The 534,976-nt window shown below is 49.3% G+C and overlaps 6 protein-coding genes, 2 long non-coding RNA genes, 2 other non-coding genes and 4 pseudogenes across 19 annotated transcripts, besides 63 other annotated features; 6 read left to right on the forward strand and 8 right to left on the reverse strand.

The window, feature by feature from the left end:
• CYP3A54P (cytochrome P450 family 3 subfamily A member 54, pseudogene) lies at positions 27,392 to 27,466 on the reverse strand (annotated as a pseudogene).
• On the forward strand, positions 49,177 to 85,149 carry LOC105375133 (uncharacterized). The gene is made up of 3 exons (XR_926999.3): positions 49,177 to 49,255; positions 50,324 to 50,419; positions 85,010 to 85,149. It is a non-coding gene; the product is annotated as an uncharacterized LOC105375133 (long non-coding RNA).
• Positions 91,862 to 92,062: a silencer, noted in NCBI's record as "peak6348 fragment used in MPRA reporter construct". NCBI's record gives its function as "represses an SCP1 promoter by STARR-seq MPRAs in K562 erythroleukemia cells {active_cell/tissue: K562}" and the evidence as "EXISTENCE:reporter gene assay evidence [ECO:0000049][PMID:32103011]".
• LOC124901580 (endogenous retrovirus group K member 6 Env polyprotein) lies at positions 107,285 to 114,940 on the reverse strand. The gene is made up of 2 exons (XM_047421136.1): positions 114,758 to 114,940; positions 107,285 to 109,401 (listed from the first exon to the last, which is right to left on the reverse strand). The coding sequence occupies exon 2, from the start codon at positions 109,382 to 109,384 to the stop codon at positions 107,285 to 107,287; it is 2,100 nt and encodes a 699-aa protein (XP_047277092.1). The 5' UTR covers positions 109,385 to 109,401; positions 114,758 to 114,940.
• Positions 119,719 to 120,220: an enhancer, noted in NCBI's record as "H3K4me1 hESC enhancer chr7:4643917-4644418 (GRCh37/hg19 assembly coordinates)". NCBI's record gives its function as "activates a minimal SCP1, AML or CMV promoter by ChIP-STARR-seq in naive and primed H9 embryonic stem cells {active_cell/tissue: H9 hESC(naive and primed)}" and the evidence as "EXISTENCE:reporter gene assay evidence [ECO:0000049][PMID:30033119]".
• Positions 146,188 to 147,166: an enhancer, noted in NCBI's record as "NANOG-H3K4me1 hESC enhancer chr7:4670386-4671364 (GRCh37/hg19 assembly coordinates)". NCBI's record gives its function as "activates a minimal SCP1, AML or CMV promoter by ChIP-STARR-seq in primed H9 embryonic stem cells {active_cell/tissue: H9 hESC(primed)}" and the evidence as "EXISTENCE:reporter gene assay evidence [ECO:0000049][PMID:30033119]".
• Positions 146,188 to 147,365: a biological region, named in NCBI's record as "Sharpr-MPRA regulatory region 9979".
• Positions 147,071 to 147,365: a silencer, noted in NCBI's record as "tiled region #9979; K562 Repressive DNase unmatched - State 8:EnhW". NCBI's record gives its function as "represses a minimal TATA promoter and a strong SV40 promoter by Sharpr-MPRA in K562 cells {active_cell/tissue: K562}" and the evidence as "EXISTENCE:reporter gene assay evidence [ECO:0000049][PMID:27701403]".
• Positions 154,338 to 154,387: a silencer, noted in NCBI's record as "silent region_17894". NCBI's record gives its function as "represses an Ori minimal core promoter by ATAC-STARR-seq in GM12878 lymphoblastoid cells {active_cell/tissue: GM12878}" and the evidence as "EXISTENCE:reporter gene assay evidence [ECO:0000049][PMID:35858748]".
• Positions 154,398 to 154,517: a silencer, noted in NCBI's record as "silent region_17895". NCBI's record gives its function as "represses an Ori minimal core promoter by ATAC-STARR-seq in GM12878 lymphoblastoid cells {active_cell/tissue: GM12878}" and the evidence as "EXISTENCE:reporter gene assay evidence [ECO:0000049][PMID:35858748]".
• Positions 157,053 to 157,252: a silencer, noted in NCBI's record as "silent region_17896". NCBI's record gives its function as "represses an Ori minimal core promoter by ATAC-STARR-seq in GM12878 lymphoblastoid cells {active_cell/tissue: GM12878}" and the evidence as "EXISTENCE:reporter gene assay evidence [ECO:0000049][PMID:35858748]".
• Positions 157,353 to 157,742: a silencer, noted in NCBI's record as "silent region_17897". NCBI's record gives its function as "represses an Ori minimal core promoter by ATAC-STARR-seq in GM12878 lymphoblastoid cells {active_cell/tissue: GM12878}" and the evidence as "EXISTENCE:reporter gene assay evidence [ECO:0000049][PMID:35858748]".
• Positions 180,294 to 180,468: a silencer, noted in NCBI's record as "fragment chr7:4704492-4704666 (GRCh37/hg19 assembly coordinates)". NCBI's record gives its function as "represses an EF-1alpha promoter that drives an FKBP-Casp9 reporter gene in an ReSE screen in HepG2 liver carcinoma cells {active_cell/tissue: HepG2}" and the evidence as "EXISTENCE:reporter gene assay evidence [ECO:0000049][PMID:32094911]".
• Positions 196,729 to 197,229: an enhancer, noted in NCBI's record as "H3K27ac hESC enhancer chr7:4720927-4721427 (GRCh37/hg19 assembly coordinates)". NCBI's record gives its function as "activates a minimal SCP1, AML or CMV promoter by ChIP-STARR-seq in primed H9 embryonic stem cells {active_cell/tissue: H9 hESC(primed)}" and the evidence as "EXISTENCE:reporter gene assay evidence [ECO:0000049][PMID:30033119]".
• Positions 197,431 to 197,725: an enhancer, noted in NCBI's record as "tiled region #11841; K562 Activating DNase matched - State 1:Tss, and HepG2 Activating non-DNase unmatched - State 4:PromP". NCBI's record gives its function as "activates a minimal TATA promoter and a strong SV40 promoter by Sharpr-MPRA in K562 cells, with weak activation in HepG2 cells {active_cell/tissue: HepG2 | K562}" and the evidence as "EXISTENCE:reporter gene assay evidence [ECO:0000049][PMID:27701403]".
• Positions 197,431 to 197,808: a biological region, named in NCBI's record as "Sharpr-MPRA regulatory region 11841".
• Positions 197,439 to 197,808: a silencer, noted in NCBI's record as "silent region_17898". NCBI's record gives its function as "represses an Ori minimal core promoter by ATAC-STARR-seq in GM12878 lymphoblastoid cells {active_cell/tissue: GM12878}" and the evidence as "EXISTENCE:reporter gene assay evidence [ECO:0000049][PMID:35858748]".
• Positions 197,728 to 286,875, forward strand: FOXK1 (forkhead box K1). The gene is made up of 9 exons (NM_001037165.2): positions 197,728 to 198,301; positions 256,271 to 256,456; positions 269,892 to 270,048; positions 270,670 to 270,816; positions 272,427 to 272,620; positions 274,484 to 274,650; positions 274,744 to 275,028; positions 276,497 to 276,721; positions 277,617 to 286,875. The coding sequence occupies exons 1-9, from the start codon at positions 197,742 to 197,744 to the stop codon at positions 277,895 to 277,897; spliced, it is 2,202 nt and encodes a 733-aa protein (NP_001032242.1). The 5' UTR covers positions 197,728 to 197,741; the 3' UTR covers positions 277,898 to 286,875.
• Positions 197,959 to 198,028: a silencer, noted in NCBI's record as "silent region_17899". NCBI's record gives its function as "represses an Ori minimal core promoter by ATAC-STARR-seq in GM12878 lymphoblastoid cells {active_cell/tissue: GM12878}" and the evidence as "EXISTENCE:reporter gene assay evidence [ECO:0000049][PMID:35858748]".
• Positions 198,585 to 199,112: an enhancer, noted in NCBI's record as "H3K27ac-H3K4me1 hESC enhancer chr7:4722783-4723310 (GRCh37/hg19 assembly coordinates)". NCBI's record gives its function as "activates a minimal SCP1, AML or CMV promoter by ChIP-STARR-seq in primed H9 embryonic stem cells {active_cell/tissue: H9 hESC(primed)}" and the evidence as "EXISTENCE:reporter gene assay evidence [ECO:0000049][PMID:30033119]".
• SNORD13P2 (small nucleolar RNA, C/D box 13 pseudogene 2) lies at positions 204,862 to 205,066 on the forward strand (annotated as a pseudogene).
• Positions 215,034 to 215,534: an enhancer, noted in NCBI's record as "H3K4me1 hESC enhancer chr7:4739232-4739732 (GRCh37/hg19 assembly coordinates)". NCBI's record gives its function as "activates a minimal SCP1, AML or CMV promoter by ChIP-STARR-seq in primed H9 embryonic stem cells {active_cell/tissue: H9 hESC(primed)}" and the evidence as "EXISTENCE:reporter gene assay evidence [ECO:0000049][PMID:30033119]".
• Positions 217,885 to 218,644: an enhancer, noted in NCBI's record as "H3K4me1 hESC enhancer chr7:4742083-4742842 (GRCh37/hg19 assembly coordinates)". NCBI's record gives its function as "activates a minimal SCP1, AML or CMV promoter by ChIP-STARR-seq in naive H9 embryonic stem cells {active_cell/tissue: H9 hESC(naive)}" and the evidence as "EXISTENCE:reporter gene assay evidence [ECO:0000049][PMID:30033119]".
• Positions 220,245 to 220,886: an enhancer, noted in NCBI's record as "H3K27ac-H3K4me1 hESC enhancer chr7:4744443-4745084 (GRCh37/hg19 assembly coordinates)". NCBI's record gives its function as "activates a minimal SCP1, AML or CMV promoter by ChIP-STARR-seq in primed H9 embryonic stem cells {active_cell/tissue: H9 hESC(primed)}" and the evidence as "EXISTENCE:reporter gene assay evidence [ECO:0000049][PMID:30033119]".
• Positions 221,529 to 222,170: an enhancer, noted in NCBI's record as "NANOG-H3K27ac-H3K4me1 hESC enhancer chr7:4745727-4746368 (GRCh37/hg19 assembly coordinates)". NCBI's record gives its function as "activates a minimal SCP1, AML or CMV promoter by ChIP-STARR-seq in naive H9 embryonic stem cells {active_cell/tissue: H9 hESC(naive)}" and the evidence as "EXISTENCE:reporter gene assay evidence [ECO:0000049][PMID:30033119]".
• Positions 222,171 to 222,812: an enhancer, noted in NCBI's record as "OCT4-NANOG-H3K27ac-H3K4me1 hESC enhancer chr7:4746369-4747010 (GRCh37/hg19 assembly coordinates)". NCBI's record gives its function as "activates a minimal SCP1, AML or CMV promoter by ChIP-STARR-seq in primed H9 embryonic stem cells {active_cell/tissue: H9 hESC(primed)}" and the evidence as "EXISTENCE:reporter gene assay evidence [ECO:0000049][PMID:30033119]".
• Positions 222,813 to 223,454: an enhancer, noted in NCBI's record as "OCT4-NANOG-H3K27ac-H3K4me1 hESC enhancer chr7:4747011-4747652 (GRCh37/hg19 assembly coordinates)". NCBI's record gives its function as "activates a minimal SCP1, AML or CMV promoter by ChIP-STARR-seq in naive and primed H9 embryonic stem cells {active_cell/tissue: H9 hESC(naive and primed)}" and the evidence as "EXISTENCE:reporter gene assay evidence [ECO:0000049][PMID:30033119]".
• Positions 223,455 to 224,096: an enhancer, noted in NCBI's record as "OCT4-NANOG-H3K27ac-H3K4me1 hESC enhancer chr7:4747653-4748294 (GRCh37/hg19 assembly coordinates)". NCBI's record gives its function as "activates a minimal SCP1, AML or CMV promoter by ChIP-STARR-seq in naive H9 embryonic stem cells {active_cell/tissue: H9 hESC(naive)}" and the evidence as "EXISTENCE:reporter gene assay evidence [ECO:0000049][PMID:30033119]".
• Positions 224,739 to 225,379: an enhancer, noted in NCBI's record as "H3K4me1 hESC enhancer chr7:4748937-4749577 (GRCh37/hg19 assembly coordinates)". NCBI's record gives its function as "activates a minimal SCP1, AML or CMV promoter by ChIP-STARR-seq in primed H9 embryonic stem cells {active_cell/tissue: H9 hESC(primed)}" and the evidence as "EXISTENCE:reporter gene assay evidence [ECO:0000049][PMID:30033119]".
• Positions 226,701 to 227,233: an enhancer, noted in NCBI's record as "H3K4me1 hESC enhancer chr7:4750899-4751431 (GRCh37/hg19 assembly coordinates)". NCBI's record gives its function as "activates a minimal SCP1, AML or CMV promoter by ChIP-STARR-seq in naive H9 embryonic stem cells {active_cell/tissue: H9 hESC(naive)}" and the evidence as "EXISTENCE:reporter gene assay evidence [ECO:0000049][PMID:30033119]".
• On the forward strand, positions 237,918 to 245,454 carry LOC124901581 (uncharacterized). The gene is made up of 2 exons (XR_007060199.1): positions 237,918 to 242,296; positions 243,090 to 245,454. It is a non-coding gene; the product is annotated as an uncharacterized LOC124901581 (long non-coding RNA).
• Positions 239,526 to 240,112: an enhancer, noted in NCBI's record as "H3K27ac-H3K4me1 hESC enhancer chr7:4763724-4764310 (GRCh37/hg19 assembly coordinates)". NCBI's record gives its function as "activates a minimal SCP1, AML or CMV promoter by ChIP-STARR-seq in primed H9 embryonic stem cells {active_cell/tissue: H9 hESC(primed)}" and the evidence as "EXISTENCE:reporter gene assay evidence [ECO:0000049][PMID:30033119]".
• Positions 240,700 to 241,039: an enhancer, noted in NCBI's record as "active region_25560". NCBI's record gives its function as "activates an Ori minimal core promoter by ATAC-STARR-seq in GM12878 lymphoblastoid cells {active_cell/tissue: GM12878}" and the evidence as "EXISTENCE:reporter gene assay evidence [ECO:0000049][PMID:35858748]".
• Positions 252,444 to 252,998: an enhancer, noted in NCBI's record as "H3K4me1 hESC enhancer chr7:4776642-4777196 (GRCh37/hg19 assembly coordinates)". NCBI's record gives its function as "activates a minimal SCP1, AML or CMV promoter by ChIP-STARR-seq in naive H9 embryonic stem cells {active_cell/tissue: H9 hESC(naive)}" and the evidence as "EXISTENCE:reporter gene assay evidence [ECO:0000049][PMID:30033119]".
• Positions 253,779 to 254,978: an enhancer, noted in NCBI's record as "MED14-independent group 3 enhancer chr7:4777977-4779176 (GRCh37/hg19 assembly coordinates)". NCBI's record gives its function as "activates an origin of replication core promoter dependent on BRD2, BRD4, P300/CBP and CDK7 cofactors, and independent of MED14, by STARR-seq in HCT116 cells {active_cell/tissue: HCT116}" and the evidence as "EXISTENCE:reporter gene assay evidence [ECO:0000049][PMID:35650434]".
• Positions 255,218 to 255,771: an enhancer, noted in NCBI's record as "H3K27ac-H3K4me1 hESC enhancer chr7:4779416-4779969 (GRCh37/hg19 assembly coordinates)". NCBI's record gives its function as "activates a minimal SCP1, AML or CMV promoter by ChIP-STARR-seq in naive H9 embryonic stem cells {active_cell/tissue: H9 hESC(naive)}" and the evidence as "EXISTENCE:reporter gene assay evidence [ECO:0000049][PMID:30033119]".
• Positions 255,772 to 256,326: an enhancer, noted in NCBI's record as "H3K4me1 hESC enhancer chr7:4779970-4780524 (GRCh37/hg19 assembly coordinates)". NCBI's record gives its function as "activates a minimal SCP1, AML or CMV promoter by ChIP-STARR-seq in naive H9 embryonic stem cells {active_cell/tissue: H9 hESC(naive)}" and the evidence as "EXISTENCE:reporter gene assay evidence [ECO:0000049][PMID:30033119]".
• Positions 259,886 to 259,935: an enhancer, noted in NCBI's record as "active region_25561". NCBI's record gives its function as "activates an Ori minimal core promoter by ATAC-STARR-seq in GM12878 lymphoblastoid cells {active_cell/tissue: GM12878}" and the evidence as "EXISTENCE:reporter gene assay evidence [ECO:0000049][PMID:35858748]".
• Positions 260,626 to 260,725: a silencer, noted in NCBI's record as "silent region_17900". NCBI's record gives its function as "represses an Ori minimal core promoter by ATAC-STARR-seq in GM12878 lymphoblastoid cells {active_cell/tissue: GM12878}" and the evidence as "EXISTENCE:reporter gene assay evidence [ECO:0000049][PMID:35858748]".
• Positions 260,836 to 260,885: a silencer, noted in NCBI's record as "silent region_17901". NCBI's record gives its function as "represses an Ori minimal core promoter by ATAC-STARR-seq in GM12878 lymphoblastoid cells {active_cell/tissue: GM12878}" and the evidence as "EXISTENCE:reporter gene assay evidence [ECO:0000049][PMID:35858748]".
• Positions 265,277 to 265,776: an enhancer, noted in NCBI's record as "H3K4me1 hESC enhancer chr7:4789475-4789974 (GRCh37/hg19 assembly coordinates)". NCBI's record gives its function as "activates a minimal SCP1, AML or CMV promoter by ChIP-STARR-seq in naive H9 embryonic stem cells {active_cell/tissue: H9 hESC(naive)}" and the evidence as "EXISTENCE:reporter gene assay evidence [ECO:0000049][PMID:30033119]".
• Positions 269,185 to 269,739: an enhancer, noted in NCBI's record as "H3K4me1 hESC enhancer chr7:4793383-4793937 (GRCh37/hg19 assembly coordinates)". NCBI's record gives its function as "activates a minimal SCP1, AML or CMV promoter by ChIP-STARR-seq in naive and primed H9 embryonic stem cells {active_cell/tissue: H9 hESC(naive and primed)}" and the evidence as "EXISTENCE:reporter gene assay evidence [ECO:0000049][PMID:30033119]".
• Positions 269,244 to 269,333: an enhancer, noted in NCBI's record as "active region_25562". NCBI's record gives its function as "activates an Ori minimal core promoter by ATAC-STARR-seq in GM12878 lymphoblastoid cells {active_cell/tissue: GM12878}" and the evidence as "EXISTENCE:reporter gene assay evidence [ECO:0000049][PMID:35858748]".
• Positions 269,331 to 269,625: a silencer, noted in NCBI's record as "tiled region #11447; HepG2 Repressive DNase matched - State 12:CtcfO, and K562 Repressive non-DNase unmatched - State 25:Art". NCBI's record gives its function as "represses a minimal TATA promoter and a strong SV40 promoter by Sharpr-MPRA in HepG2 and K562 cells {active_cell/tissue: HepG2 | K562}" and the evidence as "EXISTENCE:reporter gene assay evidence [ECO:0000049][PMID:27701403]".
• Positions 275,854 to 277,053: an enhancer, noted in NCBI's record as "BRD4-independent group 4 enhancer chr7:4800052-4801251 (GRCh37/hg19 assembly coordinates)". NCBI's record gives its function as "activates an origin of replication core promoter dependent on BRD2, P300/CBP, MED14 and CDK7 cofactors, and independent of BRD4, by STARR-seq in HCT116 cells {active_cell/tissue: HCT116}" and the evidence as "EXISTENCE:reporter gene assay evidence [ECO:0000049][PMID:35650434]".
• Positions 289,798 to 290,474: an enhancer, noted in NCBI's record as "H3K27ac-H3K4me1 hESC enhancer chr7:4813996-4814672 (GRCh37/hg19 assembly coordinates)". NCBI's record gives its function as "activates a minimal SCP1, AML or CMV promoter by ChIP-STARR-seq in primed H9 embryonic stem cells {active_cell/tissue: H9 hESC(primed)}" and the evidence as "EXISTENCE:reporter gene assay evidence [ECO:0000049][PMID:30033119]".
• Positions 290,475 to 291,151: an enhancer, noted in NCBI's record as "H3K27ac-H3K4me1 hESC enhancer chr7:4814673-4815349 (GRCh37/hg19 assembly coordinates)". NCBI's record gives its function as "activates a minimal SCP1, AML or CMV promoter by ChIP-STARR-seq in primed H9 embryonic stem cells {active_cell/tissue: H9 hESC(primed)}" and the evidence as "EXISTENCE:reporter gene assay evidence [ECO:0000049][PMID:30033119]".
• Positions 290,525 to 290,574: an enhancer, noted in NCBI's record as "active region_25563". NCBI's record gives its function as "activates an Ori minimal core promoter by ATAC-STARR-seq in GM12878 lymphoblastoid cells {active_cell/tissue: GM12878}" and the evidence as "EXISTENCE:reporter gene assay evidence [ECO:0000049][PMID:35858748]".
• Positions 290,615 to 290,704: an enhancer, noted in NCBI's record as "active region_25564". NCBI's record gives its function as "activates an Ori minimal core promoter by ATAC-STARR-seq in GM12878 lymphoblastoid cells {active_cell/tissue: GM12878}" and the evidence as "EXISTENCE:reporter gene assay evidence [ECO:0000049][PMID:35858748]".
• Positions 290,885 to 291,014: a silencer, noted in NCBI's record as "silent region_17902". NCBI's record gives its function as "represses an Ori minimal core promoter by ATAC-STARR-seq in GM12878 lymphoblastoid cells {active_cell/tissue: GM12878}" and the evidence as "EXISTENCE:reporter gene assay evidence [ECO:0000049][PMID:35858748]".
• AP5Z1 (adaptor related protein complex 5 subunit zeta 1) lies at positions 291,056 to 309,830 on the forward strand. 4 transcript variants are annotated; one of them, NR_157345.1, is made up of 17 exons: positions 291,056 to 291,189; positions 296,608 to 296,745; positions 297,001 to 297,187; positions 298,749 to 298,893; positions 299,122 to 299,231; positions 299,636 to 299,804; positions 300,341 to 300,481; positions 300,848 to 300,885; positions 300,955 to 301,117; positions 301,683 to 301,861; positions 303,029 to 303,209; positions 303,587 to 303,727; positions 304,273 to 304,384; positions 305,265 to 305,362; positions 305,892 to 306,024; positions 306,106 to 306,320; positions 306,548 to 309,830. NR_157345.1 is itself a non-coding variant. In NM_014855.3 (17 exons), the coding sequence occupies exons 1-17, from the start codon at positions 291,149 to 291,151 to the stop codon at positions 306,816 to 306,818; spliced, it is 2,424 nt and encodes an 807-aa protein (NP_055670.1). In that variant the 5' UTR covers positions 291,056 to 291,148; the 3' UTR covers positions 306,819 to 309,830. The 4 variants fall into 4 exon arrangements, 3 of the variants coding, with proteins under 3 accessions (NP_055670.1, NP_001351787.1, XP_047277054.1); NM_014855.3 differs by having other exon boundaries at positions 303,067 to 303,209; NM_001364858.1 differs by lacking the exon at positions 297,001 to 297,187 and having other exon boundaries at positions 303,067 to 303,209.
• Positions 291,135 to 291,204: an enhancer, noted in NCBI's record as "active region_25565". NCBI's record gives its function as "activates an Ori minimal core promoter by ATAC-STARR-seq in GM12878 lymphoblastoid cells {active_cell/tissue: GM12878}" and the evidence as "EXISTENCE:reporter gene assay evidence [ECO:0000049][PMID:35858748]".
• Positions 291,545 to 291,604: an enhancer, noted in NCBI's record as "active region_25566". NCBI's record gives its function as "activates an Ori minimal core promoter by ATAC-STARR-seq in GM12878 lymphoblastoid cells {active_cell/tissue: GM12878}" and the evidence as "EXISTENCE:reporter gene assay evidence [ECO:0000049][PMID:35858748]".
• Positions 291,625 to 291,734: an enhancer, noted in NCBI's record as "active region_25567". NCBI's record gives its function as "activates an Ori minimal core promoter by ATAC-STARR-seq in GM12878 lymphoblastoid cells {active_cell/tissue: GM12878}" and the evidence as "EXISTENCE:reporter gene assay evidence [ECO:0000049][PMID:35858748]".
• On the reverse strand, positions 303,998 to 304,072 carry MIR4656 (microRNA 4656). Its single transcript, NR_039800.1, has one exon. It is a non-coding gene; the product is annotated as a microRNA 4656 (primary transcript).
• Positions 307,667 to 307,786: a silencer, noted in NCBI's record as "silent region_17903". NCBI's record gives its function as "represses an Ori minimal core promoter by ATAC-STARR-seq in GM12878 lymphoblastoid cells {active_cell/tissue: GM12878}" and the evidence as "EXISTENCE:reporter gene assay evidence [ECO:0000049][PMID:35858748]".
• Positions 308,177 to 308,256: an enhancer, noted in NCBI's record as "active region_25568". NCBI's record gives its function as "activates an Ori minimal core promoter by ATAC-STARR-seq in GM12878 lymphoblastoid cells {active_cell/tissue: GM12878}" and the evidence as "EXISTENCE:reporter gene assay evidence [ECO:0000049][PMID:35858748]".
• Positions 308,361 to 309,035: an enhancer, noted in NCBI's record as "H3K27ac-H3K4me1 hESC enhancer chr7:4832559-4833233 (GRCh37/hg19 assembly coordinates)". NCBI's record gives its function as "activates a minimal SCP1, AML or CMV promoter by ChIP-STARR-seq in naive H9 embryonic stem cells {active_cell/tissue: H9 hESC(naive)}" and the evidence as "EXISTENCE:reporter gene assay evidence [ECO:0000049][PMID:30033119]".
• On the reverse strand, positions 312,488 to 399,149 carry RADIL (Rap associating with DIL domain). The gene is made up of 15 exons (NM_018059.5): positions 399,029 to 399,149; positions 393,038 to 393,636; positions 351,791 to 352,038; positions 350,040 to 350,672; positions 347,574 to 347,611; positions 337,827 to 337,987; positions 332,672 to 332,784; positions 331,661 to 331,898; positions 330,711 to 330,883; positions 320,999 to 321,149; positions 318,979 to 319,187; positions 317,086 to 317,428; positions 315,604 to 315,743; positions 315,063 to 315,202; positions 312,488 to 314,916 (listed from the first exon to the last, which is right to left on the reverse strand). The coding sequence occupies exons 2-15, from the start codon at positions 393,570 to 393,572 to the stop codon at positions 314,811 to 314,813; spliced, it is 3,228 nt and encodes a 1,075-aa protein (NP_060529.4). The 5' UTR covers positions 393,573 to 393,636; positions 399,029 to 399,149; the 3' UTR covers positions 312,488 to 314,810.
• Positions 313,611 to 313,660: a silencer, noted in NCBI's record as "silent region_17904". NCBI's record gives its function as "represses an Ori minimal core promoter by ATAC-STARR-seq in GM12878 lymphoblastoid cells {active_cell/tissue: GM12878}" and the evidence as "EXISTENCE:reporter gene assay evidence [ECO:0000049][PMID:35858748]".
• Positions 323,705 to 324,206: an enhancer, noted in NCBI's record as "H3K4me1 hESC enhancer chr7:4847903-4848404 (GRCh37/hg19 assembly coordinates)". NCBI's record gives its function as "activates a minimal SCP1, AML or CMV promoter by ChIP-STARR-seq in primed H9 embryonic stem cells {active_cell/tissue: H9 hESC(primed)}" and the evidence as "EXISTENCE:reporter gene assay evidence [ECO:0000049][PMID:30033119]".
• Positions 324,207 to 324,706: an enhancer, noted in NCBI's record as "H3K4me1 hESC enhancer chr7:4848405-4848904 (GRCh37/hg19 assembly coordinates)". NCBI's record gives its function as "activates a minimal SCP1, AML or CMV promoter by ChIP-STARR-seq in primed H9 embryonic stem cells {active_cell/tissue: H9 hESC(primed)}" and the evidence as "EXISTENCE:reporter gene assay evidence [ECO:0000049][PMID:30033119]".
• On the reverse strand, positions 352,821 to 352,883 carry SNORD165 (small nucleolar RNA, C/D box 165). Its single transcript, NR_145804.1, has one exon. It is a non-coding gene; the product is annotated as a small nucleolar RNA, C/D box 165 (small nucleolar RNA).
• Positions 354,027 to 354,695: an enhancer, noted in NCBI's record as "H3K4me1 hESC enhancer chr7:4878225-4878893 (GRCh37/hg19 assembly coordinates)". NCBI's record gives its function as "activates a minimal SCP1, AML or CMV promoter by ChIP-STARR-seq in primed H9 embryonic stem cells {active_cell/tissue: H9 hESC(primed)}" and the evidence as "EXISTENCE:reporter gene assay evidence [ECO:0000049][PMID:30033119]".
• On the reverse strand, positions 373,171 to 377,463 carry PAPOLB (poly(A) polymerase beta). The gene has a single exon (NM_020144.5). It carries the CDS (start codon positions 377,241 to 377,243, stop codon positions 375,330 to 375,332), a length of 1,914 nt encoding a protein of 637 aa, NP_064529.4. The 5' UTR covers positions 377,244 to 377,463; the 3' UTR covers positions 373,171 to 375,329.
• Positions 376,706 to 377,318: an enhancer, noted in NCBI's record as "H3K27ac-H3K4me1 hESC enhancer chr7:4900904-4901516 (GRCh37/hg19 assembly coordinates)". NCBI's record gives its function as "activates a minimal SCP1, AML or CMV promoter by ChIP-STARR-seq in naive H9 embryonic stem cells {active_cell/tissue: H9 hESC(naive)}" and the evidence as "EXISTENCE:reporter gene assay evidence [ECO:0000049][PMID:30033119]".
• On the reverse strand, positions 380,801 to 381,257 carry RPL22P16 (ribosomal protein L22 pseudogene 16; annotated as a pseudogene).
• Positions 397,851 to 398,145: an enhancer, noted in NCBI's record as "tiled region #4159; HepG2 Activating non-DNase unmatched - State 21:Repr, and K562 Activating DNase matched - State 4:PromP". NCBI's record gives its function as "activates a minimal TATA promoter and a strong SV40 promoter by Sharpr-MPRA in HepG2 and K562 cells {active_cell/tissue: HepG2 | K562}" and the evidence as "EXISTENCE:reporter gene assay evidence [ECO:0000049][PMID:27701403]".
• Positions 397,851 to 398,563: a biological region, named in NCBI's record as "Sharpr-MPRA regulatory region 4159".
• Positions 397,875 to 398,563: an enhancer, noted in NCBI's record as "H3K27ac-H3K4me1 hESC enhancer chr7:4922073-4922761 (GRCh37/hg19 assembly coordinates)". NCBI's record gives its function as "activates a minimal SCP1, AML or CMV promoter by ChIP-STARR-seq in naive H9 embryonic stem cells {active_cell/tissue: H9 hESC(naive)}" and the evidence as "EXISTENCE:reporter gene assay evidence [ECO:0000049][PMID:30033119]".
• Positions 398,564 to 399,251: an enhancer, noted in NCBI's record as "H3K27ac-H3K4me1 hESC enhancer chr7:4922762-4923449 (GRCh37/hg19 assembly coordinates)". NCBI's record gives its function as "activates a minimal SCP1, AML or CMV promoter by ChIP-STARR-seq in naive H9 embryonic stem cells {active_cell/tissue: H9 hESC(naive)}" and the evidence as "EXISTENCE:reporter gene assay evidence [ECO:0000049][PMID:30033119]".
• Positions 398,961 to 399,180: a silencer, noted in NCBI's record as "silent region_17905". NCBI's record gives its function as "represses an Ori minimal core promoter by ATAC-STARR-seq in GM12878 lymphoblastoid cells {active_cell/tissue: GM12878}" and the evidence as "EXISTENCE:reporter gene assay evidence [ECO:0000049][PMID:35858748]".
• MMD2 (monocyte to macrophage differentiation associated 2) lies at positions 407,678 to 474,620 on the reverse strand. Of its 4 annotated transcripts, NR_072989.2 has the most exons (9): positions 474,404 to 474,620; positions 440,884 to 440,965; positions 435,604 to 435,764; positions 431,438 to 431,512; positions 428,768 to 428,821; positions 426,578 to 426,679; positions 425,314 to 425,455; positions 422,875 to 423,032; positions 407,678 to 408,016 (listed from the first exon to the last, which is right to left on the reverse strand). NR_072989.2 is itself a non-coding variant. In NM_001270375.2 (8 exons), the coding sequence occupies exons 1-7, from the start codon at positions 474,448 to 474,450 to the stop codon at positions 425,167 to 425,169; spliced, it is 582 nt and encodes a 193-aa protein (NP_001257304.1). In that variant the 5' UTR covers positions 474,451 to 474,620; the 3' UTR covers positions 421,431 to 423,032; positions 425,162 to 425,166. The 4 variants fall into 4 exon arrangements, 3 of the variants coding, with proteins under 3 accessions (NP_001257304.1, NP_940685.3, NP_001094070.1); NM_001270375.2 differs by lacking the exons at positions 407,678 to 408,016; positions 428,768 to 428,821 and adding an exon at positions 425,162 to 425,211 and having other exon boundaries at positions 421,431 to 423,032; positions 425,314 to 425,383; NM_198403.4 differs by lacking the exons at positions 407,678 to 408,016; positions 428,768 to 428,821 and having other exon boundaries at positions 421,431 to 423,032; positions 425,314 to 425,383.
• Positions 489,346 to 489,944: an enhancer, noted in NCBI's record as "H3K27ac hESC enhancer chr7:5013544-5014142 (GRCh37/hg19 assembly coordinates)". NCBI's record gives its function as "activates a minimal SCP1, AML or CMV promoter by ChIP-STARR-seq in naive H9 embryonic stem cells {active_cell/tissue: H9 hESC(naive)}" and the evidence as "EXISTENCE:reporter gene assay evidence [ECO:0000049][PMID:30033119]".
• Positions 489,346 to 490,036: a biological region, named in NCBI's record as "H3K27ac hESC enhancer GRCh37_chr7:5013544-5014142".
• On the forward strand, positions 489,418 to 513,602 carry RNF216P1 (ring finger protein 216 pseudogene 1; annotated as a pseudogene). Of its 3 annotated transcripts, NR_023384.1 has the most exons (8): positions 489,418 to 489,594; positions 491,734 to 491,869; positions 499,104 to 499,206; positions 500,343 to 500,508; positions 502,000 to 502,064; positions 504,496 to 504,610; positions 510,908 to 511,015; positions 512,043 to 513,602. The product of NR_023384.1 is annotated as a ring finger protein 216 pseudogene 1, transcript variant 1 (transcript). The 3 variants fall into 3 exon arrangements; NR_015449.1 differs by lacking the exons at positions 502,000 to 502,064; positions 510,908 to 511,015; NR_023385.1 differs by lacking the exons at positions 502,000 to 502,064; positions 504,496 to 504,610; positions 510,908 to 511,015.
• Positions 489,657 to 490,036: a silencer, noted in NCBI's record as "silent region_17906". NCBI's record gives its function as "represses an Ori minimal core promoter by ATAC-STARR-seq in GM12878 lymphoblastoid cells {active_cell/tissue: GM12878}" and the evidence as "EXISTENCE:reporter gene assay evidence [ECO:0000049][PMID:35858748]".
• Positions 513,603 to 534,976: the final 21,374 nt, after the last annotated feature.

Genomic DNA, 534,976 nt, shown 5'->3' on the forward strand with positions numbered 1-534,976 from the left:
AAAGAGGAAGAAGAGAGTGGAGAGGGAAAGGGGGAGAGGAGGGAGAGAAAGGGAGAGGAGGAAGAGAGAGGAGAGAGAGAAGAGGGAGAGAGGAGGAAAAGAGAGGTGAGAGAGGGGAGGGAGAAAGAGGATGGAGAGAGAAGGGGAGAGAGGAGGGAGAGAGAGAAAGAGGGAGAGGGAGAAAACGAGGAGAGAGGAGGAAGAGTGAGGAGGGAGAGGAGGAAGAGAAAGGAGGGAGAGGGGGAGAGGAGGGAGAGAGAGAGGAGGAAGAGAGAGGAAGGAGAGAGAAAGGGGAGTGAGAAGGGAGAGAGAAAGAGGGAGAGGGAGAAAGATTGGGGATAGACAGGAGAGAGGGGGAAGGTGAGGGAAGGGAGAGAAGAGAGAGAAAGAGGAGGGGAGAGAAAAAGAGGTGAGAGGAGTGAGAGAGAGAGGAGGTGGGGAGAGAGAAAAAGGGCAGAGAGAGAAGAGAGAGGGATGTCTGCACATCTGATCTCCAGGTTCAGAGAGTCAGGAGTTGGCTGACAACATCCACAATGGCGAGCTGCCCTGTCCCTCCTCTCTCTAAGCTGCAGAGGGCAGGGAGGAAGCAGGACCATGGAGGGAAGACACCAGCCAGGTCTCCCCTTGCCCTCCGCAGGCTTCCAGCCCAAAGCAGCCCCAAACTAGAAGGGGGATTTAATGCTGAATCCAGCATGGAGCTTTAATTAACGTCTCAAATTAGACAATCTGTTCAGTGTTGCTCAACTGGCTTGAGACTGCTTTTGCTTCTGAAACTGACCTGGGACTGTCCCTTGCATAAGAGTGAACCAAAAAACCACGGCCAATCCAGTCTCAATTTGGGGGATGGGCGAAAGTGGAAGTAGGAGGAAAAAAAGCTGCGTTTGATTGTGTCTGGAATTGTGTATCTTCAACACAGTGAAGCCAGCCCTGTGAAATTCAGGATGTTTTCATCTCACGTGCTGGTTTCTAGAAGCCTCATCCTCCTGGATCCTCTCATCTGATTACACTTCAGGTTTATCTGGGCTTTTTTCTCTTAAAAACACAACATTTTTATAGACTGATGTCTAGACTTGCACCTTTTCAAATCTGAGTCTTTTTTTTTTTTTTTTTTAGACAGAATTTTCACTCTTTTTACCCAGGCTGGAGTGCAGTGGCACAATCTCAGCTCACAGCAACCTCCTCTGCCTCCCGGATTCTAGCGATTCATCTGCCTAAGCCTCCCGAATAGCCGGGATTACAGGCATGCGCCACCATGCCCAGCTAACTTTTTTGTATTTTTAGTACACATGGGGTTTCACCATGGTGGCCAGGCAGGTCTTGAACTCCTGACCTCAGGCTATCCGCCCGCCTCGGCCTCCCACAGTGCTGGGATTACAGGAGTGAGCCACCTCACTTGGCCTCTCTAAGTCTTTGTTTGAGTGTTTGTTCAGAGACAGAGTCTCTCTCTGTCACCCAGGCTGGACTACAGTGGTGTGATCATAGCCCACTGCAGCACTCCTGGGTTCCAGGAATCCTTCAGGAACTCCTCTTGCCTCAGCCCCTCCAGTAGCCAGGACTACAGGCATGTGCCCCCATGCTGGGCTTTTTTTTTTTTTTTTTTTTTTTTTTTGACAGGACCTCACTCTGTTGTTGCCCATGCTGGAGTGCAGTGGTGTGATCATGGTTCACTACAGCCTCAGACTCCTGGCCTCAAGCAATCCTCCTGCCTTAGCCTCCCAAAGCGTTGGGATTACAGGCGTGAGCCACCGCACCCGACATCCCTGAGTCCTTACATTGTTGCCTGGCCGTGCACTCTCTGCCCCCCACCACTCTCAGCACTTTGGAAGCATTTAATTCACCAGAAGTGTGACGGGGTGATGGTTTTACAGGTCCCAGGAAGAACACACAATGTCACACTCACATAAGTGTGCATGCTCACACCCAAATCAGACACTCCCTAAAGCTGTTCAGTGTTGCTCAGAAACACCCTCAAGAGATCCTTGGTGGGTTTGATTCCCGCCCTGCTCACACCGGCTTCTCATTCCCATCAGGCCCACAGTGCAAACCCCTTGAGCAAGCACAGCCAGTGGGGAAAGGCCCCTCGGTCAGCAGACGCAACACAGGCCCCGCAGTGACAGCTCTTCAGATTTTCACATTTTTCCCAAGATGTCAGAAACCTGGATTTTTTATTTTATTTATTTTTTGGTAACTCTCCTGATTTCTCTATGCTGGCAACAAAATAAAAATAATTTTAAAACATTCAATGAGCCAAGCAAAACAAATATATGCACCTGATTCCAAACGGGCTTACAACCTCTGATTGACAGCGAGGTCTCCTCCGTCATAAATCACAAGGGCGATGATGGCATTACCTGCATTGGAGCTGGATTCAGCAGAGAAAAGGAGGTAGGGCTGAGGAGACGAGTCACAGCCGTCTCTTTGCCATGGAAACCCCAGGGGAGGAGGCTTTTTTTTTTTTTTTCTGTAGTAAGAGATCAATGAGAGATTAATAATAATCCTGTACATTGATGTAGCACTTCAAACTTGAGTGCTTGCCCATCTATAATCTCATTTGATCCCCAGAACAGCCCCGTGAGCTTGTCAAGAACGCCTGACACTCTCTAACCTGATAAAGGGAGATAAAGACCCAGGCAATTTCACACAGAGAAAGAAAGAAGGTGGGGAAAGGTAATGGGAGGACCCAGGTTTTAGTGGAAGGGCTCAGAAAGAGTTCATTTTTCTTTGCTTTTGTCTGATATTGCTGTCTCTCTCTCTCTCTTTCTGTCTCTCTTTCTCCCTCTTTCTCTTTAAGAGACAAGGTCTTGCTCTACTGCCCAGACTGGAATGCAGTGATGCAATCATAGCTCACCGCAGCCTCAATATCTCAGGCTCAAGTGTTCCTCCCACCTCAGCCTCCTGAGTAGCTGGGACCACAGGCACGCACCACCACATCTGGCTAATTCTTTCGTTTTTTTTTTTTTTGAGACGCAGTCTCGCTGTGTCGCCCAGGCTGGAGTGCAGTGGTGCGATCTCAGCTCACTGCAAACTCTGCCTCCCAGGTTCAAGTGATTCTCCTGCCTCAGCCTCCCGAGTAGCTGGGATTACAGGTGTGCACCACCATGCCCAGCTAATTTTTGCATTTTTAGTAGAGACAGGGTTTCACCATGTTAGCCAGGCTGGTCTCAAACTCCTAACCTCAGGTGATCCACCCACCTCGGCCTCCCAAAATGCTAGGATTACAGGCGTGAGCCACCGCTCCCGGCCTAATTCTTTAATTTTGTTTAGAGATGGGATCTCACTATGTTGGCCAGGCTGGTCTCAAACTCCTGGCCTCAAGTGATTCTCCCATCTCTGCCTCCCAAAGTGCTGGGATTACAGACATGAGCCACTGCGTCCAGCCTGTCTGCTCTGTTATACCCTCTCTCTGTGATAGACGATTTTGCTTTGCAGTTGCAGAAGGCAAGAGACAAGGGTGTTTCTGCCGTGAGCGGAATGGCAGCAGCGGGAGTGAGAACACCAGCTGGCAAAACAAGACACAGCTGGCAAGATTTGCGAAGAAAATACGGCCTGGTGGTTGAGGATCCAGAGATGACCTTCACTGACTTGTCGATGCCACAAGCATCAAACCTGGCCCAACCTCCATGGAGTCCATTCGCATAAAACTCATTAACTGGAGCCAATCTTCACAATCTGGTGACTCAGAGGTAAATGTTCTTTTATCAAAAGTGGAGTGAACATAACCATTAGGATGGTTACTCTAAAAGAAAATAACAGAAAATTACAAGTGTTGGTGAGGATGTGGAAGCATTGGAACCCTTGTGCCCTGTTGGTGGGTATGTAAAAGGTGCGACCACTGTGGAAAGCTGAATGGCAGTTCCTTAGGAAAGTAAACATAGAGTAGCCAGGCGCGGTGGTTCACACCTGTAATCCCAGCACTTTGGAAGGCCAAGGAGGGCAGATCACCTGAGGTCAGGAGTTCGAAACCAGCTTGGCCAACACGGCGAAACCCCATCTCCACTAAAAATACAAAAATCAGCCAGGCATGGTGGTGCATGCCTGTAATCTCAGCAACTCAGGAGGCTACTAAAGCAGGAGAGTCAGAGGTTCTGATTCTGCCTGGAAGGCAGAGGTTGCAGTGAGCTTAGATCGCGCCACTGCACTCCAGCCTGGGCAACAGAGTAACACTCCATCTCAAAAAAAGAAAAAGAAAAAGAAAAGAAAATTAAACATAGAGTTACCCTATGACCCAGCAATTCCATGTCTGGGTATATACTCAAAAGAATTGAATGTACATGTATGTTTATTGCAGCACTGTTTACAATAGCAAAGATTTGGAATCAAACCAAATGCCCACCAATGATAGACTGGATAAAGAAAATGTGGCACATATACACCATGGAATACTATGCAGCCATAAAAAAAGGATGAGTTCATGTCCTTTGCAGGGACATGGATGAAGCTGGAAACCATCATTCTCAGCAAACTATCACAGGAACAGAAAACCAAACACTGCATGTTCTCACTCATCAATGGGAGTTGAACAATGAGAACACATGGACACAGGGAGGGGAACATCACATGCCAGGGCCTGTCAGGGGGCCGGGGGTTAGGGGAGGGATAGCATTAGGAGAAATACCTAATGTAGATGCCGGGTTGATGGGTGCAGCAAACCACCGTGGCACATGTACACCTATGCAACAAACCTGCATGTTCTGCACATGTATCCCAGAACTTAAAGTATAACAATAATAAAAAATTGAAAGCAGGGTCTCAAAAAATATTTGCACACCCATGTTCATAGCAGCGTTATATATCACAAGAGTCAAAAGGTAGACAAGACGCAGGTACCCATGAACAGATGGATGAATGAACAAAATGTGGCCTGTCATACAATGGAGTATTTTTCGGCCTTTAAAAGGAGATAAATTCTGACACCTGCTCCAACATGGATGGACCCTGAGGACATTACGCAGAGTGACATAAGCCATTCGCCGAGAGACAAATACTATACGATTCCACTTACAGGAGGCACCTAGAGTCATCAAACTCATAGGGACAGAAAGTAAAATGATGGTTGCCAGGGAGAAGGGAGGAGGGAGAGTGAGTGTTTAATGGGAACGGAGTTCAAGATCACAAGATGAAAAAGTTCTGGAGATGAATGGATGGTTGCACACCATGTGAATTAACACTCCTGAACTCACACTCAAAAATTGTTAGGATGGGGCCGGGTGCGGTGGCTCACGCCTGTAATCCCAGCACTTTGGGAGGCCGAGACGGGTGGCTCACCTGAGGTCAGGAGTTCTAGACCTGCCTGACCAACATGGTGAAACCCCATCTCTACTAAAAATACAAAAATTAGCTGAGTGAGGTGGTGCGCGCCTGTAATCCCAACTACTCGGAAGGCTGAGGCAGGTGAATCGCTTGAACCCAGGAGGCAGAGGTTGCAGTGAGCTGATATTGTGCCACTGCACTCCAGCCTGGGCGAGATAGAGCGAGACTCCATCTCAAAAAAAAAAAAAAAAAAAAGGTTAAGATGGTAAATTTTATGCTACATGTATTTTCCACAATGTTTTAAAAAATGTAAATGGCCAGATGCAGTAGCTAATGCCTGTAATCCAGCTCTTTGGGAAGCTGAGGCAGGAGGATCACTTGAGTCCAGGAGTTCAAGACCAGCCTGGACAACATAGTGAGACCTCCATAGCTACAAAAAATAAAAAATTAGCCAGGCTTGGCGGTGCACACCTGTAGTCCTGGCTACTCTGCAGGCTGAGGCAGGAGGATGGCTTGAGCCCAGGAGTTCAAGGCTGCAGTGAGCTGTGATCGTGCCACTGCACTCCAGCCTGGGCTACAGAGCGAGAATTTGTCTCTAAAAATTAACTCTTTATGTTAAAAACTAATTTTTTTTAAATTAAGGTGGGGTGAAGTCTCAAGAATAAATGCATTCTCTTGAAGCCCAGCCTCCCTCTGCTCCCAGCTTTGGCTTCAACAGTTTCACCCTCCTTCCAAACTCCTCCATTACACTCTGCTGGTCTAAACCTGGGTAGGTTTGCCAATTCTGCTTCCTCTGCCTAGAATCCTCTTCCCTCCTTTATCGTATCTTTTGGCCAAACCCAGCTCAAACATCAGGTTTTGGAAGCCTTTTCCATCCTGACCACCCACAACCCGCCCTGAAAGTCACCTGCTCTCCCCCTGGGCCACGGCTTTGCCTGGACTGTATTTCCATCAGCCTCCTCTCACAGAGCACTTACGGCTACTTGTGCACATGTGCATCTCCCCTATCAGCCATGGGGGGTGTTTTGGGGAAGGTGCATGAAGGATTGGTGGGAAGCAAGCCTTTTCTCACCCACCCAGGACAGAGAGGAAAGACCCAAATACTAGGCCGGGCGCAGTGACTCACGCCTGTAATCCCAGCACTTTGGGAGGCTGAGGTAGGCGGATCACCTGAGGTCAGGGGTTCGAGACCAGACTGGTCAACATGATGAAACCCCATCTCTACCAAAAATACAAAAAATTAGCTGGGTGTGGTGGCACGTGCCTGTAATCCCAGCTACTAGGGAGGCTGAGGCAGGAGAATCGATTGAACCCAGGAGGTGGAGGTTACAGTGAGCTGAGATCACGCCACTGCACTCCAGCCTGGGTGACAAGAGAGAAACTCTGTCTCAAAAAACAAAGGGAAAAAAAAAAAGACCCAAATACTTGGAGACTGAATTTAATTAAAATGGGATTGTAATGGCCTTAAACATGCATGCTCATGACCTCATGGTGAATCTTCCACCTCTCTAGATTGTCACCATGCGTAGGTTCCTGAGCTGGTGTTGCTGCAATTTTGGGGCATCTCTAGGGGCCATGAGGGCCCCATGAGTCTCATGGAACAGATGAAACCAATGGGAGATGGGTTAGGTTTGCAGCATGGTCCTAGGCTTAAGATTCCTCAGTAAACTGTGCCCAGCAGGGGAGGTGCCCATTGTTAAAGAAATGTGCCTAGTGACTGTCGGGCGCAGTGGCTCACACCTGTAATCCCAGCACTTTGGGAGGCCGAGGTGAGTGGATCACAAGGTCAGGAGTTCAAGACCAGTCTGGCCAAGATGGTGAAACCCGTCTCTACTAAAAATACAAAAAAATTAGCTGGGCGTGGTGGCGGACGCCTGTAATCCCAGCTACTCAGGAGGCTGAGGCAGAGAATTGCTTGAACCCGGGAGGTGGAGGTTGCAGTGAGCTGAGATTGCACCACTGCACTCCAGCTTGGGTGACAGAGCGAGACTCTGTCTCAAAAAAAAAAAAGAAATGTGCCTAGTGACACATGAGGCCTGGGAAACTGGCATGGGGAGGTACTGAATAATGAAAACACTTTCAAAAGACAACGTTGGACACCATCATGCACTTAACCTAACTCAAGCCTTCAGGGCACTGGGGCCAGATTCCCAAGAAAAAGATTATAATAAACAGTAAAAGAGATCAATAATTTTTCAAAGGGCTCTACCCCCTGGGATATTTAAAAGCCCACGGGAAGGCTAGAAGTAAAGATGGCAGGAAGAAATGAGAGTCTAGAAATAGACACACACATATATCATCAATTGATTTATTACAAAGGTGCCAAGGCCATTGGAAGGAAAAGGGATAGTCTCTTCAACAAGTGTTGCTGGAACCACTGAATATTCTTATGCCATAAATAATAAGAAACGTCCACCCTGACCTCACACTGTGTAAAATATTAACTCAAAATGGATCATAGACCTAAATGTAAGAGTTGAATTCATAAAGCATCTAGAAAAAAGCAGTGGAGAACATCTTTGTGACCTTTGGTTAGGAAGAAATTTCTTAGATATGACACCAAAAGCACAATCTATAATAGAAAAAAGAGATAAATTGGATTTCGTCTCAATTTAAAATATTTGCTTTTCAAAACCACCATTAAGAAAATGGAAAGACTGGGCTCAGTGGCTCAGTCCTGTAACCCGAGCACTTTGGGAGGCTGAGGCAGGAGGATGGCTTGAGTCCAGGAGTTTGAGACCAACCTGGCAACATAATGAGACCTCACTCTACAAAAAAAAAAAAAAAAAAAAAAAAAAAAAGAGGTGGGAGGATCGCTTGAGCCTAGGAGGTCAAGAGGCTGTAATGAGCCGTGAGTGTGCCACTGCACTCCTGCCTGGGTGACAGGAGTGAGATCCTGTCTCCCCCTGAAAAAAAAAAAAAAATAGACAAGTCACAGACTGAGAAAAATATTTGTAAAACATGTGTGTGATTAAAAAAAAAACTTTTATCCAGAATATATAAAGAACTTCTACAATTTAGTAATAGGAAGACAAACAACCCAATTTAAAAAAAAGTAAAGGGCTGGGCACAGTGGCTCATGCCTATAATTCCCAGCAATTTGGGAGGCCAAAGTGGGCCAATCTCTTGAGCCCAGGAGTTCAAGACCGGGGCAATGTGGGAAAATCCCATCTCTCCAAAAAATACAAAAATTACCTGGGCATAGTGGCACATGCGCCTGTAGTCCCAGCTACTCAGGAGGCTGAGGTGAGAGGATCGCTTCAGCCTGGGAGGCTGAGATTGCAGTGAGCCAAGATCATGCCACTGCACTCCATTGTCAGTGTGGGTGACCGAGCAAGACCCTGCCTCAAAAAAAAAAAAAAAAACATAAGTAAAATATGTGAATAGACACTCTATCAAAAAGTTATATAGGTAGCTAGTATATGCACAGGTATTATTAGTCATTAGTTGGATGCCAATTTAAACCACTATGAGATACCATTAACATCTATTAGAAGAGCTATAATCAAAAAGATTGTCAATTTGCAAGGATATGGAGAAACTAAAAGTCTCAAACATCGTGGATGGGAATATAAAATTGAAAAGTAGTTTGGCAATTTCTTTAAATGTTAAGCATACACCTATCACATAAACCTTATCATACAAATCAGCAGTTCCACTCCTGGGTATCTACCCAAGAGAAACGAAAACGTGTGCACACAAAGAGATGGGCACAAATGTTCATAGCAGCTTTGATCACAAGAGCCTCCAACTGGATATGGTGCTGATGTCCATCAACTAATGAACAGATAAACAGATTGTGATGTAGATACACAGTAGACTATAATCAATAATAAAAAGGAATGAACTGAGGCCTGGTATTAGTCTGTTCTTGCATTGTTATAAAGAAATGCCCGAGACTGGGTAATTTATAAAGAAAACAGGTTTAACGAGCTCACGGTTCCTCAGGCTGCATGGGACGCATGGCTGGGGAGGTCTCAAGAAACTTACAATCATGGCAGGAGGCGAAGGAGAAGCAGGCAGGTCTTTTTTTTTTTTTTTTTTTTTTTTTGAGACAGAGTGTTGCTTCGTTGCCCAGGCTGGAGTGCAGTGGCGTGATCTCGGCTCACTGCAAGCTCCACCTCCCTGGTTCACGCCATCCTCCTGCCCCAGCCTCCCGAGTAGCTGGGACTACAGGCGCCCGCCACCACACCTGGCTAATTTTTTGTATTTTTAGTAGAGACGGAGTCTCACCATGTTTGCCAGGATGGTCTGGATCTCCTGACCTCGTGATCCGCCCACCTCGGCCTCCCAGTGCTGGGATTACAGGCGTGAACCACCGGGCCCAGCCGCAGGCAGGTCTTACATGGCCAGAGCAGGAGGAACAGAGAGGAGGGAGGCACTGCACTCTTTTAAACAACCAGATCTGGTGAGAACTCTATCACAAGAACAGCACCAAAGGGGGAAATCCAATCCCATGATGCAATCACCTCCAACTAGGCCCCACCTCCCACATTGGAGATTACAATTCGACATGAGATTTGGGTGGGGACACAAATCCAAACCATATCAGACATCAAACACTATGAATGAAACTCAAAAACATTATGCTAAGTAAAAGAAGGTCAACATGAAAACCTGCATATTGGACAATTTCCTTTATGTGATATTTCCAGAAAGGGCAGAACTTCAAAGATAGTAAACGAAGCAATAATTGTCTGAGTTTGGGGTTAGAAACAGGCACAACGGGCCGGGCACGGTGGCTCACGCCTCTAATCCCAGCATTTTGGGAGGCCAAGGCAGGCGGATCACGAGGTCAGGAGATCGAGACCATCCTGGTTAACACGGTAAAACCCCGTCTCTACTAAAAATACAAAAAATTAGCCGGGCGAGGTGGCGGGCGCCTGTAGTCCCAGCTACTCGGGAGGCTGAGGCAGGAGAATAGCGTGAACCCCGAGGGGGCGGAGCCTGCAGTGAGCCAAGATCGCGCCACTGCACTCCAGCCTGGGCGACAGCGACACTCTGTCTCAAAAAAAAAAAAAAAAAAAAGAAACAGGCACAATGAAATTTTGAGGGTGGCGGAACTGCTGTAAAGCTGGATGGTGGTCATGTGGCAGAACCGTATAAATTTACTAAAAATCGTTGAACTGCACACTTAAAATAGCTGCATTTTATGGTATGTAAATTATACTTCAATAAACCTATTGTTTAATCTGCTACACGTTACTCAGAAATTCTACCCCCAAGAATCTATCCTATGTTAGCAAAAATACAAAATGACCCATGCATTAGTCTATTTATTAAAACATTTTTATATAAACAAAAGGCTGAAAACAACCCAAATGTTCATTGATGGGGACTGATTGCATTATCTGTAGTATATCCATAAAATGGAGTACTCTCCACCTATAAAAAACATAAAGTAGATTACAACATATGTTATACAATAAATTCCAGAAAACATCGTTAAAGGAAAAAAAATAAATTGGCAGAAGAGTTCCATTAGTGAAGAGGAGTTTAAAAAAAGAATATGAGACCAGGTACAGTAGCTCACGCCTGCAAGCCCAGCAGTTGGGAGGCTGAAGCAGGATTGATTGAGGCCAGGAGTTCGAGCCCAGCCTGGGCAACATAGTGAGACCTTGTCTTTACAGAAGTTTAAAAATCAGCTGGCGGTGGTGGTGCACACCTTTAGTCCCAGCTACTTGGGAGGCCGAGGTGGGAGGATTGCTTGAGCCAGGGAGTTCAAGGCTTCATTGAGCTATGATTGCACCACTGCAGTCCAAAAAAAAAAAAAAAAAATTGAAGGTTTTGGGGGAGGTTTTTTGTTGTATGTCTTTTTTTAATTTTGCTTACCAGGGATTCTCTTGCCTGTGCCCCCTTCATTGTGGAGCAGTAATGCGGCTAAGGCCTTGTCAAGCTCTACATCAACAGTTGGCACAACTCCCCTTGTTACAACTTTCAGCCACAAACAGTACTTTCATCCATCTGGTAACCCGGAAGTCATGTGAGATGAGTTCATGGGAAGAAGGTGGACTGAGGAAGCCTAATGAGTTGGCCATGGTGAGCCGGTAAATGCTTAACAACTGGCTCTCCAAGGGAAAAACCAGTTTGTAGTCTGTGCCAATTCCTGTGATGTAAATACTCCCACTGCGTCCGGAATTGGTGGGTTCTTGGTCTCACTGACTTCAAGAATGAAGCCACGGACCCTTGCGGTGAGTGTTACAGCTCTTAAGTTGGCGCGTCTGCGGTTTGCTCCTTCTGATGTTCGGTTGTGTTCAGAGTTTCTTCCTTCTGGTGGGTTCGTGGTCTCGCTGGTTCAGGAGTGAAGCTGCAGACTTTTGCGGTGAGTGTTACCGCTCTTAAGGCAGCGCGTTTGGAGTTGTTCGTTTTTCCCGGTGGGCTCGTGGTCTCGCTGGCTTCAGGAATGAAGCTGCAGACCTTCGTGGTGAGTGTTACAGCTCATAAAAGCAGTGTGGACCCAAAGAGTGAGCAATAGCAAGATTTATTGCAAAGAGAGAAAGAACAAAGCTTCCACAGCGTGGAAGGGGACCCGATTGGGTTGCCACTGCTGGCTCGGGCAGCCTGCTTTTATTCTCTTATCTGGCCCCACCCACATCCTGCTGATTGGTAGAGTCCAGTGGTCTGTTTTGACAGGGCACTGATTGGTGTGTTTACAATCCTTGAGCTGGACACAAAGTTTCTCCAGGTCCCCACCAGATTAGCTAGATACAGAGTGTGGACAGAAAGGCTCTCCAAGGCCCCACCAGAGTAGCTAGATACAGAGTGTCTATTGGTGCATTCACAAACCCTGAGCTAGACACAGGGTGCTGATTGGTGTGTTTACAAACCTTGAGCTAGATACAGAGTGCTGATTGGTGTATTTACAATCCTTGAGCTAGGCATAAAGGTTCTTCAAGGCCCCACCAGAGTAGCTAGATACAGAGTGTGGATTGGTGCATTCACAAACCCTGAGCTAGACACAGGGTGCTGATTGGTGTGTTTACAATCCTTGAGCTAGACATAAAGGTTCTGCATGTCCCCACCAGACTCAGGAGCCCAGCTGGCTTCACCCAGTGGATCCCGCACAGGGGCTGCAGGTGGAGCTGCCTGCCAGTCCCGGTGCCCTGCTCCCGCACTCCTCAGCCCTTGGGTGGTCGATGGGACTGGGCGCTGTGGAGCAGGGGGTGGCGCTCGTCGGGGAGGCTCGGACAGCACAGGAGCCCACGGAGGCGGGGGAAGGCTCAGGCATGGCGTGATGCAGTCCCGAGCCCTGCCCCGCGGGAAGGCAGCTAAGGCCCGGTGAGAAATCGAGCACAGCGATGGTGGGCTGGCACTGCTGGGGGACCCAGTACACCCTCCGCAGCCACTGGCCCGGGTGCTAAGTCCCTCACTGCCCGGGGCCCGCAGGGCCGGCCTGCTGCTCCGAGTGCAGGGCCCGCCAAACCCACGCCCACCCGGAACTCCAGCTGGCCTGCAAGCGCCTCACGCAGCCCCAGTTCTGCTCGCGCCTCTCTCCACACCTCCCTGCAAGCTGAGGGAGCCGGCTCTGCCTTGGCCAGCCCATAAAGGGGCTCCCACAGTGCAGCGGTGGGCTGAAGGGCTCCTCAAGTGCCGCCAAAGTGGGAGCCCAGGCAGAGGAGGCGCCGAGAGCGAGCGAGGGCTGTGAGGACTGCCAGCACGCTGTCACCTCTCACCACCACAGCCAATTTCAGACTAATCTGGTGAAGTCACTGAACCCACAGTTGGAATGAGACGCACACAACCAGCTCTTCCACGCAGTCCACACCAGTTCCAGTACACAGCTGGCGATGAGGTACCATTTCATTGACAGACTTTCTGGCAACTCAGAAAGTCTGACGATACCAGATGTTTAATATCAAGAGGCATTAAAATGTGGTAGAAATATGAACTGGTACAATCACTTTGGAGAGCCAAATGGCATAGTCTGGTGTTGCACATATCCAAAGTCTAAAAATGTTTGCAGTTTTCCATCAAGATATGTTATAAACAGTGCTTATTGAAGAATTGTTGGTAAAAGCCAAAAAAAAAAGAGGAAAGAAAGAAAACAGCCAAAATGTCCATCAGTAGGAGAATGTATAGACTAATTCTGGAATAGTCAACTGAAAATGTTCTATAGCATTTAAAATTAATAAGTTAATATATGAAAATGGCTAGATCTTGAAATCATAATGATGAATTAGAAGACAAGCTTTAGGATGCTATTCTATGCATAACATAGGACTTCTATAACCATTTAAAATGCGTAAAAGGATACTCCGCAATATTGTATAGAGACATATTCATTGAAGCACGTGATACAATCATTTTAAATAGAGTAGACAAACACATACCAAATTTATGATAATGTTGCCTCTGGAAAAGAAGAGATTGAAACTGGAGAGATATAGAAAAGGTACTTCATCCTTATTATTATTCTAAGTCCTTTAAATATTAAAAAATGTATCTGAAATATTAATGGTTTAAATTCAAGCATTGAGGAATAGGGTATGCATGCTGGTTACCTTATTATTTATGGTTTTTTTGTATTTCAGAAACTCCTTCAAAACATGAAACACAATCCTTTATAATAAGAGTTTTATTTTTTTAATTTTCCAATTTTTTAGAGACAGGGTCTTGCTCTGTTACCCAGGCTGGAGTGCAGTGGCGTGATCACAGCTCACTGTAGCCTCAGCCTCCTGGGCTGAAGCCATCCTCCCACCTCAGCCTCCTGAGTAGCTGGGACTATAGGCGTGCACCACCACTCCCAGCTTAGTATTATTTTTTATAAAGATGAGGTCTTGCTATGTTGCTCAGGCTGGCCTTGAACTCCTGGCCTAAAGTGATCCTCCCACCTTGGCCTCCCAAAGCCCTGGGATTTATAGGCATGAGCCACCATGACCAGCCTAAAAGTTTTTATTAATTCTTCCACTGTTCACTGGTAAATTCCACTATTTGCCCAATATTCAGGTAGAGAAGTACCACTCGAATATGACCATGTGGGCACTTTCCACTCAGGTAGCCTGGGGCTGAATGAGGTCAGTTTAACATCCCCTTTTCTGGGAAGCCTCCCCTGACTCCCTCCTCTTACACACGTTCCAGTGGCATTTCATGAGCGTACACTATGACAGCTGACATAGTGTATGCACAATAATTGTGCTTCTGTCTCATCCATTAAACTATGAAATCATCCAGGCAGGAACCATAATTTATTCATTTCTTTCTTTTTTTTGAGATGGAGTCTCGCTCTGTCGCCCAGGCTGGAGTGTGGTGGCGTGATCTCGGCTCACTGCAAGCTCCGCCTCCTGGGTTCACGCCATTCTCCTGCCTCAGCCTCCTTAGTAGCTGGGAATACAGGCACCTGCCACTGCACCCGGCTAATTTTTTGTATTTTTAGTAGAAACGGGGTTTCACCATGTTAGCCAGGATGGTCTCGATCTTCTGACCTCATGATCCGCCCGCCTTGGCCTCCCAAAGTGCTGGGATTACAAGCGTGAGCCACCGTGCCCGGCCTAATTTATTCATTTCTATATTCCTAGGGCCTAAGAGTGCTATAGCAGACATGGCAACTTTTGAATGAATGCAAGAACAGAGAAAACATTTTCATTTTTCACAAGCACCTTCTTTTTCTCTTGCTCTCTCTCTTTTTTTTTTTTTTTTTTTTGAGACAGAGTCTCTCTCTGTCGCCCAGGCTGGAGTAAAACAGCGCAATCTCTGCTCGCTGCAACCTCTGCCTCCCGGGTTCAAGAGATTCTCCTGCCTCAGCCTCCTGAGTAGCTGGGATTACAGGTGCGCACCACCACACCTGGCTAATTTTTGTATTTTTTTAGTAGAGACGGGGTTTCACCATGTTGGTCATGCTGGTCTTGAACTCCTGATCTTGTGATCCGCCCACCTCGTCCTCCTAAAGTGCTGGGGTTACAGGCCTGAGCCACTGCGTCCGGCCCCACAACCACCTTCTAAATTGAGTAAGCTGAGCAGTGCCAGATCACTTCACTTTGTAAATGACCAATTAATGAGTCCTCACTATTGGTGTGCCCAGTCCTTAGGACATAGCACAAAGGGTCGTGGAGCACCGTGATGTAAGCACTTGCAAGTCACTGGTAGAGGGAGGGTTGAGCACTGGGCCAGATGGCTACAGGGCCATGGGATGATTGACACCTGGGATGGCCTCATTTAAGCCCAGCGCCTGCTACAGGCACTTCCCTTGATGTCAGTGTTAGAAATAAATTTTCGGTGCTGCAAAAGAAATAGCACTTGAGCATAAATTTTCTCAGCAAGGCAATTTTACTTCCATAGAAGGGTGCATCTCACAGATGGAGTAATGGCGAGAGCACACCTTGAACAAGGGAGGGGAAGGGGGTTCTTATCCCTGATGCAGGCTACTGCTGTGTCATTCCCCTATTGGCTAGGGTTGGACCGCACAGTCTAAGTTAATTCTCAGTGGCTATTTTAAAGAGAGCAGGGGTACCAGCCGGAGTGGCAGGGTGAGTAGTTTGGCAGGAAGGACGGTTACAGAACAGGTGACTCAGGTTGACTCAGGTCAGAGCAGGTGACAGGGGTGACTCAGGATGGAGCAGGTGACCAGAGGTAACTCAGGACAGAGTAGGTGATAGAGGCTAGGAGAGGGTTGTTTACTGAAACTAGGAACAAGGAGATGAAGAGAATGAGGAAGTTAAACTTTAAAATGAAGGACAAAGAACAGGGGAGCTGAACATACTGATTCATTGGTTCTTTGGAGAGGATCTCAGAACTCATTGTACTTAACAATTTACAGGCTAAAACCTTTGAAGAGGAATTTATCATATCCTACCTCAGTTTGAGAAAAGTCCATTCACCAAAATTGTAAGACATTGAGACTTGGGATATCCCATCCCTGCCATTTCTCTGCCATAGATGGAGGCAGAAATCCACAGAAACAAAGGAAACAGTAAAGTGGGTTTATGGAAAAGCCAACCAAGGCATGATAGAATGGGGACAGCAGCAGCAAAGAATGGGGCAATTCAGGGACGTGCGGCACATGGCAGGGTAGGACTTAAGTCCAGAAATAAAAATAGTCAAGCATGTTTACTATTTTATCCCAAAGGCTCAGCTTCCTGTGAGAGCGGAGGGGAAACCCAGCCCCCTGGCGTGGTTTTCAGCCTCTCTATCTCAGTCTTCTTTTAAATGCAAATGCCCTTTGCGGTACGAAACCTGTTCTTCCAGTGGCATAGACAGGAACAAAACCTAGTACCTCCTCCAGGGCTGCGCAGAGTAGAAAGGTAGTGGTGACCTGGCGCGGTGGCTCAGGCCTGTAATCCTAGCACTTTGGGAAGCTGAGGCGGGTGCATCACTTGAGGTCAGGAGTTCGAGACCAGCCTGGCCAACGTGGTGAAACCCTGTCTCTATTAAAAATACAAAGATTAGCTGGGTGTGGTGGTGGGTGCCTGTAATCCCAGCTACTCAGGAGGCTGAGGCAGGAAAATCACTTCAACCCAGGAGGTGGAGGTTGTAGGAGCCGAGCCTGTGCCTCTGCACTTTAGCCTGGGTGACAGAGCAAGACTCCATCTCAAAAAAAATAAAAAATAAAAAGTACTGTTTATGGTCTCTCCCAAGAAAATGAAGTGCTTAGGTATAAATGTAACAAAATATGTATGGGATCTGTATGCTAAAAGCCACAAAATGTTGATGAGAAGAATCAAAGAGACCCTAAATAAAAGAAGCACTATACTATGTTCATGGATTGAAAGAGTTAACGTAGAGATGCAGATTTTTTCCCCAAATGGATCTATAGGTTTAAATCAATTCTTCTGAAAATCCCAGCAAGGTTTTTGTAGAAAAGCTTTTTTTACATTTTATGGAAGGGCAAAAGACTTAAAATCGCTAACACAATTTGGAAAAAATAAACTGGGCGGAACCACTCTGTACAACATAATGACTTACTAATAGTGCAATAATTAAGACTGTTTGGTACTGGCAAAGGGATACACACAGTGATCAATGGAGAAGACTAGAGAATAAGAAATAGATCCACGCAAATAGGGGCAACTGATTTTTACAATGATGCAGAACCATTTCAGTGGAGGAAGGATAACTGTATTAGTCTGTTCTCACCCTGCTATGAAGAAATAGCAGATCACGTGAGCCCAGGAGTTCAAGAACAGCCTAGGCAACATGGTGAAAATACTCAAGACTGGGTGATTTATAAAGAAAAGAGGTTTAATTGATTCACAGTTACTCATGGCTGGGGAGGCCTCAGGAAACTTACAATTATAGCAGAGGTCACCACTTCACAGGGCAACAGAAGACAGAATGAGTGCCAGGCAAAGGGGGATACCTCTTATAAAACCATCGGATCTCATGAGAACTCACTCAATATTATGACAACAGCAGGGGAGGAAACTGGCCCCATGATTCAATTATCTCCTACAGGGTCCCTCCCACAGCACGTAGGGATTATGGGAACTACAGTTCAAGATGAGATTTGGGTGGGGACATAGCCAAACCATATCAATAAGCTTACCATAAATGGTGCTTTATACGCACTTTATACAAAAATTAACACAAAATTAGTCATAGACTTAAGTGTAAAACATAAGACTAAAAAACTTTTAGAAAAATAAACATAGAAAAAACATTCAGGAACTAGAGCTAGGTAAAGAGATTTTAGACTTGACACCAAAAGCACAATCTACAAAAGGAAAAATGGATAAATTGACCTCTTCAAAAAAAACAAAACAAAACAAAAAAAACTTGCTCAGCTAAAGACCCTTTTAAGAGGAAAAGAAAAGCTACATATGATGATCATAAAAGAATAGCAGTCTGTGTGCGGTGGTTCACATCTGTAATCCTAACACTTTTGGGAGGACAAGGCAGGCAGATCACGTGAGCCCAGGAGTTCAAGACCAGCCTGGGCAACATGGTGAAATCTCATCTCTACAAAAAAGATACAAACATTAGCCAGGTGTGGTGGCACATGCCTGTAGTCCCAGCTACTCGGGAGGCTGAGGTGGGAGGATTACTTGAGCCTGGGAGGTCAGGCTGCAGTGAACCATGATTGCGCCCCTGCACTCCAGCCTGGGCAACATAGTGAGACCCTGTCTCAATTTTAAAAATAAATAAATAAAAGAATAGCAAGAGGGAGCCCTAGGGTGATGGGGTGATAGAATAGTTCTGTACCTTTTTTTTTTTTTTTTTTTTTTTAGACGGAGGGATAGCTCTGTTGCCAGGTTGCAGTGCAGTGGCACCATCTTGGCTCACTGCAACCTCCAACTCCCTGGTTCAAGAGATTCTCCTGCCTCAGCCTCCCGAGCAGATGGGATTATAGGCACCTGCCACCACGCCCGGCTAATTTTTTTTTTTTTTTTGTATTTGTAGTAGAGACGGGATTTCACCATGTTGACCAGGATGGTCTTGATCTCTTGATCTCTTGATCTAGTGATTCTCCCACCTCAGCCTCCCAAAGTACTGGGATTATAGGCATGAGCCACAGTGCCGGAGCAGTTCTGTATCTTGATTGTGATGGTAGTTGCACAAATCTACACGTGACAAATTTGCACAGAGATGCACACACACATGCACAAACACACACACACACAAACACACACACACATGCAAGAGTGCACATAAAACTGATAAAATGTGAATGAGCTCTGTGGATTGTACCAATGCCAATTTCCTGGTTTGATATTGCACTGTAATTACACAAGACATTACCACTGGGGGGCACTAGATGAAGAGTACATGGGACCTCCCTGTACATTTTCCCCAACTTCCTGTGAGTCTATCATTATTTCAAAATAAAATTTTAAGTAAATAAATACATTTTTCAAATTTTAAAAATGGATGCTTACCTGCCAGTTTGTAAAGATAGCATAACATTGTTTCGCTGGCACTCTTTGATCATGTCTGGATCTATGATAGGCGATGCAGGCTGTGGACCACCATACAATCTCTGATGGCAATCCACAGCTATTAAGCCTCATGAGCCTGATTCTCCAGCTGGAGTCACGCCCAAGAGTCCAGACTTTCATCCTAAGGTTACATCATCCATACGCCTGTTGTACAATACACAGCAAGATTAGCTTCTGGGTGAAGTTAGGGTAGGACACAGCAAGATTCTGATCACAAAAGCCACTCGAGTCTTCATAAAATGAATGAGAATACGTCAAACAAGTAAGAGGTATTTAAAGACAAAATAGCCCTTCAAAGAGATGGTTAGAAATAATAGAACATGAGTGGATCACCTGAGGTCAGGAGATCGAGCATCCTGGCCAACATGGCGAAACCCCATCTCTACTAAAAATACAAAAATTAGCTGAGTGTGGTGGTGCACACCTATAATCCTAGCTACTCAGGAGGCCGAGGCAGGAGAATCGCTTGAACCTGGGAGGCAGAGGTTGCAGTGAGCCAAGATGGCGCCACTGCACTCCACCCTGGGCAACAGAGTGAGACTTTGTCTCAAAAAAGAAAAAAATGGAAAGAACTGAACATTTGTTTAAGTCTAGGTGATGAATACATGAATATTTCCTATACCATTTTTTGTCATTTTTTATAGATTTAAAATATTTCATTATACAAAAAGGACATTAGGTTAGTAAAAAATTGAAGGCAACCAAATTATCTAAGAGCAGAAAATTAATTAAGGAGAGTCCACATGCTCAGTTATTAGAAATTATAATTTTAAAGATGTGTCAAAAACATGAAAAATGCATATGACATAATATGAGATGAAAAGTGGAGACACATTGATTCCAAATACATAAAAATGTGTGTGCAAATGCAACAAGACTTGGAATGCTCAAAAGTGATAATGAGATTATGAATCATTTCTTTGCCCTATTTTTCTAAAATTTTCTATTTTACAATTTTTGAAAGACAATATTATTTTAACTATTCAAGAGAGGTCTTTGGTAATATTAAGGCTAGAAACATTTGAAACCAAAGGACAAAGTCTATCAAGGAATACAGAGGAGCACGTATCATTTATTTTTAATTGCTTTTCATTATTTTCATTTATTCCTATATATGGGCAGTGACCTCTTACCAGCTAGGCAAGCCCATTTTTGACACATAAAACTGAGTCTTTGTATGTGACATATACCAATAGCTCCTGCTTCCCTGCTATCAGGATTCCAGTTCATGGCAATAGACTGCTGGAATGATATTTACTTTCAGTTTAATGACAACGTCTGGTATTTTGTGTCCCATTCTAAATCATTTGCACTTCCCAGGACAGACTGAAAGGTTTTCTACAAGTCACCTATTCCTTGATTTCATGGAAGAACGCCAAATAGTTTTATGATTGTATATAAAAATGGGTGAGAGGCCGGGCACAGTGGCTCACGCCTGTAATCCCAACTACTTGGGAGGCTGAGGCAGAAGAATCACTTAAACCCGGGAGGTGGAGGTTGCAGTGAGCCAAGATCATGCCCCTGCTCTCTGGCCTGAGCGAGAGAGTGAGACTCCATCTCAAAAAATAAAAAATAAATAGATGAGAGGCACTGCACATATGCTGCCCACTTCCAAAAGTATTCTAAAGCTTAGAAGACTTAAGTGGGGACAGGTGCGGTGGCTCACACCTGTGGTCCCAGCACTTTGGGAGGCTAAGGAGGGTGGATCACGAGGTCAGGAGATTGAGACCATCTTGGCCAACATAGTGAAACACCGTCTCTACTAAAATACAAAAATTAGCTGGGTGTGGTGGTGCATGCCTGTAATCCCAGCTACTCGGGAGGCTGAGGCAGGGGAATCGCTTGAACCCAGGAGGCGGAGGTTGCAGTGAACTGAGATTGCACCACTGCACTCCAGCCTGGGCCACAAGAGTGAAATTCCATCCCAGAAAAAAAAAAAATTAGACTTAAGTGGGTACCGAGTAGATTTAGTGTTGGACCATTGATGTGACACTGATGTAAGTTATGGAGGAGGCACTTAGCTCCGATCTGCCATCAGACTGATCGCATTTCTTGGGTGATTCTCGCACATATTTTTTCAAATAATTCTGGATGGAGAAGGTACAGTGTGAGATTGTGGATAACAATGGTGACAAGTTGATCCCGGTGGCATCTGCATTATTTTTCTCCTCGGATTGCCTGGACTCGTCTCTTTACATTCATGATCTCACACCACCCCCAGGATTTCTGTAATCACCAGTTAAAATTCAGATTATTGGGCCCCAACCCAGATGCCTCCAGATTCGGTCTTGCTGGGGAGTGGGGCCTACGAATCTGTATTTTTAACAACTTCCCTTGGGTGGTCCTTATGTCCACCCAAGGTCAAGAGCCATTTTCCAAAGAAGGAACTGGGGGCCGGGTGAAGTGGCTCCTGCCTGTAATCCCAGCACTTTGGGAGGCCGAGGTGGGTGGATCATCTGAGGTCAGGAGTTCGAGACCAGCCTGGCCAACATGGTGAAACCCCATCTCTACTAAAAATACAAAAATTAGCTGGGCATGGTGGCGCATGCCTGTAATCCCAGCTACTCAGGAGGCTGAGGCAGAAGAATCACTTGACCCAGGAGGCGGAGGTTGCAGTGAGCCGAGATCATACCACTGTACTCCAGCCTAGGTGACAGATCTAGACTCCATCACAAAAAAAAAAAAAAAAAAAAAAAAAAGGAACTGGGGCTCATGGTGATGCAGTGACTACACCCAGTGCTCATGAGGACAACACGTTTCCGGGACAGGTAGAGTCAGGCCCAGGGAGATCCAACACTGCTGGCTCTTTCTTTCTATCTTTCTTCCTTTTTTTCTTTCTTTCTTTCTGCTTGCTTCCTTCCTTCTTTCCTTTTCTTTCTTTCTTTCTTTCCGCTTGCTTCCTTCCTTCCTTCTTTCTTTCTTTTTCTTTCTCTTTCCTTCCTTCCTTCTTTCTTTTTTTTTTTTTTTAGACAAAGTTTCGCTCTTGTCATGCAGGCTGGATTGCAATGGCGTAATCTCTGCTCACTGTAACCTCCGCCTCCCAGGTTCAAGCGATTCTCCTGCCTCAGCTTCCTGAGTCGCTGGGATTAGAGGCACCTGCCACCATGCCCGGCTAATTTTTGTATTTTTACTAGAGACGGGGTTTCACCATGTTGGCCAGGCCGGTCTCGAACTCCTGGCCTCAAGTGATCCACCCGCCTCGGCCTCCCAAAGTGCTGGAATTACAGGCCTGAGCCACCGCGCCTGGCCTGTTGGCTCTTTCTAATCAGTTACATCGCCTATATGGGCTGTGCCAAACTCAGCAGTACCCCCCAGCCAGCGCTGTGGTTTCTGAGGATTCAATGAGAGGGGATGAAGAGGTATGAACATGCAAAGCCTACTCCCACTTACTTGCAGCGTACAAATACCCCGTGCACCTCTTCTGCTGCTCTCGCCAAACCTCCAGCCCCTCCGAAAGGGAAGAGCTGCTGCAACTGGCCAAGGCCACCCTACAAAATCATAAAGTCCATCCGCCCACCAGGGAACACCGTGGTTGAAGCAAACCCCACCTCTCCTCTTCCAAGTCAGCAGAATGGAGTAGACAGAGAAATACTTGTATATGTTTCTATTGAAAAGTCTTGGCTAAAATGTTAAAAAATACAAGAACTCCACACCTGCAGAGAAAGTAAAACCAAAGCTGAGCATAAATGCCTCCCCCCGTCCCAGTCTGTTTACCTATATCCCCAGCCCTCCTTTCAAAAGCACATATTAAATCCAAACATTAAATACAGGATTTTTGGCTTTTAATTAAAAGTGACTCCATCTGGGAAGAAGATAATGCCATGCATTTATGAGCACATATTAGAAGGAAATAAGGTATTTCATGCAATTATAGGGGATCTAAGGAAGGAAAAATGAAGAAGAGAGGGATAGTCAGACACTAGGAAGAAAGTGATGCTCAGAGTCCCTGGGCCATCAAAGCCTGGAGGAAAGTGATAACTGGCAATGTTCTCAGCCTAATTCAGATAATAGACTGTGATACCTGGTGACATATGGAAATCTTGGTAGGACAAGCCTTCAAAAGCTTTTTTTTTTTAATTTTTTTAATTATATTTTAAGTTCTGGGATACATGTGTAGAACATGCAGGTTTGTTACACAGGTATACATGTGCCATGGTCGTTTGCTGCACCTATCAACCCGTCATCTACATTAGATATTTCTCCTAATGCTATCCCTCCCCTAGCCCCAATCCCCCTACAGGCGCCGCTGTGTGATGTTCCACTCCGTGTGTCCGTATGTTCTCATTGTTCAATTCCCACTTAGGAGTGAGAACATGCAGTGTTTGGTTTTCTGTTCTTGTGTTAGTTTGCTGAGAATGATATTTTCCAGCTTCATCCATGTCCCTGCAAAGGACACGAACGCATCCTTTTTTATGGCTGCATAGTATTCCATGGTGTAGATGTGCCACATTTTCTTTATCCAATCTATCATTGATGGGCATTTGGGTTGGTTCCAAGTCTTTGCTATTGCGAACAGTGCTGCAACAAACATATGTGTGCATGTGTCTTTATAGTAGAATGATTTATAATCCTTTGGGTATATACCCAGTATTGGGATTGCAGGGTCAAATGGTATTTCTGGTTCTTGATCCTTGAGAGATCGCCACACTGTCTTCCACAATGGTTGAACTAATTTACACTCTCACCAAGAGTGTAAAAGTGTTCCTATTTCTCCACACCCTCTCCAGCACCTGTAAGCCTTCAAAAGCTTTATGATAGATAGCTTCATCCCAAAAGGCTCTGGACTCAGACTGTCTTCTGTGCACAGGGGTACTTCATCATAGCAGCGAATCTACCTGATGGAAGTTTCCCGAATACTAACCCCCACATTTTCCCATACTTCAATGGACATACTTCCATTCTATATCTGAATCCCAAAAACACCGGGAAGAAAAACAAGATAAAATTTAACCATTATGTCCTGAACCCTACCTCTAATTGGGGCAAAAAAAAAAAAATTGAACCTGATAAAATCAGTCTAGCTGTCTTTCACTAGCAGTTAGAGGGAAACTTATTCCAAGACGTCTTAGGGGAAAAGAGAGAAAACAGAGGAGATATTTGAAATGGAGAATTTAAAGTCACTCTTGAATTTTCTCTGAGTATCATAGACAGTGAATGCCTCTCCCTTGTCTGTGAATACTAAATAACTCCTTGTCTTTCTGACTTGGTGTTGCTACTGCTGGTATTCTCTCTAAAATCTCATAGCTCTCTGAATTATTGCCTCCAGGGACACTGAGGCTGGGGGGAAGTGAGCAAGTGTCTCCAGGGAATGCACAATGTTTTATCTCCTCGTTCAACATCCTTTTCATTTATCTCACAAGTACTCTAAAATTCTAGCAGAATTAGGAAGTTAAGGACACCAAGGACCTCTTTCAGTCTATCAGATTTACGTACATCTAAGACACATTGTTGAGTGGGAAAATGAAGAGTGAGCAAATGACAAAGTAGACTCGCTTTCCAGTTTCCAGCTCAGCACAGAAGAAATCAGGAAATGTCATCTCTACACATACACGTAGGATGTGGCAAATTAAAACACTTGCCCTGCACTATTCACAATAGCAAAAACATGGGAACAAAATAAATGCCCATCAGTGGTAGACTAGATAAAGAAAATGTGGTACCTGGCCGGGCGTAGTGACTCACACCTTTAATCCCAGCACTTGGGAGGCTGAGGTGGGTGGATCACCTGAGGTCAGGAGTTCGCAACCAGCCTGACCCATGTGGTGAAACCCCATCTCTAGTAAAAAAAAAATACAAAAATTAGACAGGCATGGTGGCATGCACCTGTCGTCCCAGTTACTCGGGAGGCTGAGGCAGGAGAATCACTTGAACCTGGGAGGCGGTGATTGCAGCAAGCCAAGATAGCGCCACTGCACTCAAGCCTGGATGACAGAGCAAGACTCCTTCTCAAAACAAACAAACAAACAAACAAATTAGCCAGGCATGGTGGCACACGCCTGTAATCCCAGCTACTCAGGACGCTGAGGCAGGAGAATGACTTGAACCTGGGAGGCAGCAATTGCAGTGAGCCAAGTTCACCCCACTGCATTCCAGCCTGGGTGACAGAGCAAGACTCCATCTCAAGAAAAAAAAAAATGTGGTACCAAACACCATGGAACACTATGTAGCCATAAAAGGGAATGAGATCAAGTCCTTTTCAGGGACATAGATAGAGCTGAAGTCCATCATCCTTAGCAAACTAAAACAGGAACAGAAAACCAAATACCACACGTTGTCACTTATAAGTGTGAGCTAAATGATGAGAACACATGGACCCATAGAGAGGAACAACAGACACTGGGACCTATCACCACCTATCAGAGGGTGAAGGGTGGGAAAACGAAGAGGATCAGAAAAAATAACTAATGGGTACTAGGCTTAACACCTGGGTGATTAAATACTCTCTATAACAAACCCCCATAACACAAGTTTACCTATGGAACAAACCTGCACGTCTACCACTGAACTTAAAAGTTAAAAAAACAAAAAAACTAATACTTGCTCTAAGTTTACACTTCTAAAACTTAAAAGTGGCCAGGTGCAGTGGCTCATGCCTGTAATCCCAGTGCTTTGGGAGGCCGAGGTGAGCATATCACTTGAGGTCAGGAGTTCAAGACCAGTCTGGCCAACATGGTGAAATCCCAACTCTACTGAAAATACAAAAATTATCTGGACTTGGTGGCGGGCGCCTGTAATCCCACCTGCTCTGAAGGCTGAGGCAGGATAATCCCATGAACCCAGAAGGTGGAGGCTGCAATGAACCAAGATTGTGCCACTGGTCTCCAGCCTGGATGACAGAGTGAGGTTCCATCTCAAAAATAAACAAATAAATAAAATAAAACCTAAAAGTAAATCTTCCTGTTGCCAAGTTTTGACTGTAGTGCTTTAACTGTAGAAAAGAAAGTCCCAGAAATGTGGCTTTTGGGGTACACCTACTAAAGAGTTGATCTGGGAAGAGTTGAGAGGAAAAGATTGCTTTTTTAAAAAATTAAGGAAATAGAGATGGGGTCTCCCTATGTTGCCCAGGCTGGTCTTGAACTCCTAACCTCAAGCAATTCTCCCACCACAGTCTCCTAAAGTGATGGGATTACAGGTGTGAGCCACCATGCCCGGCCAGATTGCTTTTTTCAGAGGGAAAAAAGTATGGAATTTTTAGGCAGCAATTAGGCAACAGAGGCCTCAGTCTGAAAAAAGCCTTGGGTCTGAGGGAAAGGAAATCTAGGCCAGAGAGCACCTGCACAAAGGCTTTGCTGGGGCCCTGTGGACATGAGCTTGTTGCCTGGCTGTGGACAAAGCAGCGGACCACATTAGCCACAAAGGCTGGGCCAAAATTCACAGTCACTGTGGCACATATGCCATTATGTTCAGTTAAATTGAATGTTTGGTAATTTTGTCAAACATCCCCTTTCTAGGGATGGGTATACACGATTCTGCCTTTGTTTAAAAAAAAAAAAAAAAAACTCATTTCATGGTTAAATATCTGACGTCAATAGACAGTCACCATCTTGTCTCAGTTATATTCATTGTCTGCTCAGACTCACCCACAGAGTGCCACCTTTGAATAAAAAGAAGTAAAACAGAACCCTGTTGTTCTTTCTCAAAAATCCTCAAAGGATGTCATGGGGAGCAAAAGCTGGGATGCAGCCATGGGAATATCCACAGGGAATTTAGCAGTTATTGAGAGAATTCAACTAGGTGCAAATTACCTGATGGTGAGTACTTGGGCTGGCTAATAAACTGAAATTTCAAAGCTATTCAGGAGGAAGGGGATTGGCAAAAAAGGTTACCAAGAGCTCATGCTACAAACAGAAAAGTTTGAATCTCATGCACGCAGCTAATTAGAGCCACTACGGGGTCCTCCCTTCCTGCTTTTCTCTTAGTGCTAAGTATGGCTGTACCTTCCCAGGATTTTGCACCAGGCAAAAATAAAATTCTCTTTGTGCGCTCACAAAGGCTGAACATGAAGTCCTGAACATTGGGTGCTGATCTGCCAGAGATCTGGGCTATTCGACGGAGACACATCTGAGATTGGTAGAAGTTGACAAGACAGCGATGGGATAAACCTGGCCACACTCTCTGTGGGGCCTACACACCATCTCTGAAAGTATACATCCTCATAACTTCCTGCTGAGGAGGGGCATTTTACTGATGGAACTATACTGGTCTTTGCAACCTTATGAAGCAAAAGGGGGAGCTCAAACAATTCACTTTGCAGTAAGACAAAACAGTTCTCCAAAAGGCAGAAGTGTCAGCCCAGGAATTGCCATCTTCTTAAAAAGCCCATGTGAACAGGTCCCATATCGATAAAGTGAAGGAGTAACCAGATCACAGGAATGGTGACTTTATAGACACGGAGGCTGGTGAGTCTCTGACTTAGGAACTGGAACAGTCAAGAAAGAGAGGTAACATGTAGGCGATAAATAACATCAGCAACTCCAATGGCAATAATTACATTCACTCTTCAGTTCCTTTCCCTCTTCCACTGTGAGACCTTCTTAAAGTAATGGTGATTAGGTAAAAGCAGGTAAGTTTTCATGGTCCCAATCCTAGAGTGAACACTTAATAAACATTTCCAAACTTGAGTGCTCCTGAGGGGTTCCAGCTGGAATTCTTCCAAGGCGTTTCATTCACTTATGTCTATTTAGTAAGTGAACTCTACCATGACTTGGAGATTCTCACACTAGGTAAAAACAGGGACTATCTGCTCCTGTGATAGTTAATTTGATGTCAACATGGCCAGGCCATGCTACCTAGTTTTTGGTCAAACACCAGAATAGATGTTGCAGTGAAGGTATGTTTCAGAAGGGATTAAGATTTAAGTCAGTAGACTTTGAGTAAAGCAGATTACTCTCACACAATCAGCTGAAGGCCTTAAGAGAAAAGATGCCGGGTGCAGTAGCTCATGCCTGTAATCCCAGCACTTTGGGAGGCCAGCACTTTGGGAGGCCAAGGAGGGCAGATCACCTGAGGTTGAGAGTTTGAGACCAGCTGACCAACATGAAGAAACCCCTTCCCTACTAAAAATACAAAATTAGCTGGGGGAGGTGGTGGGCGCCTGTAATCCCAGCTACTCGGGAGGCTGAAGCAGGAAAATCACTTGAACTCGGTAGGTGGAGGTTGTGGTAAACCGAGATTATGCCACTGCACTCCAGCCTGGGCAACAAGAGCAAAACTCCATCTCAAAAAAAAAGATAGAAAAGACTAAGTTCCCCCAAGAAAGAAGGAATTCTGCCTCCAGACTGCCTTCAGATTCAAGACGCAAAGGCAACTCTTCCTGGAGCTCCAGCCTGCTGGCCTGTCCTGCAAATTTCAGACTTGCCAGCCCCCACAATCACATGAGCCAATTCCTTAAAATAAATCTCTCTCTCTCCCTCTCTCTCTCAACACACATACGCATCATATTGTTGGTTCTGTTTCTCTGGAGAACCCTGACTAATACAGTTCCAATAATGAGATTTTGCCAAAGTGCATCCACTCAATCACAGAGGGTCACCAAGAGCCTGTCATGACATTATTCTCACAGCTTGCTGTCTTTTATGCTTCTCCTTTCCTCTATGCCTGGACCTCATTTTAGGATCTGGCCCTTCCTAAATCTGCCTTCACGGAGAGGCCTCAGGGAAATCAGTGTTCTTATTTATATAGAATAAGAACCATGTTCAAGGATTCCACTAGCCTCGTAGAAGTGTGAGCACCTTTTGGCTGTAGCCAAGTCCCCGTGGTCAGGTTATCTTGTTGATTTGAGCTATAGGGAAGGATGATTGATCTGTACATTCCCTGAATCTCACTGTGCAGAGAGACCAGTGACTAAAATATCCATTTCCAGGCCATTCCTCCCCTTGTGGAATCTGGCCCTCCAACACATGATGCTCAACCTGATAAGCACAGTGCCAGGCATGCTCATTTCTTTCAAGGTGGTCAGTCACAAAGCAGTTAGTTTATTGCCTCTGTAGATCAACTATCTCTGTTGGAAAACCCATTAAGGCTGTTGCTCCAAATAGCAGGCCTGCCTGCAATTCATCTTTGATGGGTCATGTGTGGACTCCACCAACTGGGGGTTCTGAATCCTTGCAGACCTTCCCACTCTAGCGGTACTGAGGGATGGAAGACTGGAGGAAGAAGAGAGGCTAAGGCAAGAGACTGCTAGCCACTGATCAACCATGAAGCCAATAGTCCCACAGTGTTGGCTCCATAGAGGCAAATTAGGAAAGTGTGGCTGAAAAGTATGTTGTGCTTTCAGCTAAAAGACAGGGGCCTTCTGGCCGGGCGCGGTGGCTCACACCAGCACTTTGGAAGGCCGAGGCGGGTGGATCACAACGCCAGGAGATCAAGACCAACCTGGCTAACACGGTGTAACCCCGTCTCTACTAAAAAATACAAAAAAATTAGCCGGGCGTGGTGGTAGGTGCCTGTAATCCCAGCTACTCTGGAGGCTGAGGCAGGAGAATGGCATGAACCCGGGAGGCAGAGCTTGCAGTGAGCTGAGATTGTGCCACCACACTCCAGCCTGGGCAACAGAGTGAGACTCCGCCTCAAAAAAAAAAAAAAAAAAAAAAAAGACAGGGGCCTTCCAATGTTCTGGTACCTTCTTCTGTTGATAGCAAAATATGCATTATGCTAAATAACAAAAGTAACTGTAACCAAAGAATGTTCCAGAGAGTTGAGAGAAGATCTTGTCTCTTCTTCTTTGGTGATTAGCCTTTAAGGTAATAGTCTGCACAAATCCAGGAAATCTCATCATATGTGATAAAATACAACGGAAAAAGTGCACAAAGGCACAAGTGCTTGGAGGACCCAGCAGAGGCACCCTGGCTAGGCCCAGCTGGGCACTTGGATCCCTTCCCCAGAACAGCTGGTAGGAGTGTGTGCACCCACTGTCAAAACCAGGGTGGCTTTGGTTGTTCCCACTCCAGTTCCATACCTTGCCTTTGCAATCATGGTGTATTAGTCAGCTTGGGTTCCTATAACAAAATACTACACACTGGGTGCCTTAAACTACAAAAATTTGTTTTCTTCCAGTTCTGGAGGCTAAGAAATCAAAGTGCTGGCTGACTTTGTTCCTGGTGAGGGCTCTTTTTCTCACTTGGGGATGGCCACCTTCTTGCTGTGTCTTCACATTGTAGAAGGAGAGAGAGCAATCGAGTGCTCGCTCTCTGGTGTCTCTTCTAATAAGTGTGGTAATCCTATCAGAACAGAGCTCCGCCCCATAACCTAATTTCACCTTAATTACTTCCTTATTCCAAGTTTAGTCACATAGGGGGTTAGAGCTTCAACATACGAATTTGGGAGGACACAATTCAGCCTATAGTTCATGGCAAATTAATGAAACTAATTTCTACCTCTGAACTTTCCATGTGTTATATGGACACTCAAATGAGGCCAAACAATTGAGTCACTATGTCAGCAACATTGGCCTCAAGGAAACATCTAGTCTAATGTCTAAACTCACATGATTTCACATAAAGACAGAAGATGCGCTTGGTGAATTCTTCAGCTTCATCCCAGCTCCCCACTACGTGGTAGAGTAATCCTGCTTTGGTGCAAATGGAGCAAACTACAAAGCGAATCATTTTTATTGAGTTTACATCATGTTGGCATAAGAAAGACACCATAGACTCAATATCCACTGACTCCTGGGCTGCACCTGCCTCTCCTGAGGCTATGGTGTTGTTCCCTAGAGGTGACAGTTTCTAGTGATAGCTCCACTGCCAGATGGACCACACAGTGTACCATAGGTGGTGTCCCTGTCTCTGGGATTCAAGCAGATGAGATGCCCACTCTGTTGCCTTTTGAGTCACCTTCCTTGGAGTCAGATCAACAATTATCTCTAGGAGCTCTGCCATGGAGGGTGAGGAATATTCTCCCACTTCATCCTGACTCCTACCTGGATGCCTTTCATGTCATCACCGGCTCACGGTCTTGCTCACTCAACTTCATTAAGAGATTAAAATAACCTTCTTCCCAGGTATATGTATATTTTAAAACATATATGCAGATGATTCTGGGAAGATGATAGAGTAAAAAGCACCAGGAATCTGTCTTCCCACCTAGACAACAATTGCACTGGCAGAATCTGTCTGATGTCATTATTTTTGAACTCTGGACTTTATTGGAGGCTTGCAACTTCCAAAGGAAGATTGGAATAGTTAAAGTTTCAGTCAATGTCACTTAATTTCAGCTCTCACACAGTAGCAGTTACCCATCCCACCCCACTCCCAGCCCTATGGAAGGCAGCTGAGCAGCTGAGCACGTGTTCATGGAGCAATACGCACAGAACTTGCCGAAACTAGGGTGGGCAAAAAGTACTGCCCAAAAAGTATTGATGATCTGTGCTCTAATCATCGATCACTGCTTCTGATCACAGAAGTGAAGACAAAGAGGTGGATGGCCATTGTTGTTGCTCCTTCCACCATTATTGTAAGCCTCTCCCCCTCAAGCTGGTACCCTTTCCCACCCCCGCCCCTTTATTTCTCTCTTTTTACCTTTTTGGAAGCCAGATATTAAAGACCAGAACATTCCAAAGCAATTGTATATATAGGGAAAATTAGAAGGTGACCACACACGCCCAGAGAAAGGCACAAGCTCAAGAAAGACCTCAGAAGATCTTAGGTTTATATCTCAGCCTGATCACAGAGCTTTGTAGGCACAGAGAGTGCCCACAACTATTTTAAAAACCAAAAGCAATAAAAAGAAAAACCTCACAAACCCTAGAGAAGGGGGAGAATTGGATTTCCAGAGTTATTAGATTCAAGTGTCTAATGTTTAACAACAACAACAAAACGCAAGGCATACAAAGAAACAGGGAAGTATGGCCCATGCAAAGGAAAAAAAATAAATCAACAGAAGCTGTCCCTGAAAATGACCTGTTGGCCGATCTACTAGACAAAGACTTTAAAACAACTGCCTTGAAGATATTCAAAGAACTAAAGAAAAATTTAGAGAAAGTCAGGAAAATAACGTATGAAAAAAACGAAAACATCAATAAAAAGAGAAAACCTTTCTTCTCGGTTTCACATGGGAAGAAAAGAGAAAACTTTAAAAGAAACTAGCTTTCATTTCATAACTACAATGAAAAATTTACTATAGGAATTCAAAGACAGATCTGAGCAAGCAGACGAAAGAATCAGAAAACCTGAAGATAGGACAATGGAAATTACCAAGTCTGCGGAATAGAAAAAAATAATGAACAGAACCTAAGGGATCTGGAACACTATCAAGCAAACCAACATATGCACTGTGAGAGTCCCAGAAGAAGTGAGAGAAAATACTTGAAGAAATAATAGCTAAAACCTTCCCGAATTTGATGGACGACATGAAAACAAACATCTAAGAAACTCAATGAACGCCAGGTAAGTTGCACTAAGACCCACACTGAGACAGTTTATAATCAAACTTTCTAAAGATAAAGACAAAAAGAGAATTTTGAAAGCAACAGGACAGAAGCAACTTGTCATATACAAGGGATTCTCAATAAGATTTCTCAGCAGAAAGTTTAGAGGTGGGGAGGCAATGGGTCAATATCTTCAAAGTGCTGAAAGAAAAACAAACGATCAACCAAGAATCTTGCATCTGGCAAAATTTTTCTTCAAAAGTGAGAGAGAAAGTAGGACACTTCCAGATAAACAAAATCTGAGGGAGATCATTACCACTAGACCTGCCCTGGAAGAAATGCTGAAGGGAGTCCTACAGCGTGATGTGAAATGAAAGGACACTAGCCAGTAACTCAAAGCTATATGAGGAAATAAAAATCTCAATAAGGGTAAATACATTGACAATTACAAATGCTAGTATATTGTAACAATGGTTTGTAATTCCATTTTTTGTTTTCTACATAATTTAAGAAAATAATACACTTAAAGGAGTTTATTAGTTTATATTTAGGGGTACATGGTATATAAATATATAATATTGTGACAGCAACAACAGAAAGGGGTAGAGACAGAACTGTTAAAGGATCAGTGTTTTTTTATGTTCTTGAAGTTAAGCTGGTATGAATTCAAATTAGAGTCTTATAACTTTAGGGTGTTAAATGTAATTCTCATGACAACTACAAGGAAAATAGTTATAGAATTATACAAAAGGGAATGAGGGGGTAATTTAAATGTTTCACTACAAAAAAATCAACTAACACAAAAGAAGACACAAATGCAAGAAGAGCGACAAAATAGCTATATGGCATATAGGGGGAATATAGCAAAATGACAGAAATAAATCCCTCCTTATCAGTAATTACCTTAAATGTAAATGGATTAAACTGTAATAAAAGACATTGGAAAAATTGATTTTTTAATGTGATTCAACTATGTGTTGTCTACAAGAAACTCACTTTATATTCAAAGACACAAATAGATTGAAAGTTAAAGGATGGAGGCCAGGCGCGGTGGCTCACACCTTTAATCCCAGCACTTTGAGAGGCCAAGGCGGGTGGATCACGAGGTCAGGAGATCGAGACCGTGGTGAAACCCCGTCTCTACTAAAAATACAAAAAAAATTAGCCGGGCATGGTGGCGGGCGCCTGTAGTCCCAGCTACTCGGGAGGCTGAGGCAGGAGAATGGCGTGAACCCGGGAGGTGGAGCTTGCAGTGAGCCGAGATCGCACCACTGCACTCCAGCCTGGGCGACACAGCGAGACTCCACCTCAAAAAAAAAAGAGTTAAAGGATGGAAAAGGATATTTCATGCAAATTATAACCAAAGAAGAGCAGGGGTGGCTGTACTAATATCATACAAAAATATTTTAAATCAAAAAGTTTACAAAGGACAAAGAGGGACATTATAGACTAATAAAAGTTTTCATGCGATAAAGATATAACAATTATGAACACTTATACACCTAGCGACAGACCATCAAGCAAAAACTGACAAGACTAAAGGGAGAAATAAATAGTTCTACAACAATAGAGAGTCTAATACTCCATTCTCAATAATGGATAGAACAAATAGGCAGAAAATAAGTGAGAAAATGGAGGACTTAAACAACACAATAAACCAACTTGACATAACAGATATGTATGGACCACCACCCAACAACACCAGCGTATACATTTTCCAGGATAAACCATATTTAGGACAAAAATTAAGTCTCAACAGATTAAATTTATTTTATTTTATTTTATTTTATTTTATTTATTATTATTTTTTTTTGAGACAGCATCCTGCTCCATCTCTACAAAAACACATCAAAACAAACAAACTAAAAAAAATAGCCAGGCATGGTGGCAGGCGCTTGTGGTCCCAGCTACTCAGGAGGCTGAAGTGGGAGAATTGCTTAAGCCCAGGAGGTAGAGGCTGCAGTGAGCCATGATTGCACCACTGCACTCCACGCTGGGTGACAGAGCGGGACTCTGTCTGAAAACAAAACAACAAAATTAAAGAAGCTTCTCCTCCAAGAGACCCTCCCATGCAGCCAGGGGTGAGAATTGTTGATGGAGAGTTGGTACACATTGCATGGATTTTCTCCTTGAAAGCAGGGAGATTGCCTTCTTTTGAAGCCCCGGCCCCAGCACCCAGCCTGGCATATTACAGACACTTACTAAATGTTTGCTGAATGAATGAAAGACTGAATTAATGAATAAGGGTTACAGTATGATGATTAATGACAGTCAAGAGGAGGCTGGCAAGGAATCGCCTTGGAAAACCCAAATAATAATAGACAGCAGCAAGCCAGATAGTGAACATCCCCTAAGATGAAACTACATAGTAAGCTAGTATTAAGGGAAATAAATTTGGGATATGGCCAAGTGACAAGAGCAGTGACCAACAAGAATCTTACTGATGGCATGAAGCAGCCAACCAATTCGTGGTAAAATAAATATAAATCCCACTTAGGGAAGCCTGCATTTAATGGGTTTCTCACTTCATCTAGAGACAAGAGAAACCAAATAGCTTCCAATGTAAAAAAATAGACTTGGCATCACTGTGACTTGAGAATCTCAGGAGACCTCTGTTGACACCGCTGCCCAGTGAAGCAGACTCAACGGGAACTCAGTGGAAAAGGTGGAAGGCATGGCTGGTTCCAATCCCAGACACATCTGAGAGAAGCCAGCAGCTCTCAGGTCTCATTAGGAGGAAAATGCTTCTAGAGGTAATGACCATTTTCATGAAATATTGATATTTTTAACCCTTTCATACCAACTATGCAATACACTACTAAGCAAAATATATGACTGTGACATGTGACTTGGAATGTGAACTATCACACCTAGCCAGGCATGGTGGCTCACGTCTGTAATCCCAGCACTGTGGGAGGCCAAGGCAGGAAGATCACTTGAGGCCAGGAGTTCGAAAGCAGCCTGGGCAACGTAGTGAGACCCCATCTTTACAAAAAATTAAACATTACCCTGGCATGGTGACACACAACTGTGGTCCCAGATAGTGAGGAGGCTAAGGGAGAAGGAACACTTGAGCCCAGGGTTGGAGGCTGCAGTGAGCTGTGATCACACCACTACACTCCAGCCTGGGCAACAGAGCTAAGAATGAACTCCAAGGAGCTCAAGGTACCCAAACAAGACTGAGAAGCTGTTAAATAAACAAATGCAGGCATGAGTGGGCAATCCATTTCCTGCTCTGGCCTGCAGAGCCCAGCTTCCGCTTTCCTGGGCTTTTACCTTTCATTGCAAGCCCCTGGGGCATCCAAAGAGGTCAGCCTTAAGCTTTAGGAAGCACGTTAGGTGTGTGCAAAACAGGCAGGAAAGAAAGTCATTGTGAGCAATGACTAATTAATTGCTCCAGCCAGAACTTCTTGACTCCTCTCTCTCTCTCCCTCTTTCCCACCTGTAATTCGTTATCGGGGACTCTTCAATTCCACTACAAATGCGTCTCTAGTTTGTCTGCTTCTAACCACCTCCATTGCTTCTGAGAGTCCTGGATCCTTCGAGAATATCCAGTTCTCCTGCAGGGACATTCCTCTCTTCCCTCCAAAGGAGTGGGCTATTCAGCTGTTCCCAGATCTTTCATCTCTGCAAAAAAAAGGAATAATTTTCTGCTGATTCAAAACGTATCAGTCTGTTAGGAGGGCAGCCTAACAGAAGTTGAAAAGTTTGGAGCAGTCGGGAACAGAAACCCCATGCCCACAGCCAGTCTGACCACAGCATGTGGAAATCTATACCAATAATGCTCCCTGGGAACACAGACTCAGGAATAATTCAGCAGTTGCAAAACATGCCTTGGTCAACATTTACTACTCAGCAAGAACTATTTGAAATGCCTTCTGTGTTTAACACATTGAATCCTTAACCCTACATGATAGATATTATTAGTATCCCCATTTTACAGATAAGGAAACTAAGGCCTAAAGGGGTGAAGTAATGGCCCCATGTCACATAGCTAATCCATGCTGGAGTGTGATTCAAACCAGATCACTGGACTCGAGTGCAAATGCTCCAGACCCCACAGCCATAAAAATGCATAAAGTTGTTACTGCATGAAGATGTTACTCATGGCAGTATTTACAGCATCAAAAATCAGCCCTCAAGTCTCTTTCCTCCATTCTCTCTCAATTGTCTCTCCCCAAAAAATTATTGAAATGACACCACTGCCAAACTCTTGAAGCCTTTTGACTCCTTCAAAGATATGTGGTAATCTCTTTCCAGTTGCAAAGGCTAGAGATATGTTTACCACATACACTGATTTACAACTGTCTTAGTTAGCTCAGGCTGTTGTAACAAAATATCACAGAATAGGTCGCTTGAAAACAGAAATTGATTTCTCACAGTTCTGGAGGCTGATCAAGGTGCCTCCTGATTCATTTGCTGGTGAGGACTCTTTTTCTGAGGTGCAGACTGCCACCTTCTTGCTATGTTCTTATGTGGCCTTTCCTCAGCACATTCACATGGGATAAAAGAGACAGAAAGATCTCTTTCTCTTCTTATAGGACCACTAATCTCATTATGAAGGCCTCATTCATGGCCGGCAAATATAATTAAGATGTAAGTTAAGATGAGGCCATACTCAAGTAGGATGGACCCTTAGTCCAATATGGTTTGTGTGCTTGCAAGAAGAAGAAAAGAGACAGAGACAGACACACACAGAGGACAGAAGTTATGTGAAGACATAGTTACAGAGGCAGAAAGTCCTGCAATGAAAGAGGTGGAGATTGGAGGGATGCAGCTCCAAGCCAAGGATCGTTGGTCACCACCAGAAGCTGGGAGAGAGGCATGGAGAAGATTCTTCTTCTGAGCCCCCAAGAAGGAACCAACCCTGCTAACAACTTGATTTTGGACTTCTGGCCTGTAGAACTATGAGAAAATAAATTTCTATTTTCTAAGCCACCCAGTTTGCGGTACTTTGTTATGGCAGCCTTAGGGAGCTAATGCAGGCACCACCCAACTCAGACACATCACTGACCTCTGATCTCCTATAACATGAAGATCAAAATAGCATGACACATTCCTTATAAGGCTATTGTTAAGTTAATTAAGAAAATGCATGGCCAAGACTTAGCCCAGTGATTGTCACAAATTAAGCTCTCAATAAAGATAAGCAGTCAGGTTGGCTGACAATGTCATCATCATCATCATCATCATTATCATTTTTGATAATTTCCTTGGGCCAAGTAGTGATTTGGGGTCCTGGCAGTAGAACCCAGAGTTGCAAGATCCCATGACACAAAGCAAGACAGTGTAAAATAACTCCCTGCTGCTACCACTTTTCCATATAAAGTTCATGAGCTCATTTTATTATCAGGGACCCAGAGCGGCTTTAAGAAGCAATTGACCGGGCCGGGCACGGTGACTCACGCCTGTAATCCCAGCACTTTGGGAGGCCGCAGCGGGTGGATCACGAGGTCAGGAGATCAAGACCATCCTGGCCAACACAGTGAAACCCCATCTCTACTAAAAATACAAAAAATTAGCCAGGCGTGGTGGCGGGCACCTGTAGTTTCAGCTACTCGAGAGGCTGAGGCAGGAGAATGGCGTGAACCTGGGAGGCGGAGCTTGCAGTGAGCCAAGATTGCGCCACTGCACTCCAGCCTGGAAGAAGCAATTGACCTAGAATCCAACACAAGCTGTGCAAACAGCACGGCGAAACCTCTGCCAACACCAGCATCTGTGGGAGACCTTGGTTGGTACTGTCCAACAAGAACATAGCCAATGCTGGTCCTTCCACTCAGAAAGCCAACTTGTTCAGTCCCAGGGGAGCATTTCATAGCTAAGTCACACAGGTGGATCCCCCAGGTTCCTGTTAGAAAGGAAGAAACTTTTTTTTTTTTTTTTTTTTTTTTTTTGAGATGGAGTCTCACTCTGTCACCCAGGCTGGAGTGCAGTGGCGCAATCTTGGCTCACTGCAACCTCTGCCTCCCAGGTTCAAGAAATTCTCATGCCTCAACCTCCTGAGTAACTGGGGTTACAGCCGCCTGCCACCACGCCCGGGTAATTTTTTGTATTTTTAGTAGAGACAGGGTATCGTCAGGTTACCCAGGCTGGTTTCGAACTTCTGACCTCAGGTGATCCGCCTGCTTTGGCCTCCCAAAGTGCTGAGATTACAGGCATGAGCCACCATGCCTGGCCCAGAAATCTTTTAGATAAAATAATCTCTGCTTTGTTGATTATCTTGCTCAGTGTCCCTTGTATGATATCCAATTGGAAAATTCCTTTTATAGTTAAAAACCAGAAAAGATCTCTCTCTAATGACAAATGGACCAGCTCTGTTCTCTATTAAATAAAGTGCAATGTCTTAGTTTCTCTTATTGCCCAGACCAATAGGAACCCCAGTGCCAAATTTAAAATTTAATTAGAGTAACTCAGTCCTTGAGGGAGCACATTTGGTCCTTTTCATAGCTTTGATTCATTTTTCTCATCCAATAATCTGATTGTATGTGCCTTTTATCCTAAGTGGCCTTAATTCTCTTTGGAAATTACCAAGCCTGGTCCATGAATGCTTCACAACAAATGGCTTTTGAGGCCAGTTAGTAAAAATTACTAGAAAGAGAGAGTAGTCAAGCTGTGTCTAGAAAAATGGATTTAGAACTCTTACCTTCAGGGAAAGAGGAAAAGGAAGAAAAAAATAAAATGTTCACAGCATAATAGCTGGAGCAGAGAGGCACAAGCCCAAATGAACAAAAATGATTCCAGAATAAAACCAAGAATAAGAGTCCATGATGTGAAAAAGAGGAAGGAAAGAAGGGAGATGAAAGAGGAAGGAAGGAAGGAAGGGAAGGGCAGGAAAGAGGAAGGAAGGGAGGAAGGGAGGGAGGGAGGGAAAGAGGAAGGAAGGAAGGACGGGAGGGAGGTAAAGAGGAAGGGAGGGAGGGGGGGATGGAGGGAAAAAAGGAAGGTAAAAAGGGAGGAAAACGGGAAAAGGGAGGGAAAGAGGGAGGGGAGGGAGGGAAAAGAGTGGAAACAATTTTTGAGATAGGTCTGTATAATTCTAACGTATCTAAGAAATAATTGAATATTTGTGATCTCTGAGGGAAACGGAAAGAGACTGCCTGGAGATGGGAAAATAATTATAAATATGTATAGTACTTTGATATAAAGAATGGAGTGTTTTCCTACTAAGCATATTTTTAGATGTATAATCTGAAAATATTCCGTCGAGTCTGAGGTTTAGATAAAGCCTTGCTTGGAATTGCAAAAACAGACAACGGGCTTGCCCAAGGTCGCTGCCCTTGAATAGGAAGTAATGTCTGAATTTCATTTTTGATGAAAAATTTGAGAAATTTGATGCAGAGCCTTGGGGCTGAGAGCGGGAATCCGCAATCCACATTCTGTACACTGCATCTCACAATAAATTAAAGCTGAAAGAGGCAGAACCAGGTTGCCTATGATCTGTCCAGTCCGACTTCTGAATGAAATGCCAGGGGGGTAAATTTCCATATCAAGGCAGGGCGCAGTGGCTCATGCCTGTAATCTCAGTACTTTGGGAGGCCAAGGTGGGAAGATTGCTTGAGCCCAGGAGTTTAAGACCAGCCCTGGGCAACATAGGGAGACCCCATTTCTACAAAAAATAAAAACAAACTAGCCAGGCATAGTGGCATGTGCCTATAGTCCCAGCCTCTCAGGAGGTTGAGAAAGGAGGATCCTTTGACTCCAGAAGTTCAAGGCTGCAATGAACTATGATCATGCCACTGCACTGCAGTCTGGGCAACAGAGCAAAACCTTGTCTCAAAAACAAACAAAAATGTACAAGTTCTAACCCCCAGGACTTGTGAATGTTACCTTATTTAGAATTAGAGTCTTTGTGAGGCCGGGCACGTCGGCTCACGCCTGTAATCCCAACACTTTGGGAGGCTGAGGCGGGGGGATCACGAGGTCAGGAGTTCGAGACCAGCCTGACCAACATGGTGAAAACCCATCTCTACTAAAAAAACAAAAAAATTAGCCAGGCATGGTGGCGCATGCCTGTAATCCCAGCCACTCAGGAGGCTGAGGCAGGAGAATCACTTGAACTCGGGAGACGGAGGTTGCAGTGAGCTGAGATCGTGCCATTATACTCCATCCTGGGCGACAGAGCAAGACTTTGTCTGAAAAAAAAAGAAAAGAAAAAAAAAAAGAAATAGAGTCTTTGTGGTAAGGATCTGGGTATGAGATCATCCTGGAGTTTTGGTGAACCCTAAGTCCACTGGCTGGTTTCTTACAAGAGCAAGGAGAGGGAGGTTTGGGACAGAGATATATAAGGAAGAAGCCCTTGGAGGCAGGGATTGGCGGGAGGTACCACTAGCCAAGGAACTTCAGGAACCTCCAGAAGCTGGAAGAGACAGGAAGGCTCCTCCCCTAAACCTTCAGAGGAAATGTGACCCTGATGACAACTTGACTTTGAATTTGTGGCCTCCAGAACCATGAATGGATACATTTCTTCTTCTTTTTTTTTCTTTTTTTTTTTTTAGGTGGAGTCTTGCTCTGTTGCCCAGGCTGGAGTGCAGTGGCTTGATCTCAGCTCACTGCAACCTCTGCCTCCCGGGTTCAAGCGATTCTGCTTCAGCCTCCCAAATAGCTGGGACTACGGGCGTGCACCACCACACCCGGCTAATTTTCTATGTATTTTTAGTAGAGATGGGGTTTCACCTTGTTGGCCAGGCTAGTCTCGAACTCCTGACCTCAAGTGATCCACCCGTCTCGGCTTTTCAAAGTGCTAGGATTACAGGCATGAGCCACCATGCCCAGCCCATTTCTACGGTTTTAAGCTACTCACTTATAATGTGCTGCAGCAGCCCTAGCACACTAATATGAGTGAAATCCAAGCCAGCTATGGCAAAAAGGTGGAGGGGCCTCAGAAAAAGATTCCCTTTAGGTGGAAATCTTCGGAACTTCCTGCTAGAGTTAAGTCATCAGAGAGCCACAGTTTTTAGGGGAGGGACACGTTTATCATCTCAGAAAGAGCCAGTTTACAGCAATGAGCTCCAAAAAGAAAATAAACAGAAGCAACTGCAGATGAAGTGAGCAGCGTGATTCACAAGTCACATCCACAAAACAGGGGAAGAGGAAGAAGAAAGGGGAAGGGAATTGCTCCCAGGAGAGCATGAGGGGAGGGGGGTATTCAGGAAAGGAAGAAATCATGTATTCATTTCTCAGGCACCTGCTCTTCCCTAAACAGCCCTGAGGACATTCAGGTAAAATAGTCATCAGAGGCCAAGTGCAGTGGCTCATGCCTGTAATCCCAGCACTTTGGGAGGCTGAGGCAGGCAGATCACGAGGTCAGGAAATCGACACCATCCTGGCCAACACGATGAAACCCCCTCTGTACTAAAAATACAAAAATTAGCTGGGCATGGTGGCGCGTACCTGTAGTCCCAGCTACTCGGGAGGCTGAGGCAGGAGAATCGCTTGAACCCAGGAGGCAGAAGTTGCAGTGAGTCGAGATCGCGCCACTGCACTCCAGCCTGGTGAGAGAGCGAGACTCCATCTCAAAAAAAAAAAAAAATCATCATCAGAAAAATAGGCTTTCCTGATTAGACATCAAAATCTAGTTACAGCCAGGTGCAGTGGCTCATGCCTGTAATCCCAGCACTTTGGGAGGCTGAGGTGGGTGAATCACTTGAGGTCAGGAGTTCGATACCAGCCTGGCTCACATGGTGAAACCCCATCTCTACTAAAAATTAAAAAATTAGGCGGGCATGGTGGCATGCACCTGTAATCCCAGCTATTTGGGAGGCTGAGGCAGGAGAATCGCTTGAACCCAGAGGATGGAGGTTGCAGTGAGCCGAGATCACGCCACTGCACTCCAGCCTGGGCAACAGAGCAAGACACCATCTCAAAAAAAAAAAAAAAGATCTAGGTAGAAAACTATGAATCCACTAACTTGATTCATGGTGTTCTTTCCTTAGAGCTGAAAATGATATTGGAAATCAGTCCTTCTTTGTCCAGATTCCTTCACTCATCAAAGAGTGTTTATTAAGTTTCTATTCTTTGTTGTGCTCTGTTCTTGGCATCTGAAATGCAACAGTGAACACAAGCAACAAACTGTGTACTCTCAAAGAGCCTACATTCTAGTGGGGGGAGGTAGGCGATGAGCAAAAAGGAAAATATACGCCAGATGTGGTGGCAGGGCCTGTCACTTTCCCATGGTTTATTTTCGTAATTGCTCTTCTGATCACCATAAATTTTCCTGGTTTTTTTTTTTTTCTTATTTTTTAGAGACAGGGTCTTGCTCTGTCACCTAGGCTGGAGTGCAATGGCACAATCATGGCTCACTGTAACCTCAGTCTCCTGGGCTCAAGGGATTCTCCCACTTCAGCCTCCTCAGCCTTGGGAGGCCGAGGCTGGAGGACTGCTTGAGGCCAGGAGTTCAAGACCAGCCTAGGCAACATAGCAAGACCCCCATCTCTGCAAAAAGCTTAAAAATTACCTGCACTTGACAGGCACGGTGGCTCACGCCTGTAATCCCAGCACTTTGGGAGGCCAAGGTGGGTGGATCCCGATGTCAAGAAATCGAGACCATCCTGGCCAACATGGTGAAACTCCATCTCTACTAAAAATGTAAAGATTAGCTGGGCATGGTGGCGCATGCCTGTAGTCCCAGCTACTCGGGAGGCTGAGACAGGAGAATCGCTTAAACCCGGGAGGCGGAGGTTGCAGTGAGCCGAGATCGCGCCAGTGCACTCCAGCCTGGAGACAGAGCGAGACTCCATAAAAAAAAAAAAAATTGCCTGGGCATGATGGTGCATTCCTATAGTCCCAGCTACTCAGGAGGCTGAAGTGGGAGGATTCCTTGAGCCCAGGAGACTAAGGTTACAGTGAGCCATGATTATGCCGTTGCACTCCAGCCTGGGTGACAGAGCAAGACCCTGTTTCTAAAAAATAAGAAAGAAAAACAGGAAAATATATGGTGATCGGAAAAGCAATTATGAAAATAAACCATGGGAAAGTGACGGAAAGTGATAGGGAGTCATTCAGGTTGCTTGGTCAACAGAGGCCCCTCTGAGGAAGCCATGTATGTGCTGAGTTTTGGTTGATGAGAAGAACCATGAGTGTGCAAGGGGTTAACTCAGCAGGTCTTTGTTGTCCAAACCCTGCACATTCCAAAGAAAGAACTGACTCTGACCAGGAGATAACCTTGAAGCCTGTGAAATATCCCACGTGATGAGTGTTTTTTGCATAACTGGGGCAGTGGGCCACAGCAGATAGTTTATGCCAACACTGTGAATGATGGCGAGGGGTCTTAGACCTCTCTGGTTCAGTTTGACCTCTGGAGGGGCTGGAGATTGAATAACTAATGTCAGCCACATGGGCACTCCATGTTTATGTGACTGACCTCAATAAACACTCTGGAAACTGGCCAAGTGCAATGACTCACACCTGCAATCCTAGCGCTTTGGGAATCCGAAGCAGGCAGATTGCTTGAGTCCAAGAGTTCGAGACCAGCCTGGGCAACATAGCAAGACCTCTTCTTGCAAAAGTAAAAATAAAAAACTCTGGGAATTAAAGTTGCATGAGCTTCCGTGGTTCACAATATGCCCTATGTGTCATCACAGTTGGTGCTGTCTGTATGGCTCCACCAGGAGAGGACAACAAAAAGCTTTATCCTGGTGTCCCCTGAACTCTGTCCTATGTGCCTTTTAGTCTTGGCGGTTTTAAACTTTGGGAGGCCAAGGAGTGTGGATCATGAGATCAAGAGATTGAGCCCATTCTGGCCAACATGGCGAAACCCCATCTCTACTAAAAATACAAAAATTAGCTGGGTGTGGTGGCGTGCACCTGTAGTCCCAGCTGCTCGGGAGGCAAAGGCAGGAGAATCACTTGAACCCGGGAGGCTGAGGTTGCAGTGAGCCAAGATCGTGCCACTGTACTCCAGCCTGGCGACAGAGCGAGAGTTCGTCTCAAAAAAAAAAAAAAATCATAACTGTGAGTATAACAGGCTTTTCTGAGTCCTTCTAGCAAGTCATTGAACATGAGAGTGTTCTTGGGGTCCCTGACACAGAGGAACTGGAGGAAGAATGTTCCAGGCAAAGATAATAGCTAGTGCAAAACAAAAAAAAAATGGAGTTGGGAATGCCAATGAGATTTAGACCAAGAACAACCAAGGGGTCTGCCTGAGGTCACATATTGAGGCAGAGGAGAATTGACCCAGAGCTTGGGTCTGCTGAGCCCCACCCAAGGGTTTTACCTGAAGTCCTGAAGTGTCCTGGAATGGTAGGTGGTAGAGATGGCCATTCTACCATCTCTAGGCTTAGGAGTCACTCACAAACATGGTCTCAAATCCTGGATCTACCCTGATTTGCTATATGCGACCCTATATCAGTCTCATTATCGCACTGCTATAAAGAAATACCTGAGACTGGGCAATTTATAAGAAAAGAGGTTTGATCGGCCTGTGGTGCTGCAGTTTGTACAGGAAGCATAGTAGCTTCTGCTTTTGGGGAGGCCTCAATCATGGTGGAAGGCAAAGGGCAAGCAGGCGTCTTACATGGCAGGAGCAGGAGCAAGAGAAAGGGAGAGGAGAGGTGCCATGCGCTTTTAAACAACCAGATCATGCAATAACTGGGTAATTTATAAAGGAAACTCACGATTCCACATGGCTGGGGAGACCTCACAATCATGGTGGAAGACGAAGGAGCACAAAGAGACATCATAGCTGGTGGCCAGCAAAGAGGGAATGAGAACCAAGCAAAAGGGGTTTCCCCTTATAAACCATCAGATCTTGCAAGACTTATTCACTACCATGAGAACAGTAAGGGGGAAACAGTCCCCATGATTCAATCATCTCCCACTGGGTCCCTTCCACAACACATGAGGATTACAGGGGCTACAATTCAAGATGAGATTTGGGTGGGGACACAGCCAAACCATATCAGGAATCATACAATATCTGTCCTTTTGTGTCTGGCTTATTTCACTTAGCATAGTGTCCTTAATGTTTATCCATGTTTTGGCATGTATCAGAATATCATTTCTTTTAATGGCCAACAAATCTTCCATTGCAGGGATAGGCCACATTTTGTTTATACATTCATTCATCAATGGACATAGTAACTTTTTGGTTACTATGAATAATGCTACTGAGAGCATTAGCATACACGTATCTCTTTAAGCTCTTTAAGTTCCTGCTTTTCATTCTTCTGGATATATACCAAAGGTGCAATTGCTGGTGATTTTATGGTAATTCCATGTCCAACTACTTGAGCATGTACCAAATTTCCACAGCAGCTGCAACATTTTCCATTCCCACCAGCAATGCACAAAGTTTCCAATTTCTCCACATCCTTGCCAACAGTTGTTATTTCCCATTGTTTTTAATCATAGCCAGGAGGTGGGTGTGTAGGGGTATCTCATTGTGGTTTTGATTTGCATCTCCCTGGTGAATAACGATTTTTAGCATCTTTTCATGTGCATATTGCCCATTTGTATGACTTTGGAGACACATCTATTCGAATCCTTTGCCCATTTTTTAATTGAGTTGTCCTTTTGTTTTTGTTGCTTTGTAAGAGCTCTGTATACTCTGAATATTACTTGTCCATCAGATAGATGATTTGAAAATATTTTCTCCAATTCTGTAGGCTGTCTTTTCACTCTCTTGATAGTGGTCTTTGATGCAGAAGTTTTTAACTTTGGTGAAGTCCAATGTAGTAATTTTTTCTTTCGATGCTTATACTTTTGGTGTCATATCCAAGAAATCATTGCCTCCCAGCACTTTGGGAGGTCGAGGCAGATAGATCACCTAAGGTCAGGAGTTCAAGACTAGCCTGGCCAAAGTGGTAAAACCCCATCTCCACTAAAAATATAAAAATTAGTCGGGCATGGTGGCATGCACCTGTGGTGCCAGCTACTCAGGAGGATGAGGCAGGAAAATTTCTTGAACCCAGGAGGCCGAGGTTGCAGTGAGCCGAGATCGCACCACGGCAGTCCAACCTGGGTGACAGAGTGAGACTCCACCTCAAAAAAAAAAAAGAAAGAAATTATTGCCAAATCCAACATCATGAAGATTTACCCCTATGTTTTTGATACAGGAACTAGAAAGAAATTATTTAGGCAGATGGTGAGGGTAAGAGAGTCCTTGGTAAAGTTTCATTTTAATAAAAAGCACCCCCCAAATGATATCTTTTCTAACAAAAAGCAGCCTGAAAAATCAAGCTGCAAGCATAGATAAGCAAGCTAAAAGCTTGCATAGGTAAATGCCAGCAGCTGTGCCAATAGAAAAGGAATACTTGGAAGCCAGGTGTATTCAACGTGGAGGTTCCCTCTTCCCTTTTCTTTGTCGCTATGTGTGCAGTAAAAAGCAGGCAACATGGTGCCGGCCAGGTAGAAACCTCATCTGCATAATAAAAGATTAGGGTGGGATGGCTAGCTTCTTCATGCACTATGCAAATGGCACAGCTGATCGGACCAATGTCTTGTGCCGTATGTAAATTAGACACCACCTTCTCAAGCTCATCGATAAAACCCCATGCATTTCCCCATGGAACTGGAAAACCCACTTGGGAGCCAACCTCTCTCTCTGCAGGAGAGAGAGCTTTTCTCTTTTCTCGTTCTTTAGCCTACTAAACCTCTGCTCTTAAACTCACTTCTTGCGTGTCTGTGTCCTTGATTCCCTTGGCGTGAGACGACGAACCTCGGGTATTTACCCCAGACAATGACGTCGCTTCATTGTCTTCCAAGAGTTTCATAGTTTTAGCTCTTAAGTTTATGTAGAAGTTTTTCCCTTTTAAATACTAACTTAAACTATTTTAAACATTTGTAAAAACTATCACAGCTCTGGGTCTAAGGAAACAAGGGTTACGCTCATAAACATTAAGGAGACACGGCTGGGTGCGGTGGCTCACACCTGTAATCCCAGCACTTTGGGAGGCCGAGGAGGGTGGATCATCTGAGGTCATGAGTTCAAGACCAGCCTGGCCAAGAGGGTGAAACCACATCTCTACTAAAAATACAAAAATTAGCTGGGCAGGGTGGTCCATGCCTATAATCCCAGCTACTCAGGAAGCTGAGGCAGGAGAATCACTTGAACCCGTGAGGCAGAGGTTGCAGTGAGCTGAGACTGCACCACTGCACTCCAGCCTGAGTGACAGAGCAAGACTCCATCTCAAAAAAAAAAAAAAAGAGACACTCTGATTACAGTTAGGGGAGCTTTAAAGGGGAAAGGACATACACAAAATCAGGAGTGTTGAGGCTATGCCAAGACAACTGACTTGATTTGGAGCTATTAAAGGCTGGAAGGAGGCCAGGCACAATGGCTCCTGCCTGTAATCCCAGCTCTTGAGGCCAGGGGTTTGAGACCAGCCTGAGCAACATAGCACAACCCGTCTCTACAAAAAAAAAAAAAAAAAAAAAAGTTAAATTGGCCAGTATGGTGGCACATGCCTATAGTCCCAGCTACTTGGAAGGCTGAGGTGGGGGGATCACTTGAGCCCAGGAGTTGGAGGCTGCAATGAGCTATGATCACACCATTGCACTCCAGCTGAGGTGACAATGGGGAAAAAAAAAAAAGACTGGAAGGATAGTAGAGACACCCAAAAGCAAGTCAAGGAGACTTGGTGTCAGACTAGAAAACATCTGCAATGAGAAACCATCACAGAACAATTATTAAAGACAAAACTTCTTAAATAAAAGGCAGTCTGCAATAGAGCCCTGAAGACCCACACTAAGGCAGATAAGTGTCAAGTTAAAATGCTTTAAAGACAAAGACAGATTTCTACTGAATTCCAAGAAAAAAAAAAGAAAAAGAAGGGAAAAGAGGTGTGGATATGAGAGTAATTACGACCTCTGTCACCTGCTAGGCTCTGCAGGAGAGAAAGGCTTTGAAGAAAAACTTCTGCATCAATTTAGTAAAACAGAGATTATCCCTGGATCCTCCCTGAAGACAAAGGGAGCCCATCTTAATCATTGAGTGATCTGGAACAGTTTGTCAACAGAATCCCACAGCTGCAAGATTATTACAGAACAATGAAGATCTGAGAACCAAGAAAATGAAGAAAAAGAGAAAACAATGGTCTTAGTCCATTTTCTGTTGCTCATAACAGAACAACAGAAATGAGTAATTTATTTTATTTTGTGTGTGTGTTTGTTTGTTCGTTTGTTTGTTTTTGAGACAGAGTCTCACTCTGTCGCCTAGGCTGGAGTGCAGTGGCACGATCTTGGCTCACTGCAACGTCTGCCTCCCAGGTTCAAGCGATTCTCCTGCCTCAGCCTCTCGAGTAGCTGGGATTACAGGCACCTGCCACCGTGCCCGGCTAATTTTTGTATTTTTAGTAGAGATGGGATTTCGCCATGTTGGCCAGGCTGGTCTCGAACGCCTGATCTCAAGTGATCCACCCACCTCGGCCTCCCAAAGTGCTGGGATTACAGATGTGAGTCACCGCGGCCGGCCATGAGTAATTTCTTTTAAAAGTGAATCTATTTGTTACAGTTAGGGAAGCTGAGAATTCCAAGGTGGAGGGACCATATCTGGTGAGGGCCTCCTGGCTGTGGGGACTGATATGGTTTGGCTGTGTCCCCACCCAAATCTCATCTTGAACGCCCACATGTTGTGGGAGGGACCCAGTGGGAGGTAATTGAATCATAGAGGCAGGTCTTTCCCGTGCTGTTCTCGTGACAGTGAGTAAGTCTCACGAGATCTGATGGTTTTATAAACGGGAGTTTCCCCACACCGCTCTTCTCTTCTCTGCTGCCGTCTGAGGTGCGCGTTTCACCTTCCGCCGTGATTGTGAGGCCTCCCCAGCCACGTGGAACTGTGAGTCCATTAAACCTCTTTCTTTTGTAAATTGCCCCGTCTGAGGTATGTCTTTATGAGCAGCGTGAAAATGGACTGACACGCAGACTCTCTGCAGAGTCCCGAGACGGCACGGAGGATCACACGGGGAGGGGTCGAGTGTGCTAACTCAGGTCTCTCTTCCTCTTCTAATAAATCCACCCGTCCCGCTCCTGCGCTAACCCATTAATCCATTAATCTGTGAATGGATTCATCTATTCACGAGGGCACTGCCCTCCTGACCCGATCACCTCTTAAAGGCCAACTCTCAATCCTGCCACACTGGGAATTAAGTTTCAACATGAGTTTCGGAGGAGATAAACATTCAAATCATAGCCGAAATCCAAAGAGATTTGAGGAGCAGAAGTTGATTCAAAGGTTAGCAAAGGCCCATATTGATTGTTTCAGAGAATAATCAATCAGAAAGTTAAGCAACGCATCGCCAGAGCTGTGAGGAACAGACGAAGAATTTCAAAAAGGCTTTAGGATGATAAAGACGCCTGGGCAGCTTTCTAATGCTGTATGCAATGCCGTCCTGCAAACGTGTGTAAGTCAAACACACAAAAGGCAAAACAGCCACTTTCTTTTTTTTCTCTCTCTCTCTTTTTTGAGACAGGGTTTCACCCTTGTGACCCAGGCTGGAGTGCAATGGCACGATCTCAGCTCACTGCAACTTGCAACCTCCGCCTCCCGGGTTCAAGCAAGTCTCCTGTCTCAGCCTCCCGAGTAGCTGGGATTACAGGCACCCGCCACCACGCCAGGCTAATTTTTGTATTTTTAGTAGAGACGGGGTTTCACCATGTTGGCCAGGCTGGTCTCGAACTCCTGACCTCAGGTGATCCACCCACCTCGGCCTCCCAAAGTGCTGGGATTACAGGCGTGAGCCACCGCACCCAGCCAAATCAGCCACTTTCTGTCATCACCGGGGTTCTGCTCCTAGGGGGCCCAACAGCACCACAAAAGCTCCAATTAAAGGGGAAAGCCCTTTAGCGACCGTTGTAAGGACAGGTCCCACCCATTTGCACATGTTCATTTTTTTTTCCTTCCCAGTTGGATCTGCCTGCCGTCAAGACTCACCACTTCCCACCTGTACACTGCTGTCTGTCCTCATTTCAAGTGAATCACCTTGCGGTCTTCTTATGCCAGGTAATTTATGCAAATATTATTGTGAATTACTAGGGCAAATTGCAACAGGATATTCAAATCGTTGGGCAAACATGCCCTGCTGGTGGGATGCAATGACTCACACCTGTAATCCCAGCACAGGTGGGAGGCCAAGGAGGGAGGATTGCTTGAAGCCAGGAGTTCAAGACCAGCCGGGGCAACATAGCAAGCCCCGTCTCTATTTTTTAAGAAAATGTTTTCTTTTTTAATGTTCTGCTGGTCAGAAAACAAAGAGGTCTCTACCCATACTGACTAGACTAGAAAATGCCTGAAACTAGAAACCACCATTGGGCAATTATTAAAGATAAAATTTCTTAAATAAAAGACAATCCAACCCAAGACAATACAATACAATTTGAAAGACCCAACCCAGCTGGATGGGGTACCTCATGCCTGTAATTCCAGTATTGAGGTGGCCAAGGTGGGAGGATCACTTGAGTTCAAGAGTTGAAGACCAGCCTGGGCAACACAGCATGACCTTCTCTTTACTAAAAATTAAAAAAATTAGCCAGGCGTGGTGGCTGGCACCTGTAGTCCCAGCTGCTTGTAAGGCTGAGGTAGGAGGACTGCTTGAGCCTGGGAGGTCAAGGCTGCAGTGAGCTATGATCATGCCACTGCACTCCAGCCTGAATGACAATGAGACCCTGTCTCAAAATATAATAATAAATAAATAAAAAATAAAGACCCACCCCAAGATAGATAAATGTCAAGTTATAAGGCTTTAAAGAGAAGGATTTCTACTGGATTCCAGGGGAAAAAAAAAGAAGAAGAAAAATGACTTATGGATATAAGGGGAATTATGATCTCTGTCACCTACCAGGCCTCTGCAGGATAGAAAGGCTTTGGGGAAAAACTTATGCATCAATTTAGGAGAACAAGAGTTATCCCTGGGTCCTCCCTGAAGACAAAGGGAGCCCATCGTAATTGTTGGGTGATCTGAAACACCCTTGGCAGGGGGCACCAGCATACAGTAGATCAAAATGTTCTATTATTGCATGACAGATGGACATTTGGCTCCTTGCAAGAGACAGAGGTCACTAGGAATGCCACTGAGTCACATGCAAAAGTGCAGGTGCCGCAAAAGGCAAACGTAGGCAAAGGTCAGGAGGGGTGAGAAGTGGAGGGTCATAGACACAGGTCAGCCAGCTCCCTGCTCTGGTCCAGGTAGGTCACCTGCCCTATCTTCCTTGGGAGGGTCTCTGGCTGCAGATGCTCCAGCCACAGATTTGTGGCACCCCTGGTTCATGCACCTTGGTCCATGCCAGCCCCTTGACTTCTGGCAGGATTACATGTGTGGAGATTGACTCTTGCTGTCAGGGAGTCAATGAACTGTCCAGCAGGTAAGAGATAGAGAGACTGGCTCTTTCTCTCGCACCAGCTCAGGTTGACTTGGTTCTATGACAAGACAGCAAATTAGAGGTGTTTACTTCTTCACATTGGATCTGAATGAAGCCGCCAGAATTCTACTGGCCCGTAAGGCTTCTGGAGTCCCTGGGGCACTGATGGCTGTACAGCATCAACCTCAGCTTCCAATAAATATTTATCTCTAACCACGTCAGTAATGATCATCAAAACCTTCTACAGTCCTATCCAATACAATTTGAAAGACCTGTCCTGGCTGGGCGGGGTGGCTCACGCCTGTAATTCCAGTATTGAGGAAGCCAAGGTGGGAGGATCACTTGAGTTCAAGAGTTCACGACCAGCCTGGGCAACACAGCAAGACATCTTATTTACTAAAAATTTAAAAAATTAGCCCGGCATGGTGGCTCGCACCTGTAGTCCCACCTACTTGTAAGGCTGAGGTGGGAGCCAAGGCTGGGTGCCATGGCTCACGCCTATAATCCCAGCGTTTGGGAGGCCCAGACAGGTGGATCACTCGAGGTGAGGTGTTCAAGACCAGCCTGGGCAACATAGTGAGACCCTGTGTCTACCAAAAATTAGCCCAGCACAGTGGCGGGTGCCTGTAGTCCCAGTTACTTGGGAGGCTGAGGTGGGAGGATCTCTTGAGCCCAAGAGTCTGAAGCTGCATTGAGCTATGATCGTGCCCTGCACTCCAGCCTGGACAACAGAGCAAGACCCCATCTCAAAAAAAAGAAAAAGAAAAAGAAAAAGAATTTTTCTGCATCCAAAGAACCCAGATGAGTTTCTGCGAGGCAACCATCCATTCATTCAGCAAACATTTTCATGGTCCTTCCTGGGTGGTAGCTGCTTTTGTTAAATACCACTAGAGGATCTCAAAGAATCTGAGAACTGGAATGGTATAGAAAAGGTATGACTCCATCTTAAACTCCAAAGACTTTTTGGATTTTAAGTATTGATACCGTTCATTCAATTATTCATTAAATAATTATTTATTGAGTACTGTGCACTGTAGTCAAAGCCGGGTCTACTGGGTGCAAAAAAAGCAGCAAATTTCTTGCCCTCCCAGAGCTAATGAGTGAATTAATACTAATAATTACAGCTGCAAAGCTTGCAGCTACTGGGTCAGCTGTTAAACACCCTTTACCTCCGCACATCGTCACCGAGATAGGTGATTTTATTATTCCCAATTCACTGATAAAGAAACTGAAGCACAAAGAGCTTAAGTCTCTGTGACTCCCCGAAGTGTTTTTTGGTCGGTGATTAATTTTTCTAACAATTGGAAACATTTTGGAATATGATGATTTCTGATTACCCTCGTTCTTTCTTGGATGTTTCTCCGCTGGCTCTGACATTTGCTCAGGTGAGAGTTCATAGGACATAAAAGCTTAAACGTAGAAGATTGGATGATAGTCACACATTTCCTCCCGGGCTGCTGATCATAAATGAGCAATTTTTTTAAATTAAAAATCTTGCCAAGGTCACACAGCTCCTAAGTGACAGAGCCCCGCCTGGGACCCAAGCCGGTCTGATTCACATCATGTCCTCTTAACCATGACATTTTCTAAATTAATCACACAAAATCAGTTTGCCGTAGCCAGAAACCTGAGTTCATTCCAGTTAGCGAGGACAGAATCAAAGGTGCCCAGGTCATCCTGTCCACCTGGCTCCTGGATTACGCGATAATGCCGCGGGATAACATTTTTAAAATTATTAACTGACGCCTCTTTTTCCTTTTTTATTTAATTGAGGTGAAATTCACATAACAAAAAATAAATTGTTTTAAGTGTTCAATTAAATGACATTTAGGGCCAGGTGCAGTGGCTCACGCCTGTCATCCCAGCACTTTGGGAGGCTGAGGCGGGCGGATCACCTGAGGTCAGGAGTTCGAGACCAGCCTGGTCAACAGGGTGAGACCCCCGTCTCTACTAAAAATACAGAAATTAGCTGGGTGTGGTGGTGGGTGCCAGTAATCCCAGCTACTCGGGAGGCTGAGGCAGGACAATTACTTGAACCCAGGAACTGGAGATTGCAGTGAGCCGAGATCACGCCACTGGACTCCAGCCTGGGTGACAGAGTGAGACTCTGTCTCAAAAAAATAATAATAAAATACATAAATAAATGACAGTTAGCACCTTCACCATGTGGTACAGCCACCACTACTATCTAGTTTCAAAACATAACAGATGCCTCTTTCTAATTGTGTTTTTTTTTTTCTTGAGACGAGGCCTTACTCTGTCACTCAGGATGCAGTGCAGTGGCATGATCACGGCTCACTGCATCCTCGAACTCCTGGGCTGGAGGTGATCCTCCCACCTCAGCCTCCCGAGTAGCTGGGACTACAGGTGTGCACCACCATGCCTGGCTATTTTTAATTTTTTGTAGAGATGGGGTCTCACTATGTTGCCCAGACTGGTCTCAGACTCCTGGCCTCAAGTGATCCTCAGGTCTCAGCCTCCCAAAGTGCTGAGATTACAGGCGTGAGCCACTGCACCTGGCCCTATAAGAAGTATTTTAAATTAAAAACCCTTAGAAATCAACAAGCACTGGAAGAGACTTTCCCCCGACCTATGTGGCAGGCCAGGTCTCCCTGCTGGCTGAACAGGCAGGCCTCCACAACAACTGTTTCAGCACTGACTGAGTGGTTAACTTAAATGTTAAAAGCTGAGGCCAGGCACGGTGGCTCATGCCTGTAATCCCAGCACTTTGGGAGGCGAGGCAGGTGGATCACGTGAGGTCAGGAGTTTGAGACCAGCCTGGCCAACATGGTGAAACCCCGTCTCTACTAAAAATACAAAAATTTGCTAGGTGTGGTGGTGCATGCGTGTAATCCTAGCTACTCAGGAGGCTGAGGCAGGAGAATCGCTTGAACCTGGGAAATGGAGGTGGCAGTGAGCCGAGATCACACCATTGCACTCCAGTCTGGGTGAAGAGGGAAATTCTGTCTCAAACAAATAAATAAATAGGCCAGGCATAGTGGCTCATGCCTATAATCCCAGCACTTTGGGAGACCAAGGCGGGTGGATCACCTGAGGTCGGGAGTTCAAGACCAGCCTGACCAACTTGGAGAAACCCCATCTCTGCTAAAAATACAAAATTAGCCAGGTGTGGTGGCACATGCCTGTAATCCGAGCTACTCAGGAGGCTGAGGCAGGAGAATCGCCTGAACCTGGGAGGCGGAGGTTGCAGTGAGCCGAGACTGCACCACTGCACTCCAGCCTGGACAACAAAAGCCAACTGAATCTCAAAAAATAAACTAATTAATTAATTAATTAATTAATTAAAATAAAAGCTGAAAGAGCCAGTACCCTTATACAAAGGCTGGCATGTAACAAAAGCCCACCAAGAGTTTTGCCCAGGCCTTTCCTAGGCTTTGAACCATGACAAGATAACGAAGCAATTCTTAACAGGGCCTGTTTAGGATTAAACAAGTTTTACTGGGGGTCTGAAGAAACTCCCCAGGCCTCCACAGACAAGTTATTGGGGGTCTGAAGGAACCCCCCAAACCTCCGTGATTTCGCAGGAGACAAGGTAAGGGTAATCGCCCCAGCACTTGGATCCATTCAGATTAAGTCAATTTACTGAGGCTCCGGAGGAAGGTCTTCAGGACTCAGATCTTAGTTATAGATGAGAAGAAGCTCGTCACTGATGTCTTTAGGTGAATGCACACTTACACGTAGACATATAGCTTAGAAGGTATAGAAGCTCTGGAAGACGTTGTAATTTTGAGTTGCTCTGGTGATATTTTCCAGGCCTTCTCTCTGTAACTAATTGCAGAAATAAAAACTTTCTTCTTCCCCAGTTCATATGTATTTCATTACTGGCCCGTGAGAATAAGCAGCCTGACCTTCAGTGTGGTCCAGGAACACCTACATGAAGATAGGACTGACCCAAGCGTTTAGAGTCTTCTACCCAGAACCACACGGGTAACCTTTGTGTGAATTTTAAAAGGTGTCCCCTCATGGGAATGATCTATAAACTGATGGGGTTTGGGTTTACACACGTGTATACCCTTGACAAAATCAATTGATAACTCACTTAAAATGTGTGCATCTTTGGCCAGGCACGGTGGCTCACGCCTGTAATCCTAGCACTTTGGGAGGCCAAGGTGGGTGGATACTTGAGGTCAGGAGTTCAAGACCAGCCTGGCCAACATGGTGAAACCCTGTCTCTACTAAAAATACAAAAATTAGCCGGGCGTGGTGGTGTGTGCCTGTAATCCCAGCTACTAGGGAGGCTGAGGCAGGTGAATCACTTGAACCGAGGAGGCAGAGGTTGCAGTGAGCCAAGAGTGTACCACTGCACTCCAGCCTGGGCAACACAGCAAGACTCCATCTAAAAAAAAAAATTGTGCATCTTCATCATATGCAAATTTTGCATAAATAACCGTAAACAAACACTCTAGTTAATAATGATGTGCATGACGTATTTAGGAAGAAGCATACCAATGTTTGCAATTTGTTTGAAATGCACCTAGACATAAGATGGATGGGATGAAGAGATGATTAGATATGTGATAAAGTCAGCAGAGTCAAACATTCATTGTAGACTCTAGGTGCTGGGTGTATGGGTGTTCACTGTAACGTTCTTTCAGCTTTACTACTTGTTTCAAATTCTTTATAATGAAATGTTGGGGAACAAAGCACTTCTCTGGTGGACCCAGCTGTGTAGGGCATAGCTTAGCAAGTCAGGTGCTGCCTGGATTTTGGGCCCATCCATCCCTTCAGCTGGGGACCTTGTGCAGCCAGGAATGAGCCCAGCCATCCAGGGTGACCCTTCTCAGCACTTGCATGAGCTAGCTGTTCATTTCTCTTCCAAATTCTTCTTAACATTGCAGGCATTTTAGTTTCCTCCAGAAATGAATATTTCGTTTTTTGTTTTTTGTTTTTTTTTTGAGACAGAGTCTCACTCTGTCGCCCAGGCTGGAGTGCAGTGGCGCGATCTCGGCTCACTGCAAGCTCCGCCTCCTGGGTTCACACCATTCTCCTGCCCAGCCTCCCGAGTAGGTGGGACTACAGGTGCCCGCCACCACGCCCGGCTTATTTTTTTTGTATTTTTTGTAGAGACGGGGTTTCACCGTGTTAGCCAGGATGATCTGCCCGTCTCAGCCTCCCAAAGTGCTGGCATTACAGGCATGAGCCACCGCGCCTGGCCCAGAAATGAAAATTTCTAGCTCAAGGCTTTTGCTTTTCTTTTAAAAGTCTTTTCAACCTTTGCCTGTCTTCTCCAAGCTATTTCCACACCATCTTCATTACTTGATTTTTGTAAGAGGTCTTGAGAGTTGGTCTTTGTTGGTAGTTCGGAGCTTTCTTCTCCTCCTCCTTCCTTGTTTTCCTTCTTCAACATTGTCTTCACCATTCTTGGCCCCTGATATGTATGGTTTGTCTGTGTCCCCACCCAAATCTCATCTTGAATTGTAGCTCCCACAATTCCCACATGTCGTGGGAGGGACCCAGTGGGAGATGATTGAATTATGGAGACAGTTTCCCCCATAGTGTTCTCAGGGTAGTGAACAAGTCTCAGAAGATCTGATGGTTTTATAAGGGGAAACTCCTTTCTCTTGGCTCTCATTCTCTCTGTTTGCTGCCATGTGAGACATGCCTTTCACCTTCTGCCATGATTGTGAGGCCTCCCCAGCCATGTGGAACCGTGAGTCCATTAAACCTCTTTTTCTTTATAAATCACCCAGTCTCGGCTATGTCTTTATCAGCATCATGAAAACAGACTAATACAACCCATTTGCATTTCTGTATGAATTTTAGCATAATTACTTGAGGAAACTCTTTTTTTATTGAGACAGAGAGTCTTGCCCTGTTGCCCAGGCTGGAGTGCAGTGGTGCAACCGTAGCTCACTGCAGCCTCAACCTTCTGGGCTCAAACCTTCCTCCCATCTCGGCCTCCCAAGTAGCTTGGACTACAGGTGCGCACCACCATGCCCAGCTGATTTTTTTCTTTGGCATTTGAGGAAGCATCAGAGTCACATTCTGGAGGAGACCTTGATCAGAAACAATCACCTCTACAAAGTACATCAGCTCAGCTAAGCAGAGCAGCCTCTGTCCAGCAGAGCCAGGTAGGCCTGTCAACCTTTGTCTAGGGTTCAATTTTAATTTCACGTCTCCTCTCAGTTGACTTTGCTTCTCAGATTAATTTCCTTATGTTTTAAATTAATTTAGAGCTCAATTAGTTTGATTTTTAAAGGGCATGCAGTGGCTCCAAAGAGTCTCTTGGGATCAAAACAAGTGAAAGCTCAACCTAATAAAATTAAGCCGTTTATAGCAACTATCCTCACATGCTCCTTCTCCCCAAAGAAGGAAATGGAAGAGATGGGCCTTTATTAGGAAGGCCAGAAGGCCAGGGCGCTACCAGAAACAAGAGGAAAGGCATCCCAGAAGGCCGTGTCCCCTCAGTGGAGAGACTTTTATTCTGCTCATAGATTCTGTGAGCTTGGAATTAGGACCAGGCATAGTCAGGATGGCTTCTCACTGCTCCACCATGTCTGAGGCCTCAGCGGGAGGCTGGGGGTTGAGTCCTCTAGAGATGCCTTCTCTCCCTCGCCTGGTGGTTGAGGCTGTGCATGGGCTCAGACCTCAGCAGGCTGTCAGCCAGAATGCCTACATATGGCGTCTCCATGTGGTTTCTGTGTGGCTGCTTGGGCTTCCTCAGAGCATGGTGGCTGCATTCCAGGAGCAAGTGTCCCACAAGAACAAAGACCAAGTGCACCACATTGTTATGACCTAGACTCAGATGTCACATAGCGTCACTTTTGCTGTACTCTGTGGGTCAGAGCTATCATAGAGCTCTGTCCAGGTTTGAGGAAAAGAGACCTCCATGGAGGGAGGCAGGGTTCTAGAAAAACACACAGGACAGCAGACGTTGTCATGGCCATCTTGGAAAACATAATCTGCCACACCAGCTTCTACTAAAGGGTCACCTTGGCCAATCTCAACATCCCCAAAGGGACCTGTCTCTCATGCCACACCAGCTTCTACTAAAGGGCCACCTTGGCCAACCTCAGCATCCCCGAAGGGACCTGTCTCTCATCATCAGGGCCATTTCTCCACAAGCGACCGTTGGTGACTCCAGGAGGCTCAACCTCAGTCTCCCTCCTGCTCAGCCTGCTGGCTCACAGCCTGTGACGTGGAGGAGAAACCAACTTGATTACAGTAGCTGCTGAGTCTGCGGCTTGTCCATTCCAGCAGCAGAGCTTATGCTGATGAGTAAAACTGTCTAAAGACATGGCCTTCCAGCAAGTCTAAAGAGAAAACACACGCTCCTATGAGATGCATCACCCAAAGGCACTCCTCTAATTCTCATTATGACCAATGTGTTCATTGTTCAGTTTTCACCCTTTAAAAAGCACCTTCCTCATCTTCTCTCTCTTAATCCAGGTAACTATGCCCAACCCAAGACCTGCAGGTTTCTCTCTCTTGATACCTCCCAACTCCATCCATGTCTCTTCACCTCTACAGCCACGTCTGGTCCAGACTCTTTTCGTCTCTCACCTGGCCCATGGCCAGAGCCTCCTCACTGGTCTCTGCACACACATTTTGTATCCACTCCCATCCTCTCACTCTCCTGCATACAACTATCCATGGCTTCCAAGGGTTTTTTGGGTTTTGGTGTGTGTGTGTGTGTATTTTAGAGACAGGGTCTCACTCTGTCACCCAGGCTGGAGTGCAGTGGTGTGATCATAGCTCACTGCAGCCTCAAACTCCTGAGCTCTGGCAATCCTCCCACCTCAGCCTCTTGAGTAGCTGGGACTACAGGTGCATACCACCATGCCCAGCTAATTTTTTATTTTTTGCACAGATGAGGTCTCACTACGTTGCCCAGGCTGGTCTTGAACTCCTGGCCTCAAGCAATCCTCCCTTCTCAGCCTCCCCAAGTGCTAGGATTATGCATGAGCCACTGCATCTAGCCAATGGTTTCCAGTTTTCTTAAGACAAAGTCCCAAATGCTAACCATGGCTCCCAGCCCTGCCTGCTCTGAGCACTGCCAAGATCTCAGGCTTTACCTCCTGCCACCTTCCCCTTAATGCCAGGCTCTGGCCCCTGCCACTTTCATCTTCTCTGAGCTCCTCGGTCCCACTCCCCACTTTGATATGCTCGGTAGCCACATGTGGCTAGTGGTCGCCATAGTGAATGGTCCCGCTCTCTTCTCTTCTTCATGCCCAGAGCAGCAGCAGCTCTGTACCAGGGCCACACTCTATTCCTCTTGCCCTCTTGCAGTTGCTTTTCATCAATTTCTATTTTTCTGTTTGTTCTTGTGATGCAAAAACACATAATATGAGATGGACTCTCGATAAGTTTTTAAGCGTACAGTGCACTTTTCTTAACTGTAAGCACAGTGTTGTGCCCGAGATCTCTAGAACTTTTTCCTCTTGCGCGACTGAAACCGACACCCATTGCATAGCAAATCCCCATTTCTCTCCCTCCACCAGTGCCTGGCAACCACCATTCTGCTTAGATTAGCCAGGCTCTCTATGAGTTTGACTACTTTAGATACTTCATACAAAAGAAATAATGCAGCATTTGCCCTTCTGTGACTGGCTTATTTCATTTAGCCTAATGTCAGCCTGATGTCCTCGAGGTTTATCCATGTCATCCTTCCTTATGGCAGGATAATACTCCACAGTATGTATGTTTTATATATCTACACACACATATAAAAATAATGGATGGGTGAATGTATATACTTACATATAAATATATGTTATTTTTATGTATAATGTATTTTAATATCTAAATATGTATATAATCTATAAAAACTGATACATATAATGGATAAATAGATAAATAAAACATACATGTTATATATAAATATATAAATAAAATGTGATTTTTATATATTATAATTTATAAATAAAATGTTTTATATATTATATATGTTATATATATTACATATATGTAACATTTTATACATCTATTCATCCATCAGTGAACATTTAGATTGCTTCCACCTCTTGGCTATTATGAATAATGTTGCAATAGATACGGGACCGCAAACATCTCTTCAAGGTTCTGATTTCAATTATTTTGGGTATATACCCCGAGGTGGAGTTGCTGGATCCTACAATTGTTGTATTTTTAATTTTTTCAAGAGCCTCCATTCTGTTCTCCATGGTGATTCTGCCATTTCACCTTCTGATCAACGGCGTACAAGGGTCCCCATTTCTCCACATTCTTGCCAACACTCTTATTTTCAACACGTATTTTCTGGGTTTGTTGTCACTGTTACTGGTTTGTTTTATCATGATCATCTTAACAGGTATGAAGTGATACCTCATTCTGGTTTTGATTTGCCTTTCCCTAATGAATAGTGATATTGAGTATCTTCTCACACACCTGTTGGCCATCTGTATGTCTTCTATGTCTATTCAACATCTATTCATTGAAATGTCTATTCAATTCCTTTGCCCATTTGTTAAGCAAGTTCTGGGGGTTGTTGCTGTTGAGTTATAGGATTTCCTTATATATTTTAGATACTAACCCCTTATCACACATTCTTTTTTTATCTCTTCATTTTCAGCCTACGTGTGTTTTTAAATCTAAAGTGGGTCTTTTGGGCCAGGCGCGGTGGCTCACGTCTGTAATCCCAGCACTTTGGGAAGCCGAGGCAGGCAGATCACCTGAGTTCAGGAGTTTGAGAACACCCTGGCCAACATGGTGAAACCCGTCTCTACTAAGAATAAAAAATTAGCTGGGCATGGTGGCGCATGCCTGTAGTCCCAGCTACTCAGAAGGCCGAGACAGGAGAATCGCTTGAACCCAGGAGGTGGAGGTTGCAGTGAGCCGAGATTGCGCCACTGCACTCCAGCCTGGGCAACAGAATGAGACTCTATCTTAAAAAAATAAATAAAGTGGGCCTTTTCTAGGCAACATACAGTTGGGTGTTGTTTTTTGGATTCATTCAGCCACTCTATGTTTTTTGACAGAGGAGTTTAATCTACTTGCATCTAAAGTAATTATTGATATGGTTGGATGTATGCTACGGTTTGAATGTGTCCACGAAAGTTCTTGTGCGGAAACTTGTTCCCCAGTGCAGAAGTATCAGGAGGTGAGATCTTTAAGATGTGCTGGATTCATGCTGTTATCGCAAGAGTGAGTTCATTATTACGGGAGTGGATTCCTCATAAAAGCACGAGTTCAGCCCCCTTTTTCCCCTCTCCTCCCACCTCTCTCTAACTCTTTTTCTCTCCCCATCCCACCCCTCACTTTGCCCCCCAACCATGGGATGACACAACAAGGTTCTCACCAGATGCTGGCACCTTGATCTTGGACTTCCCAGCCTCCAAAACGGCAACAAACAAATGTCTATTGTTTATAAATTACTCTGTCTCAGATATTCTATGATAGCAGCAAAAATGGACTAAGGCAACTTAGTATTGCTATTTCATTCATTTTTTTCTGTCTTGCAGCTTTTGTGTCTCTTTTCTTGCTGTCTCTTTGTGTTTTGCTGATTTTTTGTGGTGGCCTGCTTTAATTCCTTTCTCATTTTTCTTTTATGCATTTTCTCTAGGTATTTTCTTTATGGTCAGCATGAGGCCTACATAAAACATGTTATAGTTGGCCAGGCACGGTGGCTCACGCCTGTAATCCCAGCAATTTGGGAGGCTGAAGCAGGCAGATCACCCGAGGTCAGGAGTTCAACACCAGTCTAGCCAACATGGTGAAACCCTGTCTCTACTAAAAATACAAAACTTAGCCAGGCACTATGGCGGGGGCCTGTAATCCCAGCTACTCAGGGGGCTGAGGCAGGAGAATCACTGGAACCTGGGAGGTGGAGGCTGCAGTGAGCCAAGCTCACACCACTGCACTCTTAGCCTGGGTGACAGAGTGAGACTCCATCTCAAAAAAAAAAGAAAGAAAAAGAAAAAAAAAGTTATAATTATAACAATTCATTTTAAGCTGATAACAACTTAACTTCAGTCACATACAAAAACTCTACACTTCTACTTCTCCCCTCCCCAATTTATGTTGCCGATGTCACAAATTACATCTTTTTATATTGTGTATCCATTAGCATTTTTATAGTCATAGTTATTTTTATACCTTTGTCTTTTAACTTCTATACCAGAATTAATGGTGATGTACGTACCACCATTACAGCATACATTATTCTGTATTTGTCTATATATTTTACTTCCCAGCAAACTTTATACTTTTATATGCTTTAATGTTGTGTTTAATGTCCTTCCATCTTTCAGTACTGTCCACCTCTCCAGCTTGGCCTCAGACGCCCTCCCCATTCATCACACCAAACTGACCTAGTTATAATTCCCACAGTGCACTCAGCTTTCTCTGTCCTCTGAACCTTTCCATGGGCTAGTCCTCCTCCCCGGAATACCCTTTCCCCTCCCCTTTGTCAGGCTAACTCTTTCAGGACTCTGCTCAGTCATCGCCTCTCTGAAGAGGCACCCCCTGCTCTCTGGGCTGGACGAGGAGACCGTCTTCTCTGTGCCCAGCCCCTGGTCCCCTCTCCCCTAGCAGTGAACACACGGCATCATCATCTGCTGTTCTACCCCATCTCCGTCACCAGCATGGGAGCTCCCTGAGGGCAAGGCTTGTGTTTTAATTGTCTCTACACCCCTGCACTTAACGCAGTGCCTGGCATGCAGTAGGTGCTCAATGCATGCTTTTTTTTTTTTTTTTTTTTGAGACGGAATCTTACTCTGTCACCCAGGCTGGAGTGCAGTGGTGCAATCTCCACTCACTGCAACCTTTGGCTCCCAGGTTCAAGTGATTCTCCTTCCTCAGCCTCCCGAGTAGCTGGGATTACAGGCGCCCACCACCACGCCCGGCTAATTTTTGTATTTTTGGTAGAGGTGGGGTTTCGCCATGTTGGTCAAGCTGGTCTCCAACTCCTGATCTCAGGTGATCCACCCGCCTCGGCCTCCCAAAGTGCTGGGATTACAGGCGTGAGCCACCACGCCCAGCTAATGCATGCTTGTAATAAATAAATAAATGCACAGAATACTAACTTTCCAAGAGAGCTTACTCTCTGGTCGAGGAGTATGTGATGGGTTGGGAAGAGGAAACTTGTATGCACTGAGTGCCTACTTTTTGCTAAGTGCTTTGTTAACTAGTTTACAGGCACGGAAAGCACAGAGAGGTTAAGTAACTTGCCCAAGGTCACAGAGGTAGGATGTAGAGCAAGATGCCAACCTCTCCCTCACTCTCATATTCAGCCATTTGCCATATCCAAACCCTGTCATTTTTTATCTCCAAGATAGGCCCTGCACCTCTCCATGGCTAACTATCTCCAAGGCCACCATGGTAACCGAGGGCACCATCCTCTCGCTCCTGGGAAAGTGTAGCAGCTTCCGTTCTGACTTCCTTGCAACCTGCTCTTTACAGAGCAGCCAAGGGACCTCCTAGAATACAAATCCAACATTGTCACTCCAACTGTGTCAATGGCTCCTATTAGGATAAAGCCCACCTCCTTACTAAGAATCACAGGTCTAGCATGGTCTGACCATGCCACCCTCCCCAGGTTAATTCACATCACTCTTCTCCTCCTCCCCGCCTCATTCTTGCCTCAGTTTCTCTAGCCTGCCAGCTCAAGCCAGGCCCAGGGCATTTGCACTTGCAGTTCTGTCTCTAGAATGATCTTCCACAGAACCCCATGTGGCTCACTCCCTAATATCACCCAGGGCTTTGCTCAAACATCACCTCCTCAGGTGACATTTCAGGTGACCGCTCTGCAACAGTTCCCCTGGGGTCACTCTCTAAACCTGCACCATTCTATGGTTCACAGAAGTAGGGATGAGCCTGGCCTGGCACACACAGCACCTGACGCCCATCCCAGGTCTCCTGTCTCTTGCAGCTTCTGGCTACTTGTGGGAAACCTGTTACCTAACTAAGGTGTGGCGGCAGCAGCAACCGAGGCACAGAGCAGAGTGTGCTCAAGAACTGACCCCTGGGCCCCACAGTGTCTCACACCCCTAATCCCAACACTTGGGGAGCCTGAGGCAGGAGGATTTCTTGAGCCCAGGAGCTTGAAATCAGCCAGGGCAACATAGCAAGAACCTGTCTCTACAGAAAAACATATTTAAAACTTAGCTGGGCATGGTCATGGTATCTATAGTCCCAGCTCCTTGGGATGCCAAGGTGAGAGGATCCCTTGAGACTGGGAGGTCGAGGCTGGAGGAAGCCATGATGAAGCCACTACACTGTAGCCTGAGCAACGGAGTGAGATCCTGTTTCAAGAAGAGACAAGACAGAAAGAGAGAAAGAAAAGAGAAAGCAAGAGAGAGAGAAAGAGAAGAGAAGAGGAGAGAGAGAGGGAGGGAGGGAAAGAAGAAGAATAGGGAGGAGGAGGAGAGAAGGAAGGAAGGAAGGAAAGAAGGAAAAAAAAAAAAAACTCACCCTCCCCAGCCCAGCCTGCCAAGTGCTGTGGCTATAGTAGTCAGGGGCCTGTGTGTGGCCCAGTGCCCAGCCTGGGCTGGAACAGCAACTGTCCCATGCTGTGGGGAAGTTTGCCTAGATAAGAAAGCCCAGTGTCTGCCTTCCAGGCAGTTCACAGGCTTATTCACAGGGAAGATAATGAGTAAATAAACGGCCACATCAGGACATGGTTGCAGATGCCAAAGATGTGTGAGCCCAGTGGAGGAACTGGAGCCAGCTGGAGGCCATGGCAGCTTGTCTGGAGGTCAGCACAGCTGAGTCCTGAAGACCAGTGGGCTTAGCCAAGCTAAGCAAAGTCAGACAGGTTGTGTCCTGGGCCAAGAGGAGGGCATGGGGAAAGTGTAGATGCCCACCATGGCATGTCTGGGACACCAAGTGGTTCTGTGTGCCTGAAAGAACATTGGGGGAGGGGGATTAGAATGGGGTGAAACTGAGGAAGAGGAGGGAGAACGAGTTTGGACCTCTTCCAAACTCCTCCTGGTGAGGAAACACTGGGAGTTTCTGAACTGAAGAGTGGCCAGATCCCAGCCCTCCCCAGCTCACCAGGGCCTCCAGAAGGAGGGACTCTCCTCCAACTTTCACAGTCCTTCAGGGCCCAGCCTAGACCCTCTCCCTCTTACCTGCCATTTCCCATCCACAGGGGCCACTCCTTCACTCCAAGTTCTTTCTGCTCAATGGGAATAACTTTGGCCTTCATTACAGACTTGACCCAGTGCTGAAAAGTGCTCTGCAACTATTCACAATTGCAAAGTCATGGAATCAACCCAGGTGCCCATCAACAGTGGATTGGATAAATAAAAGCTGGCACATATACACCATGGAATACTATGCAGCCATAAAAAAGAACAAAATCATGTCCCTTGCAGCAACATGGATGCAGCTGGAGAGCATTATGCTAAATGAATAAACCCAGAAACAGAAAACCAAATACCTCATGTTCTCACTTATAAGTGGGAGCTAAACATTGGGTAAACATGGGCACAAAGATGAAAATAACAAACACTAGGGACTCCAAAAGCAGGGAGGGAGGAGAGGGACAAGGGCTGGAAAACTACCTATTAAGTACTACGTTCACTATTTGGGCGATGGTTTTGATAAAAGGTCGAGCCTCAGCATTACTAATATATCCGTGTAACAAACCTGCACATGTACCCCCTGAATCTAAAATTTTTTTAAGCGCTCTGCAAACCTCAGGCAACTAGAGAGCGTGAGGCTTGTCATGGCTGCTTCTATTACATGCTGGTAATTCCCCTTGTTAGCTTCTACTGGGAACAAGATTGTCTGCACATTCCTGACTTATTCCTGCCTAAGAGCAGGATACTGAAAGGTGGAGAAGGTGGAGGACAGAAAAGAGAAAGGGGGTGTATTAGGAATCACCAGAGAAACAGAACCGACAGGCTGCACACACACACACACACACACACACACAGATTCATTTTGAGGAATTGGCTCATGTGATTGTGGGAGTTGACAAATACGAAATCCACAGGGCAGGCCAGCAGGTTTGAGTCCTCGGGAAGAGTTGATGCTGCAGCTCAAGTTCAAAGTCCAGAAACTTAGGCAGAATTTCTATGCTGCAGTCTGAAGGCAGAATTCCTTCTTCCTTGAGGGAATAGCCACAGGAAACTAATACAGCATTGGACTGCAGGCAGAGAGGGAATATTCTAGAAAGTAGATCCTCAGTGGTCATCAAAAGGTTCAACACTAGGTGATGCAACTATAGAAACGCCAAGAAGGGGCAAGGTAGGGTCCCCATCTTGGAGAAACTCAGAGCTCAAGCAGGTTCTGTGGCTTTGAGCAGGGGTTCACAGCACAGGAACACCTACTCCTGAAGGGGGTGAAGTATGTCCAAAGAGACCCTGTTAAAAGGCTCTGTTGATCCCAGGCCCTGAGCAGGTGACCTCTAGTTCATTGCAGTCAGGAATTGGACTTCTGTTTATCATTTTGTCTCACGGGCATAGTAGCCATGCCTGGCACACAGTAGGTGCTCAGTAAATATTTGTTAAATGAATAAGTTTATCTGCCCCTCTTCTGCAAATTGAAGATGGAATTGACCCCGGGAGAGTTATCCTCAGCTTAGAGACTCTCCTCATGGGTCAGACTCCCACCTCCAGCTAAGAAACTTTTTTGACTCTTATGATGTCACCTAGATGGCTTCAAATCAACCATGGTGGGAATGTTTACACCATGGGAATTAGCAAATGCTACAAATCAGGCTATTTCCCCAACAAGCCAGTTGTTGAGCACTTTCCAGGATACCACTGTAGGACTGTCACTGCCTACATCCCCCAGCCTAAGGATTGCTTTCATAGTAACTGCCATGAGATGCAGAAGGATGTTCAGCAAGAAATATGGGGAAAGCAAGTTGTCTATCATCTTTGGCATTGGTCTTTTGTCCTGAGCCCTGGTAATATATTTTAGGTTTTTTACAAAGAGTTTTAACAGCTCAAGATACTGAAGGCAGCCACCAAGCCTGGGGCTGACACAGCCTCCTCAAGCCACCAAACTTTAGGCAGTCATAATTTCCCCATCAGGTGGAAAGCAAACATTCCACCTATGAACTCATTAAAGAGGGAGATTACAGCATTTCCCAAAGTGTGAACTGGGGAACCTTGCCTCAGTGTCATCTGGAACACTGCTTAAAATGAGGATTAGTGCTTGAGCTCAGGAGTTCAAGGCCACAGTGAGCTATGGTCACACCACTGCACTTCAGTCTCGGTGGCGGAGCAAGACACTGTCTCAAGAATAAATAAAATGCAGATTAGACCTGCAGAAACCCAGTCTCCAAGCCAGCTGAACCACCACATGCACACTCCCCCGGCTTGAGAACCAGCTTAATGAGCCCACCCCCAGCAAAGCTGCACCAGTTTGCCGCAAACTGCCACCACCTAGGCCATTGAGGCACTTGCAAACATCACTAAGTGGATTCCAACTGAAGAAACTGCCCAGAGACTACACTACTGTGTCCACCAGGAACCACGGCCAACATACCCTACACAACTGACTCTCTACAGGACCCATCTACAAGAATAAGTCTTCCCCTATGGAAGCTACTCCATAAAATTGAAAGAGGCAAGTGTTTCACCAGATATGCAGATATCAATACAGGGACATAGAAACATGAAAAAGCAAGCTATATAACACCTCTTAAGGAGCATGATAATTCTCTCTAACAGACACCAGAGAAAAGAAAGTGTATGAAATGCCAGAAAAGGAATTCAAAATAATGATCTTAAGGAAACTGTGAGATACAAGAGAATGTAGATAGACAATTCAACAGACTTAGGAAAACAATTAGTTATCTAAATGAGAAATTCAACAAAGAGATACATGTCATAAAAAAGAACCGAACAGAAACCTGGAGCTACAGAATTCAATGAATGAAATAAAAAATACAAGAGAGATCTTCAACAACAGACTAGATTAAGCAGAAAAAAGAATTTCTGAACTTTAAGATAGGTCTTTTGGGAAAAAAAAAAAAGCAGAACAAAAAGAATTCAAAAAATAAAGAAAGCCTACAGAACTTAAAGGACACCATAAAGTGAACAAATATTTGCATTATGGGAGTTCAGAAGAAGAGATGAGAAAAGACATCTGATATTTAATAAAATAGGGGAAAACTTTCCAAGTCTTGGGAGAGATGTAAACATCCAGAAGCTCAAAGGTTCCCAAATAGATTTAACCCTAAAGGATCCTTTTTAAGGAACATTATAGTCAAATTGTCAAAAAGTTGGAAACAATGAGTTGAGGAACCTCAGGAGAAATGTCAGGAACCAAAAATCTTGCAGAATGTAGTGTCAGCTGCAGGCAAGAAAAGAGAGGTCTTCCACCCAAATGTCAGCTCTGGTTCACAGGCACCTTGGGAGATGTTTTGTGAAATGAAGGAACATATCCACACTTCTAGATCTCCTGCCCTTTCATCACAACCTCTGTAGCAGGGAGGGGAGTTCTCCTGCAGGACATCCTAATGAAGTGGTTATAAAACGCATGGCCAGAAGAGCCTGTACTAAAGTCAGCATTCACTGGAGAAACAGGACTGATCAGATATATGTAGAGAAAGAGATTTATTATAAGGAATTGGCTCATGTGATTATGGAAGCCAATAAGTCCCAATATTTACATGATGAGTCAATAAGCTGGAGATTCTGGAGAGCTGATGTTGGGGTTTCAGTTTGGGTCTGAAGGTCTGGGAACCAGGACAACTGATGATGTAATTTCTGTCTGAATGCTGGCAGACTCAAAACCCTTGAAGAGCTGATATTTCAAGTCCAAGGACAGGGGGAAAGCCCTATCCCAGCTCAAAGGCAGTCAGGCAGGAAGAAATTCCTCTTACTCAGGGAAAAGTCAGCTTTTTTTGTTCTATCTCGGCCTTTGACGGATTAGATGAGGCCCACCCACATTAGGGAGCACAATCTGCTTTACTTAGTCCGCATAGTCAAATGTTAATCTCATCCACAAACACACTCACAGACACACCTAGCCTGGGCACCCCATGGCCCAGTCAATGTGACACATGAAATTGACTATTGCAGAGCCCACAGTACCATTGGAATAGCCCCACTGAGAAATTCTAACTGCTTGCATTACTTGTGTAGCCCTCCACAGTGTGCAAAGCACTTTGCATGTGCTTTATGTCATATCCAGGTCTTAGTTTCCCCACAGCACTCTGCCCATATTTTCTGTTTTTTTTTTTTTTACTTTAAGTTCCGGGAAACATGAGTAGAATGTGCAGGTTTGTTACATACGTGTACCATGATGGTTTGTTGCACCTATCAACCTGTCACCGAGGTCTTAAGCCTGGCATAGATTTGCTCTTTGTCCTGATGCTCTCCCTCCCCTCACCACCCCCCAACAGGCCCCCGGTGTGTGATGTTCCCCTCCCTGTGTCCATGTGTTCTCATTGTTCAACTCCCACTTATGAGTGAGAACATGCAGTGTTTGGTTTTCTGTTCCTATGTTAGTTTCCTGAGGATAATGGGTTCCAGCTTCATCCATGTCCCTGCAAAGGACATGATCTCCTTCCCTTTTGTGGCTACATAGTATTCCATGATGTATATATACCACGTTTTCTTTATCCGTCTATCATTGATGGGCATTTAGGTTGGTTCCATGTCTTTGCTATTGTGAATAGTGCTGCAATAAACATACATGTGAATGTATCTTTATAATAGGATGATTTATATTCCTTTGGGTATATACTTAGTAAGGGGATTGCTGGGTCAAATGGTATTTCTGGTTCTAGATCCTTGAGGAATTGCCACACTCTCTTACACAATGGTTGAACTAATTTACGTTCCCACCAACAATGTGAAAGCATTCCTATTTCACCACAGCCTCGCCAGCATCTGTTGTTTCTTGACTTTTCAATAATCCCCATTCTGAGTGGTGTGAGATGGTATCTCATTGTGGTTTTGAGTTGCATTTCTCTAATGATCAGTGATGTTGAGCTTTTTGTCACATGTTTGTTGGCCACATAAATGTCTTCTTTTGAGAAGTGTCTGTTCATCCTGTCCTTTGCTCACTTTTAGATGGAGTTGTTTGTTTGTTTTTTTTCATGTAAATTTGTTTAAGTTCCTTGTAAATTCTGGATACTAGACCTTTGTCAGATGAGTAGATTGCAAAAATTTTCTCCAATTCTGTAGGTTGCCTGTTCACTCTGATAATAGTTTATTTCGCTGTGAAGAAACTCTTTAGTTTAATTAGATCCTATTTGTCAATTTTAGCTTCTGTTGCAATTGCTTTTGGCAATTTCATCATAAAATCTTTGCCCATGCCTATGTCCTGAATGGTATTGCCTAGGTTTTCGTCTAAAGTTCTTATGGTTTTGGGTTTTACATTTAAGTCTTTAATCCATCTTGAGTTAATTTTTGTATAAGGTGTAAGGAAGAGGGTCCAGTTTCAGTTTTCTGCATGTGGTTAGCCAGTTTTCCTGGCACCATTTGTTAAATAGAAAATCCTTCCCCCATTGCTTGTTTTTGTCAGGTTTGTCAAAGATCAGTTGGTTGTAGATGTGTGGTCTTACTTCTGAGGTCTCTGTTCTGTTCCATTGGTCTATACATCTAATTTGGTACCAGTACCATGCTGTTTTGGTTACTGTAGCCTTGTAGTATAGTTTGAAGTCAGGTATCATGATGCCTCCAGCTTTGTTCTTTTTGCTTAGGATTGTCTTGGCTATGTGGGCTCTTTTTTGGCTCTATATGAATTTTAAAGTAGTTTTTTCTAATTCTGTGAAAAATGTTAATGGTAGTTTGGTGGGAATAGCATTCAATCTATAAATTACTTTGGGAAGTATAGCCATTTTCACAATATTGGTTCTTCCTATCCATGAGGATGGAATGTTTTTCCATTTCTTTGTGTCCTTTCTTATTTCCTTGAGCAGTGGTTTGTAGTTCTCCTTGAAGAGGTCCTTCACATCCCTTGTTAGCTGTATTCCTAGGTATTTTATTCTTTCTGTAGCAATTGTGAATGGGAGTTCAATCATGATTTGGCTCTCTGCTTGTCTATTGTTGGTGTATAGGAATGCTTGTGATTTTTACACATTGATTTTGTATTCTGAGACTTTCCTGAAGTTGCTTATCAGGTTAAGGAGTTTCTGGGGCTGAGACAATGGAGCTTTCTAAGTATAGGATCATGTCATCTGCAAACAGAGACAATTTGGCTTCCTCTCTTCCTATTTGAATATGCTTCATTTCTTTCTCTTGCCTGATTGCCCTGGCCAGAACTTCCAGTGCTATGTTGAATAGGAGTGGTGAGAGAGGGCATCCTTGTCTTGTGCCGGTTTTCAAAGGGAATGCTTCCAGCTTTTGCCCATTCAGTATGATATTGGCTGTGGGTTTGTCATAAATAGCTCTTATTATTTTGAGATATGTCCCATCAGTACCTAGTTTGTTGAGGGTTTTTAACATGAAGTGATGCTGAATTTTATGGAAGGCCTTTTCTGTATCTATTGAGATAATCATGTGCTTTTTGTCATTGGTTCTGTTTATGTGATGGATTACGTTTATTGATTTGCATATGTTGAACCAGCCTTGCATCCCAGGAATGAAGCCAACTTGATCGTGGTGGATAAGCTTTTTGATGTGCTGCTGGATTCGGTTTGCCAGTATTCTACTGAGGATTTTCGCATCGATGTTCATCAGGAATATTGGCCTGAAGTTTTCTTTTTTCGTTATGTCTCTGCCCAGGTTTTGGCATCAGGATGATGTTGGCCTCATAAAATGAGCACTCTGCCCACATTTTCTTTCTTTCTCTCTTTTGTGCAGTTGGCGGGCCACCATGCACACACCCGCTGTCTGGCATCTTCTTCTGTTTCCTTTAACAACACAGCTTGGCAGGTGTCCTCTGACCAGCCACATAAAACTACCTCCTTTGTTAAAGAAATTGGTCTATGGGACATTTTGAATCCCTCTGAGCCAGGTGGAAATACGGCCTCTGGGCACGACTGGAGCGGTAAGGGAGTATTACAATTATTTATACCATGTTCTCCTTTCCCCTGATATTATAATAATAACTGACACTTAATGCCTGCTCATCCCAGCTGGTTTGCATATGTTACCTCCAATGTTTACAAGATCCCTGCAAGGGAAGGAACGTCATTTGCATTTTACTGAAGAAGAAACTGAAGTTCAGAGGGCTGAATCATTGGCTATGAGCCTCAGGTCTGTCCAACATCCGTCCTCTCTCAACTGTTTCCTCCCTAACGTGGGGATCAGAACCAATCGCAGTGCCTGCCACGTTGCCAGCCCCTCTGGGGAGAAATTGCCCTCTCTGAAGCCCCCGCTGAAGCGAGCCCTCTACAGACCAAAGGACCCAGCCACTCTGGCACCCGCTGACCCACCAGGGGGCCACCCAAGCCACAGCGCATGAAACAGACTCTTAGTCTCCAGAGCTTGAGTGTGAAATAATGGAGAAATTGTCCACATAAAATCAGGGTGGGATCAGAAGCCAGGAGGTGGAGTTGGAGCCTCAATAAGCACAGTTGGGAAGAAGCAGAAGCCGCAAAGAAGTTGAGCTGCTAAATAGAAAAAAAGATCAGCTGAGTGGAGGTGAGAATAAATCTGGAGCAGAGGCATAGAGCGTGTGTAACGAACCAGGAAGCTGCCCTGGCGGTTGGGATGTGGCCAGGCCAGGATTTGGAGCCTGCGGAGCTTCCACGGAGCCACTGCATGGCCTCACCCTTTTTTCTTTGAAACAGGGCCTCACTCTGTCCCCAAGGCTGGAGTGCAGTGGTGCAATCATAGTTCACTGCAGTCTCAAACTCCTGGGCTCAAACAATCCTGCCATCTCAGCCTCCCAAGGAGCTGGGACCACAGGTGTGTGAAAAAAATTTAGCTAATTTTTTCCTATTTTGTAGTGATGGGGTCTCACTCTCTTGCCCAGGTTGGTCTCAAGCTCCTGGCCTCAAGTGATCCTCCTGCCTCAGTCACCCCTTCTTAAAAACAGAGTAATTTTGTGCTTCTGTTTAAATAACACATCCAGAAGAGGTGAGCCCATGGAGGCAGAAAGCCGATGGCATTGCCAGCGGTGGAAAGAGGGGAAATGGGGAGACAGTGCTGTGGGCACGGGCTTTCCTTTTGGGGTGATGAAAACATATTGGAACTAGACAGAGGTGGCGGTGGCACAGCATTGTGAGACATTGTTCCACGGAACGGTTCAACTTAAAATGACTAATTTTATGTTACGTGAATTTAACCTTAAAACAACAACCACAATCATAATAATAATAATTTTAAAACAGAACAACAACCACCCCCCACAGATGAAAAGTTTCCAGCTCTACCAGGCCTGTACAGGGAGTCCTTGCACCAAGCTACTCCTGTGGCACCCCAGGCTCCAAGGAACAAAGTTTGAGAACCACACATTAAATCACTACAGCACATCAAGCTTCCTTCTATAGTACTTTCCAGTATCATCTGCCTATAAAGTGTGCATGAAAGTCTGAAGAGATTTCTCAGGCTCTTCTAACTTATTCAAAGATCATTTTAGAAGTGAAAATAGCCTTAAGGATAACTTTTGGAGAATTTCAGTTTATTTGTGAGTTAATGGCAGCCAGGATATGGTAAAAGAGCATGTTGGTCAAAGGACCTGAGTATGAATTCTAACTCCATGTACAAGAAACAGCTTCTCAGAGCCTCTGTTAGCTGTATTTTCTACGCAATGGCAATAAGACTGCCTTAACAGTCATATGAGAACCAAATGAGATAGGATGCCGGGGCAGTGGCTCACATTCTGTAATCCCAGCACTTTGGAAGACAGAGCAGGGAGGATCGTTTAAGTCCAGGAGTTCGAGACACACCTGGGCAACATAGCGAGACCCCATCTCTACAAAAATTTAAAAATTAGCTGGACATGGTGGTGTGCGCCTGTAGCCCCAGCTACTCAGAAAGGTGAGGTGGGAGGATCATTTGAGCCCGGGAGGTCGAGGTTGCAGTGAGTTGCATGCCACTGCACTTCAGCCTGGGTGACAGAGTGAGACTCTGTCAAAAAAAAAAAAAGAACTAAGTGAGATAGGAATTGGAAACAAGCCCCAGGACATAAAGAATGCCCATGAAGCTGGGCGTGGCGGCTCACGCCTATAATCCCAGCATTTTGGGAGGCCGAGGCGGGCAGATCACCTGAGGTCAGGAGTTTGAGACCAGCCTGGCCAACATGGTGAAACCCCATCTCTACTAAAACTAGAAAAATTTGCTGGGGGTGTGGCATGCACCGGGTGTGGCATGCCCCTGTAATCCCAGCTACTCAGGAGGCTGAAGCAAGAGAATCACTTGAACCCAGGAGGTGGAGGTTGCAATGAGCTGATACCACGCCATTGCACTCCCAGCCTGGGTGACAAAAGCAAAACTCTGTCTCAAAAAAAAAAAAAAAAAAAAAAAGAATGCACATGAAATTTTTCCTTTACAGGAAAAAAAAAGGACAATTCATGCAATAGGTACAGCTATAAAAAAATAAAAACCTGATGTTGAGGAAGAGCATTTATCCATGCGAAAAGATTCATAAAATATTGCAGAGTGAAAGAAAAAGCAGACTTCAAAATACCCTGCTGAATGCACCATTAATTTTGTAAATATGTATGTCTTGTCATCTTACACAAATATATAATTTTATAATTGGATGGAATTTGGTAATTATTCATCAATTTGCAGTATGTATAATTTATGTGTGTATGTGTGGGTGTATACATACATTTAAAACCTAAGATTATTTTCAAAATATTAGGAGTGGTTATTCCTGGGTAGCAGGATGTAAGAGAGATGGTGAATTTTTGTGTTTTCTCTGGGTTTTTTTTTTTTCAAACTGTTTGCATCGAGTATGAATTGTTTATAATAGAAGGTGAAGGAGAATTACCCAGTGGGTACACCTGCCTTTGTCTCAGACGTTTGGCAGTATTCCTGAATCTGTGCAACCTACTTTATAGTTTAGCACTTTGAATTATATATAAACTGAACCATCTGGAAAGTGTTTTTGTATTAGATTATTCAGCTGTGAAAACTGGCTAAAGTAAAACAGACATATCTTAACACGTGTACATACAAGAAAGGTTATGCTGTCAGAGTCCGATTTGAAGAAATTTGCTTTGTTTGGTTTTTTGGTTTGGCTTAGTTTAGCTGAACCTGGTTTTTTTTGTCTGGTCTTTTTTTTTTTTTTTTTTAAGAGATGAGGTCTCGATCTGTTGCTCAGGCTGGAGTGCAGTGGCACAGTCATAGCTCACTGCAGCCTCAACCTCCTGGGCTCAAGAGATTCTCCCACCTCAGACTCCCAATTAGCTGGGACTACAGGCACACGCCACCCTACCCGGTTAATTTTGCTATTTGTTTTTAAAGATGGGACCTCACCATGTTGCCCAGGCTGTATAAGGCATGTTTAGACAATGATTTCAAGGACTTTTTCTGTAGAGGGAAGGTGAGAAATAGGTTGGTAGTTGGGAAAGAAAGTAAAGTCCAAAGAGGGTATTTTCCCTTCTATTTTAAAAGTAGTTAAAGACACACTTTTGTCATGGGTGTATTTTGAATTTTTTAAATTTTCGTGGGTGCAAAGTAGTTGTATATATTTATGGGGTAGTGTATATATTTATGGAGCAGTCATGGGTGTATTTTGGAGACACTTCTGGATGTAATAAGATTCTGTTACTGATAATTCATTTTCTGTCTTCCTGCACTCCTCACTAATATGTCCCAGGGTGTTATGGGTTAAATCACGTCCTTCCAAAAATTCATAGGTTTAAGTCCTAACCCCCAGGACCTGAGAAAAGGACCATATTTGGAAACAGGGTCCTTGCAAATCTAATTAGTAAGGTGAGGTCACACTGGAGGAGGGTGAGCCCTACATCAGTATGACTGATGACCTTATAAAAAGAGGGAAGATGCTAGGCACAGTGGCTCATGCCTGTAATCCCAGCACTTTGGGAAGCCAAGGAGGGAGAATTGCTTGAGGCTGGGAGTTCGAGACCAGCCTGGGCAACATAGCCAGACCCAGTCTCTATAAAAACTAAAAATTAACCTGGCAAGGTGACACATGCCTGTAGTCCCAACTACTCAGGAAGCTGAAGTGAGAGGGTCGCTTGATCCCAGGAGTTCAAGGTTGCAGTGTGCTACAATTATGCCGCTGCACTCCAGCACGAGTAACAGAGCAAGACCCTATCTCTTTAAAACATTTAAATTAGAAAAAAAAAAAAAGCCTGGGCACGGTGGCTCATGCCTGTAGTCCCAGCACTTTGGGAGGCCAAGGCGGGCAGATCACTTGAGGCCAGGAGTCCAAACTCCGTCTCTACTAAAAATACAAAAAATTAACCAGGCGTGGTGATGCATGCCTGTAATCTCAGCTACTCAGGAGGCTGAGGCAGGAGAATCGCTTGAACCCAGGAGACAGAGGCTGCAGTGAGCCGAGATCGTGCCATTGCACTCCAGCCTGGGCAACAGAGTGAGACTCCATCTCACAAAAAAAAAAACAACAAAAGAAAGTAAAGAAAGAAAGAGAGGGAGGGAGGGAGGGAGGGAGGGAGGGAGGGAGGGAAGGAAGGAAGGGAAAAGAAGGAAAAAGAAGGAACAAGAAACAAGACAGTCCCTGGCAAACCAGGACAACTGTTCTACTTAGAAGGCAAGACCTGTTTAGAGTCCAAATTGAAACATGGATGGACAGAGAAGCCCTGCTGCAGCAGGATTGGCTCTGGAAGCCAGAAAGGATACTGCCCCCAAGAGGCTCTATTTTGATCCCTTTGTGTTAATAACAGAGGAGGGAGCCCTTGAGACACAGCTTCTTCCGAAGGCTACCTTTGTCCACTCCCCACTGTAGCGGAATCTCTTGCTTATTTTCCAGAAAAACCATCCCATTCAACAATGAATGACAGCAAAGGAATAGGCTTGACCTCCACACAAAGGTGCCATAATAAAAAGGACATGGAAGAACAGCTTAACTTTCCAACACACGAGAAAACATCCCAGGCAAATGAAGCGCAAAGCAGCTGAAAGCCGAGACCCAAGATTTCAACGTGAGCTAAAACGAATTAAGAAAATAATTGAATTTTTGAAAGAACAACACAAACGTGAAATATAAGAGCTTAGAGATTATGAAAAAGAAATTGACAGTGCTCAGAGAAAAAATTGGAAATCATTTTAGAAACAAAGGGCAAATTACAGGGAAGACACAGGAGAACAGACAAGGAAAGCCTGGCAAAGGATGTTTCATGAAGAAAGAAGAAGGTCAAACAAAATGAAATAGGTGAAGACAAACTTTTGTTGTTGTTTTTCAGAGATGGTCTCACTCTGTTGCCCAGGCTGGAGTGTAGTGGTGCGATCATAGCTCCCTGCAGCCTCAAGTGTTAAGCCATCCTAGAGCCTCAGCCTCCCAAGCAGCTAGGACTACAAGCATGCACCACCATGCCTGGCTAATTGTTTTAATTTTTTGCAGAGATGGGGGTGTCACTATGTTGTCCAGGCTGGTCTCGAACTCCTGGTTTCAAGCAATCCTCCTGCCTCAGTCTGAAGATTTTTTTTCATTTTGTTTTGAGGCAGGGTCTCACTCTGTCACCCAGGCTGGAGTTGCAGTGGTGCAATCTCGGGGCGCTGCAACCTCCACCTCTCAGGTTTAAGTGATCGTCCCACCTCAGCCTCCTGAGTAGCTGGGATTGCAGGTGTGCACCACCATGCCCTGCTAAGTTTTTTTGTTTTTTTTTTTTAAGCGATGGGGTCTCACTCTGTTGCCCAGGCTGGAGTGCAGTGGCGTGATCTCAGCTCAAGGCAGCCTCTGCCTCCTAGATTCAGGTTATTCTCCTGCCTCAGCCTCCTGAGTAGCTGGGACTTCAGAAGTGTACCATCATAACTGGCTAATTTTTGTATTTTTTTTGTAGAGACAGGGTGTTGCCACGTTGCCCAAGCTGGTCTCCAACTCCTGGGCTCAAGCGATCAGCCCACCTCGGCCTCCCAAAGTGCTGGAATTATAGGCATGGGCCACTGTGCCTGGCTTAAGACATTTTTTTGTTAAGTAGTTGAAAATAGGAGATTTGCAGTTCACAGAAGATGGTGTAGACTCAACTCTGCCTCTTCTTCCTACAAAATACAAGTATAAGTCCTGGACATAAAACAGTAGTCTATAAGTGGGCTCTGGAAAGTGGAAAGAGGAAGGCAGACTGCCTAGGGATCTCAGGACTGAAGGAACAAGAGAGTGTCCCCACATCTCACAGTGCCCCACCCAGTGACTGGTGACAATCCAAACCTCATGTGTCCCCTGACCCCCAACCTAACAGCAGAAGACAAACTAGGTAGACACGTTCCTCCCCTGGATCAAAAGGAAGTCCTGGCCGGGCGTAGAGGCTCACGCCTGTAATCCCAGCACTTTGGGAGGCTGAGGCAGGTGGATCACCTGAGGTCAGGAGTTCAAGACTAGCCTGGCCAACATGGTGAAACCCCGTCTCTACTAAAAATACAAAAAATAATAATAATAATTAGCCAGGCATGGTGGCAGATGCCTGTAATCCCAGCTACTCTGGAGGCTGAGGCAGGAGAATCACTTGAACCTGGGAGGTGGAGGTTTCAGTGAGCCAAGGTCATGCCACTGCACTCCAGCCTGGGCAACAGAGTGAGACTCCATCTCAAAAAAAAAAAAAAAAAAAAAAAAAAGATTTCCTGCCAACAACACCACATCGCCCTAGCACCAGCAGGGGGATCCCATCTACAACAAACTGCCCAGCCTGGGAAGTGCTCTTTATCCCAGTGGAGGCTCCTTTCTCCCACTTAGGACACCAAATGGTCCAGTCAAGACTGGGAAATTATCATTCGTCCCTGCACACTCTCTTCCTCCACATAAAGATAGCTTGTGTGCCAATGGCCCCAGTGGGGTTGGGAGCCTGTCAACAACAAAAGATTCAAGCTGGAGGGGTGCCCTTCATCCCCACTGGGCCAGAGAGCTCCTTCACCCATAGAGAGGTGCCAGGTGACCCAACCAGGGAAAGTGCCTTCCACTTCCGCATGTGGCACCAGCAGAGATCAGTGGGAACCCCCACAGCACCAGATGAGCCAAGCAGGCCAAAACAGCACAGCATAGGCTCTGAAAACTGAATTGTTACCGGGCAAGGTAGCCACAAAGTCGGCTAAATCTAAACAGGTTGACTCTCTGCTAAAATAGAAACTTCAAGGCCTGGTGTGATGGCTCACGTCTGTAATCCCAGCACTTTGGGAGGGTAAGGCAGGTGGATCACCAGGTCAGGAGTTTGAGACTAGCATGGCCAATATGGTGAAACCCCATCTCTACTAAAAATACAAGACAAAAAAAATTGGCCAGCCGTGGTGGCGCATGCCTGTAGTCCCAGCTACTCAGGAGGCTGAGGCAGAAGAATCACTTGAACCTGGGAGGGAGAGGTTGCAGGAGATTGCACCACTGCACTCCAGCCTGGGTGACAGAGCGAGATTCTGTCTCAAAAAAAAAAAAAAAAAAGAGAGAGAGAGAAAGAAATTTCAAATAAAACCCAGTACTTCTTAATATAACAGCCAAAATTTCCAGGATAAAATTTTTAAGTTATTTATCATCCCAAGAACCAGGAAAATCACAAGATTAAGAAAAGATCACCCACAGTTGTCAATGCTAACATGAATCAGATGTTGGAATTGTCTGATTTTAAAGATGCCATCATTAAAATGCTATAACGAGCAGTTACAAATGCCCTTCAGACAAATGAAAAAAAAATGAAACAATTAAGGCCAGTCACAGTGGCTCACGCCTATAATCCAGGCACTTTGGGAGGTCAAGGCAGGGAGATCACGTGAGGTCAGGAGTTCAAGACCAGCCTGGCCAACATGGTGAAACTGAGTCTCTTCTAAAAATACAAAAATTAGCTGGGCATGGTGGCGCATGGCTGTAATCCCAATTACTCAGGAGGCTAAGGTAAGAGAATTGCTTGAACCCAGGAGGTGAAGGTTGGAGTGAGCCAGGATCATGCCACTGCACTCTAGCCTGGCACAAAAAAAATAAATAAAATTTAAAAAAAGAAGTTTTTACACTACACTTGAAGTGGTAGAACATTGATAGCAATAGACTGTAAGTTACATTGGCATACTGTAATACCTAGAGAATCACTAAGAAACTATACCAAGCAATACACTCAAAGCACTATAAATAAATCAAGATGGAATTCTAAAAATGTTCAAGTAGCCCAAAGGTGGGCAAGAAAAGAAGCACAGAGAAACAAGAAACAGAAGAAACCAATAAAAAACAAATAACAAATTGGCAGACCTAAACCCTACCATATTAATAATTACCTTAAATATAAATGGCTTAAGAATGCCAAGTAGAAGATAAAGATTGGCAGAGTGGAATTTTTTTTAAATCACAACCCAGGTCAGGCACGGTGGCTCATGCCTGTAATCCTAGCACTTTGAAAGACTGAGGCAGGCAGATTGCTTGAGCCTAGGAATTTGAGACCACCCTGGCAACATGGCAAATCCTAGCCTCTCTGAAAAATAACAAAAAAAAATTAGCTGGGCATGGTGGCATGCACCTGCAGTCCTAGCTACTCAGGAGGCTGAGGTGAGAGGATCGCTTGAGCCCAGGAGGCTACGGTTGCAGTGAACCAAGATTGTGCCACTGCACTCCGGCCTGGGCAACAGAACAAGACCCTGTCTCAAAAAAAAAAATCACAACCCAATGATATGCTGTCAACAAGAAATTTACTCCAAATACAATGACACACAGACATTGAAAGTAAAAGGATAAAATCATGCAAATATTAATTTAAAAAGCAGGAGTAGCTACACTAATGTCAGATAAAGTATACTTCAAAACAAACTTACTAAAGACAAAAAGGGCCCTTACATAGTTATTTTTTTAAATCCACCAGGAAGACGTAATGATCCTAAATGTGTATGCACCAAACAACAGAGTGTCAAAATACCTGAAGCAAAAGCTGAAAGAGCTGAAAGGTAAAATAGATAAATACACAATTATAGTCAGGAACTTCAACACTAACTACACTCTCAACAATTGACAGAACCAAGAGATAGAAAATCAGCAAGATTATGGCAGAACTGAACAATACAAGCAACCAATAGAATCTAATAGGCATGTATAGAACATTCTACCCAACAACAGAATACACATATTTTTCAAACACAGAGAACCTAACAGGATAGGCCATATCCTGACCTGTGTCACAGAACAAACCCCAACAAATTTAAGAGCTGAAATGATACCAAGTATGTTCTCCAACCACAATGAGCTCAAACTAGAAATTAATAATAGAAAGGTAACAGGAAAATCTCTGAACACTTGGAAATTAAATAACATACATCTAAATAATCCATGTGTCAAAGAGAAAGTCTCAAAGGAAATAAAAAATAGAGAGAAGTGAATGAAAATGAAAATGCAACATAGCAAAATATGTGAGAAACAGTTAAAGCAGTCCAGCGAGGGAATTTTTAACACTAAATGCTTCCATTAGAAGAGAAAAAATCTAAAATTAATAATACACATCCAAAAATGAAATCTCCAGCTCCAGAGAGTTTCACTACAGAATACTACCAAGCATTTAAAGGCAAATTAGCACCAATTTTATACAACATTGTCTAAAAAATAAGGTAGGAAGAAAGACTTCCAAATTCATTGTACACTATCCAGTAGCACCGTCTGGAATTGTGCAGTGCACAGCTTGCGCAACCATATATGAATGTAGACCATTGTCTACAAAGCCCAACATGATCTGGCCTTGCTTCCCAACTTCAAGTCTACTTTCCTGGTACAATGAGTTATTTTCTGTTTCTTCAAGGAGGCTATGTTTTCTCCTACCTCTGTGCCTCTGTGGTTAGAGTTATTAGTTCCATTTAACAAATGAGAAAAGTAAGGTTCCAAAAGGGTAAGTAACCTGCCCAAGTCTGTATGTCTTGCTGGTCTCTGGAAGTGACCAGTGAGTAACAAACCTGCAATGTTCAAGAGTCAGAGTAGATGTCAGAATATCTGTTACTCATCTGTGATGAGAATCAAAATGGTCAGATCAGAAATATTTCTTTCTGTCTGTTGTATCTCCTTGCATGAGAGGAAAGATGCTATGGAATTGCATTGAGAAATCATTGAAGAAAGAACTGAAATTCCCAAGGCCAACATGAGCAGCATGTTCTCCCCATTGTGCAGATCAGAAGGCAATGGGGCAAGCTCCAAATCTCAACAAGAGGTCTCATTGGGTCAAAGGTCCAGCAGCCATCCTGATGTTTCCATCCCGTGATGGAGATACTCTTGCCGGTGGGACCCAGACAGCTAGGCTACCATGACCAAACCATGCACATCCATCTCCATACTAAGAAGACCTTGACGCCGGGTGCGGTGGCTCATGCCTGTAATCCCAGCACTTTGAGAGGCCGAGGTGGGTGGATCACCTGAGGTCAGGAGTTCAAGACCAGCCTGGCTAACATGGTAAAACCCCGTTTCTACTAAAAATACAAAAAAATTAGCTGGGCGTGGTGGTGCACACCTGTAGCTACTCTGAGGCAGGAGAATCGCTTGAACCCAGGAGGCAGAGGTTGCAGTGAGCCAAGATAGCACCATTGCACTCCAGCCTGGGTGACAGAGCAAGACTCTGTCTCAAAAAAAAAAAAAAAAAATGCTCTTCTGATGTACTTTACCACCAGGTCAAGCTGAAGCTCCCAAGAAGACATGCCATTGCAGGTTGAGAAGCGCTCAGACAGAAGAGGTCAGACACCCTCCAATCCTGCCGTCCTGGAGCAATGTGGTGCCCTGCTGGTGACCTTGATTCTCTCTGCTCCAGCCCATCTCTAGCCCATCAGAATGATACTCTCTCTTGTCAAAAGGAAGTCTCAGCAGGGGACAGTGGCTCACACCTGTAATCCCAGCACTTTGGGAGGCCAAGATGGGAGGATCACCAGGAGTTCAAGACCAACCTGGACAACATACGAGACCCTCATCTCTACAAATAAATAAAAAATTAGGCAGGTATGGTGGTGCACACCTGTAGTCACAGCTACTTGGGAGGCTGAGGCAGGAGGATCGCTTGAGCCCGGGAGTGTGAGGCTGCAGTGAGCCGTGATTGCACCACTGCACTCCAGCTGGAGTGACAGCAGGATCCTGTCTCAAAAAAAAAAAAACAAGAAAGAAAAAAAGACAATCCCATTGCTCTCATTTTCTAATTCTAATTCTTCAAAGGTCAACGCCTCCCAGCAGCCCCAAAATATCTACAGCACCTCTATAGGTCAGTGTTGTATTCTATATTATTGAATTATTCTGTAGGTTGGTGTTGTTACTCCACACTGATTATAGTGTTTCTGTGGAGGGGCATTATAGTAGGAGGCTAGTTCCTGTGAATGCTTCTACTCTATAGCTGCCTGATCGATTCTCAATGAAGTCGCCACCTCCAAATGTTTTCTGAGCTTTTTTTTTTTTTTTGAATGGTTACAGACAAGGTCTTACTCTGTTGCCCAGGCTGGAGTCCAGTGGCACAATCATAGCTCACAGCAGTCTCGACTTCCCAGGCTCAGGCAATCCTCCTGCCTCAGTTTCCTGAGCAGCTGAGACTACAGGCATGTGTCATCATGCCTGGCTAATTTCAGCTCTTTTTATTTTGGTTTGGCTCTGGTTTTGGTTTTGAGACAGGGTCTCGCGCTGTCTCCCAGGCTGGAGTGCAGTGGCATAATCCTAGCTCACAACAACCTTGACCTCCTGGACTCAAGCAGTTCTCCTGCCTCAGCCCTCCAAGTAGCTAGGACTACAGGCACATACCACCACACCCAGCTAAAGTTTCTTTTCTTTTTTTTTTTTTTTTTTTTTTGAGACAGAGTCTTGCTCTGTCGCCCAGGCTAGAGTGCAGTGGCGCCATCTCGGCTCACCGCAACCTCTGCCTCCTGGGTTCAAGCAATTCTCTGCCTCAGCCTCCCGACTAGCTGGGATTATAGGCACCAGCCACCATGCCTGGCTAACGTTTGTATTTTTAGTAGAGATGGGTTTCACCATCTTGGCCAGGCTGGTCTCGAACTCCTGACCTCATGATCCACCCGCGTCGGCCTCCCAAAGTGCTGGGATTACAGGCGTGAGCCACCATGCCTGCCCATGTTTTTATTTTTTTGAAGAGATGGAGTCTGGCTATGTTACCCAGACTAATCTTGAACCCCTAGACTCAAGCGATCCTCCTGCCTGGGCCTCCCAAAATGCTGGGATTACAGGTGTGAGCCACCACACCTGCCTCCTTTCTGAGCTTTATAGTCAAGAGACCACGATCATCTCCCACCCACATCCCTCCAGCACTCCTTACGCATCCGTTTGTCTTTGTATCTCAGAACGCATCTTTACACTGCATTTCACAGTTCCATTTTCCTAGCAGGTTCAGAGCTCATGCCAGACGCTGTGGAAGGATTGTTTTTTGACTCTCTAATACTGTGGAAGAAAAAGAGATCTTCCAGATATCAGAGTTCTCCTGACAGCTGAAGAAGTGATGGATGAGCTGGGGTCTCAATTCATCAGAACATCAAGGTAGGAGGCTGGTGCCTGCCACTCACTCTTCTCACCTGAGTCGTTCCGACGTGTAAGATCACGCTCCTATTTGGAAGCAGAAAACACTTGTCAAAGCTGGATGCACAGGTCCATTCATCCAAAAGTGGTATGAAAGGGTGCAGATGGAATGGTGAATTGGGCAGTTTGCTCAAGGTGAACTTGAACAGGAAACAAAAGAGGCTGTAGACAGGTGCACATGAAAATCGAAGTCTCATTCTTGGTTTTCTTCCCTGTACTTAGGAGGTCTATGGTGGCAAAAAAAAAATCCTGGTGGGCGCTGCAGGTGTGACACTTCACCTTCTTATTACTTGTGGCCTGCAGTTACTCTGACGCGCACCCTGAAGCATCATTTGCAGTGCCCCCTACTCGGTCCCTACCTCCTCCCTGCCTGTGTGAGGGCTAACAGGTAGCTAAGAGCGCCTGGGACTCAGTAGGTCAGAGTTCTCACCCAAGCTCAGGTGCCAGATCCCTGGGCCTGGGAACATCACAGTCATTTGTAAATTCAGTGCAATCCCAATCAAAATTCCAGCTGGATTTGTTTAAGCAGCTGTACAATTTATTTCAAAATTTACTTGGTGGAATAACAGGTCACAGAAATCTAAGTCCAATTTAAGAAAGAGGGGTAAGCCGGTCAAGGTGGCTCACACCTGTAATCCCAGCACTTTGGGAGGTCAAGGTGGGCAGATCACTTGAATCCAGGAGTTCGAGACCAGCCTGGGCAACATAGTGAAACCCTGTCTCTCCAAAATATACAAAAATTAGCCAGGCATAGTGGCACACGGCTGTTGTCCCACCTACTCTGGAGACTGAGGTGGGAGAACTGCTTAAGCTGGGGATGCAGAGGTTGCAAGGAGTTGAGATTGTGATCACACACTTGTAATGGTTAATACTGAGTGTCAACTTGATTGGATTGAAGGATGCAAAGTATCGATCCTGGTTGTATCTGTGCGGATGCTGCCAAAGGAGATTAACATTTGAGTCAGTGGGCTGGGAAAGGCAGATCCACCCTCAATCTGGGTGGGCACCATCTAATCAGCTGCCAGCGTGGCTAGAATATAAAGCAGACAGAAAAAAAAGTGAAAAGACTAGACTGGCCTAGCCTCCCAGCCAGCATCTTTCTCCCGTGCTGGATGCTTCCTGCCCTTGGACATCGGGGCTCTAAGTTCTTCAGTTTTGGGACTCAGACTGGCTTCCTTGCTCCTCAGCCTGCAGATGGCCTATTGTGGGACCTTGTGATCGTGTGAGTTAATACTTAATAACTCCCCTTTATGTGTGTGTGTATATATACACATATAAATATATACATATTTATAGATGTATATATGTATATATGCATACATATGTACATATGCGCATATGTATATGTATATGCATATGTATATATACATATGTATGTGTATATGCATGTATATATACATATGTATATGTATGTGTATATATGTGTATATGTGTATATGTATATAAGTGTATATGTGTATATACATATGTGTATATGTATATATACATATATACATATACACATATATATACATATGTGTATACACATATACGTGTATATGTGTATACACATACGTGTATATGTGTATATACAGATATATGTGTATGTGTATATATACAGATATATGTGTATATATATACACACATATGTATATATATATACACATATACATATATATACACACATATGTATATATATATACATCCTATTAGTTCCTATTAGTTCTGTCCCTCTAGAGAACCCTGACTAATACACCACTGCAATCTAGCCTGGGTGACAAAGCAAGATCCTGACCTCAAAAAAAAAAAAAAAAAAGGTTAAAGGGAACTTTCCTTAGCACACATTAAAGCCATCATAATTTTTTAAAACTCTATTGGTTGTGCTGGGCGTGGTGGCATGCACCTGTAATCCCAGCACTTTGGGAGGCTAAGGCAGACAGATCACTTGAGGTCAGGAGTTCGAGACCAGCCTGGCCAATATGGTGAAACCCGTCTCTACTAAAAATACAAAAATTAGCCAGACATGGTGGTGGGCACCTGTAATCCTGGCTACTTGGGAGACTGAGACAGGAGAATCACTGGAATCCAGGAAGCGGAGGATGCAGTGGGCTGAGATCATGCCACTGCACTCCAGCCTGGGTGAAAAAGTGAGACTCTGTCTCAAAAAAAAAAAAAAAAAAAAAAAAAAAAAACTCTATTGGTGCAAGATCAAAATAATAGGCCAGTGAAGCAGAAGAGAAACCCAGGAGTCATGTGTAGGACCGTATTCTATCTTAATGCGCCATGAAAGGTGCATTAGGCCGTTCTTGTGTTGCTGTAAAGGAATACCTGAGACTGGGTAATTTATAAAGAAAAGAGGTTTAATTGGCTCACAGTTCTGCAGACTGTACAGGAAACATGGTGCCAGCATCTGCTTGGCTGCAGGTGAGGCCTCAGGGAGCTTTCAGTCATGGTGAAAGGCAAAGTGGAAGCAGGCATCTCACATGGTGCAAAAACAGGAGCAAGAATGCAGCAAGATGCCATGTGCCTTTAAACAACCAGATCTGGTGAGAGCTCACTATCACAAGGACAGCACCAAGCCCTGAGGAATCCGCCCCCATGATTCCAACACCTCCCACCAGGCCCCACCTCCAGTATTGCGGATTACATCTCAACATGGGATTTGGAGGGGAAAACGTCTGAATTATTCATATATCCAAGAGACCTTCCCACCCATCAATGTGTAGAGGGCCGGCTATCTAGTAGATGGCATTGGGGGCCAGTCACGGTGGCTCACACCTGTAATCCCAGCACTTTGGGAGGCCAAGGCGGACGAATCACTTGAGGCCAGGAGTTCGAGACCAGCCCAGCCAACATGGCGAAACCCTGTCTATAGAAAAAATAGGAAAAATTAGCCAGGCGTAGTAGCACATGCCTGTAATTCCAGCTACTCCGGAGGCTGAGGCGCAAGACTCACTTGAACCTGGGAGGCAGAGGTTGCAGTAAGCCGAGGTTGCACCACTGCACTCCAGTCTGGGCGACAGAGCAAGACCCACTCTAAAAAAAACAAAAAGGATGGCATTGAGAAGACCAGTTCTCCAACTGCATCCTGCCCAATGTTACATTCAAAGATAGACTCCAAATCACTCAGTATCTGTTGGAAAAGACAATCAAAACCAAGAGTGGAGGAGACTATCTTTATGAACTATGCTTGGGTAAGAGCTTCTTAAACTTTAGAAACATAACCTATAAGAGAAATAAATTGATGGATTTAATTATATCAAAATTAAATGTTCCTGTTCAATGAAGATACCACAGGTTTTGTTTTTTTTTTTTTTTTTTGAGACAAAGTGTTGCTCTGTCGCCCAGGCTGGAGTGCAATGGTGCAATCTCGGCTCAGTGCAACCTCTGCTTCCCAGGTTCAAGAGATTCTCCTGCCTCAGCCTCCTGAGTAGCTGGGTCTACAGGTGTGCACCACCACCACCAGCTAATTTTTGTATTTTTAGTAAAGACAGGGTTTCACCATGTTGACCAGGCTGGTCTTGAACTCCTGATCTCAGGTGATCTGCCCGCCTTGGCCTCCCAAAGTGCTGGGATTACAGGCATGAGCCACCATGCCTGGCCTACCACAGATAATATTAATAGGCAGGTGACAGAATGGGAGTAGTTATTTGCATAAAATGGACAAGAGATTGGGACCTCGAACATTCAAGTAACTCCCAGAAATCAATAAAACAAAAAGAGGCCAGGCACAGTGGGTAGCCAGGGCACAGAGCAGAGCCCATCCCAGGACTGACCCTGGACTGGGCGTGGTGGCTCAGGCATGTAATCCCAGCACTTTGGGAGGCTGAGGCAAGAGGCTCGCTTGAGGCCAGGAGGTCGAGACCAGCCTGGACAGCATAGCAAGACCCCATCTCTACAAAAAGAGATTAAAAATAAATTTAAATAGGAAAAAGAGAAGAACCCCAAATAGGAAAATGAGCAGAAAACATGAACAGATGATAGATGGAAGAAGAAACCCACAGGTTAACAAGCATATAGAGAGGCCCAAATTCATCCATAAGCAGATAAATGAACATTAATCAGTAAAATTGTATCACTCTGGACCTAATAGGCTGGCAAAAATTGGCACATTGAATGATGCCAAGGGTGGTCAGAAGGGGGTCCTCAGGCACCCCAGGTGGGAGTATGAACTCATGCTATTGTTCTGAAGAATAACACAGCACTGCTTAGCTACACTAAAGAAAGGTGCTGATATGGTTTGGATTTATGTCCCAGCCCAAATCTCAGGTCAATTTTTTTTTTTTTTTTTGAGATAGAGTCTTGCTCTGTTGCCCAGGCTGGACTGCAGTGGCATGATCTCAGCTCACTGCAACCTCCATCTCCTGGGTTTAAGCAACTCTCTGCCTCAGCCTCCTGAGTACCTGAGATTACAGGCATGTGCCACCATGCCCAGCTGATTTTTGTATTTTTAGTAGAGACAGGGTTTCACCGTCTTGGCCAGGCTGGTCTTGAACTCCTGACCTCGTCATCCACCTGCCTTGACCTCCCAAAGTGCTGGGATTACAGGCGTGAGCCACCGTGCCCAGCCTCTCAGTACAAATTCTAATCCATAACGTTGGAGGAGAGGCCTGGTGGGAGGTGATTGGATCATGAAGGCAGATTTCCCCCTTGCTGTTCTCGTGAGAGTGAGTGAATTCTCAGGAGACCTGGTTGTTTATAAGTGTGAGGCCCCTCCCCCTTCTCTCTCTTCCTCCTGCTCCAGGCATGTGAGACGTGCCTGCCTCCCCTTCACCTTCCACCATGATTATGAGTTTCCTGAGGCCTCCCCAGCCATGCTTCCTGTACAGCCTGTGGAACCGTGAGCCAATTAAACCTCTTTTCTGTATAAATTACCCAGCCTCAGATAGTTCTTTATAGCAATGCGAGACTGCACGAATACAGCCACCCTATAGTCTTGCAACTTCACTCCTGGATCTGTTTCCCAAGGAATTCACACACGGATCCAGAAGGGCCCACATTCAAGATCTTTCATGGCAGTGTTTTTTGATGGTGGGGAGCTGGGCACATGCTGTGAATCCATCCCTGTGGGGTGGACAGGTAAGATGCCAGGGTGCCTGCCATGGAATAGCACACAGCAGTTAGAAGCCACTGAAGCTGTGTACACATAGCAGCAGAGATAGAGCTTGAAAGTATAGTCTATAAGACTAAGCTATTTTGGGATAGCCAAAGTTATATATTTTATTTATTATTATTATTATTATTATTATTTAAGATACATTATTTTGGCATAGCCAAAATAAGAAATAAATAATAATAAATATGTATTAATTATTAATGTTATTATTTATTTTATTATTGGTTATTAATAATATAATCACAAATAATAATGATAATTATTATTTATTTATTTCTTTATTTTATTTATTATTTATTAGAAAAAGATCTATAGCATAATAGTTTCATAAAATAAAAATATGTGTGTGGAAAACAATACATATAAACCAAAAGTTACAAATTAAATGTATTACAATGCTTGCCTTTGGTGGGGGGAACCAAGTGTAGGGACAAAAGAGAATACATTTTAAAATAAAACAAGAGAGGGGCCTGGTACAGACCAGATTATTAAGATAATCATGGCACAAACTGAAGGACATGATTATCTGAATCTTCTGTACCTCAGACCCAAAAGTGGGGGAACAACGTTTATGGCTTCAGGTATGGCTTGATCCAGGCTCCCGAATAATGCTCTCGAGTCTCACACAGGCTTTCTTCATGTGGTGGCTCTTAGTGGCTTTGGGCTTATAGCCCACATATTAAGCAGCCCCAGCAGGTAAAGGACATTGCTTTACCAATAGTGTCAGCAAAAGTTCCAAGGCTGACATTAAATCAATCCAGGTTACTTCCATATCACTTAACCAATCAATTATTATGGCAAGAGAAATTGAATCAGCTGATTGGCCAAGCTGGGGCCAATTCCCGCCCCTGGAGATGAGGAGAAGGACCAAACCCACCTAACCCCATGATCTGAAAATGAGGGAAGTGTAGTTTCACACACACACACACACACACACACACACACACACACAAATTTTTAAATAGACTGGGTACAATGACTCATGCCTGTAATCCCAGCACCCTGAGAGGCCGAGACAGGAGGATCACTTGAGCCCAGGAGTTTGGACTAGCCTGGGCAACACAATGAGACCCTATCTCTATAAAAAATACAAAAATTAGCCAAGAGTGGTGGCACACACCTCTAGTCCCAGGTACTTGGGAGGCTGAGGCAGAAGGATCGCTTGAGATCAGGAATTTGAGGCTGCAGTGAGCTACAATGGTACCACTGCACTCCAGCCTGGACAGCAGAGTGAGACCCCCCCTTGTCTAAGTGTAAATATGTATATGTATATAGCCCAGGCATGGTGGCTAATGCCTGTAATCCCAGTGATTTGGGAAGCCAAGACAGGCAGATCACCTGAGGTCAGGAGTTCCAGACCAGCCTGAACAACGTGGTGAAACCCTGTCTCTACTAGAAATACAAAAATTAGCCAGGAATGATAGCAGGTGCCTGTAATCCCAGCTACTCGGGAGGCTGAGGCAGGAGAATCATCTGAACCCAGGAGGCAGAGGGTGCAGTGAGCTGAGATCTCACCACTGCACTACAGCCTGAGCAAGGCTCTGTCTAAAAAAAAAAAAAAAAAAGCTATGTATAAATTACAAGTAAACAAATAAATAAAAACTCAACTCCCAAGGAGACAGGAGTCCAGCTCAAATCTGTCTCCCTGTGCTGGCCTTCAGTCAATCATTTTATTAGAATAGGTTCCAGGGATGGATTCTGGGTTTAGCAGGTGCTTGGTGGAAGGAAAGGGGAGGCCTGGAAAGCCCTTGGGCGTGTGCAGTTATCTCTTCATACTTCCTCAGCAGTCACATGTGCAGATTCAAGGGGAGTGAGTATAAAACATGCAGTGCAAATTCAGGCTGTGATGGCAGCAAGCATGTTCTGCGCAAATTCCGGTCAGCCATCTTGGTTCTTTTTTTTTTTTTTTTTTCTTTTAGACGTAGTCTCGCTCCGTTTCCCAGGCTGCAGTGCAGTGGCACGATCTCGGCTCACCGCAACCTCCGCCTCCCGAGTTCAAGCCATTCTCCTGCCTCAGCCTCCCAAGTAGCTGGGACTACAGATGTGTGCCACCACACCCAACTAATTTTTTTTTTTTTTTTTTGTATTTTTAGTAGAGACGGGTTTTCACCATGTTGACCAGGCTGGTCTCGAACTCCTGACCCCGTGATCCACCCCCCCCCCCCCCTCGGCCTTCCAAAGTGCTGGGATTACAGGCGTGAGCCATTGCGCCCGGCCCACCATCTTGGTTCTAACCAATGCCAGCCAGTTCTTTAATCTCATAAGTAGAGGGAGCTTCAGCGTTTCAGAAAGTCGTTTCTTTTCTCATCGGCCATCCTGCAGACTCAAGAATTTGTTAGTGTTTTTGTTTTGTTTTTTTTAACTACATGGGACATGATTTCACCTCCATCTCACTTTCTTCCCAACTGCACTGGGTTGAATAAACATCTAAAATATATCTTAAAGATGCCCAGTGGATTTGATTATCAAGCGGTCATCTCTGCCCTTGACCAGAGAATTTCCAGTGGAGTGATGGGGGCAGAAGACGGATTAGGGTCCATTGAGGAGAGTACAGGATGGGGGAGTAGAGACAGAGAGCTTTGGCGGGCTGACAGAATGTTCTAGATCCTCATAGTCAGGGAGGTTCTGTGACTATACAACTTTTTCAAAATTGATAAAACTGCACACTGAAAGGATTGAATTTCACTAGATATAAATTATACCTCAATAAAACTGACATATATAAAAATATAAAAATTTAAAATAAATCATTCTTATTCAACTATGGCCACTTTCCTTTCCAACCAACTCTTTTTCATTCTACACATGACATTTCAGATGCCACTAATATGAAAGATGACAAGTATAAATATTTCTCTCCTGCTGTATTTTCCACTTTCTCTGTTCTTTTTTTTTTTTTTTTTTTTTTTTTTGAGATGGAGTCTCATTCTGTCACCCAGGCTGGAGAGCAGTGGCGTGATCTCAGCTCACTGCAACCTCCACCTCCCGGGTTCAAGCGATTCTCCTGCCTCAGCCTCCCAAATAGCTGGGACTACAGGTGCACGCCACCACACCTGGCTAATTTTTGTATTTTTGTAGAGGCGGAGTTTTGCTTTGTTGGCCAGGCTGGTCTTGAACTCCTTACCTCAGGTGATCCATTTGCCCCAGCCTCCCAAAGTGCTAGGATTACAGGCGTGAGCTACCGTGTCCAGACCAATTTTCTTCTCATCTTCCCCACCCCCTCCCCGCATAGCTTTTCCTCTCATCCCTGAATAGTCTTGGTTCGATAATTACTCTGCTCCAATAATTATTTTATCATGTATGTTTTATTTCTAAAATATTCACTACCGTGACTGTTCCATAAAGCCTTTATTCTCAATTCCCTGATCACCATTTTTACACTTGTACAGTATTAATAACATCTTCTCTTTTGGTAATGTCTTTTTTTTCTGTCTGATGAACAAAAAGTACTTTGCAGGCGTTTTATATCGCTGTCAGGTAGTTAGGAAAGGAAAAGAGATTTTGCAGATGGAAAAAATATATAGACACAATGTATTGGCAGTTCGGGTGGAAAATGACCAAAAATGAACGTGTCATGAACATGCAATGTTTACCTGGACAGAAGGGCAAGATTTCTCTCATTCAGAGGCTGTGCTAAATCCCCTGAGCACGATGTGCAAACTTACAGCACGCCCTGCCCAGGGGCAGGTCCCAAGCTGACACCAACCCCAATGGGTCACCCTCCAGCAGCAGGCATTTTCCCAGCCACCACCGCAGATAGCTCACTGAGTCCAAGCCAGAAAACAGGGCATCTTCCCTCAACAAACACAGAGTTTCTGGGTTGTTGGGCTTTTCCAGATTTATCTGCTTTATGGCAAGACCCTTCTGCAGAATCTTCCCACTGTGGCCCAGCACCGAGTCAGCTCCAGACAGTGGCAATCCTTATAACAAGGTGGGCATATCAGGTACGGAGCCTGTGCATGATTGTTAAGATGTGCAGAGGGGTTTGCAGCAGACCTGGCCAAATGCAGCTAGCAGTGTTGAGTAACTGGTATGCTGACCACCACGCCACGAGCATGCATCACACTTGCCAGCTTGTCGTGAACGGGAAAAGCTCACTTTGGGAATTCCTGAATGAGCTGGGATTTGAACCAGAAGCCATGCCCCTTCTATGGGCTTTTCTTTCTATAAATCGATCACACGGGCCTCTGGTGAAATTGACAGAGGATTCTCCCAAATCCCTTGTCTCACTAGCCGCTACCCCTCTCCTGTCTCAAGGCAGATCATGTTTCCCAAAAGCAGCCACAGCAGTATCTCCCATCCCACCCGCTCTTCTTAAAGTAAAACAACGGGGGCTGCATCTTCTCCCCTTGAAACTGGGCCAGCCTCTGGGACCGCCTTGACCAGTAGAACAAGGCAGAAGTGACGTTGTGTGACTTCCGAGGCTAGGTCAAAACCCACAAATGCCACAGACATGATGTGTGATACGGCTGTGCTCTGTGTCCCCACCCAAATCTGACGTCGAATTATAATCGTCCATGTTGGAGATGGAGCCTGGTGGGAGGCGATTTGATCACCAGGGCAGTTTCTAATGGTTTAGCACTGTCCCCCTGGTGCTGTCCCGTGATAGAGTTGTCACGAGATCTGGTTGGTTAAAAGTGTGTGGCGCATCCCCCTTCACTCTCTCTTCCACTTGCTACCCCCACGCAAGATGTGCCTGTTGCCGCTTTGCCCTTCTGCCATGATTGTAAGTTTCCTGAGGCCTCCCCAGAAGCAGAAGCCTGTGCACCTCACAGAACTGTGAGCCAATTAAAACCTCTTTTCTAACCAGCTGCAGTGGCTCACGCCTGTAATCCCACCACTTTGGGAGGCTGAGGCAGACGGATCACCTGAGGTCGGGAGTTCAAGACCAGCTTGACCAACATGGAGAAACCCCGTCTCTACTAAAAATACAAAATTAGCTGGGTGTGGTGGTGCATGCCTGTAATCCTGGCTACTTGGGAGACTGAGGCAGGAGAATCGCTTGAACCCGGGAGGCAGAGGTTGCGGTGAGCCGAGATTGCACCACTGCACTCCAGCCTGGGCAACAACAGCGAAACTCCGTCTCAAAAAAAAAAAAAAAAAAAAGTCTTTAAAAGGCATTTGTTTGGCCAGGTGCAGTGGCTCACACCTGTAAGCCCAGTTCTTTGGGAAATCACGGTAGGAGCATCACTTGGGGCCAGAAGCTTGAGACCACCTTGGACAATGTAGCAAGACCCCATCTCTACAAAAAATATAAAAATTAGCCAGGCATGGTGGTGCCCATCTGCAGTCCCTGAGTCCAGGAGATCAAGGCTGCAGTGAGCTATGATTGCACTCCAGCCTGGGTGACAAAACAAGACCATGTATTGAAAAGAAAAAAGAAACTTGTTTACATTTTTAAAGAGGATTTATTTGAGAAACATATAAAAACACCACAGACACTTCATCAGCCACTCTACACAATAAAATAGACATAATAACATGCATATTTTTGCAAGCATAAATACTCAGGTATAGTATAGTAATGACAGTCACACAGGTCAACAGTTATGAACAGATGAACTGTATTCTTAAAGAAATAGGTCAAAAAGCAAAATGTATGAACGTATATCACTCCGGTTTGTAATTGCGTGCGGCCAGCTGTATAACTGTGGTCATCTGAAACGCTGCGACAGACAACCTGTTTTTTGATGAGATCCATTAGAAACCACAACGGACCAGGAGCGGTGGCTCACGCCTGTAATCCCAGCACTTTGGGAGGCTGAGGTGGGTGGATCACGAGGTCAGGAGTTCAAGACCAGCCTGGCCAACATGGTGAAACCCCATCTCTACTAAAAATACAAAAAAACTAGCCGGGCACGGTGGTGCATGCCTGTAATCCCAGCTACTCGGGAGGCTAAAGCAGAGAATTGCTTGAACCTAGGAGGCGGAGGTTGCAGTGAGCCAAGGTCACGCCACTGTACTCCAGCCTGGGCAACAGAGCAAGACCCCATCTCAAAAAACAAAAACAAACAAACAAATAAAAAAAACCCACAATGGGTCAGCACTGCATGTACAGTGGCCCAAAGAGTCACGACCTCGAGATTTCTTTCACAAATTCAGGTGTACTAAAAGAACATCTCTTCGTTTACTGAGGAAGGTCCAACATTTTTATGTACACACACCATGCTTACCCATGAAGTCACTCTGATCATGCACTTTCCTGGAGTTAACTTCCCCCCAGAAACTGCATAAAATGAATTAGAACTCTCTAAAAGTCTTTACACAATTTATACCTCCAGTATTGGAAATGATGCAAAGGCGAAATACCTAGCATCGCGAATTGGTGACCCTGTGTGAAGGGGCAGAAGTCGTACATGATCGAATAATTTGGCAGGGGAGATTTCTTGTATTTCATTTTTCACCTGCATTTTCATTTCTTCTGTAATCTTGGAAACACTTGCTGCACTTATGTTTGGAGAGTGGTTGTGGTCTACTGATTTTGTAAGCATGTGCTGGCCATTGCAATTAAGCGATTTTCTGCTTTTGAAGCACCAATAATAATTAGCCTTTAAACTTTTATCTTTTACCATTAAGTAGCCCCGTATGTATAATATGGCCTTTTATTTTCAAGGGGACAGTTTCACAGGTCTCTTCCATTGTGTCTTAAGGAATACAGGAAGAATGAATGATATTTCGCTTTTCCCAATACCAAATCTGTATTAATCAGGGTTCTCCAGGGAGACAGAACCAACAGAATATGGATATGGATGGATGAGAGGGAATTTATTGGAGGGGTTGGCTTACATGGTTATAGGGGCTGAGAAGTCTTATGATAGACCATCTGCAAGCTGGAGACCCTGGGGTGATGGCAGCTTTGTGGTTCAGTTCAAGTCTGAAGGCCTCAGAACCAGGGGAGTTGATGGTGTAACTCTTCAGTCCAACGCTAAAAGCCTCAGGACCCAGTGGGGGCCACTGGTGTAAGTCCTGGAGCCCACAGACCTGTGAGGCTGGGGCAGATCTGATGTCCAAGGCAGCAGCAGCAAAGTCTGTCCCAGCTCCCAGAGAGACCAGTTTGACTTCTGTATTTGCTCTGTCTGGGCTTGCAGCTGATTGGATGGTGCCCACCAACACTGAAGGCACATCTTCCCCAACCAGTTCACTCAGGCCCACACTAATCTCCTCTGGAAACACCTTTGCAGACACACCTCAAAGACACAATGATGCTTTTTATAATAATAATAATAATAAACTTGGTTAGGTTTCTAGGTATTCCTTAATCCAGTCAAGTTGGCCCACTAAATTAAGTCCATACATCTATCCCTGTTCAACTTGGCCTCTGGGGATCTGCTTAAGTCATACTTAATTTTCGGATAAAGACAATAACAAGATAATAGGTCCATCTCACATGATGTAACTATCATGCTACAATAGAAAATGCACAAAGTCCTTCCCCAGAATTAGGCTTTCGGGACTTCAACATTGGAAATTTTAAGCTTTGTGGATTGTAATTTGGGGGATTTTAGATATTAGGTGGATCACCTAAAGTCGGGAGTTCAAGACCAGCCTGACCAAGATGGTGAAACCTGTAGGGGTGGGTTGCCCCTACACACCTGTGGGTGTTTCTCGTAAGGTGGGACGAGAGATTTGGAAAAGAAAAAGACACAGAGACAAAGTATAGAGAAAGAAAGAAGGGGACCCGGGGAACCAGCGTTCAGCATATGGAGGATCCCGCCAGCCTCTGAGTTCCCTTAGTATTTATTGATCATCTGTGGGTGTTTCTCGAAGAGGGGGATGTGTCAGGGTCACAAGACAATTGTGGGGAGAGGGTCAGCAGACAAACATGTGAACAAAGGTCTTTGCATCATAGACAATGTAAAGGATTAAGTGCTGTGCTTTTAGATATGCATACACATAAACATCTCAGTGCTTTACAAAGCAGTATTGCTGCCCGCAGGTCCCACCTCCAGCCCTAAGGCGGTTTTTCCCTATCTCAGTAGATGGAGCATACAATCGGGTTTTATACCGAGACATTCCATTGCCCAGGGACAGGCAGGAGACAGATGCCTTCCTCTTGTCTCAACTGCAAGAGGCATTCCTTCCTCTTTTACTAATCCTCCTCAGCACAGACCCTTTACGGGTGTCGGGCTGGGGGACGGTCAGGTCTTTCCCTTCCCACGAGGCCATATTTCAGACTTTCACATGGGGAGAAACCTTGGACAATACCTGGCTTTCCTAGGCAGAGGTCCCTGCGGCCTTCCGCACTTTTTGTGTCCCTGGGTACTTGAGATTAGGGAGTGGTGATGACTCTTAAGGAGCATGCTGCCTTCAAGCATCTGTTTAACAAAGCACATCCTGCACCGCCCTTAATCCATTCAACTCTGAGTGGACACAGCACATGTTTCAGAGAGCACGGGGTTGGGGGTAAGGTCATAGATTAACAGAATCTCAAGGCAGAAGAATTTTTCTTAGTACATAACAAAATGGAGTCTCCTATGTCTACTTCTTTCTACACAGACACAGTAACAATCTGATCTCTCTTGCTTTTCCCCACATTTCCCCCTTTTCTTTTCGACAAAACCGCCATCGTCATCATGGCCCGTTCTCGATGGTCGCTGTCTCTTCGGAGCTGTTGGGTACACCTGCAGACTAACAACAGACAAAACAGGCACACAAGGATTAATATGAGATTTATAATCGTAGTACTTCCAATGGTCTTAACCCAAGTGACAGGGTTAAGATTTGCGAGGCCATCAGCAACTCCTGCAATTGCCTCAGTTCCTGGCACCAAATTTAAATGGGCTTTTGATGCTTCGAAAATTTGTTCTTTTAATTTGGAAATGTCTAAAGTGAGATTATCTTCTCTTCCCTGTAGATGGCGTCTAACCATGTCCCAGTGATGCTCAGACTCATTATAAATTTGGGGTGTAATACAAAAATCTGACGTATTCCAGTCACATTGTAACTGGAAACGATGTTCTAAGCTCATGAGTCTGTCTCCCATCCAAATGACAGTTTGTCTAAGATCATTAATTTGATTTGCCAATTTTTGATCAATACTAGATTGTGAATTCCACAATCTTGTAGAATTTTTTTGCCAATCATTAACAAAGTTTACTGACTGAACAGAAGAGTGCAATGCAACTCCTGCTACAGCAGCCGTAGCTGTGACTGCAATTAATCCCATAATCACTGCAATTAAAGTAAAAATGAATCTTTTGGATCTATTTAAAACACCTTTTAATACTTCAGTCAAAATATGGACGGATGGCGAGGCCTCCCACGGTCGGTCCATGGACACAGGGATCCACACGCCCTCTCTTGCTCTCACCAGCAGAATACGGTGTTGCCAATTAAAAGTTGAATCAATGCAAGTAAGCAATCTACAATTTTCACAGGTTATAGTCTGGGAGTCTGGTTTAATAACTATATTTCCTACAACTAGCATATAAGGGGGCTTTACGCAACTTTGTAAAGGAACTGTTAGACTGGAATTCAGGTCAATAGTATAAAATGGCTTACGATCTCTTGTTTCTAAAGTTTGATTTCCAGACCAAATTCTAATGTGGTGTGAGGCCACAGTAAGCCTCCATAATTCTGGATGTTCAGGACCAGAAACAGGACTTACTATTTTTGGTCTTGGGGTAGAGATTCCTTTTTCTCCCCATTCCCAAGGGTAGAAAGACTGCAATTTTTTATGCTTATGTTTGTCTAAACTTTCTGTTAAGTCGCTATCAACAGCTGGACTCACTTGTGCACTTGGACACGACTGAGTTTGTCCTGAGCAATTGTGGTAGAATTGACCTCGAGGTGCCCAATCTATAATAGTTCCGAATTCATTGTTTTGTAATATCACCGCACTATTGGCCACACATTCTTCCCAAACTAAAACTTCTGTATTTTTTGATTCTTTGGGAATTTCCTTGGGGCAAGGTTTCCCTTTAGGTCTAAATTTTAATGATCTTTGATAAGAAAAGTCTTGTAAATAATTTACCCGTGGCCTGAGTGACATCCCGCTTACCATGTGATAAGTGAATCTACAGATGGGACTGACAGTAGGTACTTCTACCAACCAATTTTGGACTGCAGGCATTAAACATCCTGGTGCTCTCCCTAGGCAAATAGGAGGATAATGATACCCAATGGAAATATTTATCATCATCCCTTCTTCCTCAGGTTTGGCAGGGCAGCGATCATCTATGGGGCCAGGTACCCATACACTATCATTAACATATACTTCTGTAGGATTATCCATCCATGTGACTGCCCGAATTAAGGGCGGGAAAGGCACATAGGCCCAGTAGGTATAGTTAGCTGCAGCTGCTCCTGCAGGCATAGGGAGACTTACCACCATTGATACAATCATCAAGGCTGCAAGCAGCATACTCTCTGGGGTTTGTGTCACCTTTGTGTTCTCTAGATATTTTGTAGCTAACTGCGTCAGCTTCTTTAGTTGTGCCCAAGTTGGCGGCTCTGCCTTCTTGGTGGATGGCAACTTCATCTGTTCTTCTGACGTCACCATTTTGTTCATCTTGTGAGTCAACGGTGCTCGATTGCGATGTCTCCGTCTCCGCGGAGGTGCTTTTCTTTGCATCTCTGATGGGTTCATTGTAGAACTTCAAATGTCTAGTGGGTATCCAAACAGGAAGCTGATTTTCTCCTGGTGAAACACAAGCAAAACCTCTCCCCCACGTTATCACCTTCCCTATTTCCCATGTCTTATTTTTATTATCTTTCCACCAAATTAGTTTTCCTTCATGTGGGCTGTTCTTTTTACCAGTAAGATGTTGTTCTGCAGAAGTAGTAGTCTGATTTCTATAAATGTTTAAAAAATTTAAAGTATAGAGTGCTAGATTAAGTTGCATCTGAGGAGTGGTACACTCCTTACTGTCTCCCCCTTCTTTTTGTTTAACTAATTGAGTTTTGAGTGTTCTATTAGTTCTTTCAACTATGGCCTGTCCTTGGGAATTATAAGGAATTCCTGTTGTATGTGAAATTTTCCACTGACTTAAGAATTTTTGGAAAGCTTTACTACAATATCCTGGTCCATTGTCAGTTTTGATTTTTTCTGGAACTCCCATTACAGCAAAACAAGACAATAAATGTTTTTTAACATGGGAAGTACTTTCTCCTGTTTGGCAAGTTGCCCATATGAAATGTGAATAAGTATCAACTGTTACGTGAACATATGATAATCTTCCAAATGAAGGTACATGCGTGACATCCATTTGCCATAATGCATTAGGACACAGACCTCTGGGATTAACTCCTGCCTCTTGAGTGGGCAGGTGTAAGACTTGACACTGGGTGCAATGTTGTACAATATCTTTTGCCTGTTTCCATGTGACATCAAATTTGTTTTTTAATCCTGCTGCATTTACATGAGTCAAAGCATGAAGTTCTTGTGCTTTTATGAGTGCAGATGATACCAGTAAGTCAGCTTGTTCATTTGCTTTAGTCAAAGGCCCTGGTAAATTAGTGTGTGCTCGAATATGTGTAATATAAAATGGGAAATTTCTTTTTCTTACAGTTTGTTGTAATAAATTGAATAGCTGGTTTAACTGATCATCCATGCTATATTTAATTAGAGCTGTCTCAACATCCCTTGTAGCCTGTACTACATATGCAGAATCTGATATAATATTGATAGGTTGGTCAAAATCTTGTAACACTGTAATGACTGCAACCAACTCTGCTCTTTGAGCCGATTGATATGGAGTTTTGATTACTCGTTCTTTCGGTCCTGTGTAAGCTGCTTTTCCATTGCTGGAACCATCAGTAAATACTGTTAGAGCATTTTCTAAAGGTTCACGTCTGGTAATTTTAGGTAGAATCCAAGTAGTCAATTTTAAGAACTGGAAGATCTTTGTTTTTGGGTAATGATTATCAATAATTCCCACAAAATTAGCAAGACCAATCTTCCATGCACCAGAATTGATAAAGGCTTGTCTAACTTGTTCCTTGGTTAAAGGGACAACTATTTTGTCTGGGTCATTCCCACATAATTTTATTATTCGTAATCTTGTCTGACCGATTAATGTAGCTATTTGATCCAAGTACAATGTAAAAGTCTTAACTGTACTGTGAGGAAGGAATGACCACTCCACAAGATCAGTATTTTGAATAATGATGCCTGTTGGAGAATGTGCAGTGGCAAAAATCAAAAGTTGGAGTGGGGCTAAGGGATCTATTCTATTTATTTGCGCTGACTGAATTTTTTCTTCCACTAATTTAATTTCTTTTGTTGCCTCTGGGGTTAACATTCTTTTACTATTTAAGTCTGAGTCTCCTCTTAAGATAGAGAACAAATTTGACATGGCATAAGTAGGAATGCCTAGAGTTGGCCGAATCCAATTAATATCTCCTAGTAATTTTTGAAAATCATTTAGTGTTTTTAATGTGTCTTTTCTTATTTCTATTTTTTGTGGCTTAATTTTTCTATTTTCTATCTGCATCCCTAAATAATGAAAAGGAGTAGAGGTTTGGATCTTATCAGATGCTATTGCCAGTCCAGCATTGGCAACCTCTGCTTGCAGAAATGTATAACAGTCAATTAATTTATCTTTCGTTTCTGCAGCACATAAAATATCATCAATACAATGAATAATATAACAGTCTGAAAACTTTTCTCTAACTGGTTGAAGAGCTCGACCTACAAAAGTCTGACAAATAGTTGGACTATTAAGCATTCCCTGAGGTAACACTTTCCACTGAAACCTGGTGGCTGGTTCTTTATTATTTATGGCTGGTATAGTAAAGGCAAATTTTTCGCAATCCTGCTCTGCCAGAGGGATGGTAAAAAAGCAATCCTTTAGATCAATTATAATTAAAGGCCAATCTTTTGGGATCATGGCCGGAGAGGGCAACCCGGGTTGGAGAGGCCCCATGGGTTGAATTACGGCGTTTACAGCCCTTAAGTCAGTTAACATACGCCATTTGCCTGATTTCTTCTGAATTACAAACACAGGAGAATTCCAAGGTGAGAACGAAGGCTCAATATGACCCTTTTCTAACTGTTCATTTGCTAATAAATGTAAAGCCTCCAGTTTTTGTTTTGGTAGCGGCCACTGATTTACCCACACTGGTTTTTCTGTTTTCCAAGTTAATGGTATGGGTTTAGGAGGCTCTACAGTGGCCGCCCCTAGCAAGGATTCCCTATTCCTTCTCTTTCTTGATTTATTTTAGCCTCAACTGGAATTTTAATGCCATCTTCATTTTTCCCTAGTCCCTTTCCTGGTATATATCCCATCTTGGTCATGATTTTTTGACTCGTGGGGCTATATGATGGAGCGGGCATGGTGATTTCCGCACCCCATTGTTGTAATAAATCTCGACCCCACAGATTAAGAGGAATTGAAGTAATCATTGGCTGAACAGTACTTTCTTGATTATCTGGCCCTAAGCAATGTAAAATCTCCGTACTTTGATACACTTCTGAGGCTGTGCCTATGCCGACAAGTCCTGTAACAGCCTTTTGTTTAGGCCAATTTTTTGGCCACTGATTTAAAGCAATGATAGAGACATCTGCTCCAGTGTCTACCAACCCTTCAAACTGTTTTCCTTGAATAATGGCCTTACACACAGGTCTGTTCTCTGAGACCTGACTTGCCCAATATGCAGCCTTTCCTGTTGGATCAGTGCTTCCAAGCCCTCCTATTCTTTTTATTTCACTATTTCCACCCTTAATGTATGGCAGGAGTAATAATTGAGCAATCCTGTCTCTTGGACTGGCACTCCAAGGAATTGAAGAGCTAATAACCAATTGAATTTCGCCTTTATAGTCTGAATCAACCACACTAGTATGAATTTGAACTCCTTTTAGATTTAGACTTGATCGTCCCAAGATTAGTCCTACAGTCCCCTTAGGCAGGGGTCCATATACCCCTGTGGGGGTTTTTTGTGGGGGCTCCCCTGGAAGCAGAGAGACTGCTTGTATAGTACATAAATCTACTGCTGCACTGCCGCTTGTGGCGGGGGACAATTGTTGTATTGTGGTAACTGGCTTATTCCCTGAAACACTTGGGACAGTGGGGGTTGTTGTCCCTGAAAACCCTGAGGAACAAATGGCTGAATTGGGAATGCCCCAGTTTGTTGTGGGGCCTGAGGCTGGCCCCTTTGCTCGTTTCCCGACAATGGTTGCCCATTTTTATCAAATTTAGAACGACATTGACTAGCCCAATGTTTTCCTTTTTTACATCTTGGACATAAGTCAGGTGGCTCTCTACCTGTTGTAGTTGCTTGAATAGTTATATTCTGTTTATTTAAGACTGGGCAATTCTTTTTTAAGTGACCAATTTGACCACAATTATAACATTTTCTTCCAAATGTTCTAACTTGTCCTCCTAAAACAACTCCTGTTATTGCTTGAGCCATAAGCATAGCTTTATGCATAGCTCCTCCGATTCCATCACAGGCTTTTACATATTCTGAGATTACATCTGATCCTGCAGGAACCTTTCCTTTTAATGGCTTAATGGCTGATTGACACTCAGGATTGGCGTTTTCATATGCCATCAACTCCACTATGACCTTACGGGCTTTTTCATCGGCAATTGACTTTTGAGCAACATCTTGGAGCCTTGCCACAAAATCAGGATAGGGCTCTTTTGAACCTTGTCTTACTGTATTAAATGAGGGGCAGGTACTTCCTGGGTCTTGGATTTTTTCCCAGGCTCTAAGGCAGATAGCTCTAATTTGCTCAATGGCCTCATTTTGCATTAATGCTTGTTGACTAATAGTACTCCAATTTTGACCTATTCCTAATAGTTGATCTGCATCTATGTTAACTGGAGGATTGGCAGCCCTATTTCTTCGGACCTGTTCTTGTACCCCATCAATCCACCAAGTCTTAAATTGTAAAAATTGAGAGGGTGAGAGAGACGATTTTGCCAGAATCTCCCAATCATAAGGAATGAGTCTATGTCCATGAGCAATGGAATCTAATAATGTCCTCATATAAGGGGAGTTGGGTCCATACTGTTTTACTCCCTCTTTCATATCTTTTAGCTTTTTTATCGAAAAAGACTTGTATCTGGCCTCAACTGTGGGAGGCTCTCCCTCTTGGGCTCCTTCTCCAGGTGGCATCGGTTCTAACGTTACTGGGAATTGCCATGCCTCAGTATCTCCTTCCTTTCTTGATTTATCAATAATTTCATGTAATTTACTACCCTGTCTACTAGGTGGTGCCGTAGGATTAAGTCTCCTAGTGGGCGGCTGAGGGTATGGCGCCCTGCCCTGTGGTGCTGGGGGCATTCCTGGATATCCATACTGACTTTCTGGGGATGGCCGATACTGAAGTTCAGCCGGAGGCCAGTATTGATAGGCTACTGGCGGTTGGGTCTTATTTTCTTTAACCTGCTTTTGAGGTTGTAATGTTACAGGCACCTGACCTGCTGGAAGAGGACTTGTGCCTCATGGTTTAGACTCTGATGGCCCCACTAATTCTGGACCTTTTCCTTCTAATTTTAACGTTTCAGGATATATCACCTCCTGTAATTGATTATAGTCAACATTTTGCGTTGACTGAGCCATTACCGGCTCTGCTACATATTCGCAATGTAAACCTTCCGTTTCTTTCTGGGATTTTTTCCTTGTGTTTTCATTACAATCTATTATACAGCTTCCAGGGGCATCAGAAACTGAAACGCTATCTTCTTCTGTTTGAAATGGTTCTAAAGCTGCTTTAATAATGGCCCAATCATTCCATACTGTAAGTGGAATGATATTACCCTTCCTACCTGCTTGTTTTAGTTCCTTACCAATTCTTTTCCAATCTTTTAGATCTAAAGTTCCTTGTTCTGGAAACCATGGGCAAAATTGTTCTATTATTTGAAATAGCTTGATTAGATTTTTTGTAGATACTTTAACTCCCCGTCTTTTTAAAAGAATTTTAATAAAGCTGAGATAAGAGGCATATTTACTTTTAATTTTACTTTTAGTTTGCCCCATTATCACCCTAGCTTCTTCCGAGCGCACAAGCTTACCGTAAGGCTGACTGTAGATGTACTCGGGATCTCTCGTCGACTTGTCCTCAATGACCACGCTCGAGCGTACCTTCACCCTAGAGAAAAGACTCCACGTTGGGCACCAGATGTAGGGGTGGGTTGCCCCTACACACCTGTGGGTGTTTCTCGTAAGGTGGGACGAGAGATTTGGAAAAGAAAAAGACACAGAGACAAAGTATAGAGAAAGAAAGAAGGGGACCCGGGGAACCAGCGTTCAGCATATGGAGGATCCCGCCAGCCTCTGAGTTCCCTTAGTATTTACTGATCATCTGTGGGTGTTTCTCGAAGAGGGGGATGTGTCAGGGTCACAAGACAATTGTGGGGAGAGGGTCAGCAGACAAACATGTGAACAAAGGTCTTTGCATCATAGACAATGTAAAGGATTAAGTGCTGTGCTTTTAGATATGCATACACATAAACATCTCAGTGCTTTACAAAGCAGTATTGCTGCCCGCAGGTCCCACCTCCAGCCCTAAGGCGGTTTTTCCCTATCTCAGTAGATGGAGCATACAATCGGGTTTTATACCGAGACATTCCATTGCCCAGGGACAGGCAGGAGACAGATGCCTTCCTCTTGTCTCAACTGCAAGAGGCATTCCTTCCTCTTTTACTAATCCTCCTCAGCACAGACCCTTTACGGGTGTCGGGCTGGGGGACGGTCAGGTCTTTCCCTTCCCACGAGGCCATATTTCAGGCTATCACATGGGGAGAAACGTTGGACAATACCTGGCTTTCCTAGGCAGAGGTCCCTGCGGCCTTCCGCACTTTTTGTGTCCCTGGGTACTTGAGATTAGGGAGTGGTGATGACTCTTAAGGAGCATGCTGCCTTCAAGCATCTGTTTAACAAAGCACATCCTGCACCGCCCTTAATCCATTTAACCCTGAGTGGACACAGCACATGTTTCAGAGAGCACGGGGTTGGGGGTAAGGTCATAGATTAACAGAATCTCAAGGCAGAAGAATTTTTCTTAGTACATAACAAAATGGAGTCTCCTATGTCTACTTCTTTCTACACAGACACAGTAACAATCTGATCTCTCTTGCTTTTCCCCACATTTCCCCCTTTTCTTTTCGACAAAACCGCCATCGTCATCATGGCCCGTTCTCGATGGTCGCTGTCTCTTCGGAGCTGTTGGGTACACCTGCAGACTAACAACAGACAAAACAGGCACACAAGGATTAATATGAGATTTATAATCGTAGTACTTCCAATGGTCTTAACCCAAGTGACAGGGTTAAGATTTGCGAGGCCATCAGCAACTCCTGCAATTGCCTCAGTTCCTGGCACCAAATTTAAATGGGCTTTTGATGCTTCGAAAATTTGTTCTTTTAATTTGGAAATGTCTAAAGTGAGATTATCTTCTCTTCCCTGTAGATGGCGTCTAACCATGTCCCAGTGATGCTCAGACTCATTATAAATTTGGGGTGTAATACAAAAATCTGACGTATTCCAGTCACATTGTAACTGGAAACGATGTTCTAAGCTCATGAGTCTGTCTCCCATCCAAATGACAGTTTGTCTAAGATCATTAATTTGATTTGCCAATTTTTGATCAATACTAGATTGTGAATTCCACAATCTTGTAGAATTTTTTTGCCAATCATTAACAAAGTTTACTGACTGAACAGAAGAGTGCAATGCAACTCCTGCTACAGCAGCCGTAGCTGTGACTGCAATTAATCCCATAATCACTGCAATTAAAGTAAAAATGAATCTTTTGGATCTATTTAAAACACCTTTTAATACTTCAGTCAAAATATGGACGGATGGCGAGGCCTCCCACGGTCGGTCCATGGACACAGGGATCCACACGCCCTCTCTTGCTCTCACCAGCAGAATACGGTGTTGCCAATTAAAAGTTGAATCAATGCAAGTAAGCAATCTACAATTTTCACAGGTTATAGTCTGGGAGTCTGGTTTAATAACTATATTTCCTACAACTAGCATATAAGGGGGCTTTACGCAACTTTGTAAAGGAACTGTTAGACTGGAATTCAGGTCAATAGTATAAAATGGCTTACGATCTCTTGTTTCTAAAGTTTGATTTCCAGACCAAATTCTAATGTGGTGTGAGGCCACAGTAAGCCTCCATAATTCTGGATGTTCAGGACCAGAAACAGGACTTACTATTTTTGGTCTTGGGGTAGAGATTCCTTTTTCTCCCCATTCCCAAGGGTAGAAAGACTGCAATTTTTTATGCTTATGTTTGTCTAAACTTTCTGTTAAGTCGCTATCAACAGCTGGACTCACTTGTGCACTTGGACACGACTGAGTTTGTCCTGAGCAATTGTGGTAGAATTGACCTCGAGGTGCCCAATCTATAATAGTTCCGAATTCATTGTTTTGTAATATCACCGCACTATTGGCCACACATTCTTCCCAAACTAAAACTTCTGTATTTTTTGATTCTTTGGGAATTTCCTTGGGGCAAGGTTTCCCTTTAGGTCTAAATTTTAATGATCTTTGATAAGAAAAGTCTTGTAAATAATTTACCCGTGGCCTGAGTGACATCCCGCTTACCATGTGATAAGTGAATCTACAGATGGGACTGACAGTAGGTACTTCTACCAACCAATTTTGGACTGCAGGCATTAAACATCCTGGTGCTCTCCCTAGGCAAATAGGAGGATAATGATACCCAATGGAAATATTTATCATCATCCCTTCTTCCTCAGGTTTGGCAGGGCAGCGATCATCTATGGGGCCAGGTACCCATACACTATCATTAACATATACTTCTGTAGGATTATCCATCCATGTGACTGCCCGAATTAAGGGCGGGAAAGGCACATAGGCCCAGTAGGTATAGTTAGCTGCAGCTGCTCCTGCAGGCATAGGGAGACTTACCACCATTGATACAATCATCAAGGCTGCAAGCAGCATACTCTCTGGGGTTTGTGTCACCTTTGTGTTCTCTAGATATTTTGTAGCTAACTGCGTCAGCTTCTTTAGTTGTGCCCAAGTTGGCGGCTCTGCCTTCTTGGTGGATGGCAACTTCATCTGTTCTTCTGACGTCACCATTTTGTTCATCTTGTGAGTCAACGGTGCTCGATTGCGATGTCTCCGTCTCCGCGGAGGTGCTTTTCTTTGCATCTCTGATGGGTTCATTGTAGAACTTCAAATGTCTAGTGGGTATCCAAACAGGAAGCTGATTTTCTCCTGGTGAAACACAAGCAAAACCTCTCCCCCACGTTATCACCTTCCCTATTTCCCATGTCTTATTTTTATTATCTTTCCACCAAATTAGTTTTCCTTCATGTGGGCTGTTCTTTTTACCAGTAAGATGTTGTTCTGCAGAAGTAGTAGTCTGATTTCTATAAATGTTTAAAAAATTTAAAGTATAGAGTGCTAGATTAAGTTGCATCTGAGGAGTGGTACACTCCTTACTGTCTCCCCCTTCTTTTTGTTTAACTAATTGAGTTTTGAGTGTTCTATTAGTTCTTTCAACTATGGCCTGTCCTTGGGAATTATAAGGAATTCCTGTTGTATGTGAAATTTTCCACTGACTTAAGAATTTTTGGAAAGCTTTACTACAATATCCTGGTCCATTGTCAGTTTTGATTTTTTCTGGAACTCCCATTACAGCAAAACAAGACAATAAATGTTTTTTAACATGGGAAGTACTTTCTCCTGTTTGGCAAGTTGCCCATATGAAATGTGAATAAGTATCAACTGTTACGTGAACATATGATAATCTTCCAAATGAAGGTACATGCGTGACATCCATTTGCCATAATGCATTAGGACACAGACCTCTGGGATTAACTCCTGCCTCTTGAGTGGGCAGGTGTAAGACTTGACACTGGGTGCAATGTTGTACAATATCTTTTGCCTGTTTCCATGTGACATCAAATTTGTTTTTTAATCCTGCTGCATTTACATGAGTCAAAGCATGAAGTTCTTGTGCTTTTATGAGTGCAGATGATACCAGTAAGTCAGCTTGTTCATTTGCTTTAGTCAAAGGCCCTGGTAAATTAGTGTGTGCTCGAATATGTGTAATATAAAATGGGAAATTTCTTTTTCTTACAGTTTGTTGTAATAAATTGAATAGCTGGTTTAACTGATCATCCATGCTATATTTAATTAGAGCTGTCTCAACATCCCTTGTAGCCTGTACTACATATGCAGAATCTGATATAATATTGATAGGTTGGTCAAAATCTTGTAACACTGTAATGACTGCAACCAACTCTGCTCTTTGAGCCGATTGATATGGAGTTTTGATTACTCGTTCTTTCGGTCCTGTGTAAGCTGCTTTTCCATTGCTGGAACCATCAGTAAATACTGTTAGAGCATTTTCTAAAGGTTCACGTCTGGTAATTTTAGGTAGAATCCAAGTAGTCAATTTTAAGAACTGGAAGATCTTTGTTTTTGGGTAATGATTATCAATAATTCCCACAAAATTAGCAAGACCAATCTTCCATGCACCAGAATTGATAAAGGCTTGTCTAACTTGTTCCTTGGTTAAAGGGACAACTATTTTGTCTGGGTCATTCCCACATAATTTTATTATTCGTAATCTTGTCTGACCGATTAATGTAGCTATTTGATCCAAGTACAATGTAAAAGTCTTAACTGTACTGTGAGGAAGGAATGACCACTCCACAAGATCAGTATTTTGAATAATGATGCCTGTTGGAGAATGTGCAGTGGCAAAAATCAAAAGTTGGAGTGGGGCTAAGGGATCTATTCTATTTATTTGCGCTGACTGAATTTTTTCTTCCACTAATTTAATTTCTTTTGTTGCCTCTGGGGTTAACATTCTTTTACTATTTAAGTCTGAGTCTCCTCTTAAGATAGAGAACAAATTTGACATGGCATAAGTAGGAATGCCTAGAGTTGGCCGAATCCAATTAATATCTCCTAGTAATTTTTGAAAATCATTTAGTGTTTTTAATGTGTCTTTTCTTATTTCTATTTTTTGTGGCTTAATTTTTCTATTTTCTATCTGCATCCCTAAATAATGAAAAGGAGTAGAGGTTTGGATCTTATCAGATGCTATTGCCAGTCCAGCATTGGCAACCTCTGCTTGCAGAAATGTATAACAGTCAATTAATTTATCTTTCGTTTCTGCAGCACATAAAATATCATCAATATAATGAATAATATAACAGTCTGAAAACTTTTCTCTAACTGGTTGAAGAGCTCGACCTACAAAAGTCTGACAAATAGTTGGACTATTAAGCATTCCCTGAGGTAACACTTTCCACTGAAACCTGGTGGCTGGTTCTTTATTATTTATGGCTGGTATAGTAAAGGCAAATTTTTCGCAATCCTGCTCTGCCAGAGGGATGGTAAAAAAGCAATCCTTTAGATCAATTATAATTAAAGGCCAATCTTTTGGGATCATGGCCGGAGAGGGCAACCCGGGTTGGAGAGGCCCCATGGGTTGAATTACGGCGTTTACAGCCCTTAAGTCAGTTAACATACGCCATTTGCCTGATTTCTTCTGAATTACAAACACAGGAGAATTCCAAGGTGAGAACGAAGGCTCAATATGACCCTTTTCTAACTGTTCATTTGCTAATAAATGTAAAGCCTCCAGTTTTTGTTTTGGTAGCGGCCACTGATTTACCCACACTGGTTTTTCTGTTTTCCAAGTTAATGGTATGGGTTTAGGAGGCTCTACAGTGGCCGCCCCTAACAAGGATTCCCTATTCCTTCTCTTTCTTGATTTATTTTAGCCTCAACTGGAATTTTAATGCCATCTTCATTTTTCCCTAGTCCCTTTCCTGGTATATATCCCATCGTGGTCATGATTTTTTGACTCGTGGGGCTATATGATGGAGCGGGCATGGTGATTTCCGCACCCCATTGTTGTAATAAATCTCGACCCCACAGATTAAGAGGAATTGAAGTAATCATTGGCTGAACAGTACTTTCTTGATTATCTGGCCCTAAGCAATGTAAAATCTCCGTACTTTGATACACTTCTGAGGCTGTGCCTATGCCGACAAGTCCTGTAACAGCCTTTTGTTTAGGCCAATTTTTTGGCCACTGATTTAAAGCAATGATAGAGACATCTGCTCCAGTGTCTACCAACCCTTCAAACTGTTTTCCTTGAATAATGGCCTTACACACAGGTCTGTTCTCTGAGACCTGACTTGCCCAATATGCAGCCTTTCCTGTTGGATCGGTGCTTCCAAGCCCTCCTATTCTTTTTATTTCACTATTTCCACCCTTAATATATGGCAGGAGTAATAATTGAGCAATCCTGTCTCTTGGACTGGCACTCCAAGGAATTGAAGAGCTAATAACCAATTGAATTTCGCCTTTATAGTCTGAATCAACCACACTAGTATGAATTTGAACTCCTTTTAGATTTAGACTTGATCGTCCCAAGATTAGTCCTACAGTCCCCTTAGGCAGGGGTCCATATACCCCTGTGGGGGTTTTTTGTGGGGCTCCCCTGGAAGCAGAGAGACTGCTTGTATAGTACATAAATCTACTGCTGCACTGCCGCTTGTGGCGGGGGACAATTGTTGTATTGTGGTAACTGGCTTATTCCCTGAAACACTTGGGACAGTGGGGGTTGTTGTCCCTGAAAACCCTGAGGAACAAATGGCTGAATTGGGAATGCCCCAGTTTGTTGTGGGGCCTGAGGCTGGCCCCTTTGCTCGTTTCCCGACAATGGTTGCCCATTTTTATCAAATTTAGAACGACATTGACTAGCCCAATGTTTTCCTTTTTTACATCTTGGACATAAGTCAGGTGGCTCTCTACCTGTTGTAGTTGCTTGAATAGTTATATTCTGTTTATTTAAGACTGGGCAATTCTTTTTTAAGTGACCAATTTGACCACAATTATAACATTTTCTTCCAAATGTTCTAACTTGTCCTCCTAAAACAACTCCTGTTATTGCTTGAGCCATAAGCATAGCTTTATGCATAGCTCCTCCGATTCCATCACAGGCTTTTACATATTCTGAGATTACATCTGATCCTGCAGGAACCTTTCCTTTTAATGGCTTAATGGCTGATTGACACTCAGGATTGGCGTTTTCATATGCCATCAACTCCACTATGACCTTACGGGCTTTTTCATCAGCAATTGACTTTTGAGCAACATCTTGGAGCCTTGCCACAAAATCAGGATAGGGCTCTTTTGAACCTTGTCTTACTGTATTAAATGAGGGGCAGGTACTTCCTGGGTCTTGGATTTTTTCCCAGGCTCTAAGGCAGATAGCTCTAACTTGCTCAATGGCCTCATTTTGCATTAATGCTTGTTGACTAATAGTACTCCAATTTTGACCTATTCCTAATAGTTGATCTGCATCTATGTTAACTGGAGGATTGGCAGCCCTATTTCTTCGGACCTGTTCTTGTACCCCATCAATCCACCAAGTCTTAAATTATAAAAATTGAGAGGGTGAGAGAGACGATTTTGCCAGAATCTCCCAATCATAAGGAATGAGTCTATGTCCATGAGCAATGGAATCTAATAATGTCCTCATATAAGGGGAGTTGGGTCCATACTGTTTTACTCCCTCTTTCATATCTTTTAGCTTTTTTATCGAAAAAGACTTGTATCTGGCCTCAACTGTGGGAGGCTCTCCCTCTTGGGCTCCTTCTCCAGGTGGCATCGGTTCTAACGTTACTGGGAATTGCCATGCCTCAGTATCTCCTTCCTTTCTTGATTTATCAATAATTTCATGTAATTTACTACCCTGTCTACTAGGTGGTGCCGTAGGATTAAGTCTCCTAGTGGGCGGCTGAGGGTATGGCGCCCTGCCCTGTGGTGCTGGGGGCATTCCTGGATATCCATACTGACTTTCTGGGGATGGCCGATACTGAAGTTCAGCCGGAGGCCAGTATTGATAGGCTACTGGCGGTTGGGTCTTATTTTCTTTAACCTGCTTTTGAGGTTGTAATGTTACAGGCACCTGACCTGCTGGAAGAGGACTTGTGCCTCGTGGTTTAGACTCTGATGGCCCCACTAATTCTGGACCTTTTCCTTCTAATTTTAACGTTTCAGGATATATCACCTCCTGTAATTGATTATAGTCAACATTTTGCGTTGACTGAGCCATTACCGGCTCTGCTACATATTCGCAATGTAAACCTTCCGTTTCTTTCTGGGATTTTTTCCTTGTGTTTTCATTACAATCTATTATACAGCTTCCAGGGGCATCAGAAACTGAAACGCTATCTTCTTCTGTTTGAAATGGTTCTAAAGCTGCTTTAATAATGGCCCAATCATTCCATACTGTAAGTGGAATGATATTACCCTTCCTACCTGCTTGTTTTAGTTCCTTACCAATTCTTTTCCAATCTTTTAGATCTAAAGTTCCTTGTTCTGGAAACCATGGGCAAAATTGTTCTATTATTTGAAATAGCTTGATTAGATTTTTTGTAGATACTTTAACTCCCCGTCTTTTTAAAAGAATTTTAATAAAGCTGAGATAAGAGGCATATTTACTTTTAATTTTACTTTTAGTTTGCCCCATTATCACCCTAGCTTCTTCCGAGCGCACAAGCTTACCGTAAGGCTGACTGTAGATGTACTCGGGATCTCTCGTCGACTTGTCCTCAATGACCACGCTCGAGCGTACCTTCACCCTAGAGAAAAGCCTCCACGTTGGGCACCAGATGTAGGGGTGGGTTGCCCCTACACACCTGTGGGTGTTTCTCGTAAGGTGGGACGAGAGATTTGGAAAAGAAAAAGACACAGAGACAAAGTATAGAGAAAGAAAGAAGGGGACCCGGGGAACCAGCGTTCAGCATATGGAGGATCCCGCCAGCCTCTGAGTTCCCTTAGTATTTATTGATCATCTGTGGGTGTTTCTCGAAGAGGGGGATGTGTCAGGGTCACAAGACAATTGTGGGGAGAGGGTCAGCAGACAAACATGTGAACAAAGGTCTTTGCATCATAGACAATGTAAAGGATTAAGTGCTGTGCTTTTAGATATGCATACACATAAACATCTCAGTGCTTTACAAAGCAGTATTGCTGCCCGCAGGTCCCACCTCCAGCCCTAAGGCGGTTTTTCCCTATCTCAGTAGATGGAGCATACAATCGGGTTTTATACCGAGACATTCCATTGCCCAGGGACAGGCAGGAGACAGATGCCTTCCTCTTGTCTCAACTGCAAGAGGCATTCCTTCCTCTTTTACTAATCCTCCTCAGCACAGACCCTTTACGGGTGTCGGGCTGGGGGACGGTCAGGTCTTTCCCTTCCCACGAGGCCATATTTCAGGCTATCACATGGGGAGAAACGTTGGACAATACCTGGCTTTCCTAGGCAGAGGTCCCTGCGGCCTTCCGCAGTTTTTGTGTCCCTGGGTACTTGAGATTAGGGAGTGGTGATGACTCTTAAGGAGCATGCTGCCTTCAAGCATCTGTTTAACAAAGCACATCCTGCACCGCCCTTAATCCATTTAACCCTGAGTGGACACAGCACATGTTTCAGAGAGCACGGGGTTGGGGGTAAGGTCATAGATTAACAGAATCTCAAGGCAGAAGAATTTTTCTTAGTACATAACAAAATGGAGTCTCCTATGTCTACTTCTTTCTACACAGACACAGTAACAATCTGATCTCTCTTGCTTTTCCCCACAGAAACCCATCTCTACTAAAAATAAAAAACTAGCTGGGCGTGATGGCGCACTCCTGTAACCCTAGCTACTTGGGAGGCTGAGGCAGGAGAATCCCTTGAACCAGGAGGGCAGAGGTTGCAATGAGCCGAGACTGTGCTACTGCACTCCAGCCTGGGCAACAGAGTGAGACTTCGTCTCAAAAAAAAAAAAAAAAGAAAGAAAAAAGAGAGAAGAAAAATCATCTCTTGGGTGCTGTGGGTATTGTGTTCACTGGGTGACAAGATGGATAGAAGCCCAAACGTCAGCATCGTTCAGTACACTCACACATGAACCCCCTGAATCTAAATTGTTTTTTTTTGTTGTTGTTTTTTTTGAGATGGAGTTTCACTCTTGTTGCCCAGGCTGGAGTGCAATGGTGCAATCTCAGCTCACCGCAACCTCCACCTCCCGGGTTCAAGCAATTCTCCTGCCTCAGCCTCCCAAGTAGCTGGGACTACAGGTGCACACCACCACGCCCTGCTAATGTTTTTGTATTTTTAGGAGAGACGGGGTTTCTCCATGTTGGTCAGGCTGGTCTTGAACTCCCAACCTCAGGTGAGCCACCCGCCTTGACCTCCCAAAGTGCTGGGATTACAGGCGTGAGCCACTGCCCCTGGCCCTGAATCTAAAATTTTTTTTAAGAAACAACTCAGGACCGGGCACGGTGGCTCACGCCTGTAATCTCAACACTTTGGGAGGCCAAGGCAGGCCGATCATGAGGTCAGGAGATCAAGACCATCCAGGCTAACACGGTGAAACCCCGTCTCTACTAAAAATACAAAAAATTAGCCGGGCGTGATGGCGGGCGCCTGTACTCCCAGCTACTCGGGAGGCTGACGCAGGAGAATGGCGTGAACCCGGGAGGTGGAGCTTGCAGTGAGCCGAGATCGCACCCACTGCACTCCAGCCTGGGCAATAGAGCAAGACTCCATCTCAAAAAAAAAAAAAAGAAAAGAAAGAAAAAAGAAGCAACTCAGAAACAAAATCAAATATGGCATGTTCTTATTTATCAGTGGGAGCTAAATCACGTGTACCCATGGACATAGAATGTGTAATAATAGACACTGGAGACTCTGAAGGGTGGGGGCAGGGGGAGAGAGGAATAAGAAGTTACTCAATGGGTACGATGTACACTATTCAAGTGATGGTTACACTAAAAGCCCAGACTTCCCCACTGTGAAATATATCCTTGTAACAAGAAAACATATCCATGTAACAAAACTGCACTGTATCTTTTAAATTGATACGAATAAAAACTACCACCGGGAGGGCGCAGTGGCTGACGCCTGTAATCCCAGGACTTTGGGAGGCTAAGGTGGGTGGATCACCTGAGGTCAGGAGTTCAAGACCAGCCTGACCAACGTCGTGAAACCGCATCTCTACTAAAAATACAAAAATTAGCCAGGCATGGTAGAGCGTGTTTGTAGTCGCGGCACATTGGGAGGCCGAGGTGGGCGGATCGCTTGAGATCAGGAGTTCGAGACCAGCCTGGCCAACATGGCAAAACCCCGCCTCTACTAAATATATAAAAATGAGCCGAGCGTAGTGGTGGGCGTCTGTAATCCCAGCTACTCAGGAGGCTAAGGCAGGAGAATCACTTGAAGCCAGGAGGTGGAGGTTGCAGTGAGCCGAGACGGTGCCACTGCACTCCAGCCTGGGCGACAGAGCAAGACTCCATCTCAAAAAAAACCCAAAAAAAGCACATGATAGAATGTGTGTTTATTGTGTTGTACATGCTCATGTGTTTATAGCTGTTTCGCTTTTATAAATGTGGATGTATTGTTTGCAAATGCCTTATATGCAAAATTAAATGTATGGAAGTTCACAAGTCAAAAAACATGGGATAAAAACATAATTCAGCCAGTAACATGGGGAACCACTGAGAATGAGTACCTCTTCACTGCAACCACAACACAACTTGCTGCCCTGCAGCTTCCGGAATATTCAGCATGCAGATAAAATTATGCAGTTTCTAAGATCCCTTTGACACATTCAGGATTTTATCTGGAGATGGAAGGCAATCCCAGAAAAAGAAATCATGTCTTTTCTGCAAATGAGAGTGAGAATATGGTGTGTGTCAGCATGTGCAAACCCAAATCATCTATCTTCAAGTCTTAGGGTAGTAAATCACTGACTGTAAACTTCTTTGAAAAACACCAAGCCTGTGGATTGGAAGCAGTGCTAGAATTTGTTTTTCGTGGTCTGTCTTTCTTTCTTTCTTTCTTTCTTTCTTTCTTTCTTTCTTTCTTTCTATCTTTCTTTCTTTCTTTCTTTCTTTCTTTCTTTCTTTCCTTCCTTCCTTCCTTCCTTCCTTCCTTCTTTCTTTCTTTCTTTCTTTCTTTCCTTTCATTTTCCTAACCTAAAGCTTAGAGTTGCAGACGTTTTTGATGCACACTGCCAACCTGCTCTCCCTCCTGATGGGAACCATTCAAACTCCCTGGGAAAGACACAGGGACCATTGTATCCACTCCCTGGTCCCTTGTCCTCATTTCCTACTGGTTGCCTGGCCTGAGATTCTGGTCCTGACCCAACCCTTGCTTCTCCACCTTGCCTTATTTGGCTTCAGGAAGCAAGTATCTCAGGTACTAGGCTCTCCCCAGAATACCCCAGACGAGATCCCAATACGAGGCACAGCTGAGCCGGAGCACTCCCCTGCCCCGTGCTGACCCAGCTTCCTGCACCTGTGTGGCCCCAGCATTCCCTGCAAAGCCTTCCCCATGAGGCAGGCTAGGCCTGGGCCCCCAGTCAGCTTCCCAAGTCCCACGCCGTTGGGGGCTCCCCCTGTCAGCACAGCACCTCCTCCCTGATGTGTCTCCTGGCCCACTTCCTGGAATGCCCAGGCCGGCCTCCGCCGGGCCACAGTCACCTTCTAGCAGCCCAAGCCACAGTGTCCACCGCCTGCCCTAAAACTCCAGGGCTCCCCACATCTGCAAAGATCGGACGTCATGGCTTGAAATTCAAAGTCCTCCTTGATCAGGTCCCAACCACCAGCCAGCCTTGTCTCCCTTCACACACTGCACAACACACACACACACACACAATGCATGTGCACACACCACACATACACGTGCACACATGCATGCATACCACACAAGCACATGCACACATACACACCACTCACAAACACACATATACACACCACACACGTGTGCTCACATACACACCACTCACAAACACACATATACACACCACACACGTGTGCTCACATACACACCACTCACACACATACCACACACGTGTGCTCACATACACACCACTCACAAACACATATACACATCACACACGTGTGCTCACATACACACCACTCACACACATACCACACACGTGCTCACATACACACCACTCACAAACACACATATACACACCACACACGTGTGCTCACATACACACAACTCACAAACACATATACACACCACACACGTGTGCTCACATACACACCACTCACAAACACATATACACACCACACACGTGTGCTCACATACACACCACTCACAAACACACATATACACACCCCACACGTGTGCTCACATACACACCACTCACAAACACATATACACACCACACACGTGTGCTCACATACATATGACAAACTAGCACGTGTGTGCACAATACACACATACATCTCACACACGTGCATATACACAACACGCATGTGCACGTACACACATTACACATCTAAGCACACATGTGCACACATGCACATATGCACACAACACGTACATATATACACATACACATATCACATGCCTGCATGTGCATACATGCACACATACCACACACATGCAACACATAACACACATACACCACACACACAGGTACACACATACCACACACATAAGCATGCAGAAATACATACACATACACAATCACACACACACATAAGCATACATCACTCTCACACCCCCGCACACAACCACCACCCTCTGAACCAAACCCTGCCTTGCCTTTTCCCTGCAGGCTCCTCAGCCTGAGACCCCCCGCATTGCTTCTCTTCTCCATTGTTCAAAACTCTACTCACTTCTCAAGCCCCAAGTCAAATGCCACAGCTTCCCCGAGAAGCTTCTCACTCGCCCTAGCTTGCTCTGTGCCCTAGGAGGAATAAACCCTCAAGTCGTGATCATTTGTCCTGGACATTGCCATGCAGGGCCTTCAAAACACCTTCCCACAACTGCAAGGAATTCTCCCCTTGGAAGCCAGGACTCAGCCTCCCAGACACCCTCGAGAGCCGGCACCTCGCACAGGTGCCGCCCATCAGATGCATCTCCACAAGGCCCCCACCCAAACGAGAGCACCTGAGGAAGGACACCACCCTATGGAAAGCGATATGGGACTGAGAGGCAGCCATAACAGAGCCCTGGTGGGGCATACCCCACGTGGGGGGCCGTGGAGAGAAAGTGGTGGGAGGAGCGTCTCCATGGGGTCCTGTGGGGTCACACGGGTGTTACACTGGCTCAGCTGATTCTCCTGCCTCAACCTCCCGCGCAGCTGGGACTACAGGCCCACGCTACCATGCCCAGCTAATTTCTTTAAATTTTGTGTAGAAATGGGGTCTCACTATGTTACCCAGGCTGGTCTTGAACTCCTAGGCTCAATCAATTCTCCCACCTCAGCCTCCCGAAGTGCTGGGGTTACAGGCGTGAGCCGCTGTGCCCAGCCCATGGCCTCCATTTCTGATCTCTGATCTCTGTCCCAACCCCTTCCCACCCAACACGTCACTAAGCTACCTAAATTCCTTTCTATCCAGAGTGGCCTGTGTGGTTTGCAACTAGGAATCCTGCCCAAAATGCCTGCTCCCTCTGGGTTCCAACTGGTGCCTCTGCTAGGGTGTCCTGCTTTGGGGCGCCATACATCATTTCAGGGTTGTGTCTGTGGATTTCCAGCTATGCTGCATATGCCTCAAAGAGAGGCTGTCTTCGTTTGCCAGCTCTGCTCCTCTCCATCTACCTTCCCTTTCTTACCTGGTGTATCAGTAAGGCAAGCCATTGTAACAAACAAGCCTCAAACACTCAACAGCTTAAATGCCAGGCATGGTTTTTCATGGTTTGCCATCCCAGCACTTTGGGAGGCCAAGGTGGGAAGATCACTTGAAGCCAGGAGTTCGAGACCAGCCTGGGCAATACAGCAAGATCCCATCTCTACACACAAAAAAATAAAAATTTAGCCAGGCATGGTGGCATGTGTCTGTAGCCCCAGCTACCCAAGAGGCTGAGGCAGGAGGATTGCTTGAGCCAGGTCAAGGCTACAGTGAGCCATGATCACACCACTGTACTCTAGCCTTGGCAACAGTGGGACCCTGTCTCTAAAATTTTAAATAAAATAAAAATGTACTTCTCACTCACGGAACAGGCCAAGGTGGGGGTGCTCTGCTCCACTCGGTCATGCAGGGATCCACGATCCTTCAAGTCCACATCTGAGGAGTTTGTCTGCTGTGTGTGTGTGGGTGTCCAATGCCTCCCAGCTGGCCATGGGGAGGCTCATGGGACTGCAGGACACAGGGCAAGCATGTGTGCTGTGACTCTGAGCATGTGGGGATGCCTCTGGCAGTAGGAAAACAGGTCCCACGGAGGAAGACACGCGTGTTAGCAGTGAGTTTTAGCCCAGCCTGTCAATCAGAAGAGCCAACCTCCTTCTGAAAGGACAAGAGAGTCCCCCTTTAATGGTATTTTTCCCCTCCTGGAGATAGATAGCCCCTTTTTAATGAAAATATAAAGAGGCCGGTGGGTGGCTCACGCCTGTAATCCCAGCACTTTGGAAGGCCGAGGCAGGTGGATCACCTGAGGTCGGGAGTTCGAGACCAACCTGACCAACATAGAGAAACCCCGTCCCTACTAAAAATACAAAATTAGCCAGGCATGGTGGCACATGCCTGTAATCCCAGCTACTCGGGAGGCTGAGGCAGGAGAATCGCTTGAATCTGGGAGGCGGAGGTTTCAGTGAGCTGAGAGCGCACCATTGCACTCCAGCCTGGGCAACAAGAGTGAAACTCTGTCTCGAAAAAATATGTATATATATATAAAGAAAGCAGCCATAAGGTCCCCTGCAGTGTCAGAGGCTCTCACAGCCTGATTTCAGCTCCTGTTCCCCAAGTGCCTGGTGCTCCACCCACTCCAGGCCATCCCTCATGCCCCCAAACCTCCTACGGTTTCCAGCCTCTGAGCCTTTGCATGTACCGTTCCATCATCATCAATGCCTATTCCTTCTTTGTCTAACTGGAAAATTCATACGCACCCTTTAAGACCTAGTGCAAGTGTTACGTCGTCTCCAGGACATTCCCTGGCACCCAGCTCCCCTGCAGCATTGAGTTATCCCACATCTGTGCCCCCACAGGACATCATCAGCCATGTGGGTATCCATTTCTGCCTACACGTTGGACCCTAGAGGCCTGGGTCAATGCACAGGCCAAGGTGTGTATTTCATAAATGGTTGTTTAATGAGGAAATAGGTGAATGAACACATCCAACCTGTTTCGACTTCCACGCTCTGGGAAGATTTCATGTCCATAGTCACCCCTGCACCACCGCAGACCCCCTTCCTTCCAAAGGCGTCACCCTCCCCGTGAGTCATGGCGTTGACAGAATCCAGCCAGCCTCTCTTTATTTTCTTCTGAAGAGGGAAATTTTTCATTCTCATGGATGACTACTCCCACGTAATGCAAATAATCACCTTTCCGTGGCCCAAGAAAAGCTCTATTTAATCTCGCTGGCAGATGTCTTCAATGGAAAGATCCAGTGCAAATAAAAGTGCGGAGCTGAAATGTCAGGAAACTGAGCCACTCTCTGATCCAGCACGCGCGTGACCGAGGAGCCCCCGCAAGGTCACAGCGGCATGAGAAGCAGGGAAGCTTCCACCCTAGGACCAAGTCCAGAGGAAGAAATAAAAAGCCCTCCCGTCCGCCTCCTCCTCTTGCTTCTCCTCCGCTGTCATCATCATGCTCTGTGTGTGCCCAGCATTTTCTCTTTCTCTAAACACTTTCATACGCACATCACGTTGGATCCTCACCACGCCCCTGTGCGGGCGTCGTGCAGGGCTGGTTATCCCACAATAGCCTGGTTAAGCCCTCTCAGCGACGCAAGACTGAACCCATTCCAGCAAGAGTGCAGGAACCACGGCCTCTGTGCCGTGGCTGGAATCAAAGATGAGCCGAGCTCCCTGCAAGCAGGAGGAAGACTTCGAAACCCCAGGCATGAATCAGGGCTGCTGACACCTGCCAATTTGAGAAAGGTCTCTCCAGGAGAGGAGGCAGCTGCATTCTGCTAGTCGACATGTAAACTGGCTCAACCTTTCTCAACAGCAATGAGATCTGACACCTCCCAGACCCGGGAACTCTAAGACCCAGCGGTGGATGGAGAAAATCCACAACACAGACTTCCAACCTGCCGCAGATGGGCCACCGTATGACTTTGTGAAAACATCAGGTCACTCTGGAGACCCCTGGAAGATGATGGAGTAGGACTTTATTGGTTTTCAGCCTTTAGGGTCTGAAAGCATGTAACATCAAAGACCAAAAAGACCCACATTTCCTAGAAAGATGTTATGCGTTTAGCGGTATTGCACTGACACATGGGATATTACAAAGCACAGGTGTTGAATCTAGATTGTACCTGGTGCTACCCGTGAAGGGGTTCTGATACTAAACCAGATGATATCTGGGCGGAGGAGAAGAGAGACCCAAGAGAGCTCTGCAATTAGTGTGATCTTGGACAAACTGCAACCTCTTTAGCCTTCCATTTGCTTCCTTGTAAAAATACTTCTATAATTGGAGCTAATCATAGTGTCTACATTAGGGCAGATAGTCATTGTGAAGATTAAATTAGATGACACAGCACCAGACATATAGTAAGTGCCCAGTATACGGTGGTATTATTATTAATAGGATCATTCTCTTTTTTTTCTTTCTTTCTTTTTTTTTGAGATGGACTCTCACTCTGTCGCCCAGGCTGGAGTGCAGTAGCTTGATCTCAGCTCGCTCACTGCAACCTCCGCCTCCTGGGTTCAAGCGATTCTGCTGCCTCAGCCTCACCAGCAGCTGGGACTACAAGCACACACCTCCACGCCCAGCTAATTTTTGTATTTTTAGTAGAGACAGGGTTTTGTTATGTTAGTCAGGCTGGTCTTGAACTCCCGAGCTCAGGTGATCCACCCACCTCGGCCTCCCAAAGTGATTACCGACGTGAGCCACCACGCCCAGCCTAATCATTCTCATTTAACGATAATGATAAATGGCCAAGCATGGTGGCTCACACCTATAATCCCAACACTTTGAGAGGCTGAGGAGGGAGGATTTCTTGAGGTCAGGAGTTGGAGGACAGCCTGGGCAACATAATGAGACCCCATCTCTACAAAAATTACAAAAATTAGCCAGAGACATGGACACAGGAAGGGGAACATCAGACACCAGGGACTGTTGTGGGGTGGGGGGTGGGGGGAGGGATAGCATTGGGAGATACACCTAATGCTAAATGACGCGTTAATGGGTGCAGCACACCAACATGGCACATGTATACATATGTAACAAACCTGCACGTTGTGCACATGTACCCTAAAACTTAAAGTATAATAATAATATTAAAATAAATAAAATAAAATAAAATGGTAAAAAAAAAAAAAAAAATAGCCAGACCTGCTGGTACGTACCTATAGTCCCAGCTACTTGGGAGGCTAAGGCAGAAGGATGGTTTGAGCCGGGGAGGTGGAGGCTGCAGTGAGCCATGGTGGCACCACCGCACTCCAGCCTGGGCCACAGAGCAAGGCTCTGTCTCAAAAACTAATAATAATAAATATAAATAAATGTAGAAATGAAATTATCCTAGCCTACATGCAAGGATGGGTAAAGGTCCCTTAAATAAAAACAGAATGTGTCATGTCGGTTCTTCCATGCTGTTTCACTGCTGCGCTTCCGCAGAATCTCATCAGCTGAATGTCTCACTCCAGCACAAAACAGGCAGGAGTTACTTTATTTTGCAATTGAATGATCGCTTTGAGTTTTTGTTTTTTTTGTTTTTTGGGGGGTTTTTTGGTTTTGTTTTTGTTTTTGTCCCTGATCAATGTCAAGACCGGCGATCACAAATGTTCATGCCTATAGCGCAAGGCCAGTACCACCAACAGGTTAAGAGACTGGTGGCGGGGCCAGGGTGGGGGCAGGGGGGCTGGTGCTGCACTGTCCTCATGTTGTACTTTTGCTATTGTTCTTGACAGAGGCATTGGGGATGGAAGACAATAGAGAGTGGTGGAGACTGAGGCTAACTGGGGACACATGTGTAGATCAGGCTCTGTATTTTAATATGGGGGCCGGGCGCGGTGGTTCATGCCTCTAATCCCAACACTTTGGGAGGCTGAGGCAGGAGGATCACTTGAGGTCAGGAGTTTGAGACCAGCCTGGCAACATAATGAGATCCTGTCTCTACCAAAAATAATTTTGTAATTAGCCAGTCGGCCAGGCGCGGTGGTTCACACCTATAATTGCAGCACTTTGGGAGGCTGAGGCAGGCAGGTCACTTGAGGCCAGGAGTTTGAGACCAGCCTGAGCAACATGCCAAAATCTCGTCTCTGCTAAAAATACAAAAATTAGCTGGGTATGGTGGTACACTCCTGTAACTCCAGCTACTTGGGAGGCTGAGGCACGAGAATCACTTGAACCCGGGAGTAGAGGTTGCAGTGAGCCCAGATTGCACCACTGCACTCCAGCCTGGGTAACAGAGTGAGACTCTGTCTCAAAAAAAAAAAAGGAAGAAGAAGAAGAAGAATTAGCTGGGTGTGGTGGTGTGCACCTGTAGTCCCAGCCACTTGGGAGGCTGAGGTGGGAGAATCACTTGAGCCCAGGAGGCTGAGGCTGCAGTGAGCTCTGATCGTGCCACCACACTCCAGGCTGACAGAGCAAGACCCTGTCTCAAAAAATTAAAATTATAAAATATATATTTTATATACATATATAAATTTGGGGATGGCGGCCCAATTTCTTTAGTTCTGCCTCTGGTTTTTCTGATTTTTCTTTTTTTTTTTTTTCTTTTTTTTTTATGAGATGGAATTTCTTACTTGTTGCCCAGGCTGGAGTCCAATGACACGGTCTCGGCTCACTGCAACCTCCACCTCCCAGGTTCAAGCAATTCTCCTGCCTCAGCCTCCTGAGTAGCTGGGATTACAGGCATGCACCACCACGCCCGGCTAATTTTGTATTTTTAGTAGAGACGGTGTTTCTCCATGTTGAGGTAGGTCTCGAACTCCTGACCTCTGGTGATCTGCCCGCCTCGGCCTCCCAAAGTGCTGGGATTACAGGAGTGAGCCACGGCACCCGGCCAATTTTTCTGTGTTTTTAGGCAACCACCATCCTCTAGTTTTAAAATGTTGGCCCAATATTTTTTGTTAACACTGTGAGTCAAATAAAACATAACTGCAGGCCAGATTCAACCCTGGACCACCATTTTGTGAACTTTCACTGGGCTTCCTCCACCGCAGTCCTCGCCGTTACCTCCAGTATGTGTTGACAAGAGTAGAGAACAGCCAGGGTCACCATGCATGGTCGTCTAGAGTGTGCACTGCCCAAGGGCACCACACCTAAGAGGTGTCCTCTTAGGCATCTAAGATTTGTACTAAGAATTTCCCCAGTTTTCCAGCAGAGGGCAGTCACATGTCATGCTCCATGGCACGTCACAAAAATGTTCAGCAGTTGGAATAATCTGTCCTTCTTTAATCCACACAAAGGTGTTACAAGAATTAACAGCAGGCCAGGTGTGGTGGCTCACACCTGTAATCCCAGCACTTTGGGAGTACGAGGAAGGAAGATCACTTCAGCTCAGGAGTTCAAGACCAGCCTGGGCAACATAGTAAGACCCTGTCTCTAAAAAAATTTTAAAAATTAGCCAGGCATGGTATTGCATACCTGTGGTCCCTGCTACTTGAAAGGCTGAGGCAGGAGAATCACTTGAGTCTAGGAGGTGGAGGCTGCAGTAAGCTATGATCACGCCACTGCACTACAGCCTGGACAACAGAGCAAGACCCTGTCTCAAAAAAAATAAAAAATTTGTAAACGTAGCAGCAGCCCTGAAGGTGGGGAGTATTGAAATTAATGATCCTACTCTTTTGAGTTATAAAAATGGAAGTTCCAAATAGCAAGCATTGGTGAGGTTGGAGAGGAACCGGGGTCCCTACATTGCTGGTAGAGGTTAAGTAGGTACACCTCCATTCGGAACTTTTCGGCAGCCCTTAATCAAGTTGAACATACAAACATTCATGACCCAGCAATTCCACTCGGTGTATATCCAGCAGCACCCATACCGGGTGTACCCAAAACATGTTCCAGACCATTCATAGGCACACTGTCTGCAATGGCCCACACTGCAATGAGCTCCACTGTCCATCAGTAACGGAAAGGGTAACTTGTGCTATATTCACATGGGAAATATATTCCGCTGTGCAAACGCACCAACTGCTACTATGCATAGTAATATATGAGGACAAATCTCATAAAAGTCACCTTAAGTCAGTGAAGAGAACATCCCATGTGATTTTGTTTCCATAAAGCGTAAACAGCAGGCAAAGCTAATCTCTGGTGTTTGATGTTGCGATAGCAGTTTCCCTTAGAGGTAAATGGGTAGTGGCTGAAAAGAGACACAAGGGGCCAGGCACAGGGGCTCACACCTGTAATCCCAGCACTTTGAGAGGTTGAGGCAAGTCAGGAGTTCGAGACCAGCCTGGCCAACGTGGCAAAACCCCGTCTCTACTAAAAATTAAAAAAAAAAAAAAATTAGCCGGGCATCGTAACACACGCCTGTAATCCCAGCTACGCAGGAGGCTGAGGCAAGAGAATCGCTTGAACCCAGGAAGTGGAGGCTGCAGTGAGCCAAGATCATACCACGGCACTCCAGACTGGGCAATAGAGTGAGACTCCATCTCAAAAAAAAAAAAATAGACACAAGGGAACGTGCTAAGGCAACTCCTGGTACCAGTACCACTTCTTGGCCTGTTAGGAACCGGGAGGTTCAGCAGGAAGTGAGCAGCGGGCAGGAAGGTGAAGTTTCATCTGTATTTACAGCCACTCCCCATCGCTCGCATTACCGCCTGAGCTCCGTCTCCTGTCAGATCAACTGCGCAAACCCTATTGTGAACCGCGCATGCGAGGGATCTAGGTTGTTTGCTCCTTATGAGAATCTAATGCCTGATGATCTGCCACTGTCTCTCATCGCCCCCAGACAGGACCCTCTAGTTGCAGGAAAACAGGCTCAGGGTTCCCACTGATTCTACATTATGAAAGTTGTAGAATTATTTCATTCTATGTTATAATGTAATAATAATAGAAATATAATGCACAATAAATGTAATCTGCTTGAATCATCTCAAAACCATCTCCCCGACCCGGGCCCACGGAGAAATTATCTTCCACGAAACTGGTCCCTGGTTCCAAAAAGCTTAGGGACTGCTGTTCTAAGGGGCTAGGGAGGTTCTGTTTCTTGACCTGAGCGGTAGGCACGTGGGTGAGTTCACTTTCATCCTTTCACAGTCCTGCTTTGCACGTTTTTCTGTCTACATGCTATACTCCAATACACATCTCAAAAGACAATTACATATGTGTGTGTTAGACAGAAAGAAGGAAGAGGGCAGGGAGAGAAAACCACCGCATTCAAGCATCGCCGCCTCTAGGTGTAAGGTTCATTCCAGGACTGCCTGGAGTTGGTGACTTTGCATTCCTGCAGAGGAAACCCACTTCCTTTGCCTGTGTTCTCGGGCCGACTTCCCATATCTGCTGACCAGAAATCCTTCCTTGCAGCCGCCCCTGTAACGGGGCTGGCATTTGCAATTCGAAAGTGTCTTTGGCCTTGTTTTTCCGAGGAAATGAAAACGCTATGCGTTATCAGCATATCATCCAACAATTTATCATCACGTTGGCACCTGACAATGTTGATTTATGATTCCAGCAGGAAGAGCAGCCCTCCAACCCCCCACCAGTTCAGAAATGGAGACATCGAGGAGTCCTGAGCACAGGCAGGAGAGACTATGAAGTTATCGTAGACTCGATGTCCACAAGTGCCGGTGAGAATGACTGTGCAGAGACCATCTGAGCTCCCTGCAGATCTCACGACTCTTTTCCTCCTCCCCTTGCTCCCGGGTGCTTTGTCTCTCACACTCGGCCCCTGTGGAGCTGTTCTGCCTATGCAAGCAGAAATTGAGAGGTGCCTGGGGTTCCTGTCCCCCCAGCCAGCTCTTAGCCAATGGCGAGCAGATTCCAGAAAGTGAAAGCCCCGCTCCCTTTGCCTGAGTCTGGACAGACCCTGGGGCATAACTTACGCTGCAGTGCCTTCCTGCAGGATTGGGCCAAAGCCACCCCAGGGGGATTTTGCCAAAGGACCTTACTCTGGCTTGGCTCCTGGGTCCCCTCCTCCTACTCCCTTCCAGACCTCCCGGGACCACGGCATTCCTACGTGGCTTGCACACAATTCCTTACCACAGAGTTTGCTTCTGGGGAACCTGACCTAAAACCGAGGGGAAAATGGATTCTAGCATTTTTCAGATTCAGAAACGGGAGACCCAAATGGCCCGGGCCTCCCGCCTCCCGCACACAGGCCTGTGTATCAAGTTTCTGCAAGCACAAGCAAGAGGCTTGCAACGTGTTTGCAAGCAGTCATCATCATTTCCAGGATTGGCTATGACTCGGGTTGCAATGTTTTATTTCAGTTCACAGACAGACACAGGCCACACTCCAGGGCTCATGCCCACATCCGTAGCTTGGAACTCGAGATGCACTGTCTAGGATGGCCAACATCAGGACGGCACCCACCAGCAGACAAGCCTGTTCCCAGAATAGCCTTCTTTTTTATTTTTTTGAGACAGGGTCTGGCTTTGTGGCCCAGGCTGGAGTGCAGTGGTGCAATCATAGCTCACTGCAGCCTTGACCTCCTGGGCTCAAGTGATCCTCCCACCTCAGCCCCCCAGCCCCAGTAGCTGGGACCACAGGCATGCACCACCACGCCTGGCTAATTTTTTTTTTTTTTTTTTTTTTTTTTTTTTTTTTGTAGAGACCAGGTTTCACCATGTTGCCCAGGCGGGTCTCAAACTCCTGGACTCACGTTATTCACCCGCCTCGGCTTCCTGAAGTTCTGGCATTACAGACATGAGCCACTACACCCAACCAGAAAAACCTTCTTAACCCATGTGTTTCTGAACCTTGATTTTGTTTTATTTTAATTTTTTATTTTTGAGACAGAGTCTCACTCTGTCACCCAGGCTGGAGTATAGTGGCATGATCTTGTCTCACTATAACCTCCACCTCCCAGGTTCAAGTGATTCTCCTGCCTCGGGCTTCTGAGTGGCTGGGACTACAGGTGCCTGCCACCACACCCGGCTAATTTTTGCATTTTAGTAGAGACTACGTTTCACTGTGTTGGCCAGGATGGTCTCGAACTCCTGACCTCAGGTGATCCACTCGCCTCGGCCTCCCAAAGTGTTGGAATTACAGGCGTGAGCCACTGCGCCAGCCTGAACCTTGATTTTAAATAAACTAATCTAAGTTCCAGTGGTCTTCCCTTAGTTTGAAGCGGAAGATAGATTTTCTTCTCCTGGAATCAAGTCTGCTATGCAGTAGAGCAGGTGGAAGCTCTGGGAGCTCAAAGACCTGGGAAGGTCTGGGAGCTCAAAGACCTGGGAGCTCTGCCACTCACTAACCACGCGCCCTGGGATAGGCCACTGGCCCTCTCTGCCCTCCAAATGTCCCATCTGTGCAATGGACACAAGAACGCCAACCTCTCAGGACTAGAGTGAGAATTGTCCAATAATATTAGGCCAGGTATGGTGGCTCACAACTGTAATCCCAGCACTTTGGGAGGCCTAGGTGGGTGGATCATTTGAGGTCAGAAGTTTAAGACCAGCCTGGCCAGTATGGTGAGACCCCATGTCTACTGAAAATACAAAAATTAGCCAGATGTGGTGGCACTCACTTGTAGTCCCAGCTACTTGGGAGGCTGAAGCAGGAGAATCGCTTGAATCTGGGAGGCGGAGGTTGCAGTGAGCTGAAATTGGGCCACTGCACTGCAGCCTGGGTGACAGAGCGAGACTCTGTCTCAAAAATAATAAAAGTAATAATATTATTATTACTAAATGCAACTGGGCACGGTGGCTCACACCTGTCACCCCAACACTTGGTTGAGGGCTCCACCAGGAGGATCGCTTGAGGCCAGGAGTTCGAGAGCAGCCTAGGCAGCATAACAAGACCCTGTCTCTACAGAAAAAAAAAAAATTGTAATTAGCTGGGCATGGTGGCACATGCCTGTGGTGGCAACTAGTCAGGTGGCTGAGATGGAGGACCGCTTGAGCCCAGGAGGTGGAGGCTGCAGTAAGCTATAATCACACCACTGCACTCCAGCCTGGGCAACAGAATGAGACTTTGTCTCAAAAAAAAAAAAAAACAATAGAGATGCATTGCTTCACAGTTCCAGAGGCTAGACGCCTGAAACCAAGGTGTTGGCAGGGCCCTGCTCACCCTGACCCTGTAGGAGAGGACCTTCCTGGCCTTGGCGCGTGGCTGCATGACTCCAACCTCTGCCTCTCTTATCACATGGCCTCTTGTCTTTTCTCTGTACATCTTGTATGGACATCAGTCATGATGGATTAAAGGTTCACCTCCCTCTAGGGGGACTTCATCTTAACCAATGACAACTGCAACAACTCCATTTGCAAATAAGGTCCCAATCACAGATTCTGGGGGCTAGGACTGCAAAGTTTGCTTTGGTGGGAAACACAGTCCAACTGATACCAATGGATAGACAAATAAGTGGTGGTATTCCATACAATGGAAGGTTGTTCAGTCATAAAAGGGAATGAAATTCTGATACATGCTACGGCACAGATCAAACTCGAAAACGTCATGCTAAATGAATGATGCCAGACACAAAAGGCCACTATTGTACAATTCCACTTATGGGAAATAGGCTGAACAGGCAAATCCATAGAGACAAAAAGTAGATTATAGGGGCTGGAGGGAAGGGAAGAATGGGAAGTGATTGCTCATGGGCGTGGCGTTATTTTTAGAATAAGAAAAAATGTCCTGGAATTAAACAGCAGTGACAGCACAATTTTGTAAATATACTAAAAACTACTGAATTGTACACTTTAAAAGGGTGAATTTATGGTATGTAAATCGCATCTTGATTTTCAAAAAAAAAAGACCCTGTTTAAGAGGATGAAAAGACAAGCTACACACTGGCAGAAAATGTTTGCAAACCACATGCACCCCAAAGGACTGGTATTTGGAGTATATTTTTTAAAAAGGAACTCTTCAAAAATCAACAGTAAAAAACAATCTAATTAGAAAATGGGCAAAAGAAATGAAGAGGCATGGCTGGGTGCAGTGGCTCACGCCTGTAATCCCAGCACTTTGGCAGGCCGAGGCGGGTGGATCACCTGAAGTCAGGAGTTCAAGACCAGCCTGGCCAACATGGCAAAACCCCACCTCTACAAAAATGCAAAAATTAGCCAGGCCTGATGGCGGGTCCCTGTAATCCCAGCTACTTGGGAGGCTGAGGCAGGAGAATCGCTTGAACCCAGGAGGTGGAGGTTGCAGCAAGCCAAGATAGTGCCATTGTACTCCAGCCTGGGCTACAGAGCGAGACTCTGTCTCAAAAAAAAAAAAAAAAGAAGAAACATTTCACTGAAAAAGATACACAGATGGAAAATAAACACATGAAAAGATGTTCAATATCATTACCTACTGGAGAGATGCCCATTAAAACCACAATGAGATATCATGAGACACTTACCACAACAGCTAAAGTAAAAAATAAAATAAAAATAGTAACGCTGGGCGTGGTGGCTCACGCCTGTAATCCCATCACTTTGGGAGGCCGAGGCAGGCCGATCACAAGGTCAAGAGATCGAGACCATCCTGGCCAACGTGGTGAAACCCCGTCTCTACTAAAAAAAAAAATTACAAAAATTAGTTAGGCGTGGTGTCGCGCGCCTAAGTCCCAGCTACTCAGGAGGCTGAGGCAGGAGAATTGCTTCCACCCGGGAGGCAGGGGTTGCTGTGAGCCGAGATCGTGCCACTGCACTCCAGCCTGGGCGACAGATGGAGACTCTGTCTCAACAACAACAAAAATAGTAACAACACAAAATGCTGGTGAGGATGCAGGGAAACTAGATCCCTCATATGTTGCTGGTGAGAATGTAAACTGGTACAGATACTCTGGAAAAGAGTTTGACTGTTTTTTCAAAAACTAAACATGTACGTATCATACAACCTAGCGATTGCACTCTTGGGCATTTAAACGAGAGAAATGGAAAGTTATGATGACACAAAAACCTATACATGATTGTCTGGAGCTGCTTTATTCATAATAACCAAAAACGGAAAACAACTCTGAATTGTAATCCCCATGATTCCATTAATTCCCACATATCAAGGGCGGGACCACGTGGAGGTAATTGGATGATGAGGCCGTTTCCCCCAGGCTGTTCTCCTCATACTGAGTTAGTCTCATGAGATCTGATGGGGTTTTTTTGTTTTTGTTTCTGTTTTTGTTTTTTTTTTGAGACAGAGTCTCGCTCTGTCACCTGGGCTGGAGTGCAGTGGTGCAATCTTGGCTCACCGCAACCTCCACCTCCTGAGTTCAAGCGATTCTCCTGCCTCAGCCTCCCAAGTAGGTGGCATTACAGGCGCCCGCCATTATGCCCAGCTAATTTTTGCGTATTTTTAGTAGAGACAGGGTTTCGCCATGTTGGCCAGGCGGTCTCGAACTCCTGAGCTCGTGATCCGCCCACCTCGGCCTCCCAAAGTGCTGGGATTACATGCGTGAGCCACTGCGCCCCGGCCGAGATCTGATGGTTTTATAAGCATCTGGCATTTCCCCTGCTTGCGCTCACTCCATCCTGCCACCCTGGGAAGAAGGTGCCTGCTTCTCCTTTGCCTTCAGCCACGATTGTAAGTTTCCTGAGGCCTCCCCAGCAGTGCAGAACTGTGAGTCGATTAAATCTCTTTCCTTTATAAATTACCCAGTCTCAGGGGGTATTTCTCCATTACAGTGTGACAATGGACTAGTACAAACCCCTTGCCCTTCAATGAAACAGTAACATCCTCACCCCGAACACTTCTAATTTTATTCATTTATAATTATATAATTAATTTATAATTAATATAAAGGAACAAACCATAGATACCCATAATAACTTCTATGGTTCTCAAGGGAGTTATGCTGAGTGAGGAAAAAAAAGCCAGTCTCAAAAGGTTACATACTATAGGAATCCATTTATAAAACATTCTTTAAATGTAAATGACAACGTTACAGAGAGGAAGAACAGATTAGTCGTTGCCAGGGATTAGGAACTGGGGTGAGTGGGTGGATGTGACTGTAAGGAGTAGTGATGGAATAGTTCTGCATCTTGATTGTGGTGGCCGTCACACAAATCTGCACAGGTGATAAAATTACATCACACACACACACACACACACACACACAGAGCCAGGCGTGGTGGTTCATGCCTATAATCCAGCACGTTGGGAGGCTAAGGTGGGAGGATCACTGGAGGCCAGGAGTTCAAGACCAACCTGGGCAACATAGTGAGACTCTGTCTGTACAAAAATTTTAAAAATAGCCAGGCATGGTGGTGCATGCCTGTAGTCCCAGCTCCTCAGGAGGATGAGGCAGGGGGATCACTTGAGCCTAGGAGGTCAAGGCTGCAGTGAGCCATGATCTCGCTACTGCACTCCAGCCCGGGCAACGGAGGGATACCCTGTCTCAACACACACACACACACACACACACACACACACACACACAGATGTATGTATATTGCTTGCTGTTAAAATCAGAATTAGGTCTGTGGATTGTACCAATGTCAATTTCCTGGTTTTGATGTTGTACTACAGATATGCAAAATGTTACCCTTGGAGGAAACAGAATGACGAGTACGTGGGACTTCTCTGTACTTTTTTTCTTCAATTTCCTATAAACAGAATTATTTCAAAATAAAGAGTGTGCTGTTGTTGTTTTTAGAGACAGGGTCTCACTCCTTTTCCCAGGCTGTAGTGCAGTGGTGCGATCATGGCTCTCTGGGCGGGGAATGCATTGTTGTGATGAAAAATAAGACAGAAGTGGAAGTCACTGGGTTGGAACTCTGGGAAAGATTTTTTTTTTAAGTGGCTGACTATGCCTTTTTTTTTTCTTGAGATGGAGTCTTGCTCTGTCATCCAGGCTGAAGTGCAGTGGTGTGATCATAGCTCACTGCAGCCTCAAACTCCTGGGCTCAAGCCATCCTCCTGCCTCAGCCTCCCAAGTAGCTGAGACTACGGGTGCCTACCATTATGCTCAGCTAAATTTTTAATTTTTCTAGAGACAGGAAGTCTCGCTATGTTGCCCAGGCTGGTCTCGAACTCCTGGCCTCAAGTGATCCTCCCACCTCAGCCCCCAATTACAGACTTGAGCCACGGTGCCGCAGACAATGCCCTTTAAACCACTCTTCTTCCTCCTATCTGGAATATGGATGTGATGGCTGGTGCTGCAGCAGCAGTTGAGACCATGAGGTAACCTTGAGAATGGAAGCCCAGAGAATGCAGAGGATGGCGGGGACAGAAAGACAAGGAGAGCCTGGGACATGGGGACTCCACAGAGCAGGAGACCTGACCTGGGCTGAGCTGCCAACTTCTGATATTTAAGCCACTCTTTTTCTGCTACTTGCAAACTCATCCCTCAGTCCCCACCCAGGGCTCAAAAGACCAGTGAGAATCTGGAGAACCAGGCTGGAACAGGAACAGGAGCAAAGGCATCCCGAGACTTAAGAAGCAAGGGGCCGGGCACGGTGGCTCACGCCTGTAATCCCAGCACTTTGGGAGGCCGAGGTGGGCAGATCACCAGGTCAGGAGATCGAGACCATCCTGGCTAACACGGTGAAACCCCATCTCTACTAAAAATACAAAAAATTAGCTGGGCGTGGTGGCCGGTGCCTGTAGTCCCGGCTACTCAGGAGGTTGAGGCAAGAGAATGGCGTGAACCCAGGAGGCGGAGCTTGCAGTGAGCCGAGATCGCGCCACTGCACTCTAGCCTGGGCGACAGAGCTAGACTCTGTCTCAAAACAAACAAACAAATAAAAAAGCAAGAACCATACCCAGGAAGGTACGGGTGGCCCCATCATTGTCACAAGGCGAGTCCTCTCCTTGCAGGAGCAGCTGGGACTATAAACAGTCACTGGCAGACAGAAGCAAGCCACACCCTTTCCTGGAAGCCAAGTCACGGGTTGGGACAAGAAAAGAGACTGTATAAGTCTGTACATTTTCCTTCTAAAAGTCTCTCTTTGACCCAGGCATGGTGACTCATGCCTGTTAATCCCAGCACTTTGGGGGGCTGAGGCTTCAGGATGTCTTGAGCCCAGGAGATTGATACCAGCCTGGGCCACAGAGCAAGACCTTGTCTCTATATTTTTTAATTTTAGAAATAACTAAAAACAAATAAAAGTCCCTCTTGGGAGATTTTGCTTGTTTATTTTATTTATTTATTTATTTATTTATTTATTTATTTATTTATTTTGAGACAGAATCTCACTGTCACCCAGGCTGGAGTGCAGTGACACGATCTCAGGTCACTGCAACCTCTACCTCCTGGGTTCAAGCCATTCTCATGCCTTAGCCTCCCAAGTATCTGGAATCACAGGCGCCCACCACCACCCTCGGATAATTTTTTTGTATTTTTAGTAGAGACAGGGTTTCACCATGTTAGCCAGGCCGGTCTCCAAATCCCAACCTCAGGTGATCTGCCTGCCTCGGCCTCCCAAAGTGCTGGGATTACAGGCATGAGCCATCGTGCCTGGCCGATTTTGCTTGCTTATAGTTATGATGTTTCCAGAGAGAAACATACCCACTCAGTGTTGCAAATAAAACAAGAGTTACAAATAGATGTTTCCACCATCTCTCCAGTCAGGAAGGCTTTCTCCACCATGCTGACCTGGACATGGTGGACGATCTCTTGTGCCCACATCAGATAAGCCTTGCCAGGTCAGAAGCCCAGTTGTTTAGACAAGCAACGAAGCCTGTCTCAGCAGAGAATTAGAAACACCACAGGGAATATCTCCATATGGCTTAATATACTGTTGTTCCCCCTTGACCACGGTTTTGCTTTCTGCAGTTTCAGTCACTCATGGTCAACTATGACCCAAAAATATGACATGAAAAATTCCAGAAATAACCAGTCATAAGTTTTAAATTGCATGCTGTTCTGAGCAGCATGATTAAGTCTTGCAACACTCGGCTCCATCCCACTTGGGACATAGATACCTTTGTCCAGGGAACCCACACTGCACATACTATCCACCTGTTGTCACTTAGTAGCCATCACGGTTATCAGATCGAGAGATCACAAGAAAAGGATTAGTACAGTATAAGATATTGAGTAGGCTGAGCATGGTGGCTCATGCCTGTAATCCTAGCACTTTGGGAGGCCAAGGCAGGTGGATTGCTTGAGGCCAGGAGTTCGAGATCGGCCTTGCCAACATGGAGAAACCCCATCTCTACTAAAAATACAAAAATTCGTTGGACATGATGGAACATGCCTGTAATCCCAGCTATTTGGGAGGCTGAGGCAAGAGAATCGCTTGAACCCGGGAGGCAGAGGTTGCAGTGAGCTGAGATCACGCCTATGAACTCCAGCCTGGGAGATAGAGCAAGACTCTATCTCAAAACAAACAAACAAACAAACAAAGATATTGTGAGAGAGAGAAAGAAGGAGAGAGAGAGAGAGACCACATTCGCTTAACTTTAGAGAGAGACCACATTCACTTAACTTTCATTACAGTGCATTGTTATAATTGTTCTACTTTATTATTAGTTGTTTTTAATCTCTTACTGTGCCTAATTTAGAAATTAAGCTTTATTATTGGAATGTACACATAGGATAAAACATAGTATATTAGGGTTTGGTACTATCTGAGGTTTCAGGCATCCACTGGGGTTCTTGGAACATAATCCCCACAGATAAGGGGGGACTCCTGCAGTGTTTATGAGGGAATAAAAGGATAGTAAAGCCCTTTGAAGTCCTAGAATTTCCCTCTCATTGTAATTTTCAAAAATTTAAGGGGGCTCTGACCTCACAAGGGGAGTCATATGGTTTGGCTCTGTGTCCCCACCCAAATCTCATCTTGAATTGTAATCCCCAGGTGTTGAGGGAGGGAGGGACCTGGTGGGAGGTGACTGGATCATGAGGGCGGTTTCTCCCATGCTGTTCTCGTGGTAGTGAGTGAGTTCTCACGAGATCCGATGGCTTTATGAATGGCAGTTTCCCCTGCGCTTTCACTCTTCTCTCTCCTGCTGGCATGTGAAGAAGGTCCTTGCTTCCTCTTTGCCTTCTGCCATGATGGTAAATTTCCTGAGGCCTCCCCAGCCATGTGGAACTGTGACTCAATTAAACCTCTTTCCTTTATATTAGGTTGGTGCAAAAGTAATAGTGGTTTTTGCCATTGTAAGTAATGGCAAAAACCACACTTCTGTACCAACCTAATAAATTACCCAGTATTGAGTAGGTCTTTATATTGTGAGAATGGACTAATATAGGGAGGAAAGCCCTAATTTTGACACATTCTAAAACAAAGGACCCCACAACAGGGACTGGGGAAGAAAGGCAGGAAAAAACCCCACTGACTTTTAGAATCTTTCTTCTTTTGCTGCTGATTCAGTTTCTAGAGGAAGAGCAACCAGTTGGGTCTGCCTTGGTTCACGTGACACCATTTGGCTTCTGGAGGGGAGCCCTGCTTACAAACCTCAACCCAACACCACTGGGTGACATCCAGGGGGAAAGGGATGGACACTTCCTCAAGAGGAAACCAAGGGGAATGGAGAACTGGGGAACAAAGAAAAAATAATGTCCATTCCAGTTAATTTAAACTTTTTTAAAAAAGAAAACTGGGCTGCTCACAAACAATGAAATGACCTCTCCCTCTCCCTCTCCCTCTCCCATGGTCTCCCTCTCCCCATGGTCTCCCTCTCCCTCTCTTTCCACCGTCTCCCTCTCATGCCGAGCCAAAGCTGAACTATACTGCTGCCATCTCGGCTCACTGCAACCTCCCTGCCTGATTCTCCTGCCTCAGCCTGCAGAGTGCCTGCAATTGCAGGCGTGCGCCGCCACGCCTGACTGGTTTTCGTATTTTTTTGGTGGAGACGGGGTTTCCCTGTGTTGGCCGGGCTGGTCTCCAGCTCCTAACCGCGAGTGATCCGCCAGCCTCGGCCTCCCGAGGTGCTGGGATTGCAGACGGAGTCTGGTTTACTCAGTGCTCAATGGTGCCCAGGCTGGAGTGCAGTGGCGTGATCTCGGCTCGCTACAACCTCCACCTCCCAGCCGCCTGCCTTGGCCTCCCGAAGTGCCGAGATTGCAGCCTCCGCCCGGCCGCCACCCCGTCTGGGAAGTGAGGAGTGTCTCTGCCTGGCCGCCCATCGTCTGGGATGTGAGGAGCCCCTCTGCCTGGCTGCCCAGTCTGGAAAGTGAGGAGCGTCTCTGCCCAGCCACCATCCCATCTGGGAAGTGAGGAGCGCCTCTTCCCGGCCGCCATCACATCTAGGAAGTGAGGAGCGTCTCTGCCCGGCCGCCCATTGTCTGGGATGTGGGGAGCGCCTCTGCCCCGCCGCCCCGTCTGGGATGTGAGGAGTGCCTCTGCCCGGCCGCCACCCCGTCTGGGAGGTGAGGAGCATCTCTGCCCGGCCGCCTCGTCTGAGAAGTGAGGAGACCCTCCGCCCAGCAGCCGCCCCGTCTGAGAAGTGAGGAGCCTCTCCGCCCGGCAGCCACCCCGTCCGGGAGGGAGGTGGGGGGTGTCAGCCTCCCGCCAGGCCAGCCGCCCCATCTGGGAGGGAGGTGGGGGCGTCAGCCCCCCACCCGGCCAGCCGCCCCGTCTGGGAGGGAGGTGGGGGGGTCAGCCCCCCGCCCGGCCAGCAGCCCCGTCCGGGAGGTGAGGGGCACCTCTGCCCGGCCGCCCCTACTGGGAAGTGAGGAGCCCCTCTGCCCAGCCACCACCCCGTCTGGGAGGTGTACCCAACAGCTCATTGAGAACGGGCCATGATGACAATGGCGGTTTTGTGGAATAGAAAGGGGGGAAAGGTGGGGAAAAGATTGAGAAATCGGATGGTTGCCCTGTCTGTGTAGAAAGAAGTAGACATGGGAGACTTTTCATTTTGTTCTGTACTAAGAAAAATTCTTCTGCCTTGGGATCCTGTTGATCTGTGACCTTACCCCCAACCCTGTGCTCTCTGAAACATGTGCTGTGTCCACTCAGAGTTAAATGGATTAAGGGCGGTGCAAGATGTGCTTTGTTAAACAGATGCTTGAAGGCAGCATGCTCATTAAGAGTCACCACCACTCCCTAATCTCAAGTACCCAGGGACACAAACGCTGCGGAAGGCCGCAGGGTCCTCTGCCTAGGAAAACCAGAGACCTTTGTTCACTTGTTTATCTGCTGACCTTCCCTCCACTATTGTCCTATGACCCTGCCAAATCCCCCTCTGTGAGAAACACCCAAGAATGATCAATAAAAAAAAAAAGAAAGAAAACTGAAGCTCCAGATATGCAAGGTGATACTAAGATAGCATATTTGTGCTTTAAAAGAGTTTGAGGCCGGACAGAGTGGCTCATACCTGTATCCTTAACACTTTGGGAGTCTGAGGTGAGAGGCTCACTTGAGGACAGGAGTTTGAGACCATCCTGGGCAACACATCTAGACCCTGTCTCTACCAAAAATCTTAAATTAGCCAGGCATGGTGGCATGCACCTGTAGATACAGCTACTCCCAGAGGCTGAGATGCAAGAATCGTTTGAGCCCAGAAGGTCAAGGCTGCAGTGAGCTATAATGGCACCACTGCACTCCAGCCTGGGTAACAGATCAAGACTCCATTTATTTATTTATTTATTTATTTATTTATTTATTTATTTGAAATAAGGTCTTGCTCTGCTGCCCAGACTGGAGTGCAGTGGCGTGATCTCGGCTCACTACAACCTCCACCTCCCAGGTTCAAGCATTTCTCCTTCCTCAGCCTCTGAAGTAGCTGTGATCACAGGCATGCCTCACCACACCCAGCTAATTTTTCTGTTTTAGTAGAGACAGGATTTCTCCATGTTGGCCAAACTGGTCTCAAACTCCTGAACTCAGGTGATCTGCCTGCTTCAGCCTCCCAAAGTGCTGGGATTACAGGCATGAGCCACCATGCCCAGCCCCCATCTCTTTAAAAAAAAAAAAAGAGAGAGAGAGAGTTTCCATGTCCAAATGGATTCTATACTTAAATCAACCTGGACAATTATGTGGGTCTCTCCAGTCACACAAAGAGAAGTGAAACAGTCCCTGACATCAACAAGTTCCCATTCTAGAAAGGGAGCAAGATATACATGCATGCCACAGAGCAAAAAATGATTGGTAAGAACTGTTAAAGATAACCTATCCAAGCACCATGGGAGAACAGAGACCGGGGTCGTTAATTCTTCAAAATCAGAGTACGCTTCCTGTTGGCATTTGAGTAGGAGATGAGAATAGAGAACAGAAATTTGGAACAAATGATGTAGAGCTTTGAATGTCCTGCCGAATTTTTCTGTAACAGTATTGTTGAAGTTTTTGAGCAGAGGAATAAACATGATCTTATCTCAGCAACAATGTAGAGATTAGATTGCCCCAGCGGGAGAGATTAAAGGTTAGAAAACCAGTAAGAATGTTGTTGCAATAAGGCAGATGAGAGATAAGGGCCTGCTTTAGAGGACTGGGAAGTGAGGGTAATGATGGGAAACGACATTTCAGGGAGCTGGACTGGGCAGGTCCTGATGAATAATTGGATGGTGGGGGTCAAACAGAAGATAATGCAAGACTTCTGTCTTGGGTGATTTGGTGAATGGTGATGCTATTATTCAATCCGGGAAACTCAGGAGCAGTGTGCAAGGGGAAGAAGGTGAGGTTGATTGGGGTCAGATAGAGCTTGAGATATTTCAGAGATACACTGGTGGAAATATTCTGCAGGCTGCTGGAATTTTTCTTCTTTTTTTGAGACAGGGTCTTGCTCCGTTGCCCAGGCTGGAGTGCAGTGGCACCATCTTGGCTTACTGCAGCCTCAACCTGGCAGGCTCCAGAGATCCTCCCACCTCAGTCTCTCGAGTAGCTGGGACCACAGGCACTCATCACCACACCTGGATAATTGTGTTTATTTTTTATAGAGACGGGATCTCACTATATTGCCTAGACTGGTCTCCAGCTACTGGCCTCAAGCGATCCTCCCACCTCAGCCACCCAAAGGGCTGGGCTGGGATTACAGGCATGAACCACCAGGCCCAGCCCAGGGTGTTGAAAATCTTGAGTCCAAAACTCAGGAAGAAGCCAGGTGTGGTGGCATGCATCTGTAATCCCAGCTACTCAGGAGGCTTAGGTGGGAGGATCACTTGAGCCTGGGAGTCCGAAACCAGCCTGTGTAACATAGGGAGGCACCATCTTTAAAAATTAATTAATTAATTAAAATTCAGGAAGACTGGTCACTGGTCATCATTATCTTTGAACAATGAAATTATGGATGATTTTTATTTGATTATTTTTAGGGTTCTTGATAGGCACATGTTACTTTTATAGTTACCAAAAAGAATTTTTTTGAAGAATAACTAAAGGGGGAGACAGGTTAGGATAAGAGAAATCAAGATGATCGCAGACATGGCAGAACATGCGGACGCAGCTGCAGAATTAGAGTTTGTTCAGTTCAGATCCACAGTTACTGTACATTCCTGCTTTGTCAGGCTCCAGAGCCACCTCTGGATGGTCTCCATCCTCAGAGAACCCCAAGGAGTAGGAAGGTGCAAGGAGAGGAGAGATGAACAGATGTCCCACTTTGCAAAAAAGAAAAAAAAAGGAAGGGCAGATTCTGGAAGCTGCAGAGCTCTACGTCTTGCAGCTAGGCAAAAATTCTAAAATCTTGCAAATCCTATGGGAACAAGGCACAGATGGGTGGTCCTTAGGAGACAGCCAGGACCCACCAGGAATATTCGAACCAAAGGAAGCTCATTTTCCTTCTGGAGAAGGGAAGACTAAAGAGATTGCATATCAGGATTTCAGCCAGACATTTGACAAAGGTCTCATGACAATCCCACGGGCGAGTTAGACGAATATGGGCTGGAGGAGAGTGGAGTAAGTGTGGGTTCAGATGCAGTAGAATGACCCACCGCATGCAAGGATTTGATTACTGAGCTGATGTCAATCCAGAGAAAGGTCCTGAGACCTCACAGTTCTCCTCTTGGCTCTGTCCTGTTTATCATTTTCGTGACCAGAAAAACAGATACTGGCTGAGAATGAAGAGCTTAATGAAACCTCTTGGGAAAAAAGAGCTGGTTTGTCTTTTGTGATGGGAAATTACCACCACCGCGTGCATTTCTGCGGGTCCCAGACGACCAACCACCTCCCATGAAGATGAAGAAGAGTCCAGCCAGGACGAAAGATCTTAGTGGTGTCCTCCACTGTCCTTCCCAAATCCAAGATCCTTCCAGTCTGCAAGCGTCCTTTGGACACTGTCACCCAAAAGTCCGCCATCTTTGCAAAGCCAGTCTGTCTACCCCAGAGCCCATCCTCTTAGGCTGAAGGCAGTTTGGTTTTAAGGGAGGCACAGGGTCTATGCAGCCAGTGACACCTGAGTTCCCATCGCCAACCATGCTGTCCAGGTGTGTGCATTAAGACAAGTGACTCCACCTCTCTTTCGGCCTCAGTTTCTTTTTTTTTTTTTTGAGACGGAGTCTCGCTCTGTCACCCAGGCTGGAGTGCAGTGGTGCGCGGTCTCTGCTTACTGCAAGCCCTGCCTCCTGGGTTCACGCCATTCTCCTGCCTCAGCCTCCCGAGTAGCTGGGACTACAGGTGCCTGCCACCACGCCCGGCTAATTTTTTTTTGTATGTTTTTTTTCAGTAGATATGGGGTTTCACCGTGTTAGCCAGGATGGTCTCGATCTCCTGACCTCGTGATCCACCTGCCTCGGCCTCCCAAAATGCTAGGATTACAGGCGTGAGCCACCGCGCCCGGCCTCAGTTTCTTTATCTGTAAAAGAGGTAGGTTCTACCTACCTCTTGGAGTTTGTGGGGCTTAAATAAGGACATGCTGTATACATCGAGCGTTTGGATTGACCAACACAAAAACAAATCACTAGTGAACATCTCTCAAGTGCCAAGTACTCTACAGGGTGTGGGCGTACAAGAGACACAACCCCGGCCTTCACAGCAGCGTTTACTATCCAGGGCAGAGATGGATGCTAAATGAACAGACATTTACAACGGGCAAACAGGGCCAGAAGCAGTGGCTCACACCTGTAATCCTAGCACTTTAGGAGACCAAGGCAGGTGGATTACTTGAGGCCACGAGTTCAAGACCAGCCTGAGCAACATGGTGAACCCTGTCTCTACTAAAAATAGAAAAATTAGCCAGGTGTGGTGATGCGCACCTGTAATCTCAGCTACTTTGGAGGCTGAGGCATGAGAATCACTTGAACCTGGAAAGTGGAGGTTGCAGTGAGCTGAGATCGTGCCACTGCACTCCAGCCTGGGTGACAGAGCAAGACCCTGTCTCAAAACTAAACTAAAATAAATCGGCTAATAGGCTGGGTGCAGTGGCTTACACTTGTAATCCCAGCACTTTGGGAGACTAAGGGGGGAGGATCACTTGAGCCCAGGAGTTGGAGACCAGCCTGGGCAACACAGTGAGACCCTGTCTCTATTATATAATATATATTATATATTACATATTATATAATATATAATTTTTAATGGGTAAATAAGCCAAAGAATATATAATAACAATCTGAGGAAGAGACCTCGGGGAAAAGGAGGGTGAGAAGATGCCTTTCTGTGGTGAGAAAAAAAAATCATCCCTGGAATCTGATAAATGGCGATCCATTTCCACACCACCAGGTCAGGGTGCTCAAGTCTGCTGGCTTTGAATGGGCATCTGTCTTTCACAATTCCAAGCCGATTTTCACTGGTACATCAGCAAGCTGCTGCTGCTGCCAGGGTCCCCTTCACAGGGCCACCTCCCAGCCAGCCCGTTCCTTCCCCTCAACCCCCCTCCTTTCCCCTCAACCCCCCTCCCTGGGCCAGCGCCAACCAGGTTCTTACCCCTGATCATATGCTTCTACACCCATCAACAGTGAATGAAACTCTGAGGACCCAAGTCTTCCACCCCCACCTGGGCATGGGTTTTGAAGTGTGGGCCATTCAAGGCCCTCTGTGATCTGTTCCAGATGTCTGTCACATCCAACATTTGCTAGAGATTTATTATGTGCTATGCTGAGTCTTTTGCAGGCATTTGCTCATTCAATACTCACCCCCACTCAGGTGATTCATCCCCCTTGATGATTTTGGGGAGCTCAGTCAGGCTCCGAGAGGAGAAGGAGCCCCCACCAGGTCACATGGGTAGGTCTCATGGGATTTGAACCCAGGCTCCAATGCACCCAGGGAAGAAAACCTCGCCCATCCCATCCATCTGTCGAGTTTGGTGTGCGGCCTGCACCTAAAACGCCTGCCTCTTCCTGAAGCCCCCATTTGTCTTGAGAAATAGAAAGAGAGAGAGAGAGAAAAAAAAACAATAATTGAATGAGCAATTCAAAACAGTATTTTAATGCTAAACGTGCTTATATCACGGAGTAGAATGCAAACTATGTAGGAGCATATTTAAGACAAAGCTGACAGTTTCAGGGAGAAGTGGGCCCTGGAGCCCTTCAATCTGAGTCTCAGGATACCGGGTGGGTGCAGAGAGGAGGCCTGGCCTCTCCCCTCCTGACTCCTGCTCTGCCATCAGCCTTGCCCACCCACTCCTCAGTCTCTTTGTCCACACTGTACTCCCCTCAGCCCCCACCCTACTGTGTACGAGACCCCCACTCTTCCCCAGGAACCCCCTTCTTTCCTCTGAACTCCCCGACTCTCTCCTCCACCCCTAGCATGTGTTGGCCATTTAATAAACCACGGTGCGCTGTACGTTTCCTTTTCATGGGCACTTTTCAATGTCTCCAATAAAAGCAGCATCTCCTGGTGGCTAAGAGGTGGCCATTGCTTCTCCAAATGGCCCAGAGCCACATCTTGCCCATGGTACACGCTCTCGGGGACCACAAGCTGAGAGCTTCAAGGGCAGGTATTTCCCTGTAATTTGGGGCCATCCCTACCAAAAAGCTATAGCACCCTTGGAGTAACACCATGTTCCATGAATTCCAGCTTTTTTTGGGTTTTTTTGTTTGTTGTTTGAGATGGAGTCTCACTCTGTTGCCCAGGCTACAGTGCAGCGGCACGATCTCGGCTCACTGCAACCTCCGCCTCCTGGGTTCAAGCGATTCTCCTGCCTCAGCCTCCCGAGTAGCTGGGATTACAGGCATGTGCCACCATGCCTGGCTAATTTTTGCATTTTTAGTAGAGATGGGGTTTTGCCATGTTGGTCAGGCTGGTCTCGAACTCCTGACCTCGGGCGATCCGCCCATCTCGGCCTCTCAAAGTGCTAGGATTACAGGCATGAGTCACTGCACCCAGCCTATAAATTCCAGCTTTGACTGCCTAAGCCTAGTTCATTACCAGCAAGAAGGGGAAACTATCAAGAACTTTTTTTTTTTTTTTTTTGAGACAAGGTCTCACTCTGTTACCTAGGCTGGAGTACAATAGTGCAATCATAGCTCACTGCAGCCCGGACCTCCAGGGCTCAAGCCATCCTCCTGCTTCAGCCTCCCGAGTAGCTGGGAATACAGGTGCACACCGCCACACCCAGCTAATTTTTTGTATTTTTGGTAAAGACAGGGTCTCGCCACGTTACCCAGGATGGTCTCAAACTCCCAGGCTCAAGCGATCCTCCCGCCTCAACCTCCCAAAGTGTTGGGATGACAGGCATGAGCCACCCGCCCGGCCCAAGAACTCTGTGTTTTGTGCAAACATGCATAGCTGTGTTTTCGCTTTAAAGCCACTAAACATGCTTCCTGCCCAGTGCCTGCTGCTGCACCCTAGGATCTCGCCTCCAGACGAGGTCAAAGCCTTTCTTAGGGCTGTTCTCAGCTCCCCCAGGTAGCACGTCTGCATAGTTCACGGGCATTGCTTTAGGGTGATGCTTAATTGCTATTTGTTTCCTTTGCATGGAATCTGCGTCTCTAGCACTCAGCAGGCTGCCTGTCACACAGTAGGTGATCAATAAACGTGGGTAGGATAATTAAAGGAATGCTCTCCCACTCCAGCTGACACGTGCCAGCCTCCCAACCATGTCCCACGTTGTGCTGTTGAGAGCTGCTCAGGGCGGCGCTGCTCTAACTGGTGCTTTGGATGTATTCTAAGAGCTACAGCTCAGACCAGGAGCCCCGGAGAACAACAGGCCAGTTCAGAAGATTACAGCAGGACTGATGGCGTGAAGTCGGGGAGAAGCTGCTGCGGGTTTTCTGTTCAATTCCCATCCTGCACTGCCATCTCCAGGACACAGGAGTCCTCGCCAGGATGATCAAAGCGGCAGCCAACTCAGCGGGAAAACGTGCAACATCACCCTCGTGACCAGGGCTTTTGATCCGGGAAGGTCGGAGCAGATTGGGAACATTTGCTCATCATTCCTCTCCCTTTGCTGTGCAGCGGTGAGAAAATGGGGAAAGGCAGTTGTTCAAAGAACATCTCCTACGCTATTAGCTGGTGAGACCAGAGGACCAAGACAGGGAGTGCCCCGGCCCAGCGCTCACACCCCATGGCAATGTTCCTAGCCGGCTACAGGGATCTTGCACAATACGGATTCCAAGGCAGTAGCCTGGGGTGGGGCCTGAGAGCAGGCACTTCTAGCAAATCCCAGATGCAGCTCATGGTGCAGGTCTGAGCCATGGTCAATCCGTGAGGGGCAAAATGTGGTGCGAGGGCCAGCAGCAGCAGCGCCTGGATGATTTTTTTTTTTTCTTTTTGAGACAGAGTCTCACTCACTCTGTCACCCAGGCTGGAGTGCGGTGTCGCGATCTCTGCTCACTGCAACCTCAGCCTCCCGGGTTCAAGCGATTCTCCTGCCTCAGCCTCCCGAGTAGCTGGGATTACAGGTGCCCGCCCACCACCATGCCCAGCTAATTTTGTATTTTTAGTAGAGAGGGGGTTTCAGCATGCTGGTCAGGCTGGTCTCCAACTCCTGACCTCTGGTGATCCGCCTGCCTTGACAAATGTATCTAAGTGTCCTTTGGCGTGCAGATTATTTTGTCACCACGAGGACACTTTAAAGATACATTGGTGGTGCAACGTTCCTGGAGCTGGTAGGAAGACATTCATTTCTTTCTTTATTTGAGTCACGGACACCAGACCCCTGTGACATGCAATTTACCTGCATAATAAACCTGCACATGTACCCTTGAACCTAAAATAGAAGTTTTAAAAAGCATAAAAAATAATAATAATAAAATATATTTTTCGACTGTGTAAAAAAAAAAAGTGTCTTTTTGTGGGGGGAAGGTGGCAGGACAGGGTCTCACTCTGTCACCCAGGCTGGAGTGCAATGGCATGATTTGGGCTCACTGTAACCTCCGCCTCCCAGGTTCAAGCAATTCTGCTGCCTCGGCCTCCCGAGCAGCTGGGATTACAGGCGCACACCACCACGCCCGGCTAATTTTTGTATTTTTAGTAGAGATGGGGTTCCACCATGTTGGCCAGGCTGGTCTCAGACTCCTGACCTCAAGAGATCCTCTCACCTCGACCTCCCAAAGTGCTGGGATTACAAGTGTGAGCCACCATGCCAGGCCAACACCTGGAAGATTTTTGTTCCACAAAATGTAAAATGCCTCATCCAGGCAGCATCGCCATCAGCTGGAGGCTTGTTAAAAATACACAGTCTCAGGCCCCATGTAGACCTGCTGAGTCACAGCCTTGGTGATTCATAAACACAAGCAAGTTTGAGGCCAGGTGTGGGGATAATCCCATGCCTTTGTCTCAGCACTTTGGGAGGCCAAGGCAGGAGGATCACTTGAGGCCAGGGGTTTGAGACCAGCTTGGAGATGCGAGACCCCATCTCTACAAAAAACTTAAAAATCTAGTTCTTCAATGTAAATAAAGTTTTGGAAAAAAGAAAATTTTAAAAAATGAAAATTAAAAAATTAATTTAATTTATTTTAATTTAAAAATTAGCTGGGTGTGGTGGCACACACCTGTAGTCCCAGCTACTAGAAGGCTGAGACAGGAGGATCGCTTGAACCCAGGAGTTGGAGGCTGCAGTGAGCTATGATCGCGCCACTGCACTCCAGCCTGGGCTACAGAGCAAGGCTCTGTCTCAAAAAATAAAAGGAACAAAACCAACCAGTGACATTTCTGTATGCCTCCCACCTCTGTCCCCGCCCACCTCCCCTACCCAGGAACGACTGTTACCAGTTTCCCCAGCATCCTACAGGAATGTCCACGCTCATGCAGACACATGTGTATGCCATCGTTCTCATAAATGCTCATGGAAAACAGGACAGTCTTGTCCCCGGTTTCCTTCCCAGGCAGATTCTAACCCCTGAGTCACGGACTTTGCAGCTAGCTTCTGAGCTTCTGCCCAATCTCAGATGCTCTGGACTCCACCTTCATTTTATGAACCCAGAATCAGCCGCCGAGGCTCTCCAAGAAGCCATGAGTTGCAGGGACCACACCTTGGCTTTCCAGGACACTCACCTGTCCTATTTCAAAGTGAGTCAGGATCCTTTTGTTTTTGTTTTTGTTTTTGGTGACAGAGTCTTGCTCTGTCACCCAGGCTGGAGTGCAATGGCGCAATCTCAGCTCACTGCAACCTCCGTCTCCCGGGTTTAAGCAATTCTCCTGCCTCAGTCTCCCCAGTAGTTGGAATTACTGGCATGTGCCACCAAGCCTGGCTAATTTTTATATTTTTAGTACAGACGGGGTTTCTCCATAGTGGCCAGGCTGGTCTCGAACTCCTGACCTCAAGTGATCCACCCACCTTGGCCTCCCAAAGTGCTGGGATTACAAGCATGAGCAACCCCACCCAGCCTGTGAGTCAGGAGCTTTCTTAACAAGCTAAAGCACCTCCGTTTCCTCAAGAGGATTTCTTGCGTCTTTCAGATCTCAAAGGGAGAAAATCATGCCAAAAGATTTTGCATACTTCTTAGTTTATTCTTGGGTATTTTCATTTTAGCATCTATCATAAGAGGGACTTTTTCTAAAGAGCTGTTATTTGTATATTGGAATTCTATTTTTTTTTTTTTTTTTTGAGATGGAGTTTCACTCTTGTTGCCCAGGCTGGAGTGCAATGGCGCAATCTTGGCTCACCACAACCTCTGCCTCCCAGGTTCAAGCAATTCTCCTGCCTCAGCCTCCCATGTAGCTAGGATTACAGGCGTGCGCTACCATGCCCAGCTAATTTTGTATTTTTAGTAGAGACGGGTTTTCTCCATGTTGGTTAGGCTGGTCTCGAACTCCCGACCTCAGGTGATCTGCCTGCCTCAGCCTCCCAAAGTGCTGGGATTACAGGCATGAGCCACCGCACCCGGTGGAATTCTATTGTTTTTTTAAAAAATATTCACTGTGTACCCAGTCATCTTATTGAATTTTCTTTTTGTTGTTGTTTTTGGTTTGTTTTGTTTTGAGACGGAGTTTCACTCTTGTTGCCCAGGCTGGAGTGCAATGGTGCGATCTCAGCTCATCGCAACCTCTGCCTCCCAGGTTCAAGCGATTCTTCTGCCTCAGCCTCCCGAGGAGCTGGGATTACAGGCATGCGCTACCACGCCCGGCTACTTTTGTATTTTTAGTAGAGACAGGGTTTCTCCATGTTGGTCAGGCTGGTCTTGAACCCCCAAATTCAGGTGATCCACCCACCTCGGCCTCCGAAAGTGCTGAGATTACAGGCGTGAACCACCACACCCAGACCAAATTTTCTTATTGTTCATGGCAGTTTTCTAGTCAATTGCTGGATTTCTAGGCATAGGTCATGTTATACACAAAAAGTTTTTGATCAGTTCTTTATTTCGGCTCTTCCGAAACTATCTGTGGTGAAGGATCATGTTTTGGTTTTCTAAAATAGGTGACAGCCAGGCATGGTGGCTCACGCCTGTAATCCCAGCACTTTGGGAGGCTGAGGCGGGTGGATCACCTGAGGTCAGGAGTTCAAGACCACCTGACCAACATGGAGAAACCCCGTCTCTACAAAAATACAAAAATTAGCTGGGCACGATGGTGGGTGCCTGTAATCCCAGCTACTCAGGAGGCTGAGGTGGGAGAATCGCTTGAACCCGGGAGGTGGAGGTTGCAGTCAGCCGAGATCGTGCCATTGCACTCCAGCCTGGGCAAAGGAGTGAGACTCCATCCCAAAAATAAAATAGGTGAGAAGTTCATGAAACCCACTTTTGGCTGTCTAATTTCTTTTTTTTTATTTTTTATTTTTTAGACAGGGTCTCGCTCTGTCGCCCAGGCTGGAGTGCAGCAGCCCAATCACGGTCTGCATCCTCACAACCTCTCAGGCCCAGGGGATCCTCCCGTCTCAGCCTTCCAAGGAACTAGGACTACAGGAGTGCTGATTTTTGTGTTTTTTGTAAAGACAGGGTTTCATCATGTTGCCTAGGCTGGTATCAAACTCCTAGGCTCAAGTCACCCTCCCTTTTTGGCCTCCCAGAGCACTGGGATTACAGGTATGAGCCACCAAGTCCAGACTCTAAATGCTTAGCATCTATTTCTGTACTTAACTTGTCATAGACAAACAATTGGCAGACGACAGTGGTCCACAGATCTCATTTTGAGTGTTATTGTTTCAGACCTGTCTCGCTCTAATGTTATTAGATGATGTTAGATTCCAAACCAATAGTGCATTATCTTTATTCTCTCACTCTCTCTTTTTTTTTTTTTTTTTTTTGAGACGGAGTTTTGCTTGTCACCCAGGCTGGGGTGCAACGGCGCAACCTCGGCTCACCTGCAACCTCTGCCTCCGGGTTCAAGTGATTCTCCTGCCTCAGCCTCCCGAGTAGCTGGGATTAACGGTGCCCGCCACCACACCCGGGTAATTTTTGTATTTTTAGTAGAGACAGGGTTTTGTCATATTGCCCAGGCTGGTCTCGAACTCCTGGCCTCAAGTGATCCGCCTGCCTTCGCCTCCAAAAGTGCTAGGATTCCAGGCGTGATCTCGAATGTTGAGTTACCAAGCTCTGTTTCCTACTGCAAGATCATTAACAAGGATTATGCAAAGTACAGAAACCTGGATCCATGAGTTTCCTAGTACTTGGTTTGTACATATGTGTTTAATGTACTTTTTATATCTAAAGCCAGGAAAAAAGGAAAAGAGAGAAGGATATATATCTCCAGGGAGATACATATATATATATACACATACATACATACATATATATACATACATATATATACACACACACATACATATATATACATACACACATATATATATACACATACATATATATATACACATACATATATATATATACACATACATATATATATATATATATATATACACACACACATATATATATATATATATATATATTTTTTTTTTTTTTAGACGGAGTCTTGCTCTGTTGCCCAGGCTGGAGTGCAATGGTGCGATCTCGGCTCACTGCAACCTCCACCTCCCAGGTTCACACCATTCTCCTGCCTCAGCCTCCCGAGTAGCTGGGACTACAGGCACCCGCCACCACGCCCAGCTAATTTTTGTAATGTTTAGTAAAGACGGGGTTTCACTGTGTTAGCCAGGAGGGTCTCAATCTCCTGACCTCGTGATCCACCCGCCTTGTGATCCACCGCCTCAGCCTCCTAAAGTGCTGGGATTACAGGCGTGAGCCACCGCGCCCAGCTGGAATATTTATATTGATATTGAAAAAGTTCATGGGTTTTCTCCAAGCTGGGGAGTAGAGAGGGGCGTAAGAGGAACTTGAGCCAAAAATAAGTTTTAGAACTTCTAACCATACTACAATTTGGTGGGGAGGAAAAACTACATCTTCAAAAACAGATGCTTCAATTAATACATCTCTTTTACTATTAACTAGTGTCACAAGTGACATTAATGGCCTAATGGTTCCTGCTGCAGTGGAACTGTCTCCAAGTCTGAGATCCCGTAATTATACGCTGGACTGCACATGTCTTACAAGATCTTTGCGGTACCCTGCGGAGGAACGGTGTCTGGGATTCCGCCAATTCTAGGGTTCTGGTGGCAGAGGAACATGACATGTGCAGCTCAGGGGTCAGGGAATTTTACCTGGGGGTCTTCAGGACCTACAGTCCTGGCCAGGCCTCCCAACCCTGCTGGCCAGCGGTGAAGACCACTGTGAACTCTGTGCAGGTCTATTTTCCAAGGGTCTTCATTCTAAAATCAACCATTGGTGCCACTGAGGGAAGGGGGATGCCGCCAGAGGGTGTGGCTACCCCGTCCCCAGGCTGTACCCCACGGCAGTATCCTCACTGCCAAGCAACAGCGCCTCTGCTTCCCCCAGACCACGGTCATCATAAAGTTGCCTCTTTATTTTTATTCTTATTTCCCTTTAGTCTCCAACCTCCATTCTCACACCCAGTTATTGTGTTTCATTCTGACACTCTTTGCTATCCATTGCTATGGGCCTGTTTAGCAACTTTTAGAAATGAGATGTGAGGCCAGGCGTGGTGGCTCATTGCCTGTAATCCCAGCACTTTGGGAGGCCGAGGTGGGTGGATCACCTGGGTCAGGAGTTCGAGACCAGCCTGGCCAACGTGGTGAAACCCCATCTCTACTAAACACACACACACACACACACACACACACACACACACAAATTAGCTGGGCGTGGTGGTGTTCACCTGTAGTCCCAGCTACAAGGGAGGCTGAGGCGGGAGGATGGCTTAAACCCAGAATGCGGTTGCAGTGAGCTGAGATCATGCCACTGCACTCCAGCCTGGGCCACAGAGTGAGACTCTGTGCCCGCCAAAAAAAGAGAGAAGAAAAAAAGAAACGAGATGTGATATAAACAAACTTTTTTTTTTTGAGACAAGGTCTTGCTCTATCACCCACGCTGGAGTGCAGTCACCCAGGCTGGAGGTCCTAGCTCACTGCAGCCTCAAACCCCTGGGCTCAAGCAATCCTCCTACCTCAGCCTCCCAAAATGCTGAGATTACAGGCATGAGCCAGCGTGCCAGCCTCTGCCTTCTTCTTTACCTTAAAACTCCCCCTTGGCCAGGCGCAGTGGCTCACGCCTGTAATCCCAGCACTTTGGGAAGCCGAGGCAGGCAGATCACGAGGTCAGGAGATCGAGACCAGCCTGGCCAACACGGTGAAACCCTGTATCTACTAGAAATGCAAAAAATTATCGGGGCGTGGTGGCACGCGCCTATAGTCCCATCTACTCTGGAGGCTGAGGCAGGAGAATTGCTTGAACCCTGGAGGTGGAGGTTGCAGTGAGCCGAGATCGCGCCACTGCACTCCAGCATGGGCAACAGAGTAAGGCTTGGTCTCAAAAAAAAAAAAAAAAAAACTCCCCCTCACCCCTTACTCATGTGCTCCCACTACCTGGTCTGGTCTTTCTATTCCACCAAAATAGTCCTGGCCTCAGGGCTTTTTGCACTTGCTTTTCTCTGTCCCTGGAAAGTCCCTTTTGATCCCTCCCAATCTCCCCATTGCTATCTCCTTGTCAAAGAGGCCTCAGGTCAAAGGGCCACGCCAGAGAGTTCTTCAGGATCACCTGATCCAGATCATGGTATTTTCCTAACCACCAATGCTTACCGCCAACCACCTGATGGTTTTGTTTGTGTTTACTGACCACATCCTCTGCAGGAATATAAGGTCCACGAGAGGGGAGTCCTTACCCATTTTCATCACTTGCGTCTCCCCTGCTCCTTTTATAATGCTTGGCATCTACCAAGCAAGGATGCCTGTTTATGCTAAACGAGGGCTCTACCATTTGAGCTAGTTCCCCAGCTCGAAGGATGCACGTTTATGAAACGAACAAATACACCAGGGGGACATGCTCATGAGAAGATAAGAAGCAGCATTTCCACCAGAGAACATCAGAGCAGCCCTGAGGCAGGGTGTTTGAGGTCAGAAAGGCAGCCAGGTGGGGCCGGAGGGGTTCAAGATGATGACACGGGCAGGGGCGAGACCCATCGGGGAGCAGGGCTGAGCCTCTTGGATCACAGAGAGGATATGGCCACGGGACAGACAGAATGTGATCTGATCTGCACCGCGAGTGGTAAAATAGGCTTAGCATAGAATTTAAAAGCTTAACCTTTTTTTTAAATTTTTTTTGAGATGGAGTCTCGCTCTGTCGCCCAGGCTGGAGTACAGTGGCGCGATCTCGGCTCACTGCAACCTCCGCCTCTCGGGTTCACGCCATTCTCCTGCCTCAGCCTCCCGAGTAGCTGGGACTACAGGCACCTGCCACCACGCCCAGCTAATTTTTGTATTTTTAGTAGAAACGAGGTTTCATCATGTTGCCCAGGCTGGTCTCGAACTCCTGACCTCAGGTGATCCACCCTCCTTGGCCTCCCAAAGTGCTGGGATTACAGGCGTGAGCCACCGCACCCGGCCAAGCTTAACCATTTTCAAGCGTGCAGTTCAGGGGCATTAAGCACATCCACACTGTTGTGTGATCACCACCACCCATCTCCAGAACTCTTTCATCTTCCCAAACTCAAACTCTGTCCCTATCAAACACTCACACCCCTCTCCCTCAGCCCGCAGCCTCTGGTAAGCACCATTCTACTTTCTGTACCTATGAATCTGATGGCTCTAGGAACCCCATATAAGCAGAATCATGCGTGGTCTGTCCTTCTGTGTCTGGCTTATTTCACTCAGCACCATGTCCTCAAGGTTCATCCATGTTGAAGTGTGTGTCAGAATCTCCTTCCTTTTTAAAATTGTGATCATGCCTGTAATCCCAGCACTTTGGGAGGCCAAAGCAGGTGGATCACCTGAAGTCAGGAGTTCAAGACCAGCCTGGCCAAGATGGTGAAACCCTGTCTCTACTAAAAATACCAAAATTAGCCTCGCGTGGCCTGTAATCCAGCTCCTTGGGACGCTGAGACATGGGAATCGCTTGAACCCAGGGGGCAGAGGTTGCAGTGAGCTGAGATCAGGCCACTGCACTTCAGCCTGGGCAACACAGCGAAACTCTGTCTCAAAAAATAATAATAATAAAATAAAGTTGTGATAAAATATACAAAACATTAGGGTAGTGGGGGGGACTAGGAAAAGGGGATGGTTGCTGGGTACAAAAATATAGTTAGATACATAAGTAAGATCTAGAATTTTCTAGCACAGCAGGGTGACCACAGTCAGCACTAATTTGCTGTACATTTTAGAATAACCAAGAGAGTGCAATTGGAATGTTCATCACACAGAAATGATGAATGCTGGGGGTGATGGAAACCCCATTTACCCTAATGTAATTATAATACAAAGATCTCATGTGTCCCATAAATCTATACACCTACTATGTACCCATAAAAATTAACAATTAAAAATTTTTAAATTAAAAATATAGGTCAGGCAAGGTGGCTCACATCTGTAATCCCAAAACTTTGGGAGGCTAAGGTGAGAAGATCGCTTAAGCCCAGGTGTTCAAGACCAGCCTGGGCAACATAGCAAGACCTAATCTCTGCCAAAAATAGAAAAAAACATAGCCAGGCACGGTGGCTTACGCCTATAATCCCAGCACTTTGGGAGGCCGAGGCAGGCAGATCACCTGAGGTCAGAAGTTCGAGATTAGCCTGGCCAACATGGTGAAACCCCGTCTCTACTAAAAATACAAAAAAATTAGCTGGGCGTGTTAGTGCACGCCTGTAATCCTAGCTCCTCAGGAGGCTGAGGCAGGAGAATCGCTTGAACCCGTGAGGCAGAGGCTGCAGTCAGCCGAGATCGTACCACTGCACTCCAGCCTGGGCAACAAAGCAAGACTGCGTCTCAAAAAAGAAAAAAAAAATTAGCTGGGTGTGGTGATGCCTGCCTGTGGTCTCAGCTATTTGGGAGGCTGAGGTAGGAGGAACGCCTGAGTCCGGGAGGTGGAGACTGCAGTGAGCTGTAATGCCACCATTGCACTCCAGCCTGGGCAACAGAACAAGACCCTGTCTGAAAAATAAAAGTAAAAATTTTAAATTAGAGATATATAGATATACACAACATAAACTGCACTCCACCCATTTTAAGGCTAAATCGTACTGCATGGTATGCTCCTCCCTAGGACTGATGTGTCTCGAGGGGGCCTCTTAGCTGCTGGGTGCAGCTGCCCAAGGGGGCACTGCGGGGCCCGATGCCGCCCTCCATCCAGGTCACCACTGCACCTCCACGACCACCCACAGAGGCCCCACTTTGCAGGCGAGAGCCCGGGCTCAGAGGCCAGTGGCCGGCCTGCGCAAGGACACGCAGCAGGTGAACCCTCCGCAAGGCGAGGAGCAGGGCTGGGAAGGGCGAGGGCGCCTCTCCGCGCCCCTCCCCTGCCCGGCCACAGAGCCCGGCCCCGCCCCGGGCCCTGCTCGCGGCCCGCCCTGCGCCGCCACTGCGCAAGCGCAGGAGGAGCAGCGTGGCGCAACCTTAAGGCGCATGCGCGGCCGGCGCAGACTTGCGGAAGGCTCCGTTCCCCTCGCGTGAATCCGCCGATCCGGGCTTTGGGGCCCGCCGGGAGCTCTGTTTATAAACACACGGCGCGGCTGCCGGCGAGGGGTAACCCTAAGGGGAGTGGGGTCGGAGGTCAGAGGTCAGCGGGCGCGGGGTCGCCGGCTGTGAGACCGGCCCCGCCACCCTCGGGGACTGCTGGCTGCGCAGCGTGGCCAGCCGGACCGCCCTACTGCGCACCGGGGCTGCCGGGGCGCCACGTGGTGCGCACGTGGTCCGGCCCCGGCGCGGCAGCTCCCCTCCCCCACCACGCGAGCCTGGCCGCAGCGCCCGCTGGCGGCGCGGCGTTGCACATTGCGCGTGCGCACAACTCGCCGCGAGGCGCCTTCCGGTGGCGCGGCGGGGTCGGTTGCCTCCTCGCGACGGCTGCGCCGGGATGTTCCGGGGCGGTGGGGTCGCCTGCCCAATGTCGGGTGCGCGAGTGACGGGTGGAAGCTGGATTTGTGCGCGTTCTTCAATGCTCCAAAGGGAGGAGGGAGCCTCCGAGAGTCCACGTGGGGCCGGTGGGATTCGCAGGGTCCGTTTTCTAAACATTGGGTGTCCTCGAACCTGGGGGCGCGGGCTGTGTCCGCCCCCAGCAGGGATGACCATGCCTGGGTCAGTGGCTGCATAAATAAATAAACGAATGGGGAGGAAATTGATAAAATATTAAAAGAGTGTTGTTTCAGAGTTTTTACTATGTCACCTCTTACAGATTTATGAGAGTTTGTTGTTTTTTGGAGAAGAGGGGTCTCCCTATGTTACCCAGGCTGGTCTCAAACTCCTGGGCTCAATCCATCCGTCCGCCTCAGCCTCCTGAAGTGCTAGGATTACAGGCGTGAGCCATGGTGCCCGGCCTGTTGATGAGATTCTACGTGAAATATATTGGGCGTTACCTAAGCACTCAGTCAGTGGTAGTTCTTATAGTTGTTGCTTAAAAACAGAAAGAAATGTCATACCGTGTTCTAAAAGGATTTGAGAAAGGTTTGCAAAGACTAAAAAGCAAGTGGCAGGGAAAAATAACATACGCAAACTTCCTCCTGACTTTTTCTGCCATTTTATAGCAAAGGCTCAGAATTGCATTGCCATTGTCGGTTGTTTCGGTAAAATTAGTGTTCCTCAAGTTATCTACTCCAGGGACATTTTTTTTTTCTTGAGACAGGGTCTTACTCTGTTGCCCAGGCTCGAGTGCAGTGGCACAGCCATGACTCACTGCAGCCTCAGCCTCCGGGGTCAAGTGATTCTCCTGCTTCAGTCTCCCGAGTAGCCGGGATTACAGGCGCGAGCCTCCATGCCCAGCTAATTTTTGTATTAATGTACTTTATAGGAGACAGGGTTTTGCCATGTTACCCAGGCTGGTTTCGAACTCCTGGCTTCAAGTAATCCTCCCACCTTAGCCTCCCAAAGTGCTGAGATTACAGGCATGAGTCACCACACCCAGCTCAGCAATATCCTTTATTATTTTATTTTTTATTTTTGTAGAAACGAGTCTCACTGTATTGCGCAGGCTGGTTTCAAACGCCTGGCCTCAAGCAATCCTCCCACCTCAGCCTCCCAAAGTGCTCGGATTACAGGTCTGAGCCACCGCTGCCAGCGCATCTTAAATACAGTCATGCATCGCTTGGGAAAGGGGATACCTTCTGAGAAATACATTGTTAGGCAATTTCATCCTTGTGTGAACATCATAGTGTGTAATTCCACAAACCTGGATGGTACAGCCTGTTGCTCTTAAGCTACAAACCTTTAACAGCATGTTAATGTGCTGAATACTATGAGCAATTGTAACACAATGGTAAGTATTTACGTATCTAAACGTAGAAAAGAGAAGGTAGGCCGGGCGCGGTGGCTCACGCCTGTAATCCCAGCACTTTGGGAGGCCGAGGCTGGCGGATCACGAGGTCAGGAGATCGAGACCATCCTGGCTAACACGGTGAAACCCCCGTCTCTACTAAAAATACAAAAAAAATAGCCGGGCGTGGTGGCGGGCGCCTGTAGTCCCAGCTACTCGGGAGGCTGAGGCAGGAGAATGGCATGAACCCAGGAGGCGGAGCTTGCAGTGAGCTGAGATCACGCCACTGCACTCCAGCCTGGGCAACAGAGTGAGACTCCATCTCAAAAAAAAAAAACGTAAAGATATAGTATTATAATCTTACGGTATTATAATCTTAGAGGACCACTATCATATATGGCGTGGATGGTTGGCTTATTGCATGATTGTAAATACCTACTATGTGCCAGATACTGCTCTGGACTCTGAGGTGCCTGGGTAACCTCTATTTAGGTCAACGGAAAATCTAAACGTGGTTACATTATAAAGCAAAGCCAGGAAGTACATATCCTAATGGTCAGGCTGATGGTACATGTTTAACAATCGGCTTGGGAAGGACTGCATATATACACACACATTTATTATAAATGTTACTGGTATGAAGCGTGTGTATCGTATCAATTGCAAATAATGATAAAACACACAATGCTCTTTTTGTTTGTAAATTCCATAGTCAGTTGATTCTCAGAGAATGCTTTCCTTTAGCATTGCTGAACTCCCGTGTCCATAGCCAACCTGTGCTTGAAACTGAATTGTAATATGCAGGGTTGAGTTGCTACCCAACCCACCATTTTCCCAGTAAATAATGTTTGGTTTGGTGGGGTGGCTCATGCCTACAATCCCAGCACTTTGAGATTGTATGGGAAGCCAAGGCAGGAGGGTCACTTGAGCCCAGGAGTTTTTGTTGTTCTTGTTTTTGTTTGTTTGTTTGTTTTGAAACGGAGTTTCGCTCTTATTGCCCAGGCAGGAGTGCAGATGTGATCTCGGCACACCGCAACCTCTGCCTCTTGGATTCAAGCAATTCTCCTGCCTCAGCCTCCCAAGTGGCTGGGATTACAGGCATGCGCCACCACGCCCAGGTAATTTTGTATTTTTAGTAGAGAAGGGGTTTCTCCATGTTGGTCAGGCTGGTCTCAAACTCCCGACCTCAGGTGATCCTCCCGCCTCAGCCTCCCAAAGTGCTGGGATTACAGGCATGAGCCATCACACCCGGCCAAGCCCAGGAGTTTGAGACCAGCCTGGGCAACATAGCAAGATCCTGTCTCTACAAAAAATAAAACAATTGGCAAAGCATGGTAGCATGCACCTGTGGTCTCAGCTATTTGGGATGCTGAGGCTGAAGGATTGCTTGAGCCCAGGAGTTGGAGGCTGTGGTGAGCCATGATCACACCACTGTGCTTCATCCTGGGCAACAGTGAGACCCTGTCTCAAAAAAAAAAAAAAGTAAAATAAATGTAATGTTTGACAGGAGTGTTGATATTTTCACTTATATTAACAAGTAAGAAATGAAGCAAAACACATATAGATCCGAACTTTATTTGTTCCTCAATGATGTCAGCAACTTCTTTGCTGTATTGGAGCATGGTTTTCTATTACTGGGTGAATAGTTCCTCAACATTTTGTGCTATTCACAATATAATGGCTGCAGACATCACAGAATTTGAAGTTTAACCACATTGTTAATTTTCTGTATTACTTATGTCTAGGGTTTGGCAAATGGATTCTGCAGAGTCAGATGGTAAGTATTTTCCACTTTTCCAGACACGTACAGTCTTTGGCACAGTCTCTTTTGTTTTGCTTTGTTTTGTTTTAACCACCCTTTAACAATGTAAAAAAAAATTTTTTAGCTCAAGCAAGAGCCAGATTTTGCCTCCAAGCCCTGAATTGTAGCATTTTCAGATTTTCACAGTGTAAATATCTCTGCAATAGTTGTTGCAAGCTGCAAAGTGGAGTATCTGAACCAATGCGGAGTATCTGAACTTGGAGTTGGGAAGATAATTTCCAGTATACAGATGGAGTAGAGTAACCTTAAAAGCATAGATTACAGTAAAATAATTAGAACATGATAAGTGTTGAGACCCTTTCAATAGAATTTATTTCACTGCAAGTTTAATGTAGGGTAATTTTTTTTTTTTTTTTTTTGAGATGAAATCTCTCTCTGTTGCCCAGGCTGGAGTGCAGTGGCATGATCTCGGCTTATTGCAACCTCCACCTCCTGGGTTCAAGCAGTTCTCCTGCCTCAGCCTCCCTAGTAGCTGAGAGTACAGGCATGCACCACTATGCCTGGCTAATTTTTGTATTTTTGTAGAAATGAGGTTTTGCCATGTCACCCAGGCTGCTCGCAAACTCCTGAGCTCAAGTGATCCACCCGCCTCAGCCTCCCAAAGTGCTGAGATTACAAGTGTGAGCCACTGTGGCCAGCTTAATGTAATTTAATTTTTAATAATGACTGTGTTTAACAGCCAATTAACCGAAATCCTGAAAGTTCAACAATCGGCTCTCGTGAACAGCTCCAACTCAGCATTAGTCTTATCTGTAAGTGGAGATGGGCTTTGGGGATGGTAGACAGAGTTCCATTTCTTAGCATGGGTCACCCTTAGATACACCTGAAAGTGACCTCCCCCAAGGAGCCACACCCCTGTATCACCCCCTCCCTTGAGCGTGTGCAGGGCTTGTGATGGGCTTCTAACCAGTGGAACATGGCAGAGGGGGCAGGTGCCATTGCTCAGATCTGGTTATGTTATATGGAAGGGGCAAGGGGCTCCTATTCCCATCGCTCCCATGATCACATGACATTATAGGAGACCCCATCTTGGTCCACTGGAGACAGAGACGCTCCTGCTGGCCTTGCAGAAGCAAACAGCATGTTGTGAACAGTCCCTGGAGAGGACCCCATGGCAGGGGACTATGAGTAGCCTCCAGGACCTGAGGGTGGCCTCCAGCAGAAGGCCAGAAAGAAGCTGAGGCCATCAGTCATATGGCCACAAGGAAATGCGTGCTGCCAGCAGGCTGAGTGACCTTGGGAGAGGATTCTTGCCCAGTTGAGCCTCCGGATGAGAATGCAGCCCAACTCACCCTGGATTACAGCCATGAGAGGCTCTGAGCAGAGGACCCAGCTGAGCTGTGCCCAGACTCCTGCCCCAGGGAGACCATGTGGTGCTAGATAGATGTTGGTTTAAGCTGCTGAACCTGTGGTCATTTGTTACACAGGAATAGCAAACAAATACATAATTATTCAACATATGGATGCACCTTTCTGTATGTGTATTACATTTCCCTTTTTTTTTTTTTTTTTTTTGAGACAGAGTCTTACTCTGTCGCCCAGGGTGGAGTGCAATGGCATGATCTCATCTCACTGCAACCTCCGCCTCCCAGGTTCAAGTGATTCTCCTGCCTCAGCCTCCGGAGTAGCTGGAATTACAGGCACCCACCACCACACCTGGCTAATTTTTGTATTTTTAGTGGAGAGAGGGTTTCATTATGTTGGTCAGGCTGGTCTTGAACTCCTGACATCAAGCAATCAACCTGCTTCAGCCTCCCAAAGTGCTGGGATTACAGGCATGAGTCACTGCACCCAGCCCATTTCCCAATTTTTAAAGGTTAAGAGACAAAACAGAAACATTAAAAAGGGCAGAGAACTGTACCAGCATGTTGGCAAGAGTGCCCTCAGATGGTCTAACAATGGGGAAAGAACTGGTGGGTTTTGGTGGGCTTGTTTGCCCCTAAAGAGCTTACTGTCCCAACTCCATCTCCACGGCCTTGGGACTGAAATGGTTGTGAAGTTGGGAGCTAGAATCTAGTGCCTGAGTTGTGACCTCAGCTCCGACACTTCCTAACTATCTATGTGTCTCCATGACCCTCTATCCGCTTATCTTTAAAATGAGATGATGATAGTACCTGACTCATGGAATAGCTGTCACGATTTGGTGAGCCAATTATTTTCACTGTAGCCTTCATCCACTATGGGGCCATCAGGGGCAGGGGCTGACTCCAGCTTCTGGTGGACCTGGATATTTCTACACCATGGGTGATGAGCCCGTCCCTTTGCCAGTGAGTGGTTCAAGAATCAAAGTCAGGCCTGGCGTGGTGGCTCATGCCTGTAATCCCAGCACTTTGGGAGGCCAAGATGGGCAGATTGCTTGAGGCCAGGAGTTTGAGACCAGCCTGGCAAACATGGTGAAACCCCGTCTGTACTAATAATACAAAAATTAGCTGGGCATGTTGGCATGCACCTGTAATCCCAGCTACTTGGGAGGCTGAGGCATGAGACTTGCCTGAACCCAGGAGGCAGAGGTTGCAGTAAGCCTAGGTCGTGCCACTGCACTCCAGCCTGGGCAACAGAGCAAGACTCTGTCTTCAAAAAAAAAAGAGTCAAAGTCAGTCAATATCCGCCATTCCCTGAGCCATTTGAGGAGGACCAGGCATCCAATTTGCAGGGGCCTATGGTCAGAGATTCCAGAAAAGGGTTCCTATCTTCCAAGAGGCATCTGTGGGAAGAGATGGCCTTTCCCTCTCTGGACACCATGGGAGAGGATGACCTATGGACAGCGTGGGGCGATGCGGAGCCTGCTTCTGCAGGAGAGCAGCACAGACCCCACCGTCCATGGAGGGAGCTGGAGCCCCAGGTCAACTCACCTCAAAACTGCTCCAACATCCAGATCCCAGTGATGATATGGACAGAAACATTTCAGCATTGTTTGGACCGTTTTCAGTTGGGTTTTCTGGTACTTGATGAACTAAACTTGCATCCCTTCCACCAGGGCTCTCCACTGTGGGGACGGGATAAGGGACGATTGACATTGGATCTGGTGTCCCCCTGGAGTTGGGCAAGGTGAGAGTGGCACAGCAGCTGGCATTTGATCACAGCCAAACGCCACGGAGGCTCCCTGTGGGCTCCTGCAGTTGCCTTCATGATGGCATTAGTTCCCCCCACTAGTAGATCATTGTATTAGTTCCCTGATAAGACAAAGCACCAAAGAACTCGCTCTCCCCTCTCAGCCATGTGAGGACCCAGCAAGAAAGGAGCTGTCTGCAAACCAGGAAGTGGGGCCCACTGGACATCAGATCTTGGACTTCCTAACTGCAGAACCGTGAGAAATAAATGTTTGAGCTCCTGCCTGGATTCCCAGCACTTTGGGAGACCAAGGTGGGAGGATCACTTGAGCCCAGGAGTTCAAGACCAGCCTGAGCAAAAAGACCCCTTCTCTACAAAAAAAAAAAAAAAAAAAAAAGATAGATAGAAAAAATTAGCTGGGTGTGGTTGCTTGTGCCTACAGTCCCAGCTACTCAGGAGGCTGAGGCGGGAGGATCATTTGAGCCTGGGAGATGGAGGCTGCAGTGAGCTATGATCATGCCACGGCACTCCAGCCTGGGTGATAGAGTGAGACCATGTCTCAAAAAAATTTTTTAATGGTTAGGCTGTCCAGTCTATGGTATTTTTGTTATAGTAGCCCAGGCTGACTGAGGCAGTCCTCCACATGAACTGCTGAATGCTACTGCCTCTGATAACTTGTCATGAAACAGTTATGTGCTGGTGTGAAATTGCTGTTAGCCATGTTACTTGCTCTCCATATTGTAACTAATGATATATTTGGAGCTGAGCAAAGGCTCCATAAGTCCTGCTGAGCATCTGACTTTTTAATTTGCATCAGATGCTACCATCATAGACAGGCACTCAGCAAGCAATTGTTCTTACTATTTCTTTTTTTAGAGACAGGGTCTTGCTCTGCTGCCCAGGCTGGAGTGTGGTGGTGTGATCATGGCTCACTGCAGCCTCGACCTCCTGGGTTCAAGCAATCCTTGAACCTCAGCCTCCCAAGTAGCTGAGACTACAGGTGCACATCACCAGCTATATTTTAAAAAATTTTTTCTTTTTTTTTTTTATTTTTGAGATGGCATTTCACTCTTGTTGCCCAGGCTGGAGTGCAATGGTGCAATCTTGGCTCACTGCAACCTCCACCTCCGCCTCTGCCTCCTGGTTTCAAGTGATTCTCCTGCCTCAGCCTCCTGTGTAGCTGGGATTTTTATTTTTTATTTTATTTTATTTTTATTTTTTTGGGAGACAGAGTCTCGCTCTGTCGCCAGGTTAGAGTGCAGTGGTGTGATCTGGGCTCACCGCAACCTCCGCCTCCTGGGTTCAAGCAATTCTTCTGCCTCAGCCTCCCAAGTAGCTGGGATTACAGGCACGCACCATCACGCCTGGCTACTTTTTGTATTTTTAATAGAGACGGGGTTTCACCATGTTGGCCGGGATGGTCTCGATCTCTTGACCTCGTGATCCACCCACCTCAGTCTCCCGAAGTGCTGGGATTACAGGTGTGAGCCACCGCACCCGGCCATTTTTTAAAAAATTTTTGTAGAGATTGGGGTGGGGGGGAGTCTCCCTGTGTTGCCCAGGCTGGTCTTGAACTCCTGGCCTCAAGTGATCCTCCCACCTCAACCTTCTAAAGCATTGGGATTACAGGCAGGAGCCATTGTGCTTGGCCTCCAGTGATTGTTAAATGAATGAAGGAAAGGCACCTGGGCTCTGAGAAAGAGAAGCACCCTGATTTGATCCTCAGTCTAATGCGACCAAAACAACATGATCATTCCCGCCATCCAACCTCCGGGACAAACGCAAGCCAAGGAAGCACCAAGCCAGCATGAGATCCACACCAGCGAGGGTTTCCAGGCCTGGGCCTGCTGACCGCTGCCTTCCTCCCTCTTTAACTCTGCTGTACCTTGTCACCCTCCTCTCACTTCCAGAGCTCCCCCTCGCTTCTGCTGTGATATTAAGAGGCCCACAGAGCCTGCTCAAAGCTCAGTCAAGGCTAACCAAAAGCCATCTTCCCGTTCACAAACCCGCATCTTCTCTCCACCACCCCAGCCTCAGAGTCTCCTGTCCCGTCCCCCTTCCCTGGAAGCCAAAACATCACGGCCCTGCCATTGCACATTTGCTCTCATCTGCAGAATTTCACAAAAGAAACCAAGGGCCTCTGGGCCCCCACTCCAGCCCCAAGCGCTCTGCCAAGGAGGGAGGCCCCTGCTGTTCATGCTGCCCCGTGTGCAGGCAGACGGATCTTCCCAGGCCGGCTTAGGTCATGAGGTTGGCCTGGCAGGGATGAAACGGGGCCGGATGAGGACTGGATTGCAGCAGGCAGCCCGTGAGGCTTTATCGCCGTTTTCTGCGGAACAAAGGCCCGGCTGGCCCTGGGAGCTGATGCTGCTGCTCTATTGAAATCTCGAGGTGGTTCTCTATTAATCACTCCCCCTGGCGCCTCAGAGGCCCAAAAAGGAGTCAAACAAAACCTCTTTTCTAAGCAGGATGAGGTTTGCAGAGGCCTGAGCAGAAAGATTCCCCTGGCGCCTCTCACCAGCTTAACACACAAGAAAAGCCTGCCTGGGTGCATTGAGGAGGGGAGGTTGGAACGTGACCAATTCCACTGGGGACCCCAAAGAGCTCCGTGCAGGGAGCAGGGTGGGTGAGCGAGAGGTCTCGCCTTCCTGCAGCCCCTCCCTTGTTTTATTTTAGAAACTGCAAAGACCCGATCAAATGATTTTTTTTTTAGTAGACATTCACTAGGAGCAGGGTAGAAAAAAAACAAAACCTCCATTTTCTTTCCTCCTTAGACATAACCTTGAATCACAACTTCTTGGTTTCTCTTTTTTTTTAACCTGATGTTGCTGTTCTGCATTAACCAATAACTGATCCTGCATTATTCATTAACCCATAAATATGAAGTGTGGCCTCTCTTTTTAAACAGACTAAAACACCAAGCAATCTTTTCCCCTGATAAGGCCTCACAGCCCCTGGGGACCAGGCCTGCTGCTCCTGGGTGTGCGTTTGTCTGTTACTGAGAAACAGCTCCCTAATTTTTTTTTTTTTTTTTGAGACAGAGTCTCACTCTGTTGCCCAGACTGAAGAGCACGATCACTGGCATGATCACAGCTCAAACTCCTAGGTTCAAGCAATTCTCCCACCTCAGCCTCCCAAGTAACTGGGACTACGGGTGCATGCCACCATGCCCAACTAATTTTCCTTTTTTTTTTTTTCTTGAGATGGAGTCTTGCTCTGTTGCCCAGGCTGGAGTGCAATGGCGTGATCTCAGCTCACTGCAACCTCCGCCTCCAGGGTTCAAGTGATTCTCCTGCCTCAGTCTCCTGGGTAGCTGGGATTACAGGCACGGGCCACCACACGCAGCTAATTTTTTGTATTTTTAGTAGAAATGGGGTTTCACCGTGTTAGTCAGGCTGGTCTTGAACTCCCGACCTCAAGTGATTCCCCCAACCTCAGCCTCCCAAAGTGTTGGGATTATAGGCATGAGCCACCGGACCCAGCCTAAAGTTTTTTTGTTTGTTTGTTTTGTTTTGTTTTGTTTTGTTAATAGATAGAGACAGTGTCTCGCTATGTTGCCCAAGCTGCTCTCAAACTCTTGGCTTCAAGTAATCCTCCCACCTCAGCCTCCCAAAGTACTGTGATTACAGGCGTGAGCCACCACACCCAGCTGCAACCAAGTTTTCTTTCATAACTTACTTGATGACACTTTGCTGTCTCCTTCCCTCCCTCCTGCTCATTCCTTTCCTCCCTTCCTTTACTTCTCATTCTGTGTTCTTCTGCTTTTGTTTCATTTTTGGCTTGAAACAACAGATGTTTGTTCTCTCACGGTTCTGCAGGCCTGAATTCTGAAATCACGGTGTTAGCAGGGCCACGATTCCCCTCACGGCCCTTGGGAGGAATCTGTTTCAGGCCTCTGTCCCAGCTCCTGGCAGCCATGGGCGTTTCTTGGCCCACAGATGCATCATTTCTTCAATCCTTGGATCCTTCCATCCTTTACCTTTACAAGGCCATCTTCTCCCTGTCTTTTCATGTCATCTTCCCTATATGCGTATCTGTTTCTATGTCCAAATTTCCTTTGTATTTTCATTTATTTACTTATTTTTAGAGACGGGATCACTCTGTTGCCCAGGCTGGAGGGCAGTGGTGCAATCACAGCTCACAGCAGCCTCAAACTCCTGGGCTCAAGCAATCCTCCTACCTCAGCCCCCTTAGCAGCTGGGACTACAGGTGTGCACCACCATGCCTGGCTAATTTTTTTTTTTATTTTTTTGTAGAGATGGTGGTCTTGCTATGTTGCCCCAGGCTGGCCTCAAACTCCCTCGCTCAAGAGATCCTCCCCCCTCAGCCTCCCAAAAGTGCTGGAATTACAAGGCGTGAGCCACAGTGCCCAGCGAGAAAAGGATTTATCATGCGAGATTGGCTCCCATGATCATGGAGGTCGTGAAGACCTGCAGTCGGCCATCTGCAAGGTGGTGGCCCAGGAAAGCAGTGGTGCAAATCCCAGTCTGAGTCAGAAGGCCTGAGAACCAGGAGCACCAATGTCCAAGGGCCAGCAAAGGTGGATGTCTCTGCCCAGAGAGTGCCAAGTTTGCTGTTGCTCCACCTGTTTGCTCTATCTGGGCCCTCAAGGAATTGAACGATGCCCATCCACATCCACACTGGTGAGGACGGATCTTCTTTTTTTTTTTTTTTTTTTTTGTTTTTGAGACTGAGTCTCACTCTGTCACCATGCTGTAGTGCAGTGGAGCCATCTCGGCTCACCACAACCTCTGCGTCCCGGGATCAAGCGATTCTCCTGCCTCAGCCTCCCGAGTAGCTGGGACTACAGGCGTGTGCCACCACACCCAGCTAATTTTCAAATTTTCAGTAGAGACGGGGTTTTACCATGTTGGCCAGGATGGTCTCGATCTCTTGACCTCGTGATCCGCCCACCTCGGCCTCCCAAAGTGCTGGGATTACAGGCGTGAGCCACCGCGCCTGCAGAGGAGGGGTCTTCTTTAATCAGACCTACTGATTCAAATGCTAATCACTCCTGAAAACACCCTCACAGACACACCCAGAAATAATGTTTTACTAGTTACCTGAGTAGCCCTTAGCTCAGACAAGTTAATACATGAAATTAACCATCACAGGTGCATGGATAGTCTAGCCCGCCATGTGCTGTGATCAGATCACAGAGGGAAATCTTACCATGGTTGTCAAAACCACTTCTACTATTGTGAGATTTTTTTTTTAACTAAAAAAAAAAAAAAAAAAGACACTCTAATTAGAGAGATGATTATAGTAATGCCTTTACGGTGCTGCCTAAGGATTAGACCTACAAAAGTGAAAAATTTACAGTACACCTGTGGGTCTACGCTGTTATTTGTCAGGAAGAATTCAAAGAACTCTCAGCTGATCTTTCTGGTTTGTTTTTGTTTGTTTTAGACAGAGTCTCGCTCTTTTGTCCAGGCTGGAGTGTGGCAGCACGATCATAGCTCACTGCAACCTGGAACTCCTGGCCTCAAGCAATCCTCCCACCTCAGCTTCCCAAGTAGCTCAGACCACAGGTGCATACCACCATGCTCGGCTAAGTTTTTTATTTTTTTGTAGAGATGGAGTCTCACTATGTTTCACAGGCTGGTCCCAAACTCCTGGCCTCAATTGATCCTCCAGCCTTGGACTTCCAAAATGCTGGGATTGCAGGTGTGAGCCACTGTACCCAGCCCTCAGCTGATTTTTTTTTAATGCCAGTAATGATTGGAAAATTTCATATTTTGCTTTATGGTTTGCAGCACAAATCAATGCACAGGATTTTACAAAAAAAAAAAATTCAGATATGCCGGGCGCGGTGGCTCACGCCTGTAATCCCAGCACTTTGGGAGGCCGAGGCAGGTGGATCACCTGAGGTCGGGAGTTCGAGACCAGTCTGACCAACGTGGAGAAACCCCATCTCTACTAAAAATACAAAATTAGCCAGGCGTGGTGGCGCATGCCTGTAATCCCAGCTACTTGGGAGGCTGAGGCAGGAGAATCGCTTGAACCCGGGAAGCGGAGGTTGCTGTGAGCTGAGATCGCGCCATTGCACTCCAGCCTGGGCGACAAGAGCAAAACCCCGTCTCAAAAAAAAAAAAATTCAGAGATGTTTCTCTTGCTCCATCCTCCACACAGGCTTTTGTTTTCCCCAGAGTGAAGAAGACATTAGAAAAATGCTAAACCTTTGCCTAACTTCAAAGTTCAACAAATAAGAATAGTGAGGCAAAGGTTTAGCATTCTTCTAATGTCTCCTTCACTCTGGGGAAAACAAAAGCCTGTGTTGAGGATGGAGCAAGAGAAACATCTCTGAGTTTTTTTTTTTTTCTTTTTTTCTTTTTTTTTTGAGGCGGAGTTTTGTTCTTGTCGCCCAGACTGGAGTGCAAGGGTGCGATCTCGGCTCACCGCAACCTCCGCCTTCTGGGTTCAAGCCATTCTCCCACCTCAGCCTCCCGAGTAGCTGGGATTACAGGCACCCACCATCATGCCCGGCTAATTTGGTATTTTTAGTAGAGAGGGGTTTCTCCATGTTGGTCAGGCTGGTCTCGAACTCCCAACCTCAGGTGATCCGCCTGCCTCGGCCTCCCAAAGTGCTGGGATTACAGGCGTGAGCCATCGCACCCGGCCTATGTGAATTTTTTTTTTTTTGTAAGATCCTGTTCATTGATTTGTGCTGCAGACCATAAAGCAAAATATGAAACTTTCCAATCTTTACTGGCATTTTTTTACAGATCAGCTGAGGGCTGGGTACAGTGGCTCACACCTGCAATCCCAGCACTTTGGGAGGCTTTGTTCTCTTTTTCCCCTTCGGTATTCCTCCCAAAGCACAAATTTGTAGTGTTTTGCAGAGTACTTGATTAATGCATGTACTATACAGTTATTTAAAATGATGTTGGCCCGGTGCAGTGACTCACACCTGTAATCCCAACACTTTGCAGGGGGGTGGGGGTGTGGGGCCCAAGGCAGGAGGATCATTTGAGGCCAGGAGTTTGAAACAAGTCTGGGCAAGATAGCAAGGCCCTGTCCCTACAAAGAATAAAAAAATTAACCAGGCATGGTGATGCACACCTGTGTCCCAATTCCTCAGGAGGCTGAGGCCAGAGGATCACTTGAGCCCACAAAATTGAGGCTGCAAGTGAGCCATGATCCTGCCAGACAAGGTGACAGAGCGAGCCCTTGTCTATTAAAAAAAAAAAATTAATTCTGTCAACTAAGAATTTTTAAGAACATGGGGAAATACCACATAAAGTGAAAGAAAAAAAAAGGAAGAAAAGCTGAAAATAGCCAGCTGTAAGGTTAGGCATAAGATTTGTTTCTTTTATGTATATATTTCCTAATTCCCTACAATGAATGCATGCTGCAGTTCTAATTGAGAGAAATATCATTTTTTAAACGAGATGTAACAGAAACGGGAACAACGCTCTAATATCCTTTTCTCCCAGATGCTACCTTTTTCTGACGATTGACTTTTGTAGTCCATTTAAGTTCCTTGTATGCAATTCTTGAGATGCTAGCTTGTTGCTTGGTAACAGTCATTTCTAATGAGGCCTTTTTCTCACTGGTCCCCTTCAGCAGGGCTGAGCTGCAGAGCAATCTGCTGTGAAATGATTTCAGGACAGGGCCACAGTGAAACTACCTGGCCTTCTCAATTACCAAGTGGACATTGGTACCATTGGCAATTTCCCAAAACATTACATTGAACAAATGTACTGGAAAGAATAACACCTTCAAGATTCATGGTTCCCTGTTTTTGCTTCAACTTGCAGGTGTGCAAATCTCTCCTTCTATCTGTCCCTCGCATACTGCTGGTCCCCAGAGTTCTGTCTCTGTCCTGCTGCAGCACATACCTTTTGGTTGCCTACCTATCCGTCCCTTCCCCCTTTTCCTATCCAGAGAACCCAGATTTTGTCCAGATACTCATTTTCCATCAGCTTCAGGGGAGATGAACCCCAGTTCCTAAGAGAGAATCATGGCAGAGCCAAGAAAAGCAAGGTGATCCCAGACACCTCTCCAGGAATTGGGTCCAAGCATGGACACATGATGTCACTGTGGCAAGTGAGACTAGGGGAAACATGCTAGGGGAGAGGAGCACCTGAAAAAAAGGGTGTTTGTTCCTAAAAAGAGATGAATAAAGCAAAAATGGTATCTGGATCCTGCATTGTGGATGGAAGGCCTGCAGTCCCTGCAGCCATCTTGAAATAATCAGAGCCAACGTACCAGGATAGAGGGGATGAATGGCAGAAAGAAATGGAATCCTTGGCCGGGCACAGTGGCTCACGCCTATAACCCCAGCACTTTGGGAGGCCGAGGCAGGCAGATCATGAGGTCAAGAGATTGATACCATCCTGGCCAATATGGTGAAACCCTGTCTCTACCAAAAACACAAAAAATTAGCTGGATGTGGTGGCGTGCACCTGTAATCCCAGCTACTCAGGAGGCTGAGGCAGGAGGATCGCTTGACCCTGGGAGACAGAAGTTGCAGTGAGCCGAGATCACGCCACTGCACTCCAGCCTGGCGACAGAGCAAGACTCCGTCTCAAAAAAAAAAAAAGAGAGAGAGAGAATTTGGGCTCATGCTTGTAATCCCAGCACTTTGAGAGGCTGAGGTGGGTAGATTGCTTGAGCCCAGGAGTTCAAGACCAGCCTGGGCAACATGGCAAAACCCCCATCTCTACCAAAAAAATCCAAAAAAAATTAGCCAGGTGTGGTGGTGCACACCTGTAATACCAGCTACTTGGGAGGCAGAGGTGGGAGCATTGCTTGAGCCCGGGAGGTAGAGGTTGCAGTGAGCCTCAATCTCTCAGGCTCAAGCAATCCTCCTAACTCAGCCTCCCTGAGTAGCTGAGGCTACAGGTGGGTGCCACCAAGCCCGGCTAATTTTTTTCATTTTTTTAAGAGATGGGGTCCCACTATGTTGCCCAGTTTGGTCTCAAACTCCTGGGCTCAAGTGATCCTCTTGCCTCGGTCTCCCAAAGTTTTGAGATTACAGGCATGAGCCACCATGCCCAGCCATTAAACAAGTTATTAAAAACATTAATCTCAAAGGAAAATAGTGATATATTTGACTGAATTAAAATTAAGAAGATGTTCATCAATGTACAGCCACAAAAAGAAAATGAAAATCAAAAGACCAGTCACCGAGAGTAGTAGGAGATACCTGCAACACATATAGCCAACCAGGACCAGTAATTTTCCTACTGTTCAAAGAACTTCAAACCAATAAGGACAAAACAGATGACCCTATTAGAAAATGGGCAAAAGACTGGAATAGGCACTTCACAAAATAGAAATATCATTTCTTAAATGAGATGTAACAGAAACGGGAACAGTGCTCTAATATTCCTTTTCTCCCATATGCTTTCTTGATGATTGACTTTTGTAGTCCATTGAAGTTCCTTGTATTCACAAAGGGGGGCAGTCCAAATGGCCAATAAACATTTGAAAAGGCACTCAATCTCATTAGACGTCATTCAAGTGCCTATTAAAACAGTAGTGAGATACATTTATACTCTTTAGGCTGGCAGAAATTTTAAAGCCAAGTGATAACAAAGATGTAAAGCAATGGGAACTCTTAGACACTACAGGTGGGAGTGTAGATTGGTGCAATCGCTTTGGAAAATAGTTTGGCATTACCTAAAACATTTGAACTTTGCATATCCTATGACTCAGCAAATCTGCTTCTAGACTCAAAACCTAGAACAATCATTCTCAAACCTTAGCCTGCATCAGAATCTCATGGAAGACTTTAAGCTCCCCTCCCAGAGTTTGAATCAGTGGATCAGGGGTGGGACCTGAGAATGTGTATTTCTGACAAGTTCCTAGGTGATGCTGATGCTGCTGGTGTGAGGATCACACTTTGAGAAACATGCACACCACCCAGATATACACACAAGACCTGCTAATGGAGTAACAACTGAAAATGTCCAACACCAGTTGAATGAATAAAGTATGGCAGTGGTCCCCAACCTTTTTGGTACCAGGGACCAGTTTCATGGAAGACAATTTTTCCACAGACCAGAGTGGGGGGGATGGTTTTGGGATGATTCAAGCACATTCCATTTATTGTGCACCTTACTTCTATTATTATTACACTGTAATATAGAATGAAATAATTATACAACTCATCATAATGCAGAATCAGTAGGCACTTGTTTTCCTGCAACGAGACAGTCCCATCTGGGGGTGATGGGAGATCATCAGGCATTAGATTCTCATGAGGAGTTGTGCAACCTGGATCTCTCGAATGTGCAGTTTGCAATAGGGTTCACCCTCCTATGAGAATCTGATACTGCCGCTGATCTGACAGGAGGCGGAGCTCAGGTAGTAATGTGAGTGAGGGGGAGCAGCTGTAAATACAGATGAAGCTTCACTTGCTAGTCTGCCTCTTACCTCCTGCTGTGTGGCCTGATTCCCGGTCCGGGGCGTGGGGATTGGGGACCCTTGAAGAATGGGATATTTCTGTAATGGAGTACTGCAAAGCATTGGAAATGAATGGACTGTAGCTAGGATCAAAATATAGATGCATCTCCAAACAATTCCCAAAGCCCAAAGATAAAAGACCATACACAATAGGAACCCAATCATAAAAACAAAAAGAGCTGGCTGGGGGCAGTAGCTCACGCCTGTAATCCCAGCACTTTGGGAGGCCGAGGCGGGTGGATCACGAGGTCAGGAGTTCGAGATCAGCCCTGACCAACATGGTGAAACCCTGTCTCTACTAAAAATACAAAAATTAGCTGGGCGTGGTGGCACGTGCCTGTAATCCCAGCTACTCAGGAGGCTGAGGCAGGAGAATCACTTGAACCTGAAAGACGGAGGTTGCAGTGAGCCAAGATTGTGCCACTGCACTCCAGCCTGGGCAACAGAGTGAGAACATGTCTCAAAATAATAATAAATAAAAATAAAAAGAGCTCAAATCAAACCACATTATTTAGGGTTGCATGCGTGTGTGCTAAAAGTCTAAGGAAAGGCAAGGAAACGATAATCAAAGTCATTGGCATAGCATTTTCCTCTCAGGGAAAAGGGAGAGAACACATGCCAGTTATTAAGTTGTGACCCTTTTGGGAATAGGCTTTGTGATGTTGGGGCTGGGATCTTCAGCACCCTTTTCCCTTTACCCAGCAGGCTCCTTCTCAGGCTCTTGCCATAGGTGGCGCCAGAGAAAGACTTCAAGGCTGGAACAGGAAGGAAGAATTTCCTCCTTCCTGTTTCTCCCCTTTGGGTCTCCACCTGTTTCCTGCCCCTTTTTAAGGTTCCCAGCAAAACTTCTTCACCCTTGCACCATCATTTCCTTTGGCAGCAGCAGCTAAATCCTGCCTGCCATTTTTCCAACACTTCACAAAAATAGCCTCATTGTGACCCTTCACCATCACCAGCACCTGCCAGCCCACTCTTCAGAAATCAGAGTTTCAGCTTCCCTAAGTTCCTAAATTTCAATAATTCCAACCTCTTCACATGGTGCCTTCCCTCCACTCATCCCTACCAGGTAATAGCTACTTCATCCAGTTGCTACCTCCAAGATACATTTAGAATTCTGTTTTTACTGTGTCAGTTACAGAGGTCACAATTTTATACCTAGCTAATGGTTCTTTAGATCAAGTTCTTTCTGTTAAAATAACTTGGTGGCTCTTGAGTTCATGCTTGTTGCTTCATAGTCACCTCCAGCATTAAGCCGACATCCCATGCAGTAAGAGAGGGAAATGGTGTTTGAGAGCCACATATGCCCCTTTCAAAGAGCTTTCCGCTGGGATGACCAGTTGTCCCTGATTGTGCAGGACTGAAGAGTTCCCCAGGATGCAGGACTTTTGTGGCTGAAACCAAGAAAGTCTGGGCAAACAGGGATGAGTTGGTCACCCTAAACTCTGTGACTTCTGCTTAAACACATTGACTGTAGCTATTTCTATGGTCACTTTGCTCACCTCTGGCTTCAAGGAAGGCTGGGATACGTAGATGTAGGTTTTTAGCAGGGCTCATTATCACCCCAGTCAAAAACAGAGTCCTGTTAATTAGAAGGAAGGGCAGAATGGATATTGGAAAGGCAGCTGGTGGTCCTGCCCTTTAACTCCAGATAGCAATCATTAACCACCCCGCAACATTGCCTGAGATCACATGGCTATCATTAGAGATGTGACAAGAAGCCAGGTCTTCTGCTGGTGGCCCCCATAGGATACACTGCCTGTTTCTCTCTTTCAAACTCATTTCTGGCACCCAAGAAATAAAACCATTTCCATATGTTAGCATTTTCAATCTTCAATGACTAATTATATTCCAAAGGTGAGAGGTTTATGCAGGAAACCTTCCCACCATGTCTTGGCCAGTTACTGGGTGAAAATGGTCACCAAATAGAACCATGGCTATTTTACATATGCACTATTTTTATTTCTGTGTTTGCAGTCATGTTTGGCTCTTTCTTAGTGGGAATTTTGGTTGTAAGATTTTAGTTTTGGGCCGGGGGCGGTGGCTTGCGCCTGTAATCCCAGCATTTTGGGAGGCCGGGGTGGGTAGATTGCTTGAGCTCAGGAGTTTGAGACCAGCCTGGGCAACATGGCAAAACTCTGCCTCTAAAACCAATACAAAAATTGGCAGAGCATGGTGGAATGTGCCTGTAGTCCCACTTGCTTGAGCCCAGGAGGCAAAGGTTGCGGTGAGCCGAGATCGTGTCACTGAACTCCATCCTGGGTAACAGAGTGAGACTCTGTCTCACACACACACACACACACACACACACACACACACACACACACACACTTTAGCGCAGATTTTAGTTTTGGCTGGGCATGGTGGCTCACACCTGTAATCCCATCATTTTGAGAGGCCACGGTGGGCAGATCACTTGAGCTCAGGAGTTTGAGACCAGCCTGGACAACGTAGCAAGACCCCATCTCAATTTAAAAAACAAAACAAGACCAGCCTGGAAAACATAGCAAGACCCCATTGCAATTTTTAAAAATTGTTTTAGTTTTGTGATGGGTTCAAGAATCCTGTGTCCTGTACTCTTTTTTTATTTGGTGTTTATCTGGTTTTTTTTTCTCAAGCATTAAGTATTGTTTTATCCTAGATGTCTTTATTCTAGGTTCCCTTTGGTACCTGCATTTACTCTTATTGACTTGGTAAGAAAATGCTTGTTTGGGAGGATTCCAAATCTGTTAAATCCATATGCTGGCTCACTTTCATTTCAACAGCCAGGTGCTTCGGCAGTATGGCATTAATATACATAAAAAGAGGGAGGCAAACTTATGTCTCACAGATTGAATCTTTTTTACTAACTTTGGAAGACTCTCTTGGCCAGCTTGGTTTGTTCCTTTGAATCATGAATACGATAAACTGCAGAGGGAAAAATATGATCAATAGGTATCAGCCAAGGGCTGCTCGGCCTTGTAGATTTCACGTATATTTTGTGACCTCCCCATAACACATCATCATTGGAGGCTGCATATCTGCAAGGTACACACAAAATAGGCTGCATCTCATCTGCTTTCAGTCACCACAGCACCGTGTATGTTTAGTACAGCCACAATTTTTATAAACGGCCGAACAACGGGCTGGAAGCCAGGGCTTCTCAAATTCCATTTCCTTCTCTAGGATACGAATTTCCTCATAGATGTTGGAAGCTACGTTTCCTCTTTCCTTTCCTCTCACTTCAAAACAGTGAACATGTGAATATATATATTTAGAGTAGCATGAGAAACAAGCAGTTCCTACATCTTGCATGTAATTCACTAATGTCCAATTTCATTGTCTCTCCTTGTCTCCATGTAATTCCTTCTTTCCTGTTCAGAGCTCTGAAGATTTGTAATTAAACTCCCACACTTGGTTTTTTTTTTACTTCAGCTTTGATTATAATTTTAGGTTGAGCCATATGAAAGTAATGACAATTAACCACATGTGACCTTTTTTTTTTTTTTTTTTTTTTTTGAGATGGAGTCTCGCTCTGTTGCCCAGGCTGGAGTGCAGTGGTTCCATCTCGGCCCACTGCAACCTCCACCTCCCAGTTCAAGCGATTCTCCTGCCTCAGCCTACCGAGTAGCTGGGATTACAGGTGCCCGCCACCATACCCGGCTAATTTTTTTTGTAATTTTAGTAGAGACAAGGTTTCACCACGTTGGCCTGTCTGGTCTCCATCTCCTGACTTCAGGTGATCCACTCGCCTCAACCTCCCAAAGTGCTGAGATTACAGGTGTGAGCCACCATGCCCGGCCCTCACATTTGACCATATTTGAATGGCAGTTGTATCTGGTTCAACCTAATTATAAGCTGCATACATTGAGACTGTGCTTATATTCACAGCACTGCACCAAGTTTTTACACATATAACTCCCAGTTAGACTGCAGATTCACATAAAGTGGGGAAACTGAGGCACGCGTGGAGATGAAGTGACTTGACCAGGGTTTGCAGTTAGTAAGTGTTGGAGCTACAGTTAAAACTCAGGGGTCTGGCCGGGCGCGGTGGCTCACACCTGTATCCCAGCACTTTGGGAGGCCAAGGCAGGCGAATCACTTGAGGTCAGGGGTATGAGAACAGTCTGGCCAACATGGCAAAACCCCATCTCTACTAAAAATACAAAAATTAGCTGGGAGGGGTGGCATGCACCTGTAATCCCAGCTACTCAGGAGGCTGAGGCACAAGAGTCATTTGAACCCGGGAGGCAGAGGTTGCAGTGAGCCGAGATCACACCACTGCACTTCAGCCTGGGCAACAGAGTGAGACTCTGTCTCCAAAAACAAAACAAAACAAAAGAGACGGAGCTCTCCCTATGTTGCCCAGGCTGATCTTGAACTCCTGGCCTCAAGCAATCCTATGGCTTCGGCCGCCCAAAGTGCTGGGATTACAGGTGTGAGCCACCATGCGTGGAAACTGGTTTCTTTGGAGAAGGGTCTGACTTCCTTATCACTGTTCTCACACCTCTCAAACACGTGGCTATTTGTCACTTCAGGGTAAGAGGATGTGACAAACGGCAGGACCTTACGATCTACATTAAAAAGCTGCTTACCATGAATCCACTTAAAATGGAAACCAAAACGTTTTAATTCTGTGAAATTTTGTGAGATTTGTGGGGGAAAAAAAAAACATATGAATCAGACTTTACCTAGAAAGATGATTCCAATAAGTTGGTTTAACTTATGCTTCACTGAATTTAGTTCCTACAAAATTTTTGCTAACTTTTAACAGCTGAGACAACATGCGCATATCATGTAAATCACCCATTTTAAATATACAATGCATTGGCTTTTGGTATATTCACAGATCTGCGCATCCATCAACACAGTTTATTTTAGAACATTTTCTTTTTTGTTGTTGTTGAGACAGAGTCTCACTCTGTCGCCCAAGCTGGAGTGCGGCGGTATGATCATGGCTCACTGCAACCTCCGCCTCCTGGGCTGAAGCGATCCTCCTGCTTCAGCGTCCCAAGTAAATAGGACTACAGGTGAGCACCACCAGGCTCGGCTAATTTTTCTAGAGATGAGGGTCTCGCCATGTCACCCGGGCTGGTCTCGAACTCCTCGACTCAAGCAATCTGCCCGCCTCAGCCCCGTAAAGTGCTGGATTACAGGCGTGAGCCACCATGCCTAGCCTTACAACGTTTTCATTATACCAAAAGGAAATTCCTCGCTCTTTAGTTATCACCTTCGTCTCCCACATCCCCATCCCAGCCAGCCCTAAGAAACCACTAATCTGCTGTCTCTATGGATTTGCCTGTTCTGGACATTTCACATAAATGGAACCACACACTAGGTGGTCCTTTGTGATTGGCTTACTTCACTTAGCATAATATTTTCAAGGTTCATTCATACTGTAGCATGCATCAGAACTTCAATCCTGTTAATTGCCAAATAATATGCCACTGTAGCCAGGTGCAGTGGCTCACGCCTGTAATCCCAGCACTTTGGGAGGCCGAGGCGGGTGGATCCCTTAAGGTTAGCAGTTCGAGACCAGCCTGGCCAACATGGTGAAACTTTGTCTCTACTAAAAATACAAAAATTGGCCAAGTGTGGAGGTGGGTGCCTGTAATCCCAGCTACTTGGGAGGCTGAGGCAGGAGAATCTCTTGAATCCAGGAGGCAGGGGTTGCAGTGAGCCAAGATCGTGCCACTGCACTCCAGCCTGGGTGACAGAGCAAGACTCCATCTCAAAAAATAAATAAAATACAATAAATAAAATTGCCTTCTTTGACGTGGAATCGGAAGCCCGACTTTTTAGGTTCTTTCATCAGATCCCAAAGAAACCAACTGCCATTTCCACTGCTGAAGTCTCTCAACAAACATCACTGTGCATTGGTCTGGTCACCAATGGGGGTGTCTTTCCCATGAGTTCCTCCCACATCCTCAATAAAGAAGCAGGAATAATGATTCAAATTTTTCTTTTGGCCAGGCACGGTGGCTCATCCCTGTAATCCCAGCACTTTGGCAGGTTCAGAGGGGAAAATTGCTTGAGCCAAGGAGTTCAAGACCAGCATGGGCAACATAGCAAGACCCTGCCTCTATTATTAAAAATTAAATTAGGTCAGGTGAGGTGGCTCATGCCTGTAATCCCAGCACTCTGGGAGGCCAAGTCAGGTGGATCACAAAGTCAGGAGTTTGAGACCAGCCTGGCCAACATAGTGAAACCCCGTCTGTAGTAAAAATACAAAAATTAGCCGGGCGTGGTGGTGCGTGCCTGTAATCCCAGCTACTCGAAAGGCTGATGCAGGAGAATCACTTGAACCTGGGAGGTGGAAGTTGCGGTGAGCCGAGATCGCTCCACTGTACTCCAGCCTAGGCAACAGAGCGAGACTTCTACCTCAAAAAAAAAATTAATTAATTAACTAATTAAAATTAAAAAAGGAAAAACAAATTTTTATTTGGTCTCTGCCAGGAAAAAAAAGTAGCTTCCACTTAGCAATCAGCTTGTTTTTATCTTACGGAGAGTTAACCTCATAAGTGAGCATGTATCCTTCCTTGTTTGGGCTGCTAGTTAGCTCAGAACCAAAACTGGAATCCGTCTCTCCCAACTACATTAAACTTTACGGTTTGTATTTTGTGTACTCACTATATGCATGGCTTAGTCTTACGTTTTTGATCAGTATTTCTCTGTTTTTCTGTTTTCTCATTTACTGATCTACTTTTATATTGTTGTATGTATATATCTGAGTAAGCAGTCAGAAATCCATTTTTTAAAATTTGAGTTCAGATGAACTTAACCACCATGATGCAATCAGCAAAAGTCAGACTGTGGGAAACTCTAATGAGCAAATGACCCAGTTTCTTGAAAGGGGAAGAAAAGGAAATGGACAGGGAAGCCTAGACTAAAAGCAATTACAAGAACCCTCATACATTGTTCTTGGGAATGTCAAATTCCACAGCCGCTTGGGAAAGCAGTCTGGTAATTTCTTCAAAAGGTAAACATATACTTAGTATGTAACCCAGCAATTCCATCCCTAGGAATCTAACTGGAGAGAAATGAAAACACACGTCAAAGACTAGTCTATGAATGTTCATAGCAACTGCATTATTCATAGGGCCAAAAACTGGAAGCAATCCATGTGTCCATCGAGTCGTGGATTTATTCTTTTTTTTTTATTTTTTACTATTTAAAAAAAAATTTTTTTTGAGACAGATTCTCACTCTGTTGCCCAGGCTGGAGTGCAATGGCATGATCTCAGCTCACTGCAACCTCCGCGTCCCAGGTTCAAGCAATTCTCCTGCCTCAGCCTCCTGAGTAGCTGGGATTACAGGCATGTGCTACTACACCCAGCTAATTTTTGTATTTTTAGTAGAGATGGGGTTTCACCATGTTGGTCAGGCTAGTCCTGAACTCCTGACCTCAAGCAATCCACCTATCTCGGCCTCCTGAAGTGCTGTGATTACAGGCATGAGACACCTGAAGTGCTGGGATTACAGGCATGAGCCTGGCCCATTTCTACTTTTCTACCAATTTACCAAAATTTCTACCAATTCTACCAAAATTTGCTGGGCGTGACGGTGGGCGCCTGTAATCTCAGCTACTCGGGAGGCTGGAGAATGGCTTGAACCTGGAAGATGGCGGTTGCAGTGAGCTGAGATCCAGCCATTGCACTCTACCCTGGGGACAGAGTGAGATTCCATCTCAAAAAAAAAAAGTAGAAATAGTCAAGGAGAAAGCAGATGCTGGAGTGAGGATTGACTTCAATTGAAGAAAATTTTTAGGATGATGGAGGTATCCTTTTTTTCTTTCCTTTTTTCTTTTTTTTTTTTTTTTTTTTTTTGGTGAGACAGGGTCTCCACCCAGGCTAGAGTGCAGTGGTGCGATCATAACTCACTGCAGCCTTGAACTCCAGGGCTCCACTGATCCTCCCACCTCAGCCTCCCAAGTAGCTGGGACTACAGGCACACACCACCAGACCCAACTAATTTTTTTAAATTTTATTTATTTATTTATTTTGAGCTGGAGTCTCACTCTGTTCCCCAGGCTGGAGTGCAGTGGCACAATCCTGGCTCACTGCAGCCTCCGCCTCCCAGGTTCAAGCCATTCTCCTGCCTCAGCCTCCCCAGGAGCTGAGATTATAGGCACTTGATATCACCCCCTGCCGATTTTTGTATTTTTAGTAGAAACAGGGTTTCACCATGTTGGCCAGGAAGGTCTCGAACTCCTAACTTCAGGTGATCCGCCCCCTACACTAGCCTCTCAAAGTTCTGGGATTATAGGCATAAGCCACCACACCCAGCTTAATTTTTTTATTTTTTGTAGAGAGGCAGAGGTTGCAGTGAGCAGAGATTGCACCACTGCACTCCAGCCTGGGCAACAGAGTAAGACTCTGTCTCAAAAAGAAAAAAAAAAAAAAAAAAGTTTTAAAAGACAAACTGCCAGACATGGTGGCTCACACCTATAATCTCACCATTTGGGGAGGCCAAGGAAGGATTGATTGCTTGAGGCCAGAGGTTCGAGACCAGCCTGGGCAACATAGGGAGACGCCCTATCTCTACAAAAAATACAAAAATTAGGCCAGGCACGGTGGCTTACGCCTGTTAATCCCAGCACTTTGGGAAGGCCGAGGCAGGCAGGTCACCTGAGGTCAGGAGTTCAAGACCAGCCTGGCCAACATGGCAAAACCTCGTCTCTACTAAAAATACAAAAATTAGCCGGGCATGGTGGTGCATGCCTATAATTCCAGCTACTAGGGAGGCTGAGGCAGGAGAATCACTTGAACTCAGCAGGCAGAGGTTGCAGTGAGCCGAGTTCGTGCCACTGCACTCCAGCCTGGGCAACAGAGTGAAACGCCGTCTCAAAAAACGAAACAAAACAAAACAAATTAGCGGGCCTGGTGGCACGTGCCTGTAGTCAGGAGGACCACTAGCACCCAGGAGTTCAAGGCTGCAGTGAGCTATGATCGCAGCACTGTGCTCCAGCCTGGGTGAGAGAGTGGGACCCCATCTCTAAAATAAATAAATAAAGATAAACTAAAGAGTCTTTTAAAAAACAAAAATGAAGCTCGGGAGCACAGGTCACTGACGACATCTGGCTGGAATGAGGCAGTGAACATCTAGTTTTCGCCTGCTCAGCATTCATTGCCCCTTCTGCTAACAGGAGTCAGGCTTTGCTTTAAGGAGCGGCCAGCCCTTCTCATGCAGCCTTCCAGAGTCTGCCCCTCAAGGTAATAGACACTGGTCCACCCTTAGCCCAGGCCTGGGCACAGAACCTCTGCTAAGCCGATCGCTGCTTGGGGTCCCTCGGGGATTCCAGATTCCAGTCTCGTATAGAATGATGCAAGAAGGGAAGAGCTCAGAGCGGATTGATCCCCGTGGGGCATCCTGAGACACCAGCGTTGGGTTTTTGTTGCTGAATCCCACAGCAGCCCTGACTCCTGTCTTTTCTGAAGCCTGAATCTTGGCATTCTTCTGTTATGTGAACTACAGGCTAATACATTCCCTTTTTGTTTAAGTTGGCTGGGGTTGGTTTCTGTGGCTCAAAACCACAGCACCCCATGGCAGAGCCTCTGCGGATCGTCAGCTATTCTTTGTGTTTCTTTTCCTGGCCTGTCTTGGGCTGATACAGCTACACTCCCAGAACCCCTTGGACATTAAGACTTACACAAGCCATGAGCAGGGCATGGTGGAGTGAGCCTGTGGTCCCAGCTACTCAGGAGGCTGAGATGGGAGGATCATTTGGGCCCAGGAGGTGGAGGCTGCAGTGAGTTATCATTGCACCACTGCACTACAACCTGGGCGACAGAGCAAGACCCTGTCTCAAAAAAAAAAAAAAAATTTCAGCTGGGCGTAGTGGCTCACGCCTATAATCCCAGCATTTTGGGAGGCCAAGGTGGGTGGATGGGTGGATTATTTGTGGTCAGGAGTTCAAGACCAGCCTGGCTAACACGGGGAAACTCCGTCTCTACTAAAAATACAAAAATTAGGCCAGGTGGGGTGGCGCACGCCTGTAATTCCAGCATTTTGGGAGGCTGAGGCAGGCGGATGACAAGGTCAAGAGTTCAAGACCAGCCTGACCAACATGGTGAAACCCCCGTCTCTACTAAAAATACAAAAATTAGCTGGACGTGGTGGTGCATGCCTGTAGTACATCTACTTGGGAGGCTGAGGCAGGAGAATCGCTTGAACCCGGAAGGCGGAGGTTGCAGTGAGCCAAGATCGCGCCACTGCACTCCAGCCTGGGTGACAGAGTGAGACTCCATCTCAAAATATATATATAGATATATAGATATATATCTATATATATATTGGCCGAGTGTGGAGGCGGGTGCCTCTAATCTCAGCTGCTTGGGAGGCTGAGGCAGGAGAATCGCTTGAACCTGGGAGCGGGAGGTTGCAGTGAGCCGAGATCTCGCCACTGCACTCCAGCTTGTGTGACAGACCAAGACTCTGTCTGGAAAAAAACAAAAAAAAATTCCATGGGAACCAGTAGCAGGGTAGGAAAACGTAAGCAGTAACGAATGAATTCCTGGAGGCTCCGGATGGACAAGTCTGAGTGTTAAAATCTCCAAGGGGACCCAGCCCTAGAGGGCTCTCATACTTTTGTGTTTTTCTCTTGAAGCCCTACCAGATTTTCACAGTAAAGATCAGAGAAAAACAAAGCCAAACCCTCATGCTTCAGCAGAGGGAAGCGGAACACAGACATTTTGAAATACACCAGAGCGCTCTGCTATTCTTTCCAAGGCCTGCCCTCAAGGAAAACTATCTTACCAGAGCTGGCTGGATGGACTGGGGGCGTACCAGAGACTAACCAATTATTAATCTTGAATATGCCTTATTGTCCTCATTTATAAAACCGGGGTAATAGCTATAACCTCATAACGGTGTTGTGAGGATGAAATGATGAATGCTTGCAAAATGCTCTGAGCCGTGCCTTGGTACACAGCACCTGCTTGATATACGCGTGTCTGCCATCATCATTATTATCATCATCCCCTGCCCCCAGACAGGGCAGAGATGTGGACATCGGAGCAACTCTGGATCCCGATGGACGTCCAGTCCTCAAACTCAGTCCAGTCCTAGGGTTCCCAGTTGAGCAGCTTTTGGGAGCTTCTGTGAATCTGGTGTTTGGGCTACGATGATTCTTGCTTTTCTTGTCTCCAAATCCATTCTTGCCAAATAAGCTGCATGTCTTGAGGTAACATGAGTGAGTTTCTAAGTGTCTCACACCCTCACTGACATTCTCTCTCTCTCTCTCCCTCCCCCCCGCCCCTCTCTCCCCTCTCTCTGATACAGCATTTGTCTCTGTCATCCAGGCTGGAGTGTACTGGTGCTGTCACAACTCATGGCAGCCTCGACTGCCTGGGCTCAACTGATCCTCCTGCCTTAGCCTCCAGAGTACCTGGGCCCACAGGCACACACCACCACACCTGGCCAATTTTTAAAATTATTTGTAGAGACGAGATCTCCTTATGTTGCCCACGATGGTCTCAAACTCCTGGGTTCAAACAATCCCCCTGCCACAGCCTCCCAAAGTGCTGGGATTACAAGCATGAGCCACTGCACCCAGCCAACATCATCCATTTTAGTCCTCATTTTATAGTAAGGGAAACTGAAGCCCAGAGAGGCCAATAACTTGTCTGAGGTCACACAGCTTGTTAATCATGAAGCTGCCTCCAAAATTTACACCCCTCCCATGGCACCATCATGCTGCTTTGATTTAAGATAGTGATGCAAGCATCTCAGTCTGCTTTGCTTAACTTCTCCATCCAGGTTAGGGATGGACTGACTCAAATTGCTTCCATTGTTATCACTAGTATTTTGTATGGCTGTTGAATAAATGTATGGAACATCAACTGCCCTCATTAACTCCCCTGCTGGTATCCACACCCCTGTGTAGTCCCCTCCCATACTGAATTAGGCTGACTTGTGTAAACACTAGGCAGAACTAGACTTCCGGGGCCAGATCATAAAAGACCCTGTGGCTTCTCTTTGCTCTTTCACGAAGTCCTTGCTGCAAGGGAAGCCATGTTGTGAGGATGCTCAAGCAGCCCAGTGGACAGGTCACATGACCTCCCGCCAATAACAGCACCAACTTCCCAGGTGTATAAGGGGCCGCCTCAGAAGTGGAGCCTCCAGGCTCAGGTAAATTTCAGCTCCAGCTAACATCTTGATGCAACCTTACAAGAGACCCCTGAGCCAGACCCACCCAGCTGAGTTATTCCCAAATTTTTTCTTCTGAGCCACAGAAACTGTGAGATGATAAATGTTTACCATTTAAAGCCACTAGGTGAGGAGTCGTTTGCCATGAAGCAATAAATGAGTAACATACAACACTTCTATCTTTTTTCCAAGTCCCAACGCCAGTATATTTCATCGGGAATATTTTTCCCCATGCTTTGGTTTGAACATGTTTCCTGTGGTGTCAGAGTCAGATGTATATTTTCCTGAATTGGTGTTTAAGAAATATGTATGAGTTCTAAATGACAGGGTGGCTGTGAAAGAAAAGCAAGTTCGCCTGTTGGAAGCAAGCTGAGGAAACAGGGTTCATCTCTCTTAGATTTTTAGGCTATGGTTTCGAATGGGTAAGGAAGTGTTTCCACAGGAGATAATTCTGTGCCTTACACACAGGCACACACATGCCTGCACATACACACATACACGTGTGCACACATGCATGCACACACACACACGCACACATGCACACACACACACTTTTGGTCTCCTTGCTTTTGCAATGATAGCAAAGTGCAGTACTTTTCAGGAATGGTCAGAGTTTTCATCACTGTGTGATGAGAAATTCTAGAGACTCAGTGAACAGGCAGAAAGCAAGACTGGGGACACAGGAAGGATCCTCGGAGGATACAGAAGCCGTAGGAGGTGACATTCAGTGGACAGGAAAAGGAAGAGGATGAGAAGACAGAAGAATGGTCCAAGTTCCCCGATCATTCGCCAAATAGCTACTGAGCTCCAGGTCTTCAAAGATTTCAGATTCTGAGACTTCTGCTTTGCTTCATCAGCCTGCTTTCAGACTCAGCCAGCGCTGGGGTTCAGGGAATTCCATAAAGACCCTTTCTTGTGATGGGGCTGTATTCTGCTGCCTTGCATATGTCCACCTGGGAGCAATGGTCAAACCAAGGACCCTTTGGGCTTAAGGCAGAAGAATGACCCCATCATTGCTTCTTCGTGGGTCTTGTACAGCTACTGTGTGCCCAGCACATGGTGCATGGTGTGATTCCTAGATTTTGGAAGAAAAAGGAAAGACAAGGTGGAGGAATAGCCCAGCTATACCTCATTTTCTAGAGCAGCACCGTCCAACAGAACTTTCTGCAGTGATGGAAGTGTTCTTCCTCTGCACTGATCAATACGGTAGCCATTAGCCACCTGAGCCTAGAGGCTCTGCTTCCAAGGTGGCCCCTTATACACCTGGTGCTGTTATTGGCAGGAGGTCATGTGGCCTCTCTACTGAGCTGCTTAAGCATCCTCACAGCGTGGCTTCCCTTGCAACTAGGACTCCATGAGAGAGCAAAGAGAAGCCACAAGGGTCTACTAAGCACTTGAAATGTGGTGCCTGCCAGGGAGGGGCGGAATGTTTAACTTTATCTAGTTTTAATTAGAGTATAAGTTTAGGTAGTCGTATATGGCTACTGGCTTCTGAATTGCATGGCATAGCTCTTAGGCCTTGCTTTGGGTTTATAAACACAGTCTCTCTAAAGATTTATAACAACTTTTGACAGGGCACGGTGGCTCACGCCTGTAATCCCAGCACTTTGGGAGGTCAAGGCGGGTGGATCACCTGAAGTCAGGAGTTCGAGACCAGCCTGGCCAACATGGTGAAACCCCGTCTCTACTAAAAATACAAAAATTAGCCAGGCATGGTGGCGGGCGCCTGTAATCCCAGCTACTCGAGAAGCTGAGGCAGGAGAATCACTTGAACCCAGGAGGTGGAGGTTGCAGTGAGCCAAGATCCCACCACTGCACTCCAGCCTGGGCAGCAGAGCAAGACTGCGTCTCAAACAACAACAACAACAATAACAAACAACAACAACAAGCTTTTAAATTGGCCAGGCACTGCGATTCACTGAGTGTAATCTCAGTACTTTGGGATGCCGAGGTGAGAGGATTGCTTGAGCCCAGGAGTTCAAGACCAGCCTAGACAACATAGTGAGACCCTGTCTCTACAAAAAACAAATGTTTTTAAAACTAGCTGCAGCTGGGTGCGGTGGCTCAAGCCTGTAATCCCAGAACTTTGGAAGGCCAAGGCGGGCAGATTATTTGAGGCCAGGAGTTTGAGACCAGCCTGGCCAACATGTTGAAACCCCGTCTCTACTAAAAATACAAAAATTAGCTGGGCATGATGGTGAGTGGCTGTAATACCAGCTACGTGGGAGGCTGAGGCGGGAGAATTGCTTGAACCTGGGAGGCAGAGGTTGCAGTAAGGTGAGATCACTCAGACTCCATCTCGGAAAAAAAAAAGAAAAAGAAAGTAGCTGGGCATGGTGGCATGTGCCTGTGGTCTCAGCTACTCAGGAGACTGAGGTGGGAGGATTGCTTGGGCCTGGGAGGTCGAAGCTCCAGTGAGCTATGATCATGCTACTGCACTCCAGCCTGGGTGACAGAGTGAGAACCTGTCTCAAGAAAAAGGAAAGTGGCTGGGCGTGGTGGCTCACACCTGTAATCCCAGCACTTTGGGAGGCCGAGGCAGGCGGATCACGAGGTCAGGAGATCGAGACCATCCTGGCTAACACGGTGAAACCCCGTCTCTACTAAAAATACAAAAAAGTAGCTGGACGAGGTGGCGGGCGCCTGTAGTCCCAGCTACTGGGGAGGCTGAGGCAGGAGAATGGCGTGAACCCTGGGGGGCGGAGCCTGCAGTGAGCTGAGATCGCGCCACTGCACTCCAGCCTGGGTGACAGCGAGACTTTGTCTCAGAAGAAAAAAAAAAAAGAAAAGAAAAAGAATAAATCCACTATTACATTTTTGTACAAGTTTTTGTGTCAACATGAAGTTTTCAGTTCACTTGGGTAAACAGCTAGGAATGAGATTGGGGGATCCTGTGGTAAGTGTAGCTTAACATTATAAGAAACTGCCAAGCTGTTTTTCAAAGCTGCTGTAACATTTTTTTTTAATCTTTCGAAAAATATTTATTTATTTATTTTCAGGCAGGGTCTTGCTGTGTTCCCCAGGCGGGCGTACAGTGGCAAGATATAGCTCATTACAGCTTCTACCTCCTGGGCTCAAGGGGTCCTCCTGCCTCGGTCTCCCACATTGCTGGGACTACAGGCATGTTCCACCACATTCTGATAATTTTTCATTTTTTGTAGGGATGGGGGTCTCACTGTGTAGCCCAGGCTGGTGTCAAACTCCTGGCCTCAAGCAATCCTCCTGCCTCAGCCTCCCAAAGTGCTGGGATGACAGGCACAAGCCCCCACACCCTTCTAGCTGTACCATTTTGCATGCCATTGGCAACATAAGAGAGTTCCAGTTGCTCCACATTCTCACCAACAGTTGCTATTGTCAGTTTTGTTTTCTAAGGAATGTGAATAGGTGTGTAGTGATAGCTCGTTGTGGTTTTAAGTTGCTCCCTAATAATAACATTGATCATCTTTTCATATGCTTGCTTGTCACCCATACTTTTTTTTTTTTTTTTTTTTTTTGAGACAGAGTCTTGTTCTGTTGCCCAGGCTGGAGTGCAGTGGCACGATCTCGGCTCACCACAACCTCCGCCTCCCGGGTTCCAGCGATTCTCCTGCCTCAGCCTCCTGAGTAGCTGGGACTACAGGGGCCTGCCACCATGCCCAGCTAATTTGTGTGTGTGTGTGTGTATTTTTAGTAGAGATGGGGTTTCACCATGTCGGCTAGGCTGGTGTCAAACTCCCGATCTCAGGTGATCCGCCCATCTCAGCCTCCCAGAATGCAGGCATGAGCCACCGTGCCTGGTCCCATATACCTTCTTTGGAGAAGTATCTGTTCACATCTTTTGCCTAATTTTTAAATTAATTAATGTATTTTTAGAGGCAGGGTCTCGCTCTTATTGCTCAGGCTGGAGTACAGTGGCACAATCATGGCTCACTGAAGCCTCGACCTCCCAGGCTCAAGCAATCCCCCCGCCTCAGTCCCCTGAGGAGCTGGGACTACAGGCATGCGCCACCACACCCAGCTAATTTTTGTATTGTTGTAGAGATGGGGTTTCACTATGTTGGCCAGGCTGGATTTGCCAATTTTTTAATGGACTGTTTCTCTAGATATTTTATTGCCTCTTTAACAATAAAATTAAATAAACTCCCTCTTTCACACAGCCTTAACTTCGTGTAGTGGTCTTGTGGATGGCTTACTGCCTTGGAGTTAATTTCGTTCCTTCTCGTTTCTGCTACCAGCTTCACAGGCTTCTGCTAAGGTAAGAGCCTGGGTATGGTGGAGCCTGAAAAGGTTAACTCACTCTTCCTTTGCAAGTTTTTTTTTTTTTAATGGAGTCTTACTCTGTCACCCAGGCTGAAGTGCAATGGCACAATCTCAGTTCACTGCAACCTCCACTTCCTGGGTTCAAGTGATTCTCCAGCCTTGCCTCCTGAGTAGCTGGGATTACAGGCGCATGCCACCACGCCTGACTAATTTTGTATTTTAGTAGAGATGGGGTCTCACCATGTTGGCTAGGCTGGTCTCAAACTTCTGACCTCAGGTAATCCACCCTCCTCAGCCTCCCAAAGTGCTGGGATTACAGGCGTGAGCCACCACGCCAGGCTGCAACCTTTTTACTTTTCTTTTTTTGTTTTGTTTTTGTTTTGAGACAGAATCTCATTCTGTCACCCAGGCTGGAGTGCAGTGGTGTGATCATAGCTCACTGCAGCCTTGACCTCCCAGGCTCAGCCTCTTGAGTAGCTAGGACTACAGGTGTGCACCACCATGCTTGGCCAATTTTTGTATTTTTTTGTAGAGATGGGGGGGTCTCGCTATGTTGCCCAGGCTGGTCTCCAACTCACGGACTCAAACAATCCTCCTGCCTCAGCCTCCCAAAGTACTGGTGTGAGCCACCTGGCCAGCTATGCTTCTTTTTTTGAGCACATGCTTTGTGAGACAGCTTTCACATGCCCTCTGGACCTGGAGAGAGTGAGAGAAGAATTCAGTTTCTAACATCTTGGTTGGTCAATGCCTTTTTACTGGTCCTTTTTAAACCTTCCCTGTGGAAGCTACCAATATATCCAATGACTGACTGCGTAAGGAAAAAGGAATGGCAAATGATTAAACCCATGCCTGGACTTGCCAAGGTCACAGGGAGTTGGCCTCGTGAACTCCTTGCAGTATTATTGTACAGTGTTTTGCTCCTTGGGGAAAACATCATCTAGGTTTGTCAGTTTGTGCACAATTCTTTCTTTCTTCCTTTCTTTTTTTGAGACGGAGTCTTGCTCTGTCGCCAGGCTGGAGTGCAGTGGCGCGATCTCACCTCACTGCAACCTCTGCCTCCCCGGTTCAAGCGATTCTCCTGCCTCAGCCTCCCAAGTAGCTAGGACTACAGGTGCACGGCACCATGCCTGGCTAATTTTTTTGTATTTTAGTAGAGACAGGGTTTCACCATGTTGGTCAGGCTGGTCTTGATCTCCTGACCTCGTGATCTGTCCCCCCTCACCCTCCCAAAGTGCTGGGATTACAGGCCTGAGCCACCATGCCCAGCCTCTTTCTTTTCTTTTCTTTTTTCTTTTTTTTTTTTGAGACAGGGTCTCATTCTGTCCCCCAGGCCGGAGTGCAGTGGTATGGCGATCTTGCTCACCGCAGCCTCGACCTCCGGAGCTCAAGTGATCCTCCAGCCTCTGTCCCGTAAGTAGCTGGGATTACAGCCATGCGCCACCACACCTGGCTAATTTTTTGTATTTTTTGTAGAGACAGGGTTTCACTGTGTTGCTCAGGCTGGTGTCAAACTCCCGACTTCAAATGATCTATCCACCTCGGCCTCCCAAAGTGCTGGGATTACAGGCATGGGCCGCCTCGCCTAGTCTACAATTTTTTTTTTTTTTGAGATGGAGTCTGGCTGTGTCGCCTAGGCTGGAGTGCAGTGGCGCAATCTCAGCTCACTACAACCTCTGCTTCCTAGGTTCAAGTGATTCTCCTGCCTCAGCCTCCTGAGTAGCTGAGATTACAGGTGCCAACCACCATGCCCGACTAATTTTTATATTTTAGTAGAGACGCGGTTTCACCATGTTGGCCAGGCTGGTCTCAAATTTCTGACCTCAGGTGATCCTCCCGCCTCAGCCTCTCAAAGTGCTGGGATTACAGGCGTGAGCCACCACGCCCAGCCTACAATTATTTACATTTAATATTGTTAGGCCTATGGTGCCTGGAAGTACATACATGCCTCTTGTCATTAAATAAATCTGTCATTAAGAAGTCAGAAGTCATCTCAAGGAGTCCAAAGGAAGAGACCGTATGAGGAGGTTGTATGTAAATCTCTCTCTTTACAATTGTGGTAAAATACACATAACATAACATTTAACGTCTTAACCGTATTTTTTTTTTTTTGAGACCGAGTCTCACTCTGTCTCCAAGGCCGGAGTGCAGTGGCGCAATCTTGGCTTACTAAAACCTCTGCTTCCTGGGTTCAAGTGATTCTCCTGCCTCAGCCTCCTGAGTAGCTGAGATTACAGGCGCACACCACCACGCCCAGCTAATTTTTGTATTTTAGTAGGGATGGGGTTTCACCATGTTGGTCAGGCTAGTCTCAAACTCTTGAGCTCAAGTGATCTGCCTGCCTCGGCCTCTCAAAGTGCTGGGATTACAGGCATGCGCCACCGCGCCCGGCCGTCGGAACCATTTTCAAGTGCACAGATCAGTGGCATGAAGCACATTCCCAGTGCTGTGCAATCAACACCATCAGCCACCTCCACAATGTTCTCATCTTGCCCAACAGAAACTCTGTCCTTATTCCACAGTAACTCCCGGTCTCCCCTCTCCCAGTCCTCGGCACCCAGCATTCTACCCTCTGTCTCTATGAATCTTACTGACCAAGGGACCCCATAGAAGTGGAATCACATCACATTTGTCTTTCTGTGACCAGCTTATTTCACTGAGCATAATGTCCTCAAAGCTCATCACTTCACATGTCACGTATGTCAGAGTTTCCTTCCTTTTCAAGTCTGAATCATACCCCACTGTATGTGGTACCACAGGGGTAAACGCACACTTGGATTGCTTCCACCTTCTGGATCTCGTGAATAAATAACGCTGCTGTGAACATAGCATGCAAGTATCTCTTCAAGACCCTGCTTGCAATTCTTTGGGGGTATAAACCCAGAAGTGGAAGTCTGCATTGCATCTTATGGGAACTCTAGTTTGTTTATTTATTTATTTATTCGTTTATTTATTGAGACAGAGCTTCGCTCTGTCACCCAGACTGGAGCGCAATGGCATGATCTCAGATCACTGCAACCTCTGCCTTCCAGGTTCAAGCAATCCTCATGCCTTAGCCTCCCGAGCGGCTGGGACAGGTGCCCACCACCACGCCTGGCTCATTTTTTTGTATTTTTGGTAGTGACAGGGTTTCACCGTGTTGGCCAGGCTGGTCTGAAACTCCTAACCTCAGGTGATCACCCATCTGAGCCTCTCAAAGTGCTGGGATTACAGGTGAGAGCCACTGGGCCCGGCCTCGTTTTAACTTTTTGAGGACCCTGCATGCTGTTTCCCACAGAGGCTGCCCTGTGTTCCATTCCCACCAACAGTGTGTGTAAATGCCTTTGCAGGAAATCAGTATCTCCTGCATCCCTCTGCTTCTCTGCACCTCTCTCCTTTCACCTCTCTCGCTGGTCTCCAGCTTCCTGAGCAACCTCCGCCATCACTCTGACCTATTTCCAGTTCAGGATCCCCATGGCCGCTAGAGTGATTGCATTTCAGATACTGCATGTCGGTGTGCCTGCTGTCTTGCACGTAAAGCCCCTCAGTGGCTTCCCATTGCTCTAGGATCAGCCCCAGATCCTATAGGACCCACCTCAGCCCTTCTTCCCTCCTGGTTCAGCTGAACATGGCCACTCGGTTCCACACACAGTGACCACCTGCCTACCCCTCCACGGCCCATACTTCCTTCTGTATCACACAGAGTTCCCTGGCAGGGGCACTACCCTCACAGTCTCACACCACTTCCCTAATCAGGCATCCCTTAGACCTCAAGGAGGAGCCCCCTGACTCTGTTTACCATCCCCCCCACCTCAATCAAGCAGGTACTCAAGTTACTGCTCCTGCTAAAAATGCGTTCCTTGGCCGGTCACGGTGGCTGACGCCTGTAACCCCAGCACTTTGGGAGTCCGAGGCAGGTGGATCATGAGGTCAAGAGATCGAGACAACCCTGGCCAACCTGGTGAAACCCCATCTCTACTAAAAATACAAAAATTACCTGGGCATGGTGGCACACACCTGTAGTACCAGTTACTTGGGAGGCTGAGGCAGGAGGATTGCTTGAACCCTGGAGGCAGAGGTTGCAGTGAGCCGAGATCGCACCACTGCACTCTAGCTTGGCAACAGAGCGAGACTCTGTCTCAAAAAAAAAAAAAAAAAAAAAAAAAAAAAGCTTTCCTTGCCTCCCAAACACTTATCTCTGCATGCACATATTCAAGGCTGAGAGATGAGATTAATACCTATTTCAGCCCCAGACTGGAGCGTGGGTGTGCAGGTCAGGGAAGCTCCTGCCTTAGACAGGCCCAGTCTCTCGTTTACACTTGCACGTCACCATGCACCAGTCCCTCACCGGATGTATCACAGCTGTGACTTGATTTTACTTTTTCTAGGATGTGTCTTTGATTTATGTCTGCATCTCCCCCTCAACTATAAGCTCCACCAGGGAGGGAACTGTGTCTCCTTTCCCACCCTTAATAATTCGTAAATGAGGGAAATGTGGAAACTGCACCGCCTTTTTAGGGGAACCTGAACTGGCAATGGAGGACCAGGCTACTGAAGTCCGAAAGGGATCCCAATGATGCCCACGTTTGCCACTCCCTGTTTTCAGCTAAGATTTCTCTCTGGGGCATTCTCTCAGATCTGTCTTAGCTGGATCTAGCATATTGAATGAGTGAAGGGCTCCAGAAAGAAAGAGAGATAGGCTGGGCGTGGTGGCTCACGCCTGTAACCCAGCATTTGGGGAGGCTGAGGTGGCAGACTGCTTGAGCCCCAAAGTTGAACACCAACTTGGGCAATATAATGAGACCCTGTCTCTATAAAAAAATTGAAAAAGGCCAGGTGAGGCGGCTCCCGCCTGCAGCCCCAGCACTTTAGGAGGTCGAGGCAGGTGGATCACCTGAGGTCAGGAGTTTGAGACCAGCTTCACCAACATGGTTGAAACCCCGTCTCTACTAAAAATACAAAAATTAGCTGGGTGTGGTGGCAGATGCCTGTAATCCCAGCGACTTGGGAGGCTGAGGCAGGAGAATCGGTTGCAGTGAGCCGAGACTGCACCATTACACTCCAGCCTGGGTGACAGATTAAGACTCTGCCTTAAAAAAAAAAAAAATTAAAAATTAGTCGGGCATGGTGGCTCATAGTCCCAGCTACTTGGGAGGGTGAGGTGGGAAAATCACCTGAGCCCTGAAGGTTGAGGCTGCAGTGAGCTATGATTGTACCACTGCACTCCAGCCTGGGTGACAGAGTGAGACCCTGTCTCAAAAGAAAAAGACAAGAAAGAGAGAGAAGGAAGGAAGGGAGGGAGGGAGGGAAAGAAAGGAAGGAAGGAAGGAAGGAAGGAAGGAAGGAAGGAAGGAAGGAAGGAAGGAAGGCAGGCAGGCGGCCGGGCACGGTGGCTCCCGCCTGTAATCCCAGGACTTTGGGAGGCTGAGGCGGGCAGATCACCTGAGGTCGGGTTTTCAGGACTAGTCTGACCAACACGGAGAAACCCCATCTCTACTAAAAAAATACAAAATGAGCCGGGCCTGGTGGTACATGACTGTAATCCCAGCTACTTGGGAGGCTGAGGCAGGAGAATTGCTTGAATCCAGGGGGTGGAGGTTGCGTTGAGTCGAGATTGCGCCATTGCACTACAGCCTGGGCAACAAGAGCGAAACTCCGTCTCAAAAAAAAAAAAAAAGAAGGAAGGAAGGAAGGGAAGAAAGAAAGGAAGGAAGGAAGGAAAGGAGGAAGGAAGGAAGGAAGGAAAGGAAGGAAGGAAATGGAGGGAGGAAGGGAGGGAGGGAAGGAAGGAAAGGAAGGAAGGAAGGAAAGGAAAGGAAGGAAGGGAAGGAAAGGAAGGAAGGGAAGGGAAGGAAGGAGAGGAAGGGAAGGGAGGGAGGAAGGGAAGGAAGGAAGGAAAGAAGGGAGGGAGGGAAGGAAGGAAGGAAAGGAAGGAAGGAAAGGAAAGGAAGGAAGGAAAGGGAGGGAGGAAGGAAGAGAGGGAGGGAAGGAAGGAAGGAAAGGAAGGAAGGGAAGGGAAAGAAGGAGAGGAAGGGAAGGGAGGGAGGAAGGGAAGGAAGGAAGGAAGGAAAGAAGGGAGGGAAGGAAGGAATGAAGGGAAGGGAAGGAATGAAGGGAAGGAAGGGAAGGAAGGAAGGAAGGAAAGAAGGAAGGAAGGATGGATCAGGGATTCAGGGATGGATCTCAAGTGGTCTTCAGTTACAGTAGAGTATGATGACCTTTAATCTGAGGGCTTAAGAATGATCAGGCCTGGCACTGTGGCTCACACGGGTAATCCCAGTGCTTTGGGAGGTCGAGATAGATAGATCACTTGAGACCAGGAGTTTGAGACCAGCCTGGCCAACATAGCAAGACCCTGTCTCTATAAGAAGTAAAAAAATTAGCTGGGCGTGGTGGCACTTGTGAGGCAGAGGCAGGAGGGTGACTTGGGCACAGGAGGTGGAAGCTGCAGTGAGCTATGATTTTGCCACCGCACTGCAGCCTGGGCGACAGAGCGAGGTTAGAATATAAACATATGTATTGTATATAATACACATATATTTTATCTTCTGTCTATCTTACACTTTAGGGTTGGGGGCCTGGAGTGTCTGGGGCGGGGAGACTGCTGAGGTCATCCGTCCCTTTCTCCAATGACCCAGGCTCAAAACTTTGTGGCTGGGCATTTCAGGGGTCCCCTCTTCCCCCTGGATGGAGGAAAGGGCGCCCGCCGCCTGCAGCCCCGCGGGGAGGGGACGAGGTGCGCCGGGCCCAGCTCTCCCGGGGGCCCGCCGGCCCTCCCGGCACAGGCCTCGCCCCCAGCCCCGCGCTGGCGCGCGCCACGTGGGCTACGCTGGGCGGGACCGGCGGGCGGGCGAGGCGAGGCGCACGGTGGGCTGGGAGGCTCCGCTCCGCGCCGGCGCGATCTGGCCCGGGTTTCCGCGCCCGCCCAGCGCCCCGACCTCCCCGCCCCCCGCGCCGCCGCTGCAGCCGCCGCCGCCGGAGGCCGCTCGGAGCCGCGCGAACATGGCCGAAGTCGGCGAGGACAGCGGCGCCCGCGCCCTGCTCGCGCTGCGCTCGGCGCCCTGCAGCCCAGTGCTGTGCGCCGCAGCCGCCGCCGCCGCCTTCCCCGCGGCCGCACCCCCGCCGGCCCCCGCGCAGCCCCAGCCTCCGCCCGGGCCGCCGCCGCCGCCGCCACCGCCGCTGCCTCCGGGCGCGATCGCGGGCGCGGGCTCCTCCGGGGGCTCCTCCGGGGTATCCGGGGACTCCGCGGTCGCGGGCGCGGCGCCGGCCCTGGTGGCCGCGGCGGCCGCCTCGGTACGGCAGAGCCCGGGGCCGGCGCTGGCGCGGCTGGAGGGCCGCGAGTTCGAGTTCCTCATGCGCCAGCCCAGCGTCACCATCGGCCGCAACTCGTCGCAGGGCTCGGTGGACTTGAGCATGGGCCTGTCCAGCTTCATCTCGCGGCGCCACCTGCAGCTCAGCTTCCAGGAGCCGCACTTCTACCTGCGCTGCCTCGGCAAGAACGGCGTCTTCGTGGACGGGGCCTTCCAGAGACGCGGCGCGCCCGCCCTGCAGCTGCCCAAGCAGTGAGTGGCCCCGCGACCCCCGCCGCCCGCACCCGGGGCTCGCCCACGACCTCGATCTCTGAGGCCCGGGCCTGGGGATCCCCCTCCAGCTTCCTCGGCCTCGACCCCCACCCCCCGGCCCACCCCCGGTAACCCCCGACCGGCCTGGACTCCGGGGTCAACCCCGACCCCCGCCTCCTGGCTCCCTAGGATCACCCCGACCCCGATCCTGGAGGCTCCAGCCTGAGGATCTCCTCCACTTTCCCCGGTCTGGATACCCCGTCGCCCCCGACCCCCACCGGCCTGGACTCTGGGGTCAGCCCTGACCCACACCTTGCGGCTCCTGGGGTCACCCCTGACCTCATCTCCCACCGGCCTGGGCTCCTGGAGCCACCCATACCCCAAGCCCATCTGGCTGGGCCTCTTAGACCCCTGACCCAGATCCCTGCTGCTCCCCAGCTCCCATCGGCCTGGACTCCGGGGTCATTCTGAACTCCCACTGGCCTGGATCCCTGGGGTCATCTACGTCCCTACCCTGCCTAAACACGCAAGGTTAACCGCGACCCCCACTTCCTAGGCCCCCCCGGAGTCACCCCTGACCGCTAACCCCACAAGCCTGGGCTCGCAGGGCCACTCCCACCCCAGCTCCACCCAGCTGGGTTACTGAGGTCACCTTGACCCCAGTCCCTGCTGCCTGGGCCTGGGGATCACCCTCAACCCTTCCAGGTCACCCTGGACCCCCACCAGCTTGGACTCCAGGGTCACCCCAGCCTGACCTGGTTCTCAGGACCACCCCCGACCCCCACCAGCCAGGGCCTCAAGTCACCCCAGTGCCTGATGCCTGCCGTCCTGGACCCCAGTGGCTACCCCTGACCCTGTCTGGTCTGGACCCTTGGGCCACCCCCACCCCATCCAGTCTGGGTCCTGGGGGACCCCAACACACTCACCCAGGACAGTGGGAGGGTGTTGCTCCGGGAAGTGCGAGGTCCCTAGGAGTGTGGGCTGTGCTGAAGGAGCAGAGGCCTGGCGGGGAGGGGCGAGGACAGGAAGCCTGTGCCTCAGTTTACATCCCCAACTAGTGCTCCTTGGATGGAGTAGCGGGACCCCAAGATCAAATTAGATTCCCCCGGGCCCGAGGTCACCAGGGCAGAGAGACCCAGCTGGGCCTGGACGGCTGCCCAGGCCTGTCGGTGCCTTTGGTAGCATCCCGTGGTCACCTCCCGCCCATTCCGGTTCCCTCCTTTCCAGCTCCACTGCCCTCCGCACCCTCTGCTCTGCCCCGGACCTCAAGGTCTGTTGATCAGGAGAAAGCCTGTTTAATTACTCATTTCCTCTGGAGCCACTTTCTTTTTCTATTTAGTGATTGCCTCTAACTCATCACCAGTGTTTATATTTCTTCAATGTGGTTCTTGTTCAGGGTTGTCTGTCTAATTACTCCCTTTTATAAACGCCTTGCGTCTGGGGAATTTTTGCTGGGGTAATTCCCAGGGCCCAAAGTTTGTGTCTGTAAACTTCTCCCCTTTTTTAGTCTTGGCATGTTTGGTTACAGATATCGCATTGAATAATTTAAAATGCAACATCAACAATGACTCACTCCCCCTTGGGGCGTGAGAGGGGAAGTATACCTTTTTCTAACCGTGCTGAAAGGTGTGCATTTTGGTAAAATCAGAACTCAGGAGATAACAAATTTGTTCTTTGCCTCAGATATTAGTGTGTTCTCTCTCTTCCATAACCAATACACTCTCTCCGTTTGGGGCCATTAAATGCATTTCCTGGCCACTCTCCCCTCCAGTAAGAAAATGACAGGTAGGCTCCCCAGGCCCCCCTTAGAGGCCTGCTTTACAGACGCACCTTTATATAACTCAGGTTCACTAAGTACTTCCATTAAAGTCTTGTTTTCAGGTTTCCTGCCCCTGCCGTGGAAACAGGTGCACTCCTGAGTCAGGCCCAGCTTTAGTGAATCTTGAAGGAGGCTTTCACGGTATTTTTTTTTTGTAATTCAAGGGGAAAAAATTTCAACCTCAGATCGTCTACGAATAGGCCAGTAGCAAGCCTGTTATTTATGAAATGTTATCGGTGTATACAGTCCTTGCACATTTATGCTCCAGGGAGCTCGTGTTCTCGGTGGGTGCATTACCAGGCATTGTGGTGGGGCTGTCAGGCTACACAGATGCCCGCCCGCTGACTTGGTGCATTAGATGTGCGTGAAGTGCTTGGCCCACTGCGCCTGTCTGTTTTTATTTGACTTCACCTGCACATGTGAGCAATATCTATGTAGGCAGCAATGTAAAATTTACAAGAACAAAGCAAATGTGCAGAAGGAAAAACATTAAGTGGATGTCCATGTCCACCCTCCTAGAAAAGAGCTATTTGCTTTTTTTTTTTTTTTTTTTTCTGTCATGGAGTCTCGCTCTGTTGTCCAGACTGGAGTGCAGTGGCTCACTGCAAACTCTACCTCCCGGGTTCAAGAGATTCTCCTGCCTCAGCCTCCTGAGTGGCTGGGACTACAGGCGCACAACACCACGCCCAGCTAATTCTTTGTATTTTTAGTAGAGATGGGGTTTCACCGTGTTAGCCAAGATGGTCTCGATCTCCTGACCTCGTGATCTGCCTGCCTTAGCTTCCCAAAGTGCTGGGATTACAGGCATACAGGCGTGAGCCCCTGCGCCCGGCCTCACTTTTTTTTTTTTTTTTTTTAATTTTAGAAAACTTACACCTAAGTAGTCACATATGTAGAACAGGCTGTCATAAACTTTTTTGGTTAGGTAAAGATTCTTAAGCCTGGACTACATTTGGTTAGGTAAAGATTCTTAAGCCTGGACTACAGCCTCACGCCTGTAATCTCAGCACTTTGGGAGGCCAAGGCGGGTGGATCACTTGAGTTCAGGAGTTCAAGACCACCCTGGCCAATGTGGCAAAACCCTGTCTCTACTAAAAATACAAAAATTAGCTTGGCGTGGTGGATCACGCCTGTAGTCCCAGCTACTTGGGAGGCTGAGACAGAAGAATCGCTTGAACCCGGGAGGTGGAGGTTGCAGTGAGCTGAGATCACGCCACTGCACTCCAGCCTGGGCAACAGAGCAAGACTCCATCTCAATAAAAAACAAAATGAAAAAAAAAAAACCAAAAAACGATTCTTAAGCCTATTATGTTGAAAGTCATTAAGAAATTTTAAGGATTTCAGCGCAAGGAAGTTAGATGCGTAAGTTTTTGTCACCCTGAATGGGAAATTCATCACCGAATGTCAGGAATTACTGTGTCTGTTTTCTCTCCGGCTTTGGTACCTGGTATTGCCACTGCTACTGGAAATTGTGAATTTGTTTACTGTAAACTACAGATTCTCTTGCTGTGTTGGAATGTGATTGCCTTGGACGTGCTTGGATTTGGTGGGAGGTCTATGTTGTGTTGGTGCCCACACCATTTTCCAAAGCTGTGTTGTCCGGGGCCACCCTCTTCACCTTGGGACAGGTACATGCCACACACACTTCCAGTAGAGCTCCCACTCAGGAAGGATGCCAGAATTCAACCCCTATTTGTTACTGGAAGTACGTAATTCCAAATCTTCAATATTTTTAATTATTGGTGGGGGAAAAAAAAGACTTGTGACCCAGCTTAGAGCTGATCTTGCTCTACTGGGTGACACTACGCCTGGTGGGTAAGCATCTCGCCAGAGCTCCCAGGCACAGGGGGAGTGTGCGTGGGTTCTGATTCAGCTTTGCTTGGTGTTGACTTGGAGGAACTGCCCGGGTCTCCGTGATAGCGTTTCTTCTAGACCATAAGCTCCCTGTGGCTGGGGCCGAGAATTTATGATGTTTCACCAGAGACCTAGTGCAGGCACTGGCTCCTATTAGGTATGCAACAACTGGGTTCTGTTTGTTGAGTGAACAAATTAATGACCACATGAATTTGCAGCTTCTGTAGGAGAAAAACGGCGTCATCGATTTAGTCTGGTGTCCTAAAAGGACCATGAGCCTGTCATGGGGGGGAATTCAGACAGCCTTCTTCGGTTATGGGGAGGGGGGTGAGGTGTGTGTGTGCACATGTGTGTGTGTGCTGTCATTCTTGATGCCACTTAATTTTTTTTCTTTTCTTTTTTTTTTTTTGAGACAGAGTCTTGCTCTGTCACCGAGGCTGGAGTGCAGTGGCGCGAACTTGGCTCACCGCAAGCTCCGCCTCCCGGGTTCACACCATTCTCCTGCCTCAGCCTCCCGAGTACCTGGGACTATGGGCACCTGCCAGCATGCCCAGCTAATTTTTTGTATTTTTAGTAGAGACGGGGTTTCACCGTGTTAGCCAGGATGGTCTGGATCTCCTGACCTCATGATCCACCCTCCTCGGCCTTCCAAAGTGCTGGGATTACAGGCGTGAGCCACCACGCCCGGCCTTTTTTTTCCTTTTTACATAGTTAATGTATCCAACTGAATTCTTGGTTTGTTTGTTTTCGTTTTCGTTTTTGTTTTTTTGCAACGGAGTCTCACTCTGTTGCCCGGGCTGGAGTGCAGGGGTGTGATCTCAGCTCACTGAAACCTCCGCCTCCCAGGTTCAAGCGATTCTCCTGCCTCAGCCACCTGAGTAGCTGGGATTACAGGCGCACGTCACCACGCCTGGCTAATTTTTGTATTTCTAGGAGAGACGGGGTTTCACCACGTTGGCCAGGCTGGTCTGGAACTCCTGACCTCAGGTGATCCACCCGCCTTGGCCTCTCAAAAGTGCTAGGATGACAGGCGTGAGCTACTACGCCCGGCCCCAACTGAATTCTTGATGCCACTTAATTTTGAATTTCATTTACCCAATTCAAAATTCAAAAAATTTGTTTTCCTCATGAACCTGAGACCCTGTGCATATCCCATACTTGCTCTTCCCTCTTTCTCTAAAGCCTTTTCGCCCAGTATTTTTATAGTAAATGTGGATGGCTTGAATAATTACAATGAGAACAAGACTTCTGTTTGTGGTAACTTTGAGTGGTAAGATTCATATGGGTGTCTTTTTTTCTTTATACTTTTCTGTGTTTTCCATGTTTTCTGAAGTGAATGTGGTTACTTTTTAAAATTATTTTTTAATTTTGTAGAGACAGGGTCTCAACCATGTTGCCCAGGTTAGTCTGGAACTCCTGCTCTCAAACGATCCTCCCACCTTGGCCTCCTAAAGTGTTGGGATTACAGGCATGAGCCACCATGCCCAGCTGCTTTTTTAAATACATACTTTTTATCATGGACAATTTCAAACATAGACATAGAGTAACAAGCTTCCACATGGCTGTGGCCGGCTTCAGCAGCTATCATCTTGTGGCCAGGCTTGTTTTATCTTCACCCCCATTCACCTTTCCCCCTCGCCCCAGTTCTTTAGAAGCAAATCACAGATGTCATCTTACTTTGTCTATAAATATTTCAACCAAAATTTCTAGAAGATAAGAATTCTTAAAAAAAAAAAAAAAACCACAGTGTCATTATCACACCTAAAAAATGAATAATAATTTCTTACTGTCCTCAAATAATCAGTGCATAGGTTTCTCTTACTGTCGGCATGGTTGTTTTTTCTTTTCTTTTCTTTTTTTTATTTTTATTTTTTTTTGAGACGGAGTCTCGCTCTGTCGCCCAGGCTGGAGTGCAGTGGCACTATCTTGGCTCACTGCAACCTCCCAGGTTCAAGCGATTCCCCCTGCCTCAGCCTCCCAAGTAGCTGGGATTACAGGCGCTCGCCACGACACCTGGCTAATTTTTAGTAGAGATATGGTTTCACCATGTTGGCCAGGCTGGTCTCGAAGTCCTGTCTCCAGTGATCTGCCCGCCTCAGCCTCTCAAAGTGTTGAGATTGCAGCCCCCACGCCCGGCACCCTCTGCTTTTTTCTCATGGAGTCACTTGTCCTGTGTAGTTCCCCACACCTGCCTTTACAGATTGGATTCTGCCAGCATCCATTCACTGTGTCCCTCCCCCTTGTCATTCCTGTAAACTGGTTACTAGACCCGGGGATTCCATCAGACTCAAGTGTTTTGTTTTGCTTTTTTGCCAGAACTGCCTTCTAGGTGGTGGTGCACGCAGAGGTGAAAATGTCTGGGTGTCCCCCACAATTTGTAACATTAGCAGCTTTTGGTGGTCATTGCCTTGGATCCCTTAATTTGTTCTCACCTGCACTTTTTTTTTTTTTTGAGATGGAGTTTCACTCTTGTCACCCAGGCTGGAGTGCAGTGGCACCATCTTGGCTCATTGCAACCCCCTGCCTCCCAGGTTCAAGCAATTCTCCTGCCTCAGCCTCCTGAGTAGCTGGGATTACAGGCATCCACCACCACGCCTGGCTAATTTTTGTATTTTTAGTAGAGAGGGGGTTTCGCCGTGTTGCCCAGGCCAGTCTTGAACTCCTGACCTCAGGTGATCCGCCCACCTCAGCCTCCCAGAGTGCCGGGATTGCAGATGTGAGCCACTGCACCCGGCCACCGGTACTTTTTTGTGGTTCATTTTGGCTGCCAGCATCGGATACGTGGCTGGGTTGCCATGCTCCATCTGCTGAGAGGCGTATTGTGAGTGGCAGGTGTTATGGATCACAGCCTCTGCATATGTGCCAGCAGAAAAAGTAATTGTAACCAGCAAAGCATTTTACTACATAAACGTTTTAGCCCCTATAAAAACATCCGGAGATCCTTTTGTTGTTCATGAGCATGACAATTGGGTGTTTTCATGCAGCGAGTGAGATGTGCCACCCTGGAACCTTGTTACGACGTCGCATGTTACCTGTCTGACCTGAAAAATAATTAATAAGTAAAACATACGGAAGCCAGTTTCTCATGGCTATTTCCAACTAGTCACTTGAAGAATATGGAATTAGTTATACAATTAGTTATACGTTGTATAACCATCATAAAATTAGTTACAGATTGATGTGACATTATCTTGAAATTAATGGGAAAAGTGCCCCAGACCTGGGGAAGTCGAATGCCCCACTACGTGGCATCAAGGACAGTGACGGCATTCCTCTTCTCCTGGGGTTTTCCCACCCTTGTCACTGCCCTCACCCAGTCCCCTTAGGTGACCCAGCGCCTGGGTGGGTCACGCTTGGCTGGTGCAGGAGTGGGCGTATGTGCTGAGCTGGGCTTTGCACTTGGGACAAGAAAGGGTGTCAGATCAGTCTCTTTCCAGCGAGTAGACGTGAAAACTCAGGTGGTGCTGTCTCGCTTCTCCACGTGAAGGATCAGCCTGCAGTGCCAAAGGCGAAGGGAAGAGCTGTGATTAGGGAGGGTTGGTCTGTTAGTGAAGGAAGCCACAGAGGAGACAAAGACGGGCATCAGGTCCGACTCCTGAGACCTGGTGGCCCCAGGACTGGAGAGGAGCAGATCCAGGTGCAGGATCTGCTGAAGGAAGGAATGTTCCCGTTGGGTGATGGTTTTGAACCGGAGCTGGGGAGAACAATCACTGCTGCAGAGGTTGGAGGGGGAGCCGCTTCGCGGAACGGGGTGAAGCTTTAGTTTCAGTCCGGTTGTATCTTGATAGCCAAGAAATGAAATGCGGCATCTCCAAATAAAGGCTTTATTCTTAGTGTTTTGCTAGTTGGCAGTTTTTGTGTATCACATATATTTGTTCCAAGTTAGACTGTCAACTGGTTAAAGTTACTTTAAAAAGCTTTGTGGGCAAGTAGCAAGTACATTGGGTCGAGTTAAAACTATGAGCCACTTTCTAGTATTTGGTGTACGCTGAATTTTTTGGGCTTGCCGCCCATTTAAGAAAACTTACATAGAATTTTAAAAGTCAGTCTATGAGGAGGGTGTTGTCGTGTAGTATTATTGAACTGAATTTAGAATATTTGCATGAAAGCCTTTGTCATACTGATGGAGAAAAAGGGTTTGTGGGTGCTAAAAGTGTAGGATGTAGTGGTGTTCATATTTAGTACTTTTGAAAAAGACGCAGCTATGTTTAAAATTTTGTGCTGAAATGAGACTAAAGCATTTGATTTGGAGATAGAGTAATTTACGATTTGCTGTTTTTGCATCTTGTGAATGTCAGAGGATAAACTTGCTAAATTAATGACAACTCAAATTGCAGCAATGCCTCATTTCCATAATTACCCTACATTTAAAGCATTTCATATTAAAATGAGAGGATTATATAAAATGCTTTTAGTTTGATTTCCTGGAAATAGGCCCCTGCATCGTGACTTGTTGGGCGATCTTGTACTTAATTTTCATTGCGACTATTACTTTTCACGAGTTTCTAGTTTCCTGGTAAAATGTTGCCGGGTAATTAAAAAGGATAAAAAACAGAATGTGCGTAACCAAGAAGGCGTGTGGCGTGCTGCCAGGAATCGGAGGAACCAGGGTTCAAGAACTCGCCTCACCTGACCCATTTCTACAGTGTTGATGATGTATGTTTTCCTCGGATGCTGTGAAGATGAGTTTGGGCATGTTTTGCTTTACTTAAACATAACAGTTTCATCATTAAATCATGAACTGCTTGCAAAGCGTAGCTTTTCTCTCCTAAGAATACTTTTCAGGAAGTAGACAAACTGATCAATAGACATACAGAGAGCCTCCCTCTGTCTCCCAGGCTGGAGTGCAGTGGTGCAATCTCAGCTCACTGCAGCCTCCGCCTCCTGGGTTCAGGCGATTCTCCTGCCCCAGCCTCCCGAGTAGCTGGAGTTACAGGTGCCTGCCACCACGCCCAGCTAATTTTTGTATTTTTAGTGGAGACGGGGGTTTTACTGTGTCGGCCAGGCTGGTCTTGAACTCTTGACCTCAAATGATCCACCCACCTCGGCCTCCCAAAGTGCTGGGATTTCAGGCATGAGCCACCACGCCCAGCCCAGGCCATTATACATGATTTGATTAAGAAGAATCTCGTCTGCCCTCAGTACTGCATTTAACCTTGCTGGGAAAGGGGTGAACTGTCTTCCATCTGTTTCCTCAGAGGACGCTGAGCTCTGATCATGTTGCCTCTCTGCCCAGAAACCTCAGTGGCTCCCGTGTACCCAGGGCAAGAGGCCCTGCCCCTCAGCAGAGACCCTGTTATTATGAAGCTGTCCTCTAACCTGTTCCCCTAAGTGTCAAAGGGCATGGTTCTCTTTGGGCAGAATGGCTGCTGGACATTCTCTGCTTATACCAGCAATTCCCAGATTTGTTTTAGTCTCAGGGCCCTTTTATACTCTTATACTCCTACACATTACTGGGGACCCCAAAGAGCTTTGGTTTATATGAGCTATATCTGTTGACACTGACCGTATTAGAAATTAAAATATGCATATTTATTTATCTACTCAAAAATGGTAATAATAACTCTATTTCAAAAATATTTTTATGAAAAAAAAACTATATACCCCCACCCCAAGAAAAGAATAAGAGTTTTTTTGGTAGAACTCTGTAATGTCTGGCTTAATAGAAGACAGCTGGAATCCATGGCTGCCTCCGCTTTTAGTCGGCTGTGATGCGTGTTCAGGCTGAAGTACATGGAGAAAAGCCAGCCTCCTGCAGATACGTAGTTGGAAAAGGGAGTATTTTTGTAGCCTTTTCAGATATTGTGGATGTTCCTTGAGACCTCACTAAAACCTGACAAGGGGTAGTTTCTTTTTTTGTTGTTTTGTTTTGAGACGGAGTTTTGCTCTGTTGCCCAGGCTGGAGGGGCAGTGGCACGATCTCAGCTCACTGCAACATCCGCCTCCTGGGTTCAAGCAATTCTCCTGCCTCAGCCTCCCGAGTAGCTGGGATAAACAGGCATGTGCCACCACGCCCAGCTAATTTTGTATTTTTAGTAGAGACAGGGTTTCATCATGTAAGCCAGCTGGTCTCGAACTCCTAACCTCAGGTCATCCTTCTGACCTCAGGTGATCCGCCTGCCTCAGCCACCCAAAGTGCTGGGATTACAGGCTTGAGCCACCGCACCCGGCTGGGTAGTTTCTTTTTTTTTATTTATTTTTTTGAGACAGTGTCTTGCTCTGTCACCCAGGCTAGAGTGCAGTGGTGCAATCATAGCTCACTGCAGCCTTGACCTCCTGGGCTCAAGCAGTCCTCCTGCCTCAGCCTCCCAAGTAGCTGGGACCACAGGTGAGCACCACCAGACCAGCTAATTTCTTTTATTTATTTATTTATTTTTGGTTGAGATGGGGTCTTGCCGCGTTTCCCTGACTGGTCTCAAACTCCTGGCCTTAAGTCATCCTCTGCTATAATATCCTTAAGTCATCCTCTGCTATAATATCCTTAAGTCATCCTCTGCTATAATATCCGTAGATGTTTTATACTGTGTTACGTTAAAACCTATTGCTCTTTCATTTTGAATGAGTCCTTTGCCACCCCTGTGTGATTTTGTAACATCATACATTGGCCATTGGCAAGAATATTGATTGAGTTATGCAGATCTTCTAATGTTAATTATAAAAAACAAAGTCTGTTTTATCCTGAGGTTCAGCTGATAGTTAAACTTGATCCCTTCGAACCCAATAAACTCTGTTTTTAAAAACAGAAATCTTTTATAGGAACAGGCTTTTTGTAGTCAGTTAATTTTTAAAGCTGTTTTAAAAGTTGAGTGACACAGCATATTTTAAATAGACTTTTTATAGAGCAGTTTTAGGTTCACAGCAAAAGCATATTTTTATAGAAATAAAGTTATATAATTTAGTCATTGGCCTTATTAGCATGTTGTGATATGACTTGGCTACAGTTAGTATATTTTTTTAAATGTACAGTAATTTTTTGATGATTTAGGGTGGCACGATTCATCCTGTTAGTTACTGCCGTTATTTTCCCTGGGGGCCTCTGTCGCCCAAGCCGCTCTCTGATGGTGCCCTTGGCCTTTCAGCCACGGATATGGGTGTCCCCTCCCCTGGAGAACAGCAGAGTGATGGGGGAGGTGGGACAGGGTTGGGGTGTCCCAGGTGAGTCCTGGAGTAAAGTCAGTAACAGAATTTGTCTTGTTTTTTTGTTTGATTTTGAGGCGGTCTTGTTCTGTTGCCCAGGCTGGCCTTGAACTCCTAGGCTCAAGTGATCCTCTAGCCTCTGCCTCCCAGTGTGCTCAGGTGTGAGCCACCTCATCTGGCTTCAAATAATCTCTTTAAAAAAATAACAAAAGTTTTTTTTCTGTAGAGACAAGGGGTTGTTGCCCAGGCTGGAGTACAGTGGCATGATCACAGCTCACTGTAGCCTCTAATTCCTGGGCTCAAACGATCCTCCTGCCTCAGCCTTCTGAGTAGCTGATACTACAGTGCCTACTTCCATGCCTGGCTAATTTTCTTTTTATTATTTTTTATAGAGACCAGTGTCTCACTATGTTGCCCAGGCTGGTCTTGAACTCCTGGGCTCACATGATCCTCCCACCTGGGCTTCCCAAAATGCTGGGATTATAGGCCTGAGCCACGCGCCCAGCCAGAATGTGTTTGTATGGAGACATTGTTGTGTGGGATTTTTCATGAAACTTTTCTAGGTTTTTTTTTGTTTTATTTTATTTTTTACTTTGGAACATTTACATCAAAATAAGCAGACTTTCTGAAAAACTATGCCACTTTGGATAAACATAAAAATTCATTTTCTCCCTCCCCAGTCTGATAGGAACTCTTGGAGGAAATTTCTCTCTCTTTCCCTTCTCACTATAAATCACAGCAAATCAGCAGTACACAGAGAATAAAAGCAATCTTCTGCCTGTTCTGAAAAAGCTTTGCTTCTTGTGATTTGTATCACGAGGGGGAAAGGTCCTTACTGTTTTTCCAGACCTACAGTTGTGATAGAGGCTCCTCCCAGCCCCGCCCACAGACCCCAACAGTGCCCTCTCTCACAAATGGATTCTGGGGCTTGGTCTTTATTTTTGTTTTTGTTGGGGGCAGCATATGGAACCCAAAAATAGTATCATAGCCTAGATTTGGAGCTTTGTGCCAGCCTTGTCTGTAGGATGACCCGTGTGGGTCTCACCTGGTGACTGGGAGTCCACAGGGGTCAGTTAGTAGCAGGGAGCTGCAGGGCGCCTGTCAGCAGAGACCGTCTCATTCCCCAAACCCAGGAGCCAGAGGAACTGACGCCCGGATAAATGCCCAAGCCGCCCCGGGTGGGATTAGTCGTCTACCTTCCCAGAAATACACCCTCCCATCCTGTGACTTGGATACAGTTTACTGATGAAATTAGGGAACCTCCTGCGCCTTACCAAGAAGCTGTGGCTGGAACTTAGTCAATGAAAAATGATTTGTAAACTCTTTGGAGCTGGCTTTGAAAGAATGTTTAAAATGATAGCTGATACTGCCAGACAACAGAACAGGCCGGCCTTAGCCATGAGGCTCCAGAAGAAGGAGAACTGCAAAGTTTGTGTCCGCTACCTCTGCCCTTGGGATGGAGCCATTCTGTCTGCTTGGCTGTACAGCCCTGGCATTGGGAACAGTGATTCATCGCCGCTTGATGAAAACATCTTTCCGTTAAGAATATCCACCTCCCTCGGGTTGGAGTCCATATTAACCAGGGAACACTTGCAGCCCTAATTTGGTTCCTAACCTGCAAGAAGATTTTGCTAGAATATCCAGCTTCCTTTGCAATTCTCTTTTTCTCTGTAAATTGTGGTGTGGACAGATTTTACAGGCCTGCCTACCTTTGGATTGGCCAATCAGGGATGCCATGGCGAGTCTAGAACTTCCTGTGGTGGTAGAAATGTTTTATATCTGTGCTGTCCAACATGGCCACCACTAGGCATGTGTGGCTGTTGAGTGTTTGAAATGTGGCTCAAGGCGGGGCGCGGTGGCTCATGCCTGTAATCACAGCACTTTGGGAGGCCAGGGTGAGAGGATCACAGGTCAGGAGTTCGACACCACCCTGGCCAACATGGCGAAGCCCCGTCTCTACTAAAAATACAAAAATTAGCCAGGCGTGGTGGCTCACGCCTGTAATCCCAGCACTTTGGGAGGCCAATGTGGGAGGATCACCTGAGGTCGGGAGTTCGAGACCAGCCTGACCAACGTGGAGAAACCCCGTCTCTACTAAAAATACAAAATTAGCTGGGCGTGGTGGCGCATGCCTGTAATCCCAGCTACTTGGGAGGCTGAGGCAGGAGAATTGCTTGAATCCAGGAGGGAGAGATTGCGGTGAGCCGAGATGGTGCCATTGCACTCCAGTCTGGGCAACAAGAGCGAAACTCCGTCTCAAAAAAAAAAAAAAAAAATTCCCACAAAAATTAGCTGGGTGTGGTGGCGTGCACCTGCAATCCCAACTACTTAGGAACCTGAGGCAGGAGAATCTCTTGAACCCAGGAGGTGGAGGCTGTAGTGAGCTAAGGATGCACCACTGCACTCCAGCCTGGGCGACAGAGCAAGACTGTGTCTCAAAAAAAAAAAAAAAAAAAGAATCTTGTGCTGAGTCTGACCCCTGACATACATTAGGAGGGGAGGCTTCCATTTGTCCCTGTCTTAACTCTCCTTCTTGAAGCCAAAGGAAAGACGCAAATCATCTAGGAGATTCTGATGGATAATAAAGAAGAGGGACAAGCTTGCTGATGTAGGGGAAATAAATCGCCGAGGCTCTGTCTAGCTTGGATTTACTGTGTGTATTGGCTGTGGGTGGATTACAGGTGAGCTCATAAATATTAGTATTTTGCTCATGTCCTTCCAGATTTGTAATTTCCTTGATAAGCAGGTGTGTGCGCGTGACATGTCTGTCGTCTACCCGTCACACGGTTGTACCAGGTAGCCTTTGCTTAATAAGCCCTCGGAGTACTCGTCCTTTGAGCTCGTGGGACTTGCGGGGTGGTCATTAAGCGTTGGTGTGAATACCGGGTATCTCCGTCTCCCAGAAGCTGCGAGTCCCTCGAGGGCAGGGGCTGGTTCTTTCGGGAGGCATTTTGTTCTCAGTGCCTCGCCCAGTGCCAGTGAAGACACACTTCCAGGTGTCATCTGCTATAACCTGCTAGCCCTTCTAATAGATAAACCCCAAAACCTTGCCTATGGAAAGTCCACAGTAGATGTTTCTGAATGGTGGGCAGAAAATGCCTCCTTCGGGCCAGGTGCTGTGGCTCACGCCTGTAATCCTAACACTTTGGGAGGCTGAGGTGGGTGGATCACTTGAGGCCAGGAGTTCGAGACCAGCCTGGCCAACATGGTGAAACCCCATCTCTACTAAAAATACAAAAATTAGCCAGGCATGGTGGTGTGCTCCTGTAGTCCCAGCTACACGGGAGACAGAGGCAGGAGAATCCCTTGAACCCGGGAGGCGGAGGTTGCAGTGAGCCGAGATCATCCTGCCACCGCACTCCAGCCTGGGCGACAGAGCGAGACTGTCTCAATAAGCAAAAAAAAGAAAATGCCTCCCTTAAGGTGTGATTCAGGGACCCAGGCTGGCACTGTCTGGAGTCCAGCGGCCTGGGCACGGCTGCACCTGCTGCAGTGCTGTCTGCATCTGGAGGAAAAGAGGGAGGCTCAGGGGAGGCCAGGCCCAGAAGTAGCATATCTCACTTCCACTCAAGCCAGTGACCAGAGCTCAGTCTCCGGCCACTCCAAGGGAAGGCAACGTGCTCAGGAAGAAGATGACAGTGGCCTGCTGAACAGCTAGCCGGTATTCACGGCCAACTTTTCAGATCAGGGTAGCCAGCTGCAGCCTGTGGGCCAGACCCTGCCAGCTGCCTGTGTTTGTAAATAAAGTTTTATTGGAACACACCAGGCACATTTGTTAAGTGCTGTCTGTGGCTGCTGAGCTGAGCCGGAGACCATGTGGACCCCAGAGCCTGTGTTATTTCCTTCTGGCCATGCCTGGTGGCCCGTCTGCACACCCCTGCCTTAGGCCACAGACTTCTACTCTTCCACATCAGTGCGTTTACCTGGGTTCATCAGCACCTTTTATTACCAATTTCTCTCCACATTTCTTGTCAGGTTGAATCCTGGGTTTTGGGAATATGAATAGGATCTTTTTTTCTTATTATTTTCTAAAGGTTAGTGTTTACATACAGGAAAGATAGGCTGTGTGTGTGTGTGTGTGTGTGTGTGTGTGTGTGTGTGTGTGTGTGTGTTTCTTTGGTATGAGTTTTATAGTAACTAATTTTTTTTTCTTTTTTTTATTTTGAGATGGAGTCTCGCTCTGTCATCCAGACTGGAGTGCAGTGGCGTGATCTCAGCTCACTGTAACCTCCACTTCCTGGGTTCAAGTGATTCTCTTGCCTCAGCCTCCCGAGTAGCTGGGATTACAAGGGTGCGCCATCATGCCTGGCTAATTTTTGTATTTTTAGTAGAGATGGGGTTTCACCATGTTGGCCAGGCTGGCCTTGAACTCCTGACCTCAAGTGATCCTCCTGCCTTGGCCTCCCAAAGTGCTGGGACTACAGGCGAGAGCCACTGTGCCCAGCCCTAATTTGTTATTAAAATTTTACGTTTTGAAAAAGTTGCACGCCTCCAAAAATGTTGCAAGATGAGTCCAAATAACTCCTGCATGTCCTCTGCCCAGATTTGTTCATTTTTAGTGCTCTGCCATGTTTAGCGTTTTCTCTATATATGTATGTTATCTGAGAGTGCGATTTTATATATGTATGTGTGTGTATATATATATATATATATCGTGCCCTTTTTCTTAATACCACAACATGCATTGCCTAAGAATAAGGATTTTTTTTTTCTCGCTTCACCATATGCAAGAATAAAGATATTTTATTCACACCTACCCCAGGACACCCAAAAATGGGGTGGAGGATATTTTACATAATCACAGTCTGTTATTAAATTTAGGAACATTAATGATGATCCCATATGATTAGCTCATGTGCAGTCCACGTACCTCTTTGTTGTTGTTGTTGTTTGAGATAGGGACTCCCTGTGCCACCCAGGCCGGAGTACAGTGGCACAGTCATAGCTCACTGCAGCCTCGACCTCCCAGGCTCAAGTGATCCTCCCACCTCAGCCTCCTGAGTGGCTGGGACTACAGGCACGTGCCACCACGCCCTGCTAATTTTTTTGTGTGTTTCTAGAAATGGGGTTTCACCATGTTACCCAGGCTGGTCTCAAACTCCTGAGCTCAGGTGATCCTCCCACCTTAGTCTTCCAAGTAACTGGAACTATAGGCCTGCGTTACCATGCCCAGCTAGCTTTTTATTTTTTATGGAGATGGGGTCTTGCTGTGTTGCCCAGGCTGGTCTCAAACTCCTAGGCTCAAATGATCCACCCACCTCGGCCTCTCAAAGTGCTGGTGTTACAGGCGTGCACCACTGTGCCCGGCCCACATACCATTTTTGCCATTTGTCCCAGTATCGCCCAGTGCAGTGCTTTGTCGCTTGCTGGGGCTCCAGCCCAGGATGGAGTTTGGCATGCTGTTGTCCTGTGTTTTTAGTCATCTGAATCTGGGACAGTTCATCAGCCCTTCTTTGTCATTACTGACCTTGACATTTTTAAAAACAGGCCAGTTATGTTCTGGGCTGGCTCTCCACATACATTTGTCCGATTTGACAAAATCCCAACTTCACTCAGGTGGAGCATCTTTGGCCGTGGGACTCGTGGGGTCCTTATCCACAGGGTTAGTTTTTTTTTTTTTTTTTGAGACAGTCTCACTCTGTCACCCAGGCTGGAGTGCAGTGACACGACTCGTGGGGTCCTTATCCACAGGGTTAGGTTTTTTTTTTTTTGAGACATCTCACTCTGTCACCCAGGCCGGAGTGCAGTGACACGATCTCGGCTCACTGCAGCGTCTGCCTCCCAGGTCAAGCGATTGTCCTGTGTCAGCCTCCCGAGTAGCTGGGATTACAGGTGCCCACCACCATGCTGGGCTAATTTTTGTATTTTTAGTAGAGACAGGGTTTCACCATGTTGGCCAGGCTGGTCTCGAACTCCTGGCCTCAAGTGATCCACCCACCTCAGGCTTCCACAGTGCCGGGATTACAGGCATGAGCCACCGCACCTGGCCTCACAGGGTTAGTTTTGATCACTTGGTTTAGGTGTTGTCTGGCCGGCTTTTCCACCAAAGAGTTGCTGTGTTTTTTCTTTTGTAATTAAGTAATTTTTGAGATTCAGTACAAGTGTTAAAATATTAATTTTCTGTCTAGTCACATTTACATTTCTGGTAACAGTTTTTTAATTCATGTGCTTGCGTTTCCTGGGCCATAATCCTCATGTGCAGATAATACTTCTTCTCTTTGTTCCAGTATCTTAGATCTCATTTCTTTGTGTTGTCTGGTTGAATCGGCTAGGACCTCCAAATAACATTGACCGAGTACCATGATAATGGGCTCCTTCTTGTTCCTAGCTTGGAAAGAAACGCCTGTGAAGCGTTTCAGAGTAAATATTGCTCTGCCTGCCTGAGAGCCATTTCCGTCAGGAGGCCTTCCCCGGTGCCTGGCTGAGCTTAGGTCCCACTGGCTTGCACTGCAGCACCCCACGGCACCCTGTGTGGCCTGTCGTTGTTTGTGGTTATATTTATCTGAGACACCTGAGTTTTGTTGGGGCAGGACCACGTTTTTCTTGTTTATTGCATAGCCTCAGTACATACCAATATGCTTGGCACATAGTTGGCACTTTGTAAATATTTGTGGGCAAAATGAATAAACAAATAGGAGAGATCTGAATGCAAAAATAACCTGGTGTAAGAAAGTGATCAGAAGTTCCATTAGCTTAGCTTCTAAAGGTCTGGCTTTTGCTGAGTGCCCTTGGGCAAGTGGATTGACCCCGAGCTCCTGTTTGCCCATCTGTAAAGTGGGCACACTTCCTTTTTCATAAGTAATTGTGAGAATTACTAGAGATACATTAGAAGTATTTACTGGGCCAGATGTGGTGGCTCAGTGGGATTACACCTGTAGTCCCCTCCCAGCACTTTGGGAGGCCGAGGTGGGAGGATCGCTTGAAGCCAGGTGTTGAAGACCAGCCTGGGCAACATGGTGAAACCCCGTCTCTACAAAAATTACAAAAATTAGCCAGGTGTGGTATCATGCACCTGTGGTACGAGCTACTCGGGAGGCTGAGGGGGAAGGATCCCTTGAGCCCCAGAAGGTCAAGGCTGCAGTGAGCTATAATCGCACCACTACACTGCAGCCTGGGCAACAGAGCAAGACCCTGTCTCAAAAAACAAACAAACAAGTACTTACCTCAGTGCCTGGCACATAGACAGTGCTGATAGATAAACATCCCACATACATGCGTCTGTGCTGCCATCATCGCTGCTGTTACTGTCAAGGATGTATTATTCATCCTGTGATGTCAGAAGCGGAGGTTGTTGCAGGGCAGTGGGAAATGACTGCAGTGCTTTGAGCTGCTCACAGTGGAGCAGACTGGCCCTCAGGTCTGCTGAGCTCCCTGCCCCAGCCTGTTCCAGCAGGGGCGGCCGCTCACCAGCAAGGCTGTCATTCCTAGGCAGCATCTTGCACTGGCTGGAGAACGGGCTTCCTATCTCCAAGCTCCCTGCGGCTGTGAAGGCTGCACGATCAGAGCTAAACAGCAGGGGTTTGTTTTCTTGTGTTTTTCTGAGCTGCTTATCTAGAGAATGGGAGCTCAAAGGACGGGGGGCTAGAAGAGACAAACTCAGGTTTTACCTTGAATTAGTTTGAGTAACGTTTGTTGGGTACAGAGACTGGCCAAAACTTAGGGAGGACACTGAGATAAGAAGGTTTGATCTCAAAACAGTTCCCAGTTTTAGCCACCGTGCCCAGCCAATTCGTATGTATTTTAAGGTATTTTTTTAAATGTGGAAAAGTACAAAGGATATGTAACAAGTACTATTGACCGGGCGTGGTGGCTCACACCAGTAATCCCAACACTTTGGGAGACTGAGGTGGGAGGATCCCTTGAGCTCAGGAGTTCGGGACCAGTCTGGGCGACATAGCAAGATTCTGTCCCTGCAAAAAATAAAAAGTAAAAGGCCAGGCGCAGTGGCTCACGCCTGTAATCCCAGCACTTTGGGAGGTCGAGGCGGGCGGATTATGAGGGTCAGGAGATCAAGACCATCCTGGCTAACACGGTGAAACCGTGTCTCTACTAAAAATACAAAAAATTAGCCAGGCATGGTGGCGGGCGCCTGTAGTCCCAGCTACTCGGGAGGCTGAGGCAGGAGAATGGTGGGAACCTGGGAGGCGGAGTTTGCAGTGAGCGGAGATCGCGCCACTGCACTCCAGCCTGGGCGATAAGCGAGACTCCGTCTCAAAAAATAAATATAAATAAATAAAAAGTAAAAAATTATCTGGGCATGGTGGTGCTTGCCTGTACTCGCAGCTACTTGGGAGGCTGAGGTGAGAAGATCGCCTGAGCCTGGGAGGTTGAGGCTGCGGTGAGCTGTGACTGTACCACTGCACTCCAGCCTAGGCAACAGAGCAAGACCCTGTCTCAAAAAAAACCCCAAAAAGCAACAACAACAAAACCAAATCGTATTGTACCCACTAAGAATCCGTGCTTTTCATATTTTGTCATGTTTTTAAGCCCTTTTTAAAGAGACACATGACAGATAAAATTGAGGTCCCCTGTCCTCCACCTTCCCCTCCCGTTTCTGTCCCTTCTCCAGAGGCAGCTCCTGGAGGAATTTAACCCTAGACCTCCCGCGTATGTCACATACACACGTAGACATCTAAGAGGCATTTGTTGTTTGTGGGGTTTTTTTATTTATTTATTTTTTTTGAGATAGAGTCTCACTCTGTCGCCCAGGCTGTAGTGCAATGGTGCAATCTTGGCTCGCTGCAACCTCTACCTCCCTGGTTCAAGTGATTCTCCTGCCTCAGCCTCCGGAGTAGCTGGGATTACAGGCACGCGCCACCATGCCTGGCTAATTTTTTTGTATTTTTAGTAGAGACAGGGTTTCACCATGTTGGCCAGGCTGGTCTCAAACTCCTGACCTCAGGTGATCCCACCGGCCTTGGCCTCCCAAAGTGCTGGGATTACAGGCATGAGCCACCGCACCCGGCCAGCATTCATTGTTTAGTTCACGCGAGTTTTCAGGTTTGCGTTAGTGGTGTCGTGACATCTTCTTCATGATCCTGTTTGTGTTTTCCACTTCTCTGGAAAGACCGCTTCATAGGTTGGTGCCATCAGACATGCGTAACCCTAGTGGGTGTAGCCCCCCATCCTGGACGGGGCCTTGACGGGGCCTCTGGCCTCCTCCCCTGCCTTCCTCTTCTCAGCTCTGACCAGAGGGGATGGAAGCTTGTGTCCCTCTGGGTGACAGACCCAGCCTGCCCGCCCTACCCAGCTCGGGTTCTGGGTTCCTTTGTCCTCGTCCCCAGGGCTGCGTGTCCTGCTCGTCCTCCTGAGCTCCTGGCCTGTGTCTCCACCTAAAAGGCCGTCCTCAGCTCCCCCTGCCAGGTCCGGTTGGGGACCGAGACCCCTGGTTGCTTGCACTGCTGGGTGAGAGTGCCTCTGTGTCGGGGGCTGGGCTGGGCTGGGCTGGACTGGGAAGACTGGCTCTCTCAGGGGATTCCAGGGCAGGCGGCTGGGAGGGCGTTTCTGAGGAAGTGCTGTTTTAGCCGAGGTCTAAGTTACAGGCAGGAGCTGGCAATGAGGAGTCAGGGAGACAGACCTCCAGCCATTGGGCCTCTCCGCTCTGGGGTGAGGGGAGGGAGGGGGAGGACCCGAGGGGGCAGAGCATTTAGGACATGGAGTGGGTAGGGCGTTGTGACAGCCTGGCTCTCAGGGGATGGGAGGACAACTCGCTGAAGTTCGTGGCCCCAAGACATGCGGAGAACCCGCGTCTGCAGGGCTGGTGGCGTCCAGCACAGGGCAGGGTCCTGGTGTCCTCGCCCCACAAGGCTCCCCCAGGGTGGCCCGACCCTGCTGCGCGGGAGGGAAAGAGCCACAACAAGTTGAAGGTGCCCAGGAGACTTGGGTACATTTTGCTCATCTTAGGGTTGGGGACAGAACATCATTAAGAATTGTTTTTATATCTGGCAAAACTAAAAGCTTGAATATTAAAACCAAATGATCCCGGGTAGAGCTGCAGCTGGGGACTGGTGCGCCATGCAATTGACATAGCGCTGCTCGGGCGACCAGGAGGCCCTTCAGTGCTCCGGAGGCACTTTCAGAGCATCGTGACTAGATAAAAGTAGGTGAAAAGGGAATCGCAGCCTGCCGAGAGCTTTAGAGAGACTCCCCTAACCATGATTTAATCTGGGGAAGGGAGAAAAGTAACATATGGCAGTCACATTACATTATGACCATGAAGGCTAAATACTCCCAGTCACTATAAATACAGAAAACCAAACCTGGTGGGAAAAAATGCGTGTATACGTACCCCTACGTGTGGAAAACTGGCTACCGCATGCTTAACAAAATAACTTGGGAATGAATTACTCATGGTGAGGCTTCCGATCAGTGTCTAACCCTGGTAGCGTCTGCCAGTAGCCACACCGAAAGGGTCTACCAAGGGTACACTATGGACATTTTTCATTTAAAGGTGAAAGATTTTTTAAAATGCATTGCTAAGAAACATCCCTGGCCGGGCGTGGTGGCGCACACCTGTAATTCCAGCACTTTGGGAGGCTGAGGCAGGTGGATCACTTGAGGTCAGGAGTTTGAGACCAGCCTGGCCAATGTGGTAAAACCTCGTTTCTACTAAAAACACAAAAATTAGTCGGGCGTAGTGGGGCACGCCTGTAATCCCAGCTACTCGGGTGGCTGAGGCAGGAGAATCACTTGAACTCAGAAGGTGAAGATTGTAGTGAGCTGAGATCACGCCACTGCACTCCAGCCTGGGCAACAGAGTGAGACTCTGTCTCAAAAAAAAAAAAAAAAAAGAAAAGAAAAGGAAACATTCCTTTCATCAAAACACAAATAAATATTTTTCAAAAATTAAAAAAAAAAATGCTCAAAGGATTACCGGGTACTTTGTGAATAAATGTTTTCCCTATTTCGGAACTGGATAAGCTAAGCTGGGATCCACGCAGCACGCAGCAGGAGGGATTGCCCTGTGTGCTAGGCAAGGCTGACATCAGTGACAGCAGCGTCAGGCTGTGCTCGGATCACGGGCCCATCTGTAGTTATACTTTTTAAATTTTTTTTCTTCTGTTGTTTCTGTAGAGATAGAACCTCACTGTGTTGCCCAGGCTGGTCTCAAACTCCTGGCCTCGAGCCAGCCTCCCAAACCAATCTATGTTTCATTCTTTTTTTTTTTTTTTGAGAAAAAGTCTGGCTCTGTCACCCAGGCTGGAGTGCAGTGGCATGAACTCAGCTCACTGCAACCTCCACCTCCCTGGTTCAAGTGATTCTCCTGCCTCAGCCTCCCGAGTAGCTGGGACTACAGGCACATGCCACCACGCCCGGCTAACTTTTGTATTTTTAGTAGAGACAGGGTTTCACCCTGTTGGCCAGGCTGGTCTCGAACTCCTGACCTCAGGTGATCTGCCCGCAGCAGCCTCCCAAAGTACTGGGATTACAGCATGAGCCACTGCACCTGGCCTAAAAGTTTATTTTTCATCAGTCTACATTCTCCAATTTTTTAAAGTCAGAATTTTATTGTTTTGTTGCTGTTATTAGAGACAAGATCTCACTCTGTTACCCAGGCTGGGGGCAGTGGCATGATCACAGCTCACTGCAGCCTCAAACTCCTGGGCTCAAGCCATCTTCCCACCTCAGCCTCCCCAGTAGCTGGGACTACAGGCGCATGCCATCACCCTGGCCAACTTTTTTTTGTAAAGACAGGGTCTTGGTATGTTGCCCAGGCTGGTCTTGAACTCGTGGGCTCAAGCGATCCTCCCACCTTGGCCTCCCGCAGTGCTGGGATTACAGGCATAAGCAATCATGCCTGGCCTTAAGTGAGAATTCTTCTGTGTCATTTCCTTCTCTTTCTCTCTCTCTCTCTCTCTCTCTCTCTCTCTCTCTCTCTCTCGCTCTCGCTCTCTCGTCGCCAGGCTGGAGTACACTGGCGCAATGTCTGTTCACGGCAACCTCTGCTTCCCGCATTGAAGCAATTCTCCTGCCTCAGCCTCCCAAGCAGCTGGGACTATACAGGCTTGTGCCACCATGCCCGGCTAATTTTTGTATTTTTAGTAGAGAGGGGGTTTCACCACATTGGCCAGGATGGTCTCGATCTCCCAACCTCGTGACCCCCCCCCGCCTCAGCCTCTCAAAGTGGGATTACATGTGTGAGCCACTGCCCCGGCCTTCACGTGTCATTTCTTTTTGTAGGAACCAATTTTAAAAGAAAGCCGATTTTAAGAGCTCAGCTTTTAGGTTATATATCTATATAAACTATATCATTTCCAACTTTCAAAATTATATATATATATGTATATATATATACGTATATATACGTATATATACGTATATATACGTATATATACGTATATATACGTGTATATACGTGTATATACGTGTATATATGTATATATATGTGTATATATGTATATATGCAATCCATGCTTATAGAAAATTGAAAAATACAGAAATGCGAGCAGGAGAAAAGCCACATAGAACTCTCCACAAAGGTAACAGCGAACGTCATTTCAGCGCGTTTTCCTCCTGTTTCCATTTAAAGAGATCTATAGCAGGGACTTGGCTGAAACCTTGTATTTGCATATTCACAACGGCTGCTGATCAGAATCACAACTGGTTAGGGGCTTAAATACTTAAAATAAAATACCCCTTTTCTGTGAATGATCTGTTTAAGTGGGTAAAGTGCTCTGGCACCCTAAGTTAGGAGTTTATATCTGTGACACTCCTTCCCTCCAGCTAAACAGCAAGGGGAGGTGGTCAGGGAAGTTCCAGGAATGCAGGCCTCTGGCCCTAGAGTGGGGTGGGGCTGTGGATGCTGACAGTTGGGGGCCCATCGGAGACAGTCCCAAGCAGCATGGCTGGGTGTCTGTGGTTCCCTCCTATCAAGAAGGAACCTCTCCACCCTTCCTCAATGTGGGCAGAATCCTGACACCCACCCCACCAGCTGGATGAGGTAATGCCAACAGTCACCAAAAAGCAAAATGTGATTTACAGTTCTGTCTGAATTGTTTTCGGAGTGCAGAAATGTAAAGGAGGTCTTCATCATCCTCGTGAAAGACACGTACAGGGTGAAACGTTCGAAAGCTATGTGAATGAGGCATGATTTCCTTTGTCAGTATCAGCCAGGTCATCGCTGACCCCGGAGTTGGGCTGACCTTCCTTGGCCGCCCGGATGCCGACCCCCAATGCCCCTGTAGCCTGGAACTGCTGGGTCGGCCTGTGCCTTCTCCCTCTCACCTCCCCCCGGGACTTCTGAGTTCCTTCTCCAAGGAGGGCTGTGCCCTAGACTTCCGGGCCACTTCCCTCTACCCTTGTGCAGGAAATAACTTACCTACTTCATGCCCTAATTGAATTCCATTGCATTTTCTTCTTAAAATAAAAGACTAAAAACTAACGGTTGCTTCCTGCCTTTGTCCGTAATGGCCACCTTCCAGTCTTAGAGAAGCAGCGATGTCTCCCCTCCGGGTTTCCCATGATGTTACGTTGCCCTCTTTGTTACCACCCCTGGTGCGGTGGACACAGACATTGCCCAAACACTAACGGAGAGGGAAGAGGTGCGGGGAGCTCAGGGCGTTCGGGGTGGTGTTCTGGTGGAGGGGACGCTGGTAAAGAGCAGGTCTGGCTCAGTGCTTATTTCAGGGAAAACTCTTGTGATGAATGGGCCATCCGGGATAAACAGATGGGACGGAGAGTGCAATTTACATAACAATTAAGCTAGTTTAGTACATCCGGCAATGCTGCTGAAAGCAGGCCTCTCCCTGGGCGGGCTTTCCGTGTTATTAATCTACTTTATGACCCAGTTTCCCCAAATGGATAATTTCGCCTTGGTAGTGTTAAGATGTATTTAGCGACTCAAGTATCTGCAGCAGCGAGAGGGTGGGTGTGGGAGTCGGTGAATTGTCTCTTACGCCTTCCTTTCCGGGTTTTCCTGGAGAAGGCTGCCTCACTGGGTCTTTGCAGTTGGCGTGTTCCCCGGTGCCATTCGTATCTGATTCATGCGTGTGCGACCAGTACTCCATTTCACTTTTTTTTTTTTTGAGACGGACTCTCTCTCCGTTGCCCAGGCTGGAGTGCAGTGGCACGATCGTGGCTCTCTGCAACCTCCGCCTCCTGGGTTCAAGCAATTCTCCTACCTCAGCCCCCCAAGTAGCTGGGATGATAGGGCCCGCCACCGTGTCCGGCTAATTTTTGTATTTTTAGTAGAGATGGGGTTTCACCATGTTGGCCAGGCTGGTCACGAACTCCTGCCCCAAGTGATCCACCCTCCTCAGCCTCCCAAAGTGCTGGGATTACACCCATGAGCCACTGCGCTCAGCCTGTTTTCACCTGTTTTCTGAAATCTGAGTAAATGTGGAGGGAGAGAGTGCCCTGGTGCTGGGGTACCGCCTAGTAACTGGTGGGGAGTGAACTGGAAGGATGAGACCAGTTCCTTTTCCCAGCCTGGAACCCGCCCCGCCCTCCAGGAGTGCTTGGAATGTGCTCTTTGAAGGGCCCGAGTCTTCCACCAAATAAAGGCTTTTTCAGATGCTGATTTTGGTGCTGATGCTGTGTGGCTTTGTTTGGGTTCAGTTTTTATCCTGGCTGGCAGAGAGGTCTCTAAAAATGAGTCCCCGATGCTTTGTAAACATGACCTAGTTGCCGCAGTGACCCCAGCCGCCCTTAGGAAAACTGGAAGCCCCCGTGGATCGGGATCCGGCCTCCTTCATCCAGGGCTGCTGGTCGGGGGAAGCTCACCCGAAGGTAAATCAGAGTGGATCTTGGGAAGAGACCACTTCCTTGGGAAAGGTTGATTAGGTTAAACTCTAACTTGACCTTCAGTTATCCAAAGTCTCTCTCCAGGGTTAGGGTGGAATTTTACATGGCAGAACAAGAACTAAAGATGACCAAGTTTAAGAAATTGATATCATAAAAGTATAGCAATTTGCCCCGAATGGTATAAACTTGTGTGTGGCCTGGTAAGGAGAGTTCTCCCTGGTGTTTTTGTGGCTGCAGCAGGCGGGAGGCTGTTCCCTTCCTGGGGCTCCCAGCCTGGGGTGAACTTCATTCCTGCCAGCTTCTCAGAGCCTGGTTGGATATTGGTGGCCGTCAAGTGCTGCTTTTAGAAAAGAGGCTGGTAAGGCCGGGCTTGGTGGCTCACGCCTGTAATCCCAGCACTTTGGGAGGCTGAGGCGGGCGGATCACCTGAGGTCAGGAGTTCAAGACCATCCTGGTCAACATAGTGAGACCCCGTCTCTACTAAAAATACAGAAATTAGCTGGGCGTGATGGCGTGTGCCTGTAGTCCCAGCTACTCGGGAGACTGAGGCAGGAGAATTGCCTGAATCCGAGAGGTGGAGGTTGCAGTGAGCCAAGATCGCCCCACTGCACTCCAGCCTGGGCAATGAGCGAGACTCTGTCTCAAAAAAAAAAAAAAAAGAAAAGAAAAGAAAAAGAAAAACAAGGAAAAAAGAAAAGAGGCTGGTGGGAAAATGTAGTTCCTGGAAGCCTCGCCTAGCTGTTGCTGTGCACACTGGGGGCCCGAGGCCCCAGGATACCCCCGTGCCTTACCCACGCTATTTGCTGCCTGGCATCCCCACCCTGTCATCCCGAGAATCCCACTGCATGTTTTGGATCTGTCCGGGATCCCTCCTTGTTAGGCCAGGTCAGCGTGAGGCCGCCTACTGTGCCTCCTTCCCAGTGTCACGTTGCTGCGTCCACGAGCCTGGCTTCCGCTTCCATTCTCAGGGTCTGGACAGGGCCAGGCTCTTCCCAAGCGCACAGTCCACATAGGCTGCTTATCTGGACTCGATGTCTCCGAGCAGATCGAGGCTGGCCCACCCCTGCTGGCCCGCGACCCCTGCTGGCAGATCGAGGCTGGCCCGTGACCGGGGCAGGCGGACCTTCTCCGGGAGCCCTGTGCACAGTTGGCTTCGCAGCAGGCCTGTGTGGTCTGCTAGAAAAGGGGAGGTTGCAGAAGATTTTAACTTTGTTAAAATCATGAACTGGTTTTGCCGCAGTAAAGCGTAATTCACATGATACAAAACGTCAAATTGCGTTTTACGCCATTGGTTTGGACCCTGGAGCAGTGAAGTTCCACAGTGTCATGATAATTCTTGGCGTTGAGTGACCTCACGATGTGCTGTCCGTCTTCTCGCTGTTCAGCCAGCAGTTCACTGTCTGTAAAATAGGTCCAAAAGCCATCCCCACCTCCAAGGAGGGAGAGAGGATCGAATGAGTTCACTTAGAACAACGCGTGACACGTTTGAACACGGAAGAACACGGAAGCCTGTGTGTTAGGCGTTAACATTGTTCCCGCGTGAAGGGGTAGAAGAACAGGCAAAATCCATGATTTTTAAACGTTAAATTGTGTGGCGGTCAGTTAGTTCAGCGCCACTTCTTCTTACGGTTTTAATTGTAGTGTCAAAAAATTTCACAAAATTCAGTTTCTTGGTTTCCTCATCTGAATGAGAAGGTTGGCACTTAAATAGAATCTGTGACTGACTGTTTTGATGACTTTGGACGAGTAGTTCATCTGCTCTAAGCCTCAGTTTCCTCAGTCGCAAACAACACAAATGCCTGCTTCCTTTCTAAGATAACAGAGGTCTCAGAAAGTACAGGATAGGCCAGTGTACTGGCTCACGCCTGTAATCCCAGCACCTTGGGAGGCTAAGGCAGGAGGATTGCTTGAGCCCAGGAGTTTGCAGGCGGATCACCTGAGGTCAGGAGTTCAAGGCCAGCCTGGCCAACATGGTGAAACCCCGTCTCTACTAAAAATACAAAAATTAGCTGGGCGTGGTGAGGGGTGCCTGTAATCCCAGCTCCTCCGGAGGCCGAGGCAGGAGAATCGCTTGAAGCCAGGAGGTGGAGGTTGCAGTGAGCCTCAATCGCGCCACTGCACTCCAGCTTGGGCAACAGAGTGAGACTCCATCTCAAAAATAAATAAAGAAATACATAATAATGATAATAAATAGCTGTGTATTTTGGAGAAATGGGTGCAGCCGGGTGTATGGCCTTCTGCTCCTTGTGGGACCACAAGGGCATGTTCTTGCTTTGGAAGGGAGGGTCACATTCAGGGCGAGGGTGCGGTGGTGGCTCTGCAGCCCCAGCGGTGCAGGTTCTGGGCTGGTCTGCACGGGCCACGATACTGTTCATAGAAGCTGAGCTCAGCTGGAGCCACCAGTTCCCACCACTGAGAATTACAGCCATTCCACGTCGTGGATTTTTCCCATTTGTTTTCAGCTTGTTGTGACTCTTGTTCCTTCTCCTCGTCTGTGTAGTTCCTTCTGGGTAGAGATGTGTCTGTCCGCATTACCTGTCGACACCGTCCTAGCCACTGGGTTCTGGGAAGCCCCATCACGGTGCCTGAGCTTCACGGAGTTGCAGAGCAGCCTGGCTTTAGAGAACGCTTAGAGAAGATGGAGATGGATGGAGACGGCTGTCCATCAGCTGTGCAGGGCCAAGCTGGGCCTGGATCCTACTTAGTCTCTCTGACTTCTTCTACTCAAGCATGATGTCCGTTCCTGATGCCTTGCCCCGGGCAGCATGTGCCCAGCTCTGTTCAGGAAGCGTTGTGCTGGTGTGCCCTCCTGGGTCCCGACACCTGGGGGTGTTTTCACAGGGTGGGAAGGCTGAGTGTCCTGGGAAGCGTCCATGGGATGTATCAGTCAGGGAGGCTGGGCGCAGTAATAAACACGCCCAGAGTGGAAGGGCTTCCTGTGAGAGGGTGTGGCAGTCCGGGGGTGGGTCCCAGCCAGCCGCCAGCTCTCCCTGGAGTGATTCCTGGATGTTGAGGAGGGAGAGATCTGGAGTTAAGGAAGATGTGACTTTCTCAGTGGCCCTCAGACGTCTTGGCAAGTGAAGAGTGTGAAGAGGTGTGCCCCATCCCATGGCCACTGGAGAACTGGCAGAAGCTCCTAGAGCAGTTGGATGGGGAGATCAGAGTGGGTCTCAAGAGTGCCACTCCTCGGCATTGTGTGGATGGGCGGTAGTGAGAATAATTACTAAGGGCGTCATACCCTCTCGTATCTGCATCACCCATAAGGGGTGGGCAGTGGTGCTGCCGTGTCTTGTCAGGAGGCCAGCTCTGTGTCACCCACCAGGCTGGGCTCAGCCACAAGTCGGCAACGTAGTGCCTCCAGGGCAGATGCCACGGACCGTAGAGAAGCAACGCAAGGTCAGAGAGAAAAGATTGCGGCCGGCCGGTGTCAAGGCGGGGGACCTGTGAGCTGGGCCTGGAGCTGAGGCAGAACTTGATGGACTATGACTCAAGGTTGAGATGGGGCAGGGACTCCGGGGGAGGGGCAGAGGGCAGGTGCCGCCGAGCAGGAGGGAGGACGCGGCAGGTCACAGAGCCCACCAAGTCCGAAGCTGGAAGTTCAGATTCTTTGATATTCAGAGGTGGATCATCTGTGCTTTTTTTTTTTTATCAGTCTCTCACTTTTTATCCATCATCTAATTGTGACAGCTTATTTGCCTTTATACCATAAGATGGGGAGTAGGGTTGAGATGAAATCCAAGCATCGTTTCCCTTCCCCGATGGTCGCCTCCCTGGGGTGAGACGTTCGACGTGTCAGACTTCACCAAGAGCATCTCCCGCCTCGGTGCAGTAATGGACTTGGAAACGATTTACTCCGGCACTTGGTTCCTGTCTCCATAAATGCGGCTGCTTTAAAGGGAATGTAAAAAGGGCTGTAAATTGGTATTGATTGCCGGTGGTCTTGAAGAACCCCAACTGAGGATTGACCGTTCCTTGGAGTGAAGGCTCCGCATTCAGACGCCTTTCGCCTTACGTCATCATAATTGAGAAGGGAAAGGAGACGTGTTAGTTTCAGTCTGATTATTTACCATCAAGGCATAAACACTTCTCAGAGGCAGCTGAACCCATTTGTCCTGCCCCGCGCGCTTATTTGAGAAGGAACACGGAGAGTTGTTAGAATCAAACCACCGCTCTCTGAATTCTGGGTGTATTATTGCAGTCTCGAAAAGACTGGTCATGTTTGTCTTTAAGTGTACCAGCGATCAGGCTTCTCATTTTACACCTCAAGGGTTTCCGATCCTCTTACCTCGCTCATCTGTTGCCCTCTCAGATAGGAGATACTTGGTTCTGTTTATGCTGCAGAGTGTGTTCAAATCCGTTTATGATTAAATACTGCTCAAACAGCCAGGGCAGGGTTTATTGACACACAGCGGCGTGATGAGGATGGAGTGGTAGGGGATGAATCATTGCTCTCTGTTCTGTTTATTTCCAGTTGACAAGAGGTGACATTTATTTTTAAATCGTGCTCAGAGCTCTGTGACTTCTGCAGAACTCCAAACGAGATTTCATTTTTAAAATACATTAAAGAGGGGCGATAATGACCAGTGCCAGCAAAGGGGGCATGCCTTCTTCCTGGCCCCCTTAGGCCGATAACTCCACATCTGGAGCTCATAGATAACTTTGGTTCAGGTCATTTAATCCAAGTACATTTGTGGCTTGAAAAAAGAATTCTTTTCCTGCCCTATTAATTTGCTAGTTACTTACATTTTGAAATAGTCAACAAAGTTCATAGCTGTGGTCACAGCCCATTGTGTAATTTTAAAGTCGTTGAAAATTATTATTTCTTTTCTGTACTGATCGTAACAGTGCTCTGTGCCAGGCCCCAAGCTAGGCTCTGGGGTTGGGGCGGGCTGGGATTCCCGCTCACTGAGATTCCCGCTCACTGGGATTCCCGCTCACTGGGCTTGGTGTCGCGGAAAAAACGAAGGCAGAGAAAGAATTAGACCACGGTGCAGCCACTGCAGCTTCTGGGCCGGGAAAGCCCTGCGAGGTCAGCTCCCTAAACAAGAGAATTTGCATAACCACCGTGTTTTTTTTTTTGTTTTTTTTTTGAGGCGGAGTCTTGCTCTGTCGCCAGGCTGGAGTGCAGTGGCGCGATCTCGGCTCACCACAACCTCCCCCTCCTGGGTGCAAGTGATTCTCCTGCCTTAGCCTCCCGAGTTGCTGGGATTACAAGCACGTGCCACCACGCCCAGCTAATTTTTGTAATGTTAGTAGAGACAGGGTTTCACTGTGTTGGTCAGGCTGGTCTCCGACTCCTGACCTCGTGATCTGCCCGCCTTGGCCGCTCAAAGTGTTGGGATTACAGGCGTGAGCCACCGCACCCAGCCCCGTGTTTTCTTTTGAGTTTTTTCTTTTTTTCTTTTTTTCTTTTCTTTTTTTGGAGACAGAGTTTTGCTCTTGTTGCCCAGGCTGGAGTGCAGTGGCGTAGTCTTGGCTCACTGCAACCTCCACCTCCCGAGTTCACGTGATTTCTCCTGCCTCAGCCTCCCAAGTAGCTGGGATTACAAGCATGCGCCACCACGTCCGGCTAATTTTTTGTATTTAGTAGAGACGAGGTTTCACTGTGTTGGTCAGGCTGGTCTTGAACTCCTGACCTCGGGTGATCCACCCACCTCAGCTTCCCAGAGTGCTGGGATTACAGATGTCAGCCACTGTGCCCAGCCTCTTGATTTCTTACCCATCTTTAAGATGGTTTTTAAAGTTGTCTATTTTTGAGCCCTGAAAACTGGCCCGTAACTCCCAAATCTTGTCACCTTTACAAGACAGAACAAGGAGAGAACAGAGATCATCTTTTCATGTTGACCCTATTTTCACTGTGTGTGTCTGTTTGTTTGTTGAGACAGTCTCGCTGTGTCACCCAGGCTGGAGTGCAATGGCGCGATCTCAGCTCACTGCAGCCTCCACTTCTGGGGTTCAAGTGATTCTCTTGCCTCAGCCTCCCGAGTAGCTGGGATTACAGGCGTGTGCCCCCATGCCCGGCTAATTTTTGTTTAGTAGAGACCGGGTTTCGCCACATTGCCCAAGCTGGTCTCCAACTCCTGAGCTCAAGCTATCCGCCCACCTCCGCCTCCCAGAGTGTTGGGATTACGGGCGTGAGCCACCAGCCTGGCCCCTCTTTTCACTTTGAAAGGAAAAGTTTAGGTTTAAAGACATTACTTTTGTGTGTCAAAGTAGGAGTGCGTGCTTGCTTTGCTTTGTTTTTTCAAGGCTCATCTTAAGGATTTTGGCTTACGTATTTTCTAAGTAGGCGTTACATTCCCGCGGTTCAAAACTCAAAAGGTATGCGGTTAAAAATTTTGTTTTGGTTTTTTTTCCTCTCTCTCATCTCAGTTTCCCTCCTTAGAGAATCAGTTCCCAGCGTCTTGCAAAGGAAGGGCATAAAACCCAGATGTTTTGTCCACCTGAGTCCGATTTCTCCAGAGAGCTGCGATGAGCATCATGCTTTTGTGTGCTTTTGGGAAGTCTGCGTGCACGTGGAGTTGTGTGTATTCAGGGAGTGTCTTGTTGTAACGTGGTTCTGCATCTTTTTCTTGGTACAGAACAGAAGCCACACACCAGCGACAATCAGAGGTTACATAGGCTTGGGGCGTAGCTTTTCTGATCAGATGAGTTTCACGGCTTTAGTACAGAAAATATTCAAAGCCAGTGCAGCTGGAATTGTGATATAGTGCACGGTGGAATTGTGATACGGTACATGGTGGAACTGTGACGATACGGGGCACGGTGGAACTGTGGCGATACGGGGCACGGTGGAACTGTGATGATATCGGGCATGGCGAAATTGTGATACGGTGCATGGTGTTTTGTTTCAAGGAGAGATCGTAAGTCATGGCTTCAGTTTGCTGGCAAAGTGTGTCTCAGAGTGAAGCCGATAGGATCAAGCCCAAGTGTTCAGGGCGCTCAGCTGTGGGTGGCCCGTGTACAGGAATGGGATCGCACGGTGGTCCAGATCGTCTGTGCACCCATCCTTGCCCTGCCTCCCTCCTTCTAGGGGGTTGGCTGGAACTCGGGCCCCGCTGGCCGGCGGTAGGAGCTGGAATGCCCGAGCTCTGAGAAGCTCTTCATCTATCAGCAGTCAGCTTTCCACTTAAGCAGAGCCAAGTTTAGAATGAATGAATAGGATATTTTGAAATGCTCTGGTGTTGTGAAATACGGAACTTGGCGAGTTCTTGCGGCCATCCCTTTTGTTCCCTGCTGTGACTGACTGGCAGGAACCTGGGCTTGTCAAGTCAGTCTGTAGTGCACGCCGTTAGATTGGTTGTCATTGGCCAAGCCAGCTCCGGGCACCCTGAGGTTCCCTCACAGCGAATCCACCGAAGAGCGCTCCCATCCACAGCCGGCTCTTTGAATACTTAAAGAAATGTAGGAAAAGCAAAACTCACAAGACAATCCTTCCAGCCACTGGTCACAGGATGGCCGTTGCTGAACTTCAACATTGGCCACCAATATCTGCTGTCTGTGCTTAAAGGATCAAAAATGCAGACCTCAGTCAGGCGCAGTGGTTCACGCCTGTAATCCCAGCACTTTGGGAGGCCAAGGTGGGCAGATCACTTGAGGTAAGGAGTTCAAGACCAGTTTGGCCAATATGATGAAACCCTGTCTCTACAAATTAGACAGGCGTGGTGGTGGGTGCCTGAAATCCCAGCTACCTGGGAGGCTGAGGCAGGAGAATTGCTTGAATCCAGAAGGCAGAGGCTACAGTGAGTTGAGATTGCGCCTCTGCACTCCAGCCTGTGCAACATGTGCAACAGAACAAGACCCTATCTACAAAAAAAAAAAAAAGAAAGAAAGAAATACAGACTTCAAGGTGGAGGTTCACTTGAAGCCAGGAGTTCAAGACCAGCCTGGGTAACATAGCAAGACCCTGTTTCTACAAAAAAAAATTTTGTTGTGGTCAGCTGGATGTGGTGGCATGCACCCATAGCCCCAACTACTTGGGAGGCTAAGGCAGGAGGATCACTTGAGCCTGGGAGTTCAGGGCTGCCGTAAGCTATGATGGCACCACTGCTCTCTAGCCTGCGTGACACAGCAAGGCCCTGTGTCCCAAAAAAAAAGAGAAAAGAAATACAAACCAGCAGAATGGGCCACCTCCAAAAAGCCAGTACAGTGGGAGGGGCCCCAGACATGTCACTGTGGCCTGCTGTGGCCACGGGCAGGGCCAGAGCCTGAGCCTGGGTCCTTCTCAAGACCCAGTGCTGCTCTTGGAAGCGGGTGAGTACAGAGGCCAGTGAGGGCACAGCAGGTTCCGGGTGGAGGTGCTCCTTGGAAGCTGTGTGAGAGGGGCTGTGGGTGTCTCCATTTTACTGGTTTGGAGCTGGCTTACATAGGCGTCACAAAACAGATGTCTACAAGTTTTCATTTTATGAACTATTTTAAGCTGATTGCTTGATTTTTCTTTATCTTAATAGAGATTAAAATTGGTTGGTTTGTGTCTGGCTTGTATGTGCAGCACATCCCCAGGTGAAGGGCAAGTTGTACGTGGTGGGAGGCGCATGGCTGGGAGGCGTGTGGCTGGGAGGTGGTGGCTGGGAGGCGCGTGGCTGGAAGGTAGTGGTGGGAGGCGTGTGGCTGGGAGGCACGTGGCTGGGAGGTGGCTGGGAGGCGTGTGGCTGGAATGTGGTGGCGGGAGGCACGTGGTTGAGAGGTGCGTGGCTGGGAAGGCATATGGCTGGAAGGTGGTAGCGGGAGGCGTGTGGATGGAAGGTGATGGTGGGAGGTGCATGACTGGGAGGTGTGTGGCTGGGAGGCATGTGGCTGGAAGGTGGTGGCGAGAGGCATGTGGCTGGAAGGTGGTGGCGGGAGGCATATGGCTGGAAGGTGGTAGCAGGAGGCGTGTGGATGGAAGGTGGTGGCGGGAGGTGCGTGACTGGGGAGGTGTGTGGCTGGGAGGCATGTGGCTGGAAGATGGTGGCGGGAGGCATATGGCTGGAAGGTGGTAGCGGGAGGTGTGTGGATGGAAGGTGGTGGTGGGAGGTGCATGACTGGGAGGTGTGTGGCTGGGAGGCATGTGGCTGGGAGGCATGTGGCTGGGAGGCGTATGGCTGGGAGGTGCCTGGCTGGGAGGCACGTGGCTGGGAGGCAGTGGCAGGACGTGCATGGCTGGGAAGCAAGTGTCTGGGCTGCGTAGCTGTAAGGCAAGTGTCTGTGAAGCGCATGACGGGAGGTACTCCACCCTAGCCCCAGAGGCAGGGCCCTTCCCTGCACCTGACCTCACTGCCCGCCTGGTCCTGGTGGCCTCCTTGTCTCTCTGAGCATTGCAGCTTCATCTGCACGAGGAGGCGCTTGAACCCTGCCTCTAAATGCTGTTTCTTCTGAAGCTTTGCTGCACCGTGTATGTTTAGTTACAAACACACTAGTCCATGCTCCAGGTGAAGACCGACCACCGCCGTGTGTTGCCCGCGTCTTTGGGCTCTGGTCTCAGATTGGGTGATGGTTTTCTATTGTAAAAGTGGGAGAATATTAAGCATTTTTGCCTCGTCACGTTTTCTTCCTGATAAATGTCCACAGACCCTGGTTTATGGTTTTTTACTCCCCCTGTGTGCCATTTCAGTGTTGAAGGAAAGGAAAGTGGGGGTCGCTGCCTCTGGGGGCCCTGTTGCCCGTGTTCCCACCAGCTCCATGGACACACTTTCCATTTGGAAACAATCACAGATTCACAAGGAGCAGCAGACGTGTTGCAGAGGTCCCTGCACAGCCCACCAGCCTCCTCCGACGCGTCCATCAGCATCACAGCCGGGAAGTTGGCATCGGTGCGCTGTGTGTGGTTCCGTCATCTCATCCCGTGTGGCTCTGCGACCGCCACCTCGGTCACCACGCAGAGCCATCCCCACCGTGGCGGCCACGCAGCCATTGTAACCCTGGAAACCAGTAAATGCGTCTCCATGGCTGCAGGCCTGTCGTTATGAGAAGGTTTCAGAAGCGGGCTCGTCCGCAGCTCAGGGCCGTCTTTCTGAGTTGTGGGCCTCAGGAGTGGATTCCTTTTTATTGCTGAGATGCCACTGGGTGGAGGTTCCCCTGTTTGTTTGACCCCCTGTCTACTGAAGTACATTAGTTTTTCCATTTTTCGGCCTACTACAAATACAATAGCTGCTGTGAGCAACCATGCTTAGGTTTTGAGCGGACCTAGGTTTCCCTCGTCAGGGTGAGTACCCGGGAGTGCAGTGCCTAAGGCCTGTCCTTGGCATAGGTTTTGTTTTTAAAGCAACTGCCGACCTCGCTTTCAGAGTGGCTGCCATATTTTACCTTCCTTCCACCCATGTATGAGAAGCCCAGTGTCTCTGCAGCCTCACCAGCATTTGCTGTATTTGTTTTAATTTTAGCCATTCTGATAGGTATGTAGCTTTTGTTTTTTTGTTTGTTTGTTTGAGACGGAGTTTCACTCTTGTCACCCAGGCTGGAGTGCAGTGGCACAATCTCGGCTCCCCACAGCCTCCGCCTCCGGGGTTCAAGCGATTCTCCTGCCCCAGCCTCCCGAGTAGTTAGGATTAGAGGGACCCGCCACCACGCCCGGCTAATTTTGTATTTTTAGTAGAGACGGGGTTGCACCATGTTGGTCAGTCTGATCTCGAACTCCCAACCTCAGGTGATCCACCCACCTTGGCCTCCCAAAGTGCTGGGATTACAGGCATGAGCCACCACACCCAACCTTGTTTTTTTTGTTTTTTTTTTGTTTGTTTTGTTTGTTTGTTTTTGAGACAGGGTCTCACTCTGTTGCCCAGCTGGAGTGCGATGGCACAATCATGGCTCACTGCCGCCTTGAACTCCTGGGCTCAAGTGTTCCTCCTGACTCAGCCTCCCGAGTAGCTGGGACTACAAGCGTGCACCACTATGCCTGGCTAATTTTAAAAAAAGATTCTTTTAATAGAGATGAGGTCTTGCTGTGTTGTCCAGGCTGGTTGCAAACTCAGCCTCAAATGATCCTCCCGCCTCTGCCTCCCAACGTGCTGGGATTACAGGTGTGAGCCACGGTGCCTAGGGAGTAGGTAGCTGTCTTAGCTTTGTGTTTCCCTAATAGCTAACTACACTGCACATATTTTTTTGACAGAATCTCACTCCATCACCCAGGCTGGAGTGCAGTGGCGAGACCTTGGCTCACTGCAACCTTTGCCTCCTGGGTTCAAGCAATTCTCCTGCCTCAGCTTCCTGAGTAGCTGGGACTACAGGCACACGCCACCATGCCCATCTAATTTTTGTATTTTTAGTAGAGATGGGGTTTCACCATGTTGGCCAGGCTGGTCTCGAACTCCTGACCTCAGGTGATCCACCCGCTTTGGCCTCTCAAGGTGCTGGGATTACAGGTTTGAGCCACCGCGCCCGGCCTGCATTGAACATCTCTTCATGTGCTTATTTACCATCTGCAGAGCCTCTTCAGTGAAATACCTCCTCGTGTGTTTTGTCCTCGTTCTAATTGAATTGTTTGGTTTTTATACTGAATTTTGAGTTTTTCCTGTATTCTAGATAGGAGTCTCTTCTCCCAGCTTGTGACCTCTTTATCCTCTCATTGGACGCCTGCGCCCATCCAGAGCTTTACGTTTTGATGACGTCCGATGTGTTGAGTTTTTTCTTTTTCTTTTATAGATCCTGTTTTTGGTGTCATGGCTAAGAACTCTTCACCAAGCCCCAGGTCCTGAAGGATTTTTTGAAATTTGAATAGTTTTTCCCTCATTGGTTTCTCCCTGGCTGCCTTGTTTCTGGTTTTCAGAAGCCTGGTTGAGTTTCTTCGGGTTCATCCTGCATGGGGCTCACTCATCTTCAGTCTGTAGGTTTATCATTCTGACCAAATCTGTACATTTTTCAGCCATTATTTCTTTGAGGGTTTTTTGCCTCATCTGCTTTCTGTTCTTCTTCTGGGATTCAGTGACATGCATGGGAGAGCTTTTGTTATGTATGGTCTAGTGTGTCCCTGAGACTCTTAAGATTTGATTTTCAGCCTCTTTTTCTCTGTTGTTCAGGTTGGGTAATCTTTACTGTTTCAGCTTCAAGCTCGCTGATTTCTTTCCTATGGCTTTTTCATTCTGTGTGAGCCCATTCATTGAGGTTTCATTTCAGCTGCTGTACTTTTTAGATGTAAAATTTCCCCTGTGCCTCAGTGGGGATGGGCAGCCTGTGGCCAACTTCGATGCTGGCAGAGCCAGGCCGGGGAGACTCCAGCCTCAGCCCCATCTCTCCCGAGCAGGCAGATGCTTCCTGAGAATTAGGCAGACCTGTTGGAAACTGGCTTTGTATGCTGCGTGCCTAGCTTTTTACTTTTTTTTTTTTTGAGACAGAGTCTCTGTTGCCCAGGGTGGAGTGCAATGGCGCGATCTCGGTGCAGTGGCGCGATCTTGGCTCACTGCAACCTCTACCTCCTGGGTTCAAGCGATTCTCCTGCCTCAGCCTCCTGAGCACCTGGAATTAGAGACATGCACCACCACGCCCACTTAATTTTTGTATTTTTAGTATAGACGGGGATCCATAAAAGAAAAAAAAAACTCAACACACGTGTTAGTCAGGCTGGTCTCGAACTCCTGACCTTATGTGATCCGCCCACCTCGGCCTCCCAAATTTAGCTTTTTACCTAGGTCTTTTTTGTCTTTCAGTTAAGTTTTGTAGTTTTCTCTGCACGGGCCCTCCGTGCCCCGTCCCTTTCTTGCTTTACTCTGTCACTGTTGCCGTAAGTGCTTTCCCGAGTCAGCAGCCTCCCTCTGTGCATCAGGGCCCTGGAGGAGGTTCTCCGTTCAGTCTGCACGCTTGGCTCAATGCAGCAGCTCAGACTGGAGCTTGGATCCTGGACATCGTGGGGGCTTTGCCTGTGTGTGGCAGTGCACAGGGGCCTTGGAAACCCCCCGGAGCTCCCCAGCCTTGAGCTGCCGGCCTAGCCCTGTGTCGCTGCAGCCCATAATGGTGCAACCTTCTGATGACCTTGGTGAGAAGCGACCATTCCCTGCGACCCCCAGCCTGTTTCCTGCAGGTGACAGTGGCTCAGTAAAATGCCTTGAATTCTAATCTCCAGGCGTCGGCTGTCAGTTAACTTCAGAAAGAACTTTTTCTGAAACTTTGAGAATAAGAATAATTCCAGCTCTCCAATGATAAGAGCTCACAGATGGCAGCCTAAGAAGGACTTTTCTCTTTTCTTTTTCTTTTTTTTCTTTTTTTTTTTTTTTTTTTGAGTCAGAGTCTTGTTGTGTCACCCAGGCTGGAGTGCAGTGGTGCGATCTTGGCTCACTGCAACCTCTCCCTCCTGGATTCAAGCAGTTCTTCTGCGTCAGCCTCCCAAGCAGCTGGGATTACAGGCGTGAGACACCACGCCCAGCTAATTCTTGCATTTTTAGTATAGACAGAGTTTCACCGTATTGACCAGGCTGGTCTTGAACTCCTGACCTCATGTGATCCTCCTGCCTCGGCCTCCCAAAGTGCTGAGATTACAGGCGTGAGCCACCACGCCCGGCCTGTTTTCATTTTAATATTTGAGTTTTGTTTTTCCAAATTAGATTTCTCAAATGTAAATGCATCCCTTTCTCGTGCAGGAGTAACGGGGACGCGCACAGCCGTGTTACTTTCTCCCAAAGGAGGCAGCCGGGGTGAGACTGGTGACCCCGCTGCATCCCATACCCTCCACCCATCCCAGCAGCCTCATGCCTGTGGGTGGGACGTGCTAGAGGAGGGGACTTTGGTGGGGCCTTGGGCTCTTGGTCACATCCTGCCCTGATTCAGAAGATGGCGGGGCAGGAGGTGTCTGTGTCTCAGCAGATGCTGGATTTCACGTCCACGGCCGCCTGGAAATAAATGCCAGCACCGTGCAAGCTGGCTTTGCATTCTCTGCCTTTCCCGAGCGTCCCTGCCTCAGATTCCAAAATCTGTTGTTCTAGAAACTCTCTAAGGTTTTACCCAGATTCCCATTGTTGCCTCTTATGTACTTTGGTCGTTCGTATTTCCTAGGCTTAAAACCCATTCTCCTGTGAAGAGGCCTTCCCTGAGATCCTGGCCAGAGGAGGTCCCGTGGCCAAGTGGCAGCGGTGCCGGACATACACGGCAGGGCAGTGGGCTGCTCAGCACCAGTGGCCTCAGCCCAGTGCCAGCGTGCTGGGACGGGTACACTCGTGCCTGTTAACCGCACACCTGCGTGCAGCACGGGCACACTCGTATACAACGGGCACACATGCACGTCAGCCGCACACTCATGCACGTTCATGTGCTGTCTCTAGTGTTTTCTGAGAAACGGGATTTTCCTTGGGTGAAACGAGGAAGTCGTAGGAGACCCACCTCAGATGCTCGGGTGCACATCTGGGGAGAGTCAACCGCCCAGCATGGCTTTTGGCTTTGGGGGATTCCGTTCCTTTGCTGCTGCCTTGGCCACAGGCCTCCACAGCCCTCTGCTGTGTCTGTGCACCTTCTCCATCCCTCTCTCGTTTGGGCTCCGGTTCCCGCAGAATTGGCATCCAGGTGAGGTGCCTGTGGGCAGAGCTGTTGATGGAAGAGGGTGTGGTCAGAGGCAGGGCAGTTATTGTAGGAAGAACCCCCAGGAGCAGGTGGCCGACGCAGGCACCCTCAGATCTGAGATCCAGACAAGAGGCAGCGCTGGGTTCAGATCACCACACAACCTGTATCAGCTTGTGATCCCGAACAAAAACCCGTCTTCCCAAGCCTGTTGACGATGATGGTAACGGCACCGTGCTCACTCCAACGCCGTGGCTGTGAGCGGAGCCAGCTTCAAAGCACTGGGTCCAGGGCGCCTGCTCGCGGTCACCCATAGGGTGGGTGGACACCCATGGCGGCTTGCACGTTGCACGTCCCCCGGCTCAGCACCGAGCAAGTGGGCCTGGACCCTGAAGGATGTGGCTGCTGCCCGACTCCAGAGTGACAAATATAGCAAAAGAGCTTGTTGGTAAATACTGCCTGAAAACATTGGCTTAATTTGTCTTCTCAAAGCTGTTTTTGTTTTCTGTGGGGTTTTTTTTTTGGACGTTCCCAGCTGACTAAATTTGCCTTCTTCCTTCAGGGACCATCTTGGAATAATCTTGCTCAGCTGAATAATGTTGCAGACTAAAAATAGCAAATGCAGCCCCGAGCCTTCCTGTTGCCTCTAGGGCCTGTCCATCCCGTCAGCCCACGGTGCCTCTACAAACACAGGTCCCTCCTCGCCGTGGTACAATCGCCACGGCACAGGACCGAGCGTGGAGAGTTGCAGCAGTGCAGGAAGCTTTTCCTTTCTCTCAAAACAGTTACTACCAATGTTTGTTTATTTGAGATAGGGTCTTGCTCTGTCTCCCAGGCTGGAGTGCAGTGGTGCAATCGTAGCTCACTGCAGCCTCAACCTCCTGGGCTCAAGCAATCCTCCCGCCTCAGCCTCCCAAATAGCTGAGACTACCAGTGTGCACCACCACACCTGGCTGACTTCTTTGTATTTTTGGTAAAGATGGGGATCTCACTATGTTGCCCAGGCCGGTCTCGACCTCCTAGGCTCAAGCGATCCTCCTACCTCAGCTTCCCAAAGTGCTGGGATTACAGGCGTGCACCTCTGTGCTCGGCCCATTCGATTTTTAAAACCTTAAATGACCCTGCATCTTCTGCTGCCTACTTTTTCGAGGGCTTTTGGTACTTTGGATTATTAAGTTGTGTGAGTGAACATGGTAATGACCTTGCCATAGCAGCTCTTGGTGCTCTGAATGGCTGCGCACCAGGCAGTGCCCAAGACCTCCGTGCTCCCAGCTGGGATTCTGTGCACATCCAGAGTTTGTGTTTTGGGGGTGGTTGTTGTTGTTGTTTTCTTTTTGAGATGGAGTCTTCCTCTGTCACCCAGGCTGGAGTGCAGTGGTGCAATCTCGGCTCACTGCAACCTCCGTCTCCCGGGTTCCGGAGATTCTCCTGCCTCAACCTCTCGGGTAGCTGGGATTACAGGCACCCACCACCACGCCCGGCTAATTTATGTATTTTTTTGTAGAGACGGATTTCACCATGTTGGCCAGGGTGGTCTCGAACTCCTGTTCTCAAGTGATCTGCGTGCCTTGGCCTCCCAAAGTGCTGGGATTACAGGCGTGAGCCACTGTGCCTGGCCCAGAGTTCGCTTTTTCTTTGGTTGGGGAGCTCTGACTTAATTTCTCTCTGAAGCCAAGCATTTCTATTTTGTCCAAATGTGTCAATCAGGGGTCTGTGCCTCGTTGTGTGTGTGTGCGCTGCGTGGCTCCACGGCCCCCATCCTAGACTGTGGTCCAGGCCAGGGCTCTGGGCTCAGCAGACAGCCAGGCTGCTTCCACTGGTCTGTGAAGCTTCTGTCTCAATGCTCAAGGTGGCCTCAGTGTTCAGCATGGTTGCCAGTGCCCCGGTCATTATGTTTCCATTCCAGAGGGGAGAGAGGAGGGAGGGATGGTGGGCGGTGATCCTCTGGGTAGCTCTCTGCCCACCTCTTCTGAGACTCCCACGAGGGCTGTGCCGTAGGCCACACCCACTTTGCATTGCTGGCCCCCAGCTGCAAGGGGAGCAGGAAAGTCACCTTTTAGCTGAGTGCGTGGCCACACAGAAAAATAGTGGGGACAGGGAGAGGAGAAGTGGGTTTGGGGGGAGCCCCGCCCTCCTAACCCTGCCTGCTGCCCTCTGTCCCCAGCAGGAGCTCCCCCGAGGCCATCCAAGCGCGGTGCACCCGCCACCCACAGCGTCCTCCGCGCCCACGTTGCCCTAAACCCCACTGTGCTGTGCTCTCTCGCAGTTCCTGCAGGCGCGCGTTCTCTCTCTGAATTTGTTTCATTTCACTGCGAGTTGGGGTCGCGGGGGTAGATCGGAGCTGCCTCTTGAGAATAGCAGTGCCCAGGCTTTGGCCCAGGTGGCCGGAACGCCCCTTGGAGCACCGACGCCATCGGCTCCGGGAAATGCAGCGAGCACAGAGCCCAGTCCCTTGGTCTGACCGGGGGCGCTGCTTTTGTTCAGAAAGCGGTGGGGGTGATGTCATCGGATTTTTTTTCACTGCTGTTGCCCAAAGTGAAACCGGGCTTAGTTGTTGTCTCAGGAGCCCAGCCAGCCAGGGGGACACGGCCTCCTGCCCACAGGCAGAGGCCCGGGGCCAGATGTCCGCTTTCTCTTTCGCTCCGCAGGAGTGAGAAGCAAGGACCTCACTGCCTTTGTGCGGCCGGGCCCCTCCGGCCAGTCTGCGTGAACGGACTCTCCGGGCCTCGCCCATGCTCCGGGCGTGTGGCTGTGTTGGGAGGACGGGAGCTCTACTGCTTGGCAGTGGACACACCAAGGCTGCCGACTGGCCCAGTGGGTGGCGATGCCACTTACATGTGATTTCTCAATCTCCGTCAACTGCCGTGGCTGCCCGGGCTGGGCTGCCCTGTAGGTTTCAGTTCTTCAGGGCAACAGGCTGGGATCCAGGCAAGGTGCCTGCACTCAGAGGGGTAGGGAGCCAGGGGCACATGTGCTGGGCGTGGGCTGGGGCTTCTGGCTGGCAGGGGTGTGGGTTTGGGCCTGGTGGGATTCCCCATATTAGGAAGGTGAGCTGAGCTCGGCTGCAGTGGCTGAAGCAAGGAAGTGATTTGTCAAGCCATTTAGACACTGTCCCTGTTTTCTTTCAACAAACAGAACTTTTTTTTTTTTTAAGCAGCGAAGACCTTTTGCTCTCTGTTGGGGTGTGATTGGGGTTTGCATTTGGGGGCTCTCTTGAGCTTTGCCGCTGTCTTCAAGGATGGTATCTAAAGGGAAAGTCTTAAAATAAATAACTTTGAATTTGGATAGGAATGTCTATGCAGTGAGGGACAGGAGGCTTCCGTGTGTTTCACTAGAACGTTCTTGTTTTTGGCCTACGAATGCTTTTACTTAGGAAGCACGAGACCTGTGCTGCAGACCGTCTGTTGGAGCTGGCCGCGGCAGGACGGCGATCACCTTCCTGGCAGGCCCCTCCTGGATTCTGCCCTCTGCTTCTGAAAGCGTTTCCTCCATCAGCTTTAGCAAAACTGGGCCTGGCAGATCATTTGAAGTCAGGAGTTCGAGACCAGCCTGACCAACATGATGAAACCCTGTCTCTACTAAAAATACAAAAAAGTTAGCCGGGCACAGTGGCACGTGCCTGTAGTCTCAGCTACTCAGGAGGCTGAGGCAGGAGAATCGCTTGAACCCGAGAGGTGGAGGTTGCAGTGAGCCAAGATTGTGACATTGCACTCCAGCCTGGACGACAGAGCGAGACTCCGTCTCAAAAAAAAAAAAACCGTGCCTGGGCCTTGGAGGTGCCTGAGTCCAGAAGACAGACAGCGGGAGCTCACTCCTGCCATGTCGCTCTTGTTTCTTCTCCCCTCTGCAGGGCGGCAGCTGCTTTGCCCTCAAGACTTCTCTTTTCGCCCACTCTATTCATAGGGGGAAATGACAACACAGGCGCTTTCCCTCAAACTCTGTGTATTCATACATCACCAGAGTGTTCAGAGAAGTGGGATATTTTGGTGAGTTAATTTACTTAATGTGCTTAGCACACAGTACCTGGTATATATAATAATAGCAGATATTAGTTGTCAACTACTAATTTTAATTTTTTTTTTTTACAAACGGGGTCTTGCTCTGTCACCCAGGTTGGAGTGCAGTGGCACAATCATAACCCATTGCAGCCTTGAATTCCTGGGCTCAAGTGATCCTCCTGCCTCAGTCTCCTGGAGTAGCTGGGACTACAGGCATGCACCACTATGCCAGGCTAATTTTTTTATTTTTATTTTTTGTAGAGACGGGGTCTCACTCTGTTGCCCAGGCTGGTTTTGCACTCCTGGCCTCAAGTGATCCTCCCACTTTGGCCTCTCAAAGTGTTGGGATTACAGGCGTGAGCCACTGCTCCCAGCCTATTATTATTATAGAATTTCATGTTAAGGTTTGCAGGTTATTCTTTTACTTTATTTTTAAATTTTATTTGTTTATTTTTTTGGCAAGGGCGTCTTACTCTGTTACCCAGCCTGGAGTGTGATGGTGTGATCTCAGCTCATTGCAACCTTCGCCTCCCGGGTTCAAGTGATTCTTGTGCCTCAGCCTCTGGAGTAGCTGGGATTACAGGCATGCAGCACCACGCCCAGCTAGTTTTTATATATTTAGTAGAGACCCGTTTCACCATGTTGGCCAGGCTGGTCTTGAACTCCTGACCTCAGGTGATCCTCCTGCCTTGGCCTCCCAAAGTACTGGGATTACAGGCTTAGCCACGGCGCCCGGCCTGATTTTGCAGGTTGTTCTAAAGTGCGGTGTTTCTCCTTTTAGGCTTCAGTGCTGAGGGCGGCCTGCTGTCCGTCCCTGCGGCAGACTGGGCCCTGTCCCACCTTCCCGTCACTCCTCGATGTCACATCAGAGTGCTCTCTCCTGGGTGGGAACCCGCGCACGGAGGAAACACTTTACCAGAGTAAACGAGATTATAACTTGTTTGCCAGAGAACCTCTCCTGTGGCCATGCCTGAACCTCTCCTGGGACTGTCCGTGGTCTTCACATTGGTGCTTGGACACCCGTCCTTCGGGAGGGGAGGAAAAGCGGCCGGTAAAATGGAGACAGTCGGTGGCGTGTGTTTGCCGATTGGACTGGCATTGGTATAGACAGATACCAATCACTGCACAGACATTTCCAGGGGCCCTTCCCCAGCCATGTTTAGTGGCACTGACCTCAGGCAGCTGGGCCCCCGGGACAGCAACCAGGGGACTGCCCTGGCCCTGGATGGCAGCCGGGACCGGCTCACAAGCTTCTGTTTGGAGCAGTTCTGTTGGCAGCCCCCCGCCTCCAGTGGAGATGTGACACGACTCTTTCTTGCCTGCCAAACGTTCTCTGATTCTTTGGATCATCGATCCTAACACAGCAAAGGCGGTATTGTTGCTGTCCTTTCAAGGTTAATCCAGGATCAGAAAAGTCTAATCATTTCTCTGTGGTTTTTGGAATTTCCAAAGAGCACCCAGATTTTAACCCTCAGTCCTCGGGGTTGTCCGGCTGCGGCTGTGCTGCTGTTGAGCATTAAGCTCATTCCACTTCACATGTAAACTTGTTTCTATGCATTCACCTCCTGGGAGACTCCACATTCCTGAGAGAACTGCATGGTTATGAACTCTTACTCGTGTGCACTAAAGTGCACGTGCTGTGTGTGTACTGACCCTCTGCCCTGTGGGAGCCACGTGCTGTGGGGAGAACAGACCAGCAGCAGATGGGACTCCTCCTCCAGGAACCTGCTACCAGCTAGGCGTGGTGGTGCAAGCCTATACTTCTGGCACTTTGGGAGGCTGTGGCAGGAGGATCACTTGAGGCCAGGAATTTGAGGCCAGCCTGGGCAACATAGTGAGACCACGTCTCTTTTTGAAAAAAAAAAAAAAAAAAAAAGAAAGAAAAGAAAACGTATTTTTCTTAAGTCGGGCATGAGAGTGAGCCAGGGAATTCAAGGAAGGCTGCCTAGATAGAGAAGGGGACCCTGGGGAACAGTCTTAGAGGACGCAAAGTCTATGCAGATAAACCAGCGTCTGGTACTTGGTATCAGTCAGGTGGCCAGTGAATAATGACTACGTGGAATTACTGTGGACAGCATTTTGAGATCTGCAGATTAAGCCATTTTGACTTCCCAGAAGCATTTTCTTAAATCAGCGTAGAGACAGAAGATGAAAGTTAACCTGAATTGCTCGTCGCAAGCAAGCTCTGCCCGGGTCAGCCCCAGAGGGTTGCAGAACACTGTGTCTGTGTCCGCTGTCTTAAAGAGCCTAGTCCATCTTTACGCGGTCTTTTTACGTCTGTTTAAGCCACACAGCATGGTGGGGAGCGGAGGTGATTTCGGAGCCTACTCTCCGATCCTCAGGATCCTCTTCGGGAGCAGCAGGCAGTGGCTTTCTCCTGGGCCAGGCAGGGTTGTCTGGGGAGTGGAACGTCTGCTAGAAATGCAGATCGCTGGGGCCACCGCCGTTTGGCCGTGTCAGTCATCTGGGGGTCCCTTAGCCTCCGCAGAGTAAAGCTGTGGGAGTCACCACGGGTCCCCATGTTGGGATTGGGAAGCAGTCACCTACCAGATGAGCGTTCCTTCCGCGAAGGGAAGGTGGGGGGATTTTGAAGGAGCTGTGAACACCGAGGGTGCCGTCCTCGCCTGTGCTGCCATGGGGTGCTCAGGACTGCCGGGCCCCGGGAGCCCCACCCGGCAGGACACACACCTGAGCCCCAGGGAGGGTCGGTGGCCATGGCTGTGCTTGGCCGCCTCTGTGGGGCTCTATCCTAATTCAGTGAGGTCTCTCGCCACCTTCCTCCAGGGTCTTCCTGAGACAGAGACCGAGACTTCAGCTTCAAAAAGAAACCCTGGCCGGGTGCAGCAGCTCACGCCTGTAATCCCAGCACTTTGGGAGGCCAAGGCAGGTGGATCACCTGAGCTCAGGAGTTTGAGACCAGCCTGGCCAACATGGTGAAACCCCATCTCTACTAACAATACAAAAACTAGCCAGGCCTGGTAGTGGGTACCAGTAATCCTAGCTACTCGGGAGGCTGAGGCAGGAGAATCGCTTGAACCCGGAAGGTGGAGTTTGCAGTGAGCTGAGATCCAGCCACTGCCCTCCAGCCTGGGCGACAGAGCGAGACTCTGTCGAAACAATTTAAATAAAAAAAAGAAAAGGAAAAAGAAAGCCCGGCTTCGGTCAGACCGTTGTCTGCGTTTTTCACCGCGTGTCACCGACTCAGCATATGGGCTTGAGTATCTCGCTGTCTTTTCTTTTTCCAAATAGGACATGCTTATTTGCCTGATTACAAAAATAGATGCATTCTCCCTATTTAAACAAATTAGGCCCTATGAACGCATAAGAACTTATAAACACTAAAACTGCTACCGGGTTTTAATTCACACACACCACGCACACCCCCACATTGTTGTCACTGCGAGAACGGAGGGCCCAGAGCCGAGTACACTCGGCCAGGGTGAGTGATGGGCAGGCACAGAGCTGTGTCTCTGACCACCCTGCTACCCAGCTTGCCACCGCTGTCAGCCGTGGGGTTCAGGAGAACAGGGTTGTGGCATGGACCCAAAAGTGGAGTCACGGTTGCAGCTCTGGTTCCTGGAGGAGGGACGCAGGCCCAGTGGAGAGGGCGTGGTTTGCAGGCACCAGTGCTGGTTCCGTGTCTGTCGGGGAGGGGATGGACGTTTGTGTTGCTGTCAGGGACCTTGCCGACCCAGCCCCCGCCCCGCCTTCAAGTTTGTGCCTTATTTTCCAAAGCCGCCACACTTGAGACGTCCTTGCTGCGGGTTCGTCTGTAACCTGTGTCCCTTCACTGCCATGCACTGCTCTTAGCTGCTGGCGAAGACGTGGTCTCTGCAATAGAGAGGCGCCTATGGCTGCAGCCACCTGTGTTCGTTTTGGGGTTGTCATAAATAAATGCCTTCCATTTTTAATAGAAAGACAGTATTTTAGGTTAAAAAATTTAAGGTTGTCAGAATTCTCTGATTTGGGGATTTTATATGTTAACGTTTCTTTCAAAACCATTTCCTGAGGATGGGCGCGGTGGCTCACTCCTGCAATCCCAGCACTTTGGGAGGCCGAGGCAGGAGGATCCCTTGAGGCCAGGAGTTGGAGACTAGCCTGGGCAACATAACAAGACCCTGTCTCTACAAAAAATCAAAACCATTTGCTGAACAGTCTTATTTCTCGGAGGAGTTTAAGCAAACACTGCAGGGCCTCCGGCATTCCAGTTTCAGGCCTTATCTGATGTGGCCCACCCTGGGACCGTCACCTGACTTCCTGTCCCTGCACAGAGAACTTGCTGGTAGGAGGTGGTGAGGGGCCTCCGAGGTGGTGGGTGAGCATCCCTGCAAGTCAAGCTCTGCTGTTCCCCGGCCTTCCCTTGAGACTCTTGGGGGCCTGGGCCCTGCGGGACGTTTTCCCCCTGCCTCAGAGCCAAACCACTTAACAGAACCAGGCGAGCCAGGTTTAGTACTTTATCGGGTATCCTAAAGACACGTTGCAGCCTGCAAAATTCGAAAAGTACCTGGAGTATGTAACAGCTTTTGCCTCCCATTCTTGAGTCTTTCATTTCTTCAAGGACATGGTAGCAACATTTAAAGAACCTTTTGAAAAGAGAGAGGCGGCCGGGCACAGTGGCTCACGCCTGTAATCCCAGCACTTTGGGAGGCCAAAGCGGGTGCATCACCTGAGGTCAGGAGTTCAAGACCAGCCTGGCCAACATGGTGAAACCCCATCTCTACTAAAAATACAAAAATTAGCCGGGCATGGTGGTGGGCACCTGTAATCCCAGCTACTCGGGAGGCTGAGGCAGGAGAATCGCTTGGACCTGGAGGCGGAGGTTGCAGTGAGCTGAGATTGCACCACTGCACTCCAGCCTGGGCAACAAAGCGAAACTCTGCCTCAAAAAAAAAAAAAAAAAAAGAAAACAGAGAGGCCTGCTTATAACACCATCCTTATCCTGGGCTGTTTTCCTTTGTCCTTCCAGTCCTTGTCTAATAACAAGAATAACTGAAGCACATTTTCAGTAACCGCTTGCTACGTGCCAGCCGTCCGGTCAGGACTGATGTTCACGGCATGGAGACCTGAGGCCACACGGAGGCCGGGCTGGCCAGGGCGGGGCTCAGATTCAGTGACTTGCCCAGGTGCCCCCAGGGCATCTGAGCAGCCCAGGCTCCAGCCAGGCAGGTCTGACTTCACCTCCCTTGCCGTGAGCCGCTGCACTGTTCCACTTGGGCTTCTGCTACATTTATCAAGCTGTTGTAAACGTTTCCATATTCCCCCACGCCTCAGTATTTAGCGAGGGCTCCTTATGTGTGACACGCCCTGTGTGCGTCTGATGACGTTGCTTGGAATCATTTGTTCAGTCCACAAGAACTCTGATTATGCACCATCATTACCCCAGTTTGGCTGATGAGGGAAACCAGGCCAGTGTATGAAGAGACTGACCAAAGATCCCAGTGCCGACAGTTCTCCATTCATTCATTCATTCATTCAGTCACCATCATAGCCCACTGCGGCCTCCGCTGCCCAGGCTCAAGCCATCTTCCCTCCTCAGCCTCCCAAGTAGTTGGGACTACAGGTGTGCGCCACCACACCTGGCTAATTTCTTAAACAATTTTTAGAGACAGGATCTCACTGTGTTGCCCAGGCTGATCTCGAACTCCTAGGGTCAAGCGATCGTCCCACCTCAGCCTTCCAAAGCGCTGGGATTACAGGCGTGAACCACCGTGGGATTACGGGCATGAGCCACCGCGCCAGCCAATATGCATAGTTTTAAATGGCCATAGTAACGCAAGGCTTCAAACAGAAGTCCTCAGGTCTCACTTCGCAGAGGCAGTGGCTTTTAAAGCATCCTGATTAACAGTCTGAGCTGCTATTCACTGAGTTTTCGCCCTGTTGTAGACACACATGGCTTTCCGTTAGAGAAGACAGGGTCTGGCTCTACTGCTGCCCTCCTCATCCGGAGCCGCGGGTCTGCGCTGCACGCCCCTTACACGTGTGCCTCTTTCCCATAGCGCAGAGTTTATCTTCTTACTCGTCCAGCGTTCTCTGTACCTATTGTGAATTGATCTCTGGACGCTGACCCAACTCTAGAACTTCGCTCAGCAGTTGGGTAAGACGACATTCCTGTCCTTCAGTTCTCCTGGGAACTTTCTCCTGAGAGCCCTGGCTCTCTCCTGCACAGCTCTGGGCTCCTGCACAGCTTCTGTTCTGGGGCTTTTCACCCTCTTCCTGGATTCTTTCAGTTAGGACGTAGTTTTGATTTTGCAACAAAGGTCAAAAATAACGAGGGCCAAGTTTGTTTCTTTTATACGTGACGGTCTTTTTTTTTTTAATTTTATTATTTTTTTATTTCAAGCTGGGTTCTTGCTGTGTTGCCCAGGCTGGTTTCAAACTCCTGGGCTCAAGCAATCCTCCAACCTCATCCTCCCAGAGTGCTGGGATTATAGATGTAAGCCACCCTACCCAGCCACACATGACCATCTTAATGTCAGCTATGACCTGGAGGCACCAGACTTTTTCTATTACGTTGCTTGTTGCTCCGTTATGCAGTGTGCCTTTATGGTCCACTGTGGCTGCTCGGCTCCTGCCATCACAGCAGTATCTGGCTGTTGGGAAGGGGAGGAGTGAAGAAGGCCCTTGGTTCCTCATATAGACATGACCCATTTGTATCCCATTGACCAGCTCATAGTCTCATGGTTGCAAGAGGGGCAGAGAAACATGGTCTTCAGTTGGGTGGACGTTTCTCTGTCTCCATGTTTGCTATAGAAGCAGGAGAGAAGGTGCTCTGGGAACTACAGCCTCAGCCACAGTCCAGGAAGCTGCCCAGTGCCCACATGGGAACTGCATCCTGCAGGTATCGCTCGTGAAAACCGGCCTGGCGTCTTCTGGCCCTTGCTCTTGGGTCTGCTGTTTCTCTCACGGGAGAGGCTGCTCTGAGGTCCCCGAAGCTGCAGGCTGGGTGGGACGGTGGGAGCCTTTCCCTGGTCTTTAGTCCGGCTGACATCCTCTCTCTGGCCGTCATAGCCAGCGCCATGGGATTGGGGAAGCCACAGGGACCTCCCAGCACGCGCCAACCCTGGACTTCCCCCAGAGCTCATCTGGGTGGCAGGTGCTGGCCACGTGGAGTCTGCCCTCCACGTGCCGTGGGTGAAGCTTCACCTGGCGCAGGGAAGGCCATCAGACTTCCAGCTCGTCACCCATGTCCTCAACCCCTAACCACTGAAGCGATGCCTGTGTTTTAACCTTAGTAACCGTGCCGCCCAGCTCCTAGAAGACACGCGACTCCACAGCAGTTAGGAGACAGCAGATGCATTCCCAGAGCTCCTGAGAAGGAGCGGCTTGTGTGGGGTGACTCTATCTCAAGCCGTAGGCCTCCCAGACAGAGCCTCTGAAGCTCCTGTTTTCTTTGTCCTTCCTGAGACAGATCTCATCCAGCCTCTTCCTTTTGATGTTTTCTGAGTCACTTTAAACTGTGCAAGATTTCCCGTTTCCCCTGGCTGTGGCTCTTGTGGTCCTGGCCTTGGTGGGCAGGTGCAGGGCCCGCTCCCTCCTTGGGAGGATGAGATGCTCTGTGGCTTCCACCACTCCCCAGATCGTCTGCTTCCTCCTTGCCCCTCAAACTCCTTTGCCTCAGTCCCTGTCTTCCTTGATGGGGGCATTCCCCAAGTGTCTGTTCTTGTGGAAGGGGAGGTGCCCCCCGGCCCACCCCCCCGCTGCCCAAGTGTGCGTGGGCATCGGTGCACGGGGCTCCCTCCCTGGGGCTTCATGGGGGGCTCAGGAAGGCTGGGTCTCAGGCTTTTCTCCTGCGCCATTGTCTGCTGATAGCTGGGCTCAGCTCTGGAAGCTTGGGGGGCTGAGAGCCTCTGGTCCTCCTGCAGAATTTCAGGTCGCAAGGCTATTTTTGGCGTGAGATGTCACTGTCTGCCGCTTCTGTGTTGGGTGCCCTCGTCCAGGCCTCGGGTTCACCCCATCCAGAAAGTAAACCCGTCCTTCCGCTGGGAGAGACGGGGCGAGGGGACAGCGGTGGACAGGAGCGATCTGTCACATTCATTTTAAAAATCGCCTCCGGAAGCTTTCACGGGCTCTTCCTTCCCTCTCTGATTATTTCTCTGAGTCTGAAATGATGACAATTGTATTTATATTTATGTCATCGAGAATTAAGTGAGCTATTTTTATTTTCCTGACAGCTTTCTGTTTGGCCGGGCAGGTGGTAGGATTTGTGGCCTAGGGAGGGGATGGGAATGAAGGCACATGACATGCCCCAAGTCACTCGGGCTCAGCACTGGTGGAGCGGTGGCCAGTTCCAGCTCGCTGTGTAGAGACGGCTCTGTGGTCTGAGGCTGAGCCAGGCAGTGTCATCTCCAACCAAGTCACCAGTTTGGCCCAACTTCCAGGAGCCATCAGCTTCTGGGTGGACCTGGGAAAAACCCAGGGCTGGAGTAGACCCTCAGTGTGGGAGCTTTTGGGCAAGAATTCTCCCCAAAAACAGCTTGCCTGAGATCGACTGCACATACCTTACAACTAACCCTTTCCATTGTTCCAGTCCGTGGTTTTCAGCGCATTCGCAGAGTTGCGCGGCCACCAAGTCAACTTCGGAACATTTTCCTGACTCTAGAAAGAACCCCCTAGCTCTTAGTCATTCTCCGTCCCCCCTGCCTGTCCCACCCGTCACTCCAGCCCTAGGCAACCACTAAGCTCCTTTCTAAGTCGGGCAAGAATGTTCTGGAGAGATGTCCTCCACAGATGGGCACTTGCTCGTACAGGAACCTTTCCGCCGGGCTGGTGGACGGAGATTTCTACTCTGTGGACACACTTAACCTTAGCGGAATCTCCGCCGGTCAAGACCGGCAGTGTGTGTGGCTGGGTTTAAACCACCGTGCAGCACCTTCACGATGCAAAACGTGCTCGTTCAGACTCCAGCTAGAGCCCTGCACCTCCATCAAGATATTACAGGGAGAGATGTAACTGGCAAACTCCCTGAGCATGCTGGGGAAACATCTATTTAAAAATCAAGCCAGGTGCAGCGGCTCACACCTGTAATCCCAGCACTTTGAGAGGCTGATGCGGGTGGATCACTTGAGGTCAGGAGTTCAAGACCAGCCTGGCCAACATGACCCCGTCTCTACTAAAAATACAAAACTTAGCTGGGCTCTGTGGCGCGTGCCTGTAATCCCAGCTACTCAGGAGGCTGAGGCAGGAGAATCCCTTGAACCTGGGAGGCGGAGGTTGCAGTGAGCCGAGATCGCACCACTGCACTCCAGCCTGAGTGACAGAGCGAGACTCTGTTTCAAAAAATAAATAAAATCAAGTAGCATGCTTCATAGCATTTTCTCCTCCTCCTAGTAATGAGGCCACCTGCCTCAGGACAATCACTGTTACGGCAGATACTGTGAAAATATTTATTGTTAAACTTTAATTGGAAAGCTACTATTACAGTAGGAAATTGTCATCTATAGATGGCATTAGATCCCTAGATCCCTGCCTGTCCTATAAAACATCGTTTTGTTTTAGTGAAAACTCAATACATATGTACATATCATCTAGAATCAGTTTTGTTTTTTTTTTTTTTTTAAGACAGAGTTTTGCTCTGTTGCCCAGGCTGGAGTGCAGTGGTGCGTTCTCAGCTCACTGACATGGCCGCCTCCTGGGTTCAAGCAATTCTCCTGCCTCAGCCTCCCGAGTAGCTGGGATTACATGTGTGTGCCACCATGCCTGGTTCATTTTTTGTATTTTTAGTAGAGAGGGGGGTTTTGCCTTTTGGCCAGGCTGGTCTCGAACTCCTGACCTCAGGTGATCCGCCCACGTTGGCCACTCAGAGTGCTCGGATTACAAGCCTGAGCCTCCGTGCCCAGCCCATAATCAGGTTTTGAACTGGAAAGCACCTTTGAGATGGTGTCTTCTATTCCAACCATTCTGTTTTATTAGCAAAGATCACAGAAGCGCAGAGAGGTTAGGGTGAGTGGTTCTAAACCAATTTTCTCTTTTGGTGGCGTTCACCTTTGTCTCAAATCCGCACACCTTACGGCTCTCATTCCTGCCACAATTTGCTCTTTGAAAGGGAGAAGTCAAGCCTGGGAAGGCCTTTCCACCCCACTGGAGTTGGGGAGTGATTTAGCCCAAGGTCAGATGGGCTCTGGCTAGTACCTGGCTTTCAGGTGCCAGTCCAGAGGGGGACCATGCTCCTCTTCTGTGCGTGTGTGTGCATGTGCGTGTGCAAATGTCTTACGAAAAAACACCTCTTCATGTCTTAATATCCAAACCCCGATCTCCAGGATCCCCTTCTTCTTGTGACCTCAGTCATGGGCCAGAAGCCACATCTTCTTTCTACTTGGCCTTGATGGCTGCAGCGTGATCCGATCCCATATTAACATAGGGACTTTCACGACACAGAAAGTCAGAGGTCTCAACTGTGCCCTTCTGACAAATAGGAGAACATGGTCTGTTTCGTTGATTTGCAGTGGTTGAGGGAACTGGAGAAAAGAGACAAATGGCAAGGGCCATAGAAGCTATCTTTAAACATTTGTCATCATGACTGCCATCGTGTCCAGCACTGGTGGAACGGGTAGGTGTGTGTGCATGCGTGTGTGTGCGTGCACGTGTGCATGTGTGTGTGTGCGTGGGTGTGGGCGTGTGCGTGGGTGTGTGGGCGTGTCCGTGCATGCATGTGTGCATTCATGCACGTGTGTGCGTGCCTGTGTGTGTGTGTGTGTGTGTGCATGCATGTGTTGATACAGACATGGACACTGTGTTCATTCAGCACCGTCGTTCACAGCTGGAGTTCACCTTAGGTCCCCTGCCTGGACCCTCAGCCAGATGCTGGCCCCAAACCTCTTTCCTTGCTTCCCTAGGTCAGGGACACCAGTCCCATCCTCAGACACCAGCTTGGGTGGATGTCGGCTCTGGGACCCACAAAAGCTAACAGCCCCCAGGACTGAAGAGCCCTTGGGTATCATAGAGCATCTTAGAAAATGGGTGATGCAAGGCCGGGTGTGGTGGCTCACGCCTGTAATCCCAGCATTTTAGGAGGCCAGGGCAGGAGGATCACCTGAGGTCGGGAGTTCCAGACCAGCCTGACCAACATGGAAAAACCCTGTCTCTACTAAAAATACAAAATTAGCTGGGCGTGGTGGCGCATGCCTGTAGTCCCAGCTACTCGGGAGGCTGAGGCAGGAGAATCACTTGAATCCAGGAGGCTGAGGTTGCGGTGAGCCAAGATTGCGCCATTGCACTCCACCCTGGGCAATAAGAGCCAAACTCTGCCTCAAAAAGAGAAAAAAAAAAAAAAAGGGTGATGTGGCCAGTCACGGTGGCTCATGCCTATAATCCCAGCACTTTGGGAAGCCGAGGTGGTTGGGTCACCTGAGGTCAGGAGTTTGAGACCAGCCTGGCCAACATGGTGAAACCCCATCTCTACTAAAAATACAAAAATTAGCCAGGCGTGGTGGTGCGTGCCTGTAATCCCAGCTACTTGGGAGGCTGAGGCAGCAGAATCGCTTGAACCCAGGAGGTGGAGGTTGCAGTGAGCCAAGATTGCGCCATTGTATTCCAGCCCGGATGACAGAGCAAGACTCCGTCTCAAAAAAAAAAAAAAGAAAAAAGAAAATGGGTGATGGAGCTTTCTAGTCAAAATACTGATGCAGGAAATCTCCACTGGGCTGGACTGAAGAAAGTGTAAAGGACATCAGACGTTCCTCTCAATGTGACTTAAGAGGACAGAATTGTGGAGTATTTTCAAATAGCCTTGGGATGCCCTTCTAAACCTCAGGGGTGACCGACCACCCACCCTTATCCCCCAAGATTCACTCGCTGGGCCGTGCCTCCCAGACAGCTTCTCATCTTGGAAACAGTCTCAGAGTCCCTTTTGTGTTTGGAAGTAGAAACCTGGTGCCCACAGGCCTGACAGCGCCTGGCACTGAACGATGCGGCCCAGCCTCCTCTGACCAGTATCTCGGGGAGAATCAGGACTGGCCCAGTTGAGCCAGCTTAAGTGCCTGATTTTCTCTCTTCCATGTGGGCAGCCTGGCTAGCAGACCTATGGGAGGAGCCGCACATTTGTAATGCTGAGTCACTTCCTTTGAAGCGGGTCCCTGGGAAGAAGACGCAAGAGGACCCCCTGCCGACAGCCAGGCACCCTTCGTCACCCTCTGACCTGCTCCTCAGTCCCGTCTTTCAAAAACGCTTTGACGAAGAGCAAAGGGACTTTCATATGAAAGAGGGGTGTCTGCGCACGTCCATGCAGGATTTTACGTAGATTGACTATTTAAACATTGCTGCAGATTTAAAAACACAGTCAGGCATAGACCCAGCAGCCTGGTGCTTCATGCAGGTTCCACTACAAGAGACCTTAGCGTCTCTCAAGTGTTGAGTACTTTGCCCGTCCTGAATGCCTTCGGGAACTCTGAAAAGCGCATTATCACCGGTGGCTTATGTACATTCTTTCTTAACCCCCTCCTACAATTTTAAACAAGAGCCTTTTCCAAACAGCTGCGCAGGCGGCCAGCGTTCCTTATCTCTGTGTGGGCAGGCTGCTGCTTTACATTGTTTTTGTTTTTGTTTTTGTTTTGTTTTGTTTTTAACTGAGTCCCACAGTTAGCAACTTGATAGTTGCTGCCTCATCAGTTTAGAAATTGAAAGGTGACCTGGATAAGTAATGCTCAGCTTTGTAAAAGGTGGCAGTTTCTTCAAGCCAGATGAACCCTGGATACTGTTCACAGCACACTGGTGTTGACCCTGACGCTTGCGGCTGGCTTTGTTTGCACTTGGTCGTCTCCAGTAGAAAAACCGAGGCTCACGGTTTTAAGCCCAGAACTGATCGTGAAGCCGGTCCATTAAGCTCTGGGTGGATAATGCACGCTCTCTGCGACTCCCGCCTGCCGGAGCAGGGGTGGAATTGCTCCTTCCGTTGTCAGATCTTCTAGGCAGTGGCAGGGAATCATCTTGAAAATGTCTGCATAGGTGGTTGCCGTGCTATTTCAGTCTTCCAGTGTGTCATTTGAGAGGTGGCAGATCCCACCTGGGTGCCACAGCAGTTGCCCTGGCAGACAGGAAGTAGCCGTGTCTGTCTGGAGCCTGCGTGGGAGATGGCATCAGCGGCACTTGTCTGGGGATATTTATATCTCTTCTGTTCTCACACACAGTAGAAAGACAACTGACGGCTGGGCACAATGGCTCTCGCCTGTAATCCCAGCAGTTTGGGAGGCTGAGGCAGGTGGATCACCTGAGGTCAGGAGTTCGAGACCAGCCTGGCCAACGTGGTGAAACCCCGTCTCTACTAAAAATGCAAAAAATTGGCCAGGCGCGGTGGCTCACGCCTGTAATCCCAGCACTTTGGGAGGTCAAGGCAGGCGGATTACGAGGTCAGGAGATCGAGACCATCCTGGCTAACACAGTGAAACCCCGTCTCTACTAAAAATATAAAAAATTAGCCGGGCGTGGTGGCGGGCGCCTGTAGTCCCAGCTACTCGGGAGGCTGAGGCAGGAGAATGGTGTGAACCCAGGAGGCGGAGCTTGCAGTGAGCTGAGATCGTGTCCCTGCACTCCAGCCTGGGCGACAGAGTGAGACTCCCTCTCAAAAAAAAAAAATAAATAAAAAATGCAAAAAATTAGCCGGGCGTGGTGGTGGGCGCTCGTAATCCCAGCTACTCAGGAGGCTGAGACAGGAGAATTGCTTGAACCCAGGAGGCTGAGGTTGCGGTGAGCTGAGATCCTGCCATTGCACTCCAGCCTGGGTGACAGCGAGACTCCCTCTCAAAAAATAAAATAAAATAAAATAAAGAAATAGAAAGACAAGTGACTTCCAAATAAGCCAAAGTCTCAGTTCCTAAGTGTCCTGATAAAAGCATCGAAACTGCTCTCTGGGGCCCAGGTTTGAGAGTTACGGTCCAGTTACTTAGACACACAGACACGCACCTTCCCTGGGTGTTGGCGTCTTCTTGAGTCTCCTCCTGCACCTCACACCCGCTCCTCCTCCTGTTGCAGGTGTACCTTCCGGTTTCCCAGCACGGCCATCAAGATCCAGTTCACGTCGCTCTATCACAAAGAAGAGGCCCCAGCCTCCCCGCTGCGGCCACTGTACCCCCAGATCTCCCCTCTGAAGATCCACATCCCGGAGCCGGACCTCCGGAGCATGGTCAGCCCCGTCCCCTCCCCGACGGGCACCATCAGGTGAGTAGCCCCCCAGCCTGCCCTTGGGCCCCCAGGAGAGAGGGGGATGATGCGAGCGTGCCTGTCGTACGCAGCACCGGGTTCCAAATCTCTCTGGAAAGTTGCACGTGCATGGAAATACAGAAAGTGTTGTACGTCCATCCGGGACCTGGCTGAAATTTCCGTGAATTCTCTTACAAAGGGAAAAATCACTGCCTGATCATCACTTTTCCCACTGGAAATTTTACATATTAGAGCTTGTTAAAGCAAGCACAGGTTTTTTTGTTGTTTTTTGTTTTTTTTTAAAGGGCGTTGAAAATGTTTTTTTTTTGTTTGTTTGTTTTGAGATGGAGTTTCGCTCTGTCACCCAGGCTAGAGAGCAGTGGCGCGATCTCGGCTCACTGCAACCTCCACCTCCCGGGTTCAAGGGATTCTCTTGCCTCAGCCTCCCGAGTAGCTGGGATGACAGGCGCCTGCTACCACGCCTGGCTAAATTTTTTGTATTTTTAGTAGAGACGGGGTTTCACGATGTTGGCCATGCTGGTCTCGAACTCCCAACCTCAAATGATCCACCCGCCTTGGCCTCCCAAAGTGCTGGGATTACAGGCGTGAGCCACCGCGCACGGCTGAAAATGTTTTAAAGTAATATTTGTCCACCAGGATTTGGTGAACTTTGTTTCTTTAAGCTTCATTTGTGAAAATTCTCTATGACCTTTTAGAAATTAATCTAGATTTTGAAGAAAGTCCTCAAACTTCCTCATCTCTGGCATGTTATACAATGATGAGCCCCTGAGTAGGGGTTGCAGGTGAAAAGTATAAACAGAGCTCTGTGTAGGGAGTGCCGGTGAGCCCTAGACTGAGTCACACACGAACCTCAGGCGACAGCCTGGATGCATGGCACACAGCCCTGGCCCTGGTCCTGTCATACAGGGATGCAAAAACAGACGTGTACTTGAGGCTGGAGGGTTCATACATTCTTTAATGATTTACCTCTTCATTGCGGACATTTCTAAACGTGGCTGGCTTTTCTCTCCCAACCGCACGTCTGTGGCTCTGCAGATGCGTGGCTGCGCGTGGTTTGGTGCCGGAGCTGTGGCTCCTCCGCAGCACCAGCAGTTTCTGCGTCGCTCGCGCGTCACCAGCAAAGGTCACCCCAGTGGAAAAAGCAGATCACATCTTAGGGCTGTTGTGAACATGGTGTTGACCTCACATATACCCTGAAAGGGGCTCAGGGCCCTCGGGGACATCTGTGAAGCACGCTCTGGGCATGCTGATCTGTTGGAGCGAGCGCTGTGGCAATCCCAGGCTGGTCACGTCAGTCCCTCCCTGCTGATCTGCGCACTCTGCTGAACCCCGGCCGCACCTTGGCTTGCTTTTTTCTTTTTTTCCTCTTGCAGCTGTAGGAGAAGAAAGGGCTTTTGTTTGTATTTCAGAGACAGCGTCTCACTCTGTCGTCCAGGCTAGAGTGCAGTGGCGCAATCATAGCTCGCTGCAGCCTCCAACTCCTGGGCTCAAGCGGTCTCCCCACCTCAGCCTCCCAAGTTGCTGGGACCACAGGCATGCACCACCACACCCACTTAATTTTCTTATCTTTTGTAGAGACAGGGTCTTGCTATGTTGCCCAGGCTGGTCTGAAACCCCTGGGCTCAAGAGATCCTCCCTCCTCCACCTCCCAAAGTGCTGAGGTTACAGGTGTGAGCCAACACACCCAGCCCGTACATGGCCTGCACCTTTTCAGGGTCCACAGTTAGAACTACACACTGGCTTCTCTTGGAACACAGCCATCAGGGGCACAGCTCCTCTACCCTGCTTTGCCGACAAGTTACCAGTGACCTACAAGTTACAAGGTGGGAATCATCTCCATTTGAGTTGCTTGGAGTAGGTCTCCTTTTTTCCAGAGCCAGTGGGTGGGAGTGTCTCTCGTGGAGAGAGAAGTTCAGGGACAGTGCTGCTGCGGAAAGGAGAGGCCCCGGGCTCAGGCCGGGCATGGTCACCTGTGTGACTCTGTGCGGTCACTTCAGCCCCCCACCTTCCCGGGCCCGGTTCCCGTCTGAGTCAGTGCTGTGACGTCATGACCCTCTGGGATGATGATGATGGTGAATCCTAAGTGACTGAGAGCCTGGTGTGTGCCCGCCTGGCCCTGTGCTGAGCAGTGCACATGCAGTATTTTATGTAGTCCATACAGCTTTGAGAATGTTCCAGAAGTAGATAGTGGTGATGGTTATTCAATTTTGTGAATATCCTAAAAGTCACTTTAAAGAGTGAACTGGCCGGGCGCGGTGGCTCACACTGGTAATGCCAGCACTGTGGGAGGCCAAGGCGGGTGGATCACTTGAAGCCAGTTCGAGATCAGCCTGGGCAACATGGTGAAACCCCGTCTCTACTAAAAATACAAAAATCAGCCAGGCATGGTGCCATATGTCTGTAATCCCAGCTACTCGGGAGGCTGAGGCAGGAGACTGGCTTGAACCCAGGAGGTGAAGGTTGCAGTGAGCTGAGATCACGCGACTGCACTCCAGCCCGGGCGATAGAGCGAGACTCCATTTCTCAGTAAATAAATAAATGGTGAATTTTATGTTATGGGAATTGCATCTGAAGAAAGCAGTTGAGCGCAGTATATGTACTTAAGTCTTCACCTAGTACCACCTTAAAGGCGCTGTAGAAATGGTGGCCAAGACCAGCTCACGTGCTAGTGGAAGCTCACACCAGAAGAGGCTGGTCCTGCTGCTTTTGGGGCGGGTAGCAAAGGCCTCAGGTCCAGAGAGAAGCAGGCCAGGCAGCGATCCGGGGCTCCTGAGGAAGGGCTAGGCCAGCGCCCCCGCCTTAGCCTGGGAGTGGGTTATTAATCAGCAGGTTGTAATCCAGCTAAACAGAAGCTTTTTTTTTTTTTTTGAGACGGAGTCTTGCTCTGTCGCCCAGGCTGGAGTGCAGTGGCGTGATCTTGGCTCAGTGCAAGCTCCACCTCCCTGGTTCAAGCAATTCCCCTGTCTCAGCCTTGAGAGTAGGTGGGAATACAGGCACATGCCACCACGCCCGGCTAATTTTTGTGTGTTTTTAGTAGAGATGGGGTTTCACCGTATTGAAAGAAAGAAAAATGTTTTGGTTTGCTCCGGGAGGGGGCTTAAAAAAATAAAACTATTTCCCAGTGTTAATCCAAATTTGCATAGTAAAGTCGCTTTTATTACAAGAGAGGTTGTGGTTTGCGAAGGAGTTAAGTGATACCTGTGTTTTAAATTACGGCAGGGAAAATACTGTTTATTTTTATTTTATCTTAGCTTCAGGGGGTACACGTGCATATTTGTGACATGGGTATATTACTGGTGGGGATTGCGCTTCTGGGGTTCCCGTTACCTAAAGGGTGAACCGCGTACCCCGTAGGTCATCTTTCACCCCTCGCCCTCTCCCGCCTCCCTGCTTAGGAGTCCCAGTTTCTCATTGTTTCGATCTTCCTGTTCCCGGGTACCCACTGTTCAGCCACTGCTTGTAAGCAAGAGCAGGCGCTGTGCGGTATTGTTTCTGAGTTGGTTCACTTGGGATAAGCGCCTCCAGCTCCATCGCGTTGCTGCCCAGGTCAAGATTTCATTCTTTTTTATAGCTGGGAGTAAAGAAATTGTGTACTGAGCACCTGAAGCTCTTGCAGCTGGAGCTGTTCTGAGAAGCTGGGTGGCGGCCTCCTGTGACTGCGAGTCCCCGTCAGGGGGTGCGAGCAGCTCCCTGGGCCTGCACCTGCCCTGCTCTTGCTGCGGGAGCCAGGAAGGTGGGGGGCCACCCCTTTCCCCTCCTTCCGCCCAGTCCTGTTCTTTGAAACCGCCCTGTGCAAAGACCGGATTCTTGTTGGGGAGAATTCTGTGCGGAGAAAGTAGTAAGTTAGGGACTGGCTGTCTGGCTTTTTGGCCTTCCATTGTTACAATAAAAGCCTCTCTGTTTACATCCGTTTATCTTAGCACCCTGGAATTCAATTGAGTGTTTAGAAACCTCAGAGGCCCTTGAGGTTTTCCCTGCCAAGATACTTTTCAGTTTGAGTTTCTGCTGTAGGGTGGAGCCGGCGTGTTTACAAACACTCCCTGCCCTTCCCTGCCACCTCCCCACTCTCCTCCTCTCTGGCTGCGCTCCCTAACAGATCGGGAGGTGGGAGCGGGGCCAGGCCAGAAGAGCTGGCTGCCTGCAAGGCTGTCCCCTCCCAGTGCCGCCCCGCCCCCGCGGTGCCTGCCTTCCTAATTTGGTGTGCATTCGCCTCGCCAGTCCTCATTGGCCGTGGAGTGGCTGGCTCGGTGTAGGCCGGGCTCGCCCAGGGCCCCTCATTCCCAGGAGTCGGGAGTGGCTTGGGAGCGGCTTTTTCCTGGGGGAGCCTCCCTGATCAGCTGCCCCTGCCCCCGCCCCCCGCGCCACCCTGCGTCCTTCCTTTCCGTTTCTCGCAGGCCCTCGCTCCTTTTCCCAGGGTGGGTGGGTATGGGTGTGGGTGTGTGGTTTTGTGTGTGTGTGTGTGTTTCTGATTTATTTTTTTCTGCCCTGAAGTACTCCACCCAGAAAATGAATGAACTCTCTTTGAAATAAATTCTGCTATCTTTAGCAGAAGTTTGACCTTTTCTTTCCTTTTTGCAAAGAAGGATTTTTACAGGCCAGGCGCCCGGTGGCTCAGGCCTGTAATCCCAGCACTTTGGGAGGCTGAGGCAGGCGGATCACCTGAGGTCAGGAGTTCGAGACCAGCCTGGTCAACATTGTGAAACCCCATCTCTACTGAAAATACAAAAATGAGCCAGGTGTGTAATCCAAGCTACTTGGGAGGCTGAGGCAGGAGAATTGCTTGAACCTAGGAGGCAGAGGTTGCAGTGAACCAAGATTGCACCACTCCAGACTGGGCGGCAGAGCGAGACTCCATCTCAAAAAAAAAAGTGTTTTTAGGAAGGAATTAAAGTATTTAATGAAAGAATTCAAGTAGTTAATCATTTTCTAGGTTCCATCAGACAGACACCAGTCTAAAAAGTGTTCCTTAGAGGTAGAGTTTTAAGAAAACTGCTGAAATTCAGTGAAAGGACATTGCACAGAGTGACTGTTTTTGCTCATGAGGGCAAGACTTCAAGAGCTGTTTCTCTTAAGGCTCTTCCTGATTTCTCCAACGTGGAGATCAAAAATGAAAGTAACTCGTACAATTCGGCGAAGGTCAGCAGTATGTAAATATACAGTAAAAATGCAGCAACTGACTTCAAAATCTTTCCCTTTTAATCATGATTTTTAAACAGTTCTGTCTTATTGCTAGATAACATTCAGTCCTAACTTGGTTTATGTTGTTTTGTAAAGTTAGAGGTCTTTTGAGTTTGGAGGTTATTGGATCTACGTTAGAAATACTCTCCTTTTTCTGACAACTTTGGTAGCTTCCTGCAGGGTGATTCATCTCTTTCAAAGTTTCTGGTTGGCTGGGTGTGGTGACGCACTTTGGGAAGCTGAGGCAGGAGGATTGCTTGAGGCCAGGAGTTCCAGACAAGCCTGGGCAGCATAGTGAGACCCCCATCTCTAAAAAAAAAAATTTTTTTGCTAATTAGCCAGGTGCAGTGGCTCATGTCTTTAGACCCAGCTACTCGGGAGGCTGAGGCAGGAGGATCGCTTGAGCCCAGCAGTTGGAGGCTGTGGCGAGCTATGATGTCACCACTGCACTCCAACCTGGGCAACAGAGCAAGACCCTGTCTCAAAAAATTAATAATTAAAAAACACAAGTTTGTGGCTGCAGCCTTCCGTGTGTTTTCAGCAGGGCTGCAGGAGGATTGTGGTGCGAATGTGTGAATCACCCCTAGCGGGAATCCTGCCTGGCTGATCTGGGCTGGCTGTGCCAGCATTTGCAAATCCAGTGAGGGTCCCTCTTCCCTTGTCTGCCTGTCCCTGTCCCTGTAGGCCTTGCTGCCCCTCCCCACCCCACCACACCCTCTTATGTCTTTTCCCAGCTGAGAACTCTGGGGAAGTAACTATTGTTTCCTCCACATGGGAAGGTTGGGACTTTCTGTCTTCCTTTTATTTTTCCCTCCTGCCTAGATCCCTTCGAGGGGCAACTTTGGCGCTAAAGTGTTGGGAGTTCGGAATGAAGCTTGGTAGGGAAGTCCTTGTGTTTGTCCGAATCTGTTGAAAGGACATCCCCACGCCCGCGTTTCCTGTAATCTCGGAGGGTCCTAGCGCCCGACTTCTCAGGTCAGCCTCGGGTGACAAGCGGCTTGTGTGGAGTAGGCCTGTTGCATGGCTTCTGTGCGGGCATGTTACGCACGAGGACAGCCCTTTCCGGGTTCCATGAGCCTCAGGGGAAGCAGGAGGCGCCTGCAGACACGGAGCTGACCCCGGAACCTGCCTAGCTGCGGGGCCGCCTCTCCGCTCAAGCACCCACTCAGCTCTGTGAGGTCTATGCCTAACATGAGAGCAGCTCCTGTTGAAGCCACCATGCTGGTTATTCTCACCAGGGCAAAGTGCACTTCAGAAACAAGTTAATTTTATTTTCTAAATTATTATTTTTAATGCTGGTTCCAATTTGGGTTTGGGGGGTTGATTTTGTTTTTGTTTGTTTGTTTTTTGGGACAGGGTCTCACTCTATTGCCCAGGCTGGAGTGCAGTGGCACAGTCACAGCTCACTGCAACCTCAACCTCCCGGGCTCAAGCGATCCTCCCACTGCAGCCTCCTGAGTAGCTAGGACTACAGGCACCCACCACCACACACACCCAGCTCATTTTTTATTTTCGTTGAGATGGTGTCTTGCCCAGGCTGGTCCTGAACTCCTGGCCTCAAGCAGTCTTCCCACCTTGACCTCCCAAAGTGCCAAGATTACAAGCCTGGGCCTGTTTTTGTTGTGGTTGTTGTTGCCTTTGTTGTTTTTGTTTTGTTTTGAAGCAGGGTCTTGTTCTGACACCCAGGCCGGAGTGCAGTGGTCCGGTCACGGCTCGCTGCAGCCTCGACCTCCGGGACTCAAGCGATCCTCCCACCTCAGCCGTGACTACAGGAGCAATCCACTAGTTAATTTTTAAAAATAGCTTCCCAGCATTTTACAATGTCGGATTTATCTTAAAGGAACACATTCTTTAAGATCATTCTAAGAAATTCGCCTCTGAAAATTTTCTTTCCCTATTTGTTTATTTTTCCTTTTTCAGATTACGAAGAGACTATCTATCTATCTATATGCATCTTACAAAATGCAAACATTTCAGAAAGTGAAAATTCCCCCACACAACGCTCCCCAGAGCTGAGCCCTTCTCTCTCACTTCTGTGTCTCTGAGTCGTATTCGTACGTGACTGTCTCTTGGTTTTTCCGTTTTAGATATTACACATGAGGTTCCTATATGGAAATTAAGGATTTAGCTTCCCCCCTCCCCATCCCAGTAAAGTTACATCATCATGTCTGGTTTACCTTGCATGAGCGTTTTCTGTATTAGAACTGTGTAGTGATTGTAGCGCTTAGCCATTTCCTTCCTTGTACTTTTGGCTTATTTCCGCCACACTCCCCCCGCTCTTGGGGTTAATAATGGCCTCTTCTCCCTTTACTGTGAAGGCCTTCCTCTGGGGCCCCTCTGACCATGGGATCATCTTCTCCACCATCCTGGGAATCCCCTCAGGAGGTGGTGGTGGAGAGAGGGCTGTTTCCTGATTCCCACGTCTTCCTCTTTCCTGATTTGTTCCTTTGTTTTACCAGAGTCCATCCCCCAGTCGCTTCCTGGGAAAGGGCACAGGAGACAGACTTTTCATTTATTCACTGATTTAAGAGACAAGGTCTCACTTTGTTGCCCAGGCTGGTACTTCTGGGCTCAAGCGAGCCTCCTGCCTCAGCCTCCCGAGTAGTAGGGACTACAGGTGTGCACCACCATGCCCGGCTAATTTTTGTATTTTTTGTAGAGGTGGGGTCTCCCCATGTTGCCCAGGCTGGTCTTGAACTCCTGTGCTCAAGTTATCTGCCCACCTCAGCCTCCCAAAGCGCTGGGATTACAGGTGTGAGCCACCTCGCCTGGACCCCCAGGTTCCTGTCCACGCTTCTGGGACTGGCTGTGCCTGGCGGGCCTCTGAGCTGAGTCTCTCATGCCTCTCCTTTCCTTTCTCTCTCTACTTTCTGAGGGATTTTCTCCAGTCTCTCCTTCCACCCTTTCTTGGATTTGTATTTCTCTTCTTTTGAATTCTTATTTTTTAATTTGAAGAGCGTGTTCTTGCTCTGCAGGTGTGCTTTGCATGCTGTTCTTACTGTCCTACAGAGACGGCATCGTTACCTCCCTAGGGACGGGAACCATGTTTCATCTCCTCCCAAGCTCCCGTAGGCTTCCCTGGGTCCCTCTTCTCTTCTGTTTTGCACCATGTTCCACCTGGTAGAAGCTTCCTCAAACCACAGATGTGCCTTGGCCGGCTGTTGTGTTTAACAGTGAGGTCCTAAAAACCCTCTTAGAGCGGCTGGTATTGGAGCAGGGGCTGGGGCAGGGACCCCAAGCGTCCTCCTCTGCAGGGAGGTTCCCCCAGGAGGCTTCAGGTGCCGCCTTGGGACGCAAAGGTCATCGCAGACCCCCGCAGCCTTCTCGCCCCTCCACTGCCCACAAGGCTCCGTCGCAGCTCCTTCCTCCAGCCCCTCCAGGCGGGTCCCTCTGTGTCTCTAGGGCTTCAGGAGGGATCAGGTCCCTTCTGACAGAGCACTGTCCTCCCTGGGCCTGCCGGAAGCGATAACTGTCCCGACCCTAGGCCTCTCAGGGTGGCCTTCTCAGCCTCAGAGCAGAGCCAAGGGCATTGAGGGTGGACTGGAAGGACCGCAGCCCTGTGCCCTGGGGAAGGCTTGTCTTAGGCTCTGGGGACGGAGCCCAGCTGGCGGCTCCAGAGGTGGCTTTAGGTCTGTTGTTGGATTTGCCTTTCTCAGCGTGACTTCTCATCATAACGTGACCCAGCGACCTGTGTGTCCCACAGCCCGTCCGTCCCTCTGCAGTCTCCCTGCACTGGCATGTCCTGGGTGGTCCCAGTGGCACCTTCTAGGCCCGGCCCCTGGATGCGGTGGAGGCTGCCCGGGGTGGGTCAGCATGGGGTTGTCCCTGTGAGCACAGCTCCGGGAGACCCGTACTCAGAATCCTCCAGCTCTCTCGCCTGAGGCGGAAATGTGACTTGGGAATTGTCCTCCATATAAAGGAAGCAAAATCAGGGCCTAGGGGTGAGCTGCTTACTGTGCTTCTTCCCTCTCTCAGCCTCCAATCGGGGGGCACAGGCGTTTGATTCCCGCGACGTCTGTGGGCTGTCACTGTCCAGCCTCTGCGTCCCACACCTGGGCAGCTAGGGACTGGGGGGGGCCTGACCGAGGCCTGGGGTACTTACCCCAGAAGGAGTGATTCCCTGTTTCCTGGAATTGAGCTGGTGGTCCCTGTCAGGGAGCAGTGGGGTCCCCTCAGCTTCCTGCTCTTTCTCATTCCCGCAGGAGGAAATGTGTGCACGTGTATGCCGTCGTTTTCAGCACTTTTTTTTTTTTTTTGAGACAGAATCTCGCTCTGTCGCCCAGGCTGGAGTGCAGTGGCACGATCTCTGCTCACTGCAAGCTCCGCCTCCCAGGTTCACGCCATTCTCCTGCCTCAGCCTCCCAAGTAGCTGGGACTACAAGTGCCCGCCACCACACCCAGCTAATTTTGTTTTCTGTATTTTTTAGTAGAGACAGGATTTCACCGTGTTAGCCAGGATGGTCTCGATCTCCTAACCTCGTCATCCACCCGCCTCGGTCTCCCATCTTTTTTTTTTTGAGACAGAGTTTCACTCTTGTTGTCCAGGCTGGAGTACAATGGCATAATCTCGGCTCACTGCAACCTCTGCCTCCCGGGTTCAAGCAATTCTCCTTCCTCAGCCTCCCGAGTAGCTGGGATTACAGGCATGCACCACCACGTCTGGCTGATTTTGCATTTTCAGTAGAGACGGGATTTCTCTAAATCGGGCAGGCTGGTCTCGAACTCCTGACCTTAGGTGATCTGCCCACCTCGGCCCCCTCAAAGTGCTGGGATTACAGGCGTGAGCCACCGTGCCTGGCCTTCAGCACTTTTTTTTTTTTTTTTTTTTGAGATGGAGTCTTGCTCTGTCGCCCAGGCTGGAGTGCAGTGGCGCAATCTCGACTCACTGCAAACTCCACCTCCCAGGTTCATGCCATTCTCCTGCCTCAGCCTCCAGAGTAGCTGGTACTACAGGCACCTGCCACCATGCCCGGCTAATTTTTTGTATTTTTTTTTTAGTAGAGACGGGGTTTCACTGTGTTAGCCAGGATGGTCTCGCTCTCCTGACCTCATGATCCACCCTCCTCGGGTAATCCCAAAAGCATTGGGATTACCAATCCCAAAGCACTGGGATTACAAGCGTGAGCCACCGTGCCCGGCCCAGCATTTTCTTTAGATTGCTAAGGGAATGTTTCCGTGGACTCCCAGCATCAGACATGGGATGTCTTGATTAGTTTTCCGGATGGCTCCAAGGCCTCTGGCTTTGGAGCTGGGTGTCCCATCCCACCCTGGCTGGGCGCCCTCAGACCTGTCTTCCCCCAGGGCACTTTACAGCTCTTAGCGGCTGTGAGGCTCGAGCAGCCTCTGCTTCCCGCCTCCGTCAGCTGCAGGCCTGGTATCGGGGGCCTTGGTATCAGGAGCCTGGTACCAGGCACAGCCCCGTGGCCGAGGCCCGCCTGCGGAGGACAGTTGAATGGGGCTTATTGAGAGACGGGCTGCTCCGAGGGCTGGAGGAGCCATGTGAACAAACACATGTGGTCCCTCAGCCCAGGTGGCTGGAAAACCTCAGAAGCTGCGCTGTCGTACCTGTCCCGGCTGGAGTGACACCAGGATCCGGCAGCCCAGGCCAGGTCCAGTGCTGGGGAAAGTGGCGGAGAAACCACCCTACTCTCTCGCCTGTGGGAGCCAGGCTTCGCCAACCTTTCTTATTTCCACTTGAAATCATTCTCTGGGGAATGACAACTTTTCCTGTGGGTTTTACTCCATGAGGTTTTTTGTTTGTTTTTTGAGATAAGGTCTCACTCTGTTGCCCAGGCTAGAGTGCAGTGGTGTGATCATAGCTCACTGCAGCCTCGACCTCCCAGGCTCAAGCCATCTTCCTGCCTCAGCCTCCTGAACAGCTGGAACTGCAGGTGTGCATTACCACGCCCAGCTAATTTTTAAAATGTTAAAACTTTGTTTATTTATGTATTTATTTATTTATTTTTAGAGACAGGGTCTTGCTCCGCCAGAGTGCAGTGGCACAATTATAGCTCACTGTAGCCTCAAACTCCTAGGCTCAAGCAGTCCTCCTGCCTCAGCCTCCTGAGTAGCTGAGACTACAGGTGCACACCACCACACCTGTCTAATGTTAATATTTTTGTAGAGATGGGGGTGTCACTATGTTGCCCAGGCTAGTTTCGACCATGTGGGCTCAAGCGATCCTCCTGCCTGGGCCTCCCAAATTGCTGGGCTTACAGGCATGAGCCACCGCACCCGGCAGACATGAATTTTCTATGATCTTCTGCAAAATAACTGCTGGGAACAGGAGCAGGTCCCTGCCACACGTGCTGGGCCATCACTGTTTGTTGTGGAGTGCTGGGGGGTGCCCCTCATTGGTCCTCAGGAAGGATCCAGGAGCCCGCCTGCCACCTCATGGGCCTCGGATGAGATTTTCCGAGCTGAGTGGCCATTCCCCAGCCTGTGGCCGGAGATCAGAGTGTATGTGAGTGACACCTCGGCTCAGTGGTCCCCAGCAAGGACTGACATTTCAGTTCTTCCTGCTGAGTCCAAGGGGGACGTCCAGTGGCTTTGGGTCTGGGACCGGGTGCACAGGCGTGTGCTGGCCCCATTGTCTGCAGCCCCTCCGGCCATGAGGCCATCCTGCCTCAGCAGGGAGGTGTTTGGTTCCCAGAGGCCTTTGACAAAGCCGATTTTGGGGGCTGTGTGCTGTTACCAGTCAAAACCTTTCTCTCCCCTTCTCATCTTACTTGTAAACTTGGGTTTTGTATTTTGGATTCAGAACTAAATTCAGAAAAGGTTTCCTTTTGACTGTTTCCTACCTCGATCGAGCCATTTGTGGGTGTTCATTTAAGTTTCGACACGTGTGGAACTTACCTATCTCTGCCATATTTGGGGAGTCCGTTGTAAGAGAGAATGGGAATTCCAGATCAGAGTCCTTAACGTTCCATGTGGGTGACACTGAGTCCTTCCTGAAAATGCCCCAGACCTGAACTGATCATTAATGTCAGCTGTCAGGTTTTTCTCAGCCACAGGATTTTTTTCATTCATTCCTCTGCTCCATCCAAAAAATGTTTCTTGAGCCCCGCCTGCACCCAAGGGGGCTCCTACTTAACCTAAGTTTTGGAGATCTAGGAGTCTTGTGCCTGGACAGTTAGGGAAGGATGTTCCTGGCAGAGGAAAGGGCAGCAAGGCGGGAGGAGGAGAATGGACCTTCTGGATGGTTCTGGATGGTTCTGGGTGGTTCTGGATGGTTCTGGGTGGCCTGCAGGGCAGTGCAGCAGGGAGCATCCTACCCGCCACGGGGGCTCTAAGTCAGCTGAGAGGGGGGATGTCAGCATCACAGGTGGGCAGGGTCCATCTCAGGACGGGGCTAGGTGGGTGCCCGTGAGCTCAGGACAGTGGGATCTCTTTCTCTCGGGAGGTTCTGCACCCACTCTTCGTGTCTTCATTGGCTTTCTCTGAATACCTGTAATAGAAATCATTTTCAGAAGCAAAACATCGCCGTGGTTTGCTGACGGAAGCCTGCCTTAGTGAGTTAGGGAAGCAGGCCAGAGCACACCCCTCAGCCGGACGGACGCAGCCTCCTGCCTGTGGTCCCGGCCTCAACCCAGAGCCTCACCTGCAGCCGGGGGTGTCGGTCACTCCCAGCCATCTGTGGTTGCTCCAGCCTGGGAGGGAGAGGGGATGAGGGCAGGGGCATCTCAGCGGCTCAGGGCAAAACTGCAGGGGTCATCTCTTCCCGAGGGCGGTGTCTCCAGGAGAGCCACCTGCCACGCCTTCACCCTGCAGGGCGATGGCACCTCCACAGCCTCTTTCCAGGATCTGCCTCTGTGACCACACGGGGTTGTCCTGGGCCCGAGCCTTTTCCCACAGCGCCGCCTTGTGGACACCTGTGCAGGAGCCAGCAGCCCGCGGAGGCTACCTGCTCCGGGTGCACATCCTGTAGGGGTGTGTGTGGGGGGACCTGAGGAGGGGCCCCACAGAGCTGCCTGACCAGGTGCTGCCCTGGGCCCTGCATAATGGCAGGAGGAGGGCCCGCGGTGCTCTCAGCCCCCGAGCAGAAGTCACCACTGGAAGGAAACTTGCCTGCCGTTTCCAGCATCTTGTCCCCGCCGCTGCGTGACCTTGGCCGGGCAGTGTGGTGGCACTTAAAATTGGAAAGTGTGAGCTTCTTCCCCACAGCCCCACCCTCTGGGTAGGTCCTGAAGCCCTGAGCCCCACAGGGGCCCCCTCTTCAGAGCCATGAACTTACAGTGTCCTTCTCTCTCCTCAGTGTCCCCAACTCCTGCCCAGCCAGTCCACGCGGTGCCGGCTCCTCCAGTTACCGCTTTGTGCAGAACGTGACCTCGGACCTGCAGCTGGCAGCAGAGTTTGCAGCAAAGGCCGCGTCGGAGCAGCAGGCAGACACGTCTGGAGGAGACAGCCCCAAGGTCTGAGCCCACCTGGCGCCGTGGTGCACCTGGTGACCCAGGATCGGGCCATAGTGACCCGGCGCGGGCGGCACAGACAGCCCAGGGCCTGCGGGCGTGTGCTCGAGGTGGTCTCAGCCCACAGGGAATGGAGCCGCAGCTGGCGGTAGAGCCGTCGGCCCTTTCTCGTTTTCGTGCCCAAATCATCCCCGTTGGTCATTTGCTGGTGACAGGGGTGGCGCCGTCACCGAGGGCCCCTCCCGCCACGCTCCTTGTTCATCTGCCGCTGGCAGCCCGGCGTCAAAGCCTTCATACAGCCCTTGAGCAGGATGGCGTTCTCCTTATAACTTTGTCTTAGTTCATTTTTGTCCAATAGCTGTTTTCAAATTGATTTCTGGAAGAGGTGAGAAATTTCAGAATTAAATTATAATAAAACCGAAGTTTTCCTTCCCATGAGGCAAAAATGGTTGTTCCTAGTTGAATGCAAGCACATTAATGGGATAGTTGGAGGGCACTGGGACGGGTGCCGGCAAGACGCGCACATTCTCGTGGGAAGGTTCCTCCCCATCAGCTGTGACGGGTGGGTGGGGTAGACTCAGGGACCTTGCTGGAGCTCATCCCGTGAGCCGTGTTTCTCCGCAGGATGAGTCAAAGCCGCCGTTCTCCTACGCGCAGCTGATCGTGCAGGCCATCTCCTCCGCCCAGGACCGGCAGCTGACCCTGAGCGGGATCTACGCCCACATCACCAAGCATTACCCCTACTACCGGACGGCCGACAAAGGCTGGCAGGTGAAGCCGAGTCCCCAGGGCCGGATCGCCTCTGAAGGCCCTTAGAACATGGAACTCACAGGCATATTGCTTCCCTTAAAACAGAAGAGGGCCAGTGAGGGGGCTCACGCCTGGAACCCTAGCATTTTGTGAGGCCGAGGCAGGAGGAGGATCAAGACCAGCCTGTGCAACATAGAGAGAACCTCTTTTCTACTAAAAATTAGCTGAGTGTGGTGGTGCACACCTGTGGTCGCAGCTACTCGGAGGCTGAGGTGGGAGGATCACTTGAGCCCAGGAGGTGGAGGCTGCAGTGAGCTATGATCACACCACTGCACTCCAGCCTGGGAGACAGAGAAAGACCCTGTGTCTACAAAGAAAAAAAATATCTTTTTAACTAAGAAGATAAATATAAAAGAGGGATGTTTTCACGAATGGCATATGGTACATCTGAAAGGCATTAGCGCTGTGATACCATTGTGTCTAAATACTCTTTTTTATTAGTTTCCTTCTTCTGAGCCCCAGAACTGAGAAGATGGATCTACACCTTGTTAGATTTTTGTGCTTGCTGTGCCTCACAATCCCACGTTAAGTTGGAAAAATGTACCATATACTGTTATTCAAACAATCCACATGTCTGAATTGTGGATGGCATTTTAAGAGCTTTGTCCACACCAGCCATGACTGATGCATGTTGCATTTGCCTGTATTTTCTCCAATGTCAGTGTAGCGCATCCACTAGCTTTGGTTTTTTGTTTGTTTGTTTGTTTTTTGAGACAGGATCTCGCTCTGCCATCCCGGCTGGAGTGTGGTGGCGCGATCTCAGCTCACTGCAACCTTCGCCTCCCAGGTTCAAGCGATTCTTCTGCTTCAGCCTCCCAAGTAGCTGGGGCTACAGGTGCCCACCACCACACCTGGCTATTTTTTGTATTTTTAGTAGAGATGGGGTTTCACCATGTTGCCCAGGCTGGTCTCAAACTCCTGACCTCAGGTAATCCTGCCAGCCTCGGCTTCCCAAAGTGCTGGGATTACAGGCGTGAGCCACTGTGCCCGGCCAAGACCCAGTGTTTTCTTTCTCCCAGATGTGCTCCTAGACCAGGATCTGTCTTTCTGTTTCACTTTTTCTGTAAAGAATGGTAATGGCAGCCAGGCACAGTAGCTCATGCCTGTAATCCCAGCACTTTGGGAGGCCGAGGTGGAAGGATTGGTTAAGCCCAAGAGTGTGAGACCCCATCTCAACTAAAAATACAAAAAAATCAACCCAGCATGGTGGCCCACGCCCATAGTCCCAGCTAGTCAGGAGGCTGAGGCAGGAGAATCCCTTGAACCCGGGAGGCGGAACTTGCAGTGAGCCGAGATCGTGCCACTGCACTCCATCCTGGGCGACAGAATGAGACTCCGTCAAAAAAAAAAAAAAGGTAAAATGGTAATTATGCGGTGTCAAATTTTGATAGGAATGACCTGCCCTGTGCCTCGGTGCTGCTCCCGTGAGGCCCAGCCAGCACAGCACCAAGGGCTCTGCACAGAGGGACGGCCTCCCCTCACCCTGGTCCCGCATCTGCTGCAGATTTGAGGTGGGTGGGACTCATTTTCTGATTTGCTGGTGATGGGTGAATATCTCTGCTTCCCTGCAGAATTCTATCCGGCACAACCTCTCTTTGAACCGTTACTTTATCAAAGTCCCACGTTCCCAGGAGGAGCCTGGGAAGGGGTCCTTTTGGCGAATAGACCCTGCCTCTGAAGCCAAGCTCGTGGAACAGGCATTCCGGAAACGGAGGCAGAGGGGTGTCTCCTGCTTCCGCACCCCCTTCGGGCCTCTGTCCTCAAGGTAAAGTTCTCTGAGCGCCCGTCCTCCAGCTGTTAGGAAAGCTGAGCTGCCCTGGAGTTTAGAGATACGTGGCGCAGTCAGCCCTCCGGATCTGTGGGCTCAGGCTCAGTGTACGGGCATGCAACTGATCACAGGTCAAAAATATTCCAAAAAAAAGAAGGCCGGCGCGGTGGCTCACGCCTGTAATCCCAGCACTCTGGGAGGCCGAGGCAAGTGGATCACCTGAGGTCAGGGGTTTGAGACCAGCCTAGCCAACATGGTGAAACCCCTGCCTCTACTAAAAAAATTCAAAATTAGTCGGGCATGGTGGCAGGTGCCTGTAATTCCAGCTACTGGGGAGGCTGAGGTAGGAGAATCGCTTGAATCTCGGAGGCAGAAGTTGCAGTGAGCCGAGATTGTATGTACCACTGCACTGCAGCCTGGGCGACAAGAGCAAAACTCCGTCTCAAAAAAAAAAAAAAAAAAAAAAAAAAAAAAGTAATACAAATGAAACAATACACACTACAACAGCTGTTTACATAGCAGGTACATTTGTTAGGGATTATAAGTAACCTGGCGATGATTTAAAGCTTACAGGAGGATGTGCACAGGTTGTATGCAAATGCGACACCATTTCTATGAGGAACTTGGGTAAGCATCTGCAGATTTGGTACCCACAACCCCCGCCCCTCAAGTACCGAGGGGTGACTGCTGGTTTCGGCACTTAAAGACTGCACCATTTTCTGTTTTTGTTTTGAGAGAATATCTCAGGACCAAGAACTCCTAAAATAGTAAGGTTACTAAGTAAGCCACTGACTGTTGTATTAAAAATAAGATTTTAGTTCTTAGAAGTGGAAATGTGTGTAGCAATAGGAACGGTTCCTAAGGCCAAGAATAAATGGATTGCGGTTGTGGGTCTTTTGGTAGCACTAAGCTTTCTGTTGCAGTGTGTGAGAGGACCCGGGGAGAGCCCAATCTTCGAAGGGACAGATGAGGGGTATGACCTGGGGAGCCCACAACCGCCTTTGCTTTTCGCAGATGCTGGGAACGCAGCTCTGCTGCCGGCGGGGTGGACAGACCCTCCCCCAGCCATTGCTGCCCACCTGCTGCGTCAGGGCCTCCCCTGCCCAGCTCAGTCTTGGCCAAGCCCAGTCTGGAGGAGCATGCACCGCCTGTGAGCGGTCTGGGCAGCGCTTCCCAGGTTGCCCATCAGATGAGCCCGTCCCAGGTGTCGAGGAGGAGATCTCCTGAGCGGCAGTCTCGGAAATCCTTCCCCGTGGAAGGACACGTTAACCTCTCGTGCTTCCCATTTCAAAATTCTGTTTCCAACACGATTTGATGAAAGATTGAAATATCTGAAAATTCATTTCGAGCACAGGGTCTGGCATTGTGATTCTCAGGTGAACTGGGCGTATGGTTGAGGTAGGACTTCAAAAAAGTGTTCGAACGTCATTTGCAGCATTTAAACTGAGCTCCAAATGACGTTCAAACACCCCTCTCGGGTAGAGTTTTCATGGTGGAACGGTTGCGCCCACCAAACAGAAGCTTATGTTTTTGGCACAGAAGGCCTGGGCCATTTTCATGGACACCTGGCTGGACCTCGGTGGAAGTGAACTCCGTAGGTTGTTGCGTTCACTGCAGCACCTCACATGATACCGTCCCCTCTCATGGAACGGAGCCTCCCCCATGCAGCCCCCACTCAAATGGAGTTTTAAAGGCTGGGTTCAGGTTACGGGGGCGTTTCTCACCGTCTGAATGCGGAGGACAGAGACGAGCTCCAGGGAGCGTGGGCGGGTGACGGCGCTGAGATGCGTGATGTCTCGGAAACGTCCTCGCATCCCTCAGCGCGGGCGCTGACTGCCGCGGCCCTTGCCTGTCTTCCAGGAGCGCTCCAGCTTCGCCCACACACCCCGGGCTGATGTCCCCTCGCTCCGGCGGCCTGCAGACCCCAGAGTGCCTGTCTCGGGAGGGCTCCCCCATTCCACACGACCCTGAGTTTGGGTCCAAGTTAGCTTCTGTCCCAGAGTACCGGTATTCCCAAAGCGCACCCGGTAAGGAGCGGGCGGCCCTCTTGCGGGGCGGGGCGGGGCGGGACTCGTGGGGGTGCGGGAGGGGTCACCGTCCGCTCTCCGCCCTCCGTGCAGGCTCCCCCGTCAGCGCCCAGCCAGTGATCATGGCCGTGCCTCCCCGACCGTCCAGCCTCGTGGCCAAGCCCGTGGCCTACATGCCCGCCTCCATCGTAACCTCACAGCAGCCCGCGGGCCACGCCATCCACGTCGTGCAGCAGGCCCCCACCGTCACCATGGTCAGGGTGGTCACCACATCTGCCAACTCGGCCAACGGATACATCCTCACCAGCCAGGGCGCGGCGGGGGGCTCCCATGATGCGGCGGGCGCAGCCGTGCTGGACCTGGGCAGCGAGGCCAGAGGTAATGCAGCCGCGGCTGGCAGCCTTCGCAGGACCCTTTGTGGTGGTCCCGGCCGGCAAGTCCCCAAGGCAGCGCCATTGGCCTGGGCCTGGGGCTTGAGGAGGATGATTCTCTGCTTCTGCCTCTCGCTGCCTTGTCCCTTTAAATCAGCATGAGCTGGGCAGGTGGCTCATGCTTATAATCCCAGTGCTTTGGGAGGCCAAAGCGGGTGGATTACTTGAGGTCCGGAGTTCGAGGTCAGCCTGGCCAACATACTGAAACCCCGTCTCTACTGAAAATACAAAAATTAGCCAGGCATGATGATGCGCTCCTGTAGTCCCAGCTACTCAGGAGGCTGAGGGAGGAGAATCGCTTGAAGCCTGGAGGCAGAGGTTGCAGTGAGCTAGACTGCGCCACTGCACTCCAGCCTGGGCGACAGAGCAAAACCCTGTCTCAAAAAAAAAAAAACCCATGAATCTCCGCAGATGTGTCCTTCCTTGTTGAACAGGGCCCTCGGATGCACATAGCTGTGTCCTTGCCCTAAGGTAACGTTAAATTGAGTTGTGTTGCGGCCTTGCATGCATTTGGAATTTAGTGTTTTCTGCAGGAGAAAGAATGAGCCTGGGAAGACTGTTCTTTTCGACTCCCTCGTAAGTTAAAGACTTTAGAAGTCATTTAGGGAAAAAGTAGTTCTGAATTGCTAAAAGAAATCCGATCCCAGGGCTTGACGGGGTAGACACTGAACATGCAGCTGACCCCAGAAGCTCCTCTCCGGAACGCCTGCAGTTAGGCAGCGCCCTCCTAGGCCACTCTCCACCCTGGACTTCCTCTCCGCGGTGGTGTTTGTTTCAATGCTGCCGTAATGAAACTGCAGTTTGGTGAGGGAAGGCCAAGTTACAGCTGTAATCAGGATCATTTCATTCCAAGTAATACGTTTTCTTTCTCAGACTAAATTTGGGTTGGTTAAAGCTAAGGTATTTAAAATACTGTTCTAGGCCGGGCGCGGTGGCTCACGCCTGTAATCCCAGCACTTTGGGAGGCTGAGGCAGGCAGATCACTTGAGGTCAGAAGTTCAAGACCAGCCTGGCCAACATGGTGAAACCCCATCTCTACTGAAAATACAAAAATTAGCCGGGTGTGGTGGCAGGCGCCTGTAGTCCCAGCTACTCAGGAGGCTGAGGCAGGAGAATCGCTTGAACCCGGGAGGCGGAGGTTGCAGTGAGCCGAGATGGCACCCCTGCACTCCAGCCTGGGCGACAGAGCAACAAAATTCTGTCTCAAAAAATAAATAAGTAAGTAAAATATTGTTCTAAAACCCTAGTAATTTTCTTCCCAAACCTATTTCACCCATGGGATTTTCCTCTAGCAAACCTATTTTTTCCCAGTGCCGACCTCACTTTCCCCACTTGTCCGACCTGCTGCCCAGGCGTCGAGGAAATCGATTGTCTCGTTGGCCGAGTGTGGTGCTGACTTGGTTCCTGTCCCGCAGGCCTGGAGGAGAAACCCACCATTGCGTTTGCCACAATCCCCGCGGCTGGTGGAGTCATCCAGACGGTGGCCAGCCAGATGGCCCCCGGGGTCCCCGGACACACGGTCACCATCCTGCAGCCCGCCACACCCGTGACCCTCGGGCAGCACCACCTTCCAGTCCGGGCCGTGACCCAGAACGGAAAGCATGCGGTTCCCACGAACAGTTTAGCCGGCAACGCTTACGGTGAGGCCCTGGCCCTGTTCTCCATGCCACATCCCAAGCTCTGTGGCTCCCAGTAGTCAGTGCGGCATGAGAATGTTCTCCCAGTATCTCCCGATCCTCCACTCAGTTCAATTTATTGAGCACCTGCTATACTCCAGGCACTGGGGTAATGCAAAGAAAAAGAGGGTGGAAGGGGCCACCTATCATCCCAGCACCTTGGGAGGCCAAGGCAGGCAGATCGCTTGAGCTCAGGAGTTCGAGACCAGCCCGGGCAACATAGCAAGACCCCATCTCTACATAAGATTCAAAAACTTAGCCAGGTGTGGTGTTGCACGCTCATGGTCCCAGCTGCTTGGGAGAGTGAGGCTGTAGTCAGCTGTGATTGCTCCGCTACCTGCCAGCCTGGGTGACTGAGCGAGACCCTGTCCCTTTAAAAAAAAAGTGGGGGGAAAGAAAACAGGGTGGAAGGAAAACCCAGATCTGCCCACTCTCTGGAGCTCACACTCCATGGGGTGAGGCAAGAGGTCAAAGGAAGGAGGAGAGTTGGGGTGCTGGGGTGCAAGGGTGCTGGGCGGGGGTGCAGGGTACCAGGGCACCGGGCGCATTGTCAGTGGGGTGGCTCAGGGCAGTGCATCTGTGTAAAGGAGTGAGGCAAGCCGTCGATGTCCAGCAGGATCTAGACAGCAATGAGAGGGGCCTCCACCCAACAGGCTGGAGCCAGCAGAGACAGGGCAGATGAGGTGGGGAGGGGACGGCAGGGCCCGCAGGGAGCAGAGCAAGGGTAGCCGTCCTGCCTGGCAGGGGTGCACTGACCTCCGGTTCCGGCTTGGTGGCTTAGCCCCTGTATAGGGGACTTGAAAAAAGCAGCTGGGTCCTAACCAGACCCCAGAGTAACCCTCTTCTTCCTCCACTCCAGCCCTCACCAGCCCTTTGCAGCTCCTTGCGACCCAAGCGAGTTCATCCGCGCCGGTGGTGGTCACCCGGGTGTGCGAGGTGGGGCCCAAGGAGCCAGCAGCAGCCGTCGCGGCCACGGCCACCACCACCCCAGCCACTGCCACCACCGCCTCTGCCTCCGCCTCTTCCACTGGAGAGCCCGAGGTCAAAAGGTCCCGGGTGGAGGAGCCCAGTGGTGCTGTAACCACACCGGCTGGAGTGATCGCAGCTGCCGGCCCCCAGGGGCCAGGCACCGGGGAGTGAGGTCACCTGCAACGCGGGGGAGTGGGACTCACCCAGCGGCGACCCCGAAGCTGGACCCGGCAGCTCAGGCGGCCGCACCCACAGACGGAGGAGAACAGCCCGCGGCGGCCTGTGGGCATCGGCGGCACCTGGACACACCCAGCCCTTTCCATTTGATCGCCTGCCTTCCCGTGGTTTAAGACAAAAACACATAAACAAGTTCAGACAACTGATTGTATGATTCTGGGAATTCTTTGCTTTCCTTTCCTTCTCCCTCGGCACCACCTCCTCTCCCCAGGCCTCCCTGTCGGGCATGGGGAGGAGGTTGGAGCTCAGCATCTTGAGGAATGTGTCAAGACAGCCCCTCCGCTCCGCGCTGCACGGCCAGCCGCCTTTGTCCGGGAGGACAGACAGAAACGCAGCAAGGCACACACCAAGGCTGCCGGGGAGGCCCGGGCACCGGACAGATGCCTGTTGGGAAGCCAGGAGCTGCCGAGCCACGGACCACCTAACAGCCTCTCCGCCCGGAACGTGACATAGAGAGTGTTGGCATTAACTCGGGGGGTGTCCGATTTCACTTCAGACCCCAAGTTTTTCTTTGTTTGTTTAAACATGGAATTCAGACTTCATTGTACACCTGAGACAGACACAAAAGGGATCATGTATTTTTGAGGATTTTACCTGTTGACGTCTGATGACCGGCCGTAGGTCCAGGGTTCCCGCTGGGTTTAATCCCCTCGAAGAGTAAACCTGCCGCTCTGTCTGATAACTTCAAGTAAGAGCAGCGGCTTCCTGGGTTGGCGTTCGCGGTGGAAGGTTCCTAGGATGAAAGGTGAGCCTGGATCCGCCGGCCGCAGACATCGCGCTGCTGGGGACGATTGGGGCCGCTGCTCTGCAGACCAGACCTTCCCGAATTATCCGTGGCTCCGATGTCCCGGTGCTGACGGCCACATGGGGACCTAACAGTGCCAAACGCCATCTGCTCCAGCTGCTTTTTCACCCAGTTGCAGAGTCCTCACCACTCCCACATTGATCTGCTGTTTTCAATTGGAACCATTTCTCCTGCCTGAAACTCCAGGGCCCCTCCCTGGGCTGTCCGTGAGCAGGAGACCCCACCCCAGCAGCAGTGGTGAGCAGGCCTGTGCCTCCACGCCCAGCCCCCGCCAACGCGACTGGTTTTGTTTGCCACACGGTGAGAACCGGAGGACGGGATGCTCCAGCCAGTTGGGTGGTTCTGGGGTCCCTGAGGAAGCCCCCTCCTGCACTTCCATTAAGACAGCCAGTGGTTCCTGGATCTTTGTCACCAAGCAGCGTTGAGCCAGAGCTGTCTAATGCTGAGCCCAGCTCAGGAAGGAGAGAGGAGTCCTTCAGTGTGTCTTGGAGATGCGAAGTGCGTCCTCGTAAAGGTCAGCTGTCAGTTTTGCTGGCCGCTCCGGCGCTGGCTCTCCTGTCCGGGACCACAACGAGAAACAGCGACAGATTCGACGCAGAGCTCCGGAAGTGCCTGAGGAGCAGTGGTTCTTGGAAATCGCCCGTCCTCCGCATCACAGCCTCTCACCAGCAAAGCAGCCTCTGCCCAGGCCCTGGCGGGAGAGCTGCAGAGGGACCCAGGTGCCTGGAGGGCATTTGAGGGAGGTGGCTGGACAGGTGTCTCCCTGAAGAAGAAGGGAGAACACTTTTCAAAGTGATTCCGAGGCAGTGCGGGAGGACACACGTGCTGTGCAGTGGAGTGGGGTCGCCCGTGGCCCCCATCAGAGTCCCCGTCCCCCAGGACAAGTGCAGAACCTCTGTGGGCCCCCTCCTTCCACCTAGATAGAGAAAACCCCTTGTTCGGTTTCCTTCCCGTGTCCCGTTGTTTTTCTAAGCCCCCCGAATTGAGTCGTTTCTATGGCACTAACCTTTCCATGGGAAATAAGCTCTTTGTGGAAGTCCGTACCTGTTGCCCTGGGTGAGGTTTCAGAGAAACGGGGGCAGGATGAACACAGCCGGCTGTCCTGGGTGCAGTTACGTCCGTGGAGGGTGAGAGATTGCGCCCCGTTCCACACTTGTGTCGCCTGCTGTTGTCTGTGGGCCTTTTCTTTCCGTGGTGCCTGGTGTGTGCGTGCATGGCGTGAGAGAACGGGGGGTGGGGGTTGGAGGTGGCTCCCCGACACCGGTGCCTGTGTGGCCTGAGCCGGCGCCCTCCCGGGAGCGCCCGTCACGGGGGGCCTCTGTGATTACCTGCTGCTGCTCTCTCCCGCGTGGTGACTATATGTCCTCAGGGCTGCCTGTGGCCACCCTGATGGGAGACCTCTGTTTGCTTCTGGGCCACTGCAGGTTGGCCTCCTCAATACAAGCTGATGTCTGCAGGGAGCGCCGCGTGCTGGGATTGCACCACGTGTTGGTCACAAATCGAGGTCGCCTTTTGGCCTGGTCTGCTCAGGCTGGCCCTGACCCACGTGGTTTCCTGGCTTCTGAGACGCAGCGCATTCTTCCTGTTAGCGGTAGCGTTCTCTGATTTCACTGCTTCATTGCCAAGGGCGTGGAAAGGGGGTGGTGGATGGAGCCGGGAGGTGGCGAGCACAGGACCCCGGGGCTGCATTCTGCCGTGTGGGGTTCTGCACTGTCTAGCTTCTGCGGGGACTGCAAAGAGGGATGAAGGGACGTGGTCCTAGGGGTCGGCTCAGACTCGGAGCAGGGCAGGGAGAGGAGGGCAAGGAGAGGAGGCCTGGGTCCTGGATCCACTGCTCTGGGCTCATAACCATGAGATTTTGAAAGAGTTTTTGGTCATCTGAGCAGGTACCATGCCTGGCTCATGCCGGAACTTGTCTTGGAACCGGTAGCCAGAGGCCCAGGAAGGGACAGGGCCCAAAAGGGTTGCATGTCCCGGCCACAAAGCCCTCCCTGTGTGCCCTGAGCCAGCCCAGCAAGCGCCTCCCAGCCAGGCGCTTTCGCAGAAGCAAGAGCACAGGCCAGGGGGACCGGGAGAGCCTCAGCCCCCAGCCTGGGCGGCCTGTGACCCTGAGCCGTGTGGAGCCAGGACCCAAGAACCTTCTCTAGGTTCTCAAGGGTGAGCTGACCCGGGCAATGTGCAGGAATGTGGGGAGCAAAAGTAGCTGATTCCAGCCCCGTTCTGGGGTCACTGGGGAGGCAGAGGCTGAGGGCCTGTTCTCTGGTCACCAGGGACTGGGGGCACGGTCCACAGCGGATGAGAACAGCAGGTCACAGTAGTGGCTTTGGGAAGGGCCCCTCCTGCTTTGCCCTGTTCGGAAAGGGGCTCCCTCAGAGCCCCTGGGCCCAGTAACCCGCTTCTGTCTCCTGACTCCTGCTGGATAAATTGCCAGGTTTATCAAATACAAGAAAACACCTGCTTTGGCTAGGAGGTAAGTCCCAAAAAGAACGTCTTAAGTAGAGCAAAGGCATCCACCGAGGCCATTTGGTGGCCCCTGGGAAGTGGGGAAGCAGGGCCTGAGCGTCCCCAGGCTGCTAGGGCAGCAGCTGGCTCAGGGCACACTCTCTCGTGCCAGCTTCTGCCACCAGCCCAGTGTCCACGGAGCCGCGGGGCCAGAGGAGCTCAGGGAGACCTGGCTGTCTAGGGCATGGTACCCAGTATCCCGGTGTGTGCCCATCCTCAGCCACTTGTGTCTTTCTTTCCATGTGGGAGTTCTCCCGGTGACACCTGCCCTCCGTTGAGGGTGGAATCTGTCACTCATGCCTTTGAGGGACCCAGATGGACCATCCCTCTTCTGCTTGCTTTCTACATTCCTAAAAACCTCAACGTTAATCCCTCACCAGTCGGGCCGAGTGTGGCCTCATGGTTCTGCCGCGGCCCAGTCTTCTCCCACTGGCTTCACGCTAGAGGGCGCCATGCGCTCTGGGTGAAATGAGACGCTGGTGTGGGGTCCCCATGTAGAGACCCTCAGGTCCCTATCCAGAGACCCTCCAGGCAGTGCTGGGAAGACACTGGTGGCGGGGACCATGACCAGGCGGGTGGAGCCATGTGTGTCTCACACCTGCCGCCCCTCACTTTCCTTCCCGAGGTCTGGTAGGTCCTCTTTGGGATTTGCTGTTTATTTGTATCTCCCTTTTCTTTGATTTAAGAACAATGCCAAGTGAAAAAGCTGGGAATGAATTTCTGAGTTGCTGAGTGTTCCCTGCTCCTAGGTACCACGCTCTGTGCTTCTCAGGCAGGGAGGAGATGGATTCGGTGGAGTTGGGCCAGGACGGGGGCTTCACCCTGCCCCCTCCAGACTGCCGAAGCCCCCAAGAAGTTTTGAGCCCAGCTGGGCCTCGCCTCCCCGGCTCCTGGGTCCATTTTCTGTACTGGTTTGAGATCACAGGCATCATTCAGCGAATGCTCTTGTGTCCTCTGCATAAAGAGGGCCCTCCCTGGAGCACCCCCGGGGAGCTGGGACTCTCCAGAAAGCCCCGGGTGAGGGCTCCGTCTTGAGAGAGAGAGAAATCCCTTCTTTGGGCGATTCAGTGAGTTCAGGAGGAGGAGGAAGCTTTTCCTTGGCTTTGAAATCAGTGTTTTTATGGAGACAAAGAACAGACCTCAGTGGGAAAAATGAAAACGTAATGGAACACGGGGAGGTGTCGGAGAAGAAAGGATTTTCCCCTTCGCTTTCAGAGCCGGCGGGAGTGCAGGTCTGTTTTGCTTCAGAAGCCTCACATTCTGCTTTGCCCTTGAGTGACTTCATGCGGGATGAGGAACTGTTGACCCCTCTAGAGAGGACACCCCAAGTCCATCCTGGGCTCCTCCTCACCCCTCTGAGAAAGCCCCCCTAAAAAAAGGCTTCAGAGTCACCGGCATGCCGCCTCACGTTGCAGGACGGAATCGCGCGCTCCTCACGCTGGAGTAAGTTACGAAACATGATCGTCAGGCTCTTTGCAAACGCAGAGCCCCAGAACGCTGGATGGAGGCCTCCTCGGCCCTGCGGGCGGCCTGGCTGCGGTAGGTCTGCTGCAAGGAGCCACCACGGGGACTGCGCCACACTCCTGATGAAAACGTGTTTACCCACAGCCTCGCCTCGAGCCTCCTTGACAATACCGCTGCTTCAAAGCAATATTATTTAATGAGAATACTTTACATTGCTCACATGTGCTGCTATGAAGACAGGATTAGTCTGTAGACGGGACTCAGCTCCAGAGGTTCCTGGGTAATGTATTGTGGCTCTTGGAAATGAGGGTAGAATTTGAAATATAACAAATGGTCTCTCGCCCGGTTCTGTCCCTTATTTTTAGATTGTTTTCCTGCATCTTACAATTTCCTTTTCTTTTCAAAGTTCCTTTCTCCAGGCCTGTTTTTCAGTGCTCAGGACACGGTTTTCATCACATACTTACTGTTTTTTTGGTTGGGTTTTGATACGAAAAGCTGCTACGTTTGGTGACCAGAGGGAGGGTTTGGAATCTGTGCTTTGCAGGGGATCTCGGTGGGTACCGCGGCCCCTCGCAGGGTGGCGAGTGGGGTCCGTGCCTCGAGAAGGGGGCCCTTACCCACACCGTGCGGCTTGAATTCTGTCGGAGTTGAATCTGTGGAAAGGATTGTCCCATTAGAGCTGCTGCGTCCTTTCCTCTGTCCTCCCTGTCACCCAAACCCCGAAGTCACAGCTGCTTAGAAGAATGGGATTTTGGGGATACAACCACACACATTTCCCTCTGGACTGAAATTTTAAAAACAGACCCATTTCACTGACTTCTTTTTTTTTTTTTTTTTTTTTTTTTTTTTGAGACGGAGTCTCGCTCTGTCGCCCAGGCTGGAGTGCAGTGGCGTGATCTCGGCTCACTGCAAGCTCCGCCTCCCGGGTTCACGCCATTCTCCTGCCTCAGCCTCCCGAGTAGCTGGGACTACAGGCGCCCGCTACCACGCCCGGCTAATTTTTTGTATTTTTAGTAGAGACGGGGTTTCACCGTGTTAGCCAGGATGGTCTCGATCTCCTGACCTCGTGATCCGCCCGCCTCGGCCTCCCAAAGTGCTGGGATTACAGGCGTGAGCCACCGCGCCCGGCCCACTGACTTCTTTAGGGAAAATAGTTTCAGTCTTGGGTTGTCTTGTGAGCCCACGGGCATGGGACCCTGTCTCTGCTGGGCTTTTCCGGCCCCGTCCCAGCTCCTCCTCAGGCAGAGGCTGCAGCCCTCAGCTCTGCTGCTGGATGGAACATTTCAACCCCCTCCGGGAAGGTGGGCAGGGTGGAGGGCCCAGGGCTAGGCCTGCCATGCACCATGAGCAGGGGTGCTACCTGGGTGTGTGAAGTTGGGCTGGCTTTTCCTGGAGGTGGGTGAGAAGGCTCTCCGGGCAAATCAGAAGGCCACGAGAGAGAGAGGAGCGGGGAGAGTGGTGAGGAGGATTCGTCTCTGACTGATGAACCTCGCCGTGCCTGTCTGTCACATCCAAGTCTGTGCCAGCTGCTGGGAGGTCAGACTCCTGCCCTGAGAAACAGCCCAGTCCTTGGAGAATGAAACCCTGAGGGTCAGTGAGTGGAGGCCTTCCCTCGGGGCCAGCCATTCCCGGGAGGCCTGAGTGTGACCTGGAAGCTCTGTGGGTCACCAAGACTGGCATTTTCCTTGTATTTTTGTGCAGGGCTGAAGTGAGCGTTCCTCCTCTGAATTGGTGAGGCTTTGGAAATTTTTTGTTTCTTCTACTCATCCTAATGGCTGGTTTTGGCTGCCCGGAGTATCAGAGAATATCACTAAGAGGGCAGTCAGTTTATTTTTAGGCATCTTTCTTTCTGTCCAGGGAGAAACCCCTCGGAAGAATCTTAGTCACTCTTTGCACCTGCCCTGTCATTCTCGCCATGGGGAAAATGCGTTGAAAAGAAAAATACCGGGGCCAGGGAGAAGCCGTGAATGTATTTATTTGCTTTGGTGAAGCTGCTGAACACTGGCTGCGGAGGGCCCCCCGCCCCCATCCCGCTTCAGGCCCCAGTGACCCAGTTGCGTCTTAAGTTCCATCGTCCAGATTTCAGGCCACCAGAGGCTGCCAAAGGTGACTGAAGCGGTCTCCAAGTCACTCTGTCACCACTTTTTTTTTTTTTGAGATGGAGTCTCGCTCTATCGCCCAGGCTGGAGTGCAGTGGCCCAATCTCGGCTCACTGCAACCTCCGCCTCCCAGGTTCGAGCGAATTCTCCTGCCTCAACCTCCCAAGTAGCTGGGATTACAGGCACCTGCCACCACACCCGGCTAATTTTTGTATTTCTAATAGAGATGAGAGTGTTACCATGTTGGTCAGGCTGGTCTTGAACTCCTGACCTCAGGTGATCTGCCCACCTCAACCTCCCAAAGTGCTGGGATTATAGGCATGAGCCACCGCGCCTGGCCTCTGTCACTTTTTTTGCTCCTTACCCAGTTTTTGTTTTTTGTTGTTTTGTTTTGTTTTAGCGTGATACTACAATGGAAAGACTCCTAGTTGGTTATTCTTTATCTCGGATTCTTTTTTCTGGAATTGTTTGCTCATTTGAGTGGTTGGTGGTTTGCCCTGTGTCAGACACGGTGAAAAGAGTGCAGGAAAGCTGGGGCCAGGGGAAGCGAAGTGGCTTCAATCCGGGCTGACAGCCAAGAAGAGTTTTCCTCCCTTCGGTGACAGGGCCTGCCCCTCCGAGTCTAGAGGTAAAAGCAGCTTCTAGAACTGGCCCCTAAGTCTCCAAATGTGTTGGCTAAGCTGAAATGAGAGACTCTGAATTAGAGTTTTTGTTTGTTTGTTTGTTCTCTGCATGAAGTTCACAGGCCTGTATGGATGTTAAATTGTGTCTATAGCCTCTAAATCTCCAGGTTAACTGGTCCAGATTTTTTTTTTTTAATCAGTAACAATGGGAATTTAAAATCAAATATTTGGCCAGGTGCGGTGGCTCATGCCCGTAATCCCAGCACTTTGGGAGGCCGAGGCAGGCGCATCACCTGAGGAGTTTGAGACCAGCCTGACCAACATGGTGAAATCCTGTCTCTACTAAAAATACAAAAAATTAGCCAGGCGTGGTGGCGTGTGCCTGTAATCCCAGCTACCAGGGAGGCTGAGGCATGAGAATCGCTTGAACCTGGGAGATGGAGGTTGCAGTGAGCCGAGATCATGCCACTGCACTCCAGCCTGGGCAACAGAGGGAGACTCTGTCTCAAAAATAATAATCAAATCAAGTATTTTAAGTTTGGCTCTTCTTTTTTTCAAGAAAGGCTTTTTGGATACCTAGAATACCTTCATGTATGTGGCTTGATTTCTGTTTCAGGAAAAGGGGGGCGGGAGGAGAGACAACAGCCGTGTTCCAGAGTCTGTCCTGAGATGTCGCTGAGTCCAGACACTTGGGCTGCACGTGCCCTGCAGATGACAAAGGCCGGCAGCTCAGCACACGTGCAGGAGGGGTTAAAGCCAATATTGAGTTTTTGTTCTTGTTGTTTTAATCTGAACGATTATTCTCCTGTAAAAATAATTTGGGAGGGGCGGGTGTTGTTCGGTGTGTGTGTGTGTGTGTGTGTGTGTGTGTGTGTGTGTATTTTTTTTTTTACAGTGGCGCCTGTCTAAAGTATTTTTCACAACATGTTTGATAATCAGTGCTTTAAAAAGCAGCAGTGTCCTATGAAGTGGAAATGTCAGTTCTAGAGCATTGGATGTGAAGTTCTGGTCATGTCACCTTGCGTGTCTCACCCTGGAGGAGTGAAGGTGGGCGCCCGGCGGGGGGGTGTGGCTGCACCCCAGCACCGGGAGGGGGCACGCACGACACCAGAGGAAGGGACAGCCCCACCCATGTCAACAGCAGGCAACCTGTGTTTTCATTTCAAGTGGGATACAGTATTTTTTTAATAAGGAGCCATACTTTTTTTTAAGAGTTTGAGATCTGAATGTGATTTCTAATTGTATCAGACGTTAATGTTTTAAAGCTATAACAAAGTTTAAAATTTCTACTTTTTGTTTTTCATTTATTTTAACTGTTCTTTTATCTATTAAATTGTTGTATGTGGATGGGGAAGTTTTGTTTCTCCTCTTAGCATTTGTTTCTATAACCAGAAATAAAATTCTATATTAAAGAAATGACCCTGCGGCTCCGGTGTGGTCCTTCTGCGCAGGTGGCTACTGAAGGTGGCGGACGGACAGACGGCCTGGACACACAGACACCAGGCCCCTGGACACATAGGCTCCCGACCCCCTGGATACACAAACACCTGACCCCCTGGACACACAGGCTCCTGACCCCCGGACACACAGACCCCTGAGCCCCTAGACATACAGGCACCTGGCCCCCTGGACACAGAGGCTCCCGACCCCCTAGACATACAGGCTCCCGGCCCCCTGGACACACAGGCCCCTGACCCCCTGGACACACAGGCCCCTGACCCCCTGGACACACAGACCCCTGACCCCTGGACACACAGACCCCTGAGCCCCTGGACATACAGGCTCCCGGCCCCCTAGACACACAGGCTCCCGACCCCCTGGACACACAGACCCCTGACCCCTGGACACACAGACCCCTGAGCCCCTGGACATACAGGCTCCCGGCCCCCTGGACACACAGGCACTGCGCCCCCCTGCTCCAGAGGCTGAAGGGCGGCTGCTGATAAGGGAAGTCGCCCATAGGTCCCTGGTGTCCCGTTCCTGGCTCACACAGGAGATGCTTCTGCAGGTGCCTGTGGCTCCTGGAGTCAGTGACCCCCACCCACTGAGAGTGCTCTAAGCGAGGATGTTTGCAGCTCCAGGAATGTGAAGACAACGTGTGTCTCCCCTCAGACATGGCAAAGGCAGAAACCAGCTGAGCCAACCCCCTGCCCCTGGCACACGCCCACATCCTGGCTGGGGGGCACTTGCAGGTACTCGTTGCTGCCCCAGTGGCTCCTGGGCAACTGTGGGTCCTTCCTGCTGGCCCTTGGCTAGATGAGAATTTCTACCCATGTCCAAGATGGGTAGAAATGTACGTGGGTAGAAATTCTCTCAGGCCTTACTTATTGTAGGTGTGGGGCCTGGGGGGTGGGGATGGCATTGACTTTGGAACTACACAGACCTGGGTTCAAGTTCCTACTGTGTCCTTACCAGCTGTGGGACTTCAGCTTGCAATGCGCCCCACTTCTTCACATGCAGCACAGGCACCCCCACCCCACAGGCCTGGCGCCCCGAAGCTCAGCTGCGATGCCATCAGTCACTGTCTCTTCTGAGAGTCCCCCAGACTTATGAGACCCTTGGGTGTGTCTGTGTGACTGCCTCCGACAGACTTGACAGTGGTGCATGCTTGTCACATGTCTCTCTTCTGTCAAGGTTCTGTAGTGTTTGCATGTGACTCCCTCAGTTCAATAACTTGCATTTTTCCGATGGCACAGTTACCCACCATTGCAGGTAAGGTTTCACTGCTTCTCTGTCTTCCTTCAAGTTACTCCATTTCCATTGTAAGAGGTTAACATAACTTTAACAGATTAGTTCTAGTTTAAGATGTCAGCCCAGGCTGGGCGCGGTGGCTCACGCCTGTAATCCCAGCACTTTGGGAGGCCAAGGCGGGTGGATCATTTGAGGTCAGCAGTTCAAGACCAGCCTGGACAACATGGTAAAACCCCGTCTCTACTAAAAAAAATACAAAAAATTAACTAGGCATGGTGGCTTGCACCTGTAATCCCAGTTACCTGGGAGGCTGAGGCAGGAGAACTGCTTGAACCCAGGAGGTGGACGTTGCAGTGAGCTGAGATCACGCCACTGCACTCCAGCCTGGGGGACACAGCAAGACTCAGTCTCAAAAAAAAAAAAAAAGAAAAAAAAGAAAAACATTTTAGCCCAATAGCAAACATGAGTGAGAAGCGTATGTAGGCTTCCTCCAGGGATCTGCGTTGGCTAATTATTAATTGCATCTTTCCTTTTTAAGATGTTGTCTTTGTGTTTGTTTGTTTGCTTGCTTGTTTAGAGACAGGGTCTTGCCATGTTGCCCAGGCTGGTCTTGAACTGGGCTCAAGCGATCCTCCTGCCTCGACCTCCCAGTGTTTGGATTACAGGTGTGAGCCACCGTGCCTGGCCTTTTTTGCTTTTGATTAGCACAACCATTTTTCACTAGTGAGACCTTAAAATAATATTTTACACTAATGTAAATATTTTGTAAGAAACAAGTCAAATATTACCCCTGGTAAAATTGCTTAAGGTCGTGTCTGTGTGAAGAGAGAGAGGGAGAGAGAGATTGAGATTCCTGGCACACAGTTGGAATCTCAGTTAAAGTTAGCTTCCCTGTGAACCTGGTATCTATACAACAAAGAGGGGTGCATCTCTCAGAACCCCAGAAGACATACAATTGTGCACTGCAGCTCTATTCGTTATTGTCAAAATCTGGAAACCGACCAAATATTCATGGACGAACAAGAAAAGCTAAGTACGGTACGATTCCATTTGCATGAAGTATAAAAAGACGCAAAACTAATCTCTGGTGATAAGAGAGACTAGCAGTTACTTGTGGGGGAAGGGAGTGGGCGTTGACTGGGAGGGGGCCACAGCGGGGAACCTCTGGGGAGCTGGAAATGGTCTAGGTCTTGAACTCAAACCATGGCAGGAACATTTACACCACAGAAATTATCAAACACAAATCAACCCCCGGCTCCCCACCGTCGCCAATGGAGCCGAGGCTTAAGACATTTGCAAATTTACCACCGATTTCTAGAAATGTAAATAGTGGAGTTCATTTAAGATTTGTGCGCTTTGGTGTGGACGTTTTACCCTAGTAAACGTTAAACACTGGCAGTAGGCTTTCCATAGACTACCTGTCACCAGCTTTCCTTTGCCAGTCTTCAACCTGCGGCTCCAGGGGCACCCGCCGCACTCCACCGACTCCCATCCACCGCTCACCATCCACCGATTCCCATCTCTTCATTCTCTGCACCAGGTGCCCTCAGACATCACTGGGCGCCCTAGGGCATCTCAAAGCCATGTTTGGAACTCCTGCAGGAAGCCCTCCCTCCTCCTCCTCCTTCCTTCCATCCAGGGGTCTTCTCGGGGCTTATCCCTTCAAGGCCTAACCTTGACCCACCCTATCTACGCAACATTGATTCCCACCCCTACCCTATTCCCCAGAACCTTCAGCAGTGCCTAGCGCAGCTAGGACTCAATCATCGCTTGTCCACTTAATGAATGACTCTTGGCACAAATTTCCTCGTCCTTTTCTGCCCCAGACAGACACCCCACAAACATGAAGTTACCCTTGATTTTTCCACTTTCTTCCTCCTGCCTGCAAATTCCTCAATCACAGGTGGTGCAAATCCTACCTCTAAATGGTACTGAATCTGCCTACTTTCGGGGCAACCTCCCTTACCTGGACCACAACTGCACCAGCCTCCTTTCTCCCTCAGGAGCTTCCCAATCCATTATCTCCCCTGCGGCCAGAGATCAGTTTCCTCCTGGGGTGCATTTAAGCCATAGGAAGCAGATCGCTACCCTAGGCCCGTCCCTCCCCACCCCTTGGTCTGGACACCCTCTGGGCTCATCTTAGGCCGCAGTCGCCGAAGCCTTCCTCCTCCGGTTGGACCCCCAACCAGGTCAGGCTGTCATAGCGTTTATCATGACGCTGGCGTGTCGCCCTGTGTCCCTCGGCCGTCTGCAGGATGGCAAACTTATGGCCAGGGCCCAGCACATTTGGGCACCCAACACATCCGTTAGAATGAACAGAAACTTCCCCTCTCCGAGCCTGTGGCCTCATCTGTAAAACAGAGATCGCGAGATCCCATGAATACCGTGGGGATTGAATAAGGGATTTTTTCGTTTCAAGCAGCAGGAACAGCGCGGGATGGGTGCTCAATAAATGGGAGCTCAAAAAATCCCCAAAACTGCCCAGAGCCGCGGCTATTCCTTGCAAACTGCTGGACACTGCTGGGCTCAGCCCACAAGTGTCGGAGTTTGCATCAGATTTTCAGGTCGTACTTAGCAAAGGGACTCCCGCACGACAAAGCTGTTTACGAAACAGAAACCAGAACTGGGGCAGTGACACTTTGGGGCCAGCAATGCCCTCTCCCAAAGCCCCAGGCGCCCAATTTCCGCCGAAATGCTTTCCGGGGTCGAAGGGCGCCGGGGCTCCAGAGTGCCGAGGTTCCGGGGTCGCGCGATTCCGCAGCTCCCAGGCGCCGACCCGGACCCCCGGCCGCGGCACCTACGCCCCGCCCCAGTCGCTCCACGCCAAAGCCCATTGGTCGGCAACCTGTCCCTCCTGCTCATGTGATGCGGCACGTGACGCAGCCACGTAAGGCCGCTGCGCTCACGTGACGCGGTCCCGGAAGTTGACCGGGGTGCGGAGCTCCTGGGCTGCAGCTCCTGGAGTTTCCGAGGTTCGTGCGCGTCTGGTGGCGGCGGCGTGATGTTCTCGGCAGGAGCGGAGAGTTTGCTCCACCAGGCCAGGTACGGGGGAGCTGCGGCCCCGGCCCTCCTTCCTGCATCTCTCCCTAGGGGCACACGGGGGTGGGTCTCACAGGGCAGGGGCTTGGGCGCCAGCCTTGCAGGAACCCGACTGGACTCGCCCTCGAGACTTGGGGATCGGGTAAGGCAACACGGCGGCCAGGCTTGGGGTGAGGAGGTCGGGGAGGGTCATGGTGGGTCCCCGGAGGAGGTGACACTTGAGCAGAGTCTTGGTGAGTGAAAGCAAGTGGGGTGGGACCCAGTCGACAGTTTAGTCAAAGGCTTGGCGGTGAGAACTCCGCGTCTGGCAGGAAATCGGGCAGCCGGGAGATTTCAGTGCCTCACAGTCAAGAACGCAAAGTCACAGTGTCCGGAGGCCTGCTAAGGAATAAGGCTGTGTGCCAGGCTGGGGAGCTGGAGGCCATCCGAGGGCTTTGCGGAACCGTGGGAGGGTTTTGTGACTTAAAAAGATCTCTCTTGCGCGGATGTATTAGCTAGGCTGAGAAATCACCCTCCAGGCTGGTTTCAGGCTGTGTCTGGACTCCCAGTAACGAGTGAGTAGCTCCTTCCTCACCAACTAACCAGTCATGGGGGAAAACAGTGTAAGCCAGGACTGAACAGACTCACGGTCCACCAAACAGGCAAAGACTTCATACTACATGTTTAAAAGAAGAAAATGCTGACCGGGCGTGGTGGCTCACGCCTGTAATCCCACCACTTTGGGAGGCCAAGGCAGGCGGATCACCTGAGGTCAGGAGTTCGAGACCAGCGTGCCCAACATGAGGAAACCACGTCTCTACTGAAAATACAAAAAAAAAAAAAAAAAAAAAAATTAGCCGGGCGTGGTGGTGGGTGACTGTAATCCCAGCTACTCGGGAGGCTGAGGCAGGAGGATTGCTTGAACCTGTGAGGTGGAGGTTACAGTGAGCTGAGATGGCGCCACTGCACTCCAGGCTGGGGGACAGAGCGAAACTCCGTCTCAAAAGAAAAAAGAAAAAAAGTAAAGAAAATACAGCCAGCACTACAGCCCCTTGGTAAACGTAAACAAACTTGGTGAGGTGAGAGGCCGAAGCAGGAGAAGTGCATGAACCCAGGAGGCCGAGGGTGCAGTGAGCCAAGATCGCACCACTGGACTCCAGTCTGGGTGACAGAACGAGACTCCATGTCAAAACAAACAAGCAAACCTGGACTCAGAGCTAGACCAATTGGTGGGAAAGATTCGGGTGGTTGAAATTGCTGTGATTATAGTGAGTGAGGTCTTGAAGGCAGGTTAAGTTCTAAAGCCCGAACAGGACAAAAATCTCTGATCAAAATAACCCTTAAGAGTCCACTCATTAGGAAGAGGCTTGGTGAATATGCAGCACCATCTCCCAGCAGCTCAACATAGGCAACCTTCCCTTCAATCCTGGACAGATATGTCATTCATGTGAATGTGGGGACTATATGAAAATGAAAAATACTGGCATCTCAGCATGTAACATGTTAATCCCAAGGTCCTTGCCAAGAGACAAGGAAAAACACCCACTGAGAACTTCATTCCCAGTCACATTCTGCTCAAGGTCATAAACTTGTGACATGAAAAACAAAAGGAAGAGCCCTCTTTATTTATTTATTTATTTATTTATTTATTTATTTTTATTAGAGTCTCTTTTGAGACAGAGTCTCCCTCTGTCGCCCAGGCTGGAGTACAATGGCGCAATCTCAGTTCACTGCAACCTCCGCCTCCTGGGTTCAAGCAATTCTCCTGCCTCAGCCTCCCAAGTAGCTGGGATTACAGGCGCCCGCCACCACACCCGGCTGATTTTTTGTATCTTTAGTAGAGATGGGATTTCACCACATTGTCCAGGCTGGTCTCGAATTCCTGACCTCAGGTGATCCGCCTGACTCGGCCCCTCGAAGTGCCGGGATTACAGGTGTGAGCCACCATACCCGGCTGAGCCCTCACTATTTAAATACCTGTTTCTCTGCCTCCCTGGCTCGGGTGGGCAGCCGTTTTTGAGGATAGAGTGTGGTTGAATTTCCCTATGTAACATACATGAGTTCTGCAGTTGCCCTCTGTTAGGGTTTCAAGAAGGTTAATCTATTAGGGCTTACCAGTTTTCACAATATTCTTAAGCCTGTGATTTCTGATGATATTTTAAAATAAATGACTGTAGTTTGAGGGTTAAGGTTTGGAGCCGGCCAGGCGCAGTGACTGGCCCACGCCTGTAATCCGAACACTTCGGGAGGCCGAGTTAGGAGGATCGCTTGAGGCTAGGACTTTGAGACCAGCCTGGACAACATAGCGAGACCCGTCTCTACAAAACAGAATTTTTAAAAAACTTAGCCAGGTGTGGTGGCACGTACCCATAGTCACAGCTACTCAGGAGGCTGAGGCAGGAGGATCACTTGAGCCAAGGAGGTTGAGGCTGCGGTAAGCTATGATGGTGCCACTGCACTCCAGCTCGGGTGACAGAGGGAGACCCTGTCTCCAAAGAAAGCCAAAAAGATTTGGAGTGAACTTTAGTTTCTCTCTAAATGTGTCAGAGATACGGAAAGCAAGGGTGCAAAAAGTGATCAAAGATAGCGCTGCAAGCTGAAGGATAAATGGAGAGAGCGGGAAGCGAGTAAAGGATGGGGGCATGGAGGGGTGCCCCGCAAGGTCGGGGATTTCCAGGAGGAAGAGCCTCAGCCCACTAGCTCGGGAGCTAGTGGGGCATGTATCAGGCACAGGGTCTGTGCGAAGGGACAGAAGCAAAAGAAACAGGACATGGAGTCTGGAGAAGGAAGGCGGGGCCGGGCTCTTGGAGGCAGCGTTGGGGTCTGTAGGAGTTTGGATTTGAAAGCAGTGGGGAGCTGTTGAAGGGTTTGGGTGGGTTGGATTTTAGAGAGAAGCTTGAGACTTGGAGAATATGCTGAAGGGAATTTAATCGGGATGAGGGGTTCCACCTTTCTGGGAAAGATTTTCCATTGTGTGTATATATGTATATGTGTGTATATATAATTTATATATAACATTTTATATATTATATATTACATATATATTTAGTAATATATAATATAATTATATGTTATATATTATATGTTATATTATATATCATTATATATAATATATAATGATATATAATATTTTATATATAATCAAAAAAAGAATAAAAAAAATTCACTGGGCTTAGTGTAGTCCCAGCTACTTGAAAGGCTGAGGTGGGAGAACTGCTTGAGCTAGAAGATCAGGCTGCAGTGAGCTGAGATTATGCCACTGCACTCCAGCCTGGGTGACAGCATAAGACTCTATCTCAAAAAATATATATATAGATAGATAGATAGATATAAAAATATATTTTTATATGTAATATATATAAAATATATATTATATACATTTTTGAGATAGAGCATATTATATATTATATATAACATATATAACAACTATATAACATATATAACATAACATATATAACAACATAATATATAGCATATATTATGTATAACATATATTAGATATAACATATATAACATTAGAAATAATGTATATAACATAACATAACGTATATAACGCATATAACAACATATATAACGTATATAACATAACACGTTATATATGATATATAACATATAACATGTTATATATCATAACGTGTTATATGTCATATAACATGATTATTATATATCATATATAACATGATAACATATATATCATATATAACATATATAACATTATATATAACATATATATTATATTATATATATATATTTTTTTTTGAAGTAGAGTCTTACTCTGTCACCCAGGCTGGAGTGCAGTGGCACAATCTCAGCTCACTGCAGCCTGATCTTCCAGCTCAAGCAGTTCTCCCACCTCAGCCTTTCAAGTGGCTGGGACTACACCATGCCCAGTGAATTTTTTTTATTTTTATTTTTTTTTGTTTTTGAGACGGAGTTTTGCTCTCGTTGCCCAAGCTGGGGTGCAATGGCATGATCTCAGCTCACTGCAACCTCCTCCTCCCGGGTTCAAGTGATTCTCCTGCCTCAGCCTCCTGAGTAGCTGGGATTACAGGCTTGTGCCACCACGCCCAGCTATTTTTTTTTGTATTTTTAGTAGAAACGGGGTTTCTCCATGTTAGCCAGCTGGTCTTGAACTCCTGACCTCAGGTGATCAGCCCGCCTCGGCCTCCCAAAATGCTAGGATTACAGGTGTGAGCCACCGTGCGTGGCCGAATTTTTTTTATTCTTTTGTAGAGATGGGGTCTCACTGTTTTGCCCAGGATGGTCTCAGACATCTGCACTCAACTCATCCTCCCACCTCAGCGTCCCAAAGTGCTGGGATTACAGGTGGCCTGGGGAGGGCACAGCCACGTAGGGGGCCCTTCTCAGGGAGTCCCCAGAGTCCCCTGGCACAGCAACCCCTTTGCGCATTATTGGTTCTTTCTTTTAGACTGGGATAGAAACCTAAAAACAGGCTTCCATTTGGGACTTTTCAGTATCTTACCTGTGGCTTACTAGGGAGATTTTAAAATTAAGCCAATTAGTTATTCGAGTAAAAAAACATAATGGGCTTACCTTACAATATGTCATGACATTTGTTCTTTAATATATAAGATTTTATTCTCAGGCCAGGCGTGGTGGCTCACGCTTGTCATCCCAGCACTTTGGGAGGCCGAGGTGGGCAGATCATGAGGTCAGGAGTTTTGAGACCAGCCTGGCCAACATGGTGAAACCCCGTCTCTACTAAAAATGCAAAAATTAGCCGGGCGTAGGCCAGGCGCGGTGGCTCACGCCTGTAATCCCAGCACTTTGGGAGGCCGAGGTGGGCAGATCACGATGTCAGGAGATCAAGACCATCCTGGCCAACATGGTGAAACCCTGTCTTTACTAAAAAATACAAAAAAATTAGCCGGGCGTGGTGGTGGGTGCCTGTAATCCCATCTACTCGGAAGACTGAGGCAGGAGAATTGCTTGAACCCCGGAGGCGAAGGTTGCAGTGAGCCGAGATCATGACACTATATTCCAGCCCGGGTGACAGAGCAAGACTCCATCTCGGGGAAAAAAAAAATTTATTCTTGTTTCCATAAGCAAAAGGCTCATTGAAGACATCTTTTGAAAGGCACCTTATTCTAGAGTAAATTTCCTACTCTTGAATGAGACCCCTAAAAAGAATCGGTTTTAGTCCTTCTGCCCTGGGAACAAGAAAATCTAAGTGCATGGGGCCTCCGTGAGTGAGATTCGTCATAGTGCGCTGCAGCGATGGATCGGGAAATCCCAGGGTGAGAGGAACCAGCTCAGGGAATCAGCGAATTTATCTCGAGAGCCATGAGCCGTGGAACCGTGTTCCTCCACACACTCGGCTTCTCTTTTCTAAAGAGGGATTTTCCCTGCTCCAAGGGTTATCCTTTTTTTGGTTCCGAGCAGCGAGTGCTTCTGGGTCCTGAAGTCCTCTTCTTTGTTTAGGGAGATCCAGGACGAGGAGCTGAAGAAGTTCTGTTCCCGGATCTGTAAACTGCTGCAGGCGGAGGACTTGGGGCCGGACACCCTCGACTCCCTGCAGAGGCTCTTCCTCATCATCTCAGCCACGAAGTACAGCCGGAGGTGAGTGTGGCGACGGCTCAGGCCGGCTCCTCACACAGCGGCCCCAGGAGAACCCAGCCCACGCCCAGCAGGTCACTGCAGATGCTCCTTGGGGGTTGAGTCATTTGTCCACTTAAACCAGTGCTGAAGGTCCATCCTCATGTAAAATGCTCTGTCCACTGGCCCAAGGGTGCCCGGCCAGGTGCTCTGGGGCACCGGGTGCTCCTGCCACGGTCGTGACGTGTTACCGCCCACCACGGGCATCTCGCCTTCCAGGCTGGAGAAGACATGCGTAGACCTGCTGCAGGCCACCCTCGGCCTGCCTGCATGCCCCGAGCAGCTCCAGGTGCTTTGCGCCGCCATCCTGCGAGAGATGTCCCCCTCTGACAGCCTCAGCCTGGCCTGGGACCACACGCAGAACAGCCGGCAGCTGAGCCTGGTGGCCTCCGTTCTCTTGGCCCAGGTAGCGCAGCAGTCACCACCCCAGTTGGCACCGGATGGCTGCTTCCCAAGGAACAGGGGAGACAGGAAGCAGGGGCGCCAGAGCCGGCAGGTGGCTGCTTGTTGTAGACGCATCTCGGTGCTGAGTGCCTGGCACACTTGAGGCTGGGGCATGCCCTGTTGACTGGAACGGGGTCCCATGCCCAGCAGGCCCACGTGGTATGTTGGTGCTCAGGAGAGGTGGTGGAGTTTGGTTTCTCAGACAGAGCCTTGAGACAGCGAGTCAGTGGAGGCTGGGCCTCCAGACCTTCTTTTTGGGGTTTTTGTTTTGTTTTTTAGAAACAGGGTCTCACTCTGCTGTCCAGTGTAGAGTGCCATGGAGTGATCAATGCTCACTGCAGCCTCGACCTCCCTGGCTCAAGCAATCCTCCCATCTCAGCCTCCTGAGTAGCTGGGATTACAGGCATGCATCACCACACCCAGTTAATGTTTGTATTTTTTTGTAGGGACCTGGGGTCTCACTATGTTGCCCAGGCTGGTCTCAAACTTCTGGGCTCAAGCAATCCACCCTCCTTGGCCAGGAGTTTTTGCCAAGTCCATGTCCTCCCTCCCTCTGTGTCGGGAGCAGGCCTGGGCACTCAGCGTGGGGATCCAGGGGTTCACAGGCTGCCTTTGTGTGAGAGAAGCTGCTATCTCTGCTCATGGGTTGCCCAGGGGTGCAGAGTCTGCAGGAAGGTTGCGATGGAGCTGGGCTTTTCCCTCCGTTCCCAGCCTGCAGCGTCATGAGTTGCCTCCTGTGCTGGGGTGCAGCCTGCGGTTGCTTTAGTTCTGTGTGGGCGAGAGCTTGTGGGCCCCGGCGTACTCAGGGCGTTGTACTTCATCACTGGGGTCATCCTGGTTGGTGCCCAGCCCCCTCACCTCACAGACCTCCTGCAGGCCACCTCCAGGCCTCCGAGATGACCCCGGTAATGCTGTGGTAGCTCCTGGCCTTTGGAACAAGATGACTCCGGCTCTTCTTGTTTGTTTCACCCGCCCTTCTCCTCAAGCAACTCATTTTTTTCAGTGGAAGATGATCTTGCAGAACTGCTGCCAGGCGCCAGCGGTGCACCCCCCGCCCGGCACGTGGCCTCCCAGCCACCCAGCCGCCCTCCTCCCTGCCCTGACGGCCCTGCCCCTGTGCTGGGTGTCTCTGGTGCTGCTCAGATGTTTCAGCACCTGGGTGTGCAGAGTGAGGTGGGTGGTTTAAAGACTGGGATCCACACTGGAGGCCCCGCAGGACGGGGTGTCCTGTGTCTGCGGCCAGGGCCATGGTGGCCGCCAGTGTGTTTTTAGCATTGAATCAGCCGTGCCCTCACCCAGGCCCCCTCCAGCCTCAGCGATGCAGCTCCCAGGGAGAGAGGCTGGAGGCGGAGCAGGCACCTTGTGGCCCGGGGTGGGCCTGCGCGGGACATCCTCCCTGCCACCTGCTAGGCCGGGGTCTCAGCGACCGACGCTTCTCAGGAGTGTCACACAGACTTCCGAAATGGGGGAGCTGGTCTCTGGCACAGGCCAGTACCCCAGCGTTTGCCCTGTTTGATTTGAAGGGTGACAGAAACGAGGAGGTCAGAGCCGTGGGCCAGGGCGTGCTACGAGCGCTGGAGAGCCGGCAGCCTGAGGGACCCAGCCTCAGACACCTCCTCCCCGTCATGGCCAAGGTCGTGGTCCTCAGCCCGGGCACCCTCCAGGAGGGTACGCGGGGCCCCTCCCAAGAGGCTGTTGGGGGTCTGCCTTCCCAGGTCCTTCCCTGAGGGCCCATGGTGGGTTGGGAGTGTGGGGGGCAGGTGGGGGACACGGGGAGGCCCGAGGGTTTGGGACGCTGCAGGATTCTGTTTTCTGAGAAAAGTCGGCCAGCATCCCAACAACCCAGGCATCTGTAGGATTCAACCTCACCTCCCCATGCCACCCCACCCACTGCAGACCAGGCCACCCTGCTCAGCAAGCGGCTGGTCGACTGGCTGCGCTACGCCAGCCTCCAGCAAGGGCTCCCACACTCCGGCGGCTTCTTCTCCACGCCCAGGGCCCGGCAGGTGAGGCTGGGACTGTTCTGGAACCATGGGGAACAGAGTCACAGACAACCCCTCCCTGAGAGCTCCTGTGCCCACAGCGGCGAGGCCTGCTGTCGTTCCGCGGGGTCCAGGACGAGCCTGCCTCTGCTGCGGGGCTTGGGTCAGGCAGGGCCACAGCCCCCTGACCCGTGTGGCTCTGGGGGTCTGTGCGCGGGTTCAGTCCCAGGGCCTGCGGAGCAGGGTGTGCGACGCGCGTCTGCCTGGGGGTCAGGTGGGGATGGTGTTTTTGCATCACACAGGGCGGGCCGCTGCCCGGGCTCATGTTCAGGCAGCTTCTCCTCCACCTCCTGAGGAGCTTGTGCTAAAGGCTGGCGTTTTTCCCGGCCTCGGCCCCCTCCGCCCACTCCTGCCTGTCCTTCCCACAGCCGGGCCCCGTCACCGAGGTGGACGGGGCGGTAGCCACAGACTTCTTCACGGTGCTCTCCAGCGGCCACCGCTTCACAGACGACCAGTGGCTGAACGTGCAGGCCTTCTCTATGCTGCGGGCGTGGCTGCTGCACAGCGGCCCCGAGGGCCCGGGCACCCTGGACACAGGTGTGCGGGGTGGGGGGATGACGTCAGACAGGGGTGGGAGGTGGGCGCACTATGGGTTGGTCGCAGGGGGACACGGGCGGAGGTGGGGGGACTCGGGTGTGCCCAGGATGCAGCAGAGGTCAGGACTGAGCAACGCAGCCTGCTGACCTGGAGCTAGGCGGAGAGCACTCCCTGGCCAGCATCTTTGGGGTCCAGGGTCAGCACCGGGGATCCTCTGGACACCCCGTGACCCTCATGCAATGTGCAGATGTGAGAGCTCCCACTTAAGGCAGGCACCCTTAAGGTTGTTGGAGTGACGCCACTGAGCTCCTCCCGGCTGCTCTGTGGACTTGTTGGGGAAGAAGCCTCAGCCACCCTGAAGGGCGGCCGTGATGGGGAAGCTGCCGGGTGGGTGGACGTCCTGAGACGGTGACGCCTCACGCCTCCCGGGAGGGGCTGCGGCCTGTGCTCTCCTCCTGCCCTTCCAAGCAGGGCAGCAGGCATGTCCCAGCCCGGGAGCCACACGTCAGCCTGCTGAGAGTTCCCACCTCCCGCAGATGACAGGTCAGAGCAGGAGGGCTCCACTCTGTCGGTGATCTCCGCCACCTCCTCTGCCGGCCGCCTGCTGCCGCCCCGGGAGCGGCTTCGGGAGGTGGCCTTCGAGTACTGCCAGCGCCTCATTGAGCAAAGTAACCGACGTGAGTCCCCCACCCAGGGCACTGGCCTCCCCAGGGCTCGACGCACCTGCTCTGCAAGGCCACCTGAGGCCAGCACAGCTTCCCTGAGCTACTGCTCCACAGAGGGGGTCCCTGGGTAGCCGGTTTGGAGCAGGGGCATTTTTGCTTCTGGGGTCAGCCCCAAGTGTTCTTCAGGCTCCACCCCAGCCCCCAGCCCGGCCCTGTCCCACCTGGGCCCCTCGCCTCAGTCCCACTCAAGTCCTCCTGGGGGCCTGTCCCACCCCCCTGCTCCCGGTCCTGCCTGGAGCTTCCAGAGCACAAGCTGCCCCCTCATTGGGCCACTCTAAGGCTGAGACAGAGCCGGCTGACTTTTTCCCCTCCTTCCAGGAGCCCTGAGGAAGGGGGACTCCGACCTGCAGAAAGCTGTAAGTGGCTGGGGACCAGGGGATGGGAGGCAGCGACTCGGCCCATTTGATGTGGTCCATGTCCCGCAGTGCCTGGTGGAGGCCGTGCTGGTGCTGGACGTGCTGTGCCGGCAGGACCCGTCCTTCCTGTACCGAAGTCTCTCCTGCCTGAAGGCCCTGCACGGGCGGGTGCGCGGGGACCCGGCCTCTGTGCGGGTGCTGCTGCCCCTCGCCCACTTCTTCCTGAGCCACGGTGAGCCCAGGGTGGGGTGGCGCTGACTCGGGGCTCTGCTTCTGCCTTTAGTTTTAGGATGGAATTTCTTCTTCCCTTTTTTTTTTTTTTTTTTTTGATTGAATAGAGACAGGGGTCTTGCTGTGTTGCCCAGGCTGGTCTGGAACTCGTGGCCTCAAGCGATCCTCCTGCCTTGGCCTCCCAAAGTGCTGGGATTACGGGCATGAGCCACCGTGCCCAGCTCATATTTCTTTTTGATGGATTGCTGTGCCAGATGTTGGTAATTTTTAAACTTTTAAATAGAGAAATAAACAGACTCTTTTTGCTGTGTCCCTAGCCCAGGAAACCTGAAAGTCTAGGAACCAGCACCTTCCAAAGAATGTGCCATAGTGTGTGTGACTCACGAGCTGTCCGTGTCCCTGGGCGAGGGAGACCAAGTGCCGCTTCCCCAGCGTCCCAGCGTAGGACGCCTCGGAGCCCTTGGTGTCCTGGAGAGCAGGCCTGAGACTCAGGGCCCCTAACCAGTCACAGAAGCACGGCCAGGGCGAGGTCAAGACGTGTGCCCTGGCGGGCCCTGGTCTTGCAGGGGAAGCGGCTGCAGTGGACTCGGAAGCCGTCTACCAGCACCTGTTCACCAGGATCCCGGTGGAGCAGTTCCACAGCCCCATGCTGGCCTTTGAATTCATCCAGTTCTGCAGGGACAACCTCCACCTGTTCAGCGGGCACCTCAGCACCCTCAGATTGAGCTTCCCCAACCTCTTTAAGGTATATTTGGGCATCCCTGGGTGCCAGGGCAGGGGCATGGTAAGTCCCTGGGGCTCCTCCCCTCTTTCCAGCGGGGTTCAGGGCGAGTCCTGGCTGAGCATAGAGCCCTGTGAGTCCCGGGCCTGGAATGCGGTGTGCAGGGTGAGGTGGGGATCTGGGGTGTCCCTGCAGCGTCACGTGATTGACGGTGCTGTCCAAGAACTCCCTTGTGGGTGTTTTGGAGAGGGGGCTGTGACACAAGACGGTGAGTTTGTTCTCACAGCACTGGGGCAGGGCTGCTGCCTGGTAGGATCCCTCCCCCGGGAGCCCTGCCTGGTGCCTTGGGCACTTGGGTGCCATTTGCCTTTTTTTTTTCTTTTGAGATGGAGTCTCATTCCTGTCACCTAGGCTGGAGTGCAGTGGCGCAATCTCAGCTCACTGCAACCCCCGCCTCCTGGGTTCAAGCGATTCTCCTGCGTCAGCCACCTGAGTAGTTGAGATTACAGGCACCCACCACCATGTCCAGCTAATTTTTGGTATTTTTAGTAGAGATGGGGTTTCGACATGTTGGCCAGGCTGGTCTCGAACTCCTGACCTCAGATGATCCTCCTGCCTTGACCTCCCAAAGTGCTGGGATTACAGGCATGAGCCACCGCACCCGGCCTGGTGCCATTTGCTTTTGAAGTGTCTTTTGCAGCCTCGCCTCGCTGTAAGGTCTTTTCAACTGAGGTGGGGAATCCTCTTTCTGGAGAAAAACCAGGACAGTGGAAAATTATTGACCTGTTGGTACGAAAGTAGATACAGGCTGGGGGCAGTGGCTCACACCTGTAATCCCAGCACCTCGGGAGGCCAAGGCAGGAGGATCTTGAGGCCAGGAGTTCAAGACCAGCCTGGGCAACACAGGGAGACCTCTTGTCTACAAAAAGTAAACAGCCTCACATGGTGGTGTGTGCCTGTAGTCTCAGCTGCTCAGGAGGCTGAGGTGGGAGGATCACTTGAGCCTGGGAGGTTGAGGTTGCAGTGAGCTATGATTGCACCACTGCACTCCAGCCTGGGCGACAGAGCAAGACCCTGTCTCAAAAAAATAAAAAGCGGGAGGAGGCAAAGGTAGAAGCCCTCCTGGGGACTGCAGGTCTGGGACAGCTGTGGGGCCCTAGCTGGCTCCTCCCTCTGCCGCCTGCTCCACAGCTCCGAGCCGTGTCCGAACCGCTGTGCTGTGCCCACAGTTCCTGGCCTGGAACAGCCCACCCCTCACCTCCGAGTTTGTGGCGCTCCTCCCGGCCCTGGTGGACGCTGGCACAGCCCTGGAGATGCTGCACGCGCTGCTGGACCTGCCCTGCTTGACGGCGGTGCTGGACCTGCAGCTCAGGTGGGCCCCTCACCCTCTGCCAGCGCTGCGTCTCCCAGCCAGCTGGTTCCACACACTGGGCCCCCTCCTCGCTGCTCCTGACCCCTACACCGGGGACCCTCCTTCTTCCCCCCCCAACACCTGACCAGTCCTCCCCTGCAAAGCCACCTCTAGGACAGGGTGTGTCTGTCACCCTTGGCCACTTGCCAAGGGCAGCCCCTGCACCCTGGAGTGCCTCACCCGTCTTCACGCCCAGGCCTGGAGCCTCCCATGCCAAGCCCTTCCTGGCACCCGAGGTGCTGTGATATTAGGGACACCTGCCGTGTGTCTCCCTGACGGGGGTGCCCTTGAGTGCAGGGGCCGCATCCCAGCCTGGCCTTGGGCGTCTGTCCACGCAGGTCAGCACCGGCTGCATCCGAGAGGCCACTCTGGGACACCTCTCTCAGGGCCCCCAGCTGCCTGGAGGCCTTCCGGGACCCGCAGTTCCAGGGTCTTTTCCAATACCTGCTGCGCCCCAAGGCCAGTGGCGCCACTGAGAGGTACGGGGCCCTAGGGCCAGGGGGCCACCAGTGGCTCAGAGAGCCCGGCCACAGCCACTGGGGTGGGGCTCACTGCTCAGCCCTAGGCTGAGGCCAGGGTGCTTTGTGTCCCACACAAGGCTGCGTCCCCGTCATCACCATTATAGAGGCCCTGCTTCTGCACCACGGGTCTGCCGGGGGCGGGGCCTGGTCTCAGCTCTCTCTGCTGCCCACATCAACCCTCATAAGCTTGGAGGTTGGCCCTGTGGGTGCTCCATTTTGCAGATGGACAAACCGAGCCTGAGCCCAGGAAGCAGGAGGCCTGGGACCGGCCACAGGCCTCCTGCCCTCAGCCCACGCCAGCCTTTGTCCCGATGGCTTTACTGTCCCGGGTGTGCTGACGCCAGGGGTCTCCCCAAACCCAGGGGAGCAGGAGGTCCCGAGAGGCGATGAGTGAGGATGGGAGCGGGCTCAGCTGTGCGAGAGGGAGCAGTGGCGACGTGGCCCCGGCCTGCAGTCACCAGGTCGGGGAGCGGGCAGCACTCACGGCCACACTGTGTCCTCAGGTTGGCGCCACTCCACCAGCTGCTGCAGCCCATGGCCGGCTGTGCCCGCGTGGCCCAGTGTGCCCAGGCCGTGCCCACGCTGCTGCAGGCATTCTTCTCAGCAGTGACCCAGGTGAGCTCGCTGCCTGGGGCCCCCCATTCCCACAGGCCTCACAACTGAGGGGCAGGCCAGAGCCAGCACTGGGGGGCCCTCTTGAGCTCTGCAGAAGGCTGCTCCCGCCACACCCACCATCCACGGTCCCTGTGAGGGTCAGGGAGGCACATGCCACAGCCCCGGCAGGCCCCGTCCCTTGTCCCATCCCCTTTATTCCAGCAGGCCCCGTTCCCCAGTCCCCGTCCCATCCCCTTCATCCCGGCAGGCCACGTCCCCCAATCCCCGTCCCATCCCCTTCATCCCGGCAGGTCCTGTCTCCCATCCCAGCAGGCTCCATCCAACTGCCCCAGCAGGCCCTGTCTTCCGTCCCCAGGACAGGGCAAGTGAGTGGCCTGGGCTCTGGCCACACAGCTGGGGCCGGAGCAGTTTGTCCCCCTGCTGCCCCTGATAATTCAGCATCCCCATCTGAGGCCAAAATAAAGGCTCCCACAGGCTGGTGCCCCCCATCTCCCCCATTGCTGCTTCCCACCTCGGGGAGCTCTACAAGCCAGTGCAGGAGAGCCTGGGAGGTGGGGAGGCCGGCAGGGGGCTGGGCGTTGCTTGGGCGCACCCTTGGCCAAACAAGACGTGTGCCTGGCCTTGCAGAGCGGGAGTTGGCAGAGGAGCCGTGGAACAGAAGCGACACCTCTGCCGGGGGCACTTGGGCCAGCCCAGGGCTTCCCTCCCTGTGCCCGGATGCTGCCAGCTGAGTCTCTGTGTCCCTGGGTGTTGGGGAAGGCAGTGGACGAGGAGTCTCCAGCCCCTCACCTGCCCCCCAGCCCTCACCATGGCTTCACCCCCAACCTTAGGGCCTGCAGTGGGGGTGGGGCTGAGCCTGTTTCCCACTCCTGACCCCCAGGTGGCTGACGGGTCCCTGATCAACCAGCTGGCGCTGCTGCTCCTGGGCAGGAGCGACTCGCTCTACCCGGCCCCAGGGTACGCTGCCGGTGTGCACAGGTAGGTCCCTCCTGCGCTCCTGCCACAGCCCTGGGCGGGTGCCTCCTGGACTCCTCCCCCTCTCCCCTCCCCCCTCCCCTTCAGTGGCTTCGGCACCACCCCTAGCTGGGCCCTCAGCAGCCTCAGACCCTGCCACCCCCACCCACAGCCCCACACCCAGCCCCAGGCACTTCTCTCTGCTTCTCAAGAACATTCCCGTCCTTCTTTCTGCCGAGCCTGTCCTCTTCAGGGTTAGCTCAGGTCCCTCTTCCCCGTCTTGTCCCCTGGGGTCCTTCTCTCCAAAGGCCTGATGCATGCAGGCCCATCCTGGTTCCACTCTGAGCCTGGGCCTGAGGCCAGCGCTGGTGCCAGCCTTCTCCCCAGTGAGAACAGTTTCTCTGAGGCTGGCAGTCTTCTGTGTTCCTCTATCGGAGGGTGCAGCATACACCTACCACTCAGACGCTTCCCGGGTTTCTCCAGGCCCTTGGCCTGGATGGGGATGGGGTCATAGGTCTGCACAGAGCAGGCGTAGACCCGGCTTTCTGGGCAGTGTGCTGAGTTCTCAGTTCCTGGCCCTGTGTACGCTGAAACCCTCCCTGGTGGTGGAGCTGGCAAGAGACCTGCTGGAGTTCCTGGGCAGCGTGAATGGTCTCTGCAGCAGGGCGAGCCTCGTCACCAGCGTGGTAAGGCGGGCGCTGGCCTCCCACAGCCGCTCCTGACCCAGGAGGCCTGGGTGGGGGCTGAATCTCTGTCCCCGGGCCTAGGTGTGGGCCATCGGCGAGTACCTGTCGGTGACCTACGATCGGAGGTGCACCGTGGAGCAGATCAACAAGTTCTTCGAAGCCCTGGAGGCTCTGCTATTCGAGGTCACCCAGTGCCGCCCCTCTGCTGCCCTGCCCAGGTGTCCCCCCCAGGTGGTCACCGTGCTGATGACCACGCTGACGAAGCTGGCCTCCCGGAGCCAAGATCTGATCCCCAGGTGCCTGGTCAGGGAGGGAGCGAAGCCTTCTGGCTCCTGGGGAAGAGAGGTGGCTTCTGAGGTCTTCCCATCCAGGTGTTGTGAAATGGTCGCAGCAGCGCAGGTCCTGGGTGGGCCCTGCTGAGCTAAAGCCACTCTGCTGGGCGCTTCAGGCCTGGCCCCTCCACACAGACCCCTGTCCTGGGAGGGGAGCATCTGCAGCTGACGGAGGGACCTTCTTTCCCCAGGGCCTCTTTATTGCTGTCAAAGATGAGGACCCTGGCTCACAGTCCAGCCACCAGCTCCACGCACAGCGAGGAGGGCGCGGAAGCCATCCGTACCCGGGCCACAGAGCTGCTGACCCTGCTGAAGATGCCTAGCGTGGCCCAGTTTGTGCTCACACCCAGCACGGAGGTGTGCAGCCCCCGCTATCACCGCGATGCCAACACGGCCCTGCCCCTGGCCCTGCGCACGGTCAGCCGGCTGGTGGAGAGGGAGGCCGGCCTCATGCCAGGGTGAAGGGACAGTGGCCAGGGACTTCGGTGCAGATTAAGAGCCTGGGCAGCCAGCTTGCTACTGAGGCCAGGCTGATAGGAGCTCAGGAGGGCGCGGGAGTCCTGGGAGAGGAGGCAAGGCCCACGGTGGGCTTGGCACCCTCACAGACACGCGGGGCTGGCCCCCCTGCTCACCCTCTGGGCTTTGTCTCCGAGCCTTTTGCTCCCAGGCAACACTGAGCTGAGCTGAGGGGTGCCATGGAGCGGCTCTGATTGGAGGCTTGAGGCCCTGTGGCTGGGTCGGGTGGAGGCTGCTGGGTCTGTTTCCTAGTCTTTTGTTTTTGGACAGTTGATGGGCAAGAAGAGCTGCAGTAAAAGTAAATCTCCTTTAATAAGCGTCTGTATGAAGAGTGCGCGATCAGTTCCGTTACCTGCCCTGCACCCTGGGGAGAGGACCAGGGATGGGAACCCCTGGCAGCTGCTGCCAGTCCTGGAGGCTCAGCCCGGCGTGCCACTGCTGCTACAGAAACCAGGTCATTTGTGCACAGCCCGGAAGGCAGCGGCGCGAGTTCCCGGGTGTGGTCACCGCTCTGGGTGGTGCGCTTGTCAATGCCCCTTTTGATGCCCTTGAATAGCCTGAAGATGAAGGGGACCGGGGGAGGGTTGCAAGCGCCATGGCCTATGCAGGCTGCGGCCTCTGGCCATTCGGAGGGAAGGCCCCAGGGAGCCACCTGAGTGGAGCTCAGAACACTGGATTCGCGCGAAGGGGAGGTGTCTGGGCGTGCGGCCCCAGCCCCGCCACCTTCCTGGGCCCTGTGGTCCCACCCTCCGGACTACCAAGGCACAGCTGTGTCGCACGTTCCGCCCGGTGCCTGGGACGGGCTCAGCCGCCAGGGGGCGCCGCCGCCCCGAGAGCCTCACGCCCCGCCCCCAGGCTCAAACTCTTCCCCCTCCCCACTCTGGCTCCGCCCCCGGTCTCCTCTTTTGCTCTGGCCCCGCCCACCTCCCCTCCGGCCTCGGCCCCGCCCCCAATCCCCCATAGCTCTGCGACTAAGAAACCACAGGCTGAAGGCGACTGCAGGGTCCTGCCCCTTGCCCAGCCTCAGGACTATGGAGGGGGCGAGTGACGCGCAAGGAACGGAGCAGGGGACACCGTGCGGGCTCAGGAGCTCCCCAGATGCCCGAGCCGAACCGCGGGGTCCTCACCGCCAGGTTCCAGCCCAGGAAGCGCTCGCCTGCCCCACAGCCTGGGCCTTGGGTCGCGTTCCGAGCTCCAGGACGGCTGGTGTCCCCCGCGGCCTGCGATGACAGCCCAGGGCCGCTGAGCCGGGGCCGCAGGAAAGGCTGGCGCTGGCAGGCGCTTCCGTCGGCAGCACTGTGTTTGTGTTTCCACGTGGAAACAGCAGCGCACGTGTACAACTGTGCATACCAAGGCGTGCGTGCCAGTGCGCGGGTCTCGGGATCACTTCCCAGTGCGGTGCACGACCCCGCCTGCAGCAGTGGGTGTGGGGGCGCTGCTGGGCTCATCCCGAAGCTCAGAGAGCGTGGGGCTGCCCCTAGGCTCGGAATGAGTCTCCCACTGAGTCCGCAGCTCCCCTCCTGCCCTGGGGCGGGGCTTCCCTGACCTGAAGGCGTCGGGGGTGTCCTGGCTCCCAGCTCCCAGGCACTCGTGGGGCCACCGCCCAGGCCAGCTGGTGCTAAGTCCGCAGCCTGTGCAGCAGCGCCCGGCTTAGGACTGGGAGTGTGACTTGAAGGGCCGTCCCGCTCATCCAAGGGACAAGGAGGAGCTCATGGCCACAGGGCCTCGGAGGGCATGACCCCAGCCCAGGGAGGAGCAACCTTCAGGTGGCCTCCAGGAGGCAGCTGGGAAAAGGGCAAAGCTCACCAGCTCTCAACTTTTTTTTTAAATAAACTGAAATTTTAGAATAGTTTTTCAGATTTACAGAAAAGATGATAAACCTTAGAAACATTATATGCTAAGTGAAAGTGAGAAGTGACAGCCTGCTGGCAGTCCTCACAGCCCTCGCTCGCTCTTGGCGCCTCCTCTGCCTGGGCTCCCACTTTGGCAGCACTTGAGGAGCCCTTCAGCCCGCCACTGCACTGTGGGAGCCCCTTTCAGGGCTGGCCAAGGCCGGAGCCGGCTCCCTCAGCTTGCGGGGAGGTGTGGAGGGAGAGGCGCGGTGGGAACCAGGGCTGCACGCGGTGCTTGCGGGCCAGCGCGAGTTCCGGGTGGGCGTGGGCTCTGTGGGCCCCGCACTCGGAGCCGCCGGCTAGCCCCGCCAGCCTGGGCAGTGAGGGGCTTAGCACCTGGACCAGCAGCTGCTGTGCTCGATTTCTCACTGGGCCTTAGCTGCCTTCCTGCGGGGCAGGGCTGGGGACCTGCAGCCCGCCATGCCTGAGCCTCCCCCCTCCCCTCCGTGGGTTCCTGCGCAGTCCGAGCCTCCCCAACGAGTGTTGCCACCTGCTCAGGGCACCCAGTCCCATCGACCACCCAAGGGCTGAGGAGTGCCTTTGGAGCAGGGCACGGGACTGGCAGGCAGCTCTACCTGCAGCCCCTGTGCAGGATCCACTGGGTGAAAGCCAGCTGGGCTCCTGAGTCTGGTGGGGACTTGGAGAACCTTTATGTCTAGCTAAGGGATTGTAAATAAACCAATTGGCACTCTGTATCTAGCTCAAGGTTTGTAAACACACCAATCAGCACCTTGTGTCTAGCTCAGGGTTTGTGAATGCACCAATAGACACTCTGTATCTAGCTACTCTGGTGGGGACTTGGAAAACCTTTTTGTCAACACTCTGTATCTAGTTAATCTGGTGGGGACATGGAGAACCTTTGTGTCTAGCTCAGGGATTGTAAACGCACCAATCAGCACCCTGTCAAAACAGACCACTCGGCTCTACCAGTCAGCAGGATGTGGGTGGGGCCAGATGAGAATAAAAGCAGGCTGCCCGAGCCAGCAGTGACAACCCACTCGGGTCCCCTTCCACACCGGGATGCTTTGTTTGTTCGCTCTTTGCAATAAATCTTGCTGCTGCTCACTCTTTGGGTCCACACTGCCTTTATGAGCTATAACACTCATCGCAAAGATCTGCAGCTTCACTCCTAAAGCCAGCAAGACCACGAACCCACTGGGAGGAACGAACAACTCCAGACGCGCCGCCTTAAGAGCTGTAACACTCACCGCGAAGGTCTGCAGCTTCACTCCTGAGCCAGCGAGACCACGAACCCACCAAAAGGAAGAAACTCCGAACACATCCGAACATCATAAAGAACAAACTGCGGACACGCAGCCTTTAAGAACTGTAACACTCACCGCGAGGGTCCGCGACTTCATTCTTGAGGTCAGTGAGACCAAGAACCCACCAATTCCGGACACAAAAGAATCCAGACCCAAGGCCACATACTGCATGACTCAGGTCAGAGGCGTGGGAGCCACAGCAACCGCGTCTTAAATAGGGGCTGGGTAAAAACGAGGCTGAGACCTGCGGGGCTGCATTCCCAGGAGGACAGGCATTCTTAGTCACGGGATGAGACAGGAGGTCAGCACAAGGTACAGGTTCAAGATGCGGGTCCCAAAGACACTCCTGATAAAATAGGATGCTGTAGAGAAGCTGGCCAAAACCAAGACAGCAACGACAGTGATCTCTAGTCATCCTTGCTGCTCGTTAGTTGCTAATTATAATTCATTAGCATTCTAAAAGACACTCCCACCAGCGCAGTGACAGTTTCCAAATGCCACGGTAACGTCAGGAAGTTACCTATGTAGTCTAAAAAGGGGAAGGACCCTCAGTTCCAGGAAATCTTCATCCCTTTCCTAGAAAACTCATGAATAATCCGCCCCTTGTTTAGCATGTAATCAAGAAATAACTCTAAATATACTCACTAGCGCTCATGCTGCTGCTCTGCCTTTGGAGTGGCCATTTTTTTTTTTTTTTTTGAGACAGAGTCTTGCCCTGTTGCCCAGGCTGGAGTGCAATGATGCAATCTCGGCTCACTGCAACCTCCACCTCCTGGTTTCAAGCAATTCTCCGGCCTCAGCCTCCTGAGTAGCTGGGATTACAGGTGTGTGCCACCACCCCCAGCTAATTTTATTATTTATTTATTTTTTTTTTTTTTGAGACAGAGTCTTGCTCTGTTACCCAGGCTGGATGGAATACAATGGCACAATCTCAGCTCACTGCAACCTCCGCCTCCCAGGTTCAAGTGATTCTCCTGACTCAGCCTCCTGAGTAGCTGGGATTACAGGCGCTTGCTACCATTCCCAGCTAATTTTTCTATTTTTAGTAGAGACGGGGTTTCACCATGTTGGCCAGGATGGTCTCAAACTCCTGACCTCAGGTGGTCAGGCCTTGGCCTCCCACAGTGCTGGGATTACAGGCGTGAGCCAACGCGTCTGTCCCACCCAGTTAATTTTTGTATTTTTAGTAGAGATGGGGTTTCACCATGTTGGTCAGGCTGGTCTCGAACTCCTGAGCTCAGGTGATCCACCCACCTCAGTCTCCCAATATGCTTGAATTATAGGCATGAGCCGCTGCGCCTGTTTCTTTTCTTTCTTTTTTTTTTTTTTGAGGCAGAGTCTTGCTCTATTGCCCAGGCTGGAGTGCAATGGCGCGATCTCGGCTCACTGCAAGCTCCGCCTCCCAGGTTCACACCATTCTGCCTCAGCCTCCCAAGTAGCTGGGACTACAGGTGCCCACCACCACGCCCGGCTAATTTTTTGCATTTTTAGTAGAGACGGGGTTTCACCGTGTTAGCCAGGATGGTCTCGATCTCCTGACCTCGTGATCTGCCCGCCTCGGCCTCCCAAAGTGCTGGGATTACAGGCGTGAGCCACCGTGCCCGGCCTGTTTCTTTACTTTCTTAATAAACTTGCTTTCACTTTATGGACTTGCCCTGAATTTTCCCTTGCTCGAGGTTCAAGAACCTTCTCTTGGGGTCTGGATCAGGACCCCTTTCTGATAACACTTACATGAAATATCCACAAGAGGTGTAGACAGAGGCAGAAAGTGGGTTTGTGGTTGCCAGGGCCTAGGGGCAGAAGGGAATGGGGAGAGCCTGCTTAGTGGCCGTGTTTTCCCCGTTGGAGGTGACCAAACTAGACAGTGGTGATGGTTGCATAACACTGTGAACGTGCTGCTTGCCATTGAATTATACACTTTAAATAGCTAACTCTATGTGAATTCCACTTTAACTTAAAAAGTGGTGACAACTGAATATGTACAAAGCGTAACTGCTATATTAATAGTAACAAGTCAACGTCGGTTTTCAGGTTTTGCAGTGGGAGAAGCTGGTGGAGGTACACGGGACTCTGCTATTTTTGCAGCTTCCTTTGGATCTATAATTATGTCAAAATAAAATGCTTTTAAAACACAAAAACAGGCCGGGCACGGTGGCTCACGCCTGTCATCCCAGCACTCTGGGAGGCCGAGGCAGGCAGATCACCTGAGGTCAGGAGTTTTGAGACCAGCCTGGCCAACATGGTGAAACCTGGTCTCTACTAAAAATACAAAAATCAGCTGCGTGTGCTGACAGGTGCCTGTAATCCCAGTCAGGAGACTGAGGCAGGAGAATCACTTGAACCTGGGAGGCGGAGGTTGCAGTGAGCCGTATTGCACCATTGCACTTCAGCCTGAGTGACCAGAGTGAAACTCCATCAACAAAACAACCAAAAAACAAAACACCCATAAGAAGTGTTACCTTTCACAGTGTTGTAGATTGTCTGGGGCCTGGCTGGGAAGTCGTTCTGCTCCACGTGGTGTCCCCGGGATCACTGGTGGGACTGCATTCGCCTGGAAGCTCAGCAAGACCAGAACAGCCAGTGGCAGCCCTCACCAGTCCCGCACCTCAGCTAGGTGCTTCAGCGGCCAGAGGCTAGCTGGGCCTCCCCGACTCCACGGGGCCTCCCTTCCTTGGGGTGATGCCAAGAGCTTCTTTCCATGGATGCTGAGTTCCAGGAGCATGAAAATAGAAACCAAAGGCCCTTCAGTCTGGCTTGGAAGGTCCCAGAATATCACTTATGCTGCATCCTGTTGTTCGGAGCAAGTCAGAAGGCCGGAGAATATTGCAGGGAAGAAGAGATAAGCCCCCTTCTCTTTGTGGGAGGAACTGTTGGTGGCCACCTTTGGAAATGCCTTGCCACTGTCTTTCCTCTGGCCACAGTCCACACCCCTCCCACATAAAAAATATACTCAACCCCCTTCCACCGTTAAGGCATCAAATCAGAGTCCAGGATCCTGGGATCTGCACCAGGTCCAGAAATGCAGACCGTCCAGAGCTGTGAGACATTCTCGGCAGTGCTAACACACACGTTGTGGGACTCCTAGGAAAAGAAACAGAACAAGGCCAGGCATGGTAATCCCACGCCTGTAATCCCAGCACTTTGGGAGGGCAAGGCGGGCAGATCACTTGATGTCAGTTTGAAATCAGCCTGGCCAACGTGGTGAAACCCTGTCTCTACTAAAAGTACTAAATTAGCCAAGCGTGGTGGCAGGCGCCTGTAATCCCAGCTACTCAGGAGACTGAGGAGAATTGCTTGAACCTGGGAGGTGGAGGTTGCAGTGAGCTGAGATTGCACCACTGCACTCCAGCCTGGGTCACAGAGCGAGACTCCGTCTCATAAAAAAAAATTAAATATTTATATTTTATATAATAAAATATAAAAAATGTTTATAAAATATACGAATATATTACGTATACATGAATATGTAATATATTCATATATAATTATATATTTATATATATTCATATATTTTACATATCTTAAATATATATACAAACACTATATATATATATATATTTTATCCAGTATTTTGGGAACCTGGCAGTGGTCGCCGTTTCGAGCCAGGCGCAATGCGGAGCCGCACACAGAACTGCGGGTCGGCAGAGGGCGCGGGGCGGACGCGCTGCACCTCGCCGTAGCGCACACCAGGGGGCAGCGTGGAGCTGCACGAGGCCCAGGGCCTGGGACAGACCCAGGACACCGATCTGGGGACCCCGCACAGACCTCTGTCCCAGTGAGAGGTGCATCTGCAACTGATGCCGGGACCCTCTTCCCCAGGGTTTCTCTGTTGCTATCAAAGATGACCCTGGGCCACCAGTTCCACCACAGCCAGGAGGGCGCGGAAGCCACCCACACCCAGTTGGTGGAGCTGCTGAGGATGCCCAGCGACCCACGCTGTCACCCCGAGGCAGCAAGTGCCCTGCCCTGGTCCTGCGCATGGTCAGCCAGCTGGTGGAGAGGGACGCTGGCCTCCTGCCCGGGTTAGGGCCGGTGGCCAGGGGGACGCTGGTGAGGATTAAGGGCCTGGGGCCGCCAGCCTGGTATCAGGGCCACGCTGGTGGCTTTAGTAGGGGAGAGGAACTCAGGAGGGAGCAGGAGTCCTGGGAGAGGAAGCAGGGCCCAGGGTGGGCTCGGCGCCTCAGAGACCATCAGGCCGGTCCACTTTCCAACGCCTGGGTGTCTAGACCTTTCTCTGGGGCCTGTGCTGAGCAGCGGGATCAGAAGTCCAGCATCCTCTGCCAGGTCTGGCCCTGCTTCAGCTGGGAGGGGCTGTTGGAGCTGCTTCCTGCAGTGCCCTGTGTCTGGGTGGGACGGGGGCAGGGAGAGTCAGTTCAGATGATCCCCTGATGACAGCTGTCACTGCATTCTCCCGTGCCGGTGGCAGGCAGAGGCCATGGGGAGCCCCTGCGGCCCCTCCGAGCAGCCCACGCCTGCTGCCCGAGTTGAGACCCCAGCAGGGCACCCTCTAAGAACGGGAAAAATAGTTTATTGAACCGTACTTCTCCATTGAAGTCTTTAAACATAAAAGCTCTGTAACAAACATCACAATTTCACGTCATCTGCCATATAAATAGAACCTACACTGAGATGCATGTTATCAACAGGCATGTCCCCAGGGTGAGGCTCCCCACCCGGGACCCAACTTGGTCAGTTACAAAACAGGGACGAAGGCGGGAGGAAGCCCAGTGTCACCAGGTGGGACCGGGTGCCGGGCCTGTGGGGGTGTCCTCGCAGCCCCCCTAGAGAGGGGGCGTGCGGAAATGGATCTTCTTGGCTGTTTCCACGTCGGACTTCGCGACCAGGAACCGCATCTTCTTCCCGCCATGACGGATCAGGTCCACAGCTCTGAAATCCATGCCAGAGGTGGGGGTGGGCAGGAGGGCACCAGGGGAGACCCACAGGGTGCAGCCGGGCCTCTCCTTTACCCCAGGTCCACTCCCCTGAGCAGGGCATCTGGGAGAAGGGGCCGGGCGTGCATGCGGTGGGGGTACCTCAGGTAGCCAAGGCCCAGGAGGCTGCTGCCATTCACCTCCAGGATACGGTCCCCCAGCGACAGGCGCCCGTCGGCCGCTGCGGGGCTGCCCGGGAGCAGGGTCTGGATGTAGAGCCCGGGGGCGCCCAGGTGCGTGTGCTGGGGACAAGCAGAGGCCTCAGAGCTCCGCAGGCCCGACTGGCTGTCCCCAGCGAGGACCACTGCAGCCCCTCCCTTGGCACCTACAGGCCCCCGCCTGGCATCCAGCCAGGCCCACTCATGGTTTCACGCGTCCCTCCAGAAAAGCAGTGGACACCACCGTCCCCACAGGCCCAGGACAGACCCCAAAGGCTTGAGGACAGAGGCAAGAGACAGCAGGCCCAGGGGGCGTGGCCGTTGGACAGGCTGGGTTCCCCTCCCAGCTGCAGAGGCCAACCCCACTCTCCTCCCCGAAGGCCTTCCTGTAGCCACGTGGCCACGCAAGCTGCGGCCAGGCTTGCATGAACAGGCGGGGCCAGGCAGCCAGTATGGGGGTGCGGCGAGGGTCCTGGGCCACTCACCATCCCGTCGATCAGGCCCATCCCCAGCCCGGAGGGGCCTCGTTCCAGCTCCACCGTGAAGACGTAGCAGAAGTCCTCGGTGCTGGAGCTGCGGCTGGACGGGGCTGGAGGGGACTCCTCCGCAAGGGCTGCAGAGTCTCCTGGGTGGGGGCCAGGAAAGGTGGGTGGGAGTGAGGCGCCAGGAATCACGACGAGGAATGGGATGTCCTGGCCTGGCTGCCTCTGTAGGGCGTCAGGGATGGGATGGCCTCCTGTGGCTCCCAGGAGACGCTGTTCAGGCAGAATGTGACCGGCAACCCAGACATTAGGGTCGGGGTCCGCCCATGGGCGACACCCCCATGTTCCCTGAGGGAGCACCTCAGTCCCCGCCCCTGGCAGTCCCAGGACACTCGCCCCTCTGGGGGCGGCTGTTTTCCAGCTCCAGGGACCCACGCGGTTCTGTGCCACCTCCTCAGCAATCTCTGCTCCTCCTCCTCCTCCCTCCACACCCAGATGTGGCCATGTGCACCCTGAGGGTTCCCACCGCTGACCAGACCGGGGCCCCAGGCCCTAGCCCAGCCCAGCCCAAGCACCTGCCCTGAGGGCCACCAGCTGGTGCCCTCTCCATAATGGTGATCCTGCCGTGGGTGCACTTAGGTCAGAGATGAGCTGTGCACCTGAGCAAGTGGCCTGCCTGGGACCCAGCTTGGCCAGGTGGCCCCAAGCCACAGGGGACACTCTGACTCTGCACACGCACCCAGGACACTTCGCTCCTGCAAGGCACACCCAAGCCCCTCACAGGAGGCCAGGGCCGGCTGGGGCTGCCTCACCCTCAATGCCCTCCCCAGCCTAGGCCAGCTGCGCACACACACTCATGCACACATATACTCACAGCCATGCACACATGTGCAAGCATGCCCATGCACACGTGCACTTACACCCATGCACAGATGCACACACAATGCACACCATGCAGACACACCCATGCAGAGATGCACACACAATGCACACCATGCAGACACACCCATGCAGATGCACACACCCATGCACACACGCACCAGCACACCCATGCACCTGTGAGCACACATATCCACACGCACAAGCACACAGGCACACACAGGCCCTGCCCTGGAGGACTCCAGCTCCACCTTCTCCCTGAAGACCCCTGGGTTCCCCCTCAGCACATCCTCTCCACTGGCTCAGCCATCCCTTCCTCTGCCCAGTGCAGGAGTGACTCTGAGCCACTTTCTAGACTCTCTCCCTCCCAGATCACAGTGAGTATCTGCCCAAGACGTGTCAGCGACTGAGCGACCGTGTGGCCCAGCTGCTGGGGGCTGAGCAGCCCTGAGCCCTCTCCATCTGGCCCCGTCTCAGGTTGCAGGTGTCTGTGGGGCAGGTAAGGAAACCTAGGACCCAAGGGGGGAACGATCCCAGGGGACCGGCCATCAGGGTGCTGTGCGGGGTCTGGGGTGGGTTCCCGCCTGAGCACCAGGCAGGGCTCACCTTCCGGAGCTGCACCCCGGAGGCCGCTGAGTCCGTTCCTCTGCCTCTCTGGGAGCGCTTTTCCACAGGGGCCGCCGGACTCTGGCCAGTCGGGGTCCCCAGGCTCAGGGCCAAGTGGAGTGCTGGGAGGCGTGAGCAAGCAGGACGAGTCCGTGTGCGGGGGGCCAGCCTGGGAGCCCCCACGGCTGGGTTGCCTTCCAGGGGGGGCCTGTGCCCAGGGAGCCCCCCTCAAGGGAAGAGTACGCTCCGGGGCCACTTCCCGGGCTGCTGGGCCAGGGTCCCTGGGAGCCAGGGGGCAGCTCGGGGCCTCCAGGTGCCCGTCAAGGACCACGTGGTGCATACCCTAGGGAGAGGAAGGGTGACAGCTCAGGTAGAGGAGTGGCCAGGTGGACACAGCACTCGGGCAACTGGGCAGCCTGCAGCAGAAGGGCCGCCAGGCCGCGGGGCAGAGGTCAGCAAAGGACTCCCGCAGCCTGTGCAGCTTGAGACGCGCAAGAGGCAAAGGGGCTTCCCCGCCATCCGGAGCACAGCCTGCGCTGGGCCAGGACTCCCGGGGTTCCCAGAGCTCCCGCCTGCTGCCCCCAGCCCAGCTTCCAACCCTTCTCCTGTCCTCCCGGGCACCTCGGGGCACGCTGGCTGGGGGGCCCCCTCCCCAGGTACCTCGGGGCATGCTGGCTGGGCCCCCTCCCCGGGTACCTCGGGGCACGCTGGCTGGGGGGCCCCCTCCCCGGGTACCTCGGGGCACGCTGGCTGGGCCCCCTCCCCGGGCACCTCGGGGCACGCTGGCTGGGCCCCCTCCCCGGGCACCTCGGGGCACGCTGGCTGGGGGGCCCCCTCCCCAGGTACCTCGGGGCATGCTGGATGGACCCCCTCTCTGGGCACCTCAGGGAATGCTGGCTGGACCCCCTCCCCGGGCACCTCGGGGCACTCTAGCTGGGGGGCCCCCTCCCCGGGTACCTCGGGGCATGCTGGCTGGACCCCCTCCCCGGGCACCTCGGGGCACTCTGGCTGGGGGGCCCCCTCCCCGGGTACCTCGGGGCACGCTGGCTGGGTCCCCTCCCCAGGCACCTCGGGGCACGCTGGCTGGGCCCCCTCCCCGGGCACCTCGGGGCACGCTGGCTGGGGGGCCCCCTCCCCAGACACCTCGGGTCATGCTGGCTGGACCCCCTCCCCGGGCACCTCGGGGAATGCTGGCTGGACCCCCTCCCCGGGCACCTCGGGGCACTCTGGCTGGGGGGCCCCCTCCCCGGGCACCTCGGGGAATGCTGGCTGGGTCCCCTCCCCGGGCACCTCGGGGCACGCTGGCTGGGGGGCCCCCTCCCCGGGTACCTCGGGGCACTCTGGCTGGGCCCCCTCCCCGGGCACCTCAGGGCACGCTGGCTGGGGGGCCCCCTCCCCGGGTACCTCGGGGCACGCTGGCTGGGTCCCCTCCCCGGGCACCTCGGGGCACGCTGGCTGGGGGGCCCCCTCCCCGGGTACCTCGGGGCACTCTGGCTGGGTCCCCTCCCCGGGCACCTCGGGGCACGCTGGCTGGGGGGCCCCCTCCCCGGGTACCTCGGGGCACACTGGCTGGGCCCCCTCCCCGGGCACCTCAGGGCACGCTGGCTGGGGGGCCCCCTCCCCGGGCACCTCGGGGCACGCTGGCTGGGTGGCCCCCTCCCCGGGCACCTCAGGGCACGCTGGCTGGGTCCCCTCCCCGGGCACCTCGGGGCACGCTGGCTGGGTGGCCCCCTCCCCGGGCACCTCGGGGCACACTGGCTGGGCCCCCTCCCCGGGCACCTCGGGGCACGCTGGCTGGGTGGCCCCCTCCCCGGGCACCTCGGGGCACGCTGGCTGGGTCCCCTCCCCGGGCACCTCGGGGCACGCTGGCTGGGGGGCCCCCTCCCCGGGTACCTCGGGGCACACTGGCTGGGAGGCCCCACTGCCAGGCCTGCCAGGGCTGCCGGGGCTGGCTCTGCTCCGCAGACCCCACAGAAAGTGGCGGACGTAGAGCAGGTGCTGGTAGATGCTGTCGTCCAGGCAGTTGGCTTCCAAGTCCACCTGGAAGCCGTCGCTGGGCAGGACGATGGGTGGGGGGTTTTCGTAGGACTCCAGAACATCCTCTGCAGGGGAGAGAGGATGCCCGTAATGGCCACAGGAGAAGCTGCCTCCCTCGCCAGGCCGCCCCGCCCAACGGTGTGGGAACCCAGGGGCCAGCAGATTGAGCCCTGAGTCCCCTGCCCTGTGGACACAGGAGGCTGGGATCCTGGCCACAGTGACTGGCCCCACCCTAGGACTCATCCCTTCTGAATTCCCGCCGACCACCCGGTGTGACATCCGAGCAGTTCAGGACTGAGAACAAGGCCTTGTAGCCAGGAACCCTCCAGCCCCACTGAGCCGCTCTGCACTGGGCCTGTCTCTGCCCCACTGGTCTCTGATGGTGTCTCCGGGTAACTGGAGCTCCCCCAGCCCGGCAGAGCTGGACGCAAGCTCCTCCCAGGGCTGGAGCCGACTGCCTCCCTGCAGGAATCACGGGACCCAAACGGCCTGTGTGCGGGCTGCTCTCTGCCCCCAGGAACAGGAGCACCTTTCAGGCGGCGGAAGAGTGCGTGCATACTGAGCTCCTAGCTCCCAGCACAGAATTCAGGCCACAGAAATGAATCAATGCGGAGGAAGGACTTAGAAGGTGTCAGGTGGAGCCAGGGTTCCTGTTCAGAGATGTTCTCCACGGTGACCCGGGGCTGCGGGGGGGCATCCAAGGCCCCATCGCCTCTGCGCCTCCCGCCATCCCGTACTCTGTTTTGTTGAGGTGTTAACACATAATGCAGATGAAGGGAGATGTGTGTATAATCTACACATTATAATGCACCCCTGGCCGGGGGTGGCGGCTCACGCCTGTAATCCCAGCACTTTGGGAGGCAGGAGCAGGCAGATCGCCTGAGGTCAGGAATTCGAGAGCAGCCTGGCCAACATGGTGAAACCCCGTCTCTACCAAAAATACAAAAATTAGCCAGGCATGGTGGCACACACCTGTAATCCCAGCTACTTGGGAGACTGAGGCAGGAGAATCGCTTGAACCCAGGAGGTGGAGGTTCCAGTGAGCCAAGATCGAGCCACTGCACTCCAGCCTGGTGACAGAGTGAGACTCTGTCTCAGTCAATCAATCAATAAAAGGCACCCTCGGCCAGGCACGGTGGCTCATGTCTGTAATCCCAGCACTTTGGGAGGCTGAGGTGGGCGAATCACCTAGGTCAGGAGTTCGAGACCAGCCTGGCTAAGATGGTGAAACCCGTCTCTACTAAAGATTCAAAAATTAGTTGGGCGTGGTGGCGGACACCTGTAATCCCAGCTACTAGGGAGGCTGAGGTAGGAGAATCGCTTGAACCTGGGAGGTGGAGGTTGCAGTGAGCTGAGATTGCACCACTGCACTCCAGCCTGGATGACAGAGCAAGACTCTTGTCTCAAAAATAAAAATAAAATAAAACGCACCCCTATGTATGCACGTACACATGTATGCGCACACAGACCCCTCCGTATGGACATGTGTGTGTGCGTGTGCACATACATGGCTCAGGGATGCGTCCCCACGGCTGTGTACCACCATTGCTCCCTTCCTGGGTAGCCATACAACAGGGGAGGCCCCATCCTCCGGCTCCGTGAGGGAACGAGGGGGCCTTGGACCTGAGCCTGGAGTTTGGAACTTGGGCATGGACTCTCGGCTCCTTGACTCCCCCGCCGAGGAGGTCCCCGGATCCCCAGGTTGGGGATGGGGCGGGGCGGGGGGGTCCTCTGGGTGGAGGCTCCTCCAGGGAGGTCCCCAGGAGAGAGGTCCCCCACACCCCACTTCAGTTGGGATGAGAGCATGCTGCCTCCAGCCTCGGGGCGAGTCTCCCACTGAGTCCCCAGCCCTCTCCTGCCCTGGGGCAGGGCTTACCTGACCTGAAGGCCTCGGGGCTGTCCTGGGCCCCTGGCTCCCAGGTGCTCATGGGGCCCATGGCCGAGGCCAGCTGGTAGTGAGTCAGCAGCCGGTGCAGCTGTGCTGGGCTCAGTGCGGGGAACGCAGCCCGCAGGGCTGTCCAGCTCATCTGGGTGACAAGAAGGAGCTCATGGTCACAGGTCTCTGGGTGCAGACCCCAGCCCAAAGAGGGATGGCCTCCACAGGTGGCCTGGGGGTAGCCAGCTGAGGGGCCCTGTGGTCCTCACTCCCACCAGGGGCCATCTGTGAGGGGGACGGTGTCACAGCAGCAGTTCACCCCTGGCACTTCCAAGGGCAGCTGCTCCAGGGAGAGGCCGGCCAGTGCCATCGGGAACCCCCTGCCCAGGGAACCCACCCCCGTCTCAAGCAAGGGCCGGCCTCACAGGCGGCCGCCAACCAGAGAAACCACTACTGGGAAATGAACAGTGAAATCAGATTCCTGCCTCCAACGGTGTGAAAGAAATCAATCAAGTCGGCTAAAAACCTGCCTGGAAGGCAGGGACATTCATCATTTAGGTGACAGGAGGCAGGGAAAACATTTGTTTGTTTGCTTGTTTTTTGAGACAGAGTCTCATGCTGTCACGCAGGTTGGGGTGCAGTGGCTCAATCACAGCTCACCGCAGCCTCGACCTCCCAGGATCAAGCGATCCTCCCACCTCAGCCTCCTGAGTAGCTGGGACCACAGGCTTGCACCATTATGTCCAGCTCATTAGTTTTTTGTTTTTGTTTTTTTTTGTAGAGATGGAGTTCTCACTATGTTGGTCTCAAACTCCTGGTCTCAAACTCCACGGCTGGTCTCAAATTCCTGGCCTCAAGCAATCCTCCCGCCTCAGCCTCCCAAAGTGTTGGGATTGCAGGTATGAGCCACTGGCTCCGGCCCAGGAAAACGTTTTAGGCAAGACAAAAAGCCTACACCGTAAGGAAGGGTGGATCCCTCCAATAAAATTAAACAGCCTCTGCGGCCCGCCAGGACCTCCATCATCATCCTTCTGGGGTTCCTTTCCCCGGCTCCCAGCCGGTTCTTATTTTCTGCAATTCATTTCTTCAGCTCTCTGGTTTGTCCTGTTTCTATGGAATAGATCTTCTAGTAGCTTCCCAAAAGGGGCGCATTGCAGGAAACCCACTGCCCTGCGTGCTGGAACTGTCTTCACCTCCACCCTGGACTGGTCATCTGGCTGGCACAGAACTCCAGGCGGGAGGGCGTCACCCTTCGGATTCTGCAGGTGCTGTTTTGTCCTGTGACTCCCGTGCTGCTCGTCCAAAGCAACCTGAGTGCAAATCTTCAGGGTCTGCCTTGTACTGATTCTTGTCTGGAAGCCTGTGGGTTCTCTGCACCCATCGTCCTGCAGCCCTGGGATGCTGAGTTTTGCTGTAAGCCCACTCTTGGCAGCAGCTCCTCCACCTCAATGCGTGGCTCTGGAGACTGCCTGCACCTGCCTTCCCCGCGCCCTCCACCCCTCTGCTGGCTCTTTCTGGACTCCCACTGTTTGGATGTGGCCTCGCTGCTGGGTCCCCTCTGTTCTCACCTTTGCCTCCTCGCTCTGTTTCTCTCCCATGTGTTTTTCTGCCCATATCCAGGGGCCTGGGCTGTGGCTACCAGATGTCCACGCTGAAGGATAATCGGTGTCTCGGGCGTCGTGCAGGAGGGGTGAGGGCACAGAACGACGTCCTCCAACACCACCGGCCCCCACCACCCTCACCCCTTACACACCCTTCAAGAAAGCCTCTGGTTTGCCCGGGGGTGGTTCTGTTTGATTGTGAGTTCCTAGAACCTTCTCTACTCTCACTTCTGTGCTTGGTCCGGGACCAGAGGTCGGGGCCAAGAGATCAGCTTCAAGGGAACAGAACTCTCCTCCTTCTTCCCTCTCCTTCTCCCCCTCCCTCTGTCTGTCTCCTCTCCCTCCTCCCTCTCCGTCTCCCCTCCCTCCTCTCTCCCTCTGTCTCCCCTCCCTCCTCCCTCTCCTTCTCTCTCTCCCTGTCTCCCCTCCCTCCTCCCTCTCCTTCTCTCTCCCCCCGTCTCCCCTCCCTCCTCCCGCTCCTTCTCTCTCTCTGTCTCCCCTCCCTCCTCCCTCTCCTTCTCTCCATCTCTCTCCCCTCCCTCCTCCCTCTCCTTCTCCCCCTCCGTCTCTCTGCCCTCCCTCCTCCCTTTCTCCCCCTCCGTCTCTCTCCCCTTCCTCCTCCGTCTCCTCTCCCTCCCTCTCTCCTCCTTCCTACCCCTCTTCTTCTCTCTCCCTCTCTCTCTCCCCTCCCTGCCTCTCTCTCCCCCCCATCTCTCTCCCCTCCCTCTTCCCTCTTCTTCTCCCTGTCCCTCCCTCTCTCCACTTCCTCCTCCCTCTCCTCTCCCTCCCTGTCTCTCTCCTCTCCCTCCTCCCTCTCTCCCTGTCTCTCTCCCCTCCCTCCTCCCTCTCCTCTCCCTCCATCTTTCTCCGCTCCTTCCTCCCTCTCCTTCTCTCCCTCCCTCCCTCTGTCTCTCTCCCCTCCCTCCTCCTTCTTCCTCTCTTCCTTCTCCTCCTCTCCTTCCCCTCTTCCTCTCTCCCCCGTCCTTCTCTCTCTCCCCTCTCTCCCTGTATCTTCTTCTGCCTTCTTACTCTCCTCCCTACCCTGGCATCCCTCCGCCCCCTCTCTCTCCCCGCTCCTCACCCTCCTCTCTGGAGGGCTTTTCTCCCAGGCTCTGCACAGCTTTTTATTTCTGCTTCCACAGTTTTATTTTCCAAGACCGCTCTTGTTCTCTCATGGATACAATCTTATTATTATTTTATGGATACTATATCTTCTCTTATTTTTATGAAGCTATAAGTGACTCTTTCACTAAGCTTCTCCTTGAATTGTCTGTTTCAGGGGTCATCAAACTAGGGCCAGCGAGGCCTATTTTTATAGGGCCCCCAAGCTAGAAATGGTTTTCACGTTTTTAAAGGGTTTGAGAAAAACAAAACAAAGAAGGAGATGGGACATAGACAAAAGCGGCCGCAAAGCCCGAAGTCCTCACAGCTTGGCCCTTTACAAGAAGCAGCCCCGCGGCCCTGGTCTCTCCTTCCAACGCCACTGCCCCTCCGCGTCCCCTTCCGACGCCACTGCCCCCGTTCCAACGCCACTGCCCCTCCGTTTCTCCTTCCAACGCCACTGCCCCTCCGCGTCTCCTTCCAACGCCACTGCCCCCCGTTCCGACGCCACTGCCCTCCATTCCAACACCACTGCCCCTCCGTGTCTCCTTCCGACGCCACTGCCCCTCCGCGTCTCCTTCCAACGCCACTGCCCCTCCGCGTCTCCTTCCAACGCCACTGCCCCCCGTTCCGACGCCACTGCCCCCCCACGTCTCCTTCCAACGCCACTGCCCCTCCACGTCTCCTTCCGACGCCACTGCCCCCGTTCCAACGCCACTGCCCCCCCGCGTCCCCTTCCGACGCCACTGCCCCCCCTTGTCCCCTTCCGACGCCACTGCCCCCCCGTTCCAATGCCACTGCCCCTCCGCGTCTCCTGTAGACGCTCTGCTCAGGATGCGGGGCGCAGGACAGGCGCTTCCTGGCCTCAGCGTGGGGTGGCCCGGCCGCTTCTGGAAGACCCCTGGCGCTGTCCCCCGCCTCCCCGGGCTGTCACTGCCGACTCGGGCCTGCCCATCTCCCGCAGGGGCGCTCGGGCCTGGCCGCCAAGCTGGGCGAGAGGCCGGGGCCCCCCTTCCATCACGAGGTTCCTGCCCTCGGCTCGGCCTAGTTTCCCTAGCCAGGAGAAGTCCTGTTTTCAACGTTCTAGAAATATCCCCGCCCGGCTGAGCGGGGGGAGGCGGAGATCCTGAGTGTCGCTGCTGCCTCCTTTCCGTGCACACAGGAAACCACACATCTGACACGCACAAGCCAACGAATTTCCCCCGAGGAACACGCTTGTGTGTCCAGCCCCCAAAACAAGAACAAGAACGTGGGCGGCGGCTGCTCGGGAGCCCCCAGGCCCGCCCAGGCACCACGGCAGGTCCCGCCCCACTTCCAGCCCTGCAGACACGCTCCTTGAACTCGACTCCTTCAGCTCAACCTGCCCTTTCAGGAGTATTTTACATCTTATTTTATTTATTTATTTATTTTATTTTATTTAATTGATTTATTTAGAGACGGGGTTTCGCTCTGTCGCCCAGGCCGGAGTGCAGTGGCGTGATCTCGGCTCACTGCAACCTCCATCTCCCGAGTTCAAGTGATTCATACGTCTCAGCCTCCCGAGTAGCTGGCTAATTTTTGTATTTTTACACCACGCCTGGCTAATTTTTGTATTTTTTTAATAGAGACAGCGTCTTGCTCTGTCACCCAGGCTGGAGTGTGGTGGTGTGATCTCGGCTCACTGCCAGCTCCATCTCCCGGGTTCCAGTGATTCATGTGTCTCAGCCTCCTGAATAGCTGCCTAATTTTTGTATATTTACGCCATGCCTGGCTAGTTTTTCTATTTTTAGTAGAGATGAGGTTTCAGTGGTGGCCAGGCTGGTCTCGAACTCCTGACCTCAGGTGATCCACCCACCTCGGCCTCCCAAAGTGCTGGGATTACAGGCGTCAGCCACCATGCCCGGCCTTATTTATTTTCTTTTATTATTTAATTTTATGACAGGGTCTTACTCTGTCACCCAGGCTGGAGTGCAGTGGCACGATCACAGCTCACTGCAAACCCCCTGTGCTTAAGCAATTCTCCTGCCTCAGCCTCCCCAGGTAGTTGGGAATACACATCACCATGCCTGGCTAATTTAAAAAAAAATTTATGTTTGGAAAGATGATGTGGGGTGGTCTTACTGTGTTACCCAGGCTGGTCTGGAAGTCCTGGGCTCAAGTGATCCTCCTGCCTCGGCCTCCCAAAGTGCCCAGCCGACGGTTCAGGTGTGTCCGTGTCTCCCAGGAACGAGTTTGCTCAGTCACGTTGCTCTGCCGTATTTCACTGTACTGAAGAGACTGCTTTATTCATCCCTCATGTTGTTGATAAATAGAATATGGGTTTTTCCCAGTCTGGGGCGGTTACGAGTGGCGCCACTGGAAGCATCCCTAAGCGGGCCGTGGCGAGGGACCCACGGAAGCATCTCCGTCGGGGAAATTGCTCAATCGGAGCACATGCACTCGGTCAGCTTCAGCTGACGCTGCCAGACGGCTTTCCAAAGTGGCGAGCCTCATTTACAACGTCACCAGGAACACCTGAGGGTTCAAACCACTGCACCTGCTCACCAGGGCCTGGCTTTCTTCCTTTCAACCATTCTCATGTGTTCGGTGTTTAAAACGCTGAGATTAGGCCGGGCGTGGTGGCTCACACCTGTAATCCCAGCACTTTGGGAATCTGAGGTGGGCGGATCACCTGAGGTCAGGAGTTTGTCCACCAGCCTGGTCAACATGGTGAGACTCCATTTCTACTAAAAATACAAAAATTAGCTGGGTGTGGTGGCACATGCCTGTAACCCCAGCTACTCAAGAGGCCGAGGCAGGAGAATTGCTTGAACCCAGGAGGTGGAGGTTGCAGTGAGCTGAGATCACACCACTGCACTCCATCCAGCCTGGACGACAGAGTGAGACTCCGTCTCAAAAAACAAAAAAAAAAACTGTTGAGGTTTGTTTTTGCTTTTGTTTTTTAAGGCTAGTCAAGTGAAGCAATGCGAGTGGAGAAGAAACAACAAAATCTGTAACTGGTTGTGATGAATTAGTTCTAAACACCAATACACTCGGACCAGCCTGAAATGTGGAGAGTTTGGGCTGCGTTTCTCTGATGACGAATGAAGTTGTCCATCTTTCATGCGTAATTCTCTTTTCTTACAGCCCCTTTTCGAGTTTTGCTGTCAAGGTATTACTGGTGTTTTAAAGTGAGGTAGGGTTTCCTCTTTTTCTACTTTCTGGTAAGAATTTGGTACTGATGGTATTATTTCTTTTTTTTTTTTTTTTTTTTTTTTTTGAGATGGAGTCTCACTCTGTCACCCAGGCTGGAGTGCAGTGGCGCAATCTCGGCTCACTGCAAGCTCCGCCTCCCGGGTTCACGCCATTCTCCTGCCTCAGCCTCCCAAGTAGCTGGGACTACAGGCGCCCGCCACCGTGCCCGGCTAATTTTTTGTATTTTTAGTAGAGATGGGGTTTCACCTTGTTAGCTAGGATGGTCTCGATCTCCTGACCTCGTGATCCACCCAACTCGGCCTCCCAAAGTGCTGGGATTACAGGCGTGAGCCACCGCGCCTGGCCTAATTCTTCTTTAATGTTTAAAATAATTCACCAATGAAACCATCTGGACCTTGAATCTTCTTCAGGGGAAAATGTTAATCAATTTAATTTCTTTTTTTTTTATTTGAGACAAGGTCTCATTTCTGACGTCCAGGCTGGAGTGCAGTGGCACAACCATAACTCACTGAAACCTCAGTCTCCTGGGCTCCTGGAATCCTCCTGCCTCAGCCTTCTAAGTAGCTGGGACCACGGGCATGCATCACCATGCCTGGCTACTTTTTCTGTGTGTGTTTTTGTAGAGATAGGGGTTCCACCATGTTGCCCAGGCTGGTCTTGAACTCATGGTCTCAAGGGATCCTCCTGCCTTGGCCTCCCAAAGTGCTAGGATTACAGGTGGGCGCTACCACACCTGGCCTTTCAGTTTCTCTAAAGCATGCAGGACCATTCAGATTTTTAACTTCCTGTTGAATCAGTTTCAATAAGTATTCTTTTTCTTATTTGTCCATTTCATCTAAATTGTCAAATTTATCAGCAAAAAGTTGGTTATGATCTCCTCTTACTACTAATTTTTAATTTTTACTGTGGAATCTGAGTGATGGCCTCCTTTTTCTGATACTAGCAATTGTGTTTTCTCCCTTATTCAACTTTCTATTTTTATTTTATTATTATTATTTTTGAGACAGTCTTGCTCTGTCACCCAGGCTGGAGTGCAATGGCATGATCTCGGCTCACTGCAGCCTCTGCCCCCCAGGTTCAAGGGATTCTCCTGCCTCAGCCTCCCAAGTAGCTGAAATTACAGGCACGTGCCACCACGCCCAGCTAATTTTTGTATTTTTAGTTGAGACGGGGTATTGCCATATTGGGCAGGCTGGTCTCAAACTCCTGACCTCAAATGATCCACCTGCCTCAGCCTCCCAAAGTGCTGGCATTACAGGTGTAAGCCACCACACCCAGCCTCTTATTCAACTTTTCAAAGAACCCACTCCTGGCTTTATTGCTTATCTCAACCCTGTTTGCTTCCTAGTTCACTGATTTTTAGCTCTCATCCGTCATCTCCTCTGCTTTCCTTGGGTTTGATTTGTCATTCTCTTTCTTACCTCATGATTATTCATTCTTGGCCTTCCTTGTTTTCTAACATATACATATAAGGCTATAACTTTTCCTCTTAAGACTGCTTTAACTGCAGCCCACAGGTTTGGATATTTTGTATCTTCATTGTTGCCAATGAACTTAATGCTGAGTTGGGGTTGGCAAGCTTTTGGTGAGGCTCAGACAGCCTCTGCTTCATCCTTACCCCAAGGTTCTTCTTTCTCTCTCTCTCTCTCTCTCTCTCTCTTTCCTTTCTTTCTTTCTTTTCTTTCTTTCATAGTTGAGGTCTTCCTCTGTTGCCCAGGCTGGAGTGCAGTGGTGTGATCATGGCTCACTGAAGCGTTTAATTCCTGGACTCAAATGATCCTCCTACCTCAACCTCCCAAGTAGCTGGCACTACAGGCGTTTGCCCCATGCCTGCCTCTCACCCCAGTGTTTCCACTGGGGGCCTGGTGTTTACTTCCCAAGGGGTCCTGGACTCGTCATCTCTGTCTCCTCTACACTGTGAAGGCACCACAGATTCCACTCCCCTTTTCAATGCTTTTGGTTCCGTTTTAAAGCCTCTCTCCATCGCACTCCCTGGAGATTCAGAATGTTGGCAAGTGTCTTAGGGAAAAGCCGGCCATGCAATTCAGGCCCCTGAAGTCTCTGAGCTTGCCTCCCTCCTGTGAGATGGCCAGTGCTGTGCTGTTCCAGTTTCTGTTTCCCCACCAGTGGCCCCTGCCTGGACAAAGCCTAGATTCTCAGCCTCACACCGTCACCTGCTCCCAGGACAGCAAATGTCCCCAGGGAAAAGCAACAGGAACTTCAGTCAGCTCTTTGTGGAGGCTCACTCTCTCCTCATCCTTCAGGAGCTCGCTCACGCCTTTCAACAGATGACTTTGTGTTTCTTTCCGGCTGTGCGGGCTGTCCTCAGTGGAACTGCAGGCTCAGCTGCTCCATCCAAGCCTCAGTGCTTGCCACAATGTCTATCAACTGTTCTTCTGTTTTAGCCCCATCTTGACATCGGTGTCCAGAGGTACCTGGTGCCACCAATTCCTGAGCCTCTTGGTGGCTTCCTGTAAACTGGGTTGCTTCTCAGGAGTCAGATTGCTTTTTTCTTTTTTGTAGAGATGGGGTCTCGCTGTGTTGCCCAGGCTGGTCTCAAACCAATGGCCTCAAGTGATCCTCCCACCTCAGCCTCTCAAAGCACTGGGAGGACAGGCATGAGCCACCGTGCCTGGCCGAGTCAGCTTTCTTCAATCTGCTAAGGCAGTTCACCCATCTGCTTTCTGCCTTCCAAAATCGCATTGCTTTTGCCTCCTCTAGATTTTATCCTCATGGGTTTGTGGCATTAAAAAGCATTGCTTTACTTCTGTTTAGTGATACTGTAGGAGAAGCAAACTAAATTCATGTGTTCAATCTGCCACACGTAGGATCCAGACAGCCTCATTTTACGAATTTTCTACAGTCAATAAAAATGCTTCACTTTTTTTTTCTTTTGAGACAGGGCCTCACTTTGTCGCTCAAGGTGGAGTGCAGTGGCATGATCTCGGCTCACTGCAACCTCTGCCTCGCGGGTTCAAGCGATTCGCCCTGTGGCCACTGTCACCATCACAGTACAGCATGTTCAGCGTTTTCCAGGCAGGAGAGGAAACCATCGGTCTATTTCCATTAATTACCTGTGATGACTGTGTTGGGAAGGGGGGTGGTGAGTGGCTGACTGTGTTGGGAGGGGGGTGGTGAGCAGCGAGGGAAGCAGGGAGGGGCATGTCGGTTTCCCATTGCCGTTGTGACAAATGCCCACACGCCTGGCGGTCACGGCCACACAGTGCACTCTCACAGCTCCGCGGCTCCACAGCTCAGCCGGGTCTCACAGAGCTGACAGCAAGATGAAGCCCCCGGGGGAGGATCTGTCTCCCTGCTCTTCCGGTTGCTGTCAGAATTCAGTTCCTGTGGTTGTAGGACTGGGGTCCCGTTTCCAGACTGGCTGTCAGCTGGGGTCACTCCAGCTTCTAGAGGCCACTGCACTCCTGTGCTCCTGGCCCCTCCTCCAGCCTCAGAGCCACATCCCCTCTTCTTCTGTTTCTCTCTGACCTTCTGGACTTGTCTGAGTGGACTGGGCCACCCGGATACCCAGGTCATCTCCGAATCTCAAGGTCCTTAATCGTAGTCACACGTACAGAGGCTTCTTTGCCATGTGGGGTAATACGGTCACAGGGTAAGACGGTCACGGGTCTCAGACATCTTTGGGCCATTATCCTGTCTACCGCAGGTGGACACAGCCATGGAATGGAAGCAACTTTTCTGATTACCTACGGTAGCTTTGAGGTTTCCAGCCAAGAAGCCCCGTCCCGGCCCCCAGGCTTGGTTTGTGAGCCAGGGACCCACAGCATGTGGCCCCGCCCCTCCCCACACTCGCCGCCTCCCATGCGCACCCCTACCTGGATGAGCTGGGCCCTGGGTGTGGCCAGCAGGTTGAGGGTGCAGGAGAGCTTCTGGAAGAAGTGCTCTCCAGCCGCCCCGAAGCCGGCGCTCCGCATCCACTCCAGGAGCTGCTGCAGGCGGGCGCAGGCCTGGACACCTCTGGGCCAGTGGAAGCAGCTCAGGGAGGGGCCTGTGGAGGGAAGAAGGGAGGGTGATGCCTGGGCTGCCCTCCTGGGGGGACACAGACATGGGCCTGTCCCCAGAGCCTGCCCTTCCCGGCTCTGGGCCACTGAGGACATCACAGCTCGATGACAGGCAGGACACCTTCCCTCGGTTTTCAAGGCAACTGACCAGCCTTGAACCCCTCTCTGGAGCGGGGGTACGGTGGGAGGTGAACGTAGCAGGGCAGGGTGGGCTGTGACTGCCGCTGACTCCACAGTGCAGCCCCTAGCTGGGACCCTCTCCCACTCCCAGACACATGTGCCGGGGGCCTGCCCCCACCTGGGTCTCCCCACGCCCCACAGTGGCCCTGGCTGGGAGTGGCCAGTGCTCCTGAGCCCTGCAGGTGATGGGGGAAGTCACTCCACAAGGCAGGGTCCAAGGCCAGAGTCCGCGGCTGCACAGACCTGGGTTCCATCCTGGCCCTGACATGTCCACCGGGCAGTTCTGGGACAGTCCAATGATGCCCTGAGCCCGTTCCCTCCCTGTCACGGGGAAGGGGTCCCATGCAGACCTCTCGGCCGTGGCTTCTCTGAAACCCCGATGGGACCCTGGCTCCTACGGGATGCGCTGTGCTGATCTGTCCCCCCTCACTCTGGCCTCTCACCCCTCAGGGACACCAGACGCTCAGGGAGCAGGAGGCCAAAAAGGGCAGAGCCGCCTCCAGGAGCTGGCGAGGGAGGCGCCAGCAGCCGTCATGTCCAGGAATGTGAGCCCCCGACCCCTCAACCCTGCACGAGGCCCTCACCCCTGTCGAGGAGCTGGTTGAGAAGCAGTGTCCCGGAGAAGAAGAAGAGGTAGGCGAGCATCTGCGAGGCCACCTCGGGGTGCACCTGCAGCTGCCGCAGGAGGTCCAGGGCTGCCTGGTACACAGACACCACGCGGCGCAGCTCCTCGGGCAGTTCGGGGGCCGAGGACCAGCTCTCACGGCGCTCCGTCTGGAATGGCGGGCACTCCAGGAGTGCCGGGAGGCAGATGTACAGGGACTGGCGGGGGCAAGAGGAGAACAGCAACCAGCATTTCCAGGAGCGCTGGCGGCCGAACGGGGGGCCTGACCCAGCGAGCTCCCCACCCACGCACTGCTTGCAGGGACCCGGCCTCGGTAGCTTCCTGCTGGACAGGCCATGGCTTTGCAAATGTCCAGTGTGGGATGTGGGGACACAGGAGCTGCCTCCTGGGGCTGCTGGGAGCAGAGGTGGGGTGCAGGGGGCTCAGGGGGATCTGCTGTCGGAGGCACAGATGAACTCAGAAGGCGCACAGAGGTGGCGCCTGGGGGGATGGGCTCCAACAAAGGGGCTCCAACAAAATGACGGGAGAGTCACCACTCCCCCAGAAAGTGGCTCACCGCACCCCCGATGCACCCCAAGCTGGCCAGGGCCACAGGGGGACCGGCGGCAGCACCTCTGGCACCCGTGGGTCCAGGGTGACAACAGGGCCATGTCCCTTGCGCCCCATGCTGGGGCCTCCCCCACCTCATCCCTGACCCTCGAAATACTGGCAGGAAGGGGGCGTTTCAAGGCGAGGGAAAGGGAGCTGGGATGGTTCTAGGGCTTCTGTGCGACCTGAGGAGGAGCGGGTGTGGGGGGTGCAGCTGGGCCTGTGCAGAACCTGCAGCCACTGCTCCCTGATGAAGTGGAGCTTGTCACGGTCCCCTCCCTCAGCCCCCCAGAAGGCTCCTTAGGAGAGCCACAGGCACAAGCTTGAGCCCCACTTGATCCCAGGAGCTGCCTGAGTGCAGAAGCAGAGCCCGTCCGTGCACCTTGGAGACATAGTAGACGCACTGCTGGAAGGCGTACAGCACCACCTCCTCCAGCACCGCCATGGCCTCCTCGCTGGCCGTCAGCGTGCAGGAGAACAGCGATTCCTTCGAGCCTGCCGGGAGACAGCCACGCCAATGGTCACAACGGGCACAGCGCTCAGGAACGCAGCAACTCAGCCAGCCGCCAGCTCTTTCCCTGGCGCGGGCACCACCCAACGCGCCCATCTGGGGTCCAGATGCGATAAACTGGCCGAGGGACTCTGGGCCCTGGCTGGGACGAGCGCAGCAAACCTGCCGCCACTCTTACCTGGGGAGGGGAATGCCGGGAGGGGCAGGAGGGGTCCAGACACCCAACATCTCAATGCCCAGCCCAGCCCAGCCCAAGCGCTCATTCACTCCCACGTTCTGGATACGTTTTCTGTTACAACCAACTGCACCCAACATAGCAGGTCCTAACTGCCTCCCCACAGGTCACCTCTCACTCGCGACACGGGTCACAGGACTCTGGCAGCAGCCCCTGAGTGGCCGCCACTCTGTGGAATCATAAGTCTTTTGGGAAGAAAAAGCCCAAATCAGCTATTTCACCCCCACCCCCGGGTGTCAGCCGGGGCGGCTGGAGCTGAGGCTGGGGGGAGCTGCCCACGGAGTGGTTCCTGCCGTCTGGGTGGGGGCTCTTGTGAAGGTGGGAGGCCCCCAACAGGGTGGAGCCTTCCCCGGGGGCTTCCAGAAAGTGAGGGAGCATGTGGTGGTCTCAGTGACTGAGGGTCCCATCAGCACCTGGGGAAGGGGCCAGGACCCTGGGTGTTCCGCCTTTGGGCGCCTTCATTCTCTCCTGGGACTGTGGGCGGCCAACCACAGTGGTGTTCCCTGTCAGCCGCGTGGGCGGCCACAGCTCCCCTCCTCTCCCTCCTGTGGGGCCTTCTTCCAGGAGGGGCAGAGGGGCCGCATCGTGGGGGCTGCCTGTCCAGGCCGCCTGCCAGGGCTGCATGGGCGGCGCCTGGTGAGCCAGGCCAACACTCACCCCAGCGCGGGCCTCCCAGGAGCACAGGCCCCCAGCTGCCCCTCTGCCGGGCAGACTGCACCGGAGGCCGGCCCACTCATGGCCAGGACAATGGTGCGCCAAGCCCTTGGACAAGCCCCTGTCACTTTCGCTCTGCCGCTCCTGGTGCTCCTCCTTCAGGGGCTTGGGGCTGCCTGGCCCCCACCCACCAAGCCCGCTCCCCAAGAACCTGTGAAGCCCCCCAGTGCCTGCCCCACAGGGTCACATCTGGGAACCAGGCAGGGCAGCTGGAGGGACCCCGGGGTCCGGGGCAGTAAGGGGCTCTCGGGCTCTGCCAACCTCAACACTGTGCCCAGAAGCCTCCAGGCCTGTGGAGACACACAAGGTGGCCCGACGGCGCCCACAGCGAGTGCCGGCAAAGGATATTCACAGCCACGGCAGGCGGGTCAGGAGGCTGAGCTCTGTCCCGTCCACCTGTCCTGGTGCCCTGACCCTGGCTGCCTCAGGCTGCCAGGTCTGAGAACCCAGCCCCACATCACTCCCTGGGCAGGGGCGGGGCACTGGTGGGAAGAGGGAAACGGGGCATGGGAATGACAGGAGAAGGTGGCAGGGACTGTGCTGAATGAAACCACAAAGCAGCCTCCAGCCACCCACCACGGGCCTGAGACTCCATTTCTTCTTTTATTTAATTTTTGGTAGAGATGGGATCTCACTATGTTGCCCAGGCTGGTCTGGAACTCCAATCTACCCGCCTTGGCCCCCCAAAGTGCTGGGATTACAGGCATGCACCCCTGCACCCGGCCCTGAGACTCCATTTCTCTCTCTCTCTCTCTCTTTTTTTTTTTTTTTTAAAGACAGAGTCTCACTCTGTCGCCCAGGCTGGAGTGCAATGACACAATCCCAGCTCACTGCAGCCTCAGCTTTCCAGGTTCAAGCGATTCTCCTGCCTCAGCCTCCCAAGTAGCTAGGACTACAGGCACATGCCACCATGCCTGGCTAATTTTTGTATTTTTAGTAGAGACGGGGTTTCACCATGTTGGCCAGGCTGGTCTCAAACTCCTGACCTCATGTGATCTGCCTGCCTCGGCCTCCCAAAGTGCGGGGAGGACAGGTGTGAGCCCAGCCCTGAGACTCCATTTCTAAACCCCCGGAGACGCCTCTCCCTGTGGTACCAGGGCTGGTGGGCATTTCTGAGGATTTCCGACGCCCACGAGCCATTAAGAGGACACACCAGCCGGCTGCCCCTGCCCTGCCCCGAAACTCCAGGACCCCTGAGGAAGCTGGCCCTATCCCTAAAGAAGAAGGCGCTGAGCTCCAGCCACGAGGAGAATCTGAGGCGCACACGATGGTGTGAGGCGGCGCGGGAGGGGCCTGGGTCAGAGCTTTGTACAAAACAGTGTTTGCGGAATGACAACAGCCACGTGACCCACCCTCGGGACGCGACAGCCCTGCTCTCCGAATTCTTCCCACAGACATTTCCTGCAGAGGGTCGGGAGGCTGACGGGGCTCTGCCCCTCCGGCCCCTTCTAGGGGCTATTTCCCACTCTGTTCCCTGGTGCCTGCCTGGCCCTCGACACCCGGAGCCTGCAGGCATCCCTGGGCCCTGGCTCCCATCGCCGGGCCAAACACTGCTCAGGCCCCTGACCAAAAATAACTTCCTCCCAAGACCAAAGGCAGCAGCTCCAACAGCCCAGAGCAATTTTTCCCATGAAGAGCAGCCAGCACGGGGACCACATGGGACCCAGCTGCCTGCGGCCACCAAACCCAGGCAGCCACGAAGCCACGTGGAAAGTCAGCCGGGGACTCTCCAGGAACACAGAGCCGAAAAATCACAGGTCCCTGAGCTGACTCTTCCTGTGGGGGCCGGAACAAAAGGGGCTCCTAAGCTGGCCCCGTCCCCCTGTCACACGGAAGGACCAAGTGCACTGCAAGGTCAGTGAGGGTCACCCTTGGCCGGCCGCAACTCCGGAGTTGCCTCCATCCCAGGGCCACCTGCCGGCTGCAAATCCAGCCCTGGAGGATGGCAGAGTCAGGTCTGCAGGGAGAGGCGACGGGCGCTGTAGTCCCGGGAGCCCAGGAGCCCCAGGGGAGGCCTGTAGCTGGGCAGCTGGAGGTGGGAACCTTGCGTGGAGACTTAGGGACCCACAGTCGTTTACGTCACTTTCCAGGAAAAAGCCAGAGGAAAGGTCTACCCTAGGCCCAGGCCCCATGGACAGGCAGGGGCTGCCCCATCACGTGGGGGGCAAGGGCACAGGCCAGATGCCCGGATGCCCACCAAGGCCAGGAGGGGTTGACACTACCCCCACATATTGAAGGCAGCCCCGATTCCCAGGACTGGGGAGACCCTGGCAGATCCCCACATCCCCTTCCCTGTGAAGGAGGGGAGAAGGAAACAGTGGGAAGGAACCGTGGCCGGCAGGAAGGAACTCGGACAGATCCTGGCCGGCTCTGCCTCCCCCAGGAGCGGGGGCCCCACCCCACAACCTCATGGCCAGGGCCAGCCCGGCCTGTTCCACGCGCCCTCAGTCCAGCCTGGTCTCTGCAGCCCGGCCCCCGCCCGGAGGCTGAGGACTGGGCCCCGACGCATTGTGGGAGCCTGTCCCACCACAGGGTCACTGTGCAGATGCCCCGCCACCTCCCTCTCACCACGGAGAGCCCCTCCTCTCAGGAAACCTGCCCCTAAGGCATGGGGGGGCACAGCAGGGTCCCAGCGCCCCCAACACAGCCTGGCCAGTACCTCGCCTGGCCTTGTGTCCTCCGGGCTGTCTCAGATGCAGCCACAGCCACAGCCCCCTCCCAGGGATGGGGACACAGCTGAGTACACAGAGACCCCGCAGCGTCTGGTAGACTGAGCCTGTGGGAGCTCCTGTCCCTGCACACCGGGCCTGCGCCTCCCTCGAAGCTCAGAGACGCAGCCTGGAGCAGCTCTGAATGCACCACTCCCTACCCGGATCCTCCAGAAGCCAGACCGCCACGCCACGGCCACTCAGGACCCTCTGGCACTGTGCCCGCCTGACAGCCCACCCCACAGATGTGAGGGCAGTGGGTGGACAGCAAGGCCGTTGGGGGCAGAACCAAGGCTTCCCATGAGAGGTCTGGCCCCCAGTTCCCTGGGCCGGCTCCTCACTTCCGCAGCACAGCAGCACAGTCCTGCTGCCCCGTCTGGCTCCATTCCAGGCCCCACACAGTCCTTAGCAGACACATGAGCCGAAATCCTACCCCGGCTTCCGGGCCCGGCCCCATGCCACCTTCCTCTCGAAGCCCCCTAGACTGCCCCGATGGAATCCCTCTCCCTTAGTATTTTCAGAACACTTCCTACTGCATTTCAGAAATCCTGAAATGGTGGCCAGGCACGGTGGCTCATGCCTGTAATCCCAGCACTTTGGGAGGCTGAGGTGGGGCGGATCAGGAGTTTGAGACCAGCCTGGCAAACATGGTGAAACCCCATCTCTACCAAAAATACAAAAACTAGCCGGGCGAGGTGGCATGCTCCTGTAATCCCAGGTACTCGGGAGGCTGAGGCACGAGAATCGCTTGAACCTGGGAGACGGAGCTTGCAGTGAGCCAAGATCGCACCATTGCACTCCAGCCTGGGTGACAGAGCGAGACTCCGTCTCAAAAAAAGAAAAAGAAATCCCGAAATGTGTATTTCCCACATCTTAATCTGTGAAACCGACATAATCTACAATTTCACAACAATGACTGGCAACATCTGTCCTTCTGGAATAACGGTGTGTCTCAGAACGGGCGGCGGTCTCATGGCCGACGCTCTCTCTACCGCCCCTTACATTTGGTTCACGGTGGCATCTGTGTCTCCCCTACTGAGTGATCTGTGTACCCCCCGGGCCCTCCTGCAAGCAGAAGAGTGGGGCTGCGGTCAAGGGGACGCCACCGCACGGAGCACACGGGATGATGGGGACAGACTGAGTGCCAAGGTGCTGTGGGGGGAGGTGCCAGACTGGCCCGTGCCACCAGCACCAGCCTCACAGGCCGTCCCCGAGCAACTGACACATGGCAGCCTAGGGACTGAGGAAGCCCCCGGCATGAATCCACCCCTGCTATCATGGCCAACTAGGTTCCGAGGACGGCGAGGAGATGCCACACTCCCCTGCCTGGGGTGCTGGCGGGGGGAATGGAGGGCAGCGCCAGCCGTACCTGTGATGTCCAGCTGCTCCTCCATGCTCTGCATGTAGAGTGGGCATTTCTGCTGGATAAAGTACAGGAGCTCGATGGAGTTAGACATCCAGAAAAGAATGGGCTGCAAGTCTGGAACCAGATCAGCCATGGCGCAGCTGGCCAGCGAGATGGGCTCCTGGCTACCAAGACAGAAAGACTAAGAGTTACGCGGGGACCCGACCCTCAGGAGGCTGAATCTACCACTCTTTCTACATAAGGATGCGCGTTTTCATGGGACGCTGACAACAACTGCAACCATCAACCTGACACTGCTGGGCGGGGACGTTTAACAATACGTGTACCCGCCTGGCACCTGCCTACAACACCCGACAGCCAGAGGACCCTACAAACCTAGCAGGAAGACAGCTGGGCGCCACAGCCATTGGTAAAAAACCTCGGTAAGTAGATGGCTTGCATGTCTTCTCTTTTGGAATGAGATCATAAAGTGGCTGTGAATGCTGAGAGAATGTGTGCCAATATGTGTGTGTGTGCGTGTATGCGTGCATGGGGGTGGGGGCTGGTCCATGGTTTTCAGAACAAGAAATGTCAGTTCCATTATATTATTTAAGTTAACAAGGTAATTACCAAAGGAAATAAACAATAATAGAGCTATTTTGGGAGGTGCACAAAGGCAAAATGAAATGCTACTTTATTAAAGCAGGAAGTCAGAAAATCACGTGTAAAGTCCATGAATCGCGGGGTAGCAGGCAAAGCATGAGATTTGAAGACTCAGAGGCAATCGTTAGAAACCCAAACTGAGGCCAGGCGTGGTGGCTCACGCCTGTAATCTCAGCACTTTGGAAGGCCAAGGCGGGTGGATCACCTGAGGTCAGGAGTTCGAGACCAGCCTGGCCAACATGGCAAAACGCCGTCTCTACTAAAAATACAAACATTAGTCTGGCTAATTATTAAAAACCTTTTTTTTTTTTTTTTTTTTTAGAGACAGGGTCTTGCTATGTTGCCCAGGCTGCTCTTGAACTCCTAGCCTTAAGCAATCCTCTTGCTTTGGCCTCCTAAAGTGCTGGGATTATAGGCATGAGCCACCATGCCTAGCCCTGATTCTGTATCCATGGGGTTCATTGTTACTCTGAGTAACAAAAGCAGAAGTAGCTCAGGCCCCTGCCTGGCCAGCCCAATGCAGGTAGGGGTTGGGGGGGCGCCCTTCCCTCCCAGGCCTGCTGCCTTCCGGCTCAGTGCTCCCTTTTCAGGGGATGACGGCATCATCAGGGCTGCCTCCTCCCTCAGCGGCAGCCTCCACCGTCAGGCTGGCTTCCAAGCTCAGAGCTCCCAAACCCTTTCTCCCACATCTCTGGCACCAGCCGCAGGATGTGTCTGTCTGGTGTGACTTGACACTGCCTTCTAGTGTCCTCAGCAGCCTCTTGGAACGTCTGAGGGGTGGACGTGGCAAGGCTGTGCTGAGGTGCCCGGGTAATTCCTCATTTAAAATGCCAGCCACACATCTTTCTCACAGGTTGCTCATCTGGTCCATGCACCAGCTCAGCATTAAGCCACTGGACAAGATGCCTGGGACGCCCCAGGGTCCTGGCAGCTCAGAGGATGCATTCATCCCTAAGTCTCCATAATCGCACCTGGCGGACACAAATAGCCGTGTGCCCCTGAGCAGTGAGCAGAAGGCCGTGTGTGCCCCTGAGCAGTGAGCAGAAGGGATCCTTTTGCAAACAGATCAAATCACACAGATCTGACTTGGGTCTGCCTGGGGTGTGGAGGGCGGCCCTGCTGCCTGCCCCATGGCTGGCCCGGGTACCCCTTGTCACCTGTGTCCCTTACTGGGGGGATTCTAAGGGGTGAGCCAGGCAGCTGCCACTCTGCTGGCCGCAGGGCATGGTGCCAGCCCAGTGCCTGACCCCAGTCCCGGGGCAGAGCCAGGCTCAAGGCTGGACGGCCGTCAGAGTGACCATCGCGTGCTCAGTCCCAGGTGTGTGGACCCGGCCTGGGGTCCTTTGAAAGGTGCCAAGCCCACAGGAAATGCCACCAGGACCTTAAGGCAGCCGGTTTGTGAGGGCATCTGGGAAGGGCTGAGGCCCTGTTTTCCTCCCTGTTCTTTCCCCAGCTGGGCAGCCGAGCAGGGCTGGGGGAGGAACCCCAGGCTGCGTCCCAGATTCTCCCCGGTACCCAAAGTGTTGCCTGCTCTCTCTGACGTCACTTCACTTTTGTCCACAAACAATGTTGACCTCTCTCGCGTGCACACACCCGGGGAGGGAAGAAACTGGACTGAGACCATCTCTCCTGTTTTTGGCGGCTAAGCAGGTCCGCTGCCTGCTCATGTGTCTGGCACAGCTCAAAGTCCTGCTCCTTTTTGCCCATTCTGGACACTGGCTTGAAGGACACGCATGTCTGCAGATGGGCAGAAGGAGCTTTTTATACAGTTAAAGAAGGATTCGCTGGGCTCTTCGGAGACTAATTCCATCTTGTTTTCAAAATTTGCTGCCCTTCTCAATTTCACCGGAACCCGGAGGGTAGACAGGCCTGTCCCAGGAAACAAGTGACCAGGCTTTGCAACTGGAGTTTCGGGATCAGACTCGGGCCAGGTTGGCACTGAACGCGCCCCCACCTGCCAACCTGGGGCCATGTGAGTGGGGGCCCAGGGAATGATGAAGATCCAGCCCATCCTACCCAGGCCTGTGTGGACGGAGGAGCAGGTCTGGTGGAAAAGGAAAACCCATGTTGTTCTAGAAGAGGGCAGAGGGGAAGGGCACTCGGGGGGGGACAGCACAGCCTGGCAGGAGGAACAGGCGTAGCTGGCTGGGGCAGTTCTAGAAGAGGGCAGAGGGGAAGGGCACTCAGCAGGGGCAGCACGGCCCGGCAGGAGGAACGGGCGCAGCTGGCTGAGGCAGGCTGGTCAAGGCGCGGGTATCTCCTGCGGGTGGAGGGAAGCACTGGAGTCCCACTCCTGGGAACCAAGGCGATGGAAACACTCGCAGGGCCCACAAGGAGCACAGAGACCAGAGCATGGGCTGCCGGCCACAGCCTATGCATGCCTGTCGCGTCCATCAGGAGAGGACCAGGGAATGGCGTGCCCCAAAAAATGGGTCAGCCACATCCACCCACCTGGAGAGGTTGTGAGTGAGAAAGCAAACCACAGACAGCTCAGCCAGCGCCATCACACCCAGGAAGAAAGGAAGAAAGAAAGAAAAAAGGAAAGAGAGAGAGAAAGAAAAAAGCCGGGTGCGGTGGCTCACGCCTGTAATCCCAGCACTTTGGGAGGGCGAGGTGGGCAGATTACAAAGGTCAGGAGTTCAAGACCAGCCTGACCAACATGGTGAAACCCCGTCTCTATTAAAAATACAAAAATTAGCTGGGCGTGGTGGCATGTTCCTGTTATCCCAGCTACTCAGGAGGCTGAGGCAAAAGAATTTCTTGAACCAGGACCCGGGAGGTGGAAGTTGCAGTGAGCCAAGATTGTGCCACTGTACTCCAGCCTGGGCTACAGAGCGAGACTCCGTCTCAGAAAAAAAAAAAAAAAAAAAAAAAAAGGGAAATGAAATGGTGAATATGTTGCAGGAAACTGTTAAAGGTGCTCTTTGGGGCCAGGTGCGGTAGCTCACATCTGCAATCCCAGCACTTTGGGAGGCTGAAGCTAGAGGATCACTTGAGTCTTGTCTCTACAGAAAAAATCAAAAAATTAGCCAGGGCATGGTGGTGCATGCCTGTAGTCCCAGCTACTCGGGAGGCTGAGGCAGGGGGATCACTTGAGCCCAGGAGGTTGAGGCTGCAGTGAGCTCTGACTGTACCACTGCACTCCAGCCTGGGCAACAGAGTGAGACCCTGTCTCAAAAAATAATAATTAATTAAATTAAATGAAGTAAAAACAAAGAATGATTTGAGACACAGTAGTGTTAAAAGCAAGCTGAAGCTGGAATAATGTCAGTAATAAAATGAAAGCCCGGAAGTGAGGATGGGGGTCGAAGCATCCTAAGATCTAGTGTTCCACAAAAGGAGGAAGATATTAATATTTTCAGAATTACTTTGAAACTAATAAAGAAGGAAAAGGGGAGTTTTTAAAAATCCAGTCAGAAGCCAGTTGTGATGGCTCACACCTGTAATCCCAGCACTTTGGGAGGCTGAGGCGGGTGGATCATGTGAGGTCAGGAGTTCGAGACCAGCCTGGCCAATATGGTGAACCCCTGTCTCTACTAAAAATACAAAAATTAGCCGGGCGTGGTGGCGCGTGCCTGTAATCCTAGCTACTCTGGAGGCTGAGGCATGAGAATCGCTTGAACCCAGGAGGCGGAGGTTGCAGTGAGCTGAGATCGAGCCACTATACTCCAGCTTGGGCAACAGAGCGAGACTCCGTCTCAAAAAAAAAAAACAAAAAAAAAAACCCAATCAGATAGGAAAGTATAAAAATCAAAGGCAAAACGCACAGAAAATAGTGCAAAACAGATGGTAAAAATGTGGCCAAAGACATCAGGAATGGCAATAAACCTAAATAATTCGACTTGCCCATTAACAAAGATAAGACAGGTGAACAAACAATGGCTTTCAAAACATAAAACAAAAGGGCACAGAAAGAGTGAACCTAAACTTTCCCTGGTTCCATGGACGGGCATGGAAAAATCTGATGAGGCGAGTAGTAAACCAGTGAAAGGGGATGTGGTACTCACTCCAGGGAAAGAAAGATTCTAGGCCAATAAGAATCATCAGGACAGGCCAGGAGCGTGGCTCATGCCTGTCATCCCAGCACTTTGGGAGGCCAAGGTGGGCAGATTGCTTGAGGTCAGGAGTTCAAGACAAGCCTGGTCAACATGGTGAAACCCCGTCTTTACTGAAAATACAAAAATTAGCCGGGCATGGTGGCAGGCGCCTGTAATCCCAGCTACTCAGGAGGCTGAGGCAGGAGAATCGCTTGATCCTGGGAGGCGGAGGCTGCGGTGAAATGCGATTGCACCAGTGCACTCCAGCGTAGACGACAGAGCGAGACTGTCTCAAAAAAAAAAAAAAGGGCCGGGTGCGGTGGCTCACGCCTGTAATCCCAGCACTTTGGGAGGCCGAGGTGGGCGGGTCACCAGAGGTCAGGCGATCAAGACCATCCTGGCTAACACAGTGAAACCCCGTCTCTACTAAAAATACAAAAAATTAGCCGGGCGTGGTTGCAGGCGCCTGTAGTCCCAGCTACTCGGGAGGCTGAGGCAGGAGAATGGCGTGAACCCAGGAGGCGGAGGTTGCAGTGAGCCGAGATCGTGCCACTGTACTCCAGCCTGGGGGACAGGGCGAGTCTCCATCGCAAAAACGAACAAAAAGAAATAAATAAAAAATGAAGTAAACCAATCTTCATTAAAGAAAGGGATTCGGCCAACACGGGTCTCCCTCCCCGAGGACTCTGGCCCGGATGTTCTTCCAGCAAACCTTCAGGGCCAGCCCTTACCTCATACAAACTGATCTGGAGAACTAAGAAACGGAGAAAGCTCCCCAATTCATGTTCTGTGAACCTTGTTACTAAAATCAGACAAGGACAGTGCAAAACAAACAAACAAACAAACAAAAAAAAACGTAGACCAGTTTTACCGATAAATTCAGATGGGAAAATCCTAATTAAAAGATCAACAGTCAACATCACTAATTCTCGGGGAGATGCCAATCAAAACCACGAGACGCCACCTCACTCCTGTTAGAATGGCCATTATCAAAACAATGACAGATCACAGGTGTTCAAAAGGACTGCACGCTGTTGGTGGGGATATAAATTAGTACAGCCTTTACAGAAAACAGTATGGAGGCTCCTCAAAATATTAAAAATATAGGCTGGGTGCAGTGGCTTACGCCTGTAATCCCAACACTTTGGGAGGCTGAGGCGGGAGGACTGCTTGAGCGCAGGAGTTCGAGACCAGCCTGGGCCAACATAGTGAAATTCCATCTCTACAAAAAACACAAAAATTAGCTGGGCATGGTGGCGTGCACTTATAGTCCCAGCTGCTTGAAGGCTGAGGAGCGGGAATCGCTTCAGCCCAGGAGGTGGAGGTTGCAGCAAGCCGAGGTCGCGCCAATGCGCTCCAGCCTGGGTGACAGAATGAGACCCTGTCTCAAAAAAAAGAAAACCTAGGAATGTAGCACTCCACATTAACAGATTAAAGGGGGAAAATATGTTGATCACAGATGCAGAAAATGATTTAGTCAAATTCAGTGATCATTCACAATTTGAAACACAGAACACAAAGATTTGAGGCAAACAGGGCAAACAAAATGTTAGTAATATTAAATCCCAAATCATCATCATCATAACATCAGTTTCAGGTGTGGGATCACGGGGGAGTGACAGATTCCGTACTGTTCTGTGTTTTGGAAGTGATTCATTATTTTACAAAGGAAAAAGGAAAAGCCCCCCAGGCATGCAAGAGGGATGGAAACGGCTGTTTTTAGGTCCTAACGATGACGGTTCTGGAACACACAGCACGAGCGGGCAGCTGCAGCAGGGAGGGCCCGGGCCTTCCCGTCAACGAGGAAGCTGGGTCCACCCAGAGCTGCGCTTCAGCTTCAAACTGCAGGCTGCCCAGCAAACAGGCACTGGGGTGGAAGGTTCCAGTCCTCCCTGCACCTCAGCACTTAGGAGGATGAGGGCTGGGTACACTCCCATCCCCTCCACACCCTGCCTCAACACTAGAACTCCAGCTGTCCTGGAACAGAGCCCCAGAGGGAGGCCACCACGCCTGTTACTGGGCCCACTCCCAACTCCCATGCAAACTTCTCCTCAACACTGAAAGCCCACAAGATGTCAGGTGCCACTGTAGGGGCCCGGGCCTGGACCACCTCCTTGCCGTGGGTCAGGCTGTCCATCACCCTTCGATGCTATCCGGGGCCTGGCTTCTATGGAGCCCCCTCCTGTCAGGCTGGGAGGCAGAGCCTGGGTCCCTCACACAGTCCCAGATCTCAGAGGCCAGGACCCACCCCCAGTGCATGGCATCGGGACCTGGCTCTGGGGAGCGGGTGTTTGCCAGTGAAAGTGGAAGGCGTTCGGAGCTCAGCTCTCCCTGGGCCGGGCAGTGGGGATGCTGGGGACTCCAGGTCAGTGGTCCCCAAGCTGTCCCATGCCTGTCCCTCCTACCTTTGAAAGAAGGATGGACCCAGGGTGGACATCAGCAGGCACATATGGCAATAATGGGCTTTATGGATGGACCATTTTTGGTACGTGAGGCACTTACAGGGTTCGGCTGTGTCTCAACCCAAATTTCATCTTAAATTGTAGCTCCCACAATTCCCACATGTTGTGGGAGGGACGCGGTGGGTGGTAACTGAGTCATGGGGGCGGGTCTTTGCCATGCTGTTCTCCCGATAGTGAATGAGTCCTCATGAGATCTGTTGGTTTTAGAAAGGGTGGTTCCCCTGAACACACTCTCTCGCCTGCCACCATGTAAGATGTGCCCTTGTTCCTCCTTTGCCTTCTGCCATGATTGTGAGGCCTCCCCAGTCACGTGGAACTGTGAGCCCATTAAACCTGTTTCCTTTATAAATTACCCAGTCTCGGATATGTCTTTATTAGCAGCGTGAGAACAGACTAATAAAGGCACGGATGGGAATCACGCAAACCTCTGTGTACCACAGCTTGACTTAAGGGGGTGCTGCCAGCCACTCAGCCTGAGCCCCCCAGACACACCCCCTCCCTCACTGCCTAGCGTGGCCACCACCTTCCACTCTGCCTTCGTCAGTGTTATCTCACGTGTGTGTCTTAAACAGGATGGCTTGGCTGTGAGTATCATACGTACGTGTGTGTGCGTGTGGGCATTTAACCATATCACAGACACTGTGCTAGGTGCTTTTTCCCAACATTGTCTTGGATTCAGCTGCACTGAGAGAGCAGTGGCTGAAAGTCATTCCCTGCCACCAGGAGGAGACATGTGGCGGCTTCAGCTCCTGTGCGGACACACTGCCTTCCACCAGCAGGTGTCTCTCTAGGGCCCACTCGAGAGTGGGAGCGTAGGCCGCAGGGGCTGCACGTCTGTATCAGATCAACCGAATGGTTTCCCAAGTGCCCCAGCAGCGTCTAGGGTAGAGATAGTGCTTTCTGCGCAAACAGCCGTTGGAGAGTGGCGGTGCACTACCTTACCTCTAACCCAGGAGCTGCGCCTTTCCCTGAAGGAGCAGGTTAGTTCTAACACAGAATCGGGAGAGCAAGGGAGGAGAAGGCTCAAAAGAGGGCCTCGTGCAGCCATAAAAAAGCACGACATCAGCCAGGCACAGTGGCTCACGCTTGTAATCCCAGCACTTTGGGAGGCTGAGGCAGGTGGATCACCTGAGGTCAGGAGTTCGAGACCAGCCTCACCAACATGGAGAATCCCCATCTCTACTAAAAATACAAAATTAGCGGCTGGGCGCGGTGGTTCACACCTGTAATCCCAGCACTTTGGGAGGCCGAGGCGGGTGGATCACAAGGTCAGGAGATGGAGACCATCCTGGCTAACACGGTGAAACCCCGTCTCTACTAAAAATACAAAAAAACAAAAATTAGCTGGCCGTGGTGGCGGGCGCCTGTAGTCCCAGCTACTCGGGAGGCTGAGACAGGAGAATGGTGTAAACCCAGGAGGCAAAGCTTGCAGTAAGCCGACACTGCGCCATAGCACTCTAGCCTGGGCGACAGAGCGAGATGCCGTTTCAAAAAAAAAAAAAATACAAAATCAGCTGGGCGTGGTGGTGCATGTCTGTAATCCCAGCTACTTAGAAGGCTGAGGCAGGAGAATCGCTCGAACCTGAGAGGTGGAGGTTGCCGTGAGCCGAGATCTCATTATTGCACTCTAGCCTGGGCAACAAGAGCGAAACCCCATCTCAAAAAAAGAAAAAAAAAAAAAAGCACGAGATCATGTCCTTTGCAGGGACATGGATGGAGCTAGAGGCTATTATGCTTAGCAAACTAACACAGGAACAGAAAACCAAATACCTTCTCACTTACAAGTGGGAGCTAAATGATGAGAACACATGGACACAGAGAGGTGAGCAACAGACACTGGGGCCTTTCAGAGGGTGGAGGCTGGGAGGAGGGAGAGGATCAGGAAATATAATGAATGGGTACAAGGCTTAATACCTGGGTGATGAAATCATCTGTACAACAAGCCCGCACGACATAAGTTTACCTATGTAACAAAGCTGCACTCGTACCCCTGAACTTAAAATAAAAGTGGAAAATAAATAAACTAATAAAATTGTGAAGATTCTCAAAAAAAAAAAAAAAAAAAAAGCCAGGCACAGTGGCTCACGCCTGTAATCCTAGTACTTTGGGAGGCCAAGGCAGGTGGATCACTTGAGTTCAGTAGTTCGAGACCAGCCTGGCCAATATCGTGAAACCCCATCTCTACTAAAAGTACAAAAAAAAAAAAATTAGCCAGGCATGGTGGTGCACACCTGCAGTCCCAGCTACTCGGGAAGCTGAGGCAAGAGAATCCCTTGAACCTGGGAGGTGTAGGTTGCTGTGAGCAGAGATTGCACCACTGCACTCCAGCCTGGCGATAGAGCAAACAAAACAAAACAAAACAAAAACAAACAAAAAAAGAAGACCTCACCCATCCAGTCTTAAGGGTGCCCTGAAGCAATTTCCCAAAACTCAGAGCTTCCCAGGGTGATGACTAAAGAAGCAAAAAAGGCCGCTGCTTGGATGGAAGGACAAAGCCCAGAGCTGACCCCAAGGCGTGGGGAGACCCCTCGGGACTTGGCTCCCCCGGGAAGTGTGAGCCCCCAGGACCTGCTGCCCAGAGGCGGGCACAATAACCGGGTCATACTCACAGTTGCGCCTGCTTCTCTGCTAGTTCTTTGGTTTTCTCCTACAATTACAAAGCGGGAGAAAAAGCAAGTGAGCAAAACAGGCTAACACAGGGACGCGTTCAAATACACGATACCATCGACAGGAAAACAAGCCATGCTGCCCCAGGCATCCTGTGTGACGCTGACTATTTATTCAAGCTGTGCTGGAAAGGACATTTTCCATGTGACTTCAACATCTTCCCATTCCATTACCGACTATGACCTACAAGTTTGCTACAATAGAGTATCTCACAACTCTCTAGCTTACATAACAACCGGCTATTTAAAAAATAGTAGAGGCTGGGCAAGGTGGCTCACACCTGGAATCCCAGCACTTTGGGAGGCTGAGGCAGGCAGATCACTTAAGGTCAGGAATTCGAGACCAGCCTGGACAACATGGTGAAACCCCATCTCTACTAAAAATACAAAAATTAGCCGGGTGTGGTGGCGCATGCCTATAATCCCAGCTATTTGGGAGGCTGAGGCAGGAGAATCCCTTGAACCTGGGAGGCAGAGGTTGCAGTGAGACGAGATCACGCCACCGCACTACAGCCTGGGTGACAGAGCGAGACTCCGTCTCAGCAAAAAAAAAAAAAAAAAAAAAAGAATTATTCTTGCCTTAGTAGTAAGTTATTATCCGGCTGAATGTAACCGTGATGGCTGAGTGCGCGTAGACTAAGCGTGTATATTTGGTAAGGAATGAGGACGGGGCAGCGGCGACACAGTTGCACATTCTCAGGAAACAAACGCGCAAATGATATTCGCATGGGATCTGGACAGCACCCAGCGGAGGCTTCGGATTCCCACAGTGGGTGCAGGGGGAAGAGGTGGACTCAGGCTCGGTCTCATGTCTATCAGCTCAATCTCTGGACCAGGCAATTCACCTCTGGGAGCCTCTGTTTCAGAGCCTGTAGCATAGGGGCAGGGTGAGCCCTGGTGTGCTGCAGGGAGTGGGCCAGCCACACAGCGAGCCCCAGGTGGCTGGGACACAGGCTGGGACCCGGGTCCCTCAGCAAGTGACTTACGGCCCCCTGGCTTCAGTTTCCCTGGCTGTGACATGGGGTGTGGCATCTACATCGTCAGGGTGGTTGTGATAAAGAAATTAAACAGCGTTTGGTTTGCAAGTAAGTGCCTGGCGCAGAGGAGACTCGGGAAATGACAATGATCGTGCGAAAACCCATGACTTCTGGCCAGCAGGTAACTCTCGGTCACAGTGGCCACGATGTGGACACACACTACAGGGACATCACCTGGCCCTGTGTCCATGACTGCACGGAGGGGACACGGGCACGCTGCAGTGGCACTCCCATCAAATCCCAAGCCGGGAACCCGAGGGGAAGAGGCACGGACACCCAGATTACAACACCCACGGTGCACAGAGACGGCTCCCACTGACATCTGGACAGGGAAGCCTGAGCTGGCTTTTACTTTTTAAAAGTCTCAGACATTTAAAATGTGGATTTCGATATGAGAAAGTGATAAGGTTTCTACACAGTCAAGTGGTTCCCCCTTCCCCTGTCTGCCGGGGATAAGCGGGGCCCAGACTAGCGAGGATCTGAGGGTCTCTGAACGAACTTGAACAACTACGAGTTGTCCTTCGGGTCCCTGGGAGCCAAGTCACTGTGGGGTGGGGCCCAGCGGGGGGCCATGACTGTGTGATGCCTGTTCCAGCACTCATGGGCCCAGGGCGGTCCTGCTCACTGGCGGCCACACTGGATTCCTGGGGACATTGGCAATGCCTGCAGCCATGGGTGTATTGCGTGTGTGTGTGTGGCGGGGCGGCAGAGGGTGACCGGCATCTAGGGGTGGAGGCCGGGGATGCTGCTGAATCCTCTGCAATGCACAGGCCAGCCTCACAGCAAGGAGCTCTCCTGCCACAGTGTCCACAGGGCCGGGGATGAGAGAGGCTGGCCTGGAGGAAAGTTCGTCAACGCACAAAAGGTGACGGGCCCTGCACCTCCAAACTCGGATCAGGGATGGCTCCAGCGGGTATGTGCTCAACCGGCCCCTGGCAGCAAGCACAGGGCGCCGGCACACACAGGGGCTTCTGGGGCTCTTGGGCAGGGGCCTGTGAGAGCTATCAATGTCACCTCGGCCTCGTGGTGCCCAGGCTCAGGGGCAGCTCACTCCTGGCACGTGACAGTGCTGGGCCCAGCTGGACCCCAGGGAGGGTACAAGCCCAGAGCTCAGGAGGTGACCTAGGACCCCACGCAAACCCCACCCTCAGGGGCAAAGGGCTGCAGCTGACACCTTGGGTTCTGGGGCTGCTTCTGGTGGCCTGTGGGGCTGGGGGGCAGCGACAGGCAGGGAAAGGCCGCCCTGCGCTCAGCAGCACAGCACCGTGGGGGTCAGATAGAGGCGCTCCCGCCTCCCAGCCGGGGCCAGCTCCGGGCCCCCTCTTCCCCCAGACCGGCACAGGACCCAGACCGCCCACCCCAGCACACTGACCCAGACAGTCTCGCGGATCAGCCTGGCTATCTTGAGCAGGAGCTGCCCGAATGTGCCCGGCTGGAAGTGGGTGGCCGAGTGCTGGATGCAGAGGCACAGGAGGAAGGCGGGGGTCAGCTTGTGGTCGTCGCCCCCCGGCTCGATCAACGTCATGATCCTCTGCAGCAGCGTGTCCTCCAGGTGGGGCTCAAACTCCAGGAGCAGCTGCTGGCGCCGGGGCAGGGCGGCCTGAGTAGGGGAGGCGGCTCCCCGGGCCCCGAGCGCGGCCCCGCACAGCCGGCAGCTCTGCGGCACAGCCCGGAGGCGCGCCAAGGCCCGGGCGGGCAGGGGCTGGGCCTGCGCGGGGTCCTTGAATAGCAGCAGGTAGTAGAGCCCCAGGGAGAGCAGGTCCCCGTGGTGCAGCACCACGGTCCTGTGCCCCACCTCGGAGAAGTTGACGGAGATGTGCGCCCCGGGGATGGGCTCCAGGACCAGCCTCCCCGCGGCCTGGCCGCTGTCCGGGAGCGGTTGCCGGCGGATGGTGCAGTGTAGAGGCAGGATGTCGGGGGCTGAGAGGCTGATGCTGGGCTTGCTGGAGGGGGTCCGCTGGCCCACCGTGTGCCGGTCCCGGTTGAGCACATACACCAGGCTGTCCTGAAACAGAGACTCCGCTCAGGGCAGGCGTAACGCGAGCAGCACACGGGAAAAGCGTCCCGTGTCTAGTCACTGGTTGCTGAAGCAGCGTGGCTGGGATGCTGTCGCCACGGGCTCTCCATGTCCCTGGCCACCCCCACACCAGAACCCCGACGGCTCTCAGGAACCCGCCCCTCGATGTCCGGGCCCATCCCAGAGGAGGTCGGTTTCCCGGAGGAGCACACGAGAGACCCAGGAGACACCCAGCTTTGAGACAGCGACAGGCCAGGTCAGGGCTGGCCGGGAAACAGGCACTGGTTCTACAGACCGGGCCAAGGACTACATAACTTCCCCCAAGTCATCCCCAAAACTGTGTGGGAGCACTGCCGCCTGTGTGGGAGCACCACCCCCAGTGTGGGAGCACTGCCGCCTGTGTGAGAGCACTGCCCCGAGGGAAGATGCCACCTAAAACCTGGGCACAGGAGCCCTATGGCTGTAAAGTGCTCATGGAAATGAGCAGCAAAGGAGCTGGCTGCACAGGAGGGCGGGGGTAGGGTGAGCAGGGGGCGGGGAAAACAGTTGTCTGGCAGGGCAAGTGTCCGGCAAGGTGAGGCGAGGTGGCCCTGCGCCTGGCATTTGCTCGGGGCGACAGCCTGCCTGCTCTGATGGAAGTGGTGAGAAACGGCTCTGGGCAGATAGGGGTGGCATGGGCCTTTGCTCGGTGCCCCTTCAGAGAATGTGGCCACCAATTGGTGACTCAGCAGCCCCCTCGCCAGAAGCAGGAAGCAGACTGGCCCTGGCCAACTGCCCATGCCCTTCCCCAGAGCCAGGCGGGAGACCAAGGCTGGGAAGGCGTGAGGAGTTCTCCCTGAAGGCGCCTGGTGCTGAGGGCACCCACTCTGGGATTGGGGAAGTGAGGAGCCCCCACTGCCGCCCACCGTGGCCTGGACAGGGAAAATGTGGATGACTCCACATGTGCCCCCGCCATCCCACTCCACAGCCTCGGCACAGCCAGAGGGGCTGCAGCCACAGAGCTCGCGGCCGACTGGGCTAAAGGCAGGCGGAGGCCTTGACTTCTGAGTCCCGCCTGCTGTCCCTGCAGTGGCACCGGGCAGTGGGTGTCAGGAGGGGAGGCTCACGTGCTGCTGGCTGTAGCCCTGCAGAAGGAGCAGATGCGGGGACTGGTACAGCGAGTACCGCATGGCGTCGGGGCCGGGCTCCTCGGGGCCCTGGGCGGCAGCGGGCAGGGCGTTCACTGGGCTCAGGCTGGTCTCACTGACTGTGCGGCGCAACCGGGGTGGAGGAGAGCTCCGGGCATCCCCCAGGGCCGGGGTCGGGGTTCCCTTCGCGCGACTCCGCTGCAGCCTCCGGGCCTGGGCGTTTATCCCTGGAACAGAAGCAACACAAGGTGAACAGTTAGAAGTCTCATAGCACCAGGACTGGGCGCGGTGGCTCACCCCTGTAATCCCAGCACTTTGGGAGGCCGAGGTGGGGGGATCGCCTGAGGTCAGGAGCTCGAGACCAGCCTGGCCAACACAGTGAAACCCCATTTCTACTAAAAATACAAAAATGAGTTGGGCGTGGTGGTGCGCATCTGTAATCCCAGCTACTCAGGAGGCTGAGGCACGAGAATGGCTTAAACCCAGGAGGCGGAGGTGGCAGTGAGCTGAGATTGCACCACTGCACTCCAGCCTGGGTGACAAGAGCGAAACTCCATCCCCCGCCAAAAAAAACAGGTAAGTCTAATAGCGCCCATGTCCCGGGTCCTTCTGAGTTCAAATCCCACTAAGCCACGTCTCCTAATGCCGTTACTGTTCTGTCAAAACAGGTCTGGTGGAGACTCAAGGACTCTGCCCTCTAGCCACGCCCCTCGAAAAACCAGACAGTGCCTTGGCACCACCGTGGCACCCACAGAACAGTCTCAGAGCAGGCAGCCTGCCTGTCAAATCCTCAGGCTGAGGGGACCACGCCTCCCCTGCAGCAGCCCAGGGTCACACCGCGGCCTGCCCGACCAGCCAGCACCACGGCCCACAGGCCTCAAACCACAGACGTTTTCCCACGGCAGCCTGGGCCTCTGCAGGGTCACCACGCCGCCTCCAGAGCCCTGCCCCATCCATCTGTGCACCAGGCGAAACTCCCCTGGGGGTGGTGCTCTGACGAGACGAGACGGACTGGTCAGCATCCTGCCCCTACTTTACAAGGAGGAGGTGTCACTGTGCCACATCACCCCAGCCCATGGGGCTGCCGATGGCCTGCTCCTGCAACAGCATCGCTGCCTCCTTCCCAAGGCTGTCTCTGATACCCCCAAGCCAAAGCAGGCACACACACAAACACACGTGTGCATACACATGCCCACAAATACACATGCACCCACACAAAAATGCACACACACATGCACACACATGCACCCAAAAACACACATGCACACACATACACACACGCCAACACACATGCACCCACACACATTAACACATACATGCACACAAACATGCGCACAGTTCAGAGATAACACACACCCTTAGAAGACTTAATATCTCATAAATACAGACACGCTCTCTAAATGCATGCTCTGGGAAAGCCAGCCGGCTGCGATAGATGAAAACCGCTCACCAGTCCCCAGCTGACCCGGCGCTGTCTTTTCTGAGCCCTCTGCTGAGTTCCCTGTACGCAGCCTTTCAGGTTAAGATCCATCCCCATCTGTGGCGGCCTTTCCTCCAACCATTCCCAATAAAACCAAACAAAAGCCGGATGGAGGGAGGCGTCAGCTGGCTGAGGAAGACCCTTACCAGCGCCAGCAGCCCCGCCGTCCTTCCCAAGGCAGCCGGCAGCCTGTGCATCTGCAGCCCGCAGGGGGCCAGGGCGTGAGGGAGGCCGCCCAGCCGCAGTGCGAGGCTGCTGGGCTGGGCTGCTCACCACCCGTGCTCCTGCCGCCTGCAGAACCCGGCCCAGCCTGGCAGGCGGCAGGTGCCCAGCAGGTGGGGCCCAGTTCCCCTACCTCATCCCACCCGCCACTCCCACAAGCGTTACCAGCCCCACAGCTCAGCCTCATTGCACAACTATGGGGCCAGATCCGAAAGAAGAACAAAAACAGCTCCAAATGATGCTCCGGCCCTCAACTTTCTCCCAAATCCAGGGCCAGGTTGTAGGAGGTGACCTCAGAGTGACCTGCTGGAAGTCCCAGGGCCATGGGGCAGGAAGGGTTGCTTCTCCTCCTAGAGTCCCAGGGGCTCCCAGAGGACCTGGCCACAAATGCGGCACGGGATGTCCCAGGCCTGTGTCCCCTGGGGCTGCAGCCCCAGGCAAGTGGCTCGCAGCTGAGTGTACCCTGCTCCTCCAGGCAAGGCTCCACAGCCTCCTGAGGCCCAGGGCTGGGCTCTCTGCAGGTCGGAACCAATGCTGACACGCAGGGGCCACTCCCAGGGTCTCCTTCCTGGTGCTGGGTAGGCCTGCATGTGTGCAGAAGGGCCAGGCTGCCAGCCTCCAACGAGGGGCCGGAGGTGAGGCCTCTCCTCTGGGCGGTGGGGCTGTCCCTGCACCCAAGGCCACAAGCATGACAGAGCCTCCCTCTGAGTGCAGGTGTGGGGGAGGTGAAGCAGCAGCAGCCACTGCCAATACTGGCACAGCCGTGGGCATGGCCAGTGTGGACAGCAACTGACCACGCCACTCTGCTCCTCAGTCCCCTGCTGTGGAACAGCCAGCAGGACCCGTGCACTCGTGCACACATGCATGCACACGTGCACACGTGCACACGTACATTCAGCACCGCTTGAGTTAGCAAAGCCCAGAACCCACCCAATCACCCCCCACAGGGAGCCGCCATGCACGGGAGGAGAGCTCTGCAGAGAGAAGACCGTAGCCAGCTGTGTACGTGACCACAGGGTGAAAGAGCAAGCTACAGGTAACACGTGACGTGATGTAACACATGATATGACGCGTTGGCTCAGTTTTTTTTAAAAGCACCTAAAACACCGCTGTATATAGCTTACGGTTTCTATATATGTGCATGCAAAGCTATTTTTTACCCCAAAGTCATTCAGGAGTAGGTTGTTTAATTTCCATGTAATTGTATGGTTTTGAGCAATCTTCTTAGTACTGATTTCTAATTTTATTGGGCTGGGGTCGGAGAGTGTGCTTGGTATAATTTCCGTTTTTTTTAATTCGCTGAGAATTCAAACAAATGTGTTTTATGGCCAAGCGTGTGGTCAGTGTAGAGCTATTTTATAAAAGAGCAATGCACACAGTGCGTTTACCACATGGCGGCTGTCCTCAACAGGTGGCAGGGGAAGCCTAGGCATGGTGGAAAAAATGACTTCAATTTCATAGGATTTAGTATAGTGCCAGTATGTAACAGAATATATGTTATATATAATTTATGATAAATATATTATCATAACTTTATATCATGTTTGACTTATTTCATTTTTTTAAACTCTAAACAAATATGATAAAAATCTTTACCTGTCAAATCTGGGAGGGGAACCCAGGTGTCAGATAAATGTAACTGATGATACTTTATTTTTAAAAGCTTTCCTGTTGGTTTGTTTTGGGACAGAGTCTCACTCTGTCGCCCAGGCTAGAGTAGCAGTAGCAAAATCTTGGCTCACTAGAACCTCTGCCTCCTGGGTTCGAGTGATTTTCCTGCCTCAGCCTCCCAAGTAACTGAGATTACAGGCACGTGCCACCATGCTGGGCTAATTTTTTTATCTTTAGATTAGAGACAGGGTTTCACCGTCTTGGACAGGCTGGTCTCGAACTCCTGACCTCAAGTGATCCGCCCACCTCGGCCTCCCAAAGTGTTGGAATTACAGGCGTGAGCCACCGCGCCCAGCATAAACACTTTTGTTAAAATAAAAATCACAGAAGTTTGAAAGGCCTCTTGCTCACGTGTGGCTTTGTGACTTGGCCCTGTCCCAAGATGAGGCTGCGGCAGATGGGACCCAGCACTCTGCTCCCAGGGGGTCGGCTGTCAGGCTTGTTGGGGGCCGACATGGCCTCCCAAGTTCCCATAGAGAGAGCTGCAATCGTGCCCTGTTTGTGCCTGACCTGATACAGCTTCGTCACCTGAGTCACCTGAGCGTCTCAGCTCTGTGCAGACCCAGGGCGGATCTGCCTCAACTGGGACAGAAAGTGCCCCCACTTGGCCTTTGGGTGGAGGGAGACAGGAGCCGAGGCACGTGGAGAGCATCCCTCGTGATGCTGACCCCAGCCACCTTCAGAAGCATCGCATGGCGCCATCGCTAGACACACAGCGTGGAGTTGTCAAGGCCCTCAGACCCGGCAGCACACTGCTCAGGAAGGGTAGGCCAGGGCTTTGCAATTTTAGGGACTGCCTGATTTGGGGGTCTTATATAGGTGTGCTCTTTGCCAAGAACAGGGTCACCCCAGGGGCCCTTATGCTACCAATGGGAGATTCCGCCAACATGAAATAAGTTCAGTGAGAAATACATCATCAAGAAACCACTATTTCTGGCCGGGCGCGGTGGCTCACGCCTGTAATCCCAGCACTTTGGGAGGCCGAGGCAGGTGGATCACGAGGTCAAGAAATCAAGACCATCCTGGCCAACATGGTGAAACCCCGTCTGTACTAAAAATACAAAACTTAGCTGGGCGTGGAGGTGGGCGCCTGTAGTCCCGGCTACTCGAGAGGCTGAGGCAGGAGAATGGCTTGAACCCAGGAGGTGGAGGTTGCAGTGACCTGAGATCGCACCACTGCACTCCAGCCTGGGTGACAGAGCGAGACTCCGTCTCAAAACAAAACAAAACAACAACAACGAAAAGAAACCACTATTTCAAAACAAATGAATTCTAATAAAGCAAAATGGCAGGACGGCCGCAGCCTTTCATAACAGTAATTTTAGATGGGAAGTTATTCATCTTAAATAAAGCGCCAGACCCTGCTGTGGGTGAAGGAGACACCTCCAGGCTGCAAGCCAGAATACGCCCATGTCTTCTGTTGCCTACCCCATGTGAGGGACAAGACAGGCCGAGGTCAGCTGTGGCCCCAACGCCCTCGTCTTCTTCAAGGACCCCTGGGAATGTTCCTGCCCTGGCGTGACTGAGTTCACTGGGATCAGAGGTGCTGCGTAGGTTTAAGGGATGCCCAGAAATCTGTATTGGTAAATGCCATCTGGAAGTTTCTAGAACAGCAGCCAGGGAGGGGAGCCACTGCCAGGGCACTCCCCCTCCCCCAAAGCCCTGTCCACAGCGGTTCCTTACAGGGAGCAAAGTGACACCCACAAGCGCTGGGAGAGCTTGGTGGGAGCATCCAGTTTGATCTAGTGTTGATTTCAGTCCTTCTCAGGATAAGTGTCTGTCAGTTCCTGCAGAGGAAGCCGGCGGGCGCGGGTCTCCCCTACTGCCCCGTGTTGATCCACTCTAGTGGAGAGGCAGAAAAGCAACCCAGCCCAGGAATAAGGCGGGGTCTGGGTAACTGGGACCTTGGTGGGCAGCCCTGCTTCACCCCAGCAACCCTCAGGAAACTGCCTGGCTCCAAACATCTGCTAATACATGGGGTCCCAGCCTCAGAAGCAAAATGTACACTTTCTGACATTTTAAGAAGAGAACACAAGGCCAGGCCCAGTGGCTCACGCCTGTAATCCCAGCACTTTGGGAGGCCGAGGCGGGAGGATGGCTTGGGTTCAAGCCGAGGCTGATCAACATCGCCAAGTCTCTACAAAAAATACAAAAATTAGCTGGGTGTGGTGGTGTGTGCCTGCAGTCCCAGCTACTTGGGAGGCTGAAGGGGAGAATCACCAGAGCCCAGGAGGTCGAGGCTGCAGTGAGCTACGATCACGCCACCGCACTCCAGCCTGGGCAACAGAGCAAGACCCTGTCTCCAAAAAAAAAAAAAGATGCAACAAGGCCAGAGGCTGGAATAGCAGCGTAGGCCTCGTAAGGGACCATGGTTTGCAGACAGGCCTGCCTGGTCATGAAATGTCTGCCTTTGACAATGGGATAGAAGGAGTAGAAAGTGCAGGGCGCCGGGGCAATGGGGAAGATGGGGATGGGACGGTCGTTGTTGACATCTTCTTCTACTCTCACAGCAGAGGCCGTAAGGAAAGGAGGGCTGAGCTCCATGTCCCTGAAGCTCTGTTAGCGGCCTTCCTCCCCAGCCTGGGCCAAGCCGAGCTGCTGAGCACATCCTCATCTCCAAGGTGAGAAACTCACTCCTGGAGGAAGCGGCGAGGGAGACAGCATGCAGCCACAGCCACACGGCTTTGTCTAGGCCACCCCCCTCCCCTCCTCGAGAAGGCAGTGCCTAGTGACCCGCTGCTGGCAGAGAGGGCAGGGCTCTGCGTGCCGGGGGTGCACAGGGAAACTGGACAAGCAGCTGGTGACCGTCACCAGCTCCCACGGACTCTGAACAGCCCTGGAAAGAAAAACACAGGCTCTTCCTGAACGTTGCTCAATTCCTCTATAAACTCAGCCGGCAGCTTTCGCCTCCTGATCCTGTTTTCTCTTCCCTCCCTGGCTCTTGATGGTTTGGAATAATGATATATACAACTTGGAACCGTTTCTGTCACCCATCCCCACTCGCAGGCCTCAGAGATGAAGTGACTAGGAGTGGAGACGGAGGGGATAATGAAACGTTCCTGGGCTGGGGAACTTTACCACTACTGGGGAACCGGAGACCATTGTACTTATTTGCTATGTTGCCCAGGCTGGAGTGCAGTGTGGATTCACAGGCGTGGTCACCATAATACCCTGCAGCCTCGAAATTCTGGCCTCAGGGCCTCAGAATAGCTGGGACTATAGGTGCGCACCCCCATGCCCGGCAAGAGACAATTTTTTTTTTTTTTTTTTTTTGAGAAGGAGTCTTGCTCTGTCACTCAGGCTGGAGTGCAGTGGTGCCATTTCAGCTCACTGCAACCTCTGCCTCCCGGGTTCAAGTGATTCTTGTGCCTCAGTCTCCCGAGTAGCTAGGATTACAGAAGCCCACTACCCCCGACCCCCGCCAGCTAATTTTTTGTATTTTTAGTAGAGATGGGGTTTCGCCATGTTGGCCAGGATGGTCTCGATCTCCTGACCTCGTGATCCGCCTGCCTCGGCCTGCCAAAGTGCTGGGATTATAGGTGTGAGCCACCGCGCCCGGCCAAGAGATGATTTTAAAGTGGCCCCTAGTAACAACCGGGGACGCGCTGCTCAATAAACTCTGCAGTTACTGCTGCAAAACACAGAGGTCAGATGGGCCTGAAACGAGTCTTCTGTTAGCTGAGGCACCCTTTTCTAAGCTAGCAAAGGACACAGAGCCGTAGGACCATCAAGCAGTCCTTGAAAGAAAATCATTTCAAATGTACAAAAAAGAACTTCTCAGGCATCATTTGGTAAGCATTTCTCTATGCCATGGCCAGCCTGACTCTGGGCATTTTGCATCTAATTCCATTTTATTCTCATTATAGAAACCCTACAAAGGCTGGGTGCGGTGGCTCATGCCTGTAATCCCAGCCCTTTGGGAGGCTGAGGCAGGTGGATCACCTGAGGTCAGGAGTTCAAGAGCAGCCTGGACAACATGGGGAAACCCCGTCTCTACCAAAAATACAAAAATTAGCCAGGCATGGTGGTGGGTACCTGTAATCCCAGCTACTCGGGAGGCTGAGACAAGAGAATTGCTTGAACCCATAAGGCGGAGGTTGCAGTGAGCCGAAATCACGCCACTGCACTCCAGCCTGGGTGACAGAGCGAGACTCCATTTCAAAAAAAAAAAAAAAAAAAAAGCCTTACGAAGGAACTGTGGCTAAACAGGAACATATTAGCCTCATTTTGGGAACCAATTCTGCCATGAGGGAAACAATTCTAGGGAGAATATATACGTAACTTCCTCTTGCCATCAGGAACAAGACAAGGATGCCTGCTGTAACCACTTCTCTTCAAATTTGTACTAGGTCCTAGCCAGTACAACAGGCAGGGAAAAATAGGGGAAAGATACAGGATTGAAAACAAAGAAGTTGCCAGGCGCAGTGGCCAACACCTGTAATCCCAGCACTTTGGAGGCCGAGGCAGGCAGATCACGAAGTCAAGAGATCGAGACCATCCTGGCCAACATGGTAAAACCCTGTCTCTACTAAAAATACAAAAAATTAGCTGAGTGTGGTGGCACGCGCCTGTAGTCCCAGCTACTCGGGAGGCTGAGGCAGGAGAATTGCTTGAACCCGAGAGGCAGAGGTTGCAGTGAGCTGAGATCGCACCACTGCACTCCAGCCTGGCAACAGAGTGAGACTCCATCTAAAAAAAACAAGAAAAGAAAAGAAAGAAGTTCAATTATCATTATTTTGCAGACAATGTGATTGTGTATGTAGGAAATGCAAAAGAATCTATGGAAAAATTATTATAATTAACAAGTGAATTTAGCAAGGTGACTAGACATGGTGAATAAGCAAAATTCAGGCTGTTTTGTTTTGTTTTTGAGAGAGGGTCTTGCTCTGTCACCCAGGCTGGAGTGCAATGGCACGATCACAGCTCACTGCAGCCTCCACCTAACTGGGCTCAAGCAATCCTTCTGCCTCAGCCTCCCAAGTAGCTGGGACTACATGTGCACACCACCACGCCCAGCTAATTTTGTATTTTTTATAGAGACAGGGTCTCACTATTCTGCCCAGGCTGGCCGCAAACTCCTGTGCTCAGGCAATCCTCCCGCCTCAGTCTCCCAAAGTGCTGGGATTACAGGTATGAGCCACTGCACCTGGCCAGTAATATATTTAAAGATCAGAAGCAAATCATGTTGGATTCATGACCCAGGAGTCAACCACATGTGGCCCCTGAGTGCTAGGACTGAGGAAAGGGACCGAATTAAGAAACGAGGGGTGTTAGAATTTGACCTACGTAGGAAAAAAAAAAGGAAGAAAGAAGCGAGAGGTGTCCTGTATATGAAAATTATATTTACAGAATACTTTAGAAACCTAACCTAAAGAAAGCTAATGTAGGCTGGGCATGGTGGTTCATGCCTGTAATCCCAGCACTTTGGGAGGCTGAGGCGGGAGGATCACTTGAAGCCAGGAGTTTGGGAGCAGACTAGGCAACACAGCAAGACCCCAAATCCACAAAAATAAAAAGATGAACCAGATGTGGTGGGACACGTCTTAGTCCCAGCTACTCAGGAGGTGGAAGCAGGAGTACCACTTGAACCCAGGAGATGGAGGCTGCAGTGAGCTATGATTGTGCCACTGGGCTCCAGCCTGGGTGACAGAGCAAGACCTCATCTCTAATAAATGAAGTCAGAAAATGAAGGCATATTCTGAGAAAACACCAGAATCCCATCTCTAATCGATCAATAAATGAAGTAAATGAATGCATACACTAAGAAAACACCAGAATGAAAAGCACCAAAGCGTTGAAAATGATTCTCTCCGGGAGGTGACCTGACAGGTGATTTCTCCTCCTTTCTCTATACTTTCACTTACTTTCCAAATTTTCGGCAAAATGAGAGGTTCCATTTTTTTAGACGGGGAAGAAATTATTTTTTTACATACTCTAGGGTATTATTTCCATGATGAAACTTGGACCGCCTCACACTAATTAGAGTCTTACTCAGGGAACAACAATCGCGCTCTCTGAAAAGCAACTGAAAACCTAATTAAGATAATGGGTAACTGAGGAGATAAAATGCTTAAGCCATTTGTTAGGCAGACACAGATGGAGACAGAGCTCTCCGGGGCTGTGCCGAGGAGAGAGCAGCGTGGCGTAACCGAGAACTTCCTCCAGCCGAAACCAGGGGCTGTAGCCAGTTACCCCGGGAAGCTGTGAGCCCTTCGTTAGAGAGGGTCACGGTGACCAGCGAAGCACAGTCCTGCTCACCGCGTCCAGCATGGCGCTGGGCACGCCACCAACAGCGACAGCCCTATGGAGGGCGCTGTTTCATCTCAGGCACCACTGCTTATTTGTCTCTTTTGTTCCAGAGCTACAATCTTCTTTTTTTTTTTTTTTTTTTTTTAAAGAGACGGAGTCTCGCTCTGTCACCAGGCTGGAGTGCAGTGGTGCGATCTTGGCTCACTGCAACCTCCGACTCACTGCAACCTCCGACTCCCTGGTTCAAGCGATTCTCCTGCCTCAGCCTCCTGAGTAGCTGGAATTACGGGTGCCTGCCTCCATGCCCAGCTAATTTTTATATTTTTAGGAGAGACGGGGTTTCACCATGTTGTCCAGTGTGGTCTCGATCTCCTGACCTCGTGAGCCACCCGCCTCAGCCTCCCAAAGTGCTGGGATTACAGGCGTGAGCCACCGCGCCCGGCCCTATTGCTTTTTTAAGTATCTTGAGTTTTAACTTTGGTGGGGGAGTCTTTCCTTGCCATCTAGAAAATGATTCCAACTCCCTTCCCTCCCCTGCATCTGTCTTTTTTTTTTTTTTTTTGAGACGAAGTCTTGCTCTTGTTGCCCAGGCTGGAGTGCAGTGGTGCTGTCTCAGCTCACTGCAACGTCCGCCTTCCAGGTTCAAGCGATTCTCCTGCCTCAGCCTCCCAAGTAGCTGGGATTACAGGTGTGTGCCACCATGCCTGGCTAATTTTCGTATTTTTAGTAGAGATGGGGTTTCACCATGTTGGCCAGGCTGGCCTCAAAACTCCTGACCTCAGGTGATCCACCCACCTCAGCCTCCCGAACTGCTGGGATTATAGGCATGAGCCACCGTGCCCAGCCACAACCACATTTTTTAATGGACAAGGATTTGAATAAACATTTCTTCAAAGAATAAATATACATGGCCAATAAGTACAGTAAAATACAATAAAAAATGCTCAACATCATTAGTCATTTGGGAAATGCAGAGGAAAACCAAAATAAGATACCACTTCACACCCACTACCATGGTTATAATAAAAAAGGTAAACAGGCCAGGCATGGTGGCTTACACCTGTAATCCCAGCACTTTGGGAGGCCAAGGTGGGTGGATCACTTGAGGTCAGGAGTTCAAGACCAGCCTGTCCAAGATGGTAAAACCCCGTCTCTACTAAAGATACAAAAATTCCCTGGGTGTGGTAGCAAGTGCCTGTAATCCCAGCTGCTCATGAGGCTGAGGCAGGAGAATCGCTTGAACCCAGGAGGCAGAGGTTGTAGTGAGCCAAGATGACGCCAATGCACTGCAACTGGGCAACAGAGCAAGACTCCGTCTCACCAAACAACAACAACAAAAAAGTTAAACAATATCAAGAGTGCAGAAAGACTGGACCCCTCATACACGATTGCTGGAAAGTAAGATGGTGCAGCCATTGTGGAGAACAGCTTGTCGGTTTGTTAAAATGTTACACATGAATTTACCTGTGACTCATAAGTTCAACTCCTAGGTATATGCCCAAGAGAAGTAAAAAATACACGTCCACGCAAATGCTTATGCACAAATGTTCACAGCAGCATTATCCAGAATAGTCAACAAGGGAGAAATAATCCAAATGTCCATCAACGGGTGAACAGATGAACAAAATCTATCCATACGATAGGCTACTGTTTAGCAATGAAAAGGAACAAAATACTGATGATACCTCTTACAACATGGATGAGCCTCAAAAATATGCTACGTGAAAAAAGCTAGATGCAAAAAAAAAAAAAAAAAAAAAAAAAAACACACAGGTATGACTCTATATATACGAAATATCTGGAAAAAGCAAATGTATAGAGCCAGAAAACTGATCAGGGGCTGCCTGGGTCTGGGGGTGGGACCGGCTGACTGCTAATAGACACAAAGGATCTTTTGGTGATGAAAACGTGCCGGCCGGGTGCAGTGGCTCTCGCCTGTAATCCCAGCACTTAGGGAGGCCGCAGCAGGCGGATCGCTTGAGCTCAGGAGTTCGAGACCAGCCTGGGTGACATGGTGAAACCCTGTCTCTACCAAAAATACAAAAATTAGTCAGGCATGGTGGCACACATCTGTAGTCCCAGCTAACTCGGGAGGCTGAATCGGGAGGACTGCTTGAACCTGGGAGATGGTGGAGGTTGCAGTGAGCTGAGATCACACCACTGCACTCCAGCCTGGGTGACTGCACAGACTGGGTGACTGAGTGAGACCCCGTCTCAAAAAAAAAAAAAAATTGCTAAGACTGGACTGTGATGATGATGATCACACAACTTTGTAAATTTACTAAAAATTCATTCAATTGTATACTAAAAACAGGTAATTTTATGGTATAAAAATACCTCTTATAATAAAAGTTTTTTAAAAAAAAAACCCAGCAAAGACATTTCTTTACGTCATAAGCCCCCAGTCCAACAGAGACAAGGAAGATAGCTCCAAGAAGCTGAAATTGATAAGATATCGAATATATCTGAACATCTTAAAAGAGGGAAGACAACAGAGTGTTAAGGGAATGCGGAAATAATGAAAAGTAGCAAGGAAAAGAATGGACAAGCAAGAAGGACAATAATTAACTACAAAGAAAAATAAAAGTTGGACAGGAAGGAAAAACAATATTTGTATAGACCCATCTTTAGTTGTGAAAAGCTATACATGATCATAAAAAGGTAAACCCTGATTATTAATTTAAAAAAAAACATGGCTCTATTGAGAAGATCGGGCAATAGGAATTGGAAATTTGGAGAGGCGGGTGGTGAAAAGACCTAAGTTCTCATTTTCCACTGAAGGAAGTCACTAGAAAATGTCTGAAATTTTTAAAAACCAAGACATAGTAGGATACGTTTGTTAAAGATAGGGAATTAGGCCGGGCATGGTGGCTCACACCTGTAATCCCAGCACTTTGGGAGGCCGAGGCGGGCAGATCACCTGAGGTCAGGAGTTTGAGACTAGCCTGACCAACATGGAGAAACCTCATCTCTAATGAAAATACAAAATTAGCCGGGCGTGGTGGCATATGCCTGTAATCCCAGCTACTCGAGAGACTGAAGCAGGAGAATCGTTTGAACCTGGGAGGCAGAGGTTGTGGTGAGCCGAGATCGTGCCATTGCACTCCAGCCTGGGCAACAAGAGGGAAATTCTGTCTCAAAAAAAAAAAAAAAAAGGGAATTAAAAGCCAGAAAGAAAGAGTTCACAGTTGAAAGTGGTTATGGGGAGTTCAAAACTGGGAAGAAGGAACGGCTATGGCAGAGAACTGCTGTTTTGCTTTTAATCGGTAATGAGAAACTATTGCTTTAACTGTGCACATATATATATAACTTTGGTGAAAATAAGTAAAAATATTTAAGTGTACATAGTTTTCATTCTACTGCAAGAATGAATTAATGAATGAATGAACGTTGATGGGATCAATTCCATCAACTCCTAAACACACTTGTTTATCTTCTAACATCTCTGGAACTGGAAGGCATCCTGTATTCTGTGGAATGTCGGCCAGGCTGCAGCTGTGAGGCTACAGCTTGGTTTTTGTTGCCTGGGGCAAGGTTCTGAAACATTTCAGTTCATTCAGGACCATCCAAGGCATGAACATGCCTTCCAGCTGTTATCTGCAACAAACCTGCAGACCGAATGGCAGGTGGCTTGGAAGAATGTACTAGAGACAGCAGGGGGTGCCACATCACCAATCCTCTTGAGGACAAAGAAAATGATACTGTGTGGGGAGTGTGGACAGGGACGGCTCTCATTTGAAAAGACTTAGAATCTTAATTCATTTCACTCCTGCATACCTTTCTGCGTACGCACAAAACGAACACAGATCACAATCTGTGTTGAAATAAATCTTTAGCTACAATACAGCTTAAGTACAAAAATAAAAATCCTAGGTAATAAGAAAGTATTATGTCCTAGTTTAATTGTATTTTTTATGGTGGTTAACACTGGTGATCTTACTACTGATAACATCTTTTCTTGGTGAAATATAGTATATGTAGGAATGTATGTTGCAAAATTGTTCCTAACAATCCCCAAATACATAGAGTGTTTCGTCTACACCAAGGAATATTCCATAACCATTAAGATGAATGAATTGGAGGTATAACACACGATGTATTTTCCAGAGAGGATCTGGTATGAAAAATACAGAAAACTAAGTATATGATTCCCTCATTGTTTTCTTTTTATTTTTTTCTTCATTCCTTTTACCCACACTACACAGACGATCCCTTTAAAAAAAAAAAAAAAAAAAAAACCTTTGACAGAAAGAACCCTGTATGTATGTATATACATGTGTAAGAAGTCCCCTGCAGAATAATATAAGCACAGAAAAAGCATGGAAGGTCACTATGGTGGGCAGAATTCTAAGATGGCTCCATGGTCTCTGCCCCCTGGGCTCACTCTGTGATTATGCTGCATGGCAGAAGAGATTCTGCAGATATAATTAAGGTTGTCTATCAGCTGACCTTGAGATATGGAGGTTATTTGCTGGGCCGAACCTAATTACGTGTGCTCCTTCAAAGCCCAGAGTTCTCTCCAGCTGGTCACGGAAGAGAAGTCAGAGAGGTTTGAGGTGTGAGACGTGTGTGATGCCAGGGCAGCTCTCCAGGGCATCACGGGGCAACCTGACAACAGTCACTGGGAGCTGAGAGTGGTCCACGGCTGTGAGCCAGAGAGAGACAAGGGGAGAGATGCAGAGACTTCAGTCCTAAAACCACAAGGAATTGAACTCTGCCAACAACCTTGTGAGTCTGAAAGAGGCCCCTGAGCTCCAGAAAGGAACGCAGCCCAGCCGATACCTTGAGTGCAGCCGTGTGAGACCTGGGCAGAGGGTCCAGCTCTCCCGTGCCCAGACTCCTGACTTGTGGAAAACGTAAGTTAAATAGTATAGTTTTAAGCTGCACTTGTAGTTGCAAGCAATAGAAAACAAGTTCAGGGCCGAGTGTGGTGGCTCACACCTGGAATCCCAGCACTTTGGGAGGCCAAGGCAGGTGGATCATCCGAGGTCAGGAGTTCAAGACCAGCCTTGCCAACATGGTGAAACCCCATCTCTACTAAAAATGCAAGAAAAAGTAGCCGGGCATGGTGGCACACACCCGTAATCCCAGCTACTTAGGAGGCTGAGGCAGGAGAATCACTTGAATGTGGGAGGTGGAAGTTGCAGTGAGCCGAGCTCATGCCATTGCCTGGGTGACAAGAGCAAAACTCCGTCTCAAAAAAAAAAAAGAAAAAAAGAAAAGAAAAGAAAAGTTCGGATTTTAGGGCCAGGAAATGGGGTGCTACTGTAACAAATACCTAAAATGTGAAGGTGCTTTGGTAACCAGGCAATAGGTGGAGGCTAGAAGGACTCTGAGAAGCAGGATGGGGAAAGTCTAGATTCCCTTGAACAGGCTACTAGGAAATGTGCACAGTAAAGACATTGCTTCTTTCTCAGAATAAAGTGAGAACTTTCCTAAATCACCTCAGAGAAAGGCAAAATTGCTGCAAACAGCAGAAACCTAGATGGCTCACAAGACTGCCAGCGAAGGCTCAGAAGGAAGCGAGGGGCATGTTACTGGAAACTGGAGGAAGGAGGGTTCTTGTGATGTGAGGGCAGGGAGCTCACTGAATATGTCATCCTGCAATTGCTGGAAACAGAATTTGCAAATGGTGAACCTGAAGAGATGGCTGAGGAGGTTTCCAAGCAGAGTGTAGAAGGTGCTGCCTGGTTTCTTCTTGCTGCTTATGGTTAAGAGGCAACAGGAGAGAGAGAAATTAAAGAACTGTTCAGCAAAAAAAGAACCAGGACTGGACAAGTTTGAAAATGCGCAGCCTTCCCAGATGACAAGAGATGCCAAAAGTCAGAAATGGCTTCTGATGAGAGGCACAGAGGAAAAACCAAGTGTGGGTCTGGACAACCCTTTGCTGAAACCCAGGAAGACCAAAAGGTCAGGGTACCTGGCCACATAAATGACTCAGTAGAGTCAGGGTGTTCCTCATATATTTTTCTTAGTCAAAACAGAGGACCTCAAGGAAGTTCAAGAGCACTGTCCCTCCACCATCTCACCAGAAGCTGAAAGTAGAGAAGGGATTATCTCAGAGACATTTATGGATGTGGCTTCTGTCTACTGGAGTGAATTCTCAGGAAATCCTCATCCGGCCCACAGGCTCTTCAGAAAATTATACCAGCAGAAACACTGGCTGGCCTAGACTGAAGGGAACAGAGACACTGAAAAATGAAGGGGGTGGCTACAGACAGGAAGTGGCTGATAGACATGCTACCGTCCATGCAGAGGGAAAGATGACTCAGAGGATGAAGCCAAGATCCCAGAGGGTGGCACCAAGAGGACAGAGGGCAGAGCTGAGAGACTACCCCAGGCCTTGGAACGGAACAAAAGAACTTCCACTGGAATTTGCCTCACTAGAGTTCAAAAATGCTTTGGGCCAGGCCAGTGGCACCTTTTTACCTTCCGTTTCCTCCTATTATTTATTTATGTATTTATTGAGACAGGGTCTAGCTCTGTTGCCCAGGCTGGAGTGCAGTGGCATGTTCAAAGCTCACTGCAACCTCAGACTCCTAGGTTCAAGCAATCCTCCCATCTAAGCCTCCTGAGTAGCTGGGAACACAGGTGTGTGACACCATGCCTGACTAATTTTTTATTTTTTGTAGAGATGGGGGTCTTGCTATGTTGCCCACATAGCACAGAGTGGCTGGGATTACAGGCATGTGCCACCACACCCTGATAATTTTTGTGTTTTTGGTAGAGATGGGGTTTCACCATATTGGCCAGGCTGGTCTCAAACTCCTGACCTCATGTGATCCACCTGCCTCGGCCTCCCAAAGTGCTGGGATTACAGGCGTGAGCCACCGCGCCTGGCCCATTTCCCTCACTTTTGAACCAGAGTGATTGTTACCCTATGCCTGTCCCACCCTTGCAAGTTGGGAGGGCTGGGGCAGATATTTGTGTCTTTAGTGTTACAGGTCCACAGATGGAAAGAAATAGCGCCCCAAGAGTGGTACTTAATGGATTATACCCAGACGCCCCATTCACACCTGATTTAGATTAAGATGATGAGATTTTAGACTTGAAGTGATACTATAAGAGGATGAGACTGGGGGACCTTGAGATGGGGTGAGTGTATTTTGCATGTGGGTGTAGCTATGGATCACTGGAGGCCAGAGGGCAGGCTGTGGCAGCCAGAATTCTAAGATGACCCCCAGTGACCCCTGCTTTGCATAACCCGCCCTCCAACCTTGAGCGTGAGTGGGAACTGTTCGTGTCATTTCAAGATTATGTTTTGTTGTATGACAAAAGAGATATTTGCAGATATGTAAATAAGTTTTCTCATCAGTTCACTTTGGGTTAATCAAAAGGGAGATTATCCAGGTGGGCCTCACCTAAACACATGGGCCTTTTAAATAGCAGAAAGGAAGTCAAATACTCAAAGAATGATGGAGATTCCATGTGCCACTGCTGACTTTAAGATGCTGGGGGTAGGCCGGGCATGTTGGCTCACACCCGTAATCCCAGCACTTTGGGAGGCCAGGGCGGGCAGATGACCTGAGGTCAGGAGTTTGAGACCAGCCTGACCAACATGGAGAAACCCCGTCTCTACTAAAAATACAAAATTAGCCAGGCATAGTGGTGGGTGCCTGTAATCCCAGCTACTTGGGAGGCTGAGGCAGGAGAATCGCTTGAACCTGGGAGGCAGAGGTTGTGGTGAGCCGAGATCACGCCACTGCACTCCAGCCTGGGCAACAACAGTGAAACTCTGTCTCAAAAAAAAAAAAAAAAAAATACGCTGGGTGTACATGGAAAGTTATTTGGAAGTGATTTTGAACTTCTAAATATATGTGTGTTGTGAAAGAGAAGACTATCATTGCCATTTACTAGACATTCTCTCCTTCCTCTTAATAGCATAAGCCCTAAGCTATTGGTGAGGTGATGTACCCAGCTAAGAAAAGAGACATTTTCCTGTCTCCCTTGCAGGTAGGCACAGCCATGTGACTACGGTGCAGTCAGTGAAAGATGAGGGGATGCCGCTGTTGGGACTTCTCCGAAAGCTCCATAGGTGGGCAGTTTGCAGGTACACCTTTGCCATTCCCCGTCTTCCTTCTTTCTTCCTGCCTTAAATGAAGATGTGATGGCAGGGGCCCCATTAACCATCCTGCACCTTGAGGTAACCCTGAAGATAGAAGGCATGAACTAGAATGATGGGGCCGAAAGTAGAAAAAGCCTGGTCCCTGGTGACCAGGAAAGCCACCGTTACCAGCCCCGAACTTACTGTTAGGTGAAAGAAAGCTGTATTGTGCCCAAGCTACTCTGACCTGGCCAAATGCAATTCCAAACTGATGAGGGGGCATTAGGTGGGGTTTTCTGTTTGCTTTTGTTTCTGGGGAGGGTGGTGTTTGGTTTTTGTCATTGTTGATAAAGAGGTTACCACTTTGGGCCGGGCGCGGTGGCTCACGCCTGTAATCCCAGCACGTTGGGAGGCCGAGGCAGGCAGATCACCTGAGGTCAGGAGTTCAAGACCAGCCTGGCCAATATGGTGAAATCCTGTCTCTACTAAAAATACAAAAATTAGCTGGGTATGTTGGCGGGCGCCTGTAATCCCAGCTACTCGGAAGACTGAGACAGGAGAATTACTTGAACCCGGGAGGCAAAGGTTGCAGTGAGCCGAGATGGCGCCACCGCACTCCACCCTGGGCGACAGAGCGAGACTCCGTATCAAAACAAACAAACAAACAAAAACAAAAAGATACCACTTTGGTATTGGTTGTTTAATTATATTTCACACATATGAAAGCATTTGTAACTTAGACTAATAACAAAATAAACACCATTTCATCCACCACCCAACCTAAAAAGAATGCACTAGTTCCAGAGTCACATCAACCCTCCCAAGCACATCTTCCTGCCTGTCCCCACCTCTCACCCCACCAAAGGGAATCACTTTCCTGGATTCCGTGTTTAACATGGCCTTTTTTCATTTATAGTTACACCACACATTTTTGGAACCCTAAATTACACTGCTCTACTTTGCTTATTTTGAAACCTTATGTAAATGGTATCACACTGTGTGCATTTTTGTGCTTTTCCCTCAACATGATGACACACAGCTAACACTGACGCAGGCAGCTACGGTCTAATTTCACAACTTTATGGTATTTATTGCATGAATATGCCACCATCCAGCCATTCCCTCATTGATGGATATGTGGATTGTTTGGAACTTTCGGCTACTACAAAACGTTGACATAAACACTCTCATACTCATTTTCAAATGCTTCCTGACTTTTCTACCACCACGAGAAATACCAGAGAAAATTATGGTAGTTAAATGGCACACTGGAGGTAAACTAGAAGGTGTGTAGAGTTCTGGACACGGCTGTGGTCCCACAGACTCTGGTCACCCCAAAGACTAAGGGGATCAGTAAGATGAAGTACATCAGTGTCCCACAGCATGAGGGTGAAGACCTACGAGGAGACTAATTGGAACGCAGAGTGTGGGCCCGTCAACTGTGCTAGATAAGACCAAGCTGCTTCCCAAAGGGGCCAAAACAATTTGCACCATGTTCTCACTGGCACCGCGTTCGAGTTTCCGTTGCTCCTCATCCTCACCATACCTAGACACTGTTAGACTTTTTTATTTTTGTAAAAAAAAAAAAAAAAAAAAAAAAAAAGAAATGCCTCTCTGGTCTCATATTGTATTTTCCTTGTTACTACTGAGATTGGGCATCTTTTCATGTTTATTGGCCGTTCCTAGCTCCTCTTCCGTGAAGTGCTTATGCGCTTCTTTGGCCCATTTTTTAAACTGGGTTGTTGGGGATTTTATTGTTTTCGATTTTTGAGACAGAGTCTTGCTCTGTCGCTCAGGTTGGAGTGCAGTGGCCTGATCTCAGCTCACTGACACCTCCGTCTCCTGGGTTCAAGTGATTCTCATGCCTCAGCTTCCCAAGCAGCTAGGATTACAGGTGCGCATCACCATGCCCAGCGAATTTTTGTATTTTTAGTAGAGAAAAATACAAAAGGTGGAGTTTCACCACATTGGCCAGGCTGGAATCAAACTCCTGGCCTCAAGTGATCCGCTCGCCTCGGCCTCCCAAAATGCTTGGCTTACAAGCATGAACCACTGAATCCAGCTTTTTTTTTTTAGACAGACTCTCACCGTCACCCAGGCTGGAGCGCAGTGGCTTGATCTCAGCTCACTGCAACCTTCACCTCCTGGGTTCAAGCGATTCTCCTGCATCGGCCTCCTGGGACTGACAGGTACATGCTGGGACTACAGGTACATGCCACCACACCCAGCTAATTTTTGTATTTTTAGTAGAGATGGGTTTTTGCCATGTTGCCCAGGCTGATCTCGAACTCCTGGTCTCAAGCGATCCACCCGCCTCGACCTCCCAAAGTGCTGGGATTACAGGCATGAGCTACCGCACCCGGCCTGTTGATCTTTAAAACAGACTTTTTCCTTTGTCACCCTTAATATATTCTGGATAGTAATCATTTGTCAGTTTTATCTTATCACAAAATCTTCTCCCAGCTTAGGGCCTGTTTTTCAGTTTTTTACTTTTCACGGTTCATTATCTGATGAACAAAATCTCTTAATTGTACCAATCTCTTCTTTCATGACTTGAGCTTTTTTGTGTCTTCTTTATGCTGTTACTTAATTTCTAACTTACTGTTCTGTGGTGAGAGAACATGTCCTATAAATCAGATACTTTGAAGTATGTTAAATATTACTTTTGATATAGCAAGAGGTTAATTTTTGTACATGCCCAATGCTTATTTGAGAATAACATGCATTTTCCAATTGTGGGGTGGAAGGTTCTATAATAAACATTCACCAGATCATTCATGGCAAACAATGGCTGATAGGGATGGGTGAGAAATCCGGCCCTGGCCATCTGTTTACATATTGTCTATGACTGATTGCCCTCTACAAAGGCAGAGTTAAGTAGCTGTGACAGAGACCGGATGGCTTCACAAAGCTGAAAATATTTACTATCTGGTCCTTAATGCGAAAAGTCCACCAGCCACTACACCGGACTGTGTTCAAAAACTGTTTCCCTTCTATTTTTATCTGCTTGATATCAATTAATGAAAGGCTGTTTTGAAATCTTCTATGATAATGACACATTTAACAATTTCTGTTCATCTTTGTTATTTTATGTTGAGGCTGAGTTATTAGGTGCAGACAAGTTTTAAATCATTAAATGTTCCTGATGCTGTAGGACTTCTATCATTAATGCATGGTGCTCTTGCCCTTAATAATTATTTTTGCTCTGACACCTACTTGAATAATGTTGTTATTATCCCAGCTTCTTTTCATTAGCGTGCCTTTTTTCCATTCTTTTATTTTGGTTGTGTCTCTTTTAAGTAAAACAGCATACAGTTGGACTTGGTTTTCCCGTGGAATCTGACCATCTCTGCCTTTTTTAATCAGGAAGTTTGGTCCATTTATTGTAGTGACAGTTATACTTGGTTTCATTTCCATGACCATAGATCGTGTTTTCTTTTTACTCTATTTTTTTGTATGCTTTCCCCCTTTCTTTCCTGCCTTCTTCTGGATTCAGCTTAACTTCATTTTTTACTTTTACTTACTTGAAATTTTAACCTTTTCATGTTTCCCTAAACATTACTACGTTCTAGACTTAGTAAGATCGAAAGGTTCATCAGTGACTCTACCCTCCTTCAGAACAATGTAAGTACATCTGAATTCATATCTTAGATTTAAATCGTACTATTGTCCAGTATTTTAGTTTCACTTTGCTTGTTTGCCATTTATTTTTATTGCATTTTTAATGGAGAAATAAGTCATCTGTTTTCAAAACAGTGCTTGAATATACCAGGAGTACAGATACCATAAAACAAAGCAAACTCCACTCACTAGGTACATCACATGAAAAAATGGTCTGACATTCAGGTAATAAAAATTAGAAATAAAAAGTCCCAAGGTTCCAGCTTGGTAAAACAGACACAGTTACAGGTAATGTTTAATAAACTAATTTTTTTCCCAATGTGTAAACAAAATGACCAGACTAAATTTGTGCCTGGCCATTTCAACCTAACGCCATAGCCATTCAAAATACAGATATTGTGCACACTTCACCCGATTTATTATTGTGGTGAAACGGCAAAGATGTGAGAAAAAGAAATACTGTGTACTAGATATCAGAAAGTAATGGTGAAAGAAAAGTCTCTACAGCATAAAAGGACATGACTATATTCCAACTTTGGAAAATTAATGCAGGACAGGAAAAGAGTTTAAGTAATTGCAGTTTAACATGAAAAGTGCAGAGTTAGAGGAGGGACGGGAGGGGTTAAAGCAAGGCTAATTGGAAAGCCTGTTAAGTTTGCTGTCTAGATTAAGAAAGACTCAACTTTCATTCATTCACATCTGTTGCCCCTCACATTTCCTAATCATAGATGCTCTACTGCTTAATTATGAGATTTTTTTTAACTTAAAGTATTGCTGATCTTTTGTAGACTAAAAGAGCAGAAAGCCAGTAAGATGTCAAGTGCTTGCTAGAAATTACTTTTTTATGTTTCTACATGTAAAATTTAGAGATGAATTTTGATAAATCGTTTAAAAATAAAAGTGTTTAAAATTCTTGAAGAAAATGCCTTTTTGCTTATGTGTGCAATTGGAAATTAACTTTCCTATAAGGAGGTATTCTGTGGAATGAACAAAACTTCTCATATGCAGTGATCAAATGGTCATCCAAGATCAGAAACATATCTCATAGACATTACATTTAGTAAAGTTTTGCTAAAATGTGGTGTTTCATCATAACCAATATTTGGTGTTTTGTGCCATGTGGCCACAGGATTGTCAGTTTCACATCATGGTTTAGAGAATATTATTCCTTTTTTCTTGTGAAATGACACATAAGCATACTGTGTGCATACAGGCAAAGAGAAGAGAGGGAGGCAAAAAGCTTTTTTGTTTTAGGACTAATGATTGAGGACAAGAGAATATGGAGCTTTGATAGCTCAAAGAAAATGTTTGATTGCTAATTACTCTAAAACAGTTCTACAGATTAAAACCAGTGTGTCCTTTCTCCATAGTGTGCCATCAAAACCAAAGACCTACTAATGGTTGATGTCAAAAACATACCTTAAAGTTGACATTTCATTTTAAAGGGTTACAGCTACCTCATAGGGACTGAGCTAGATGTACTTTTATGCTTTCTCTGAAGTACAGTACACCGCTGCACAATGGTATCCAATTTTAAGATTAATAGTGAAGAAACCTCTTCAGGGAAAAATAAAATTCACCAATTTGAAAAATCTAAAATTAGTTCTACTTTCTAATAAAAAATATAAAGTGCCTCATCAGTATAAGGAATTCTGATACCAGTTTGTATTGCATATTTTCCCAACAATGCATCAAGCATAAATCCAGTCCAGATGTCAGTCACGGGTACAAACATAGCTGAAAGGTTTTTTCATTTTAAGGGCAGTAGTCCTTTGAAATAGTTAATGTAACTGTTGCTGATACATTAATAACAGTACCTCTAGCTGTCACATACTAATGTGGACTTCTGATCAAGACTGGCTCAGTAAAGGAAGTTACCAAATGAGCCTCAATCTATTTCAAGTCATATCTAGTCCCGTACCCCTCATTCTCCTTCCTTAGTATTTGAAGACAACAGGTTCAGTTGGCAGATATTGTTCATGGACCCTTGAGGTTGTTTTTAACCATTCAACCTGTTTTACTGAATTCTTGATAACAGGAATTGGATTTGCAGGGAGAACAGGGATACCGGAAAGATCTATACTGATGTTCCCTGAGAGGCCAATAGAGAAGATGCTGTCTGAATTTTTCTAATGGAGTTGTACTTGTCTTTGTATTGAGTTTCTCCTCTTCCGTTTTGGTTTTCTTGGTCCTTTCTTCTTTATGAGGCAAGAATATCCTCTAGACTCCAACTATAGGATTAGATATGTTTGTTGCTGAGTTTCCTGAAGGTCTGGATGGCTTATGAGACATGTTGAAGAAACAACTCTGGCGACCATGGCCTTTGGTGATGGAGAAATGGCAGGCTGAGAGACAGCGTGAGGAATACTTTCGTTTAATGCAACCCCTGAACTTTCATTGGTATTCACCTGTTGCAAGGAAAATTCAGTAGCCTGTATGTTAGCCACAGATGCTGTCATTACAGCCAAGGCAGGACTGTTTCTACCCTGAGAACTGCTAATCAATGGGCCTGTCTTCATAGTGCTAGTAGATGAAGGCACAGACATGCTGTTTTCACAGCCTGCAGACAAGTCAAAGCTGCTGTCGTTCAAATCTGTCAATCTTCTACCTTCTGTTGAGTGTGCTTTCTTGTCCTGAAGCACATGATGAGGCAGCAGCTGGTGAAGTTCCTTTCTTCTTAAATGCATTGCAGTAATTTTCATACCCATCTCAAACATCTTACTATTCACTGCTTGCCTATAAACAGTATCTGTGAAAGACTGGATATCATAGGTGAGATCAATGCTGAGAATTTCAGAATTATCTGGCTTTTTTAGCCCTAACCCAATCACCCACATTGTACGAAATTCTTCCATATCAGGATTTTCTTTGGGTGCTGGAAATGACTGTGGATTCACATGTGCCAGTGTAATAAATTCATTCTTCTCCAAGCTCCCAACCAGGATTCGGATCTTTGATTCCACCAAGCCCACCCATTCTAAATGTTGTTTTTCTGTTGATGCACTTGCCAGAAGTACAATATAATGCTTGTACTTTTGAAAGAAGCTTGGAGCTTCAAAGAGTTTGGACCACTCTGCCTTACTTAGCAAAATCTCGTGTGTGATAGCAAGCCCCTGTTTAAACTCCTCAATCATGACCATCCTGGTTGAAATAGACACGTTGTATGTGGAGTTCTGCTGTGGGTATGCTGGTGTGATGATAGGCATAAGATGGTACCTATCACTGGGATTTACTCTTGGGTCCCATACAGGCAAATTAAGATTCCGTTCTTCAGGCTCCTTCAGTAACACTGGGTTTGGCCATTCCCATTCTGAAAATACCAAGAAGAATTTCCGTACAAGAGTTGACGCTACTGCATTTGGATAAAGCTGACAAGTTCTTGCTACTAGCATGGCCCAGGAAACACCTCCGAGGAAACCTAATATATTGGAATAGATATTGTGGCACTTGGCCCACAGTTTGATGGCTCTCAGAGTCAGCCTGAAGTTGTCAATGTTTGGCACTAGATGTAAAATTTCATCGGTTACCCGGCAACCATTAAGGCTTCTTATGCATCTAATGTCTAAATTTTTAAGTAGACTGTCATCTCTTAAGTCCAAATCTTCTGGAATAGTCTGTAGTGCTAATCTTGCAAATAAAATATCAATCTCTATCCCATCAAAACACAGTTTGATAACTGGCACAAATGCCTCCTCGACAGCCCTTAAATCTTTCACTTCCTCCTGTAGTTTCAGTTTAGCATAGAATGAGGTGAAAAAGTCGCTTCGATCCACATGACTTGGTGCAACGCACAAGGCGTCAATATCTGCGCCTTTCGTATGTACTCCTAATCTGTAAGAGCCAAACGTAAAAATCTTTCCTCCAACGTTTTCAATTACAGACTGGGGAAGACTCTTGCTTTCACTGATTTCGCGTATCCATTCCTTTACCAGATTATTTAATTTTTCCAAAACTAAAATCCTGCGCTGCAGTTCCTCTTCCTCTTCGAAGACCCCGAAGGGCCTGAGGGTTTCTATTAGCCTCTGGGTGAGGAGGCAGTCCGTCTCCTTGGGGACCGCTAGACTGATAGGCGAGGAGACGCCGTAGCGATTCGGCGGCGGCGCCGGCTGCGGTGGTCCCTGGGTTGTCACCGGAAACGGCATCATCTTTCAGCGCCCGCCCCGCCAGGGCACGTCCCCCACCACCGCGACCTTCGCGGCCGCCGCCCGGGTCATGATCCGCTGAGGCGGAAGGGCAGGGCTTCTAGCTGCCCTGGTCCGACCCCACTCCCACTCCCGCTGCGCGCCCGCCGCTTCAGGAGCTTCTCCTCCTTCCCCTCAGCCCCAACATGGCGCCAGACCCCTCAGCGGCTGCGTTCCAGAACCTACCGTACACGCGCGGGCGCCTGCGCACCCGCCGCCAGCGCGAGGGCTCACGGGAGCCACAGCGTTCTGGGCTGGGGCTCCTACCGCTGCGCGGGGGGCTATACATGGGGGTGGGCAGGATTCACGTTGTTGATGACCGGCCAAACTCAACCCTTTATTGCCACTATTTTACATATTTGCCCAACTTTACCCATCTAATTCTTTGCTCTCCAAGTCCCTTGACATCGCAGATGTGCATCCTTTTTGGGGGCACCCTCAGCACTCTTCACCCTAGCGTGCACCCTTTGGAAGTCCAAAGACCCCTTCGTGGTGGGAACCCGCGGTGGAAAGCAGCTTCTGTCTTGTTTCTTGGGCCGTTGCTGGACATTGGTTTAGCTGGGGCAGCATTTCGAGGTCGACATTTGTGTTCTGGCCATGCTTTAAGGGCGCGATACTGCTGTCCTCTGGTTCCCGTTGAGAATTCCGCAGCTAGGTGAACTACTGCTCGTCTGTCTTTTCTTATGGCAGCTATAAAAGTGTCTGTCCCTAGTGCCCTGTGATCCCACCACTGTGTGTCCAGGCATAGATTTCTCTTTAATAATCTTACCCAGGCTGGGCGCAGTGGCTCACGCCTGTAATCCCAGCACTATGGGAGGCCGAGGCGGGCAGATCACCTGAGGTCAGGAGTTGGAGACCAGCCTCAACATGGAGAAACCCCGTCACTACTAAAAATACAAAATTAGCCGGGCGTGGTGGTGCATGCCTGTAATCCCAGCTACTCGGGAGGCTGAGGCAGGAGAATTGCTTGAACCTGAGAGGCAGAGGTTGCGGTGAGCCAAGATCACACCATTGCACTCCAGCCTGGGCAACAAGAGTGAAACTCTGTCTCAAAAAAAAAAATAAAATTAAAAATAAAAATAAAAAATAAAAAATATAATCTTACCCAGGATACACTATGATTCCCGAATCAGAAGTCATGCTTTTTATGATCTCCAGAAGCTTCTTGGGCACTTCCTGGGAATATGTTCTCCCACTTGTCTCCTGATTCTCTTCATCTAGACACGTTGTCAACCTTCTCACTCTGTCCTCCATGTCTCTTAAGCCGTGTGTCTTTCTGGGTGATGCCAGATTACCTCCAAGTCCTCTCTTCAGTTGTATTTAGTCTGCTGTTTAAGCATCATTGAAATATCCACTTAAATACTTATATTTCACTATTTTGTTCTTTTCCAAGCTTCTCTGCCTTTTAGATGGCATTCTGTTCTTTCATGTTTTTCCCCCTACCTTTTATTTCTTTAAACGTGTTAAACATACTTATTTAGTACTCTATAACTAATTATTCTAATTCCGAATGCTCTTGAGAAACTGTATAGTTTGTTGTTATCCAAGAACTCAGAGTGGTATTACCTCTTGGGTCTTGTAATTTTGGATTGTGAGCTCATTTCTGGTGAAGCTTGGAATGCCTGTGTAGACGCTGTGTCCTTCCAAAGAGGATTTGCTTTGTTTCCAGTAGATGTTCTTGTACACTATAGAATTGCAGTCAGTGTAATTTCTTATCCAGGGATTATCCACAACATCTAGATGGTGCAACTTTGAACCCCAAATACATGTAAGAGGACATGTGGTTTTCATTTTTAAGGAACAGTCTTTAGTTTTTCCCACCCAAGTCAAGAGAGAGAACTTCCTTTGCCATCTCCTTTCACCAGGTAGCAGATTCTTCTTACTCCATTTTTTCACTCAATGTGTCACCCTTTGAGGATTCCAATTGTATTTGGAGGGGTCTCAATTCTAACTCCCTACCTTTTAAGGTCCCAAGAGCTTTCTGTCTCTTCTTGGACAGCTGCTAAACTTAAGTTTCTCAGTTTCCAAGACTGGCCAATGCCTCTAGGGCGGTTCTAGTTTCAGAATCAGCTACAATCCTGAGGTTTCAAGGTATCCCTTTTTCTTCCAGCCCTAGAGACTTCCTTTATTTTCCTGGGTACTCAGCTATGCATTCAAAAAAATGATTTCTTATATTTATCCAACATTTCCAGGCACTTTACATAGAAAGATTTTCTGGGATAATTAATCCCATATATTGCCAGAAATATAAATACCTTCTTTTTAATCCATTTCAACATTGGCTTACATGCTCAAAAACAGCTATCAGCAAGGTCTTTGGTGACCTCCATGTTGCCCAACCCATGACCCCAATGATTTCCATCTTCTTTGACCTATGGTAGCTTCATCTTGGCCTCTGCGACACCATACTCTTTGTCTTCCACATGTCTGGCCAGTCCTCAGTCAAATTTGCTGATTCCTCCTCCTTTACTTGACCTCTAAATGTTGGGAGTTCCTCCAGTTTCCATTCTAAGCCCTCATTTCTCCTCACTGCATGTACATTCACTGCCTGGTTAATCTGCTGATTTCCACAGCTTTAAATACCACTTACTTACAGATTAATTCATATTTTAATCAGACTCTCTTCTGAACTCCAGATCCATATTATCTGACTGCCTGTGGTTGCCACCTATATTTGGATGCCTTTAACTTAACATAGTTTAAAGAGAACTCTAACTCATCCTCCCACAGTTTGCTTCTCTCTCAGTAGTCTCCATTTTAGGAAATGACATCTCTTTCTACCCAACTCTTGATACAAGAAACCTGGGAGTCATTCTGGACACCTCCCTGTTTTGCATCCTCAACATCCAATTCATTTACAAGTTCTGTTGATTTCACCTCCAGAATATACTTAAAATCCCTCTACTGCTTTCTACCTGTTCCCTTATAACTCTAGTCCAAGCCACCATCAACTCTCATTTCAACTTCTACAACAACTAAATTAATCTCCTATTACTGACCTTTTCAAAGTATTCTCTACCTAGGAGCCAGAGTCATCTTTTAATCCCTCCAATGACCTCCCATTATACACAGTGTAAAATCCAAAATACATAACAAGCCAGGTAGATCTTTTCCCCAACTATCTGTCTAGCCGCACCTTCTGCAACTTTCCCCTCTGCACCAGCTGCAATGGCCTTCTTGCAGTGCCTGCCTTTGCTTCATTCTCTCTCATCCCTGGATCTTCACACAATGCTGTTCTGTCTGACCAGAATGCTCTTCCTGCCCCACCGACTGCCCACTGCTCTCTACCTGGTTGGTGTGTTGTCATCTTTGAGACTGGCTTACATTTCACCTCTTGAGAGTGAATTTCCCTCACCCCCCATTCCAAATGAGCACATGTGCTTCTTTTTCATAGCACATAAAACAACTTGTAGTTGCAGTCATGTACATTATGACATTTTGGACAACAGACCATATATACAATGATGGCCCTGCAAGAATACAATATTGTATTTTTACTGTTTCTTTTCTGTGTGGTTTTTTTTTGTTGTTGTTCCCAAGTTTTATTCAAGAACTCATACAAAATATTTCAGATAAATGGAATTTAATCCTTGTCTTCCTCCTCTTCTTTGTCCTGGTTAATCTGGAAGTAATGTAATTCGTAACTCTCTTTGCTGTTAGCAACTATGCGCAGCCAATATTCTTCAAATATTTTTTGTTGAGATACTTCAAATACCTTTTTGAGAAAGGGACCTCGGATGTCACAGTGATCTTGCTCTTGCTCCTTTCGATGGTCACCACCCCTCCACCAAGGTTCCCAGCTTTTCCATTCACTTTGATCCTTTCTTGCAAAAACTGCTCAAATTGGCAGCATCTGTGATTCCATCTTCTACGGGGTGGGTGCAATCAAGAGTGAACTTCAGAACCTGCTTATTTTTTTTGCCCCCCTTCACCACAAGGTTTTTCACAGGAGCCATGGCAGCAGCGGAGGCAGAAAGGGAGGTGAGTGAACCCCTTTTCTGTGTTGAGATATGTTTAGACACACAAATATTTACCGTTATGTTCTAATTACCTTTAGCATTCAGTATACAGAAATATACTGTAGAGGTATGTAACCTAGGAGCAATAGGCTATGCCATATAACCTAGGTGTGTAGTAAACTATACCATCTAGGTTTGTGTAAGTCACTCTAGGATGTTCCAACAATGACAAATTGCCTAATCATGGATTTCTCAAAACATATCACCATCATTAACGATGCATGACTGTATATGTTTTTTGAGTGATTATATCTGTGTGTGTGCGTGTGCATGTGCGTGTGCATGTATGTGTGTTTTAAGAGATAAGGTCTCCTCTGTTACCCAGGCTGGAGTGCAGTAGTGTGATCATAGCTCACTGCAGCCTTGAACTTCTGGCCTGTCTTGCCCTCCCAAAGTGCTTGGATTACAGGCATGAACCACTGCACCCAGCCACATCTTTGTTTTGATTGCCTGCTAGACTCTTGACTCCATGAAATCATTTATTTATAAATCCATGAAATGGATTTGTTTTGTCTATTGCAACATATCCAGCGCCTAATCAAATACCTAACACAGAGTAGCCAAATTTTACTTATGAATAAATGAGAACAAAAAAAATATTTCTCATCCAAGTCTCTGGCAAATCAATATCTAGAAAACCTGTTTCTTGAGTTTTGATTAGATAGAGGGGCAATTTCAAATCTATACGTTGTGACCTTGGGGAAATCATTTAATTGTCCATTTCACAGCTGCTCACAAAAGACAGCTACAGAGTTTCTATGGCTGCATTCCTATAACACTCCACTCCACTGCAATGCCTTTTGATTTGAAAGTGTCTCCAGGGGAGACTTATCCTGGGTCAGTGAGGGGTGAGGAGAGCAGCACAGTCAGTGCTATGGTTTGGATGGGGTTTGTTTGTCCCCACTAAAACTCATGTTGGAATTTGATCCCCAAAGGGGAAGTGCTGGAGGCAGGCCTAGTAGGAGGTGTTTGGGTCATGGGGACAGATCCCTCATGAATGGCTGGTACTGTGCTCACCGTAGTAAATGAGTTCTCGTTCTGGCAAGACCAGATCGAGAATGGATTGGTTTCCAAGAACAGTAGGCTGCTATAAAGCCAGGGCACCCCTCAGGTTTCCCTCTTTGCACCTGTCTGCTTCCCCTTTGACCTTTTCTGCCATGTGATGACGCAGCACAGAAGCCCTCACCAGAAGCCAGGGCCGTGCCCTGGAACTTCTCAGCCTGTGGAACCATGAGATAAATAAACCTCTTTTCCTTATACATTACCAGCCACAGGTATTCTGCTGTGGCAACAAGAAATGGACTAAAGCAGAGCCTAAAGGTGTTGAGGGGCACACAGGCACACGAGGCTTCTGAGGAAGCTGCTGTCCAGCCATGCTCACCAGGAAATGACATGCACATATGCTCTGTAATCCAGCAGCTCCGTTCCTGGAAGAATGCCTCCGAGAACTCTGCACAAGCCCTCAACAGGTTCATTGTGTCACCATTTTAGTAGGAAGAAGCTGTACCCAATTTGAGTGTCTGTGCTTAAGGAAATGAATATGTAGTATAGGCATATAATGGAAAACTATGAATCAGTCAAAAGCAATGAGCTGACTAGAGCACCATGGGTAGGTGTCAAAAACATAATGTGAGGCCAGGTGTGGTGGCTCATGGCTGTAATCCCAGCACTTTGGGAGGCTGAGGTGGGAGGATCACTTGAGCCCAGGAGTTTGAGACCAGTCTGGCAACATAGTGAGGCCCTGTCTCTATTTTTAAAATAAATAAGTAAATAAATAAATAAATAAATAATGTAATGTGAGTTACAAAAGGAACAATGAGCTTTATAGCTCAATCCCACTTAGGTAAATTAAACATATACAAAATATTATTTATGTATTAAGGATACATATGAATCCAAATATATGAAAGGTAAGTTGGAATGGTATTCATTAATACACTAGAGTGGGTTCCCAAGGACAATGACAATGAAAAAAGAAAATGATCCTATCCATCCACCAGAGCATCTGCCAACAGATTGGAAACCCATGGCCACACAAAGCAGAGAGAAGCTTGGCCCTTTCTCTGCACTTACTTGTTCCCCATATTGGTGAGACGGCTGTCCTGCATTAGGCATTCGGTCATGGCTGCAGGCCAGAGTAAACTAACTTTCATAACTTTGACTTTAACATCATTGGTTTCTTATTATGGGGAAATGAACTGTGTTTTTTTTTTCTGAGATGGAGTCTCACTGTGTCGCCCAGGCTGGAGTGCAGTGGCATGATCTCGGCTCACTGCAAGCTCCGCCTCCCGGGTTCATGCCATTCTCCTGCCTCAGCCTCCCGAGTAGCTGGGACTACAGGCGCCCGCCACCACACCTGGCTAATTTTCTATATTTTTAGTAGAGACGGGGTTTCACCGTGTTAGCCAGAATGGTCTCAATCTCCTGACCTCGTGATCCGCCCGCCTCGGCCTCCCAAAGTGCCGGGATTACAGGTGTGAGCCACCTTGCCCGGCCATGAACTGTTGTTTTTTAAATAACATATATGTGTACGGGTGGCAGCCTCTGGATTAGCTATCAGCAACCCTCACAACTTCTTTGCCTTGTACTAGAGGGTGCAAAGCCGAAATCTTTGTCCAGCTTCCTCTGCAGCCAGAGCCAGCTGTGGGTGGCAACGGCATCAGTGAAGCTAGCCTCCCCTATCGTGTGTGTTAGCCACGCTTGCTTCACCTTCCTCCAGCTGCAAACTTGTGCCAGCTTCACGTTTTCTAGTGGATGTTTTGCCGTTTTCTTGCTGATCTTTAGACATGCATTACTTTATTCTAGTTATTCATCACATCAGTTTTAGATATTGCAAACATTTTCTTCTAGTATATCACCTATCTTTTATCTATACAGTGTCCTTGGTCAAAGAAAAATTTTGAATTTTGATATAGTCAAATCTATCTACTTTTTTTCCTTACAGATTGCACTTTAAAAACAAAACAAAACAAAAAAACAGGCTGGGCACAGTGGCTTATGCCTGTAATCCCAGCACTTTGGGAGGCCAAGGCAGGCAGATCATTTGAGGTCAGGAGTTCGAGACCAGCCTGACTAACATGGTGAAACCCTGTCTTTACTAAAAATACAAAAATTAGCCGGGCCTCATGGCAGCTGTCTGTGATCCCAGCTATTCAGGAGGCTGAGGCAGGAGAATGGGCTGAACCCGAGAAGTGGAGGTTGCAGTGAGCTGAGATTGTACCACTGCACTCCAGCCTGAGTGACAGAGCAAGACTCCATCTCAAAAGACAAACAAACAAACAAAAACAGATGAGGTCTTGCCCTGTTGCCCAGGCTGGAGTGCAGTGGCATGATCACAGCTCACTGCAGCCTTGACCTTCTGGGCTCAAGTGATCCTCCCACCTTAGCCCCCTGAGTAGCTGGGACTACAGGCCTGTGGCACCACACACAGCTAATTTTCATATTTTTCTGTAGAGACAGAGTCTCATTATGTTGCTCGGGCTGGGCTCCAACTCCTGGCCCAACTGATCCTCTCACTTCAGCCTCCCAAAGTGCTAGGATTACAGGCGTGAGCCACAATGCCCAACCACTTTGCACTTTTTAAGCCTTCTTTATGAAATCTTTCATTTGGCTATATAATTTTACCTTTGACACGTAGGTCTCTGATGCATTTAGAGGAAGGACCCAATTTCCTTTTTTTTTTTTTTCCATATAGCTGAAGCCAGTTATCCCAACATAATTTACAAAATTCTTTCCCCAGGATTTATGATGCATGCTATAGCCCACCCAATTCCCACAGGGTATTTGGTCTGCATCTGCACTCTCTCTTCTGTTCCATTGCTTTATTTGTCTCTTCCTGCCCCTAAAACCACATAGTTTCAATCACCATGGCTTTAAGGTATGTCTCAAGACTAATAAGGTCAATCCCTCCCACCCTTGCTTGTCTTGTTCAAACCTATCATAGGCATTCGAGAATCTGACTCTTTCGCAAAGATGGACACTCAGGCCAGGTGCAGTGGCTCGTACCTGAAATCCCGGCACTTTGGGAGGCCAAGGCAGGAGGACCACCTGAACTCAGGAGTTCAAGACCATGCTGGGCAACATAGTGAGACCTCATCTCTACCAAAAAAAATAAAATAAAGAAATAAGTCGAGTGTGTTGGCATGTGCCTGTGTTCTCAGCTACGCAGAGGGGCTGAGGTGGGAGGATCGCTTGGGCCCAGGAGATCGAGGCTGCAGTGAGCCATGATTGCACCACTGCACGCTAGCCTGGGCAACAGAGTAAGTCCCTGTCTCAAACAACAACAACAGCAACAACAACAAAAACAAAGATGGACACCAAGTCTTGCAAGGACAGCACGGCAGGGAAGGGGCGCAGGGCGAGCTGACCTCTCAGTCTGTATATATCTGACACCTCTGAAAACACTTCTGCCACTTAAACCCTCAAAACAAAAGAACGATACATTCTCTGTCAGTATATTCTCTAAAACCATGAGAGACGCTACTCAGTATGATTTAAACAGATCCCCAAACATCTTTCAACCAACATTATAGGTCACTGTTGGGAACCAACAGATATTAACGTGGTTTTTTGTTTTGTTTTGTTTTGTTTCTTTGAGATGGAGTCTCGCTCTCTTGCCCAGGCTGGAGTGCAGTGGCACAATCTCAGCTCATTGCAAGCTCCACCTCCCAGGTTCAAGCAATTCTCCTGCCTCAGCCTCCCAAGTAGCTGGGATTACAGGTGCCCACCACCATGCCTGGCTAATTTTTTTATATTTTTAGTAGAGACGGGATTTCACCATGTTGGCCAGGCTGGTCTGGAACTCCTGACCTCAGGTGATCCACCCTCCTCGGCCTCCCAAAGTGCTGGGATTACAGGCGTGAGCCACCGTGCCCGACTATTTTATGTCTTTCAAACAGTTCACACCAGTGACAACATCCCTCTGTGTTTTTGGTGTTAATGCTAAACTCTGTCAGTGGCCCCTTATGGAACGTAGCTGGACGTCACCCGAGTCCCCAGGGCAGGAGGGGGTGCTGCCCCTCCGGGACTCACTCAGCTCAGGGGACAACAGGGCTGTCAACGGTGCCTCTATGATCAAACTGAAGGTTACTGATTTTTTAAGTGTAAGCAGTAAACTGAAGGATGAAACTGGCTGTGAGCAACTAACCATTCAAGTTTATTTTCTCTTTGAATTGGAAATGCTCAAACACGTCTTTAAAGTTCAATAACTTTTCTAGTTTTAGGCTGGTGAAAAAAGGTTTGGGGTTGTTTTGCTTTTAGCCAGACCACATACAATGAAGGTTTCCCACGGTGACTCTGTCATTGGGAATCCACTGGAAGGGAAGTCCCAGTTAAGTGGCAGTGAGTTATTCCCATGTAAAAAGAGGAAAAGCAATCCTTTCACCTCCACTGTGCTAAGATAAGAGTTATTTTCAAGTCAGAGTCATAGCGGAAGAAAAATATTTCAAATGAAAACAACCACAAAGAGGTTTGCGGACAAGGGAGGACAGAACTCACGGCACCCCGTCGGCAGAGGAAGGCAGCGGCGCTTCCCGCGTGCACACAACAGTCCCTGCGGCCCGCACACCCCTGGCTGTCATCGGGGAGGCCGAGTCCTGCTACCTGTCCTGAGTGACAAGGCGGGACGACAAATGCAAACTCAGAGCTGGCACTCAGCGACAACACAGACCTGCCACCCGCCTGCCAGCTCCATCGCAGCACTGGGGGCAGGAGGGCAGCCCACCACGCCGCCAGGTGGCCAGGGCTGCAGGTTCCTCTGTCGCTCAAGCCACATCCACACTCCTGGACGGCCACACCATCCCCACACCACCCTCCCACACACACACAAAGAAAACGGACCCCACTCGGGAGTCTTGCAGACGCATAGGAGCTAAGACCCACAGAGGGGCCTCCTCTCCTCAGGGCACCAACCCTTCCACAGGTATTTAATAAGCACCTACTGTATACCAGACATTGGATGGGCTGTTTTTCAGTCAAAAGCCCAGTGAGTGCTGGGGTGGTGTTCCCAGGCTTTGTTTAGCCTGAACCTTCCTGGCTAAACCTCGGCGGCTTTACAAACTCTCTAGGGTGCCTCTTTACAAAGTGCGCATCCAAAGCCACGGTGATGTCCCTGTCTCCAGGAACGCATGAATGCCAAGACTCTGCACGTCACCATCCCTGAGACCCTGGGTTTGCCAGGCACCCAGCCCCTCCGAGAGTGGCCCAGGAGAAACAAATGTCGCCACTGTGGATCAGGCCTGAGGGCCTGGGGCAGGTACTCAGCCATATGGTCCCAGTGGGCAGGGGCTCGTGTGGCCGAGTCCAGGCAGCCAGGTCCAATACTGCAGCTCTCAATAGAGGGCAGGTCTGCCTCCAGGGAACATCTGGCCATGTCTGCAGACATCTTTGGTTGTTACAACTTGGGGGTGGGGGCACAGGAGCCAGGGACACTGCTCATCGCCCTGCAACCACGGACGCCTCCCTCAGCAAAGATGCCCCAACCTAAAATGTAACGGGAGGAAGGGAGAAAGCAAGGAAGGCCAGCCCTCCCCGGGCTCTGCGCGGGTTTAACACTTACCCCTCCTGCAAAGGCAAACCAAGCCTCCCCTCACCGTTCCCCAGCCCCTGACAAAAACCACATGGCCCTGTCATCGCCCCTCCCCAGTGCATCTAAGTGGCTGCTGTCTTATCTCGGTGACAGGACCCAGGCCCCTCTGTGGGGCACCAGCCCTAAATACAGCCTTCTAGGAAAGGGGAGTGAGAGCCACTTCCAGCCCGGCCATACCTCCAGCACCAGCCTCCTCCTGGAAGAGACCCTCTAGGTCTTGTGACTCTGGAAATCAGGGGGAACCTGGTGGCTATGAGAAGGAGACATTTATGGAAAACAAAAACCCAAAGTGCCTGCGTGCATTTCTACAGGGGGGTAGCAGTGAACTAAGTGATGAGTGAACCGGCAGGAAGCGCCTGGCTGACACCTTCCCCACCAGACTCTGTAGGGGAGTCCGAGGTGAGGGGCAGGGGAGAGGCCTGAGAGACTTTGGCGAAATGCTTCCCCTGAAATGGTGCAACCCGTTAGCCCAACCCAGAACCAATGTGACTCTGTTTTTCTTTTGAGTCAGAGTCTCGCTCTGTCACCCAGGCTGGAGTGCAGTGGTGCGATCTCAGCTCACTGCAACCTCCGCCTCCTGGGTTCAAGCGATTCTCTGCCTCCCAAGTAGCTGGGATTACAGGTATGCACCATCATGCCCGGCTACTTCTTTTATATTTTCAGTAGAGACGGGGTTTCACCATGTTGGTCAGACTGGTCTTGAACTCCTGACTTCAATTGATCTGCCTGCCTCGGCCTCCCAAAGTGCTGGGATTACACGCGTGAGCCACCGCGCCCGGCCAAGTGTGACTCTTACCATAGGAGTAATGGGAAATTATTGAAAAACAGTGTTACAGTGTTGAGCAACCTGGGGCTGGACTCGTTAACACAAACGTACATGGTCACACATGCATGCACACACATGCACACCACACAGACACACACACATGGTCACACGTGCACATCACATCACCACATGCACAGGCCAGGGGTCCCTTCCCTTTCTCGCCACTTTTTCCAGGTGAGATCGAACTGTTATCTCACCAGGGATCAGGGACAGCCCCACGCTGGGTCCTCTTGGGAGAGAATGCAGGAGCTGAAGGGGCCCTGGCGTGCGCTGGACCTCACTGGGCCTGCCCTGCAGGGGCAGATGTGATCCTGCCATCCCGCCGTCCTTTTGAAACTACACCACCCACTTCAGTAGGATTTGTTTCACTGCAGCCCCCCACCTTCCCCCAAAGCGACACGGTGACACATGCCCCACACTGAGGGCCACTCTCAGGACAAACAGACACCACAGCAGCCCCATCGGTGCCCAGGGAGGCGCAGGACAGGCGGGCTGCTGGAAGGCGCAGAGCTCACCATCACCGGAGGTATGTAATGGAGAGGACACGGTGGGTGTTAGGAAAGCCTCCCCACCACGATTCTTCCACGTCACTCCAACCTGAGGCAGGCTGGCGCCCACGGCTGCTGGAGAAGCTGCTACAGTGAAAAACCCCTCGGCTTCCCACCTCCTCCCCTTCTCTGGCTCTCAGTCGTTCCCCTTGGAGGGGCGAGGGAGGAATCGCCTAGTGCCGGCTGCAAACTCACTCAGGGGGACGTGGGACACAGCAAAGGCTCAGTGCCCTCCCCGTTCCGTGCCTCCAAGCCAGCAGGAGAGACCTCTCAGAGGCGGGTTCCAGGGATGTGCACAGAGGCCGCCTCCAACCCACGGAAAGGCCGTGCAGGTGTCTCACGCAGGGAACAGTTCCAAGTGGGAGACTGTGTGTGTGAGCACCTGTGTGGACATTTCTCTGTCCAGGTACCCATGTGTCACCACAACAACCGAACACACTCTAGCGCAAAGCTTCTGGGCGCGGGCCTGTTTGAGGCAGGGCTGTCCAGCTACAGTAAGGTCTGTGCGGGGTCATCCCCAGCGGAGCCTGGCTTATCCACGTGGGGACCCCCTGGGTCTAGCCTTCCCCCGGCTCCAGGCAGAGGCTCAATAACCGTTCTGTAATGAGCAGAAGCATGTGTGCATGCCTCTACCAGCTGCTCCATCTCAAACCACCCGGCCGCCTCAGTGAACCTTCTTGGCATGGCTGAGGGTCACAGGAGTCCCTGGGCCACAGCCAGAGAAGGTCAGCAAGGAAGGATGAGTGCCCGAGGCCCAGGGGGCCAGCTCTGGGTAGGTAACACAACCTGCTCCAGCCCAGATGAGTGTGTCAGTATGGCTGGGCAGCCTGATGGACTCTCTTTGGCAGGTTTCGAAAACCGCCACGAGCTTAGACAGGCTGTGAGCAGGGGTGCTTTCGCTCGCCCTGAATAATTTAACAGGAATGATTCCAAAAGAAGTGCATGAGCTTGGCCGGGTGTGGTGGCTCACACCTGTCATCCCAGCACTTTAGGAGGCCAAGGTGGGCAGATCACCTGAGGTCCGGAGTTCGAGACCAGCCTGGCCAACATGGTGAAACCCCATCTCTACTAAAAATACAAAAATTGGCCGGGCGCGGTGGCTCACGCCTGTAATCCCAGCACTTTGGGAGGCCGAGGCGGGCGGATCACAAGGTCAGGAGATGGAGACCATCCTGGCTAACACGGTGAAACCCCGTGTCTACTAAAAATACAAAAAATTAGCCGGGCGTGGTGGCGGGCGCCTGTAGTCCCAGCTACTCGGGAGGCTGAGGCAGGAGAATGGCGTGAACCCGGGAGGCGGAGCTTGCAGTGAGCCGAGATTGTGCCACTGCACTCCAGCCTGGGCGACAGAGCGAGACTCCATCTCCAACAACAACAACAACAACAACAACAACAACAACAACAACAACAACAAAATTAGCCGGGCGTGGTGGTGGTGCATGCCGTAATCCCAGCTATTCAGGAGGCTGAGGCAGGAGAATCGTTTGAACCTGGGAGGCAGAGGTTGCAGTGAGCTGAGATCATGCCATTGCACTCCAGCCTGGGCGACAGAGAGAGACTCCATCTCAAAAAAAAAAAAAGAAGCACGTGAGCCTCAGACAAGCTCCTGTCTCCTGCAACATGCACTCTGGCCCCACCATCCTACACTGGCAGTCGCCTATCACCTGTGAAGACGGCGGGCCTTCCCAGGGCTCCTCCTCGCCCGGTGACACACAACGCAATGGCCTGAGGACAGGCCAGGCTGATCCCCAGCCACACAGCAGCAACCCTGGCCCGTGCTCTGCAGCCCCAAGGTGGCCCTGTCCCACTCGCTTTTTGCCCGCTGCTTGGCAGAGGCAACGCATGGTGGAAGAATGACCGAAATTCTGTGTCTGACATTGAAGAGCCTTTGTTCCCGTGCAGAAAACATCCCACCATGCGCCTCCTCCCTTTCGGGTTTCCTGGCCTCACAGGAGGTCTTTTTGAATCAGGAGGGGAGGGACCCCATCTCTGCCACCGGATCACCGGTCCTTCCAAGGGACCACTGGATCGTGACATGGCAGGGTCAGGATGAAAACCAAATCCCAGAAGTGGCGACCTCTGGGTGGAGGAAGGATCCCCAGGTGCAGGCAATTGGGGGTGCTTGTCTGAGCAGACTTTAAGAGCCATAATTAAAGCAACCACAAGTTACTCTTTTTATTGTTATTTTTTTGAGACAGGGTCTCACTCTGTTGCCTGGGCTAGAGTGCAGTGGTACAATCCTGGCTGCAGCATCTGCGGCTCAAGCCATCTTCCCACCTCAGCCTCCTGAGGAGCTGGGACCATAGGTATGCACCACCATGCCTGGCTAATTTTTTTATTTTTTGTAGAGATGGGGCCTCACTATGTTACCCAGGCTGCTCTCAAACTCCTAGGCTCAAGCGATCCTCCTACCTTGGCCTCTCAAAGTGTTGAGATTACAGGTGTGAGCCACCACACCCGGCCAAATTTATTTTATTTATTTATTTATATTTGAGACTGAGTTTCGTTCTTGTTGCCCAGGCTGGAGAGCAATGGCATGATCTCGGCTCACTGCAACCTCCGCCTCCCAGGTTCAAGCGATTCTCCTGCCTGAGCCTCCTGAGTAGCTGGGATTACAGGCGCCTGCCACCACGCCCGGCTAATTTTTGTATTTTTAGTAGATACGGGGTTTCACCATGTTGGCCAGGCTGGTCTCCAACTCCTGACCTCAGGTGATCCACCTGCGTTGGCCTCCCAAAGTGCTGGGATTACAGGTGTGAGCCACCGCGCCTGGCCAAAATTATTTTTTATGACACACACCTATTAAGATAATCAACTTCTTTCCACCAATTGAATAAATCACCAGACACAGTGGGCCCCAGGCCCCGGGGCTCTCAAACTCTGCGGCAGGCACTCAACGCCACCCGTGCTCTCGGCACTCCTCAGACCGACAATGATCGGCTGCCCGTGGCCAGGCCCTCCTCAGGAAGGCCTCCCACCACCCAGGCACCCACAGACCCGCGGTACGCTGAGTGCACCGTGGTCACCTCTGGAGACCTTGCAACCCGGCAATGCCACGTAGGTTTTGGCCTGGGACAGATTCCTTGATTGTCTTTTCACTTCATTGCCCCAAAAACTCCCCGACAAGGTCGCAGGTGCTAAAGGACTTGGAGGGACCCTGTATTTAACAAGGCGTGCGTGGTTGCTATGGTCAATGAGATGACTGCTGGAGAGCTGGACAATAATCTGATCAGACAAAAGAACAGATGTGGCCTCAAATATTGCAAGAATATATCAGGAGCCTCTGAGGAACACCAGCCAGCCTCCTGCTGCGTAGACAAACTACAACTTCCCAGACAGCTGAGGTGAAAGTGGTGAGTTTAAGAGGAAACCTTTGGGAGGCCAAAGTAGGAGGATCGCTTGAGGGCAGGAGGTCAAGACTATCCTGGGTATCACAGCGAGACTCCTGTCTCTACAAAAAGTAAAAAATTAGCTGGGTGTGGTGGTGCACCTATAGTCCTAGCTACTCAGGAGGCTGAGGTGGGAGGATCGCTTGAGCCCAGGAGGCTGCAGTGAGCTGTGGTTGCACCACTGCACTCCAGCCTGGGTGACAGAGCAAGACCCTGTCTCAGAGAACAAAAGAGGAAGGCTTCAAACATCCAGGACACGGGCTCCGACTGCCTCCTGCAGAGCGAGCCCGCCCCACGCATGTCCCCTGCACCACTCCTTCTCCGCCTACCTCGGCTGGCCTTCTCAGCGCTCAGACCCACGGCTCTTCCTGAACCTGTGGCCCCCCTCACCTGCCGTGATGGTGTCCACCTCCTTGGCTGCCAGCTCCTCCACGTCCGACCTCTTCCTCAGCTCAAACCTCCGGGATAAACCTTCTCGGGGTTTCCATAATTCCTGGATCAAGAGGGGCTTCTCACTGTCCCCAAACACCCGAAAGCACCGGGCCTGCCACCGCTGCCCAGCATCGCCGGCTTGGCCCACCACGTCACACAGCACGTACTGGCCGGCCTGCCTGGGGTCCAGGGCGTACCGCTCCAGCGCCTCCTTCACCAGCTCACGGGCGCTGGAGGTGCCGGTGGCCAGGACGCTCTTGTAGTGGGTTCCTGTGCAGACACTGTCCCCAAACACCTTCAGGACACCAGGGGCCGACAGCTGGGTGGAGAGCTCGGCGGGGTCATCGCTGGCGCCCAGGCTGGAGAAGGTGGAGTCCAGGTCCCGGTACTTGTAGCTCAGCGTCCGGGACAGCATGCTGGACAACAGCTGGCTCTGCCGCTTCAGTTTGCTCTTGGTGGGCGGGGACATGATGAAGTGCGTCCCATAAAACATGGTGGGTGAGGCTTCATGGATGAGGACTGTGGGCTTCAGCCAAAGGATGTGGGGAGGCCGTGACCTGGGTGAAAAAGTGAGAGAGGTTAGCGCCAACCATCGTGACCACCAAGAGCAAATGAGGCCACAGGCGGTGACTCCTGCCCGTCATCCCAGCGCTTTAGAAGGCCAAGGTGGGAGGACGGCTTGAGCCCGGGAGTTCCAGACCAGCCTGGGAAACATAGTAAGGCCCCGGCTCTACAAAAAATTTAAAAATTAGCCAGGCATGGTGGTGTGCACTGTACCCACTGCTCTGAAGGCTGAGGCTGGAGGATGGCTTGAGCCCAGGAGTTCAAGATTGCAGTGAGCTATGATAGTGCCACGGCCCTCCAGCCCGGGCAGCAGAGCAAGACCCCATCTCAAAATCTAATGGACATAACAGGCCGTGGGCATCCTGGCCCCGCAGACCTGACACCAGAGCACCTGAGCAGAGGATGTGGCTGGAGCCTGCAGGGCCACCAGAGACCGAGAGGACTAAACGGGCTGGAGCGCCCTTCAAGGAAAGCCATTACTGGGAAACACAATGAGGTCGCCTAAGTAAGACACGCTCCGCTGCAGGGCTTGGATTTCTGGAAAGTGCTGGGCGCAGCGCCCGTGTGCAGTGAGCATCAAGGAGCGCCCCACCCGGAGCCGGCCCCAGCACCATCACAGCCACAGAAGAGCAGCGGGCAGCCCAAGGGCAAAGCTTCGCCTCTCCGTAAACCTCGTGTCTCCTACCCCACAGGCTGCGACGTGGGAAATGGGTCACAAACACAGTGCAACCAGGAAAACAGGCGAATCGCAGCCACGTTGGCAGAATAGACCATCAGACATTCCAGACACAAACCCCCAGAATCTACCCCTCAGGGCAAGAGACCCGTCCTGGCTTGAAGGAGATACTCCCTGGGATGGCAGCACTGAGTGGCCTCGCAAGCACGGCGGGCACAAAGGGCCCCTCTCGAGCCGGTGCAGGCATGGCCGGAATGCAGGCGTCCCGCCCACCACAGGCCGCGGGTGCCCGGCGCTCCAGGCCACAGAGATGCAGTCTCCTGGGGAAACGGGAAAACAGCCTGGGACGCGTTGGCGTGTCATACAATCACACTTCTAATGTCCGTAGCGTGCCCAGGGCCAGGAGTTCCAGATGGTTTCTCAGTCTCCCTCCAGAACCTCTGTGGGGGCAGGAGGGCAGAGAAAAAGGAAGGCAGGTCTCCGATTTGGAAAAGGTGAGGCTGGACTGCAAGGCAGGAAAATACTGGAAAACTGCGCACACATCTCCCCATTACTGTACCCCACTTCCGTGCTCATGTTCTCACCAAAGACAAAGGTGGCAGACGAGTGAGCCAGGAGGAAAGCCTATTTTCTGGAAAGCTCTGGAAAGAGTGGTCCAGGTCCCAGTGAACACAGCACGGGTCGCCTGCCACTGCGACCGGGGTCAGTACTAAACACCGCAGCAGCCAACTGTCACTGTCCAGGCTTGACTCACTCGTCACGCTGCGGGCGCTGCAAAAGGCTTCTGGAAAGGACGGTGGCTGCCTAGGGCCACAGAAAGCAACCAGGGAACCCCTCCAAAGAAAAGGAGCCACACTGTCCCTTAGGAAACTAAACAGTGGAACCGCCCCAGCCTCCAAAGCTGACACTGCGAACTGGCCTCTTTCTAATATCACCGGGGCGTGGGTCATCTTCTCTGGAGCCTCTCACTGCCCGCCAGAGCTGTCATGGGTGAGTCCTGAAATCAGACCACCACTCGCTTCCTCCAGAACCAGCCCAGGTCAGCCAGCAGCTGTGCTTTCTCCGAGGACCTTGAACTCTTCAGAAATACTTCCGACAGCTTCGCACACCAGAGACTGGGTTCCCAACGCGGACGTCTGCCCTGCGGGGTGGGTGGCTGGCCCTTCTCCTGTTCCTATAGCCCACTGCGGACACTTCACCACGGCAAAGGCTTTCGCTGTGCCTGGCTTTCTGAAGAGGTGAATTTGCTGTAACAGGTCACGGAGTTCCCAGTACAGGTCATAAGCAGATGGAGCCTTGAGGTTCCATCGAGCCAGGCCATAAAGGAGTAAAGGAGCAAAGCCTTTGTTTCTCTTCCTCTGAGGAAGGTGCAACGAGTGGCCTTGTCAAATCCTAAGAAGCTCAGAGCCGGCCGCAGCTTCCCCCACGGACTCATCAAAGGCCTCGGTTTCATTTACAACAAAAGCATTTTCAGACAGTGCTCACATCACAAACGTGCGGCCTGGCCTGTGCACACCACACCAGCGGCTTCCAATCGCCCTCTAGTCTGACCTCAGTCTCCTGTGGTCAGTTTTCAAAGTGAGTACTTGGAATCACAGAACAAAACCCCTCAAAGAGCCTCTCCAGCCGGCACTTATTAACCATCCATGAGAGCTGCACAACCCTGCTCCAAAGCACCTCTCCAGATGCCCCAGGCTTAGAAGCCTCCAGGCAGCACACACTGGCAGAGGGTCGGCCACCACCTTTTCATAGTGCTCATTTCCAACGGGTTCCCCAGGGTGCAAAGGCAAAGTGCAGGTGGTGGATGGTACAGCCTCTGCCACCAGGCAGCTGTGGCTCAGGAAACCTCTGCCTCCGGAGATGAAGTCTGAATGCTGATATAAATACGATACCAAAAACTGGGGAAGCCCCCTCCAGGCAGGAGAAAGCCCATATCACAGAAAAGTCATGAAGCAGAGCCAAGTATTTAAAAGGCCAAGGCAGGAGAATGGCTTAAGGCCAGGAGTTCAAGACTAGCCTGGGCAACATAACAAGATCCCAATCTCTACAGAAAATAAAAATAAAAAATTAGCTGGGCATGGTGTGCACCTGTAGTCCCAGCTACTCGGGAGGCTGAGGCAGGAGGATCACCGGAGCCCAGGAGTTCCAGGCTACAGTGAGCTATGATTGCGCCACGTCACTCCAGCCTGGGCAATGGAGTGAGACCCTCTCTGTTAAAAAAAAAAAAAAAAAAAAAAAAAAAAAGATGGCTGGGCACGGTGGCTCACGCTTGTAATCCCAGCACTTTGGGAGGCTGAGGCGGGCAGATCACGAGGTCAGCAGATCGAGACCATCCTGGCTAACACTATGAAACCCTTTTTCTACTAAAAATACAAAAAATTAGCCAGGCGTGGTGGTGGGCACCTGTAGTCCCAGCTACTCGGGAGGCTGAGGCAGGAGAATGGCGTGAACCCGGGAGGCGGAGCTTGCAGTGAGCCAAGATCATGCCACTGCACTCCAGCCTGGGCGACAGAGTGAGACTCCCTCTCAAAAAAAAAAAAAAAAAAAAGACAAAAATTGGCTGGGCATGGTGGTTCATGCCTGTAATCCCAGCTCTTTGGGAGGCCGAGGCGGGCAGATCACTTGAGGTCAGGAGTTCAAGACCAGCCTGGCCAACATGGTGAAACCCTGTCTCCACTAAAAATACAAAAATTAGCTGGGCATGGTGGCGGGTGCCTGTAACCCCAGCTACTTGGCAGGCTGAGGCAGGAGAATCGCTTGAACCCCAGAGGCAGAGGTTGCAGCAAGCCGAGATCACGCCACTGCACTCCAGCCTGGGCAACAGAGTGAGACTCCGTCTCAAAAAAAAAAAAAAAGACAAAAATTATAAAAAGGCCCCCAAATACAATGGAAAAGTGAGTTGATATTTGGGGCCCAGGGGTGGATATATGTTTTGTAAGGTCTGACATTTACATAATTCTTCTTTAATAAAAAACAAATAGAAAATTACAAACACACAACTGCTAGGTCTCCTCCCAGGGTCTTAGAAGCTTGAACTTCAGAAATGTTGTTCCCCCCACTTCCCCCCACCCCTGCTTTTCCCACAGTTTCCGGAGCCGGATTCGAAGGCAGAGGCAGAGTTAGCAGTATCATGAAACAGGAGAAAATGTAAGCAGAGAGAATATGATTGACTCCTTTCCAATAACTCCTTCTTAAGCCCCCAGAAGTCCCTGTTACACAAACCTTATCTGTTTTGGGATTTTCAGAAAGCATTTCTCTCCGTTTGGTCATCCTCCCTTGGCCAGACCAGAGGGTGCCCACTTGTTCACACGCTGCCCGCTTCCGAATCCCAGAAGGCGGAGCCTGGCCTGTTTGTGAGAATGGGATGGACTCGTTTTTTAAAAGGCCAAGGGGAGTGCAGGAAAATCCGACCGGGCGGAGCACGCCCTGGGTAACAAGATCTGTTTTTCTGGAAGTGCGACCGGCCTCTTCTGCCCCATTCGCTCCTCTGTGACACAAATACTTGGGGAAAGCGCAGGGCTCGGACAGCGAGGGTGTGGGGCGCTGGCTGGTGCTGCTCTTAGAGAATGTTTTCTCTTGTTCTCAAGGAAGGGTCCAGTTTCTGATGAAAAACAAGCTCAAGTCCCAGCGGCGAGTACAGGGAGTGAGGTCAGTGCTGCGCTGACGACATGGGTGGAGCGACCTCTCTGCTCCAACAGGACAATGTGGAACCCATTATCATTTCCAGCAGGAGGGAAAACGAAGCGCAGACTTTACACACTCAGCTCTCTCCCCTCCTTCCATGAATCCTATCTTTACAGCCCCAGCCCGAGCCACGCTTTCAAATGCAAACATAATTCAATCAGATTTAATTCTGACCTGCTAGCTGCTGGAGAGGAGACCGACTTGCCCCCCAGCAAAAGGGACTTTCAAGACTGGTTCCTGTCTGGAATGCACAAGAGGTGGCCTATATTAACCGCGGGACACGAGCAATCAGATTCTTCTGTGCAATTCAGATTAGCCAAACACTTGACAGGCGACAGGGCAGGGCAGGATGGTCCGCAGCCCCGCCAGGGCCCTGCCAACCCCACCAACAGGCTCCTCCTGCGAGGCCCCAGGAGCTCGGCTCAGCATCTGTTATCTTGGATGCAGTATTTGTCGAGGGGCTGGAAATGGTACATAAATAGCCGGGAAACAATGCTTTGAGCTGGCGCACGAGTGGGGATCGGGCTGCAACCGGGACGGGGTATGTGCAGGGGACGTCTCGCCGGCCCAGGTGGGAGAGCGCGCGGAACCCTGCGCCCCGCTCCCCCGCTGCGCCCCGCTCCCCCGCTGCGCGCCCCGGACGAAGCTCCCCCTCCAGGGCACAGCCGGGAAAACTGAGGGCCGAGAGTCCCCTGGAGTTGGGGGTCCGGGGCCCACGCGGACAGCCAGGCTCAGGAGCTCTCGGGGGTCGGCAGCGCGGACCCCCGGATCCCCGCAGGCTGGGCCGCCCTTGCCCGCGCTAGCCGGCCTCCGGGTACCGCCCCCCGGTCCAGGCCGGGGCCCGACAGCCAGTCGGTTCCCATGGCAACTGGGCAAACCTGCCCTCCGCGCCCCGACCAGCGGCCGGGAGTGTCCCCGAGCGCGCCCCGCGGCCTCCGCGCCCCAGGTCCCCGGCAGCGGCCGAGCAGCGCCCCTTACGAGCCACCCCCGGTTCCGCAGTCACTCCTCGCGCACCCCACACTCACCTCCGGCACAACCCGCCGCGCCGCCACGTTCCCGCGCTGCTCCCACCCGCCGTTGGCTGGGGCCGGCGCCCAGACCCGCGCGTGCCGCGGCGCCTCCTGCCGGCGGCGCAACGGGCGGGGCGGGGCCTCAAGGGGACGGGGCCACAAAGGGTGGGGCGGGGGAGAACAGGTGGGCTGGAGCTGGGCCTCGGCGCCCAATAGGCAGAAAGAAAGCCTCGAGGAGGCGGGGTCTCCAGGAGAGGGGCGGGGCCAACCTGCTAGAAAAGGCGGGCTGTGCTCTGGCGCCTCCTGCCGGCCGCCCAATGGACGGGGATGCAGCCTCGAGGGGGCGGGGCCTCACCGGAGAGGCGGGGTTTTGAAGAAAGGGGTGGGGCTGGTTGTGGAGAGGCGGGACTTGCAGCCCACCCACAGACTGCAGCTTAAGGAGGGGGGGTCCCCGGAGGAAGGGTGGGACCAGTTCTAAGTCCCTGAGCTGCTTGTGGGCTCTGGGCTCCTGCGGTTGGGTGGGCTATTTCGAGACAGCACCTTCTAGTAGCCCAGTGAGTGGGTGTAGGGGAGGGTAGAGCTGTGCCCCCAATTAATAAACATCTTCTAAGACATCGAAAAGGAACAAGGGAGGAATTTCCTCTCCCCTACCATCTGTCTCCCACCCAGAGTTTTAAAAGACAAATCAGGTCATGGCATTCCTGCTTACAATTATGCAAAAAAATGACCAGGTCAGCTCTGGGGCTCTGGCCCCAACTGCTCTCCCTGGGGACTTGTTTAAAAAGCAGCTCGTGACCTCGGCACTTTGGCTGGGGTTTTCCCTTTGAGGAATGTGGGCTAGACCTGGGAGATTCAGGTGGTTCGGAATATCAATATGCAGAATGTGGGCCTCGGGAGTGAACCTTTTTGTGGACAGCTATCGTGGTATGATTTCCGTAGTCATGACCCCATATTCGCGATGGAGGTCGGAGCAGACATTGATGAGTGTGGGAACAGACATTTATTGACCACCTGTGTGCCAGGCCCTAGGCAACTTTACCTAGGTCACCTCACTTAATGCTCACATCAATTCTTGTGAGACAGAGATGTCTGAGACATTCCAGGCCTCCCCTTTCCTCCACCTATCACCTGCTAATCCTAAAGTCCACCTCCTAAACCTTTTCTAATAAAAAATAGTGCCTCAAAGTCAACACAGAGAGACAGATTTGAGCCAGGCTCCTGTCTCCTTATTGATCAACTCACAATACGGACAAAAAAAGCTTTTGTCTCAAAAACTTAATGCAGTAAGATTGGCTTTTTTTTTTTTTTTTTTTTTTTTTTTTTTTGGAGACAGAGTCTTATTCTATTGCCCTAGCTGGAGTGCAGTGGTGTGATCTCAGCTCACTGCAACCACCACCTCCCAGGTTCAAGCGATTCTCCTGCCTCAGCCTCCCGAGTAGCTAAGGTTAACAGGCACCTACCACCACGCCCACCTAATTTTTGTATTTTTAGTAGAGACGGGGTTTTGCCATGTTGACCAGGCTGGTTTTGAAATCCTAACATCAGGTGATCCACCCACCTCAGTCTCCCAAAGTGCTGGAATTACAGGCATGAACCTCTGCACCTGATCAAGATTGGCTTCTAGCAGAGCAAGCGCAGAACCCTTTTGTTCAGTAATACTCCCATTTTTCAGATGAGAAAATAGAGACGCAGAGAGGTCAGGCTGCTGGAGGTAGAGACAAGAACTGAGCCAGGAATACAGGACCCTCTGTATACACACCAACCTCCTCGCCTACCCCAGGAAGGGATGCTTGAAAGGAATGACGTGCTTGAATATTTCATTCAGGTGCGCATGAAGAGACAATGGTCAGAGCTGAAGGAGAGCCTGGGTTCAGGCCTGGGTTTTCCTCCTGAGATATTCCTCACCCTGCTCCTGGCCCATCTCCCACAGTCCCCACATCCTTCTTCCACAGGGGTCGGATAACTACAACCCATGGGCCAGATCTGGGCTGCCTTCTGTTTTTGTAAATAAAGTTTTATTCAAACACAGCTACCCTCATTTGTTTAGATATTATCTACGACTGCTTTCCTGCAACCAGGATTTTACAGCCCCAAATATCTAAAATATGACCTGGCCCTTTATAGAGAAACTTTTCAGATTGCTTCTTGATCTAGAAATGCTGACTTTTTGGTATGAATATGCTGTTTCATGCCTCGAGATCTTCCCTCAGGCCGGTCCCTTGACCTTCAAACACCTTTTCCAACTGTATTAGATTAGCTGAGCTGCTATTAAAAAATGCCAGATCAGGTGGCTCGAAAAACGGAAATGTTTTATCTGGCAGCTCTGGAGGCTGGAAGTCCAAGGTGAAGTTGTCAGCAGGTTTGGCTTCTTTGAGGGCCTCTATCCTTGGTTTGCAGACGGCCACCTTCTGGCTGTGCCCCCACATGGCCTTTCTTCTGGGTGTGCACCTCTCACCTGTCTCTTTGTGTGTTCAATCTCCTCTTTTTATAAGGACACTAGTCAGATTAGACTAGGGCCCATCCTAACAGCCTCATTTTATCTTAATCACCTCTTTAAAGGCCCTGTCTCCAAATATAGTCACATTCTGAGGTGTGAGGGGTCGGGGCTTCAACAAACACGTGAATTTTAGGGGGACAAAATTCAGACCATAACAGCAAACTTCATTACCTGGCTAACTTCTTTTTTTTCAAATGTGTGTGTGTATATATATATATATATATTTTTTTTTTAGATGGAACCTTGCTCTGTCGCCCAGGCTGGAGTGCGGTGAGGCAATCTTGGCTCACTGCAATCTCTGCCTCCCAGGTTCAAGCGATTCTCCTGCTTCAGCCTCCTGAGTAGCTGGGATTATAGGCACCTGCCACCACGCCTGACTAATTTTTGTAATTTTAGTAGAGATGGGGCTTCACCATGTTGACCAGGCTGGTCTCGAACTCCTGACCTTGCAATCTGCCTGCCTCAGCCTCCCAAAGTGCTAGGATTATAGGCATGAGCCACCACACCCGGCCGCTAATTTCTACTCATCCTTTGAGACTCAGATAAGGCGTTTCTTTGGTAGTAGCCAACCTCCAAGATGGCCCCAGTGATTCCCACCTCTTGGTTTTCATGCTCCTGTATAGGCCCATGTTGAATAGGGCAGACTTGTGTAATCAGTAAGATACTGCCAAAATGACACTGTGACTTCTGGAACACAATCATAAAAGACGTGGCTTCTGCCCTTGCTCTCTCTTAGATCAGTAGTTCTGAGGTCAGTGAGCCATGGTGGATGTGAGTCCTCCAGCCCCAGGAGACTTTAGGTGACAGACATCCCAGCTGGAGTCCATTGAAGGACCCTGAGCCAAAAAAGCTCCCTCCTCCCTGCAGCAAAGCTACTCCCAAATTCCCAACCCTCAAAGACTATGAGATGATAATTTTTTTTTTTTTAGATGGAGGCTTGCTCTGTTGCCTAGGCTGGAGTGCAGTGGTGCAATTTCAGCTCACTGCAACATCCACCTCCCGGATTCAAGTGATTCTCCTGCCTCAGCCTCCCGAGTAGCTGGGAATACAGGCACCTGCCACCACCCCCACCTAATTTTGTATTTTTAGCAGAAATGGGGTTTCCCCATGTTAGCTAAGCTGGTCTCGAACTCCTGACCTCAAGTGACCCACCCACCTCAGCCTCCCAAAGTGCTGGGATTACAGGCATGAGCCACCACATCCAGCTGATAAATGTTTATTATTGACCTCAGCTACTAAGTTTTGGCAGCAGTTTGTTACGTAGCAATGGATAACTAATACCCCTTATCCAGAAAGATCTTCCTGTCTCCTAGACCTGGTTACATGTCCTCTTGTGTGCGCCCACAGTCTTTTATTTTTGTTACCTTTTTATTAAGCAAGTCCACATCAATCACACTATGTTCCTTAAACCTAAACCAGATGTTATTACTCCTCCACCTATAACCCTCTCATAACTTTTCCTTTTGCACTTAGAATAAAGTAGGTTTGCAAAACCCAGCTCCAACTGCTCTCTTCCTTGGCCTTGGATCTCCAGCCCTCAGAACTTCTTTCCTCAAGCACTCTGAGGTCATCTCCCTTCTCCGAGACCTTTCCTCTTTGGTCTCCTTGACCCCACAGCCTTCCCTCTGTGTTTTCATGCTGGGCCCCTTCCCAGCGCAGAAACTCATCTCCCTTCCTGTCTTCTGACCACCTCTTGACCATCACCCCCGAGTCATTCTCGATTTTATTATACATATATATATTATACATATATATAATATAGAGAGATTTAATTTATATATATTTATAAATATATAATTTATATATATATATATATAGAGAGAGAGAGAGAGCATGAGACAGAGAGATAGGGTCTTGCTCTGTTGCCCAGGCTGTAGTGCAATAGTGCAATCATAGCTCACTGAAGCCTTGACTTTCCAGGCTCAAGTGATCCTCCCAACTCAGCCTCCTGAGTAGCTGGGACTACATGCCTGGCTAATTTTTTTATTTTTATTTTTTGTAGAGATGGGGTCTCCCTATGTTGCCCAGACTGGTCTCAAACTCCTGGCCTCAAGCGATCCTCCCATCTCGGCTCCTGAAGTACTGGGATTACAGGTGTGAGCCACCACACCTGACCACCTGTTTTATTTAATTCATAGAGTTTATCACCATGTCAATGTATTTGCTTATGTATTTAACACACACTAGAATTTGTGTTTTTGGAAAGCAAGGGCTTCATGTGTCTTGTTTACTATTATACTTGGCAACTAGCCAGTGCTCAATAAATATTTGTTAAATGAGTAGATGAAGGAATAGATTTCCATCCACTCTCACCCCCTCCCTCCAGGGAAAGTCCAAAGCTGTATTCATCTCCGTATCCCAGCATCTGGCTCCTGGGCAGTTTTTGAACTGTCGGGTTAAGTATCTTTGGAAATCCACTGGCCAAAAATAGAGTGTTGAGCTCTCCTGCTTGGCCACCAGAGAGTGACAGAATCCGGCAACTGACTCCAGGAAAGGACCTGAGCCCAGGGGAAAGGGATCTGGTTAAGGTCCAAAGTTCCGGTGCCCAAGGGATGGCCGTCCAGGGGCAGAGACTGGGCTTTTTCGGGGCCCAGAGGAGAGAGGAGGCAGGCTTTAGGAGGTGCACAGGGAGCATTAGATCCCAACCTTTCCTTCCCAGACTGTTACATCTGGTATCCCTAGAGGGGTGTGGCAGAACAAGTGATTTAATCCTTGGATTCCATTCTTCAGGCCCTCCACACCTATAAATAGCAGTGCTTGTGGCTCATGCCTGTAATCCCAGCACTTTGGGAGGCCAAGGCAGGAGGACCACTTGAGATCAGGAGTTCGAGATCAGCCTGGCCAACACAGTGAAACCCTGTCTGTACTAAAAATTTTAAAATTAGCCAGATGTGATGGCACGCACCTGTAGTCCCAGCTACTCGGGAGGCTGAGGCACGAGAATCGCTTGAACCCAGATGGCAGAGGTTGCAGTGAGCCAAGGTCATGCCACTGCACCCCAGCCTGGGTGACAGAGCAAGACTCAGTCTCAAAAAAAAAAAAAATTGTTATCACCTTCAAAGGAGAGACCACACCAGCTAGGCAGGCACGCCCCATTCTCTCCTGCCCCTGGGTCTCGGCAACCACCAATCCACTTTCTGCCTCTGTGGCCACAGCTCTCGTGGATATTTCATGTAAGTGGAGTCATACAATATTTGACATTTTGTGTCTGGATTCTTTCCCTTGGCATAGTTTTTGAGGTTCATCTTCTTTCCTCTAAATCTGAAACTATTCTAAAATTTCAAAGTTTATTTCAAAACATTGAGAGCAGGTAAGCCCTGCGGGTTGCCTGTGGCTCTAGAAAGCTGGGTTTGAATTGGCAAAGTTTGGGCTCAGATCTGCTCCACGTGCTTCCATATTCTGGGAGCAGCACTTACCAGGGGCATGGTCTTCTCGTGATAGATGGCAGAGATGCAAGAGGCCAAGCCAAACCACATGAGATTATCTAAAGCATCTGCTAATGTTAGATCCACCGACATTTCATCGGCCAAAACAAATCACATGGCCAGGTGCAGTGGTTCATGCCTGTAATCCCAGCACTTTGGGAGGCCAAGGAAGATGGATTACTTGAATTCAGGAGTTCAAGACCAACCTAGGCCACATGGTGAAACCCTGTCTCTACAAAAAATACAAAAATCAACCAGATGTAGTGGTGCACACCTGTAGTCCCAGCTACTCAGGATGCTGAGGTAGGAGGATCAGTTGAGCCTAGGAGGTGGAGGCTGCAGTGAGCTGTGATTGCATCACTCTACTCCAGCCCAGGCAACAGAGCAAGACCTTGTCTCAAAAAACACAACAAAACAAAAAAGCAACAAATCACATGCCTATTCAACGTCCAGGGGTCAGGATAGCATGCTCTTCCCAAGCTGGTAAGTGGCCATGTCTGGGATGAGGAGGAAGAAAGATGTGTGAACAAATCATCCAATCTGCCAGACAGAACTAAACACCACCTCCACTCTGTATGGTGGACATCGTTATGTCTGCCCACTTTGTTTTTTCAGAGATAGGATCTCACTCTGTCACCCAGGCTGGAGTGCAGTGGTGCAATCATAGCTCACTGGGCTCAAGCAATCCTCCTGCCTCAGCTCCTGAGTAGCTGGGACCACAGACATGCACCACCACACCCAGCTAATATATTTTTGATTGTTTGTAGAGATGGGGTCTAGCTATGTTGCCCAGACTGGTCTCGAACTGCTGGGTTCAGGTGATCCTCCTGCCTCGGCCTCTCAAAGTGCTGGAATGACAGGTGTAAGCCACTACACCTGGCCAAGATGTTTTTTAAAAGATGTGCAATCTCACCACTGTGAAAGGGAAATAAATCTTGGACCCCAAAATCACTAAACCAAAGGGAAAAGTCATGCTGGGAACTGTTTCAGGTAAACCTGCTTCCCATTTTATTCCTAAATGATAGCTACAAAGATTAAAAAAAAAAAAAAGCTACATACCTCCCTCACAATTTATCCACAAGGAAATTCCTTGTGGGCCTCAAGATCTTTACCCTAAAACAATTCTGTTGAATTTCCCCCGGCAACATAAATTGACAGCTGGTCTTCACAGGTGTGGGACAAAGGACAGAACTCGAAGTCATCTCTCTGCCCACTGAAGACAAATGCATATCTGATTGCTTCCTCTGCCCTAGTATGTATTAATAAAAATGCAGATTCTCGCCGTGCGCGGTGACTCACACCTGTAATCCCAGCACTTTGGGAGGCCAAGGCAGGCAGATCACGAGGTCAGGAGATCGAGACCATCCTGGCTAACACGGTAAAACCCCGTCTCTACTAAACAGACAAAAAATTAGCCGGGCGTGGCAGCGGGCGCCTGTAGTCCCAGCTACTTTGGAGGCTGAGGCAGGAGAATGGTGTGAACCCGGGAGGCAGAGCTTGCAGTGAGCCGAGATTACACCACTGCACTCCAGCCTGGGTGACAGAGCGAGACTCTGTCTCAAAAAAAAAAAAAAAAGGCAGATTCACTAAGCCCATCTAAGGCATAAATGACTATTCGTCTACCCAACTCTCACATGTAAATTGTGTATCCAGTGAAAAAACTGATCAAAGACTCAAAAGAATGTAACTGTATGAGGCTGGGCGCGGTGGCTCATGCCTGTAATCCCAGCACTTTGGGAGGCCGAGGCGGGTGGATCGCTTGAGGACTGGAGTTCGAGACCAGCCTGGCCAATATGGTGAAACCCCATCTCTACTAAAAATACAAAAAATTAGCTGGGTGTGGTGGTGCATGTCTGAAATCCCAGCTACTCGAGAGGCTGAGGCAGGAGAATCTCTTGAACCGGGAGGCGGAGGTTGCAGTGAGTGAAGATTGCGCCACTGCACTCCAGCCTGGGCAACACAAGCGAAACTCCATTTCAAAAAAAAAAAAAGAATGCAACTGTTTGTCTCCTATCATCTATCTATCTATCTATCTATCTATCTATCTATCTATCTATCTATCTAATCTATCATCTACCTATCTAATCTATCATCTACGTATCTATGTATCTATCTACCTACCTATCTACCTATCTATCTATCTATCTATCTATCTACCTGTCTGTCTATCTATCTATCTATCTAATCTATCATCTGTCTATCTACCTACCTACCTACCTGTCTATCTATCTATCTATCTACCTACCTATCTATGTATCTATCTACCTATCTATCTAATCTATCATCTATCTATCTATCTATCTATCTACCTACCTATCTATGTATCTATCTATCTATCTAATCTATCATCTATCTATCTATCTATCTATCTATCTATCTATCTATCTATCTATATCTATCTATGTTCTGGAAGCGCCCCCTGCTTCAAGTTGTCCCACCTTTCTTGATTGAACCCCTGTCCATCTTACACATACTGATTGATATCCCATGTCTCCCTGAAACGTAGAAATCCAAGCTGTACCCCAGCCACCTTGGGCGCGTGTCGTCAGGACCTCCTGAGGCTATGTCCCAGGCACATCCTTAACCTTGGCAAAATCAGCTTTCTAAATGGATTGAGACCTGTCTCAGATACTTTTGGTTCACACCATGAAAAATGATAATTAAGTGAGATAATGCAAATGTTCATTAGCTCTATTGGGCCATTCAACCATGTGTATATATATTTCAAAACATCACGCCATAGACGATAAATACAAACAATTTTTATTTGTGAATTAAAAGAACAAAATAAAAAATAAATCAAGGCCGGGCACGGTGGCTCACGCCTGTAATCCCAGCACTTTGGGAGGCTAAGGCGGGCAGATCACCTGAGGTCAGGAGTACAAGACCAGCATCGCCTACATGGTGAAACTCCGTCTCTACTAAAAATACAAAAATTAGCTGGGCATGGTGGTGGGTGCCTGTAGTCCCAGCTACTCGGGAGGCTGAGGCAGAAGAATCTCTTGAACCTGGGAGACAGAGGATGCAGTGAGCCGAGATCGCATTACTGTACTCCAGCCTGGGTGACAAAGCAAGACTCTGCTATAAATAAATAAATAAATAAATAAATAAATAAATCTGAAAAAATTAATTAATTAAAAGATGTGCAAGCAGGACAGGTAGAACATACTAAGAGTGTTGATTTCTAGGTGATAGAGTTTATGACTAATTGCAATTTCTCTTTTGTTTTTTGAGATGAAGTCTAGCTCTGTCGTCCAGGCTGGAGTGCAGTGGTGTGATCTTGGCTCACTGCAACCTCTGCCTCCTGGGTTCAAGCGATTCTTCTGCCTCAGCCTCCTGAGTAGCTGGAACTACTAGGCGTGCCACCACACCTAGCTAATTTTTTGTATTTTTAGTACAGGTGAGGGTTCACCATGTTGACCAGGCTGGTCTCGAACTCCTGATATCATGATCCTCACGCCTCTACCTCCCAAAGTGCTGGGATTACAGGCGCGAGCCACCGCACCCAGCTGACTAATTGCGGTTTCTAAGATAGCCACCTCAATACATAGATCCCATCCTATGCACTCGTCTTGCTGTAAGAGGAGTGGATGTACCTCTATCAGGTGTGGGGGAATGGGGTCTACACGCACTCCCCTTGAAGCTAGCAGGACCCTTGCAGCTGCCTTGAGCAAAAGTGGTACCAGAAAGGTCCGATCCAGACCCCAAGAGAGGGTTCTTGGACCCCGTCCAAGAAAGAATTCAGGGAGAGCCCACAGAGTAAAGTGAAGTTTATTAAGAAAGTCAAGAAATAAAAGAATGACTACTCCATAGGCAGAGCATCACCAAGGGCTGCTGGTTGGCTATTTTTATGGTTATTTCTTTTATTTATTTATTTATTTATTTATTTATTTATTTATTTATTTTTGAGACAGAGTCTAGCACTGTCACTCAGGCTGGAGTGCAGTGGCGCAATCTTGTCTCACTGCAACCTCCACCTCTCAGGTTCAAGCAGTTTTCATGCTTCAGCATCCCAAGTAGCTGGGATTACAGACATGCACCACCACACCCGGCCAATTTTTGTATTTTTAGTACAGACATGGTTTTGCCACGTTGGTCAGGCTGCTCTTGAACTCCTGACCTCAGGTGATGTGCCTGCCTCGGCCTCCCAAAGCACTAGGATTACCCATGAGCCACCACACCCGGCCCAGTTATTTCTTGATTATATACTGAACAAGGGGTGGATTATTCATGAGTTTTCCAGGAAACGGATGGGCAATTCCCAGAACTAAGGGCTCCTCCCCTTTATAGACTATATAGGGTAACGTCTTGACATTGCCGTGGCATTTGTAAACTGTCATGATGCCAGTGGGAGTGTCTTTTAGCATGCTAATGTATTATAATTAGTGTAAGCATTGAGGACGACCAGAGGTCACTTTCCTCGCCATCTTGGTTTTGGTAGGTTTTGGTGGGCTTCTTTACCACACCCTGTTTTATCAGCAAGGTCTTTGCGACCTGTATCTTGTGCTGACCTCCTATCTCATCCTGTGACTTAGAATGCCTTAACCTCCTAGGAATGCAGCCCAGTAGATCTCAGTCTTTTTTACTCAGCCCCTATTCAAGATGGAGTCACTCTGGTTCAAACGCCTCTGACCAAAGAATATGGCAGGAATGATGATGCACGACCTCCAAGGCCAGATCATAAAAGGCAACAGTCTCCCAGCTGGCTCTTTCTTTCTCTTGAGACACTTGCCTTACGACCTAGCCGCCATGTTGTAAGGAAGTCCAGGCCACATGGGGAAGTCCAGGCCACACGCAGAAGTCACATGTGAATGTATATTAAGCCTGTCTTTTCAGTTATTTCTGATAGAATAAAAAGTTTGTTTGGATACCTGGGGCCTTTCTGATCCTGGAGGGACTACCCCTCGCAGGAGTAGCCAATTCCTAGAGATAGTAACAGAGTGGCTTTTAAGCGTGCCTTTCATATGCAAACCAAGCGATCACAGCTCACCCCCTCCACCTCCTCTATTGGGCCATCAGATTCCAGTCCAATATTCCCCCATCCTAATCACCCCAGGGCCAGGTACCGGACATCTCAATGAGATGGGATAGTTCCCTTGACCTTGACTCCCTTCGTGGGCGGGAACTGGAATGGATTGTTTCACTCAGCCCGCCCCTGGCCACTCCTCTCGAGAGGGAGCTTGCAAGCTAGCAAGTGCAGGAACCAGAGGGAACCCACGCTGGAACCGGCCAGTCATTTGTCTCTGGTGGGAGCAGGCTCTGTGAGGACCCTGCAGCAGCCTCTACGCCCCTGCCCTCTAGGCACCCAGGTTCTTGTTCCGTGTCCAGGAAGAATCAGGTCACCCAAACAAGTTGAAGGGTAGGTGGTGTATGTGGAGGTTTTTATTGGGTGATGGATGTGGCTCTCAGCCATCCATGGGGAATTGGAAAGGGGATCCTGTGGGAAGAAAATGATCTTTGCTGGAAGCTGCACTGTCTGAAGTTAGCCTCATTTAAACGTAGTCTCTGACTCTCAGCCACTTGTATCCCCAACGCTCAGCCGCTTGCATCCCCGACTGCTTGCATCAGCCAGCTGAAGTCTTTTTTTTTTTTCTGAGACAGAGTCTCGCTCTGTCACCAGACTGGAGTGCAGTGGCCCAATCTCGGCTCACTGCAACCTCCGCTCCCAGGTTCAGACGATTCTCTTGCCTCAGCCTCTTGAATAGCTGGGATTACAGGCGACCACCACCATGCCTGGCTAATTTTTGTATTTTTAGTAAAGACGGGTTTTGCCATGTTGGCGATGCTAGTCTCAAACTCCTGACCTCAGGTGATCCGCCCTCCTCGGCCTCCCAAAGTACTGGGATTACAGGCCCGAGCCACGGAGCCCAGCCAGCTGAAGTCTTTTTATGGACACAGGCTAGGGGTGGGATGGGCCAAAATGGCAATTATTTGGCGGGGTTGCGGTGTGGAGAAACGGGGTCAGCGGTTTTGACTTAGGGCTGAGGTTCCAGGCTTGAGGGTGGAGTTTAGCCAGGAGCCCAGGCATTCTTTTTTTTTCTTTTCTTTTTTTGAGACGGAGTCTCGCTCTGTCACCCCAGCTGGAGTGCAGTGGCGAGATTTCAGCTCACTGCAACCTCCATCTCCCGGGTTCAAACAATTCTCCTGACTCAGCCTCCGGAGTAGCTGGGATAATAGGCGCGCACCACCACATCTGGCTAATGTTTGTATTTTTAGTAGAGACGTGTTTCATCATGTTGGTCAGGTTGGTCTCGAACTCCTGACCTCGTGATCTGCCCATCTTGGCCTCCCAAAGTGCTGGGATTACAGGCGTGAACCACCGCGCCCGGCTGAGCCCAGGCATTCTGTATCATCAGGACAACCTGTACACCCCAGAACCTGCTTCAGTTACTCAACTATCAAATTCTAAGCCTGTTTAGCGTGCCCTGCTCACTCCTTCCCGGGAATCATGACAAAGACTCCTGCCCACGTTTTCCCATCACTCCTTCCTGACGAAGCCTAGTGCTTCCCCACATGACCCTGCATGGTATGATGTGTCCCCTCCTTTTGGGATCTGTGAGTAACAAACGATGTTTTTGGCGGCAGTTGTCACCTGTGATCTGTTGGTCTCACCATACCTGAATAATGGTAAAACCTACATTTTTATTATTGATTTTTGAGAGAGGGCCTTGCTCTCCTGTCTCAAAAATAAATAATAGGCCAGGTGGTGGCTCACACCTTTAATCCTAGCACTTTGGGAGGCTGAGGCGGGTGGACTGCCTGAGCTCAGGAGTTTGAGACCAGCCTGGGCAACATGGTGAAACTCTGTCTCTACTAAAATACAAAAAGTTAGCTGGGCATGGCAGTGTATGCCTGTAGTCCCAGTTACTTGGGAGGCTGAGACAGGAGAATTGCTTAAACCTGGGAGGCAGAAGTTGCAGTGAGCACAGATTGTGCCACTGCACTCCAGCCTGGGTGACAGAGCGAGACTCTGTCGCAAAAAAATTAAATAAAATAAAACAAGGTGTTTGGCCAACTTTCCCAGCTGGGTCCCTAGCCAGCCACCAGCATCAACCAACAGATGTGTGCATGAACATGCTTTCAACTGATTCCAGCCTCCATTTCCACCTCCTCTAGCTGAGCCGCAGACTCTAATTCCTGGCCCGTGAAAACCACAAAAGACATAGATGACTATTGTTCGAAGCCACTATTTTAGGATAATTTATGATATGCAGTAATAGAGAGCTAATACAGGAGTTTTCATTTTCTTTGTCTTTTCTAAATACCCCATTTTGTTTTTTTCTTTAGTGTTACTCCACCCCCATTTATATCAGCAATAATTATCCCATTTTCTTTCTTTATTTTTCTCTATTCTTTTCTTTTCTTTTCTTTTTTTGAGACAGAGTCTCGCTCTGTAGCCCAGGCTGGAGTGTAGTGGCCCAGTCTCAGCTCACTGCAACCTCCACCTCCCGGGTTCAAGTGATTCTCCTGCCTCAGCCTCTGGAGTAGCTGGGATTACAGGCACCCACAACCACAGCCGGCTAATTTTTGTATTTTTAGTAGAGACGGGGTTTCGCCATGTTGACTGAGCTAGTTTGGAACTCCAGACCTCAAGTTATCCCCCTCCTTAGCACCCCCAAAGTGCTGGGATTACAGGCATGAGCCACCACGCCCGGCCTTAATTATCCCATTTTCTACAGTGAACAGAGATCACTTTTATAAAAAGAATTGGCAGGTGTTATATTTAAAAAAAAAAAAAAAAAAAAAGACAATTAGGCCAGAGTGAGACATCTTGATTTTTTTTTTTAAGTTCTTTCTACTCCATTGGAAACAATAATATTCAGCAGAGGGATTATTCTTCTTAATATAAATGTTTATCAAATACTGTGTTAATACAAAATAGCAATTTCACAAACACAGAAAGGGTCCAATACCAGCAGGACATTTTTTTAAAAGTCATGCCGCAAACGCCACTCTCAGACATTGTAGACATTATAGGTCTATAAAAGTGAATATGAAAGACAATCATACAGTTTCCGTTTCCTCCCACCCCAGAGAAAGGCCTTAAGAAGCAGCGAGGCCTGCACCTGCAGAGGTGGGAAAGCTCCTAGCGGAACCTGGCAGTGTAAACAGGACTGGTGGGAAGTGCATTCGGTGAAAGGCCAGAGCCTGAAATTTGAAAATGCTGATGGAGGCAGAGTAGCCCTTCCAACACTGGGTGCCCTCCTTCCTTTCTCCAGTGTATTTAATCTCTTTCTTTCTTTCTTTCTTTTTTTGAGACAGTCTCACTCTATCACCCAGGCTGGAGTACAATGGTGTGATCTCGGCTCACTGAAACCTCTGCCTCCCGGGTTCAAGAGATTCTCCTGCCTCAGCCTCCCAAGTAGCTGGGATTACAGGTGCCCACCACCATGCCTGGCTAATTTTTGTATTTTTAGTAGAGATGGTGTTTCACCATGTTGGCCAGGCTGGTCTCAAACTCCTGGCCTCAAGTGATCCACCCACCTTGGCCTCCCAAAGTGCTGGGATTACAGGTGTGAGCCACCGCACCCGGCCTATCTCTTTCTCTTGCCTTCTAAACCCTCCTGACCTAATGCTGGCTTAAGTTCAGGGCCACGCTGCCCACTGGGTCTCTAGGACCACCTAGCCTCAAGGTCCCCCACGAACATGGGCCATCACAAAGACAAGAGGCCATAAAATGTGATCCTGTATTCCTCCTAGTGGGGTCAGGGTTCTGGGTAACCAGATTCTTGGAAGCTCCTAATTTCTTTCTCCTTACCTGTCCCCACATGGCCTGGGGGCACTCTGGATCCCAAGGTATGACACCATGCTGAGCCCTGCCAATTGCAGCAAATACACACTAAGCACTGATTACCAACAACTATGGCTTTCTGGGAATGTACCACTAAGAACAGCTTTCAGAACTTAGGATTTAGACGCACTCATGGGTCATAACATCATTTGGTGGGTTGCAACCAGTAATTTGAAACAATGACATAAGATGGGATGGGATAGGATAGGGTAGGGAAGGATAGGATAGGATAAGATTGGATGGTGCTGGGATTTGTGTCCCTCCAAATTCTACGTTGAAAACCTAACTCCAAGGTGATGGTATTAAGAAATGAGGCGTTTGGGCAGGGCGCAGTGGCTCCCGCCTGTAATTGCAGCACTTCAGGAGGTGGCCAAGGTGGGCAGATCACTTGAGGTCAGGAGTTCAAGACCAGCTGGCCAACATGGCGAAACCCTGTCTCTATTAAAAATACAAAAATTAGCTGGGCTCCATGGTACGCATCTGTAATCCCAGCTACTTGGGAGGCTGAGACAGGATAATTGCTTGAACCTAGGAGGCAGAGGTTGCAGTGAGCCAAGATCACACTATCGCACTCCAGCCTGGGCAACACAGTGAGACTCTGTCTCAGAAAAAAGAAAGAAAGAGAGACAGAGGAAGGAAGGAAGGAAGCAAGCAAGCAAGCAAGCTAGGAAGGAAGGAAGCTAGGAAGGAAGGAAGGAAGCTAGGAAGGAAGGAAGGGAGGGTTTGGAAGGTGATTAGGTCAGGGAGGCTGCATCTTCACGAATGGGATTAGTACCCTTACACAAGAGGCCTGAGAGAGCTGCTTTGCCCATGTGTCAGTCATGGGAGGACACAATGAGAAAACACCACCTACGAACCAGGAAACAGCCCTCACCAGACACTGAACTTGCCAGTTCCTTGTTCTTGGACTTCTCAGCCTCCAGAACCGTGAGAAATAAATTCCTGTTGTTTATAATCCACCCAGTCTATGGTATTTTGTTATAGCAGCCAAAATAGACAAAGGCTAGGACAGGATAGGATAGGATAGCAAGTATCAGAGCATATCACCAAAGTCAGTCCCATTTCAGTAAACTACAATCACTGTGTAAAATGTATTTTTCTTTTTTTTTTTTTGAAACGAAGTCTTGCTTTGTCGCCCAGGCTGGAGTGCAGTACCATGATCTCAGCTCACTGCAGCCTCCGCTTCCTGGGTTAAGCAGTTCTCTTGCCTCAGCCTCCCGCGTACCTGGGATTACAGGCATAAGCCACTGTGCCCAGCTAATTTTTGTATTTTTAGTAGAGACAGTGGGAGGGAGCTTCACTGTGTTGGCCAGGCTGGTCTCGAACGCCTGACCTCAGGTGATCCACCTACCTCTGTCTCCCAAAGTGCTGGGATTACAGGCTTGAGCCACCTCGCCCAGCGTGGAAAATGTATTTCTTAGTATGGGTCTTCAACAAAAAGGCTTGAAAAACACTGCCCTGTGGGAGTAAACAGAAGACGGCTGACCTCTGCCACCTGGACCCCAGGTGATGAAATGGGCGGGTCACATGATACACAGGTAAACCTAACACCTAACCCATAAGGGCTGCTGGCCCCAGCCAGGATGTAGCACCCTCCTCTTTTAACACTGCAACAGGGGCAAAAATCCATTGAAAGTCCATCAGGAAGCCAGATGTGCAAAGAGAAAGTTGTCAGGACAAGCTGAAGGTATGTGAGCAGACAGATCTCCACTGTCTGAGCAACCTTGGTGTCCTCATATGGCTCATGGCTGTAATCCTCGCACTTTGGGAGGCCGAGGTGGGCGGATCACTTGAGGTCAGGAGTTCAAGACCAGCCTGGCCAACTGGTGAAATCCCATCTCTACTAAAAATGCAAAAATTAGCCAGGCGTGGTGGCAGGTGCCTGTAATCCCAGCTACTCAGGAGGCTGAGGCAGCACTGAGTGCACCACTGCACTCCAGCCTGGGAGACAGAGCGAGACTGTGTCTCAAAAAAAAAGAAAAAGAAAACAGTAATTTCATCTTGTGAGGTTTTGGAAGAGCAAAATACAAGAAGAGGGATGTGAATGTGTGCACGTTCATAAGTGCGCATATTATCTGTTATACTGGTAAAAAGGGATGGTGTGCAGAGATGTGTGCATGGGGTGCAGGTCATGGTGTGTCTGTAAATTAGCTCTCCAAAAACAGGAAGCTCTGATCTGTAGCATTCACCCATCACCATGGTGTAAACACTCACACCTTGGTTAATTTCACCCTACCAGTCTTCTAATAACTTGCGAAGGCCTGAATATGTAAGTCCGTCTCCAGGGTGCCCTAAGGATGTAAGAACACTGATACCTTCCATGACTCCTCACCTCCCACCCCAGCAGTGGAGCAACATGAGACGGGATGGTATACCCTCCTCATGTAAAGTGCTCATGGCTCTCCCTCCAGCAGCATCCCCCCCACAACCCATATCCCCTCTTCTGCCACCCACCAGATCAGCAGCAGAACAAGTGTGGGACTCCTCCTGCCGCCTCCTCTCCACACCTTGCTCTTCCTGCTAGGGTTGACTCTTCTATATCTTCCATATAAACCAGCTCCCTGGGCCGGGCGCAGTGGCTCACACCTGTAATCCCAGCACTTTGGGAGCCTAAGGTGGGTGGATCACCTGAGGTCAGGAGTTCAAGACCAGCCTGACCAACATAGTGAAACCCCATCTCTACTAAAAATATAAAAATTAGCCGGGTATGGTGGTGGGCGCCTGTAATCCCAGCTACTCGGGAGGCTGAGGCACAAGAATCACTTGAAACCAGAAGGCAGAGGTTGCAGTGAGCCAAGATCACACCACTGCACTCCAGCCTGGGCGACATGAGTAAAACACTATCTAAAAAAAAAGTGGGATATAGGCCGGGTGTGGTGGCTCACACCTGTAATCCCACCACCTTGGGAGGCCAAGGTGGGCGGATCACTTGAGGTCAGGAGTTCGAGACCAGCCTGACTAACTCGGTGAAATCACGTCTCTACTAAAAATACAAAAATTAACTGAGCATAGTGGTATGCGCCTGTAATCCCAGCTACTTGGGAGGCTGAGGCAAGAGAATCTCTTGAACCCGGGAGGCAGAGTTTCCAGTGAGCCAAGATCACGCCACTGTACTCCAGCCTGGGTGACAGAGAACCGATCTCAAAAAATACATAAATAAATACAATTTAAAAACCAAACAGAAAAAACTCAAACCCTGATGTGTGTATAGCACTTGTGGATCATAATCTCCATTTTATAAATCAGGAAACTGAGGCACGGAGAGGATAAGGGACAGGCCCAAGGGTCTTGCACACTGGTCTGTGGAGAGCTGGATTTGGGTCAGGTTCGACTGGCACCAGACTCTGGACTCTTACCTCACCATTTCTGAATGTCTCTGTGACAGAACTGGCCCTGCACAGGGACCCTTTGGGGCTGGGTTTGTTGTCACCAACTTCACATCCCTGGCTTCCCTGGCCGGGCTTCACAAGAGGTACAGCTGGGAAGTGGCGGAGCCGGGGGAGCCTGCACCTGGCTTGTAGCATTTGCGACGACCAATTACATACATTGCTTTTCATCCTTGGCAATGCCACTTTGGCAGCACAAAATTGGCCCTGGCATGAGTATTTACACCATGGAAATTGACAATGCTACACACCAGAGGTTTTAAAACAATTATTCTCTTTTTTCTTTTTTTGACGTGGAATCTCGCTCTGTCACCCAGGCTGGAGTGCAGTGGCGCAATCTCGGCTCATTGCAACCTCTGCCTCCCAGGTTCAAGCATTCTCCTGCCTCAGTCTCCTGAATAGCTGGGATTACAGGCGTGTGCCACCACAGCCGGCTAATTTTTTATATTTTTGGTAGAGATGGGATTTCACCATGTTGGTCAGGCTGGTCTCAAACTCCTGGCCTCAAGTGATCCACCCGCCTTGGCCTCCCAAAGTGCTGGGATTACAGGCGAGAGCCACCACGCCCCACCAAAAAAAATATTCTTTAATTTTTTTTAAGGTCAGCTTTCCTCCCTGGGCAAAAGATTTGGAGGCAGTGTGTTTCCTTGCAAGCAGCCAGGTCTGGCCAAGGGCAGGAGGCTTGGGTATTAGATAGTCCTGGCTTCAACGCTTTGCTCCGCTGGTTAGAAGCTGGGTGCCCTCGGGAAAATCACCAAACCTCTCTGGGCTTTGGCTTCCTGCTTTGTAATATCAGCAAATTATCCTTACCCCACGGGGGGAGTCTGTGTGAATCGGTGAAGACAGCATCTAGAAACCACCAAGGGAGACTGGCACCCCGGAGGAGACCCAGACAGGTGAGCCTCTGCCTGCCCCGCTTCCAGCTCTTTCTCGTCACACCTGCTGAATACCACGCCTGTGACATTAGCATGCTCATTGGAAGTGGGTGCTGGAATTGTCACTGGCTCTTTCTGAATCCCATAGATGCTGTCCCCAGAGCCTGCATTTCGGCATCTGGTTACGCTGTACATGGTGGCAAATTTGACAGGTGCCCATCTCCCAACCCTTTGACCTCTACCTGCCCCCTCTCAGCACTCGTGGTGCATGAAGCCATCATGGGCACCCTTAGCACCCCAAGCTGCTCCCACCTCCCACTTCCTGAGCCCAGTAGCAGGGGCTCAGGCATCGGTAGAAGGAAATGCTCTGTAGCTTTTGCAAACTGATACGGAAAAGAGAGTTTGGGATATGGTGGCTCATGCCTATAATCCCAGCACTTTGTGCGGCCGAGGCGGGCAGATCACTTGAAGTCAGGAGTTCGAGACCAGCCTGGCCAACATGGTGAAACCCTGTCTCTACTAAAAATACACAAATTAGCTGGGTGTGGTGACGGGCACCTGTAGTCCCAGCTACTCGAGAGGCTGAGGCAGGAGAATCACTTGAACCCAGGAGGCAGAGGTTGCAGTGAGCCGAGATTGCGCCACTGCACTCCAGCCTGGGCAACAGAGCGAGACTCCATGTCAAAACAAAACCAAAAACAAACGAGAGTTTGGGAAGCTGAAAACTGGGGACTGTAAAAGTGTTCTGTAAGCCTTCAGTGCTGTCAACCCCCTGTGCAAGCCCCCTGCCCACGACCAAAGTGACTTTAGATCTCCAGTTCTGGGTCCATCTGCATCCCCCTCCCCACCCTCAAGCGCTATCCTATGATTCTCCCTCGCGGAGCCTGAAGCTGATGGAAAGGAGAAGGCTCAACGCCACTCACACCACACCTTCAGCTTCCAATCCAGTGGGAAAGGCAGCTCTGGTCTGTGATGCTGACTCAAATCCTTCCCTGGCCGGGAGGCTGTCGACCCTGGGGACAGCCCTAGCCAAGCTCTGTCTGGGCCTTACAGAGAAGTCCTCCCAGGTGGGCACGCAGCCGGGGTGTGGGAGGTGTGTTGCTGGGGCCACTGATTCAGCTGCCCTCCCAAATGTGAGTCTACTGAGCAGGACACTGCCTCACTCCCACCTGCCTTCACTCATCCTGCCCTGGCAGTGCCCACTGAGCGCAGGTGCAGAGGCCAACGAGTCCAGAACGTCACACAGGCCAGCCTGCTGCCGACTGCTCTCCTGACTCCCTGAGGCATGACGACAGCTCTGCTGGGTCACCGGGAACCTCACGGCCCCAGGGATGGAAAGGAAGAGAGTGTTGCTGTCTGAATTTCCGGTGCATGCCCTCCCCACCCTTTTTTTTTGAGACGGAGTTTCGCTTTTGTTGCCCAGGCTGGAGTGCAGTGGTGCAATCTTGGCTCACTACAACCTCGGCCTCCCGAGTTCAAGCGATTCTCCTGCCTCAGCCTCCCGAGTAGCTGAGATTACAAGCAGGTGCCACCATGTCTGGCTACTTTTTGTATTTTTAGTAGAGACGGGGTTTCACCACGTTGGCCAGGCTGGTCTCGAACTCCTGACCTCAGGTGATCCACCCACCTCGGCCTCCCAAAGTGCTGGAATTACAGGCATGAGCCACTGTGCTCGGCGCCCCTCTCTACACCACACACCCGGTGCGCAGCCTAGAATGCTCCCAGGACAGGGCCTTGCCCACCGGAGAGAATGGCCTAGGAAACTTCTTTTCCTTTCCTGCACTACTTAGGATACATTCAGAGGACATCCAGGGTCTGGGCTTGGGTGAAATGGAATCCTGGGAAAATCACTTCCAGAATGATGCTGGGGAAGAGAAAGGGTTTATGGGAAGCATGCCCTGAATTGGAGTGAGGGGAGGAAATGTGGCCAAAGCCCTTCAGAATGCCCTCCATGTTCTCACCAGACTACAGTTGGAAATTCCACCATTAGTGATTCATTCCTTTGGCTGACACCCCTGAAATCATGTGATCTTTAGGATCAGGGGTTGCTTTCCATTGGAAAGCCAACAGAACTAATGAGGAGAGCAGGTGGTGTTGTGCATTTGTTATCCTGCTGCATCTTCAAGCAGCCCATAAAGTGCTGCCTTCCCCATTTAGCAACTGAGAACACTGAGGCTCAGAGAGGTTAGGAAACTGACCAAAGCTCCCACAATGCCGGGGTTATGCTGAATTTGATCCCAAGTCCAGCAAGACACAGTCCCTCCCTCCAGGAGCTCCCAGGCCTGGGACCAGTGCAAGTAGCTGCATGATGAAGGATGGGGCTCCAAGCTGTGACGCCGGAGGGCAGGGGGCATGACAGGGAGCAGAGGGGAAGCCCCTAAGTCAGAGGAAGGCCAGAAGTTCCCCAGTGCTGATGCCTGAACTGGACTTTGAAGGATGAGTAGGAGTAAGTTGCATGGACAAGGGGATCAACAGTTCCCACCAGTGGGACCAGCACCTCCAAAAATCCAGGGGCATGAAGGAGCAGGCTGTCCTGGGGAAATGCAAGCCCAGATGCCCAGGAGGAGGGGGCACAGGAGGTGCAGGTGTCAGACTGAGGAGTCAGCAGCTGCTATGGGGCCACTAAAGAAGTCCCAAGTCATCCAAATAGGAAAAGAAGTCAAAGTATCTTAGAAGAAAAGAAGAAGGAGAAGGAGGAGAAGAGGAGGAGGAGGAGGAAGAGGAAGAGGAAGAAGAAGAAGAAGAGGAAGAGGAAGAGGAAGAAGAAGAAGCAGCAATGAGAAGAAGAAGAGGAGGAGGAGAAGGAGGAAGAGGAAGGGGAAGAGGAGGAAGGGGAAAAGGAGGAGGAAGTGGAGGAGGAGGAGGGGAGGAAGGGGAAGAAAGGGAAGAAGGAGAGGAATGGGAGGAAGGGGAGGAAAGGAGGGAGGGAAGGAGTAAGAGGAGGAGGAAAGAAGGAAGCAAGGAAGAAGGAGTAGTCCCAAGTCACTGGTCCCAGGAAGGTGCTTTGGTGTCCGTCAGCATCGTGATCGCAGGATTTTATCTTGGCCTGGCATGGTGCCACGCCTTGGGAGGTCTCCTAAACAACACCCCAGAACCCCCAGAACCCCCTCTCCCAGCCCCAGGCCCAGGCAGAGGTCAAGTTTTCAGTGTCTCTGTCCCCATTTGGGAACGAGTCTCTCTCCAACCAGCCCTCCCCTGCAAAAGTTTCCCCACTGACCTCCAGCCCTGACCCCAGCTGGTGGGAAATATTTGGTGAGCTCTACAGGTCAGGCTTACCGAAGACAGCTTCCAGGCATTAGGAGTGCCTGTGTAGACACACGTGTGCACACACATGCACATATACACACACACACACGCACATATACACGCACACACACATGGGCAGGAGGACAAAAGCTATCCACACAGCATCTCCCAGCACGGAGGCAGTCTGGTCTGTGGAATGTGTTGAGATAATTTAATACTGGCTTGGACACACTGGATTCCAGGTGCAGGAACCCTGGAACCCCCTGGAATGTGCTAGAGATAAGCATAAGGCATCCTGTCTGTGCCCACTCCACCCTGGTTGGGAGTCGCAGAATGAGGACCTCCTGACTTGAGACAGATTCTTTATCCAGAGAATCTGAGATTCCAATTCAGATCCTGGAGCTGGGCCTGCTACTCACCTCCCCAGTAAATGTCCAGGCAGCATTGGACAGAGAGGCTGGCCCCGCCCTGACGGGGGCTGAAGAACAGGCCCCCAGCAGCCTTGTTGTTGGGCTACTGAGCACTTCAGAGGTTGGGAGGACCTGGAACAGTCGCCCCAGATCCATGTGCCTTCTGTTTGGGGTACACCTGAGTAGCCTCTAACAGCCACTGATTGGCACCAAGAGAGAATCCAAATGTTGGCATCACAAACCTTAAGTATGGAGCAGGGAGCAAGTGCCTGGGGGCTGTTTGCCCCATCTTATGAATGAATAGCTCTCGTAATGTCTCTGGATTTTTGGAGATGGGAAGAAATGGCCAAGTAACAGCATCCTCATTCCCAACTCTACTGAGAATCAACTACGGTGGAACAGAACATCAGGGGCTGCATGGGTGTGCGCCTCAGTTTCCCTCTACCGCCCCCAAACTGCCTACTCCAGGAGTTTCCCAAAAGGGAGGGGGAGATGAGGAGATAGGCATGCAAATGCCCATTTGGAGATTTTCAGCTACTCTGGCCATTATCCCATTTCAGAGCACACCAGACAGGAAGGGCAAAGAGGTCCCATCATGAGTGCCAAATTGATTGGTACTGGCTGCCCAGAACACTGTGCTGGGAAGAATTCTGACATCACCCATGTGCTGCACTTGATTGGTGATGTCTGCCATGGTCACAGCCATTCACCATCCCTCATCTTCAAGCTGGGCTGTCCCCTTTCCCTGAACCAGAGACAATTCGCCAGCCTGGACTTTGGTAACAGAGAGGGAGGCCCTGGCCACCCAGGTATAAACAACCCACAGGACTCTTTGCCAGATTCTTCAGGACCTTAGGAAACACAGATTGGCCCGTCATTCCCCAATTTTCCAGGACCATGCCTGCTTCCTTTTCTGAAGATGTTAATGTTGCTTGTATTAGGAAACACTCATCTAAAATAGAAACACATTACAGGGTTAATTTCTCCTCTGTAAGAATGGCTAAATGCTTTCTTTCTCGCTGGGGACTCGAGGGATGATCTGGCTGTCACCAGAAGTCACCTTGGAGCCATCAAGAACTCTACCCAATAAAGGGAAGACAGGCCTTGGCGCTGTGCTCTGGGTTAACGTTCACAGAAACGTGCTCCACTCCTAAAGCCCAAACGACCTCTCAAGTCTGGGTCACCTCATTTGGACACCTTGGTCTGCAGGGTGCTGGGCAGATAGAGGTACCTCCAGATGGCATAGTAGTGGGTACCAGCACCAAATGCTACAAAGAGATGCCAGATGGCGTGGGCAAAGGGGATCCTCCCGTCACTCTTGAAGAAGACCATGCCCAGGCAGTAGAAGACCCCTCCGGTCACCAGCTCCCAGATGCCCTCGGTGTTGGGCTGTCGGCAAGGACAAGGGTGGGGCACAGGTCAGAGGGGCAGTCAGTGTGGCTGAAAGCACCAGCCAGTCCCCACCACCCAAAACCAAAAGACATGCAGATGGCAAACCAGCCCAGACTCCCAGGTGGGAAGCCTCAACACTGACATACCAGCAATTCTCCCCAGACTAGTTCTCAGATGATAGACATTCTCATTTCTATTAAAACTTCACCAATTTTTTTTCTTTTGACAGGGTCTCGGTCTGTTGCCCCAGCGGGAGTGCAGTGGCACAAGCGTAGCTCACTGTAGCCTCCAACTCCTGGGATGATCCTCCTGCCTCAGCCTCCCCAGTAGCTGGGACTACAGATATCCCATGGCACAACCATGCCTGGCTAATTTTATTTTATTTTTGGAGATGGGGGCATCTCACTATATTGCCCAGGCTGGTCTCAAACTCCTGGTCTCCAGTGCTTCTCCCACCTCGGCTTCCCAAAGTGATGGCATTACAGGTGTGAGCCACCACACTCGGCCTCAAATAATATTTTTATAACTTATCTTATCTGGTTTTGTTTTTTTTTTTTTTGAGACACAGTTGCTCTTTTGCCCAGGCTAGAGTGCAGTAGCGAGATCTCAGTTCACTGCGACCTCCACCTCCTGGGTTCAACCAATTCTCCTGCCTCAGCCTCCCGAGTAGCTGGGACTACAGGCATGCACCACCATGCCCGGCTAATTTTTGTATTTTTAGTAGAGATGGGGTTTCACCATGTTGGCCAGGCTGGTCTCCAACTCCTGACCTGAGGTGATCTGCCCACCTTGGCCTCCCAAAGTGCTGGGATTATAGGCGGAAGCCACTGCGCCTGGCCTATAGCTTATCTTTTGTAAAAATGTAATACATCTGGGTATATACCCAAAGAATTGAAAGCAGGGTCTTGACAGATACTTGCACACCCATGTTCATAGCAGTATAATCACAACAGCAAAAGGTGGAGGCAACCCAGGGGTCAGCCAAGGAATGAATGGATAAACGAAATGAGCTCAAGGCCGGGCACGGTGGCTCACGCCTATAATCCCAGCACTTTGGAGGCTAAGGAGGGCGGATCACGAGGTCAGGAGTTCGAGACCAGCCTGGCCAACATAGTGAAACCCCATCTCTACTAAAAATACAATAATTAGCCGAGAGTGGTGGCACGCGCCTGTAATCCCAGCTACTCAGGAGGCCAAGGCACGAGAATCACTTGAACCTGGGAGTTGGAGGTTGCAGTAAGCCGAGATCGTGCCACTGCATTCCACGCTGGGCAACAGAGTGAGACTCCATCTCAAAAAAAAAAAAAAAAAATGAGGACAGGACAGAGTTATAGTTTGCAGAGATGCAAAAAGTTCTTGAGATGGATGGTGGTGATGGACGCACGACAATGTGAGTGTGCTTACTACCACTGAACTGAATATTTTACCACAGTTTTTTAAAGTAATGGCATGGCAAACAAAAAAAAGTAGAGAAAATAATTTTTGTTTTTGCTTCATGGCAAAAAATATTTAGAGAAAAAAAACATGGTAAGAAAAAAGTAGTAGTCCTGGCCCCCAGATGTGAGTACTATTAACACGAGTTGTTCTTAGTGAAAGAAACTCTCCGCAGGGCACGGTAGCTCATGCCTGTAATCCCAGCACTTTGGAAGGCCAAGGTGGGCTTAAGCCCAGGAGATCGAGACCAGCCTGGGCAACATAGTGAGACCCCATCTCTAAAAAAAAGAAACACTCATAGAATAGGAGGGAATTAAGCAAGAAGAACCTGCCAAGCCCTCGCCAGACCAGGAATTCAAGACCATCCTAGGCAGCACAGGGAGATCCTGCCTCTACAAAAAAAAAAAAAAGAATTGTTTTTTTGAAACAGAGTTTCACTGTTGTAGCCCAGGCTGGAGTGCAGTGGTGCAATCTCGGCTCACTACAACCTCTGCATCCCAGGTTCAAGACATTCTCCTGCCTCAGCCTCCAGAGTAGCTGAGACTATAGGTGTGCACCACATCTGGCTAATTTTTTTTTTTTTAGAGATGGGTCTTGCTATGTTGCCCAGGCTGGTCTCAAATCCCTGGACTCAAACTATCCTCCCACCTCAGCCTCCCAAAGGACTGGATTATAGGCATGAGCCACTGTACCTGGCCTACTGCCTCTTTAGACAAGTCATGCCAGGCCTCAGTTTCCCCGCCTGCCAAAGGAGAGGGTTTGTGACAATCTCAACAGCCAGGTCCAGCTCGGACACTCTTGGTCTCTTGCAGGGACTCATCTATGCAGGGCTGGCAGCACTTACCATGGAGAGGATGACCAGGGCGGGGAAGAAGCCCATTACGACGTAGCAGAGAAGCTCCACAAGCTTGTACCTGGCAGGAAGACAAGCCGTGCCGGCCTTAGGACATGCCTCCCCACGAAGAAACTGCACACAGCTCCCTGTTCTTGGGGAAGAGGGAACACTCTGGCCAGAACAGTGAGAAGAAAGGACGCTTTCTCTGTCCAGCACGCCTTGGCTCAGATTTCACCCAGCTACATCCAACAGGTGCTGGCAGTTATGTGACCCTGGGCACTTTCCCTCCCTGAGACTCACTTTCCACACCTGTAAAATGCATGCTGGTGCCAGAGCAGGGATTACAAACATTGGGCATAGCACACACATGGGCACTTCCGATGCTCAGCCCATGGTAGACATCACTATTCGATCCTAGCATCTCTTCCCACAAGGCCCAAGCAGCCACTTCCAATTGAGCTGGGTTGCTGCAGCAGCTGAAGCCTCTTTGCTGTCCCTGGACTAAATGACTTCCAGAGGTTCCTGGGCTCTGAGACTGCAGGAAGTCTGTTATGTTCTTTTGCTTGTATCGTCCTGTTTCTTTCCCCACTGAATTATTTCCATCCCCATCACTCGAAAGAATGGGAATACAGAGAGTGTGGCTCTCTCAAGACCTCTCCCCTTCATCTGCTAATAATTTAGGTAGGGCAGGTGGCATGTGACCACCCCCGCCTCCCCCCCTAACCCCGGCCCAATGGGGCTAGGAACCTATGTTTTTTTGTTGTTGTTTCTTTTTGAGACAGAGTCTTGCTCTGTCGCCCAGGCTGGAGCGCAGTGGCACGCTCTCAGCTTGCTGCAACCTCCACCACCCGGGTTCAAACCATTCTCCTGCCTCAGCCTCCCAAGTAGTTGGGATTACAGGCACCCATCATGACACCCAGCTAATTTTTGTATTTTTAATAGAGACAGGGTTTCATCATGTTGGCCAGGCTGGTCTTGAACTCCTGACCTCAAGTGATCTGCCTGCCTCGTGGATCACTCGGCCTCCCAAAGTGCTGGGATTACAGATGTGAGCCACCATGCCTGGCCACCTATGATGTCTTTTTGACAACTTCAAGTTGACCCTAGGGTCTGCAAGACCTGGTGGCCACCCATGAGCCTGAATGACGTGACAGCCAGAGCTGTGCTCTCACGATTATGAGATCATCCTGGACTCTCGGCAGCCCAGGAGTGCTGGGGAGGCCAGAGCATCTAAGGGAATCCCGCCTCCCTGAAGCCCCCAGGCCTGGCTTACCGCTCATGGAAGAAGAAGACATAGATGGTGCCCACGGAAGCCATAATCCAGACCAGCCAGCGCATGTGGGAGGCCCAGGGGCCCAGCTCCCGAAGGTTCAGCCTGGGAGAGAAAGAGCCAAGGCCATGGCCCTGAGGGGGGCCCACCAGGACCCCGGCCCTCGAGGACCGGCCTGTCACAGGAAATGGACCCCAGGGAAGTCCTGTCACCTGTGACTCCACGGCTGGGACATGGGCGCTCACAGGAAGACGGGTGAACAGGCAGAAAGGGTGCTAGATAACTTGAAACAGCAAGCAATGATTAGAGGAAAATTAGCAAAATTGATAATATCTAGAAGAAAAGGTAAGTAGCACCTCATACTGGTGGGATTATGAACAAGTAAAGCCTGTTTGGGGGCGATTGTGCATTCTCTGTAACCGCAGTTCCGGCAGCTAACCAAAGCAATGCTGTTTTGTTTTATTTATTTTATTTTATTTCATTTATTTTATTTATTTTATTTTATTTATTTTATTTTATTTTATTGAGATGCAGTCTCTCTCTGTGCCCCAGGCTGCAGTGTAGTGGCACAATCTCGGCTCACTGCAACCTCCGCCACCCGGGTTCAAGCGATTCTCCTGCCTCAGCCTCCTGAGTAGCTGGGATTACAGGCATGCGCCACCATGCCCGGCTAATTTTGTATTTTTAGTAAAGATGGGGTTTCTCCATGTTGGCCAAGCTGGTCGCGAACTCCTGACCTCAGGTGATCCACTCACCTTGACCTCCCAAGTGCTGGGATTACAGGCCTGAGCCACCGCGCCCGGCCTCCAATCCTTTGTTAATAATTATTTTAAGAGACAGGGTCTTGCTACTTGAGAAGCTGGGGTGGGAGGATCGCTTAAGTCTGGGAGGTGGAAGCTGCAGTGAGCCATGATCCCACCACTGCACTCCAGCCTGGGCAACAGAGTAAGTAAGACCCTGTCTCAAAAAAATTAAAAATAATAATAATTAAAAAATAAAAAATAGGAAGAAGAACTGTTTTTACCAACATAGATAGATCTCTAAGCTATATTGTGAGGTGTTCAGGAGGGTGGAGGGTATGAACCAAGAAGAATAAGATGACAATATTGTGTGTATGTATAAAGAGATAACTGTTGGCCGGGCGCGGTGGCTCACGCCTGTAATCCCAGCACTTTGGGAGGCTGAGGCGGGCAGATCACGAGGTCAGGAGATTGAGACCATCCTGGCTAACATGGTGAAACCCCGTCTCTACTAAAAATACAAAAACAAAATGAGCCAGGCGTGGTGTCGGGCGCCTGTAGTCCCAGCTACTCAGGAGGCTGAGGCAGGAGAATGGCGTGAACCCGGGAGGCAGAGCTTGTAGTGAGCCAAGATCGCGCCACTGCACTCCAGCCTGGGCAACAGAGCAAGACTCTGTCTCAAAAAAAAAAAAAAGGGATAACGGTCAATGCACAGAAAAAGATCTGAACCTCTTCCTAAGTGGTTTTGTCTGGAAAGGTGTAGTTAACAATGGTGGTGATGACTGAGGAAGAGGGTCCTTTAAGTTTTTTCTGGAATGAATTTCTTTTTTTGTTTGTTTTTTGATATGGATTCTCGCTCTGTCACCCAGGCTAAAGTGCAGTGAGGCAATCTCAGCTCACTGCACCCTTCGCCTCCCGGGTTCAAGTGATTCTCCTGCCTCAGCCTCCCGAGTAGCTGGGATTACAGGCGTACCACCATGCCTGGCTAATTTTTGTATTTGTAGTAGAGATGGGGTTTCACCATGTTGGCCAGGCTGGTCTCAAACTCCTGACCTCAGGTGATCTGCCCTCCTCGGCCTGCCAAAGTGCTGGGATTACAGGCGTGAGCCACGCGCCTGGCCTGGAATGAATTTCTGAAATGAGAATGTGTTATGTAAAACTTCTGCCAAAAAAAGTGACCTGCTTGGAGTCTGTCATTATAAAGAATTTAAGTAACACCGAAAAGTTTAAGAGTAAAAAATAATAACCCATCTCATTACCCAAAATAACCATCAGTGAACATCATTCTAGATATCCTTCCAAGTAGACCTAAAAATAGGTCACTGGGTAGAAGGATAGGACGGGATGAAGGGAAAGGAGAAAGGGTGAGAATTAAAGTTATACACATCTTTTTTAATTAAAAGTATTACATTTAATTTTAACTTGACTTCAAAAGAAGAAAATGGACACTTACAAATTTTGCTGAACTTCAAACAAATGTTTCTTCACCATAAAATTCACTTGGACTCTAAAGTTAAGATAAATTATGTAAAGCACAAGAAAACTGGATTTTCTGCCTGGCGCAGTGTCTCACGCCTGTAATCCCAGCACTTTGGGAGGCCGAGGCAGGTGGATCCACCTGTGGTCAGGAGTTCAAGACCAGCCTGGCCCAAATGGTGAAACCCCATCTCCACTAAAAATACAAAAATTAGTTGGGAGTGGTGGCGGAAGCCTATAATTCCAGCTATTTGGGAGGCTCAGGCAGGAGAATTGCTTGAACCCGGGAGGCAGGGTTTGCACTGAGCCAAGATCACGCCATTGCGTTCCAGCCTGGGCAACAAGAGCGAAACTCTATCTCGGCAAAAAAAAAAAAAAAAAAAAAAAAGTGGATTTTTTTTTCAAGCCATTCTCCTGCCTTAGCCTCCCGAGTAGTTGGGACCACAGGTGCCTGCCACCACGCCCGACTAATTTTTTGTATTTTTAGTAGAGACGGGGTTTCACCGTGTTAGCCAGGATGGTCTCGATCTCCTGACCTCATGATCTGCCCACCACAGCCTCCCAAAGTGCTGGGATTACAGGCGTTAGCCACTGCGCCTGGCAGGTGGATTTTTTAAATTACATGTTTCAGTTTCTTGTTTGTTTTTTTAGAGACCGGGTGTCACTCTCCCAGGCTGGAGTGCAGTGGCACAATCATAGCTCACTGCAGCCTTGACTTCCTGGGCTCAAGCGGTCCTCCTGTCTCAGCCTCCTGAGTAGCTGGGAGCACAGGCACATGCCATCACAAACTAGTTTCTTTCAAAAACTCCTCATGGATATGGTATTCTTGGACTTCTTTCATGCGTGACCATGGTGCCTATTGTTTTTATGTCTGCATGACAACCCCATTTGATAGTTTATTCTGAAGTTTATCTCTGGGAAATTATTAGAAGTGTCTCCACTGTGTGTCAGCATTAAATGGTGCTGTGGCCACATTCAGAAGCCAGCTTGTTTTTTTCACATTGCAAATAATTTACTTTTTCAGTCTCAATGCCTGCAGAATTTGTCTCTTTCATTTCCATCAGCTTCTCTCTGATTGCTGTAATTTAGACTTTTTGAAAATGTATTCTCCCTGTTTATGTAAAACCTTCAATATTTATTTGGTTTTCGGTTTGTTTGTTTTTGTCCCCAACAAAGAGAGGGAGCTGGGGGTTTTGTTTGTGACAATACCCTCAGATACCAGCACAGGGCCTGGCACAGGGCAGTGCCCAGTCAATCACAACCAGGGGTAAAGGTAAAGAAGAGAAACTCAGGCCGGGCACGGTGGCTCGCACCTGTAATCTCATCACTGTGGGAGGCCGAGGCAGGCAGATCACCTGAGGTCAGGAGTTTCAGACCACCCTGGCCAACATGGTGAAACCCCATCTCTACTAAAAATACAAAAATTAGCAGGGTATGGTGGCATGTGCCTGTAGTCCTAGCTACTCAGGGGGCTGAGGCAGGAGAATCATTCAAACCCGGGAGGTGGAGGTTGCAGTGAGCCGAGATCATGCCACTGCACTCCAGCCTGGGCAACAGAACAAGACTCCATCTCAAAAACATAAACAAAACAAAACAAAAAATAAAAACAAAATAAATATATACTTTTAAAATGTGGCCATTGCAATGGCTCACGCCTGTACTCCCAACAGTTTGGGAGGCTGAGGCGGGAGGATGGCTTGAGGCCAGGAGTTCAAGACCAGCCTGGGCTACATACTGAGACCCATCTCTACAAAAATAAAAATATTAGCCAAGCATGGTGGCTTGCACCTGCAGTCCCAGCTACTTGGGAGGCTGAGGTGGGAGGATCACTTGAGCCCAGGAGTTGGAGGCTGCAGTGAGCTATGATCACAACACTGCACTCCAGCACAGGCAACAGATCAAGACCCTGTCTCTTAAAAAAAAAATTAAAAATTTAAAAGCTATATTAAATAAATTAAATATTAAGTAAATATAAATATAAGTATATATGTATGTATATGCATGTGTATGCATACGTCTATGTCTATTACACATATTTATATATGTGTATATATGTAGACACATATGCATACATATGTACATATTAATATTTGCTTTTCTGGATGGGCACGGTGGCTCACACCTGTAATCCAAACACTTTGGGAGGCTGAGGTGGGCAGATCACTGGAGGTTAGGAGTTCGAGAGCAGCCTGGCCAACATGGTGAAACCCCGTCTCTACTAAAAATACAAAAATTAGCTGGGCGTGGTGGCGCGTGCCTGTAATCCCAGCTACTCGGGAGGCAGAGGCAGGAGAATCGCTTCAACCAGGGAGGCAGAGGTTGCAGTGAGCCAAGACCTCGCTACTGCACTCTAGCCTGGGTGACAGAGTGAGATTCTGTCTCAGAATTCTCAGAAAAAAAAAAAACAATGTATATATTTGCTTTTTCTGCATAAAATAACTCAAGAAGTGAGTTATTTTCTGCATAAAATAACACAGGAAAGTGGGTATAAGTAGCTGCTTCCAGGAAGGAAAAAAGGGTGGCGGGAAGCTTTTAACCTAACTCCTTTGTGCCAAGTCAACACATTACCCAGCCAAATAGAAAAATAAATTCAAACAATGAAAAGAAAGGCCGCCAAGGGTTTGCTGGGCGGCGGGACGGTACTCACCAGGGTGCGTAGGAAGCCGCTATGAAGAAATAGATGACCATCCGGTCGAACATGTGTAGACAGTGTTCCACCATCCTAGGGCGGCAGAGAAGCCGGCAGTCACAGCCCCTGCACAGCAGGGAAGGGCCAGTGCCCCCAGAGCCGTGCCCTGGACTGATCGTGCCTGCCTACAGGTTAGCAGGGCTGGGCTCCTCTGTCCAGCCAAGACCCCTTGGCCCTCAGAATCCCCATCTGTAAGTGACCAGAGCAGTGGTCTTCAAACCAGGCTCCTTATCACCCTAGGGGCTGCATGGAGACACCTTGCCTCGGGGGTCCCACTGAGGGCCTTGCGCCCCTACAGGTAAGGATTGAACATCCTCCGTCCCACTTTTTTTTTTTTTTTTTTTTTTTTTTTTTAAGATAAGGTCTTGCTCTGTCTCCCAGGCTGGAGTGCAGTGGCACGATCTCAGCTCACTGCAACCTCCGCTTCCCGGATTCAAGCCATTTTCTTGCCTCAGCCTTCCAAGTAGCTGGGATTACAGGCACCTGCCACCATGCCCAGCTAGTTTTTGTATTTTTAGTAGAGACGGGGTTTCGCCATGTTGGCCAGACTGGTCTCAAACTCCTGAACTCCAGTGATCCACCCGCCTCGGTCTCCTAAAGTGCTGGGATTACAAGCGTGAGCCACCGCACCTGGCCATCCTCCCCTACTTTAATCAGAGCCACTGTGCATTTCTGCTTTATATACTGGGTTTTTCCAAAGATTTATAATGGGGAAAGAATTCTGTGGACAAAGTGCAAAAATGGCCAGATGGAGTGGCTCACACCTGTAATTCCAGAGCGTTGGGAGGCTGAGGCAAGAGAATTGCTTGAGCTCAGGAGTTGGAAACCAGCCTGGGCAACACAGTGAGACCTCATCTCTACTAAAAATTAGGAAGATCAGCCAGGCATAATTGTGTGTGCCTGTAGGCCTAGCTACTCCAGAGGCTGAGGCAGGAGGATCTCTTGACCCTGGGAGGTGGAGACTGCAGTGAGCCATGTTTGTGCCACTGCACTCCAGTCTGGGCAACTGAGCTAGATCCTGTCTCAAAAAAAAAGTGCAAAAACTACTAAATTACGTGCCCCTCAAGACTGTCTGGGAGCTGACATTCTAATGCTAGAAGAGCTTAGTGGTTCGGATCCAAGCTGTGGAGCCAAAAGGCCTGGGTTCGAATTCCAGCTCTACACTTCAGGAGTACATAACCTTGAGCAAGTTACCTATTCGCTCTAGGTCTCAGCTTCCTTCTCTGTAAAACACGGAGGATGCCAGCAACCTGACACGGGGCTGTGGGGAGGATTAAATTAGCTAATACCCAGCACAGTACATAGTAAGTGCTCAATAAATACCAGCTGTTTTGGCCAGGCATGGTGGCTCATGCCTGTAATCCCAGCACTTTGGGAGGCCAAGGTGGGTGGATCACCTAAGGTCAGGAGTTTGAGACCAGCCTGGCTAACATGGTGAAACCCTGTTTCTACAAAAAATACAAAACATTCCCCGTCTCTACTAAAAATACAAAAAATTAGCCGGGCGTGGTGGTGGGCACCTGCAGTCCCAGCTACTTGGGAGGATGAAGCAGGAGAATGGCATGAACCTGGGAGGCGGAGCTTGCAGTGAGCCGAGATCATGCCACTGCACTCCAGCTTGGGCAACAAGAGTGAAACTCTGTCTCAAAAAAAAAATAAAAAATAGATAAATAATAAAAATAAATAAATAAACACCAACCATTTTTATGATGACCTCACCTTGTATAGTGAGCGATAACCCTCAATACATGGGACTGGAATGGTGCCAGCCTCCACAATGGTGCCAATGAGTCAAGCCCCTAGTATTCACACACTGGGACCCTCCCCTCCCAAAACAAATAAGGTAAACTCAGGGAACAAATAGGACATTGCAGAAATGATGGTGTGTGGTTCCTGAGGCCAGATCATAAAAGACATTACAGCTTCTGCCTTGTTCTATTAAGTCGCTAAGTTTGGGGAAAACAAGCTCCCATGTGGCTGTGAAGACAGCCACACTACAACCCAGCACTAGCTCACCAGCCAAGTGAGGGAGCTTAGAGCCTCCAGCCCCAGTCAAGCCATCAGATGACAGCAGCCCCAGCCAGCCTCTGACTACAGGAAACAGCACAGACTGGAGCCACACAGCTAAAGCTCTCAAACTCTTATTTGAGACAGAGTAAGTGTTTCTTGTTATTTTAAGCCATAGTGCTCTGGGATACTTGGTTACAAAGCAATCACTGACCAGTACAAACTGTGGCTCTGTCTAGCAAAGTGCAGCCCTGAACAAATTTGACTAATGATTGTATGCACGGCTCAACTGCATGTCTTCCTAGAAATTAAAGGGAGTGGCATATAGCTTTATGGGGGGCCTGGATTCCCAGAGTCAGCTTGAGTTGAATGTGGCTGCTATGCAACCTTGAGCAAATAAGGTTTCTTTTCTTTTTCTTTTCTTTCTTTCTTTTTTTTTTTTTTTTTTGAGACAGATTCTCACTCCGTTGCCTTAGCTGGAGTGCAGTGGCACTATCTAGACTCACTGCAACCTCCGCCTACCAGGTTCAAGCAATTCTCGTGCCTCAGCCCCCTGAGTAGCTGGGATTACAGGTGTGTGCCAGCCCCAGTGCCTGGCTAATTTTTGTATTTTTAGGAGAGACAGGGTTTCACCATGTTGGCCAGGCTGGTTTCAAACTCTTGACCTCAAGTGATCCTCCTACCTCGGCCACCCAAAATGCTGGGATTACAGGCATGAGACACCTTGCCTGGCCTGTAATTTTTTTTTTTTTAATCAAAACTAGCCAGGCACAGTGGCTCACACTTGTAATCCCGGCACTTTGGGAAGCCAAGGAGGGCAGATCGCCTGAGCCCAGGAATTCAAGGCCAGCCTGGGCAACATGATGAAACCCCATCTGTACAAGAAATACATAAAATTAGCTAGATGAGGTGGTGCATGCCTGTAGTCCCAGCTACTCGGGAGGCTGAGATAAGAGGATCGCTTGAGCCCTGGAGGTGGAGGCTGCAGTGAACCGAGATGATGTTATCACACTCCAGCCTGGGTGACAGAGTGAGACCCCATCTCAAAAAAAAATAAAAATCAAAACTGTAATATCAGGGATTCTAGTGCCTGCATTGCAGAATTATTAGAAAGATTAGGGAATGGCGCCTGTAGCATGCCTGGAACGAAGCCCAGAGGGGAGCTGGCCCGTCGTGACCACCCTGCAGCCAGCAAGGGCTTTTCTCTTGGTCCTCTCAGAAGCAAGCAAAACAAGTCAGGCGTGAAGGCTCATTTCCGAAACTCCAGCACTTTGGGAGGCTGAAGCAGGTGGATCACTAGAGCCCATGAGTTGGAGAACAGCCTGGGCAACATGGTGGAACCCCATCTCTACAAAAAGATACAAGAATTAGCCAGGCATGATGGCACACACCTGTGGTCTCAGTTCCTCAGGCGGCTGAGGCAGGAGGTGCTTGAGCCCTGGAGGTGGAGGCTACAGTGAGCTGAGACTGTACCACTGCACTCCAGCCTGGGCAACAGATTGAGACTCTTTCTCAAAAAACAAACAAACAAACAAAAAAGAAAACAAGTTGGCCAGGCACAGTGGCTCACACCTGTAATCCCAACACTTTGGGAGGCCGAGGTGGGTGGACCATCTGAGGTCAGGAGTTCGAGACCAGCCTGGCCAACATGGCGAAACCCCATCTCTACCCACCCCCCAAAAAAATACAAAAATTAGCTGGACGTGGTGGTGCATACCTGTAGTCCCAGCTACTCGGGAGGCTGAGGCGGGAGAATTGCTTGAACCCAGGAGGCGGAGGTTGCAATGAGCTGAGATAGCGCCACTGCACTCCTGCCTGGGCTACAGAGTGAGACTCCATCTCAGAAAAAACAAAAAGCAACAACAAAAAAAGTGAGCAAACCAGGCTCCCGTGGGCGAGGTGGTCCGCCCTGAAGAGACTCAACCGCAGCCTGTTTAAGGCAGGGCTTGTGCCTCCTGCAAAGCCAGCCTCCTGCAAAGTCGCCCAGCCCAGCCCCTCCCAGCTCAGTGGAGAATGTCACCAGGCAGACCGGATATCCTGGTTCACCCCCCGGGCTGCCATGGGTCCCCCTGCCCCGACCCCCTACCCGGCATGGGTCCCCTCTGGGCGGGAGGCACCTGAGGTGGCTCTTCTTCCAGGAGATGGTGTGAAACACAGTGGACACCACGAAGAGGCCGCAGAGGCCGAGGCCGTAGATCCAGGCAGAGATGGTCTCCCAGTCATCGTCCGACAGGAAGTAGAGGTTGGAGCTGCCCAGGATGCTGGGGATGATCCAGAACTGGAGGGGCAGGGACGGCAGGGACAGGTGCAGCAGCTGGGTGGCTCAGAGCACACCTCCTGCCCCTTCCCCGGCTGAGCTGCCCAACGTGGCAGCACTCGGCTCTTGAAATGTGGTCAGTGCCACTGAAGAACGGAATCATTTTATTTCACTTTAAGGGATTCAGGTGTAAATTTCCTTTCTTCCTTCCTTCCCTCCCTCCCTCTCTCCTTTCCCTTTCCTTCTTTCCTTCCAGCCTTCCTTCCTTCCTCTCTTCTTTCCTTCCTTTCCTTTCCCTTTTCCCCTTTCCTTTCCTTTTTTTCTTTTCTTTCTCTTTTCCTTTCCTCTTTCTTTCTTCCCCTTCCCTCCTCCCTCTCTCCTCCCTCCCTCCCTCCCTCCCTCCCTCCCTTCCTCCCTTTCTCTCTTCCGTCCTTCCTTGTCTTGTCCCCCATGCTGGAGTGCAGTGGTGCAATCGCAGTTCACTACAGCCTCAACTTCCTGGGCTCAAGTGATCCTCCCACCTTGGGCTCCCAAGTAGCTGGGACTACAGGCACCCACCACCACGACTGGCCAATTTTTATATTTTTTATAGAGGTGGGGTCTGGCTATAATGCCCAGGCTGGTCTTGAACTCCTGACCTCAGGCTATCCTCCCACCTTGGCCTCCAAAGGATTGGGATTATAGGCGTGAGCCACCATGCCCAGCCTCAGGTGTCAATTTCAACAGCCATGTGGGGCCAGTGGCTGCCAACCTGGACAGTGCAGGTCTAGATCTTTGATTCAATTCTCAAAGGGGTCCATGTATGAAATGGTCAAAGACCACGTCCCAGAGAGTGGCCATCCCCACCACATCCCAGCCCCTCTCTGGGCCACCACACAGAGAAGTATGATGTGCCACATGTGACCCATCATCACCACTGATGTCCTGACCTCATCTGCTTGGACTGCCCTGAAGGAAGAGCCCAGCCCTAAGCAGCACAGGCGCCCAGGTACCATTCAGCTTGTAAACAGGTTTAAATAGTGGATGGCGGCCAGGTGCGGTGGCTCACACCTGTAATCCCAGCACTTTAGGAGGCCGAGGCGGGCAGATCACGAGGTCAGGAGTTCGAGACCAGCCTGGCCAATATGGTGAAACCCCGTCTCAACTGAAAAATACAAAAAATTAGTCAGGCATGGTGGTGCGCACCTGTAATCCCAGCTACTCAGGAGGCTGAGGCAGGAGAATTGCTTGAACCCAGGAGGTGGAGATTGCAGTGAGCTCAGATCGCGCCACTGCACTCCAGCCTGGGCGACAGAGCAAGACTCTGTCTCAAAAAAAAAAAAAAAAAAAAGTAGGCAGGTGGGAATTCAGCCCCTACCGTGTGCATCCTCCAGGACTCACTGAACGCAATCTGCCTGCAAGATCAGCCCAGGTGAGTCCCAAAGGAAAGAGGTATCCCGCTAGCCTCCCCGACACCCAGGCTGGGCGCCGGATGGGGACAGGTCAACAGCAATGCACCAGAATGGGATGGCTCCTTAATAAGAGGCCTTCAGCCACCCACATGTCCATCTGCGTATGGCAGACTGAACATCAACAGGGAAGATAGAAGCCTTGCTGTAGGGGATGGAATTATAACTTTAAAAAATCATTTCTGGCCGGGTGCGGTGGCTCACACCTGTAATCCCAGCGCTTTGGGAGGCTGAGGCCAGGAGGATCACCTGAGGTCAGGAGTTCAAGACCAGCCTGGCCAACATGGTAAAACCCCCTCTCTACTAAAAATACATAAATTAGCTAGGCATGGTGGCATGCGTCTGTAATTCCAGCTACTTGGGAGGCTGAGGCAGGAGAATCGCTTCAACCCAGGAGGCGGAGGTTGCAGAGAGCCAAGATCACGCCACCATACTCCAGCCTGGGTGACAGAGAGAGATTCCATCTCAGAAAAAAAGAAATCACTTTCATCAATCTTATTACATCATCTTAAAAAAATAAACAAAAACTGGCCAGGTGCAGTGGCTCATGCCTGTAATCCCAGCACTTTGGGAGGCTGAAGCAGGTAGATCCCTTGAGGCCAGGAGTTTGAGACCAGTCTGGTCAACAGGGCGAAACCCCATCTCTACTAAAAATACAAAAATTAGCCAGGCGTGGTGGCGCACACCTGTAGTCCCAGCAAGACTCCATTTAAAAAAAAATAAATAAACAGCAGCTATCCATGCTACTTCATAATTTGGGGACATGCTTCTCATTAGGCTGTAGACTCCAATTATGTTTTGTGCTATTTTAAAATATATATACATTTTTTTTTAGAGATGGAATCGCTCTCTGTTGCCCAGGCTGGAGTGCAGTGGTACAATCATAGCTCACTGCAGCCTCGACATCCTGGGTTCACATGATCCTCTTGCCTTGGCCTCCTGAGTAGCTGGGACCACAGACACATGCCACTGCGCCTGGCTCCTAGTTTGTGCTATTTTGCGATCACCTACCATGCCTAGTATTCATTGAGTTCCTCTCTCACTCATTCATTCATTCCACAAACCTGTGAGCACAGGACATGTCCTCAGGAATGAAATGATACATGCCCATCACCCTGCCCTCACCCTGTGCTCATAGGTGCTAACTGAGGGAGCATCCAACAAATGAATAAGTTAACAGCAGGGGCCTGGTACCTGTGACTCAGTCACCCACTTCCTGGAGCCTGCTGGACTATGAATATGCCTTGTGTTTATAGCATCAGTGGTCAGAGGAGATCATAAATAGGTTTTTGTCCCCAGCCTCACAGCTTCTCCCAGGTATGATGGCAGAATCAATTCAGCACTTTTTTTTTTTTTGTAAACGAGTTTCACTCATTCTGTCCTGCACTCAACTGGAGTAAAGTGGCACAATCTTGGCTCACTGCAGCCTCTGCCTCCTGGGTTCAAGTGATTCTCCTGCCTCAGCCACCTCAGTAGCTGGGATTACAGGCGCATACTACCACACCTGGCTAATTTTTGTATTTTTAGTAGAGATGGGGTTTCACCATGTTGGCCAGGCTGGTCTCGAACTCCCAACCTCAAGTGATCCGCCCGCCTCAGCCACCCAAAGTGCTGGGATTACAGGTGTGAGCCACTGCATCCGGCCAATTCAGCACCTCTTTCCTCAGGAGTGTGCTGTCAAAGAAACACACTTGTCAATGTGCCTACATTGTGCCAACATGGTGCCTTCAGCAACACTCACAGCCACCCTTGGGAGTGGCTCTTACGATGTCCATTCTACAGATAAGGAAACTGAGGCTCAGGGCCACTAAATGATGGAGCTGGGATTCAAAGGCAGGTCTTCTCTTCCTAGAGCTTTATTTTTGGGGTGCAGTGTAGACTTGTGTCGATGAGTTAGCTTGTGGCTTTGGGCAGATTCTCTCACCCAAGCCTCAGTTTCCTCCCTTGCAAAAGAGGGAATCATGTGTTCATTCTCAAATATTTTCCGAGCCCCTACGATGCACACAGCATGGGACTTCAGAGATGAGCCAGTGAGAACCAGTCTCTGCTCAGCAGAGCACCTGCTCAAAAGGGACTGACTGAGAAAATGCAAACTTAGAACCCAGTGTGGGCTGGGCACGGCGGCTCATACCTGTAATCCCAGCCCTATGGGAGGCCAAGGCGGCGGCTCACACCTGTAATCCCAGCCCTATGGGAGGCCAAGGCGGGTGGATCACGAGGTCAGGAGATCGAGACCATTCTGGCTAACACGGTGAAACCCCGTCTCTACTAAAAATACAAAAAATTAGCCGGGCTTGGTGGCGGGCGCCTGTAGTCCCAGCTACTCGGGAGGCTGAGGCAGGAGAATGGCATGAACCCAGGAGGCAGAGCTTGCAGTGAGCCGAGATCGCACCACTGCACTCCAGCCTGGGGAACAGAGCGAGACTTCGTCTCAAAAAAAACAAAAACAAAACAATAACAACAACAACAACAACAGAACCAAGTGTGGTCCAGGCACACACTAAGTTCGAATCAGCACCAGCCACTCCTTTCTATGACACCGGTGGCCCATTGTTAAAGGCCTGGGCTCAGGCCAAACACACAATAGCCCCCGGGGTCTAACAGGTCAGGGCGGGGGGTTTGAGAATTAATTCACCTCCACACACGCTATCTGGGCACTTCCCTGTGCCAGGTGTGCTGAGATGTCCTGAGATATCAAAGAATCCAGCAGGGGTTCTGTTTGAACTCATGTCTGCATTGCCAGGGCCTGGAGCACTGCCTGCTGCCTTGAGGGTACCCAGGAACTGTTTGCTGAATGAATGTGTGATGGACAGCTGGCATGGTGATGGGCCGTGAAGGCTACAATGGCTGGGGAGGCAGGCACTGGCTCAGAGCTTCCCAGCATCTGGGCAGAGGGGAAGACTTTGTTGGGGAACATTTCAGCAAGGCTTGGGAATGATGGAAAGGGTTTCATAGGCAGGGCTGGAGTGGAGACAAGAAATATTCCCGGTGACAGGAACAGCCCGTGCAAAGGCATGGAGTCATGTCTTCCATTTAGGAAACAGTGAGGGATTCAAGTGTTTGAGCCTGAGAGCAAGAGCATGGTGGTGGGAGGTGCGTGGACAGACGGGCTAGGAGCTTGCTAGAGTGACAGGATGCCATACTAGGTACTAGGGAGCCATCGAAGGTTCTTTTTTGTTTGTTTGTTTTTGAGACAGGGTCTTGCTCTGTCACCCAGGCTGGAATGCAATGGCATGATCTCGGCTCACTGCAACCTCCGACTCCTGGGTTCAAGAGATTCCCCTGTCTCAGCCTCCAGAGTAGCTGGGGTTACAGGTGCCCGCCACCATGCCCAGCTAATTTTTGTAGTTTTAGTAGAGACGGGGTTTCACCATGTTGGCCAGGCTGGTCTCAAACTCCTGACCTCAGGTGATCTGCCCACCTCAGCCTTCCAAAGTGCTGGAATTATAGGCATGAGCCACCATGCTCGGCCCCATCGAAGGTTCTTAGAGCAAGACAGAGACATGGCCAGCACTGCAGTCCAGTTTACCCCAGTGGCCTTCCCTCGAGACGCCACAGTGGCCTTCCCTGAGGGCCACAGAAGACCCGAGGAACAGGCCACTTAGGACATACGTGAAGGAGGTGACTTCCCCCACCCCCCTTCCCCGGAAGTGTCCCCATCTCAGCCCTGAGCCCCCCAAAAGCCAACTCACAGCATGGGTGGCACAGTTGGCCGCATGTTCATACTCTGTGGGCTGGTACCTCTTGTGGGCAGGGACTCGGTGGTTCATGAACCTGGAAGGAGAGGGAGAATTCCAGGAAGCTCCGCTGGGCAAGAGGTGCCATCCGAATTCCCAGGAAGCCTGAAGACCTTACTTCCTACTGGTAGGAAAAGAAGAGCACTCCCCTTCTCCCTTTTTCATCTCCCCCTCTCTCTCTGTCTTCTTCCTCCCCTCCCTCACTCTTTCCGATCATTAAATGGTTTTGGATTATCCAATATTTTGTGCCTAATCCCCAATGCAGTATTTGTTACAAAATTTTACTAAATGCTAGATAAGGCATTCTCTTCATTTAACTTTTTTATTTTTATTTTTTGAGATGGAGTCTCGCTCTGTCGACAGACTGGAGTGTAGTGGTGTGATCTCAGCTCACTGCAACCTCTGCCTCCCAAGTTCAAGCAATTCTCTTGCCTCAGCCTCCTGAGTAGCTGGGCGTGTGCCACCACGCCAGGCTAATTCTTGTATTTTTAGTAGAGAAGGGGTTTCACCATGTTGGCCAGGCTGGTCTCAAACTCCTGACCTCAGGTGATCCGCCCGCCTCAGCCTTCCCAAGTGCTGGGATTACAGGCGTGAGATACCACGCCGGGCTTTTTTTTTCTTACACGGGGTCTCACTCTGTCTCTCAGGCTGGAGTGCAGTGGTGCAATCATGGCTCACTGCTGCCTCCACCTCCTGGGCTCAAGTGATCCTCCCGCCTCAGCCTCCTGAGATGCTGGGACTACAGGCACAATCTACCATGCCCGGCTAAATTTTTTTGTATTTTTTATAGAGACAGGGTTTAATCACGTTGCCCAGGCTGGTCCCGAACTCCAAGCGATCCTCCCACCTTGGCTTCCCAAAGTGCTGGGATTACAGGCGTGAGCCACCGCTTCCGGCCTCATTTCCTGTTTCTTATTTTCTCTAAGTACAACTTACAGACAATATAGCTCTGCAAGGGGCAGCTTGAAGGATTTTTACAGATGCGTAGACCCACTAAACCACCATCCAGGAAGAGCTACGGCTCACTCCTCACCCCCAAGAAAGTGCCCAGTGCCCCCTCCCATGGGTACCTCTTCCCAGGGAAACCACCCTCTGCCGTTGTCTTCTTGGACTTGTTTCCCCTGTTCTTGAACTTGCTCAATAAACTCCCGCAGAACACGCTGTTTTCTGTCTGGCTTCTTTTGCTTAACGTGATTTTTGCGAGATTCATCCACATTTTGGGGTACAGCAACTGGTAGTTTTCTTTTTTTCTTTTTTCTTTTTTTTTGAGACGGAGTCGTGCTCTGTCGCCCAGGCTGGAGTGCAGTGGTGCGATCTCGGCTCACAGCAAGCTCCGCCTCCTGGGTTCACGCCATTCTCCTGCCTCAGCCTCCTGAGTAGCTGGGACTACAGGCGCCCGCCATCATGCCCAGCTGATTTTTTATATTTTTAGTAGAGACGGGGTTTCACTGTTTTAGCCAGGATGGTCTCGAATTCCTGACCTCGTGATCCGCCTGCCTCGGCCTCCCAAAGTGCTGGATTTACAGGCGTGAGCCACCGCGCCCGGCCAAGCAACTGGTAGTTTTCATGGCTATTGTATTCCACTGGGTGAACAGACCACAAGTGAATTCTCCAACCCACTGCAGGGGGACACTCCTGTTTGGGGATATTATGGAGAACTCGGCCCATGAACTTTTTTGTGCATATTTTTTGGTGAACACGCGCACTTATTTCTGCTGAGCTCAGGTGAAATTGCTACATGACTTTATCTTAAAAATAAACGTTCCTGGCCAGGGGCAGTGGCTCACGCCCGTAATCCCAGCACTTTAAGAGGCCGAGGCAGGCGGATCACTTTAGGCCAGGAGTTCGAGACCAGCCTGGTCAACATGGTGAAACCCCATCTCTACTAAAAATACAAAAATTAGCTGGGAGTGGTGGCATGTGCCTGTAATCCCAGATACTTGGGAGGCTGAGGCAGAAGAATCGCTTGAGGGAGGTGGAGGTTGCAGTGAGCCAAGATCGTACCATTGCACTCCAACCTGGGCGACAGAGTGAGACTCCATTTCAAAAATATATATATATATTAGCCAGGCGTGGTGCCACAGGCCTGTAATCGCAGCTACTTGGGAGGCTGAGGCAGGAGAATCACTTGAACCCGGGAGGCAGAAGTTGCAGTGAGCCGAGATTGTGCCACTGCACTCCAGCCTGGGTGACAGAGAGAGACTCATTCTCAAAAAAACCAAACCAAAACAAAACAAACAAAACAAAAATTCCCGATGTTTTGGTGTCTTTTTAGAATCTTCAAAGCGTTATCACCTCTGTTTAATCCTCACCAGAGCACCACGTGGAGCTATTGGCCATTTTACAGATGGAGAAGCTACAGGGCAGGGAGGTGAGGGAAAGAAATCACCTGGTGGGAAGGGACTCAACCCAGCCCTGGTTGACTCCGACGTCTGGTTCTGCCTTGACGCAAGTCTGTGCTCGGGGACTTAGTCAGTCTGGGAAGACAGACAAGGGTTGGCTGGGCAGGGAAGAGGCATCCAAGAACTGGGTCTAAGGTCTGCACACACCTGGCTGTCGGACCAGCAGCCGGGACCACAGCAGCGTGCATGTCTTCGGCCCACACAGGCTCGGAATCAGCTCACCTGGACGTTGCCAAGCAGCAGCCACCCAATGGGGTTAAACTCCACTAAACACACCAAAAACTTTCCCCTCAGGTCCGATGGTTACTTTGTAGACTGCCCCCCAAACAAATGAGTGTATGGTTCAGGACAAATGACTCCATGCAGTATATATGGGTCACTAAGCATTTATTGGGCACTTTCTGTATGCTGGCGTCATATCAGGAGTGCATGGAGCATTTATTCAGCATCTCCGGTGTGCTGGCTCCACGCTCATCAAGACCCTGGAACATTCGCTGAGCACCTTCTGTGTGCTGGCTCCATGCTAAGTACAGTTCATGAAGCATTTGTTAAGCACCTCCTGTATGCTGGATCCAGGTCAAGTACAGTTACAGAGCCTTCATTGAGCACCTTCCGTATGCTGGCCTCATGCTAAGTACAGCTCATGGAGCACTTATTAGGCAGGTTCTGTGTGCTGACTCCATGCTAAGTATAGTTCATGAAGCATTCATTGAGCACCTTCTGTGTGCTGGCTCCATGGTAAGTGCAGCTCATGGAGCATTTATTAAGCACCTTCTGTGTGCTGGCTCCATGAAAAGTGCAGCTCATGGAGCATTTATTAAGCACCCTCTGTGTGCTGGCTCCCCTTCTGTATGCTGGCTCCATGCTAAGTACAGTTCATGGAGCATTTATTAAGTACCTTTGATGTGTTGGCTCCGTGCTAAGTATAGTTCATGAAGCATTTATTAAGCACCTTTTGTGTGCTGGATCCATGCTAAGTGCAGCTCATGGTGCATTTATTAAGCACCTTCTGTGTGCTGGCTCCACGCTAGTACAGACCTGGGGCATTGATTGAGCACCTTCTGTGTGCTAGCTGTATGCTAGCATAGTTCAGGGCTCATTTATGGAGCATATTGTGTATGCTGGCTTTACATATGCTGGTATGGGCAGGGCAGGAGTGAAAGCTGGGCAGGGGGGTCTGCCAGGCACTGACACTGTGATTTGCCCTGGGACACTTGGCGCCTGGGTGAGTCCAGGGGTCTCCAGGTTCGGGTGACTGCTCTCTGCCTGCATCCAGCTGGGACTCCATGGTCACGTGATTCCAGTCAGTCAAGTGACTTCAACACCAGGGTCACACCGAGCCCATTCGACAGATGAGAAAACTAAGACCCCTGGGGCCAGGCTTCTGCAGCAAGCCAGAGAGACACCAACCCCCATCTCCCACGGCCGCAGCAGCCTCGCAGGGGCAGACTGAAAACTGGAATTACAGTCACAGAGAACATGGAGGACCCACCCTGGGGACCCCATTGAAGCCCCCCCCAGGAGCCCAGAACACGCCGCCCATCCACCCACCTTCCTCAAGGTGGGCCAGGAAGCTGCCTGTGGCCAAGACTGGCTTATGTTTGTTTGTTTGTTTGTTTTTTGAGATGGAGTCTCTTTTTTTTTTGAGACGGAGTCTTGCTCTGTCGCCCAGGCTGGAGTGCAATGGCGCTGTCTTGGCTCACTGCAACCTCTGCCTCCCGGGTTCAAGTGATTATCCTGCCTCAGCCTCCCTAGCAGTTGGAACTACAGGCGCCCGCCACCACACTCGGCTAATTTTTGTATTTTTGGTAGAGACAGGTTTTCACTATGTTGGCCAGGTTGGTCTCAATCTCCTCACCTCATGATCTGCCTGCCTCAGCCTCCCAAAGTGCTAGGACTACAGGCGTGAGCCACTGTGCCCAGCCAAGACTGGCTTATTAACTAATAAGTAATAACAACGAAAATAGTGATATGGGTTGAACCGTGTCCTCCCAGCATTCACACATCGAAGCCCTAACTCCTGGTATTCAGAAGGGGACCTCATTTGGGAACAGGATTGGAGCAGATTTCATTAGTTAAGATGAGGCCAGGGCCGGGTATGGTGGCTCACACCTGTAATCCCAGCACTTTGGGAGGCCGAGGCGGGCATATTACAAGGTCAGGAGATCTAGACCATCCTGGCTAACACAGTGAAACCCCATCTCTACTAAAAATACAAAAAAAATAGCTGAGTGTGGTGGCGGGCACCTGTAGTCCCAGCTACTTGGAGGCTGAGGCAGGAGAATGGCATGAACCCAGGAGGTGGAGGTTGCAGTGAGCCAAGATCACGCCGCCACTGCACTCCAGCCTGGGAGACAGAACAAGACTCCATCTCAAAAAAAAAAAAAAAAAAAAGAGCCCAGACTGCAGTAGGGTGGGCCCCCATCCAATATGAGTAGGGTTCCCTAAAAAGACAAAACAGGCCGGGCATGGTGGCTCACACCTGTAATCCCAGCACTTTGGGAAGCGGAGGTGGGTGGATCATCTGAGGTCAGGAGTTTAAGACCAGCCTGGCTAACACGGCAATACCCCATCTCTACTAAAAAAAAATACAAAAATTAGCCAGGCGTAGTGGTGGGCGACTGTAATCCCAGCTACTCGGGAGGCTGAGGCAGGAGAATCGCTTGAACCTGGGAGGCGGAGGTTGTGCTGAGCCAAGATCGTGCCACTGCACTCTAGCCTGGGCAACAAGAGCGAGACTCTGTCTCCAAAAAAAAAAGAGGAAAGAGACAGAGAGGACAACATCAAATGAAGACAGAGACACACGGGGACGACAGCCATGTGACGGTGGAGGCAGAGATTGTGGCAATGCGAAGAAATATCTGCTTTTGTAAGCCGCTGCTGTGTCGTCACCTGTGATTCCAGCCCTCGGACAAAAACACAGGTGCATGTCGTGCTTGTTTTTTTCTTTATTTTTATTTCTTTTTAATTTGAGACCGAGTCTTGCTCTATCACCCAGGCTGGAGTGCAGTGGCGCGATCTCGGCTGACTGCAACCTTCGCCTCCTGGGTTCAAGTGACTCGCCTGCCTCAGACTCCTGAGTAACTGGAATTACAGGCGCCCGCCACCAGGCCTGGCTATTTTTTGTATTTTTAGTAGAGATGGGGTTTCACCATGTTGGCCAGGCTAGTCTCGAACTCCTGACCTCAGGTGATCCACTTGTCTCTGGCTCCTAAAGTGCCGGGGTTACAGGCGTGAGCCACTGTGCCCGGCCTTTGTTGTTGGTTTTTGTTTTTGTTTTTTTGAGAAAGGGTCTTGCTCTGTGGCCCCACTATCATAGCTCACTGCAGCCTCGACCTCCTGGGCTCGAGCAATCCTCCCACCTCAGCCTCCCGAGTAGCTGGGACTACAGGTGCACACCACCACACCCGGCTAATTTATTTTTATTTTTATTTTTGTAGAAGTGAGGTCTCACTATGTTGTCCAGGCTGGTCTCAAACTCCTGACCTCAGTTAATCCTCCCACCTCAGCCTCCCAAAGTGTTGGGATTACAGGCATGAGCCACTGCGCCTGGCCTCTTTACCTTTTTCTTTTGAAACAGGGTCTCACTCTGTCACCCAGGCTGGAGTGCAGTGGTGTGATCACAGCTCACTGCAAGCTTGAACTCCTGGGCTCCACGGATCCTCCCTCTTCAGGTGCACTCCACCATGCCCAGCTAATACTTTTTAATTTTTGTAGAGATAGAGTCTCACTGTGTTGCTCAGGCTGGTCTCAAACTCCTGGGCTCAAGCAATCCTCCTGCCTCAGCCTCCTGAGTAGCTAAGATTACAGGTACATGCCACCACACCCAGCTAATTTTTTAATTTTTTGTAGAGACTGGGTCTTGCTCTGTTGCCCAGGCTGGTCTCAAACTCCTGACCTCAAACAATCGTCCTCCCTTGGCCTCCCAAAGTGCTGAGATTACAGGAATGAGCCACCGTGCCCGGCCTCACAGTATTCATTTAGAGAGACTCTGCCCAAAAGCCCTCCAGGAGGCCGGGCCAATTTACGCTTCCCACCAACTGGGCAGGGAGTCCGGAGACCAACTATGAGGGTGTGGTTTGCACTGGTCTCCAAGGTGGGAAACCTATTCTCCCCGAGGTCTCTCCCTCTACCTGCCACCAGGTGCAGGCCTGCAGCCCTGGCTTCCCCTGCTCCTGTAACAAACACCAGGAAACCACCAAGGGTGCCAGCCACATGGGTCCCAGGGTGATGTCACGGTTGCCGTGGCGACCTGGGGCGGGCAGTTATTTATTTATTTCTGAGTTCCACAAGACTCTCCTTGTCTCTCAGTCACTGTGGCCATTGAATGCTGGCGGAGAGGGGAGAGGGAGGCCCGGAGACAGGGCCGTGGGCAAACGACCAAGAAACAGTGTTCCCACCACCCTGAAGACCCGAGCACTTTCCCTTTAACTCCTTGCGACCTCATTTCTTTCCTCCCTAAACCTCTAGTCAGGCATTTTAAGAAAAAGTGAATTCATATTTTAATTTGCTTTATAATTTACATAAAGCAAAATTTCCTCTTTTTTTGCTATAGTTTTGTGAGTTTTGACAAATACGGAGAGTCCTGTAACTGCCACCGCCACCATCAAGGTGAATAACAGATTCACCATCCCCCAGAATTCTCTCCTGCCCCCTCTTTGCACCTGAAGCCTCTGCCCAGTGCCAGCCGGGCAGCTAAGGCCCTGTCCCCTGTCCTCTGTGGTGCATTTTTTTTTTTTTTTTGAGAAGGAGTTTTGCTCTGTCGCCCAGACTGAAGTGCAGTGGCATGATCTCAGCTCACTGCAGCTTCCACCTCTTGGGTTCAAGTGATTCTCCTGCCTCAGCCTCCTGAGTATCTGGGATTACAGGCATGTGCCACCACCCCTGTCTAATTTTTGTATTTTTAGTAGAAACAGGGGGTCTCATCATGTTGGCCAGGCTGGTCTTGAACTCCTGACCTCAGGTGATCCACCTGCCTTGGCCTCCCAAAGCACTGGGATTACAGGCGTGAGCCACCAGGCCTGGTCTCCGTGCTTTGCCTTTTCCAAAATGTCACCTATGTGGAGTCATACAGTTTTACAGCCTTTTTTTTTTTTTATGTTTAAAGAGAATCTGTTGTATAAAGTTGAAAGTGAAAAGAAACTGTACTCTGAATGCCAAAAAGGGATTTACTTGTTTTCTCTTAAAATGTATTGTGATCAGGCACGGCAGCTCACGCCTGTAATCCCAGCGCTTTGGGAGGCCGAGGCGAGAGGATCGCTTGAGACCAGCTTTGGCAACATAGCAAGACCCGGTCTCTACAAAATATTAAAAAATTACCTGGGTGTGGTGGCATGTGCCTGTCGTCCCAGCTGCTTGGGAGGCCGAGGCAAGAGGATCACTTGAGCCCAGGAGGTCAAGGCTACAGTGAGCCAAGATCGTGCCACTGCACTCCAGCCTGCATGGGAGAGCATGATTGTCTCAAAATAAAACAAAATGTATTGAAGGTAAATTTGTTTTATACTAAAAGAAAATGGCCCCTCCTAAATGTAACGTTATCTTTCCTGGTAATTATTCTCGACTCTTCCATCCCTGTCTTTGCTCCTGCATCCCCTTTGCCATCTGGCTTTGTTGTTGGGCAGGGAGCATCTGAGATTCCTCCTCCCTGGTGTTGCACGTCCCTTCCTTTTTATTGCTGAGCAGTATTGCTTTGCATGGACATACCAGAGTTTGTTCATTCATTCTCCAGTTGAGGGATAATAAATGCATTTTTTTTTTTTTAGATAGGGTCTATCACCCTGGCTGGAGTGCAGTGGTGTCATCATAGCTCACTGCAGCCTCGCATTCCGAGGCCCAATCATTCCTCCTGCCTCAGCCTCCCAAGTAGCTGAGACCACAGGTACACACCACCATGCCTGGTTAATTTTTAAATTTTTTGTAGAGACAGGCTCTTGATATGTTGCCCAGGCTGGTCTCAAACTCCTGGACTCAAGTGATCCTCTGGCCTCAGCCTCCCAAAGTATTGGGATTACAGGCATGAGACACTGTGCCCGGCCACAATGCCTTTTTTTTTTTTTTTTTTTGAGACAGTCTCCTAGGCTGGAGTGCAATGGTGCAATCTCAACTCACTGTAACCTCTCCCTCCCATGTTCAAGCAATTCTCCTGCCTCAGCCTCCCAAGTAGCTGGGATTACAGGCATCCGCCACCACACCCAGCTAATTTTTGAATTTTGACTACAGATGAGGTTTTGCCATGTTGGCCAGGCTGGTCTCAAACTCCTGACCTCAAGTGATCTGCCCACCTCGGCCTCCCAAAGTGCTGGGATTACAGGCGTGAGCCACTATGCCCGGCCCACAATGCTTTTATTTTTTCCACCACCACACCCAACTAATTTTTTTGGATTTTTAGCGGAGACAGGGTTTTGCCATGTTGCCCAGGCTGGTCTCAAACTGCTGGTCTCAAGCAATCCTCCCGCCTCTGACTCCCAGAGTGCTGGGTTACAGGTGTGAGCCACTGGGCCTGGCAGGGATGCATGTTTAACAAGTGAAATGCGTAGATAAAATTGAGACTGTGTTAGAACAGAGGTGGCAGTCAGAGAGGCAGCCTCGACGGTGGGAAACTTCTCTCGAAAGAGCCGACGTTTCCAGCAGGCTGTGGCTGGTTAAACTAAAGGAGGGAAGTGGCCTTTTCTTCCTCCTCCCTGGAGAACAGACTCCTCATTTTGTAGCCAACCCTTACTGCTTACATGAGCACATGGCCATGGCTTGGTGGAGGACTCCCAAACTGAGCCAGGACCCAGAGCCAGATGCTGGCAGGAGACGAGGAGAGAATGTTGAATTCTCACCCTGAACTTGAGGAGGTACAGGCTTTGGAGCTTGGCACTGTTGGGCAGAAAATGCCTGCATGGGCAGTTGACCGCTGTGTGAGCTAGGGAAAATTGCTTAACGTCTCTGGGCTGCAGCTTCCAAGTATGTAAACGGGAATAATATTACCTAGCCAGCAGGTGTCATAAAGAATACGGTTTAAGGCCGAGCGGGGTGGCTCACGCCTGTGATCCCAGCACTTTGAAAGGCTGAGGTGGGCGGATAACCTGAGATCAGGAGTTCAAAGCCAGCCTGGCCCACATGGTGAAACCCCATCTCTACTAAAAATACAAAAATTAGCCAGGCATGGTGGCGCACACCTGTAATTCCAGCTCCTCAGGAGGCTGAGGCAGGAGAATCTCTTGAACCCGGGAGGCAGAGGTTGCACGGAGCCGAGATCGCGCTACCACACTCCAGCCTGGGAGACAGAGCGAGACTCTGCCTCAAAAAAAGAAAAAAAAAACTAGCTATACATGGTGGGGCACGACTGTAGTCCCAGCTACTTCAGAGGGTGAGGCGAGAGGATCATATGAGCCAGGAGGTCGACGCTGCAGTGAGCTATGATCGTGCCACTGCACTCCAGCCTGGGCCACAGAGTGAGACCCTGTCTCAAAAAATAATAAAATACTGACGACTGGGCTCCACACCCAGAGATTTCAGTTTATTCGGTCTGGGGTAAAGCCTGGATATTGGCATGCTTAGAAGTTTCTTTATTATTATTATTTTTTTAGCATTTAAAAAATGGGCAGAGACAGTGAGACCTTATTTCCACAAAAAAATAAAAAAATTAGCCAGACGTGGTGGCATGCATCTATACTCCCAACTACTCAGGAGGCTGAGGTGGGAGGATCACTGGAGCCCAGGGAGGTTGAGGCTGCAGTGAGCCATGATTGAGCCACTGCACTCCAGCCTGAATAACAGAGCAAGACCCTGTCTCAAAAAAAAAAAAAAAAAAAACCAAAAAAATTGTATACGTTGATGGTGCTAGACCATGATGCTTGGCATTGTGGAGTGGTTCCAATGTCAGTTTCTTGCTTTGGACCCTGTACTTGAATTATGTAAGATGTTCCACTAGGGAAATTGGAGAAAGGATTCTCAAGATCTTTCTACCATTCTTGCAACTACCTGTGCATTTATAATTATTTCAAAATAAAAAATTTTGGGCCGGGCGCGATGGCTCATGCCTGCAATCCCAGCACTTTGGGAGGCCGAGGCAAGCAGATCACCTGAGGTCAGGAGTTCGAGACCAGCCTGTCCAACATGGTGAAACCCCATCTCTACTAAAAATACAAAAACTAGGCAGGCGTGGTGGTGGGCACCTGTAATCTCAGCTACTCGGGAGGCTGAGGCAGGAAAATCACTTGAACCCGGGAGGCAGAGGTTCCTATGAGCTGAGATCGTGCCACTGCACTCCAGTCTGGGTGACGAGAATGAAACTCTGTCTCAAAAAAAAAAAAAAAGGAAAAAAAAATGTAAAGTGTAACCACATACAATGCAAAGATGTTCATCAAAATCAAATGAAAAAAATCAAGTAATAAAATTATATACACAACATGATTTCATTAGTGTAAAACACACACACACCCCAACATTTTAGAAACATAAATGCATAGAAATAGACTTGAAAGAAAACAGGGAGATTGGTGAGTTTGGGGGTGCTGGTCACAGAAGACTTTGCCCCCCTCCCTTATTTTTTTAATTTTTAGGATTGGGTGGGAGATAAAGAGTCTTTCATTTGATTTGTGTTGTTTGAATCTTTATAAGATTGTATTCAAATTTTACTCATGTAACTACAATAAAAGTGTTATTTTTATTTCATTACTAATTTATTTTGTAGAGATGGGGTTTCACTGTGTTGCTCAGGCTGGTTTTGAACTCATGGGCTAAAGCAATCCTCCTGCCTCAGCCTCCCAAAGAGCTGGAATTGCAGGCATGAGCCATCACAACCAGCCTAAAAAATGCTAAAATTATACAGGAAATGTTTGCCACAGAATATTTTATTTTATTTTTTTGAGACAAAGTTTCAGTCTGTTACCCAGGCTGGAGTGCAATGGCGCGATCTCAGCTCAGTGCAACTTCCGCCTCCCGGGTTCAAGCAATTCTCTTCCCTCAGCCTCCCAAGTAGCTGGGATGACAGGTGTTTGCCACTACACCTGGCTAATTTTTTTTATTTTTAGTAGAGACGGGGTTTCACCATGTTGGTCAGGATGGTCTCAAACTCCTGACCTCAAGTGATCCACCTGCCTCGGCCTCCCAAAGTGTTGGAATTACAGGCGTGAGCCACCATGCCCAGCCCACACAGTCTTTAAAGGGTATCTTAGTCCATCTTCTGCTGGAATACCTGAGACTGGGTAATTTATAAAGAAATTATTGTGGGCCGGGCATGGTGGCTCATGCCTGCAATCCAGCACTTTGGGAGGCTGAGGCGGGTGGATCACCTGAGGTCAGGGGTTCGAGACCAGCTTGGCCAACATGGCGAAACCCCATCTCTACTAAAAATACAAAAATTAGCCAGGCACAGTGGCGCGCACCTGTAATCCCAGCTACTTGAGAGGCTGAGGCAGGAGAATCACTTGAATCCGGGAGGTGGAGGTTGCAGTGAGCCGGGATTGCACTACTGTGCTCCAGCCTGGGCAACAGAGAGAGACTCTGTCACAAAAAGAAAAAAAGAAAGAAAAAGAAAGAAAGAGAAAGAAAGAAAGGAAGAAAGGAAGGAAGGAAGAAAGAAAGGGAAATTATTATAAATTATAAATTATTTTTTGCTGTTTTGTTTTTTAGAGAAAATAATGACAGGTTCTCGCCCTGTCATTCACGCTGAAACGCACTGGCACAATCATAGTTTGTTGCAGCCTCCAACTCCTGGATTCAAGCGATGTTCCTGCTTCAGCCTGCCAAGTAACTGGGACTGCAGGCATGCACCACCATACCCAGCTAATTTTTAATTTTTTGTAGAGACAGAATCTCGCCATGTTGCCCAGGCTGGTCTCAAACTCCAGGGCTCAAGTGATCCCACCCTGCCTCAGCCTCTCGAGTAGCTAGGACTACAGGTGTGCGTCACTACATCCAGCTAATTTTTAAACATTTTTTTGTAGAGATGGGGTCTCACTATTGTTGCCCAGGCTGGTCTCAAACTCCTGGCCTCAAGCAGTCCTCCTCCTTTGGCCTCCCAAAGCACTGAGATTACAGGCATGAGCCACATCACCTGGTCCTAAGAAAACAATTTAATTTCTTTTTCTTTTTTTTTTCTTTTTTTCTTTCTTTCTTTTTTTTTTTTTTTTTTTTTTTTTTGAGATGGAGTTTTGCTCTTGTTGCCCAGGCTGGAGTGCAATGGCACGATCTCAGCTCACTGCAACCTCCACCTCCCGGTTCAAGAGATTCTCCTGCCTCAGCCTCCCCCATAGCTGGGATTACAGGTGCCCACCACTATGCCAGGCTAATTTTTGTATTTTTAGTAGAGACGGGGTTTTGCCATGTTAGTCAGGCTGGTCTCAAACTCCTGACCTCGTGATCCGCCCACCTCAGCCTCCCAAAGTGCTGGGATTACAGGCATGAGCCACCACGCCCGGCCCAACAATTTAATTTCTTACAGCTCTTTAGGCTGGGAAGTCCAGGATCTAGGGACTGTGTCTGGTGGGGGCCTTCTTGCTGCTGAGGATGCTGTAGAATCCCGAGGCAGTGTGGGGCATCCCGTGGTGAGGGGCCTGTATGTGCTAACTCGAGTCTCTTTTTCTCCTCTCTAAAGCCACTAATGCCTCACCCTCAAGACCGCAGCTAATCCTAATCACCTCCCAAAGGTCCCACCCCTCCAATACCACAGTCAAATTTCCCACCCTCTTAATACTGTTACAACGGGGATCAAGTTTCAGAATAAGTTTTCGAAGAGACAAACATTCGAAACACAGCAAGGGGCAAGGCCAGGTTGTCGACTTGGAAAGGCAGAAGGTATGAAAGAAAGCAAAGCCAACCTTTGGCTGTAGCAGAGGAGAGACTGGGGGAGACAGGCATGAGAAATGTTATTTTATTTATATTTGTGTGTTACTTGACCAGCTACAATGTTCATGTACTACCTCAATGATCTTTTTAAAATCCTATCAAATAAAAAACATTTTAAATAAAGTCAAGTTTTGAAATCAACACTCAAGGCCAGATGACATCAAACAAGCTGCATCAAAGTTGGGGAGGGGAGGCTGGGCTCGATGGCTCACGTCTGTAATCCCAGCACTTTGGGAGGTTGGGGCGGGTGGATTACCTGAGGTCGGGAGTTGGAGACCAGCCTGGCCAACATGGTGAAACCCCATCTCTACTAAAAATACAAAACAATTAGCTGAGCATGGTGGTGTAATCCCAGCCACTCGGGAGACTGAGGCAGGAGAATCACTTGAACTAGAGAGATGGAGGTTGCAGTCAGCTGAGATCGTGCCACTGCACTCCAGCCTGGGTGACAGGGCGAGACTCCGTCTCAAAAAAAAACCCAAAAAAAACAAAGTTGAGGAGGGGAGGTGCTAGGTAAAAGGAATCCTGGAGGCTGGGCCCGGTGGCTCGTGCCTGTAATCCCAGCACTAGGAAGGCAGGAGGACTGCTTGAGGCCAGGAGTTCAAGACACGCCTGGGCAACATAGCAAGACCCTTTCTCTACAAAAAAAAAACTTAAAAATTAGCCAGGTGTGGTGGTGTGTACCTGTGGGCTCAGCTGCCCAGGAGGCTGAGGTGGGAGAATAGCTTGAACCCAGGAATTTGAGGCAACAGTGAGCTATGATCATGTCACTGCACTCCAGCCTGGGCGACAGAGAGAGACCTAGTCTCAGAAAACAAAAAAAGTCTTGGAAACTACCCAAATGCCCACCATGGTAGAATTAGCATAGAAATATTCACACAATGGAACACTAGATAGTAATGAGAATTAATGAATTACAGCTTTCAGAAGAAATAAGGACACTCTGCAGACTGCAGACAAATGTCAAATGGCGGTGCACACACTTCCAATCTATTTCTTTCTTTCTTTCTTTTTTTTTTTTTTTTGAGATGGAGTCCTGCGCTGTTGCCCAGGCTGGAGTGCAGTGGCACAATCTCGGCTCACTGCAACCTCTGCCTTCCAGGTTCAAGCAATCTCCTGCCTCAGCCTCCTGAGTAGGTGGGACTACAGGTGTACAGAACCACACTGGCTAATTTTTTTTGTATTTTTACTAGAGACGGGGTTTTGCCATGTTGGCCAGGCTGGTCTCGAACTCCTGACCTCAAGCAATCCATCTGCCTTGGCCTCCCAAAGCGCTGGCATTACAGGCGTGAGCCACCGCACCTGGCCCAATCTATTTCTATAAATTTCAAGAACAGGCAGCGCAGGTCTGTTGAAGGTCCGATGACGCCAGGAGAGTGGCTGCCCTTGACGGTAGTGAGGACTGACTAATGGGGTGTGAAGGGGTTCCTGAGGCCTGGCATGTTGAGCATCCTGACCTGGGTGCAGGGTCCGGCACACCCCAGCTCCCCCGGCTCGCTCCTCCGAAGTCTGGCAGGAGCCAGGCCCAGTCTCAGAGCTCAGCTTCTGCAATTCCTCCCTCTCTCTCTCTGGCCTGACCCAGCTGGGGTCTATGGCCCCCAGAAAGAAGCCTGACCCCTTTCATGAATGAGCCCGGGCCCCGGAACGCGGCTGCAGCCACCCCTCCCAGGCTGGGCTGGTGCCTGTCAGTGGCGACCCTGAGTCCCTTGGACAGAGGACTAGAGAGATTTGCCCGGGCTCCTACACAAAGGGGGTTCTGTCCGTCTGTCCCACAGAGGCAAGGGACCACGCAGGGCCAAGTTGGCCCCGGCCGTGCTAAGCCTCTCTCCCCCTCTCCGCTTGGCCCTGGCCGCTTCTTTGTGTCCATTCATGAATTCAAGGCTCCTCCTGAAAGGCCGGCGGTATCTTGGCTCAGTCTTTGGGAAACAGTCCTTGGGCCGGTGCCACCTGGGAATGGTCATGAAATAAAATCCTGGGGCAGACAGTGATGGGAACAGGAAGGGGAAACTGAGCAAGGGGTGGAAGGGGCCCGGGCTTGCATCTCGTGCCAGAGGCGCGGGACTCTGGCATGATCTGCAGGAGACAGCACTCAGGTGCACTGTGCGTGGCATCCCATGTGAACGGCCCCCTGGGCCTGGGGGTACTGACCCGACAGATCTGAGACCAGCTCCCAGCCTTGGCGCCCACCCTGTGGCTCCCCGGGAAATCTCTTCCCCTATGGGATGAGAAGGGTCCGTATCTCCAAAGCTAGGACCATCTCCCAGCCTCAGGAGGCTCCCAGATGCTATCAAGTGAGAAGGGGCCATGGTCATCGCTGGCTGCTGTGAGTGGGGTTAGGAGGAGGGGTCGCCCCAACAAAGATGGGGGCCCCTTAGGCACCTGTTCGTCCTCAGCTAGCTCCTGGGTCGGCCTCTGTGAACATGCCACAGACACCAGCCCTAACCATCAAGCCCTCCTTCCACCTGACCTAGGGGCTCTCACCCACCAATCATCTCCCAGAGATTCCTGTGACATCACCAGCAGCCAATCAGAGTGTCCCAGGTTGGCAGGTCAGAGGCAGCCTTACTTTGAGAGTTGGTAAGTTTTCAGGCAATAGCAGAAAAAGGACACTTCTGACCGGGCGCGGTGGCTCGCGCCTGTAATCCCAGCACTTTGGGAGGCCGAGGCAGGTGGATCACTTGGGGCCAGGAATTCAAGACCAGCCTGGCCAACATGGCGAAACCCTGTCTCTACTAAAAATACAAAAATAAGCCGGGCGTGGTGGCGGGTGCCTGTAATCCCAGCTACTCAGGAGGCTGAGGCAAGAGAATCGCTTGAACCTGGGAGGCGGAGGTTACAGTGAGCCGAGATGGCACCACTGCACTCCAGCCTGGACGACAGAGTGAGAACCTGTCTCAAAAAAAAAAAAAAAAGACACTTTTTTTAAACAGTGGAATACTGCATTTTATTATTATTTTTCTTTATACTTTTTTAAACTGCTGTTTTAGGTTCAGGGGTACATGTGCAGGTTTGTTATGTAGGTAAATTGCATGTCACGGGGGTCTGGTGTCCCTGACTCAAATAAAGAAATTAATAAATATCTTCTTAATAGCACCAGGAAGGTTGCACCACAAATGTATCTTTAAAGAGTCCTTGAGGTGACAAAATAATCTGCATGCCAAAGGACACTTTAAAGATACATTTGTGGTGCAACTTTCCTGGTGCTGGTGGGAGGTCATTTATTTATTTATATATTTTTGAGATGAAGTCTCGCCCTGTTGCCCAAGCTGAAGTGCTGTGGCATGATCTCAGCTCACTGCAGCCTCCACCTCCTGGGTTCAAGTGATCCTCCTGCCTCAGCCTCCCGAGTACCTGGGACTACAGGCACGTGCCACCATGCCCAGCTAATTTTTGTATTTTTAGTAGAGACAGTGTTTTGCCATGTTGGCCAGGCTGATCTTGAACTCCTGACCTCAGATGATCCACTGCCTTGACCTCCCAAAGTGCTGGGATTACAGGCATGAGCCACCATGCCTGGTCTTATTTTTTATTTTTATTTTTTCTGTAGAGATGGGGGGGGTCTTGCCATGTTGCCCAGGCTGTTCTCGAATACCTGGCCTCATGTGATTCTCCCGCCTTGGCCTCCCAAAGTGCTGGGATTACAGGTGTGAGCCACCTGGCCCTGCCTGGGAGGACATTTCTATTTTTTTTTTAATTAAAAAATTTTTTTAATTAATTAGAAATGGAGCCTCACTATGTTGCCCAGGCTGGTCTTGAACTCCTGGCCTCAAGCTATCCTCCTGCCTCAGCCTCTCAAAGTGCTGGGATTACAGGCATGAGCCATACACCCGGCCCTAGGAGGACATTTCTAATTCCCATTACACTTTCCATCCTGTCTATACCTCTTTTTTTTTTTTGAGACAGAGTTTTGCTCTTGTTGCCCAGGCTGGAGTGCGATGGTGCTATCTCGGCTCATTGCAACCTCTGCCTCGCGGGTTCAAGCGATTCTCCTGCCTCCGCCTCCCAAGTAGCTGGGACTACAGACACGTGCCACCACCTCACCCGGCTTTTTTGTTTGTTTTTTAGTAGAGACAGGGTTTCACCATGTTAGTCAGGCTGGTCTTGAACTTCTGACCTCAAGTGATCCACCCACCTCAGCCTCCCGAAGTGCTGGGATTACAGGATGAGCCACCGCGCCAGGCCCCATCCTGTCTATACTTCTGTCCTAACTCCATCCCAGCCAGTGACCCCTTAGATAGTTGGAGTACACTTCAGGAGGTCCTGCCCTTTTCTTTTTTTTTTTTTTTTTTTTTTTGAGACAGAGTCTCTCACTGTCACCCAGGCTGGAGTGCAGTGGCGCAATGTCAGCTCATTGCAACCTCCACCTCCTGGGTTCAAGCGATTCTCCTGCCTCAGTCTCCTGCGTAGCTGAGATTACAGGCGCCTGCCACCACGCCCCGCTAATTTTTTGTATTTTTAGTAGAGATGGAGTTTCACCATGTTGGCCAGGCTGGTCTCAAACTCCTGACCTTGTGATCCGCCTGCCTCAGCCTCCCAAAGTACTGGGATTACAGGCATGAGCCACCGCGCCTGGCCTTTTTTCTGTATTTTTAGTAAACACGGGCTTTCACCATGTTGACGAGGATGATCTCGATCTCCCGACCTCGTGATCCACCTGCCTCAGCCTCCCAAAGTGCTGAGATTACAGGCGTGCGCCACCGTGCCCAGTCAGTCCTGCCCTTTTCAACTCACACCCTACCCATTTCACAGAAGAGAAGACTGAGACCCAACTGCTCTACCCTGATGTCCCCTAGCAGTGCCCATTACCTAGCTTGTGTCAAAGGGCAGGGGGAGGGTTTAGGCTGAGCACTCACACTGTGGCCACAGAAAACCTCTAGATATGGAGACCAGTAGCCAGCATGTTAGCCCTGCAGTCCAGCCCTGGCTGTGCAACCCAGGAAATGGTACTTAACCTCCCTGAGCTTGTAGCCCTTCTGGAAAATTCCTATCCTAGACACTTCACAAACTGCCTTGAGAGCCGAAGAGGAGGGCAGCTTGAAGACAAATCACTGTTGTTGACTGATTATTTTATTTTACTTTATTTTTTGAGACAGGATCTTGCTCTGTCACTCAGGCTAGAGTGCAGTGGCATGATCACAGCTCACTGCAGCCTCAAACTCCTGGGCTCAAGTGATCCTCCCACCTCAACCTCCTGAGTAGCTGGGACTATAGGTGCACGCCACCACCCCCAACTAATTTTCTCTTTATTTTTTGTAGAGATGAGGTCTCACTATGTTGCTCACTATGAACTCTTTAGCTCAAGCAATCTTCCCACCTCAGCCTCCCAAGTAGCTGGGGACTACAGGTGCACACTACCACATCCAACACTCCCTCTCTACAAAAAATGTAAAAATTAGCTGGGTATGGTGGCACACACCTGTAGTCCCAGCTACTGGGGAGGCTGAGGAGGGAGGATCGCTTGAGCCCAGGAGTTCGAGGCTGCAGTGAGCTATGATCGAACCACCGCACTTCAGCCTGGGCAACAGAGCAAGAAAAAAAAAATTGGAATCTATTCTGAAGGAAATTAGCAAATCCTTCCCATCCCTCCCCTGGCCCCAGGGAAACTTTAGCCCTGGGCTCACTTGGAGGGAGCAAAGGTGGGTCTAGTTCCAGAGATGAGGGGAGCCAGGGGTGAGCCCACCCTCCTGCTGGAGCCAAGAGGCATGACCTGGGCCAGCCCACCCCACGCTGGATCTGTGGAGCAGGCTCCGGAGTGGCCGATGCTCTCCGTTTTTCAACCCTCTCAGCACTCCTACTATTCCTGCGAAAGGACTGGTGGAAGATCGAGGAGGACTTGGAATGGCCATTCTCCACCAGAATAGTCCAGCCCGGCCAGTGGCCATGGGTCCAGTGTGCCATCACAGAGCCAAGAATAGCAGAGAGACAGTCTCTCTGGGTCCTGCTGAACCCCGCTACTTCTGGTCTTTTCAGTCCTGAACACCAACAAATTCCTTTTTTTCTTTTTTCTCTTTCTTCTTCTTCTTCTTCTTTTTTTTTTTTTTTTTTTTTTTTTGAGACAGAGTCTTGCTTTGTCGCCTAGGCTGGAGTGAAGTGGCACGATCTCGGCTCACTACAAGCTCCGCCTCCCAGGTTCACACCATTATCCTGCCTCAGCCTCCTGAATAGCTGGGACTACAGGCGCCCGCCACCATGCCTGGCTAATTTTTTTTGTATTTTTAGCAGAGACGGGGTTTCACCATGTTAGCCAGGATGCTCTTTCTTCTTTTTCTTCTTTTCTTACCTCTCCCTCTCCCTCTCCCTCTCCCTCTCTCTCTCCTTTTTCTTCTCCTTCCTCCTCCTCCCCCCGACCCCTTCTTCTGGACACCAACACACTTCTTTTTTCTTTTTCTCTCTTTCCTTCTCCTTCTTCTTCTTTCCCTCTTCTTTTTCTTCCTTCTTCCTCCTCTTCCTCTTTCTTCTTCTTCTTCTTCTTCTTCTTCTTCTTCTTCTTCTTCTTCTTCTTCTTCCTCTCTCTCTTTCTTTCCCTCCCCTTTCTTTCTTTTTTTTTCTTTTTTTGAGACAGTCTTGCTCTGTCACCCAGGCTGGAGTGCAGTGGCGTGATCTCGGCTCACTGCAACCTCTGCCTCCCGGGTTCAAGCAATTCTCCTGCCTCAGCCTCCGGAGTGGCTGGGACTACAGGTGCCCGCCACCATGCCCAGCTAATTTGTATATTTTAGTAGCGACGGGGTTTCACCATGTTGGCCAGGCTGTTATTGAACTCCTGACCTCGTGATCCACCTACCTTGGCCTCTCAAAGTGCTGGGATTACAGGCATGAGCCGCCTCACCCAGCCCTTCCCTCCCCTTTCTCCCTTCCTTTCCTTTGGAGATCTCACTCTGCCGCCCAGGCTGGCATGCAGTGGCGCAATCTTGGCTCACTACAGCCTCTGCCTCCAGGGTTCAAACGATTCTCCTGCCTCAGCCTCCTAAGTAGCTGGGATTACAGGTGTGCACCAACACACCTGACTAATTTTTGTATTTTTAGTGGAGATGGGGATTCATCATGTTGCCCAGGCTGGTCTTGAGCTCCTGAGCTCAAGTGATCCTCCCGCCTTGGCCTCAAAGAGTGCTGGGATTACAGGCGTGAGCCGCCGCACCCGGCCTCTTTCCTTCTTTCCTCCAGGACAGAGGAGTGAAAATTCCAAAGCAGAGAGCTCTGAAATTGGTACAAGCCAGTTTCCAGCCCAACTCCTTTCCCAAAGACCAGAATTCAGCATTCATTCCTATGTAACGCAGCTGCCTGCTCAGAGAAGATTCCTCTGGAGACGTACACCTCTCTGGGGCAAAATGCACACACTCACACGCACGCACACGCACGCACACACACGCATGCACACGCGCACACGCACGCACACACCTGCACACGCACGCACACCCACACCCGCGCGCACACCTGCACACATGCACACACACGCGCGCACACCCACACACACGCATGCACACACATGCACACATACACGCACACACACGCACACCCCACCCCGTGCACACAATCCCAGGAGCTTCACAGAGTCGAAACACCATCCCCGCATCCTAAGAATAGCCATGCTCCAAACATGGACGGATCAATTTGTTTCCCTCTGCGGCCTTTCTCTGAAAGAAATGAAACCTTGGCTTTATCTAAGATAATAATGAAAATCCAAGTACTTTAAAAAGCTGAGTCCAGTGATGCTGAAGGGAAGTGGGGGTGCAGAGTCTTCACTAAGGGAGGATCTTGAAAAAGCATAAAATTGCAACCGCGAGTGAAACAAAGGATTCAGACAATGATAACCAATGGATGCTAAGACCACCAGGTGAGAGGCTGCTGAGTAATAGGATGCTGAAAAGGACCTCAGTATCTCTCATCCCAGGGGTTACCTTAGAGCCCTCATGGATCAACCTAGCACCACGGGTGGCAGGTCTACCAGATATCTCCCAGTAAGATGAAGTACACCATATGGCCTATAATCCTCCTGGCCTTTCTTCCTTCTTATTTTTAGAGACAGGGTCTGGTTCTGTTGCCCAAGCTGGAGTGCAGTGGTGCAATCATAGCTCACTGCAGCCTCGAATTCCTGGGCTCAACGGATCCTCCCCAGTAGCTGGGACTACAGGCTTGTGCCACACTACTAGAAAGAAATACCTGAGACTGGGTAATTCATAAAGAAAAGGAGTTTAGGCTGGGTGTGGTGGCTCATACCTGTAATCCCAGCACTTTGGGAGACCGAGATGGGCCGATCACCTGAGGTCAGGAGTTCAAGACCAACGTGGCCAACTTGGTGAAACCCCATCTCTACTGAAAATACAAAAATTACCTTGGTGTGGTGGTGCATGCTTGTAATCTCAGCTACTCCAGAGGCTGAGGCAGGAGAATCGCTTGAACTCGGGAGGTGGAGTTTGCAGTAAGCTGAGATGGCGCCACTGCACTCCAGCCTGGGTGACAGAGCAAGACTCCGTCTCAAACAAAAGAAAAAAGAAAGAGAAAAGCGGTTTAGTTGGTTCATGATTCTGCAGGCTGTACAGGAAGCATGGCGGCTTCTGCTTCTGGGGAAGACTCAGGAAGTTCCCAATCATGGCAGAAAGCAAAGGGGGAGCAGGTGTCTTACATGGGAGCAGGAGGAAGGGAGAGAAGGAAGAGGGGTGCTATGCACTTTTTTTTTTTTTGAGACAGGGTCTCGCTCTGTTGCACAGGCTGGAGTGCAGTGGTGGGATCTCAGCTCACTGCAACCTCCACCTCCCGGGTTCAAGCGATTCTCCTGCCTCAGCCTCCCGAGTATCTGGGATTACAGGCGCATGCCTCCAGGCCCAGCTACTTTTTTGTATTTTTAGTAGAGACGGGGTTTCACCATGTTAGCCAGGATGGTCTCAATCTCCTGACCTGGTGATCTGCCTGTCCCAGCCTCCCAAAGTGTTGTGATTACAGGTGTGAGCGACTGCACCTGGCCTTTTTTTTTTTTTTTTTTTTTTTTTGAGACAGAATTTTGCTCTGTTGCCCAGGCTGGAGCACAGTGGTGCGATATCAGCTCACTGCAAACTCCACCTCCCGGGTTCAAGCGATTTTCCTGCCTCAGCCTCCTGAGTATCTGGGATTACAGGGAGTGCCTCCACACCTGGCTAATTTTTTGTATTTTTAGTAGAGACAGGGTTTCACCGTGTTAGCCAGGATGGTCTTGATCTCCCGACCTGGTGATCCACCCACCTCAGCCTCCCAAAGTGCTGGGATTACAGGCGTGAGCCACCGCGCCCGGCCACTACACACTTTTTAACGACCAGATCTCACAAGAACTCATTCACTATCTCAACCAAGGGGGATACTGCTAAACCATTCATGAGAAACCGCCCCCATGATCCAATCAGCTCCCACCATGCCCCACATCCAACATCGGGGATTACAACTGAATAGGAGATTGGGGCAGAGACACAGATCCAAACCATATCAAACTCTATACAAGTGCTATGAACTGCATGTTGGCATCATCTCAAAATCCACATGTTGAGGCCGGGTGTGGTAGCTCACACCTGTCATCCCAGCACTTTGGGAGACTGAGGCAGGCAGATCACCTGAGGCCAGGAGTTAGAGACCAGCCTTGGGGGGGATCCCCATCTCTTCTAAAAATACAAAAATTAGCTGGACGTGGTGGCGCACATGCCTGTAGTACCAGCTACTCGGGAGGCTGAGGCAGGAGAATCACTTGAACCTGGGAGGCAGAGGTTGCAGTGAGCCAAGATCGCGCCACTGCACTCCAGACTGAATGACAAGAGCGAGACTCCGTCTCACCGAAAAAAAAAAAAAGAAATCCACATGTTGAAATCCTCACTCCTCAATGTGATAGTATTAGGAGGCGGGGCCTCTGGAAAATGACAAGGTCATGAGGGTGGAGCCCTCACAAATGGGATTAGTGCCCTTAGAAGAAGAGGCCAGAGAGCTCTTACTGCCAAGTCTATAAGAAGTCTGCCATCTACCACCTGGGAACAAATCTGACTGTGCTGACACTTTGATCTTGACTTCCAGCCTCCAGAATTGTAGGAAATACATTTTTGTGTTTTTTTCTTTCCAAAATTCTTTTTAGGTTCTATAAATTTCTATGGTTTATAAGCCACCTAGTCTAGGCTAAAATGTAGTGGCACAGTCACGGCTCACACAGCCTCCATCTCCCAAGCTCAGGTGATCCTCCCACCTTGGCCTCCAGAGCAGCTGGGACTACAGGGTTTCACCACCATGCCTAACTAGTTTTTGTATTCTTTTGTACAAAAGATGGTTGCAGTGAGCTGAGCCAACATGGAAAAACCCATCTCTACTAAAAATAGAAAAATTAGCTGGGCGCAGTGGTGCACACCTATAACCCCAGCTACTCGGGACGCTGAGGAAGGAGAATCACTTGAGCCTGGGAGGCAAAGGTTGCAGTGAGCCGAGATCACACAGCTGTACTCTAGCCTGGGCAATAGAGTGAGACTCTGTCTCAAAAAATTATTATTATTAAATTATTAACTATTGTCACCCTGCTTGCTATCAAATATTAGGTCTTATTCATACTAACTATTTTTTGGTACCCCTTAACCATCCCAACCTCCCCCCAACCTGCCCACTCCCCTTCCCAGCCTCTGGTAACCATCCTTCTACTCTCTGTGTCCAAGAGTTCAACTGTTTTGATTTTTTGATCCCACAAATAAGTGAGAACATGCAATGTTTGTCTTTCTGTGCCTGGCTTATTTCACTTAATAGAATGATCTCCAGTTCCATCCATGTTGCTGCAAATGACAGAATCTCAGTCTTTTTTTTTTTTAGATGGAGTCTCACTCTCTTGCCACGCTGGAGTGCAATGGTGCAATCTCGGCTCACTGCAACCTCTGCTTCCAAGGTTCAAGCAATTCTCCTGCCTCAGCCTCCCGAGTAGCTGGGACTACAGGCACCCGCCACCACACCTGGCTAATTTTTGTATTTTTTGTAGAGACGGGGTTTCACCATATTGGCCAGGATGGTCTCGAACTCCTGATCCACCCGCCTCAGCCTCCCAAAGTGCTGGGATTACAGGCATGAGCCACTGTGCCCGGCCAGAATATCAGTCTTTTTATGCCTGAACAGTACTATGGCATTTTATAAGAGTAGCGTGAACAGGCTAAGACAATTTGATCATAATTTTGCATCAATGTTAAATTTCCTTTTCCCCCCATCTCCTCTCTCACATTTAACAAATGACCTGCCCACGTTACCATTTCCGGCTAGGTATTTTTAGAATAATTTTTTTCACTGTGGTAAAACACACATCAAATGTACTATCCTAACCATTTTTAAGCATACAATTTGCTGTCATTAAGTACATTCACCTTCTTTTGTGTGTGTGTGTGTGTGTGTGTGTGTTGTGTGTGTGAGAGATGGAGTCTCACTCTGTTGCCCAGGCTGGAGTGCGATGGGCAATCTCAGCTCACCACAACCTCCACCTCCTGGGTTCAAGCGATTCTCCTGCCTCAGTCTCCTGAGTAGCTGGGATTACAGGCATGCACCACCAGGCCTGGCTAATTTTGTAATTTTAGTAGAGATGGGGTTTCTCCACGTTGGTCAGTCTGGTCTTGAACTCCCTACCTCAGGTGGTCCGCCTGCCTCGGCCTTCCAAAGTGTTGGGATTACAGGCGTGAGCCACTGCACCCAGCCCCACATTCACCTTCTTATACCACCGTCACCACCATCCATCTCCAGAACTCTTTTTATCTTGCAAAACTGAAACCCTGTCCCTATTAAACACTAATTCTTCATTCCCTACCCACCCTCACCTGCCTCTGGCAGCCACCACTCCACTTCCTGTCTCTATGGATTGGACTCCTCGAGGGACCTCAGATAAGTGGAATCATACAGTATTTGTCCCCTTGGGGCTGATTTCATTTAGCATAATGAATGTCCTTGTGGTTCATCCAGGCTACCGCGTGTGCCAGAATTTCCTTCCTTTTTAAAGCTAAATTTCTTTCCTTCTTTTTTTTTTTTTTTTGAGATGGAGTCTCACTCTGTCGCCCAGCAGGCTAGAGTGCAGTGGCGTGATCTCAGCTCACTGCACCCTCTGCCTCCCGGATTCAAGCAATTCTCGTGCCTCAGCCTCTTAAGTAGCTGGGATTACAGGCATGCACCACCATGTCCAGTTAATTTTGCATTTTTAGTAGAGACAGGGTTTCACCATCTTGGCCAGGCTGGTCTTGAACTCTTGACCTCAGATGACCCACCCGCCTCAGCCTCCCAAATTGCTGGGATTACAGGCGTGAGCCACAGCGCCCGGCCTAAATTTCCTTATTTTGATCTCATTGCATAAGAGAGTGCCCTGAAGGGTTTGTAGGTCTAGGGGCCTGATGTCCACAGGCAACTCCCACAGTCCAGGAGGTGAAGGGCAGCCCCAACCCCATGAGGCACCTACAGCTCCAGCCTGCCTGCAGCCCTATCCTTGGAATCCCAAGAAAGCAACTCCCTTGATAACTATGATGGCAGCCTCAAAAGTAGCTTCTGTCCCTTTATTTTCTTCCCACTGGAGCCCAAATCCAGACGGTTTAACTGCTTTTAAACCCTCAGTTTAAAAGCCCTTAATGGTGCCATAGAGCCCATGGAACAGTGGTCGGGTGTGCTCGGGACTCGTTGGGACCAGGCTCAGTATCCTCTCCACGCCCAGCCTGTGTTGCAGCCTCACCAGACCCTGCCCTGGGTCCCTGCACTTCACCCCCCAATGGCCTCATTCTTCAATGTCCTTCCCTCACCCTGGAAAACTCCTATTCATCCTGAAGAGCCCACTTACATGCTGCAACCTCCGAGGCTTGTCCTGTCCTGTCATGGACACCTGTGGTTTCTGCCCATCCAGCATCTAGCACTACTCATTCTTCCCCACCCCACCTCCTGAGACAAGGTCTCCCTCTGTCACCCAGGCTGGAATGCAGTGGCACAATCATGGCTCACTGTAACCTCAATCTCCTAGGCTCAGGTGATCCTCCCATCTCAGCCTCCAAAGTAGCTGGGACTACAGGCATGAGCCACTACAACTGGCTAATTTTTAAATTTTTTGTACAGACAGGGTCTTGCTATGTTGCCCAGACTGGTCTGAAACTCCTGGGCTCAAGCAATCCTCCCGCCACAGCCTTCCAAGTAGCTGGGACTACAGGTACGTGCTACCATGCCCAGCTAATTTTTTGCCTTTTTTTGGAGAGTCAGGGTTTCACCATGTTATCCAGGTTGGTCTTGAACTCCTGGGCTCTAGTGATCTTCCAGCTCAGCCTCCCAAAGTGCTGGGACTACAGGCTTGAGCCATCATGCTCGGCCTCAACAAGGTTTTTGAGTGCATCAGTGAACCAACTAACCAGCTGTGGGTAGTGGACAAGCCAGGGACGCCCACCACACGCCAGACCATGCTGGCCCCTTGGGGAACACAAGAGGGTTTGAATGGCCCCAGCCTACTCCTGCTCCCAGCGGCTTGCAGTCTGGCTGGGGAGAGGTGTGCAAAGCTGAAGGACATGTGGGGCCATCCCCTGCTCATTCCTGAAGGATCCTAAAAGGCCCGGGACTTGGGACAAGCCTGGAAGGGTGGGCTGTGCCTGGATGAATCTGAAGATGCATTTCTGCACTGCTGATGAAGTGGGGGTTTCCAGGTAAATCTCACTTCCTATTTCTCCCTGCATATTGGTCAACTCAGCTCTTCAGTCAAGGAGGAAAGAAACACACTGAGACCTGCTGGTGCTGAAAGAACAGCTCCCCCCAGGCATAGGCCGGGCGGCCACTGCCCGAACCTCCGCCCAACACTGCATGGTATCAGCCCATCGTTTATTTGGCACCTACTGTATACCACTCTGCACGCATTTCCTCACAGTTAGTCCTACCAAGAAGGCATCCTTTTTTTGTTTTTCAGATTCTCATAGGAGCATGAACCCTATTGTGAACTGCACATGTGGGGATCTCGGTTGCGTGCTCCGTATGAGATTTTTTTTTTTTTTTTTTTTGAGACAGAGTCTTGCTCTGTCGCCCAGGCTGGAGTGCAGTGGCACAATCCTGGATCACCGCAGCCTCCGCCTCCTGGGTTCAAGCAATTCTCCTGCCTCAGCCTCCCGAGTAGCTGGGATTACAGACACACACCACCACACCTGGCTAATTTTTGTATTTTTAGTAGAGAAGGGGTTCACCACGCTGGCCAGGCTGGCTTCAAGTGATCTGCCTGCTTCGGCCTCCCAAAGTGTTGGGATTAAAGGCGTGAGCCACCACACCTGGCCTTTTTTTGTTTTTTGTTTGTTTTTTTGTTTGCTTAGTTGGTTTTTTAGAGACATGGTCTCGATATAATGGTCAGGGTGGTCTCAAACTCCTGGCCTCAAGTAATCCACCGGGATTACAGGCATGATACACCATGCCCAGCCAAGGAAGTCATCTTAATCCCTGTTTCCTCCATCCCTACAGTTCCCCATCTCACCTGGACGTATTCCTATCTGAAGTGTTATCACATAGTTATTATCTGTTGTCTGCTTCCCACAGAAGAATGTGAGCTCCAGGAGGGCAGGGAATTGTCTTGGTCAGCACCGCCTGGCTACTTCCAACAGGTGCACTTGGCAGCTGGAAACACCATCAATATCAACACATTCCTACAACTCCTGAACTCCTGCAGATGTAGGGCTACACATGACCTGTATAAAACCCAATTCCAATTCTTTACACTGGCAACTAGATGGATGTTGAACCCTCAGCCTGAGTGGTTTCATTTTCGTGTGATTCAGTCTCTTTTTTTTTTTTTAAGATGGAGTCTCACTCTATCGCCCAGGCTGGAGTGCAGTGGCAAGATCTTGGCTCACTGCAACCTCTGCCTCCCAAGTTCAAGCAATTCTCCTGCCTCAGCCTCCTGAGTAGCTGGGACTACAGGTGCATGCCACCACACCCGGCTAATTTTTGTATTTTTAGTAGAGACAGGGTTTCACCATGTTGGTCAGGCTGGTCTCGAACTCCTGACCTCAGGTGATCCACCTGCCTTGGCTTCCCAAAGTGCTGGAATTAAAGGCGTGAGCCACCGCACCCAGCCTCAGTCTCATTTTCATAAAATATTTTGGTTTTATTGAATTACTTTGGACTTTAAATTTTTACAGTTGTTCATCTGAAATTTACATTTTGCCTTTTATCGTATTTTTTGGAGATGGAGTTGTTCTATCACCCAGGCTTGAGTGCAGTGGCACGATCATAGCTCACTGCAGCCTTGAACTCCCAGGCTCAAGGGATCCTCCCACCTCAGCCTCCTGAGTAGCTGGGACCGCAAGCACACAACCATGCCCAGCTAATTTTTTTCTTTTTGGAGAGGCTGGTCTCAAACTCCTGGCCTCCAGAGATCCTCGCACCTCAGCCTCCCAAAGCACTGGGGTTACAGGCATCAGCCACTGCACCCAGACAGTTAGGCTTCTTATGCACTGGATATTAAAGTGGTATCTCATTTTGCATTGTCTTGGTTACCACTGCGAGGGAGCAGTTCTTCACATGCTCACCTGTGTTCTCTTCCAAGAAATCCCTGTCCGTGTCTTTTACATTTTCTATTTGGTTATTTGTCTTTTTCTATTTCTTATTCTCTATATATTTTGGATATTAATTACTTGTTGGTTAAAGGTGTTGCAAATATGTCCTTTGCACTGTGGCTTGTCTTCTACTTTCTTCATGGCATTTTTGATTAACAGAAACTTAATTTTTTTTTCTTTTTTTGAGACGGGGTCTCCCTCTGTCACCCAGGCTGGAGTGCAGGAGCTCAGTCTCAGCTCATTTGCAGCCTCGATCCCCAGGCTCAAGCAAGCCTCCCACCTTAGCCTCCTGAGTAACTGGGACTACAGGCACACTTCACCATGCCCAGCTAATTGTTTGTATTTTTTGTAGAGATGGGGTTTCACCATGTTGCCCAAGCTGGTCTTGAACTCCCGGACTCAGGTGCTCCTCCCACCTCGGCCTCCCAAAATGTTGGGATTACAGGCATAAGCCACCTTGCCCGGCTGCAACTTAATTTTTAATGTAGTCAAGTTCATCAATCTTTTTTTTATGATTTGTACTTTATGTGCCTTCAGAACCTTACCCCAAAGTTCAAAAGTTATTCTTTTATAGATTCTCAAAGTTTTCAACTTTTTAATTTATTTCATGTTTACATCTTTCATCCCTCTAAAAGTGTCTTTTCTGTATGGTGTGAGGTAGGGTTCCTATTCCACTGTTCTCATCTGAATAATGAATTGTCTCAGTACCACTTATCCAATAGATCATCCTTGCCTAGGTTTATCAGCAACACCATCTTTGGTAAAAATAAAATGCCTTTTAAAAAGTTGAGATGGGATCTTGCTATGTTGCCCAGAGTGTTCTCAATCTCCTGGCCTCAAGTGATCCTTCCTGCCTTGGCCTCAGGTGTAGCTGGGATTACGGGCACGTGCTACCACACACAGCTTAAAACACCTTTACATGCATGAATCTATTTCAGGCCTCTTTATTCTGCTCCATTCGTCAATTTGCCCAGCCATGCACCAACACCATACTGTCTTAATTCTTACAGCTTTATGATATGAATGTTTCTTGATGTAGAAAAGCCATTCCAGGTGACCAGGTGGTTACTTACATCAAAGACTCTAGGTTAGAACCTAGGGGGTTAGCTGGCCTACCACCCGCTGAGAAACAGAGACTCCAAGAAGGACAGCATTTTTTACAATGTCACACAGAATTTAATTTGGAATACCCATCTCTCACCACAGAAGATACCAATACGGTAGACACAATCTACATGTGGTTATTGAGCACTTGGAATTGACTAGCCCAAATTCAGACGGGCTGTAAGTATAAAATGCACATTAGATGAAGACTTGTGGGGAAAAAAATGTAAAATATCTCCTAAATAATTTGTTCATATTCATTGTATACTGATATAATAATGCCTTGGATATAAAGAGTTAACTAAAATATATTCTAAAAATTATAATAATTTCACCTGTTTATTTTTACTTTCTTATAACAAGATGGAATATTAGGCACACATTAAACTGAGTGTCTACTAGAAAATTTAAAGCTGGCCGGGCGTGGTGGCTCACTCCTCTAATCCCAGCACTTTGGAAAGCCAAGGTGGGTGGATCATTTGAGGTCAGGAGTTCGAGACCAGCCTGGCCAATATGGTGAAACCCTACCTCTACTAAAAATACAAAAATTAGCCAGGCGTGGTTGCGGGCATCTGTAGTCCCAGCTACTTGGGAGGCTGAGGCAGGAGAATCGCTTAAACCTGGGAGGCGGAGGTTGCAGTGAGCAGAGATTGCGCCATTGCACTCCAGCCTGGGTGACAGAGTGAGACTCCAACTCAAAACTAAATAAATAAAATAAAGCCACATCTGTGGCTTGTATATTACTCATGGACAGCCCTGGATTATACCATTAAATTCATTCAATCAGCTGGGTGCAGTGGCTCATGCCTGTAATCCCAACACTTCAGGAGGCTGAGGCAGGAGGATCACTTGAGCCTAGGTGCTCAAGACCAGCCTGGGCAACATAGTGAGACCCCATCTTTACAGATACTTTTTTTTTAATTAGCCAGGCATGGTGGTGCACACCTGTAGTCCCAGCTACTCAGGAGGCTGAGACAGGAGAATCATGTTTGCCTAGGAGTTTGAGGCTGCAGTGAGCTATGATCACACCACTGCATTCCAGCCTGGGTGATAGAGTAGATCCTATCTTTAAAAAAAAAAAAAATCACTTAATCAAGAAGCCTTTACTACAGACCTAATTTGTGGACTGTACAGTTGTAAAGACTGCACAACGAGGAAGGGAACAGAAATAGAACTAATCCATGCGATCCATTTCCTCCCTGGACCCATCACCCATAGAAGCTGCATTGGCCCAAGCATGAAAGACTGGCCCGTGCTCCAGCTCCAGATCCCTATTCCAATTCCAGAGCAGCCAGCGCAAGTGTCCAAATCTAGAGACCATTTAGACCAGCTCTCATGACTTTACACATCAACCCACTGGGGTCAAGAGAGGTTGAGACATCTACCAAGGTCACACAGCAGGTGTGGGACAGGCCCGGGCTGGTTGCTGAGACTTCAGAGCTCCTTCCCTTCATGTCCACGTCGGCAGCCTTAAACCCAGGGTTTCTCTCTTTCCCGTGAACAGTCCACCAACTTACGTCTCACAAAATCCCCTGGAGCCAGCCTTTACAAGTCCAAGTGCCCACTTTGGGAGGCCGAGGTGAGAGGATCACTTGAGCCCAGGAGTTCAAGACCAGCTTGGGCAACATGGCAAGACCCCGCCTCTATTAAAAATACAAAAGTTAGCCAGGCTTGGTGGCAGGCGCCTGTAGTCCCAGTTACTCGGAAGGCTGAGGCGGGTGAATCACTTGAACCCGGGAGGTGGAGGTTGCAGTGAGCTGAGATCACGCCACCGCACTCCAGAGTCGGCAACAGAGTGAGACTGTCTCAAAAAAAAAAATATATATATATATATATAAATTATCTGGGTATTGTCGTGGTCCATACCTGGAATCCCAGCTACTTGAGGCTGAGGCAGGAGGATCGCTCAAGCCCAGGAATTTGAGGCTGTAGTGAACCATGATTGTGCCACTGCACTCCAGCCTTAGTGTGGGTGACAGAGCAAAACCCTGTCTCAAAGAAAAAAAACAAAGGCCGGGGGCGGTGGGTCATGCCTGTAATCCCAGCACTTTGGGAGGCCGAGGCGGGGGGATCACGACGTCAAGAGATTGAGACCATCCTGGCTAACGCGGTGAAACCCCAGTCTCTACTAAAAATACAAAAAATTAGCCGGGCATGGTGGCAGGTGCCTGTAGTCCCAGCTACTCGGAAGGCTGAAGCAGGAGAATCGCTTGAAACCAGGAGGTGGAGGTTGCAGTGGGCCGAGATCATGCCATTGCACTCCAGCCTGGGCAACAAGAGCGAGACTCCATCTCAGAAAAAAAAAAAAAGTAAGTCCAGTCCAGTCACACAATCTGGTCAACAGAGTCAATCCGCAGGAACTTATCCTCAAGTCCTTCCCAAGTGCATCACATCTCTGGGTGGGATTCCCCATTTAGGAGAGATAGACTCATCATGTCCCCCAGGGGGAAACAGAGGGTGAGACTGAGGGGGAAGGAAGGGTTCCGTCCTGTCCGCCAGCCTTCCCTACCCTGGACACCATCCTAGCCCTGAGCTCCTCTTGTCAAGCTGTGCTCAATATGACCAGAACTTGTGGAGACTTCAGGAGCACCAGGGCACTCTCAACAACCAGTTGCAAGTGACAAGCCACACTGATGTGAGTAGGAAGAATACTGCCAGCCCATCTCCCACTCACCACCCACTGGAGCCTCAGCACACACCAGGCCCCTCTGTTCACGAAGGCAGGGGACCCCAGGTGGCAGAGGGGGAAAGGTGACCTGGAGGACAGCCTGGTGCCCCCTCCAAAGAGGCCCCCGCGGGCTGCTCCCAGCAGACGGGTCTGTGCTCGCCGAAGACCACTGGGGACCGAGGAGCAACTTTAGGAGGGGATTTTTCATGCCAGCTTCCAGGCAAGCACATCTCCCAACAAAATCTTAAAGATATGTAAAAGGAGAAACCCCCTCCCCACGCCCACCTTCTTCACTGGAATTCCAAGCAACAGGAGCCTAACTTCTACTCAGATATCACAATGTCTGTTAATCACCATTTTACAAAAGAGACGGAGGTTCTGAGGGGACCACGGAGTTCACACTATGAAAAGACCAGGATGTACAGGTGCCTCCCCCCACCGCACCCCGAGCCTCAGTTTCTCCATCTGAAAAGAGCACTTACTCTTTCCTCCGACTTGCTGGAAGGGTGGACAGAGGTGGTACCAACGCCTTTTACCATGAACAAGAGTGCCCAAGAGAGACCGAGCGTAACTGCCCGAGCGTAGCTGGCCTGGGCTCCAGGCGCTGCGCAAAGTGCTCTGCAAGGACCAGCTCGCTTAATCCTCACGGCGACCCAGGACACGGGGACTCGCATAACCCCCGTTTTGCAAACGTGGAAATGAGGTTCAGAGAAGTGAAGCGACTTGCCCAATGGCACCCAGCGAGGAGGCGCGGGCGCCCCGGTTACTCCATCCCAGCGAGAAGACGAGGCTGCCTGGGTCCTGGTTTTCTCGGGCGGGGGTCAGGGGTCCGCCGATCCCCTCTAGCGCTCCGGGCGGCGGGGCCCGAGAACCAAGGTGGCCTCCGCGGCCCCCGCCGCCGCGCGCCCCTCCCTCCCTCCCCGCGGACCTCCGCGGCCGCCGCTCACCTCGCGTATTTCGTCTTCTGGAAATCCAGCAGCCGGGGGGCGAACATCGCGGCGCTTCCATGGGAATCTGGCCCCGGGCTCAGAGCGCGGGTAGCTGGCAGAGCCTGGGGGGCGCGGCGGCGGCAGCAGCAGGTTGGAGGGCGCGCGGCGGGGGCCAAGGGGACCTGGTCGGCGCCCGGAGCCGGAGCCGGAGCCCGAGCCGGAGCTGGAGGCGCCCGGAGCCGCCGACGCCAAATCCCGAGCAGATGGTGGCGGGGGCGGGGCGGGCGGGGGCACGGGGGGGCTCCCGGGCTCGCGCTGCCAATCGCCTAAGCCCGGCCCCCTCCCTCCCGCGACCCCGCCGCCTCCGCTGAGGTGGAGGAGGGTCGTGGGGAGATGGGGGGGTGGGAGAGGTGGGGGTGAGGAAGTGGGCGTAAGGAGTGGGGGCGGGACGGGGGGGGTCCTGGCTGCGCGCGCGAGCCACCCATCGCCCAGGCCTGGGGCGGCCCTGGCCCCGGCCCCTTTTCCCGGTGCCCTCCCTGGAAGCCAGGAGGTGGGGGGTTGGTGGGGTGGGGAGCGGGAAGTGGTAGTAGGGGGAGTGGGAAGGATTGGGAAGGCGGGGGCGCCAGGTGGGTGGAATGCAAAGTTGCGGGGCTGAGGGAGTCGGGGAGTGGGAAGGGGACGGGAGTGGGAACAGGGGGTGCTGGAGGGGTTGGGGGAAGTGGGAAGTGGGGGGTAAGGAGAGTGGGAATGGACGTGGGATGAGTGGGAAGTGGGGGCGTTGGTGGGGAGTGGGGGACTTGGGGGTGGGGGAGCGGAAAGTGGGGGGTTGGGGGGAGTGGGGGACCTGGGGGTGGAGGGAGTGGAAAGTGGGGGAAGTTGGGGGGAGTGGGGGACCTGGGGGTGGAGGGAGTGGGAAATGGGGGTGTTGGGGGGTGGAGGGAGTGGAAAGTGGGGGGTTGGGGGGAGTGGGGGACCTGGGGGTGGAGGAAGTGGGGGGTTGGTGGGAAGAAGGGGAACTGGAGGTGGAGGGAGTGGGAAGTCGGGGTGTTGGGGGGGGAGTGAGGGGGTTAGTGGGAAGAGAGGGACTCCGAGGTTGGTGGAGGTGGGAAATGGGGGTCTTGGAGGGAGTGGGGGACCTGGGGGTGGGGGGAGTGGGAAGTGGGGGTGTTGGAGGGAGCGGGGGACCTGGGGGTGGAGGGAGTGGGAAGTGGAGGAGTTGGTGGGGAGTGGGGGACCCGAGGGTAGGGGGACTGGAAAGTGAGGTTGGTGGGGGGTGGAGGGAGTAGGAAGTGGATAGGGGACTTCCCAATCCAGCCCCTTTTTCCCAGGTATCCTCCACCAGTACTTTTTCCAGTGAGGAGAAAAAAGCCCTCCAGGGCTAGACAGGGCTGGACCGACCCCGCTGGCCCCAACTTGGCTGGAAGGACAGCGGACACTGTGCCCGTCGTCCCCAGTGTAGCTGGGCCCAGCACCTACCGCCTGCCTGTGGCTTGCTTGCTCCCCCCACTGCCTGGCTCCCTACTGCCACGTCCCTGCTAGGCACAAGGGCCCCTATGGGACCTGCCCGGGAAGGGTCAGGGCCTCTGGGAAAACCCTCTTCCCCCAAGACTTCATGACTCTGAGGACCCTCCTGACCGCCATGACAGGGTCATTTGCATCTGGTGGCTGGATTCCCGAGTACAAATTCCAGCTTTCTCCCGTAGGAGACCTGGCCCAGGTTCTGGGCTTTGGAAAACCAACCACCCTATGGGAGGCTTGGAACCCCGGGGGGCTGATGGAGGGAAGACAGGCTTCCATGTGAAAGACATGCCAGCGGCACCTGAGGAACCCTAGGATTGGTCCCCAGATCCAAGAGAAGGCCCTTCGTTTGCACACACACTTCACCCTCCTTCCCAAGCCCCAGCCCCTATTCCTTTTTATTAATACAGTAATGCTTTATTTGAGATCCTGCTGAACATTCAGAAGATAACCCCACCCACTCCCTCTGCCCCCAGGGAGCTAGGACCAGAAGTGGGAAAAAGACAAAGGACTTCACCTTTTTTTCTTTTTTTTTTGAGACGGGGTCTTACTCTGTCGCCCAGGTTTGAGTGCAGTGGCGCCATCTCAGCTCACTACAACCTCTGCCTCTCGGGTTCAAACGATTCTCGTGCCTCAGCCTCCCAAGTAGCTGGGACTACACGCGTGCACCACCATGCCCAGCTGATTTTTGTATTTTTAGTAGAGATGGGGTTTCACCATGTTGGCCAGGCTGGTCTCAAACTCCTTGACCTCAGGTGATCTGCCCGCCTCAGCCTCCCAAAGTGGGGAGATTACAGGTGTTGCTGACTCCATCTAATTTATTTCGCCACTTCCACTGGGGAGGACCAGAGGGTTATAAGTAGATGCCTTCAGAGGCCATGGCAGGGCTGAGGGCTGGGGGGTGGGGTGGGGGATGGCTGAGGTGGGGACCAGAAGAGGGAACAGGAGTGCTTAGGAGGCAAAGGCCACCAGACCACCCTGATGATGGATTAGAAGTGGCAGATGCAGCCGGGCACGGTGGTTCATGCCTGTAATCCCAGCACTTGGGGAGGCCAAGGCAGGCGGATCACGAGGTCAAGAGATCGAGACCATCCTGGGACTATAAGTCCCAGCTACTCGGGAGGCTGAGGCAGGTGAATCGCTTGAACCTGGGAGGCGGAGGTTGCAGTTAGCCAAGATCGCGCCACTGCACTCCAGCCTGGGTGACAGAGCGAGACTCCCTCTAAAAAAAAAAAAAGAAAGAAAGAAAGAAAGTGGCAGATGGTCTCTCTCTCTCCTGGAGCTGAGACACTCTTCTGCCCTGGGACATGAGAACTCCTGGTTTTCCAACCTCTGCCTCCAGGATCTCAGCCTCCGTCCCAGCCTCATCTATCTATCTATCTATCTATCTATCTATCTATCTATCTATCCACCTATCTATCTATATTTTTTTAAGCCAGGTGGGGTAAGCCACTGCTCATGCCTGTGATCTCAGCATTTTGGGAGGCCAAAGCAGAAAGATTGCTTGAGGCCAAGAATTCAGGACCAACCTTGGCATGGTGAAACCCCATCTATACAAAAAATTTTAAAATTAGCCAGGCATGGTGGCATGCGCCTGCAGTCCCATCTCCTCAGGAGGCTGAAGCAGGAAGATCGCTTGAGCCCAGGAGTTGGAGGCTACAATGAGCTATGATGGCACCACCGCACTCCAGCCTAGGCGACAGAGTGAGACCCTCTCTTAAAAAAAAAAAAAAAGACAAGGGCCAGGTACGGTGGCTCACGCCTGTTAATCCCAGCACTTTGGGAGGCCAAAGCAAGTGGATCACCTGAGGTCAGGAGTTCCAGACCAGCCTGGCCAACATGGTGAAACCCCATCTCTATTAAAAATAAAACAAATGAGCAGGGGGTGGTGGTACACGCTTGTAATCCGAGCTACTCGGGAGGCTGAGCCATGAGAATCACTTGAACCCGGGAGGCAGAGGCTGCAGTGAGCCGAGATTGTGCCACTGTACTCCGGCCTGGGTGACAGAGCAAGACTCTGTCTGAAAAAGGAAAAGAGAAGAAGAAAGAAGAAAGAAGAAGAAGAGGAGGAAGAGGAGGAGGAGGAGAAGGAAGAGGAGGAGGAGGGAAATGAAACAGAAGAAATGACTTTTTAGGCATTGGTGCATAGTCAGGAGGAGTCCCATTCTTGAAGCCTTGTTTCTGCCGCGTGTCTGGCATCTACATTTGCGTGTCCCAGCTGGGATGCTGTGCGTCACAAGTCACAAAACAAGCGAGACCTCGGATAGGAGCAATGAATGCCTCCTATCCCCTCCTGCCGATGAGGGAAACTGAGGCTCATGGGCTGGGGACCTTCCCAAGGTCACAGGGCCTATGGGGGCAGGACTGTCCTGGAGCCCAGCTGGGCTCTGGGCTGATTTCCCGACACAGAACTCCTGCTCTGGTGATTTCTCGGACCTCCAGAAGATGGAAGTCAAACAGAAGTAGTAAGCAAAGCCAAGCCCTGCATGCCATGGCATCTGCCCTGACCTTGACTTCTATGGCCCTTGCTCTGACCCCACAGGTCCAGGCCTCGCTGTCCACTGCACCGGGACACACCTGTCCCCAGGTACCAGCGACACCTCTGCCCCAGCCAGGCTCAGACAGCCACTGGTAACCACAGCTCCCAGGAGGCTGGGGCTGGGCCTGTCCAGGGTCCATGGCCTGCCGCCCTCTTCCTGGCCCCAGCCTGCTGTTGACCTTCGAGCCGACCTTGGCAATGGAATCTTTAGGGCCGCAGAGGGGACCCCCGAAGTGAAACTCAAGCCTAGAAATGGATTTTCTGTTTCTCCAAGAGCAAAAGATGTTGAATAAAAAATTAGTTACTATTTTTACTGTCGGGATCCAGTTGTTATGGCAACTGAGGGCCTGACTCCTGCTCAGGAGGAGGCGGGGTTGGAGTATGATGAGGGAGAAGGCAGGGATGGGGCTTGGGGCAGGCACCAGCTGGGGGACAAGCTGGTGCAGGCGGCAGGTCTGCCCCTCCAGACAGAAGTCTCCCCGTCTGCTCGCCTGATTGTGCTCACCTGACTGTGTTCCTAATGACCCTGTCTCCCTTTAGCCACACTCACCTCCTGCCACCTCTGAGGGCTCCAGCTTGGCCCAGCCTGGTCACCTAAGCCTCTCTCTCCACTGCCTCTGGGAGTGGGTGGTCGTGCCCTCATCTCCAGATGAAAACCGAGGCCCCTGCCTCAGGGACAACTCACACTGAGTAGATCACTCCATCAACCTCACCTGGCCAAAACCCTCCCTCCGTCCCTGCTCTCCGTCTCAAGGTAGCACCAGTAGCCACCAGGGCCAGGTTGATGGCAATTGAAAGTTTTGCAGGTTTGCCAGGAGTGGTGGCTCACACCAGTAATCCTAGCACGTGAGGAGGCCAAGGTGGGAGGATCACTTGAGGCCAGGAGTTCAAGACCAGCAGCATAGCGGGACCCCATCTCTACAACAAATTAAAAATTAGCTAGGTGTGGTGGTGCACACCTGTAGTCCCAGCTACTTGGAAAGCTGAAGTAGGATCACTTGAGCCCAAGAGTTTGAGGCTGCAGTGAGCTACAGTCGTGCCACCGCACTCCATCCTGGGCAGCAGAGCAAGATTCTATCTCTAAAAAAATAAATTTAAAGGCCAGGCACGGTGGCTCACACCTGTAATCCCAGCACTTTGGGAGGCTGAGGCAGGCAGATCACTTGAGGTCAGGAGTTTGAGACCAGTCTGGCCAACATGGTGAAACCCCATCTCTACTAAAAATACAAAAAATTAGCCAGGCGTGGTGGTGTGCATCTGTAATCCCAGCTACTTGGGAGGCTGAGGCAGGAGAATTGCTTGAACCCAGGAGGCGGAGGTTGCAGTGAGCCAAGATTGTGCCACCGCCACTCCAGTCTGGGTGACAGAATAAGGCTCTGTTGCAAAAATAAATAAATAAATAACTTAAAAAGGAGAAAGGTGGAAAAGGGAGAGGGTGGATAGGGCTCAGGAGGATCGGGGAGTGAAAAATTACAAAAAGTATAAAGCAGGCATTGGTCCACGTGAAACCATCTGGGTTTGCTATCGGTGCTTATCCAAGTTAGGTTCCTGCCCTCCCCTGGAGGCTGGGACACAGGAGCCCTCTCCTCCTGCATTGCTGGAACAAACTGTAACTTCTGGCAGCCTTGAGCTTTCTCAGGCAGGCACTTTTAGAGAGACAGGGGCCATCCTAGGGATGCAACCTTGAGCGGCTGGAAACGAGGTTCGTGTTTGTTCAAGTTTTTATGGGCCAAGGCTGAGGCCCAGCTGAGAAAGCGCTCAAAAGAGCCGGGCTGGAGTTTGGCCAAGGAGAGTGTCTTTGCCGGCGGCCTGGGGGTGGCCCTAGGACGGGGAAACAACGTTGCCTGGGGTATTAGGGTCTGAAGGAAGTCAGGGAAGTCTTCTCAGCTGAGTCTTGCAAGATGGCTGGAAAACGAGCAGGAGGACAAGAAGGAGCAGGTGAGAAAAAGGCATCCAGGTGGGGAAGTGAGTTCCAAGCAAAGGGAACAGCATCAACAGCACCTGTAGGCAGGCATGGTAGCTCACGCCTGTAATCCCAGCATTTGGGAGGCCAAGGCAGGCGGATCACTTGAGATCAGGAGTTCAAGACCAGCCTGGCCAACATGGCGAAACCCCACCTCTACTAAATATACAAAAATTAGCCAGGCATGATGGCAGGTGCCTGTAATCCCAGCACTTTGGGAGGTCAAGGCAGGAGGATCACTTGAGGTCAAGAGTGTGAGACCAGCCTGGCAAACATAGAGAAAACCTGTCTCTACTAAAAATACAAAAATTAGCCAGATGCGGTGGCGTACGCCTGTAGTCCCCACAGCTACTGGGAGGCTGAGGCAGGAGAATCGCTTGAACGCTTGAACCTGGGAGGCAGAGGTTGCAGATCACACCACTGCACTCCAGCCTGGGGGACAGAGAGAGACTCTGTCTCAAAAAAAAAAAAAAAAGAAAGAAAAAAGAAAGAAAACACAATACCCACATTTGTGTCAGGTTATGGCATACAGAACCTGAACTGACGCTGATACTAAATGTAATAGTCTAACTCCCCCTACCCATTTTTTTGAGACAGGGTCTCCCTCTGTTGTCCAGGCTAGAGTGCAGTGGCATAATCATGGCTTACTGCAGCCTCGATCTCCTGGTCTCCAGCAATCCTCCCACCTCAGCCTACCAAGTAGCTAGGATCACAGATGCACACCATGACACACCGCTAATCTTTTAATTTTTTGTAGAGACAAGGTCTCACTGTGTTGCCCAGGCTGATCCCAAACTCCTGGGCTCAAGCGATCCTCCTTCCTCAGCCTCCCAAAGTGCTGGGGTTACAGGCATGAGCCACCCCGCCCGGCCTTGACTCCCTTTTTGATGTTTAACTGCTTGTGATATTGTGATACAATAAGAAATATTATTTGGTTCCTTCCCTTGGTTCCTGAGGCAGAGCTTCTGAAACCTTTGCAGACGGGGGCACTAGGAGGATCTTTAGTTGTAATATTTGATCTTTGACTGTTTCCTGACACAGAGCTCCTAAGACCTCCGTAACGTCCTGAGTGATAGGAGCATCTTTTGTTCTAGTGAGGTGACTCCTGGGGGGCTCCTGGGTAGCCTCAGGATGCGGGGGCTAGTTACCAGGTGAACCAACCACATGATTAGAGGGTTAGAACGTTTACTCCTCCCCCTGACTTCCGGAGAGGGGAGAGGGACTGACAAGTGAGTTTATCACCAATGATTCAGTATATCATGCCTATGAAATGAAGCCTCCAAAAAACCCAAGAAGGGCGGGGCATGGTGGCTCATGCCTGTAATCCCAGCACTTTGGGAGGCTGAGGTGGGCAGATCACCTGAGGTCAGGAGTTTGAGACCAGCCTGGCCGACATGGTGAAACCCCATCTCTACTCTACTAAAAATAAAAAAAATTAGCCAGGCATCGTGGGGCGTGCCTGTGGTCCCAGTTAGTTGAGAGGCTGAGGCAGGAGAATTGCTTGAACTCAGGAGGTGAAGGTATGGTGAACTGAGGTCACGCCACTACACTCCAGCCTGGGTGACAGAGCAAGACTCTGTCTCAAAAAAACAAAACAAAACAAAACAAAAGGACAGCACTCGGAGAGCTTCGATGCTGAACTTGTGGAGGTGCCGGGAGGGTGGTGTGCCCAGAGAGGGCATGGAAGCTCCACCCCTTCCCACAAAACTTGCCCCTTTGGCCTCGGCATCTGGCCATTCCTCTGCATTTTCCGTAATGCCCCTTATAGTAAACTGGTAAACAGGCCGGCCATGGTGGCTCACACCTATAATCCCAGCACGTTGGGAGGCTGAGGCGGGCAGATCACTTGAGGCCGGGAGTTCAAGACAAACCTGGCCAACATAGCAAAACCCTGTCTCTACTAAAAATACAAAAATTAGCCAGGCGTGGTGGCAGGTGCCTGTAATCCCAGCTACTTGGGAGGCTTAGGCAGGAGAATCGCTGGAGCCCAGGAAGAGGAGGCTGGTTGCAGTGAGCCGAGATCACACCTCTGCACTCCAGCCTGGGCGACAGAGCAAGCCTCCGTCTCAAAAAACAACAACAACAAAAGTGCTTTGTGTTAAGTATAGAGTGGTGTGAGAGTAGGAAACACACTTTGGTCTTATTTTATTTTTATTTCAGAGACAGGGTCTGGTTCTGTCACCTGGTATGATCACAGCTCACTATAGCCCTGAACTCCTGGGTGCAAACCATCCTCCCACCTCAGCCTCCCTAGTAGCTGGGACTACAAGTGCACACCATCATGCCTGGCTACTTTTTTTTTTTTTTTTTGTAGAGAATGAGGGTCTCACTATGTTGCCCAGGCTGGTCTCAAACTCCTGGCCTCAAGTGATCCTCTTGCCTCAGCCTCCCAAAGTACTGGGATTATAGCCATGAGCTACCACACACTGCCTATTTTTATTTATTATAAAAAAAAAATTTTGGCCAGGCATGGTGGCTTGTACCCGTAATCCCAGCACTTTGGGAGGCTGAGGCAGGTGGATCACTTGAGGCCAGGAGTTCAAGACCAGCCTGCCCAACATGGCAAAAACCCATCTCTACTAAAAATATAAAAATTAGCTGGGTATGGTGACACATGCCTGTAATCCCAGCTACTCGGGAGGCTGAGGCATAAGAATCAATTAAGACTGGGAGGCAGAGATTGCAGTGAGCCGAAATCATGCTGCTACACTCCAGCCTGGGCAACACAGGCTCTGTGTTTTGAGACTCTGTCTCAAAAAAAAAAAAAAACATATATATATATATATATATATACACGTATATATAATATACGTATATACGTATATATATGTATATATATACGTATATATATGTGTGTATATATACGTATATATATGTATATATATACGTATATATATGTGTATATATACGTATATATATATATACACACATATATATATGTATTTTTTTGTAGAAAACGAGGTCTCACTTTGTTGCCCAGGCTGGTATCAAGCTCCTGGTCTCAAGTGGTCCTCCCACCTCAGCCTCCCACTGGGATTACAGTCATGTCAGTGTACCCGGCCTATTTTTATTTTTAATTTTTAATTTTTAATTTTTTTGTAGAAACATGCTATGTTGTTTAGGCTGGTCTCAAACTCCTAGTCTCAAGCAATCCTCCCATCTCAGCCTCTCAAAGCACTGGGATCATAGGTGTAGGCCACCATGCCTGGCTTTGTTCTATTTTTAAATCTTTTTTTTTTTTTTTTTTTTTTTTAACAGCGTCTCATTCTGTCGCCAGGCTGGAGTGCAATGGCGCGATCTCGGCTCACTGCAACCTCCGCCTCCAGGGTTCAAGTGATTCTCCTGCCTCAGCCTCCCGAGTAGCTGGGACTACAGGCGTGCGCCACCACGCCCAGCTAATTTTTGTATTTTTAGTAGAGACAGGGTTTCACCATGTTGGCCAGGCTGGTCTTGAACTCCTGACCTCAAGTGATCCACCCACCTTAGCCTCCCAAAGTGCTGCGATTCCAGGTGTGAGTCACCGCGCCCGGCCAAAGCTTAAATAGTGCTGAAAGCTTTTAAGTATCATTTTCCCTCTTCCCCTGTGACTGACATCTGGGGAAGTTGATAAGAAGCCTCAGTGCTCCCTCCTTTGCCGCCAATGGGAGCTTTAAACCACACAAGCCCCTGAGTGCACAAACCCTCACCCAGTCACACCCACCAACCACCATACTAACCCTGAGCCAGTCTCCTTTCCCTGTTCTCGCAAGACATTTTATTTATTTATTTATTTTTAGACGGAGCCTCGCTCTGTCGCCAGGCTGGAGTGCAGTGGTGCGATCTTGGCTCACTGCAACCTCTACCTCCCAGGTTCAAGCGATTCTCCTGCCCCAGTCTCCTGCGTAGCTGGGATTACAGGCGCCCTCCACCCGCCACCACGCCTTGCTAATTATTTGTATCTTTAGTAGAGACGAGGTTTCACCATGTTGGCCAGGCTGGTCTCAAACTCCTGGCCTTGTGATCCACCTGCCTTGGCTTCCCAAAGTGCTGGGATTACAGGCATGAGCCACCACGCCCGGCCTCTTTTAGTTATTTTTAAATGTACAATTTGGCCGGGCGCGGTGGCTCACGCCTGTAACCCCAGTACTCACTATGTTGCTCTCATCAAGATCAAGAGACTCCATCTCTACCAAAAATACAAAAATTAACTAGGTGTGGTGATGCGTGCCTGTGGTCCCAGCTACTTGAGAGGCCTAGGTGGGAGGATTGCTTGAGCCTGGGAGGTTGAGGCTGTGGTGAGCCGAGACAGCACCACTGCACTCCAGCCTGGGCAACAGAGTGAGACTATGTCTGAAAAGGGAAGGGAGGGGAAGGGACGGGAAGGGAAAGTAAGGGAAGGAGTAAGGGAAGGGAAGGGAAGGGAAGGGAAGGGAAGGGTGGGGGAGGGGAAGGGAAGGGACAGCCTTGGAAAATAAAAAATGAAAAACAAAATTAAAGAAGGAAATGAAAAGTAAGCCAGAGGAAATGTATGCAATACTAAAATCTTATATCCAAACTATAAAAAGAACACTTACAAGTCAACTCTGAGAAGACAAAAACAAATCCAATTTTTAAAATGGGATTTAAAAAATTTGAACAGAAATTTCACAAAAGAAAATATACAAAAGGCCAGGGCTGGGCACAGCGGCTCACACTTGTAATCCTAGCGCTTTAGGAGGTCAAGGTGGGAGGATCACTTGAGGCCAGAAGTTCAAGACCAGCCTGGGCAACATAGCGAGACCCCATCTCTAAAAAAAAAAAATCATATAAATTAGCCAGGAGTGGTGGCATGTGCCTGTAGGCCCAGCTACTAAGGAGGCTGAGGTGGGAGGATCGCTTGAGCCCACGAATTCAAGGCTGCAGTGAGCTATGATCATGCTGCTGCCGTCCAGCCTAGACAATGCTGTGTCTAAAAAAAAAAAAAAGAAAGATATTCAAAAGGCCAATTAGCACAAGAAAAGATGCTCAACATATTAGCCAGCCGGGAAATGCAAATCAAAACCACAGTGATAGACCATTACCTGTCCATTACAACAGCTGAAATTAAAGACTAGTGATACCAAGAATGGCAACTGGACCTCTCCTTCAGTGCCAGTGGGAAAGTAAAATGATGTACCAGTTTGGGAAACAGTTTGGTTCTTACTATATGATTTAGCAATTCCACACTTAGAGAATGAACATGTATTCACCCAACAACTTTTACACGAATGTGCATAGCAGTTTTATTCATAATTGCCCCAAAATAAAAGAAACTCAGTGTGCACCGGCTGGTGAATGGATGAATGAATTGTGTCATATCCTTGCGGTCGAATACTACTCAGCAGTAAAAAGGAATGAACTACTGATACATGTAACATAGAAGAATCTCAGAAACATGCAGAGGCCAGGCACGGGGGCTCACACCTGTAATCCCAGCACTTTGGGAGGCTGAGGTGGGAGGATCACTTGAACTCAGGAGGTCGAGATCAGACTGGACTACATAGTAAGACCTCATCCCTATTAAAAATCAAAAAAATTAGCCAGGCATGGTGATGCGTGCCTGTAGTCTCAGCTCCTCAGGAGGCGAGGCAGGAAGATGGCTTGAGTCTGGGAGATCGAGGCTGCAGTAAGCTAAGATCATACCACTGCACTCCAGCCTGGGCAACAGAGTGAGACCCTGTCTCAAAAAACAAAAAGCATGCTGAGCAAAAGAAACCAGACACAAGAGTGCATGCCATATGATCCCATGTGTGTGAAACTACAGAAAGATAAATTGTAGTCTAAAATGAGAAAAAGGGCCGGGTGCGGTAGCTCAAGCCTGTAATCCCAGCACTTTGGGAGGCCAAGGCAGGCGGATCACCTGAGGTCAGGAGTCCGAGACCAGCCTGGCCAACTTTAGTTGGCCATGTTTTTAGTAGAGATGGCAAAACTTCATCTCTACTAAAAATACAAAAATTAGCTGGACATGGTGGTGGATGTCTGTAAAGCCAGCTACTCGAGAGGATGAGGCAAGAGAATCGCTTGAACCTGGGAGGCGGAAGTTGCAGTGAGCCAAAATCACGCCACTGCACTCCAGCCTGGGCGACAGAGTGAGACTCCATAACAAAAATAAAATAAAATAAAAATACAAAAACTTAGCTGGGTGTGGTGGGGGGTGCCTGTAATCCCAGCTACTCAGGAGGCTGAAGCAGAAGAATCGCTTGAACCCAGGAGGTGGAGGTTGCAGTGAGCCAAGATCACACCATTGCACTCCAGCCTGGGTGACAGAGCAAGACTCCCATCTCAAAACAAATAAGTAATATAAAGTGACACAAACCAGGTGCCCAAAAGCAGGTGGTTGCCTAGCACCAGGGATGGGGATTATGGAGGGATGGACTGGAAGGAACAGGAGGGAATAGTCTGGGGTGATGGAAATGATCTCTATCTTGATTGTGGGGGGTTACGAGGGTGTATAAATTTGTCAAAACTGGTAGAAAGGTACACTTAAATGGGGTGCCTTGTACCACGTATAAATTACACCTAAATAACATTTTTTTTTTTTAGTTTTTTTTTTTTTTTTTTTACAAATAATGGGCCAAAATGGCAGGAAATTACTGCTTCTGAAAGCAGACTGAGTTCGGGAATAATGTCCTCTATGACAACACCAGCACACCTTCATGTAGATACGGCTGATGACAGTTCTTGGGAACAAAATGATGATGGACAAATTGTGAATAATGGCGGTCCTCCACTACTGTCAATGATTTCACAGGTCAGATGCACATTAAACTAACTGTAACCAGAAAATGCAATGAAGCCGTGCCGTGATGACTCATGGGGTGGGGGAGTTACAGCCTCGGCTCTCGGGCAGGCTCACGGGGTGAGTGCAGGTTGCACGCCTTTGGCCGTAACTGCATGGAATTACAGCCAGCACAGATGATACGGATTTTCATAGACAGAACTTCCATGCTTCTTCCCAGGAAAACAGCAAAACATCACTTGTTGACAATAGTTTAGTCTGCAGGTAGCTATCTTGCCCTTTCTGATTCTTGGTGCTGGTTAACATTAAGACAAAGAAAACAGGCCGGGCGCGGTGGCTCACGCCTGTAATCCCAGCACTTTGGGAGGCCGAGGCGGGTGGACCACCTGAGGTCAGGAGTGCGAGACCAGCCTGACCAACATGGAGAAACCTTGTCTCTACTAAAAATACAAAATTAGCTGGGTGTGGTGGCACATGCCTGTAATCCCAGCTACTCAGGAGGCTGAAGCAGGAGAATCACTTGAACCTGGGAGGCAGGGGTTGCGGTGAGCCGAGACGGTGCCATTGCACTCCAGCCTGGGTAACAAGAGTGAAACTCCGTCTCAAAAAAACAAACAAAAACAGGCCAGGTGCGGTGGCTCAAGCCTATAATCTCAGCACTTTGAGAGGCCGAGGCAGGAGGATCACTTGAGGCCAGCAGTTTCAGACCAACCTGAGCAACATAGAAAGACCCTATCTATACAAAAAAACTTAAAAAATTAGTCAGGCATGGTGGCACACACCTATAGTCCCAGCTACTCAGGAGGCTGGGATGGGAGGGTCCCTTGAGCCTGGGAGGTCAAGGCTGCAGTGAACTATGATTGATTGAGTCACTGCAGTCTAGCCTCACTGACAGAGTGAGACCCCAACCCTCCGCCCCCCGAAAAAAACAGGGCCGGGCACAGTGGCTCACACCTGTAATGCCAACACTTTGGGAGGCCGAATCAGGCAGATCACCTGAGGTCAGGAGTTCGAGACTAGCTTGGCCAACATGGTGAAATCCTGCCTCTACTAAAAATACAAAAATTAGGCGGATGTCGTGGCGGGCGCCTATAATCTCAGCTACATGGGAGGCTGAGGCACGAGAATCACTTGAATCCGGGAGGCAGAGGTTGCAGTGAGCCAAGATCATGCCATTGCACTCCAGCATGGGCACATGAGTGAAACTTCGTCTCAAAAAAAAAAAAAAAAAAAAAAAAGCCAGAGGCTTCAAAAATAACCTGAATGATTCCAGACTACCTAGAAGGAAGGAGTAGCTTCCTCTCACCCTCATTGGGAGAAATGCAGAGATAGGATAATTGTCTTTATGACTCCAAAAATGCCTGAGACAAGAACATGTCAACAAATAACTCCAATGAGAGCCTCTCAGTTCACATATGACCCCATTTCATCCTTGCAAGAACACCGGGCAATAGATAATATCTTAAAATTCCCATTTTACTAATAAAAAATTCCTAGCCAGACGTGGCAGTTCACACCTGCCATACCACCACTTTAGGAGGGCAAGACGGAAGGATAACTTGGACCCAGGAGTTCGAGATCAGCCTGGGCAACAAAGCGAGATTCTGTTTCTTTTTTTTTTTTTTTTTTTTGAGACAGGGCCTTGCTCTGTCGCGCAGGCTGGAGTGCAGTGGTGCGATCTCTGCTCACTGCAAGCTCCGCCTCCTGGGTTCACGTCATTCTCCTGCCTCAGCCTCCAGAGTAGCTGGGACTACAGGCATCCGCCACCACGCCCGGGTAATTTTTTTATTTTTGGTAGAGAAGGGGTTTCACCATGTTGGCCAGGCTGGTCTGGAACTCCTGACCTCAAGTGATCCACCCGCCTTGGCCTACCAAAGTGCTGGGATTACAGGCGTGAGCCACTGTGCCCAGCCGTGAGACCCACTTTTCTCTTAATTTCCCCAATTCCTAGAATAGTGCATGGCCCACAGGAAATCCGCAGAATATATTTGCAGAATGAATGAATGACTTGCCAAAGGAATTAGGGCAAATAAGTAGATATCGAGTAAACATCCACAACCACCTGCCCCATACCCTTTTCAGCTCTGGGGAGATGGTGGCTCCTGTGGGGTCGGGGATTGGGGGTCTCCGTTCCTTTCATCCTCCAGCCTCGTGGGGGAGTCAAGTCTCCGTAGGCGGAGAGCCCGGATGCAGGCGCGGCTAGGCTGCCCTCTCTATGGTGAGCCCCCCGGTCCCTCCTCCGCAGCACCCGGAGTGCCTCTATGGTTCTTCCTGTCGTTAGTCGGGAGGGGGCGCTGTACGCGCGCTGTACGCTTGCGCGAGGTGACGCCGGGGCAGGGCCGGAAGGAATGCAGCGGCTGCCACGGAGCTCGTAGCTGCAGCTTTGGAGGAGTAAGCGGCGTGGTAGCGAAGGTCGCCGAACCCGCCTGGCTAGCCGGCGAGTTGAGTGGCGAGTGAGTGTCGGCTGCGGGGCGCGCTCGAGCTTCTGGGCGGGTCTGTGAGGCGAGGCGGCCTCCCTGCGTGACGCCTCCGTTGAGCTGCGGGGGTGGGGGCGGGGGCGCGGGCCGTGAGCACCACAGAGCTGAGGGGCGCGGCCGAGGCCCGGGCGGGATCGGGCCGGGGAGCTGGGCTGGGCGTCTCCAAGCCCCCTGCGGTGGCGAGGCGGGAGCGACACCCTCCCGCCACTTCGCGAAGTTTCGCGAGCCGGCCCCTCGGGCCGCTTCCCTCCCTCGGGCCCGAGGCCGCCGCGGAGGCGGTGTCCGTGCACCCGAGCGCGGCCTGGAGGAGCGGCGGGAGGCGGCCCGTGCCTGTGAACCCCAGCCCAGGCGGGCGGCGTTTTTCCTCCTCTCCCCTCACATCTGGAGCGCGTGTTGTTCCGTGAAACTTGGCGACTGTCACCCGGCACTCGCGAGGGCGCCGCAAGTGCGTCAGACCTTTCTGCGGGGCGCTGGGGGCTGGCCCGGCTCGGGGGTCCGGGCGCTGGGCAGGGAGCGAGGCCGCTGTCCCCGCGTCGAGGTGGTTCTGCTCCCGGTGGAACGGGACCAGGGCTCTAAGACTTGGGCCACTTGCAGCCAACGTGGAGCGTGCGCGGCGTGCGGGTTACAGAAATTTCTGACAAATCCGCCAGGGCTCTGTGAATCCTTAAGGGCCTGGGTAGCAGTTGTCCTAGGTACTTTGATAGTGCAAAGAGAACGTTATTATTTTTTTTTTTTTCCTTTTTTTGAGACGGAGTCTCGCTCTGTCGCCCAGGCTGGAGTGCAGTGGCGCGATCCCGGCTCACTGCCAGCTCTGCCTCCCGGGTTCACACCCTTCTCCTGCCTCAGCCTCCCGAGTTGCTGGGACTACAGGCGCCCGCCACCACGCCCGGCTAATTTTTTGTATTTTTTAGTAGAGACGGGGTTTCACCGTGTTAACCAGGATGGTCTCGATCTCCTGACCTCGTGATCCATCCACCTCGGCCTCCCTAAGAGCTGGGATTACAGGTGTGAGCCACCGCGCCTGGCTGTATTTTTTAATTTAATATTTAAATATGTATTTAAAATTTGTGTATGAATTTACATAAATGGTATCACACTTTCATTTAACGTTAATTTAACTGTGTTGTATCATATGAATTTTATTTATTCCTTTATTGAAGTCCAGTAAGGCCATTTCCAATTGCTTTTATTGCATATTTGCTGTAATGACCACCATCCCTGTCCGTATATTCTATTATGCATATTTCTTGGAGAACACACAGAGGTTTCTTTAGCTAATATACCTGGAAGTGGAATTGCTAAGTCACAGGGAATGTACATTTGTAATTTAGGGCGTATTGCTGATTGCTATTCAGAATATCTTTTCCAAGTTACTATCCAAACCAGCAATGTATAAGATTTCCCATTTCTTACATACTTGCCTTTTTTGCCACCCCAGTGGTTTGAAACATAATTCCTTTTTTTTTTTTTTTTGTGACGGAGTCTCACTCTGTTGCCCAGGCTGGAGTGCAGTGCGGCGATCTTGGCTCACTGCAACTTCAGCCTCCCGGGTTCAAGCGATTCTCCTGCGGCAGTGTCCGGAGTGGCTGGGATTACAGGCGCGTGCCACCATGCCTGGCTAATTTTTGTATTTTTTAGTAGAGCTGGGGTTTCACCGTGTTGGTCAGGCTGGTGTCCAACTCCTGACCTTGTGACCTGCCCGCCTCGGCCTCCCAAAGTGCTGGGATTGTAGGCTTGAGCCACTGCGTCTGGCTGAAACATAATTCATTTTCTGATTTGCCTTTCCCTGATTATTAGTGAGGTTGAGCATCTTCTGTGTTTTCTTTTTTGTGAATTGCCTATTAATACCCTTAGCCCATTTCTTTGTTAGCATATTTGTATCAAGATGTCATTTCTCTGTCAGTACTTTGTCTCTTTAATATGTGTATTTTAAACATATGTTTTAATGTCATAGGTTTTGAGTTTGTGTGGTTTTTTTTTTTTTGACCCACCTCCTTGGATATGTTTTCTTAAGGAATGTTTTCAGCATAAGCTTCAGATGTCCCCCTGACCAGATACATGGCAAGAGTTTTGATACTCCCTCATTCTTACTGTTCCTCTTTGCTTCCTTTTCAGCTCTTTTGAAACAGATGGTCACCATGTTTAGATATTAGCAGTCCCGTATGTGCATGTCTGCATTTGAAAATGGAAGAGGGAAACAACAATGAAGAGGTAATTCACTTGAACAACTTTCACTGCCATCGGGGACAAGGTAAGTTGTTTGTTCTCACTTCATCCCTTTCCCTGTGGCTTTTTCCTTTTAGTATCACAGCTGTATCTTTTGAAATGAACCTATTTTGTACCATTTAGAATCCAGGGACATTTCATTTTTGACATAAAAAGACTAGTTAGACTAGAATTATATCAGATAATGATATTGCTGGCATGAATGAAGTGTAAGACTCATTCATTGCAACTGGATTAATAAGCTGTTAATTTACTGGCAAGACGCTGTTAATATGTAGTCATTGAGTCTTAAGAGACAGTGTCAGCATCAGTTTTTGAAGGCGTGGTGATTATAAAGGAGTGCTCCACTAGGCATTTATGATCTGAAATACTACAGGTGATGCTGAACCAGTCTTGTCCTCCCATGATGCCTAATTTCTTTTTTGCCAGAAGATTCTGGCTTAGCCTTGAGGGGAATTTTGGAACATGTATTTTTTTGTTCTGCAGTTTTGGTTTTTTTTCTTTCTTTTTTTGAGACGGAATTTCGCTCATTGCCCAGGCTGGAGTGCAATGGCGTAATCTCGGCTCACTGCACCCTCCACGTCCCGGGTTCAAGCGATTCTCCTGCCTCAGCCTCCCGAGCAGCTGGGATTATAGGCATGTGCCACTATGCCCTGCTAATGTTGTATTTTTAGTAGAGATGGGTTTTCTCCATGTTGGTCAGGCTGGTCTTGATCTCCTGACCTCAGGTGATCCGCCTGCCTCGGCCTCCCAAAGTGCTGGCATGAGCCACCCGCCTGGCCACATTTGTTAATTTTCATTACAAAAGGGATAAATATGGGCCAGACAAATGGCTCACACCTTTAATCCTCGCACTTTGGGAGGCTGAGGCAAGAGGATTGCCTGAATCCAGGAATTCAAGGCTGCAGTGAGCTATGTTAGGCTACTGCACTCAAGCGTGGGAGACAGATTGAGACCTTGTCTCTATTTAAAAAAAATTTGTTATGATAAATATGCTGTTTTAAAAAATAAGTTCTCCTGAAGAATATAAAATGAAAAATATACTCTTTCCCCTCCTTCTGATCTGCAGAGGTGAAATAGTTGTAAATTTTTTTTTGTTTTTTTGGAGACGGAGTCTTGTTTTGTTGCCCAGGCTGGAGTGCGGTGGTGTGATCTTGGCTCACAGCAATCTCCACCTCCCGGGTTCAAGCAGTTCTCCTGCCTCAGTCTCCTGAGTAGCTGACATTACAGGCGTACTCCATCACGCCTGGCTAATTTCTGTATTTTTAGTAGAGACAGGGTTTCACCATGTTGGTCAGGCTGGTCTTGAACCCCTGACCTCGTGATCTGCTCGCCTTGGCCTCCCAAAGTGCTGGGATTACAGCCATGGGCCACCATGCCCAGCCTGGTGGTAAATTTAAACAAAATAGACAGTTCACTGAACACCTGTCCTCAAAGTTCGTATCTTATCCTGTAGTTCTCAGTCTGGGGTGCAGGTGAGTTTCTTCCCTGCCAAGGCTGAGAAGGAAGGTCCCCTTTCCAGGTACTTAGCCCAATGTAGGTACTTTTTTCTGATTTGTACAGTGACACTGTTGGAGCCAATAGTGGCCTTGTCTGATCCCACCTCTGTACAGAGGCAACCACCGTCATCAGATTTATTTATATTTATTTATTTATTTATTTTCGAGACGGAGTCTCACTCTGTCACCTAGGCTATAGTGCAGTGGTGCGATCTCAGCTCACTGTAGTCTCCACCTCCCAGGTTCAAGTGATTCTCCTGCCTCAGTCTCCCAAGTAGCTGGGATCACAGGCATGCGCCATCTATGTCTGGCTAATTTTTGTATTTTTGGTAGAGACGGAGTTTCCCATGTTGGCCAGGCTGGTCTTGAACTCCTGACCTCAAGTGATCCACCTACCTCAGCCTCCCAAAGTGCTGGGATTACAGGTGTGAGCCACTGCACCTGGCCTTCCCTTAATCTTTATCAATTTTGCTTAACATGCTTCTCAGTAAGGCAAAACCATTAAGAGTATACACTACCTGGCCATAGATTGGTGATGTTGGTCAGTTCTGGAAATTTTGTAGCTGTTTCCTGTCTTCTGTAACTCTTCTCCCACAGTCTCCAAGTCTCTAAGTCCACCTCTTTGTCTCTGAGATGCATTCTGGATGATTTCTTCAGATGTGTCTTCTAGCCCACAAATTTCTCTTCAGTAGAATGTAATCTTCTTTTAACTCATCCACTGTTTTTCGGTTATGGTATTTTAGCTTTTAATTCTCTTGGTTATTTTCCTAGAGTTTTGCTCTTTGCCTATATTTTTAGTCTTTTTTAAATTTCTTTAACCAATAAACATAGCTTCTTTGTGAGTTTGATTGCTGTGATCTGTTAAGTTCTTGGGAATCATATTCTGTTTTTCCTGCTGGCTCCCATGGTGCCTCGTTTTCTTGTGTATTTTCTAAGTTTGACTCTAAGCTCATGTCTTGAGTTCTTGATAGAGTTGGTTTCTTTATAGAGAATTGCTTTTGCTTCTTTCAAGTCCCCGAGGGCAGTGTCAGTTTGAAACGACTTTAGATTCCTGTCTTGAAGTTTTCGGATTACACAAACTCTTTTTTTTTTTTTTTAAGACGAAGTCTCAGTCTCTTGCCCAGGCTGGAGTGCAGTGGCGTGATCCTGGCTCACTGCAGCCTCCGTCTCCAGGGTTCAAGTGATTCTTCTGCCTCAGCTTCCTGAGTAGCTTGGATTACAGGTGTGCACCAACATGCCCAGCTAATTTTTGTATTTTTAGTAGAGATGGGATTTCACCATGTTGGCCAGGCTGGTCTCGAACTCCTGACTTCAAGTTACCCCCCTGCCTCAGCCTCCCAAAGTGCTGGGAGACGTGAGCCACCGTGCCCTGCAAACCTTTTATTTATTTATTTATTTATTTATTTATTTATTTATTTATTTATTTATTTATTTTGAGAGAGAGTTTTGCCCTTGTTGCCCAAGCTGGAGTGCAGTGGCATGATCTCAGCTCACTGCAACCTTCGCCTCCCAGGTTCAGGTGATTCTCCTGCCTCAGTCTCCCGAATAGCTGGGATTACAGGCATGTGTTACCTCACCCGGCTTGGATTACCCAAACTCTTAAAGCATTTTTTATTTTTCAACAAGAGACTCTACCTGGGTATTTAACCTTCCTTACAGTGAGGAAAGAAAGCCATTTGGTTATTTACATGCCAGTTACTCACTCTTCTGAAGCCTTTCCACATATTCTTTATTGTGTATAGTTTTTAAACTTGGTTATTGTATACCAATGTGTATATAATATACATAAAGAAAAATGAACAAAATAAAGATGCACAGCTCAATAATTTATCACAAACCAAACATTTATGGAACCACAACCCAGAAATCTTCAAGAAATAGAATGTTGCTATCCTCTTTAAACACTACATAAAGATTTTGTATAGTCTTCTTTTGCATCTGACTTCTTTTCACTCAGCATTATGTTTGTGAGGTTTATTCACGTTGGGTAGAGCCACAGTTTATGTATTTTCCATTGCTAAGTGGTATTCCATTTATATCACTTAGCAATGAAATTTCCCATCTACTTTTGATAGGCATTTGAGTTCTGACTGTCACAAATAATGTAGCTGTGAACATTCTCCTGCTTGTCTCCTGAACTCTACTTGCCCCACACCCTGGCATCCACCTTCCTATTGGCTATGTTTGTGTCTTCAACAGAATTGTTTGTTGGAGATTTTTTTCCCCTCCTAAGCTTTTAAAATACTTTCTTTTTGGGTTTCCAAGTGGTGTGATAATAACTACATTTTTTTAAATTACTAAGCTTTATTTTTTAGAGCAGTTTTAGGTTTACAGGAAAATTGAGCAGCAATGACTACATTTTTACAATGAAAACTTTCTTGTAGGCTTCTACTCATCTAAAAAGCAACTTATATGTGTGAATTGCTTTAACAACTCTTCGACAATACTGAGTTATGTTATTTTTTGTAGTTAACTAGGGTAGGCATGAAGTAGCATAAGTGACATTTCTTTGCTAATTGGCTGTGTTTTTCAAATATTTGTTTACTAATTGTATTTCCCTTGCGTGTGAATTGTTTACTTCTCTCTTCTCTTTGAATTCCTAATGTTTCCTGGTTATGAAATGTAATACAGGTTTGTTCATTACAGAAAATGTAAATGATAGAGAAAAGTATAAACTTAGCTCATTTATAGAACAATGATTTGAATACCAGATACCATGTTTTAGTATTTTTTAACAATTTAACCTCATAGAAATTGAGTATATTCAATGTTTTTGTCTCCTTCTGCAAATGAAGAGGGATGTTTAAATATATCTTCAAGATTGTCTAGAAAAATCACTAAAATGTAATCAAATTGACACCTTCTCTTACAGTTCTGTTCTCCTACTTCCTGAGTCTCACACGTGTAATTATTTTTAGGGTCTTGCTGTCCCTCTGTGCTTTTTGTGTCACTCAGAAACATTGATCTTTAAACACATAAAAATTCTCATGAAATCTAAAAAGCAAGGGAATGTACGGTCACTGTATTCCATCTTTTCAAGCCAATCTTGTTTTCCTGACACTGCTTTCCTTTCCATTATTCTCTGGACTCCTAGGACAGTGTTAACTCCACAACTAAACTAAAATGTTAATGGAAACTGGAAATAAGGCCCAAAGCTGAGTTGAGCAGACTGGGATTTTGTTGTAGCTCAGTCTCAGTTGCTTTATGTGCGTCTTTAAATGGCCTTCAGATGGAACCATCTGGCCATTTTAAGCAGGAAGGGCCTATTCATTAGAGAACCACGTGGCAGGTAATCTACTCTGGCTGGTTAACTTAGATCTTTCACTCACACGTGGTCAACTTCAGTTGGATGAAGGCAGCAACAACTATCTAAGGGTTGAAAGATTGGAGTACGGCTGGGCGCGGTGGCTCACGCCTGTAATCCCTGCACTTTGGGAGGCCGAGACGGGTGGATCACAAGGTCAGGAGATCAAGACCATCCTGGTTGACACGGTGAAACCCCGTCTCTACTAAAAATAGAACAAAATTAGCCGGGCGTGGTGGCGGGTGCCTGTAGTGCCTGCTACTCGGGAGGCTGAGGCGGGAGAATGGCATGAACCCAGGAAGTGGAGCTTGTAGCTTGCAGGAGGTGGAGCTTGTACCGCTGCACTCCAGCCTGGGCAACAGAGCGAGACTCAGTCTCAAAAAAAAAAAAAAAAAAACTGGAGTACTAGCCTGGCTTACTTTGCAGGAGTGCCTTCTCTAGAACTGCTAGCATGTCAGATCAGCTCAAGCATGAGGTCATATGAAGACGTGGGCAGACTGAAGTCCGACAGGCTTCCCCACTGCTTTTGCCCCAGGGTGCAGATATTAGAACAGAGGCTACCACTTGTTTCTGTAGAAGAAAAACTTTGTCCTTCATTTCCTGTGCCTCCAAATGTCACTTAACCTCCAGAAGAGTTCTGTTGGTAAGCATAATGAAGGGATTAAACTAGAAATGAATTTTGACAGTTTATAGTGAGAGCTTCTGATTTCTGCCATGTGGAACTTCATGTCTGTAGCATTTCAGTATTTGAAGTTCTTAATATTGTTGCAAATATAAAATGAATTGGGGAGAGATGAACCTCTCAAACATGTTTTGTTTTTTCAAGAAATCATATCTACTGTTCCATCTGTATTTCATGTAGAGGTGTACTTATGTATCATTTACTTGAGAAAACACATAAAAACAGACCATTTTAAAGCTAGTCCGTGTCTGGTTTGTCGCCACATCAAATATGCACATGTAATGAGTTGTCTGGAACTCAGGCCTTTCCCTACAGACGCGATTTTTGCTGGTGGCTAATTCTCAGGTCAGCCTTCAAAGGTTTGCATAACCTCATTGCACACCAGTGAATTCTAGGACGGAGAATTACCACTGATGACAATGGTTTTAAAGGAAAATGTACTCTGAATTCTTGTCGCCCTCTGTAATAGGAGGAGTTTGCTGCTTTTTTTCCTCTCTTTGGGCCTCTGGCGTTGTCTTCTGTGGACTGGGCAGGCTGTGGTGGTAGGGAAGGGGGGAGCTTAGAGATGAAGAGTATGTGGGACTCCTGAAGTAACGGCAAAGGGAAATGCATTGAGATGTCAAGATGAGGGAGAAGGCTTTGACATGGGTCCCCAGCGGGGGCTGTAGAATCAACGAACCTCTCCAAACCGGTCCCCAAACACTGGCACCTGGATGAGAAAAGGAGCAGAGCTGAGCACTTTTTCTCTGCCCTCTTTCTGCCAGACCTCCTGTTCTACTATTACAGGCCTTACTATTGACATCTGGCAAAAGAGAACCAGTAGAAAGGGAAGTGTGTGAGAACTGCAGGTATAGCACCTAGGAGGTCATCTTAGAAATCTACTGGAGCAAGAGAAAGAACAGAGAAAAGGGGAAGTCCCCATTACCCTCCGAGCAAAGAAGCTTCCTTGCTACTGAATGTGGCTAGAGCTGTACCCCACCCACTCTGTCTGCACTACTGTGCAGTCGTTCCAAGGTGGTTGTCTGATTTGACTGTGAAGAGCCTGGATAGTTAACATCTGTTGGGTCTGGGTGGTGATACATCAGTGTGTGTTATCTCACTCTATATAGCCTTACTTTGGAAGTATTTCATGCTGATAATAGACAAAGCTAGTGGGTTTGGTGTGAAGAGAGTCTGTTCATAGGAAAACATGATCTGTTCATCAGTCTAGCTTAGCAGCTAGCTAAATAAATGAAGTGTAACTCAATGGCTCATAGAGCTTTATATTACCATAGAGATTTATGTTACCACAGGGGTATAAAAAGTATTAATGAATTAACAGAAGGTCTTTTATATTTCATTTATTTATTACATCTCTTAGCAGACTGTTTTTACTGTAAATGTGAACACACAGTTTTCCACTTCTTTCTTGTTCATAGTTTTCTTGACAAAGAGTAGCTACTTTTCTTTCAAATTTTCCAATTTTGTAGTTTAACCAATAATAGTTTCAGTGACTTCAATACATTAACACCCAATTGATACATAAACTTCAGAGGAGTTTGCCTTAATCAGTATGTTCATTGCTTTTTAAATTTTTTATCTTTCACAAAGATAGAAATTCAGTGCAGTTGTTTGTTTATTTGTTTAGTTTTTCTGGGCTACAAACATCTTAATTTCTTGATAGGCCAGTTGTAACGTGTGACTAAGGACTATATTCTTCAGACATTGCATTTGAAGCAATGGGCAGGTGTGGGATTTGGAAGCAGTATGAAAGTAACATCATTTGTTTCTGCAGACTTTGTAATTTTCTTCTGGAAAACCCAGATTATCCAAAGAGAGAAGACAGAATCATTATAAATCCCAGTAGCAGTCTGCTGGCCAGCCAAGATGAGACAAAGGCAAGTGTCATGTTCATGTTTTGCAGTCACTGCCTGGAAATGCTGTGCTTTGTTGTTGTTGTTGTTGTTGTTGTTGTTATCTCTGTGGGAAGAAGGTGCTTTGTTGGGACAAGTTTTTAAAGACTAGCCGAGGGACATAGGATTTCAGAATATATCTATACTTCAGTGCGATCTCCCAGTCTGAGCCACTTTGAATTCTGTCTTTAACTTCTATCTTTCCTTGTAATTCTTATCTTCCTTTTCCCACAAAGAATTGAACGAATCCTCCATATCTGTAATCCTACAAAGCAAATTCCTAAAGCAAAACAAGAATTGGCCAAAACTCTTAACATTTTATTATGAAAATTTTCAAACCTACAGAAAAATTGAAATATTTTACGTTGATCACCTGTATACCTACCACTGGTACTACTAAAAAGTTAACAGTTTACTGTATCCTCTTTATCATACATATGTCCTCTGTCTGTCCATCAGCACATCTTTGTTATGTTTCATTTCATGATAATGCATTTCAAAGTAAATTGCAAAAACATCAGTACACTTCCCTGTAAGTACTTCAGCATGCAGATCATTACCCAGAGTGGAATATCTTTTTTCTTTTGATGTGAGATTTGTATACAGCGTATCCTATACATCTGTTTAACCAGATCTCATATCAAGATGTAAACAGTTTGGTTTTTAAAAACTTTAATCATTGTCATTATTTGTGATCTAAACTGGCATTTAGTTTGTTACATGGTAAAGTATGGTTGAGAACTAACTTTATTAAGATGTGTTGCTTGATCTTCCAACTCCCCATAGATTCTTTGACTATCTCTCTTACGTATTCTATAATAGAAAAAAAATAGTTGTTTGTAAATATGGTATGGAAAGAAGATGGCTGTAAGATTGGTTTAAATCCCCAACTATACTTCTTTACTAGTTATAACTAGTAAAACTAGTCTGCCGGCTCCAGACAGGTTTGTTTAACCTCTCTGAGCCACCATTTTCTCATCTCTCTTATAGGGCTGGTAACTTCCTTATAGAGTAATTAGAACAAATGTTATTCTTTTCTGCACATAAATTCTTAAAATGATTTCCCCTACATGGGAAATGTACTGCCTGGCCTTTGATTTTATGCTTCTGTCTCGTTTCAGTTGCCTAAAATAAGACTTTTTTGACTATTCTAAATTGACTCCTCTTGACCAGCACTGCTTCATCCAAGCTGCTGACCTCCTCATGGCCGACTTCAAAGTGCTCAGTAGTCAGGACATCATGTGGGCCCTGCACGAGCTCAAAGGACACTATGCAATCACCCGAAAGGTACTCTACTTGGTCTTCCTGTTGGGGTCACACCTCTTGACTACATCTTCACACGGTAACAGAATGAACAGCTTGTGGAAATTGGGATGGTTTATGATTGCTAAGGAATTTATGAGGGTGAAGATAAATAGATGGGTATTTGCTGATCGTGAAGGGCTAAATGAAAAGAAATAATAGATAGATGAGAAGTAGAGAAGTTCTGCTTTGACCGTAAAAACATGGAGGGTAATACATTCTACTGTGGAATGCAGGAGTATGAGAGATGCGTTCTAATCCTGCTCCTTCCTGATTTGCTTTCCGACTTGGGACAGGTCACACAACCATCCATCCCCCAGGTGGCTCAGTTATCAGTGATAGGACGTAAGGTCTGTAGAGAGTCCGGGAACACAGCAGTGCCCCCTCAGAAGAGAATGGGCAGCTACTGACAGCTCCCAGCGTTCTCCCCCCAGGATCCTAAAATAGATGGCACTTAAAGGCCTTGGTTGAGGGTGAGGAGGGTGCTGGTTTGTGGTGGGTAACACAGGCGTCTTCCATGAAGGACAGCACACGGTGCATGCTTTGTAGCTGTGGCCAGAACAGGAGCGCACGCACCAGCAGAGACCTTGGCTTACTCCTCTTGGTCGCTCTTACTGCCATTAAATTCTATTCTACTGAAATTCTTGTGATTCTCAGCAACACAGTGATGTTTCTTTTGTCCAAAGGACAAACGTGGAGTTATCGTAGTGGTTAAAATACTCATTGGGTCTTACCTGTAGGAAGGGAAGAACCAAGCCAAGGACTGTGGCTTATGCTGAGGTCTAGGCCAAGCCCCTTCCACCTTTTTTTTTTTTTTTTTTGAAATGGAGTCTCGCTCTGTCGCCCAGGCTGGAGTGCAATGGCGTGATCTCAGCTCACTGCAGCCTCTGCCTCCCCAGTTCAAGCGATTCTCCTGCCTCAGCCTCCTGAGTAGCTGGGACTATAGATGCTCACCACCACGCCTGGCTGATTTTTGTATTTTTAGTAAAGATGGGGTTTCACCATGTTGGCCAGGCTGGTCAGCAACTCCTGACCTCAGATGATCTGCCTGCCTCAGCGTCCCAAAGTGCTGGGATAACCTCGTGAGCCACTGCACCCGGCCAAAAAAAGACTGAAAGAAAAATAGGCTTTGAAAGGGTAAAACAGGAGGCAACCTAAGGTAGACCAAGGGTCTCCACAAGGGCCTCCCTGAGCAAGGGACATTTAATCACAGACCCACATAGGAGTTTGGTGAAAGGGGTCGTGGAAGATGTTAGTATCATTTATTGGGGTGAGAACTAGTATAAACATCTGCTTTGGAGAGAAATAATCATGAAATCAGTCTGGGAAACGTTGGTTGCCAATGTGCTGAGAAGGGCCTGTGAGACATCTGAGTAAAAATAATTCATTGGGAGGTTGAATGGACTAGAAAGTTTGGAAAATACAGACTGTAGATAGGATTTTTTTTTTAAATCTCCTTGGGTTTTATGGTGATAGGACTTTGAGAGTCATCAGCATATGGAAAATCTCACCAGCCAGGATGAGGTACCCAGAGATACCAGGTGAGAAGAGAGGACTCCTGACATGTAAAGACCAAGCGGAGGAGGCAGGCAGACAGGAAGGAGGAAGTTGAGAGACTGGAGCGTCCGTATTATCATCATCATCATCATCATGGTTATTCTTGTTTAGAAACAGGGTCTCTCTCTGTCACCCAGGCTGGAGTACAGTGGCCCAATCATGGCTTATTGCAACCTTGACCTTCTGGGCTCAAGCCATCCTCCTGCCTCAGCTTCCCATGTAGCTAGGACTGCAGGTGCACGCCACCACACCTAGATGATCTTTCTATTTTATTTTTTGTAGAAATGGGGTCTTGCTAGATAGTGCAGGCTGGTCTTGGAACTCCTGGCGTCAGGCTATCCTCCCACCTCAACCTCCTAAAGCACTGGGTTGCCACCATGCCCAGCCTATGTTATTAAATGCTGCTAAGAGTTTGTGCAAGATGAGGACTAAAATGTAGATGGTAGACTTGTAGACTTGGCCACTCAATAATAAGCATAGATTAGTAAGTGCAAAGGCAGGGTAGATGCCAAATTAGAGACAGCTGGAAAGCTTGTGCTCATAAGGGTGAGGTGGTGAAACAGCAGATAAACAGCTCCTTTGATAAGTTTCTCTACAAAGAGGGGAAGAAGAAAGAGGGGCTGGCATTGAAAGAGAGATGAGATCACCTTCTGAGCACCGCCACACTGGGGATTAAGTCAGCAGGAGTTTCAGACAAACACTGCATCATAGCCACCCACCTTCTCATTGCCACCCAGACTGGGACCCCAGCCTGCCCTGCACCCTAACAGCGTAGCCACAGGACATGAGCCCCGAGGCCTCGTATCCCCTGCCACAGTCAGGAGTCCCACCCAGTCTTCCTGAAAGGCTCCCACTCTTCCTCCTCTTCCAGGCAGAATGGCCTTACCTCACACACCCTTCCTTCCATTTCACATCAGGTACCCCTTCTCCCTCCTGTTTTTAGGATGGCAAAGACTTGAGCACTTTTTTTTTTTTTTTTTAGACAGAGTCACACTCTGTCACCTAGGCTGGAGTGCAATGGTGCGATCTCAGCTCACTGCAACTTCCGCTTTCCAGGTTCACCGATTCTCCTGCCTCAGCCTCCCAAGTAGCTGGGATTACAGGTGCATGCCACCACGTCCAGCTAATTTTTTGTATTTTTAGTAGAGACGGGGTTTTGCCATGTTGTCCAGGCTGGTCTTGAACTCCTGACCTCAGGTGGTCCACCTGCCTTGGCCTCCCAAAGTGCTGGGATTATAAGCGTGAGCCACCGCGCCCACCCTGACTTGAGCACATTTAAATCCTGATAAGGAAAATCTAACAGGGAGAAGCTGAAGGTAGGAAAGAAAAGGGATCCTCACCAGTGGAAGGATTTTGAACTCCAGCATCCTGTTGAAGGGTGGGGTGGATATAGGTGCACGCAGAGAAGAGTGTGGGGGAAGCAGGTTAGGGGAGAGTAAAGAGGAGCATTGACCAGAGAAACAACATGGAAGATTTGCCTATAGAATGGGACTCACCAGCCCATTGTCGTGTGATTTAACCTGTACTTATTCAAGGACAGCTTGGACAGTTTTGTTTTGTTTGAGACAGGGTCTCCTGTGTTACCCAGGATGGAGTGCAGTGGCGCAATCATGGCTCACTGCAACCCTGCCTCAGGCTCAAGTGATTGTCCTATCTTAGCCTCCGAGTACCTGGGACCACAGCTGTGGACCACCACGCCCAGCTATTTTTTTGTATTTTTAGTAGAGACGGGGTGTCCCCATGTTGCCCAGGCAAGCCTTGAACACCTAAGCTCAAGTGATCCACCCCCGTCATCCTCCCACAGTGCTAGGATTACAGGTGTGAGCCGCTGCACCCAGCCAACAGTTTTTCTTTTCCCTAGTTAGTCTTTAATCTGTCAGTAAGTATTTTGCTTCCACCACTGTACCAGTTTATGAAAGTCAGAGAAAATGAAAATAAAGAAATGCTGCCTATTTATTTTACCACTGCCTATTCCTTTTTTTTTTTTTTTTTTTTTTTTTTTTTTGAGACATAGTCTCACTCTTGCCCAGGCTGGAGTGCAGTGGTGCAATCTTGGCTCACTGCAACCTCCGCCTCCCGGGTTGAAGCCATTATCCTGCCTCAGCTTCCTGAGTAGCTGGGATTACAGGCGTGTGCCACCATGCCCGGCTAATTTTTGTATTTTTAGTATAGACGGGGTTTCACCATGTTGGCCAGGCTGTTCTCGAACTCCTGATCTCAAAGGATCCGTCCGCCTTGGCCTCCCAAAGTGTTGGGATTACAGGCTTGAGCCACCGCACCCAGCCGCCACTACCAGTTGTTAGCCATGCTGGGAAGAAAGCTGAAACTGTGTTAAAATGGCATTTGGGGGTTGCCTGTCTCATGTATTCTTATTTTCCATTTACAGAAGGAACCTTTCCCTTTCTCAATTTTTAGGCCTTTTCTGATGCCATTAAAAAATGGCAGGAGCTATCACCAGAAACCAGTGGAAAAAGGAAAAAGAGAAAAGAAATGAACCAGTATTCTTAAATTGATTTCAAGTTTGAACAAGGTAATGCAAACTATGTTGGTGGCAGTGTGTAGCTGCAACACCGTACCTTCTTCACAGTCAGTGAAGGAAGCTGTGCTACAGGTGTCTGCTGAGCATCTGGACAGGAACTATTTTCTCAGCACGTCAAAATTTTTAGAAAGTGGCTGCCCTTGTTGGCTTCCTTCTTCCTACTTAAGATAAACTGTGAGAGGAAAATTTTGTGTGGTGTTAGAAAATTCATGTGTGAGAAGGTATTTGAGTGTGCTGTTAAGCTTGGGGGAAAAAACTGGTCTCGAAGGTTTGATGCGAATTGGCTGTGTTATTAGGTAAAAACTACCCAGACTTATGAATGAGGGCTTACTGCAGAGGGTCACTTATGCAACTGAGAGAATGGCTAATAACCACGTTTCTCCAAAATTCTGTCATTCTTATTGGTGAAATAACTGCTGAAAACCCTTTTGAAGAGGTTACTTCAGGTCTGATCCCCAAAAATGTAAACTTGAGTGTTATAACAACTCAGATTTTATCTGAGTTACTTCCACCCAGTAAAGGAGTTTACTACAACTTTTCTAGAGATCATCCCTTTCTGTTACATGTGTACTTAATTACCACACTTGATTTCAGGTATGACTAAGTGGAAACTCAGGTAACTATAAAGCTGGAAAGTATTTGTATTTACTATGAACTTTTCAGGCTCTAAAAGAAAATCCCTTAGGCTATGACCCCTGAGGTTCCTAAGCCAGTCTGTGGAGCAGTGCTCTGCTGACATGACATTGGCCCTGGCCTGTGGCAGAATGTAGAACTAGGGACAGTGTGCAGGTGGTTTTTCATTCAGCCAGATTTACCCAGAGTTCAGAACAGGCATCCTTGTACATAGCCATACAGCGTTTGTTTCTGACTTCAGTGGTGGAGAAAGTGCTACTTTGCAAGATAGTTGACTTCCTTGTTGGTCAGCTCTGTCTTTTAGACAGTTCTTCCTTTATATTTGTCAGCATGTACTTCCTGAAATGTCCTGCCATGGTTGTAGTTCTTGCCTGTGGAGAGAGATTCTGGCTGTTGCCCATTCGTCAGCCTGACTGCCCTTCTCCTCTTCCTGTGCGCCCCCCTCTAGCTTGTCAGGGTCTCTTTGAAAGTTGGGGTATAGAAGACTGCACATCATACTCCACATGAGGTCTGCTCACATTCAGCCTTGCTCTTTTCACCCACATTGCTGTCAGGTCATAAACCTGTCTCAGTTTTGGTGCATCTCACATTTTCCCCTGTTAACTTCATTTTATTTGATTCAGTTTCTTGTTTTAGGTATAGCACTTTAATTTAGGTGCTGATTCTTTAATTTTACTTATCAGATAATCTTGAAGGACCCTGGAAGTATAAGATAGAAAATACACTTGATTTACGTTAGTAGTTTAATGTTTATGGCTCACACTTAGCCTATTTTAACAGCTTTTTATAAGGACACAGGCTAAGAATCCCTCATCTGTTCCAGGGATTCCATTTTTCTCCTTTTCAGTTTGTTTTCCATGGAAGCACTGCTCTTTGGGCTATAATTGCTTGACTCAAACAGTGAGACAGGGTTCTCCCTCCTCTGTCCTTTTTATGGTCGTGCAGGAAAATACATTAGAGGGAAGTTTATAGACTTAATTGCATTTATTTTTAAAAATAAAGGACTGAGGCCGGGCGCGGTGGCTCACGCCTGTAATCCCAGCACTTTGGGAGGCCGAGGTGGGCGGATCACGAGGTCAGGAGATTGATACCATCCTGGCTAACACTGTGAAACCCCGTCTCTACTAAAAATACAAAAAATTAGCCGGGCATGGTGGCGGGCGCCTGTAGTCCCAGCTACTCGGGAGGCTGAGGCAGGAGAATGGCATGAACCCAGGAGGCGGTGCTTGCAGTGAGCCGAGATCGCGCCACTGCACTCCAGTCTGGGTGACAGAGTGAGACTCCATCTCAAAAAAAGTAAATAAATAAAAATAAAGGACTGAAAATAAATCTTACTACTTTAACGTGATAAACTACAAAAAGAACCGAGTAAAGATGAAAGAAATAATAGTGAAAATTTTAATTTGTAGCATTGATAATTATAGTAATTAACATTTATTGAGCACTTAATATGTACCAGTCACTTTTCTAAGTGCTTTAATGGATTATTTCATTTATGTTTCAAATAGCCTTATGAGATGTATGTGCCATTGTTATCATTTTATAGAAAAAACTGAAGCACAGAGAGGTTAAGTAACTTGGCAGATGTTACACAGCTAGCGAGTAGCCGAGCTGGGAATCTGGCTTCAAAGCTTACTCTCTAACCATGTGCTTTTCTGTTCCCATAATACCAAAAACTGGTTTTGTTTTTTGTATTTTTTTTTTTAATTTTGAGAGGGAGTCTGCTTCCCAAGCTCAAGCAATTCTCCTGCCTCAGCCTCTCAAGTAGCTGGGTTTAATTACAGGTGTGCGCCATCACGCCTGGGGGTTTCACCATGTTCAACAGGTTGGTCTCGAACTCCTGACCTCAGATGATGCACCCTCCTCGGCCTCCCAAAGTGCTGGGATTACAGGCATGAGCCACACTGCGCCTGGCCCCAAAAACTTGTTTTCTGAAGAAAAAGTTTGAATTTAAAAATATGTGAGAATGAGCAAGAGAAAAGGAGAATCAAAATAAAATGTATTAGTAACCAGATAGTAAATGTTAAGATCAAGAGATTACCAAGAACAGACAAGCCCACCCTGCCTGCCTGCTCTTCAGTGTGTTATTGGGTCCTTCCAAGGGAAGTGACAGTACATGTCTGGTGAATGAGCTTGTGATGAGTGAATGGGATTCCCTCCCAATAGGCAACTGAGAGCAAAGTTCTGGGTGGAGGGTCCTTGGTGCATCCTCCACTTACTCTTCATGCCAATGGGTACCTCAGGCCTGTCTGTCCAACCTCTGGACTTTCTTAACTCTGCCCCAGTCTCCATCCTTAACCACTCAGGGCCAGCCTCTTACATGGGATTCCTTCTTCCAATCTAACCCTCCTCCAGCCCCTCCCCTGTGTGGCTGGGGTAAGGCAGAGTCTGATCCCATCTGGCCTGGCCTGTGCCCAGAAGTGCCCAAGAGGCAAGTGTCCTCTTGCCCACAGGACCCCAGGAGATGATGGGCACACTAAAGTTTGAGAACTACTGCCTCAGGCAACTTTATAACATGCCTTTCCAATTCAGGTTTGGATCCAAATCCTCATTCCAGTACTTATTAGCTGCTTATAATTTTTTGTTTGTTTGTTTTAAAGAGGCAGGGTCTGGTCAGGCTTGGTGGCTTATGCCTGTAATCCTAGCAGTCTGGGAGGCTGAGGTGGGCGGATCACTTGAGGTCGGGAGTTCGAGACCAGCCTGCTGAAAATGGCAAAAGCTCATCTCTACTAAAAATACAAAAGTTAGCCAGGTGTGGTGGCGCATGTCTGTGATCCCAGCATCCCAGCTATTCCGGAGGCTGAGGCAGGAGAATCGCTTGAAGCTGGGAGGTGGAAGTTGCAGTGAGCCAAGTTTGTGCCACTGCACTCTAGCCTGGGCAACAGGTCACAGAAGCAGACTCTGTCTCAGAGGAAAAAAAAAAAAAGGCAGGGTCTCTGTTGCCTGGGCCAGAGTGCAGTGGCACAATCATGGCTAACAGTGGCCTTGAACTGGGCTCAGGCAGTCCTCCTGCGTCAGCCTCATGAGTAGCTTGGACTACAAGCTCGTACCACCAGGCCCAGCTAATTTTAAAAAATTCTTTGTAGAGATGGGGCTTGCTGTGTTGTCCAGGGTGGTCTCAAACTCCTGGCCTCCAGTGATCCTCTTGCCTTGGCCTGTCAAAGCGTTGGTATTACAGGCGTGAGCCACTGCACCCAGACCTTATTAGCTTCTTGATCCTGTTTCTCCATCTGTAAAATGGGCTCTTGTGAGAAGTAAACAGGACAAGGTTTGTGATGAGCTTGGGACAGTGCTTAGCCAGCAGGAGTAGGTGTATCGATCCCCCCCTTTGTTTTTTTTTTTTTGAGATGGAGTCTCATTCTGTCGCTAGGCTGGAGTGCAGTGGCAAGATCTTGGCTCACTGTAACCTCCGCCTCGCAGGTTCAAGAGATCCTCCTGACTCAGCCTCCTGAGTAGCTGGGACTACAGGCGTGCACCACAACAGCCAGCCAGTTTTTTGTATTTTTAGTAGAGACGGGGCTTCACCGTGTTAGCCAGGATGGTCTCGATCTCCTGACCTTGTGATCCACCCGCCTCGGCCTCCCAAAGTGCTGGGATTACAGGTGTGAGCCACCACACCTGGCCTCGATCCCCGTTTTACAGATCAAACAAGTTCAGTGAGGTTAGGACATTGCCGAAGGCCCCATAACATGGATGTGAGGAGCCAGGTTGGACCTGTGTGCATTCATTAGATGGGTGGGAGGCTGAGGAATTCACAGGACGCTAACCTGGCCCTCTGGACATCTGTGTGTGCTGCTTAGGTGCATGCAGGAGCGGGGGCAGGGGCTGCTGGTGTGGCAGCAGGAGGAGCCCTCTGAGTTTGACTTGGCCTACGCCAATTTCCTCTCCCTGGATATCAGCATGCTGCGGCTCTTTGAGACCTTGGAGACGGCACCACAGCTCACGCTGGTGCTGGCCATCATGCTGCAGAGTGGCTGGGCTGAGTACTACCAGTGTGAGTGAAGGCCAATGGTTGGTCCCCCTGTCGTGGCTTGGGAGGTCTCTCTCAAATGTCAGAACTGTTTTTATTCTTTTATAAAGGCTGCTTAGAAAACAGGATAACAGGCTTTAGTCAGGCAGATCTGGCTTGAAACCTAAAGTCATTCTGCAGCTGTTTGCGTTTGGACAAATGCCTTGACCTCTCTGAGTATGTTTGTTCTCATCTGAAAAATGGACATAAATCCTCCTGCCTCATAAGGTTGATGAAAGGATTAAGTGAGGTGATGCAAAGAAAGCCCATTTCCTGGTACATAAGTTCCTGGTACAGAGTCTCACTCTGTCGTCACCCATAGTGGAGTACAGTGGCCTGATCATTGCTCACTGCAGCCTCGACCTCCCAGGCTCAGTTGATCCTCCTGTCTCAGCCTCCTGAGTAGCTGGGACTACAGGCATGTGTCAACCATGCTGGCTAACTTTTCTTTTCTTTTCCTTTGTTTGGTAGAGACGAGGTCCCACGTTGTTACCTAGGCTGGTCTTGAACTCCTGAGCTCAAGTAACCTCCTACCTCAGCCTCCTAAGGTGCTGGGATTACAGGTGTCGGCCACTGTGCCTGGCCCACAAGTCTTAATTGTAACTTTTATAATTTTGAAGATAATAAAGTGTGTAAGGTGCCTGATACAGAGTAGGTAACTTTTTTGTTAAGAAACAATTTAATACGTTGGGATGTGCACAGGTTGCGTGAGGCCAGAGTTGGAGACCATCCTGGGTAACAGAGTGAGACCTCATCTCTTCAAATTTTTAAAAAAGAAACAAGAAACAATATATTGAATGCCTTCATCCAGTCGGGTTTTCATTGTGCCTCTCTTTTCTGCCTGTTACTGTGCTGGGGACACAGCAGTGAACAAGATGAACCCAGCCCCTGCGCTGCCAGGATGATAGACTAAAACAAGTAGCTACTGTATAGCATGTTGAGTGACTGGAAAAGGGAGAGGCAGGTGGCAGAGGCTCACAGGGCCCCCTAAGCATGGGTGAAGTTTATAGTGAGGAGCTTTGGGAGGGTTTTTGCCCATAAAGGGAAGGTGACTTGCCTGTTTTCACAGACTCAGACAGTGGCCAAGCTAAAGAGGGCCCCCACCCACATCCAACTCAGGGTCCAAGCCTTCCCCTTTGCCTTCCTCCACCGCTGCCATAAATGCCAGAGCCTCTCAAGGAACCAGTCCTCATTCTACCGTCACTTGCTGTGTGACCCGGAGAGCCTTCCTGTGGAAGATGGAGGTTGGACTCAATCTCCAAGGGCCCTTTCATCTTGTTAGTCTGAGTCTATGTATTGATTGAAAAAACAATAATAGCAGCTGTCACTGTTAGCCAGGTGCCAGCTATTAGCCAGGCCCGGTGGGAAGCACTTACAGTCATCATTGCTCATGTTCACAGCAGCCCTATAGGTTTGTGCTAGGTTGATCTCCATTTTTAAAGAGGTGCAGAAAGGTGAGTGACTTGCTCTGGGTCACTGGGCACTCACTGGGCACATGTTTTTGTCTGTTGAGGGTGGGGGAGGTCTAGAACCAGGGCCAAGTGCAGACAGTCTGCACTGCATGTATGGCAGGGGGTAAGGGGGCGAAACAGATTTTCCCTACTTTTTATTTAGCAAACCTCTCTTTCGCTGCTGTTATGTGCCAGGTACTGGGCTGCTGGGGGATCCCAAGTGAGCAGAGTCTGTTTTCTACCCTCGAGGAGCTCAGAGAAAAGGAAATAGATAATTACTGTGTGATGAGACTCCAGACAGAGGTGGGTGGCATGTTACAGGGATACCTGACACAGCTGAGTGGGTGGCGTGGGGTCAGGGTGGGGCCTGTGGGGTAATGGAGGAGTAGGCCAGGGAAGTGAGGCATGTGCTTTTGGTGACCTAACAGCCTGGGCAGAGCTTGTCAAGGTCACGGAAGGTGGCATGCTGGGGAAACTGGAAGAACATCAGCCCTGCTGAGACCTGGGTGAGGGTAACAGGCACAGCTCTGTTTCCAGGCTAGGTGTGGGTTCTGGGCGCCTAATAGGTTTCCAGTAAACGTCTGTCGAGTGACTGGGATGGACGGGGACGGGAGGAAGCAGTCAGGAGATGTGCCGGTGCCACTTGCATCCCTCCTTGGAGGCCCTTGTGCCTCTGCTCCAGGATGGGACAACCAGGAGATGGGATAGGACCCTAGGACCCCTGTTGTAAACTTCTGGATCTTGGAAAATCAAGACTAGGGGTCAGTCCGATGGCCTTTGGTCTTGGAGGGGAGGGAAGGGGAGTGGGGAGACCTTCTGTCCACACAGCAGGGACATCTTTCCTGGCCCTGAGGGCAGCTTTAGCCAGAGCCTGTTGCCACCCCATGGGATTTTCTACTCCCTTTTTGAGACTAAGAAAGAGGGAACTGAGACTGTTGATTTTCAGACACAAGAAAGGCTTGTGTTCTTCCCAGAAAGAAAGGGTTATGGGGCCCTGGAAGACGCCCAGGGTGCAGCCAAGGCCCAGGGGTGCTGAGTGCTGGGTGGGCCACAAGTCACACCCTCTCATCTTTGACAAATACCACCTGGATATAGCACCTGTGCAGCAAAGCACTGTGGTGAGGGGCAGGTTCCATGTTAGGAGTCGTAGCTTTGTTTTTGGTTACGGGAACTCGCTGGGTCTTCTCCAGCCTCAGATTTGCCTTCAACAAACGAGGGATTCTAATACCTACCCCAGGGTTGCTGGGAGGGCCCCCACGGTGCCCGCGACCCCTGGGGAATGCCAAGCAGGCTGGCTCCTGGACTCACTGTTCCCTCCTACTCCTTGCAGGGGTTGGCATCTGCACATCCTTCCTGGGCATCTCGTGGGCACTGCTCGATTACCACCAGGCCTTGCACACCTGCCTCCCCTCCAAGCCCCTCCTGGGCCTGGGCTCCTCTGTGATCTACGTCCTGTGGAACCTGCTGCTACTGTGGCCCCGAGTCCTAGCTGTGGCCCTGTTCTCAGCCCTCTTCCCCAGTATGTAGCCCTGCATTTCCTGGGCCTGTGGCTGGTACTGCTGCTCTGGGTTTGGCTTCAAGGCACAGACTTCATGCTGGACCCCAGTTCCGAGTATCCTCTATTTCTCCTGGTTCAACGTGGCTGAGGGCCACACCCGAGGCCGGGCCACCATCCACTTGGCTTTCCTCCTGAGTGACAGCATTCTCCTGGTGGCCACCTGGGTGACTTACAGCTCCTGGCTGCCCAGCAGGATTCCACTGCAGCTGTGGCTGCCTGTAGGAGGCGGATGCTTCTTTCTGGGCCTGGCTCTGTGGCTTGTGTGCTACTGCTGGCTGCACCCTAGCTGATGCTGGGAGCCCAACCCTGACCAGGTGGACAGGACCCAGAGTCTACTTTCCTCAGAGGGGTATCAGCTGCCTCAGACCCAGTTAGCACAGAACTTTTTTCCCAAGGGTAAGGCTGAGGCTGCTTCGCCAGTGAAGGGAGAGGTGAACGGCGTCCTTTGAAGCAGGATCAGACCCAGCCAGCAGAGATGGAGAGTGACTGCTGGCAGAAGGCAGGCGAGGATAAGCTAACGATGCTGCTGTGGCCTCCATGCACTCAGCAAGAGTGGGATGCCTCTGCTGGGCCGTGCACCAGGGATGGTGCTGAGTGGGGCAGAGGCCTGCCTTCAAGGAGTTCACAGTGAACAAGATGAGAAGGGCTGGGCCCTGCAGGGTCAAGAGCCCCAATTACGTACAAGACACTTTGGGAGGAAAGACGACTACCTTTTCTTTTCCCCCTGCCATTGGTATAGCTGGTGCCCCAAAACTTTCACCTCCCTCCCTGGCCACCTCTAAAATGATTGGTATAGGGGCTTCCCCACCCCTTAGCTCCCCTATCCTGGGCTAGAAGGCCACAGGGACTGTCCTCTAGAATTCTTCCTCCCCTCCCCCACACCATTCATTCAATTCGTGAAACAAATCTTCACCGAGAGCAGTTTATGTGCTAGGAACATCATTCTATCCTTGCAACCTGGAACAAGACCAGCTACCACCTTAGCTTCATCCCCTACTTGCACCAACCAGTCCCGGGTTAGATCTCAAATGCCGGAAGTCAGGGATGCCCAACTCTGGGCAGCCCCAGTCAGAACCTCTGGGATCTCAGTGAAGCTGGCCTGGCCTCTGCTCTTGCTCTCAAGGGGCTGCTTTTCAACCAAGAGCCTTGTGAGCCTGGTCTGAGCCTTGCACAGCCACTGAGTATTTTTTATTCCTTAGCCAGTGTACCTCCTACCTCAGAGTCTATGTGAGAGGAAGAGAATGTGTGTCCCTGTGGGTCTCTGCAAGTGACAGATGTGTTGTTTTTAACAGTATTATTAGGTTATGATTAAAGCCTCATGAAATCCTCTAACCTAGTCTGTGTCATCAAACAAAATCTACGGAGTTCAGAACCTGAACTGGAAGAGGTCAGGGACATAAAATCTACCTCTCAAAATCAGTCAAGGTCCACGGAACAGAGAGGACTGGCTTAGGTGGGGCTTCTCAACCTTGTAAAGTTTCAGGAGCTGGTGAGCCAGCCTGGGGTTGACAGCTCAGCTGGAGGTCGGAATCCAGATTTGGGCTGACTTAGTGCATCCTCTTCACCACGAGCTCTGCTGCTGGGCCCAGCAGGAGTGGCCACAGACACATTTAGGGCCAGGAAGTGAATATAGGAGCCTGGTGAAGAAAGGTCTTTTTGCTGGGAGCTCTGAGAGGTTAAGTGATGAGGTGCCTTAGGAGATGCAGATGTGGTGGGTGATGGTGCTGGGGAAGTGGAACCTTTTGCTGTTCTAGGAGGTCTGTGGTTTGGACAAACAAGGGACAGAAAAGTCACTTGAGATAGAGAAGAAAAGGTTCCAGTCACCGCTGCGATGGCATCCAGGATAGTCTCAGCTCTGTTACTATTCTGGTGGAGACACAAAAACCAGGATGAGTAAAACATTGAGTATATCAGACAGCGTTAAGCGCTAAAAGAGAAAGGGAAAGGGATAGGGAGAGAGAGTAGGTATTTGTGTGTTGGGGGTGGGAATTACAGCTTTGTATAGAATGGAACTAAAAAACTGCCCTTCAACTCCCTCCATTTCCTTGGCTGGCCTCTTCCCCCACATCTCCCTGTTGTTTGTCCACAGGGAGCTTTGATTCATTGAGAAGCCGGAACAGAGTGGGGAGAGCCATGAGGTGCAGCTAGTGGGAGCCTAGGGCGTCGGAGAAGGATGACCAGAGGGCTTGGGGGCAGGAGTGTCACCTATGAAGGGAATGGATCCTGGGGACAAGCTGCATTGTCGGCTCTGACTAGGTGGGGCGGGGCGGTGTAAACTGTTACTGTATGCATTATGCAGATGAAGGAACTGAGACTGGATCATGAGGGGGATTCAGTTCTGATCCTTGTCACTCTGAGGCTCGTGTCCTTTCTGTCCTACCAAGCTTTGTCTCTGCTTCTCAAGGTGGTGATACATCTACTCATTCATAAAGTTCTTCAAGAGGGTGGTGGTTTTGAGTTGTAGTTTCAATGAAGAGGGGGAAAAAGAAGTAGAAACTAGGTTGTTTTTATGCTTTGGAATATTGATTGAAAGAATCAAAAGGACATAAGAGGTTAAGGCAGGAAAGGTGGAACAAGAGCTAAACAACAAAGCCTGGAAAATAGACTAATATCTTAAAAGGCTGATGGATTGAAAGAAAGATTCGGGTGAGGGGGGACAACTGAAGGTATGAATCATGGGTAAAGAGGAGGGTGTGGTGATCTTTGCCAAGCACCAGCACTGGCAGTGGCAGTATGTGGGGCAGGGTCTAGCGCTCATGTTCACGACATAGAGGAGGACCTGGGCCTAGAGCCACTCAGTATACTGGTGGCAGAGCTGGGTTAAACTTTGGTCTCCTGGCCCCACCTTCCAGGGCTCTTTTCTCTATTTTGTGCACTTGGAGAAGGCAGTTAAAAGATCAAAGATGTGGAAAGCACATGTGAAAAGTTAAGAGGACACCCACATAGTAAGAAACTCAGGGCCAGGTGCAGTGGCTCACACCTGTAAGTAATCCCAGCACTTTGGAGACCGAGGTGGGAGGATCAGTTGAGCCCAGGAGTTCAAGACTAGCCCTGGCAACATAGTGAGACCTCATTCTACAAAAAATAAGAAAGAAAGAAGCCAGGCGTGGTGGTGTGAACCTATAGTCTCAGCTACTCAGGAGACTGAGGAGGGAGGATTGCTTGAGCCCAGGCTGCAGTGAGCTATGATCATGCCACTGTGTTCCAGCCTAGATGACAGAGTGAGACCCTGTCTCAAAAAAAAAAAAAAAAAAGAAAAAATCGAATTTAGGCTTACCACTTGAGGTGGACTTGATACTCCTAAAAACTGAGGGGTAAAAAAGAGGTGCAGGTTGAGGTGCCAGGAACAAAGAATCCAAGACTGCAGCTTTGAGGCTTTCAAGGGAAGAGGGTCCATCATGACCAAGAAAAAATTTTCAGCACATGCTATGCATGTACCAGATGCAAGGAGTGCTACAAAAAGTCTGAAGATGGCGACCTCCAGGGAATTAAGTCACCCCAGCAGGAAGGCAGCCATTCCAAAGACATCCCAACACAGTGTGTAACAGCCACAGGCAGTTAAGCTAATCAGGAAAGTGAGCACCCAGAGAGAATGGAAGGAGAGAGGAAAAACTGAAGAAATGTGTAGAAAGACAAAAATAAGGTTTAACATTATGATTTTAGACAAGGCGGCATGAGGAAATGTAAATTTTTTTTAAAGTGGTTAGATAAAATATCCAAATAGAAATACGTCTTGTAAACCATGACAAAGCTTACAGCCTCTGAGTACAAAATGTCACTTTTTTAAAAAACTTAAAATATTAAAAATGCTGGATGTGGTGAAGAATGCCTATAGTCCCAGCTGCCCAGGAGGCTGAGGCGGGAGGATCTCTTGAGCCCAGGCGTTGGAGGCTACAGTGAGCTATGGCACCACTGCACTCCAGCTTGGGTGACAGAGCAAGGCTGTCTCTAAATAAATAAATAAACATAATTACATTCAAATAAATTATTTTGAATTACATTCAAAAAATAAATTATTTTGAATTACATTCAAAAAATAAAAAAAATAAAAATAAAAAGTCCAAGCACTACAAAAAGGTTTAAAAGTCTTACTATCACTACCACCATCCATACTCTTCCCACTATTAACAATTTATTTGTGACTGCAGAAAAGCATGATTATATAGAAATTACTCATAATTTATCGCATATATACGCAACACACACACTTTATGTGTACACATGGGTCGTACAGTACACATTCTGTGATGTGCCATTGCCTTGGTTACATAGTCATATATCTCAGAGCTCAAACTACCTTTTCAAAATCTCTACGGAGTAGTGTGCTATATGGTATTACATCATTATTTAGTGAATTCACCATTGTTGGCCATTCAAGTTGTTTGAAGATTTTGCTGTTAGAGCTATAGAAATCAACATGCTTGGCATATTTTTTCTTGTGTAACCTAAGCTAAATGTTTGGCAGTGGAATCACTTGGTCAAGGGGTATGTCTGTCTGTCTGCCTGTCTTTGTTTTTTTCTTTCTCTTTCTCTCTCTTTTTCTTTCTTTTTTTTTGAGCACTTGGTCAAGGGGTATGTCTGTCTGCCTGTCTTTGTTTCTTTCTTTCCTTTCTCTTTCTCTCTCTCTCTTTCTCTTTCTTTCTTTCTTTTTTTTTGAGACAGAGTGCTGCTCTGTCACCCAGGCTGGAGTGCAGTGGTGTGATCTCGGCTCACTGCAACTTCTGCCTCCCAGGTTCAAGCAATTCTCCTGCCTCAGCCTCCCGAGTAGCTGGGAATACAGGTGCCCGCCACCACACCCGGCTAATTTTTTTGTATTTTTAGTAGAGACGGGGTTTCACCATGTTGGCCAGGCTGCTCTCGAACTCCTGACCTCAAGTTACCTGCCCGCCTCAGCCTCCGAAAAGTGCTGGGATTACAGGAGTGAGCCACTGTGCCTGTCTTAATTTTTTTTTTCATTGTGGCAAAACACACCTAAAAATTACTATCCGAATCATTTGTTCAGTGTGCAGGTGAGTGGTTTTAAGTACATTCGTATTGTTGTGCAACCCTCACCACCAGCCATGTCCAGAACTCTTTTCCTCATCTCGGACTGAAACTGTATACCCATTCAACATGAACTCCCCACTCTCCCCACTGCCCTCCGTGTCCCTCCCGCTAGCAAACACCATTGTATTTTCTATCTGTATGATTTTGACTACTATGGCTACTTCGTAGAAGCAGAATCATTTGTAACTTTTTGTGACTGGCTGATTTCACTTAGCATAATGTCCTCAAGGTTCATGCATGTTACAGCATGTATCAGAAATTCCTTCCTTTTAAGGCTGAATAATATTATATTCACTGTATGGAGGTATGTATTTTAAATTTGCAGACAGATATTCTGAAAATATCCTTCTAAAAGGTGATAACCTTCACTCCCACCACAGCAAGTAGGTCCAACCGCCCTTCCCCCACCCTCACCAATCCTGCCTACTATCCAGCCTCTTCATGTTGCCAGTTTACTCCATGGAAGAGGAATCTGGTTATTGTTCTCCTTTGCATATATAAGTAAGACTGGTCACCGTTTCACAGATTTATTGGCGACTTTTTTTTTTTTTTGTTCCACCTGTTATCTTTACCCACTGTTTTCTTTGGGGCTGTCTTTTTCTTAGTAATTTGTATGCGTTCTTAATAAATTAAGAAATTCGCCCTTTTAATATCTTATGCTGCAAATATCTGTTCCCAGTTTATTTATCTTTTTACTTTGTACATAGATCTTTCTTCTTGCTGTTTACTTTTTATTTTCTTTATATATTTTTTTGAGACAGGGTCTCACTCCATCACCCAGGCTGGAGTGCAGTGGCGCGATCTCAGCTCACTACAACCTCCACCTCCTGGGTTCAAGCAATTCTCCTGCCTCGGCCTCCTGAGTAGCTGGGATTACAGGCGTGTGCCACCAACTGCGGCTCATTTTTTTTGTGTTTTTAGTAGAGACAAGGTTTTGCCATGTTGGCCAGGCTGGTATTGAACTCCTGATCTCAAATGATCCGCCTGCCTTGGCCTCCCAAACTGCTGGGATTACAGGTGTGAGCCACCACGCCTGGCCTATTTTTTACTTTTTATTATGGAAAAATCCAAAATATAAAAATATATACATCAAATATATTAAAAAAGTAGAGAAAGAGTACTCTGTATACCCATTACCAGATTTAATCTCCACCACACCTCAAATTATTTTAAGGGCCAGGCATGGTGGCTCACACTTGTAACCCCAGCACTTGGGAGGTGGAGGTAGGTGGGTCACTTGAAGCCGGGAGCTGGAGACCAGCCTGGGCAATATAGTGAGACCCCATCTCTAAAAAAATTAGCTGAGTGTGGTGGTGTGTACCTGTAGTCTCGGCTACTCGGGAAGCTGAGGAGGGAGGATCACTTGAGCCCAAGAGTTAGAGGTTAAGTGAGCTATGATTGTACCACTGTACTCCAGTCTGAGTGACAGAGTAAGACCCTGTCTCTTAATAAAAAATTATTTTGAAGCAGATCCCAGACATCATTTCATCCACAAGTATTTTCAGTGTTTATCTCTAAAGACAAAATTTTTTAAAAATGTAACTATGAAACTATAATCATATGTATATGGTTTTTAAATATAAAACTTTATTTCTAAGCAAACATCAATTATTTTCTATATGGTTTCTGAGTTTTATGCCATGCTTACAAAGTCTTCATAACAATATTATAAATAAATTCACCCTTGTTTTCTTCTAGCATTTATTTTACTCAAAAACCACTCATTAAATTCAAAATTATTGTCCAGTGCATGCAAAGTTCTTAAGTCCTGGAAAGAGACAGAGTCACAGGGTACTCAGAGCCAAGAGAGTTAATTTTCCTGCCCCCTTTCTCACCTGCAAAACATCTACTGCCATGAAACACCTTTTCAGACCCTGTCCTCCTCTTCCTTCTGCAGACAACCTTCCCGACCTCACTATGTGGGTCAGAGCCTCCTATGGACTCCTTCGCCTCTGGCTTTCTTTTTTTTTTTTTTTTTTTTTTTTAGTAAGAGTGTTATTAAAACATTATTCACATATAAAATGTACCCTTTTAAAGTATGCAATTCAGTGATTTCAGTATATTCACAGTTGTACAATCTTTGCCATTATCTAATTTTATATTTTTTTCATCACCCTCAAAAGAAACCTTCCACCCATTAAGTGATCATTTCCCATTTTCATGTCCCCCAAGTCCCTGTCAACCACTAATCTTTGTCTCTATGGATTCCCAAGACATTTCATAGAAATAGAATCAAAGTATGTGGCCTTTTGTGTCTGACTTCTTTATTGCTAGTACTTTTAGAGTTTCATTTTAACATTTTACATCATACTCTTTATGGAATTTACTTTGATGAAAGAAGTAGAGTTATACAGCTTGACTCTTTTTTTCTCCCAGATAGTCCTGCCATAGTCTCAACACTGTTTTCTGAATAATTCATCTTTCCTCTGATGGATCAGAAATGTCACCATTATCATCTACTAAATTCTCAGTTTATTTCTGGATTTCCTATTTTATTCCATTATCTATCTAAATCTTTGCTAGAATCAAACTCGGTTTTTTTTCACTTATTTACTTATTTTAGTGATGGAGTCTTACTATGTTGCTCAGGCTGGATTCAACCCATCCTCCTGCCTCAGCCTCCCAAGTAGCTGGGACTACAGGTGCGTGCCACCCCACCCAGCTTAAATGTTTTAATTCTGGTAACTTCAAAATATATTTAAATATTTAATCTAACTGCCTCCTCTCGCCTAATATCTTTCTGTTGAGATTTTCTTCCTGGCTATTCTTTCTTGTTTATTTCTACAGATGAACCCAATATTATCTTGTAAAATGTTGAAAAGAAATTTTTAAATGTTTTTATTTAACCTATCACACTGAGTTGATAGGTTAAATTTAGCAAGAATTAATACCCCTTAATAGAGATTTTATATTTTCTTTATATGGTCCTGCCTATTTCTAGTTAAGTTTATTTTCAGATAAATTGATGATAGTATTGCTATTTAAATGGGATCTTTTCTTTCACTGTATTTTCTAACTAGCCATTTTGTACAGTAATTATACAAAAAGTAACTACTAAAATTGTCTTATAATTTCTGTTAGCTTTTCTGGCAAAACAAACCACCCAATACTTAGTGTCTTAAAATAAGAAACGTTATTTCTCAACTCTGTGGGCCAACTCGGTTTATTTCTGCAGAAACCTGGCACTTTAATTGGCCTTGATAGAGGAGAGTGGCTTCCCTCAGATGTCTGGTAGTTGGTCCTGTGTCAGCTGGAGCAACAGGGATGAAGAGGCTGTGTGTTTCTCATCATGCCGGGGCCAACCTAGGCCCATTCACAGAGCAGTGGCCTCAGTCTCTTAAAATGGTAAAAAAGGGCAAGTCCCAACACACAAACACTTTTCAGGCTTCTGCTTGCATCATGTTTGCTAATGTCCCATTGTTCTAAAGAAAGTCACATGGTTGAGCTCCTAGTGTGAAGAAATATACTTCATTTCTGAGAAGAGCTGCAAAAGATTGGAGCTGTTTTTGCAATCTCCCCCAGACTCCTAACATTTCTTTTTGGCCTATTTTCATCAGGTTTCTAGTTATTATTTGATACCATTTAAATTAATAAATCCTCCTTAACATAAGAGGTCATTTTAACTCTTAAATTATTTTCTTAATTGTACTGGTTAGGATTTCCAAAACATTATTAAAGTATAATATCTTACTTTAAAAGGTTACTGATGGGCCTGTAATTCCAGAACTTTTGGAGGCTGAGGGAGGAGGATCACTGGAGGCCAGGAATTTGAGACCAGCCTGGGTGACATAGAGAGACTGCCCACTATTTCTACAAAAAATTTTAAAAATTAGCCCAGCGTGGTGGTGTGTGACTGTGGTCCCAGCTACTTGAGAGGTTGAGGTGGGAGGATCACTTAGCCTGAGAGGTCAGGGCTTCAATAAGCCAAGATGGTGCCTCTGCACTCCAGCCTGGGTGACAGAGTGAGACACTGACTCAAAAAAAGAAAGGAAAAAGTTACTGATGGTTATCTAATGGGTCGTGGGATTACAGGGCTTCCTTTTTATTGTTTTGCTTCTTGCTAGTCTCTACTTTTTCTACAGTGAATGTGTGTTACTTATATAATCAAATCGTTCGTTTGTTGGCACATCATCACTTTGGGATGGCTCAGAGTGTTCCAGTTCCCCCCAAAGTGTAAACCACGGTAACCATCCTGGTTGTAACCAGAATCTTTGTTCTACGATTTGGAATTGGAGTCTCCTTATAATCTAAAGATTTTGTAGTTGTTAACGTATTAACATTTTTGATTTTATAGTATATTCTTACATGTCTTTTAAGCACATACTTCTGGCCAGGAGCGGTGGTTCATGCCTGTAATCCCAGCACTTTGGGAGGCCAAGGCGGGTGGATCACTTGAGGTCGGGAGTTCGAGACCAGCCTGGCCAACATGATGAGACCCTGTGTCTATTAAAAATATAAAAATTAGCCAGGCCTGGTGCCAGGCACCTGTAGTCCCAGCTACTTGGGAAGCTGAGGCAGGACAATCGCTTGAACCCAGGAGGTGGAGGTTGCAGTGAGCCGAGATCATGCCATTGGACTCCAGCCTGGGTAACACAGCAACACTTTGTCTCAAAAAACAAAACAAAACTAAACTAAACACATACTTCCTCAAAGTGCCATATGGTACATGTTAACTTTTTAATTAAAATTTTTTATTAAAAAATATATACATCTGTGTAGCATAATATCTTCTTTCTTACTTTAATGGAGATTAAAGTATGATGCTGAACTTTTATAATGGCAAAAATAATCTAGCTATTTCTAAGATACTAAGACTCTGGTTTTTGTTTTGATTTTGGTTTGTTTGTTAAATCAGGAATGAATGCTCAATTTTGCTAAATGGCATTTCAGTATCTACTGTGATGACTATACTTTTTCCTTCAATCTGTTAATATAGTAGCACATTGGTACAATTCCATTTTTTTTTTTTTTGGAGGAGTCTCACTCTGTCACCCAGGCTGGGGTGCAGTGGTTCGATCTTGGCTCACTGCAACCTCCGCTTCCCGGGTTCAAGCGATTCTCCTGCCTCAGCCTCCCAAGTAGCTGGGATCATAGGTGCCCACCACCATGCCTGGCTAATTTTTGTATTTTTAGTAGAGACGAGGTTTCACCAGGTTGGCCAGGCTGGTCTCGAACTCCTGACCTCAGGTGATCCACCCACCTCGGCCTCCCAAAATGCTGGGATTATAGGCATGAACCACCGCGCCCAGCTGGTACAATTCCTAATAATGGACCATGCCTGCATTTCTGGAACCTCACTGGGTTGAGGAGTTTTTTTGTTATTGCTGGTATAGAATAATTATGTCTCCATACATCTGACTATTCTGGACATTTCATAGAAATGGAATCATACTATATGTGACCTTTTGTGTCTAGCTTCTTTCAATAGTGTGTTTTCAAGGTTCCTCTATGCTGTATTATGTATCAGTACATCATTCCTTGTTATGGCCGAATAATTTCTCATTGTATGGACAGACCACATAGAAATGCTTCTATGGCATCCACCAAGTTAGTGTTCGTATCATCTTCCTCCTTTATTTCACGTCTCTGGTGGATTACATTATAGATATTCTGGTGTTGGAAAACCCTTTCATTCCTGAAATACACTTGACTTGGTTGTGATCATTATGCATTTGATAAATTGCTAGATTGGATTTGCTAGTATTGTATGTAGAACATTGGTATCTTTCTATAAATGAGCTTAGCCTGTATTTTATTTCTTGTGCTCTCCTCATTAGCTCTGGTATAGGGTGGTGTTAGCACAGTAACATGTGTATAAGGGAGGAAATATTTCTTCCTTAAAAGCCTGATAGACCCTAGCCATAGAGTCGTAGGATCTGGTCCCTTTTGGAAAGTAGGTCTCGCCTAGCATTTCAGTTTCCTCTCTAGTTATTGGTTTATCCAATCTTTCTACTTCTTCCTGGGTCAGTCTAATGTGCAGGCAGTAATGTGTACAAAACAGCTTGATGAGATATCACAAAACAACACCCAGGTCAAGAAATACAAAATTGCCAATATTCCAGGAATCTCACTGGTGATTCCTCCCAATCACTGCCTATTTCCTTTCCAAAGTAATTATTACCTTAACTTCAGTGATAATTATTTCCTTGCTTTTCTTTATAGTTTTATCTCATAACCATGGAACCCCAAACACAATAGTTGTTCTTTGCCTGTATTTAAATTTAAAAAATTTTAATTTTAGTTTTTGTAGGTACATAGTAGGTGTATATATTTATAGGGTACATGAGATGTCTTGATACAGGCATGCTACATTTAACAATCACATCATATAAAATGGGGTGTCCATCCCCTCAAGCATTTATCCTTTGTGTTACAAACAACCCAGTTATACTCTTTTAGTTATTTTTAAATGTACAATTACATTATTATTGACTATAATCACTCTGTCATGTTATCAAATACTAGGTCTTATTCATTCTATTTTTTTGTACCCATTAACCATGCCCACCACCCACAACCACCTCCACTACCCTTCCCAGCCTCTGGTAACCATCGTCCTACTCTCTATCGCTGCATTTGAATTTTATATAAATGAAGTTACACAATATTTATTCTTATGGACTGGCTTGTTCCACTCAGCAACATGGTTTTCTCCCCCCATGTCCTGTTTTCAGTATTTTGCAGCAGAGTGCCCAACATAGAACATAATCGCAAATATTCCACTGTGCAAAAGAGTTGCTAGCACTTAAGCACAAACAGGAGACATGATTCTTTTATTTTTAATAAATACTTAAACACAACTCAGGTCCTACAAGTATCTGGACTGTAGGTCTGGGTAGTGGAGCTGACTCCCGCTTGGGCCCACAATGATGTCATCATTCCCCCCTTCATCTCAGTGATCAATACGTGGCATCAAGTGCCAATGGTCACACGTGATCACAATGAGCTCCTTTTCTAGAGCCTTCTGCAACCCTCTACAGACACCAACTGGCCAGGATAAAGACAATTACAATTTTTCGGTCAGTGATCTGTAACAGTTAAGTATTTTAAGCCTGTCCATGGCGAAACCCCGTCTCTACAAAAAATACAAAAATTAGCCAGGCTGGTGGCACTCACCTGTAATCCTGGCTACTCGGGAGGCTGAGGTGGGAGGATCACTTGAGCCTGGGAATAGAAAAAGAGAGAGAGAGGGAGAAGCGGGGGAGAGAGAGAGAGAGAGAAAGAGAAGTATTCTTCATGAGTCTCTTGATTCTTTTACTGGGGAGACAGATGCATTTAGGTGATTTTCTTCAGCTCATCCTACAGGACCAGCAGGTCCCTGTTTCTGAGGACCACACACCCTTGAAGAAAGCTTTGCCCCTTTCCTCTCTGAAGATGGTCCTCCAGCAATCGAGGGTGTCTGTGTACTTGAGTTCAGCCTCTTTGTGCCTGGACTGCATCTGCATCCCATCCACCTAGGCAGGCAGATCATCTGAGGCCAGGAGTTCGAAACCAGCCTGGTCAACATGGTGAAACCCTGTCTCTACTAAAAATACAAAAATCAGCCGGGAATGGCCACACATGCCTATAATCCCAGCTACTCAGGAGGTTAAGGCAGGAGAATCACTTGAACCCCGGATGGAGGTTGCAGTGAGCTGAGATAGCACCACTGCATTCCAGCCTGGGTGATAAGCAAGACTCCATCTCAGAAAAAAAAAAAAAAAAAAAAAAAAGAGTGTTATGTGTCGCTGTTGTTACTCTTTGCTCAATATTTTTTTTGAGCATACCACTTTGTTTATTCATTCTTAAATTGACAGACTTTAAGCCAGTTTCTAGTTTGAGATAATTAAAAATCGAGCTGCTATGAACATTCATGTATATGTCTCTTAGAGAACATGTGTACCTATTTCTGTTGGGTATATTCCTATGAATGGGGTTGTTGAATTGTAAGTTATATGTAACTTCAAGTTTGGTAATTACGATAAAAATTTTTTCCAAAGTGTACCACTGGTATAAAAATAGACAGACCAGTGGAACAGAATAAAGAGCGCGGAAATAAAGCCAAATACTACAGCCAACAGATCATCGACAAGGTAAACAAAAACTTAAAGTGGGGAAAGGACACCCTATTCAACAAATGCTGCTGGGATAATTGGCAAGCCACACGTAGAAGAATAAAACTGGATCCTCATCTCTCACCTTATACGAAAATCAACTCAAGATGGATCAGACACTTAAATCTAAGACCTGAAAGCATAAAAATTCTAGAAGATAACATCGGAGAAACCCTTCTAAACTTTGGCCTAGGCAAGATTTCATGACCAAGAACTCAAAAGCAAATGCAACAAAAAGATAAGTAGATGAGAGTTAATTAAACTAAAAAGCTTCTGCACAGCAAAAGAAATAATCAGCAGAGTTAACAGACAACCCACAGAGTGGGAGAAAAATCTTCACAATCTATACGTCCAACAAAGGATTAATATCCAGAATCTATAAAGAACTCAAACAAATTAGCAAGAACAAAACAAGCAATTCTATCAAAAAGTGGGCTAAGTACATGAATAGACAGTTCTCAAAAGATGATATACAAATGGCCAACAAGCATATGGAAAAATGCTTAACATCACTAATGATCAGGGAAATGCAAATCAAAACCACAATGCGATACCACCTTACTCCTGCAAGAATGGCCATAATCAGAAATAAAAAAATAATAGTTGTTGGTGTGGATGTGTTGAAAAGGGAACACTTTCACACTGTTAGTGGGAATGTAAACTAGTACAACCACTGTGGAAAACGGTATGTGGATTCCTTAAAGAACTAAAAATAGATCTACCGTTTGATCCAGCAATCCCACTACTAGGTATCTACCCAGAGGAAAACAAGTTCACTCTTGGTCCTTTACATTCCGTGGGGAGAAGCAGTAGAAAATTACCGGGTTATTCACCCCGAGTCTAAGCAGCTGAATAGGAAAATAGCTTTAATAGCCCTGTTAGGACCTAGGCCAAGGACTTTTCCTTTGGGCTTGTTGTGAATGATTACAGGTTAACGGTGGCATTTTTCTTTCAGCTGAGGGGAGGCAACCACCTCAGTAATGATCCTAATTGGATCCAACTGGGGAACTCCAGAAAGTTTCAGTAACAAATTTGCAACGGTTCTGGGCCTTTTAATGTGGATTCACAAAAGATAATGAGGCTATCCTGTCATTTCTACCCTATGGAAGAGGAAACTGACATTCAGACAGTCCATGGGATCTACCCACTCCGTCATAAAGAACCGAAGGACCAACATTCGCGACAGGACCTCCCGTTTGGCATTTCGTTTTCAGATGTGCCTAGAAGAAGGAGACAACTGCCTCTTGGACTGTTGAAACCTGGTTCTGCTTGAATTGTCAAGATATCACCTAAATCCTATCCATATTTTGTGCAGCAGGTTTGTGGACGCCTACCACCATTCATTCATTGCAGTGGCTCAGAGAAGATGAAAAGAGGACTCTGTGGCCAATGAAGATCCTCGACAGAGCTCACATGACCAGAGTGGACTGGCTTCTACCCTAAATACACATCACGATATTTCTCACTCTGACCTTGCTCCACTTTATACAACACCACACAGCTCGAGAGTGGCTGAGCTGCCGTGGGAACCCGAATGCCATCTGACTCCAAAGCCTTACTCTCAACCACCACTCTGATGCCTCCTATTCTTTCCTGAAATCTTCAGTATAGTCATTATTATGGAGTAAAAAAAGAAAAAGGAAGGAAGGAAGGTAGAGGGAGCCCCTCTATCTCCATTCTTTGTTTCCATGAAGAACCTCCAGTCCATTTTCGGGGGCGTGCTGTTGGTGTAACATACTTTCTGGCCCTCTCTCTCCCATTCCTGTCACTCATTGTCCCCCAGGAAGAAGCCATATGTGGATGATAAGACTGGAAGAAGCCACTCTTAAGTTCGGTGGTGTGCTGGTAAATGTTTAGCAGCTGGCTTTGGGGCAGCAAGAAAGTCCTGAGTTGTAGCACGTGCCATTCTCCATGGTGTAAAAACACTTCCGCCATAGCTGCTTCCAAGTATGTAAATTGTACCTCAATAAAGCCAATTTAAAAAGTAAAGTCAACCAGTTTGTAAAACTCTTGAGACTTTAACGCTCAGTCCAGCAAGCTGTTACCTGCTGGATCCAGCAACACACAACCCGTAACATAGTGAGCTGGGTCTCAGCTCCCTGCTCTTCACAGACCCCAGAGCTCTCTCCTCTTTGCAGGGTTCCTCATCCATCCTTCCATTGCTTCTGCTGCTGCCCTGAAGGCATCATGTCTCTCCCCTCTCCTCCTGGGGCACCTAACTCTCTTAACAGTTTGGGACTTTGAGGAGTTTTGCCTTTCACAAAAAGAAAGAAGGGGGGAAAAAGGTTATGTCTCAGCAGCTTTCGCTGTCTACCCTGCAGCACAAATTCCACTTGATGGAGGAACACAAAGGTCGGACTCCCTGCCGTGAAGAGGAGAAAGGGAAATTCGAATTTGGAAGGAGCTCTACTCTCCCCTGCTCTGTCCTCCACAAGAGAATGGGACAGAACACTCTTTAGTCTATAGCTCTGTCCCACATGTGTTGCCAAAGACCGCCGTGCCTGGTGGGTGACATCTCTCCAGGCTTTTGAAGACATCTGAGCCTGGATTTTGAGCACATTCCTAACCTCCCTACTGGGAGGGTCTTCTCCTTCAAGGTCTGCCTTCTGACAAGCCCTTGGTCTTTCCCACCTGCAGTGGCTGGGTGGGCTGGGGGGTGGGGTCAGGGTGGAGATGTGAGCGCATTGTGATTGGCAGCCCCGCTAGAACCCCATGGAGTGGAGAAGTGACAGTCTCCAAAGGAGGGGAGCGTACAGTTTCCGGAAGGGAGGAAGGATGCGGTGGGAACCAAACGCATCCATGCAGGATTTCAAATATAAACGACTCTGTAGACTACAAGCACCTACTCCTGACAACCGAAGCCGGAGGAAGCATAAGAATATAAGAGACGGGGGCTTCGGCGAGGGCACGTGATCAAAACCTCCCATAACACTCCACCTGCCCCAGTCCAGCCAGCCTGCTGTCCACAGTGTGCCCACCAGTGTATCAAACCTCAGCGCTTTATTTCCTGGGATCCTAGTCAGGCTCCCATTAACCTCCTGTGTTGTCCCCACAGCTCCTATACATGGGAGAGGGCCTGCGTTGGGCCAGATCCCAGAGCTGGGGCCTAATTTGTGATGAGATGCCCTGGGAGGCAAGCATGCTTCAGCATGTACCCGATCAATATCCAGACACCCAGGTCCGGAGGTGTCTGAGTCCGTCAGTAGGACGCTGGGCAGGTCTAGGTTCAGAACCTCCGCAGTTTTTCCCTTGGCTTTCCCGGGGCTTGTCCACAGCATCCCCTGCTGCCCATTCTTGGCTGACTTTGTGTCTTGTAGATCCCTCATCAGATCTGTTCATGAAGCCTCCCTCCAGGGTGACACAGTGAAGTCAAGTAACAGATGTGGAGATGCTTTGGAGAGCTTGAAACAGAAGACTACATAATGGCAATGGGCCAGTATCATAAAGCCAAGATTGAAGAAGACAGAACTGAATGCCTCCCTCATCTGCAAAACTTGCCTTATCTTTCAGTATCATCCTGTTTCAGTGGACAGAAATCAATCCATCATATATTTGAGCCCTGGTCTTATAAGCAAGTTAAATTTTGCCTAAAATAAGGCCCTGCCTCAAGCAGATCATGGTTTATTTTTATTTTATTTTATTTTATTTTATTTTTTTGAGATGGAGTCTCACTCTGTCACCCAGGCTGGAGTGCAGTGGTGCAATCTCCTCTCACCGCAACCTCCACCTCCTGGGTTCAAGCGATTCTCACCTCAGCCTCCCAAGTAGCTGGGATTACAGGCATGCGCCACCATGCCTGGATAATTTTTGTATTTTTAGTAGAGACAGGGTTTCACCATGTTGGCCAGGCTGGTCTTGAACTCCTGGCCTCGAGTGATCCTCCCACCTCTGCCTCCCAAAGTGCTGGGATTACAGGTGTGAGCCGTCATGCCCGGCCAAGTCATGGTTTAGAAAGGGGAGATGGTCAAATATAATTGTTATGACTGCCATAGTACCTACTATGTTGCAGATACTCTGCCTAGGTTTTTAACCCTTACAACACATCCCTAAAACATTGTACAGATGAAAAAGCAGAGGCACAAAGAGGTTTAAAACATCTCCAAAGTCACATAGTTACTATAAAGCCAGTAAGCCAGTAACTGGCTCTATGTCTATCTGACTCCAAAATCTGTTTTGTCCCCTTCTTTGCCTATGCACAGAGGGCAGTGGGAACATGAATGGAGTTGGAGGGAGGGGTAAGAAGGAGACATCAGTGGTCTACCCTCTTTCTGTGATAACAGACTCCTTCTTTTATCTGACAGCTGCTCCCTGACAAGAGGAATACCCATTCTTTCTTCCTAGGTCAAGAAAGAGGGTCCAAGGCATGGTCAATCACAACACTGTCCCTCCAGTCATGGGCCAAGTGCTGGGCACATGTCACCAGCCAGGCTACTCTTAGCCTTTCCCATAATTTTAATAACCTGAGACTGGGAGAAAGAAGCCTCTCTCTCTCCTGGGGTGATAAAACTGTATGTAAGTCTAGAGTTCCCTGTGAGTACAGTCTCCCCTAGCAAGAAAGGATGAGACCAACTCATAATAAGAAGACAAAATACGTGTACATATGAGTGTGTGTGAGAGAGAGAGAGAGAGCTGACAGCATTGTTTGAGTGTCTGGATCTAGCCATTCCTGTGGTGGCTCCGTCTAGTCCTTGTTTATATGAGTGAATACATCCCCTTTTAACTGAAGCCAGTTTGTGTTGGGTTTCTGTCCCTTAAAATCAAGAGTCCTGAGAAATACAATATTGGTCAAAAAAAGTCTTCATAGAACAGGTGAACCAGGAAAAAAGGGATTCACCAGAAAGATAAGAAGAGAGGCAGAGAATGAATGTAACAGCAGCTACATTTGAGGAAGTACGAGCAGCTCAGGATGACTTGAGCTGAGATGTGTAATCCCAGCACTTTGGGAGGCCAAGGCAGGTGGATCACCTGAGGTCAGGAGTTCAAGACCAGCCTGGCCAAAGTGGTGAAACCCCGTCTCTACTAAAAATATAAATATGAGCCAGGCGCGGTAGCGCACCCTTGTAATCCCAGCTACTCCGGAGGCTGAGGCAGCAGAATCGCTTGAACCTAGGAGGTGGAGGTTGCAGTGAGCTGAGATCGTGCCATTGCACTCCAGGCTGGGTGACAAGAGTGAAACTCCGTCAAAAGAAAGAAAGAAAGAAAAAAGTTGAACTAGATTTGGTCTGATGCAGTTACAGATTTACAAACTGTGCCCCCACCCTCCTGCAGACACCTTCCACTCCTCATTCTTGAGGGATTAGGGATGGAGGTCATGCTTCTGTATCGACTTCATGCTGACCAGGGTCACTGAGTCCCCTAAAGTGAGAGGAATGAAACTCTTGGGCTTCTGAGTTCAAATGAGTTCTGGGGTCACCTGGAGTAGCTTGAAAGGCTGGTATTGTTGTAATACAGGCTGAAGGTGGAAGTGTTGGAGCCTGAAGGACAAACAGCTCCCCATCCATTTAAATAAATAGGGCCGAAAAGTAACAGAACAGTGGCCACGAGGGGCCCCAGCAGAGGAAGAAACCAGGTGAGGTGCGGTATAGTGGACTCGACTGCCTTCTAAATCTCAGTGGTTGGCCGGGTGCAGTGGCTCACGCCTGTAATTCCAGCAAAAGAAAACCCGAGGCAGGGTGATCATGAGGTCAGGAGTTCGAGACCAGCCTGGAAAACATGGTGAAGCCCCATCTCTACTAAAAATACAAAAATTAGCCAGGCATGGTGGCATGTGCTCTAGTCCCAGCTACTCAGGAGGCTGAGGCAGGAGAATCGCTTGAACCTGGGAGGCGGAGGTTGCAGTGAGCCGAGATTGTGCCACTGCACTCCAGCCTAGGTAACAGAGCAGGACTCCATCTCAATCAATCAATCTATCTATCTATCTCTCTCAGTAGTTGAACTACCCTTGATATGGTTCAGCTCTGTATCCCCACCCAAATCTCATGTCAAATTGTAATTCCCAGTGTTGAGGGAGGGAGCTGGTGGGAGGTGATTGGCTCATGGGGGCCGACGTCCCCCTTGCTGTTCTCGTGACAGTGAGTGAGCCCTCGTGGGATCTGCTTGTTGAAAAGTGTGCAGCACCTCCCGCTTCACTCTCTCTGTCTCTCCTGCTCCACCATGGCCAGACGTGCCTGCTTCCCCTTTGCCTTCTGCATGATTGTCAGTTTCCTGAGGCCTCCCCAGCCATGCTTCCTGTACAGCCTGCAGAACTGTGAGTCAATTAAACCTCTTTCTTCATAAATTACCCAGTTTCAGGTAGTTCTTTATAGCAGTATGAAAACAGACTAATGGACCCTTCTGGATGAAGGAATGCAGCCATTCTGCTTGTTTGACTATTTCCTTTCTATTCATCTCTATTTCCCGGGAGGTGTTTATCCAAGTGCAGTAGGAGGTATTGGTGACTGCACAGTCCCCTCAGTGTTCTGCTAGTGAATAGTTGAAGGTTGATCAGTGATCTCCTGCATTTTCAGTCTGGCATGGAAAAGCCCCCGTGTAACTGGTGAAGATATCAGTGAGCACCAGGAGGTATCTAAATCCTCCAGGAGCCATAGGCATCACGTTGATGTCCGTTTGCCAGTCTTCCCTGGCAAGGTTCTTCTGAATTGTACTGCCTTGGCTAAAAGAGGTATGGGAGGGGCTGGGCACAGTGGCTCATGCCTGTAATCCCAGCATTTTGGGAGACCAATTCGGGTGGATCATTAGAGGTCAGGGGTTCAAGACCATCCTGACCAACATGGTGACATCCCATCTCTACTAAAAATACAAAAAGTTAGCTGGGTTTGGTGCTGGGTGCCTGTAATCCCAGCTACTCAGGAGGTTGAGGCAGGATAATCGCTTGAACCTGGGAGGAGGAGGTGGCAGTGAGCTGAGATTGTGCCATTGCACTCCAGCTTGGGCAACAAAAGCGAAACTTCATCTCAAAAAACAAAAAAAGAAGTCCGGGCGCGGTGGCTCACGCCTGTAATCCCAGCACTTTGGTAGGCCAAGGCGGGTGGATCATGAGGTCAGGAGTTCAAGACCAGCCTGGCCTAGATGGTGAAACCCTGTCTCTACTAAAAATACAAATATTAGCTGGGCATGGTGGCATGCACCTGTAATCTCAGCTACTCAGAAGTCTGATGCAGGAGAATTGCTAAAACCCGGGAGGGAGAGGTTGCAGTGAGCTGAGATCGTGCCACTGTACTCTAGCCTGGGTGACAGAGCAAGACTCCATCTCGAAAGAGAGAAAGAAAAAAGAAATTCCTCAGGGAAGTACCTCGGCTTATTTCGTAAAGAGGTACTGAAGGAAGCAGAGGCACGTGGAGGACTTCCCCACCTCGTGCAGCTATTTGGGCCGTGGCGTCTGAAATTTATTATTTCACAGTCACCCCTTTGATGACGTTGGCAGTGGACTGCAGTCATCTGTTTAGGCCTTTCCATGGCCCACATCAGTGCCAGTATTTCTGTTTGTTGCACATTTGATTTCCTTGTTGTTGGCATTTAGAAGGCCCCCTGTTTTCCAGATCGCATCATGGGCATGGACCACAGAGATTGCGTCTTGTGAGTCTGCAGAAACAGTCAAGGCCTTGTACTCTCTTAGGCCCAGGGCTCAGGTTAATGCAGATTTTCCCAGCCGTCTGTGCTGAAGTCCCTGCGGGGAGGCTCCTGGCTGGTTTCCCGTAGGTTGTCAACTACACGTGCTGCCCTTCATTGGCCTCTTTTCGTGAAGCTCCTGCCTCCCACAAACGATGTCTCCCTTTCTTCTTGAACCACATCTCTGTTATTGAAACTCTAGAAGTCGGCTGGGTGTGGTGGATCATGTCTGTAATCCCAGCACTTTGGGAGGCCGAGGCGGGGGGATCACCTGAGGTCGGGAATTCAAGACCAGCCTGGCCAACATGGCGAAACCCCATCTCTACTAAAAATACAAAAATTAGCCGGGTATGGTGGTGGACACCTGTAATCCCAGCTTCTAGGGAAGCTGAGGCAGAAGAATTGCTTGAATCTGGAAGGCAGTGGTTGCAGTGAGCTGAGATTGAGCCACTGCACTCCAGCCTGGGTGACAGCAAACTCTATATCAAAAAAAAAAAAAAAAAAAAAAAGGAAAACCTGGATGTCTGCCTCTACTAACTGGGAGGGGTTAATGTCAGAGCCTATGGCCATTTGTGGAGCTTTCTGGAGCTATCTGGGGCACTCTGACATATGAAGTCGGTGCTGAGGACCACCTGACACATTTTGCCTCGGGGTCCCAGGACATCGAGTCCTGGAGGCACTTTCTCAGTCATTCTAGAAATGCTGACATGTTCTTATCAGTTGAACCTCCCCCTTAGCTTACCCCCATTAAAAGGGGGTTTGCTAATTTCTTTCATTTCTCTCAACAACATATTCTGGGAGTGTTCTAAAGGTTCCCTCGCTGTTCTGACATTGGGTCCACACTCAAGATGGATTGCACTGCTTTTCACCAGACTCAGGATGTCTCTCAGCCTCCCAGACCCAGAGACAGATGTTGCTGTTTGCTCAGCCACCTGCAATCCAGGAAGAGAGGCCTCAACAGATACCAATCCTAATGGCGCCTGGGTCTTGGACTTCCAGCCTCCAGAACTGTGAGAAAAGGAATTTCTGCTATTTAAGCCGCCTAGTTATGGTATTTTGTTATGGTAGCCCAAGACCTCCCTCCCCACCACCACCACAAACACATATGTTTCCTTTATAAATATAAATATAGAGAGAAATTTGACCAGGCGCAGTGGCTCACACTTGTAATCCCAGCACTTTGGGAGGCCGAGGCAGGTGGATCACATGAGGTCAGCAGTTCGAGACCAGCCTGGCCATAATAGTAAAACCCCATCTCTACTAAATATACAACGATTCGCCAGTCGTGGTGGTGGGTGCCTGTATTTCCACCTACTCGGGAGGCTGAGGCAGGAGAATCACTTGAATCTGGGACGTAGAGGTGGCAGTTAGCCAAGATCAAGCCACGGCACTACAGCCTGGGCATCGGAGCAAGACTCCAACTCAAAAATAAATAAATAAAGAAGGATATTTATATATTTCTCCCTATATTTACAATATTTATATATATAAATATAAGTTGTATATAAATATGTCATATATTTATATTTATAAAGCAATCTATATATTTAATACATTAATACATTAAATTTCTGTTTTATATACATTATCTGTATGGACATATAAAAAGGAATTTTTATGTTTCTTTGCTGTTCTGACACCTCCCTGCCCTTCTTTTCCCAGTTGTTTCTGGCCTTTGTCTCTGATTCTTGGAGACAGCCCCTATATTCTTGGAATTTCCTGGGTGATAGGCGTGTCTGTTACTCATGGTGACCCCCCAGGGTCACACCTGAGTTTATGCCAACCAGCTGACTTGTGATTGACTCTGGTCAACCACACTAGAAAGACCAACCATGTGATTTGAAGGTTGCGACTTTGAGCCACATGGTATCAGGCCGACGTCCAGAAAGGAACTGGGGGGCTGGAGGATGACTCCACTGCCTGGCCAATGATTGAGTCAACCAGGCCAATGTAATCAAA

The sequence above is a fragment of the Homo sapiens genome, chromosome 7 (assembly GCF_000001405.40).
Source record: "Homo sapiens chromosome 7, GRCh38.p14 Primary Assembly".
Lineage (NCBI taxonomy): Eukaryota > Metazoa > Chordata > Mammalia > Primates > Hominidae > Homo > Homo sapiens.

Bases quoted from the DNA above. Each gene is read 5' to 3' on its own strand.
- LOC124901580 (XM_047421136.1), bottom strand. From the start codon at position 109,384: ATGAACCCATCAGAGATGCAAAGAAAAGCACCTCCGCGGAGACGGAGA.
- FOXK1 (NM_001037165.2), top strand. From the start codon at position 197,742: ATGGCCGAAGTCGGCGAGGACAGCGGCGCCCGCGCCCTGCTCGCGCTG. The intron at 272,621-274,483 runs GTAAAGTTCTCT...CCTGTCTTCCAG, and splicing joins TTCGGGCCTCTGTCCTCAAG to GAGCGCTCCAGCTTCGCCCA. The intron at 274,651-274,743 runs GTAAGGAGCGGG...CCCTCCGTGCAG, and splicing joins GTATTCCCAAAGCGCACCCG to GCTCCCCCGTCAGCGCCCAG.
- AP5Z1 (NM_014855.3), top strand. From the start codon at position 291,149: ATGTTCTCGGCAGGAGCGGAGAGTTTGCTCCACCAGGCCAG. The intron at 300,482-300,847 runs GTGAGTCCCCCA...CCCTCCTTCCAG, and splicing joins CATTGAGCAAAGTAACCGAC to GAGCCCTGAGGAAGGGGGAC. The intron at 301,862-303,066 runs GTATATTTGGGC...CTGTGCCCACAG, and splicing joins GCTTCCCCAACCTCTTTAAG to TTCCTGGCCTGGAACAGCCC.
- PAPOLB (NM_020144.5), bottom strand. From the start codon at position 377,243: ATGATGCCGTTTCCGGTGACAACCCAGGGACCACCGCAGCCGGCGCCG.
- RADIL (NM_018059.5), bottom strand. From the start codon at position 393,572: ATGTTTTATGGGACGCACTTCATCATGTCCCCGCCCACCAAGAGCAAA. The intron at 352,039-393,037 runs GTGAGGGGGGCC...CTTCTGTTCCAG, and splicing joins GGTGGACACCATCACGGCAG to GGATAAACGCCCAGGCCCGG. The intron at 315,744-317,085 runs GTGAGCCCTGCC...GCCCCCACCCAG, and splicing joins CCGGGGTGCAGCTCCGGAAG to GAGACTCTGCAGCCCTTGCG.
- MMD2 (NM_001100600.2), bottom strand. From the start codon at position 474,450: ATGTTCGCCCCCCGGCTGCTGGATTTCCAGAAGACGAAATACGCGAG. The intron at 426,680-431,437 runs GTGAGTACCGTC...TTTCTCTCCCAG, and splicing joins GCGGCTTCCTACGCACCCTG to GCTGAACCTTCGGGAGCTGG. The intron at 423,033-425,313 runs GTAAGTGCTGCC...CCTTGCCGACAG, and splicing joins CCCTGGTCATCCTCTCCATG to CCCAACACCGAGGGCATCTG.